The sequence below is a fragment of the Microcaecilia unicolor genome, chromosome 12, assembly GCF_901765095.1.
Source record: "Microcaecilia unicolor chromosome 12, aMicUni1.1, whole genome shotgun sequence".
Taxonomy (NCBI): domain Eukaryota; kingdom Metazoa; phylum Chordata; class Amphibia; order Gymnophiona; family Siphonopidae; genus Microcaecilia; species Microcaecilia unicolor.
The window spans coordinates 69,461,292-70,019,769 of record NC_044042.1 but is presented as its reverse complement, the minus strand read 5'-3'; the positions used below and the strand labels follow the sequence as shown (position 1 = coordinate 70,019,769).

The 558,478-nt window shown below is 45.1% G+C and overlaps 3 protein-coding genes across 5 annotated transcripts; 1 reads left to right on the top strand and 2 right to left on the bottom strand.

The window, feature by feature from the left end:
- Positions 1 to 16,138: 16,138 nt before the first annotated feature.
- PPP1R1B (protein phosphatase 1 regulatory inhibitor subunit 1B) lies at positions 16,139 to 65,702 on the bottom strand. Its single transcript, XM_030221120.1, has 7 exons — positions 65,372 to 65,702; positions 47,720 to 47,780; positions 45,146 to 45,168; positions 40,603 to 40,678; positions 29,102 to 29,290; positions 19,226 to 19,411; positions 16,139 to 16,939 (listed from the first exon to the last, which is right to left on the bottom strand). Exons 1-7 carry the CDS (start codon positions 65,450 to 65,452, stop codon positions 16,905 to 16,907), a joined length of 651 nt encoding a protein of 216 aa, XP_030076980.1. The 5' UTR covers positions 65,453 to 65,702; the 3' UTR covers positions 16,139 to 16,904.
- Positions 65,703 to 153,890: 88,188 nt separating this feature from the next.
- Positions 153,891 to 154,964, top strand: NEUROD2 (neuronal differentiation 2). The gene has a single exon (XM_030221722.1). It carries the CDS (start codon positions 153,891 to 153,893, stop codon positions 154,962 to 154,964), a length of 1,074 nt encoding a protein of 357 aa, XP_030077582.1.
- A 155,812-nt stretch (positions 154,965 to 310,776) lies between these two features.
- On the bottom strand, positions 310,777 to 556,963 carry CDK12 (cyclin dependent kinase 12). Of its 3 annotated transcripts, none has more exons than XM_030220778.1 (14): positions 555,578 to 556,963; positions 543,422 to 544,288; positions 515,134 to 515,310; positions 497,128 to 497,267; positions 495,696 to 495,866; positions 478,629 to 478,818; positions 478,355 to 478,411; positions 477,804 to 477,905; positions 451,314 to 451,391; positions 420,023 to 420,139; positions 419,391 to 419,522; positions 390,033 to 390,244; positions 386,175 to 386,615; positions 310,777 to 311,062 (listed from the first exon to the last, which is right to left on the bottom strand). In XM_030220778.1, the coding sequence occupies exons 1-14, from the start codon at positions 556,510 to 556,512 to the stop codon at positions 311,037 to 311,039; spliced, it is 3,645 nt and encodes a 1,214-aa protein (XP_030076638.1). In that variant the 5' UTR covers positions 556,513 to 556,963; the 3' UTR covers positions 310,777 to 311,036. The 3 variants fall into 3 exon arrangements, with proteins under 3 accessions (XP_030076638.1, XP_030076636.1, XP_030076637.1); XM_030220776.1 differs by lacking the exon at positions 310,777 to 311,062 and adding an exon at positions 383,542 to 385,417; XM_030220777.1 differs by lacking the exon at positions 310,777 to 311,062 and adding an exon at positions 383,542 to 385,393.
- Between the last annotated feature and the right edge of the window lie 1,515 nt (positions 556,964 to 558,478).

Here is a 558,478-nt window from a genome sequence, read left to right as displayed (position 1 = left end):
CTTCCATGATCCTGGTTGTGAGGAGTATGGAGGCCACCAGTCTGTAGTTTGAGATTTCGTTTTTGCTTTTTTTGTGTGTTTATTGGGATTGGTGTCAGATCTATTCTACCCTTTTCTGTTGGAAATAAACCTTTGGATAGCATGTACAATGTTTGGGATCGGAATTGGTCTAAAAATTGTGTTAGGGCTTCATTCATCAGGTAGTTAGAGCAGTCATTTAGCATGTAGAATGCCTTGGAGAATTTTTTTACTGTTTGATTATTGATGTCAGATGTGGGAGTGGTGAAGGATGTCCGACTCCAGACTCTGTCTGTAACAACGCCCTCATGCTTGGCTTCCATTTCTTCTATGTAGTTGTCTAGGTTTCCGTTATCCTGTGTTAGCCCCATTCTTAGATCTGCAATCTTTTTCTCAAATTATTTTGCTAGCTCTTGTGCGGACGGGGCAGGTTCGTTCTGCGGTGTCACAGGGTTTGTGTCTAGTAGACTGTGCACAAGCCCGTATAGGTTCCTTGTGTTTCTATAGTTTGTTCCTATTTGTTCTCTGTAGTAGTTCCATTTTCTATGTCTTGAACTCACCTTGTAGGTTTTAATTGCTTTTTTCCATTCCGGTTTAGTTTCATCTGTTTTGTGCTTTTGCCATCTCCGTTTTCTGCACTGGCTTTTTAGTTCCTCATGGAACCAAGGGGAGGATTTGGTTCTGTATTTCTTTTTCTTCATTACTGGGGCGATTTCATCTAGTATGGACTTGCATTGTTCATCCTGGGTTTTTAGGAATTCCATGGTTTCAATTGGTAGGTATTTTGTGTTGTTGATGGTTCTGTCCCAGAATTCTTTATTGTTGATCTTGCCTCGGGTTTCGTTCTGAGTTGGGGGCTTTCTTGGTTTGAGACAAAGTTTCTTTCCAGTTAAGTGTTATGTGCAGTCTATGGTGATCAGACCATGGTATTTCCTTTCATTTGTAGTCTCCCATTTGTAAGTCGTGGTTGGCAGTGAATCTGTAGGCTAGTAAGTTGAGTGCATGTCCTTCTGTGTGAGTTTTGGTTACTGTTGGGTGTTGGAAATCCCACAGTTTGCTATTGTCTTGGACAAACAAATATGGTTCAAGCTCCGCCTACTGGCTTCAGTCCAGATAATGGGCCAGATATCATGCTACCTCCTGTTATTAAACCTCCTTGGTGGAAATCAGTGGCGTGCTTCCATCCATTGACACCTTCACCTCCTGCACATACTCAGTTCATCCAATCTCTATGGATGGAACAAGGAGGTTTAATGAAAATTAAGCCTCCTTGGGATGGAAGCACACTGCCAACTTCCTCAGTGTTCACATGGCCTGGGGAGGGTGGGGGCGATGGAGGACATCTTCTGCTATCCAAAAAAAAAAAACACACAAGGTGTGGGAATATCACAGAGTGTGGCGGTGCACTTAATCCCCACAAAACAAAGTAAGGGAAAAACAAAGAGGGGGTGGGGAAGATAGAATCTTTTCAAACAATGGAGAAGACGTATGATGTAAATAAAAAGTAATATTTATTACAGCAAGTCGTTGTAATAAACATTACTTTTTATTTACAATCATACGTCTTCTCCATTGTTTGAAAAGAGCCTATCTTCCCCATCCCCATCCCCTGAAAAATGTCAGGAAGTATTTCTTCACGGAGAGAGTGGTGGATGCTTGGAATGCCCTCCCGCAGGAGGTGGTGGAGATGAAAACGGTAACGGAATTCAAACATGCGTGGGATAAACATAAAGGAATCCTGTTCAGAAGGAATGGATCCTCAGGAGCTTAACCGAGATTGGATAGCAGAGCCGGTAGTGGGAGGCGGGGCTGGAGGTTGGGAGGCGGGGATAGTGCGGGGCAGACTTATACGGTCTGTGCCAGAGCCAGTGGTGGGAGGCGGGACGCGGGACTGGAGGTTGGGAGGCAGGGATAGTGCTGGGCAGACTTATACGGACTATGCCAGAGCTGGTGGTGGGAGACAGGGATAGTGCTGGGCAGACTTATACGGTCTGTGCCAGAGCCGGTGGTTGGGAGGCGGGGCTGGTGGTTGGGAGGCGGGGATAGTGCTGGGCAGACTTATATGGTCTGTGCCCTGAAGAGCATAGGTACAAATCAAAGTAGGGTATACACAAAAAGTCGCACACATGAGTTGTCTTGTTGGGCAGACTGGATGGACCGTGCAGGTCTTTTTCTGCCGTCATCTACTATGTTACTATGTTAGTATCTTCTTCATCCCCTTTTTGTTTTTCCCGGTCATCTTCTGCTGCCAAAATAGTTTTCATGCTGTGGGTGGTGGGGGTGCCAGGGGGTTTGGGAGGAAATGTGATGGCCCACCCACAAAATTCACTTCTTGCTATACTACTGGGTCATTCCTGTTTTTTTTTTTTTAACTTAAATCCCAAAGCTGTATGAGATTTATAGTCTCTGCTCATTGAAATCTACTACAGATCCCATAATGCATTAGGATAGGCTTGTCAGAAAGTCAGGACTGGCCTAAAATCTTGGAACTGGGTAACTTGGCAGCTCTGTATGATAGATGGTTATACAGATCATGGGAGGGGTAGAAAGGTTGTTTATTAATTTATTAGGATTTATTTACTGTCTTTTGAAGAAATTCACCCAAAGTGGTATACAGAATCTGGACATAAGCAATAGACAATTACAGTAGAAAAATATCTACTATAATAAAACTCACCCTCAACGTTCTGAAGACAACGTTCTGAAGTCACTCAGTCACTCCCTGAAGGGTTCATGGATTCATGGTGGTGAAGCCACAACACTGACCATGTCTCTCTGCCCCGCCCTCGCATGACGGACCAATCAGAAAAAACACCCTCAACATTCTGAAACACAAAGGACCATCACAACACCGTTCCCAGGCAACACTAGGCAAAGTAAGACGGACCAATCAGAGGAAACTATGTGACAATAAGGGAGGAGCATTCCCCAGCAGAATGGCTCATTATCTGTGCAGCATGGAGAGCACAGAACCACCGCTGGAACGAGAGAAGAATATTCCTGCTGTGGGTATGTGCAAAAATAGACCGGGGGGGGGGGGGGGGGGAGAAATTTTTAAATGCCTAATGCCAGTACTGAAGAGTGCCAGAGGGCCTATAGCACAGACTATATTTGGGATCGCTTGACATGGAGTCAGAGGAGCCGGAAAACAACGTGCCCGTCACCATCTGGGACGTGGGCAAACAGGACAAGCTGCGGCCCAGCTGGAAGGATTACCCGCGACCCAGCCAGCAACAAACAGCAACCAAGGACAGCACAGCACATCCCCCAACCCCCAAGCAAAAAAACAAAACAAAAAAAAAAAGACACATCAACAACCTGCACACACACCCCACCCCACTCCCACACACACACACAAAATAACTCTGTGACACATACACACACACACACACACACACACACAAAAAAAAGCCACATGCTAGCGCCCGTTTCATTGGTTTCGGAAACGGGCCTTTTTTACTAGTATTCCAATAACAGTGCATATTGTGGTGTAATTCGCTACTTACAATGTCTATACATATTAAAACAACAAACAGCATAGGCCAGGGTGTAAGTGAGGTAGAACATGTGACAGATAAGATATTGTTAGAAAATATGACTAATTTAAATCAACCTGAACATGAAGTCAGAAAAGGTGCACGAGAAATATGAACAACTAGAAACAAAAAACAAGAGGACGCTGTATGACGCTAATGACCAGCAGATTGAAAAGCAAATCTTAAAATTTTCTTTTTGCATAATTAAGTTGTGGAATCTGTTACCAGAGGATGTGGTCAAGGCAACCAATTTAGCAGGATTTGAAAGAGGTTTGGACAGTTTGCCAGAGGAAAAGGTCCTAAAAAATATTACATAGGTAGAATTGGGAGAACCATTGCACATCCCTGGAAATTAACTATAAGAAATCAATCTACCTTTCGGGATCTGCTGGATATTGATCTGACCTAACATGACTTTTCTTATGTTGTTATGCTTCCCTGTGCCAAAGGGCTCACATGGGCTTATTACCACAAAACAATTCAGTGTGGCTGGTGCAGGTCCTTCACTAACAGTAAACATGCATTATTCAGAGACACCAAAGGTGGTCCATCCCAGATAGTGAAATGTCTCATTCCAGTGAGTGAGACTGAAGGTTAATGAGTGAGGATTTTCTTGTGTGCATTTGGTGTATATGTTTGGAAAGATCTGCCTGTTGTATTCTTGTGCAAACTTCTCCACTCTCTCTCTCTCTTCTGCCACTCCCTCCCCAGTCAAGCATCTCTTCTCTTACTCTTCCCCCTCCCTCCTCCACAGTCCAGCATCTTCCCTCTTGCTTTTCCCTCCCAGGTCTAGCATCTCTCTCTCAGTTTTGCATCTCTCCTCTTTCTTTTACCCCAACTTGTCTAGCATCTCACCTCTCCCACTTCTCCCTTCCTCCTCTCTCTCTCTCTCAGTCTAGTATCTCTCCTCTTTCTTTTACCCCAACTTGTCTAGCATCTCCCCTCTCCCACTTCTCCCTTCCCCTGTAGTCCAGAAGCCCCCCCCCCCCCATGTAGCCCAGCACCTTCCTGTCCTCCTGAGTGATCCAGCATCTCCCTATCTCTCATCTCCTTCTTCCTTGCAGTCTAACGTATCCAGTGGTGTGCTGGAGCTGTCTTGCACAACCAGTTGTTAACTGTTGAACAGTTTTGCAAGCCGGTTGTTACTGTATATATTCGACTATAAGCTGAGATTTTTGGGCTTAAAAAAAGGTCTAAATTCGGATCTCGGCTTATAGTAGAGTCTGCACACCAGTGACCGCGATTCTTCTAATAGGTACCCTGCAGCTGCCTCTGGACTGATGCGGGTCCTTCAACACCTGTGCATGCTCAAGGCCTGCAGGATCGGACAAGGCTTGAGGCTGCGCAGATGCTCAAGACTCCTCCATGGCCCAGCTTGCAGTCACCCAATTTCTGTGTCGGTGGTTGCTTCAGACTCATCAGCTGCAGGGCATTGGGGGGGAGGGGAAGAGGAGGAGAGAAAGACAGTGCCAGTCATCGTGGAGGGGAGGAGAGAAAGACAGTTCTAGTCATGGGGGGGGGGGGGGGAGAAGAGAAAGATGGCACCAGTCATCGGGGGTGGAGGGAGGAGAGAAAGATGGTGCCGGTCATCGTGGGGGTGCTGGAGGAGAAAAAACACAAGATAAAGGGGGGGCCTGACACCAGAGAGGGGGGGAGGTATCTCTGTCACACACACACACTCTCTCTCACACAGTCAATGTCTTTCTCTTACTCTCACTCACTGTCTCTCACACACTCTATGTCTCACACTGTATCACATTCACTCTCTATGTGTCACACAGTCACTCACACACTCTCTTGGTCTCATACACTCAGTCTCACAGTCTGTGTCTCACACACACTCTCGCACACACTGTATCTGTGTGAAACATACACTCTCTCTCTTACACTGTGTCTCACATACGCACTTGCACACACTCTCATTCTCACACACACTCGCACATTCACTCTCTCTCTCACACACAGTCACTCTCACATACGCTCTCTCAAACATACACACTCCAAGGAAAACCTTACTAGCGCCCGTTTCATTTGTGTCAGAAACGGGCCTTTTTTACTAGTATTATATATTTTAATATTTGTAAATTGGTTGCTACACATATCCTTTGTACCAATAAAATGTATAATAAAGTTACATACATATATACAGTTTTTGTTTTTGGAGAGCGAGCCCGCTGTTAAACATTTACCAGCACACCATTGAACATATCCCTGTCCCTCTCTCCCCCCCCCCCCACCCCCAATAGTTCAGATCTTCCCCATAGTCTCAGTGGCCTAACAACTCCCAGCTAATGAGGGGCTGACATGTGAATGTGTATGTATGACTTTTTGCCTTTGCTTTGAGGGGCAGAGTAAAGGACCTTTGCAGCTTGGCTCTGGCCCATGAGTAGTGATTTGGTGACCACTGATTTATGCTAATATGTGGTTTATTAATTTGATATATACCTGTCACTAGGAATTAAGCTATTGTTAAGAACCTGGTTTAGCCTTTAGGCAATGGCTGCTTCTGCTCAAAATAGTGTACAGTATTTACTTGGAGAGTAGGCAAGTGCCAGAATAGTTGTTCATGACGCAGTAAGGTTGGCAGCCCATCTGAGGTATGCTTGGACAGACTTCCCCTGCCAGTAAATCAAGGTACTTCTTGAAGTGATTAAGAGTCATCCCCAGATATTTCTAATAACTTACAAATGGACTTTGGGTGGTGCCTTCAGTTTGGCGTTAGTGCATAATGGGAAGAGATAACAGTTTTTGTGAGGTTCAGGTTACATCTCTTTAGTTCTGGTATATAACACCTGATAAGGAGACTTTACACACTAACAAACACTCAAACCTTTTGTGGAGGAGTAGCCTAGTGGTTAGTGGAGCAGACTTTGATCCTAGGGAACTGGGTTCAAGTCACAACCCACCATTTCCCCAAGTATAAATAAGTGCCCATATATACTATGTAAACTGCTTTGAATGTAGTTGCAAAAACCACAGAAAGGTAGTATATCAAGTCCCATTCCCTTTATCTTTCCCCTTTCCCTTTCCCAGGCTCTGTCACAGAGGAGCAGAAGACCACAGATGGGTTCCCTTAGCTCTACCCCCAGACTCTGAACTAGTCATTGACTTTCTGTCCCCCTCAGTGTTTTCTCTGTAGGAGTACCCCTCAATTCCCGGAAGTCCTATAAAGTATTAGTGACTCCATATCTTCCTCAGTTGGAGTATCACTGGTTCTTTAATGCTACCTGATGTGAACCAGCTAATGACAAAATAGACATGCAGTTTCCTGTGGCAGTCATGCTTGAATGGCTCATAGCTGAAAGATATCCTTAGCTAGGTTGGTGGAGGCAGGGAACAATTGTACAGAAGTGAGTAGGCCAAGGGTCTTTATCAGACATTATTTACTGTTTGAGATGAAGAGAGGCTTATTACATTATACAGATATCAGTCTGTATTGCTGTTTCTACCTTTGGATGCATATCTTCCCCCACCCTATAACTTTTAAATGGATGTACGTAGCTCAACCAAAGTCTCTTGGGGGGAATATTAGACCATTTTAATTTTCAAATTTGAAGAGTGCTGGGGTGAGAGGGCAAAGTTGAGCCTCTTGCCATAAGAAATGCATTAAGAGTCTGGGTAATGCCCTTGTTTTGGAAACAGAGAAACATATTGAGTGCATTTAAGCACAAATTCCTCCTTGTGCCAAAAAGTATTTGCAGATTAAAGCAAAGCCCTTAAAGTGTGTTTCATCCAGTTGCCCGGCATGGTGCCTCCTTAGCAGTTGGATAATGTGTGGCCACTGAGTAAAGAAAGGATGCTGATTACAGATTTGGGGCACAGGTTGTGCAGTATGTACGGAATGTCCCTAATCTGGGCACGATTTAGCAAGTCCCAGAGTGGAAATCCAAATGAGAGCAGAATGTGTGAGTCTGGCAGGCTGGTATCCTGAGGAACCAGTCCTGCCACATGGCAAGGTAATAGGACAGGCAGTGTTCGCTTCGCCACTTAATCTTCATACACGGCTGAACAGATCACTCCATTCCATGGTGAACTGTGGCATAAACTTTGGCTGTAATATTTCAGGTTTTCTTCTAATTGCTAGAGTGAAAACTGCCAGTGCCTAGTGAATCAACAGATGTGAGGAGGAGTAGAGCTGTGTGACCTTTCCTTTGCATTTTTTTGGCAGAGTGCAGAAATTGTTGGGGAAAGAATGGGAACATTCTATGATAATACAGTAGCATAGCAAATGACAGCAGATAAAAAAATTAAGTGACCCATCCAGTCTGCTCTGTAAATTGTTTAGGGTTGTAGCTGCTGCTCCATTCAAGTTATTTCCATCCTCCCTGCCCCACATGACTTCTTAGAATTGCAAGAAGTCATCTCACTTTTGTTTTGAGCTGAAGCCCACGATGCTTGGTTTCCACCCTTTTGCCATTAAGGGATCTTCTGTGTATATCCCCCTCCTTTTTTTAAATTCCATCACTAATTTTGTCTCCACCATCATCTCTGGTAGGGTTTTGCAGGCATCTACCACTCATTCTGTGAACAAAATATATTTCCTGATATTCCTTCTTGCAGCTTCCTATCATGTTCCCTAGTTCTACAGTTTCCTTTCCTCGGAAAAAGGTTCATTTGTGCATTAATAGATTATAGGTATTTAAAGGTCTGTATCATATCACCCTTATCCTTCCTCTACTCTAGGGTCAACATATATAAACAGCCAGCCCAGACAAACCTTCAACTATGACCCCCCCCAACCTAAGGGGTGGTTCAAGCCACCAAGATGTTCAACATCTCCCCTTCCTTTGCAACCTCCCCCCAATAGTTTAGCATCTCTCTTTTCCTATCTTACCTCCTCCTCCCATAGTCCAGCATCTCCTTTTCTGTACTTCACCTGCCATATTCAGCATGTCCCCTTCCCTTCTCTACCCCCATACATCTTTTCTTCTCTTCTCCTAGGTGTCCAGTATCACCCCTTCTTCCCCCTCCTCCCCACCATGTGCAGACTTGCTCCTACCTTTCTGTAACTCACTCCCATGTCATGCATCTCTCCCCCTTTCTTTCCCCTTGTTGGCCTGCATCTTCTCCTTGTTCACTTTCACTGCTTTTGCTATCAGACAGTGCCCTACCTCTGCTGTGCCTGGTTATAGTGCTTAAAAGCAGAGAGTGCAGTGTGAGGCCCTAAAGCTCAGGTTTGCACTTGAAGCCCTGCTATGTCCCGTCCCTTCCAATGCAACTTCCTGTTGGAGGGAGCAGGACCCAGCTGGGTTTGAACAGAGCTGGAAGGCCTAGTGATTCTGCCTTCAGTCCCACCATACTAGAGCTGTGCTGCTGCTGTCCCCAAATTCTGCCACCCAAAGCAGAAGCCTAGCCCACCTTCTTGTATGTCTGTTGGTGCAAACCCCCTATCAATTTGGTTTCCTTTTCTCTGAATCTTCTCAAGCCTTTTTCTAGTCTTACTTAGATATAGCCCCCAAAACTGAACACAGTATTCAAAGTGAGGTCTCACCAAAGACCTAGACATGGACATTATCACCTTTTCTTTTCAGCAGGTTATTCCTCTCTATGTAACACAGCATCTCTCTGACTTTGGCCATCACCTTACTGCACCTTCTTGAGACGATCAGACACAATTACTCCAGGGTCTCTCTCCTGCTCTGTTTACATCAGCCTTTCTTCTCCCATTGTGTACAATGCCTTTGGATTTCTGCAGTTCTTCGTATTAAATCTTATCTAACAAGCTTTTGACCAGTCTTTCAGTTTTTGTAGATGGCTACTCATTTTATCTATTCCTTCATGGGTGTCCACTCTTGCAAAAAGGCAAACTTTCCCTTCTCACACTTCAACAATCTCTCTCTCAAAGATATGGAACATAATTGGCCCCAGGACCAATGTTTGAGGCTTTCTGCTTCTCAACTTTCTTTCCTCCGAATGAAGTCTCTGTTATCTGTCAGTCAACCAATTTAATCCAGTGTTATCACCTTGAGACCCACACCCAGGCTACTTAGTCCAAGGAGGTTCCTATGAAGAATTGCATCAAAGGCTTGGCTGAAATCTAGGTAGACCACATCCAGTGTGTACCCTCAGTGATTCTTTTGTGGAGAAATCATACGTTTCCAGATTAATTTCCTTTAGAACGTTTTGCATTAGGGAAATGGAATGCATAAATAATTACTTATAAACTGCTTTGATTGTAACCACAGAAAGGCAGTAGCCTAGTGGTTAGTGCAGTGGACTTTGATCCTGGGGAACTGAGTTCAATTCCCACTGTAGCTCCTTGTGACTCTGGGCAAGTCACTTAACCCTCCATTGCCCCTGGTACAAAATAAGTGCCTGAATATATGTAAACTGCTTTGAATGTAGTTGCAAAATCTCAGAAAGGCAGTATATCAAGTCCCATTTCCCTTTCCCTATTTGAGATTCTAGATGGAATGTTGCTACTATTATTATTATTAGCATTTGTATAGCGCTACCAGACACACACAGCGCTGATTCCACTAGCAACATTCCATGTAGAAGCCTGCCCTTGTGGATCAGTAACGCGGCGACGCAGGCTTCTGTTTCTGTGAGTCTGACGTCCTGCACATACGTGCAGGACGTCAGACTCACAGAAACAGAAGCCTGCGTGGCCGTGTTGCTGATCTGCAAGGGCAGGCTTCTAGATGGAATGTTGCTAGTAGAGGAGTAGCCTAGTGGTTAGTGCAGTGGACTTTAATCCTGGGGAACTGAGTTCAATTCCCACTGCAGCTCTTTGTGACTCTGGGCAAGTCACTTAACCCTCTATTGCCCCTGGTACCTGGTACAAAATAAGTACCTGAATATATGTAAACCGCTTTGAATGTAGTTGCAAAAAAACCTCAGAAAGGCAGTATATCAAGTCCCATTTCCCTTTCCCTTTCTACCCTGTTATATGATTAAGGTTGTTTAAAGGGAATATAACATTCCAGCTATTTTGTTTTTCAAATGGCTATGATTGAGGCTTGCACTTTGTTATTACAGGACTTTCAAAATAGCTTTGGGGTTTGTTAACAACGCAAAGGTTATTTCCAAAACAAAAGTAATAAAAGAGTTTTAAAGTGTAAGCACTTTACTCTGAAGCACTGCGTTTACATGAGTTTATCTTGTTGGGCAGACTGGATGGACCGTACAGGTCTTTATCTGCCGTCATTTACTATGTTACTATGTTATGTTACAGTGGTTGCAAGGTCACTTAGTGAAGAGCAGGTTTACAGGTCTGGTGATCTGTGAATTGCTGTGACTGAGGGAGAGATGCTCAAAGCAAACTGGGCTTACAATGTTTCATTTAGAGCACTTTAATTCAGTTTAGAGTGCAAGTTATTGTGCGTTTAATGTCTCAGCACTGCTTTTATCATTCGCGGAAGCAGTAAGCAAAAAGTTATGCAAATCTATGAAAGCAAGTTAATTAAAACGAGCATTCTGGATGATGCAGAGATGTTTCCGAGCAATGCACAGCAAGGAGAGTCTACCTGTGTATGCTGGAAGATAGGAGGGAGAGAGGAGATATGATAGAGACATTTAAAATATCTCAAGGGCATTAATGTTTATTTAAGTTACATTTGTACCCCACACTTTCCCACTCATGGCAGGCTCAATGCGGCAGGCAATGGAGGGTTAAGTGACTTGCCCAGAGTCACAAGGAGCTGCCTGTGCCAGGAATCAAACTCAGTTCCTCAGGACCAAAGTCCACCACCCTAACCACTAGGCCACTCCTCCACTGTACAGGAAGTGAGCCCTTTTCAACTGAAGGAAAGCTCTGGAACGAGGGGGCATACGATGAAGTCAAGAGGAATAGGCTTAGGAGTAAGCTAAGAAAGTATTATTTCACAGAAAGGGTGATGGAGGCGTAGAATGGTCTCCTGGTGGAGGTTTTGGAGTCGAGGCCTGTGTCAGAATTTAAAAAGGCATGGGATAAGCATGTAGGATCGCTTAGGAAAAGGAAGAGTTAAGGGTTACAGAGGATGGGCAGACTGGATGGGCCATTTGGCCTTTATCTGCTGTCATGTTTCTATGTAATGTTCAAAATTTTCCGGCAGGTCTGAGCTGTTGTTGCATGAGGGCAACTTCTCAGTGGAGCGGTCTGCTGGCATTTTGAAATAGTATCTGCACGTGTGTGGGAAATGTGTCCTTCGTATTGTCTGTGGGAAAATGTTCCACGTACGTGTATTATATGTGTGTGTGTTCCACATGTAGCAGTGTTCTGGAACAATAAACAATGGATCAATCCTCATGAACGCATATGACATCCATCTATGGTGCACACAGAAAGGTTTGCTTTATGGCAGGAGACTATTGCAAAGGCTGTCAGGATCGTTTTCTCTCGCTATAAAAATTTGCTGCAATACAGGCCCGTTCTTTAGAAGTCTGTGATGCAGTTGTTACCATTCTGCTTTCTTTTCTTGGACATGCGTAGAATATTGTCGCTTAGCACGAGACCGTTCTGCGCATGAGCTAGACACTGTCTCTACTGGGCTGCACGTAGACTTTCTGTGTATCTCATTTACATGTGATTTCCCTTGAACACTGATCGTTGATCCACATTCGGTAAGTTCAGAGGTGGCTATTTACGTACACAGATCTGAACGGCGACTTTTGAGCATCTCCTTCTCAGTCTCCAAAAGCAGGTTCTGTTAATCAAAGCTTGTGGCACATTTTAATTATATCCATAGGACGTGTTTTACAATGGTCCAGCATGAGATGATTGGCTTCTCCTCTGTGCAATAAATGCATCGTCATGGAGGGCATCTTTTCCACTTGGCATGAAGCTGTGTTCGGGGATTTGGTTATCGGACTGCAGATGGCTCTGTTGTACAATTAATATATAGGATCAGGCTTTCTCCTGATCCATTGGTAGATTCATTGGGTTATGCTACTGGCATTATGATATCCCGACTGTTAGTCCAGTGGTTTATGACTGTGTTATAAAATGCTCTCTCTGGGTATTGCTTTTAGATTTTTACAGGAGATGAATATCCAAATTTCTAAAACTCTGGAAAGTGGGATGGGGAGGGGGGGGGGGGGACCAAGATAGCGGCACATTGAGACACAGAGGAGAAGCTCTTGGAGTCTTGGCATCTTAGTGTTTGCACAGTTGCAATGGGGAAAAGGAAGGGTAAGGCAGGAGCTTTTTCTTCAGAGCCCAGAGCCCCTGTTGCAGTGTGGCAGATGACACTGGATGACTGGGGTTTATCCATTGCTGGACAAAGCTGGTGCTTCAGTTGGGCCTGGGGAGGTTTTTGTGGACCGCAGCCTGGAAGGAGCTAGAATATTTGGCAGATCAAATAAGGAGGAACAACTTGTTTTGTTTTGTTTTTAAACTTTCCTAAGTCACCAGTCATATCACCTATGAATATGGTCAGAACATATATGTCTGAAGCGTTGGGGATGTCTTGTGATTCCCTCTTCCCCTTTGATACAAAGAGCTCAGTATATACCTGTATATGGAAACAACTTGGAACAACAGGGAAGAACTGGGGTTAATAGGAATTTGAATAAGGGCTCCCACCCCTGTTGGTCAGCATTTTACAGGACCAGGACACTGTACCAGTGACTTCACAGTGAGAATCCTGAAAGGTAACTTTAAAACCATACAAGAACATAAGACCTTTGAAGTCAGAATGATTGAATATTTTAACACCCAACAGAAAGGACTTAACAAGGATCTGGGGTTCCTAGCCCATTATAAACCATAAAGCTGTATGTCTCTGTTGATCACCCCACCCCTCACCTATCCACACCCATCCTGTTAGAATATCAATGATATGCTTTGATGGCACCATGCATACCTCCTACCCACCCCCATCCTCCCACCCTGTCAGACTGTCATAGTAATGCTTGAATGTTTTCACTTATATACACTGTCAGCTAGCACATTTGCTTATTTCCGATCTGACGAAGAAGGGCAACCTTCGAAAGCTAATCAAGAAATGTATTAAGTTATGTCCAATAAAAAAGGTATCATCTTATTTTCTTTTCCATGTTTTATTTTGTTTGATTTCTATGAATAATTTTTTGGAATCCTCTTTGGAAGAAGTGACTCAAAGAACTATCTTAATGGTGACATTTGCACTTGAGCCTCACAGGAATACCATTATATCAATAATTTGGGGGTCATGGATTTAATGTACCACCTTTCTTGGTACAACCAAACTGCTTTATGTATATATTTTATACAGGTATTTTCACTGTCCCTAGTGGGCTTACAATCTAAAGGCCCCTTTTACAAAGCGGCAGTATCCTTACTGCCATTTTGCTGCATGTCATTTCAGCAGTACCACTGGGCTATTGCAAAAGCTCAACAGTAGTGCCTGCCCCCAGCATGCGCCATTTCTGGTGCTTAAAATATTTTTTATTACCCGGCGGTAATCGGGCAGCCCTGTACTTCCCAGTTAGCATGGGAGTCCCTACCACCTCCTAAATACGTGGTGGTAAGGGCTGCCTTGGGAAATGGTCACACAGCAAGTGGTTTACTTACAGCACGGCCATTTCCTTAAAAAAAAAAAGTATTTTATCCTCTGCGATAAAAGGAAATTCACGCGCTGATGCTACTCCAGGGCCCCTGTAAAAGGGGCGCTAAGGTTTTTTTTTTTTTTTTGTATCTGGAGCAAAGGAGGGTTAACAAGAGACTTGCCCAGGGTCACAAGGAGCTGCAGTGGGAATCAAACCCAGTTTCCTAGGTTCTTAAGTCACTGCACTAACCATTATTAGGCTACTCTTACACTCTTTCCTGATTTGTTCTGGGCCTCCCAGGAGGCCCTGGCTCTGGGTACAGATTTTAGGTTGAGATTTCCTTGTAATTGTTTGCTTATCTTTAAGGGTAAAAGATATCTGTTCTTTGATCCTAAGCAACTCCTGAATTTTTAGACTGTGACAGAAAGCATTAGGAACTTGGGTGTCGCTTCTCAGGGCTAGATTCTATATATGGCGCCTGAAAAATCCACGTGGTAAAAAAAATGCCTAGGCATATTCTCTAAAGTACGCCTAAATTTTATAGAATCGGCTTAAATTTCTGCGCAGTATATAGAATACACCGAGCGCCTCTCTGTGCAACCAGATTTGGTCGCGTCCATCATGTTTTTCTTGGCCTAAATCCTGATGCCTAAATTAGATGCAGGGGAGGTGTATTCAGTGGTGTGCTGGAGCAGGCTCTCACAGGCTCGCAAGAGCTGGTTGTTAAGTTTTTAAGAATTTTGGAAGCCGGTTGTTAAAGCAGGGCCCTCCATGGCTTCTTTAACAACTGGCTCCCAAAATGTGGGCTTGGGCCTCCTGCTGAATTATCTTTTACTTTGCTGGTGGGGATGCTGAGCCCTGCAAGCCAAGTAAATAGACTACTGCTGCTCCCTGCTTCTTGTTTCCAGCTCTGGGCAGCAGGCTGGGACTTCTCGAGCATGTGAGAGAAGTTCCAGCATGCTGCTCAGAGCAAGACGTTGGGAGTGGTGACAGTCCATTTATTGGCTGCCATCAAAGGTATGCCTAGCGTGCCCGCACGAAGGGAGGGAGGGAGGAGAGAGAGGCAAGTGTTGCTCCCCCCCCCCTCCCCCGGCCACCCCGGACCCTTCCAAATGCAGAGCTGGCTACGTCTGGAGAAAGAGCCTGTTGTTAAAAATTTACCAGCACACCCCTGGGTGTATTCTATATTAATCCACATAGATTTTTGAAACAACCATGACCCACCCATTCCACACATATAACCACACCCCCTTTTCAACTATGCAACTTGGAATTTACGCACATCACGTTACAGAATACACTTAGCGAGTTGTGCATATAAATCTTAATGCCAATTTGTGCTGATAATTGCTTAACATCCAATTAACAGTGTTGATTAGCTAGTTAATCAATTAAGTTACATGCATTGTTGTAGAATACGCTTCGATGTCTGCACCGAAATTAAGGCACGATATATAGAATTTGGGGGAATGTATGCCGTGAAGCCCAGCTGCATAGCTCTCTGGATGTGATCTTACTCTTTAATATTTCCTATGTTTTCTTGAGTTTGTTCCTCCCCCTTTATATCCTTAAAATTCAGCATGGCTGAATTTAAGTATTATTTTGATAATAGTTTTTTTTCCCCTAAAATGCTTGTCTAGTTCTTTGTCGCATTTTGACGAGTGAATTAAGTGCATATAAAAATAAATAAATAAAACCTCTGGAAATGGTCCGTTTATATGGGAGAAAATTTGGACACTGAGGTGCCCTTCTGCTCTATGCAATGTGTATATTTCACTTTTGTTTTTGGGAGGGGGGATGATTTCATTATATAATTTTATACATTTTCTTTTCTGGTAAAACTTCAAAAACTCACTAGGGGGTCCTTTTACTAAGGGGCGCTAACAGATTTAGTGCATACTAAATGATAACACTCCCAAAGGAATATAATGGGCTTCTTATCATTTAGCACACCTTAGTAAAAGGACCCTTAGGTTTCTTAAAAAAAGATAACCTCAGGTAATAGAAACCATCTACAATGCGCTGCCAACCGCCAGCTGGATGTCGGCCCCTATATGTCACTGCATTCACCTGAACCATGATAACACAGGCATGACATCAGAAAGAAATCATAGCAGCCAATCACATTTCACCTGTCATCCATCAAGTTTTCCGAGTTTTATTGAAATCTGATATACTGCTCATGGAAATACCCGTCTAGGTGGTTTACATAAAACTAGTAAATATAATAGATTAAAATGTTAAAATATGGAAATGAACTACAATCCCGATAGGATAGAAAAGTGAAGGAAAAGAGGAATTAGCGGATAGAAGAGTGAAGCGGGGGAGAGGTGAAAGGAGGTACAGATTCGTCCACTGTTTATGCCAATTCTAGCCCATGTTCAAAAAGTTAAAGATATTCATGGAATGCGTCAACACTCTTGCATTAATCCAGCAGCAACAAACACACTTATGTAAAGAAGGCCTGGGGGTGCTGTTTTCTAATTGGTCAGTCGGATCCCATGCAGTTCTTTATTTCATATATTTTTGGTGCATTTTATTTGCATACCTCCTGAGGCATTAACCAATAGCAAGGAAGCATTACGAAAACTTGATGATATCATAGCACAGTGAACAAAGTTCAGCAGGAGACAGCTTGGCCTTCAAAGGAGTGTTGGTTCAGGGCAGGCTATGTGTGTTTTGAAGACAATGAACAAAAAACTCTTGGGGTTTTCAGGGTTCTTTAACTCCCTGTGTGCCTCTTTTCTCCCATACTTGCTAAGAGATGTCCAAAGAAACCAACTGGGTGCTAAGTTGATGGAATACAGCCTCTCTTCCTTCTCCTTCCTTTCTACAAGCAGGCAGCAGAGACAGTATCCATTGAGCAGCTCTCTAAGGAGGCTGGAGCAAAGGTCAGTGCACTCACTCAGTAATGGGATTCTCCTGATCTTTAAACTCTGGAAAACAAACACAGCAATTCATTCCATGCATCTCACTCCTGTGCTGCAATATATCCTCTGCTATACCAGGGCTGAGACCCCTCCCCCAACACTCACAGCTCTACCAAAGTAACTCATTTCTTCACTGTATAACCCAGGGGCGTAGCCAGACCTCATGGTGGGAGGGGGCCAGAGCCCGAAGTGGGGGGGCACATTTTAGTCTGCTGCCTCGCCCTCCGCCACCTCGCCGCTCCCCCTCACCTCACTGCTTCCTCTCACCGCCTCATTGCTCCCCCCGAAAACGCAAATACCTTCTTCAGCACTGGTCTCCGGTGCAGCCGCGTTCGCTACCCTGCTCTTTCTTCTTCCTGACGTCCTGTGAATGCTCCTTTATGTGAAACTGAGTATGCAGGATGTCAGGAGGAAGAAAGAGCACAGGGCAGGGAACGCGGCGCGTCAGAGACCGGCACTGAAGAAGGCTTCGGCTGGTGGGGGTTGGGGACCCCCGCCAGCAAAACCAGGGGCCCGGATGAAATTTGCGGGGGCCCAGGCTCCCGTGGTCCCACCTAGCTACGCCTCTGGTATAACCCCTGCCTATACCACTGAGACTCCCACGGCTCTATCAATGTACCTGATTCCTGTGCTGTAGCACCCCCTGCTATATCAGTACTGAGACTCCCCCAACAGCTCTACCAATGCACTTCACTCCTAAGCTGCAACACCCCCTGTGATATATAAGTACTGAGACCCCCACCTACAGCTCTACCAATGCACCTACGCTGTAGCAGCATCCTCCTATCCCAAAATTCAGCTCTAATTCCTACCCTGCAGCTACAGGAGTGTAGCCAGATGGCCAATTCAGGGTGGGCCTGAGCCCAAAGAAGGTGGACCCAAAAACTCATCTGTTCCCTGCCCTCGTCGGCCCCACTCTGGCACTCTCCCCACCCTTTCGGCCCCTTCTGGTTCTCTATCCCCGCCCCCCCCCAATCAAAGCAAAAGAAATATCTGAGCTGGCAGACATCTGCAAGCCCCGCCAGCCAAAGATTTCCTCCCAGCAGACAGAACACTTACACCCTGCACAGCCGGTGGTAGTGTCCCAATCCCAAAGCCACTAACGTGCGCAGCCTCTGCGCATGAGCGAGGGGTGGGGCAACAGCGGCTCAGCAACACTGCTGGCTGCACAGGATATAAGTGTTCTTTCGCTGGGAGGAGGTCTTTAGCTGGCGGGGCTTGCGAATCCCCACCAGCCATGCCTATGGAGCACTGATTTTGGGTGGGCCCTTCCCCCCACCTATGTCTATGCCACTGTGCAGCAGCTTTGCCAGCGCAGCTCCCCCTGCTATTCCAGTATTGAGGCCCAGATGCACAAAACCTAACGAGCCCAGCCAGTTTAAAACGCAAGTAGTTCACCCCGGGCATGCACTAAGGGCATTTTCCCTGCCACGGTAGCAGGCAACGAAAACGGAATGCAAATGATTGAAAAGCTATTATAATGAGCTGCACTACCGTTTTTCCGATCCCCTTACCGTAGGAACCCTAACGAGATGTCTGACCTCTTGTTAGGGCTCCTGTGAGGGAATCGGAAAGGAAAAGGGCCCCCAAAAAATGTAAAAAAGAAAAAAAAAAAGGGAGCGCATGTGAGGGGCGTCCTTTAAGGACGTACTCTCCCTGCGCTTGAGAGACGTTTTTTTTTTCCGTAGATTTTTGCTCTGCTGGCGCTCGTGTTTTTTTCCCCCTTCTATTTTAGTCTTCGCCGCGCCACTTACCCCTCCACAGTGAAATTTTTCTATTTTCCTGGTTGCCGGAGAATCGGGACGTCCCTTTAGATTAGGCTCTTCTTCCTGGTCTCTTCAGCCAATCAGAGCGCGTTTCGCTGACAACAGCCAGCTAAGCCCGCTTTGATTGGCTGAAGAGACCAGGAAGAGGAGCCTAATCTAAAGGGACGTCCCGATTCTCCGACTCAGGTACCGAAGGACTAGAGAATGCAAGTGAGCTACAACGAGTAGCTCATTTGCATTCCCTATCGTTGGTGCATTCCCGTTCCCTACCGATTCGCTATGGAATCGGTAGGGAACGGGAATTACCAATGTCTTTAATGCATCTGGGCCTGAGACCCTTACACACAGATCTGCCATTACACCTTATTCCTGTGCTGCAGCATCCTTGCTAGTCCAGTACTGAGACCACCTCCACAGCTCTACCAATACACCTCAACCCTGCTCTGCCAGTGCATCTCAATGACATTGTTTCCCGCCCATTCAGGCACAGCCCTGGAGTTCTCCATCTGTATCCTTCCCCCCTTACCCTGGGAGCTGCAGCCTGCAGTATCACTCTGTTTGTATGCTTCTGCGGAACCATGCTTCTCTGGTGCTGTCTCCAGTTTATTGTCCGAGGACCTTCCTTCTTCAGTGACCTCTGACCTCTTGGATTCTGTCAGTGGATGATCTTCGGTGAGAACATCCAGCCTTCTGCAGATGGAGTTCTCCTCGTCTAGGAAGTGACAACACATTTGAACTAGGAGACAGGCAGCTTTATTTCTAGCATTCACAGATTTCTTATTACTGATACCTTCCTGGTAATCCACCTCATACAGTGAGTGCCAATGCGCCTGCCCTCAGCACCCCTGCTATCCCAGTACTGAGATGTCCCATATACACAGCTCTTGTCAACGCACCTCATTCCTGCCCTGCAGCATCCCCTGCTATTCCGATATGGAGCCTCCTACTGTCGCCAATTTCATGTTTGAGTGGTGGCTTGACAGACATTATCCTAGTAGCTGCAGAGACCAGCCAAGTCGAAGAAAGTTATTTCTGGCCAATGCCTGTAAACATGGTTTTACCCAGAAGCTCTGAACCACTGCTTTATTTATAGTGTCTGTAAACAGCTGGATGGTGCTGCTGACTTCCAGGCTAAACACTGAAAATACAATCTGCCTGTTTGCAAAATAAACAGAATCACCCACTGACTACAGCCTAGCACTGCCAAGACCAGCTGTAGCTTCCTGATTAGTAGCCGTCTGCAGCCCTCCTCTTTGGCGTTGGAGTCCATACTAGCATTACCTCACTGTGTGAGTCCCCACCGGGATCTTACCAACTTCTCAGCTGGAGCTGCATTGTGGGGACAGAGCTCTACTGATGTCATAGGCTGAAGCAGCCTCTGAGCAAAGTAGCACTATGAAGACATTAAATCATCAGTTTACATCAGCTATTGGGGCTAATACCCACTACAGCTCTATGTGGAAAATGAGGGTTGAGGCACTACAAAGGCATCTCAGGCAAAGAAGGGAGATCCTGGCGATAGGGAGCAGTGACAGAGCATCTCAGGAAGAACAGGGGAGACCCTGGCTGTAATCTGGTGGCAGTGATAGGCCATCTAAGGAAAAGGAGGGAGAATCCTGGCTATAATTTGGAGGCAGTGACGGCTTCTCGGAAAGGGGAGGGAGAACCCTGGGTACAATCTGGGGGCAGTGACAGGCCATCTAAGGAAAAGGAGGAAGAACCCTGGCTATAATCTGGGGACAATGACAGGGCATCTGTGGAAGAGCAGGTGGGAGACCCTGGCTATAATCTGGAGCCAGCGACAGGGCCTCTCAGGAAGAGGAGGAAGAACCCTGGCTATAATCTGGGGCCAGCGACAGGGCCTCTCAGGAAGAGCAGAGGGACCGTGGCTATAATCACACTGTCACTAGGCATTATGAGCTGGAAATGAAAGATGTTCTGGACTGTGAAGATGATCAGACTGATCTCCCATCAGATACAATAACAAGCTATGACTGACTTTATTCTTTTATATAGTGGAAGTCCCTGGTGAACTGAGCAATCTGTTTTGTCACAGATAATCATGCTGAACTCTTTGATCCATGTAACTTTACAAATTCTATCAGTGTGACAGCATCTTCTTCGACATGGGCAGAGGGTGAACAAGCCAGTGTTACCAAGGGCTTCCACACTGTTGAGAGCAGAGGTGCATACACACACATGCAGACACACACAGTAAAGGTGAAAAGCAGCAGCAGGTTGTGACCTTTGAGTGGTGACACTGTGCTGACATGTCCCTTGACCCTTACACTCAGCCCTTCCCTGCTTCTTAAAGTTGGCGGCAGGGTATGAGAGGCCCTGTCAGCACCTCTCTCCACAGCAGGCCTGGCCCTGCTTTCTTCATGTTGTTCTCATGCATTGTCCCAGCCATGGGGTTGTCTGCCATTGACCGTGAAGGAAGTATTCTCCTAGGACAAGCAGGATGTGTCAGCTACGCTGACTTAGCCTGCTGTCCACGGAGAACTTCTGTTACAGGTAAGTAACTTTGTTATTCTGTTAGTGGACTGTGCTGTGACTTGGAGGGAAATAATTGCTTTGGTGAACTTTACAGGACTATGTTTCTGATCACTATGGGCTCCTTTTACTAAGGTGTGCTAACGGAATTATCGTGCACTATATGCTAAGAAGTCAAGAGGAATAAAATGGGCTTCTTACCTGTTAGCATGCCTTAATAAAAGAAGCCCTATGTTCTGTTTCTTTTCTACAATGGAACTTACCTCTAGCTTAACTGAGGAGGTGAGAAAGAAACTATTTTATTTAGATTTAGCTCATTGCCTTTTCATTGGTAGTTCAAGGTATATAGAATGCACCCTGGAACTCAGGTAGCTAAAGGTGGCCAGAATTCATGGTTACTCAAAAATCTTGCAACTTGTACAGGTCAATAGTTAAACATCAGGGGATAGATATTCAGCTGGTGAGTGTTTAGCCGCTGCTATCATTATTCCTGAATATTCAATTCCGGGCCATGTCCAGACAATGGCATTAAATATCCGAGTTTATCTGGCCAGCTATGTCTTATGTGGTTAAGTGCAATATTCAGGGCTTAATTGCATCAGGGCCGCCGAGATGGGGGCAAAATTCCCTGGATCTGGCCTTCAAGGGTGGGCCCAGGCCCGGCGCCAGCAAGCTTCTTCCTGCCTACCTGCTTCCAGGTCTGTCCTCTCCTGCTTCTGCGTGCCACCCAGGACCTGGATGATTGCATTAGCATGATATCGCGTTAATGCAATCATCGAGGTCCTGACTCCCGGCACAAACAGGAGCAGGAGAGGACAGACCATGGGAGCAGGCAGGTAGGAAGAGGCTTGCCGGTGCCTGCCCCCCCCCCCCCCTTTGAAGGCAGAGACAGGTAAGGGGGCGGGCGTGAGGGAGCGGCGCCACGAGTGGGGGGGGGGGGGGAGGAGGGCGGCATGCGGTGGTCTGGTTCTGCCCTGGGCCCGGCTGTGTCTCTTGCCAGCCCTGAACCGCATAAGCACCACTGCACAAAGACAGGTGGTCTGATTTGACTGCTAAACCTAAGTGCTGAATACCGGCCCTCAATTCTGCATCCGGACTGCCCACAAAATAGCTGGCTTTCAGTTTAGCAGTCAGTGCAGTATTCATTTCTGGCAAGTTAAATTGCTTTGAATATAGACCCCAAATGATCTGGTTATTCAATGTCACTGTCTGGATTGCAAGCAGCATTGAATATTCGGATAGAGTAGCGAGTGCTTCTGCTTCCCAGATAGCCACCTGAGCACAGCCACTGTCTGCATAGAGTTAGGACAGTGTCTTTGCTGTCCTAAGTTTATGTGGATAATAGTCTGAAGATTACCATTCTCTTGGTAAATGGCCCTCTGCCCTCACTCCATTCACGCAGTGGCCAGGCACTATCTGATTGTGCTAAGGTAGTCTGTAAGGATATTTGGCTGAACTATATAAGAACATGAGTAGCCATACTGGGTCAGACCAATGGCCCAGTGTCCTGTTTCTAACAGTGGCCAAGCCAGGTCACAAGTACCTGGCAGAAACGCAATTAATAGCAACATTCCATGTAGAACCCCAAAGAATAGCAAGATTACAGAATCCCAAAAAGTCACAAGTACCTGGCAGAAAGCCAAATAGTGGCAACATTCCATGCTACAACTAAATAGCCATGGATAGTGGTGGCCTGTTACTGCTAGACAAATATTTGTTTTTCAACTTCAGGGCTGTCATTTTTAATTCTTTAGGAAGAAAAGTAAGAGCCCCAGAGACAAGAAGTTACACACTGAAAGCTGACACATGAAGAAGGTAGCCACACCCAGGTAGTCAGCAAATATTGATTTTTGACAATTCTTATGTTGGTTCAAGAAAAAATGAAAAGACCACACTATTAGACACATACAGAGATATGCAGCCACATAGACAACCCACAGACTCACAAACATGGACACAGACACATTTGCCAACACAGGCATGCAGACAGCCCTATAAATCATAGATCCATACAAACTCATACACACATCCGGGCACACAGACACACATACAGTCATATACATATACAGATATACAGACAACATGGGTCAGAGTATGTAAAGAATAAGGTAACCCTTTACACTCCTTTGAGATCTCTAAGGTCCTCTGAAGGAGCATCACTATCTGAACCTTCATCCAAAGAAATTCACTGCACATACTGCAGCGGGACATGTTTATCCACTCCTACCCTAGCTGAGATAATATTTAACCATCTCTCTGTGCAACTTTCTTCAAATCAGTCACCTTACTTTCTAGCTCTTCCTACTTTCTTACCCATCTATATGGTACAACTTTGCCTTACCCTTCACTACCAATTATAATGTTCCATTACATAATGTGTTGACATTGCAAGTAGTATACCATGCCATACTTTGTATTGTTAGTTGAATATTTTTACTGCTGTAACTGCCTATTGCTCATGTTTGATCTATTCTTACTGTACACCGCTTTGAGTGAATTCCTTCAAGAAGGCGGTAAATAAATCCTAATAAATAAATAAATAAATATGTGATACCCACCAGCGAGCCTTCTCAGGAGTAGCCCCTCACTCTGGAATTTACTCCCAGAGGGGCTACATCTAACTCAAGACTACCTCTACTTCAGGAAGCAGGTGAAAGCCTGGCTGTTCTCCCAAGCCTTTAATACATGTGGTGACTGACTATCCACACACTGTAACTTAGACCAGTTCCTTATATTTTGTTTAACTGTACAAAGAACTGGCCTTGAGTGTAGCACCAACTGACTCTGTACCACCCATCCTGTCCCCATCCATATATCTGCACTAGGCCCCTCAGCTACATGATAAGCTGTATTGTAGAAAAGCACTAGTATCATATCTATGTTATTTGAATGTTCTAATGTGTGGTTATAGGTGTTTTTTAGTATTATGCTGACATTGTATTATATCTTATTTGAATTTCGGTGCTGTTAAATGTGTATTTTGTTGGTACTGTTTCATGATAGTCCTATTATTAGGTTTCAATTTATTGATTTCAAGTTTACTTCATTTATGGTATTTATGTTTATATTTGGTCATTTTTGCTTTTGTTATGCTGTTAACAGATCTGCAAGTTTTATGTTAAGCTGTACCTGCTATACACCACCTTGGGTGAATCTCTTTATAAAGGCTGTCCCTCTGCTCTGCAAGGACATCTGCGTGGCCATTTTTATACAGATGATGGCAGACAGATGTTTTGTGCCTTCTTTTTTGGCATTTATATTTTGGACGTTTCATGTTGGAAAATGGCTGTTTTCTGCAAAAGAACATCCTTCTCATGTATTTTCAAACAGAAAATCCCTTTTTTTTTCTGTCGAAAAGTGGCTGTGGGATAGGTTTTTTGTCCAATAACCAATTCCTAATCCAGAGAAGAACATTGCCTCCTATCCCATGACTTTTTAACGTTCTCAGGAGTCTCTCATGAGGAAGGTTGTCAAACGCTTTCGGAAAATCTAGATACACTACATCAACCGGCTCACCATTATCCACATGTTCATTCATTCCTTCAAAGAAATTAAGCAAATTGGTGAGGCAAGACTTCCCTTGGCTGAATCCATGCTGACTGTCCCATTAAACCATGTTTGCCTATGTATTCCATCATTTTATTTGTTATAATAGTTTCCACTATCTTACCCTTTTTAAAAATCGGTTACACTGGCCACCCTCCAATCTTCAGGTACTATGGATGATTTTAATGACAGGTTACAGGTCACTAACAGCAGATCAGCAATATCATGTGTGAGTTCTTTCAGTACCCTGGGGTGTATACCATCCGGTCCAGATGATTTATCACTCTTTAAGTTGTTCATTTGGTTCAATACATCTTTCAGGTTCATCGAGATTTCTTTCAGTTACTCTGTATCGTCACCCTTGAAAACCATTTCTGGTACAGGAAGATCACTCTCATCTTCTTCTGTAAAACTGAAGCAAAGAAATTTATTCAATCTCTCCGCTACAGCCTTGTCCTCCCTGAGTGCCCCTTTTGCTCCTTCAAGATCTAATGGTCCCACAGATTCCCTCACAGGCTTTCTGCTTCTGATATACCTGAAAAAGGTGTTACTATGAGTTTTTTTCTAAGCGGCAAGTTTTACTTCATATTCTCTTTTAACTTTCTTTATTAATGCTTTGCTTCTAGCTTGACAGTGCTTATGTTGCTTCTTATTTTCTTCATTCAGATCCTTTTTCCATTCTTTGAAGGATGCTCTTTTGGCTCTAATAGCCTCTTTCATTTCACCTTTTAACCTTGCTGGCTGTTGTTTACTCTTCTTTCCACCTTTGTTAATATGTAGAATACATTTGGTCTGGGCTAGAGACTTGCACGGGAACTGGGTTTGCGGGAATCCCGCGGAACCCACGGGATTCCCGCGGGGACGGAAGCAGTTCTGCAGGGATCCTGCGGGGATCCCGTGGGGATGGAAGCAGTTCCTGTGGGGTTCCCGTGGAAGTGTATGCTGCACTTGCGCCAGCCTCTCGCCTACCGAGTACCAAGTTCTTTGAGTGCTGTCTCCTCCTCCTCCTTGCTTTAACAGCACAGATGTGGAAAGCCTCCATTAAGGAGGTGGTAGAGATACAAATGGTGACAAAATTCAAAAAGGCATGGGATGAACACAGAGGATCTCTATTTAGAAAATGGAAGTTATAAAAAACACCTAAACTTAAATGGCTGCATGTGTGTGGATGTGTCGCGTGACACTTACATGGTGACTGGCTGTGATGAACTAGGGCCGATACCGGGAGACCTGTACGGTCTGTGTCTCATATATGGCAATTTGGTTTTGGATGGGCTGGAAAGGGTTTAGACAGCAACTTTAGTGGCTGGAACATGAGGACAGTTCTGGACAGACTTTTACAGTCTGTGTCCCGCAAATGAGAACATGAATAGGCTGGAGAGGGCTTTGAGGGCAACTCCAGCAGTTGGAACATAAGGATAGGGCCAGGCGGACTTCTATGGTCTATGTGCCAGAAATGCCACAGAAATACCATAATCAAGTATATAATATCACATTCATTGTTGATTTAATCATGAATTGATAATGATTGTGACTATTGGGCAGACTGGATGGACCGATCCGGTTTTTATCTGCTGTCATTTACTATTACTATTAATCCTCTCTACTTCCGGGCTGATGCGCAGACCTCAGCTCTGACATAAACATGAGCATCAGATGTCACCTGACCTACTGGCGCGTGCATGTGGTGATCTCTTAGCACACAGTGCCAGTGAATCAGAGAAGTCTTATATGTCCGCACCAGAGTGTTCCAACTTCCGTTCCTTCCTTGCCTGCAGTGCTGCGGCTCAAACCCAGAGACTGAGAGAGCTGACAGGAAATTTTTTTTAATGTACCATTAAATTCTTGTGGGTGAGGACAGGTTAAATTCTTGCGGGGACGGGTAAGTTTCCCTGTGGGGACGGGTTAGATTCCCTACAGGGACGAATGGGGGCGGGTTGGATTCCAGTGGGGACGGGTTGGATTTCTATCCCCGTGCAACTCTCTAGTCTGGGTATTTGTAAACAACGTCCATGCCTGCTTTAAAGTCCTAACCTTTGTGGCTGACCCTTTTAGGTTCTTCTTAACTATTTTCCTCATTTTATTTATTTATTTTATTTTTGTTACATTTGTACCCTGCGCTTTCCCACTCATGGCAGGCTCAATGCGGCTTACATGGGGCAATGGAGGGTTAAGTGACTTGCCCAGAGTCACAAGGAGCTGCCTGTGCCTGAAGTGGGAATCAAACTCAGTTCCTCAGGACCAAAGTCCACCACCCTAACCACTAGGCCACTCCTCCACTGTTGCTACTATTTGAGATTCTACATGGAATGTTGCTATTCCACTAGCAACATTCCATGTAGAAGTCAGCCCTTGCAGGTCACCAATGTGGCCGCGCAGGCTTCTGCTTCTGTGAGTCTGACGTCCTGCGTACGTGCAGGACGTCAGACTCATAGAAACAGAAGCCTGCGCAGCCTTCTACATGGAATGTTGCTAGTGGAATAGCAACATTCCATGTAGAATCTCCAATAGTATCTATTTTATTTTTGTTACATTTGTACCCTGCGCTTTCCCACTCATGGCAGGCTCAATGCGGCTTACATGGGGCAATGGAGGGTTAAGTGACTTGCCCGGAGTCACAAGGATTATTGTCGTAGTCGCCCTTTCAAAAATTAAATTCTGCTACAGTAGAGTTTCTTAGTGACTTCACTCCAGATAACAACTCAAATTTGATCATGTTATGATCACTGTTTCCCAGTGAATCCAAAATCGTTACCTCTCGTACCATTCCCTACATTCCACTAAGAACTAGATCTAAAATAGTACGACCTCTTGTTGGTTTTTGGACCAGTTGTTCCAAGAAACAGTCATTTATTACATCTAAGAATTTTACTTCCCTAGCACTCCCTGATCTAACATTTATCCAGCCAATATTGGAAGATGTTCTAATTTTGGGTCCTCCCTAGTCCCACCCGAAACATGCCTCCAATACATCCCCTTGCTATTTGGATGAACTGCAGTGTAAAATGTCCACATTCTGCCTTTTGAAAATAGTGAGTCGGACGTTTTCGGCATATGGACTTTTTTTTGGCCATTTTGAGACATCTATCTGCTTCGTAAATGGGCACCATAGACACACAAACAAATACATATACATACAGACACACACACACAGAGACAGATATGTGTACATACACAAACACACACATACATACATATACACACACATACAGGCACTTAGACTTACATACAGACAGATACACTCACACATATACAGGCACATAGACACACATAGAGATAGACACACATACAGATAGACACACACACACACACACACACACACACACACACACACACACACACATACATACACACATACACACACATCGCCTCCCTGTACTTCTAGAGGACACAGAGGATCATTTGCCAGGTCCCTCTGTTAGGATGCCAAATACACTCTAATTTCCCTTCAGAATTGACAGAAGGGCAGGAGGAGGGAAGGAGGCCTGGTATATGAGGCCGTGAGAGTTGTGGGGGAGGGAAGGCAATGAGGTGGAGAATGTGTCAATATTTTCAGGTTTCTCCAGGATCAGAGGCACAAGCTGTATAACACTCCATATGTGCAGAAAATGTCCCTTCTCCCCGCCCCCACACCCTCCTTGACACGGGTCTCTCAGATATATGGAGTCAGAAAGATGACAGACAGAAGGGATGATACAAGGATTATTTCCACAGAACTTATTTTAGAATTAGACCCTGTGAGAGCAATCTTCAGTCGGAGTTCCATGGATAAACAAGTATTTAGCCCTGGAATCCTTCCTTTGAAAATTCCCCCCTCCCAATGGGGAAAAGAGGGGGGAGGACTGGAATGGTCCATCTGAGCTCTGCACAGGGATTTCAGTTTGAAATCCCAGTGTACTCGTTATCCCCACAGTCGGTTTTCAGGGAACCCCTAGTAGAGAATTGTGATTATCAAGTCACTTCATTATTTAGGAGTGCACCATAACAGCAAAATCTTAAACCCTATAAAATTGAGAATAAACCGCAATACATGTAAATTTGCAAAAAGAAGCATATGTAGCAGCTGAAATGAGGGATCCAATTTTTAGGTTTCGGTCCAGAAAGAACTCCTGGACTTCTAACAGAAATACATGTGGGGGGGGGGGGGGGGGGGGGCAGGGGGAGGGCATCCCCATGGCACTGGAGGCTGTGGGATTATCAAACAGAAACCCCAGGAAGAGTTTCCCTTTGAAATTCAGCTTGCAGTTTTACCCACTGCCATCACAGCAGCCCCTCTACCTGTGGTAAAGACAGACAGGCAAATACAGAGACAAACTGTGATTTCCTGCTGGCAGTGTTTCTTCACATTTTTTCTGTTTCTTACCCATGTCAATGCCACTCTCTGGTTTAGACACCTCAGGGGTCTCTGCCATAACCTCTGGCTCACAGGAGCCCTCAGAGCTGTCTTCTTCTTCCAGATCAGAGTCACCATTGTCTGGGCCATCTTCGGGTAGGTTACTGTCTGCCAGGGAGCTGATGGAGCGGATGTGGGACTGAACTATACGCTGGACAGCTGCAAGAAGGAAAGAAAAGATTTATTGAGACACAGAAGTAACTTCTCAGCATCTGTGCAGGGCACAGGACCCACAGGAACAACACAGCCATCTCTACAGGGCACTGAGGACACAGGGGGCAACACAGGCGTCACTGCAAGGCAGCAGGGCTCCAGAGTGGAAGCATAATCCCAGAGGGGAAAGAGGGAAGGTGAACCTCTTATTCAGTTCCAGAAAAGGCTGCATTTCGCCTGACAGGGTTGATCCAGCCCTGGGCTTACCCCAACATGCAGGGACTTGTAGCCTTGCTTTTCTTAGGGAATCCAATGGGGAAATCAGAACCATAAGTTCCTGAATGCAGTGGGGTAAGCCCAGGACAGGATCAACCATGTCGGGTGAATCTGGATCTAGTTGGTAACCCTGGCTGCTCCCCTATGCCCCTATCCAAAGGCTGTGGAGACATAAGACACCCCCTTCCAAATCCACAAGCTGACATTTATAGATTCTGGTTGGTATTTCCTGTGACTTTTAATTACAGAGAAGTTTTTAAATCACTGACTGTGAGAAAGTCACAAGTCACAGCTGCTGTGCTGCTCTCAAATGCCAGCAGTTAACATCAAAAGCCTGGAAGACAAGATCTGATAGGAGCACATCCTGAGCCTAGCCATGGAGAGGAGGGGGAGGGTCCATTCATTGTGGTGTCTCTGGGAGGGGGAGAGTCCACTGTGGTGTCTGAGCCCTGCCATGGAGAAGAGGGGGAGGGACCATCATGGTGTCAGATCCCAGCCATTGAGAAGGAAGGGAGGGTCCATTGTAGGGTCAGAGCCCAGCCATGGAGAAGAGGGGAAGGGTCAATCATGGTGTCAGAGACCAGCCATGGAGAGGAGGGGAAGAGTCTGTTGTGGTGTCTCTGGGAGGGGGAGGGTCTGTCTGATCCCAGCTGTGGAGAGGAGGGGAGGATTGATTGTGGTGTCTGAGCCCCGCCAAGGAGAAGAGGGGGAGGGTCCATCATGGGGTCAGAGCCCCGCCATGGAGAAGAGGGGGAGGGTCCATCATGGGGTCAGAGCCCAGCGATGGAGAAGAGGGGAGGATCCATTGTGGTTTCTGAGCCCAGCAATGGAGAAAAAGGGGAGGGTCCATCATGGTATCTGAGCCCAGCAATGGAGAGGTGGGGGAGGCTCCATCATGGTATCTGAGCCCAGCTATGGAGAAGAGGGGGAGAGTCCATTGTGGTGTCCGAGCACAGCAATCGAGAGGAGGAAGGTAGAACTCAAGGAATGGCTGGGGAAATTTACTAGGGATGAAAGGAAAGCAGACTCAGAGGAAGATGCACTAAAGTCGTCGGTAATTCCCATTCCCTACCGATTCCATAGCGAATCGGTAGGGAACAGGAATTCACTAAGGAAAGGGAATGCAAATGAGCTACTCGTTGTAGCTCCATTGCATTCACCATTACCTCAGTAGCCAGTCGGAGAATCGGGACGTCCCTTTCGGTTATGCTCCTCTTCTTGGGTCTCTTCAGCCAATCAAAGCGCATCTAGCTTGCTGGTGTCAGCTACACGCACTCTGATTGGCTGAAGAGACCTGGAAGAGAAGCATAATGGAAAGGGACGTCCCGAACTCCGGATCGACTCGAGTCGCAGGTCCCCGATTCCCTAATCCCTTCTCCTCGCTACTACAGAAGGTGAGCAGCGCAGGGGAGACAAAACTAAAAAAAAAAACAAAAAAAACGGCGAAAAGACGTCCCTCACAAGCGCAGGCAGAGTACGTCCATAAAGGATGCCCCTCACGTGCGCTCGCTGCTTTTTTTCTTCCTTTTTTAATTTTTTTAGGGCTCTTTTCCTTTCCGATTCCCTCACAGGAGCCCTAACGAGAGGTGCAGACCTCACGTTAGGGTTTCCACGGTAAGGGAATCGGAAAAACGGTACTGCAACTCATTATAATAGCCTTTGGATAATTTGCATTCCGTTTTCGTTGCCTGCTACAGTGACAGGAAAAATGCCCTTGGTGCATGCCCCCGGTAAACTACTTGCGTTTTAAACTGCCTGGAACCAGTTTAAAACGCAAGTTGTGGGCTCGTTAGGTTTTGTGCATCTGGCTCTTAGGAACAAGATCAAGTGTCCAGCAAGAATTCAGTGAGCAGTGCTGCTTCCCTTATTATAGTACATGTTTTAAAATATTAAATGTGAAATATTTGTTGTCTAAGATTAGTGTTTGTGTGGTACCTGGTCAAAATAGCCCCATGAAAAAAGCCCCCACACAAAATAGCCCTGACAAAAAAAAACCCCAAACAAAAAAGTTCCTGACATAACAGCCACTGTCAAAACAGCCTGACCACAATATAGCCCCTGACAAAAGGGCCTGATCAGGCTGCTCAGAATATGGCCTCTGACAAAGTAGCCCGAACAGTACCAGACAGGGGAAGAACTTATCTTGTGGCACACTGCAAGAGGATCTGCCTAACTTTTACTCGTTGGGGTGCCTATTTGTGTGTATGATATTTGTTGTTTATGTAAGCCGGGTTCTCCCTCGCAGACCTGAGCCACACACAGAAGGAATCCTTTACTTTTCCACTTTTCACATCTCACTCTCCACTCACTGTCCAGTCTTCCTCATTCGAGCTTGGGTGCAGGCCGGGGCTGGATAAGAATCTGGAAGGCGCTTTTACTTTTTTACTTTTAACCCCAACAGTTCTGGAGTCAACTTTTCACTCTCTCTTATACTCTCTCCAAGAATACTCAACACAACCAAGGATTGTCTTTGATGCAAACTTTACTAAACTCCATAATGGCAGTAAATCTAAACTTCAGACATTCTTATACAGTCAGCATCTGGTTTAAGACGTGTTTGGTTTAATCCAGCGAAGACTTTTTGATAGTCTTATCCACTAAACATTTCTCTTTTTTTGCAATCAAAATTTATGTACAAATACACAACTCCTCCAGTCCTCTCCTGATGTCTGTTCTCATAATCCATTTCCCTCAGGATCAGACCTCCCTGTCTGTCCTCCTTCTAGCGATGTACCTCTCAGGGTCATACCCTGGCCTTGAACAGGCCTCCTCTGCTCCAACTCCCGCTCCCAGGCAGGGTTCCCCTTACCCACCCGGAGCTCTTTCCACCCTCACAGTTTCTGTTTTAAGGGGCAGAACTCCTCTTTATTTCAGCCTTAGTTTCTACTGCCTTTCCAGGATACCCCTTCTCCTCCTAGGGTCCTGGTGGGGGTGAAGGCAACCAAAGACCATGTGCTTAATCAAACAGGCACTATTATTGCCTTCAAACTCCACCTTAAACTGTCAATCATAAACTAAAACCATTTTCTCTCTGCAAGTTATTCCATAAACACTCCCCTTGGGCTGGGCTTCTCTCCCCCTCAGTGACTGCAGGGAAAAAACCACACCACTCAGCAGTGGCATTCCTAGGGTGGCTGACACCCGGGGCGGATCGCCGATGCGCCCCCCCCCCCGGCGAAAGGACACCTCCACCTGGCAAAAGGACACCCCCCCCCGGGTGCATTTTTACCTGCTGGGGGGTGCCACGTGCCTGTCAGTTTCACTCGTTTCGGGGCAGAGGGAGCAAGGCCAAAGGCACCCCCCCAGGGTGGACTGCACCCACCACCACCCCCCCTTGGTACGCCACTGCCACTCAGTAATCCCCCTATACCCCCAGATTCTATATATCTCACCGAGATTTCTGCACAGAAATCAAAGCATATTCCATAACAATGTGCATAACCTAATTGGTTAACAAGCCAATGAGCACTGATAATTGCCACTTAACAAGCAATTATCAACACTAATTGGCATTAATTAGAATTTATGCGCAGAACTGTCTAGGCGTATTCTATAACGTGCTGCACGTAAATTCTAAATCACATAGTTGAAAAGGGGGCATGGCCACGGGAGTCGAATGGGTGGATCGTGGTCGTTACTAAAAACTGCGCGTTGCTATAGAATACACCCAATCTGCTTCTAATTTAGGCATCCGCATTTACATCAGGTTTTACTTGGGGTAACTGCCCGTGACTACAGTTAGTTGCACGTACCAGCGCTCAGCGTATTCTATAAACCGTACAGAAATTTAGACTTATCCTATAAAGTACACCTAAATTAAGGTGTGCTTTATTGAATGCGCTTAGGCGAATTTCATTTCAGTGTCGAATTTTTAGGTGTGATATACAGAGTCTAGTACATAATGGGGGATTACAGTTATTTCACTAGTTTTGAGCTCTTGTACTGTTTACCATCCTTTGTATATGTCTGTTATCTTTGTACTATTCCACAAAGTTGCCTGTCTAGTAACATCTGCTTGTCTGTGTCATATTCTATTCAATGTGAGCTATCTACCTAAGGACCCTGCTTTCCAGTTTAAATTGCCAGACACAATCTTGGGTTAATTGTTTTACAAAGAAGAAGGTAATAAATGATGCTAGTAAATACAGCCAGGCTTATATTTGGAAAAACGCGATTCGAAAGCGCCAAACCCCTCCGAGAAAAACTGCACTGGCTCCCAATCAAAGAACGTATTGCTTTCAAAATCTGCACCATGGTTCATAAAATTATCTACGGCGAAGCCCCGGGATACATGACAGACCTCATAGACCTGCCAACCAGATACATAACAAAATCAGCACAAACATACCTAAATCTCCACTACCCAAACTGCAAAGGACTCAAATACAAATCAACTTATGCATCCAGCTTTTCCTATATAAGCACACAACTATGGAACGCATTACCAAAAGCCATGAAAACAACGTATGGCCACCTAAACTTCCGGAAATCACTAAAAACTAACCTGTTCAAAAAGGCATACCCTACCGACCCAACCTAAATGCCTGAACCCTGCAACACAAGTGAAACCAAAGAGCGTAATGGACATAACACAACTCCCCCTCTCTACGATTCCCTATTGTGTCTTGTACACATGAACCTTGTTCTACCACTACATCACTTTGTAATTGTTATCCTGGAATTGGCGATCGCCTCTACGGTACTATGTAAGCCACATTGAGCCTGCAAATAGGTGGGGGAATGTGGGATACAAATGTAACAAATAAAATAAATAAATATGTAACCCCGGTTTACCCCTCAGTCAGGGTCACCAGCTAAGCTCCCTGGGTCAGTTACCTGGGACCAGGATTCACAAAACAGATTGTATTTCAGATCAGCTGGGGCACAGGCCAGGGCTGAAGAAAATCTCCGGTAGGTCGAAGAGTATTCTCACCTTGGAGAATGCAAGAGACCCCCAACGTGTCTATCAATCCTGATCATTATTCTGTCATAACCTCACTTTGTATTTGTTCATGCCGGTATTGGCGACTGCCACTACTGCGCTATGTAAGCCACATTGAGCCTGCAAATTGGTGGGAAAATGTGGGATACAAATGCAACAAATAAATAAAAATAAATAAATGACCAGCAGTATCAATAGGTAAACTTCAAACTTTCTTTTACTGGATTAACTCAAACCAACAAACAATTCATAAACCAACCATCATTTCTTCATAAGAGTCCAAAGTCACATCCGATCAATGTTCATTATACATCATTCTGTCCCATCCCAGATTAGGGATCCTCTGGCTGGCTGGCTAAGTCCTGCTGGGAGTGGGGTTCCTCCGCACCCACTTCCCTCCTGCCTGGGGTGTCTTTTTCCACCAAGTACTCCTTTCTTCTCGAGGTTTCCCATGACAGGGAATCAACCCAAACCCCTTTCTGCCCCTGGCATAAGTTTCAACAACCAGCCACACCAAAGTCCACCTGATCATCTCTAGGACTCCCCCTGGGTATTCAGGGTCTCAGTGGGGGTAAGGCAACCAAAGGCCCCGATCCACTATTCATCGTCCCTTTTATCCATTCTTCTGCCCTGCCTCCGGAGGCTGGGCTCCCCCTATATCCACCCACCAAGCCAGATTTACAGCCCCCATTACCACAGTGACCCCCAGAGGCATTCTCCGGAGGGGGGGGGGGGGACATATATTTCACTGGCCTGTACAACTAAGCAGCAGTCACAGGACCTTCTGTTCAGCTGCTCTGGAGTGTACACACTCTCTCTCTCTCTCTCTCTCTCTCTCTCTCTCTGCCTGAAGCTCTATCTGAGATAACCACTCTCAAGGCTGCAGGGAGGGGGTGCTGGCAGTCTGTACTTTCTCTAGGCTTGCTCTGTGCTCCTGCGCTTACAACAGTGCCCCACTGACACAAGTGCAGATCCTAGACTGAGCAGCACAAATGCACCCTGTTAGCAGGCAGTCAACCCCCCTGCTTATCTATGTGGTGCGTAAGTAACAACATGACTGATACCCAGGGCCTGCTATCCACCATGGGCGCCAGGCTGATAGCTTCACGGACATAGGCACAGTCTGTGACTGGGTTCTGACTCCGACCCAAGCCAGCTTTATCTAGTGAGTCTTGGCAAGGGTGACTGTATGTGAATCTCCTCTCAGCAGCTCAGCTGTAAATCTTCCCCCTCCCTGCTGACGTCTTTGGCTAAAGAGAATTTTGCATACCTTAGGAAATCTCTTGGCAGGCTCTGTCCAAGGGATATATTTCAAAATGCAACAATTTTCAAAGTTAACCACTTGGGTAAATAGCGATCTAGTCAGTTAAACTAACCTGTCTGAAAACTGCTCTTTGTTCAGCTAAAATGTCTACAACAGGTTCACAACATACACATATCCCTGTAGCCACATTAAAAAGTGGAACTCCTGGGGACATGTTTAGATCGGGTGAGTAAGAGAGTGCAAATACTTGGCATTTTCAAAACTCTGCCCAGACAACAATAACTACAAAGCACAAAAGAACAGCAGGGATCTGGCAGCGATCAATGTCTAATAAGGTGATGAAATGGGCAGAAAAGGTGACAGCAAAGTCCAGAAGGATGTTGGATACTTAGTCTCTGGTGAGACCTCACCATTTAGAATACTGTGTACAATTCTGGAGAAACAGGATGGAGTCAGTCCAGAGGGCAGCTACTAAAATAGTCAGTGGTCCTTGTCGTAAAGCACAGGGGAACAAACTTTGGAAAAGAGGTGAGAGAGGAGATATGATTTATTTATTTATTTATAATTCTTATATATTACCTGCAAGCCTGAAGGCTATCAAAGCAGTGTACGTTCAGGTACTGTAGGTAATTTTCTGTCCCTGGAGGGCTCATATGGAGACATTTAATACTTCCAGGGTATAAATGAACAGGAGGTGAGTCTCTTTCAAATGAAAGAAAGCTCTAGAACAAGGAGGCATATCATGAGAGTGGAAGGGGAAGACAGGCAGGGGCAGATTGCTCTCCTGGGCATTTCAGGCAGGCTCTGGTGGGTCAAGAGATGCCAGGAGTTGAGGCCAGCTGAATGCTGAGCATTGGGGAGGAATACCTAATGCCCTGTTAGCATGCATTTGCAAACTACTTGCACTCAGAGCCAGCGAGCTTGTTCTTACAAGTGCTCACTGGCTCTGATCATAGGGTGAAGGCAAATGTGGGCACTCTTGGCCTCTAGAACTTGCATTTGCCTTTGATCATCTGCCCATCAGTGAATTCCTTCAAAACGATGGTAAATAAATCCTAATAAATAAAAATGATCCTGTATTGTAGATCCTAGATATGTCTAGTACAGTGGTTCTCAGCCTTTCTTCTATTGTGATTGTTACACACCAGTGGGCTCATTTTCGAAAGAGAAGGGCGCCCATCTTTCGACACAAATTGAGAGATGGGCGTCCTTCTCCCAGGGTCGCCCAAATTGGCATAATCGAAAGCCGGTTTTGGGTGCCCTCAACTGCTTTCCGTTGCGGGGATAACCAAAGTTCCCGGGGGCATGTCGGAAGCATAGCAAAGGCGGGCTGGGGTGTGCTTAACACATGGGCGTCCTCGGCCAATAATGGAAAAAAGAAGGGCATGATTACAATCAAACTGAACAAAAGCAGTGTTCTAGAGCAAAAAAAGTAACCTAATACCAAAAAGACCGCTCTAGCAAAAATAATTAACTGGTGCTTGTTTTTTGAAAAATGGAGAAAGAAACCCTCAGAAACCATAGGCCAAATTGCCTTGAAGTTTAGAGCATGGTTAGGACTGATTTTACATCAACTTGTAACACAGGCTACAGTTCGATCATAGGGCCAAAAAACTCCATTTTGAAAAAAGGGGGCTCATAAAGTTTTTAATCGCCTCAATATTGAATTGTTGGTAAACAAATTAATTCCAAAGAAAATTAAGTTGATGTAAAATCAGTCCTAACCATGCTCTAAACTTCAAGGCAATTTGGCCTATGGTTTCTGAGGGTTTCTTTCTCCATTTTTCAAAAAACAAGCACCAGTTAATTATTTTTGCTAGAGCGGTCTTTTTGGTATTAAAAAAGAAGGGCATCCCTGATGAACACTTGGCCAACTTTACTTGGTCCTTTTTTTTTACGACCAAGCCACAAAAATGTGCCCTAAATGACCAGATGACCACTGGAGGGAATCGGGGATGACCTCCCCCTACTCCCCCAGTGGTCACTAACCCCCTCCCATCCTAAAAAAAAACTTTAAAAATATTTTTCCAGCCTCTATGCCAGCCTCAAATATTATACCCAGCTCCATGACAGCAGTATGCAGGTCCCTGGAGCAGTTTTAGTGGGTACTGCAGTGCACTTCAGGCAGTTGGACCCAGGCCCATTCCCCCCTCCCCCACCTGTTAAATTTGTGGTGGTAAACGTGAGCCCTCCAAAACCCAGCACAAACCCACTGTACCCACATCTAGGTGCCCCCCTTCATCCCTAAGGGCTATGGTAGTGGTGTACAGTTGTGGGGAGTGGGTTTTGGGGGGCTCAGCACACAAGGTAAGGGAACTATGCACCTGGGAGCTTTTTCTGAAGACCACTGCAGTGCCCCCTAGGATGCCCAGTTGGTGTCCTGGCATGTCAGGGGGACCAGTGCACCTCGAATGCTGGCTCCTCCCACGACCAAAGGGCTTACATTTGGTCATTTCTGAGATGGGCGTCCTCGGTTTCCATTATCGCTGAAAATCGGGGACGACCATCTCTAGGGACAACCATCTCTAAGGTTGACCTAAATGTGGAGATTTGGGCGTCCCTGACCATATTATCAAAATGAAAGATGGCCGCCCATCTTGTTTCGATACTACGGGTTTCCCCGCCCCTTCACGGGGACGTCCTGCGAGAATGCCCTCAGGGAAACTTGAGTGCCCCATTCGATTATGCCCCTCCAGACAGACCAGGTTCACGTGCGTGGCACACTGAGCACTAAACTTCACAGCTGAACAAGAAAATTGAGGGGTCAATATTCAGCTGGCAACTCTCAGCGTTTTGTTAACCGCTGATGGCATTATGTCCGGAAATTCAATAACGAGCCACAACCAGGCTTCAGTATTAAACTTCCGGGTTTCTGGAGCCAGTTACACCACAACCATTTAAGTGCGATATTCATTACTAAACCAGCTATGGAACGCCGCATAAAAATAAGACTGACATTTATATGGTAACCTTGGCTGGTTAAGGACTGAATGTCGGCACTCAACAAGCCAAGTGCTGACTCCACCCCCAAGATGGCCTGTTTTTCAGTGGCACTGACCTGTTAAGAGCTGCCGAAAATGACTAGTTAGCCCCAAACAGATAATTTAACTGGTCAGGAGTTGTTTCTGGTCAGTTAAATTACTTTGAATATCGACCCCTAAATATTTCATTGTTAACAGTAAGTTTAGTGTGAATTTGTCTACCATTTAAGCCCATATTTTAAAAAAAAATCTGTATGCAGCACATCTGTCTCAGATTTCTCACTTGTCATACAAATCAAATATATATTCAGATTCTGGCATCACTTCAACAATAGCAACGCAAAATCCCTCCACTGCCAGATACTGTGAAACAACAGAAAACCTTGCAAACTCAGAAACTATGCAGAGAATCTATGGAGCGGAGGAGTGGCTTAACGGTCGGTGCAGTGGGTTTTGGACCTGGGAAACTGGGTTTCATTCCCACTACTGCCTAACAGTTGGGGCAGTGGGTTGAGATCCTGGGGAATTGGGTTCAATTCCCACTGCAGTTCCTTGTGACCATGGGTAAGTCACTTAGGGGGTCTTTTACTAAAGCTTAGCTCAAGTTATCTGCAGCAGGGCCCATTTTATTCCTAGTAAAAGACCCCCTCAACCCTCCATTGCTCCAGGTACAAAAAAACACCTTACATTGTGAGCCCATTAGGGACAGAAAAGTACCTGCAAAAATAGTATATCTAAACTTGCTTTGACTGTATCTACAGAAAGGTGGGATATCAAGTATGGAATAAACAGAAAACAAAACCAATGGTCAGCAGAGATGCAACATTTCCAGTTGGGGCTGGTGACCGCAGTTATTGCTGGGGATAGTCAGGAAGCAGAAATAAGGCCAGCGATGGACAAACATGACTCAACACAGCTGTGTTTTGGCCGACAAGGCCTGCATCAGGAGTCTCTTGGATTTTGTAAAATCATCCACTTGAAATGTTCTTTGTAGTAAGTGTGGCAAAACAACAAGCAAAGTGCTCCATGCACCAAATCGATCAAAGGCAGGGCTTTGTTTGAGGGGGTACTGAGTACTGGCACCTTTTCCATTGTCTGCTAAAATTGACCCACGGTCCCCAAGGTTTAATGAAAGAGCTCAGGCTCTACACACCAATTCTGCCTTGCCATAGATTCTGTGCCTGGTTGCAGGGAGCCTGGCTATTGTGGGGTGGATCCCTAGTGATCACCCCACCCCTGAAGGGTAGCCTGGCATTTGAGTACTGACACCTTTTTTGCTAGAATAAACACACTGATCAAAGGTAACTGTAAAAACAACCAATGAAGCGCACTGAACGTCAAGGCGGTCACAAGCTACTGACCTCCGAGTAAAAGCTCATAGTTTGAAAACAACAAAAAACTCACTACAAAGAACATCTCGAGTGGATGTTTTTGCAAAATCCAAGAGACTCCTGACGCAGGCCTTGTCGGCCAAAACACAGCTGTGTCGAGTCTCGTTTGGCCTACAATAAACTGTTTAATCCTCGGAAGCATCGTCTGCTTATTCCTGAGTCGTCTTTGCTCTTTCATAGCAGACACATGCCAAGGGTTCCAGGGTGTAGGTACGATGAGCCTGAGAGGGGGGGCTGAGTCCAGGGAGAGGGCATTGCAGCATCCTGCGTTTGCTCCTGCCACTGACACTAAGGGCCCTATTTATTAAGCCGTGCTATAGGTGCACTAACGTTTTTAGCACGCGCTGATTTTTAGAGCACGCTAAAAACGCTAGCGCACCTTAGTAAACAGGGACCAATTGTGTTCCAGTATCTGCCTTAACTAGGGCTAAACTGGGAAAGAAGATGAGGAGCCAGTACTCTACCTTGAAGAGATGGTGGGTTATAAGCACGGGGATTGGGTCTCTTTGTCTTGAGCAGGTAAGAGTCTCCCAAAGCTCTCTGGAAAGAGGAAGAAAAGGGGAGAATTACTGAAACACCCTCTCATTATTATTATTATTACAATATTTATTTCTCACCCATCAAAAATATTCTGGGCAAGTTACAAGCAACATACACAATTATAAAATCCAGTCAAAACAGTAACTTAACTAAATAATTTGACTCAATAAGATAAATCCCAATCTATAGCTAACGTGGCCACAATATCACTACAATCTATTTCAACATGTTTCATAAACAGTCAGTCCAAGTACAAAATATCAGTAAAACACAGTTGGCTGCAATGAAATTAACAGCCTATAGCAGGGGTGTGCTGGTAAATTTTTAACAACAGGCTCTTTCTCCGGATGTAGCCAGCTCTGCAGTTGGAAGGGCCAGGGGTGGCTGGGGGGGGGGGGGGGGGGGAGCAACACTTGCCTCTCTCTCCTCCCTCCCTTCGTGTGGGCATGCTAGGCATACCTTTGATGGCGGCCACAACTCCCAACATCTTGCTCTGAGCAGCATGCTGGAACTTCTCTCACATGCTCGAGAAGTCCCAGCCTGCTGCCCAGAGCTGGAAACAAGGAGCGGGGAGCAGCAGTAGTCTATTGACTTGGCTGGCAGGGCTCAGCATCCCCACCAGCAAAGTAAAAGAGAATTCAGCAGGGGGCCCAAGCCCACATTTTGGGAGCCAGTTGTTAAAGAAGCCATGGAGGGCCCTACTTTAACAACTGGCTCCCAAAATTCTTAAAAACGTAACAACCGGCTCTTGCGAGCCTGTGAGAGCCTGCTCCAGCACACCACTGGCCTATAGTCCCCCAAAGCCTTAATACATAGGAAAGTTTTAAATCTCTTCCTAAAAAGTAACATATCTGACTCTATCCTAATTTTAAGGGGGAGATGATGCCATGCCATGCAGAACCGGTGCGAGGGTGGTGAGTGCCTTAGCTGAACTTTCAGCCTTACACTCCCTCTCAATTAACTTTCAGGTCCCTAGACTCATGTCCCCATCCCAAGATTCTGATCATTACACTCCACAATCATGACCTTCAGACAAACATCTTAGAACAAGCAGATGAAAAAAATGTGCTGGTGATCCTTTCAGTTGTGTGGCTTAGACTGCAGCTGCTCTTTGCTGCCTCCCCCTCCCTACCCCGAAGCTGCTGCCCTGGGTGGCCACCTAGTCCTGTCTAATGCCTGGGCCAGCACTGATGCTATGGACCCTGCAATCTAAAACATTTGCAGGCCGATGCTCAAAACATAACACCAGTGTTAGAGGCGAATAGCGCTGGGGTAGTGCTGGCATTAGTGAGCGCAGAATGCTTAGAGGGCTCTAGCACGGGAGACGAATGTGTACACCAAGATTAGTGCAAATAGCATGCAAATGGATATTAATGAGATCATTCCCTATTCCTTCCCAATTCTAAGAACATAAGAATAGCCATAATGGGTCAGACCAATGGTCTATCTAGCCCAGTATCCTGCTTCCAACAGTGGCCAATCCACCTGGCAGAAACCCAAATAGTAGCAATATCCATGCTATCAATCCTAGGGCAAGCAGTTGCTTCCCCATGTCTGTCTCAATAGCAGACTATGGACTTTTTCTCCGGGAACTTCCAAACCTTTTTTAAACCCAGATACGCTAACCGCTGTTACTACATCCTCCAGCAAAGAGTTCCAGAGCTTAACTATTCTTTGAGTGAAAAAATATTTCCTCCTATTTGTTTTCAAAGTATTTCCTTGTAACTTCATTTAGTGTCTCCTAGTCTTTGTACTTTTTGAAAGAGTAAAAAAATCAACTCACTTCTACACCACTCCGGATTTTTTAGACCTCAATCATATCTCCCCTCATCCGTCTCTTTTCCAAGCTGAAGAGCTCGGAAAACAGCGCACAAAACAAAGCCGCCCTTATTGCTGAAAACCTAATGCCAGCTCGGAGCAAGTATTAGGGTGTTTAGAGAGAGGATTCGTCACGATTCTGTCTTTAAAATCTGCCAGTTTTGATTTCTTTTGGAAGTGGAAGAAAGCTCGTGCAAGCCAGTAAGTGATGATATTTAGAAATAAATGTGCATGAGTCCGAGCAAACCTGAAAATGAAAGCACACATTGGTGCCCGTTTCCTGCGCTTAAATATAAGCCTTTCAAGTTAAAAAAAAAAAAAAAGTAAAAGCCTATATTTAAAGGTACAGAAAGCAGAAGCTAATGTGTGCTTCGCCTTCGGGTTTGCCTGGCGCATGCGCACAAGAACAGAGCTTACTGCGAAGCTCTTCTGTGCATGTGCTAAGCACGTTCCCCTCTTGCTTTCACTTTTACAGCGTGCATATAATTTGAATACCGTTTCCTTTCAGCATTGCCATTGATGAGCTAGTTTTCTGCGCTTTTCTGGCGGTATGGGTTCGGAACTGTTGGCTTTACTGGAGTTCTAAGCATCAGACTATTGGTTTGGAGACTTTTTTTAAAGGAGTAACCTTCAGTGACGGGCAAAACAAACGCCTCTGCTGAGTACAATGAAGACCACACTGTGGAGAATGGACCTTTAAACCTCTCTACAAGCTAGTTAGAGCCTTTTGAATGTATAGTCTTCACATTCAATACAATCATTTAAATTATACACGTAAAAGTACCAGCAGCCAATGAAGTTTTACCAAATGCGGGGGACCTATTTTGTCCCACTAATGCTCCTCTACCAGTTAATGGTGATTAACCTATTACTGTGACAAACACAGAGCCCAGAGATACTGCAAGCAGGATTAGTGTGGCATCCTCCCTATCCCCTGTGTGCACTGGACAAAGACATCTTATTGTCCCTGGCAGACACAGCCAGCCACAGATGCCCTGACATACACACACTGCACAGACCCAGGCTCAATTACAGACACTTCTCCCTGTGCTCAATCACTGCAGTAGAGATTCAAGGACTTGTACTGCAGAGTACACTGCAGTCAGAAGGGAGTCCAAAACCCAGCACTTTCCCCACCAAACCGATTCCTGTATACACTAACTTTAAAACAGATGCTTGGAGAGTGGGGAAAAGGTTGACCTGAGCTGCCCACCCATTGACCGAGGTGCTCCATGTCTCTTCAGCACAATGTTGTAGGAGGAAACTTATCTAGATGGTGATAATAGAAATATTCCTCTCACTTAGCTTCACCCCACAGCCAGGGCTGAACATATGAAGGGCAATTCTATAACTAAGCGCATGTCTTTAAGCACCCTTTGTGCGCATAAATGTAGAGAAAATGAGCACTTATTCGCCTAGGCACTATTCTATAAGAGAACATAAGTGCTGTACACCCGGATTCTATGAATGGCACCTAAAGTAAGGCGTGGAATTTTGTGCCGGTCTGTATTTCCGCACATAACTTAATTGATCAGTTGGCACTCAATTGGCACTAAGGATCTATTAATTGGCCTTAACAAGCGTTAATTGGAGCTAATTAATAGTTACGCATGGAAATGTCTTACAAGGTATTCTATAAGCACCGCACCTATCTTCATTTCCAAAGTGGGCGTGGTCATGGGAAAGGCATGGATGGGTCAGGGGCATGGCTGGAAGTTAGGCACAGGGTCATAGAATACTTGTTACTCTGTTGTGGTTGGCGTAGATGCTGGCTCTTAACCTTAGTCGCTGAAATCCACAGCACAAATTCTATAAAATCAAGCATCATGCGGTGCTGCTGTTAGACCTTTGGATTTGGCACGGATCATAACGGCCCCTGAATCTGGCCCAGAACGTGTAACTGCAAGGGGGGGGGGTGCATGTGTGGGTGGAGCATGGGTGGAACATGGGCGGGGCTTTCACCTACATGTGTAACTTAGAGCATAGAGCTGCCAAATTACCCATTCCAGGAGGGAGACTTTTTGGCTGGTCCTGGTTTTAAACTTACATCCCAACACAGTGCAATATTTGTAGTCCATGATTCCACCCATTCAGATGAGTGCTGCAGGTCCCATAGTGCACCAGGATCAGGTTGGCAGAAATCCAGGACTGGCCCCCAAAATTCTCCTTCCTGGAATGGGTAACTTGACAGCTCTGTAAATTACACGTTTTCCAGCTGAACTAAGGTGCCTGCAATTATGCCAGGTCTATAGATGGTGATCTGTGGGCGCATTAGTGTTGGTGGTTATCCTAGTATTCTATAATGACACTGACGTGCCCAGGGGTTGTTGCAGATACACTCCTATACTGTGCTACTGAGGTGCCTGTTATGCAATTGCCCCATTAGAGCTTCCAGTCAACAGAATGTCTTTTGATTCAAGTTAAACTTTCTCTGCTGTTTGATCTCATGAAAGTTATGACCAAGGTTATAAGCAATCCCTGGCAAAATGCCGCAGGTAAGGGTTGGGCTGGGGGTTAAGGGAGGTGGATGTTCAGGTGGAGAGAATGGAGCCACCACTCTACAAACCTCTCAGGAGGCTCCCCCTGAGTTTATCTGATTATTTACCAGTCACCCACTGCCCAACATACATCAACATCAGCTTCACTGACCTGGCATGGAGAGGATTCTTCTTCTGCAAGAGACAGAGAGAAAATTGTAAAGATTTAAGAAGCTGTACAAACAAACCTGTTTTCAATCATGAAGAGGGCTCCACCCCAAACAGGGCACTTACGCAGTGCATGGGGGTGGGCATTACCATTTGTCAAGATGGCAGCACAGAGGAAGGGGAGACTAGGTATTGCTCCTGTCTCCAAATGTTGGAGATGCAGTAGGGGGGGGGGGGGGGTTGGAGGGGTTCTGAGGGGTAGTGGGGGAACCAAAGGGAAAATGGAGGGGGAGAGGTTGCAAGTAGCTACTTGGCCCAGGAGGTCCAGGGGCTGTGGACCCCCAAGGACATTTGTAGAGGTCGGAGTGTCCAAACAGTTGGGGGTATTGGGAGTATCTGGGGGAGGGGGGAATCAGGGATTCAAGGGGAGGTGCAATGAGAAGTGTTGGCTCTATATTAGTGTCAACAGGAGATCTTGTATAAGACTCCCAGTTGGCACTAATGAAGAGCTGTGCGCACAGGCTCTGGCGAGTTCTCTCATGTTGGTGCATATTTTTTGCGTTCAGCTTATTTGCATGTTATTTTAGTTACTGCACTGGAAAGCAACATTTGTATGTTACCTTTGCATTAGCAACACTCCAGTGGAGGAGTGGGCCTAGTGGTTAGAGTGGTGGACTTTGGTCCTGGGGAACTGGGTTTGATTCCCACTGCAGCTCCTTGTGACTCTGGGCAAGTCACTCAACCCCCCATTGCGACCAGTACAAAATAAGTACCTGAATATATGTAAACCGCTTTGAATGTAGTTGCAAAAACCTCAGAAAGGTGGTATATCAAGTCCCAGTTCCCTTTCCCTATTTGAGATTCTACATGGAATGTTGATACTATTGAGATTCTGTTGCTACTATTTGAGATTCTACATGGAATGTTAATGTTGCTATTCCTCTAGCAACATTCTATGTAGAAGCCTGCCCTTGCAGATCAGCCGCGCAGGCTTCTGTTTCTGTGAGTCTGACGTGCAGGACTTCAGACTAACAGAAACAGAAGCCTGCGCGGCCGCATTGCTGATCTGCAAGGGCAGGCTTCTACATGGAATGTTGCTAGTGGAGGAGTAGCCTAGTGGTTAGTGCAGTAGACTTTGATCCTGGGGAACTGAGTTCAATTCCCACTGCAGCTCCTTGTGACTCTGGGTAAGTCACTTAACCCTCCATTGCCCCTGGTACAAATAAGTACCTAAGCTGCATTGAGCCTGCCATGAGTGGGAAAGTGTGGGGTACAAATAAAAAAAAAAACACAAAAAACTGTGTGCTGAGTTTTAGTACACAGCCCTAACAGAAGATTACGGCAACAGTCACTCAATGTCTTCAGCACAGGAGGCCAGCCAAAGTTTCAGTACCAGCATTTGTGTGTGCACCTGCTCTGTGACTCCCAGCTGAGATCCACTCAATTTATTGAACAAAATCTTTTTTTTTAGTATGCTTAGTTACTGCACAGAGACAACAGATTGCAAAGTACAGATTGTGTTCTTCCTGTAGCTGACATTATCAGCAACACAGAGCTACAATTTCAGCTGGATCTCTACCTTGTCCTTTCCTAACTATGGAGTTAAGCAGCTAGATCATGTGGAAGGAAAATCCCTTCTTCTTCACAGTGGCTAAATTTCCTGAAAAAGTGGATGCCTCCAAAGGAGGCCCTGGGGCTAGGAATGGGAGGCGGGGAGATTTGGCCACCTAGTACTGATTTCCTGTGCTAGGCAGCAAAGTTCACAAAGTTTAACTGTGATCCAGAAAAGCCAGGTCTTAATCTAGGTGGCTGATTATGGACTGCCAACTTTGTGAGGACAACAACTAAGGAAAGAAACACACCCAGAGCTGTGTATTCTATTTACTCTGTGCAGTTTCTAAGTGACAGGTTAACACAGGAATCAAAGGACAGCCCCTGGCAGGGGAAACTGAAGGGATCATTAATCCAAAAAGTCAATAAGATTTTAAATCCTTACAAAGCATTAAGCCTAGGCTCAGATTCTGATTCTCTGAAGACATAAACAAGGGCAGTCTGTAACCAAAGATTGTAAAGGGTATGAGGATCCTGTCCTGGGCCCCTCCTCTTAACTCAGTTTCACTCTCTATCCCCCTTCCCATTTAACCTTAATGATAGATCCTCTATTGCTCCATGCCTCAGCCTTCTCACCATGCAATCCATGCTTGTAAACGATGTAAACAAACTGTAATACAGTGAATCTCCTCTTGAGTTTGCCCTCTTAAAGGCAGAAGTGCCCATGTGCTAGCAGCTATTACTATATTGCTGATCTGAAAGCCCCTGCACCTTTAAGAGGACTCAGGACAGACTGTAAGGAGACGCATTGTTGCAGCTAATTTACATCAGTGGCCCACCAAGAATGGATGCCCCATCCCCAATCAGGAAATTCAGCCCTGGACACAAATTGAATAGATGTGATGGTCTTATTCCTGCTCTGCTGGATTTGTTGACATCTTACACATGCACTTCATTCACCACGGCTGGGGGCACTGTTTACTTGTCCCCCCCCCCCCCCCCCCACAAACACACTTCTGGATCTCACCTGGAGAGGAGGGATCTGACACACGAAAAAGTGTGGCTGGGGTAGGTCTCCGACGCCGAATCTATAGACAAAGAAAAAGTTCTGTATGTTTACTTATGTTTAAGAACTGAATTGGTCAAGGTCAATGCAAAAGCAAGAAAGTCAAACTTACACCTTTACCTACAATCTTCTCTTTTTAATTTAGCCTGAAAGTATGGGCAGAAAATGATATCATTATCACAAGCCAAAGCCTCAAGCTTTAAGGGCTATGAATATGACATCAGATACTGCCTGAGGAAGGGAGAAGAGATTTTATACTGGCCTAATAAAAGATATCACTTCTGCCCGGTTACTCACTGGCGTTCTCTGATGGATTAAAGCTCTTTCCCTTTTGATTTCCCTGCTACAGGCCTGGTTTTTTGTTAGTGCACAGAGATCAATGTCCCCACCACGAAGGGCCTCAGTGTTCTTCTACTGAACAAAACTATATGACAGCATGACGCTATGAACTGCTTCACTATGAATCTACTGTGCAGTTCGTCACTTTATTGCACCGTAACTTGGAGTAAGGATAACTTGACTCTAATTTCTTTAGACAACTTTTTTTTGGCATTGCATTTCAAACTGTAAACATGCAATTAAACTTGACATAGACATCTGTCTGTCACAGGAGCTATCCAGACCCTGGTGCTGAACGTTAGTGAAAGGTACTTTAGTACAATGTTTCCCAAGTCCAGTCCTAGGGTACCCCCTTGCCAGTCAGTTTTTCAGGATATCCACAATGAAAATGCATGAACTTGATTTGCAGACACTGCCTCTATTATATGCAAATCTATTTCATGCATATTCATTGTGGATATCCTGAAACCCTGACTGGCAAGGGCTATTCCAGGCCCGCACTTGGGAAACACTGCCTTAATAAACCCCAAGGTTTATTGGCCAGTTTGTGCCTTAAAAAAAACAAAAACAAAATAAGTACCCATGATGCCGTTTTCAAATCTCCTAATTCCACAATTTTTGTGTAGTTGAGGGCAACTTATTTCTTTCAAATCACCGTGGGAAGAGCTGGGAGAGGGGAATGTAGAACTGTTTATTTATCTTGAACCATGGAAGCATCCCACGCTGGACATTTCCCATCCATGTGGAGGGCAATGCTAGAACAGGGTATCTAAATGGGTAGTCAGCCATTAGAGGCCTGCTTTCCTTCTAAGCATAACCAGGCATATTCTCAAATACCAGCCACAGGGCTGTTGTAAATACTTGTGCCTAGATGCCAGAGATACAGGTGTAACTTACAGTGTTCTCTAAATCAGTGTTTCCCAAGTCCACCCTGGAGTCAGTGACGATCCTAGGTCGGCTGCCACCTGGGGTGGATCGCCGATGCGCACACACACCCCGGGTGCAGCCTGACACCCCCCCCCCCCCGGCGCAATGACACCCCTCCCGGCACATCAACCCCCCCCCCCCCGGGTGCATGCCGCTGGAAGGGTGCAGAGAGCAGCCGCGTGCCTCTCAGCTCCGCTGGCTCCCTGCTCCCTCTGCCCCGGAACAGGAAGTAACCGCTCTCTGCACCCCTCCAGCGGCGTGCACCCAGGGCGGACTGCCCCCACCGCCCCGCCCTTGATACGCTGCTGCCTGGAGTACCCCCCTTGCCAGTCAGGTTTTCAGGATATCCACATTAAATCTAAATGAAAGAGATTTGTATGCAGTCAATCCATGCATATTCCTTGTGGACATCCTGAAAACCTGACTGCCAAGGGGGCATTCCAGGACCAACTTGGGAAACACTGCTCTAAGTTATGTGCTCGTTTTGCCCATGCTCTGCCCAGACTTTGCCTGTGTGTACACTCACGTACCAAATATGCGCTTATTTACAGAATCATGCCTAGGCAGACTTTTGGCATTCACACGCATATGTACTCACATACACATGTACATGATGGTATTCCAGTCATATATTTGCCATATAAACGTTAACCCCTTGTTTACACAATCACCCCCTTACTAGCTAGAGGCCAAGAACTGATGGAATCAGACTGGCACTGTTAATAACTTTGCAATAGGATCACGGCTGACCCTTAAAGAAGGGGCCCTTGTCTCTGAGTATAAGTGCATATATTGCAGGCTGTTTCAAGGCCATGCCAGCTTTATGTAATCTTGTTATGAGACACTGTGACTCCCTGCAGAAAAGCAATATGGGGTTGCTTCCTTCAACTGATCTTTTATGAGAGGGAAGAAGAATAAAAGTGGACACTTTATTCCTTTGTCACTCCTCCACCATCTGATTCCCTCTTCTTTATCATTCAATCTTCTCTCATCCACTATTCTCATTCTCCTTCCACCACTCTCCACCATTCAGTCTCGTCTCCTCCATTAACCTGTTCCCTTTTTTTCATCATTCAGTCTCTTCTCCTGCATTGTCTTGTTCGCCCTTCTTCACCGTTCACTCTCACTATTTCATTCTCCCTCCTCCACCATCCCATTCTCTCTCTTCCATTAATTTTCTTTAATGCTCAGATTTGATATCCACTGTCTCAACAACACAACTCAATGCCTACAATAATCCAACAATACACAGCAATTACAACCAAAAATATCCACCCACAACATCCATCACAACCCTCTCACAACCCTCACCCCAGCGCTAACTGCCTAAGCATTCAATGGGTGGTTCAGAGCAGAGTCGGCATTTAACTGGTATTCAGCCTTAACAGCTTAAGTTAAACTGTCCAAAGATAGGGGGGGGGGTCCTATGTGGTCCTATTTGGCCCACTAACTTAACCAGTTAAGGGCTGGATATCTGGTTAAGTGCTGACTCTGCCCTGAGTCTGCCCCTAGACCACCCATGAATAGATGGTTTCGCTTAGATCAGTGGTTCCCAAACCTGGTCCTGGATGCACCCCCTAGCCAGTCAGGTTTTCAGGATACCCACAATGAATATTCATAAGAGAGATTTGCATGCACTGCCTCCACTACATGCAAATCTATCTCATGAATATTCATTGTGGATATCCTGAAAACCTGACCGGCTGGGGTGCCTCCAGGGCCAGGCTTGGGAACCACTGGCTTAGATGGTTAGTGCTGATATTCAGCGGTACTATCTGGTTAAGTGCAGCAGAATATCAGCCGATAGCCCTACACAGGCGATTTAAACGGGTGGGAGCCTCTCCTGATTGGCAACATCCCTTTGATACTGACTCCAAAGGAAATACTTGCAGGAAGCTGTGCTGTTGGGAGCCTGGGAATTGTAGGGTCCACGAACCTGGAAGTAGGGGCTGCAAACCCCCTAGGAGGAGTGGCCTAGTGGTTAGGGTGGTGGACTTTGGTCCTGGGGAACTGAGGAACTGAGTTCGATTCCCACTTCAGGCACAGGCAGCTCCTTGTGACTCTGGGCAAGTCACTTAACCCTCCATTGCCCCATGTAAGTCGCATTGAGCCTGCCATGAGTAAAAAGCGCGGGGTACAAATGTAACAAAAATAGAATAGATACTATTGGAGATTCTACATGGAATGTTGCTACTATTGGAGATTCTACATGGAATGTTGCTATTCCACTAGCAACATTCCATGTAGAAGGCTGCGCAGGCTTCTGTTTCTGTGAGTCTGACGTCCTGCACGTACGTGCAGGACGTCAGACTCACAGAAGCAGAAGCAGAAGCCTGCGCGGCCACATTGGTGATCTGCAAGGGCCGACTTCTACATGGAATGTTGCTAGTGGAATAGCGGAATAGCAACATTCCATGTAGAATCTCAAATAGTAGCAACAGTGGAGGAGTGGCCTAGTGGTTAGGGTGGTAGACTTTGGTCCTGGGGAACTGAGGAACTGTGTTCGATTCCCACTTCAGGCACAGGCAGCTCCTTGTGACTCTGGGCAAGTCACTTAACCCTCCATTGCCCCATGTAAGCCACATTGAGCCTGCCATGAGTGGGAAAGCGCAGGGTACAAATGTAACAAAAAAAAAGGATTGGCATGCAGGGGAAGATGCTTTTCTGGGGATGCAAAAACAGGAGTGGAAGCTGTTCTGTACTGGTTGAGCTGAACAGTACAGAGGAGGTCTGGACGAGTAAGAGTGGGCTAGCCTACAGTAGACCCTCTACAAGATTTTGATAATGAAACTCAACAGTCATGATCATCACACAAACATCCAGGTTAAAGTGTGCGCTGATGATTCTTTGAGTTTGTGTGGTTGTCAAGACCCATTGTGTTACTTTTATTTATTTATTTAGTTTTGGGGATTTATGAAGAGATTCACCCAAGGCTGTGTACAGCAGGTACAGTTTAACATGAAACTTACAATTTTGTTTACAGCATAACAATAGTAAAATAACCAAGAATAAACTAAATACGATAAATAAGGTAAACTTGAAAACAGTAAATTGAAACCTAATACTAGAGTTTTCTGCATTTTGATATGGAGTGTACTACAGTATAGTTGACATAATTGTGCATTTGTATTGTAATTCCTAGACATTTTGGTCTGGTATCTTGCTGGTGTGATCTGCCCTGAACTCTGTACTTAGTGGCAGAATAGAAGACATAATAATAATTGCAGCTGCTCTTTGCTGACCCAAGAAGCTGCTGCCCTGGGCAACTGCCTAGTCATGCCTAATGATTGGGCTGGCTCTGAAACTGACAGCAAGTTAGAGGTAGTGCTGGAGTCAGTAGAAACTGCAGACTTGTGGCAGTAGGAGGCTCACACCAGGGGTGGGAAAGGCTTGTGCTGCAGTGAGGAAAAGAACAGTTGGAAGCAGCTGAGAGCAAAACATCAAAGAGGAAAGCTGCTATCTGGTGCTGTTCTGTGAGCGGAGGCTTCTTATAGTGAATCTGAGGTTTCCTGTGAAGTAGGGGCTAAACAGAGAATTTAAGAATGTGAAAGACATATTCCGGCTGATATTCAGTGCTTTGCTGGTCAAATTAAGTTGGGCCACCGAAATAGCAGGCCTATCTTTGGCCACTATAAACTTAACTGGCCAGTGCTGAATATTAACTTAGCCAGTTAAGTTTATAGCAGCCCAAAATTCCCAGATATTCCATGCTGGTCACCGGAAACAACCTGGCATTGACTATCTGGGCTCAGCGCTGACTGAGGGACTTAGCTGGCCTGTCTCTCATGAGCTGAATATCGTCCCCATTAGAAATAAAAGGAAAAATGGTCAAGGAGACTGTGTCCGTGACTCGATATGCCGAATGGGTTGTGCTGTATGAATTGGGTGTGTGACAAATAGTCTGTGTGGTTCTATGGGTGACTGATTTAAAAGCAAAACAGGACCAACCATCCCCCCCCCCCCCCCCCCATTTTACTGCATGTTCTGAAAAACAGTTGGCTTGCTTAGTATGACGTTTGGAATCGAAGAGTGACACTAGTGTGACTGGGAAGAGGGAGCCTGGGTAAAGAACTATCACAACTGAAAGGAAATTTTCTTGGGTTAAAAAAAGGGGGGGGGGGGGAAATAAAGCAGAAGCAGGGCTGATACCACTGAAGAAGTGTTCAATCATAGCCTCCTGTAAGCTGAGAGTGCAGTAATAGAAAAAAATGGAATATTGCACTGTAACAAGCTAATCTGACAAATCCTGATTTCTTGATTTAAAGAAAATTACTTTTCCATTGGAGTGATTGAAAGATGTAGATTGCTTTCAAGTTTACTCAATATCCTGTATCCCAACTATGGGAGGAACCATTGAGGTGGCTTACAGTCTAAATTAAACAAAAATTAAAAAAAAAAAAAAGAATAAAATTAAAAAAGACAAGACCTGAGACAATTGGAGAGGGGACATATTACAATTTAGATAGCAAAGATGGGAAGGTTAAAACAGAAGGTACATGCCTTTGTATTCACAGTCACAGCAAAACCTGCCGAGTCCCAGAAAGAGCGAAAAAAAAAAAAAGAAAAAAAAAACTTAAAGAATAGAAAATGCGTCCTTGTAAAGAAAAGTTTTTAACTCAGTTTTAAATGTATTCAAAGAATGAAATTGCCTTAAATGTACTGGCAGCGAATTCCAGAGTTCTGGAGCTTGACCTGAGAAAATACTGTGTTTGGTATGTTCATGGTTTATTTCTCTGTAAGTAGAAACATTAAGACGGTGATGTTTGGCATGACATATCTAGGCATTTCAGGAACGTTTGTTAGCTTGGCTCACAGTAACTGAAATTTTGTGTGTGCCACTGTATATGAGACAAATGTATATATTAAAAAAAATAAAATCAATTATTATCAAGAAACTGATGTAGACCCACATTTTAAAAGCCAGAAACAGTCAATGGGTCGAGAAGAGATGTAGATAGAGGATTCAGCAGGCCAGGAAAGAAAAGGAAAAAAGGGTAGTTAGTTAGGAAAATCCCTTTCTTTTATTTTTATGGGTAAGTAGAGACACAGTGGGATCAATATTCAGCCAGTGGTGGTGAGCGGTTTTTTTTAGCTGCCGCCGGTGTTATTCCTGGATATTCAATGCCGGGTCATGTCTGGACACTGGCGTTGAATATCCGGGTTTATGCAACCAGCTATGTCTTATGTAGTTAAATGCAATATTCAGCACTTAACCACATAAGCAGGCACCACACAAATGGGCCCCTTTACTAAGCTGCGGTAAAGGGGGCCCTGTGCTAGCGTTGGCAGCTGTTTTTGTCACATGCTGATGCCCTTTCTACCCCCAGCCGAAAAGAGAAATGGCCACGTGGTAAGATTGCATTTACCACCGGGTAACTGTTGTGGTAAATAAATAGGGACCTATTTTCCCTAGTACCGGAAATGGTGTGCGCTGGGGATGAACTAATGCCGGCGCCCGTGTTGAAACCAATGGTAGTTCCGGATTACTACGTGGTAAATTTACCGCTGCTTTGTAAAAGGGCCCCAAAGGAGTGGAGGAGTGGCCTAGTGGTTAGGGTGGTGGACTTTGGTCCTGGGGAACTGAGGAACTGAGTTTGATTCCCGGCACAGGCAGCTCCTTGTGACTCTGGGCAAGTCACTTAACCCTCCATTGCCCCATGTAAGCCGCATTGAGCCTGCCATGAGTGGGAAAGCGCGGGGTACAAATGTAACAAAAATAAAATAGATACTATTGGAGATTCTTAATGGAATGTTGCTACTATTGGAGATTCCACATGGAATGTTGCTATTCCACTAGCAACATTCCATGTAGAAGCCTGTGCGGCCTTCTACATGGAATGTTGCTAGTGGAGGAGTAGCCTAGTGGTTAGTGCACTGGACTTTGATCCTGGGGAACTGAGTTCGATTCCCACTGCAGCTCCTTGTGACTCTGGGCAAGTCACTTAACCCTCCATTGCCCAGGTACAAATAAGTACCTGTATACAATATGTAAGCTGCATTGAGCCTGCCATGAGTGGGAAAGCGCGGGGTAGAAATGTAACAAAAATAAAATAGATACTATTGGAGATTCTTAATGGAATGTTGCTACTATTGGAGATTCTACATGGAATGTTTATTCCACTAGCAACATTCCATGTAGAAGGCTGTGCAGGCTTCTGTTTCTGTGAGTCTGACATGCAGGACGTCAGACTCACAGAAGCAGAAGCCTGCGCAGCCACATTGGTGATCTGCAAGGGCCGACTTCTACATGGAATGTTGCTAGTGGAATAGCAACATTCAATGTAGAATCTCCAATAGTAGCAACAGTGGAGGAGTGGCCTAGTGGTTAGGGTGGTGGACTTTGGTCCTGAGGAACTGAGTTCAATTCCCACTTCAGGCACAGGCAGCTCCTTGTGACTCTGGGCAAGTCACTTTACCCTCCATTGCCTACTGCATTGAGCCTGCCATGAGTGGGAAAGCGTGGGGTACAAATGTAACAAAATAAGACAGGACTGAATTTTATGTGCTCTGATTTGACTGCTTAACCTAAGTGCTGAATATCGCCATTTAACTGCGTAAGTGCTGATTCCACTCCCAGACTGCCCACAAAACAGCCAGCTTTGAGTTTGGTGGTCTACGGTGATATTCAGTGGCAATAACTGGTTAAATGCCACTGAATATCAGTGGATAGTTCCAAACAAGCAATTTTACCACCCTGCAGCTGTTTCTGGCTGGTTAATTCGCTTTGAATATTGTCCCCAATAATAATAGATATCCTGCAAATGATGAACACATAAAAACAAGAAAGAACTACACGTTGGGAAGTTAGGTTTCTGTTTTTGATTTATTTCAGTCAGAGTAGTAGGATCTGCAACTGAAGAACCTGCAGCTGGAGTCTGGACCAGGACATCTCCAGACAGGTGCCTGACACAAGAAAGCAGGATCAGCAGGAGAAATAAGTAACTTAGCTAAAAGAAGAACAAAACCAGACATGTATTAGAGCACACTTGCTATTTTTTCCTGAGAAACCATAAGGAACTGAAACAGAATGTTTTCTCATACTTACAGTACCTGCTAGATTCATTGTCTAAGGGGGTCTTTTACTAAAGGTTAGCATGTGTTTATCTCCCACAGAACCCATTTTATTCCTATTGATATTCCTGCAGATAACATGCACTAAGTAATTTTTCTTTCTTGAGTATCAAAACCTGTTTGGAAAGAAAAAATTAGGAAAGAGTCAAGTTTCTTCAGAGAAACAAACTTTTGTAAGAAAATTCTGGCAAAATATAAGAAAACAATGGGTACTTATCTGATATGCACATTTGAAAGTGTCTCTGAATCTAGTTGCAAATATCTGTAAAATAAATGAAATGACACAGGGAAAACATGTATTGCTAAAACTTTTACTGAAGGAATCAAAACATTGTTTGCATAATTTAATTCTTACCTGAAAAAGTTGTCTGAGCTTGGAAAATATTGAGCTTTTGTTAGCTAAATTTTAAAATCTAAGAACAATGAGAAAGAAAACTATTGTAATCAAAGTAAAGTTTACATCAAAAAGCCCAATACCTGAAATGGTTTACCAGGAAGGAGAGGCTCCTACTTAACATAAGAACATGAGAATAGCCATAGGGGGTCAGACAAATGGTCCATCTAGCCCATTATACTGTTTCCAAGTACCTGACAGAATCCAAAATAACTGATCCCAGGGACTAACAATGGCTTCCCCCATGTCTATCTCAATAGCAGACTATGGACTTTCCCTCCAGGAACTTGTCCAACCCCTTTTTTAAACCCAGATATGCTAACCACTGTTACCACATCCTCTGGCAACTAGTTCCAGAGCTTAACTATTCATTGCATGAAAATAATTTTCTCCTGTTTGTTTTAAATGTATTTCCATGTAACTTCATTGAATGTCCTCTAGTCTTTGTACTTTTTGAAAGAGTGAAAAATTGATTCACTTTTACCTATTCTACACCACTCAGGATTTTGTAGTCCTCAATCATATCACACCTCAGCCATCTGTTTTCAAAGCTGAAGAGCCCTAACTAACCTTTTTAGCTTTTCCTCATATGAGAGGAGCTCCATCCCCTTTATCATTTTGGCCGCTCTTCTTTGAACCGTTTCTAATTCTGATATAACTTTTTTTGAGATACAGTGACAAGAACTGAACACAATACTCAAGGTAAGGGTACACCATGGAGCGATACAGAGGCATTATAGTATTCTTTGTCTTACTTTCTATCCCTTCCGTAATAATTCCTAGCATCTTGTTTGCTTTTGTGGCTGCACACTGGACAGAAGATTTTGTCTTATCCACGATGACACCTATAGCTTTTTCTTGGGTGCTGACTTCTAGGGTGGAACCTAGCATCAAATAACTATGATTTGGATTATTCTTCCCAATGTATATCACTTTCTACCTATCTGCATTAAACCTCATCTGCCATTTGGATGCCCAGCTTCCAACTTCCTGCTCCATTAATTATGCTGAGGAGGTTGGGAGCAGATATTGCTGTGGCATTATCCAGTTAGTGCTGGTGCAGTCTGAGGACAGCCTGGAAGTCATCTGGGCCTGCTGAACTGTTCAAAAGGCAGTCCTAACTATACCCAGATAGCTTTTATAGTAACATAGTAAACATAGTAGATGATGGCAGATAAAGATCTGAACAGTCCATCCAGTCTGCCCAACAAGATAAACTCATTTTACATGGTATGTGATGTATACCCGAGTTTGATTTGTCCTTGCCATTCTCAGGGCACAGACTGTAGAACTCTGCCCAGCACTGTTCTTGTACTAAAAATTCTGAAGTTAACATCGAAACCCCTTAAATTTACACTCCAGCCCATCCATATATATTCAGTTATGATCAGGGCGTAGACCGTTGAAGTCTGCCCAGCACTGATTTGCTTCCTAATTACTGGCATTGCCACCCAATCTCCGCTAAGATTCCGTAGATCCATTCCTTCTAAACAGGATTCCTTTGTGTTTATCCCACACATGTTTGAATTCCATTACTATGTTCATCTCCACCACCTACAGTAGGAAGGCATTCCATGTATCTACCACCATTTCTGTTAAAAATTAGTTCCTGACATTACTCCTGAGCAGGGCTGCCGAGAGACTGGGCCGGGCCTGGGGCAAGACTGCCCCTGGGGCCCCACTGCCACCCCCCGAGGTTGTTGTCGCCCCCCCCTCAACCCGCCCCCCTCCGTTTACCACTGGGCTGGGCCCCCCTGAATTCAAATCATAGCGCCTCACCTTGACCTCGCTCCGTGTGAAAGAAACGCAGCAGCAGCAGTCTGCAGATCGCCTCCCTTCGGGCCTTCCCTGTTATGAGTAGGCTTGACTACTGTAATTCTCTCTTGGTTGGACTGAGTAAATCCAGCCTTCAGCGCCTATAATTGGTGCAAAATACAGCTGCCCATTTAATAACAGGGTCTAAGAGATCTGATCACCTTACTCCAGTGTTGTACCAATTACACTGCCTGTCTATGGCAGCGCATACTAGTTTCCAAATCATATCATTTGGGACGTCCAGTCTACCTTTGTAGCAAGCTAATAAAATATACTTCTCAGCAAGAACTTCACTCATCACAAAAAAGTGTTCTGCATCTCCTGGGTCTTGATGTCAAGAAAAAGAGCATTTTCATATGACGGACCTTCTCTTTAGAACTCCTTGCTAGAAAAATTTCATAATCTTTCGTAAACTTTTAAAAACGTGGATGTTTCTATAACATTTTAACTGATCTGTTATAGATTTTATTTTATTTTTATTTTTGTTCAGGAGTGAATATACTTGAATGTATGGGCTAGGACTTTCCTATTGATTAAAAGTGTTTTTTTTTCCTGTTATTGTTATTATATATTTTTAACTGTTAACCACCTAGATCTGGTAAAGCTTGGTGGTCTATAAAGTTTTAATAAAACATAAACATTTAAACTATAAATTTTAAACAGCTTTGACACTGTGGTATATATGCAGTGTATAAAATTATTAAATCCAATCCAATCTAAGCTATTTTGCAATATTGGCTGTACCTGGTTAACATCTTGGCACTGTTTTTTTTTTTTTAATTTGTAGTCATGACCTTGATAAAGAATCCTCAAAATAAAGCTGTGCTGGGCATTTTGCATCTCTAAGATAATAAAGTTTTTAACTTTTCCTATCGTCTACACTGGATCCTCTTTTTTGGTGTTGTTAACCTCCTGGCACTGCCAACATCTGGATATTCAGTGTCGGTGCCCGAATAGGGGCTGGCACCGAATATCTGGATTTAATTTAGCTCAAGGTGGTCAGTGTTTGAAGAAATACTGATCACTGCCAGCTGAATATTAGACCTTAAAGATTCTATGTGTATTAATATATTTAATTTAACAGAGCTTAATTATATGCTACTTTAACCAACATCTACCTCAATTATCCCTCTTCCCTACCTCCAGGAAAACCATTAGTATAGTTAAAACTGATACCACAGAGAATGAAAATTTTGATTTTTACAATATGTATCTCAAGACTAATCTGAGGTATCTCAGTTCACTGTGACACAGGTAATAACGTGGTAGGATTGGATCTTCAGTGCAATGTGTCTGGGTGCCTACATTACTCCTTTATGCAGCACTCATGCGCATGCACACGTGAACACGCACACGCACACACACACATTCTCCCTCTTTCTCTCCTCCATGTCCCCTGGATATGTCTCTCCCTCCGCTCACCTCCTACTGACATCCCTTACTGGCACCAGTACAAGCAAACCTTTTCCAGAGATGGGAAGGTGGTAGAACTTGAAGAATGATGTCAGGAAGTACCTTTTTCACGGAGAGGGTGGTAGATACCTGGAATGCCCTCCCGTGGAGGTGGTGGAAATGAAAACGATAACGGAATTAAAAATGTGTGGGATAAGCAGCATAAAATGTATTGAGCTTTTTTGGGATCTTGCCAGGTATTTGTGACCTGGATTGGCTATTGTTGGAAACAGGATGCTGGGTTTGATGGACCTTTGGTCTGCCCCAGAGTGGCAATACTTATGTACTTAAATACAAAGGAATCCAGTATGGAAGAAATGGAACCAAAGACGTTTAGCAGTGATTAGAAGCAAAGCCAGAGCTGGGCAGAATTCTACGGTCTGTGCCCTGGTTGCGGCTGGCCAGCTTCAGCTTCAGTAGCTGGAGAACAAGGCCAGTGCCGGGAAGACTTCTACAGTCTGTGCCCTGATCGCGGCTGGCCAGATTTGGATGGGCTGGAGTGGGGCTTTGATGACAACTTAGAAGTTGGGCAGACATCTGTGGTCTGTGCCCTGAAAATGCCAAGGTCAAATCAAGATCAAGTATACATATGTAGTATGACATCATACTGTACCTTATGCTATGCATTTATCTTGGGCAGGCTGGATGGACCGTACAGGTCTTTATCTGCCGTCATCTACTATGTCACTCACGCTTTTCACACAGGAACACTACCCTCCCAGTTTGTGACTTTTCAAACCTTTTCATTTCTCAGATGTTGTAGTGTTTCCGCCATATAGTTTGGAAATACTTGTACCCTACTCCTTTCATACAGCATATTGATGCCAAAAAGACCCTGTGACATCAATACGCCGGGAGTCCATAAGAAGCAGAGCCCAGAATTGCATTTTAGGCAGTCCCCACTATGCTAAGCTTCCTGTGGCAAGGAGTGAAGATTTGTGCACTGTTGGTCTTCATTGCAAGAATCTCTCCCACTTATCACTTTGGTTCCTATTCCTGCCAACTGCTCCAGTTCCTATCTTTAAATAAATTCTCACATCCCACCTCTTCCGATCCTGGACCGATGTCACAATGCTGCAGGTGTGGTGTCACAAACACCAAATAATGGCTTCAAGGTAGGATGGAGCTTGGAGGGGAGGGGGAGAGCACTTTGCAAAGCATAGATTATGCCAAGTGAAGGGAGTACAGCCGGCATAACCACTAGCAGAAGACGAGGTCTGTGTACAAACGCTCCCTTGTCTCCTTCTCTGAAAGTTGCTTTTAAGCCCTTCCTTGTGAAAGAAGGAAATCTTTGTTCAGTGTGGGAGTAACCAAGAATTTATATTTACCTAGGTAACATTAAGAGGCCCAAGGACTTTATTTCTGTCAGAATCCAGGGTGGCTGGGGAATGGCACTGAGAAACAGAGCCTGTCATCTGTAGAACTGGAGGGCTCAGGGGGTGGGCACCGGGATATGCCTCTAGGCAGGGCCACCGACAGACTGAACCGGGCCCGGAGCAGGGCCGCCATCCCCCCCCCCCCCCCCGGATTGCTGCCACCCCCCACCACCGCTGCCCCCACTCAAATCACTGCTACAAATTGAAATACCTTGGCTGGTGAGGATCCTGAGGCCCCGCCAGCAGAAGACGTCTTCCTCCAGCTCTGCTCTTCTGCTGATTGCCTGCCCCTAAGGCTGCTTTTTCTCTCAGGGCATGCTCGGTTTCAAAACTGAGCATGCACGCCTGAGAGGAAAAGCAGCCACTCAGTTGGTGGGAAGAGCAGCGCTGGAGGAAGACCTGCAGTGTCTGTTCCTCTGAGTCCTCCCCAGCCTCCAAGGGGGGCTCTGGCTATGGTGCTAGAGTTTTCTCTCTCCTGCTCCTGTCGGGACGCGATCACTCAGGTCCCATCAGGAGCAGGAGACAGAGAGACCCCGGTGCTGGGCCCCCCTTGGAGGCCCGGGACCAGGGAATTTTGCCTCCCCTGCCTCTATGACTGGAGGGCTCAGGGGAATGGCACAGGGATGCAGAGCCTGTCATCTCTAGGTGATGGAGACAGAAAATGGATAGTATAAAAAGCAAAACTTAAATGACCGCGTGTTGGTGTGTCAAGTGGTGTTTAGATGGCTGTTAAGAACTGTGGCCAGTGCTGGGCAAACGTCTATGGTCTGTCTCCCGTATACGGTAAGACAGTTTAGGATAGGCTGGAAAGGGCTTTAATGGCAACTCCAGTAGTTGAAATGTAAGCTCAGTGCCAGGCAGACTTCTATGGTCTATGTCCCAGAAATGGCAAAGGAAAACCAGGATCAAGTATTTTATACCGCATTCATTGTTGGTTGAATAATGAATTGATCATGAGTGTGACTGTTGGGCAGACTGGATTGACTGTTCTTTATCTTCCATCATCTACTATGTTACTATTTTTTTGGCAATGTAGGGCAAGAGCATTTATATCCGCTCTATGGCTGGTGTTGGTGGTTGCTCTACATTATAAGCACATAGAATAGGCTTCAGATAGGTCGAATGCTAGCACAGCTGCAAAAGTTCATGTGTATGATGTAGGTAGCCACAGCACTAATAAATAGGCATGAATTATAGGATTTAACTGTGCACCCTCCGTGCATGCCCATCTTCAAATTACGCACCATCAAGCACCATCATATTGGCATTTATGTGCTGGTGTCCTCTTTATCAAATTCTGTCACCTCTAGGACTGACGTTTTCCTCTCCCTCAGATATCAGTGATATTGAATGTTTTCCCTCATTAGGAAAAGGGGTTGTTTACAGACTCTGAAATACTAAAATTAATATAGGTAGAAAAACCGTCTCAATCTCACTGCGGGTGAGAGAGAAAAGATCCAACTAGCTACTTTTCCTTTAAGAATCTGAAAACCAGGGGATTTCGGTAATGAGATTAGGCCAGGAAAGAAAAGAATCAAGCTCACAGGAGCTCAGAACAGGTCACTCTCCCCTCCCCTTCCTTTGTGGAACATTTAGACACTTTTTCCATAAGTGTGTATGTGTCCTTCTGGAAAAGAAAATATTTCAGCAAAATGTATCGTACATTTTAGAGGACAGAAAGAGCAGACAGACACATGTAAACATATAGCGAGGACACTAGACAGGCACCCTGTATCTGGGTCTCCGTCGTGTCTTCTCACATGTAATATCCACAGAAAATCGTGTACGTGGGTGGCACATACATACCTCCTTTTCACAGAGAATGCTGCTGCCCCTGAAAATGGGAATCCAGCAATGTGATCAGTCTTCATCAGGGCCAGCAATATGTGTGTGGGGGGAGGGGGAGGGTAGGGATGCAGCAAGCAGAGCAATTGCCCTGGACATTCAAACTACAGGGAGCAGTGAGTGGCAAAATTCAGGCCACAGACACATCACAAAGAATCAGCATGGGGCCAATGACACAGGTGGGCTAGGTAACAGGAGCCCAGGAAGGTGAAGGGACAGGGCCACCAGAGGGTCTGGGAGCATGCACACAAACGAGGTGAGGGCTGAGGAGCTAGGGCGGGGGCGTAGCCAGATACCCAATTTTGGGTGGGCCTGGGCCCAAGATGGGTGGGCAGAAGAACCTCCCTATCCCACAAGTGATTTGGTATCTTCCTCTCTCACCTGCATGCCATAGGGTCTCTCAAACATCTCCCCTCCCCCATATACCATTTAAATAGCAGATTTTCACCAGCAGCGAGCAGCAACTAATACACACTGCTCATGTTGGCCCTAAAGCCTTCCCACTGATGCAACTTCCTGTTTCCGCATAGGCAGGAATACGGCAGAGAGAAGGCTGTGGGGCCAGTGCGAGCAGTATGTATCAGTCTCTGCTTGCTGCAGGCAAAGATCTGCTATTGACAAGGTATGCAAGAAGGACAGTTGGGAGTTTTCAGCTGGTGGGACTTGGGGATCCCTGCCAGCCACATCATAGGTGTACTGCTAATGGGTGGGCCTGAACACAAAGTGGGTGGGCCAGGGCCCACCCGGGCCCACCCTTGGCTACGCCACTGAGCTAGGGATGGGTATGAGAGAGAAAACACTGGAAGCAGAAGGAGTCAAAGAAGAGGACCCAGGAAGGGTCATGGGAGGGGAAGGAGGACAAGAGGTTGAGCAATCAGAAATGGGCTGTGGGGACACAAGAAGAAAAGTACTCAAGAAGGGGCTGTTGAGGGAGGCCAGCAGGAGAAAGAACTCTCAAGAAGGGGCCATGGAAGGACAGGAGAGAGAGAAATCAAGATGGGGCTAACAGGGACAGGGCAGAAGCCAAAGCACTTGAGAAAGAGCCATAGTGGAAGTGGTTGGAGAGAGAGTGCCCAAGAATGAGCCATAGGGGTGAGGGGAGGAGTGGACAGAGAGCTCCCACCTCCCAAGGTTCTGCCCTGAGCCTCACTATGTCTAAATCCATCTCTGTGTATCACAGACAGTTTGAAATGGTACTGGAGTAAAGGACTAGCCTATTCATTTATGTACTGGAATTTATTAACTCAGTGGTTAGAGCAGTAGGATGAGAACCTGAACAGCCAGGATTCAAATCCTGTCTCTGCCACTAACACTCCTTGTGATCTTGAGCAAGTCACTTTATCTCCCACTGCCTCAGGTTCCCACTTAGAGTGCAAACTCTTGGGCAGGGTATTGCACCTAAATACCTATCACCACCACAGATCACTCTACAGCTGTTTTACAGGAACCCAAAAGAGCAGCACATGGACCCACAACAGAACCAAAGCAGCAGCACAGGAACCCAGCAGAGGAGCACGTGGACCCATAACGGAACAAAGGTAGCAGCGCATGGACCCATTCCAGGAACTCATCTGTCAACTTAAGAATTTTTCGGAATTCCAGTGCTCAGTAGATTGCACTAAATTACATACCTAGAACACACCAGGGAGAGCTACCAGGCTCTGTATCATACATGTGTCTTACATGGTATACGAAAGCGATTCTATAAATGGGTGTCTAGCAGTACGCGTTACTCGTGTGTGTCATTGGTGCTGATAATTAACAGAGACACGTGAATATGCACTAAGCACTATTCCATAAGGCAGCGCCTAATTGCAAGGAGGTGCACACATGGGCGGAGCATGGGGGGCCCTGGGCGTTGCACTAGACAATGTGAATACTATCATTTGCACTGATTGATTGGTGCATCCAGGCATAGCCACTTACACCCACAGTTTGCCCACTTGTAACAGCCACTGACCCAGCATAATTGATCACAGCTATCTTTTGGTGGGCCAAAGCAGGTTTGCATTAGTATTCTGTACCAGCTTAGGCATTCCTAAGTGCCGTTATAGCACTGGCGCCATGTGCTCCATTGTGGCACCTACTTCTCGGTGCCAAATTCTAGAACTGCCCCCTATGTGTAATGAATTAAACTTCATTACTTGTACAGATCAGCTGAAAAACCCAACAAGACCCTACAAAAGACAAATCAGAGTGCCATCCCGATGCTCCTTCTCCCATCAGTCACTCACTCCATAGACTCCCTCTCCCATCGTTCACCTCCATACTAGCCACCCTCCATCTCCTGGCTTCATCTGCTCCCCACCCCTTCCAAGTCTCCTTCTCCCACCTTCTGGATCAGGTAAGCTTTCCAGTGTTTTAGTCCTGAGAAGGGAAATGTTACTTTCTCACCATCTCTACTGCTCCAGGATCCAGTTGGCTTGGGGGAGCTGGCATGGCAAAGTGGATCTTCTTCCTGTCCTTGGACTCCATCCTTTCTTCTTCTCTCTGGACCTTCTGCTGAGATTTCTAGCTGCTCAGGTTCACATCTGTCAGTGGGAGACAGACCCCAGGCTCTGCCTCTCTTCTCTAGAGCCTAGAATCTCTCTCTCTCTCTCTCTCTGTCCCTCTCAGAAATGTGAAAGGCTGGATCCTAGACCTAAGGCTCTGCAGAAGACAGGGTCGAGCAGGAAGTTCTGGCTTCTCCGGGCTTTGGCAGGCGCTAGTTCACATTGCTGGCGCTTCTCTTACTGGCAGGAAAGAGCCCTTCGCTAGGTAGGAAAAAGAAGCAGTGAGGGGAGGAGGGGAATGAGGGAGGAGAGGAGCAGGGGATCTCCTGCTGCCTCACTGAATAATTAATTCAGATCAACCAGGGAAACAAGTTCTGTTAATGAAGCTCTGGGGCACAATAAATACCAACATTCCCAGTGAAAACACCTCTAGTCCCTACATTAAGGAGTTCAGAGCGAGGGGGGGAGGGGGCTTTAGCTGTCATGGCTTTCTGTGCGTGCAACAGCTGAAACTTTGGGCGCAGACTGAGCTAAACAGAGCTAGTGAAATATGCAGTGTGAATGTGGAACAGGTATGACTGCAGTGTGACTCCACAAATGTGCATGTGGTCGACAGCTACTCAGCCCCCCTGATCCTGTCTCCCACATAATATGCTGGTTCCATCTCTCACCCACCGGAGGCTTCGGGGTCAGTCTCCTGTTTTTCCTCAAGTTTCACGGGGTGCTGGGAACGGAACAAGCATTTCTGACAGACACAGGATTGAGGTTAGGCTCAAAGTCATATATCAGAGAAGTATTGTAGAGCTGATTTTGGCACGGGTGTGGGGGCTGGCTAGTGTGTTTGCAGTCCTGTTGGTCTCTGGGAGCAGTTCTGGGTAAGTAGTAAGCGAACTGTCTCTGGTCTGACGTGATGATGATACGGGGGCAGAGACAGGCTTTTGAGTTACAGGAGGTGGGAGCAGGAGCCCAGCTGTGCAAGACTCAGAGGAAACACAGCCCAGGACTATGAGGTATCAAAGCAGGGGAAAATATCATTTCTTGCACTGAACAAAGGACAGGGGAAATTTAAAAAAATGTTTATGCCTACCCCCTGTTTATCACACACATTCTGGTATCTGGTATCACTTGCTATTGCGCTATGGAGGCCCCTCCATGCCTCCCTTCCCTCCATGGCTGTGCCAATGCATCCCCCCACACACCGCAGCATTCCTGCTATTCCAGCACTGAGACCCTTTGCCCTCCCCTCACATTGCTCTTCCGCAGGCCAATGCTCAGAAAACTCCTGCAGTAAGCCAACAGCGCAGAAACCATACTGCCGGAACAGCGCAGGACCTAAGGGGATCTTTTACTAAGCTGCTGTGGGCGTAGCTACGTGGGGCCATGGGGGCCTGGGCCCCCCAGATTTGGCCCTGGCCCCCGCCGACCCTTTCAAACCCCCCTTCCCGCCGCCATCGGGTACCTTTGCTGGCAGGGGTCCCCAACCCCTGCCAGCCAAAGTCCTCTTCAGCCGGTCTGTGGGCCGGCACGTTGCTGCAGCTGATGTGGAAGCCTAGGATTCTGTTTCTGTGTGAGTCGTCCTGACGTCCTGCACGTTCAATGCCGAGTCATCCATTATAGTCCTATGGGTGTCTTGTGTTTACCGACAGCTGATTTCTACCGCGAGTTAAAAATGCTACCATGGCTTAGTAAAAGACCCCCCCCCCCCCCCCCAGCTTGCCAATGCTCAAAGGAAATGATATTCAAATAATAGGCATGCTGTAAAAGCTTGGCACACATGCAGATGTGTTTCGCAGTAAGCGAAGCTCCTGTGCACATGCGCCTGGCAAACCCTAAAGTGAAGCACTCATTAGCACCTGTTTTTTTGCACCTTTAAAAATAAGCATTTCCATTTTTAAAAACTTGGAAGGCTTATATTTGAACGCAAGAAACAGGCGCCAATGTGTGCTTTCACTTTGGGGTTTGCTCTGACTCGCACGCATTCGTTTCTCACTACAGCGCTTCGGGGCTTGCACGGGCTTCCAAATTAAATAAAAATCAACAGATTTAAAAGAAAGAATCGTGAGAAATCCTCTGTTTAAACTGCTCCGAGCTGGTGTTATTTTTTTTCAGCAGTTAGGAAATGGCCTCATTAACATCCATTTGACTGCATTAGCATGCTATTTGTGCTAAGCTTTGGTGCGCTCGTCTCCCGTGCTAGAGCCTAGCATTCTGCGCTTGATAATGCGGGCACTAGTTTGGTACTAATCACCTCAAGCACCTGCGTTTAGTTCTGAGCATCAGGCCCACCGGTGCAATTCTCTGCTCTACAGCACCCCCTGCTACTCCAGCCTCGAGACCCTTCCTCCTGTGCTGCTTTTCCAGTGCACCTCACCTCTGCCCTGCAGCCCCCCTTGCTATTCCAGTCCTGAGACCCCCCCACACACTCAGCTCTGTCAGTGCACCTCTCTGATAATAGTCTTTGATTTTTGATGTGGGTGGTGTTGCTAAGCAACACACTTCAAGGAAATTACTTTAACATAACTTTTTTTCCTTTGATAAAGAAGTGGAGTCTGAATCTTTGGAGCTCTGTGTAACATTATGATGGCTGCAGGAGGGGGCAGTTGAATCTTGGCCACAGGAAATGGCTGTTGGAAAGTGGCAACCTGCTTTCTCTGTGGCTAGAGCTCATCTCTTTGACACCTCGTGTTTAATGTCTCAGTACTGGAAAGGCAGGGTGTGCTTCAGGGCAGGAATGAGGTGCACTGGCAGAGCTATGAAGAGTAAGGGGACCAATGCTAAAATAGTAGGATAATTCTAATTGAGTTGTAGTGAACATAGTAACATAGTAGATGACGGCAGAAAAAGACCTGCATGGTCCACCAGTCTGCCCAACAAGATAAACTCATATGTGCTACTTTTTGTGTATACCTTACCTTGATTTGTATCTGTCATTTTCAGGGTACAGACCGTATAAGTCTACCCAGCACCATCCCCGCCTCCCAACCACCAGCCCCGCCTCCCACCACCGGCTCTGGCACAGACCATATAAGTCTGCCCAGCACCATCCCCGCCTCCCAACCACCAGCCCCACCTCCCACCATCGGCTCTGGAACAGACCGTATAAGTCTGCCCAGCACTATCCCAACCACCAGCCCCGCCTCCCACCACCGGCTATGCCACCCAATCTCAGGTTAAGCTTCTGAAGATCCATTCCCTCGGAACAGGATTCCTTTATGTTTATCCCACGCATGTTTGAATTCCGTTACCGTTTTCCTCTCCACCACCTCCCGTGGGAGGGCATTCCAAGCATCCACCACTCTCTCCATGAAAAAATACTTCCTGACATTTTTCTTGAGTCTGCCCCCCTTCAATCTCATTTCATGCCCTCTAGTCCCTCGACAAGTGCTCTCCTACAAAAAAGATGGAGAATGAAACTAAGGCTGTGACATCATCCTATAAGAGACCTTGTGCAGTCCTGAAACCAGCCAGTATTACTACTATTGTCAAAGCATGATGTAAGAACCATCTCCTAAAACCCAGAAGTAAACATTCCAGCAAAATACAAATTTGTCAACTCCAGACCCATAATTGGAATAGGAACAAAACAAACAAAAAAAATCCTCCCAGAACTCTGAATTCACTTTAACTTCTTCCGCTCTCCCGTCCACAAAGAGAACAAAATATTTACATATATACAATAGTTACATTATTTTCAAAAGCCTAAATGAAGCATCCTTAAGCCATCATCACAGAATTCATATGATTTTTAACATTCAGATCCTTCTGCCTGGTTACCCCAGAATCCTCCCCAGATTTGTGGGTCATTGCATTCTGTTTCCCATTCCCTAATTTCAAGAACTGTGCTCACAATGGATGACAGTGTTGCCAGGGCATACTAAACCAGCCAAATTTTGTGCTTTAGAAATGTGGTCATTAACTACAGAAGGGCGTTATGCAGCTGGTGGCAGTCAGTGGTTCTTTAAATGGGGGCTGCTGGTGGATGAATTATATTTAGTGCCAGTCTCTATCAGGGTACCAGCACTGAAGATGGGGTCTGGAGTGGCCACTGGGAGGTTCCCAGGCATTGCCAATATATAGTGGTGGTACCCAGTAGCTTCCCTATGAATTTAGGGCAACCTTTTTGCTGTATTCAGTTAACTGGATAGTTATCCGGGTACCATGGCTGAACATTGACAATTCCTAGTAACTCCCCACCTCCGCCCTGGCATTAACCAGATAGTACTCAAACACTGGGTATTCTACCAGATCCGTTTCTTTATATATCAATTAGTATAGTTACTCAGAAACCAAGGTATTATTTGTCCATATAAATCAAAACTTTAAAAAATTTTTTTGAACTTAACCAGATAGTGCCATGGTGGTCAAACAGGATAAATCCAAGAAGACAGGAGGAGCCTCCACGGAGAGTCAAAGCAAAACAGCAAAAGTAGAGGCTGACAAATGCGCAAACCAATAGGGAGATATTAATATTCTGAATAAACTGTTTTTTGATATTATCTCCCTTGGTCAAACAGGATATTCAGTGGCACTATCCGGTTATGTCTGTTATAAAAAGTAGACCGATACACATATATAAAAAAACAAAGAAATAATTTATTCAAACCAAGATAAAAGCAGTACTGCTTTTATCTTGGTTTGAATAAATTATTTCTTTGTTTTTTTTATATATGTGTATCGGTCTACTTTTTATAACAGACTTTTATGTAGCAAGTAGACTGTTGCCTTTTGTGTTTTTCTTTTTAACTATCCGGTTATGTGCCATGACCTGGTCAGTGCTAGTTAACTGGGTAGAAGCCTCTTTTCTGGTTAACTAGCGCTGAATATCGACCCCAGGGTGTAGGCTCATCACGAGGGCCAGGATTAAGAGCCTTTTTTATCAAGCTGCATGGCAATGCTGATGGAACCCATTCAAAGTGAATGGACTTTGTCTGCATTACAGCATCAAGAGCCTCTAGCAAGGCTTCATAAAAGAGGCCTCAAGCCTTTGGTTGGCTCTAAGCAAACTAGTGAATCAGATCCCCAACATTATATAAATGCATTTTAAACTTCCCACAATTGCTGCTCATGTGGTTCTGGCTACAGAACAAACCCATCAGAGGAGGAAGCAGAGGGTAAGAAACACTTAATCATCCTGTTGGCTAGAGGACATTGCATAGGGGGTAGAAAGAACAGACAGATCTCCGTGGGCAGCTGTAGCTCTGGTTTCCACAGTCCCTCACTTCTAGTATAAGTTTACATTTATTCATTTGACCTAGAATGAGAGCCACTGAATTAATATATCTTAGAGAGCCCCTTCTAAAAACTCAGACCCTAGGCACATGACTTAGTTTGCTTATTCCCTTAATCCTGCCCTACTCATCGTGGCTTACTGGACTCAGGACTGTAGCCCAATTTCATATATTCTATCTAGGTAATTAGTACCTCAATTTATACCTAATCGGTTTGTGACCTCTACCCACAATCAGGTGTTCATAAGAAAAGCCATGTTGAGTCAGACCAAGATCCCTTGAGCCCAACATCCTGTCTGGGTTACATGTACCTATTTGATTCCATAAACTTGATCTAGTTTTGCATTATACTCCCAAGGACACTGAAGCAAGGCCAGGCCCTCACAGAATGACCGCCTGAGAATGAAGTCCAACAACTTTCTTCTGGAGAGTGATGTCACGTCTTCTACCATGATATGCCAGGATGCTATCTAATTGTACAAGAACCTGAACGTAGGACAGGAAACAACCTTGTACTCTCAAGGGTACTGTCCTCTATCCTTCTGTACATGCTGGGATTAACAGCACGACCCATCTGGATAAAGGGAGCTGCCACTGACAGAACTCAAAGATTGAACTAAACATTCAATGGCATGCAAAAGTACAGAGTTTTAAACACCTCCCCTTATTTTTTGGCATACATACAATGTTCCTCCACAACCTTTGGATTTTACACCCCCAGAGCATTTCAAAGAACGGGCTGTTCAGCCTGATTATCAAGTTCTGTGGCACTGGAAATACAAAAAACAGATACAGAAACAAAGATAACAGAAGAGTCTTAATAATGGCAGTTTTAACAGAGAATAAGTGTATCATATGTTTCCATCCCCTCTATCATTTTGGTTGCTCTTCTTTGAACCTTTTCTAATTCCGCTATATCTTTTTTGAAATACATAGTAACATAGTAGATGACGGCAGAAAATGACCTGCACGGTCCATCCAGTCTGCCCAACAAGACAACTCATATGTGCTACTTTTTGTGTATACCCTACTTTGATTTGTACCTGTGCTCTTCAGGGCACAGACCGTATAAGTCTGCCCAGCACTATCCCCGCCTCCCAACCACCAGCCCCGCCTCCCACCACCGGCTCTGGCACAGACCGTATAAGTCTGCCCAGCACTATCCCCGCCTCCCACCACCAGCTCTGGCACAGACCGTATAAGTCTGCTCAGCACTATCCCCGCCTCCCAACCACCAGCCCCGCCTCCCAACCACCAGCTCTAGCACAGACCGTATAAGTCTACCCAGCACTATCCCCGCCTCCCAACCACCAGCCCCGCCTCCCAACCACTGGCTCTAGCACAGATCATATAAGTCTGCCCAGCACTATCCCCGCCTCCCAACCACCAGCCCCGCTTCCCACCACCGGCTCTGGCACAGACCGTATAAGTCTGCCCAGCACTATCCCCGCCTCCCAACCACCAGCCCCGCCTCCCAACCACCGGCTCTGATACAGACCGTATAAGTCTGCCCAGCACTATCCCCGCCTCCCAACCACCAGCCCCGCCTCCCGATCTTGACTAAGCTCCTGAGGATCCATTCCTTCTGCACAGGATTCCTTTATGCTTATCCCACGTATGTTTGAAATACAGTGACCAGAATTGAATGCAATTGGTGAGATCACACCATGGAGCGATACAGAGGCATTATAATATTTTTGGTCTTATTTTGCATCCCTCTCCTAATAATTCCTAGCATCCTGTTTGCTTTTTTGGCTGCCGCCGCACACTGGGCAGATTTCAGCGTATTGTCTACAATGATACCTAGGTCTTTTTCTTGAGTGTTGACTCTTAAAGTGGACCCTAGCATCAGATAACTGTGATTTGGATTATTCTTCCGAATGTGCATCACTTTGCATTTCTCCACATTAAATTTAATCTGCCATTTTGATGCCCAGTTTTCCAGTTTCTTAAGGTCTTTCTGCAAGTTTTCACAATCTAAATGTTTTGACAACTTTGAATAGTTTTGTGCCATCTGCAAATTTAATCACCTCACTCATCATTCCGATTTCCAGATCATTTATAAATGTTATATAGCACCAGTCCCAGTAAAGATCCCTGCAACACTCCACTATTCACCTTCCTCCATTGAGAAAAATGGCCATTTAACCCTACCCTCTGTTTTCTGTCCAATAACCAATTTCTAAGCCACAGAAAGACATTGCCTCTTATCCCATGACTTTTTAATTTTTTCAGGAGTCTTTCATGAGGAATTTTGTAAACAAAAAGCTTTCTGAAAATCTAGATACACTACATCAACTGGCTCACCTTTATCCACATATTTATTCATGCCTTCAAAGAAATGAAGCAAATCGATGAAGCAAGACCTCCCTTGGCTGAATCCATGTTGACTTTGTCCCATTAAACCACATTTGTCTACGTGTTCTGTAACTTTATTCTTTATAATAGTTTCCACTATTTTGCCTGGCCATCTCCCACAGGACTCTCTAAGTCCTTGCAAGTGATGCCATCTACAACCTCAACATCTTATTAGCACCTGTAGCTTTCTTCTCTTCTGTGTGGTCAGGAATCTCACCCCTCCCCCACAATGATCTTATGCTTTGAACTGCCCTTAATAATAGCTTCCCAGTAAGGTATCTAGAGTTGTGCCTCCTGCTCCGTGCAAGTTACATCCCTCTATGCCTTGTTCAAAGGTCATTTAAATTTTGCATCCTCTTTCTATATAGGGAACTTCTGTGTTTATCTTACATGTTTTTGAATTCTGCCATTGCTTTTTGTCCCCACCACTTCCCCCGGGAGGGCATACCAGGCATCCACCACCCTTTCCATGAAAAGTATTTCCTGATGTTACCCTTAAGTTTATCTCCTTGCAACCTCAATTCATGTTCTCTTGTTCTACTCTGTCCCCATCTCTGAAAAAAATTGTTTGTATATTATTATCTGTCAAGTATTTAAATGTCTGCATCATATCTCTCTTGCCCCCCCTCCTTTCTTCTAGTGTAAATATTTTGAGTTCTTCAAATCTTTTCTTATACCTCTTTTGTCACAAACCCCAGGGCCACCGAAAGACTGAGACGGGTCCGGGGCAAGGCCACCCCCAGCCAGCCGCCCCAGCCCCCTCCCCCAAGGACTGCCACTGCCCCGCCCTGCCCCCACCTCCACCTCTGCCTCCCCCAATCGCTACTGCTGTCACCTCCCTCTCCTGCTCCCAGGCTGCCAGCGCCGCAGTCCCCACCTACCTTCCCTCAGCTCCTTTCTGTCTGCCATTTGACCCCCTTCATTAAAAAAAAAAAATCTCAAAATTAGCAGTGCAGCGCCTTCTGTGTGAAAGCGGCAGATCGCCTCAGGCGGGCCTTTCCTCACTGTGTCCCACCCTAGCGGAAATAGGAAGTTACATCAAAGGAGGGCAGGACACAGTGCGGGAAGGCCCGCCTGAGGTGATCTGCTGCTTTTATACAGAAGGCGCTGTGCTGCCGATTTCAAGATTTTTTTTTAAATGCAGGGGGCCAAATGGCAGACAGAAGTTATGCCTCTCTCTAAAAGGTCCTCAGACACTATCACCCCAAGCCCCGTCTCTTGGTCTGTGCATATCAGCTTCTTGCCTCCTATCACATACAGCTCCTTTGGATATCTATACCTCAGTGCATCGCTCTACACTTTTTCACATTTTGCCAAATATTAGACCATTTACATTTTTGTGGATCACTTCTCATGTTGTCTACTTCATCTGCAAAAAGATAAACTTTGGCAATGTCGCTCACAAAGATATTAAACAGAATCAGCCCCAGTACCAGTCCCTGGGGCACTCCATGCCTTTCTGTGGTACAACCAAAGCAGTTATATACACTACTCACATTTCTTTCCTCTGAGTGAATTCCATTTACCAACACTTTCTGTCCTCTGTCAGTCCGCCATCTTGGGTCCTGACTTCAGCCTGTTCAGTTTATTCATGAGCCTCCTATGAGGAACTATACAGTGGCGTACCAAGGGGGGGGGAGTGGTGGGGACGGTCTGCCCCGGGTGCATGCCGCTGGGGGGGGGGGTGCCACGCGCTGGTCAGCGTCGTTCGTTTCCATGCTGTTCCGGGGCAGAGGGAGCATGGAAACGAACGACGCTGACCGGCGTGCGGCACCCCCCCCCCAGCGAAGTGCACCCGGGGGTTCTTTCGCTGGGGTGGGGGGGTGTCCTTTTGCCGGGGGGGGGGGCGTGCTGCACCGGGGGGGCGGGGCACATCGGCGATCCGCCCCGGGTGTCAGCCCCTCTAGGAACGCCACTGGAACTATATCAAAGGCTTTGCTGAAATCCAAATAAGCTACATCTATTGCATCTCCTCAATCTAATTCTCTAGTCGCCTAATCAAAGACACCAATCAGATTTGTTTGGCACGATCTTCTTTTGGTAAAACCATGTTGCCTCTGATCTTGAAACCCATTGGATTCTAGAAAGTTCACTATCTTTTCTTTCAGAAATGCCTCCATTACTTTTCCAACCAGGCTTATCCATCTGTAGTTTTCCAGTTTTGTGAAGGGGGCAGTGGCATAGCTATGGGGGGCCACGGGGACCTGGGCCCCCCAAATTGGCTTTGGGGCCCCCAGTTTGGCTGGCGGGAGTCTCTGACCCCCCCACCCCCGCCAGCTGAAGCATTCATCTGTCCCACACTGGTCTCGCACTTGCCTCCTCTCCAGGTACTTTGAGGCGGTGGGGGGGGGGGGGGTTGGAAGTGGTGGCGGCGGTCGGTCAGAAGCGGCGGCTGGGAGAGGTGGGCTAAAATGTGTCCCCCCACTTTGGGCTCTGGCCCACCCCTCCCACCGAGGTCTGGCTACGCCCCTGCTATGAGAGGGTCCTTAGTGAAACATTCAGAGAACAAGGTGTTAAAATGCAGACACACAAACAAACATACAACAAAGTCCTGGATTTCAAGCATGCTTTCTTTAGTAAAATAGGGGAGTACCTGAAGAAAAAGCTGACAGGATGGGAAGACGTGAGAAGTGGAAAGACAGTGGGCCAAGCTGAAAGGAGCTATAAAAATGGCAACAGATCTTTATGTAAGGAAAGGAAATACAAGCAAGAGGAAAAGGAATCCGATATGATTCTTCAAACAAGTGACAGAAAAAGACAGTGGAGGAGTGGCCTAGTAGTTAGGGGGTTGGACTTTGCTCCTGGGGAACTGAGGAACTGAGTTTGATTCCCACTTCAGGCACAGGCAGCTCCTTGTGACTCTGGGCAAGTCACTTAACCCTCCATTGCCCCATGTAAGCCGCATTGAGCCTGCCATGAGTGGGAAAGCGCAGGGTACAAATGTAACAAAAATAAAATAGATACTATTGGAGATTCTACGTGGAATGTTGCTACTATTTGAGATTCTACATGGAATGTTGCTATTCCACTAGCAACATTCCATGTAGAAGGCTGCGCAGGCTTCTGTTTCTGTGAGTCTGACGTCCTGCACGTACGTGCAGGACGTCAGACTCACAGAAGCAGAAGCCTGCGCGGCCACATTGGTGATCTGCAAGGGCCGATGTTGCTAGTGGAATAGCAACATTCCATGTAGAATCTCAAATAGTAGCAACAGTGGAGGAGTGGCCTAGTGGTTAGGGTGGTGGACTTTGGTCCTGGGGAACTGGGTTTGATTCCCACTTCAGGCACAGGCAGCTTCTTGTGACTCTGGGCAAGTCACTTAACCCTCCATTGCCCCATGTAAGCTGCATTGAGCCTGCCATGAGTGGGAAAGCGCGGGGTACAAATGTAACAAAAATAAAATAGATACTATTGGAGATTCTACATGGAATGTTGCTACTATTGGAGATTCTACATGGAATGTTGCTATTCCACTAGCAACATTCCATGTAGAAGTCGGCCCTTGTAGAAGTCGGCCCTTGCAGATCACCAATGTGGCCGCGCAGGCTTCTGCTTCTGTGAGTCTGACATCCTGACTCACAGAAACAGAAGCCTGCGCAGCCTTCTACATGGAATGTTGCTAGTGGAATAGCAACATTCCATGTAGAATCTCCAATAGTAGCAACATTCCATGTAGAATCTCAAATAATAGCAACAGTGGAGGAGTGGCCTAGTGGTTAGGGTGGTGGACTTTGGTCCTGGGGAACTGAGTGCGAGTCCCACTTCAGGCACAGGCAGCTCCTTGTGACTCTGGGCAAGTCACTTAACCCTCCATTGCCCCATTGAGCCTGCCATGAGTGGGAAAGCGCGGGGTGGAGGAGGGTAGTTAGTGGGGTCCCGCAGGGGTCTGTGCTGGGTCCGTTGCTTTTTAATGTATTTATAAATGACCTAGAGATGGGAATAACTAGTGAGGTAATTAAATTCGCCGATGACACAAAATTATTCAGGGTCGTCAAGTCGCAGGAGGAATGTGAACGATTACAGGAGGACCTTGCGAGACTGGGAGAATGGGCGTGCAAGTGGCAGATGAAGTTCAATGTTGACAAGTGCAAAGTGATGCATGTGGGTAAGAGGAACCCGAATTATAGCTACGTCTTGCAAGGTTCCGCGTTAGGAGTTACGGATCAAGAAAGGGATCTGGGTGTCGTCGTCGATGATACGCTGAAACCTTCTGCTCAGTGTGCTGCTGCGGCTAGGAAAGCGAATAGAATGTTGGGTGTTATTAGGAAGGGTATGGAGTCCAGGTGTGCGGATGTTATAATGCCGTTGTATCGCTCCATGGTGCGACCGCACCTGGAGTATTGTGTTCAGTACTGGTCTCTGTATCTCAAAAAAGATATAGTAGAATTGGAAAAGGTACAGCGAAGGGCGACGAAAATGATAGTGGGGATGGGACGACTTTCCTATGAAGAGAGGCTGAGAAGGCTAGGGCTTTTCAGCTTGGAGAAGAGACGGCTGAGGGGAGATATGATAGAAGTGTATAAAATAATGAGTGGAATGGATCGGGTGGATGTGAAGCGACTGTTCACGCTATCCAAAAATACTAGGACTAGAGGGCATGAGTTGAAGCTACAGTGTGGTAAATTTAAAACGAATCGGAGAAAATTTTTCTTCACCCAACGTGTAATTAGACTCTGGAATTCGTTGCCGGAGAACGTGGTACGGGCGGTTAGCTTGACGGAGTTTAAAAAGGGGTTAGATAGATTCCTAAAGGACAAGTCCATAGACCGCTATTAAATGGACTTGGAAAAATTCCGCATTTTTAGGTATAACTTGTCTGGAATGTTTTTACGTTTGGGGAGCGTGCCAGGTGCCCTTGACCTGGATTGGCCACTGTCGGTGACAGGATGCTGGGCTAGATGGACCTTTGGTCTTTCCCAGTATGGCACTACTTATGTACTTATGTACTTATAAGAGGCGGCATTCATGAAATACAGGAGAATGCAAAAAGAAGAACACAGAATAGAATACCAGATAAAACTCAAAGAAGCCAAGAGAAAAATACAGGTAGCACAAGAACAGGCAGAACAGAAAATGGCTAGAGATGTAAAGATAAGTGACAAGACCGGGGAAATGAGAAGGCTAGAAATGGAATTGTAGCACTTAAAGATGCTGAGAAGCACCATGTGGAGAATGATGAGGAAAATGTGAACATGCTAAAGAAATACTTCTTAGTGTAGAAAATCCTGCAGAAGGGTCACAGTCAGCTGACAAATGCTCTGTATATATGGGAAAAGAATAGATATCGCACCATTCATGGGACAAAGCAATGGGGTTGGATGAGAGACATCCCCGAATACTAAGGGAGCTCATAGGTTCATGCGGGTGTTCTTAAAGATTTGTTTAAAAAATCTTTGGAGATGAGAGAGCGTCCAGAGGGTTAGAGAAAAGCAGATGTGGTCCCTCTTCCAGGGGCGTAGCCAGACAGCGGATTTTGGGTGGGCCTAGACAAGAAGTGGGTGGGCATCAAGTATCCTCACCCCTCACCCCTGTCATCTTAAAAAACAAAAATCTCAGCTGGCGGGGGGAAAATGCTTCTCTCAATCTCAGCAGTCTGCAGCAGGCATGAACTGAAAACTGAGCATGTGCAGTTGCTGGTATCTACAGCTTAGGAAGCTCAGACTGCTGAATTTGAGAGCAGCATTTTCAGCACCAAGGGGGGGGGAGGTCTTTAGCTGGTAGAGCTTGGGATCCCCACCAGCTACCGCTAAGGGTGTGCCGCTGTTGGGTGGGCTTGAGCCCTAAGGGCCCACCCAGGCCCACCTGTGGCCATGCCACTGTCTTGGGGTCATCCTATCACTTCTGAACTGTGTTCTAGAAGAACGCTCTCAGCTTCTGCCTTTCATAAAGGCTTTCTTTATTGTTCTGGGGCTTTGTAGGGACTCATTATTCAGCCTCCAAGCTCTATTTTCGGGTTATTTTGGAGGCACTTTTCAATGCAATGGTCAGAAAAGGCAGAGGGTATAGTCTGTACCTGAGTTGTGCAGACAGAAGCGTGTACATACAGGCAATCCATTTGGCGTTTCCGTGTGCACCACTGGTGAATATATACCCTGGGTGTCGGTAAACATCAGTTCAATTAAGTTGCTTTATCGTTGTCAGGGTAGTTTCATCATAGTCAGGAGTTTTAGGTTGTGAGCTCTAATTCAGGCTACTCACCACACAATTGACGTTGCCGCCAAATATCAGGGGCCTGGATGCAGGGCTGGCATTGGGGAGGTAACAACTAGGGCAATTGCCCTGGGCCACCATGCCACAGGGGGCTTCAAGGCAGCCTCAAGCTAAAGGAAGCATAACCCAAAGGGGGGATTCTGGGTATTTTCTGCCATGGACCCCTACATATCTACCACTGGTGTTGCCTGGATGTGACAAGGAATAGTTTCACTGCCCGGAACAATTTCTTTCTTTCTCCTTTGGTTGATGGCTGTAGATATTCATCAAGCGTAAGCTCACTCCATTCATGTCAACAGTCGTCAGGAGGCATCTGCTTAGGACATGGCCAACACTTTCACCACAGTCAGGTTTGTAGAGATAAAAAGAACTACCACCTCACTGTTTAAGTCCTGTCTAACAGACAACATTGAGAGGCTGTCTCCCCACTCCTGACTAGCGATAGATATTTCCTTCAGACTACACAGTCTGGTCTCTTGCAGGAAACATATGTCCTCTCTCTCTTTCCTCAGGCAGCCATACACCACATTTTGTGATTTTACTTGTCTTAATACTGTTAACATTCCAGGTGGTAATGGTTAACTTCCCTAGCTGCAATGTTGCCATACTTTCACAGTGGTAATTCATTTCCTCTTCATGTGGTTTCTTTTGCCTGTAACCTCAATCTGTGATAAAGATGGTTGCCTCTTGAAGGCCACAGAGGGCATTTTCATGTTCACACTCTCAGTTACAATTGAGGGCAATGATTCGCAGCTGGGCTTCTCGTGTCCTTCAGTACTGCCCTCAGGAGACTGTGTTGTCTCCTCAGAGAGAGGTGTCTCATCGATCTGTAGTGGTTCAAAACAAAATTTTCTGAAGGGACCTCCTTGCTTTTTATTGACTCCTTCTTTTCATGTGCTTGAGATTTTTCTTTTGCTGCGTTCCTAGTTTTCGTTGTCCCTTTCTTGGAACTTATGAAAGGAAGGGATTCAGAGTCAACCTTCCTCCTAAGCTGTATCTCCTTGCATTGCTTTTTGTAAACCACTTCTCCAGACCAGCAGCAGTTGCAAAACAAGGTAAAGTCATTGTTGGCCTGCACTTTGCATATGCGTGGCGATTATCATTTTATAGTTGCCATTAACCTCAGGATTTCTAGTGCTGCTGTACATTGCTGTTCATAGGGCCAACAGGAAGGTGTGGAGCTAGGGCTGACTGGGAGCCAAGCGTTTAAGTAGCTGCATATATTTTAAGAATACTGTAAATACTATTCTGTTTACTTATTTATTTACCGCCTCTTTGAAGGAATTCACTCAAAGCAGTGTACAGCAACATAAGCAATAGACAATTACAGCAGTAAATAAAATTCAAATAACAATACAAAGTATGGCATAGTATACTACTTACAATGTCAACATCTCTTGCTGCCGCTGGAAGGAGAGGCTACTTCTGGTGCCCCTGGCTGCGAATCAGCGTGAGCCAGGGGTGGAGCTGTGGGTGGGGCTGGACAGGGCTGGGTGGAGCTATGGGTGGGCCCTAAATCTCCCACTCAGAAAGTTGTCCCCCTTGGCAGCTCTAGGCCAGGTAGGGAAAGTTTAATTATAGAAGAGGTTAAAGAATACCCCAGTTTATGAAGGCTTTAATTCACAACTCAGAAGCTCTTAATATGATATCAGATTTTCCAAGTTACTCAGTCTCAGAAGGGAGATTGTAATCTAGTCCTGGAATTCTGACAACCTCATCATGATGCAGTATGGGGCCTGCACTGCTAATTTCAATTAATAGAATCAGGGACTAGAGGCTGATCGAAATTGCTTTTCACAGTTTCGGCCAAAACCAAAACTGCCACTGAAATTGTCTGAAAGCTTTCAGTCGAGACTGAAACCAAAAACTCAAGTTTTGTTGTGTGACTGTGAACCAGTGAGGGCCGCTAGGGATTGCCAGAGCTTCCACTCTGCATCCCTCTGTTAAACCCACAATATTCAAGCCAGAATATAATAATTCAAATAAAGACTGTATTTTACCTTCCAGCAAAATAGCCTTCACACACATGGACCGCAGCTAATGAAACCTGAATCTAAAAGCCATTGTGCTTTTACAGTGGCTGACTTTGTACCACACTCAGAGTGACAACTGACATCATAACTCCACAAAGAGGCTAATTCCTAAGGGGTTTATCATCCCAAATTTACATACTTAAATTCCTGGTATAATTTTGTTTCAAAAGCATTTATATAGAATATTCACAGGGGTGATGCTGGGTTGGATAGATAGGGATGCAGAGAGAAGATAGATGGTGGACATGGAGAGAAAAGAAGTGCCAAATGGACAAGGAGACTCTGGCAAGAGAGTTAAAAGAAGACAGAGGAAAGCAGAGACTGGGACCAACACCATTAGAAAAATAATAACCAGACCACAACGGTAGAAAAAAAGAATGTTATTTTCTATTTAATGATTGGAATATGTCAGCGTTTGAAATATACATCTGCCAGAACCAGTTTTAGACATGGCTGGGGCCTGCAAAAAAAACTTCACTCATTGCCCTTCAATCTCCAGCACGGCGCTGTCGGAGTGAAGAGAGTGTCTGAACAGCGTTCATGTTACCACTCCTTTTCGTTTATTCAATTGAGCTGTTTTTTTCAACATATTTTAGAAGACCAGTGGTTGCAGTTTTCTGTACATTTGTTTTCATCAATACATATGTACCATATTTTGGCAGTAAAAGATCATTGTGTAGCCCCTGAAGCAGCCCTGTTGGGCGAAACACGGCCTGTGTCGGGCTGATCTGTACATTAGATTTACAATAATAAATTATTGTTTGTCTTATATCGATCTGCTTTGTCATCTTTCCACCTTGGAGTCTGCAGATCGTCTGCCCTTTTGTTTTCTAAGTAGTATACCATCCTGCTTATAATCGAAAGAGAAAAACGCCTATATTGTGACCCAAATCGGGAGATAGACGTTTATCTCCCAAAAACGAATAAAGCGGTATAATCAAAAGCCGAATTTGGACGTTTTCAACTGCACTCCGTCGCGGATGCGGACAACGTTGATGGGGGCGTGTCGAAGGCGTGGTGAAGGCGGAACTGGGGCGTGGTTATCTGCCGATCAGAGATGGGCGCCTTTCGCCGATAATGGGAAAAAAATATGCGTTTTTATCGAGAATTTAGGGCACTTTTCCTGGACCCTGTTTTTCCACGAATAAGGCCCCAAAAAGTGCCCTAAATGACCAGATGACCACTGGAGGGAATCGGGGATGACCTCCCCTGACTCCCCCAGTGGTCACGAACCCCCTCCCACCACAAAATATGCCGTTTCACAACTTTTTATTTTCACCCTCAAATGTCATACCCACCTCCCTGGCAGCAGTATGCAGGTCACTGGAGCAGTGGACTTCAGGCAGGTGGACCCAGGCTCATCCCCCCCCCCCACCTGTTACACTTGTGCTGGTAAATGGGAGCCCTCCAAACCGCCTCCCAAACCCACTGTACCCACGTGTAGGTGCCCCCCTTCACCCCTTAGGGCTATAGTAATGGTGTAGACTTGTGGGCAGTGGGTTTTGAGGGGGATTTTGGGGGCTCAACACCCAAGGGAAGGGTGCTATGCACCTGGGAGCTGTTTTACCTTTTTTTTTTTTTTTGTAAAAGTGCCCCCTAGGGTGCCCAGTTGGTGTCCTGGCATGTGAGGTGGACCAATGCAGTACGAATCCTGGCCCCTCCCACGAATAAATGTCTTGGAGTTATTAGTTTTTGAGCTGGGCGTTTTCGGTTTCCATTATCGCTGAAAAACAAAAACGCCCAGCTCAAAAAAAGATAAACGTCCATGTTTTTTCGAAAATACGATTCGGTCCGCCCCTTCACGGACCCGTTCTCGGAGATAAACGCCCATGGAGATAGGCGTTTCTGTTCGATTATGCCCCTCCATGCCATACTTTGTATTGTTGTTCGAATATTTTCACTGCTGTAATTACCTCCTGCTCATGTTTGATCTATTCTTACTGTACACCGCCTTGAGTGAATTCCTTCAAAAAGGTGGTAAATAAATTCTAATAAATAAATAAATGTATATGTACTGTGGTCATGCATATCGCAATCACTCTGCCACCAAGGATAACCCCCAGATGAAGTCCCAAACATGAGTGAAGAGAGGTAGCAAGACCACCAACCAAAGCAGGAGCCCACTGCATGTCAGTTGCAGTTCAAATGGAGCATGAAGTGGCTCCGAGCCAGCCTACCCTCCACCCAGAAAGGTAGCTAAATCAGCAGGAGCCCTGAGCAATACTAGTACTCTGAAGCAGTTCTGAAGGGGAACTGCAGCAGAAGCTTCCAGAGTAATGATTCTGGGGGAGAGATTATAGTGAAGTCTGAGATGGTGATAAAAGAATTCTCTGACATGTAATAACCAAGTACCTTCTGGAATGATACTCAGGTTCTTTATGTCAGCTTAAGAGGGTCTGAATCAATGTTCCCTCTAAGGGCTGAGTTGACGTGAGCAAAACTTTTTTTTCATGAGCAAAGGACTGAGTTGACAAGAGCAAAACTTTTCCGTTGCTTTACCCTGTGAACACTTCTTATAGATACAAACAGAGATGTACACACATATATAAACACTCACAGGGAGATTGGAAAGAATTCCATACACCATGGTCTACATGCTTTCCCCAATTGTTTGCCTATATTTAACTATATGTTTATAGCTACTCTGAATTTTGTTGCTTAAAACAATTCAGAAAAATAAAGGTTTACCTGCAGTCTTATGTCCTTGGCCTTTCTCTTCTGATTCCTTCAGGGTACCTTCTCCAGCTATAAGCATAATTGCAGAGATGCCAAATTATCCAGTTGCAGGCTGGGCACTTTTTCGCCAGTCCTATTATGAACTTATATCCCAAAGCAGTGTAGGATTTGTAGTGCCTGATCCTGTCCATTGAAATCAGTGTTGCAGGTCCCAGGATGGGGTGGTCAGAAATCCAGTACTGTCCTGAAATCTCCAGCCTTGAACTGGGTAACTTGACGTCTCTACAATTTCTTGCCTTTGCCTTGCTCTCATTTCTATCAAGGTGTTTTCTGAATTTTCCAACAAATAACAATTTTCCAGTTCCAGCCATGCTTGTGGCCTCGTACTGAGCTTCCATTCCCAAACTCCTCACATCACTAGGTGTTGCAGGGCAGGAGGGAAGTTCAGGGTGCTGCAGGAACTGAAGTGGCAGGCATTGGCTAGATTCTCTGTAGTTATTCTCTTTCTTATTCTGCAATTCTTTATAAAACTGAAACCTGACATTTAGTACCAATAATCCTGAGCTGACTCACAACATTTTACTGGAGGTGGTATTAAAAGCCCCAGCTGTAGGTGTCACCTTCTTTTAATAATGGCATGTCCTCCTGAGATCTTGCAGGGTCCATGTATTCTGCCCCTGCCTCCTTCCCCCAGAAAGCTCAACTGTTCCTATTTTGACATTATGACAAAAGACCTAATCACCTGCCTGGGGCTAACCCTGTGGCCACCTGGAGGGTCTGGCCTCAGCACAGCTCAGGTCCACCTGCACCTGCCGCTTGTGCTCTACACTAGCACCCTCCTCCCACCGACTGGGTACCAACTGCCTCTGGGTAAGTCTCCCATTCTCAACATATTCCCCGGGGGCCACTACTAGGGATCCCACAGTTCCTATAAAGCACCCACAAACCACTAGGATTCTTAGTCCAGACAAGCAGAGGCAATAAACTAAAAAAAAGGTTTATTGTCATAAAAATATCAAACAGTGAACTAAAAAAATAGATAGAACAAAAACAGCACATAATAACAGGTAACTGAAAAAGGATTAATTATTAATTTTTATCTAAACATTTTATCACTACCTGAATAGTGCCTGTGAAGTACAGGAAATATAGTTGCTCACAAGTTACAGAATATAACTGATCACAGGGTCTCAGTAGAGATGTCTTTCTCCCTCTACTTCCAAACTGACAAATTACCTCAAAGTTAGAAGGGAAAAAGAAAAATGTCACTTCTGGTACAGCTTTAAAAAAAAAAAAAAAAAAAGACAATTGCCATCTGCTGGCCAACCAGGAGAAACACATATCATCAGCAAAACAACCAGGAGAAATACATGTCATCAGCAAAATAATACAGTGCATAGGCTCAGAAATCCACTGTTTCGTCACAGACATCTTTGCAAATAATTATAATTTTAAAAAGCTGTAGATGAGACCTTGCTATTGGACTATATGTGTACCAAAATTTCGCTATCAATTCTGGCAGACAGGTGTGATTTCTATTCCTTCTGTAAAATAACAACAAACTATGTTATCATAAAAATAGCATTTATTGACTATTGGAGATTCAGTTACACATTGAGTTTGTAAATGATGATGGACAAAGACCACCTTGGCATATCTATTCTGCTCAATCAGGTGGTTAGAGTTGTTATTGCTGCTCCAGGTAGGACATTTGTGACGTATGAAAACAGAGCTGCCAAGTCAAGGAGGTTTGATTGAGCACAGAAGATGGCATGATGTCAAAAGTTGAAGCCACTAAGGTTTGTCTATGTTTTCCCTTCCCCAAGCAGCCATCGTTCTGCGTACACTCAAAACAAAGCAAACAAACCTATGAGCTGCTGCATCCACGTTGTCATTCTTTATTTTTGGTAGCATTTTTATTTAATCTCATTTATATTTTCAAACATGCTAGCTTCTGAAGCATATGGTTGTACACAGAGGAAGTATAATAATAGACTAACTTTTCATAGGTAGAGTAGTAGTTTGTTATAAACCATAATCAGTGTGTCATTTGGAGGGGCTGGTTATGAGGACACCCTAGCATGTGTTATATTTGTGCAGAGATTTTTTTTCTCCTGGTAAAGGGCCAGTAAAACAGACATCATGTTATAAGAATCAGGTGCTCAACATTCAGAGTTTTTATCTATTTATTTATTTATTTACTTACTTATTTATGACATGTATATCCCACGTTAAACATGAATTAGGTTGAAACCTGGGAGCATTTAACATCTTTTTTTTCCCTGTGTCTAGATGAAAAGAGAAAGATGGTTTGTGGGAACTTGCTCCTTTTGTTTTGTGGAATACAGTGCTATATTATAAAAATGCACTGAATATTGTTTATTACTACCATTTAAAAGAAAGATATTAAATAATGAGGGCAGAGCTACCTTCATGCAGATGTCCAGAGGCAGTCTAAATGTGCCAACGTTTTCCAGTTCTGTGATATATATTTATTTCTTCTTCAAGTCAGTTTTCAACAGCATTTTCTCAGTTATTACCCAAATGCGATAATGTTAATTTGGATGTCACTGAATTCTAATATTCTGTGTCACTGTATTTCCAGTCTTGGCACAGTATAAGTCATCACAAAGACAAAATATAAGAAAGCCAATGGACTGCATTAGGGGGGCTTATAGCTCATTTAGTTATGTTTAAACAAATGAGAGATCTGCATGAAAGAAAATATTTATTTTTATTATTTTGACTTATGATAACCACTTGTCTCTGAAACATGCTCAAAACAGAATAATCCATTTGTACAAAAGAGATGAGGTGAAGATGTGATTCCATGTGCCCCAATGAAAGGAGAGTTTAATTTTACTTCCAATCTTTATAACACCAGACTTCCCAAGGCAGATTACAACAACAGTTAAGATAAACCCATCAGTACACAGGATATCCTTACTGAAATTTGGCCATGTATTTCTCCATTACTGTATTGGAGAGAACAGTGTAGAAAAATGAGCACAAAATACAACCTTTATTAGTGCTCTTCCCACCAGCTACAATAATTTTTGAATCTGTTTTAGTGATACTCAGTTTTGATTTCATGATATTTATATCTGCATATGGGATGCTTTCAAATAAATTAAAAAGCTGTCGAATAAGTAAAAATTAAAAAAAATCTTTTGTCCTCCACCTTTTAAGGCACTGCCTATCAAATTAGAACAGCTTTTGACTTTTTACAGATGACCACACATAGGCAGTCCATTATTTCTATTAATCTTTTACCATTGCTTTCAATAGCATTTGTTATTGTTTTGGGTGTACTTTGACTCCGCCTACTGCCAGCAAGTTCCACCCACTGGCTTCAATAATGGGCTAGATAGCCTGTACCATCTGAATCTAACCTCCTTGTGCCAAGTTAGATACTCCCAGGAGGGAGACTTTTTGGCCAGTCCTGGTTTTGAACTTACTTCCCAAAGCAGTGTTGGATTTGTTGTCTCTGATTTTATCCAACAAAATCAGTGCAGCAGGTCCCATAATGCAACAGATGGGGGATGTTGAAAATCCAAGACTGGCTCAAAATTGAATTCCTGGAACATGGCAGCTCTGTCAAAGTCATTTATATTTTGCTTTGGAACAGAAATGCTCTATTTTGATTCCATCCCTATTCAAATAGAGATCCACTGTGTTATCCTATGCCTTTTTGAAATTCCATCACTGTTTTTATTCCTTCCACCTCCATCAGGAGGGCATTCCAAGAATCTACCACCAGTGGCATAACTAGGACTGAATGGACCCCTTTAAGACCATCTCTCCCAAGGTAGTTGGGACTTGGGTGAGGGGGGAATGAACACCTTTCAGAGCTCTAGTAAACAAACCTTAAGCATTGCCATACTGGGACAGACTGAAGGTCCATCGTCCATCAAGACCAGCATCCTGTTTCTAACAGTGGCAAATCCAGGTTACAAGTACCTGGAAACAGTGGCATTCCTAGGGGGGGTGGTAGGTGTGGTCCGACCCGGGTGCATGCCGCTGGGGGGGGGGGTGCCACGCACGCCTGTCCTCCGTTGTTCCATGCTTCTTCTCTGCCCCGGAACAGGTTACTTCCTGTTCTGGGGCAGAGAAGAAGCATGGAACGGAGGACAGGCGCACGCGGCACCCCCCCAGCGGCGTGCACCCGGGGGGTTCCTTTGTGGGGGGTGTCCTTTCGCCGGGGGGGGGGTCTGCGCTGCACCCGGGGGCGGGGCGCATCGGCGATCCGCCCCGGGTGTCAGCCTCCCTAGGAACGCCACTGCCTGGAAAGATCCCAAAACAGTACAATACATTTTATGCTGCTTATTCTAGAAATAAGTAGTGGATTTTCTCCAACTCCATCTTAATAATGGCTTATGGACTTTTCATTTAGGAATTTATCCAAACTTTCTTTAAACCCCACTAAGTTAACTGCTTTTACCACATTCTCTGGCAATTCATTCCAGAGTTTAATTACATGTTGAGTGAAGAAATATTTTCTCCGATTCATTTTAAATTTACTACTTTGTAGCTCCATTGCATGCCCTCTAGTCCTAGTATTTTTGGAAAGAGTAAACAAGTGATTCGCATCTACCTGTTCCACTCCACTCATTATTTTATAGACCTCTATCATATCTCCCCTCAACCTTCTTTTCTCCAAGCTGAAGAGCCCTAGCTGCTTTAGCCTTTCCTCATAGGATATCGTCCCATCTCCTTTATTATTTTTGTTGCCCTTCTCTGTACCTTTTCTAATTCCACTATATATTTTTTTGAGATGTGGTGACCAGAATTGCACACAGCTTCAAGTCTTTTTATATATATAGTGAGGTATGACCTGCAAAACTGAATATGGTATAGGGCCGTTGCAACTATGATCATGCCTTAAATGTAAGTACATGTTCAGCAACGTGCTCTAGTATTCTGAAAAGGAAATTAGACACCCACTTTTGGCAATATGAGCAGCACCTATAGTGGGCATCTTGTTATAGAATGAGCCTCCTAGCATCTAATCCAGTTCACCTCTTGGGTCCTAACATCAGGCAGCTCATTTTATTCGGGAGCCTCCTATGAGGAATTGTATCTAAGGATTTGCTGCAATCTACGTAGACTTCAATTGAGTTCTCTGGCCTCCTAGTCAATGAAGTCAATCTGATTTGTTTGGTGCAATCTTCCTTTGGTAAAACCATGTTGCCTCAGATGTTGGATTCGACATAGTTTATTATTTTTTCCTTCAGCAGTGTTTCCATTAGTTTTCTGACCACTAAGATAAGGCTTGTCAGCTCATACTTTATTACCGCTTCTCTGTTGCTATTTTTATGAAGAGGGACAATATCAACCCTTCTTCAATCCCGTGGAACTTCCGCTGTCTCCAAGGATCTAGTAAATACATTTTTAAGAGGATACTCAGTATCCTGGGATATATTTCATCCAGCACCATGACTTTGTCCACTTTCACTTTTTCAAGTTATTCATAAATACTTTCTTCAGTGAATGGTGTGGTAAATACTCCACTCTCATGTACACTTTTGTCAGCCAAGTCTATTGCTAGTGTTTGTTTAGCATTTTCACTTTTTCCTTGTCTCTCTCCACATATCACTCCTCAGCATATTTCAGTCTTACAACTCCATTTCTAGTCTTCTTTCTTTCCTCAGCATATCAGAAAGACATTGTCACCTCGCTTTTCATTTATAGCCATTTTTCTTCTGTCCATGCTTTTGCCATCCTTATTTTTTTCTTTGCCTCTTTATTGTTTTCTGTGTTCTTTTTCTTACATTCTTCTGAATTTTTGTGAATACTACTTATTTTGCCTTTAGTATTTCAGCCACTTGTTTGGAGAATTGCATTGGTTTCCTTTTCCTCTTGCTTTATTTACTTTTCTTACAAAAGTGTATTACCATTTTTATGACTCCTTTTAGCTTGGTCCATTGTCTTTCCACATTCCTTATCTCTTCTCGTCCTGCCAATTCTTTCTTCAAGTATTTCCTCATTTTACTAGTCAGCATGTTTGAAATCCAGGACTTTGAGTTTGTGTGTCTGCACTCCACTTTATCTATTATATAAAACCACATTGTGTGATGACTACTACAGCCCAGGTACCCTGCCCCCCTCCCGGGAGTCAATATCCTGCAACTGAGTTCCACTCAAATTCACTAGAAAAAAACCAAATGCCCGTTCAATGAAATGCACTATTTTGGAGTGCACAATAGCAGGGGGTCAATGATATGCCATTAATGTACACAGATCTATATATTGTAAATGGCACAGTATAAGATCCCTGTCCCTGATGGTTTCCAGGCTGACCATTGGCAGGTTCAAGGTGCTGCTGTGGGTGTGATCTGGATGAATCTAAAGGAACTTGACTATCACTTGAGCAATCATGTAACATCATCTCATTTGTGGTGTCCCAGAGACCAAGTAAGAGAAGCCTTTAATCTGCTCCTATCTTTTTGCCATTGGTGAGCACGGTATTTTGCAATACTTCATATTTGATGTTATTGTTTGCCTGCTTTATATACAAAATGAAGACCTCTGTCATCTGTAAAGTATGATTTGATTTACAAATCTAACACAGTAACTAGTAATTGCTGACAAATAGACACTTCTTGGCTCATCCACATTACTCAATTGTCCCTTCTTACTGTGTTGGTGCAGACACCAGACAGTCTCCATCCCCACCGCCTAACACACATATATCTGCCACCTGTTTTATTATTGAAACACTTCTCAGACCCAATGAGTTAGGTTGTAACAGGGCTGAGTACTCCTGTAACACACCTGCAACAAAACAGAAACAAGACATAGTAGAGAGACTAAGGGGCTCATTTTCGAAAGAGAAAAACATCAAAAAGTGTCATAAAGCACCATTTGGATGGATTTCTTCTCAAAATGTCCAAATCAGTATTTTTGAGATGGAGGAGTGGCCTAGTGGTTAGAGTGGTGGACTTTGGTCCTGGGGAACTGGGTTCAATTCCCACTGCAGGCACAGGCAGCTCCTTGTGACTCTGGGCAAGTCACTTAACCCTCCATTGCCCCAGGTACAAATAAGTACCTGTATATAATATGTAAGCTGCATTGAACCTGCCATGAGTGGGAAAGCGCGGGGTACAAATTAACAAAAAAAATTGCAGACATTTTTTATGCATTTCTCCTGCAATGCATCCAAATCACAAGGGAGTGTGTTGGGGCATTTTGAAGGTGGGATTAGGGCAGGCTTAGGGCATGCCTAACACCTGGACATTTTACAGCTGTAATGGAACAAAACAAAAACGTCTCGGGTGAAAACTTCAACATTTTGGTCTAGACCTGTTTTTATAATGAATAAGACACAAAAAGGTGCCCTAAATGACCAGATGACCACTAGAGGGAATCAGGGATTACCCCCTTACTCCTCCAGTGGTCACCGACCCCCTCGCCCCCCCAAAATATGAATTAAAATAGTACTCACCAGCCTCTTTGAGAGCCTCAGATGTTATAGCCAGGTCCATCAAAACAGCATGCAGGTGCCTGGAGTAGTGTAGTGGTGGGTGAAGGTGCACCATAGACTGGTGGGCCCAGGGCCATACCTCTACCTACCTGCTACACTTGTGGTGAAAACTGTGAGCTCTACAAAACTCACCAGAAACCCACTGTACCCACCAGGGGCGTAGCCAAACTTCCGTGGGAGGGGGTCAAAAGCCTGAGGGGAGGGGGCACATTTTAGCCCTCCCCCAGCGCCGCCCCCCCCCCCCGCCGCCATTGCCGCCCCCCCACGTCTTTTCCGACCCCCCTCCTGCCGCGAACCCTCCCCCGCCGCCGCCTACCTTCACTTTTGCTGGCAGGGGACCCCACTCCCCGCCAGCCGACGTCCTCTCCGTCCTGCTCCTGCTCTTGTTGCACGTGCAGGACGTCAGACTCAGAGAATAGAGTTCTGTTCTCTGAGTCTGACGTCGCACGTACAACGTGCAGGACATCAGCAATGCAATGCAACAGCAGGAGCAGGATGGAGAGGATGTCGGCTGGCGGGGAGTGGGGTCCCCTGCCAGCAAAAGTAAAGGTAGGCGGGGGCGGGTTCGCCGGGAGGGGGATCCAGGCTGGAATCTACGGGGGCCCAGGCCCCCTCAGGCCCCACGTAGCTACGCCACTGGTACCCACATATAGGTGCCCCCTCACCCACAAGGGCTATTGTAGTAGTGTACAGTTGGAGGTAGTGGGTTTTGGAGGGCTCAGCAGACAAGATAAGGGAGCAACAGTGAGATGTACATCTGGGATCATTTATATGAAGTCCCTAGCGGTGCCCCCTAGGGTGCCCCATTGCTCTTCTGGGATGTCTGGGGGAGCAAGCTGCTAAAAATGCTAGCCCTCCTACATCCCTGTGGATTCATTTTCTTTGTTTTATACTTGTACTTTTTTTTTTTCAAAAATAGCCTGACAAAATAAACACACAGAGCACAAAACCTTGTTACAAACGGTATTTTTGAAAAAAAAAAAAAGATAGTCATTTTGCTTTTTTAAAAATGGCTATATTTCCTATTCGGATTTGGGATATTTAAGCAAAAAACATCCAAAGTCTGACTTGGACATCGTATCAAAAATGCCCCTCCTCAAGTTCCTGCAACATAACTGAGAGGACGTTTGGGTAACTTTCACTTTGTTTTTCATCTGATAAAGATATTATTAGTTACCAAAAGCTAGTCAACAAATGTATACAGTTAGTCCTATAAAAAAGGAGCATCTTATATGTATCTTTTTTGTTTGTTTGTTTGTTTGCTTCTTTGCACCGTTTATAAGGAGACTGTATCTTCTGCCATGGCAGTACTTCATGTTACCAGCAGGTGTCAGCATCTAGCTATGTTTTTGACCAGGAAAGGCTAGAGGTGGTTGAACAAAGGCCTAGTAAGCAGAGTGCTAGATCTGTGACCTTGGCACTAAGAATCTAAGATGCAGCAGTGACTTCAGAGCCAGTGATAAGGGGTGAGGGCCCTCTCCTGTATTTCTATCCTGGGCTCCAGTGTGTCTGATGTTCATTATAAGTGATCTGGTGTATTTTGGTTTTCCACAACATGCCATTCCTTATGTGCCCCCCCCCCCTCCCTCTCCATTCTTTTATACTATGGAAAACAAAGCACACTGCCCAGTCTCCTTGTTCAGCCTAAGGACTGAGGGAAGGCCTGGGTTTAGCACTGACACCTAGTCCAATAATCATGGTAGAAACACAGACAGCTCAGGACTACAGATTAAGGATTATTCAAAGGCGTTGTTATTTATTTATTTGTTACTTTTGTATCCCACATTTTTCCACCTATTTGCAGGCTCAATGTGGCTTACATAGTACGGTAAAGGCGTTCGCCAAGTCTGGTAGAGAAACAAAAACATGGTGATGTGGTGGTCGATTAAGGTTCAGGCACAATGGGGATCGAAGAGAGGAGAGGTTATGTGGTATCCATTACGAGTTTTGGTTTTGCTGTGTTGCAGAGTGTAGGCATTTATGTTGGGTCGGTAGGGTATGCCTTTTTGTACAGGTTCGTTTTTAGTGAGGTACGACCTGCAAAACGGAATATGGTATAGGGCCGTTGCAACTATGATCATGCCTTAAATGTAAGTACATGTTCAGCAACGTGCTCTAGTATTCTGAAAAGGAAATTAGACACCCACTTTTGGCAATATGAGCAGCACCTATAGTGGGCATCTTGTTATAGAATGAGCCTCCTAGCATCTAATCCAGTTCACCTCTTGGGTCCTAACATCAGGCAGCTCATTTTATTCGGGAGCCTCCTATGAGGAATTGTATCTAAGGATTTGCTGCAATCTACGTAGACTTCAATTGAGTTCTCTGGCCTCCTAGTCAATGAAGTCAATCTGATTTGTTTGGTGCAATCTTCCTTTGGTAAAACCATGTTGCCTCAGATGTTGGATTCAACATAGTTTATTATTTTTTCCTTCAGCAGTGTTTCCATTAGTTTTCTGACCACTAAGATAAGGCTTGTCAGCTCATACTTTATTACCGCTTCTCTGTTGCTATTTTTATGAAGAGGGACAATATCAACCCTTCTTCAATCCCGTGGAACTTCCGCTGTCTCCAAGGATCTAGTAAATACATTTTTAAGAGGATACTCAGTATGTAAAATCCAGACTGGTTCAATCTGTCCTCTTTTTACTGAAGCCATATGGTAACCCTAAAGTTATAAGGATGGGGCTGAAGCTAGGGATTTGCTTCTAGTTTACGGCAAGGGTTTTCAACCCAGTCCTCAATACACCCAACCAGTCAGGGTTTTCAGGATATCCTGATAATCCTGCTGGGTGGGTGTGCCCCGCGGACTGGGTTGAAAACCTCTGGTCTAGGGCAGGGGTTGGCAACCACAGTCCTTGGGCCACAACCCAGTAAGGTTTTCATACTTTCCACAATGTAGAAAGCTTGAAAATCTAACTGGGTTGTGCCCCTCGAGGACTGTGGTTGCAACCCCTCCCCCTCCAAGTGTGCTAAAGAGCAAAGAAGTAATTGGCAGAGTATGGCTTAAGAGAAGGAATAGACTGGTCTTTTTCAGCATTGCCTGGCTTGGCACAGAGCTGCACAAGTTACTGGAGTGTTTAAATACTCCAGTATAGAGAATGTGTTTATGTATGAATATATGTGTGTGTCTGTGAATACATTTGTGTGTGATCATGATGTGAGTTTGCGTGTAACTGATAATGTCTGCGTGTGCATGTTCAGGGCAGGATTAACCCTTCAATGGATCCCCCACATTGTAATACAAATACAATTTAAGACTACAATAAACAGGGCTCTTCCACTTTCAAACACAAAGAAAATCAAAAGAAGAGGAAGTAACAGACCAGAATCACTGCCAACTGGAAGGCAAAGCACAGGGTGTGGGCAGGGCAGGATTAAGGCATAGGTAAACTAAGCACCTACCTGAGGTCCAAATGTTTAGGAGGCTGCCATGGCAAACCCCTCCCTCATCCCTTCAGACTGTCACTGAAATACTTTGATGTTTCACTTATATATGCTGTTACTTATCAAAATTTGCTTATTTCCGATCTGACGAAGAAGGGCAACCTTCGGAAGCTAATCAAAAAATGTATTACGTTAGTCCAATAAAAAAGGTATCATCTTATTTTCTTTTCTATGTTTTATTCTATATCTATTGACTGCTTTTAGAAGTGGACTAACACGGCTACCACATCTCTCTACTCAAGATGGAAGATACCGCATGTAGCCGCATGAAAAAGCAAATGAACAAACTTATGGAAAAAGAAACGAAAGTAAACAGTCATCTTTACTTTCTGACAATCTGCAAGAAGAATAACATCATTCCAAAAGGACTGAGGATCAAAACTCCTTTGGCTACTACTTGCAATTCTGTCCTTATAAATGAACTGTTGACAGAAAGAAGAGTGGAGATGGGGAGACCAGAGTCACTGCGGGCCGCAGAGGTCTCCCATCCCTTGTGCACTGTCCTCCGGTCGGCAGGAGGAGTCGGTGAGCAGCTGCTTCCTCTTCTGCCAGTTTTCCATCGTAGTCAAAACTACATGGACCCAGTTTGTGGCAGTTTTAAAATTAAATATTATGCTAGTCCTGCCCTGGGTATGGGGAGAAAAGACATATCAGAGGGCAGCAGCAGCTCTGCCCCCCCCCCCCCCCCACTCTTCTTTCAGCCAGCAGCCAATTTACCAGGGGAAAATCTGCCATGGGAGCCATTGAATTACTACATCTGAGAGGATTTCATCCCAAATATTTGGACCCTAGGCATGTGCCTAATTTGCCTATGCCTTTATCCTATCCTGTCCATGTTGGTTTTGACCCATATGCACACACATGCACACACATATGTATACACACAAACACAGAGATAGATGCAAATTGAGATTTGCGTCTAAAGAGGAAGCAGTAATGAGAGACAGATGGTGAAAGAAGGAGAGATCTGGGGAAAGGTGCCAGTAATGTGCAAAGACTGTCTGAAAAAAGAGCAAAGGAAGGAGAGAGCGTGAGAGAAGAAAAAGAGAGTAACAATTTTTTCTGGGGCATGTGGAAGGAAAACTGCAAACCAAACCTGTATTTTGGATTTATTACTTGCCATTTTCACATCCGAGCTCAAGGCCAATTACAACAGATACATAAGCAATTCCCCTGCCCAAGAGGGGCTCACAATCTATGTTATGCCTGAAACAATAGAGGGCAATGTGACTTGCTCAAGGTCACAAGGAGTGTCAGTGGGAGACCTGGGATTTCAAACCTAGTCTAACAACTAGGGCACTCCTTCCTTCCTGATTTACCGATCCAGGACACTATCGTCTGGACTGAGCACTTCCAGCACGTCTACAAAGAAATCAAACCTGAAGATCTCACAAGATCTACAAATTTATTATTATTATTATTATTTATTAGGATTTATTTACCACCTTTTTGAAGGAATTCACTCAAGGCGGTGCACAGTAAGAATAGATCAAACATGAGCAAAAGACAATTACAGCAGTAAAAATATTCAAAAACAATACAAAGAATGGCATGGTATACTATTTACAATGTCAACACAATATGTAATAGAACATTATAGGTGATAGCGAAGCGTAAAGCAAAGATGTAACATATAGAAGGGTAAGAAAGCAGGAAGAGTTAGAAAGTAAGGCATACAAAAGGGGGTGGGTGAGAGAGTGGGGCTTGTATGATCAAAAACATATGTGAAAAGTGTAATCAAGGACTATCTAACACTACTAGACACCTCATAACACAGGAAATCAAGGAATGCCTCTAGACACTGAAGCCCAGAAAAGCATATGTTCCTGATAGCATATTCAATTTAAAACATAATCAATACAGCAATACATGCTAGCAAAGTAACCTGATTCTCCTCTAGCCATTCACAAGACATGGTCACAGGGGCTAATAATTCCAACCTATGGAACAGGGGGGTCACCAGTCCAAATAATTACAAGGGATATGTGTCGACAGAAACCCCTGGCAACCTCTTCTGTAGCATCCATAACACATGAATACTAAAATTCCGAATGAACGCAATAGTCTGCGCTGAAGTCAGAATGGGTTCCTCAAACATCGAGCTGCTGACCACATTGTCACCTTGCAGACACCGAATAACATGTACAAAAATACTCCCTCACTATTGATCTAAAAACATTTGAGTGTTCGGCACACTGGCCTCAATCTCAAACTAGAACAACCTGAAATCAGGTGATAAATCTATAAATAAATATACGTGTATATTCATCCATCAGCTGTATGACAGACCTGCAGAGAGACAGACAGCTTCAGGAAAGATCAAAGAGTGAGACAGGGATGTAGCCCAAACCCTGTTCTTTCTTTTCTAATATCAATGACCTCTCCATATTTCTGGAGAGATTCCCAATCCCAGAACTAAAACTAAATGACTCATAGAAACATAGAACATGATGGCAGAAAAAGACCATACGGCCTATCCAGTCTGTTCATCCATACCAACTGCTCAGTTCTACATTTCCTTCCTCTCCCTCAGCAATTTGCTGTGCTTGTCCTAGGTTTTACTGAATTCAGATAAGTGTAGGTGGTGAAGTCCACTGGGAGGCTGTTTCAAACATCTACCACCCCTTCTGTAAAGAAATATTTCCACCTTACTCCTCGGTTTACCCTCTTTCACCCTCAGCCTCTGACCCCTTACTTAAATCCTCCTTTTAATTGAAAGATGCTATTCACCTGTGTGTGTATATACCATAGAGATATTTAAATATCTCAATCATATCTCCCCTTTCCATTCTTTAGATCTCTAAGTCTATCCCCATATGCTGCTCTATGACACTGGTCCCCAAACCTGGTCCTGGAGGCACCTCAGCCAGTCAGGTGTTCTGGATATCCACAATGAATATTCATAAGAGATATTTGCAGGCAGTGGAGGCAGTGCATGGAAATCTCTCTCATGAATATTGTGGATATCCTAAAAACCTGACTACCTGGGGTGGCCTCCAGGACCAGGTTTGGGAACCACTGTTCTATTTATTTTATTTATTTATTTATTTATTTACTGCATTTGTATCCCACATTTTCCCACCTCTTTGCAGGCTCAATGTGGCTTACATTATGCTGTAATGGCGATCGCCATTTCCAGAAGGAGAAATACAGAATATTATTGCATTTAAAGTACAGAAAATATAAAATAAATTAGAAGTAAATAGATATACAAATCATTTTAGGTATAAGAGGACAAGGGTAATGTGTAACGTTCAATAATGACATTGTAATTATAGTAAACAAATAGAAAGAGATCAATGATAAGCTGCCCTCTGTTTACATCTTTTCAAAGGTGCTACCTCCAGAACTGTACACAATACTCCAAATGGGATCTCACTAGAGACTATACAAAGGTATTATCATTTCTCTTTCTCCTGCTAACTATTTCTCTCCCTATCTACCCAAGCATCCTTCTGGCTTTTGCTGTCATCTTTTCTACCTATTTGGTCACCATAAGATCATCAAATTCAATTACTTCCAGATCCTGCTCTTCTTTCATCCACAGAAGAACTTCATCCCCTATACTGTACCACTTTCTTGGGTTTTTGCAGCTGAAATGCATGACCCTACAGTTTTTAGCTTTAAATCTTAGCTGCCGAACTCTTGATCATTCTTCAAGCTTCACTAAATCCTTCATCCTGTTTTTCATACCTTTCAAGATGTCTACTGAGTTGCAGATGTTGGTATCATCCAAGTAAAGACAAACCTTTCCAGATAATTTGACTATAATATCGCTTACAAAATGTTGAAAAGAACCAGACGAAGGACATACCACTGGTAATGCCCCTACTGTAAGAGTGGGCTCCATTTACCACTACCCTCTGTCACCTCCCGCTCAACCAGCTTCTAACTAAGGCAGTCATTTTAGGGCCCAAGTCAAGTTCATTCAGTTTGTTTAGAAAGAACCATATCTAAATAGGCTATACCTCTCTGTTCGTCCAAAGACATTGATTAAATTCATCTGACAAGAGCTGCCTCAGATCCTATAATTCACCAGATTCCAGAAACTGCATTATCCTCTATTTTACCTATCATCATGGAGGTCAGACTAACGGGCCTGAATTTCTCATCTTTTTCTTTGCATCTACTTTTGTGGGAGGAACATCTAGTCCCCTGGGACTACTGCTGACTCTAATGAAGTGTTGAAAAGGCCACCTAGTGGAACTGCCAGAACTCCCCTAAATTCCTTTAGTGACCTTGGATGAATCTTGTCTAGCCCTTAGTTTAGCTAGGCCTTCACAATCTTCCGAAAATCATTTGACGTCTACCTCACTTCCATTCCTATTTGTGTCTGTCTTTTCTGTGGTTCTACTCTCATTTCTTCCACATTGAATACTGAACTGAACATAAATATTTGTGAAGCATTTCTACATTTTCCTCTCCATCTTTCTCTCCTTCACCTCTGAGTCTTGTGGTCTTCCTTGTCCCCTTCTTCCTCTCACTGACATATCTGAAAATTATCTTGTTCCTCCCATTTTACTGTATTGGTCATGTTGTCTTCCATGTACATGTTTCTGACCACTTTCCCAGCTTCTCTTAGCTCTTCCAGATGCTGAGGCTAGTCTTTCTCTTTCTGTGATGTCTTGTAAGAATATTCACCTTTTTTCCTTTACCTTCTTTAGAACGCCACAGTAGCCTCTTTTTCCCTTTACATTTATTTACTTTCCTAACTCAGAGATGAAATCCTGTACTCCGAAAGGTAAAACGTCCAAAAATCCGAATAGGAAAGGAGGTAATTTTTGAACAAGAAAAATGTCTTTTTTTTTTTTTTTTTAAATACTGTTTTGAACAAGGTTTTGTGCTTTGGACATTTTGATTTTTTGGTCCATTTTCGAAAAAAGAAAAAGTGCAAAACATCGAGATTCATGCCATTGGGATGTAGGAGGGCCAGCATTTTTGGTAGACTGGTCCTCCAGACATCCCAGGAAAGCACCCTAGGGGGCACTTCTGTGCACTTCATAAAAATGCTCCCAGGTACCCATTTCACCTTTCCTCCCCTGAGCCCTCCAAACCCCACTTAAAACACACTGTCCCCCCACTATACACCACTACAATAGCCCTTATGGGTGAAGGGGCGCCTGTATGTGGGTACTGTAGGGTTTTGGTGACTTTGGGAGGGGTCACAGTTTCCACCATAAGTGTGACAGCCAGGTAGAGGGAAATAGGGACCTGAGTCCCCCACTCCATGATGCACTGCACCGACCACTAAACTTCTCCAGGGACCTGCATGCTGATTTAATAGACCTGACTTTAACATCTGAGGCTGTAAGTCATATTTTTATTCACATTTTGGGGGGTGGGAGAGCATCAGTGACTGCTGGGGGGTATTGGGGGGTCATCTCTGATTCCCTCCAGTGGCCATCTGGTCATTTAGGTCACCTTTTTGTGCCTTATTCGTTCTGAAAACAGTTCTAGACCAAGACCTTTTAGTTTTAGTCCTGGACGTTTTGGTTTTGTTCCATTACGGCTGAAAAATGTCCAAATGTTAGGAATGCCCTAATCCCACCTTCAAAATGTCCCTGACACGCCCCTTGTAATTTGGATGCACTGCAGATGACTTGCATAGATAAACATCTCCGCTCTAAGAGAGAGGAATTACAAATTGAAGAGAGGGCGATAATAGCAAAGGTTCAGCTCCTAACGAAGCGAATGCGAAACAGGGGCTCGCTGTAGAGCGAACCTACTAAGAAAGCCCGCATAAAAAGATAAGTGCAAAAAGTTGTAAATATAAAGTTTAATTGCTATAAAGCAATACAAGAGGATTTTTTGACTAATGAGGATGCGAATCTGAAGTCTTTTTTTGCCTCTTTATAAAAGACTGTGTGTGTTTTTTTTCATAGTTTGCATTACAGATATTAGATTTTGAAGTCAATGTTCAAACATTAAGAATATCTGCAAAATAGGTTTTGAAAATACTAATTTAAAAGAAAAACATCCAAATGGTGCTTTATGACAATTTTTGGATGTTTTTCTCTTTTGAAAATGAGCTCCACTGCCTCCTAATGTTAGGCCTATGTTTTAGAATAATAGCACTTAGGTTTGTCTGAGCTGCCAATAATTAGCAGTTATAGGTGTAACAGCTAGGCAGTATTCTATAATCTATGTGCCAAAGAGGCATAATTTCAAAGCACTTAGACTTACGAAGTTACACATTAACCCGTGGAACATAGTCAGAAAATGAGCCCCACAGTCACTTACCCCTGCATTCTATAAGGGTCGCTGAAATTTGTACCAATTTTGGGTGCGATCCTGAGATGTGTGCACATTAGTTAATAAGCCAATTAACACCAGTTATTGGTGTTAATTGGCAATTATTTGTAGTTGCGCACACTTCTGCCTGCACACTAGTCTATAAAGTTGCATGCTGAAGTTGTCTTGTAAATAACCCAAAAAGGGCGTGACCATGGGAGGGGCAAGGGCAAATCAGGGGCGTTCCCATAATGTAGTTGCAATGTTCTAGAATTCCAGGGTTGTGCGCCCAACATGCGTGTCAGGATTTATGCCAAAGTTGGTTGTGGGAATCAGCGCTAAGCGCTATTCTAGAAAGAGCACCAGATGCAGAGCGCCCTTTATAGAATATGATTTTAGGGCAGCTGTATCTGGCGCCCAACTTTGGGAACCATTTACTGATTCTGGCCCTTTGGTGTCTAAGAAATAGATGCATCCAAAAATAGTGCTTCGTGCTATTCTTTATAAACCACACTTATAGTGGCGACCCTTGGTCAGCTGACACCCGGGGTGGATTGCCGCTGCGCACCCCCCCCCCCCACCGGCTGCAGTGGTGTCCGTCCCACCCGGATGTAGCACGACACCCCCCCCCCCCCCCGGTGCATCAACACCCCCCGGCATATCACTCAAGCCTCCCCCGGGTGCATTCTTACCTTCTGGGAGCAGCCGCGCAGTTGTCGGTTCCGCTGGTTCCCTGCACCCTCTCCCCCAGAACAGGAAGTAAACTGTTCTGGGGGCAGAGGGTGCAGGAACCAGCGGAGCTCACAGCCGCGCGGCTGCTCTCTGCACCCCTCCAGCAGCGTGCAGCCGGGGGGGGACCACCCCCACCGCCCCACCCTCGGTACGCCGCTGCACGTTTAAATTTGGGAATAGCGTATAGGGTGTAAATACCTTTGCCTAAATGTAGTCGCATTCCCCCGAATTCTATAACCACACGCGTAAATTTGAGGAACACCCCCAACATGCCCACACTCCTCCCATGGCCACGCCCCCTTTTCAGCTACGCATGTTAGAATTTACGCATGCCTCTTTTTAGAATATAATAAAAAGATGTGCATGTGAATTCCAATTATTGCCAATTAGTGCTGATAATTGATTGTTATGGGCCAATTATCATTACTGATTGGCTTGTTACTCAATTAAGGTGCACATGTAAATTAGGTATGTATCCAATTTAACATGCACAACGTGCCGTGCCTTTAGAGTGCAACTATGAGGGGCAGACATGGGCAGGCCATAGATGTGTCACCATGAGACATGTGCAATTTGTATCAGTTCTGTGGGTTGCAAATTAAGCCAGCCATTGACCTGTTACAGGTGGGTGAACCTAAATTTTGGCACACCAATATGGCTTTGTGCTAATATTTTATAATGGCTGAAGCCGCTATGGAATTGGTACTATCTATGTCCCATTGTAGCACCTACATCTTAGTGCTAAGTTATGGAATTTTCCCTCCCTAAGTGCATCTGAGAACTGTAAAATGGCTATAAAGAGAATACAAAATAAAGTAAAAAAAAGCTCTTTATGTGATAAACAAACCTGTGGCACATTTGCCACCTCCATTGCCCTAGTAAAAGAAGTATTAAAATTATTCCATTCAACCAGAGAAATCAGGAGTCCATCATTCTGTCAGAATGGGACCGAATCTGAGTAGAAATCTTGGACATCCGGTTCTGTATTTCCAGAAATACACCTAATAATGAATACAGAGCAGTTAGGATGTTTCCCTTAAGTACATGGCATAAAAAAAGAAAGGTTCTGAGGTCACCAGGCATCTTGTAACAAAGACAGAATAAGGGACCACAAATACACTGACAAAAATTGACCCAGAAGCTGCAAGAAGCCAGAGCCTGTATATTCTGTAGTGCAACACCACAGAAATGCATTTCCTCCTGCACTGGGTGTCTTAATTTACTTGGGAAGGCTGTCTAGAAGTTTTTAAATAAACAAATAAATACTGCACAGAATAAAAAAAAAAAATCAAACAGAGAAAATCAAAGGTTTCCCACAAAAGAATAAGCAGGGAAAATCTGTATAATTATTAGCCTCTCTGTACTTTGCAATTCTTTCCTTTTGATTGGAAAGCCAGGTTTTAAATTTTTACCCATATTAATCAGCTGTGTGAAAACTGCCATCCCTTGATGAGGCTGAAAGCACATATGACATGTGCCCTTCGACACATATGGCTTGCATTTTCACATCTTTGCTTGTGCTTTTGCAGCAAAAGCTGTGCTCGCAAAGAAAGCAGGCTGCACATGTCCGTACATACAGTAAACCTGCGCTGCTGTATGTTTCCTGGAGAAAAGTACATGTGGATTTTTAGGACTGGTGCATTGCTCGCAGGTAAAAAGCATGTGTGGGCTTTGGCCTAGTGGTACAGCTTGAAAGTGGGCAGCACTTTCCCAAATCTGAATCTAACAAGGACAGGGTGTAAGAAGATCGATTTGCTTTAGAGAACTCTCCAGGGCTCTTGTGGGTGCCAAGCTCAGCTCTGGTCCTACAGAGAGAGGGCAGAGAAAGGCCCCATCTCGCCCTGTACACCTTCCTCACATCAGTAATACTGAGCTACAATCAAAACCAGTTTGCTGCCTCCATTCCCAGAAGAAGGAATAAAGTTAAAACATCTGTTAATTTATAAACCAATTTAACCATGACTGGTTAATAAATAGGTAACAGCTGCCGGGCCCTGTACCCCTCGACACCAGAGAGAGGCACTCTGGGATTGTTTCCGGGGAACAGATTAATCTGAGAGGCTTTGCTGGAGTTCCTTTTTCGTGTGTGTATTATTCTTGTTTCTCTGAATTTGCCCAGGCATTCCATGAAGGCACAGAAGAGTCTCTGTCTCCTTCAGCTGCGGCGTAATAACAATAAAGCCAGCAGAACTCAAACTGCTTTATTTGCCACTCATCAAATCATTGCCGAATGGGACAATGAAGAAGACACAAATCCCTCGGAGGTCACGCCATCACCAGCAGAGAATTTAATATGTGATAAGGATGGATGTTCAATGGCTCTCGGCTTACAACATCTCCTCTATAGCTAGGGCATGGTCCAGCCGCCCACCTGAGGCCATAAGGGGACCCTCAACTCAGGTCACCTTCATTTACTGTATTCAAGCTTGTTTTTCAAATTTCCACCACATTTGCCCATGTTAGTGTGAAGGCACTCTAGCATAGGGATATTCAGTGTGAGGCTTGTGGGTCAAATGCAGCCAACCTGACCTCAGGATGTGGCCCACTTGAGATTTCTAGCAAAAAGAAATTTATATCTAACTAGTAAAAAAGGCCCGTTTCTGTTTGAAAGGAAACGGGCGCTAGCAAGGTTTTCCTCTGAGTGTGTATGTTTGAGAGAGTGTGTGTGAGAGTGACTCTGTGAGAGAGGCTTCTGTTCCTGCTGCTGTGCATTCCCCGTGTTGTGCTGATTCGCTGCTCCCTGTATCGTGGCTCCGCCCCTCTCCCTTCTACTGGTCAATTTGGTGTGGGCTGTGTGACATCACTATTATCTACTCCAACATGATCCACGGTTCCAGGCAGCCTCAGAATGTTGGAGGTGAGAATTATTATATAGGATTAGCTAGCTCACATGACTGAAGCATTACAGAACTCTTTAAAAATTATGAAGTCACAATTTCAGAAGACATTCACACATTTTTATAAGTATAAATCATGGTATAATAGGGTAAAATATTCATGTAGTCCATTAACATATGGATTTCTGATCACGTGGCCCACAAACATATAGATTTCTGATTTAAAAGCGCTGAACACCCTCTCCTCTAGCAAGAAAAGTGACCAGAGAGTACATAAGAACATAAGAATAGCCACACTGGGTCAGACCATTGGTCCATCTATCCCAGTATCCTGTTTCCAACAGTGGCCAATCCAGTTCACAAGTACCTGACAGAACCTCAAATTTCATTTAATTTTCATTTATTAAAATTTATATTCCGCCCTGTTACAAACAAATGCACAAAATCATAGAACATAAAAAAAAACTCCATGCTACTAATCCCGGGGCAAGTAGTGGCTTCCCCCATGTCTATCTCAATAGCAGACTATGGACTTTTCCTTCAGGAACTTGTCCAAATCTTTTTTAAACCCAGATATGCTAACCTCCTCTGGCAACAAGTTCCAGAGCTTAACTATTCTTTGAGTGAAAATATATTTCCTCTTATTTGTTTTAAAAGTACTTCCATGTATATTTCATTGAGTGTCCCCTAGTCCTTGTACTTTTTGAAAGAGCAAAAAATCGAGTCTCTTCTACTCATTCTACACCACTCGGGATTTTGTAGACCTCAATCATATCTCCCCTCATCCGTCTCTTTTCCAAGCTGAAGAGCCCTAACCTTTTTAGCCTTTTCTCATATGAAAGGAGTTCCATCCCCTTTATCATTTTGGTTGCTCTTATTTAAACCTTTTTCAAATTCTGCTATATCTTTTTTGAGATATGGCGACCAGAACTGAACGCAGTACTCAAGATCACACCATGAATACAGAGGCATTAAAAATGTCTTGGTCTTATTTACCATTCCTTTCTTAATAATTTCTAGCATCCTGTTTGCTTTTTATAGCCACCACCGCACACTAGGCAGAAGATTTCAGCGTATTGTCTACAATGACTGACATCTAGATTTTTTTTCTAAGGTGGATCCTAGCATCAGGTAACTATGATTCAGATTATTCCTTCCAATGTGCATCACTTTGCATTTGTCCACATTAAATTTCATCTGCTATTTGGATGCCCAGTCTTCCAATTTCCTAAGATCTCCCTGCAATTTTTCACAGTCTGCATGTGTTTTAAAAACTTTGAATAGTTTTGTGTCATCCGCAAATTTAATCACCTCACTTGTAATTTCGATTTCCAGATCATTTATAAATATGTCAAATAGCACCGGTCCCAGTACAGATCCCCATTTACTCTCCAGTTAGAACAGGGATAGTATATGTGGAAGGGCATTTTCGATATTACGTCTAAGTCCAGTTTTGAACATTTTGCTCAAAATGTCCAGAATCCAAGTGGTAAATATAGTGATTTTCGAAACAGCAATACATAGTAGCATAGTAAATGATGGCAGATAAAGACCTGAATGGTCCATCCAGTCTGCCCAACAAGATAAACTCATTTTACATGGTATGTAATACTTTATATGTACATCCGAGTTTGATTTGTCCCTGTCTTTCTCAGGGCACAGACCGTAGAAGTCCGCCCTGCACCGGTTTTATTCTCCAAATACCGGTGTCGCCACCCAATGTCTGCTAAGATTCCATAGATCCATTCCTTCTAAACAGGATTCCTTTGTGTTTATCCCACGCATGTTTGAATTCCATTACCGTTTTCACCTCCACCACCTCCCGCGGGAGGGCATTCCACGTATCCACATCTTTTTTTTCAAAAATGGCCACATGCTAGATGTTTACAAAATACATGTTATACAACATGTATTCTCTATTTCTCAACTGTTTTGCTAATTATCTTGATTTCCAGTTTAATGATCCTAATTGTTCAAGCTATTTTTTGTCATGATTGAAGTTTAACCTATTACCTTTAGCTCTTATCATAGGATGAACTTTCCTCTTATAACCTAACCTAATCTGTCCCTTTACCCCAACTATGTATTTCTCCTATCCGGAACTGGTAATCACCACTTGCGGAATTATGTAAGCCACATTGAGCCTGCAAATAGGTGGGAAAATGTGGGATACAAATGTTATAAATAAATAAATAAATGTTTTTGTGCTCTATGCGTTTATCATTTTGGTTCATTTTTGGAAAACATAGTAACACAGTAGATGACGGCAGAAAAAGACCTGCACGGTCCATCCAGTCTGCCCAACAAGACAACTTATGTGTGCTACTTTTTGTGTATACCCTACTTTGATTTGTACCCGTGCTCTTCAGGGCACAGACCGTATAAGTCTGCCCAGCACTATCCCCGCCTCCCAACCACCAACAAAACGTCCAAGTGAAAAACACACAAAATCAAGCCATTGAGATGTAGGAGGACCCAGCATTCATAGTAGACTGGAGAAACGGATATCCCAGCAGAGGTACACATCTCACCCTTACTCCCTTATATGAAGTTAAGAGGAAATAGGCTTAGGAGGAATCTAAGAAAATACTCTTTCATGGAAAGGGTGGAGGATGCTTGAAATGGCCTCCCGGTGGAGGTCATGGAGACGAGGACTGTGTCAGAATTTAAGAAAGCGTGGGACAGGCACGGGGGATCCCATTGGAAAAGGAGGAGTTAGTGGTTACTGAGGAAGGGAAGACTTTATAGGCGCATTAAAAATGCTTACGCGCCTTAGTAAGCATACCCTAAATCAGATATGATAAACATTTTCATTTTGGTTAAGCTTCAACAATATAGTCTTACAAAGTAAACAAATAAGATGTTAAGGCCCTGATTACAAAGGCACGCTAGCGTTTCTAGAATATGCTAACTGTGTACATGCCCATAATATTCCCATGGGCATCCACACGATTAACACATACTAATTTTTAGCACACGCTAAAAATGCTAACATGCCTTTGTAAACAGGGCCCTAAGACTTTATGAAATAAAGTATACTTAGATATCAATCATATAGATATCGGTATATTGCTCCATATTTTTGGACCCTGAAACGAAAAAGATCGTTCCCAGATAGATTTCAATTTCATTTTCTATGTAGAAGGAATATCAAATGTCAGATTTTTTTGAACTTCTCAATTGCCCTCTTAAACCTGGAGATGGCAATAATTGCCCCACCATAACCGAATTCATTCCATAAACACATTAATACATTTGACAAGCAATTTTAAATTGAATATGCGATTCCAAACAGTGTACATTTTTCAGAAGAGGACTAACTTCAGTAAACTTCCCCAGACCATAGTTCTCCTTTTGAAAGTTAAATGCTGATACAGCAGATTTCCTTACCCCCCCCCCCCCCTTTTACTGCCATGGCAGCCACTAGCGCAGCTTTATAAAAGGGGGGGGATTAGTTATTATCTCAAATTTGATCGTGTTATCACCACTACCAAGTGGCCCCAACACTTTTACCTCTTACACTAAATCCAGTATTATACTAAGAATTAAGGGTTTCTTTTATCAAGCCATGCTAGCAGCTGCCGGCTCCGGTGCGGTAATGCCGACAAAGCCCCATCAGTTTTCTCTTTTTCTTCACACATGGAATTTCTACCCATAAGGATTCAACACCACCCGTTTCCTGCTCAATTTTTACTGCTTGACTCAGTTCTCTCTTTAACATAAAGCACCCTTTTCCCTCCAATGAAGTTTCAAGTTTATTTATAATTTGCTACCCCACCAATCAGTAAGGCCATCTGGGCAGCTTAAAGGCTAAAACCTCTTAAGCAACAAGTTTCGCATACATATGCACCAAAAACTGGAAACTCCCTCCCAAGAGACCTAAAATACAAGAACAACTACATACAATTCAGAAAACACCTGAAAGCCCACTTCTACAAAACAACCTACCCTCTTGACGATCCCACAACCACGCAACTAATCGGACAACACCCTTACGATCATGAACCTCAAAACGAACAAAAAAACGAATGAGAAAAAAGAAAGAAAGAAAGAAAGAAAGAAGTGAAACTGGACCAGACTCAATCACATCGGAAGACTCCGAACACTTGATCCCTCTAAAGAAAACACGGCTTATCTTTTCCATCTATGCCTTTGAACCTGCAAACTGCTATTCCCTTTCCTAACTGTAAGCCACATTGAACCTACCACTAGGAAGGAAAATGTGGGGTACAAATGCAAGAAAGAAAGAAGAAAAGAGAGGAAGAGGGGGAGCTACAATAATTATGATAGGATGGGGGGAGGGAAGTGTACATAGGGATAATTGATGTATCCATTGTATCATTTATCTTCCTTCCACCAGGTCTCTGAGAGGCCTATTATATTTACCTGTTCATTTAGGGGTCCTTTTACCAAGCTGCGTTAAAAGGGGCCCTGCCACGGCGTCGGCACGTGGATTTGCCGTGTGCCAAGGTCCCCCTTTACTGCAGCAGGTAAAAGGAGTTTAGAAAAAAAAAGAAATGGCCTGCTGGCAAGTTAAGCACTTGACATGCGGCCATTTCCTAGGGGAGCCCTTACCGCCTCCTATTTAGGAAGCGGTACCCGTGCTAACTTGGTGGTAACTGGGCTGCACACGGCACTGCGCAATTACCGCTGGGGTAAGCCCCCGGTGCTAAAAAAATTCAACTAATTTCCAAGCAGCGGGAACTACTGCTGGGCTCCTGCGGTAGCCTGGTGATAGGGCCGATTTGCTGAGTGCCATCGCCGTGGTAACTGTATTGCAGCTTTGGAAAAGGGTCCCTTAGTGCTATTAAGGGGGTTTTGGTGCCTTTTTTTCTGCTGCTTTCACTTCCAGCATATTCCTGCGCACCAGAAGTGAAAGCAGAACTCCTGCACATGGTGAATACTGGTATCTCATTTCCCCGAAAAAAAAGCGCTGGTGCTACACACTCCTGTCTTATTTTTTAAAGGTTTTTTAACATTTGTATGCAAACATTTCAAAGTGTGTTTTTTGTTTAGTAGTTGACAGGGATAACTGGAAATCTATATTCGCTTTCTGCTCTTCCCTTAAAGGCATCTACCTCACTTTTGTCTTCGTTGCAACCTTTCTATTAGGATGCAGTAAGTTCCCTGTTCAAGGTTTCCTCACTCCGATCCATGTGCTCCTGTGCAACTGTCACCTTTTCCCTGGGTTTAGTTTAAAAGCTGCTCTATCTCCTTTGGAAACATTTGTGCCAGTTAAGTGGAGCCTGTCTTTTTGGAATAGACTCCCCCTTCCTCAGAATGATGTCCAATTCCTTACAAATCAAAATTCCTTTTCCTTGCATCGTTGTCTCATCCATGCACTGAGATTTTGGAGCTCTACCTGCCTCTTGGATCCTGCACGTGAAAGAAGGAAGGAGTATTTCCGAGAATGCTACCCTGGAGGTTATAGATTTCAACTTTCTACCTAACAGCCTAAATTTGGCTTCTAGAACCTCCCACATTTTTGTATATTGTTGGTACCTATATTGACCAAGACAGCTGACTTCACCCCAGGACTGTCTAAAATTTTATCTAGGTGATGCATGAGGTCTGCCACCTTCACATCAGGCAGGTAAGTGACCAAGCAATCCTGATGCCCAGTAGCCACTCAACTATCTACATGCCTAATAATTGAATATCCAAAAAAAATGGCCATCCCAACCAGTGGCATTCCTATGTCGGCTGCCACCCGGGGCAGATCGCCATTGTGCACACTCCCAGTGTATCACTGCCCTCCCTGGCGCATCATCTCCCCCCCCCCCCCAGTGCATCACCTCCACCCCCCTACCCCTGGCGCATCGCATCACTTCCTAGGGATGCAGGGAGCAGCACGCGTGGCTGTCGGCTCCGCCGGTTCCCTGCCCCAGAACAGGAAGTAACGTCAGAGGGAACAGGGAACCAGCAGAGCCAACAGCCATGTGGCTGCTCCCTGCACCCTCTTGCAGTGTGCACCTGGGGCAGACCGCCCTCACTGCCCCACCCTTGGTATGCCACTGATTCCAACCCTTCCCTTGTTGGGCAGAATTCCCTAGAGGCACATTCTTGGTATGAAAGGATATTGCATCCTCTGGAGGGCAGGTCCTGGCTACAGAATCATTTTCTGCCTCACCAAGGTGGTGCTGACCTCTCTCTTACAGGACAGCACAAAGACTGCCAAACTGGAGGTGGGACTTTTCTACTATGTCCCTGTAGGTCTACTCTATATACCTGTCTGTCTTGTGTCAGCAGATTTGTTCTCTTTGCATGTAGTGTATACCTACAACCTGTTGCCTGCTGGGAGACAATCAAACAAAGACTGAATGCTGTCTGTATCTTAGTATTGTGAGCTGATTAGTTATTTAAACTTGCTAAGGGAATAGGGATGCCTAAACTAATATAAAGGGACTCGTGATCATTTGGTGTATTTTATGTTTTCAGTTTCTTTGCAAATATGTTGTTGTTTAGGGTGAATTACTGGCTGATGAAAATATCCTGTGGTGGCAAATTTCCTTCTTGTCCTCTTAATTGAGATAATTGACTAATAATGATGAGATGTGTTGGGGGAGGGGGAGCTGAGGAGAATGGGTGGGAAAGAAAATTAAACTAAGCACTAAGGCAAAAGAATTTAGACCTGATAAACTATCTACCATCTTATTTTTGAATACTGTAGGGCTCTAACAATGATATAAAGTAGGGCAAAAGAATTTAGAACTGATGAGCTATCTAATGCCTTATTTATGACTTTTCTAAGGCTTTAACAATTAAATTTAAACTAGTGCAAAAGAATTTTAGGCTATTTTATCAAGATAATAACTGTTTGCTTTTTTAATGAAATTAAAACAGATTTTATCAATAAGCCTCCCATCAAAGTACAGTAATATTTGTTTACCCAGAGAAGCTTCCCCTTCAGAAAAGAAGGTACTTGAGACCTTTCTAATCTATGGGGCCAATGCAGAAAAGCTAACAGTAGAGCTGGCTCAGCATGCCAGTTCTACCGCAAAATTAAAGCGAAACAATTCCGCCAGTCTGCTATATGTAATAAGTGTGCAAATTACTGCCACAGTTCTGTAGCTCATTGCAAAATGTCTTCCTTCCTCATGCACTGATAGGAAGCATAACATAAAAAAAAACAACTTCTGGCACCCTGATCCAGCTTTCTGCACTGGCACCTATCCAAGGCGGTCTAACAGTCCCCTTCCTTCTCTTCCTCTCCCCGACTAGACCCGACCCAACCAGACCCTACCCCCCGGCCCCCCCCCCCCCCAACATTAAAACAAATCTACCTGGAAGTTTAGGGCATCCCCTTCACCCCTGACCTAACTCACTGCCCCCAATATTAAAATACAACAATTCCTGGTGGTCTAGTAGCCACTTCCTTCTCCCACCCTGATCTGCTGACCCCCAACTGTAAAAGAAAGTTCCTTAGTGTCTAGTGGCAGCCAGGGGTGTGCTGGTAAATTGTTAACAGGGGGCTCTCTCTCGCCAGCAAAGTAAAAGAGAATTCAGGAGGGGCCCAAGCCCAAGTTTTGGGATCCATTTGTTAAAGTAGCCATGGAGAACCGGCTCCCAAAATTCTTAAAAACTTAACAAACGGCTCTCGAGAGCCTAAGAGAGCCTGCTCCAGCACACCCCTTCCAACCTCTCCTTGACATGACCACTCCTTGCCTCCCTCACCCCCAAATTTAAAAAAAAGCCCTGTGTGAAGTGGCATCTCCCTCCTACCTTCTGATTCAACTTGAATTAAAAAAAAAACTCCCGAGTATCTAGTGCCACCCCCTAATCTCCTACCCCTTTTCCAAACCCCTCAGGGGGAGGAGTGATGCCCACTTGCTTCTGCCTCCAGTGCCATTATCTTCAAAATGGCAGCACCTTGCCCGCACAGTACATCCTGGTCTTGGGCAGAGTCAGGGAGGAGCCAGCAGTTTTGCAGGCACAGGCCATATTCAGTGTTGGTTTCTGCATAAAAAGCAATTATCTTTCGCCACTTAGTTATGAGGGTGTCACCCTCTCTTCCAGATCCTTGATCCATTCTGATGCCCCCTCCCTCCCAGCCCTCTTGAACAACAATGAAACCACTCCCTGATCCCCCTACACAGCATTGAAACCCCTCACCTTAACCCCCACTACAGAAATGAAACTCCAACCAGAACCCCCCTACCCCTTCATTTTCTGTAGGCACCCCCACCCCCGAGGTCTAACTTTATCCTGCCTATCACAGTTCTGACTTCAAAATGGCTGCTGTAATCTCTAGCGGCAGGCTTAGGGTACTTTGCTAGTAATGTGATACTGCTGCTGGAGGTCATGGCGACTGTTCTGAGGTTGGAACTATGATGGGCAGGAGCAAGTGGCCATTGCTGTTCCTCTTGGGATCCTATGGATTATAAAAATAGGCCTGGGGGCCGGAGTTCTGGTTTGAGTTTTAATGCTGTTTGGGGAGGGGTATGGAAGACAGGGGTTTCAATGCTGCATGGGAGGAGGCTGGGGGAGCCATTTCAACACTGTGGGGGGAGGGGATTGAGAGAGAGGGGGTTTCAATGCTGTTTGGGGAGAGGAGAACCTGATTGATAGCCTTATGTTGGAACCCGACTGAATATAGGCCAGGGCCCGCATAAATCCTGGTGCCCGGACATGGCCTAACATTGAATATCAGGACCTAATTCTGCCTGTGGCAGTCAAGATTTTAAAAGTTACTGACTGCTGCTGGCTGAATATTGACCAGGAGATGTCCAACAAGTGGGGAAAGCATGCAGAGCTTGGATCATGGAATTCTTTCCAACCTATGTGCATACGCATGTGTGCACCTCTTGTGTGTGTATATGTGGGGGTGTGTATCTCTGTTTTGTATATTTCTCTTTTTTTCTGTGTGTGTAGATGCTTAAAGGTGGGAGTCTGCACCTGAGTGAGTGTATTAATATGTGTGCGTGTACAAAGACACGAACTAATACAGCCACTCAGGCGCAGACTCACACATGTAAGCATTTACATACACACATGCAAGCATGCATGCACAAATATCCACGCACTGACACACACACATATCTGTATTGGTTCTCTGTATGTCTGTGATTGGGAGAGGAGATGAGTGGAGGAGGGACTTTGAAAGGTGCAAGTCTTTAATTGCTATATTACTGTGAATCAGTATTTCTATGCTGCAGCTGTTACCCATTTGGAGGGTGATTTCATTTCTCTTCCATCTCTCACTAGATGCAAAACCTGTGTCCCCCCCCCCCCCCCCCCCCATCAATACACAACCTGAAACAGTCAGTGTTTTTTAAAACATCGGCCGCTGCAAGTCTTTTCTGCCCAAATATTCAGCACCAGGCATATCCGGAAAACAGTTCTGAATATCTAGGTATAAAGCACTGCTGGCACTTATCCGGGCACAGGCACAGCCCTTTTGCTCTCCTATCTTAATCTGAATAGTTACCTGATTCGCAGACTCAATATTGCCACTAAGCGAGTAAAACCAGGTAAATCCTGGCTCCACCTTAGCTTTGTCCCAGGACCAGCCCGGCACTAGGGTCAGGGTAGTCAGTGGTAATTTTCAGCAACATTATCTGGATAATGCTGCTGAAAATCCATGGCTGGCCCCCATGAGCAGCACTTACTGGGTAGGAACTTGCTCCTACCTGCATAATTGTTGTGAATATCTACTCTTTTCTTTTTACAGCTCATCTCCCTGTCTGTGGGTACAGCAGCCTTCCAGTGTTACGCCCCCACAGCCTTTCTAATGCCTGGATCCAACACACCGTATTTGCTACTTGTTACCCTGGAAACAGGCAGGGCAGGCTCACTCAAAACGAGGTAGGATTGCAGATCATCAGATAGAGTTTTTAAACTCAAAAATGTCCAGAAATGGCTCTTAGAATGTTGCATTATATGCATTCCTAGAAGATTGTGCAGGTTTTAATATTGTAATCAGCCCAGAATTCTACGATTGAGCAGAACATACGTTTTAAATAAAATAAAATGCAATTAAAAAACAATCAATATTAGTCATCCTTCTAGCTCCCTAGACATCAATGTAAAAGTCAGTAGAATCCTAAAAAAAGCCAGACAGTTGTTGTCAATCCTAACCTCCTCAATCCACGCGGCTGTCGGCTCCGCCGGTTCCCTGCTCCCTCTGATGTTACTTCCTGTTCTGGGACAGCAGGAGCAGGGAACCCGCGGAGCCGACACGCTCATTTTCGGCCAGAAAAAAAAGGCCTTTTTTTGCTGAAAAATGGACCTGTGCGTGTCCAATACATGTGCCCACAACAGCGCAGGCCATTTTTCGGTGCACCTTAGTAAAAGGACCCCTAAGTATATTGAGTCCGATATTCAGCCCGAGGGAGGCAGCCCACCTAAGAGCTGCAATCAGCACTAACCCCAGGTACGTAATGTTGGATCATTTCCGGTGACTGGCATTGAATATCAGGGTTTTTTTTGGGGCCGACTCAAACATAACCAGTTATGTCTATATTCAGTGCTGGCCGGTTAAGTTTATAGCAGCCAAAGATAGGACTGCTATTTAAGCGGATCGATTTGGCCACTAAACTTAGCTGGCCGGTGCTGAATATTGCCGGTTATCACGCAATCTAACTATCTTTTCAGCACTAGCTGGCAATGTTCAGTGGAGATAGCTGGTTATCTCATGCTGAATATTAGTGGTAATACAGTGATACCTCGGTTTTCATTGATAATCCGTCTAAAAACAATCAGCGAAATCCGAAACCGATGAAAACCGAGGCAATTATTTCCATATGAATCAATGTAAATCCAATCAATTCGTTCTAGACACTCCAAAATACATACCAAAAACACATTTTATAGAGAATAAATATAGTCCCATGATGGAGCTAAAGGGAAAGAGTTAACTTATTAGCACGGGAAACACTTAACAGGGACAATGAGATTTGAGCACATGTGATTTTATCTTGCGTGCGTTGCGTTAGACGCATGGGGTGATGCTCATACAATGAGAAACAACACCACAATAAGCAGGAGAACGCGTGGGTTGCCCTTTGTTTTCGCAAAATTAGCAATGAGGTCACGTGGGCACGCCGACGAAATCCAAGGCAACCGACGAAATCCGAGACAAAATTTTCCCTGAAAAAAATCAACGAAAACTAATGATAACCAAAGTCAATGAAAACCGAGGTATTACTGTATTAGTGGCTAGGTGCCAAAATGCTGTTTAACAGGTCAGAAGCCATTTCTGGCTGGTTAAACAGTGCTGAATTGTCTACAATGACACCTAGGTCTTTTCTTGGTTACTGACTCCTAAGGTGGACCCAGCATCAGGTAACTATAATTTGGATTATTCTTCCCAACATGCATCACTCTGCATTTGTCTACATTAAATTTCTTCTGCCGTTTGGATGCCCAGTCTTCCAATTTCCTAAGGTTTCCCTGCAATTTTTCACAGTCTAATTGTGATCTAATTGAAGAACAGAGCAACATACATTTGAATTATTATGTTGCGTGATTTTACAACAGTTTCCTTTTAATGAACGAGGAGGAGACAGGAGGCGTTTATTTCTTCAATTGGAACAAATGGATTTTTCATTTACAAACAATACATCCGAAAGGTTTAAATTCCAAAGTAGAATGGTGCCACTTCTATTGATATATTTTTTGAGCTGAGAATTTTTGTAGGCGCTTGGGATTGACAGCGATGTGTGCTACTTGCCAGTGATTGGCTGGTGAGGATAGTTGGTGTCTGACGCCATTATTTATTAGGGGGGCGCCATGTTCTTGAGTTCCCTCTAAGGGTATACACGATAGCCGTGATAACGAAGTGAGGAGTGAAGAGATACTGCGATTATGTAGCTTATTCCTGCTGATTGGTGATGCTTAAAAATATGTCTTTCTTTGACAGCGATATTTCCACCACGGACCCTGAAGAAGGATCGAAACTTGGGCCTTAGTCAGCCATGGGGATTTGAGAGAAGTTCGGCATCTTTACAAGATAAGTTTTTGTATTCTAACAATATTTTACGAGAAAGAGTATAAACTGATGGCGGTTTTTTTGCCAATGATGACAGCAAGCGCTCCTTAAAAGTGATGTCTTAGTGTCTTTAAAGAATGGAGTCTGTTGAGGCTTTTTCCTCCATTTTTGGATAAAGTTGTTTGATAAAGTTTTTACTCTTTGATAAAGTGAGTAACAAGGTGTCACTAAGAAATAGAGGAAGTGTTGTTGTTTGTTGTGATTAGTTTTCCTCTGAAGCTCTGACTATTACTTTTAAATATTATCTCAGCTAAACTGTACAGCGCTGCGTACTTAGCCCTCCATTGCCCCATGTAAGCCGCATTGAGCCTGCCATGAGTGGGAAAGCGCAGGGTACAAATGTAACAAAAATAAAATAGATACTATTGGAGATTCTACATGGAATGTTGCTATTCCACTAGCAACATTCCATGTAGAAGCCTGCGCGGCCACATTGGTGACCTGCAAGGGCCGACTTCTACATGGAATGTTGCTAGTGGAATAGCAACATTCCATGTAGAATCTCCAATAGTAGCAACAGTGGAGGAGTGGCCTAGTGGTTAGGGTGGTGGACTTTGGTCCTGAGGAACTCAGTTCGATTCCCACTTCAGGCACAGGCAGCTCCTTGTGACTCTGGGCAAGTCACTTAACCCTCCATTGCCCCATGTAAGCCGCATTGAGCCTGCCATGAGTGGGAAAACGCAGGGTACAAATGTAACAAAAATAAAATAGATACTATTGGAGATTCTACATGGAATGTTGCTATTCCACTAGCAACATTCCATGTAGAAGCCTGCGCGGCCACATTGGTGATCTGCAAGGGCCAACTTCTACATGGAATGTTGCTAGTGGAATAGCAACATTCCATGTAGAATCTCCAATAGTAGCAACATTCCATGTAGAATCTCAAATAGTAGCAACAGTGGAGGAATGGCCTAGTGGTTAGGGTGGTGGACTTTGGTCCTGGGGAACTGAGGAACTGAGTTCGATTCCCACTTCAGGCACAGGCAGCTCCTTGTGACTCTGGGCAAGTCACCTAACCCTCCATTGCCCCATGTAAGCCGCATTGAGCCTGCCATGAGTGGGAAAGCGCGGGGTACAAATGTAACAAAAATAAATAAATAAAAAAAATAACCCTAGTAGCGCTCTAGAAATGTTAAGTAGTAGTAGTACTAGTAGTAGTAGAGCAGGAGTGGATAAACACGTCCTGCTAGGGAAGGCAATATATTGTGAGGAGTAAGTGAGAAAGGCTAAGAGAAACTGAGCAATGCATTGTGATATGGCTGCCAGGCTGGAAACTTCCTTTGGCAAAAAGGGCAAGGGAGGTGGTTATCTTCAGAGAAACTGGCACTGCTTGGCCCCACATGTTTGTGAGTTCTAACCCCGGCACAGCCTTATCAAAGTGGATCCTAGTTTGGCACAGTTCATTGGTGAGGTCTATGAATTGGTTCCTAGGCCTAGATATCCTATCATAGGGATGCCTTCTGCTAGCCCTCCTGTCCTCCATATGTGTCTCATTCAGCAGGGCCTGCATTGCCCACTCAGTGACTTTTTCCATGACTGATACCTCCCACTACCGGCACACCTGTTCCACCATCAACACCAGTATGTGCCCAGTCCCCAAGAATTCCCCCTACCAGCAGGGGGTACCAACACACTACCAGCACTCACACAGTGTCACAGAAACACAACCAATTGCACAAACAATCACAGACCACAGGGACACTGAGACTAGGTCTGGGAAAGCTATCGGAGGGGCGGGGTGGGGGGTGTGCAGGTGGAGAGGAATACACTGGGGCAGGATGGCATCACAAATAGGGATTGGGGAAGGGAGGAGGGTGTTTAGAGAAATGCAGAGGATAGGTATGGACAGGGGGCTAGTTGGGATATGAGTTACAGAGGGTGTTCAGGCACAATGCAGGGTCCACATTAGACAGATTATTTATTTAACTATTTTCATGAAAGTGTTATATGGGGGTGGTCTTGGTTAGATTGTTTTTGTTTTTATGCTTTTATATATATATTTATTGTTATTTATTTATAGGATTGTGTGGCAGGGATTTGGGACACATTTAAAAAATGCTTTTATTTATAGTTTTATTTTGTATGTTTAAAAAAAATATCTGAATTATTTATATATGTTGTACTTCGTGGAGATTTAACTGCTTGGATTTTGAGGATTATATGCTGCAATAATAATAATAATAATAATAATAATAATAATACTACATTAAATTAAATCAATTGGTCAAAGTGGTGGATTAATACAACAGGTTTACCACTTTATTCAGGAACTCTGTCATTCGGATATACCAAGTGAACCCCCAAAGCTTGAGAAATCCACTGAAAAACTTCAGTGACATGCAGAGGGCATGAGTGCTGAAAATACCCTGACATTCCCATATAAACATATTAACAGACTAAGATGCTCCAAGGGGCAACCCTGGCAAGAGTGAGAACAGCAGTACTTGGCCTGGAATCACTTATTTGGAAATAAAATAACCTCTCTAATGACTGCCTCAGATCTAGTTGGGTCCTGCATTCCTGCCACTACTTAGAAAAAAGGCAAAAGGGAACCCTCTAAAAGGGTATGAGACATCTTCAGAGCACCCAGCCAGTCAGGTTTTCAGGATACCCATAATGAATATGCATGAGATAGATTTGCATGCAATGGAGACAGTGCGTGCAAATTTATCTCATGCATACTTATTGTGGCTATCTTGAAAATCAGACTGGCTTGAGGTGTCCTGAGGACTGGGTTAAGAACCCCTGCTTCAGAGGGACCCAGTGAGAGGGAGGGAGGGGCAGGTCCTCAGCCAATCTGAGCTTTCTTCACCACTTGATTGATTGCAGACGTTCTGGTCATGAGATGTTTTACTGAAGCTTAAAACCCACTTTTAAGAATAATACTTATTTTTTAGCACTACTGTGCCTTGGTTATAAACATCCACTTGCAATATGTTCTTACCCCAAAGAGCTTACTATCTAAGGGTGTACCTGAGGCAATGAGAGGTGAAGTGACTTACCCAAGGCTCAATGGCAGACACAGGAGTTGAGCCCTGGCATCTCTGGTTTATAGGCTACTATTCAAACTACTAGGCCACTTTTTCAGGGTTTTTAAAGCTGATTTCACATAGAGGAACAGCGAGAGCTGAGATTTTCACCTACAGATACTGTTCCAGTGACCTGAATAAAGCAGAGGAAAGCATGTTTCAGACAGAAATTACTAGAAAGATCTGTGATTGTTTTTCTTTTATAACTGGGAAAATTGGCTTTCTAATGAAGGTCCCAAGGGATGGGGTCACCGGAAGCCATTTTGCCTTCATTAATGCCTTCACCATGGCAACACCCACCTGCATAATTCTAGGGAGGGCAAAAGGATTGAAACGCCAATTCCAAAAGCTATCAATTGAATGAATGGGAACTGGGTGTCCTGGTAATAGTGATGGGCTTTAACCATGTTCATACATGCATAAGTATGTGTATGTGTGGGTAACTGTGCACATTTAGGCACTGGTGTACAGCTGAACTGGGTGTGTGCTGTGTATACACATTGCCCCCCCAAATTCTATATATCTTAACTAAAGTTACGTGTGCATATTTGGCAGTATGGCCATATCGCACAGGCAACTTAATTGTATAGCAAGCCGATTGGCGATAATTGGTCAATACCAAGCAATTATCGGCACTAACTGACACTAATTAGAATTTACATGTGCAACTTTCTAAGCATATTGTGGTGCACATAAATTCTAATGCATGGATCTCGAAAGGGGCGTGGCCATGGAAGGAGCATGGGTGGGTCATGGGTGTTTCTAGAAATTACATGCATTGTTATAGAATACACCCAATCTGTGCCTACGTTAGGCATAGGCATTTACATCAGCTTTTACTTGGCATAAATGGTTGCACCTACAGTAATCAGTCCCATCCCTGGGGGGCCATGCCTAAGCTCCACTAATGTTAAAGCTTCAGCCACTGCCAGCTACGTTGTCCGACCCCAGCCATTCAAGCAGGGGTCACCGATGGTCTTCTTGTTTCAGGTCGCTGTCACTAGCGTACCTGAGCCCACAGTCATGTTCCTTCCCAGTCGTTCAATTCTGGGAGGCCTTTTGTGGCTTGTTTCCTTCAGCTCAGGATTCCCCCTCCTCCATGCAAAAATAGGGGGGGTCATCTTTTCTGTGCGTGTGCCTCCCTCACTGTAGAGGGGCCTTTGCAATGTACCTTAAAACAGCACTGACTGGCCCCCCTATTTTCTACTGGCTCCCTGGGTCTTTTCGCCATGTCCCCCGAGAGTGACTCCTCTCTTGTTGAGGGACCTCCCATCCATCGTCCTAGGAATCAATTGCTGCGACCTTCCTTAAGCAGTATGACTTCATGCAAGTCGTTATTAAATATATCTAACCCTATGTGGGATAAGTGCATCACATCTGGCTGGTAGAGACCTGGACAGTCTTCCCTTATCATCTCATGTGTGATCTCTGTGCAGTGCAATGACAACATGAACCTGTGCGTCCTTTTATTCAGCTTTCTACTTGTTTTTTCCACAGCACGATGTGACTTTTCCCCTTTCCAAACCCAACGTGGTATGATGTGGGACCAAACCAGATGCGACAATGGAAATCTGCTCCCAATGTCCAGTATGTCTCGTTGCATCGTTTTAACCAGTTCAGCGCTGTGAGTGGTAGTAATGCTGTTGCCTCCTAGGTGAATAATTAAGGTCCATGGGGACTGATGGCCCCATAGCTGCTCCCACATTTCTGGCAATAGCTGTCCACCTCATACCACGTCGTCCTCGCCAGTCCACTGTAACACCTGAGGCCAGCAGACCGAGCTCCCCATTTGTGAATTGAGTACCAGCTCTTCTCGCAGCCCAGTGCACAAAGGAGTGACCCATTATCCAGACCTTGCGTAGACCTGTGAGACAAAATAAACAAATGGTGAGTCTTCAATTGCACATGTACGCACTATTCATGCTGACATTGCGCCTTCCTGGCAATGTTGCTGTCTACTAGCTTAGTCCATTGTTGATTTGTGTTCCATACAGGTCTAATGTACGACTTATACCTGTTGGAGGCCCATCACCCAACTGCCATGACCTGTTCATTGAATAGGCCTATCTGGCTAGTCATTGTGGTGGCGCCTATGTGAAAGGAATATGTGGTGAAAGCTATAGTGTCTAAACCTAATACCGATATGCTGAAGTTTAGAATTTTTGCAACTTGATAGCGTGTTACTGGGTGGTTATTAGCGTGGACTAGCAGCCACAGGGCTGTGTTAGGGTGAATCGATATGTAATTGATAAAGTTTTGTATTGGGGATGTGTTGCTTAAAGGTAGTCTGCCTAGTGTTATCAATGTTCCTTTGGCCATCTGATCTGTCTTTGAGTGCTGCAACCTACTGTAATGCTATTTGCGATTGTAATACTATTTGCTTGCTGGCAGCAGTCTGATACCAAGAGGCTCATCGGCTCGCTCCATCTGCAGTTTGATGGAACGAGCTTACTGACACAAAATGTACCAAAGAACGCTAATGTAAATGTGTAATGAAACAAGGTGGTTTTGAAGGGATCGGAGCAGACTGTGGCTAGGTTCCAGACTAGGGTTAAGAGCATATCGTGAGTGATAGGTTGACTTTGGTCAAGCTGCCTCACTGACTGTTTTGTCCAGCCCTTTAAGATTTGTCATATGGCAAAGTGAGATGTTGGGTTAGGGAGGCCCATCGCTTTGAGCAAGAAGGCTATTCCTGCTAAGTATGATTGCACCTTTATGAGGCTGGCACCCTGCTCCTTCTCCTGAATCAGGAAGTGCAGTAAAGTGTCCTCCCGCAGCCAGGATACTTGCTGAATGTGGTTACTCACACAGAAGTTGAAGAACTTCGTTAATGCTGATTAGCACTTCTTAGTGGTTGTCTCAGCAACTGAATCCCATATTAGCTTCCATGCCTCTGGGGACCAAGCTGCCAATCTGATGCGGATACTGGGGTGGCAGTACAGTCGGCCGTGAGGGCTAGGCACCGGAATTCTGAAAACGTAACACGAGACAAGGCATCTGTGATAGTGTTATGCTCCCCAGGCACATGCAATGCTCTGCAAGTAATGTTAAAACACATGCATAGCAGTACAATTTCCCTCAGTGCCCTGATTAGTGGCCTTGACTGTCTGTTTATTATCTCAACTACCGCCATGTTACCTACTCTAAAGATAATGTGCTTGTTTGCTAATCTCGAAGACCATATAGTCTGTGCAACCTTGATTAGAAATAATTCTAGGAAAGTTATATCCCTAGTGATCCCCTCAATGTTCCATGCGTTCGACCAGCTTTCAGAGCACCAAGAGCCAGAGAAATAGATGCCGAGTCCCTCAGAAGCATCTGTGAACAGCTGCAAGTCCTTGTTACTCACTGGGTCACCCTGCCAGAAGGCCCATCCATTGAAAGATCATAAGAAGCATTCCCATATCTGGAAATCCTCTCTGATGTCTTGTGTAATGCGTATGAAATGGTGCCTTTCTTGATTTCTGTTGTAGCTAATGCCATGCGCCGGGAGAATCTTCTTCCCATGGGTATTATCCCGGTTGCAAAGTTCAAAAGGCCTAACAAGGATTGGAATTGCCTGTGGGTAGCCTTTTGGCCTTGCCTGAGGGTGGCCTTTTTGCCTGTCTGAACCAGATTCTTTCTTGTTTGAGCCTCTCTAACTTATCCTGAGACAACCATGATATTTGATTGGCTGCATTGATTTCAATACCCAAGAATGTGAGTGACCCATCGTTTTTTCCTGAGCTAGGGGCACCCCAAAACACGGCAATTCTCTGGAATATGTCTCGAGTGAGGCAGTGCATTCGTATTTGGATTTTCCTATTATTAAGAAAGCATCTAAGTAGTGCACCATACAGGGGAACTCTACAACCTGTTCTACAACCCAGTGTATGAACGTACTGAATTGTTCAAAGTATCGACAGGAAATGGAACATCCTGTGGGCAAACACTTGCCGTAGAAGTATTCCTGGCCTAACACGAAGCCTAAGAGGCAGATGACGCCGCCGGACTGTTTTTCAAAGCGCGTGCCCAATTCCAATTGCTGAATGCTGCTCGTATGCAGAGATACTGCAGCTGTCGGGTTCGCGCTGGGTAAGTTGCTAAAAGCGGGATTAAAGTCCTCTGTTCCAAGCGTATGTTGTTGTAGTGTTAACTACGGTCATTTTTAAAGTCACAACACGGATGTGGATCCCACAGGACGTTTGACACACCAGTGAACTCCTGCACCCTTAAATGAGCTAAGTAGAATTATCTTTCAAGTATTTTCCAGACATTGTCAAGATAATGGACAGCTCAGAATACATGGTGGTAGGGAAAGGAAGGCAGGAGTGCTATGATGGTTTAAGGGGTGTTAGCAGTATTATACTGCAAAACGATCCTGTGACCCCTCCTACTGAGCACTATTAGCATATAAAAAAGGAAAAAAACTTTTATATTACACAAAATATACCACTTTTTGTTAATTTTTTATGTTTATTTTCTAAATAAGACTGTATGGTTTCTGTGTATGATACTTAGTTAAAATTTAATGCCAAGAAGTGTAGAGTGATGCACTTGGGGTGCGGAAACCCAAAAGAGAGATACTGGATAGGAGGGGAGAGATTAGTAAGCTCGACTCAGGAGAGAGACCTTGGGGTGTTGGTGTCGGAGGATCTGAAGGTGAAGAAACAATGTGACAAGGCGACGGCCATGGCCAGAAGGATGCTAGGCTGCGTAGAGAGGGGCATAACCAGCAGAAGAAAGGAGGTGTTGATGCCCTTCTACAAGTCGTTGGAGAGGCCCCACTTGGAGTGTTGTGTTCAGTTTTGGAGGTCGTATCTTGCTAAAGATGGAAAAAGACTAAGTACATAAGTAATGCCACACTGGGAAAAGATCAAGGGTCCATCGAGCCCAGCATCCTGTCCACGACAGCGGCCAATCCAGGCCAAGGGCACCTGGCGAGCTTCCCAAACGTACAAACATTCTATACATGTTATTCCTGGAATTGTGGATTTTTCCCCAAGTCCATTTAGTAGCGGTTTATGGACTTGTCCTTTAGGAAACCGTCCAACCCCTTTTAAAACTCTGCCAAGCTAACCGCCTTCACCACGTTCTCCGGCAACGAATTCCAGAGTTTAATTACGTGTTGGGTGAAGAAACATTTTCTCCAATTTGTTTTAAATTTACTACACTGTAGTTTCATCGCATGCCCCCTAGTCCTAGTATTTTTGGAAAGCGTGAACAGACGCTTCACATCCACCTGTTCCACTCCACTCATTATTTTATATACCTCTATCATGTCTCCCCTCAGCCGTCTCTTCTCCAAGCTGAAAAGCCCTAGCCTCCTTAGTCTTTCTTCATAGGGAAGTCGTCCCATCCCCGCTATCATTTTAGTCGCCCTTCACTGCACCTTTTCCAATTCCACTATATCTTTCTTGAGATGCGGCAACCAGAATTGAACACAATACTCAAGGTGCGGTCGCACCATGGAGCGATATAACGGCATTATAACATCCTCACACCTGTTTTCCAAAGCTACGAAAATGGTATGGGATTTGCGTTGCAAACCGTATGAGGAGAGACTTGCTGACCTGAACATGTATACCTTGGAGGAAAGGAGAAACAGGGGTGATATGATACAGACGTTCAAATATTTTAAAGGTATTAATCCGCAAATGAACCTTTTCCGGAGATGGGAAGGCGTTAGAACTAGAGGACATGAATTTAGGTTCAAGGGGGGCAGGACTAATGTCAGGAAGTATTTTTTAATGGAGAGGGTGGTGGATATGTGGAATGCCCTCACGCGGGAGCTGGTGGAGATGAAAACGGTAGTGGAATTCAAACATGCATGGGATAAACACAAAGGAATCCTGTTTAGAAGGAATGGTTCCGTGGAATCTTAGCGGAGATTGGGTAGCAATGCTGGTAATTGGAAACAAAACGGGAGCTGGGCAGATTTATAAGGTCTACGCCCTGATCGTGACTGAATAGATAGGAATGGGCTGGAGTATAAATTTTAAGGGGCTTCGATGTTAGCTTCAGAACTTAGTACAAGAACAGTACTGGGCAGACTTCTACGGTCTGTGCCCTGAGAAAGGCAAGGACAAATCAAACTCGGGTATACATATAAAATATCACATACCATGTAAAATGAGTTTAACTTGTTGGGCAGACTGGATGGACCATACAGGTCTTTATCTGCCGTCATTTACTATGTTACTATGTTACTATCCTGCTTATTTTCGAACGAGGCCAGCCATCTTCCGACACAAAACTGCTTTCCGTCACGGAGCCGGCGAAAGTGCAAGGGGGCGTGTCGGCAGTGTACCGAAAGCGGGATGGGGCGTGGCTAAATGTTGGCCGACTTCGGCCGATAATGGAAAAAAGAAAGCCGGCCCTGAGAAGCATTTGGCCGACTTTACTTGGTCCCTTTTTGTTCACGACCAAGCCTCAAAAATGTGCCCCAACTGACCAGATGACCACCGGAGGGAATGGGGAATCACCTCCCCTTACTCCCCCAGTGGTCACCAACCCCCCTCCCACCCAAAAAAAAAAATAAAAAACATTTTTTTGCTAGCCTCTATGCCAGCCTCAAATGTCATACCCAGCTCCCTGACAGCAGTATGCAGGTCCCTGGAGCAGTTTTAGTGGGTGCAGTGCACTTCAGGCAGGCGGACCCAGGCCCCCCCCCTACCTGTTACACTTGTGGTGGTAAATGGGAGCCCTCCAACCCCCCCAAACCCACTGTACCCACATGTAGGTGCCCCCCTTCACCCCTTAGGGCTATGGTAGTGTTGTACAGTTGTGGGTAGTGGGTTTTAGGGGGGATTTGGGGGGCTCAGCACACAAGGTAAGGGAGATATGCACCTGGGAGCAATTTTTGAAGTCCACTGCAGTGCCCCCTAGGGTGCCCAGTTGGTGTCCTGGCATGTGAGGGGGACCAGTGCACTACAAATACTGGCTCCTTCCACATCCAAATGCCTTGAATTTGGCCGGGTTTGAGATGGCCGGCATCGGTTTCCATTATCGGCGAAAACCGATGCCGGCCATCTCAAACCCAGCCATCTCTGACATTTGGCCGGGCCCAACCGTATTATCGAAACAAAAGATGGCCGGCCATCTTTTTCGATAATACAGTTCGGGACCACTGTTTGCGGCGCCAGTCATATAGATGGCTGCCCATATAGATGGCCGGCGCCGTTCGATTATGCCCCTCTATGTTGCATAATATTGAAGCCATGTTATGTGACTTCTACAGTGCACATTGTTTCCCCTATCTCCATTTTAAGTCATGCTTTCTGAAATTTCCCTCTGAGGTGTTCCCAACTCCCGTCACGCATTGTTGACGCCACCATATCCAGTAACATCAAAGAACAGGGAACAGGATAAAGGAAATCAGACAGAACTTATAACCATCAAACACTATAGGGACCTTTTACTAAGCCGCGTAAGCATCTATGTGCTCCCACCGCATGCCAAAATGGATTTACCGCCTGACTACCAAGTGGCTCTTACGGTAATTTCATTTTTTGCACACTTCTGATAAATATATGTTTTTTTTGGGGCGTACGTAATGGTCTAGTGGCATTTGGCATGCGTAGGTCATTACCACCCAGTTACCGCTTGAGTCTTTACCACTAGGTCAATGGCTGGTGGTAAGTCTCAGGCCCAAAATGGATGCACGGCAATTTTCATTTTGCCGCACATCCATTTTCGGCAAAAATTTTAAAAAGGCCTTTTTTACAGACATGCTAAAAAATGGATTGGCGCACGCCCCAAACCCAAGCCTACACTACCATAGTAACATAGTAACATAGTAGATGATGGCAGAAAAAGACCTGCACGGTCCATCCAGTCTGTCCAACAAGATAAACTCATATGTGCTACTTTTTGTGTATACCTTACCTTGATTTGTACCTGTCCTCTTCAGGGCACAGACCGTATAAGTCTGCCTAGCACTATGCCCGCCTCCCAACCACCAGCCCCGCCTCCCACCACCGGCTCTGGCACAGACCGTATAAGTCTGCCCAGCATTATCACCGCCTCCCAACCACCAGTCCCGCCTCCCACCACCGGCTCTGGCACAGACCGTATAAGTCTGCCCAGCACTATCCCCGCCTCCCAACCACCAGCCCCGCCTCCCACCACCGGCTCTGGCACAGACCGTATAAGTCTGCACAGCACTATCCCTGCCTCCCAACCTCCAGTCCCGCCTCCCGCCACTGGCTCTGGCACAGACCGTATAAGTCTGCACAGCACTATCCCTGCCTCCCAACCTCCTGTCCCGCCTCCCACCACCGGCTCTGGCACAGACCGTATAAGTCTGCCCAGCACTATCCCCGCCTCCCAACCACCAGCCCCACCTCCCACCACCGGCTCTGCCACCCAATCTCATTTTTCAGTGCGCCTTTGTAAAAGGACCCCTAAATTTATTCTGTGTATTAATTCTAGAATTTTTCACAAGGAAATACTGAGGGAGCAAGGTACCTCTACCAATGAGGTCTTCAGCAGCCACTTTTTTGAGTGTTCTTAGTTTTTGAATGGGAAAATTAGATCCCCGTTAGCACACCAAAAACTAAATCCGTTTAAAGAAAAACAGAAAAGGACTTGGGCAGAGATGTTAACTTTACAAAGGATGCTTACAGATGCAAGTTTTAGGGACCACTAAGGAAATTTCTCTGCTAGGCAAGTTCTGTGTTTGTCCTATCTATGCTATTTTTAGGACTTTCATAGTCCTCTGAAGATGATGTCATTTATTGCAATTTCACAGTCCCCAGAAGGTGATGTCACGTACTGGAATTTCACAGTCCCAGGGAAAGATGTCCTCTGATTAAATTTCCTGGCAGAATCCTGGGCAGGTGAAGTTATTTGGCATTTCAGATGTTAATCCGTCTTCAGCATGACTTTTCTATTTCATGCATCTGCAGCTCTAGGGTCACCAGGTGGTCTGAAAGCTCTAGGAAAAGACTAATTAAATCCTGTTTAGAGTCACTGGATTATTCCAGCTCATAAGGGGCAGGCTGGATAGCCCTGGTTTTACTCCTTCCTATACCTGAATTTGGACTCTTGATTGTCTTCAGGAATCCTGAATTACAAATCCATGCATGCAATGGTTAAAACCAGAAGCAACACAGATGGTCACTGATGACATGAAATACAACTCTGAATTCATGGAGCTCCTGTGGCATGTAGAGTTCCCACAATTTTAATAATTATCTCATGTCATCTATCTATCAGCAGTTCCTACTTTATCCCAGAGAAATCGGAAATATAAGTTCATAAGTACAAAAGAGCAAAATGAATAACAGGGAGTACTGCTGAGGTTTAAGAAGATACATTGACTATGGCTTAGAGCTTACCCTTCCTCGAAGCACATGAAAATGCACCTGCTGTGTTTTGCAAGAGTTGGACTATCACTCCCAGCTCAGAGATCAGCAACTGGTGTTACCCAAGGTTAAGAACTAATGACAGACTGCTGTTCCCAGCTTAGGGATGACCTGGTGGTGTTACCCAAGGTTCAGGACCAATGCCAACTGCCCTTCCTGTCTCAAGGGTCACTGGTATTACCCAGGGTAATGGACAAAAAGGCAAGCTCCCCATTCCAGCTGAGAATTCATTGGCTGGTGTTACCCAAGGTTAAGGGCCTGCAGCAGACTGCCTCTACCTGCTCATAGGTCACTGGTTGGTGTTACTGAGGTTAAGCACTAATGGCATTGCAGATCAGCCCTGGATTAACCATTAAGCAAATTAAGCAGTGCTTAGGGCATCAAAGGAAGGGGGATACTACAGAGTTTTTTTTTTTCCTTAGCTGTCATGCCCTTAACTGTTTTCACCTCAGTTGGTCATAATCCGGCCCTGTTGCAGATGGTTAGCAGCCAAGGTCAATGTGCATTCACTTTCCATATTCCCTTAACTATACCAAAGAGGTAAAATGTTTTAGTTGTAAACTTGATACTTGTAAATCGCTTCAAGCTATTTTTGTAGAAACAGTACATGTAAGCAAATAAAGAAAGCCGGAGAAGAAGGAAGTTCCAAGTACATTTAGGGGGTCTTTCACTTAGGCACACTGGCGTTTTTAGCACGTTTTTAGCTAAAAATAGGCACGTGCTAACGCTAAAGATGCCCATAGGAATACATTGGCGTCTTTAGCGTTTAACACGTGCCTATTTTTAGTGTGCACTAAAAACGCCAGCGTGCCTAAGTAAAATACCCCCTTAGTCCTTGTGTCTTCTTCATGGATGCTGGGTTCTTCTATTTTCTTCCATCTCCCTCTCTTTTATTATCCCTCTCTCTCCTTCCCCACTGCTGCCATTCCTCTCAACCCAAGGATACGGAGAATGCTCTTTAGCAGCCCAAGTGCAGCAGGTGTAGACAGCCAGTGTAAGACTTCCAGGATCCTGCTCTGATTTTGGGTCCGCAGCCGGCCGTAGTCCACAGGCCAAACCCAGCCTGAACCGCAGCCCAGGCACTGCCCCTTTAAGACTCTCTCAAAAAGCACCACTGTCCTAGATCAGCCAGAGCAACTATTAAAATTTTATGCGAAGTGTAAATGGGCCAGCTCTCCAGCTTCCTCGCCACCAAAGAATGATTTATTACTTGCAAATACCACAGAACTAATTAGTATAGTAATTAATTAATACGAATTTGCATATTTGCATGTGCAATTAGTGCAGTGGAGTGATTACTCTGAAAATGAGAAGTTTGGGTTGTCAGATGTTGGTGTGAAGCGGACTGGAAAGCCCCTGTGCAAATGATCTCAGACTGCACCCGAGCACGAGAGCAATGTGCGGAGGGGCTGGCTAGGGAGCGGTGAGCAGATCGCAGCCTCCCTTGCCACACAGGCCTTTCTTCCTTCCCATGGCACAGCTCCAAGTTTGCTGGATTCCAGCCTTATTGCTATGCATCCTGTTCCCCTTCTGTAGCTGAGCTGTCTGTAATGGGATAGTGCAAGCTGTTTTCCAATCACAGCCTTGCATTAATGGCCTTCACAGTCCTTCTCTTCCTTAGATGCATGAAAGCTGCACTGTGCTCTTCTAGCCAGTCTCTGCTGTGCTATGCCAGGTATAATGTAGAAACACTCAGTCCCATCACAAAGTCCCTGCTGTGCCATGCCAGATATGTTACAAAGCTCAGTCAATTTAGGCACTTGTCCAAAGAGTTTACCTGCAGCCTTCCTTTTCAACGGGTTTTTAGGAAGGTGGCATTCACTTTTCTCTCTGTTCTCACAGGATCCAAAGAAGGGACTTTTCTCATCACTTACATATTTCAGTTCAGAATAGGTTTTAACAAAGCATACATAACAGTGTTATTTACCAATGTTTTACTGCAGGCAGCAACGATTAGAGCTTATCCTAATGCGTGCTACAGCAGACAGCAGGGATTGGAACTCTCTCTCTTCATGTATTACTACAGGCTCTTGAAGACTGAACTGTCTTTGCAGTGTTATTGCGGACAGAAGGGATCGTAGCTTGCCTGAGTATGTGTTTCTGCAGATGAAGGGGCCAGAAACTCACTGTACAATGTATTGCATTAAGTGGGCACTGGATCTCATCTTGGCATTTGTTACTGCAGCAATCAGGGATTGGAGCTCACCCTGCATTTAGTACTTCAGGCAGCAGGGACTGGAACGCGCCCCTGTATTATTTCCAGTGTGTTTTTTCTAGCAAAAAGGTGCCGGTACTCAAATGCCAGGCCACCCTTCAGGAATGGGGTGATGAGTGAGAAACCCGCTCCACAATAGCCAGGCCCCTTGTAACCAGTCACAGAATCTATGACAAGGCAGAATTGGTGTGTAGAACCTGAGCTCTTTCATTAAAACTCGGGGATCATGGGTCAATTTTAGCAGACAATGGAAAAGGTGCCGGTACTCAGTACCCCCCCAAGTACCCCCTCAAAAATAGCCCTGATTATTTCAGGCAGTAGGGATTAAAGCCCCTGAAATTCCTACAGCAGGACAATCACACCATCCTTGGAAATAGAAGGGAAATGAGACCATGTGGAAGGGAGGTGCTCTAACATTTATCCTGCTCGTCACAGATCGGATCTGATTGTTGCCAAATGCCTCCTGTTAATCCGTGACATACTGTGGCTGCACATTGGGCTTCGTGTGCGACTCTCCCACCTCACTTTGCCTCTTGGACAGAGTGGCACACATGAGGGCATGTACAGGAACAGCCTGTGCTGGTTCTGCATGTCACGCAGTTGGGCACCAGCGACATTTCCTACAGGAAGAGGATTTTCCTTCTCTTTGCCCTGGCAGCTCCTTTGCATGCTGGCATGTTGAAAGTGCACAGCTGGAACAGCTGCCCCGGGGAATTGTGGGAGAGAATCACGCATGTCAAAAGAGAGCTTTAGAAAGAGGGAAGGGATGCCAGATGTTTAATGGGGGCAGGGCTGGTCCCTGCTTTCAGCCAGGATGCTCTCCATGTTCTGAGTTCCAAGGAATGGGCCTTCACTGCTGTTTGGTTTACATTCATTGGGCTAATACACCCTCATCCCATTCCACTGCCCGATCAACTAACCTTCAAGCTTCCAGTTTCCAGCTATGCAAGTGTCCTAAACACACACACAGCACAGGTACAGCACATACATCAGCAGTTCATGCTTCACACGCACACAACATATTGCACCAGCACAGACAGCAACGCTTGCAGGCTTCGCAGCACAAGCTTCACACTGACTCAGACACATGACCCCCAACACAGAACATGTACCGCACAAACAGGAATCACACACATCACACTGGCCCACCAAGATGCATCAGTTCTGCTAGAAGTGTGAGGTATTCACTCTGGGGCTTTTATGCCGTGGCTGCTATTCACTGTACCAATATTCATAGCAAACTGTGATGCTGGTTTAGTACTACGAAAAGACAAGCATCTCTTTCCTCGAGGGTCAGTGCACAGCCTTGGGCTTGTGCCAGATCAGTGTCCTGGCTGCACTTTCCAGAGCCAATAAACCCTGGCGCTCCCTAAAGAAACCAATAAATGCCTGCACTTCAGTTCCCAGTACCAGGTAGCACATTTCATAGATGCCACTCTGTCTCCAACACTACCTAGCAGGGGATTTAAAGAGCATTTCATTGAAGGGAGCCTGGTGGCCGCACCATGTGTTTCTTGCTAATACCATCTCCCCTCTGCTCCTCTGGTCACAGCTGCCACACTAAATTGAGACATTCAGTGGGAAAGAAGGAGGTGTCCATGGGCTGCCAAAGAGGCAGCTTCTGGCTGAATGGCTGCCAGCAGTGCCAATCTCCCCGGAGGCGGGCTCGGTGACTGAGTGAAAGGTCCTTTACATTCTGAGACTAACCTGCTTCCACTGACTCACAAAACACTGATGTGCTTCCAGCTCATGTCCACAGACATACAGACTCATAAACAAATGTAGACTCACACACACACACACACGTAGGATTGCTCAAACACAGATCTCACACAAATACACCTTTCCTCTCACACACACACATTCTTTTTATATTCACAGATCGTCTTTAGAACGGATGGCAAGAAATCTCTTCGGCTTTCTACCTCTTTGTCTTTTTTGTAAAGTGTCCAAATCTTTGTAATCAATCCATTTCAAAGCCCGGACATGGAGTGGAAAATTTCTTTAGATCTGGAATGTGTGTTGACAAAGACTGGGCCTGTTTTCCTGTAGACTAGACAGGGTATTTCAAGGAGAAAGGCAAGGACGCAATCCAATTCTTGTCCTTATTCTATAGAGGGAAAAATAATATTTATTTACTCATTGGGATTTATTAACCGCCTTTCTGAAGAGATTCACCCAAGTCGGTGTACAGCAGGTACAATTTAACATAAAATGTAAAATGAGTTTATCTTGTTGGGCAGACTGGATGGACCGTACAGGTCTTTATCTGCCGTCATTTACTATGTTACAAAACTTACAATTTTGTTAACAGCATAACAATAGAAATAATTACCAAATATGCGTTTACCAAATGAGGTAAACTTGAGAAGAGCAAACTAAAACCTCGGCCAGGCCACGGAGAGGCAAGCGTTTAAATTTAGTCCAAGGACCCTCATCTGACCCAGGAGAAACAGCATTCACTCAACAGCCTGAGAGAAGAGAAGGAGCCCTTGATGAATCTCTGCCAACCTCTGGGCATAAAAGGAAGAAAGCACAAATAGCCTCTGCAAGGAATTACGTGGGACAAGAGTATCTCCTGGTCATGCACGCATCAACCTTTTCTTATATGAGTGCACAACTCTGGAACGAATTGCCACGCAATCTGAAAGCGGCTTACAAACTGACCAATTTCCGGAAACTGCTAAAAACCCATCTCTTCGACAAGACCTATCACAAAGACCAAGACATCCGAATTTCTCACTTATACCCTGAATGTAAAATACTACCTTCTGTTTTTTCTTTTTCCTACCATTATGTATCACATTACCATGCAACCCAATTCCTTTTGTAACACCAAATGTCTACTCTCCTCTCATTTCCACTATCCATGACTTATTGTAAGCCACATTGAGCCTGCAAAGAGGTGGGAAAATGTGGGATACAAATGCAATAAATAAATACTGTATGATGCAGGGCTGATCTAAGGCTGATACTTAGAGCAAATTTGGATGTTTAACTGCAAAACATTGTCAACATTCTAGCCATATTTTGCATGACATGTTTGTTTGTTTGTTTTTTTTAACCACAGTTCAGTTTTTGAAATGTGACCTTGTCAAGTTGATACTTCTATACCCCACTCAGGACTTGAAATATCTTACGGGCATTTAGGGGACGTTTATAGTTAATGGTTTACGTACATTTTCTATGCCACCTTTACTGACTAGCAGGTCAAAGCAGTGTACGGGCTAAATAAAATAATTGAAAAGACCTCCAGAGCTTGGCTCCTCTAAATTGAATCGAAGTCTCCATTTTTTTTCCAGGATGGACTATTCCAATCCTGGTTTTACCACAGGATATGCACAGACTTTTATTTCATTTCCCTAAGAGATTCATGCATGACATGAGAGTAAAACCAGGCAGGAATAATGTAGCCCTAGATCCAAGCTCGAGTGTTAGTGTTTTGATACTAGCTGGCTAGCCAGCTTTTTCTAGCCTTTCCGTGGGCACCTCTTCAGGATGCTCCACGCTCCTTGGCTCTGTTGGCCTGAAATGCTCTCCTTTGGGGAGCTGGAAAGGCACCATCTGGAGCAGAATGCTGCAGAAGGCTTCTGGGAGGTGACAGTCTGAGATCGATGTGTTAATGTGTCTCACAGTGTCACCGTAAGGTAAAAATGTCAGCAGAGGAAACAGATCCCGTGCCCGTGTGTGCCAGGCAGTGTAGACAGCTCTTGCGGCTGCCATGCTAAATGTGGAAGGCACTCACTGACTACCCCTAACTCTGACTGCAATAGAATTAAAAGCTATTAATTTCACAGGGAATATAAAAAGATCCCTCTCTGGTATTGCTGGCAGTTTGAAAAAACAGATACAAACACACTCACGCTGTAATAATTGTACTTTCCCTGTAACAATTACACTCATGTACAACAAAATAAGTACTACTCACAATATCACTTTGTATTTGTTTACACCGGAGTCTGCAAACGCCTCTCCGGTACTATGTAAGCCACATTGAGCCTACAAATAGGTGGGAAAATGTGAGATACAAATGTAACAAATAAATAAATATAAGAACCACACACACACACACACACACACACACATCAATAAATGTATATATACAGTATGTGCACTTTAATATTTAAACACGCCAGCTCATCAAATCCAATAGCAGACAAACAGAAAGAAACACATCCCAGATGGACAACTGAGTGAGTAAATTATTACATTCTCCAAGATGTGTGAGCTTCTGACCATGGAACCAGGAGTCCATTAGGCAGTGGAGGCAACAGCCTAGGGGACAACCACCATGCCACTGAAAATCTATTCCAGCACTTTCTGGGGATCCATCATTATTTTGTGATTGCTGTCTACTTTTTCTTTGGGGACCCTTCCCCACTAGGCTTGTTGCAATTTCCCAGCCTGTCATAATTTTGGAGAGGGGGGCGGGGGTGGCAGCCTAGGGGTATATAGTGGAGGAGTGGCTTAATGGTTAGTGTAGTGGGCCTTGATCCTAGCAACCTGGGATTGATTCCCACTGCTGCTCCTTGTGACCTTGGGCAAGTCACTTAACCCTCCATTGCCCCAGATACAAAAACTTAGACTACAAGCCTCTAGGGACAGAGAAAGTGCCTGCAAATGTGTACAGTGCTGACCACATCTAGTAGCACTATAGAAATGATTAGTATTAATATTCAAAAGGTTAATTCCACCACTGCATGCATGTAACAATAAAGTCAAAGACACACTTCTAGAGAATTGCTTTTTAACTACCTAGTGTACCTAAATGTAACTCACCTTGAGCTACTACTGAAAACAGTGTGAGCAAAATCCAAATAAATAAATGCACCTAACTTCCAGGTTGGGATTCCAAGTTTATGTAATTAGCGAAATGTCAGCAGCTTCTCCCATGGAGGGCAAAGTGTCCAATCAGGATTATAGGCAAGTCTGCTTATGGGTTGGTGTGGGTAAGAGACTTTCTGGGTCAGTTGAAGAACCCTCTCTCTCAACACTCCTACAAAAATGGCTAAATATTCACACTGCCCTTTAACCTTCTCATTAAATAACATAAGGAAAATGTGGGTGCCATAGAAAAAGCTCAATACCTGCCAGTTAACTTCCAGACAGACTCACTTGTGAGAAGGAGGTGAATATGGAGGATGGATAACCATTCCACATCTACAACTAAACACTGTGTAATGGCACAGGAGGTACTAAGGGGAAGGAGTCACAATATAACTAGGGCTTTCTACGAAAGTAGGACATTTTAGTCCTGAAAGAGGTAGGTAAGCACATTCCACAGACAGTACAGCAACAGTGCTGATCCCATCATTGTGAATGGGAATAAATGAGGGGTGCTGCTGTGCTGATCACTATCAGAGCCCTCTGAAGACACCACACTGATAAACATAGAACTAGAAAGCAGATCTTCATCAGAGCCCCATGCAGGTGTAACACTGATACACATAAAGGAAGAGTACAGCATGTTTTAATGTTATCTTTTATATATTTGGTTGATATTTTGGGAACTGTCTTGTAGCTTGTTCTGATTGGGAAAAGAAGGCGCATACATAAAATTAATACATAAAAATAAAAGTCTAAAGTACAGACCCTCATCAGAGCTTCATGCAAACATCACACCAAATTGATACACAAAGGGCTGGATTCTGTATATGGTGCCAAAAAAATTAGCACTAAGTGTTATTCTAGAAATGGCACTCTGAGTTGGGCGCTTAGCGCTGGGATCTGCGACTACTTTTAGGAATGACCATTTACATCAGCTGAACCCCGGTGTAAATCCTCACACCTACATTTGACACAGATGCCCCTTATTCTATAACACCATGCAGGAATTGCAGGAATGCCCCTGATCTGCCCATGACCCTCCCTGGCCGCACCACCTTTTTGGATTCACGTGTAAAACTTATATGCGGGTATGGACACATAAATTTACACACGTAGATCTTAATGAATGCCAGTGAGCACTGATAAGTCATTGTTAGGGCCCAATTATTGGCGCTAATTGGCTCGTTATTCAATTAAATTGTGCATGCAAATTGGGCGCGCACCCAAATTTTCATGTAAAATTTAAAGCACCATTTATAGAATCCAGGGGCTAAAGGGTAGATTGAGTAAATAGTGTCTAAAGATAGGCGCCAAGATACAGGCCACTAAGCGTGAATTCTATATTGACGGTTCTGCGTAGAACTACTGTTATAGAATATTAGCTTAAGTCTGCATTCTTGCACCTAAATTTAGGTATGGGCATCTATTCTAGCCAGGGGCGTAGCCAGACTTTGGCGGGAGGGGGGTCCAGAGCTCGAGGTGAGGGGGCACATTTTAGCCCCCCTGGCGCCGCCTACCCCCCCCCCCCCCCCCATTTTTGACCCCCTCACCACCACCACCTTTGACCCCCTGGCGCCAACCCTTTTGACCCCCCTTCCCGCCGACGCCAACTCTCCCCCGCTGTCGCCATCGCCGTCAGGTACCTTTGCTGAAGAAAATGGATCTTTATCAGAGCCTTATGCAGTCATCACATGAATACAACACGAACATCTGAAGAACGGATCTTCATTGAATCCTCATGCAGTCTCACACTGATACATCTAAAGCATGAATACAATACAGACATCTGAAGAGTGGATCTTCATTAGAGCCTTATGCAAGCATCACACTGATATATCTAAAGCATGAATGCACTGCAATAACACACTGTAACAGTAAAGCAATACAGCAGTAATAGTGTTGTAATGCTGTAGTTACACTGTTTAATAGAGGCACTGATATAGCAGAATGACGTCAAAAAGATATTAGCAGAATAGAGTGTGTGAATGTTGGAGGACAGGGTTTTGTTTTGAATAAAATGAAACAAAAGATGAGCCGTCCTTGATGGTGAAGTCATATGAAGGGCTGTGTGAGTTTATTGCACTCTGCATAGGGAAGAAATGTGGCCAAAGCAAAGCTGAAATCCTAGCAGCAAAAACACGTCTGACTACTGAAAACTAAAGGCCCACAGATCCCAGTGGAATCTGCAGGAAGTAGGAAGTGAGCAGCCACAAATGAGATGAAATGTCTTGGTGTGCCCCCACCCCCACCCCAGTACACACACAGCTGAGATGATGTGGTCGGTCAGTTGGTCAGCAGAACGACCAACACTTTTGCTGAACGAGAAGTCTGGGCAATGATTGATGAAACCCTGATTCCGTGGCTCTTAAACCACTGGTGCATCATCACCAGGAAATGCCACATTGCACCCTCTCGTGCACTGGCAATAAACGACACAATCTAAAGCCGGGCCTGTGCCAAGAGTAGGAAAATGAATTGTAATCCCCCAAAGAGCAACTGACTGATGCAGAAGGTCACAGCGCCCCTTTCCCAGCTGCTCCACATGGCACAGGAGCTGGTAGTGGCATTTAGGGGCACAATCCAATCCTCCATTCTCAGATGGTTTGTTACCAGGAGGACAGAAAGACAGACTGAGAAAAGATGACAAGCCTTAGCATAAAGGATACTTCTGTTAGACTAGAGTGGCATTTCCTTAAAATATTAATTTAATTTAATATTTATAGTCCACCTATACCAGAAGTTCAAGGTGAATTACAAAGCTTGGAGTTCTTAATAGAATAAAAGAAGTTCACACATTCATAAATATTACACCCATGCACAGCTTCATACACTACAAACAAGGCATATGTCCAGTTCTTGGGGGTTAAGGCTAAAGGAATCATTTCAGTATTATTTACCCTTTCATCCTTACATGCATGTACTGCTGTCCACGCATAGGAGCCGACTCTGTGGGTGCTGTGGGTGCTTGAGCACCCCCAATATTGAGAAAATTGCTTGTATGTGTCCAGGGAGGAGTTATTTCCATTGTGCTTAGCACCCCCAATAATTTTGAAAAGTTGGCTCCTATGTGTCCACGTATGTACTTCTAATCATACCACAGGGAGGCCTTTCTGGAACTGAGCACACTCAGCCCCAGATTCTATATATGGTGCCTAGATTTGCACATAACAACCAAAACACAGCGGGTATTATACATCAATTGTGAAACAGTGGGTTAATCATGGAGGGGGAGAGGACCTCAGACCAGTGACACCTTTTTAATCAATAAGATTATATCAGTGTAGTCACAAACATATAATCACTGGTCCTCTACCAACCTCCTCCCTCAATGCTCGTTTATGTGCTTCTAATATTTATCAGTGCTAAATATTACAACCATAATAGATAAATATCAATAACCACAGCTACTTAGCTTATTGCTGCTCAAACCAGGGGCTCCCCAACGGTCCCGTTTCACCAACTGGGGCTTCGTCAGGGGAAGAGCACCCTGCAACGCCAAACTGTGGTGAGCACCCGGCAAGCCAGTAAAGCCGCCGAAAAAATGTGCACACCAAAATTTGGGCACGCTCCTGAGATGCGCGTGCAAATTAAATGGCTAACGAGTTAATTAATTCAATAATTGGGTGTTAACAACCAATGATTGATGTTTAATTGGCATCCATTAAAATTTGTGTGTGCATGTGGCTGCGCACTGTCCCATAGACAGCCTGAGCCACCTTATGAACACTAGTCCCGCCTGAGAGGAAGTGAGTCAAGAGAAGGGGTGGAGCCAAATCCAGGGCCTGACTGAGGTTAAGGAGGCCAAGAGAGAAGAAGGAATCAAAGTCCCAGTGTATGCCACCACTTATGATTAAGAATTGTGACCTGGCTGAGGTAAGCTGCTTTTGCTTCTTGTTTGAGACTGACAAGCCTGCCAGCAGTTTCAGTATTAAAGAAGATGGTGCCAGAAGGTGACCTGGACTATTTCATGACCAATTTTGAGAGAAGTGCCCGCTTTGCTGGTTGGCCAGAGACATCATGGACAGCATATCTGGGGCATTTGCTGACCGGTACCTGCCAGACAGAATCCCAAGATGTTAATCCCGCTGGAGCAGCCACCTATGCGGAGGTGAAAGCAGTCATCTTGGAGAGGGTGGGCTGCACCCCCGAGGCCTATGGTAGTGGTTTTGGAAGGGTCCCCTGCAAGTTAAAGAAAACCTCTGGAGTTTCTTCTACTGACTCAAGGAGGTCGCCTGGAGATGGCTGAAACCGGAAGGAATGACAGGCTTGGAAATCACAAGAGTCATCCTTCCGGAGCAGTTCCTTGAAGGATTACCACTGCCTATGAAGCAGTGGGTGTGACAGCACCCCAAACTGACCCCAGAGAGTGTGTTAGAAGCAGCCGAAGCCTTCTACCAGGCACAGCAGAGTCAGAACCCTACCTGGAAGTCCTGGGAAGAAAAGAGGGAAAACTGGATCAGACAACCCAAGTGATCAGAAACCACCCTCCAGCCCAGGGTTTCCAAGGAAGGGTTTGGAGCGGTGGAAGCCCACATCCCCACAAACATACCGTGGCCCTTTACCCCAGTCACAGGAATCATACTCCCCCCACCTGTTTCAGGTGTGGGGAAAGAGGTCATATAGCAAGAGTCTGCCAGGATATAGCGGAAGATGCTATGGATGTGAATTTGATAGCCACTCATGACTGCAATTTTGTGGAAGCCGTCCATCCATGGAATAGAAATTGTGTACTAAAAGAGAAGCTAGAAGGACACCCATTTCAAGCAGTAGTAGACTCTGGCAGTGTCAAGACACTTGTCTGGAAAGAAGTACTCAATAATTGAACTATGAGTGAACTGGGACCCTGGTCTGTGTACATGGGGATCAGAGACAATATCCAGCAAGGAAATCCAAAAGAGGAAAACAAAAGTTCTGCGGAAAGATCAGTACAGTCCACCAAAGCAGAACACACATCTAATAGTTAAAAGGCTTTTATTCTTGCCACTTTAAAACACAACCCCACGTGGCCACGTTTTGCCTCTCTAGAGGCTGCGTCAGAGATTATCAACTATTAGGGTCCCAAAGGGCACAAACACCTAATAGTTGATGTAGCAATGACAACAGCTCAGCAGCTACCATCAGGATAAAAAGAGTGTCTCCTTCTTTCTCAACAGTATACTATTAGAAGACATGTGTTCTTCTGCTTTTGTGGACTGTACCAGAGACAGCCCCCTCCCTACCCATTTTCAAATCTCTGCTTAAAACTCACCTCTTCAATGCTGCGTTCGGCACCTAACCTTTCGTGAAATATAGTATTCCCTATCAGACGGACTCCACACTTGTCTTTAGATTGTACACCTGTCTTTTAGATTGTAAGCTCCTTGAGCAGGGACTGTCCTTCCATGTTAAATTGTACAGCGCTGCGTAACCCTAGTAGCGCTTTAGAAATGTCAAGTAGTAGTAGTAGTAGTAGTATCCGATAGCTCAAGTGTGTTGTAAAACACCTGTGGGGCAAGCTCATCTGGAGGTAGTATGCCTTGGCTACCTTATCCAGTGATTTGGGGTTGGGATTTCCCCAATTTCTGGGCCCGGCTGATCGATGACCCAAAGAAGGAGGGTGAGACTTTTCCAGAGATCTTCCAGCTGAAGGACTTTGATTTACATATCAAAAATTTATTTTATTTTTGTACCCCGTGCTTTCCCACTCATGGCAGGCTCAATGCAGCTTAGGAGGGTTAAGTGACTTGCCCAGAGTCACAAGGCACTGCCTGTGCCTGAAGTGGGAATTGAACTCAGTTCCTCAGTTTCCCAGGACCAAAGTCCACCACCCTAACCACTAGGCCACTCCTCTACTCCAACCCAAAGTTGCCTAAACCCTACCGCCAATGACAGTTAGACAAATGGTGGTACTCTGAATTTAGGAGTTGCCGTAGATGGAGATCTGGAGCAGGAGGAAGATGACGAGTCAGACAACCCTGACCCTTTGGACAGTATACCCAAATGGAGTAGTGAGGGAGCTACATGGAATTTTGAAAGGGCACAGGCAGAGGATGAGTCCCTTAGAGCAGCCTGAGCTAGGGTTGTTTCAGTGGATGAGAATCCTGAAGGAAACCAGGACCCCTCTAAGGTAGCACTCCCATATTTTGTAATAAAAATGACTTGCTATATAGGGTAGCCAAGGGAACCCTGGAAGGGGAAAAATTGAGCAGCTGGTAGTACCCCAGCCCTACTGTAGGAAGGATATGCAACTAGCCCACAGAAACCTGTTAGAAGGTCACCTGGAGGAGAAGACCTGGGAGTGGATTTTGGCCCAGTTTTCTGGCCAGGTGTATTCAAACAAGTTGAGCTGTTTTGTCAGTCCGGCCCAACCTGCCAGCTGAGAAGTCCTGCAAGGGTTCCACCTGCCCTTTCATGCCCATGCCCCTTTTCTGCATTCAAAAGAATAGCGATGGACTTCATGAGACCCCTGGACTGCACCACCCATGGCAACAAGTGTATTCTGGTCATTTTGGCTTATGCTACTTGCTATCCAGAGGCCATTGCCTTGCACAACATGAAAATCACCACAGTGGCTAATGCGCTGTGGGAAGTCTGCTGGATCTGGATCCTGACCAAGGTACCACTTTTATGTCTAGAGTTATGAAGGTGAAGACCTTGCAGATATTGGTGTATCGTCCACAGACAGTCTAGTGGAATGCTTTAATAAGACTCTGAAACAGATGCTGAAAACGTTTGTGGCCAAAGATGGGAAAAACTGGGATTCTATACTCCCATATATACTCTTCGCAATCCAGGAGGTGCCCCAGAATTCAACACGATTCTCTCTGTTTGAGTTGTTATATGGGAGAAGACCTAGAGGAACCCTGAATGTGGTTTGAGAAGCTTGGGAAGAGGAACTCAGCCCAAGGAGGAACTTGGCCGAATATTTGTTCACCATGCAAGCGAGGCTAAAGAAAGCCAGTGAGGCCACCAAGCTTTGCCTGGAGAAGGTTCAAGCCTGAGCTTACAGCCAGAAGGAAGTCCAATGAACCTTCCATCCAGGGGATAGAGTCCTCCTACCTTCTTCCAAAAGTAAGCTGTTGTATAAGAGGCAACGTCCTTATAAAGTTGTGGAAAGGACAGAACCTGTCAATTATCAGGTGGCACAACCTGACAAGAGGGACAATGCGAAGATTTTCCATGTCAATTTATTGAAGAAGTGAGATCCCATGACTGCAGCACTTGTCCAAAGAGGCGACTTCAGGCCGGAGGTGCCAACAGACTCCGGGCCTTTGCAAGTTCCATTTGGTGACCAGCTTTCTGACTTGCAGAAGGCCAACTTGGAGCAGTTGGTATGCCAGAGTGAAGATATGCTTTCTGGAGTGCCAGTCCAGACCCACCTTTCAACTCATGATATTATCACTGAGTCAGGAGTAATAGTCCAACAGCATCCCTATCAAATCCCAGAAACCCAGCAGCAAGCGATGGTGAAAGAGGTCCCAGAATTGCTTAAATTGGGGTCCACCAGTAATTGGACATCTACTATTGTGCTAGCACCAAAACCGGATGGGAGTATCTGGTTTTGTACTGATTTTCGGAAGGTGAATGCTGTCTCTAAACTAGAGGCCTATCCAATCTCAAGGGTGGAAGAATGTATTGAGTGGCTGGGAGGGACCCAATTTATTTCGACCCTGGACCTGATATTGACAGGTACCTCTCACCCCAGCTGCCAAGGAGAAGACAGCCTTTTCAACACCCCAGGATTTGTTCCAATTCACGGTGCTCCCATTCAGCCTTCATGGAGCTCCAGCTATCTTCCAGCACCTTGTGGATTACCTACTTAAACCCCATAGCAACTACGCAGCTACCTACTTAGATGACATTGTCATCTACAGTAAAGATTGGAGGACCTGCTTTATCCAAGTAGAAGCTGTACTGGATAGTCTGTGGACTGCTGAGATAACAGCAAATCCCAAAAAGTGTTTCTTGGAAGGACAAGAAGTCCAGTATCTGGGGTACTTGGTTGGGAAAGGGCAAGTGAGATCCCAGATCTGGAAGGCAGAGGCTATCACCCAGGTACCAGTACTCCAAAATAAAGAAGCAAGTGTGAGCCTTCCTGGCTTGTTGGTTACTATCACTGGTTTATTCCAGGAATTGCTGAGAAAGCAGAACCACTAACCTTTCTATTGCAGAAGAAAGCTCCAGAAAAGACAAACTGAACTGAAGAGCTGGATGATGTTTTTCAAATTCTGAAGAAAGATATCTGCTCAGAACTGGTGCTGGTCAGCCCGGACTTCAACTGGCCCTTCATCATGCAGATCAATGCCTTAGAGGTTGGAATTGGGGCTGTTCTGACCCAGGAAGTAGACAGGTGGCCTACATTAGCTGGAAAATGTTCTCAAGAGAAAAACAAATTTTGCAGTACTTGAGAAGGAGGCTTGAAACCTTCCAGTACTATCTGTTGGGGTGACACTTCCTATTAGTTATGGACCACCAACCCCTTCAGTGGATGGCTCGACATAAATATTCCAATGCAAGTATAATGCGCAGGTTCTTAGCCTACAGCCCTTTAGCTATTACGTGAAACATCAGGTTGGCTGAGAGCATGCTAATGCAGACTTTTTGTCCCGGGAGGTGGACTCTGATATGGCAGGTGCTCACCCAGGCATGGTTGAGCTGAGGGGGAGGTATATGAGGAGGTTTATAGAACTCTGCCCCTCACCCTTAAGAAAAGTCCCATAGACAGCTTGAACCACCTTAAGAATACTAGTCCCGCCTGAGAGGAAGTGAGTCAGGAGGAGGAGTGGAGCTAAAACCAGGAAGTATAAAAGACAGGGCCTGCCTGAGGTAAGGTTAAGGAGGCCCAGATAGAAGAAGGAATTGAAGCCCCAGTGTATGTACCACCTATGATTAAGAATTGTGACTTGACTACTACTACTACTTATCACTTCTATAGCGCTACAAGGCCTACGCAGCGCTGTACATCATACACATAAAGAGCAGTCCCTGCTCAAATCTAAATAAGACAGGTAACAGACAGAACAATTAAGAGGCAAGGGGAAATAAAGAGGAGGGGATAAAGGTACAGGCAAGTGAGCAGTAGTTAGGACTCAAAAGCAGCGTCAAAGAGGTGGGCTTTTAGCTTGGACTTAAAAACGGCCCCTGAGGTAAGCCGCTTTTGCTTCTTGTTTGAGACTGACAAGCCTTGCTCCGAGGAGTGGCTGGAGCCAGACCTCAGTACTCAGAGAACCGAGAAGGACTCCCAGGCTATGTTTGGGGCAGGGCCACCCTACCAGCCACAGACTGTGTTTGGGCCTTGCTAGCCTGTTTAAGACTGCTTATTGAACTACAGAGGTGTTAGTCTTTTGTGCCTGGTCCTGTGACGTAACAGACCTCAGGATTAAATGAAATAAAATACTTGTTTTCACTTATATCCCTTGTCCTGCTGTGTTATTCCACAGACCCACCCTCACCCCTCGCTCGGGGTGTCACAAGAGCATAGCACCTAACTCTACTAGCAGGTAACTCAAAAGGAGTGTGGCCATGAGAGGGGCATAGGCTTGTCAGGGGCTTTCCAAAAAGGTACATGCATTGTTTCAGAATACTGCCTCAGTGCACCTAACTTGGACACCAGCCAGTGGCCTACCAAGGGGGGGGGGGGCGGTCCGCCCCGGGTGCACGCCGCTGGGGGGGGGGGGGGGGGGGGGGGTGCCGCGCGCCTGTCGGCTCCGCTCGTTCTCTGCTCCCTCTGCCCTGGAACAGGTTACTTCCTGTTCCGGGGCAGAGGGAGCAGGGAACGAGCGAAGCTCACAGGCGCGCGGCACCCCCCCAGCAGGTAAAAATGCACTCGGGGGGGGGGGGGGGTGAGGTGTCCTTTCGCTGGGGGGGGGGGGGTGTCACGCTGCATCCAGGGGGGGGCACATCAGCGATCCGCCCCGGGTGTCAGCCACCCTAGGAACGCCGCTGACACCAGCATCTACCCCAGGGTTCAGCAGGTGTAAGTCTGGTGCCAAAGGTTAGGTGCAGGAATCAGCACTAAAGTGTGATTCTATAAAGAGCGCATGCTCTTTACAAAATCACACTTCACGCCAATTTTTCTGGCACCGAAATTTGAGTGCATTTATAGAATTCCCTCCAGTCAGTAGCACCGAGGAGGTCTGATCTCACTGCTCTGCAATGGCGTGAAGGGCTCATACTAATGTGTCATATGATGATACTTGTGGAATAAGTTAATGAGAAAGACAAAACGAATCCAAATGACTTGACCCTGTTAAGGTTCTTCGTGACTTTCTGTAGATTCCAGCACCATCCCCGCTTATAGGCCATCTCCCAGGGCCAGCTTTAACCATTAGGAAAAGGAGGCAATTGCCTAGCACAGCACCTTCCTGGAAGCGGGAGGCAGCAAAACGCAGCTGCAGTCAGCGCAAAATCAATCCTGGCAGAGAACCATCAACCATGCTTTAACGGTTTAATATTTAAAATATGTTGTTCAGTTATGTGTTTTTAGAAGGTCATTCTGAAAAAGTGGATATTGGAGTAATCATGATTGTTGAGTTTAATTATTAAAATCTTAGGAGGAGGCCTAGGACCATGAAAGGTAATGGGGAGGGGAGGGGACACAAGGTTGAAGGTTTGCCTTGGGTACCTAATGCCTTTTCACTAGTCCTGCGATCTCCTTTCATTTAATGCCACTAATCTCCTCCATTTTGATTTCTGGCCACTTCACTCCACTGAAACTGCTTGTCTCTGTTTAACTACCTCTTCCTCTCTGCTTCTTGCTGCCTGTCTCCAGTACCTATCTTATTTTGCTATAGTTGTTCACTCCATTCTCTAATGCATCCTCTTGGATTCTCTGGAGCCACCCCCTAACCAGTTCTTTATTTTCCGCTTAATAACTTGTTCTCTTCTCTGTGTTTTTTTTTATGGGTGTTTCACAAGGCTCAGTATCAGATGTCTGAGATGTCCCCTCTAGCTCTGTTTTCTTATCTAGAACAACACTAGCCGGGTTTGTTCCTATCCCTTACCTGGTATGTGGTAGCCAGATGTTCTCCTGACTCTTACATGATACATGGTATCCAGGTGCTCTCCTGGTATGATAGCAACTCAGTATGTTCCTGGTCCTTAACTGATATAGTAACTGGAAACCAACTCTGGAAGTTCAATCCAGGTTTGTGAAATGTAAAGTGACAATCTTCAAAGAGGACCATCTTGTGAGCTATGAATCCCCTTCCATAGGTATGCTCACATAGTAATTTGTGCCATTACTCGATATGTGTTTCCTGACCAAAATCTTACAAAGACCTTCAAAAATATTAAAAAAGACTTATGTGGATCCAGGTAGATAGGAAAACTTGCAGGAAGGAAAGCCAAGTCTTCGCCATAGCTGCATCCATTTTCTGCTGCCATTCATGTGTGGGTCTCTGAAGCTGCAGAAGGCACTACCTACCTAAAGACCATGTAGACCATAAAGGGTGCAAACAGAGTCTCCAGAGATTGAAGGATCCTAAGAAGAATGCATTTCCTGACCATAGCTATTTTTGTCTAATCTATATTCTTTCCTAGACTATGCTCTATGAAAACTATCAGACCATGTGAATGATCAGATAATAAAAAAAATACCATACAATGAAGTACCTTAATATATACATTATAGGGTACTATAATATGATACATTATAACAGAATGCTTCTGTTGATTGATTGATTGATTGATTGGGATTTATTAACCACCTTTATGAAGAGATTCACCCAAGGTGGTGTACAGCAGATACAGTTTAACATAAAACCTACAATTTTGTCAACAGCATAACAATAGTAAAATAACCAAGAATAAACAAATACAATAAATGAGGTAAACATGAAAACAGTAAGTTGAAACCTAATAATATACACATTTAACAGCACTGGAATTCAACATGTTATATACAATGTACCTCACTTAGCCTGTGACAGATGGCAACACGCAGATTTTTTTTTTTTTTTTTTGGGGGGGGGGGGGTGCATTACACAGGCACAGGTGCTGCGTGAACTGAGGTGACCATGGGGACAGAGGGTGGCGTGGTGGCCCTTCTGTGGAGAATGTGTGCTGTTGTTGGGAGGTGAGGATGGGCAGTAGGGTAAAACAGGTGTGCCTTTGGGTGACTCGATGTACTATAGTGAGCTGCTGCCAATGTTCCCATCAGTATGTAGGCGTGGACCAGGATTCATTGAGAGTGGGGATTAAGGGGTTCAGATATGTGCAGCCCCTCATTTTGGCATTAATAGCTAGTGGAGGGGGGGTCCCATAATTAGTTGTCATTGAATATTCTGTACATTCTGATTCCAGCAATATAGCTTAAATGGCTGACTGTCCTATGGACTACTACAGTAATAACTAATGTATCACAAGCTCTCTATTGGACTCAGAAGGTTGTAAGAACAGGTGAATTAAAGAGTTTTGAATCACTGTCACCGCACTGACTTGTCCTAGAAGGGCAAACTAATGAGGAATTGTTCCCACTGAGGAATTTGGCAGTATGCAAGATATCAGACCATGAGATTAAGCGTGAATCTACCATAATAAACTGATTTCCAGGAACAGTGAGAGTTGGGATAGAGTGGGCAAGTGAGTGGACCTTTTCTTTTCCCCTTCTTCTCATCACCACTGCTGCTTAATACAACTTGCTGACCTTTGCATGCCATTCATTTGGTGAGCACCATGAAAAGAAGAAATGATGAAGAATTTTGACTGCAGACATTTAGGACTGAAATCTATAAATGACACCTAAAAAACTGGCGCTGAAAAAAAATAGCACTGACCTCTGTTCTATAAACGGCTCTTGCAGTTAGGCTCCAAACACACCAAGAAGTGTTCCCTAGGAAGGAAGATGCTGTCCAAGAAGTAGGGAAGGGACGTGGGGGAACCAATCCAGGTTGGACACCAAAAGCTGAGTAGATGAAACCTTTATTTCCATAGATAAGATATAAAAGACTCAACAGGGTTTTGTGCATCAGCAAATGTATACCTGCCCCAGGAGACCACTTAGAGTAGGGATCCAGGACTACATTTAGGCGCAACCATTTGCACCAATAAAACCTTGGTGTAAATCCCCAGGCTTAAATTAGGTGCAGATCCCCTAACTGGGCAAGTCACTTAACCCTCCATTGCCCCTGGTACAAAATAAGTACCTGAATATATGTAAACCGCTTTGAATGTAGTTGCAAAAACATCAGAAAGGCGGTATATCAAGTCCCATTTCCCTTTCCCTATTTGAGATTCTACATGGAATGTAGCAACATTCCCTAACAAAATTCCATGTAGAAGCCTGCCCTTGCAGATCAGCAAGGCAGGCTTCTGTTTCTGTGAGTCTGACATCCTGCACATGGCTTCTACATGGAATGTTGCTAGTGGAGGAGTAGCCTAGTGGTTAGTGCAGTGGACTTTGATCCTGGGGAACTGAGTTTGACTCCCACTGCAGCTCCTTGTGACTCTGGGCGAGTCACTTAACCCTCCATTGCCCCTGGTACAAATAAGTACCTGAATATACTATGTAAACCGCTTTGAATGTAGTTGCAAAAACCTCAGAAAAGAGTATATCAAGTCCCATCCCCCCCCCCTTTATTCCATAACAATGCACGTAAATAAAAGGAATGCCCCTGATCCGCTCATGACCCACCCATGGCCGTGCCCCTTTCGGTCAACATGTAAAATTTACAGCGCAGATCCCGCGTCTGTATTTACACGTGTAAAGTTTGATTAACTCCGATTAGCACCAATAATTGCTTGTTAAGCTCTCAATTAGTAGTGCTAATTGGCTTGCTATTCAATTAAACTGCACATGCAAATTGGGTGAGTGACCAAATTTGCTTACACAATTTTTAGCGCTTTTTGTAGCATTCGGAGGATAACCCCATTGTGAAGTGAGAAAGGCCCTACTCAGCAGAGACTCACCTGATAACTCCAGGATCAGGGGTTATTTACCAAAGGATGGGATCACAGGGGGGTGATGCCAACATTTCTTCCAGGTGGGCACATCTAGACTCTGCTGATGATCAACAAGGAATAAATTCCAGTTGCAAGCTGCAGCCTACTGAAAGCAGATATCCAGTTGGCCCGGAGGAAGTCAGACATCGCCTTTTAATTGCAGTAACAGTTCCAAAGTGGGCACTTATCTTGGGCTAGAACCACATGGGATGTCTCTAGCCTATGGCATAGCCTGGGGCCAAAACCCATTCAAGGCAGTCTGGCACAGATCTTTTCCTGCAGTCTCACATGCCTACTTTATGAGACAGAATTAAGGGTTTATTTATTTCTAATTTAACACGTTATAAATAACAATAATACTTGTTTTCACTTTCAGCTTCTGCAGCATTTGCTGGTTCTAATTTCAGTGCTCTCACATGCTGCTCTCTCTGAATGAACTGGCAAAAGCTTTGTGTTAAGGTTGGGTTTCTTTTCCAATTACTTACTTACATTTAAGAAACTGTTTTCTCATCACAGGCCAAATATGAGAAATATTGGTTGAACCTAATCTCTGGGTTAAAAGCGACAAGCATAGGTGTGTGTATGTGTATAGAATTTAAGATACCAAACAGATAATAAAGAGCAAATCAGATGGATAGACAGACACAAAATAGACACACATTTATTTCAGCCATTGCATGAGTCACACATCCAGTGTGTTTTCACAAAACAGAGGACCAGAAATTTAAATGAAGGAGGACTATTCTATTTTGGGTAAAATCTGCCACCCCTGCTAGCTAGGAAGGCCATGCTTCAGTGAGCAGTGTCCTCCAGTGCCCCTGCAAGGGAGGGAGCAGGGACTGACTGCTTAGTTTCCCTTCAGATACCTAGTGGATATTGCTGAGTGTATAGAAACAGATTCATTACTCTCCTTTCAGGTGACAATGGGCTGATTTCTATCTTTCTGGATCTGCCTTTGAGTCAAATATAGATGTAATGCTGTGTGTGTGTCGGGGAGGGGTGAAGCAGAGTATGTTTTCTTCATATACTGGCAAGTCTCCAAATATTTTACCTATACCGTAGGCATGTCCTGTTTAGTGTGCTGGGCTTTTTGTGACAGGTGCCAGAAAGGAGCGTCAGCTGTGCTGTCTTTGTGTAGTATTGAGTGTGACATGTTCTCTGTTGAGCTTTTAGGTGTGGCACATAAGCAGGTGTTTCGGTGTTTGTTATTCTGGCCCATGCTGTAGTGTGCTGTGCGATTTCACATTTGTGTCTGCCTGTGTATGAGGGTGGGATGTGTGTGTGTGTCTTCTGGAGCTGTATACGAATGTTTGTGTATGTCTGAATGCATGCATTTGTGTAGCTCTGTGTGCTGCTTATGCTGAGGAAGGGGCTTTGTGTTTGTGTTATCTATAGCTAATATCTATTTTTTCGGTATGTCTGAGAGATGGGAGGGTCTTTGCTCGTCTATGTGCCTCAGAGAGAGAGAGAGAGAGCGCATTTCTGTATATGTTTGTACATTGTAGAATACTCTGTGCATATCTATGTGGTTCCCTGTTCAGATGCATGTCTATTTCCATGTATTTTTCTCTATACATTTCGCTTATCTCTCTTCCTGCTTTTGACAACATGTACATGGTGCTCAGGGTACCAAGCAAGTCCTGTACCCTGGGGAGACAGCTTTACTGAAGGATTTTAGCAAAGCTGTCCCCCCCCCCCCCCCCCCCACCAGTTCCAGAGGTGTGGGCAGATCGTGTACCCCTGCCTCTGCTTTTCTATTGTGCAGGCAGCTCAGCTCAGTATCTTGCTTCCACATCTTGTCACAGCCCCATTTTGTAATGTAACGTGTAGGAAGATCTGTAGATGTGGAGAGGGAGAAAGAGAGAGAGAGGGCTTTTTTTTTTTTGAGTACAGAGTGACAGATGGTGAGTCCTCCTTCCCCAGGGAAGCAACTCTCCCTGAATGCACGCGCATGTCAATCAGCAGCTCTCATGTGATAGCTCCTGCGAATGACGTGCCAACCATATGGCCTGGCACCAGAGCTGGTACCCCAGCTTGGTAGAGAGATGCCACTCTCTCCTCCTTTTGGATAGCACAGTGAAGAAGGCTGCAGCACCTTAAGGAGCACTGCCCGAGTCCCAGAAGATGTTATGAACAATGAGATAAAGAATTCCTCCACTCAGCTTTGGAGGTAAGTTATGGAAGAGGAGTTAAGGGCCAAATAACTTGAAGGGAGTGCAGGCAATTGCAAATGTGGGTCCTAGGTTTTTTTTTTTTTTCCTGTTGAGATTTTTAAGTTCCGATGGTTTGGGTTTAAGCAGACAGAGACTTTCTCTGTTATAAAGACACAATAACCCTCGTCTTCTAGCAGTGGGGGAGGGGCAGAGGGGGGTCAGCAAATGCATTTAAAACAGGGAGGAGGTGTGAAATGGTTTAGACAGTGCAGAATATTTTTTTTTATTAATAACAGAAATGGTTTCTTTTTCTGGTTGGTTATGAGATGGGTTCTCTCTCTCTCTCTCTCTCTCTCTCTCTCTCTCTCTCTCTCTCTCTCTCTCTTTCTTTTCCTTTGCACACAATTTTTTAAAGCCAGAAAATAAACATTTGAAAGATTTGATTAAAAATCTCTTTTCCGTACTGTATCTCGTTTCCGTCCGTTATCTTCCCCTTATCGTTTTTTAAGTTTGTTTTTGTTTTTCTGAAGTAATTCTGAAAGGTAAAACAACTCACAGCCTTACAAAGTAAAACGGGATTGCCATAAACTTATGTAAAATGTACTGAGGTTTTTTTTTTTTTTTTAAAGTCCAAATTGTTTCGTCAGCTTCTCCCTGGCTCATTGTCTAATCGGTGCTTCAAAATCTGTGATTTTATTTCCCTGGGTTCACAGTGTCAGACTCTTTCCCCCACCCCCACCCCCTTCAAGCTTACAATGATTTACATTCAGTAATTCCCTAAAAATATAATCACCAAAAAGATTTGCTCACTTGAAAAAAAGATAACAAAGTTAACCCCCAATCTGAACTAGTCAATTCCACCCTCCCATTCCCACCCAGGACCTTCTAATTTTTGAGAACCAAAACCGATGAAGAATTGATGATTTTTGTAAAGCGGGAGAAGAAAAAGACAGATTTCGGGTGAACCGACTCCGAATTCATAAAGTTGAAATGGAAACGGTGAGCTGGTTGTTAAGCCTATGAGGTTTTTGTGCCCTCCTGGGCCACAGACAGACCGACTGACCCACGGACTCGCCGGAAGGTAGAGAAACTCCAAGACAGGGAATGCAAACGCTTAAATCAGATCGGAAAAGAATATTTATAAGGTGATGCTAAAAATGTACGAAAAATATCAGACCCACGGTTCCTTTCACCACTCGTTTTCCTCTTCCATTTTTCAACGCGATTAAAACAATTAAAGCTGCCCAGGTGACAAAAAAGCAATCTAAAAAATTGGAAGCCAATTATCAATTCTTAATATGTCAGAAATATTGGTCAGACGTCCATTTACAATCTAGATAAGTGAGTAAATGAAATCACACTTTCTATGACTTTCCTCTCTCTCCTTTCTTTTCCCCCCTGTCCTACTTCGGTTTCTTCCTGAGGCTGGGTCCAGGGGATGAAGCTTTCCCCCAAATTGTGTGCACTATGCCTGGAGCTACGATCAGATGCTTCTGTTTGGATGGCAAAGGGAGGGGGTAGTTGTGTTATTTATTTCGTGCATTTTCTCTCACGAATTTGATTATTCCCCTTGCGGGAAATTATTTGCATGAAAAAGAAAAAAAATGTTTTGTGCTGTAAAAATGAAAGACTGTCACTTAAAAGTTCCTCTGTCTGTCTGTCTCTCTCTCTCCCCCCATTTTTTTTTTAAATCTCTAGTAATCATGCTGACCAGACTCTTCAGCGAGCCCAGTTTAGTTCCCGAAGTTCAGAAATTCGCCAGCTGGGCAGATGAATGTGAGGAGGAAGACGACGAGGACGAAAGCTGCAGCGATACGGAGGAGAGGAAAGGCTCCCTGCAGGAGGGCCAGACGGAGGGGTCTCTGAGCGAGAGCAAAGAGGAAGGAGATCTAGCAGGAGAGGAGGAGGAGGAAGAGGAGGAGGAGGAAGGGACAGAAGAAGCAGAAGGAGAGAGACCCAAGAAACGAGGTCCTAAAAAAAGGAAAATGACCAAAGCCAGAATGGAGCGCTCTAAGATCCGGCGTCAGAAGGCGAATGCCAGGGAAAGGAACCGCATGCATGACTTGAACTCAGCACTCGACAATCTGCGCAAAGTTGTTCCTTGTTACTCCAAGACTCAAAAACTGTCGAAAATAGAGACTCTGAGACTGGCTAAGAATTACATCTGGGCTCTCTCGGAGATCCTCCGTTCAGGCAAGAGACCGGATCTAGTGGCCTATGTTCAAACCCTCTGTAAAGGTTTGTCTCAGCCCACTACCAACCTGGTGGCCGGCTGCCTTCAGCTCAATGCCAGGAATTTCCTCACAGAACAAGGCCAGGATGCCGGCAGATATCACGGCCCGAACTCCTCCTTTGCCATGCATCCCTACACGTTTCAGTGCTCAAGGTTATCCAGCACGCAGTGCCAATCCAGCACCATGGGCAGCTCCCATTCCTTGAGGACACACGCCTACTGTGCCACCTATGACTCCCTGTATGGAAATGCATCTCCAGACTACACCAGCTCCGAGTACGATGGCCCCCTGAGCCCCCCGCTCTGCATTAATGCCAATTTTTCCCTTAAACAAGACTCGTCTCCAGATCATGAAAAGAATTACCACTACTCTATGCACTACTCAGCTCTACCAAGCTCTCGCCCTTCTGGGCATAATTTGGTGTTTGGATCTTCTGGTATGCGCAGTGGAGTCCATGCTGAGAACATCTTGTCTTACGATATGCACCTCCACCATGACAGAGCCCCAATGTACGAAGAACTTAATGCATTTTTTCATAATTAATTATGTGAGCACTGAATTCATTCCGTTTGCACATACTGTTCCCTTATGTTTTACATGAATGTTCCCAGGACCGTGATATGTAATTGTAGATGTCTTTCTCACACACACACACACACACACACACACACACACACACACACACACACACACACACACACACACCACACCACACCACACCACACCACACCACCATCACCACCACCACCTACAACAACAACACCCCAGGTACATACACATACAATTAGATGCATTAGGACCATTCTAAAGTTAACTTTGACCTAAGTATGTGTGACCCAGTCCCCATTTGGATACTGACTGATAAGTGAAGGTTATCCTATGGGAAGCAGATCCCGGTGCAATATATCTAGTAATGAGATTTACTCATTGTCAGTTTTTAAGGAGATTCCCCGTTGTTAATTCTAGTCATTGTACACGTCATAGTTGTAGAAAGAGAAATTTAAGAATCCGCATCTAAATCAAGTCAAAAGACAAACGGTCCAACCAGTATCCAAGAAAACACATTTCCTAAATAGCAGAGGCAAGCCCCTCTGTACCAGTGTGGGCCTGAAAAATGGCTGGCTTTGGAGAGGAGACGTCAACAGACCTACCATACTAGGAAAAGGGAAGTGAGAAGGGCTGAAAAGAGCAGTGACAGGGAGGAAAGACTAGGGGTGGAGAACACATTCCTAATGACCTTGTAATGAAATGCATTCAACTGAGACCATGGGGTTCTGCAACTTCAGTGAGCATTGGGAGGCAGAAAGAACTTTAAGAAGCAATAAAGGCAAAAAGAGAACAAAATCTATGCAAAGAAAATAAATCTATATGAAATATTAGGATATGGACCAAGCAGATTCCTGAGACTAAAATTGTGCACTTTTTTTTATTTTAGGGGAAACTCCTGTTAAGTGTCTCCCTTGATATTTACAATCAGTGAATTCTGCTTTCGAACATTCTTGTGATCAGTATTTAATTTTTCAGTTCTGTGCTACACTATTTTTACCTGTTTGACAAAGATTTTTTTTTATGACATGACAAAATTCTTTCGTTATGCATGGTAGAAGCAAAGCAAAAATTGCAAATATGCAAAACCTAAACGGTGAACACTATTCTGTCCTTTGTCTAAGTTGATCATATCTCTTATGAAATTCTTAAGCTATTTCTTTAAGTAACAATCTGAAGGAACGTGTCTATGATAGCATCCATGTAGAACATGACGTCAAAAACTTTCTAGCCTCTGTTATTTTACTTTATACCGATGGTCACTTGTACTTGAAACCTACTAATTCAATTTTATTTCTTCAATTTTATATGCATTACACTTAATTGAATATAATGTATTTTTATTTATTTTTTACTTGCCTACATCACCTTTAAAACATACCAGCATTTTTAAAAGGACAAATTTCTGATAAATGTTTGAAAAAAAAAAAGGCAAAAAGAAAAAAAAATTCCCTTAATCTTGTAGCAAAGGTAAAATGTCTCTGGGAGCCCAGAAACGCTTTTTTTGTGTACCTGTTCGGTTTAATGCAGATGAATAAATATTTATGTCAAATGATACGCAAAGATCGTAGCGTTTCTTGCAGTGATGCAATGTCTTTTTCTTAGGCTTCTTTCAGTTGATTTTAAGCATAAAGGATCACTAAATTTCCCGTGAAATTCTGGTTTTTTTTTTCCCATTTGATGTGCTTTTATCAATCTACACTTCAGAATAATTTCAGTGTAATCTACATATTTTATAAAATTTTCATCACTGGCTTTATTATTTCTCTCGTCTTTGATAAAGAAACATAACAAAAACATGGAAACGAAAGGTCTGGCAACTGGTATAAAAATTTGTACACTGGCAGAGTAAAATTCTAAGCTATCTGAGATAGACTCACATGTTAGAATGTCAGAAAGATGAGATGTTTAAATGCATGCATCAAAAAAAAAAAAGAAAGAAAATAAAAAGTTGAAGATTCCCTCTATAAACTAACTTTGTATTCAACTTAGATGTCTTGTCCACTGAAGTCTATGACATGTGCCACGATTCCCATATAGCAGGCAACGCCTGTATTTTCATTAAAAAAAACAAACTTCTAATTAACACATGGGCACTTAATAAATATCAAACATTGAGGGTGTCCCGTTTACTAGTTTAGGTGAGTAGCTCCACTGAGACTATACACGAAATTTTCCCCTGCTCCCAATGCTCATCTTATGGTGAGGGGACAGCAGGCCCCCACCAGGCCCCCATGCAGCTCATGTATTACAATTAATTAACTGTTTAAGGGACAACTGTGGTCTATATAAAGGATACATCCTGTCTAATCAGTCCAAACCCAAGAAATAAAAATTTGGAAATCGAACAGCTTTACTAATGGTTGAAAAGATGAAGATAAAATTTGTATAGAGACGCTGGCCCTCGGGTTCCAGCATATATCACCTGTTCTGTTAGTTTTAGCTTTCCGGTGGTTTTTAGTAAGAGTTGGAAAGGACCACCCCGCCCTCTTTTCCCACCCGCCCCAACAAAACAAAACTGTTTATTTCACCCTTGATCTTTGGCCGACAGAAGACAAAAGAGAGATGTTTGTTTTTTACTGGAAATATCCGCAGTGGCCAGTCCTCTGCTAGTCTGCGAAGAGCGCTAGAATAAGGAGCAATGAAACCTAGCAAAAAATCTGTAGCCCCTATCCCTTGGTGCATAATTTAGTCCACAGATTTTGCGGTGAGACCCACACGAGGTACCGGAGGGACTTAGCTCAGCAATATTAGGAAGTCAAGCGGAACAAGCAGTACAGTGACGGGGGAGCTGTCCACGCCACTCTTGGTGCTGAAACCAAGACTGCCATGCTTTCTTGCCGATCCAGAACACAACTTTAAATAATTCGACCAAAGAAGCTAGCAACATTCAACGTCTTAAACAGCAGGAACAGATGTGGTTTCTTCTCAAGTGATAAAATCATTATTAGACTAACCCCTTTACTATTTCAGGAAGGCGATGTTTGTGCTGAGCTGCCTGGAGTCAGACAACTGTAGAATATTTTCAACAGGTAGACAGAGAGCATATAAAGAATAATGCTCCCCTTTTTTTTAAAGTTAAGGCCTATAGTGATTAAACAAGAGCATATTCTAATTATTATTGGGAATTATCGACAAAAATATTCAATCACTTTGAAACCATAAATAAAACACAAAAGTAACATTGTCAAGCCTAAAACGGCACTCATTGTAAACATATGAGACTAAGGCTACAGTCGAAGCTCCCTTGTAGAAATACTTAGAATTACATAGCTAAGCCTGGTAGAGAAAAGACCGAATCGCCTTCCTGGAATGATCCATGTTGGGAGCAATCATGTATAAGTTACCCGCTAAGCAATTCTCTCGAGATTCAGACTTTTACCTACCAACATACAGCAGCAGGTTGCTGGCTGGTCAAAACTTATGTGTTGTAAAAAGTATCAAGATGGCGGAGGGGACGGTCGGACCCTCACCAATAAACAAGTATCCTTAAAGATCGAGGATGGCTAATGTAATTTCAATGCTGGAGGACCGGAAAACATAACCCACGCTGTTCACTTTACAGGGCAAAATGATTTAAGAGTAAATATAAAAGCCCCCCTTTCTTTACTGAGGTTAATCCTGAACTGAAGCTAAGGAGATTCTGTGGTGGGAACATCCTTTAACTAGTTGAACATAACTATAAATCTTTGCTTCTATTGCACTTTAAGAACGGTGAGACTCCCGAGGAGCTGGGAATCGTGTAACACACACACTAACACACACACACGCACACACGCACACACACACACACACACACACACACACACACACACACACACACACCTGCTATCTTTCTTTCTGTGTATTTTGCCTTAATGACGTCTGTGAACCCATGTGTGTGGGTGATAGATGGAAAAGTCTCAACAAAAGGAGCCTCTCTCCTTTACTAAAATTTTATTTCCTTCGCAATCATTGGTTCCTCTCTTCAAAGAGTTGTTAATAAACCACTCATAGTGCTTTGGATTTCTCAGCAATAAAGTTTGCAGAAACCTGATTTTTATAACTACACGTTTTCTATTGATTTTCGGTCTTTTACTTCTAACTTTTCAAGAACATTTTGAGTAAAATCTATTATTATTATTATATCACACACACACACACATAAAATTCTGAAAATGGATATGACACCGAGAATATGCTTATAAATATATAATGCAGCTATTCAGATATGAGCAGTGTAAACGTGTTTGAAAATGAGCATATGTGTGTAGGTATCTGAAACATCTATCTAAACACACATAATATTAAACAATGTTTCTAAATATATACCGCAGCTGTTAAGCTATGGGCAGTGTAAAGGCTCCTGAAAATGTGTTTAGCTATAAAGCATAACTGTATAGGCATCTGAAACATCTTATCTAAATACATTTATATTTAGATAGATGTTTCAGATATCTATACATATCTGCACATTTTCAAGAACGTTTATAATGCCAATGTCTGAATAGCTGCTGTATATATTTACCAGCATATTCTCGGTGTCATATCCATCTTTCAGAGTTATGTATACAAATGGTCAAGACATTAGAGAGGTGATGAGATACTCTAGGCCACTTTAGCAACATCTCAGCATTTCAAAAGAAGGTGAAGCTTGTTTCCTAGGTGCTATAACAATGCTTTGTGTAATTTTTGTGTGAAATGAAATACTACAATGAAAAAGCTCACAGTCACTTGGGATTTTTTGTGTCAGGAAAACAAGTAATTTTGCTAAAAAGGTGTCATGTTTATTCAAGACAGAGGCATGAAAGGTTATGACCTCTCAAATACGCTTCTCAGAAGAATTCAAAGACTAGGCTGTAGGTTAGGACTATTGCCTTTAGACGTGATATTAAATTTATTCCCACAGGACCTGGCCTCTTTCGTCAGTTGGCGCCTCACCCTGAAAAGATGAGCCAAAGAACGAGACTTTTTCCTCAAAACCTTCAACAATAAGGGCAAGAGATAATACAATAGAATAATTTCACATTAGAACAGCGCAAAACTGGCTGCCTCCCTAGACTTTTTGTTTAAAAAAAAAAAGATTCTTTAGAATCTAAAGTTCTTCTTTGGGGGCTTCAAACTACAGCTTCGTCAGAGGAGCCAAAAGAGCCCGTGGATTCTGTTTTTCAAACAAGAAAACGTTTAGACCGAAATGTTAAACTATTTTATTCAAGTATTATTGAGCACTAAGCTTTTTGTGGGTAAAAACATATTCAAATAAAAGTCACACATAAAAGTTTGGGAATATCCCGAGGCAAATATACAAGACCAAAAATGCAGGAAATCATGAGAATATACCAAAATAATAAGAAAATGACAATGGACTTTTGCATCAGGGCTCCCTTGTAAGAAATATGCAGTCAGAAGTGTAGAATCAGGGTGTACAAATTTCTTCCGGTCCCTATTAGCAAAAGGGACCAATATATTTAAAGTGATACTGCCTAACTGAGGCAGGTTTTTTTAGGTGGGTGGGGAGGAGGAGGGGGAAGTTTGTGAATAGAACTCCATTACAAAAGCCCACGTTGATCTCCGTGCCTTTATAAAATACTTGTATCATAATTGGACAGGCATGCAGATCAACGTGAGCTTTTGTAATGGAGTTCTATTCACAAGCATCACAAAATAAGGATTTGCGGGATATTCTGGTGCTACCCCGATAGACAGAGAGTGTCAATAAATAAGGTGAATTGAAGTATAGCATCATCTTATTTATTGCCTGCTCTCTCTTCATATATACTATTATTATTATTAGAGGATTTTGAAGTGACATTGACTGATATTTGAGGCACGTTTAAGTAGAAGCTGCTGGGAAGTTTATCACTGTTTTGTATAAGTTCCTGCACATATAATATTTTTGGTCCTATTGATTGGATTCATACATACATAAACACACACACAAAGGTGTGTGCTTAAAAATGATAGGTGCTATATTTTAGAATCTATTGAAGAGCATTAACATAGCTATAATAGGAGCAACAGATGAATGTAGGGACACGTGGAAAACCTTGGGAAGATTAGGAAGTTTTGCTTTTAGGGCTCTTCCAGCTTTGGGCCATCGTCTGTTTCATTTTGACACTGACACCTTTCTTCATTTCTAAGATCTTTGCTCCTGATGTAAATGCAGGGTTCTCCAGCATGCCAAGGACTTGATTCCTTTCTGCATTGTCTTCTTTAATTTCTCAGATTATTATTGAGTTTTAGCCACAGAGTTCAAGGGCAGAAATCAGAGTTGTAATCAGCTCTGCTCTTGGATATCTTTAGGGCAGGAAAACGAAGCCCCTCTTTGGGGATTTTAATGCCAGCCAGTATCCCGTGCCAACTGGAAGCTAAGGGGCATTGCTGGGAGGAGTCAGTCTCCACTGATACTGATCCTGGGACATCTGTTCATTGCAGAGGCTTTTTGAAGAGAAAAGCCCCAAGACCAAAGACAGACAAGTTTTAGATACAAACACAAGCTAAGGGGAGGTGAGGGAAGAGAAAAGGAGCAGGATAGTGAGGTGAAATGAGAAGCTGTGAAAAAAAAAGGAAGAAAACAAACACTAGAAAAGGAAAGAAAAATGATGACAACCCCAAGCAAGAAAGACTACAACCGCCGAAAACTTGGAAATGTTTAACCTCTGTTATTTGTGTCTGATTTGTTTGTGCGACTTCTTACCACTTTATCAAATGAGTATGAAACTTTATAGCTAAACACTATCAAACGATTACACTGTTTATCCGTGTCCGTTATCTACACACTCAACTAATAGACTTGCAGGAGAGAGGGCAAAGAGATATTTTTCAACTCGGCTGTCATCTCTGCATGCAGAATTCTCAAACTCATTCCAATTTCTTCCCTCCGGTCCCTCCCCCCCCCCCCCCCCCCCAAAGAAAGTTTTAAAGGACTATTTTTCCCTTCTTTTGCTTTCTGATACCTTGCACGTTAAGTAACACAGATCTGACTACAAATCCAATATGTCTAAAATAAATGGCGTGATGGTGCAATACCCTACCCTTTCATTTCAAAGCTTTTGCGCGTTTACAGGTGACAGTTGCTATTGATGGCTTTGAAAGAATAATCTCATACCAGTCAAAGGGTCAAGAAATCCAGTGGTCAGGAGCGACAGCCGTTGGATTCCAACTTTAAAATTACTGAAACAGCAAACAGACTTAAGATGTCACTAATAGGTGCTTTTTTTGCTTATAAAGTGGGAGAAAGATCTGCCATTAATTGTAAACATCTGTCTTTAACACACCGTAGTTGAACTTTTGTATTTAAAAAATAAAGGAACAAGCATTTAAAAAAATCTCCATGCTACGAACGTAAAAGCTTGAATCGTTAAGAACCGAAGGGGCGGGAAGGGGGGGAGAGGATCCATTTTGATCTCATTTTCCCCTAAGTCAACGTCAAATAGTTTATGCTTGTACAAGTTGATATGTAGTTTTAGAGGATGAAACCCAATTTATGGGATGGGGGAGAGAATGCATGCAACTCTGGAATCTGAGAGTTCAGCTTCATGCCACCCTCTGCCCAGTGCCCAGTGCCAGCCAAGGGGGAAAGGTGGGAGGAGTCAGTACTGCACTTTAAATTCCAGGACATCTGTTCATTATTATACAGTGTGGATTTTTATATGGACAGCTAAATTAAAGACAGATTTTTGCCAGAATTGCACATACCATAAAAAATGATGACACCACAGAAGTAGCTTTGCAAAAAAAAAAAAAAAAAAACCAGAAAATTAAACACTTCTGCCTTTTAAACTGAGTCTTTGTTTTAATGATAGAATTTTAATACCAGATTTAAAACTTCTTTGGATGCTTCCCCCCACCCTCACCCAGGTACACACACTCCCCAAGTGCAAAGTATTAGTTTAATCCGATCTAAAATATATTCCAAAAGATCCGTTGAAAACGTTAATTTGTTTGTTTTTTTTAGCAATTATTTTTTTCAAACTGGTCTGAACCGAGCTACTGTAATTTTATCTTTAAAAAGTATGAATAAGATGTCTTTTTGAATTTTTCTTTTTGCATCACCTAAATAAAATTAAGTTGTGCCTGAAATCCAGCGACTCCTGAAACTGAAGTCTGAAAGCTGTTCTTCCTCAGTCCTTTAAATTTAAGAGGGATTTTTGCCGGATACCGTGCGGTTTAGAAACGTCCACTCCAATCCAGCCATGCAGGACATCAGAGCTGCAGGAAGGAAGGATTTTCCGATGAAAAATTTAGAGAATGTGAACAGCAAAAAAAGGGAAAAACAAACAAAAAAAATGCGTGCTGAGTCTCAAAACTGACAGGGTTCATATGAAAAGAGTTAAAAGAGGGACATCTGTGCCTGGAATTACTGTGAATATCAAAAGCTGCCAACAGTGCTGGCATGAGCTGGGAAGCAAAAGCCCTGGCACCTCAGAATGCCGGGGAGCCTGGTTCTTGGCATCCTTCACGTGCCATTCCAGACTAGCCAAAAAAATTCCTCAAACTGTTTTGTGGGCAAATGAATTCTGTTTCCTTTATCGACTTCAAAATGCCAAGTTTACATTATATAGGTAATGCATAGTCCTCTCTCTCTCTCTCTCTCTCTCTCTCTCCACACACACACATTCACAGGAAATATGAAAAGTATAGACCTACATATATTTTACAGTATATAGATATGTGCAAATTATATTTTTAGTAAATATTTCCTCTTGACCTGGCCACCAGACCTGTAAGATCAGCAGTGATAGACTCCGTTCTGTACCCTTTATTGCCTCTCTGAACTATTCGTCTATTTTTTTTCCCATCTATTCTTACAATAAAGAGAAAGAAATATTAGCCTTGATCCGAGAGTAGGGACATTTGTATCAAGTTTACAATAACTCATTTCTGTTCTGCTGCTCCTAAACAATTAGGGTTGATTATTCAGTTGTATGTTTTGATAAGGGATTTTTTTTTTTTTTAGTGCCACCTCTCTCCGTTCTTCCTCTGGATATATGGATAGAGTCACCCTTTGATCTTATACTGGCCAGCTGGATTTTTCCCGGCCATAAAATTGGACACTCTGGCCAAGAAATTGGAGCTTAGCTTTAGGGGAGTTCGGTGCCACTCAGTAGCCGATGCCAGCTGGGGGCATAGCAAGGAGGCGTTTACTGTGTATTGAAAATTCCAGGACATCTGCTCACGAGACAAGGGAGACAGGACTCCTGATAAAGGCACTAAATTCCTGAATAAGCTTGCAGTCCCTGACAATCTCTCTCTCTCTCAAAGATTTATAGAACCTCACCGATGCCAAGATAGGCAATGGCCAGTACATTAGTTACCTAGGACTGGACGATCTAGGAACCAGCATTTCCTGAGTGCGTAGTAAGAGGTACCAGAGCGCTCGCTCTCTCTCCCTGGAAGCAGACAGGTTTGGCAGAAATTTTGTTCTTTTAGCATTGGGGTGCTCAAGGTCAAAGCATAGGGTCCCAATGTCACGCAGCAAGCCAGGACCAATTAACCAGTGTTCTCGCTGCTCCTTTTAGTTTGGAGAAGCTATTGACGATGGCTATTGTATCTAGAGAAGAAAAAGCTTGAGGAGCAACAGGAACTTCAAAAGCAAACAATTTGATGAGGAACAGGCTACATTTCCAATATAAATATATATTTTTTTTTTTAGCGGAAAATGTGTAAGAAGGGATCATCAGCTTTCTTTCTTAAGACCAAGAAGGCTTGAGGATGAAGAAGAGGGGGTGATTTACATCCCTGATGTGGAACCAAGGTTTAACGGAAATATAGATGTCTCTGTCTAGTATACGGCCGTACATAATGCTAGGATACATTTTTTTTTAAATGCCACAAAGAGCAGCAATAAAAACAAGTAATTTAATTAAGGGATTAGTGATGTTGGGAACTTCTGAAAGTGAGTTTATAAAGATCGGAAATAAGTTTATAGAGACAGAAAAGAAGAAATAGTTTAAAAAAAAAAAAAAAAAAAGCCCGAGACACGAACAAAGAGACAGCTTGTAAATCTCTTTCAAAATATGGTCGACAGGATGTGGGGTGAGAGGTCAAAATCAGGGGTCCTGCAATGAAAGGGACCTGCAGAAAGGTCTTGGGTTTGTCTTTGCCATGATCAAGGGCCAGTGCAGGGTGGTTTCAACAATTTGAAGATTTCCGCTATCCAGAAAATTTCTCTTTTGTTTTTTGGGGGGGGTTTGGGGTTTTTTTTTTTTGCTTGGTTGGAGGTTTACTGCCGACACAGGGATCATGCAATTGTAACTCTACTCTGTTATATCAGCACTGCGCTATATTTTCTTTTCCTTCAACTAATAACACAGTGTTTAATAGCGAACATTGAATTTTCCAGCGTTTTAGCAAAATAGGAGCCATCTCTATAATTCACTGTGCAAATTCAAGGTTTGCCCTAAATAAGGAAACACATTCACGTGTGGTGGAGCTGCAAAACTTTTGAATCCCAGAAAAAAATGACTAAAAAGCCCCTGAGCACAAACAGGTCTTTGATTCGATACTTCTTATGGTGATATCCTGAGGCAGTACATCTTCAGTCTTAGGGGAAAGTGTAGACAGGACAAACCCACAAAGACGAACTGCAAAGAGGGAGGGAGGGAATGGACTACGGAACCTCATTGTCCAAGGTTCATAGGGCTGAGCTTGACTCTAGAAGCTGAAGAGACAAGAACCATGCGTGGTGGATCCTCAATCTCTCCACCCAGGAATTGTCCAGAAGCCACAGACTGAGCTCTTACCAGTTGGACTGTCCTGTTTTCTGTGCAAAAGGCCCATTTAGTCTGTCAGCCATTCCAACATCCCCTGACACCTGGCAGTGGCTGGGCTGGCTACCTTGGGTTCAGGAACCAGACAGAACAGGCATGCCAAATACTGTGCCCACCACACCCAGATACCCCAAACTAAGGGATGGCACAAATTCATACAAACACCAACACTTTCTTCCCTCAGCAGCTAATTTTATTATATTTTTTTATTTTTCTCTGGCTACTCTTCATTCTTAACTTCGTATTTCCTTTAATGAACTCTTTTTTTTGTCCTTTCTACTGTCCTCAGTATATCCATTCCATTCACTTTCTGTATTTTACTGTTTATTTCAACGAACATTTTTATTTTCTGTTTCTTTTTTTTTCTCTCTCTCTCTCGTATTTTCTTTCTTTGGCTTATTTATTTTCCAGCCGTTTTCTTTCCCTCTCCCTCTTTCTTCCTTCCCCCTTTCTTGTTGTCTCTCCCTGGTGACTGGCAGCAGCCGGTTTTCCATGCTGGCACTCACAGCTGTAACCCATCTGCTTTGATGGAGCATTGACAGTGATGAGACAGGAGCTCTGTTTGATGCATCCTGCATTCTTGTGCTGACTGCGGTACAAGCATTGCACATTTTTTAACGGTAGCATGCATCACAATGCACTCATACAGCATAGGCAGGGATTAGCTTATTTAAGAACTATTAAAAGAAACTGGTGTCTTCATGCACAGACTGGAAATATATGTTTAAAATTCTTGGAAGAAAGAAGCAAGTAAAACATAACCCTCAAGTGTCTTCATTAACAGGTGCACTTTCCACATGGGTGAATTGGGTATGAAAAAGACAGAGCGAGAATTAGGATTAGAAAAGGCAAAGCTGCCTGCAGGAGATGGAAGAGGTCTCGCAGGAAACTTCAGTGTCACTGTAGTGGATAAATATGTCCTCCCACCACCTTTTGTCAAAATACAGTCACTATCTTGGTTCTGAACAGAACTTGAATTTCCTGTAGGCTGTGACACTTCTGTTGACTAATAAAAAGACAAGATCATATCGGCTTCTTCTTCAGATGCCATCTTTCTTTCTGATCTTTCGTCAAAATGATTGGCCTTGGCTTTGCAGTTGGGGATATCCTTAATTTCTTCAGAAATGGGATACCTATAAAACTAGGGAGTAGGCAACAGATAATTTCCCTCAATACATAGGTTGGGGTATGCTTTTTCTGGAAAGAGTAATCATACTGATCTAGCAGAAACACCTTTGTAAGAAATAAGGATTGATTAGCAGGGATTAATCATCAGAAGAGGTATTTTAAAGTTTGATCTCAGGTGCTTTGCTTACTTCCACATCTATAAGAGGGGAGAAGGTTCGGACAGCAGTCACGATTCTATGGGTTGCAAAATCCCAAATTTGCCACCGATGCTGTGCAACCACGAGCAAATCATTTTATTGCTCTCTGTCTCAGTTCTGAACCCTGTTTTGGCAATTACTCTGTAATCTTGGCCAAATCATCATCATCTAGTATGCCAGTACTGAACTGTGAGCAGGAACACCGCAGTTATTTATTTCGTATCCTCTTCGGGTATGGACTGTGCTACTGTAACTTCACCATTGACTTGCTTTGATAAGTAACTGTTACCCAATGAGGCTGGCGATTTATTTATCAATGAATTTACTTCGGTGAAAAAAGGCCACAAGTGCAAAGTCCCTTCACTCCCAGAATGGTGGAGCAGGGGTGTCACTTAATGCCCATTCTCTAATGACCGACAATATAGGGACGTATAAAAGTTCTGCAATCACCCCAGAAGTATTACTACCCCCTGAAGTAGATGTTACAACACGGGGGAAAGTACCGTCTTCCTGTTCTAGAGATCAAGTCAACAACCTATTTGGGAAGTACCTGATTGGAAAATCTGTTTCCTTTCAATCGAGAAAAGAAATCTCTCTATATTTCAAACGTAAAAGTTCAAGAAACAGCAAGTCTTCATAGAAAGTTTTTTCTGTCCTCCAGGGGCTCAAGAATTGTCTTGTCTCATCTATCATACTATAACGCCCTTAATTAGCAATCATATAATTGAAAACAAATCAGATTTAAAAGTTTCCAAATTACAATGCAACTAGAACACCAAACCCCAGCCTCTGAAATAAAGAGCTCAGTAAGTGACGATCTCAGTGTGGCTGTTGGGCTAGGAGGCCAAGTTGTAAACTCATATGCTTAAAACATATCTCATACTCAAAATCGTTATTATTCAAAGTCTTTTGCACCACACGAAGACTTCTATGCAAAAAATGTAAAACTGTAACAGTTTTCTAAAGGATTTTAATGAGGTTTACAAAGGGCCATGATTATCACTGGAAAGCAGGGCTGATATCTTTACAAAATACACATTTAATTCGTCAAAACATAAAAGGTGAAAACATATCAAGAAGAGCACTGCATCACCTCCCAAATCAAGATGCCCTCTGTGACCCATATGAATACCCTCAAATCATGAGCGACCCTAATCTACAAACAAACCTGAAATAACTTAGGACACGTGGAAGATAATAAGCTGCGATGTCCAGTGACCTGTTGCCAGACTGATACTGCTAATTCTACTGAGAACAAGAACAAGGTTTAATCAAAGTACACAGGGAGAATTTCCTGTGGCTGATGATAACAGGAGGCACATATGTGCAACATGAAAGCATTTAAATTCCAAATGGTACATTCAGTATTATTATGTTTTGCCCACCCCACATATATACAGACCGATACCCCAGATTTCTTGCAGTAATAGGCAGCTCTCAACAGTTACTGAGTCCTTGCAGATCCGGGAGTATGGTACCACTATTAACAGCTGGGAGAGCCGTCTACAATCCCAATTCTTTTACTGGAAACAAGGGAGAAAAGAAAATTTCAATTTTGTCAGCTTTATGGACTAATATTATTGGTGCTGCTAAGGACAGTGAATGGCTGTTATTTGTTGCCCTTTCAGCGGCCCGGGGTCTGGGCTGGGGAGGACAAAATATCTGTTTCTACATTTCACCTGGGTGTTGTGGAACCAACTTTTTTCTGGGGCACTCAGCCCCCAAGCCTAATTATTCCACAGTAGCCCAACTTCTCCTTACAGATCCACCAGGACACTGTATTCCATTCATTTTCACCAGTCTACGTCTCTTTATTCAGCTTAATTGATGAGACTTGTGTGTTTCTAAAAAGCTGAACTTCTTTTTGAATGCAAATGTTATTAAGTCGCACTGCTTCAGAATATGTACTCAACTGGCAGGATTATCAATGATCTTCCTTGTAGAATCCAGTACGTCTTAATAACTCAGTTTATTAAGTTGAAGATAGAACGCCAGGATGAAAGTAGAGTCTAGGGAGGGCGCTGACTCAGTGATTTTCAAACAACTTAAACTTCTCAGGTAAAACAACTCTCCGTCTCAAACAGTAAATGTTTTGTTTTAGCAACACCTACAATTGTCGTGCAAAGTTATCGGAATCTGATTTGGCAAGGGTGAATGGTCGCTGAAGTTAGTTTGTGAAGGATAAGAGTTGTTTTTCCTTCTGGTCAATAAGGGGAAAAGTCTCACTCTGACGGTCCAGTTTCATCAGTGAGTGGATCGAATGCTCTCCTTTCCTCGTCGCACGAATGAATATTGGGTTTCAGAACCACGGACAGCAGCAACGTCCAACAGCAGATCTTGGAACCATAACAAACAGAGACTCCCAAATTTTGGCCACTTCATGTCAGTGCTATCATTTCTTTTCATCTGTGCCAGAGCAGCAAAAGCCCCTCTGTCAGAGACACCCCTGGGTGGGCACAGATGAGACTAACAAGCCAAAAGCACAGAGCCTTTGACTCCTTTTCATAGCAGCCTAGTATTTCTCTGTTCTGATTACATAACCTAGAATCCTTCTATGCACAGAAATGAAGAACAACTGAGCTGTGTCCTCTTTTGAAGTACTGGTTTCAAGGTCACATTTAGGCTTGAGGAGGTGAGTCTATATTTAAAGGGAGGTCTTTAATTTGTAGGTTGTACTCATCCCTGTGTAGGCCAGAATATTTCCGATGAAGACTACTTCAGGGCACAAAAAAGACCAAGAGAGAAAAGGTAATGGAAGGGGAGGACAATTGCAGGAACAGAGCAATTGCAGGAACTGTACAAAATTGAAACAGCATGAAATGTACAAAGTCTTGGATTCTGAAACTTTATTGCCTTAGTAACATACTTTTATATATTGACTCCTTCTCTCCTCCCTAAAAAAAAACGGATCTTAGTTCTTAGTTTCAGAGAAAGCTCAGGAAGAGTGAAGAGAAAGGCAGATTAAAAAAAATAAAGGTGAAAGAGAAAAGAAAGACAAAGAAAAAGAGAGGGAAGACAATGCAAAGATAAAATGTTTCAGGTGCTGTAAGCATAGGGGTTGCCAAAATGAGGGAGGGGAGTAGAAGAGAGAGACAGACAGACAGACAGATAGACAGACAGACCTGGGAACTAGGTCAGCCATATAAGCAGTTACCTCATTTTCCATTAAACTTGTAGCAAGAAATCCAACTATACTAGAGGATCAGGTTCTAGCGTATTCCCTAATACATTCCATTGATCTCTCAACTTTTCTCTTAAACATAACTGAATCAAAGCTCACCTTTCCAATCATCCATTCAGCCCCCAGTTCTTTATTATGGTAAATAAGCCTTCCTGAATTTATACCAGATAGAATATGATAAAATGTAGCCCCAGAAAGGTAAACAAACTCACAGCAAAACTAATTACATTCTGAACAGCTGGGATAATACTCCTAATTCAGTTCTTTAGTATCTAAGGTGGCAATTCTATAAATGTTACATGCCATTAGTACATGCAAAATCAACATCAAACTGCCCAAAATCAACATCAAACTGCCCAAACTGCCCAAACTGCCCAAAAGGAACATGCTCAATGGTATTCTATTACATCAAAGCAGGTGTGTATATGTGCAGCATGCTACTTATATGTATATACCCTAAAGGGGTACCCTATTGGGTTAACAAGAATCCCCTGAAAGACTGTTGCTATTGTTGATTGGTATACCCTACGGGGAGCATGCACTGGGGGGGGGGGGGGGGGGGGGGGGCCAGCATCAAGACATGCAGGATGTATTTAGACCTCACTTTTCCTCTAGCTAGCTACCTCTCTGTCCTCACCCAACTCACTACAGCTCCAGCCCCTCCACCTCATTCTCTATGCAACAGATAGCACGTGTGTTTGGATGTGTCCACATATCACTGTATTGTCTGTCTGTGACTGGCTGTGTCTGTGCATGTGTGTGTTTGTTTCTAGTCCTGTACAATAGCTGTTGGTGGTTATTGGGCACTACTGGTGGTTGGAATAGGTATGAGTGGAAGTACAAGAAAGAACAGAGAAGAAGGAGTGCCCTTGTGTATACAGAGGGTATACAGGCCCAGAGCCTAGTTCATAGACATGACAGAGGAACAGTACACGCACAGACCCAGATGTGGTACCTGTGCAATCAAACAAAGGAGGATCTAGAACCCAATGCATCTGAAGGTAATTCATATCCAGAGCATTCTTGGCCACCAGAACCTTCTAGGCAACCCTTGGGGCATTGGCAGATATCAGCCAGTCAACCATCTCATGCTGCATAGCTCAATTTCTACAGGCCTTTCTCAGGACACTCAATACATTCCCTTCCCTGAACAAGATCAGCAGCAACAAAAAACTATGACAGGTGTCTTTGAGCTGGCACACATCCCTTCAAACTGCATACACATTGTCATTAGATCACCTGCTGGAAAGGAAGCCATTTATAGGAACTGCTAGTTATACTATTCCCTCAATATGCAGGCAGTCTGTAACACCTCTAACACAGCAGTTCTCAAATGGGATGTCACAACACACTGTTGAATCATGAGGACACAGGAGGTATGTCACAGGGTTGACACATCCAGGGCAGTGGCTTCAAGGGGAGGGTGGCATCAGAAAGCATAGCCCATGGCAGGAGATGCAGCTAAACAAGTCCCATTATTCTTCCTTAATTTACTGTGAGCCATGCCAGCTGCAGACAGACAGCAAAAAGAGAAAATATGTCAGAGGCAGATGTAGTGAGGGAATGAAAGAAGACAGGACAAATGGACAGAAACCACTGGAAAGAAAGTTAGCAGAAGACAGACAGAGTTATTAAGCAAAGAGAAATTGGGACCAACATGCTTGGAAAATAAAATGCCCAGACAACAAAAATAGTAAAAAAGTGTTTTATTTTGAACATATTAATTGGAATATGTTAGCATTGTGAAATGTGCATTGCGGATGCATTTGTATTTTGTTCAGTACAAGAGGAAATGCATTTCTGGTTTAATTTCTCCTGTGTTGTGGTATAAGCCAAGTTTGACTTCTCGGAGTTCCCAGTTCAATTTTTGACTTAAACATTGCCATACTGGGACAGACAGAAGGTCCATCAAGTCCAGTATCCTGTTTTCAACAGTGGCCAATCCAGGTCACAAATACCTGGCAAGACCCCAAAAGAGCAAAAGGCAAGATCCTAAAAGAGTATTATTTCAATTGGTGATCCCTTGTTCTGTATTTGGTGAGGGTCTGTCTGTGTTTTGTGTTTGACTGAAGTATGGTATTGTTTGCATAGTTTCTGTGTAGAATTCTGTAGTACTTGTTCTAGTTTATCAGTAGTAGGTGTATGGTGTTCTAAGGCTGAGTGTTAAATTTGCAGTGCTGTTTATTTGTAATAGTTCATGTTGTTTGAATCATAGAAGTTAGTGCTACTGTTGTAGCTAGGTTTGCTACATATATGTCGAGTGGGGGTTTTTCTCAGGTATTGTGTTTTACAATGTGCCTGGTAGTGGAGAGATTTATGTTGTTGTTACTCAGATAACATGAGAATCAGAATATATACTTTTAATTCAAAAGAACTGCCATGCTGTGTTAGACCAAAGCTCCATGAGAATCATGTATTACTCCTGGGGGAATTCTGTGAGAAAGAAAGAAAGAAAGAAAGAAAGAAAGAAAGAAAGAAAGAAAGAAAGAAAGAAAGAAAGAAAGAAAGAAAGAAAGAAAGAAAGAAAGAAAGAAAGAAAGAAAGAAAGAAAGAAAGAAAGAAAGAAAGAAAGAAAGAAAGAAAGAAAGATCTATGGACATTTTAAATTCTGCATACTATATTTATCAAAATAACAGAGTATAACCACTCTGAATAGTAATTAAACTTCTAAACTGAAAGGTTTTTACATAAAGATGCAACATTTTAAAGATTTTAGTGCAGATTTTTCCCGGGAGTACAGTAATAGTGAACCATAGTTAGGGCTTCTGGCTTTCAGCTATTTTTACTTTAGCAGTCCACTGAGTCCAGGGGGAGCTCTGAAATGCAGGCAGTGCTGACTTCTTGCAGCAACACAATTGTGTTCATTGTTGTTGCTACAAATGTTAGCAACTGAAAAATAAAATTGGTGCTACCTGCAATTTCTCTTGGGCTCCAGAGAATGTCTAATGAAAATACATGAAATCCAGAAGCCCTAACCACAAGTCTGTAGATACTACTACTACTACTACTACTACTTGACATTTCTAAAGCGCTACTAGGGTTACGCAGCGCTGTACAATTTAACATAGAAGGACAGTCCCTGCTCAAAGGAGATTACAATCTAAAGGACAAATGTACAGTCAGTCAAATAGGGGCAGTCTAGATTTCCTGAAAGGTATAAAGGTTAGGTGCCGAAAGCAACATTGAAGAGGTGGGCTTTTTTAGCAAGGATTTGAAGATGGGTAGGTCCTCTACACACATACATACATTGTTCCTCTTCCAACACCATCTGTCCCCCTTCAGACTACCTTTCCTTCTCCTAGCCCAATATTTCCCCTTCAACATTCTTTCTCTCAGCTCATATCCCCTTCCTTCCCATATTCACTTTGTGTTACCTCAGTTCTTTTTCATCTCACATCACACCACATGCCCCTTTACCCAATCTCCTCCAGTCATTTCTCCCTACTCATTCCCACACCCTATTTCAGCCAGCTCTTCTCCTCTTCCACATTTCCCTCCCCTTTGTTGTCCCTGTTTTCTCCCAAGCATTTTCCACCCCATCTCATCCATCTCAACTCCCCTTATACATACTCATCCCCTAACCCTCTCTTGTGCCCAGTTCTCCCTCTCCCACATCCCCTACCCCATCTCAACCAATTCATCTCCCCTTCTACATATGTTCCCTTACCCTCTCTTGTCTCCTGTTCTTCTTCTCCACACACACTCATCTGTCACCCCTCATCTCCCATTCCACACATCCTCTTAACCACTGTTGTTTCCAGATCTTTCCCTCCTCCCCCCCCCCCCCCTCACACATACATCCTCTTCTCCTTGTCACCTCCAGTTGTCTCCCCTTCCATGCATGCTCTGCTTATCCAGTGCTTCCTCTCTCATTTTTCTTTAGCCCCTTGGCTCCTCAGTTTGTACCTTCCCCAGCTTCTCTCCTTGAACTCCATCTCTGACAGCACTGTAGCTGCTGGACATTTTGTCTGTCCCTTGTTCAAACTCTGTGGTTGCCATTGCCGTGATCTTCCTTTATCACACTGCTCTTGCAGCATGCAATCAATGTGGTCATTGAAAACCTACACTGTTCTCAAGTCTTGTGAGAAAAGCACAGGACTTCTTCCACCACACTGATCGCAAGCTGGAAGTCACATGGTGCAGAAAGGTGGGGCAGCAGCTGAGTTTCAACCAAGACCACTTCCTCACTTCAAAGGAAATTCTGTACAGGACTGCAGTTGTGCAGAATTCCCCCAAGAGAAATTATGAAGTGTGTCTTATATGCAAGCAACTTCTGTCAGGTGTATCCCAACAAAAAAAAAAAAAGGTGAGAACCACTGCTCTAACATAATAACTTTTGTGTGTACCTGCTACCCAGGCTCCTGTCATGATGCCTTCATTTTGTTATAATCTGGCATCCATGACTGCTTTGAGAGTAGCAAGACCATCAGGTAAAGGCTGCTAGGTGAGCACATTACACCCATCCACAACCTTACAATCAATAGCTTCTACTGCCCCACAGATGATTCCTTCCACATGTAACAACCAGCCCTGCATGACTCTGGGATTACGACTGTGACGTACCAACCTCTATTACACTAAATACACTGCCTCTCATGTAGCCTTATCTCTCTCCCTTGCAGGTGACAGAGCTTTCCTCTCAGAACATGGCTGATGGCCCCCATAGTCCATCACAAGGGACCAGCAGAAGAAAGGTATAATGAGGCAAAAGACCAAGGCTGTCATAGAGCAGACACTGAACATGTTAAAATCTCACTTCAGGTATCTGGGCAGGTCAGGGGAAAAACTGCTCTACACCTTTATTATTTATTTATTTGTTACATTTGTACCCCACATTTTCCCACCTATTTGCAGGTTCAGTGTGGCTTACATACTACCGTATGGTGATCACCAAATCCGGTATGAGCAAATACAAAGTGATGTTGTGGTAGAGTAAGGTTCATGTATAAGAGACACGTTAGGGAATCATAGAGAGGAAGGGTTATTATATGTCCATTACAAGCTTTGGTTTCATTGTGTTGCAGGGTACAGGCGTTTAAGTTGGGTTGGAAGGGTATGCCTTTTTGAACAGGATAGTTTTTAGTGATTTCCGGAAGTTTAGGTGGTCGTATGTTGTTTTCACGGCTTTTGGTAGTGCGTTCCAGAGTTATGTGCTTATGTAGGAAAAGCTGGATGCATAAGTTGATTTGTATTTGAGTCCTTTGCAGCTTGGGTAGTGGAGATTTAGGTATGTTCGTGTTGATACTGTTGTGTTTCTGGTTGGTAGGTCTATGAGGTCTGTTATGTATCCCGGGGCTTCGCCGTAGATAATTTTATGAACCAGGGTGCAGATTTTGAAAGCAATATGTTCCTTGATTGGGAGCCAGTGCTGTTTTTCTAGGAAGGGTTTGGTGCTTTTGAATTGTGTTTTTCCAAATATGAGCCTGGTTGCCGTGTTTCGAGCTGTCTGGAGTTTCTTTATGATTTGTTCCTTGCATCCCGCATAGATTCCATTGCATTAGTCTACATGGCTTAGTACCATTGATTGTATCAAGTTGCGAAATGTTTCTCTTTGGGTAAAAATGGTTTCACGCGTTTGAGTTTCCACATTGAGTGGAACATTTTCCTTGTTGTGGATTTCACTTGGTTCTCTAGTGTGAGGTTACGGTTGATTTTAACGCCGAGAATTTTCAGGCTGTCTGAGATAGGGAGGGTGTAATCTGGGGTGTTTATCTTTGTGGGTTTGTTCGTATTGTATTGGGATGAGAGGATGAGACAGTGTGTTTTTCTGTGTTGAGTTGACAAAGCATGTGACATTTTCCTTGCCTGCTGTGTGCACTACAACCTCTCCATCAACTGGTGGATGCCTGAACCTGAGGCACTAATCCTGGTAAGGCAAGATAACGATGAGGCTATGCAGCTCAGAGACTTTACACCTCCGCAGCTCACCAGTATGCAATGGCAGCAAGGAATGAAGTCATTCAGACACTTTTCTTCTGTGTAAGTGAACATATTTATGAAGGGGCCAATATTCGAACTGGGGGAGGGAGCCCAGCTAACTCCCACAGTCGACGGTCAGCCCGCATATTCAATGCCGGGCCATTTCCAATGACTGGCATTGAGTATCTGGTTTATTTTTAGGTGGTTTAAACTTAACCAGCTAGGTTGATATTCAGAGATAGCCAGTTAACTTTAAACCAGCCAAAGATATTCCAGCTATTTAAGCAGCCAAAGCGGCCACTTACAATAGCCGAATATGCGCTGAATATTCGGGGATAGCTATGTCATTCCTCCCTAACAGATACGTGGCACACATACATCATTTGCAGCTCACACATACTTAGAAATGATGTCTGTTGTATCCTTGCAAACTGCCTTTCCCTGAAATAGAGTTAAGGAGTATGGAGGGTGTAGTTAATGGACAATGTCTTACCATGGCATGGGAACAAGGCCACAAGCTTGGGGGTGTAGCACACATTTGGTAGCCTGTCCTGCCCTGCAGGCAAGCAATTGGGGACCATACATGTGTTCAGAGCTCCAATGATACCTTATTAGAGTGTCAGGCCTATGTCTTAATGACCCCACCTGTACTTTGATGACTTCTTAGGGATGCCATGTGCACTCATAGGAATGCAGTGTTATATGTTGTTACTGCTATACAGCACAAAGGTCTGTTAGGCTAACCCTTTCGTGGCACATTATTGTCTCTGACATCTGCAGCCACATATGCTGTGGTGCTTGGGAAACCACATCACAGAGTATATGAACAATATGTAAAGGTATTATGGCACAGGAATGCAAAGCTGGGGTTGCTGACAAACAACACACAATGGGCAAAGTCCATGTCATTACTCAGACCCTGATCATTAGCCTGTTTCATATAAATTAATGTGGGGGATGCTGTGTGTGTGTGGGGGGGGGGGTATTTCAGATGCTCACTCAATAACAATATTTAACATTATATCTATCTTTGTACACAGCCATGCAATGGTTTCACATGTTGGCTTTGCCTATTAAATGTCTCCTTTTGATGTCCATTGTGTCCATAGATCTGGATGGTTAAGGAGGGACATGGGTTCAATGGCAGTTGGGTAGGACCTGATTCACAAGGCCTATACTTTGCTAAGATGGAGTGCTTGGGACTCTGGGGAGTGCTGGGGTGACAGCAGTGCAATGGTCAGCCCTTACTTGGCATATGTGGCATGGACATATTGTATCACAGCATCTTGTCCTGTCCTACTAGTGTGATATATGGCTGCTGCCTTGACAAATATCAGCCCCCACCCTGCATCCTGCATAAATGTGGAGAGTGTTTGCTGTAGGGTCTTGCAGCACATGAATCTCTGTACCTGGGTGATGGGTATTAGCTGTGCAATACTTGCATCACACAGACTTCTTGTCACTCTCCCTATGCATAGTGTCATATGAACATTTATAGAGATGAGCTCCGTAAAGGGATTGCACCTGGGTCTTGGTGAGGCAAGGCATACAGAACATTAGGGTTTATTTATTCAAGTTATTTATATTCCACGTTATATTAATATTCTAAGTGGATTGCATAGGTCTTCTTCCATCAGTACAACTTAAGATATGGACTGTATTCCACTGTGAGTGTCTGTGGGCATGTAAAAGGGAGTGGAGAGACCTGACCTAGCAATAAACACATGTGATGACAATGATTCACATTTTTCAAAATGATTTATTTTGAACTTCTGAAATGAAATGTTTTACTAAGGTGGGGATGACTCACAGGGATAGAACGAGGAGGGAGCAAAGGAGGAAGGCCACCCCAGGGAGAGGAGGAGGACAGATATAAGGAGGTGGGTTGGCTAAGAGTTTTAAGAGGGCATCTGGATGATGCCAGCGCATCTAGGGCAAATACCAGGTCCCCAAGGGTGTCCAGCATGTGCTGTAGTGTGCAGGTGCACCCTCTCAGTGCTCTCCTTTATGACCTTTATGTCCATTCATTTATTTAATTCATTTTATTAGTTTTTTTTATCATTGTTTGAGAGTTTTTCTGTTATTTAATATTTTTCCTTCTCAAAATTATTGCATTTTGTAGTGGGAATTGTACATGGTGACCTATTTTGTTATTCCTCCTCTTAATTTTGTTTTTTTTAAATATTTTTAAATATGAGATATGCTATTAATGGAGTATGCTAGTATTCTGGGCCCCCTGATGCTGTTACATAATAGGCTTTGACTGCACAGCACGAAAGTGCCTAGAAGGAGGTGTCCCGTTATAGAATTGCCCTTATGTATTGGGACAAGGCCCTCCAGTCAGCAGCCCTTCAGGGGTTTCAAGCACTAATCCTAAGCCCTTCAGAGCTACATTGAGGAACTTTGTCTCTAATAAGGGGATCAGAGGCAGTCAACCGCTACCTTTCATGTGGCCAGTCTCCTGTTCACTCAAGGTGATTTACCAAGTTACTTCAAATTCAGAGCAACTTCAGTTGCTGAAACCTGAATACAGTGCTAGGCAGACTTTACAGACAAATGAGAAAGATAGGTTGGAGTGGGCTTCAACAGCAACTCCAATAGTTGGAATGTAAGGACAGGACCAGGCGGACTTCATAAGTACATAAGTATTGCCATACTGGGAAAGACCAAAGGTCCATCAAGCCCAGCATCCTGTTTCCAACAGTGGCCAATCCAGGTCACAAATACCTGGTAAGATCCCCCCAAAAGTACAAAAACATTTTATACTGCTTATCCCAGAAATAGTGGATTTTCCCCAAGTCCATTTAATAGTGGCGTAGCAAGGGCGGGACGGTGGGGGCGGTCCACCCCGGGTGTCAATGGGTGGGGGGGGGTGCTCCGTCCACCCCCCCCCAGGCGCAGCGCCACTCACTCCCCCCGACAGTCCCCACCTGCCTACCAGCTGAGCTCCGGCCGGCACCTCCAATCTGCAGCGCTGCTGACTTTAAATGAAGAAAACCGCCGTCTCGTCGTTGGCCCTTCACTACTGAATCCTGGCTTCTGATATAACTTCCTATTTCCTCGAGGGCGGGACTCAGTAGTGAAGGGCCAACGACAAGACGGTGGTTTTCTTCATTTAAAGTCAGCACTGCTGCAGATTAGAGGTGCCGGCCGGAGCTCAGCTGGTAGGCAGGTGGGGACTGTCGGGGGGAGTGAGAGGCGCTGCGCCGGGGGGGCGGGGTTAGGGTCCATGCCAGGGGGGGTGCCGACACCAGGGGGGGGCTCCATGTTGCACTGCACCCGGGGAGTGAGCGCAGCGGCGATCCGCCCCGGGTGTCAGCCAAGAACGGAACGCCACTGCCATTTAATAATGGTCTATGGACTTTTCCTTTAGGAAGCCGTCCAAACCTTTTTAAAACTCTGCTAAGCTAACTGCCTTTACCACATTCTCTGGCAACTGAGAGACTAGTCCTCAATATGGAAGCAGGTAAAGTTAGCATAACATTGAAATTGTTTCTCTACCCAGCTCTATCTCCCTCTTTCATGCTGTATTATTCCTATGATGTCTCCTTTTTCCTTTTAAGTGAATAAAGCCTGTGAGGGAGTAAGTGACATCCCTGGAAACGTTCCCTCATTGAGGGAGGGGGGGGGGTCAATATTGTGTTTTTAATTGCTAGGGACAGGCAGGTTGCCTGTCCCTTGCTATTGAAAATGTGATACTGAAAAACAGCACCCCCCACTGGCACAGGAAACCACTCGCCTTCCTAGCCTAGGAACAGTCTGGCCAGGAGAAGGTTGTCAGCAGCCCCCAAATTCAGTAGCCTGAAAGTGGCAGCCATTTTGGTAGTGACCCTGTGCATGCATGCACATCTGATGGTGCGTGCTGATCACTGGATGCCCCACTGCATCTGAGTGCTTTCATTTATCACAGTATACACATCTGCTCTGTAAAGGGCATACCTATCTGCACCGTTTATAGGATGCATGTTCACATTTTGGGCCTGATATTCAGACCCAGCCTTTGTGCAACATGAGAAAACGTGATTTGAAAGTGCAAAACCCCTCCGCGAAAAACTACACTGGCTGCCAATCAAAGAACGCATTGCTTTCAAAATCTGCACTATGGTTCACAAAATAATCTAAGGTGAAGCCCCGGGATACATGTCAGACTTGATCGACCTATCAACTAGAAACACATTTGAATCAACACGAACGTACCTAAACCTGCACTACCCAAGCTGCAAAGGACTCAAATACAAATCAACTTACGCATCCAGTTTTTCCTACATAAGCACACAACTGTGGAACGCACTACCAAAAGCCTTGAAAACCACGTACGACCATCTACACTTCCGGAGAACACTAGAAACTTACCTGTTTAAAAAAGGCATACCCTACCAATCCAACATAAATGCCTGATCTCTGCAATCACAAAAAAAATAAATAATGGACATAACACAACCCTTCCGTGGCACGATTCCCTTATGTGGCTATACCACATGAACTTTATCTTACCACAACTTCACTATGTATTTGTTTACACTGGAGTCTACAAAGGCCTCTCCGGTACTAAGTAAGCCACATTGAGCCTACAAATAGGTGGGAAAATGTGGGATACAAATGAAACATAAATAAATAAATAAATCGGTAGTCTGACACAGTGAGAGTCCACATCCAGTGTATGCCAGTTGAAAACTAACTCCCGCGGTTGACGCTGAGCCCAGATACTCAATGCTGGGCCATTTCCAGTGACTGGCATTGATTATCTGGTTTATTTTTGGCCATTTCAAACTTAAATGGCCAAGCCAATATTTAGCACTGGCCGGTTAAGACTGAATAGGCCAAAGATAGGCCTGGTATTTAGGCAGCCAAATATGGCCACCAAATTTGCATTGAAAATTGGCAGATAGCTGATTATATTGCGTGATATAGCCAGCTAGCCACGAACCATGAATTTTCAGTGGGTCATGGCAGGCCAGGTCCCGCTGAAAATTCGTGGATAGCCAGTTATGGACATTTAACTGGCCAGATTCCAATCCTGGCCTGCTAAATGCTTTTGAATATTGGGGGGGGGGTTGTCTCTACCATTTTGGCACCCCCCCCCCCCAATGATTTGAGCACCCTTTATAGAATTGTCCTTCACACTCAGGGAGATAGCCAGGGCAAGTCTCTACTCCCAGCCCAATGATTTGTGGATCCTGGAGCCCTGAAAATAGCCTTCATCTGATCAGATGTCCTGAGAGGATTAACTTCTATGGGGGGGGGGGGGGGTTATGATCTGGACATTTAATATATAATAAACAAAAAAGGAAGGAAGAGAGCTCAACAAATGTATAACTTGAATATGCCCCACTCTCGTGAGCCAACTTGTAATAGCTTCTCTCTGAGGTAGATCCAAAACTTAAATGCGCACAGCAAAATGGAAGGGAAAAAGCCTCAGAGGCCAGCCTCCTTGTTATAAAAACTATATAGGGATCTTCAGGGCAAACACCTCATTGACATAAAACAAACTTCCATAATTCAACAAAATCTTAAAATTGCAAAATAATCACTTTTCCTTCCATTTTGCTGTGCACATTTAAGCTTTGGATCTACCTCACAGAGAGGCTATTGCATAGTGCAAGTTGGTTATAAGGACTATGATCTGGGCACCAACTGGGTAGCCAAACCCCACCCTTATGTTCCATACTGTTTCAATGCAATGATATGGAGGCAGCCATTTTGTTACTAGCCAGAGATTGGCTGATGGCATATATTAGATATCATTCCAGGGGAAAGAGAACATTCAAAGCCATTTAAATGAGTAAAAGTTAAGATGTCTAAATTGGCAGTCCAAAATTTTCCTCAATATTGCTCAATTTTTAAAACGTTATGGGGGCAATTCTATAAAGGGCCCTAAAAGTTAGGTGCCAAAAATTTGAATGCTAATCTAATATTCTATATAACATCAAAATTGCATGCCAAATCCATTCTAGAGTACTAGCTAAGTCAACAATGACACGAATGCTTACAGCTGTTCTAATCCAATAGGAAGGACTACCTTACTCAATATGCAGGAACATATATATTACACTAATAATTATCCCGGCACCTTCTACCGTGAACAAAAATGCAGTAGCAGAATCAGTAACATTTCAGAATACCTTCATTAATTTTTCAAAATATTAGCAAACATTTCCCCATATTTTCATAACTTTTTTCATAATTTTTTTAAGGATCATCAGAATTCACAGCATCAATGTCGCTATCCAAGTATTCAAAAGCAACGATGTTCAGATCTTCATTGATCCATCATTTTCTCTTATTATTTTAACTTTTTGATAAGCATTTGTTGAGTTTTCATAAAAACAGTCCCAAACTCTTCAAAGCTTTTAGTTCAATTGACACTACTTAACTTGCAGCTGTTTTCAACATTGTGAGAGCCTCCGCTGACATGGCCAAGTTTGGTATCTTCCTCGGGGAAGAGGTTCAATTCTCAGTAAACCTGCTCGCTTTCTCACAGTAAACCTGCTCTAAGGCAGGTGTAAATGTTCTAGACTAAGTTCTAGATAAAAACAGCACAAAGAAAAATCACGCAGAGCGCTTCCAGATGATTTCTGCACCAAACTTTGGATGCAAGGATTTATAACAACTGAAACCCAGTGTAAATCCTGATGCGTAAGTTAGGCATGGATCCCTAATATTCAGTAATACTGTGGCATCTTTAGTGAATGCCTCTGACCCCGCCCATGCCCCTCCCATGACCACACCCCCTTTGAGTTGTGCAGTATAAGATTTGTGCACAGATTTTTAGAATGGTGCTTAGCAAGATGCATGTGCAAATCGAAATTGTTGCCAATTAACACCCATAATTGATTGTTAGCACCTAATTATTGGTGCTAATTGGCTCGCTAGCCAATTCAGTTGAGAACACATCTCGGGATAGTGTGTAATTTTGCACAAGTTAATTTATAGAATCCAGGGATAAATGTGCCACGTGTGTGCAACTGACAATATTCTCTAAAGCATATACAGGAATGATCAAAATGCTCATGACCCACCTATGCCCCTCCCACCAGGGGCATAGCCAGACCTTACGGTGGGAGGGGACCAGAGCCCAAGGTTGGGGGCACATTTTGAGTGCCACCCCACCGCCCTCCCACCACCTCGCCTCCTCCCCCCCTCCTGACTGCCTCGCCAACCTTGCCCCCCCGCCCACCTCACCTCACAAACAAATACCTTTGCTGGCGGGGGTCCCAACCCCTGCCAGACAAAGCCTTCTTCAGCGTCGGTCTCCAGTGCAGCCGCGTTCACTGCCCTGCTCTTCTTTCTTCTTGCTACTCCTGTGCACTCTGACGCTCCTTTACGTGAAACCAGCCAAACCAGGGGCCCAGATGAAATTTGCGAGGGCCCAGGCCTCTGTGGCCCCCCGTAGCTACGCCCCTGCCTCCCACGTGAACTCCTCCTAGAGCACTTAGGCACCAAGTTACAGAATAGCACCTAAGTGCACTTACACACATACCAGCCATTTCACCATGGTTTGGGCACATAACTACGGTTACGTAAGTATATAAGTTTTGCCATACTAGGACAGACCAAAGGTCCATCAAGCCCAGCATCCTGTTTCCAACAGTGGCCAACCCAGGTCACAAGTACCTGGCAAGATCCCAAAAAAGTACAATACATTTTATGCTGCTTATCCTAGAAATAAGCAGTGGATTATTCCCAAGTCATTTTACTAATGGCTTATGGACTTTTCTTTTAGAAAGCTATCCAAACCTTTTTTTAAACCCCACTAAGCTAACTGCTTTTACTACATTCTCTGGCAACAAATTCCAGAGTGTAATTACACATGGAGTCAAGAAAAATGTTCTCTGATTCTCCAGTTGCAGCACATAAGATATGCACCGAATTGGCACCTAACTTTTGGTGCACTGTATAGATTTAATTTATTTATTTGTTACATTTGTACCCCACATTTTCCCACCTCTTTGTAGGTTCAATGTGGCTTACATAGTGCCGGAGAGCAGTTGCAGACTCCGGTGTATAAAAATACAAGGTGAAGTTGTGATAGGGTAAGGTTCATGTGGTAGGACCACACAGAGCATAGGCGGTCAGTGGCCCAACTGTTTGTGGAGGCTAAAGGGGGGCGGGGTCAAGGGCGGTGCCAAGGGTGGGGCTTACATCCATAATTATCTGACAACACAGAAAAAATAAATAAAAGTAAAATAGTAACACTGCCTGCCATAATCTCCTCTCTGTTTCTCTCCCTCCATCTAACTTTCTTCACCCTCCCTGCCATGCAGCATCTCTTCTCTCTCTTCCCCTGCCCCAGGCACCCAGGATCTCCTCTTTCTGTCTTTCCCACCTCACATACCATACGGATCTCCTCTCTGTCTCTCCCCCACCTTCCAGCCTTGCTCCTCCCTCTCTCTCTTCTTCCACCATGCAGCATTGCCTGTTTTTCTTTCCACTATCCAGGTTTGCTCCTCTGTCTCTTCTCTCCTCCTAATATCCAGCTTTCCCCATCTGCCTCTTCTTCCCCAAAACATCTAGGTTTGCTTCTCTGTCTGCCCCCCCAAATATCCAGCATTGTGTCTCTGCCTCTTCCCTCCCCCATCATCCTCTCTCTTTCCTCCCATTTCCTGCCTCCAGCTGCAGCATTATCTTCTCTCTCGTTTTTCTTCCCCCTAGCCACCGACCGCCTATGGTCTTCACCAGATCTGGATCCCTCAGGGACTCAGAAAAGCCAACCAGACGCAAATTATTGTGTTGGGCTCTGCCCTTCTACTTAGCGTTCCATCTGCTTAAGGTGAAGTTGATTCATAGCACATGATGCATTCTGTGCCCCAGTCTCCAGTACTCCCACACGATGTTACTGATCTTCAAGCTCCAGATCCATATTATCCAAATGTTCTTGAGCGGCCTCAATTCGATCATGTGTTTGCTGTAATTTAGCTTCCACTACTGCCCGCACTTCAGTCACAATTTCCTTTCGGAGCAAACGAAGGACTCGGCAGGGCCGATTGAACCGCCATATTGGCTTCAGCTTCCCCGTGTTTTCTCCAGGGACCCTCTTCCTCCTCTCTGTCTCAAGTTTTAGGTTTTATCTTCCCATTACCAATGGCATCTGCTTGTCCAGCACGCAGCACCTTAAATAACTTTCAAAGTACCCGCTGTCTCTCCAATTCAGTGGCCGTCGGTAGGCAGACACTATGCGCGGGGCCATCATGGATCGCTGCATGGCGGCGCTGACAGCTCTTCTGGTCCCACCCTCTATGATGCAACATCCTATTCAGGCGGGAACCAGCAGAGCTGTCAGCGACGTGTAGCGGAGCTCTATGGTCCTGCGCACGGTCTGTTTATTGACGGCCACTGGGTCGGGGGAGCGGAGAGTCGGGCAGAAAGGCAGCGTGGGGAGGTGAAGCTCAAGTTTATATCGTTTGCTGCTGCCAGAGATTGGGAAGGTTGCATTTGGGCTGGGGAGGCTTAGCCTCCCCAAGCCTCTTATACGGGGCGCCTATGAGGAATCATTCGACGGGAGAGTTCGGTGATGGCCATTGCGAACTTTAGTGTTGTTGTGTCACAGAGATCAGGCATTTACGTTGGATCTGTAGGGTATGCCTTTTTTTTTTTTTTTTTTTTTTTTTTAAGAATGAGCAATGAAAACTTTATTCATCTGTACCTGCCAACTTACAGATTTACTGTCGTCATTACTTGATGTTGGATCTTTATAGTTAGAACCCGGCAATGCAGGAAAATCCTCGTTGTGTATTGAAAAGTCCTGTGATTGTTCACTTGCTGGTTTTGTTACCATTCCCACTATTAATTTATGTTTAAATCATTTTTATTTGGATCAACAACATAGTTCACTGCATGTGTTTACCGGTTTGTTCAATTACAACTTCAATTCTTAACAAGCTCACATACCTTGGGTTATTGTTTTATTTCCAAACCTCCCTCCCTTTCTCCTGTTCATTGTATCAACAGTTGACATAACAGAACAATCAGCTAGTAATAACAGTTCACAATTTTCTTATCTCCAGTCCTAAATCTTCATACCTTCCCACCCCCCACCCTTCCCGCCCCCGCCCAACTTCTTCTTCCTCTTCCTACTATGTAAATAGTTCAAAAGTTCAATAGATAACTACGTGCTGCTGGTGTCATGGTGTCCCAAAAGGGATGCCACTTCTGCCGAAATTTCCTCCCAATCTCTGAGTCAAAGTCTTTTACGGCCATTCGTTCTATCCGCAACAAGTATATCATACGGGTCCGCCACTGTTGCCATGTGGGATATTTATACGACATCCATTCAGATAATATTGTCTGCTTGCCAACAATTATTGCCCGTAATACAAATGCTGTGTATCCTTTCCTGGGCCTTGTCCCCAGCTTAGGCTGTCCAAAGAGTAAAGAAAACTCATAGTGCCACCGCTGACCCCATATCCTGTTCACAGTAAGTATGATTTGTTTCCAAAACTTCTGGATACCCACACAGGACCAGTACATGTGGCCCAAAGTTGCTCCATCCGCGCCACACTTTGGACATTCTCCCCAGGGAGACAACCCCATATAAAATGCTCTCTTCGGTGGGATGTGCAGCCGTAAGGCCATCTTATATTGTAACTCCCAGTGTACCGCTAAGTTTGTGACTCGTCGTATTTGCAGGATATGTGTTTTCAGCTGCTGTGTCGTAACCACTTCTTGCAAGTCTGCTGACCACTGTTGTGCCAGTCTGTGGTATTCTATTTCAGGGGCCGTGTCTCGTATATGTCTATGGTGATAAGACATAGGCACCCTCTGTTGAGACTCCAGCGAAAAGGCCGCTGATAACTCCTCTTGTACGTCCTCTGTCAATGATGTCCATGGCAGGGATGATATATAATGCTTTAATTGTCCATAATAAAAATAATCCCTGTCTGGCAGGGCATATTCTTCTTGTAAGTCAGAGAATGTCCTGATTTTGCCTTCTCTAGTCACCACTTGGAGCAGGTATATGATGCCCTTGTCTTTCCATCTGTGAAAAACAGTATATAATTGTCCTGGAACAAAGGCGGGGTTATCACATATAGCCAGATAAGGTGTTATTTTTGTCGAAAAATGATGTAAACGGCACACCCACCCCCACACCGCTTTTGCAGTGTTCATAATTCCAGAATATTTCAGGATATTTGGCATGGGTGCACCAGTACTATGTAAATAATAACTGAAATGAATTTGTGGAATTAAGCCCAGCTCCATGGTTGTATTAGCATAGTCACTCGTATGCCTATACCAGTCATTTATTTGCCTCATGCCACTAGCAATAGTCAAAAATCGTATGCTTAGGAGTCCCAGCCCCCCATACTCCACTGGTATACTTAAGGATGAAATTGGGAGGCGAGCTTTTTTACCTTTCCAAAGGAACTTTTGTATATGTTGATTCAACAGCCGCTCATCCCTACCTCTCAAATATAATGGGACTGTTTGGAATGTATATATCCATCGTGGGGCAACACTCATATTAAACAGTGCAATCCTCCCCAATAAAGACACAGGGAGTGCGCTCCAAGCCTGTAACTTCAGTTTAGTTTCACCAAGCAGTTTTTGCAGGTTAAGTTCGTATAATTGGGTAAGGTCTGCAGGGATGCGCACTCCTAAATATTTAATGAAATTCTTTTCCCATATGAGGGGGAATTTATTTTTCCATCCCTGGCGTTCTCCCTGTACCACCTCCAGAGCATACGACTTAGATAAATTTAACTTAAAGCCCGAAATCCGGCCAAATTTCTCTATTTCTTTTAACAACGCTTCCATGGAGCTAGGCGGATCCGTTATTGTTAACAATAGGTCGTCAGCAAAGGCCAACACCTTTACAGTCTGGCCCGCCACCGACACCCCTGTGATACTTCCGTGGCTCATTAATGTACGCAATAGTGGTTCCAGGAATATCACAAATAAGGCTGGGGATAGGGGACATCCCTGCCTAGTTCCCCTCGTAATCTCAAACTCTTCTCCCCTTATCCCATTTACAAGCACACTTGCCCCTGGTTTACTGTAAAGTGTTTTAACTGCCTGAACAAACCAACCTTGTATCCCCATCGCGTTCATAGTTTGAAATAAGCATCCCCATCCCACCCTATCGAACGCCTTTTCGGCATCCATACTCACTACTACTGATGGTTCCCTCCTATCTTGGCAACTCGACATTGCCAACAACAAGCGTCGGACATTATGTGTTGCCTGCCTATTTCGCACAAATCCAACTTGTTCTGTATTAATCAGTTTTGGTAGATACTGTGCTAATCTTTTTGCAAGTATCCCTGCCAGCATTTTCGTATCAACATTTATTAGTGATATTGGTCTAAAGTCCTCAGCTCTATTCAATGGCTTTCCTGGTTTAGGTATCAACGTAACTAAAGCCGAGTTTGCATATGCCGGAAATACCCCTTTCTCTATCACCTCTTCATAATATTCCAGCAATGCTACTTGTGCCTCCTGGGGTAATGTTTTATAATATTCCCCTGTATAGCCATCAGGGCCTGGTGCAGAGCGCTGCTTTAATCCCTTAATTGCCTGCTGTAGCTCAGTTAAATTCAGCGGGGCATTAAGGACGGCCACTTCTTCAGGAGACAGTGTGGAAAGACCCGCCTTTGTTAGGTAGTCTTGTACTAAGCTGTCGTTTGGGGATGCCTCAGACGAGTAGAGTGAGGCATAATACCTGGTAAATATTTGCCCTATTTCTTTTTGTTTTACTGTAAGTCTGCCTCCCTCATCCTGTAGAGCAGCCACCACCCGGGGTCCCCCCCAGTTCTTTATTACCCTAGTCAATAAACGCCCTGTCCTATTCCCAAAACGCTGCAGCTTGTATTTATAATAAATCGCTGATTTAGTCTCATTTTCATGAAGTAAAGTGTTCAGAGTAGTCTGCGCCACTTTCAAGTTCTCTAAATTTTGTGGTGTAGGTCTATGCAGATGGGTACGCTTAGCTTTAGTCAGTTGCTTCTCCAACTGCAGTATAGCTGCAGCTCGGCGCTTCTTTCTTAAATTACAGTAAGCAATGATATCCCCTCTAAGGACTGCCTTTGATGCAGACCAGTACAAAGTCGGGTCTGCCAGTGCATGTGCCCCATTATGTGTTGCATATTCCTCCCATCTTTTTGCCAGGTATTCCTGAAAGTGGGGTTCATTATGAAGGTATGCTGGATATCTCCACCCTGCCCCCCCAACATTATCTCCAGGCGCCTCTAATTCTATCCACACCATGGCATGGTCTGATATCTCCTCCGGCCCTATACAAGCTGCCCTCACCTGGGGAAACATAGACCTCTCTATTAATATATAATCTAATCTCGCTAAGGTACCATGAGCCCTTGATCTATGTGTATAGTCTCGCTCGCCGGGATGTAACACCCTCCACACATCTACTAAGTTCAGAGTTTTTACAAACATTGGCATTTCCCTTGCTCTTTGCCCAGAGTAGTGCATGGAATCCGGATTTGAGGTGTCGTCTGTTGGGTCTAAAATTAAATTAAAATCCCCAAGAGCTAAAATCTTCTCTATTTTGTACTGAAGACATCTACTCCCCAGATCCCGAAAAAAAACTCGATCATGCTCATTTGGGCCGTATATTCCTACCAGTAAAAATTCCATACCTTGTACCCATACCCGTAATATAATGGATCTACCCTGCTTCCCTTTCTCCTCCACAGATACCTTACACGCTAATCCTTTTCGGAAAAGTACTGCTACTCCTCCCTTCCTCCCCTTAGCAGCCACCGCATAGCATTCTCCCACCCACGATCTCTGTAATTTTGTGTGTTCCTCATCACTAAGGCGTGTTTCTTGCAGACAGGCAATATCAGCTCGGTGTCTTTTAAGGGCCGTCAAAATTTTATTCCTTTTTATAGGGGATGTAATACCCCCTACATTCCATGTTATCACTCTAAGTGGCATGTCTGTAGATTATCTCTAATCTTCTAATTTTGGACTTATCTTGTGTATTTATAAAACCATTACTTTCTGAGTCCCTACTTGCCTTCCTCATAGCTACTAGGGTATGCCTTTTTAAACAGGTGGGTCTTGAGTGTCTTTCTGAAATGTAGATGGTCGTATATGATTTTCAAGTCTTTTGGTAGTGCGTTCCACAGTTGTGTGCTGATGTAGGAAAAACTGGATGCGTAAGTTGATTTGTATTTGAGTCCTTTGCAGCTTGGGTAGTGTAGATTTAGGTACAATTTAGAGGGTTTGTGCATTATTTTCCATAGAAAACAACTGTAACTCCACAGAGACAGGTGCAAGCTTCAAAGTGAAAGTAAACACATACCTGTGAACTTAGTCTAGTGCAGACAATTTAAAAACTGACAGAAGTTAGTGAAACAGCGTCAGTTCACTTTTCAGCCCTGCTGAGGAAATTTCACTGTAAGCTCTGGGCACATTGCTTAAGCATCTCACTGGGTTTATGCAGAAAGAGGATGTCTTAAAGCAACAAACCTTTTTGTTACAAAAGTAAATCGAGGTAAGAGGACAAGAGATCACTATGATTTTCTAAAGAAGTAGCTGAAAAGGGGAAACACGGTTAGCATTTACGAATTACAAGAGATTGCAGAATGAGGAACACAGGTACCAATATCCAAAACAAACACCTAAAAGGTTGGGAGAGTGATCAGGAGAGCAAAAGGGCAAATGGAAGAAAAAATAGAGGATGTGATAAAACAAAGGGATACAGTAAGACTTTCTGTTAGATATGTCATTGACAAACAAAAAACGCAAACACTGGGCCTTCAGGATTGGGAAAAATGTAATCCTTTATTACAATGAAGACCCGACACGGGCCGTGTTTTGGCATACAAATGCCTGCATCAGGGGTCAAAAAACTCCTACAGGTCAGCTTATGGACTAGTAAGCAAGGATGTGAAAAGAACAATCAGGAAATATTCCCCGTTGTTGAAACAACTCGTATATGGTCAGAAAAACGCCTTCAATGTTGTAAATGGCGATTTACAACACTGAAGGCGTTTTTCTGACCATATACGAGTTTCAACAACGGGGAATATTGCTTTTTTTGTTTGTCTGGTTGTTTTTGTATGCTGTTTTCCCTCTTTTTGTGACTAGATATGTCATTGACACCAGGAATGACAAAATTGGAATTGTGAATCTCAAAGGTGAATGGTAGAAATGTGTGGAAGATTAGGAAAAAGTGGAACTGCTTAACAAATATTTCTGTTCAGTATTTCACCGAGGAAGGGTTAGAAATAGAAATGAAAGTGAGGTAGTCCTCAAAGAGGAGCTAGCTAAACTAAGAGCAGACAAAGCGATGGGGCCAGATATAATACATCTTTAGTACTGAAGGAAATTACAGAAGTTTTGGCAGCTCCACTGCAGTCTTTAGATTCAGCAGCGGTCCCAAAGGACTGGAGACAGTACTTTGGGACAAATGTTTAATTAAATATTGGATAGAATTAATTTTTTAGCAACCTTACTGTTACTTGCTAGTTCTATATAGTGACATTGTTTGAAGAGCAAGTAAAGCCAATAAGGATAGCTGTGTAACATTGTTCAAATGACAGAAATTAAACAATTGACAAAACGTTTAATTAAATATTGGAGGATTTTCAGGACTCATGAAGAAATATGGCAGGTCATTAGTCCAAGTTTGACTCTAGACATGATCTTAGCCACTGAAGCTCTTTTCCTCCTTATATTTTCAAAATTTTCAGCAACCTTATTGTTACTTGCTAGTTATGTACAGTATTAAACTTCCCATATTTATGTTCCACTTTAACATCCAGAAAAATAATAATAGATTGATGGCTTGTATACTGAAATTTGATAGTAGGCTGTATGCTAATCAACTCTTTCACAAAATCCCCCAACGCTTTCTCAGAGTCCTTCCAAATCAAAAAGATATCATCTATGAAATGCCACCAGCACGCTACTGACTTGAACTTGACAGAAATGTACACTTTACTTTGTTCCAAGTGAGCCATGAAAACATTTGCCACCGAGGGTGCAAAAGACGCTCCCATAGCTATGCCTGTCAATTGCAAATGAATGTAATCATTAAACCAAAAAATGGTTGATTTTAATCGCCACAGTTGCGAACTGCACCAAAACATCAGTGGGTACCATTCAAGGGTGAGGAGAAGAATCTAATTCTTCCTTCAATACCTCAAATGCTTCCTGTTGGAGAATTACTGTATATAAAGATTGAACATCAAGAGTAACAAGTAAAACAAATTCTGCATTTACTTCAAGTTATGCCAGTTTGTTCAAGAAATGGGTAGTATTTTGCAAACATGACGGAATCTTCTCTACTAAGGGAATCAAAAAGCTATACACATTTTTACTTATTCTTTTCCAGTAAAGAATTATGGGCTAATACTATCAGATGGCCTGGTGGTTGAAAGAGAGTCTTATGAATTTTAGGCACTAAATAGAAAATGGGAACCTTAAACCTTGAATTAACCCTTCATTAGTGATAGAATTCATTTGTTGTAAGAATCCCTCTGTTGGGTCCTCATTAAGCCGTTGGTATACAGTAGGGTCTGACAACTGCTGAATAGCCTCCTTCTTGTAGTCTGCTCTGGTCCACCCTACTATCGCCCCACCTTTATCTACCCAGCGTATTATTATAAAATTGTTGTTTTTTAACTGCCCCACAAGCTGAATTTCTTGCAGAAAATAATTACAGGGGAAATAAAAAGGTTTTTGTCCCAAAAGAGTAACATCTCGTAGTATATGTTTCTTAAAGGTATCCAAGCAGGGTCAATGGTTCCTGAGGGAGACCAGGAGCTCTTGTTCCAAACCCCTGAAAAGGCTTTATGGGCATATTGATCCCCAAGATATAACCTCAATTGAAGAGTGTGAAAATATTTTGCCAAATCTTTTATTTTAATTATTTTATTTATTTATTTGTAACATTTGTATCCCACATTTCCCCACATATTAGCAGGCTCAATGTGGCTTACAAAATACCGTAATGGTTATTTTAAGCAATTTAGAAATTTAAATCCAAGAATAAATCTTGATACAGAAAAGATGAATAATATTAATACACATTTAAAGCGGCAAAAATGAAATAGGAAACATATTACATTATCTCATCTTTAGTCCACAATTTGAGAAGGACTAAGACACAATACCTAAGCAAAATGAAGATAAACTCCTCACTATTCAAAAAAGGGTCCCTAGGATTTACCACCCAGGAAAAAAAATCTAGGACAATACATTGAAATCTTTTGCTCTGTGTGTGGCAGTGTAAAAAAGCTTAGAGAATGTTAGGAATTATTAGGAAAGGAATAGAGAATAAAGCAAATAATATAATGTCTCTGCATTGCTCCATGGTACAACTGCACTTTGAGCATTATGTGGAATTCTAAATTCTGTCAGAGCCATAGCAAGCTACGTAGGTGCAGCCAGTGTGGTTGCATAGGGTGGAAAGGAGTAGAGCTGTCAAAACTGTGTGCTGTCCATTGGCTTCCATTGCTTGGCTAGGATGCACCATGACACAGTGGGTGGGGTGGGAGCGTTTGGGGCATGCCACACAGGGCACATTTCCAGCCCAGAACGCTCCTGATTGCCACATCTCCAAAAAGATACATCAGAATTAGAAAAGGTACAGAGAAGAGCAACTAAAATGATAAAGGGGTTGGAACAATTCTCCTACGAGGAAAAGCTAAAGAAGTCAGGTCTCTTGGGCTAGAGAAAAGAGGGTCAAGAGAAGATGTGATAGAGGTCTATAAAATCCTGTGTGCAGTGGAATGGGTAAGCACAAATCAATTTTTTTTTTACTCTTTCAAAACATACAAAGACTAGGGGACACATCCAGAACTTAGTAAGTAGTAACCAGGAAGTTGCGTCAGAGGAAAGGCTAAGAGCTGGCATGAGCAATGGGAATGAGCTGCTGCTCACTGCTGGTGAAGATCTAAAGGTACTGGGGGTGTCAGGAGAGTGGAGTTAAGTGACCCCCCATCACCTGGGGGTGGAGGGATAGATGCCAGGTGGGGTTGCTGTGCCCATCCACCTTGGGCTCATGCCTGCCCAAAATTGGGTGTCTGGTTGTGGCCATGATTTAGCAGCTTAAAACTTAACCTCATATAAGTAGTCCTAACATTCATTTGCTTAGAATTAGGAGCCTAATTTATGACCCTACTGCTGAAAATCAGTGCTATGTGCCTAAATTGTTCCCCATCCTAAATCCACCCCAGTTGTCACCTACTTTTTATGCTCCTAAATTTAAGATTTGATAAATTTTGAGCAGGGCCGCCAAGAGGGGGGGCAGGGGGGAAATTCCCTGGGCCCGGCCTCCAAGGGGGGCCCGGCATCGGGGTCTTCCTCTCTCTCGTGCACCTGACGAGCTTCAGTGATTGGGTCCCGACAGGAGCAGAAAACCCCGGCGCTGGGCCCCCCTCCAGCACTGCTCTTCACTCGCCTCTACTGCTGTGCTGAGCAGCTGTTTTTCCCCTCAGGCGCATTCGCGACAAGAGAAAAAAGCAGCTGAAGGGGCAGGGCAGGCATGAAGAGCAGCGCTGGAGTCTTCCACTGGCGGGGCCTCAGGATCCCCGCCAGCCCCAAGGTTGGCAGCGGCGATCCTGAGGGGAGGTGGCAGCAGTGGTAACGATATGGGGGGCGGGGGCGGCGATCCGGGGGGGGGGTGGCAGCGGCCCTGCCCCAGGCCCAGCTCAGTCTCTTGGCAGCCCTGATTTTGAGTATAAATTTAGGCGCTCAACTTTAGTGAATATTCAAAGAGACCAATTTATCAGAATAATTCTCAAAGTTGGTAATATAACTCCTTTGAATATAAAACCCAGTATTACGTTAATAGTAACATAGTAACATAGTAGATGACGGCAGAAAAAGACCTGCATGGTCCATCCAGTCTGCCCAAGACAAACTCATATGTGTATACCTTACCTTGAATTTGTACCTGTCCTTTTCAGGGCACAGACCATATAAGTCTGCCCAGCAGTATTTCCCGCCTCCCAACCACCAGTCCCGCCTCCCATCAGCGACTCTGGTACAGACCGTATAAGTCTGCCCTCCCCTATCCTCGCCTCCCAACCACCACCCCCCTCTCCCATCAGCGGCTCTGGTACAGACCGTATAAGTCTGCCCTCCCCTATCCTCGCCTCCCAACCACCACCCCCTCTTCCCCCCAACTGCTCCGCCACCCAATTTCAGCTAAGCTTCTGAGGATCCATTCCTTCTGCACAGCATTACTGAAGCTTGAGGAATGGTCTAGAGTTTAGCAGCTAAAATTTAATGCTAAAACTTCAGGTTCATGCTTTTAGGCTGTAAAACCCCAAGGGAGCAGTATAGAACAGGGTGTGAAGTTCTTTTAAGGACAAAAGAGGAGTGTGATGTGGGAGTGATTGTATTTGATGGCTGTAAGGTTGCTAGACAGGTAGACAAGGCAATGGCAAAAGCCAGAATGATGTTTGCATGTACAGGAAGATAAATGGCCAGCAGGAAAAAGGAGTTGATAGTGCCTGTGTATAAGTCTCTGATGCAATTTTATTTGAAGTACTGTGTGCAGTTCTGGAGATCACACCTTCAAAAGTATATCAACTGGATGGAGTCAGTCCAGAGGGTGGCTACTAAAATGGTGGATGATCTTCATTATAAAGCATATGGGGACAGACTGAAGGATCTAAATATGCGTACCTTGTAGGAGAGGCAAGAAAGGGGAGATATGATAGAGATTATGGTAGTTATTTTACATTGCATCACTTCTTATATTCTGCAGCTATCCAATGAGTTCAGTGCATATCACAAAGAAGAAATAACAATTAAAGAGACAGATCAGAATTAAAATCATCAATCTAAAAAAACTCTACTAAACTCAACATTGAAGAAATTTCTTAAAAAGAAAAGTTTTAAAAGTTTCCTAAATTCAAGATAATTTTGAGTTTTCCTCAGACCTAAAGGAAGCAAATTCCATATTGTAGGTGCTTAATACATAAGACTAGCCAAAAAAAAAAAGTCTTCTGTTTCAGCCTGTTTGGGTTAGGGTAATGGGACAATAAATTATCACAAAGTCCTCTATCCTTACTGGTAATCTGGGCCCAATTTGATAAGTAAACTGGAGCTAGTCCATAAAGAATCTTATAAACCATTGTGCAAACTTTAAACTGAACCCATGTGTCCACCAGTAATCAATATAAGAATTGCAACAAAGGAGAGACTCTATTATTCTTATAAGCTGAAAAAATTAATTGCCTTGCCGTATTCTTGATTGTTTATTAGCTCTATTTTTGTTTTGGATGTTTGGAAACTGGCATTTAGATGTCTAACACTGAAAGATGTCTATATGGCAAGGGGGCGTGGTCTGGGAATATTTTGGGTGGGACTAGGGAGGGGCCAAAATATGAACTTCCAACTTTGATCACAGAAAAGAAAGGTATGTCCAGGCCTAAAAAAGATGAACATTGTTATTTAGACCAGGTACTTGGCAGATCTAGGGCCACCAAGAGAAACAGCTGGGCCCAGAGCAAAATCGCCCCCCCCCCACCTGGACCGCTGTCATGCCGCACTGCCCCCCACATACGGGCTGCCACCCCTACCCCCGCCTCTGCCTCCTTACCTTCCTCAGTCTGTCATCTCCTGCTCCTGTGTGCCAAGACTTGGATGATTGTATTAATGCAATAACCTGGGGTATTGTGTTAATGCAATCATCCGGGTCCTGGCATGCGGGACTCAAGAGTAGCAGGAGAGAGACAGACCCGGAAGCAGGAAGAAGCTTGCCAGACCCAGGGAATTTTACCTCCCCCGCCCCCCTCTCAGTGACCCTGGGCAGATCTGAGGAGTAGCCTAATAATTGGTGTAGTGGACTGGGACCCAAGTTCAAATCCCAATTCAGCTTTTTTTTCTAAGATATATAGATATTTTTTAAATTGTGAGCCCTCCAGGGACAGAAAAATATGTACTGGAGAGTCATGGGATAGGAGGTAGTGTTCTATTGTGGATTAAAAACTGGTTAAAAGATAGAAAACAGAGAGTAGGGTTAAATGGTCAGTATTCTAAATGGAGAAGGGTAGTTAGGCTCTGTGCTGGGACCGCTGCTTTTTAACATATTTATAAATGACCTAGAGATGGGAGTAACTAGCGAGGTAATTAAATTTGCTGATGACACAAAGTTATTCAAAGTCGTTAAATTGCGGGAGGATTGTGAAAAATTACAAGAGGACCTTATGGGACTGGGAGACTAGGCGGCTAAATGGCAGATGACGTTTAATGTGAGCAAGTGCAAAGTGATGCATGTGGGAAAGAGGAACCCAAATTATAGCTACATCATGCAAGGTTCCATGTTAGGAGTCACAGACCAAGAAAAGGATCTAGGTGTCATCGTTGATGATACGTTGAAACCTTCTGCTCAGTGTGCTGCTGCGGCTAAGAAAGCAAATAGGCGGCTGAGGGGGAGATATGATAGAGGTCTATAAAATAATGAGTGGAGTTGAACAGGTAGATATGAAGCGTCTGTTCACGCTTTCCAAAAATACTAGGACTAGAGGACATGCGATGAAGCTACAATGTAGTAAATTTAAAACGAATTGGAGAAACATTTTCTTCACTCAACATGTAATTAAACTCTGGAATTCGTTGCGAGAGAATGTGGTAAAGGCAGTTAGCTTAGCAGAGTTTAAAAAAGGTTTGGACGGCTTCCTAAAGGAAAAGTCCATAGACCGTTAATGGACTTGGGGAAAATCCACTATTTCTGGGATAAGCAGTATAAAATGTTTTGTACATTTTTGGGATCTTGCCGTGTATTTATGACCTGGATTGGCCACTGTTGGAAACAGGATGCTGGGCTCAATGGACCTTTGGTCTTTCCCAGTATGGCAATACTTATGTACTTATGTACCTAAATATAGAAGGCACCTGCAAGCCTGAAGTCTATTTAAATGGTGTACATCAGGTATGCTGAGTAATTTTCTGTTCCTGGAGGGGTCACAATTTCTAAAAATAAATCACAAACAGCTGATGTGGGATCTGAACCTGAGTCCTCTACTGTTCAACCCACTGCTCTATCCATTAGGCTTCCCCTCTGCTCTGCATAGATGCTTGTGTGACCATTTTATAAATGGATGTTCCTATGCCACACTGACGTCCATGTCCCTTGTTTTCCTCCATTCATAATTTGGACGTTTCAGTTTGTAAAATGGATGTTCATGCTAGACGTTTCCCACACATAGATGTCCATCTCACATGTCATTTAGAACAGGCTGAATCACATGTAAGATGGAAGTCCATAATCTGAGTTGAAGGTTCTTTCTAAAATGCCATTCCACAAATCTCTAAGGTATAAACACAACGAAGTCAGGCTTTGTTTTCCAATGGAATGAGGGTTATAGGATAAGAATAACAGGGGCAGACTCAGGAGTAATATGAAGAAATATTTCTTTACAGAAAGGGCAGCGGACATGCAGAACAGCCTCCCACTGAAGGTGGTAGAGTCAGGGACAATATCGCAATTCAAGAAAACGTGGGACAAGCACTGATGATTTGTGATGGAGAAGACATTGGGCTGCTGGTTTGGAAGGACAGAGTAGAAAATCCATGGCTTTTTTCTGCTATCATTTTCTCTGTTTATTTCACTGTGAGCAATATGTGTTTCCAGTGTGAATGCAGTGTTATTTTACGACAGTGTGCAGTGTTATTTTAGTAAGAAGGAATGTTATTTCAGAGTGAGAGCACTGTTATTTTAGTGTGAGCTTGGGGTTACTTCAGTGTAAATGCAGTGTTATTTCACAGTTGAGTTACACATTATTCCTGTGCCTGAACAGTATTATTTCAGCATGAATGTAGTGTAAAATAATATCAATGTGAGCACAGTGTTACATGAAGGCAACGCTCAGTGTGATCTTGATATTATTTCAGTGTAAATGCAGTGTTTCACCATTTCACAGTGTTATTTCACATTATTCCTGTGTCTGTGCAGAGTGATTTCAAGATGAGCACAGTGTTATTTCTCTGAGTACTCCGCTATTCCAGCGTGAGCACACAATATTATTTTGGTACGACTGCTCTGTTATTTCAGTGAATAAAGTGTTATTTCACTGAGAATAGTTATTCCAGCATGACTGCAGTGTTATTTCACTGTGAGTGATGTGTTATTTTAGAAAGAATGCAGTGTTATTTCAGTGTAAGCACAGCATTATATCATTTTGAGTGCAGACATATATTCTGATTTTACATGAGTGAAATCAGCATCCGCTGAACCTTGGCTTTCTTCATCGTGCACACTCTTGCCCACTCTTTATTTGAATGAAGTCATAATAAATCGTAAAGCTTACCACAGACCATGTCCAATAACCTGTTTTGCAGCCTCTGCTATCTGACATGCCTTGGCCCATCAGTACCGAGAGGACGTGATTCCCAAAGTGCCCCTGTTGCCTGCTGCTTCTTCGGAGATTCCGTTCTATCCCAGAAGAAGGGAGCAGGAGACTTGTTACTAGGTAACTGTCACCACTGCTAGATACATGGAAGCTCATGTCTTTTCCTCATCATTATTATTGGTGACTGGTGGACTGGACACTTCCTCAACCCAGAATCCTTTGGATGTGATCACTCATTATAGGCAGCTTTCTAGTCATCAAAGGAAGAGATTATCAGATATTTACCCCTATCCTGATATTGTTCTCCTGAGGACCAGAAATCCCTTGAGGTGCATTACTAATTTCTAGGGTGAGTTACTAGCCCCAGAGGATAGGAAGACCCCTGAGCAGTGTTATTAATCCTTGAAGATAGGAAGACCCCTGAGGAGGGTTATTAATCCCTGAGGTGCATTACTAACCTCTGAGACAGGTTACTGGTCTTGGTGGATAGGAAGACCCTTAAGGCAAGTTACTATTTTCTAAGGATAGGAACAATCATCCCTTATTCCCAAAGTTATATACAGTTGTGACACTGGCCTGAGTGGTTGCTCTGGAAATGCTAAGAAAATACTAAGGACACAATAGAGGAAAAAGATGGCTGAGGGGGATATGATAGAGGTCTACAAAATCCTGAGTGGTGTAGAACATGTAAACATGAATTGATTGTTTATTCTTTCAAAAAGTAGAAAGACTAGGGGATACTCAAGGAACTTACATGGCAATGCTTTTTAAATGAATAAAAGGAAATATTTTTCTACTCAATGAATAGTTAAGCTCTGGAACTTATTGCCAGAGGATGTGGTTGCAGTGGTTAGCATATCTGTGTTTTAAAAAGGTTTGGACAAGTCCCTGGAGGAAAGTCCATAGTCTGTTATTGAGATAGACATGGGGGAAGCTGCTGCTTGCCCTGGGATTGGTAGCATTGAATGTTGCTACTAATTGGGTTTCTGACAGGTAGTTTTGACTTGGATTGGCCACTGTTGGAAGCAGAATACTAGGCTAGACAGACCATCCGTCTAACCCAGTATGGCTAGTCTTATGTTCTTATGACTTTACTAAAGCTGGACAGAGATAAACCAGCACGCCACCTGCTGTGGGTTTCAGGGAGGATGGAGCTTGTGGTCTTTAACATGGCAGCATGCCTTTCTGTGCCAAGGTTAGAGGTCACACTGCCACGTCTGGCATGGGTACATTTCAACTTGAATTTTCCATGCTAGTGTCAGAGGTTACACTGCCACTCTTGGTACAGGCCACTTCCACCCAGAGTTTAACCCGGAAAACCTGTCTTCAGGATATGTCACAGATTTATTTCATTTTAAAAAAGAAAAATATTGTGCCATGAACAATGCAAACAAAGAAAAGAGCTGCCAGTCCTGGAATTCCAGATCCTCTGTAGATCCCAGACAACAAACAGCAACATGCCTTCGGGAGCTGCAGTCTGATTCCGCCAGCACAATGAAAACTTTGGGATTCAGCGCAGCTAAAGGGTCTTTCATGGCCAGAAGGAATAAAAATGGACCCAGGAGAGACTGAGAGAGAAAGAGGGGAAGCTTATTTGCATCTTTTGAACATACCTTGGGGAGCATTTCCTACAAATGTAAATTTAGGCTTTTATTAAACTTGCCAAAAATTTGTGTAGGCTAATGAGTTCTTAATTCTGTCTAAAACGAGAGAGGAAAATGATGCGATTCATCTTGTGTTGGTTTGAAATCACATCTGACATCCTATCGATCTTACCGTGCAACATTAACTCTTTGGATCGAACCCAACTTCTTGCACTCGGCTCCGGCGCTCTCTTTTAACTGCTTTGCTGCTGGAGTTTGGCATCTGCTTGAAGGCCCTGCATTCATTCAGCTGTATTATTTGCTTTTCCCATTAGTGCTGACCCTTAAATGAGGAAGGCCTGCAGTACCAGCTGTTAACTGCACGTAGCAAGGGGAGCAGACATCCACTCTGGACTATTAGCCACCCTCAGAACACCAGGGTCGATGGTGTGGTCCTGTTTGGAGGACAGAAAAAGAACCCACTTTCACGGCTGGCACTATCTCTGGTGCTATAAATTCATGTCTCACATCAGCGTACACTGCACCAGATGGAATGGCAGCTTCCTTTCTCCTCATCCTCATGCAGAAGATGCATTACAGCAGAAATGAACTGGAATGTCTCTGTTTAAGCGAGCTCATAACAAAGGAATGCATTATGAACCTCATCGGTGGCAAAAACAAGTGCTTTAGATCTAAATTTAAGGCCAGCATCCTATCCACAATACTCAGGGTATAGAAGTACAAGGCAGGCCTCCTACACCCAAGACTCAGGGTTACAGCCCAAGTACAAGGCCTGTCTCCTACACACAAGGCTCGGGGTTACAATTTGTGGATACGGCCAATTTCCTATACCCAAGACTCAGGGTTATAGCTTGAGTACAAGACCAGTCTCCTATGCATAAATTTGACTCCTTTTGGACACAGGCATCCAGAAAATTCTGTCTGCTTAGTCTCCCCTTTTCAGGAAGTTTTTAAAGGAAAAGGCTGCTAGAGAATACAGGACTTCACAATACTTGTGTATTGCAGCCCCCCCCCCCCCCCCCCACTATTCTAGTACTGAGATCCCCCCCCCCCCAGCTCAGTCAATAGGAGCCCCTCCTATTTCAGTATTGAGCTCATACAGGTTGAATATCCCAGCTAGTTTTAGGGTTCTGTTGGGTTGTGCTTGTTTTTGTCAGACTGGGATTCTGCAGCCTGTGGGTCTGACTCCTGCTGAACACGTCTTTATCCAGTTTGATAAAGGCTTCAGTTTATGCTCTTGGCACCATGGTAACATGTGCAATAGAAAGTCACCACACTAGGATGCTCAAAGGATCGAATCTGGATGGGTCTGCTGACATCTGTGTCCATGTCCTCTCGTGGTCCAGGTGCAGCTGCCAGCCCTAGTGTTAACAGGAATGAAGCATGTTACTGATGTGAGGCGGGAACGCAACACTCCCCACATCTGTCCCAGTAGACAAGAGTGAGAGACAAATTTCCACAATGCAAGCAGTACCCAGAAAAGGTAAAGTGTAATCCTTGCTCTGACTCTGTATTTCACCCTTGATAGTACATGGTATACCCCTGGGGCCTTGGTTTGCTCAACTTTAATTGTCTAGTAATACAAATATGATTATTTATTTTGCTGTTGCCACGTAAGAAGCTAAGAAGACAATTGCAGCTTCCATCCCAGAGCTGCCTGCATGCCTGCTTTGGAAAATGTTCTGATTACATAGCTTCCAGTTAGATAGAGAGGTGTGGTAGCCATGTTAGTCCACTCTTAAAGGTTATCAATAGAAATCAAACAAAATAAAACATGGAAAAGAAAATAAGATGATACCTTTTTTATTGGACATAACTTAATACAATTCTTGATTAGCTTTCGAAGGTTGCCCTTCTTTTCCGATCTGACGAAGAAGGGCAACCTTCGAAAGCTAATCAAGAAATGTATTAAGTTATGTCCAATAAAAAAGGTATCATCTTACTTTCTTTTCCATGTTTTATTTTGTTTGATTTCTATTGATAACCAGTTAGATAGAAAAGGTGTGTGGTTCTCAGTAATACACATTGAATTCTGTCAGTGTGTCTTGGAGTAACTGCAGGAAGGCAGAACTCAGTGACAGATTTATGTAATTTCACCATAAGGCCTGATGGGGGACTGGTATGTCCAGACCCAGTCTACATTAATTGGGGAGGTTCAGAAGGTCAACTGAGAGACTTGTCCACAGCATGGAAGCAGGTAAAATTAGCATAACATTGAAATTGTTTCTCTACCCCGCTCTATCTCCCTCTTTCATGCTGTATTATTCCTATGATTTCTCCTTTCTCCTTTTAAGTGAATAATAGCCTGTGAGGGAGTAAATGGCATCCCTGGAAACATTCCCTCACTGAGGTTGCAGTTCAGCCACTTCACTGCAGGTGGTGCTAAACCTGCCGGGTCAAAGGCTGAACTGCAGAGCCAAGGTAGTAGAGAGGTTAGGCTGCTTGGTCAGGAGGACAGGGCTTCACAGTGAACAAGCAGTAAAACCCTTCTAACAGGACAGAAAGGTGGGGGGGGGGGGGGGACCCTGGGAGGAAAGAAGCTGCCCTGGAATGTGGGTCTCCACAGCTTGTAAGTACATAAGTATTGACATACTGGGACAGACCAAAGGTTCATCAAGCCCAGCATCCTGTTTCCAACAGTGGATAATCCAGGTCACAAATACCTGGCAAGATCCCAAAAAAGTACAAAACATTTTATACTGCTTATCCCAGAAATAGTGGATTTTCCCCAAGTCCAATTTAATAATGGTCTATGGACTTTTCTTTTAGGAAGCCGTCCAAACCTTTTTAAAACTCTGCTAAGCAAACCGCCTTTACCACATTCTCCGGCAACGAATTCCAGAGTTTAATTACACGTTGAGTGAAGAAATATTTTCTCTGATTCGTTTTAAGTTTACTATTTTGTAGCTTCATCGCATGCCCCCTAGTCCTAGTATTTTTGGAAAGCGTAAACAGATGCTTCACGTCTACCAACTCCACTCATTATTTTATAGACCTCTATCATATATCCCTTCCTTCCTCTCCTTAGATCTGCTTAACTCTCTTCTTTCTTTTAAGACTCTTCTTAAAACTTTTCTTTTCTCCTCTTCCTTTGACCCCTCTCCTCCTTAGTTCTCCTTTTCTCTCTGCCCCTCTTCTCTTCCTTCCTCTTCTATCATTCCCCCCTTTATCAGCACTTACTTCCTTTGGTGTTGTAAACTGTTTAGTTGCCAGTACTGGATCTATTTGTAGTACATCAAATGTAGGAAATAAATAAATAGATTTTAGCTTGCTCTATCCAAACTATGGGGGTCTTTTACTAAGCCAAGTTAGGATTTTTAGCTCACGGTAGAAATCAGATGCCCATAGGAATATAATGGGTGTCTCAGTGTTTACCGCCAGCTGATTTCTACCCTGAGCTAAAAACCCTAGCATGGCTTAGTTAAAGACCCCCTATGTCCCTAGGAATGTCTATATGCAATGCATGTATAAAGAACATGCTAGCTTATCACTATGCTTAAAAGGCATTTTCCTCAGATCACATACTGATATGAACCGCAAATGAAACACAGTGAGGATGACAGCAAGTCCACTCAGTAAATGGTACTAAAAAACTTTAATCAAAGTCAAACACAACTCAACAGATGCCTGTGTTTCGGCCACTTGGCCTGCATCAGGAGTCAAATGTTACTGAAGATGTTTAAAAAATAGTATGCACCATAAACACTAAGGGGTCCTTTTACTAAGGTGTGCTGAAAAATGGCCTGTGGTAGTGTAGACACCAGGGGCGTAGCCAGACCTCAGCGGCAGGGGGGTCCAGAGCCCTAGGTAGGGGGGCAGTTTAGCTGGCCGCCACCCCCCGCCACTTTTGACCCCCCCCTGCCGCCACTGCTGACCTTCCCCCGCCATTTTTGACACCCCCCTCTCGCCGCCAACCCTCCTCCGCCACTTTCGACCCCCCCCGCTGCCTCTCCCCCGCCACTTTCGCCCCCCCCCCCCGCTGCCTCTCCTTCGCCACTTTCGACCCCCCCCTCCTGCCACCAAACCTCCCCCGCCACATTCGACCCCTCTCCCGCCACTGACCCTCCCCTGTTGCCGCTGCCAGATACCTTTGCTGGTGGGGTTCCCCAACCCCCGCCAGCTGAAGTCTTCTTCAATGCTGGTCTCCGGTGCGTTCGCTGATCTGTTTCTGTGGGGAAAGCATGTGGATCATGGCTCATGGAATTCTTTCCAACCCACGGGGCTCATTTTAAAAAAGAAAAATGCCCCAAAACTGGTATAAATCTGCGTTTGGATGTTTTTTTTCTACAAAAAAGTCCAAATTGGTATATTCAAAACCAATTTTTAGACGTTTTTCTATGAAGTCCATCAGAAATGCATTCAAATCACAAGGGGGCATGTCAGGGTCAAGTTACAGGCGGGATTTCCTAACACTTGGACGTTTTTCTGCCATAATGGAACAAAACAAAAACATCCAAGGCTATAAGTTGGATGTTTTGGTCTAGACCTGTTTTATTAACAAATAAGCCACAAAAAAGTGCCCTAAATGACCAGATGAGCACTGTATGGAATCCAGTATGACCTTCACTTACTCCCCAGTGGTCACTAACCCCCTCCCAACCCCCCAAAATGTGATTAAAAGCATTACTTACCAGCCTCAGATGTTATACTCAGGTCCATTAGAGCAGCATACAGGTCTCTGGAGTAGTCTAGTGGTGGATGCTGTGCACTGCAGACAGGTGGACCCAGGCCGATACCTCCCCCTACCTGTTACAATTGTGGAGGAAACTGTGAGCCCTCCAAAACTCACCAGACGCTCACTGTACCCACATATAGGTGCCCCCTTCACCCATAAGGGCTATTGTAGTGGTGTACAGTTAGGGGTAATGGGTTTTGGGTGGAGTTTGGGGGGCTCAGCAGACAGGATAAGCAAGCAACAGTGAGATGTGTACCTGGGAGCATTTATTTGAAGTCCACTGCAGTGCCCCCTAGGGTGCCCCATTGCTCTCCTGGGATGTCTGTGTGACAAGTCCACAAAGGATGCTGGCTCCTCCTACATCCCAATGGCTTGATTTTGTGCTTTTCACTTGGAGGGTTTTTTTTTTTCCCCCGAAAATGGTCTGAAAAGCTAAACACACAGAGCACAAAAACATCTAGCAAATAGCCATTTTTGGGAAAAAACAAAAGATAGATTTTTTTTGTTTTGAAAGTGGCTATTTTCCCCACTTGAATTTTGGATTTTTTTAGTAAACGTCCAAAGTTAGACTTAGACGTCATTTCAAAAATGCCCCTCCATGTATGTGTGTGGGTGCATACATGCATGCATGAGAACATACGTTTGTATCTATGTTGCCTCTGTATGTGTTTCCATGTGTCTCTGTGTATCTGTTTTGTCTCAATGTGGGTCTCGGACCTGGATAGAGAAGATGTGCTTTGAATGAAGCAGCTTTCAAACATTTCATTGGTTTGGAAATAATAATAAAATGAAATCATGCATGATAAGATATGTAATTATTAGATGTCACTGTCAACAGGTTTGAAGAATGCAGTTAATATTTTAATCACAGAGTGTTACTGTACCAAGGCAACAGATATTGCTGTTCTTCTCTCCCACTAGGAGGCCATACATATAGCAACTAGTAGGAAACTATACAGTTCATTCATTAGGTATCATCATACATAGCAACCATTAAGAAAGGTAGAAAGTTCAGTCAGTAGGTTTCACAGTACAATTTACAACAAAGAAAAATAATACACATCTGAATCTCTAAGATTCAGCCCAGCAGGGACAGAGGTGTGGCTACCAAAGGGTGGTGATGGGAAAAGCATAATTCTTGACCCCTCTGTGCACACACGTGTGTGTCTGTGTGCATGTGTATGCCCTTGTGTATATTTCTGTCTATACATGTATATGTTTCTGCATATATGTGGGTGCATGACTGTGTCTCTGTATATGTGCATGTGTGTGTACAAAAATTAGAAGAATGATCTCATGTTTGTTTGCTAAAATTTAATGCAAAGAAGTGCAAAGTGATGCACTTGCGGTGTAAAAAGCCCAAACAGCAGTATGTGCTAGGGGCAAGAGACTGAAGTGCACAGATCGGGAGAGAGACTTGGGGTGATAGTGTCAGAGGATCTCAAGATGACAAAACCATGTCAGAAGAATGCTGTAGTTAGAAGACTACTAGACTGGACAGAGAGAGGCATAACTAGCAGAGAAAGGAGGTGTTGATGCTCCTCTACAAGTTGTTGGTGAGGCCCCATGAAGTATTATGCTCAGATTTGGAGGATGTATCTCTCCAAGGACATAAAAAGGCTTGAGGTGGTCCAGAGGAAGATGACAAAAATGGTGCAAGGTTTGTACCAAAAGATGTATGAGAAGAGACTGGAAGATCTGAATATGTATACACTAGAGGAAAGAAGAGAAAGAAATGATACAGACATTTAAGTATTTGAAAGGTATTAATATAACAAAATCTCTTCCAGAGATATGGAGGCAGTGGAACTAGAGGTCATGAATTGAGGTTGCAGGACAGTAGACTTAGGGGTAATGTCAGGAAATACATTTCACAAAGGGTAGTGGATGCCTGGAATGCCCTTTCAGTAGAGATAGTGGAGTCAGAAACAATGAAGGAATTAAAAAATGCATGGTATAAACACAGGGGACAGAAACAAAACATGGCTGTTGAGATATTATGTTGGACAAGAGTAATTGGGAGCTAAGGCCAGTGCCGGATGGACTTCTATGGTCTATGTCTCACAAATGACAAAAGACAGGTGTGGATTAGGGAATTAAGGCTAATGCTGGACAGATTTCTATGTTCTTTGTCCCACTAATGACGAAAGACAGGTGAAGATCAAGTCTGTGTATTATATATCACTTTATTATCATATGCTACAAGTGAGGGTCAGTGGCATAGCTACGTGGGACCACAGGGGCCTGCCCCCCAAATTTCCTCTGGGCCCCTGGTTTTGCTGGAGGGGGGCCCCCAGCGCAGCGGCATTGTCCAGCGCTGCCACATTGCCTGCCCTGCTCTGTCTTCCCCTCACATTCAGCATGCTCAGTTTCACTAAAAGGAGCGTGCAGGACATGAGGGAAAGACAGAGCAGGGCAGGCAACGTGGCGGTGCCAGAGACCGTCACTGGACAATGCTTCAGCTGTTGGGAGTTGGGGACCCCCCCGCCAGCCAAGGTATTTGCTGCGGCAGTGGGTGGGGAATGGCAGGGCGGCAAACCAAAATGTGCTCCCCCCACCTCGGGCTCTGACCCCCTCCCACCGCTAGGTCTGGCTACGCCCCTGGTGAGGGTACTGTGCATCTCAAGGGGGAAAGGAAAACATCTTAATGTTAAGATAAGCAAGTTAAATACTATAAGCAATACTTTTGGTTATAAAATATTGTCCCATGCCTGCATCATATATGTGGTTGGCATAATACCGTGTTTCCCCGAAAATAAGATACTGTCATATTAATTTTTGCCCCCCAAAATGCGCTAGGTCTTATTTTCAGGGGCTGTCTTATTTTTCGGGGAAACATCGGGGTTGGATCGGGGTTGGCCCGCCCGCCCTCTGTCGCTCCCGGAACTAACTTTAAACGCCTCCTTTCACCTTCGCAGCAAGCAGCAGCAGGGCAGGCCACTCTTTCCTTCCGTGTCCCGCCCTCGCCTGACGTAACGTCCGTGAGGGTGGGGCATGGAAGGAAGGAGAGGTCTGCCCTGCTGCTGCTTGCTGCAAAGTTGAAAGGAGGCGTTTAAGGTTAGTTCCAGGAGCGACGGAGGGTGGGCCCGGCGACCTCGGGTGGGGGGGGGGGCGGCCTGGGGGCGGCCTTGTCCGGCTCTCGGCAGCCCTGCTTTCAAACAAAAATTTGCTAGGTCTTACTTTCGGCTGAGGCCTTATATCTACCAATTCAGGAAAACCTCTACTAGGTCTTATTTTCAGGGGATGTCTTACTTTCGGGGAAACAGGGTAGCAAATTGCCAACCAGTGTTTAAGCATGAATGACTATAACCTGCACAGAGTAGCGGGTGCAGCTTCACCTTGTTAGGCAGACTGGATGGACCGTGCAGGTCTTTATCTGCTGTCATTTACTGTGTTACTGTGTCTACTTGTGCATGCACACACACCCATATACAGAGATACATGTATGCATTTGTATGTTTGTATCTGTGTTTGTGTTGGGGTATGTGTGAATGCCTGTATGTTTCTATCTGAGTATCTGTGTGTTCATGTGTCTGGGTCTGTGTATTTATCTGTGACCGGGAGGAGGATAGAAAAGAGATTTGAAAGGAGCTCGGAGCACAGCCCATCAGATTTTCATGCAAATCTATCTCATGCATATGTGGCCCACTGAGTGAAAAGGTTCCAAAAGTGGAATTACAAATAACAGAGATAAAAGCTATAAAAGTTTGGAGGAGTAAATTTTGGGAACTTTCATTTATGAAAGTTTTATATACTATAGGTTCAGTAGAATGGGGCAATGCAATTTGTTTTTCACAAACTTCATGTTTTTCATGTTCAACAGCCTAAAAACGGTAGGGTTTGTGATTTCTGGGGTTAATTACTTTTTTATTGATACACATTTCTCATTTTTAAAAACGTAATTAGCCCCTACCTGAGTCTGAAATTTGGCAGGATTACGTAGTTGGTGTCCTTTTATCTTGTGGTATAAATAAGTCGCATTCCCCACTTTTGGTAACTTTTCACTGAAGGGTCACATATTCTTTGTGGATATCCTGAAAAATCTGACAGGCTGGGTGTGTGTTGAGGACTGGGTTGAGAACAGTGGTGTGCTCGCAAGAGCCGCTTGTTAAATTTTGACAGCTCTTGCGAGCCGGTTGTTGTTGGGGGTGAGCCGGCTCCATTAGGGGAGGTAAGCATGGCAGGAGGGCGCCATCACAGGCCATGCTTACCTCCCCTGCCGCTCCGAAACATGGTAAATGATGTCCTTCGCCCCCACCCTCCCGCTGCCGCTCCCATCTGACTTTTTAAATTACCTCTGTCGAAACTGCTATTTAAAGCCCTGCTGCGTGCAGGCCGTCTCTCCAGGCTTCCCCTGCTTGCTTCGGTGACGTTCGCGCCCTTAGTCCCACCTTCTGACGTCATTCTGACGGCATTTCCTTTTTCCGCGAAGGCGGGACTAAGGGCACGAACATCACCGAAGCAAGCAGGGGAAGCCTGGAGAGACGGCCTGCATGCAGCAGGGCTTTAAATAGCGCGGGCTTCGACGGAGGTAATTAAAAAGACAGATGGGAGTGGGAGGGGAGGGTGGGGGCGAAGGACATTGTTCGCTGGACATGTTTGGGATCGGGAGGGAAGGGCAGGGCAGGGAAGAGAATCACTGGGTATGGATGGGGAGAGGGGGGCAGGGGAGAGACTTGCTGGGCATGGATGGGGAGAGGGGGCAGGGGAGAGACCTGCTGGGCATGGATGGGGAGAGGGGGGCAGGGGAGAGGCTTGCTGGGCATGGATGGGTAGAGGGGGGCAGGGGAGAGAGGAGAGTTTCAGGACATGGATGGAGGAGAGAGCAAGAGAAATTCTGGACATGGATGGAGGGGAGGGAAGGGAGAGAGAAGAAATGCTGGACATGGAGGGAAGATAGAGGAAGGAGATTAGATGAGGGAAAAGGAATTGAGGAGAGAAACTGCACATGGATGGAAAAAATAGGAAGAAGCTAGATCCACTGGACAGTCAAGTCTGCGGAGGACCAGAAATGAAGAAGAAAGGAGGAAAGAAAAGAAATAAATGGAAAGGAAGCCCTGGAAACGGAGTCAAGGGAACAGATAGAGAGCAGCAGAATCAGATACTGGACCAGCATGATCAGAGAAACAAAGTCACCAGACAACAAAGGTAGAAAAAAATAATTTTATTTTCATTATAGTGTTTGGAATATGTCCACTTTGAGAATTAGGTGCTGAACGTTAAAAGTTTATATTTATTTACTTATTTATGGCATTTTATCCCATATTAAACAAGAATTAGATTGGAACCTGGGATCATTTAATTTTTTTTCCTGGAGAGAGTAATGCATTGCCCCCTCCCCCCGGCTATGGCCAGCTCTGCAATTTTTTTTGGGGGGGGGGGCGCAGAGGTGGGGGGGGGGGGGGCGCAGCGGTGGATGGGGGGGGGGCGCAGAGGTGGACCGGGGAGAGAGCCTGTTGTTAAAAATTTACCAGCATACCACTGGTTGAGAACCACTGTTTTAAGGACTGGGTTGAGAACCACTATTTTAATGTATCAACGTATCAGTTATTCTTATAGTCCACAACTACCTCAAGGTTCTATGCGGATAGAGATCCAAGACACATCATGGAGAATTACAACAGAAATATCAATTCCCAACAAATTATTAACCTAGTAAAAATTTCTTAAACAAGAAAGTCTGAGGTATAAACTTAGATTGTCAGTCCTCTGGAGACTGAGAAATACTGAGGAGGTCTTTTACTAAAGTTTAGCTCGAGTTATCTGCACCAGGCCCCATAAAAATAAAATGGGCCCTGCTGCAGATAACTGAAGCTAAACTTTAGTAAAAGACCCCCTTAGTGTACCTGAATGTAATTTGCCTGGAGCTACCACTGAAAAGGTATGCGTCAAATCCAAAATTTTAAACCTTCTTCCTCCATAGAAATACATTCTTTTGGGGGGGGGGGGGGGGGGGGGGGGAAGGAAGGATGGACTTTATGTTTTTGGAACTCTTCAACCTGATCTGGTGCATTTTCTAACTCGATGTGACTGTTCCACAGTTGTTCCCCCATTCCACATTTGGTCTCATTCCATTAAGTTTTTGGAATGCTATTTTGCCCTCATACAGATATACAGTCAGTTTTTACCCCTTATGTGTAATTTCATTGCAGCATTCCATTACTCTATTATTATAATATTATAATGTTTTTTATATATATTTGAATTGCGGTATAGTAAGTTTTAATATTACACTACATTGGGGGCTTATATCCCGCTAATACCTTTTCAGTTCTAAGCAGTTTACAAGTATCCTAAGGAATATAAACACTAAAAAGGCCTATAATTTCTTAAGCAAAGCCAAATATTCAGATTCCTTACAAATGTAAACAGGAAGTGAGCTCCACAGGAAGTGGGTCTGGCCATAGAAAACACATGACTATGCATATCAATAAGCTGACCAATTTAAAGGAGGAATGGACTATTGGGAAGCCCTAATAGACTGTAAGGGGCAAGCAGGAACATACAGGGGTGGTCTAGGGCTTCTACACCTAGAAATACTAGCCTAACAGGCACTTATGCCAGCCATAGAGCTGATGTAAGTGCTGGAAGCTTAAACAACAGAGATATATGAGTAACTTACAATCCTATATAATAATTCTCACCACCAACGTTCTAATCTGGGACTGCCTGTGTCCATGGTTCCTGGAGTTGCTGAGCTAGGCTCCGTAGCCAGGATGACGTCACTAACAGCTGATTCCCAGCCAGGGGGAGGAGTAGGGAAACACGCTCCTCCCCCTGCCTGGGAATCAGCTGTCAGTGCGCCGCTCCCTGCCACTTCAGAGCAAGTGGCAGGGAGTGGCACATCAAAAAACTACAAGTGCGGCACCACAGAAAACACCCCCCATCGGCGCATCACCCAATCCCCCCCCCTCGGGACATCAAACACCCCTCCCCCCTCGGCACATCAACACCTCCCCCCAGCGCATCAAACCCCATCGCCACCCGCAGATGCCAGTAGTAACGCTGTCCGGCCGCTGCTGCTTCTCCTGTTGAGCAGCAGCAGCCGCTACAAAAAGAAAAGAAGCGATAAATGTTTTTAAACCCAGCACAAATCATTCACAAATGCCCGAGTCTTACAACGCAGTCTCCGCAGCCGCTCCTCCTCTCGCCTCCAAGTCACTGCCCCTGGAGTAAGACCCCCCGGAGGAGCGCAGTGACGTGACAGGCGAGAGGAGGAGTGGCTAAGGAAACTGCGTTGTAAGACTCGAGCATTTGCGAATGATTTGGGCTGGGTTTAAAAACATTTATCGCTTCTTTTCTTTTTGTAGCGGCCGCTGCTGCTGAACAGGAGAAGCAGCAGCGGCTGGACAGCGTTACTACTGGCATCTGCGGGTGGCGATGGGGTTTGATGCGCCGGGGGGGGGGGTGTTGATGTGCTTCGGGTGGGGGAGGGGGTGTTTGATTTGCAGGGGGGGGGATTGCGTGATGCGCCGGGGGGGGGGAGGGTCGCTGGACATGGGTAGCTGGAGGGGAGGAGGGTTGCTGGACATGGGTAGCTGCAGGGGGGGCAGGGGGAGAGGAGGGTCGCTGGACATAGATGGCTGGAGGTGGGGCAGGGGAGAGGGAGGTGGGGAGGGGGTCCTGAGACCAGAGAGGTGGGGGTGGGGAGGGGGGCCCTGTGAGAGGGGGGGGGGGTGGGGGCTCAAACTCACTCACTCAGTTTCTCACATACACTCTCTCTGACACACTCCCTGTCTATCACACTCTATCTCTCTGTCACACACACACAGTCTCACACACACAGACACTCTGTCTCTCACACACTCTCTATCACACAAACACACACACACACACACACACACACACACGCTGTCTCTGTCTCTCTCTCATTCTCTCTATGACACACACACTCCATCTCTCACACACACTCTCTCTCAAACATTCACACTCCGAGGAAAACCTTGCTAGCGCCCGTTTCATTTGTGTCAGAAACGGGCCTTTTTTACTAGTATTCTATAAGTTATGCGCCTAAGTGGGAGTTCCTTCCAGGCCGCACCTAGGTGCACACCCCATTGTAAATACACACTAAATAAGTTAAGTACATATTTACAAAAGCACACTTTGAATTTTGGCATTTACATGTATATGTTCACGTGTACATACATTAATTGCATTATTCTAAACATTTACACACATAACAAAAATGTCCAAATCGGTATATTCAAAACCTGTTTTGCAGGTATCTATCTATGCATGTCATCTGCAGTGCATCCAAATCACAAGGGGGCATGTGAGGGGTGTTTCAAAGGCGGAATTAGGGCGGGCCTAACAATTGGATGTTTTTACTGCCATAATGGAACAAAACTAAAATGTCTATGCAAAAACTTCAATGTTTTGGTGTAGACCTGTTTTTCTAACAAATAAGACACAAAAAGGAGCCCTAAATGACCAGATGACCACTGGAGGGAATCAGGGATGATTCCTCCCCTTACTCCTCCAGTGGTCACTGATCTCCTTCCACCCCCAAGCAGCACGCAGGTCCCTTGAATAGTGTAGTGGTGGGTGCAGTGTACCGTAGACAGATGGACCCAGGCACATACCTCCCCCTACCTGTTACACTTGTGGTGGAAACTGTAAGCCCTCCAAAACTGACCACAAACCCACAGTACCCACACATAGGTGATCCCGTCACCCATAAGGGCTTTTGTAGTGGTATACAGTTGGGGGTAGTGGGTTTTGGGGTGCTCATCAAACAAGATAAGGGATTAACAGTGAGATGTGTACCTGGGAGCATTTATATGAAATCCACAGCAGTGCCCCCTAGGGTGTCCTATTGCTCTCCTGGGATGTCTGGAGGACCCATCTGCTAGAAATGCTGGCCCCTCCTACATCCCAATGGCTTGATTTTCTATGTTTTTCACTTTTGCGTTTTTTTTTCTTTCAAAAATGACCTGAAAAGTTAAACGCACAGAGCACAAAACCTTGTTACAACTGGTATTTAAAAAAAAGAATAGACATTTTGCTTTTTTGAAAATGGTTACACTTGCTATTTGGATTTGGGACATTTAGCGCAAAATGTCCAAAGTCTGACTTAGACATCATATCGAAAATGCCCCTCTTGGTATCCTGCTTGTTGGTTTATTGCCTCTGTTCTATTCTGCTGATATTCGGACAAGCTCATTAAGTGCCAAATTCCTAAAGCACTGCTAATAGATTGATACTGGTCACAAGGTCTGACCTCCTGGAGCCTCTTACTGCGATCTCTTGTTCTAGAACACTGATTCCTCTGAAATAAAATGTGCTACCTGTACATTGGTTGTACTTCTCAGGTATTTAAGTGTTTATCATATCCTACCGTTTCTTTTTTTCTGTAGGAAAATCCATATTTAGGGCCCTGTTTACTAAGGAGCGTTAGTGTTTTTAGTACGCCTACACTTAGCGCACTAACCATGTAGGCGCCTATAGGGATATTGTAGGCACGTACATGGTTAACGCGCATTAAAAATGTTCTCCGAGGACAAGCAGGCTGATATTCTCACGTGTGGGTGACGTCACGTCGGCCCGGAGGATTTTCTAGTAAAATCTAAAAGTCTCTTCAACTGTGCCTTGTCGCGCGGGCGATGACACTGCGCATGCGTGCGCACGACTTCCCGCCCGCCGCGCGGACACGTTCCTCAGTTCTTCTTTTTCCGCGTCTGAGGAGACACGGAGTTCGAGAGCTTCACGTTTCTTCGGGCCGTCAAGAGTTAAGTCTCTTCGATATACCCTTCGGGTATTGTTTAATGATAGAAAAATCAATAGTTTTTTCCCTTATTTCTTGTTCTTCTCGTTTTTCAAGTTTCCTTTATTTTTCGTTGTGACCATTTTTAGGTTGCTTGGTCGGGTATTATTCCCTTTTTTTGTGTCTTTTTTATTGACACCATCGCGTCCTTTGATTTAGCCGAGGCTGTATTTCCCGAGATGTCCTCGAAGACGCCCAGCGGCTTCAAGCCTTGTGCCCGCTGCAGCCGGACCATCTCTGGCACTGATTTGCACTCTTGGTGCCTTCAGTGCCTTGGGCCCGACCATCGCTCGGAAAGTTGTAAATTGCGCCTGAAGATGAAAAAGCGCACTCTACTTTCTCGAGAGGCCCAGAGAGAGAAGTTTTTTGGATCCGGTACCTCAACGTCGGCGTCGACATCGGTACCGTCAACGTCGAGAGCAGCGCTGGCGTCAGGATACACGGTACTGGCTGCCACGAGACCAATGCACGCTGGGAGCAGTGATGCATCGAGTGGGTCTCCACCTGCTTCGGCACCTCCTGCTTTGCAGGCCCCCCGGGACCGACCTGTGTCGGACCCGACCCCGAAGAGGCGTGTGTCCTCTTTGCCAGTACCGAGGAGTCTCGATGACAGGCGTCGGACGAAGGCCAAGAGGCACCATCATCGGTCTCCTTCTTGACACGGTACCGGGAGCTCCGGGTCATCGAGGCATTCGGTACCTGAGCGGCGTCAGTGCCGAGAGGTTCACTCTCCCTCTATTATGTAGGTATCGACGCGCAGGTCATCTGGCAGTCCGGTACCGGCTCCCCAACCTCAACAGACTCTGCCTCCGATGCCTGCATCGGCTTCACAGCCTTTCCCGATAGCTTCTCTGGATGAGCGTATCAAGGCTTTGTTTCCTGCGTTTATGGAAACTATGCTGCATCAATTGCGCTCGGTACCGGGGGTATCGGTACCGTCGGTACTGCCTGTGCCGGTGCCGGAGGTATCGGTGCCAGAGGCTCCTGCGGCATTGTGCCTTTCGCCTGGGGTGAGGCTTTCTTCACCGGTACCGGCCCCTGTGTCGGTGTCAGCAGCCTCCCGGGTTGACTCTCCATTGGCATCAGTGGAGGAAGCTTCACCGGAGTCGCCTGGAGCTTCGCCTTCTCGACACCGTCATCGAGGTCATCGTGCCTCTGCGTCGAGACGGGCTCAGATCCGGGCGGCTCTGTCTGAGCTTTTAGCCCCATCTGATGATGGCTCATCTGATGACGATGGGGAGCGTGGAGATTTCTCTGCCGAGGACTCTCTAGGCATTCCGTCTGACTCAACTCCCTCACCTTAAAGGCAACTCTTCCCTCCGGAGAGCTTGTCTTTTTCCTCTTTTGTATGGGAAATGTCTGAGGCCATTCCCTTCCCTGTGGAGACTGTGGATGAGCCCAGGGCCAAGATGCTCGAGGTCCTGGATTATCCATCTCCACCTAAGTCTTCTACCACAGCTCCTTTTCACGATACACTCAGGGAAGTGCTGATGAGGAACTGGGAGAAGCCTCTTTCTTGTCCAACTATTCTCAAGAAGGCTGAATCCCAGTATCGGATCCATGGGGAACCCAGTTTCATCCGGCCTCAGTTGCCTCATGATTCTGCGGCGGTGGATTCCGCTCTCAGAAGAGCTAAGAGTTCTAGGAACTTTGCCTCGGCGCCCCCGGGGCGGGAGCATAGAACCTTAGACTCTTTTGGGAGGAAGGCAGATCAGGCTGGCATGCTCGCCTCCAAAATCCAGTCCTACCAGCTCTTTACGAGCATTCACTTGCGGAACTCTGTGCGGCAGCTTGAGAGTTTGGTTGATGCACTCCCACCGGAGCAGGCTGAACCCTTTCGCCAAGTGGTCAGGCAGCAGAAGGCGTGTCGCAAGTTCCTGTCCAGGGGCATTTATGACACTTGCGATGTGACATCTAGATTTTCTGCTATGGGTATAGTGATGCGCAGACTCTCATGGCTGCGTGCCTCTAACCTAGATGAGAGAACTCAGCAGAAAATTGCAGATATCCCTTGCCGGGGGGATCATCTTTTTGGTGAGAAGGTCGAAGAGTTAATTGATAATCTCTATCAGCATGATAACGCTATGGACTCTCTCTCCCGCCGGGCGCCTTCTGCATCCGCTTCCTCTTCCAGGAAGGTTTTTAAAGGGAAGGGAAGTGCTCCTTACGCCTCTAGGGGCCGTAAGTACACTTCTGCTTCTCGACAGCTGGTTCAGGCTCTGCCCCAGCACGCTCGTTCTCGTCAACAGCGTGCGCCGAAGCAGGCCCCTGCAGCTCCCCAGCAAAAACCAGGGACGAGTTTTTGACTGGCACCAGCAGAGCATAGCCGAAATTATTGTGTCCGTACCGGACGATCTTACTGTCGGAGGGAGGTTAAAACCTTTTCACCAAAGGTGGCCTCTGATAACCTCCGACAAGTGGGTTCTCCAAATAGTCCGGTTAGGATACACCCTCAATCTGGAATCCAAACCTCCAAATTGCCCACCAGGAGCTCAGTTCTTCAGCTCCCAGCACAAGCAGGTACTTGCAGAGGAACTCTCCGCCCTTCTCAGTGCCAATGCGGTCGAGCCCGTTCCACCAGGGCAAGAAGGGCTGGGATTCTATTCCAGGTACTTCCTTGTGGAAAAGAAAACAGGGGAGATGCGTCCCATCCTAGACCTAAGGGGCCTGAACAAATATCTGGTTCGAGAAAAGTTCAGGATGCTTTCCTTGGGCACCCTTCTTCCCATGATTCAGGAAAATGATTGGCTATGCTCACTTAACTTAAAGGATGCTTATACCCACATTTCGATTCTTCCAGCTCACAGGAAGTATCTTCGGTTTCGGCTGGGAGCGCAGCACTTTCAGTGCTGTGTGCTGCCTTTTGGCTTGGCGACTGCACCCAGGGTTTTTACCAAGTGCCTGGCAGTTATTGCAGCGTCACTGGGAGTGCATGTGTTCCCTTAGCTGGACGATTGGCTGGTGAAGAGCACCTCCCAGGAAGGAGCTTTGCAGTCTGAGCGGATGACTATTCAGGTGTTAGAGCTACTGGGCTTTGTAATCAATTACCCGAAGTCCCATCTCATTCCACTCCAAAAATTGGAATTCATAGGAGCTCTGTTGTGCACAAAGACAGCTTGTGCCTATCTTCCCGAGGCAAGAGCGGACAACCTCCGTACTCTCGCCTCCAGGATTCAAGCGTCTCAACAGATCACAGCTTGGCAGATGTTGAGACTTCTGGGGCACATGGCTTCCACAGTTCACGTGACTCCCATGGCACGCTTACACATGAGATCTGCTCAGTGGACCTTAGCTTCCCAGTGGTCTTAAGCTGCAGGGAATCTAGAGGATGTGATCCACTTGCCCACCGACTTTCGGAATTCCCTTCAGTGGTGGACAATTCGATCCAATCTGGTCTTGGGGTGCCCATTCCAAATTCCTCAGCCACAAAAAGTGCTGACGACGGATGCATCCCTCTTAGGGTGGGGAGCTCATGTAGATGGGCTTCACACTCAAGGAGCTTGGTCCCTTCAGGAAAAGCGTCTTCAGATCAACTTCCTGGAGTTGTGAGCGATCTGGAACGCTCTAAAGACTTTCAGAGATCGGCTATCCAACCAAATTATTCTGATTCAAACAGACAATCAGGTTGCAATGTATTATACAAACAAGCAAGGGGGTACCGGATCTCACCCACTGTGTCAGGAGGCCGTCCAGATGTGGCTATGGGCTTGCCAACACGGAATGTATCTCCAAGCCACTTATCTAGCCGGCGTAAACAACAGTCTGGCCGACAGATTGAGCAGGATAATGCAGCCTCACGAGTGGTCATTGAACATGACTATTGCCAAAAGGATCTTTCGAGCGTGGGGCACCCCCTCGATAGATCTGTTTGCCACTCAGACCAATCACAAGGTCCCTCAGTTTTGTTCCAGACTACAGGCCCACGGCAGACTAGCATCAGAAGCCTTCCTCCTTCATTGGGGGACAGGCCTTTTGTATGCTTATCCTCCCATTCCTCTGGTGGGGAAGACTTTGCTGAAACTCAAGCAAGATCGTGGATCCATGATTCTGATTGCTTCTTTTTGGCCGCGTCAGATATGGTTTCCCCTTCTTCCGGAGTTGTCCTCCGAAGATCCGTGGAGATTGGAATGTTTTCCAACACTCATTACTCAGAACGAGGGGGCGCTTCTGCATCCCAACCTCCAGTCTCTGGCCCTCACGGCCTGGATGTTGAGAGCGTAGATTTCGCCTCCTCGGGTCTTTCTGAGGGTGTCTCCCGAATCTTGCTTGCTTCCATGAAAGATTCCACAAAGAGGTGTTATGCTTTTAAATGGAAGAGATTTGCCGTCTGGTGTGACAGCAAGGCCCTAAATCCTCGTTCTTGTCCTACACAGACCTTGCTTGAATACCTTCTGCACTTGTCTGAGTCTGGTCTTAAAACCAACTCAGTCAAGGTCCATCTTAGTGCGATAAGTGCTTACCATCATCGCGTAGAAGGTCAGCCTATCTCTGGACAGCCTTTAGTTGTTCGCTTGATGAGAAGTTTGCTTTTGACAAAGCCCCCTATCAAACCTCCTCCAGTGTCATGGGATCTCAATGTTGTCCTCTCCCAGCTGATGACAGCTCCTTTCGAGCCACTGGATTCCTGCCATCTGAAGTACTTGACCTGGAAGGTCATTTTCTTGGTGGCTGTTACTTCAGCTCGTAGGGTCAGTGAGCTTCAGGCTCTAGTGGTTCATGCACCTTACCTTACTTTTCATCATTACAGAGTAGTCCTCTGCACGCACCCTAAGTTCTTAACGAAGGTAGTGTCGAAGTTCCATCTGAACCAGTCAATTGTCTTGCCAACATTTTTCCCCCTCCTCATATGAGTCCTGGCGAAAGCAAGCTGCACACTTTGGACTGCAAGACAGCATTCGCCTGTTACGTGGAGCGGACAAGCCCCCTCAGACAGTCCGCCCAGTTGTTTATTTCTTTTAATCCCAACAAGAGGGTAGTTGCTGTCGGGAAACGCACCATCTCTAATTGGCTAGCAGATTGCATTTCCTTCACTTACGCCCAGGCTGGCTGACTTTGGAGAGCCATGTCACGGCTCATAATGTTAGAGCCATGGCTGCGTCAGTGGCTCATCTAAGGTCAGCCACTATTGAAGAGATTTGCAAAGCTGCGATGTGGTCATCAATCCACACATTCACATCTCACTACTGCCTTCAGCAGCATAGCTGACGCGACAGTCGGTGCTGCAGAGTCTGTTTGGGGTATAGAATCCAACTCCAACCCTCCTAGGCCCATTTTTATTCTGTTCCAGGCTGCACTCTCAGTTAGATGTTCTTGTTTCAGGTCAATCTAAGTTATGTCCTCGCCGTTGCGAGGCCCAATTGACCACTGTTTATTGTTTTGAGTGAGCCTGGGGGCTAGGGATACCCCACATGTGAGAATATCAGCCTGCTTGTCCTCGGAGAAAGAGTAGTTACTTACCTGTAGCAGGTGTTCTCCGAGGACAGCAGGCTGCATATTCTCACAACCCTCCCTCCTCTTAGGAGTTGTATTCCTCTTGACTATTGGATTCAACTGAGGAACGTGTCCGCGCGGTGGGCGGGAAGTCGTGCGCACACATGCGCAGTGTCATCGCCCGCGCGACAAGGCACAGTTGAAGAGACTTTTAGATTTTACTAGAAAATCCTCCAGGCCAACGTGACGTCACCCACATGTGAGAATATGCAGCCTGCTGTCCTCGGAGAACACCTGCTACAGGTAAGTAACTACTCTTTACTGCACCTATAACGCTGCTTAGTAAACAGGGCCCTTAGTTCCTTAACTCATCTCTTTTGGTCTTTTGGTGAAAATACTACACCGTTTTGGTAGTCTTTTTCTGGATGATCTCCAGACTTCCTACAGTATATCCTTCCGAATGAACAGCTCTCAGAAATAGACACCTGTAGTATAACCAGGTTTTGACATCAAAGGGAGCAGATTGGTTGTGCAATAGGTGCCAGTGTGAAGCTGAAGGGCTGATCAGCATAGGTGGCATTTCAAAATTCTTATATTGACACATAAAGCATTTTACTTATCTAGTCCATCGTATTTGTCTAATCTTATTATTCCTTATACACCAGCGCAAACACTTCGGTTGTTGACAGATAATAGGTTGGTAATTCCATCTTCATCTAAAGCTAGATGGGAATCAACACGAACATCCACATTCTTTTTCTTAGCCCCTGCTTTTTGGAACTGCCTTCCCAAGAAACTTAGGCTTGAAGATTCCTATACTCATTTCCATAAAATTTTAAAAACGCATTTCTTTCAAGATATATTTGAAGATAATGTTTAATACAATGTTTAATTATTTAAAAACGGAAAGGTATAGGAGAAGAAAAGAAAAAAGAAGGGGGGACGGAGAGAATAGGAGATAAGGGGTTCAAAAAACAAAAACAAAAAAAAGGGGGAGAGAATATATTTTTCTCTTCTTTTCTTTTAGATTTTTAGTAAGTGTTTTTATGACGATTTATAGTTTTAGTAACTCGTATTGCTTAATTGACTGTCTGGTTTGCTGTGCTTTCCTGTTATAAATGGATTTCAGAGTATGTTTTAGAGTATTTTAATGGTATATTTTAATGTTATATTATATTGTAAACCGTTCTGATTTACCTTTGTAATAAGTGATGGTCTAGTAAATGAATAAACGATAAACGATTTTATTCCCCTTGCGCCCCCACCTTGCTATGCCTTTGATGGACACCCTACACAGGGGCATTATCACTTTCTTTTTCCTGCTGATTATACCTCTCTCTCTGGCTCTGGCCACTGTCTTATCACACCCTTTCACTACCTGCTTATTTATTTATTTTTATTTTATTCCACTTCATATACTGCCGGTCGCCAGGTGGCATCTAGGTGGTTCACAATAAAAGCTCAGGAGAACATTAAATTAGAGTGTAAATAAAGACATGGAGAACAAAAAGCAAAAGAAAATTCATGGAGAGAAAGCTTGACTAAAAAGCCAGGATTTTAGAAGTTTTTTAAAGGTGGGATAGGAGGGCTCAAGTTTAAGGTTCAGAGGCAGAGCATTCCAGAGCTGTGGGCCAATGTAAGCAAAGGCAGTAGCTTGAGTGGTATCCAAGCGTATCACAGAGGGAGGGGGAAGGTGAAGAATGTGCTGCTGAGAATAGCACAGTGAATGGAGGGAATGATAAAGTCATCACTTTGAATCGCCCCAAGGTCTCTCTCCTGAATGGTGCATATCTGTACTCGCCATCCTCCCCATCATGTACCACCATTTCAAACACTTCAGAGTATTGCGTTCAGTTGTGGTCGCTGTATCTCAAAAAAGATAGAGTGAAATTAGAAAAGGTTCAAAGACGAGTGACCAAAATGAACTTCTCTCATATGAGGACAGGCTAAAGAGGTTAGGTCTCTTCAGCTTGGAAAAGAGACAGATGAGGGGAGATATGATTGAGGTCTACAAAATCCTGAGTGGTGTAGAATGAGTACAAGTAAATCGATTTTTTACTCATTCCGAAAGTACAAAGACTAGGGGACTCTCAAGGAAGTTACATGGAAATACTTTTAAAACAAATAGGAGGAAATAGTTTTTCACTCAACAAATAGTTAAGCTCTGGAACTCATTGCCGGAGGATGTAGTAACAACAGTTAGCAAATCTGGGTTTAAAAATGGTTTGGACAACCTCCTGGAGGAAAAGTCCATAGCCTGCTATTGAGATAGACATGGGGGAAGCCACTACTTGCCCTGGGATTGGTAGCATGGAATGTTGCTACTATTTGGGTTTCTGCCAGGTACTTGTAATCTGGCTTGGCCACTGTTGGAAACAGGATACTGGGCTGGATGAACCATTGGTCTGACTCAGTATGGCTATTCTTATGTTGTTATATTACTTCCCCATTGTTGGTGGTTAGATCATGGGGGCTGGAGGAGAGAAACAGAGTCTGTGAGAATAAACATCCAAAATTTCTGTTCCAATCTGAGGTTTCCCAAATTTATCCTGAAAAAGTCACTCCAGGCATTGAAAATTAATCTACTATCAGAATTGATCCATTCAATAAAGACAGCACAAAATGATTTTTAAAAAATATTTTTTATTTACGTAAACCACATTCAACAAGCAAATGGTAAGTAGACACAGAAGCAAATTTTAAACATTAAAATATCAAGTGTACAAAAAATAAAATTTCAGATGATTCAAAAGTGGCCTATTTTTAAAAGACTGAAAACCCCCTCCCCACCCCCCACCCCCACTCCCAGTTACTCTCAGTCCCAAACTTCTCAAATGCATAACCGCCAGTGACCAAAATGATTTTAATTGAAAAATAATCTTTATAAAAATAATTTATTCATGTTTCACAGACTTTTGAAACATATAGTAACTGCTCCACACCCGAGTCCTGGATTTTCTGTATCCAGAGCTGAAAAATAGAAGCCAGAACTTCTGTGCCCTAAACCCAGAAGGGCAATCATAGCAGCTGGCAAGGAAGCTATTAAATGGACACTCTTCTGATGCCAGGATAAGTACCTCCACCATGCCACAGCCTGAGCCGAAATCCTGGAAATTGGACGGCTGCTTCAACCCCCCTCAGGCACTGACACTGTGCATCTGAGACTGCCCGCAGGAAGGGCAAGAAGTGAAGGACTGACAAGCTAAGAACAGAAATTAGGAATAATGGAAGAAAACCTGTTTCAACAAAAGTAATCCTAAGGATGCTGCCAACTGCACTTAAAGGTTGTCAAGACACAGTTGCTATGGGACAAATAAAGCTATTGATATTCAAACCCAGCCATGTAGAGTTACTGTGCTGTACTCACACATGCGCACACACACACAAATGTCATGGCCCAGGTTCCCAGAAGTCTCTGGAGTGGCTGGCACTGTTTCAGAATTCTCAATTGCTCTGCAGTGAGCCTGTGTGAAGGGCAGACCGAGATTCATTACGGTGATTGATTCCTTTAGCAGTGTGCACACAGTGGGGGCCAGGCTATCAAAGAAAAAGGGTATTGAGGGGGAGCAGGCTACATCTGTGGGAGATACACAACAGCTTGCTCTGACTGATGGGTCCAGGAGTGAGGCCTAGCAATCTCCCACTGCCCTCTATTCCTACAGCATGTGGGGTCAGAACGAAGCTTGCCAGCCTGAGGAGGGAGGAACAGAGAGGAGCATGGAGGGCTGGGATAGGGAAACAGGGCAGAGGAGAGGATAGAGGGTTTGCTCTTGCTAAGGCTGTACAAATCTGAGCTGTACTTGCTATACTAAAACCATACTGTTCCATTAAGAATGAGATGTGCTGTCCCTTCAGCTATTCCCCAATGTAAGACAGCTATAAACAGATAGGGCCTGCTTGAAAATATTAATTTGTTATAAGTTCTTAATGTTGGACTTCTGGGAGCACCATGATAGGCAGCAGTTGCTAACATGCAGTGTTGCTGCCTTCGGCCCTTATTTCTGCCCCGAACCCGCAGCTCATTCTCTTGAGCTAGCTCTTTGTGAGAAGCAGAGTGCTGGATGATTGAGGCAGGTTGGTTGTTCTTCTTGGTGATGGCTAACAAATCTCTGAGCAAAGAGAAAGATCACAGCAAGCTGCCTGATTTCAAGATGGTGGCAGTGTTGAGTTCTCCAGGCCCCACAGTAGGTGCCTGCTATTGAGGTAGTGGCTGCTATTGAGACCATACTTGATCGGTGACTCCATAAGCTGGAGAACAAACTGGATCAGGTAGAGGGCAAATTGGATGGTTTGTTCAGAGACTTTGTCACTTTTCAATAGCGCCTTAGTACGTTGGAGTATTGTACACAGGTGACCGAGGATGCACAGTAGCAGCATTTACGCAGGATACAAATGCTAGAGGATGAAATCGACGATCTTGAGAATAGATTGTGCTGAAATTACTTGTGCCTGGTTGGGCTCCCTGAAACTATCGCAGATAGGGAGCTGGGGGGCTTTCTGAAACTTTTTCTTAATCAGCATTTGAAAATTGCAGATTGCTGGGGTCCCCTATGAGTCCAGAGGGTGCACCGCATGGGGCCTAGCTGCCTGGGACGTGATAAAACTCTGGTGGTGATATTGGACTTGTTAAATTATGCTCATAACCAAGCAATTCTTCAGGCTCTCTGAACTGGACTGCAAATGAACTATAATAATAAATGTATATTATGTTTTCATGATTATTCAGCTAAGGTGTCTGAACTGCGGCGGACATTTGCCCCTGTGTGCTGTCAACTGGTGGAATACAAACTTAAATTTGCCCATCTATACTCGGCCAGGCTGCAGATACATCATGGCGGGGAAACTAAATTCTATTCAAGAACTTTTATTCGTCAGCTGGTGCCACCTGCAGAGAGCTTCCCAGCTTCCCAGGAGGCGCGTTCCTAAGGGCTGGGAGCGTATGGGATTCACAATCTGTGGAGTTCTTGGATTCCGGTGAGGTCTATGCACTACTAACTGATGGGGTGTTTGATCCTTCTCCCCTTAAATTCTCTCCCCTACCTATTGCAATCCTGGATCAGCTGCATTGGATAGAGCCTGGTGATGTGCTAGGATTTGCAATTTGACATCATGCATATTATATGATTGGGGAGACTTTGTTGACAAGGGGTGTGGGTTTGAACGGTTACTGTTTTTTCATCTTACAATAGTGCTCTGTTATACTCCAAGGGGAGGAGGCCAAATTATGAGACTCGGGAGCTCACTTCATGTACTTCGTTATGGGTCATGCTCCGGGGGTGGGGGATGGATTGCATGAGACAAAGGGGTGTTTTGAAGTCCTGGTCTCTTAGTATGGGACCATGTTCACAGGAAGGGATAGTGGGGGGGGGGGGGGGCGGTGTCTATGGGTTTCTATTTTGTATTTCTTTGGGCTTTTGGGGGGTAGATATGGGGGGTGATAGGAATGGAATGAGGTAGGGTATGTGGAGTTGGGATGGGAATGTGTGCCTGGAGTGGATGGTGGTATAACATTTGGGGTGTATGTATGGTGAAGCTTGGAATTATTGGATGTGCTGTACCCATTTTGGAGGGTACTCATGAAGAGGAGCTAGTATAGTTCTTTTCTGTGTCTTTTAGGAGGGATGCTGGAAGCTGGGGCATGATCCTTCACTCATTACATTACCATACAGACGATTGTATGCTTCCTAATACTGCTATAATATAATGTCTATTAAACTCTTTACTTGGAATGTATGGGGGTATATCCTCTCCTATTAAAAGGAAGAAAATCTTACATAGTATATGCAGAAAGAAAGCCCAGATTGCTATGCTTCAGGAAACACATCTTAGTGCAGAGAAACATAGGAAATTAAAAACTTGGTGGGTGGGCGCCTGTTGTGGAGAAAAAGGCTGGTGAGATCATACTTTTTCACATATCTTTGCATGTAGAGAAATTGAATATCATTACTGATCTACTGGGCACTTTATTGTAGCTCATGTAGTCATAGACAGACAACCTTTGGTGTTGTGTAATTTCTATGCACCCCCTTTTACCACAGCTTGTAGAGTACATCAGGCAGAAGTGGGTGAATTATAAAACTTTTAACCATATGCATAGCCTGAACACTATACTTTTCTGGGATATGGCCAAGGCCATTTTACAGGTAGGCATTCTGGTGCATCATCCACCTCTGATACTCAGGCACAGCTCCAAGTGACGCATACTGCACTTAATGAACTCGTTCCCCAGAGGGCTAAAAAATCAGCAGTCTATTATCAATATCAGCTATATAAATATGGGGACAAAAGTGAGAAGCTGCTTGCTCATCTGGCCAGGTCTGCTTCTGCATCATCTAAAGTTCTAACGCTGAGGGGAGATAGGGGATTGATGGTGCATACAGATAAGGAAATCAATGCTATTTTTACCCATTTTTATCAGGCCCTGTATAGAGAGGATAGTGACTCAGGGTTGGACCCTGATGCCTATCTCTCCAGTGTCGATTTGCCCACTCTAACTCTGTCCAAACTCTCCTTTTTAAATTGACCCATTGGGGAAGATGAGATCATATGGGCAATTAAGATGCCGGGCCCTGATGGATATAGGGCTGAGTTTTACAAACTCTTGGTATCAGATATTGCTAAGCCCATCACAGTCATGTGTAATGATGTTATTATGGCTAGGCATTTACCTGATTCCTTGACTTTGGCTCGGATTATAGTATTCCCTAAGCCCTGTAAGCCCCATTATGCCAGAATCATACAGACCTATCTCGCTCCTCTATTTTGAGGCTAAATTATTGGCTACAGTTCTGGCTTATAGGTTGGCAAGAGAGCTCTCTTCAGTTACTGCTGCTCCACAGGTTGGGTTTGTTAGGAATCGTCATGCAGTTATAAATATAAAATATTCTTGCCACTCTTATCAGTTTTGATGCTGAAAAAGCTTTTGACAGAATGGCATGGGGCTTTTTGTTTAAGGTACTGGAGAGATATGGTATCACAAGCAGCTTTAATGATGCTATCTGTGCATTTTATTGTGCTCCTAGAGCGTCTGTTATGGTTAATGGGTGTATTTCTGAGCCGTTTTCTATTTTCCGGGGCACCAGAAAGGGTTGCCCCCTATTGCCTTTTTTGTTCGTGCTGACTCTCGAACCCTTGATTTTGGGAGATAATTGCTAACCCTGAAATTAGGGGGGTGAGGGTGGGTGATATGGACTTTAAGATCTCGACATTCGCAGATGACCTAGTGGTGCATCTTAAGGATCCAGTTAGGTCTTTCCCAGTCTTGTTAGAGAGTTTTCAGGAACATGGGAAGTTCTCTGGATTTCAGCTTAACATGAGCAAATCTGAGGCTTTACCAACTTCTCCTACTTTGTGTAGAGACTGGGTGGGTACCTTCCCTATAGCGTGGGCTATGGATCAGTTTACATATTTAGGTATACAGCTTCTGGCTCACCCTCAGTTGTTGTATTTAGCTAATATTGGGGCTCTTTTATAATATACTAAACAGCAATTAACAATTTGGAACTCTTTGTCCTTGTCTCTTTATGGGCAGATTAATCTGTACAGAATGCTTTTGTTCCCCTGCTGGCTCTACATACTTCAACAACTCCCACTTTTGGGTTATGAGACATGAACTTAAACTGTTGAATAGAGTTCTCTGGAAAGGGAGGAAACCCAAAATCTGGATGGATTTGCTTTATGGTTCCTGAGCAACGGGGAGCTTGGGAGTCCTTAACGAGCATTTATTGCACGTCTTCTTCGACATTTGAGAGACTGGGTGATGGAAACGGCTGATTATACCCCCTGGCGTATGGAAAGGGAACCCTTCAAACCACTGCACCCCCATTACTTACTGCATGCACCCAGGAAATCACTCTCACAGGGCCTCAAGCGTAATGTTTTTCTTAAATCTATGCGGACCACTTGGCAGACTCTCATTACATACTGGCACAAACCTCCCACTAATACTGACTTATTGCCCCTGGGAGGAAATTTAGACTTTAGCCCTGGTCTTAATTCTGCAGTTTTTACTAGGTAGGGACCAAGAGGCTATTTGTGTGTTGTGGATCTCCTAATGGAGACAGGAGTGCTGAAGTCTTTCGACCTAATTTTGGAAACCTTAGATGAACACCCTGGGGACCTCTTTGCCTATATGCAATTCACCTACTACATAAATCAGCTTTTCCTATTGGCTGTGCAGTAGGCATGGTGGACCAGCTGCAAACTTTTTTTACCTTTCGCTCACTTATCCTGAGTGTCTGTGTCCACTTTACACAAATCTCTAGTTTCTCTTACGCCTACAAAGTCCCACTCTTTAATTATTGCAAAATGGAATCTATTCACCTGGGGCCTGACAGTTTTTTGAAAACGTTAATGAATGTTCCAATGGGAAAGCCAAGGTGAGGGCTAGGAAACACCAGTATGCCACAGAATGCAAGCTGGGTTGAGTTGTGCCTACAGTTGGGTCATTTTGCTTTATGGTGGAAGCCCTGGAGGAAAACAGAGATGCCAGAGCCCCCACCATACACTCTTACATCTGTGGGTTTGTGAATTTTGTGTAGAATTATGTGAAAATCTGGTAGAGATGGGGAAAGCAGGGGATGGAGGCCCCTTAGATCTTAGACCTGGCTGTTAATATTACTGCTTCGGCATGTCATTTGACATGCATGGAAAGCTTAGCAGAGGCCTGTCACACATGTAGGAGCCAAGTTATCCTCTTTGACCCTTGTCACCACTTGCTCGTAGCCCAATTACTTTATCCCACTCTGTTCACAAAATGCCATTCCTGTCATTACAAATGAGAGACAGAGAAACAGAGAAGAGGGCTTTGTCATTTCCCAAAATCAAAATGGGGAAGCGGGGAGTTCAGGAGAGGTGATAGTATTTGATTTTAACTCAGACCCTGCTGAGATTTCCATTCTCTCAGATGTAAAATTCTGCTTCTCTTCAGCACAATCTCCTTGAATGTGTGGCTCACATGTTATACCAGGGCAAGGCAGAGCCATTTGGCAGGGATAAGCTATTCAATAAAACAGTACACGAATACCAGCGAGTTATTGGCCTGGTCACTGGTGGTGCCTGTGCCTGTGTGTTTTATGAATGTACATCTCTCCGTGTACGCATGCAGCTCTGTGCATTTGTGTGGATGTATTTTGCAGAAGGCTGCTTAATTCTATGTGGCGGTCTTTGTGTATATCATCACTAACAGAATCTGAAGCTGTTCTGTCCTTATCTCTCCCTTTCTCCATAGAAGTCTGCCTGTTCTCTCCCCCTTTTCCCAACCCCGATTGATATCTCTTTTCTTGGAGAGGACAGATGTCTTTTCTGAGGATGATACAAGAATTTGGCTGCAGTCCTGCAACAGCCCAAATTCATTAATGGGTTTGCAGTGAGCTCAGGAACAGGTGGGGTCAGAATGCTATCAATTCTCCAAAGAGCTTCTTCAAGGGAAGAAAGACAATCAGCCAGACTGAAACACGGGATGTGTCTCCTCCCCCCCCCCACCCCCCACCCCCCTACATAGATCAGGGCTGAAAAATGGAGAACTGTATACTGACAGAGCTCCTTTCCCTGCACTTCTCCTGGTCCTTGTCCTCCCAGCTCTTGGCCACTAGGAGATCATTGGCTGCTCAAGTCCATTCCTTTTATTACAACACCCTGTGTTCTACTCTCAATGGGAAAAATAAGAGTTCAGGGCTCTCGATTTGTGAAGGAAGAATTTCGTTTTGGAGACCTGAGAATCCTGGCACAAGGACAATGCCTACAGTGTCACAGACTAATGCAGAATCATATACAAAAACTCACACAACGCCTTTTAAGATAGTAACATCAGCACACCCCAACAAACTATCTACTGCGGTCAGTCAGAAGATACATCTTCCAGGGGGATCAAAGCAAGGGCAACAGCATCACAGCTGGGAGATATGCAGCCCATGTGGATAGGAACACATCACACTCCGGATCGCACCACCTGCCTCCTGACATGTTTCAGCACTGTATAAGTCACAGATCAGATATGAAATGTGTGAATTTTGGGGACTATTACTGTATCCATGAAGGTGTGTGAGACTGGGAGCATGACCATGAGTATATGGGACCATGTGTGAGACAGAGTGTTTAAGTATGAGACAGTGTGTGTGACAATGAGTACATGTGAATGTATGGGAAAGCATGTGAGAGATTGGGAGACAGGATGTATAAACATGAGAGAGCGTGTGAGAGACTGAGTGTGTCACTGTGTGAGACAAAGAGCGTGACTGTGAGTTTGTAGCTATGAAACTGGGTGTTTAGCTGTAACAGCTGGATCATAGCACAGTTTGTACTCCATGAGTGTAAACACTGGCTGCTGATTTACTGTGGATGAAGTCATCTCATTTGAAGCCCAACCTCTGAAAGTAATTAACAAGGACTGGCCTTAAATCTTACTAAATACTTCTCATTAATATAGACCTTCCTAAATTCTCTACAGATGCAGAAAGACCAACATTTATGTCAAACCCCACGACATGGTTCCCCTCTGACAGACCCCCCCCCACATATCTTACTTTGTTAAAAGCCTTTTCAACAGCTGCAGGAGAAAATGTTTAATCAAGAACCTGTGTAAAGAGGACATGTGTGCTAGCCATGGCAATCTCAGTATTTTTCTCCATCTGAGGTTACCTCTGAGTAACAGACAGGCACATTTTTTTCTATATTAATCTCCCCTACAGTGCTACCAGGGCAACTCACTCCAACACGACAGCACACCCCCAAAACACACCTCCTTCCTGCTCTGCAGCATTCCCTGCTATTCCATTACTGAGAACCTACTACACAGCTCTACTGATCTAATCCAGTCTGCCCAGTAGTGATTTTTCCACTTTGGGTGGATGAGCAAATACATTTCTATACTCAACCCACCAGTTCCCTCCCTTGTCTTCTACCTGCACTACCAGCCTTTGTCTTACCATTGCCTCCAATGCCCAGAAATTGTTGAAGTGCTGGTTTCCACCATTTCCAGTGGTATACTTTTTCAAGCTTTATCACTACAAGACAAACGCTAAATGGTTCACTGGTGTTCCAGTGGCTAGAATGCATTTTTTTTTTGGGGGGGGGGGGGGAAGAAACAGAGGAAATGGTCTAATGGTCAGAGCAATGGGCTGAAAAAACAAACAAACCAGGACTGACATCCTGCCTCTGCCACTAATACTCCTGGTGATCTTGGGTAAATCGCTTTATCTCCCACTGCTTCGGGTTCCCACTTACCCACTAATTCTAGAAAGTTACACAGTCAAATTTGCAACTTGTGCACAAGTTTGCCTGAGAAAGTTATAGAATAAGGTCAGTTGTGTGTGTGTAACTTAATAATGAGTTGATAATTGGTGTTAACAATGAATGATAGGCTATAATTGCCTTAATTGATGCTAATTGGCACTAACTGGCATCAACTAGCGTTTGCACGCATAACTGCCCTTAGTCAGAATTCTATAAGCTATATGCTCAAATTCCAAAGTTTGCAACTTCAAGGGGGTGTGGCCTGGGAGGGCATGGGTGAGTCAGGGCATGTCACACTTACATGCACAGGTTATAGAACACTAACATTTACACGCCTACAGTTAGGCTCAAGCATTTAGACCAGGCATTGCGCTATCATAATTACTCATGCCTAAAGTTAGGTATGCAAATGCAGGTTTAAGCTAGTATTCTAGAACAGCAATTGCACACACAACTGCCATAATTCATGCTATGCATGCATCATCCCGGTGCCTATCTTTAGGCGATCTATATAGAATTTTAGAATGTAAGCTCTTGGGGCAGGGTCATATTGTACCTGAATACATTTCACCTCTGCAGAGCACTGTGTCTGTCAGGTAGTGCTATACAAAGGATGAATATTATTAACTCCAATACCCAGGTTCTCTTTTCAAGTTCAAATTCAAGTTCCAATTTTATTTGATAAAGCGCCTTACAGATGTTCCATTAGGGTGGTTTACAATATAAATTACATTTATAAAAATGAATACAAATGAGAAGAAAAATGAACTATGATTACAAATAGAAAAAAAACAAGAAAGGAAGGGAGGAAGGTTGCTCCATCAGTGTATTCACACTAATCGGCATCTCCAATGTCATACCTCAACTACATCCGCCTTCGAAATTCAGATAATCAACATTCTTCATACATGTTCTGAAAGAGGTATGCTTTAAGGGACTATTTGAATTTCTGATGTGAATCTTTAAGATGTAGCAAAAGCAGAAGCCAATTCTCTAGTGTGGGGCCTGCGAAACTAAACACGGAATCAAGATATACATCTACAAAGACAAAATGAATAAGACAGTTCCGAGTTTGACCATTCTGCAAAAAAATCTACAAGGTACTGTTTCAGTGCTGCAAAATAGGTCAAAACAGGGAGCTGGAAACAAGAAGGGGTAGCTTTGTGAGACAGATGATTGGCCAAATTATGGTATTTATATAACATGGAGAAATTGTTACCAGAGTGAAGGAATTCAACTTGTAAATGGGAAAAATATGGAAGCCTTTGGTTCATTTACAAGAACCTAGAGGCACTGGTTACAAATTTTGGTGGGACCTAGAGATGCTTTATGATTTCTTTTGCTGGATGAGAGGACTAGTGATTTTACTTCTCAGGGGAAAGGGAATAGGGGAGGGTGGCAGGGTTAAGGTTTGTTTTGTTTTAAAGGAGGGAGAAAAGTGTTTAAAAATTGAATACATTGGAAGATGTGGAGGGGCATAATCAAAAGGGGTGCCCACGTTTTCCTTAGGACGTCCTCACAGGACATCCCAACAAAGGGGCGGGGAAACCCGTATTATCAAAACAAGATGGGTGTCCATCTTTCGTTTCAATAATATGGTCGGGACGCCCAATTCTTGACATTTAGGCCATCCCTAGAGATGGTCGTCCTTAGACTTGGTCGTTTCAGATTTTCAGCAATAACGGAAACTATTAATGGAAACGCTCATCTCAGAAACGACCAAATGCAAGCCCTTTGGTTGTGGGAGGAGCCAGCATTCGTAGTGCACTGGTCCCCCTGACATGCCAGGACACCAACTGAGCACCCTAGGGGGCACTGCAGTGGTCTTCAGAAAAAGCTCCCAGGTACACAGCTCCCTTACCTTGTGTGCTGAGCCCCCCAAAACCTCCCCCAAAACCACTCCCTACAACTGTACACCACTACCATTGCCCTTAAGGGTGAAGGGGGCACCTAGATGTGGGTACAGTGGGTTTCTGGTGGGTTTTGAAGGGCTCACATTTACCACCACAAGTTTAACAGGTGGGGGGGATGAGCCTGGGTCCGCCTGCCTGAAGTGCACTACACCCACTAAAACTGCTCCAGGGACCTGCATACTGCTGTCATGGAGCTGGGTATGATATTTGAGGCTGGCAAAAAAATATTTAAAAACATTTTTTTGAGGGTGGGAGGGGGTTAGTGACCTTTGGGGGAGTAAGGGGAGGTTATCCCCGATTCCCTCCAGTGGTCATCTGGTCAGTTCGGGCACCTTTTTGTGGCTTGGTCATTAGAAAAAAAGGACCAGGTAAAGTCGTCCAAGTGTTCGTCAGGGACACCCTTTTTTTCCCATTATGGGTCGGGGACACCCATGTGTTAGGCACACTCCAGTCCCGCCTTCGCTACACCTCCAACACGCCCCCAGGAACTTTGGTTATCCCCGTGACGGAAAGCAGTTGGGGGCGCCCAAAATCGGCTTTCCATTATACCGATTTGGGCGACCCTGTGAGAAGGACCCCCATCTTGCGATTTGTGTCGAAAGATGGGCGTCCTTCGCTTTCAAAAATAAGCCTGCATGTGTCCCAATGTTGTTCATTGATATGTTGATGCTTTTTGATACTGTTGACTTCTTATATTTTGGAGGGGTTTATATTGACATTATATTTGTCTGATTCTTCAATAAAGTTCTTCCACAAATGATAAAACAAAGACAAATGAAGGAACTGCCAAAAGATTTTGCTGTGATGAACAAAGGTTGCGCAGGGTAGAATGATGGGCTAGATAACAAGATAAGAAAGATAGTAGTCCTGTTTGATGGATATTGTGCACCAATGTTAGTATCTTGTAAATAAAGTGAGACTCAATGGGCAACCAGGGCTCATCATTTAGTAGCAAAGTGACATGACCACATTTTTTTACATCAGTTATCATCTTGACACCAGTGTTTTACATTAGTTGTAGCTTTCTGTCTTTCTTATAAAATCCTTTATACAGGGCATTACAATAATCTAAATGTGTAAGAACTAAGGAATGTGTGAGGATATGGAAAGCTTTATAAAGAAATTCTTCCTTACCACTGAGAAAAATTGTGGGTAAAATGTCAATTCAGAGTGTATAATGACACCCAAAAGTTTTGTGGCCTGACTGATTGAGACAGGCATATCTGTAATGATGATGGATTATAGTAGCATTGATGGTTAGTTCCACAGTATGTATTAAAGTGGTTAAGGAAGCCATGAATATATTTAATAAAGCAGAGGCTAGTAGTGATCTCTGTGGTACCCCACAAGTAAGAGAGTAAGTTTTGGAACTTGTATCTTGCTATATGTCCTATTGATAAGGTAAGAATGAAACCAACGCCATGCTGTATCTGTTATACCCATTTCCTGTAGACTGTTGAGCAGGGTATAATGGTCTACTAAGTGAAGTGCTGCTGAGAGATCAAGAGATAGAAGTGATACAAGCATTTATTGGCCAAGACAAAATTGTATCATTGTAAAGCATAACTATGAGAGCTGTCTCAGTATTATGACACTTACAGATGCCCATTTGATTAGGATGTAATGTGTTTGTTTTTTCAAGAAAAAAAGAGGTTAAGTGCTTAGATACCATGAATTCTGCTACTTTGGAAATAAATGGGAGATTAGCGATTATGCAATAATTGCTGGCAATGTTCCTATCTAAGTGTGTGTCTTTTTGATGTGGGCGAATGAATGCTAATTTTTATTTCTTAATTCCAAGTTTTCTAATAATCCACTCTGCTACTAAAATGTCCACTGTACCCATGCTTATTAAAATTCTTTTTTTTTAAATCATGATCCCTCCAAACAGGTTGTCCCAGTGCCTTCTTGGCCAATGCTGTTCTGAAGTGAGACTGGAGATCTGTGAAGATTACATCAGTACCTCCTTAGAAGCACAGATTGGTAACTGCCACTCCGTAGCACTAACAGAATTTTTAAAACAGGATTCATAGTGACGAGAAGAAAGTAATGAAGCACTGGAGTAATCTGTATGGAGCATCTGTTCAGTCCAAAATATGAATGGCATAATTGTACTCTCTCTCATCCCTGCTGCCCAAAGTAAACAAGCTGTGAATAGCTCAGGGGGTTGCCACAAGTGCAATGGTTTCAATGACAGGGCCTAGATGGGGTGAGGTTGCCAGTGTCACCCCTGGTCAATTGGGTGGCTTGCCCAAGGTCACAAGGAGTTGCTGTGGGATTTGAACCTGTGTCTGCTGGTTCCCAGCCTACTGCCCTAACCATTAGGCTACTCCTCTGCTTTGCTAATGATACTGGGCCTTCAAGATCTCATTAGCCTAATAACCTGCATAGTACAAGAGTTAACAATCCTAAACAGGAGTGGTACAAAAGCACCAGGCTTTCAAGAAGCCTAGGGTGACTGGCATGGAGGGATCATGGCTAAAACTCAATCTTAAGCAAGTATAAGGAGGCCAGATCCTCTTTAACAGCCTCACTAGGCTTAGTGGCTGTGGAGGTGATTGCAAAACTTGGAAGGGGGGCCTAGGGTTTAGCTTGTAAGAAACAAAAGCTGAAGGAAAGAATAGAAGTGAGGAAAGAGGATTGATAAGATCCAGATCTGAGAGGAAAGAGAGTGAAGAGATGGTGATATAGGATACAGACAAGAAGCAAAGAAGAGTGAAATGGAACAAAATTAGATGGAAGTGAAAGATCAATATCAGAGAAAGAGAAAGAGTGATGACAGGAAGAAAGAAGAAAAAAAACAGAAAGAAAACTGTGGAAAAGGAAGTAGAATAAGATAGACATGAGGAAAGCAGAAGAAAGATTTTGACCAATGTAATCAGGGAAAACATCTAGAAAATTAGAACAAGGCATTGCATTTTCAGTTTAGTGGCTGAAATATGTAGGCCAGTGATCTAGTAGCTGCATGGCTTCTGGAGTAAATTGGATTTTCTGCATATTGTGGTGGGTTTTATTAGGTCAATGTAAATATTATCCAAAAATGCTGTGCAAAAGCTATTGAGACCATGTAGAACCTTTCTTCAGATGTTAATTCCCCCTGTTTACTAAGCCATGCTAGCAGCTATGGTGCGCTAATGCTGACACAATCCATTCACTTTGAATGGGCTGTATTGGCAGCCGCTAGCGTGGCTTATTAAACATGGGGGATTAATGTCTCTGATGCAGTAGATCAGGACTTTTAGGGAAGGGTCATGGATCTAGAGGGAAAAAATGCAGATTGAATATTTGGGATTGTTCAGGAGTACATTGAATTTGGGGGAATGAAGTAGAAGAAAGGTAGAGGGCTTGATCAGGGCCTGAGAGAGAAGCAGCTGTGGCCAGTTCAACACTTGCAAAAATTACAATTGTGGTTCTTCAGCAAGAGGAGAAAAAAATACAGAAAAGTCTGAAGGGGGGACTAAGGTAAAGAAACGAGGAAGAAAGGCTGATGAGAGGGAAAAGAAAATGAAAGGGGAGGGAAAAGGTAATGAGGGAATAGGAAGAGAAGAGGAAAAGCATGGAAGAGGAGAAAGAGTATTCATTTTTTAAATATTGTTCTCACTAAAGCAGGGGTCTCAACATTACTTTTCACAGGATAATGATAGGCCACCCCTTACTCTTGGACTCTTTCCTCCTCTTCCTTCCCCTGGTAGACCACCATCAACCACCCTATCCTTTTCCAATCTATAGCTGGAGCATGGGACTTGTAAGCTAGCACATGCTTTCAAGTCTTTTAGGCTTCCTGTTCAGTAAGGATCCCCATGGATAAGGTAGGACTATTTTGAGGATTGTGATCATGTGCTGGTGTACCCTAACTGCCATTTACTCTTGCGTCCCTGACGAACACTTGACCGACTTTACTTGGTCCTTTTTTTTTACGACCAAGCCACAAAAATGTGCCCTAAATGACCAGATGACCACCGGAGGGAATTGGGGCTGACCTCCCACTACTCCCCCAGTGGTCACTAATACCCTCCCACCCTAAAAAAAATGTTAAAATATTTTTTCTAGCCTCTATGCCAGCCTCAAATATCATACCCAGCTCCATGACAGCAGTATGCAGGTCCCTGGAGCAGTTTTAGTGGGTACTGCAGTGCACTTCAGGCAGGCGGACCCAGGCCCATCCCCCCACCTGTTAAACTTGTGGTGGTAAATGTGAGCCCTCCAAAACCCACCAGAAACCCACCGTACCCACATCTAGGTGCCCCCCTTCATCCCTAAGGGCTATGGTAGTGCTGTATAGTTGTGGGGAGTGGGTTTGGGGGGGGGGTTGGGGGACTCAGCACACAAGGTAAGGGAGCTATGCACCTGGGAGCTTTTTCTAAAGTCCACTGCAGTGCCCCCTAGGGTGCCCGGTTGGTGTCCTGGCATGTCAGTGCACTACGACATGCCAGTGCACTACGAATGCTGGCTCCTCCCACGACCAAAGGGCTTGCATTTGGTCGTTTCTGAGATGCGTTCCACTATCGCCGAAAATAGGGGACGACCATCTCTAGGGATGACCATCTCTAAGGACGACCGTATTATTGAAACGAAAGATGGCTGCCTATCTTGTTTCGATAATACAGGTTTCCCCGCCCCTTCGTGGGGACATCCTGCGAGGACGCCCTCAGGAAAACTTGGGTGCCCCGTTCAATTATGCCCCTCCATGTCTCATTTAAATATTATTTTGAGCTAATCCATTATGGGGTCCTTTTACAAAACTGCGGCAAAAGGGGGCCTGCGCTGGCATCAGCGCATGTTTTTGTTGCGTGCTGAGGCCCCCTTTTAACACAGCTATTAAAGTGGTGTTAAGGGCTCCCATGCTAACCCAGAGGTAACTGGGCATTGTGCAGTACTGCCCAATTACCGCTGGGTAAACACTGGTGCTACAAAAATAAGAATTTTTTATAGCGCCAGAAATGACGCACATTGGGAGTGGGAACCACTGCTGGGCTGCTGCGGTACCCCAGCAATACTTCCGGTTTAGCGAGCAGTAAGCCCGCGTTGGGTTTACCGCTGCTTAGTAAAAGACCCTCTCAATGCTTTGATTCCATCCTTTTGTCATGTATGAATTCTCTGCGTTTATTCCACTCATTTTTAAATTCACCACAATTTTGTTTTCTCTATCTCCTCTGGGAGGTCATTCCATATATCCTCACCGTTTCTGTGAAAAATATTTCCTGATGCTGCTGGCCCATTATTAGAAAGTCTTAGAGTACTTGAAAAATTTGTAGAAAATCTTCTGAGAGCACACGTAAATGTTCTTTTTCAGGACTGACCACCACAGCACTACAAACCAGTGGCGTAGCTATGTGGGGCCATGGGGGCCTGGGCCCCCGTAGATTTGGCCCTGGACCCCCCTGCTGATGAACTTCTCGACCCCCCTCCCGCCACCAACCCTCTCCCACCACTGTTGCCGTCCGCTACCTTTGCTGGACGTGCAGGACATCAGACTCACAGAAACAGAACAAAGCCTTGCGCCGGAAGAAGAGGACCTCGGTTGGCGGGGGGTTGGGGTCCCCCGCCATCAAAGGCAGGTGACGGCGGGGGAGGGTTGGCGGCGGGAGGGGGGTCGAGAGGGTCGGCGGCAGGGGGGGTCAAAGTTGTTGGTGGCGGCAGCAGCGGGGGTGGGGCTAAAATGTGCCCCCTCACCTCGGGCTCTGGACCCCCTCCTGCTGAAGTCTAGCTACGCCCCTGCTACAAACAGCTAAGCTTTTCTAAGGGGCCCTTTTACAAAGGCACAATGAGTGCCTATGCACGTGTAGCGTGCATCAAATGAGCATTAACGCCCAGCTAGCATGTGCGCCTGGTGGTAATTCTGAGTTTTGTGTGTGCAGTAATCAGCAGTTGGCGCACGCTGGATGGTTACCATGTGGGTAACGCATGAGCTCTTACTGCTAAGTCAGTGGGTGGCTTTAAGGGCTCAGGCCATAAATAGATGTGCGCTGGTTTTAATTTTGCCGCACATCCATTTCCTGGCTCAAAAAAACTCTCTTTTTTCCTGACACGGTGGAGAAATGGTCCAGTGTGTGTCCAATATGCGCACCCGTACTACTGCAGGCCACTTTCTGGCATGCCTTTGTAAAGGGGCCCCTATATATATAGGGTGAGGCAATAAAAAAAAGTAACCCCGGAGATTTTTTTTGCTGTTTTCTCAGCAACCACTTTGAATTTCAATGAGAAATTTATATACTTATTATTTTAGTCATCATACTTATGTATTACTATTAAACAACATTTAATTATCTTAAGCTATATTGATGTGGCTGACATTTTAGCATTACTACCTAGCAATTTTTGCACGTTATAAAATGTTCAAGTTAAAACACATCAAAATAACATCATTCAAAAGATACAATTAATAATGTGTCAGAATTTTGCAGTCACTGTGAATGCTCAAAGTGTGCACTCCCCAGCTTGAACACAGGCCTTCTGTCACATTGGGAAGTTCTTAACAGTCTTGGTGATCAGTCCCTTTGGCAGGCTGTCCCAGATCATCTGTAGCGCTTTCTCGAGTTTGTCGATTGTTTGCATCTTTGGGTAGAGCTTGTAAGAGGCCAACATTGCTCTCCAGACAAAAGTCTATGGGGCCCTTTTACTAAGGTGGGCTGCGGTAGTGTAGGCGTGTGTTTTGGGCACGCGCAGATCCATTTTTCAGCATGCCTTTAAAAAAGGCCTTTTGAAAATTTTTGCCAGAAATGGATGTGCGGCAAAATAAAAATTGGCACGCATCCATTTTGGGTCTGAGACCTTACCGCCAGCCACTGACTTAGCGGTAAGGTTTCACGCAGTAACTGTGCAGTAATCATCTATGCGTGTAGAATGACGATTACTGCCCGCTTTCTGCCATGTGCCAGAAAATAAAAATTATTTTCTGGTGCACGTAGCAGAATGGCATAAAAAATGAAATTACCACAAGGGCCACGCAGTAGCTGGGCAGTAACTCCAAACTGACGCATGTTGGGAGCACATAGGCACCTACGTGGCTTAGTAAAAGGGCCCCTATATCACTGTGACATCATTAACAGTAAGCTGCTACCCCATTTTTTTCAAACAATGGAAGTGGAGGAGTGGCCTAGTGGTTAGGGTGGTGGACGTTGGTCCTGGGGAACTGAGTTCGATTCCCACTTCAGGCCACAGGCAGCTCCCTGTGACTCTGGGCAAGTCACTTAACCCTCCATTGCCCCAGGTACAAATAAGTACCTGTATACAATATGTAAGCTGCATTGAGCCTGCCATGAGTGGGAAAGCGTGGGGTACAAATGTAACAAAAATAAAATAAAAAATTACAGTGCAAAAATACCCCCCCAAAAGAGGAAGCAAATTTAACAAAATCAATCATACATATTCACTGCAAAAAAAAATCAATTCAGTGGATTTTGAACTGTGTGCAATCAAATACATATATTAAAAAAAGGAAACCTCAAAGCTCCCTGGGCAGGGAAACACCCTAATGAGGAAAACTCACCCACAATGGGAGTCAAAGTCTTATAGGTTTCTATAGGACTTATTTTCAAAGTAATTAAAGTTCCATAGGTTACTATCCAGCTTATTTTCGAAAGAGATCGCCGGCCATCTTCTGACACAAATCGGGAGATGGCTGGCCATCTCATGAACCCGGCCAAATCGGTATAATGGAAAGCCGATTTTGGCCTGCTCCAACTGCTTTCCGTCGCAGAGCCGGCCAAAGTTAAAGGGGGCGTTTCGGAAGGGTATGGAAGGCGGGACGGGGGAGTGGTTATGAGATGGACGGCTTTGGCCGATAATGGAAAAAAGATGGCCGGGTCTGACGAGCACTTGGCCGGCTTCACTTGGTCCATTTATTTTTTGGACCAAGCCTCAAAAAAGTGCCCCAATTGACCAGATGACCACCGGAGGGAATCGGGGATCATCACACCTTACTCCCCCAGTGGTCACCAACCCCCTTCCACCAAAAAAAAATTTTTACAAAACATTTTTTTGCCAGCCTCAAATGTCATACCCAGCTCCATCACACCAGTATGCAGGTCCCTGGAGCAGTTTTTAGTGCGTGCAGTGCACTTCAGGCAGGCAGACCCAGGCCCACCCCCCCCCCCCCCCACCTGTTACACTTGTGGTGGTAAATAGGAGTCTTCCAACCCCCCCAAAACCCACTGTACCCACATATAGGTGTCCCTCTTCACCCCTTAGGGCTATGGTAGTGGTGTAGAGTTGTGCAGAGTGGTTTTTGAGGGGGATTTGGGGGGCTCAGCACCCAAGGTAAGGGAGCTATGCACCTGGGAGCAATTTTTGAAGTCCACTGCAGTGCCCCCTAGGGTGCCCGGTTGGTGTCCTGGCATGTCAGGGGGACCAGTGCACTACAAATGCTGGCTCCTCCCATGACCAAATGCCTTGGATTTGGCCGGGTTTGAGATAGCCGGCTTAAGTTTCCATTATCAGCGAAAACCGATGCCGGCCATCTCAAAACCGGCCATCTCTGACATTTGGCCGGCCCCAACCGCATTATCAAAACAAAAGATGGTCGGCCATCTTTTTCGATAATACGATCGTGGACAGCTCTTTACGGCGCCTGCCATATTTATTTATTGCATTTGTATCCAACATTTTCCCACCTTTTGCGGGCTCAGTGTGGCTTACAATAAGATATGAATAATAGAAATACATTTGTTACAACTTGGTTATGGATTACATTGTACAGAGTTGTGCGAGATATTCGAATATCATTAGGAATATAACAATGGGACATCAACATGGAAACATTGGAAGGAGACAATGGGAAGCTAAAAGGGCAGTGTTAGACACAAAGACATATGGTGTACATAGTTCCGTGAATAAATGTATGATTGACTGGATTACGGGATGAGGGATCAGAAGTGGATGTATGTTGCATTGATGAACAGTGAGTATGGACTCTATGTGTTTTGGCTCTTTCCGTAAGTTTGTTCAAACAGGTGAGTCTTCAGTAGTTTACGGAAGGAAGCTTGTTCGTTTATCACTCTTAGGTTGCGCGGTAGTGTATTCCAAGACTGTGTGCTCATGTGGGAAAAGGTTGACGCGTGTAGCGTCTTGTATTTCAGGCCCTTGCAAGTGGGGAAGTGGAGGTTGAGGTGTGTTCGGGATGATTTTTTAGCGTTTCTGGGTGGTAGGTCTATTAAATCAGACATGTATGCTGGGGCTTTGCCGTAGATGATCTTATGGACTAGTGTGCAAACTTTAAAAGTAACGTGTTCCTTAAGTGGAAGCCAATGTAATTTCTCTCGTAGTGGTTTTGCCCTTTCATATCTTGGTTTTCCGAAGATGAGCCTGGCTGCTATGTTCTGGGCTGTTTGAAGTTTCCTCAGTATTTGCTCTTTGCAGCCTGCGTATAGTGAGTTGCAGTAATCCAGATGGCTGAGGACGAGGGATTGCACTAGGCTGCGGAAGACGAATCTTGGGAAGAATGGTCTTATCCTTTTCAATTTCCACATGGAGTAGAACATCTTCTTGGTTATGTTGTTTGCGTGGGTTTCGAGTGTTAGGTGGCGGTCGATAGTGACTCCAAGGATTTTTAGCGTTTCTGAGATTGGGAGGTTTAGGTTTGGTGTGTTTATCGCGTTGAATTCATTTGTGTTGTATTGGGAGGTGAGTATCATCTACTTGGCTGGCGCCGTTCGATTATGCCCCTCCATAGGGCTAATTTTCGAAGGAGAAAAACATCTAAAAAGTGGCATAAAGCAAAATTTGGATGTTTCTCTCACAAAAAAGCATCCAAATCAGTATTTTTGAAACCTAATTTTCAGGTGTTTTTCTATGCTGTTCTTCTGCAGTGCATCTAAATCTCAAGGGGGCGTGTTGAGGGCATGTTAAGAGCAGGACTTGGGCATTCCTAAGACTCAGACATTTTTCAGCCATAATGGAACAAAGCAAAATCGTCCAGGACCAAAACTAAGATGCTTTGAGCTAGACCTGATTTTGTAACAAATAAGGCACAAAAAGGTGCCCTAAATGACCGATACCTCCCAAGTGGTCACTAACTCCTTCCCACCCCCAAGAAATGTGAATAAAAATATGACTTAATTGGATTTTTTGTTTTTTTTGTTCAAGAGTAGCATGCAGATCCCTGGAGTAATGTAGTGGTCAGTGTAGTGCAATATGGAGTGGAGAACTCAGGTCCCTATCTCCCTTTACCTGTCACACTTGTGGTGAAAACAGTGACCACTTCCAAAGTCACCAGAACCCTACTGTACACACATATAGGTGCCCACTTCACCCGTAAGTGCTATTGTAGTGGTGTTCAGTGGGGGTAGTGGGTTTTGGAGAGCTCAGGGGACAAGAGAAGGGAGCAAAGGTGAGATGCGTACCTGGGAGCATTTTTATGAAGTGCACAGAAGTGCCCTCTAGGGTGCCCCATTGCTTTCCTGGGATGTCTGGGGGACCAGTCTACTAAAAATGCTGGCTCCTCCTACATCCCAGTGACATGAATCTCTACATTTTGCACTTATTTGGGGTTTTATTTTTCAAAAATGGACCAAAATACACAACATTCAACGCACAGAACCTTGTTCGAAACAGTATTAAAAAAAAAAGATAGACATTTTTCTTTTTTGAAAATGTCCTTATTTCCTATTAGGATTTTGGATGTTTTGTCCAAAATGTCCGAAGTCAGACTTAGACGTCATATCAATAATGCACCTCTATGTAACTTTGCAAGTCTAAGCGCTTTGAAAATACACCTCCACATACTTATAGAAAAAAGGGGAGTCACAAAAAACTCCAAAATCTGGAGAAAAAGTGGCTGCCCCAAAAAACCCAGGAATGCACATACATATAAAATTTAAATACCCACAGTGTAAAATCCACAAAAACTGAAAAATGAAAAGCTTCAAAAAGAGAGCTCAAAGAAATTAGGACTGTGCACAAAAACTTATCTTCCAAACACTCCACCGAGTTTTACACTGCAAACATTTGTGAATGTGAGAAAATTGCTAGGTGGTCATGCTAAAACATCTGAAACTTTGCCATGTTTAAAGATAATCTCACTCCACTCTGCACATAAATGTAGATAATAGCAACAAACGAAGCTGTAAAATTTCACATTGAAATTTTAAGCGGTTGCTGAGAAAACAGGAAAACAAACTGTAGGGTTTTTTTGCCTCACCCTAAATATATATATATTCTAGTATAACAGGCCTGTTTCTGACACAAATGAAACGGGCGCTAGCAAGGTTTTCCTCGGAGTGTGTATGTTTGAGAGAGTATGTGTGAGAGTGACTGTGTGAGAGAGAAAGAGAGTGAATGTGCGAGTGTGTGTGACAGAGAGAGATTGAGAATGGGTGCGAGTGTGTGTGTGAGAGAGAGAGAGTGTGTGTGTGTGAGAGTGTGTGCCAGGGGCCCCCCTCCCTCCCTCCCAGTTCCAGTGTCACCCCTTCCTCCATGTTCCAGGGTCGTCGTCACCCCCCCCTCCCTCCCAGTTCGTGTCACCCCTTCCTCCATGTTCCAGGGTCGTTGTCACCCTCCCCTCCCTCCCTCCCAGTTCCAGGGTCGTCCCCCTGCTTTTTTTTTTTTTTTAGTTTTTGTACAGGTGGTGCATTCCCTCCCTCCCTCCTCCCCTCCCCCGAGTTCCAAACCCCTCTCCTCCTCCGAGTTCCAGACACCCTCCTCCCTCCCTCTCTCGAGTTCCAGGCCCCCTCCCGAGTTCCTTCCTTCCAGGCTCCCTCCCTCCCAAGTTCCAGGCCCCCCTCCCGAGTTCCTGGCCCCCTCCTCCCTCCCCCCCCTCGAGTTCCATACCCCACCTCCCTCCCTCCAATTTCCAGACCCCCCCTCCGAGTTCCTGACCCCTGGACCCCCCTGCCACGACCCTCTCGAGCCCCCCTTCTCGCCAGCAACCCTCCTCTGCTGCCATTGCGTACCTGTGCTGGCGGGGGACCCCAACCCCCGCCAGCTGAAGTACTCTTCTGGGCCGTGCAGCATGGACGAATGATCTGATGAAGTTGCAATCTGTTTGTGTGCGTGCATCTGACGTTGGACGCACGCACACAAACAGATTGCAACTTCATCAGATCATTCGTCAACGCTGCACGGCCCAGAAGAGGACTTGGGCTGGCGGGGGTTGGGGTCCCCCGCCAGCACAGGTACGCAACGGCAGCGGGGGAGGGTTGGTGGCAGGAAGGGGGGCTCAAGAGGGTTGCAGCAGGGGGGGGTCCAGGGGTCAGGAACTCAGAGGGGGGGGGGTCTGGAAATCGCAGGGAGGGAGGGATTCTTCTGATGTCGCGTTACCATGGGCGGAGCGATTACAAAGCCTACGAACACTTCAGAGCTTCACGGCTTCACTTCCAAGCTGCCACAGAGCCAGCTTCAGAACGTTGGAGGTGCAAATTATTATATTAGATATATATATATATATACACACACATACACATATGTATAGAGTAGGGTCACGGATTTGATACACTGTCTTTCTGTGGTACAAACAAGGCCATTTAAAATATTTATTTGCAGATACTTTCTCTGTCCATAGTGAATTCACAATCTAAGTTTTGTATATAAATATATATTTCAGTGCTTGTCCAGTTTATTAGACTGGATCGAATGCTAAATTGTTGTACAAATTGCAACTGATACAAAACACGGCAGTGAGATTAATTTTTCACCTGAAAAAATATGAGTGTTTCTGAATATGTGAAAAGACTTCATTGGCTTCCTTTGAAAGTGCATATTGTTTTCAAAATTGTTTGTCTGATTTTTTCATGTACTGTATGGTAGCACTTTGGAATTGCTCATTCAATTTTTTTCGCACTCATTTTATATTTCTTCTCAGGTACAAGATAGTCTTTTATTGACTATCCAGCATTCCAGCATTTAATGGCGTATGTTTCAAATATCTATTTGATGCTATGTTCCCTGTTCAGGCTGGTGCTTCCTGGAATAAACTTCCTTCTTATATTCTATTAGAAGTAAATTATATGCAATTGCAAAGGAAGTTGAAAACTTTTTTGTTTGATACATTTTATGATTTTAATACTTTTTTCTTGCTGATTGTTTATGCAATTCCTTATTTTCTGTGTGAGTCTCTTAAGATGTGAACTGCCTTGAACCTTTTGCATTGTACAAGTCTTGGATTAGATTAGATTAGATTTAAAGCTACATCTTCATTAATATGATGTCTCAATTATTGCTACCACAATACTCTCATTAATACTACCAGGTACCTCCATTATTACCATCATTATACTTCCATTAGCAGCACCACCATTATCAATACAATTCCTCCATTTATCAGTACCACAACAAAGCCATTATCAATTATTTCATTGCAGTAGAGGTTGAGAAAGTTCAAGACATGACTCAGAAGGGACTCTCTCCTTACTCTTACCAAGTCTTTCTAGAACTTATTCATCTTAGTTACTGAGCATACAGAGAAAGACCCCAATAATTCCAGGAGTCTACAATCAGAGCTCTGTACAATGCCCAGAAATCAGATACTAGGCTTATTAAATGGAATCTATGCAATACTCCTCTGCTCAAGTTCTGTTACATAGTCAGGCCTGGGTATGACCTGAAGGTGGTGTACTCAAACCCAGGAAGGGAGAAAAAATGCCATGCCACTTCTGAGGTGGCCCCTGCTGGCCAAGGAACAACACAAAATGTGTAGCTTGGCTCGACGATCATTTACAGTGCTGCCCAAGTATGCTATATAGAGAACAAGGGCAAACAGGGGAAAGAATATCAAAAGCTCTGTCAGTGTCCTATGCCACTATGCCTGCATGTTCTGTCACAGATCTTTGTGCATGTCCTGGTCCACCCTTGGCATCATGCTCCCAGAGTCTGGCCAATCAGGAGAGATATTAGGAGATAGCCAGAACAAGAATGAGCAAGTGCATAGATGCAGAGGAGTGTAATGAGTTTCCCAGGCTGAGCTCTTCTTCTTCTTTCTGGCTCCCCAATCAGACTCTGGAACCCAAAGTCCATCCAACAGCAGGAGCCTGGAATTAAGCTACAGAATATTACCGTATGTCAGGAATAACTGAGTGCCACAGAGGGGCCTAATCTGTTTTCCTAATATGACCACAAGCAGAGTGTTAGAGGAATTAGACCGCCAGCTGCTGGGCTCCATTCCCCCCCTCCCAAGCTGGGCTCCAAAGCCCCCAGCCTTTGCTTAATCTGCGCTCTTTCCGCAGGCTGTGCTGCCAGCCCTCGGCGTCACACCTTCCTGCTTCTAAAGATTGCTCCATGGAGAGTTGTGCAGAATGGCAATCCTGCACCAATGCAAGCTGGCAGCAGTCACGAGCTGCAGAAGGAGTGAGGGAGAAAGAGAAGAGCTGGAACCAGTGCCAAGGTTTCCCTAGAGGGAGATAGAGAGAAAGAGATAGAGACAGAAAGGGACAAAGAAGAGGAAAAGAGAAACAGAAGAGCCTGGATCTGATGCCAAGGTTTCCCTAGAGAGAGACAGAAAGAAAAAACGAGAGAGATGGGGAAACAGAGGAAAACCAGAACCAGTGCCAAGGTTTCCCTAGAGAGACAGAAGGAGAGAAAGAGAACGAGAAGGAGAAAGACAGACAGAAGTCAGAGACAGGGAAGGAGAAATAGAAGAGCTGGAGCCAAGTCCTCTCTCTAGAGGAAGGGATAAGATAAAGAGGAGAGAGAGGGGAGAATGTGTGTAGGGAAGAGAGAGAGAAGAGCTGGAACCGGTGCCAAGTTCTCCCAGAGGGAGGGGAGGGGAGAGAGTAGATGAGTGTATGAGGGGAAGAAGGGGGAGGAGGGAGAGAGAGAAAAAAAGAGAGAGAGAGAGGCAAGGGGAAAAGGAGGCTCTCCCTAGAGAGAGGGAGCTAGTTGCACTTTCTTGCCCCTCACTAGTAAGAGAAGGAGCCGGCCTGAGAAGAGCTTGTCTGCCCGCTTCTGTTTGTCCCTCCGTCTGCTTTTTTTCTCTCTTTTGGATAGCAGTAGAATGCTGTATGTAAATGAGATGGTTATTACCACAATGTTCATCAAGCTGAGCTGTGAAGACATTAATAGCCTGATGAATATGCATGTGAATTTGTTAATTAAGTTAATTATTCTGCTGAAAATGCATTCGTCTTCCAAGGACATTTTCCCAATGATTCTCTACATGCTCCGCTCATTAGTCATGCTGTATTTTATCAGGGAAATGAGTTTGCTTAAGTTGTAAAAAAAGAGGAAAAAAAGAAAAGAAGGAAAAAAGGAAAAAGAAGAGAAAAATAAAGAAAGAATACAAAAAAAAGAAGAAGAAGGAGAGAGATAAAGATTCCAGAAAAGTAAGAAAAAGTTTATACGCATGAAAGGGAAGAAAGAGTTTAAGGAAACTACTGGAGAAAATCTCGGCATTTTTATGAGAGAACTACTTTCCAATTTTTTTTGATGACAAAACTTTTTTTTTCTAGTGCCAAATTTCCAACACATTAATTAATTGTTGTAGCCAATTAACTGTAGTTGTGCAAATGAGTTTAGCACTAATTATCATGCAGCGCTTGTAATCGCATAAAAACTTGCTGAGAGAGAGAGAGAGAGAGAGAGAGAGAGAAGGTAGAGGGGGTGAGTCTCACACTTAAAGGCCCAGTGTCTCTCCTGGGCTGCAGGACATCTAACCCGATTATGGGAGCCCAAAACCCCTCAGTTATGAACTGGCTGGCATCTGATTTAGCACTGGGGCTGGGGGCAGAGAGAAAAAGCAAAACAGAGGAAGGGAGAAGTGATGCAAAAAGAGGAAAACATGGGGATGGAAGAGAAAAGAGGAAGAGACTAGCAGATGGATGGGGAAGAGAAAGGAGAAGACATTGAATCTGAGAGAAGGAAGAAAGAGGGTAAAAGAGAAGGCTAGAAGAAGAGAGGAAAATAATGGGATAGAATGAAATAGGAAAACAGAAGGATAGAGGAAGACAGAGAAAGCTACAGGGTCACCTCAGACAAAATGCTCTACTGCAGTGGTCTCCAACCTTTTTCATGTAAAGGGCAGCAAAGTGGACACAAGAGGGCCACCAAAAGATTTCAGGCTTACTCATTTAGGACAAGATTCTATCTATGGTGCCTGAAAATTGGCACAAAAAAAATTCCACTTAAGCATAGTCTATAAACCACGCCTAGATTTAGGTGTGGTTTATAGAATATGCCTAGCAGCCAAGCCAGTGCCCAACTCTAGGCACATCCATTTACACTAAGGAAAACTTGATGCAAATACTGACGCCTAAGTTAGGCATGGAGCAGGTATATTCTTTAACTCTGTGCATACATTTTCAGAACGCCCACAGCCCACCCATTCCATACCCATGGCCATGCCCCCTTTTTGGCAGAGCACATTAGAATTTACACGCACCACCTTTCAGAATACGCTTAGCAAGTAGTGCAGGTAAATTCTAATTAATTCCAATTAGTGCTGATAGTTGGTTGTTAACACCCAATTATCAGTGCTGATTAGCTTGTTAACCATTTAGGTTATGCACATTGTTATAGAATACGCTTTGATTTCTGCGCGGAAATATCAGTGCAATATGTAGAATCCAGGGGTTAACTTTTAAAATAAAAAATAAAATCATTATTCTTAACTTTGTTGTCTAATGATTTTATCTTTTTAATCATTTTGTTCCTCCTTCGCTTCCTGCCTTATATCCATCTTTCACATTCAACCTTCTTCAATTTTGCTTCCTCCTTCTCAAATCTATCTAGTTGCCATCTCTTCCCTTTCCCTCTATCCATAGGCAAGATCACCTCCCTTTTCTCTTCCCTTTCCCTCTATCCATAGGCAGGATCACCTCCCTTTTCTCTTCCCTTCCCCTCCTCTCCATGGACACCATCTCCTACCTTTTCTCTCCCCATCCTTTCCTCTAATTGGGCACCATCTCCTCCCATCTCTCTTCTCTTCCCTTCCTCTCCTCTCCCCTCTTCTGCAAAGACACCATCTCCATGGTCACAGTTTCTTCCTTTATCTCCATCTTTGCTTTTTCCATCCCCTATTTCCAGCATCAGTCCCTTTGAAACCCCACCCCTCCCTGTGGTCCGCATCTCTCTCTTTTCCCTCTTCCTTTGGGCACTTATGCACCCCTCCCTCCCAATGGTCCATGTCCTCTCACTCTCAGCTCCATCTATCTACTCATTTCAGCCCTCCGAACTTGCCTTTAACATTGCCATGCTAAAGACATGCTGCTTCTCTTACCCACCCAAAGCCTTTCTCTGTAGTGTCCTTCCTCCTTTGACAGAACTTCCTGTTTCTGGGTGGGATGCTACAGAGAGAGGCTTCAGGAGGGTTACAGAAGCAGCATGCCTTCAGGGCGGCAGAGTTAAAGGCATGTTCTGAGGGCTGAGATGGGCGGGTAGATGGTGCTGAGAGTGAGAAGACACAGACCTCGCAGGAGAAAGGGAGGGTGTAGACCATTTCTCTTGACTGTTTGAGGGCCATAATGGAGGACTTCTCAGGCTACGTGTTAGAGACCACTGCTTTATTGGCTTTAAGAACAGACTGATTGAGGGGAGGTCTTTAGGTCAGTTGTTACTAAAACATCCTACTCAGGCATTTTGGGACCTGGACTGCGAATTTCAAATAGAGGCAGCAGGATTACATATCCTACAGTGCACTGTGATTTAAGTTTCCCTGCAGAGATGGGGTCACTGGGCACCTTTGAATGATGTGCTGGAGGGCACTAGATCCATTACATGAGCAGGTCATTAGGGATGGGCAGAGCCAGGTCTGGATTTATTCCATGACCCCTGCATACCTGTACTGCCCCACTTCATTATCAATACCACCCTACTTCCATTATTGGCACTGCAGTATCTCCATTATCAATGCACCATCCCCCAAATTCTATAAATGGTACCCACACTTTGGTGGCACACAGTTATAGAATAGGGCCAGTTACACACATAACATAATTAATTGGCACTAAATTGGCAAATAATTGGTGATAAATACCAATAATTGGCATTAACAAGCACTAATTGGCACTAATTTGCAGTTGCATGTGGAACAGCCTAACTTTTCTTTTATGCAAAAGCACAGGAAGCATTAATGTGGGAGGGGCATGGGAATGTCAGCTGCATTCTGACTATTCTTGCATGCACTTTAAAAACTAGTTGCCTTTATGTGCTCAACTGCTGCATTTAGGCACCACCATTTATGTCAGCCATAGTAGACATGTTGTAAGTGGTCACACCTAAAGCTTGACACCTAATCGTGGACGTAGGCTAGTATTCAATAAGAGATTTGGCGTGCCACTCTGCTGTTATACTAACTTAGTGCTCAGTTTTTATGGTGCCTAACATCACTCAACTTGTAATTAAACGCTGGAATTTGTTGCCAGAGAATGTGGTAAAAGCAGTTGGCTTAGCAGGGTGTAAAAAAGGTGGTTTGGATATCTTCCTAAATGAAAAGTCCATAAGCCATTATTAAGATGGACTTGGGAAAATCCACTGCTTATTTCTAGGATATACAATACTCAAACTGGTAGAGATAGTGAGTTTTTAGAATCTTGTAAGTGAAACAATGTGTATATCAATTAATTTAGATATATGTGAATTGGGGAAGTCTCATATTGTCACCAGGGTATTACTTTTGTCACCAGTGTATTTTTTAATATTTTTTATACTTCAAATTTACGTTCTCGCTTGCTTTCACTACAAAACCTTTATCTCCTTCCGAATGGAATCTTACATCAGATGGTATCGGAGAACCATTAAAACAGGACGTCAGACTCACAGAAACAGAAGCCTGCGCGGCCGCGTTGCTGATCTGCAAGGGTAGGCTTCTACATGGAATGTTGCTAGTGGAGGAGTAGCCTAGTGGTTAGTGCAGTGGACTTTGATCCTGGAGAACTGAATTCGATGAACTTCGATTCCCACTGCAGCTCCTTGTGACTCTGGGCAAGTCACTTAAACCTCCATTGCCCCTGGTACAAAATAAGTACCTGAATATATGTAAATCGCTTTGAATGTAGTTGCAAAAACCTCAGAAAGGCAGAATATCAAGTCCCATTTCCCTTTCCCCCTTATGAAAACTGGCTGCAATGTCTACAAATGCGCAAACAACATGGACTACTCAAGATCACTCCAATGATGTGCTTTCCTTGATATTCTCAGGAATGAAGCTCTTCCCCTGGAAACCAGTGACTGATTCTGGAGAGTTAAGGTCCAATATCACCAGTCAATACCAGGAAACACAGATTACCCCTGCTGACCCAGACATCTTCAGTGTCTATCCAGTCGTACCCCTCCGCCACCCACACTTTTTTATTCCACAGTCCACCAGCACTAGCATAGAGATAGGGTCTTTTCATATGCTACCAATGCTAGTTCAGAGAGGGACCTTTACATACGCACTAGTGATGGTACAGGTCTTCCCACAGCCAGCCAGTACTGGTACCAGAAAAATACCTTTCATCATCCCTCTCCTATCAACACTCAGAAAAGTATTTCCCCTATCCTTTCACTGCTGGTATGAAAAAGGGTTTTTCTCACACTTTACTAGTACTAGTATTGAGACGGATCTGACTCCACCCCACCAGCAGTGGTACAGAAGGACCTTCCCACACAGGCCAACATTTCAAAGCTCTCGAGTGAGAGATATTGCTAGAGAAGGCAGGAGATGTTCCAGTCTCCACTGGAACATTTGTGAGGAGAGAGTGAAGGAGTAACCTAATAGTTAAAGCAGTGGTTTGGGAACCAGGGAAGCCAGGGTTCAAATTCCACTGCTGCTTCTTGTATGATCTTGGGTAACTCACTTAATCCTCCATTGCACAGGTACAAACTAATTTGTGAGCCCTCTGGTGACAGAGAAATACCTGCTACACCTGAGTGTAACTTGAACTACTACTACTGAAAAGAAGTGAGCTACATCCAAAATTGGAAACATTTTGGTCATAGACCTTAGAAAACCTATCTCAAGAACAGAGACCCTCTCCCCCTCACCCCCCCCCCCCCAAATCACTGGTGCTGTGTAAAGAATCGGTCTTATTCATAGCTGTATGACTTTTTGAAGCCATAGTCACCATCTTAGGAGAATCACCTTTCTCCTTAAAAGGAAAAGCATGGATGGGAGAGAGGGCAGTGCGGAGGAACCAGCCCATATTAGGCTAAATGTGAAATAAAGTCCTCAGTCACCTGCATGATAGCACTATTAGTCCAAAGCCGTTCATGCATTAGAGTCCCAAGAAAAGACCCACCTGCTTAGGCATTTAAATCAATAACATTCTTGGGTCGCTTTACTCATACTACCCCTCTCCTCAAGACCCTTCACTGGCTCCCTATCCGTTTTCGCATCCTGTTCAAACTTCTACTAACCTATAAATGTACTCACTCTGCTGCTCCCCAGTATCTCTCCACACTCATCCTTCCCTACACCCCTTCCCGTGCACTCCGCTCCATGGATAAATCCTTCTTATCTGTTCCCTTCTCCACTACTGCCAACTCCAGACTTCGCGCCTTCTGTCTCGCTGCACCCTACGCCTGGAATAAACTTCCTGAGCCCCTACGTCTTGCCCCATCCTTGGCCACCTTTAAATCTAGACTGAAAGCCCACCTCTTTAACATTGCTTTTGACTCGTAACCACTCGCCTCCACCTGCCCTCCTCTCTTCCTTCCCGTTCACATTAATTGATTTGATTTGCTTACTTTATTTATTTTTTGTCTATTAGATTGTAAGCTCTTTGAGCAGGGACTGTCTTTCTTCTATGTTTGTGCAGCGCTGCGTACGCCTTGTAGCGCTATAGAAATGCTAAATAGTAGTAGTAGTAGTAACCCAGAATCATAAGTGCCAAAACTTTCTGTTTACTCTTTCCTCTTTGGCTCTTATCAGGAAACCATCATGTTCAGCTTCTCCTTCACATTCCCTTTGTAATGGGAGTTTTGCCCCCTTTCACTTCCTGATGGCATGTAGAAAGCTGCTGACAGGTCAGGTACACAGGAGACAGAGAACCAGAGCCAAGTTTTGGTTGGGAATTGCTCCAGCATGAACACAAAATGGCAAATAGACAGAGATGACTCTTTTCAGGATCTCATTCACAAAATGCATTTTTCTTGGTAACAGGCACAAATGGGAGGAAGCACTCTGTAAATCTCACCTGCAACCTGCATCTTTTGTTCTGCCAGTGCACCTAGACAGTGGCAGGCTTCCCTTTTCTTTCCAGGTGGCAGCTGCCAGCACAGACCCTGCTCAGCGGTCAGCACATGCTGCTTGAAGACTTATGAGGAAAGTTTAATCTGTAGCTCCTGATTCTTGGGGTGAGCAAGGAATTCAGGTTGATCTCTGATCATCTTGGGGAAGTAAGAGTTAATGGCATGACATGGGCATGCTATAAATCTCTCATCAGAGCCAGGGCAAATTCAGGACTACTGGGGGTGGGGGGATTGGAAGCTGGGAAGAAGCCAGTGGACTGTCTCTAGGTAACAATAAACACGGCAAGCAAGGAACAGCTGTTACACTAACTCTCTCTGCATCACAATGCAGAATAATGCTAATAAACCAAAAACACACACTGACACGCTACATGTATGCACATGCGCATACACATAGACACAGACATCTAAGTGTTCATGTGAAGGAGAAATCAGATGAATGACTGAGCCACCTCCCTTCACCTCTTGAGTTGCCTTCCTTCCTTTCTTGCTTGCTCTCCTTCTGATAGAAGCAGAGCTGTAACCAGGCACTGTTGGCACATAGTGTAGTCAAGCCCTTCATTCCTATCCTGATCCCCATGCTGACCCTCAAATCTTTTTTGCTCTGTCCATTCTTTTCCCCCAGTCCAGTGCTCATTCCTCTCACCTTCCATGGTAAGAAGAGAGTGGCATTCTTCTTGACTTTTCATCCACTGCTAGCCCATGCTTGCAAATCAATCATTTTTTACCCCCAAAGAGCTTGGCATGTTAGAGACTGCCCCTCTCACCCACCCCTAGTTACAGCCTATGGCACTCAAGAAGGGAGAAAGCCTCTCAAGTTCAGCCCCCCCCCCCCACACACACATACCCACCCACACCCACACATGTCATGTCTTTTTGAAAAGCTCATCCCTTATACCCTAATGATAAAAGTGAGAGGAAACCAATGGCGTAGCTACAGGTGGGTCTGGGTGGGCACAAGCCCACCCATTCTTGCCTCAGGCCCACCCAGTCTAGTGGCCCCCAAAGCACCTCATTGGTGGTGCCTCACGCTTCTCTCTCTCGCCCTCATGGCAGCTGCCTGCTCTCTCTGAACCCTTGCCCCATCTACTTTGAGCCATTGCCAGCAGTGATTCCTGTAAGCAACCTGCAGCAGCCTTGCAGGTTTCTCTTTATTGCGTCCTGCCCTCAATGACATCACTTACTTTTTCTTCACTAGTGGGGATGTGGTAGAGGGAAGCTTATAGGGCTGGTGCTGGCTGCTTACTGGAATCGCTGCCGGTGATGGCCTAGAGGTAGACCAGGGAGGGAGGGAGGAGGAGATGCTGGGCTGGGGGTTGACAGGATGGCAGGGGCTAGAGAAAGGAGCAGATGCTGGGTGAGGGGGGAAGAAAGAGGTGCAGCAGGGGTAGAGTGAAAGTTTAAAAAAAATATTTGTATGGACGGGGCTGGGGGTGGGAAGCGCCCACCCGGGTTAACTTGGGTGCACCCAAAATGATAGGTCTGGCTACGCTCCTGGAGGAAACAACTCATTGTTCAAAGTGTATTTGACAACAAAGCTCACTGTGCCTACTGATTCTGGGGTTCCTTCTAGGAAACTCCTGTACACATCCATACCTTTTCTCACTAAACAAAGGAACTTACAGAGAATGTAGAAATAAAAAGATAAATAAATCCAAATGTATTTCTATTTCTACCTATTATGTTTTGGGATCCTGCCAGGTACTAGGCTTGGCCCTGGATTGGACTCTATTAGAAACAGGATATTGAGCCTGATGGACCTTTGTTCTGACCCAGTATGGCAAATATTATGATCTTAGAGGTTGCATCTACACTTTCAGCAAGGCGATGAATCTTCTCTCCCTTTTACACCATCACAAAAAAGCCCCAAACTGTTTATTATTTGTACAATACTACCAGGTATAGGCAGCATCTACAGACACCTATAATAGACAGCCCCTACTCCTTGGAGATAAAATCAGATCAAGAACGCTAGACAGATGAAGACATATGGGGCTTGGGGGATCTTCCCTTCAAAATCTACAGGAAAATCCACAGGAGTATTATTCATATGTTTAGCATAGAAGAATGGCCACTTCCCATTAAAAAAGGTCTTACCTGCAACTTGTTTGTTAACCCTTATTTCTCCATTTAGAACATAAAATTCACAATGGCAGAAATTCAAATGACATGGAGATAAATATTTTCTCTGCAATCTACTAACAATAAGATAGAAACCAATCCTGCAATACAGTTTAGGTTGTTGGGTTTTTTAGGTACAGAGGTCAGAGGGAAGAAGAGGTTGTGTGAAAGAATTGGAGATTATGGGTATTGGTCTAGGTATGGAAACTTAGATGTGCCGCCCAGAAGAGGAGAGAGCTAAATAATACAGATGACAAAAGCAGCTGGCAGAGTGAGGTGGCGCGGCAGCATTAACCCCCCCCCCCTCCCAAAAGAGGAGGCAAGGTCACCCAGTATGAAACAGTGAAAGCTGATTGATTTTGGTGTATTCTCATATACAGTCTAGAGGTGGGAGTGGCAAGTTTCCTTGTAGGGGCAGCAGGCTGCCCTGGTTACTCTTTCCAAATTAGGACAAAATGGAAAAGGAGTAATATCCAGCTGGCGATCAAGCTAGTACAGTTGATAGTTAGGAGATAGTTGATTTGATTTTTTCCACTTTATATCTCACCTTTCATAAACCAAATTGAACCAAAGCAGCTTACAATAAACATCAATACTGCAATAAAATCAAGAAATGCCATACAATAAAATTATCAGCCTGCCCCAGCCTCATATGCTTGCTCAAACAGAAATGTTTGCAACTGCTTTTGGAAGCAAAGATAATGTGATTCTTTTCTGACAGAGAAGGGGAGTTTATTCCATAAAAGTGGGTCCATATAACAAAGTGCTTGTCTAGTAGATATCAATCTTACAACAGACAACAGTGGCTCATCTGAGATGATCTCCGAGCCCTTGAGAGTTCACAGAAGACATAACCTTAGCCAGATACTGAGGGAATCCCTTGTAAAAATGTTTCTGTACTAAACATAGGATGTTAAAACTTGCACCTCGATAGGCAACCAGTGTGCAACTCTAAGCACAGGGGTCACATGACCAAATCTTTTCTCACCCATAATCAGCTTGATGGCAACATTGTGCATTAACTAGCCACAGGCAAACTCTGACATAGGCACCAACATTTCAAAATGATTGGGGGTGCCAAACACAATATAAATAACCCCTCCTTGGAAAAGTGAAGGAGTTTCTTCAATATTTGGGGGTGCTCAATACCCACTGGCACCCACAGATCTGGCTCCTATCAACCCTGATATTAAGAATTACAATAGTCTGCTTAGTACCAATGAAAAGCCCCATAATCTATCATACCCCTATTTATTTATATATACATTTTGCTATACCAGTAAAACTGAAGACAGGTCTAAACGCTTTACAGACTAGAAGGTTAGAAAGGAACTACAATGTAATAATAGGAAAGTTTGAGCCGAGAACGGCACCAGCAAGAGGTAGAGAAACCATTAGCTAGGGGAAAAGGAGAGTAGGGTCACACAAAGGAAGGGGGAGAAGTCAAGAAGGGAGGGAGGACTCCACATTTGCCCTTGACTAGAGGGCAACACACAGGGCAGATATGCACCCCTCTGCCCAATAAATAGTACTAAAGAGGGGGGGGGGGAGAAACAGATTTGGGTGGATAACAGAACTTATACTGTATTTATTGGAGAGGCTTGAGGGAATAGTGTGCTTGTAGCTGTGTCACTCTTAAATCATTGTCTGTGAACCATGAGCATGTATGCAGCAGGGCCTGAGCTGTTGGCACTGAGGGACTGGAGGTGGAGGGGGTGGGGCCTGCTTGAAGATTATTTTAATTCAAAGGCAATTCAAAAAAGCCTCCCACCTCTTAACAATAGAATGCCATCTGATTGAGCTGCTGGTTGTTTTTGTTTCCCCCAACAGCTAATGTCCAAGTTTCCTCATAAAGAGGTTGTGTGCCAGCATTCCCAAGCCCTTGACACTTTTCCCCAGCTCCAGGGAACCTGCAATGCAGAGAGTCCTCAGCGTGTGCTCTGTCTTATGGCCAAAGCAAAAACAGTGGGAGAGGCTCCTGTTTCTGCAGCTTCACAAGCCAGGCTAGAGCTGTGGCGCATGCCTGCCAGCTGCTCCATTGGCAGTGCCTGCTGAAGGGTGGCAGGAAAGCACAGAGGGCTCAGGCTGCTCTGCATTGAAATGCACAGAGTGGAATCTGAGCCATGCGGGCACCTAGCTATCTAAATGCAAATTCTAGCAATTCTAAGCTATATATTACAGTGAGCTATCAATCCGTATCGGCAGCTATATGTATTCAATATCCAAGCATGAATACGGTTTATCTATACAGAATATATTAACCTCCTATATCTGTCTATCTGTAGTGTACATTCACATCTAGCTTTAAGCATATATCCATAACACACAATGTATCAGTCTAGTTGCTGTTTATTTACTTAGCAATGTAGTAGATGTTAGCAGATAAGACCCTGCCTCATTGTCCCCCCCCTATATTGCTCTAGCTAAGGATATATATCAGCAGCCAATCATATAAGCCTGATCACCTACATTGCTCTTGCTGTGACCATCACTCTTCCTTACCCTACTGCCACCCACTGTGTTAAGGATGCCTGATCACCTACAGGATATCATTCCTTCTGCTTTATGCCTTAGAAATGTTACCAAGTCAGTCTGTGTGGACTATTAGAGGAGTGGAGGAAGGTGCATTGGTAGAGCTGCATAATAGTAGGATACATAGCACTTGTTCACTTGGTTTCTTGCTATTCATTACAAGTCTCATATCTTCAGTGGTACTTTTCGGTCATGAAGTTCATTCAGAGTTCAAAGAAAAAAAGAGGACTGAAGATGTTCTGACATTGTAACATAGTAACATAGTAAATGATGGCAGATAAATGCCTGTACAGTCCATCCAGTCTGCCCAACAAGATAAACTCATTTTACATGGGATGCGACACTTTATATGTATACCCGAGTTTGATTTGTCCTTGCCATTCTCAGGGCACAGACTGTAGAACATTGTTCTTGTACTAAACGTTCTGAAGCTAACGGCGAAGCCCCTTAAATTTACACTCTGGCTCATCCATATCTATTTTAGTTACGACCAGGACATAGACCATAGAAGTCTGCCCAGTCTACTCAACACTGGTTTTGCTTCCCAATTACTGGTGTTGTCACCCAATCTCTGCTAAGATTTCATGGATCCATTCCTTCTAAACAGGATTCCTTTGTGTTTGAACCACCCATGTTTGAATTCCATTACCGTTATGCAATTTATCCTTAAAATCGGGCATGGTACCGGAAGATTGGAGGGTGGCCAATGTAACACCGATTTTTTAAAAAGGTTCCAGGGGAGTTCCGGGAAATTATAGACCGGTGAGTCTGACATCGGTGCCGGGGAAAATGGTAGAGGCTATTATTAAAAACAAAATTACAGAGCACATCCGAGGACATGGATTACTGAGACTAAGTCAGCATGGCTTTAGTGTGGGGAAATCTTGTCTGACCAATTTACTTCAATTCTTTGAAGGAGTAAACCAACAAGTGGACAAAGGGGAACTGGTTGACACTGTGTATCTGGATTTTCAAAAGGCGTTTGACAAGATACCTCATGAAAGGCTACAGAGGAAATTGGAGGGTCATGGGATAGGAGGAAATGTCCTATTGTGGATTAAAAACTGGTTGAAGGATAGGAAACAAAGTGGGGTTAAATGGGCAGTATTCACAATGGAGAAGGGTAGTTAGTGGGGTTCCTCAGGGGTCAGTGCTAGGACCACTGCTTTTTAATATATTTATAAGTGATTTAGAGATGGGAGTAACCAGCGAGGTAATTAAATTTGCTGATGACACAAAGTTATTCAAAGTCATTAACTCGTGAGAGGATTGTAAAAAATTACAGAAGGACCTTACGAGATTGGGAGACTGGGCGGCTAAATGGCAGGTGACATTTAATGTGAGCAAGTGCAAGGTAATGCATGTGGGAAAAAAGAACCTGAATTATAGCTACGTCATGCAAGGTTCCACGTTAGGAGTTACGCACCAAGAAAGGGATCTGGGGGTCGTCGTTGATAATACACTGAAACCTTCTGGTCAGTGTGCTGCTGCGGCTAGGAAAGCGAATAGAATGTTGGGTATTATTAGGAATGGTATGGAGAACAGGTGTGAGGATGTTATAATGCAGTTGTATGGCTTCATGGTGCGACCACACCTTGAGTATTGTGTTCAATTCTGGTTGCCGCATCTCAAGAAAGATATAGTAGAACTGGAAAAGGTGCAGCGAAGGGCGACAAAAATGATAGCAGGGATGGGACGACTTCCCTATGAAGAAAGACTAAGGAGGCTAGGGCTTTTCAGCTTGGAGAAGAGACGGCTGAGGGGAGACATGATAGAGGTATATAAAATAATGAGTGGAGTAGAACAGGTGGATGTGAAGCGTCTGTTCACGCTTTCCAAAAATACTAGGACTAGGGGGCATGCGATGATACAGTGTATTAAATTTAAAACAAATAGGAGAAAAGATTTCTTCACCCAACGCGTAATTAAACTCTGGAATTCGTTGCCGGAGAACGTGGTGAAGGCGGTTAGCTTGGCAGAGTTTAGAAAGGGGTTGGATGGTTTCCTAAAGGACAAGTCCATAGAGCGCTACTAAATGGACTTGGGAAAAATCCACAATTTCGGGAATAACATGTATAAAATGTTTGTACGTTTGGGAAGCTTGCCAGGTGCCCTTGACCTGGATTAGCCGCTGTCAGGGACAGGATGCTGGGCTCGATGGACCTTTCGTCTTTTCCCAGTATGGCATTACTTATGTACTTATGTTTTCATCTCCACCTGTCCACTCCATTGTCTTCACTAAAGACTATGAAATACTCTTTGCAATAAAGTGCTAAAAGGTGGACTGAATAGGGCATACATTTGCACTCCATGACATTAATTTCTTCCCTAGATTAAGTGGAGCACTTTGGCTCTAAAGAGATGGGATTTTCTAGCTTTTGCCCCTTTCCCATCTTTCTCCACTAACATCACTCCAAATAGGTATTTGAAGTTATGGCACCAGCTGTGTTACCTAACAAGGACTCCCAGCAGGACTAGACAGTCATGGCAAGAGAGAACAGTTGTGAGAGGTTGACCAGAGCAAAGATTTTGGCAGGTTGCATGAGAAATGTTGGATTTGGAGCTACTGATGGCTTTGGCCTTTCCTTCTTATCCTTTGCAATTTAGGCTAATAGCAGATAACCATGGCTAAGCTCCATTGCCTGATAGAGAACCTGTAATCCAAGAGGTTCTCTCCAGTCAAATGCTGCCTCTTGGCTTTGTACATGAACATCTGGCCAGAGTACAGTAGATGACAGCCCCTTTGTTCCTCCACACTACAAGACACATTTTAACTGCTGGTTGTAAGAGCATGACCACTTGTGGGATATCATTCCTTATCAAGTCCATTTTCGTTTTCCTCCTTTTTGGAGGAGTAGCCTAATGGTTAGTGCAGTGGCCTAAGAACCAGGGGAACTAGGTTTGATTCCCACTGCAGCTCCTTGGGACTCTAAGGGGCTCATTTTCAAAAGAGAAAAACGTCTAAAAAGTGGCATAAATCTGCATTTAGACATTTTTCTCACAAAAATGTCCAAACTGGTATTTTCAAAACCAATTTTTAGACGTTTTTCTATGAAGTCCGTCACAAGTGCATTCAAATCACAAAGGGGGTGTGTCAGGGCATATTAAGAACGGGATCTGGGTGTTCCTAACACTTGCACATTTTTTCTTCCATAATGGAACAAAAGAAAAACATTCAGGGCTATAAGTTGGACGTTTTGGTCTAGATCTGTTTTATTAACGAATAAGCCACAACAAATGCCCTAAATGACCACTGGAGGGAATCAGGGATGACCTCCCCTTACTCCCCCAGTGGTCACTAACTTCCTCCCACCCCTCAGAAATGTGATTAAAAATATTACTTACCAGCCTCTATGCCAGCCTCAGATGTTATACTCAGATCCATTAGAGCAGCATGTAGGTCCCTGGAGTAGTCTAGTGGTGGGTGCAGTGCACTGCAGACAGGTGGACCCAGGCCCATACCTCTCCCTACCTGGTACAATTGTGGTAGAAACTGTGAGCCCAAAACCCACCAGAAACCCACTGTACCCACATATAGGTGCCCCCTTCACCCATAAGGGCTATTGAAGTGGTGTACAGTTGGGGGTAGTGGGTTTTGGGAGGGGGGTTGGGGGGCTCAGCAGACAAGATAAGGGAGCAATGGTGAGATGTGTGCCTGGAAGCATTTATTTAGTCCACTGCAGTGCCCCCTAGGGTGCCCCATTGCTCTCCTGGGATGTAACATAGTAGTAGATGACGGCAGAAAAAGACCTGCACGGTCCATCCAGTCTGCCCAACAAGACAACTCATGTGTGCTACTTTTGTGTATACCCTACTTTGATTTGTACCTGTGCTCTTCAGGGCACAGACCGTATAAGTCTGCCCAGCACTATCCCCGCCTCCCACCACCGGCTCTGGCACAGACCGTATAAGTCTGCCCAGCGCTATCCCTGCCTCCCAACCTCCAGTCCCGCCTCCCACCACTGGCTCTGGCACAGACCGTATAAGTCTGCCCCGCACTATCCCCGCCTCCCAACCTCCAGCCCCGCCTCCCACTACCATCTGTGTGGCTAGTCTACTAAGAATGCTAGCTCCTTCTACATCTCAATGGCTTGATTGTGTACGTTTTTCACTTGGATTTTTTTTCCCAAAAATGGACCAACAAGATAAATGCACAGAGCACAAAAACATCTAGGAAATAGCCATTAAAAAAAATAAAAAGACGTTTTTCTGTTTTGATAATGGCTGTATTCCCCAATTGAATTTTGGACATAAACGTCCAAAGTTGGACTTAGACATCATATTGAAAATGCTCCTCCACCATGGGGCTCATTTTCAAAGTACTTAGACATTCAAATTACCATATGGTACTTTGTGTGTCTAAGTGCTTTGAAAATGAGCCCCTCATATCACTTAAACCTGCATTGCCTCAGATAAAAAATAAGTACTGTAACTGTATGTAATATGCAATCCGCTTTGATTGTAAGCACAGAAAGGTGGTATATCAAATCCCAACCCCCTTTCCCTTTCCCTCTACCATCCTCAGTAGTTGATCATACAAGTTCACATACTTAATCCAACATGCAAATTTTAGGGATGTGCATTCATTAGTTCACATCTGTTGTTTACTGAGGCGTGCTAGCGTTTTTAATGTGACTTTAAAGTTAAAGCGCGTTAAGCACTAACATGCCAATATATTCCTATAGGTGCGTTAGTGTTTGACACGCGTTAGCATTTAATGTGTGTTAAAAACACTAATGCGCCTATTGCGCACCTTTGTAAACAGAGGCACTGGTTTGTCAGTGTTCCTTAAAAAATGTAGTGGATGCTAAATCAATTTAACATGCATAAGCCTATGAATTAATGTATATTGTTAGCATATGTCAAAATATTTTAATGCAAATTACATATTTTTAATTAAAACAAGTCTATGAAATGAACTGAAAATGCAGCCTAAAAATGTGGAAAGGGGCTATAGCAGCCAAAAACTGAACATTTTTGCCCTGTGTACATTCCTGCCAGCTTCCTCTCACATTTCTTATGAAGCTGACCAACTAGAATACCCCATACTTTCCCTGTCCCACCTTATAAAACTGATCAAGCAGGATATCTGAGAATCCCAAACCAGGACTACAAATCCCATAATTCAATTAATGAATGCTGGCTATCACTCCTGGCCTGGAGCTATCTAATGTAGCTCTCAAGTCCTTGTAGCTCTGGATACAGGGCTAAAAACGGCATCGTGACAGAATTTACACTCATGGTTAGAGATTTTAGACTGGATCAAGACATTTCATTTTTAGCTTTCATATGTGTGTCCTAGACATCTGTTATTGATTTTACTCTTTTTATTAGCAGCAAACAATATATATTTTTTTTACATCTTAGCTATCTTTGTGAAAAGAGCATCTGTCTATAGACTACTATAGAGCCTTATCACCAGTACGGGAGCTGGGCAGACTTCTACGGTCTACGCCCTGATCGTGACTGAATAGATGTGGATGGGCTTGAGTGTAAATTTTAAGGGGCTTCGACGTTAGCTTCAGAACTTAGTACAAGAACAGTACTGGGCAGACTTCTACCCTGAGAAAGGCAAGGACAAATCAAACTCGGGCATAGATATAAAGTATCACATACCATGCCGTCATTTACTATGTTACTATAGAACCATCACTTCTCCTGATAAAAAGTTTTAACCTCTATCAAATTTTAGCAGCTTCATTTACACTGAACAGAAGTACAAAGTTGTTTCTGACCCTCCTCCTCCTCCTACTACCATTGATCATTTCTATAGCGCTACAAGACATACGCAGCGCTGTACATCATACACAAAAAGACAGTCCCTGCTCAAAGAGCTCACAGTCTAAATATGGAATGTTGCTAGTGGAATAGCAACATTCCATCTAGAATCTCCAATAGTAGCAACATTCCATGTAGAATCTGAAGTAATAGCAACATTCCAGAATCTCAAATAGTAACAACATTCCATGTTCCACTGCACTAACCATCCTCCACTAGCAACATTCCATCTAGAAGCCTGCCCTTGCAGATCAGCAACGCAGCTGCGCAGGCTTCTGTTTCTGTGAGTCTGACGTCCTGCATTCACAGAAACAGAAGCCTGTGCGGCCGCGTTGCTGATCTGCAAGGGCAGGCTTCTACATTACTACTACTACTACTACTTATCATTTCTATAGCGCTACAAGGCATACGCAGCGCTGTACACCATACACAAAAAGACAGTCCCTGCTCAAAGAGCTTACAATCTAGATAAGACAGGGAAACAGACAGAACAATAAGGGTAAGGGAATAAAGAGGTGAGGATAAAAGGACAGGGCAAGTGAGTAGTGGTTAGGAGTCAAAAGCAGTGGTAAAGAGGTGGGCTTTATGTTTGGATTTGAAGGCAGCCAAAGATGGGGCTAGACGTACAGGCTTGGTAGTCTATTCCGGGCCTGAGGTGAAGCAAGATAAAAGGAATGGAGTCTAGAATTAGCAGTAGAGGAGAAGGGGACAGATAAGAGAGATTTATCTCCTAAAGAAAAATGTCAGCAGCAGTCTTTCCAGATTCTTTCCATTCCTCTTACAAACTCAGGGCCCCTTTTACAAAGGCGCACTAATGTTTACGCTAGAGAGACCCATATATTCCTACGGGCATCTCTAGCGTTTAGTGCATGCTAATTATTAGCACACGCTAAAAATGCTAGCACGCCTTTGTAAAAGACCCGCTTAGTTGCTGCTTTTCTGTACTCCCTCAGTTTCATCTACCTCCTCTCTCAGCTGCTGACGTCTTTTGGTGAAAACACTTTTTTCTTACCCTGAGCAACCATATCACAAGACACTTGGGATACAGTAGGTTCTCATTCTTATTTTTATTAGATGGGTCAAATCTGGGACATGGCAGAAGAATCCTCACACCCAATATAATCAGATCCAGAACTCTTTTCAGAGATGTCATCAACAAATCTGACTATTTATTCATAGGAAAACGAAATCTGAGTCTTCTCTGTCTCCAATTAACAAAAGCAACGAATCTCTTCCCACTGCAGCATCTTCAGCCACAACCACTTAACTTGTGCCATAAGTGACCCTAGAAGAAAGGTGCCACGCGTTTCTTTTAATTTCCCATGCCAACCTGCCCCTTGGTTTTGCTTCTTTTTTTCCCCTTGCACTGAATAGTGGAAACTGGCCTGTGATTGATGGCAGGACTGTTCCAGTAAGCACACCCTGTAGTCCAATCCTCGTACCTCTCCCAATTCCTCCCCTGTCCCTGTTCAGAGATCAACTTGTCTCATGTTGGTCCCCGAGGCCCCATTAATTAAAAATACATCCAATTAAATGGCAGGTGAAAACGTGCCATGCCGAGTTCTTTCTCTCTCCCCCGTCCCCCTCTTTCTTGGCTCAGCTGTGCTTTTTGAAAAGAAAGGGAAGGCGAGAGCAGGCGTTCTGTGAACCGCAGCCAGAGTGTCTGTGCCAGTCTGCCAGGGTGGCTGAGTGTGCACCATGCTGCCCCATGAATGCCACACTTCCTCAGCTGACAGCTACTGTCTTTGAGTTATATTACCTCCCCTCCCCTCCCTTCTCCCAGCCGGGGCCACGGTGCTGTACAACACTGATGGGAAACATGGGACGCAATGCACTGCACTGCACACACAAAATCACAGAAGGCCAAAGGTAGTTTCTGCCTCCTTTCTTAGGTTTATTGTTTATTTTAAAAATTGCTATACCGCATATTCCAAGGATATGGATCTAAGTGGTTTACAACTTAAAATACACTAAAATGAAATAATAGAAAAGAATGCCATCGTTGATAGAACAAAAAACAAACATCAAGACAGGCTCAGCCAAACTAAATAAGTAAATTAAAAGTTGATGTAGCTCCTGTATACTGCACAGCAGTCAGCTGTCCTACATCTGGAAGGATAAGGTCATGGTTTGGCATAAAAAAATGAAAGACTATTTTTTTTTCTAGCCTGCAAAATCATTCCATCCAGTGCAGTCTATTTTAATAGAGCTTTAATATAGCAACAGTGATTCTCAGCCTCTATCAGATTCAGTGAGATTTCTAATCCTTTTGGTTACTCTTCGCTTCCCCCAGAGGATAACTCACATGAGGACCTCCTCTGCAACTGAAGCTGACTGCCTCTCGCCATGCAAAATGGGCTGACATCATGGTTGGCAAGTTCCATTCAGATTAGGCAGCTGTGATGTAATATGCGCCCCGCTTGATAATATGGCTGCTCCAATGGGTTCACAGGAGCTAGTCAAAGGACCTATCAGCTTACATGTTTAATGAAGGGTGCTCAGGGGGAGGTGGGGCAGGATAAATTTCAGTAGAGGCTTCCCTTTAGAGGGAAGTTACTATTCAGGAAGGATTTCAAAGTTGCTTAAGTATTTAGGTGAGGCAGGACCGCATAGATTGCTGGAAGATAAGCCTAAACACTTCCTCTGGACACACTTACTCAAAGTGTGTCCAGAGGAAGCGTTTAGGCTTATTTACTATGGGGTCCTTTTACAAAGGTGTGCTAAAAAATGGCTTGCAGTAGTGTTGGCGTGGGTTTTGGGCGCGCACCAATCCATTTTGAAACGCGCCTGTAAAATAGGCCTTTTTTTTCCCGAAAATGGGCGTGTGGCAAAATGAAAATTTCTACTCATCCATTTTGGGTCTGAGACCTTACTGCCAGCCACTGACCTAGCGGTAAAGACTCACGCGGTAACTGGGCAGTAATGACTTACGCATGCAAAATACCACTTGGCGCGTCTGTTAAGCGTGCCAGAAAATAAAAAATATTTTTCAGACGCGCATAGCGGTCACGCACCAAAAATGAAATTACCACAAGAGCAACGTGATAGTTGGGTGTTAACTCCATTTTGGCACATGTTGGGCGCACATACACGCTTACGTGGCTTAGTAAAAGGACTCCTATGTTACTCAAATGACGGCAGATAAAGACCTGTACGGTCCGTCCAGTCTGCCCAACAAGATAAACTCATTTTACATGGTATGCGATACTTTATACCCAAGTTTGATTTGTCTTTGCCATTCTCAGGGCACAGACTGTAGAGGTCTGCCCAGCATTGTTCTAGTACTAAAAGTTCTGAAGCTAATATCGAAGCCCCTTAAAATTTACACTCCAGCCCATCCATATCTATTCAGTTATGATCAGGGTGTAAATCGTAGAAGTCTGCCCAGCACTGGATTTGCTTCCCAATTACCAGCGTTGCAACCCAATCTCTGCTAAGATTCTGTAGATCCATTCTTTCTAAACAGGATTCCTTTGTGTTCATCCCATGCATGTTTGTATTCAATTACCATTTTCATCTCCACCACCTCCCGCGGGAGGGCAGTCCATGTATCCACCACCCTTTCCGTGAAAAAAATACTTCCCGACATTACTCCTGAGTCTGCCCCCCTTCAACCTCAATTCATGTCCTCTAGTTCTACTACATTCCCGTCTCCCGAAAAGGTTTGTTTGCGGATTGATACCTTTCAAATATTTGAATGTCTGTATCATGTCACCCCTGTTTCTCCTTTCCTCCAAGGTATGCATGTTCAGATCAGCAAGTCTCTCCTCATAAGGTCTGCAACTAAATTTAGAGATTCAAGGTATAAATCATCTCATTACAGCTTTTTTTCAGCAATCTTGTATTCAGTCCCAGAAGTCTGCATTTTGTGGAGACTGAAAAGAAGCTTCTCATAGGACTCAAGCTCTGGGACCCTCTCAAACCTAATGGTTTGTTGGGGTTCCCAAGTCACATCTGACCAGCAGGTCTTATACTACCACTAGTAAAGAAGGCCCGTTTCTGAGACCAATGAAACGGGCGCTAGCAAGGTTGTCATCACAGTGTGTATGTTTGAGAGAGTGTGTGTGACAGTGACTGTGTGTGAGAGAGAGACAGAGTGAATGTGCGAGTGTGTGTGTGTCTGTGACATAGAGTGAGGCTGTCTGTGGGAGAGTGTGTGGCAGGGCCCCCCCTCCGTCTCCCGCCCTTCTTCCACCTCCCCCCGTCTTCCCTCCCCTCCGTTTTTTCCGTCCCCTCTCCTCTTTCCTCCCCTCCTCCCTCCTCTCCCAGCTTCAGGGTTGTGGGCCCCCCTCCCTCAGCCTTTCTGGCTCGTGGCCCGCCCTCCCTTCGTCTTTTGTCACGCTCAAGCCGGCTCCCTGCCTCCCTCTGCCACGTTCAAGCTGCCTGCCTCCCTCCCTCCGTCATGCACGCTGCCTGCCTCCGTCCCTACCTCTCATGTTTAGGCTTGCTCGCAGCCTCCCTCATTCTCACGTTCAGGCTGGCTTGCTTCTTCACTTTCTCCATAGTGTAAGTGCTCTGTTGTGACGCGGGGGCGGGCCGATGTTAGTCCTCCCTGTGCTGCAGGTCTTTCGCGTTCGCTCCCTCCCTCCCTCCCTCTGCCACGTTCAAGCCGACTCCCTGCCTCCCTCTGCCACGTTCCAGCTGGCTGCCTCCCTCCCTCCGTCGTTCACGCTGCCTGCCTCCATCCCTACCTCTCACGGTCAGGTTTGCTCGCTGCCTACCTCATTCTCACGTTCAGGCTGGCTTGCTTCTTCGCTTTCTCCCTAGTGTCAGTGCTCCGTTGTGACGCGGGGGCAGGCCGATGTTAGTCCTCCCTGTGCTGCAGGTCTTTCGCGTTCGCTCCCTCCCTCCCTCTGCCACGTTCCAGCTGCCTGCCTCCCTCCCTCCGTCGTTCATGCTGCCTGCCTCCGTCCCTACCTCTCACGGTCAGGTTTGCTCGCTGCCTCCCTCATTCTCACGTTCAGGCTGGCTTGCTTCTTCGCTTTGTCCCTAGTGTCAGTGCTCCATTGTGACGTGGGGGCGGGCCGATGTTAGTCCTCCCTGTGCTGCAGGTCTTTCGCGTTCGCTCCCTCCCTCTGCCAGGTTCAAGCTGGCTCCCTGCCTCTCTCTGCCACGTTCCAGCTGCCTGCCTTCCTCCCTCCGTTGTTCATGCTGCCTGCCTCCGTCCCTACCTCTCACGGTCAGGTTTGCTCGCAGCCTCCCTCATTCTCACGTTCAGGCTGGCTTGCTTCTTCGCTTTCTCCCTAGTGTCAGTGCTCCGTTGTGACGGGGGGGGGGCGGGCCGATGTTAGTCCTCCCTGTTCTGCAGGTCTTTCGCGTTCGCGTTGTTTGACGTGACGTTTTTGTGGACGATGCGATTTGTTGAGTGTATTTGCTCCGCCCTCGACGTCATCACGTTTTATGCGAGGGCGGGGCAACTGCTCATGGGCAAATTTTGGTTTCACCACCATGCAGTTAGAACGTTGGGACTTGTGGAGGCTTCAGTAGATCGTTGAAGGTGCGTTTTATATAGAGAGATGTTCGATCACATCTGTTGCAGAGCCAGGTACATAGAATCAGCTGGGTGTTTTTGAGAAGTTATTGAAGGGATACTTGTTTATGTATGCACAGAAGAACAAAAACCTTGCAGACTTGCAATCACACAGGAAACAGCGAAGGTAACTCAAAAGAGGAGAACTGGACAATGCTCTTCAATATAGAGTTTATTGATCAATCTACAGACTCGACATGGCTGTGTTTCGGCCAAAGGGCCTGCCTCAGGAGTCTTTTATTGCTGCAATTATTGCCTATATCTCAACTTGGGGTAATTAAGTTGGAATCAGTAAATGCTGATAGCGAGTTTTGGTGGGAAGATGAAAAGCTGGCTTTGCTATTAAAACTTAAAAACAGAAGTAATGCATGTTTGGATCGCTGGACTACCGCTAACTGCGTCTCTGGTCTGTTTTTTTCTTTCCGGACTAGAGACGCAGTTAGCGTTAGTCCAGAGATCCTCTTTTGAGTCACTTTCGCTGTTTCCTGTGGGATACTCATTTTCCAGATCATGTGGAACTCCAAGTTGTGCTATTTTAGGGCTAATGTTGGGCACTAAGGATGTGCTATTTTACAGTGTTTTCCTAGTACTATAGTATGGATCTATAAAGCTGAAGGAAGCACCAATCCTGTTGTTACAGCTAGGGGGTACTGTGAAATGAAAGGAAAAAGGTACTAGCGCAGTGGTTCCCAAACCTGATCCTGGAGGCACCCCAGCCAGTCAGGTACAGTGGGGGAAATAAGTATTTGATCCCTTGCTGATTTTGTAAGTTTGCCCACTGACAAAGACATGAGCAGCCCATAATTGAAGGGTAGGTTATTGGTAACAGTGAGAGATAGCACATCACAAATTAAATCCGGAAAATCACATTGTGGAAAGTATAAGAATTTATTTGCATTCTGCAGAGGGAAATAAGTATTTGATCCCCCACCAACCAGTAAGAGATCTGGCCCCTACAGACCAGGTAGATGCTCCAAATCAACTCGTTACCTGCATGACAGACAGCTGTCGGCAATGGTCACCTGTATGAAAGACACCTGTCCACAGACTCAGTGAATCAGTCAGACTCTAACCTCTACAAAATGGCCAAGAGCAAGGAGCTGTCTAAGGATGTCAGGGACAAGATCATACACCTGCACAAGGCTGGAATGGGCTACAAAACCATCAGTAAGACGCTGGGCGAGAAGGAGACAACTGTTGGTGCCATAGTAAGAAAATGGAAGAAGTACAAAATGACTGTCAATCGACAAAGATCTGGGGCTCCACGCAAAATCTCACCTCGTGGGGTATCCTTGATCATGAGGAAGGTTAGAAATCAGCCTACAACTACAAGGGGGGAACTTGTCAATGATCTCAAGGCAGCTGGGACCACTGTCACCACGAAAACCATTGGTAACACATTACGACATAACGGATTGCAATCCTGCAGTGCCCGCAAGGTCCCCCTGCTCCGGAAGGCACATGTGACGGCCCGTCTGAAGTTTGCCAGTGAACACCTGGATGATGCCGAGAGTGATTGGGAGAAGGTGCTGTGGTCAGATGAGACAAAAATTGAGCTCTTTGGCATGAACTCAACTCGCCGTGTTTGGAGGAAGAGAAATGCTGCCTATGACCCAAAGAACACCGTCCCCACTGTCAAGCATGGAGGTGGAAATGTTATGTTTTGGGGGTGTTTCTCTGCTAAGGGCACAGGACTACTTCACCGCATCAATGGGAGAATGGATGGGGCCATGTACCGTACAATTCTGAGTGACAACCTCCTTCCCTCCGCCAGGGCCTTAAAAATGGGTCGTGGCTGGGTCTTCCAGCACGACAATAACCCAAAACATACAGCCAAGGCAACAAAGGAGTGGCTCAGGAAGAAGCACATTAGGGTCATGGAGTGGCCTAGCCAGTCACCAGACCTTAATCCCATTGAAAACTTATGGAGGGAGCTGAAGCTGCGAGTTGCCAAGCGACAGCCCAGAACTCTTAATGATTTAGAGATGATCTGCAAAGAGGAGTGGACCAAAATTCCTCCTGACATGTGTGCAAACCTCATCATCAACTACAGAAGACGTCTGACCGCTGTGCTTGCCAACAAGGGTTTTGCCACCAAGTATTAGGTCTTGTTTGCCAGAGGGATCAAATACTTATTTCCCTCTGCAGAATGCAAATAAATTCATACACTTTCCACAATGTGATTTTCCGGATTTAATTTGTGATGTGCTATCTCTCACTGTTACCAATAACCTACCCTTCAATTATGGGCTGCTCATGTCTTTGTCAGTGGGCAAACTTACAAAATCAGCAAGGGATCAAATACTTATTTCCCCCACTGTATTTGGGATATCCACAATGAATATTCATGAGAGATATTTGTATGCACTGCCTCCACTGCATGCAAATCTCTCTCATGAATATTCATTGTGGATATCCCAAAAACCTGACTGGCTGGGCTGCCTCCAGGATCAGGTTTGGGAACCACTGTACTAATGGTTTACCCTGTTCCAAGATACTTATTCAAACAAATGCTTCCTTCAGCTCGTTCCCATTGTCTGAGGTTACTGTGGTTCTAACTCCAATCCATATCTATCATAGGATAATGAATCTGATTCCACCTGGAGTCACTAGAATTCTCCCACTAGGATAATGGATTTCTCTTGCACTAGAGCAACACAGAATCTGTTTAACACTGCAAGCTCACTGACACCTGCATATCATATCTTATTGCCCTGCACACTGCCAGGCCTGACCCTGGCCCCTTCCCTTTCCACTGCATGCTTCTTGCCCTGGCCCTTTCTCCTGCATGCTTCCAACCTGGTGATGGCCCCTAAGCTGATCTTAGCCCAGGCATCCTGGCAGAGATAGAGGATTCCACTTTAACATTAGATGGAGATTGTAATCTTTTTAAACTGGGCTTGGAGTGGTGCAAGCATCAGCAGCTGTGCTCTAATTCTAGCTACACCGGCAGTGCAGGAAGCCAATGTGGTGGGAGCTCAGTGCATAATGTTTTTGATCCTACTTCTGAGCCCATCTTTTCACTTTTTTAGGGCACACCATTATTAACCAAACCACTGCTAAAGGGGATGGGGCAAAACCCCCGTAACCATTTTAATTCCCACCAGAATTTTCTTTTTATTAAATTATTTTTTATTTTTATTTTATTTTTGTTACATTTGTACCCCGCGCTTTCCCACTCATAGCAGGCTCAATGCAGCAGGCAATGGAGGGTTAAGTGACTTGCCCAGAGTCACAAGGAGCTGCCTGTGCCGGAAATCGAACTCAGTTCCTCAGTTCCCCAGGACCAAAGTCCACCACCCTAACCACTAGGCCACTCCTCCACTTATCTGTTTCCCTATTGCTCTTCTTGTTCCTTTGTGCTTTCCTGAGTCCCAGCTCTCTTTTTAACACGTTCAGCCTATTTACTATCATGCACACGCAGACACACGAATCCTTGTTACAGAGTGGAAAGGCATGGAGTGCCTCTGGAATACGAGCCGGAAAAGGGCAAAGAAGGCAAAGCCAAAAAGCCAAAATTTCAGCCTAAAATTCATTAACCACACTTTAAAATGAGCAGCAGCCTAGAGAAGTCTTTATTACTGCCTAAGGCCTAAAATCTCACACACTGGGACCTGAAATCCTACAAGATACTCCAAGGTCTGTAATCCCAGTTTGAGGTGGAGATTTCACCTTTTAGGTCATGCATTACATAAGAGTGAGTGGCTCCAGCCACAGTTAGGGGCTCATTTTCAAAACAGAAAAACATTCACAAAAAAAAAAATGGCACAAAGAGGCAGAAGGACTTTTTTATTATTATTTTTTTTTTTTAGTATAAACATCCAAATCACTATTTTTGATACTCATTTTACAGATGTTTTTCTATTCAGTTAGTCTAAATCTCAAGGGGACATGTTGGAGGCATGTTTTAGATGGGACTAGGGTGGGCTTACGATTTGGACGTTTTTCTGCAATAATGGAGCATTGTAAAAATATCCAGGGCAAAAAATGGGATGTTTTTGGTTAGACCTGTTCCAATAATGACTAAGTGCCAAAAAGGTGCCCAGACTGACCAGATCTACTGGAGGAATAAAGGCACCATCCCCTTAGTCCCCCAGTGGTCACTGACCCCCTCCAACCCCCCTAAGAAGTGAAAGTGACTTACTAAGCTTTATGATAGCGGCAGATACCATGGACATTCCTCTTAGAGCAGCAAGTAGGTCCCGAGAGTAGCCTAGTGGTTGGTGCAGTGGTCTATAGCGATGGGAATCTAGGCCTATTTCCTATTCTAACTGGTGAGCACCACAAAATACCTACTGAACCCACATATAGGTGACACCTACAGGCATAAGGGCTATTGTAGTGATATACAGTTTGGTACAGTACATGTTTTGCTATTCCTAGAGGGCTATGATGTGATGTGTACCTGGGACCTTTTATGTAAATTTCACTGTAGTGCCTTCTAGGCTGCCCTACAGCTTTGCTGGGTTGTCTGTGTGGCCAGTCTAGTATGACTGCTGGCCCCACAGATGTCCCAATGGCTTGTTTTTGTATGTTTTTCCCTTGGATTTTTTTTTGTTTGAAAATAGCTCAAAGAAAAATGCACTGAGTACAAAAACTTCTAAAATAAGGCAATTTTTGAACCAAAAAGATATTTTTCTGACCACGTGTTGCACTAGATTTTTGGATGTTTTTTTGCAAAACGTCCAAAATCGGATTTGGACATCATATTGAAAATGACCCTCGGGTGTCCTAAAATAATACAACAAAGAAAATGTTTGAGGATTTTCTGGATGGTAAATGGTAGTTCTAGCACTTTTCAGGTTCTTGTGGCATCAAATCTTTGGCCTTGTGTCATACGATGTTGCATATCAAGATTGCTGTAAGGGCAGGTAAGGGCCCTTTTCAGGTGACACAGTGCTATGTGCTTCCCAAAAGACAGTATATGTTGGATAGTGCTGTAGCTGATCCTAACATTGTGATCCATGCTGTTTAAATGCATTTATAGGATTCACTGCTTGACTAAGCACAAGCAAAAGAAGGAAATTTGCAGGTTAAGGTTAGCAACGTTCTCAATGCTTTGCAAGAAAAAAAAAAATAGTAGACCATAACCTTCTTCCTAAGATTTGGGTGGTTTTAAGGAAAGTTAATGAAACTTAGATCTGAAAATGGCTAATTGGTTAGGAAGGACTTCTAGCTTGAGTATGTGTCCACATGTACATCTAAACTATGTGCAGAAGGAAGGCACTTAGTTTTCTGGAATAGTCAAGTTCTCTGCAAATGCTCTCAAATGTTCTACCTTTTTCTTACTTCTCAAGTTGTGCAGCTCTCACACTAAGGGATCCTTTTACCAAACTGCGGTAAAAAGTGGCCTTAGTGTGTCTTTATATGGGTCATTCCTGCACCCTAAGGCCATTTGTACTACAGCAGTAAAATGGACACTATTTCAATTGTTTGAATTAATGGCCATCCACTAAGCTTTGACAGTCCACCTTCTATACTATTCTTTCTAAAACCTTCCTTATCTTTTCCCTTTGTATACTACCAAATGTATCTAGTATCCTATAATGAATATGCCATAACAAAACTCTGTACACTACCAATGATATCTGACATCTTGTAATGACTATGACATAACAAAACTCTGTAAGCCACATTGAGCCTGCAAATAGGTGGGAAAATGTGGGATACAAATGCAATAAATAAATAAATAAATTAGAGCATGGGCATTAGTGCATGAGCCTCTACTGCCACCTGTTTTGTAGGCAGGATCATGTGCTAATCAGTCGCAAATCGGTTAGTGTGTGGCAATGTAGCTGTGCTGATTACCCAGAACATGCTTACTCTTCACCCCCAGAACTAAAAAACGAATATTTATTTTTTTTCAGCATGGGAAGCACATGCTGATCACAAAATTACCATGGGATGCCTGAGCATGCTTCCGGGGTAAGGCCTTTTTTGCTGAGGGAAGCATGCGTTAGTGCTTACTGCAGCTTAGTAAAAGGACCCCTAAGTGAATGCCCAGTATCCTGTTTCTAACAGTGGCCAATCCAGGCCACAAGTACCAGGCAAGATCTCATCCATGCTGCTTACTGCAGAAATATAGAGTGGATTTTCCTCAAGTCCACATTAATGATTTTATTTATTAGAATTTATTTACCGCCTTTTTAAAGGGAAAGGGGACTTGCTATACCACCTTTCTGAGGTTTTTGCAACTACATTCAAAGCGGTTTACAAATATTCAGGTACTTTTTTTTTTTTTTGTACCAGGGGCAATGGAGGGTCAAGTGACTTGCCCAGAGTCACAAGGAGCTGCAGTGGGAATTGAACTCAGTTCCCCAGGATCAAAGTCCACTGCACTAACCACTAGGCTACTCCTCAGAATTCACTCAAGAATAAGTCAAACATAAGCAATAGACAACTACAACAGTAAAAATATTCAAATAACAATACAAAATATGGCAAAATGGGACATTTTTGATATGATGTCTAAAATTTTGGACATTTTGCTGAAAACATCCAAAAATCAAGTAGCAAACATGGGGCCCTGTTTATTAAGCAGCGTTATAGGCACGTTAACCATGTATGTGCCTACAATATCTCTATAGGATCCTATGTGGTTAGCGCATGCTCTACGTGCAGGCATGCTAAAAACACTAACGCACCTTAGTAAACAGGGTCCATGGTCATTTTGAACCAGAAAAACATCTTTTTGTTTCGAAAAAGGTCATTTTCTATATGTTTTGTAGACGTCTTGTGCTCAGTGCGTTTTACTTTTGTAACCGTTTTGGGGGGAAAAAAACCTTCCAAGGGAAAAACACAAAAACAAGCCATTGGGACATCTGGGAGGCCAGCATTCTTGTGGCACCACAGACATCCCAGCAGAGCAGTGGGCACCCTAGGGGGCACTGCAGTGGACTTCATATCTCACCATTACCGCCTTATATTGTATGGTGAGCCCTCCAAAACCCACCAAAAGCATTCTGTACTCAACTATACTCCACTACAATAGCCCTTATATCTTCAGGTGTCACCTATAGGTGGATACAGCGAATGATACATACCTGTAGCAGGTGTTCTCCGAGGACAGCAGGCTGATTGTTCTCACGACTGGGTTGACGTCCATGGCAGCCCCCACCAACCGGAACAAAACTTTGCGGGCGGTCCCGCATGCAGGGCACGCCCACCGTGCATGCGCGGCCGTCTTCCCGCCCGTGCGCGACCGTTCCCGCTCAGTTGAATGACAAGCAAAATGAGTGAAAACGCAACTCCAAAGGGGAGGAGGGAGGGTAGGTGAGAACAATCAGCCTGCTGTCCTCGGAGAACACCTGCTACAGGTATGTATCATTCGCTTTCTCCGAGGACAAGCAGGCTGCTTGTTCTCATGACTGGGGTATTCCTAGCTCTCAGGCTCACTCAAAACAAGAATCCAGGTCAATTGAACCTCGCAACGGCGAGGGCATAACAGAAATTGACCTACAAAGAACAACTAACTGAGAGTGCAGCCTGACCAGAATAAATTCGTGTCCTGGAGGGTGGAGTTGGATTTAAACCCCAAACAGATTCTGCAGCACCGCCTGCCCGAACCGACTGTCGCGTCGGGTATCCTGCTGGAGGCAGTAATGTGATGTGAATGTGTGGACAGATGACCACGTCGCAGCTTTGCAAATCTCTTCAATAGTGGCTGACTTCAAGTGAGCCACCGACGCTGCCATGGCTCTGACACTATGAGCCGTGACATGACCCTCAAGAGTCAGCCCAGCCTGGGCGTAAGTGAAGGAAATGCAATCTGCTAGCCAATTGGAGATGGTGCGTTTCCCGACAGCGACCCCTTTCCTATTGGGGTCGAAAGAAACAAACAATTGGGCGGACTGTCTGTGGGGCTGTGTCCGCTCCAAATAGAAGGCCAACGCTCGCTTGCAGTCCAATGTGTGCAACTGACGTTCAGCAGGGCGGGTATGCAGTCTGGGAAAGAATGTTGGCAAGACAATTGACTGGTTAAGATGGAACCTTTGGCAGGAACATAGGGTGAGTGCGGAGCACTACTCTGTTATGATGAAATTTAGTATACGGAGCATGAGCTACCAGGGCTTGAAGCTCACTGACCCTACGAGCTGAAGTAACTGCCACCAAGAAAATGACCTTCCAGGTCAAGTACTTCAGATGGCATGAATTCAGTGGCTCAAAAGGAGGTTTCATCAGCTGAGTGAGGACGACGTTGAGATCCCATGACACTGCAGGAGGCTTGACAGGGGGCTTTGACAAAAGCAAGCCTCTCATGAATCGAACGACTAAAGGCTCTCCAGAGATGGCTTTACCCTCTACACGAAGATGGTAAGCACTAATCGCACTAAGGTGATTCCTTACTGAGTTGGTCTTGAAACCAGACTCTGATAAGTGCAGAAGGTATTCAAGCAGGTTCTGTGCAGGACAAGAACGAGGTTCTAGGGCCTTGCTCTCACACCAAACGACAAACCTCCTCCACTTGAAAAAGTAACTCTTTTTAGTGGAATACTTCCTAGAGGCAAGCAAGACACGGAAGACACCCTCAGACAGACCCAACGAAGCAAAGTCTACGCCCTCAACATCCAGGCCGTGAGAGCCAGAGACTGAAGGTTGGGGTGCAGAAGCGCTCCGTCGTTCTGCGAAATGAGAGTCGGAAAACAGTCCAATCTCCATGGTTCTTCGGAGGACAACTCCAGAAGATGAGGGAACCAGATCTGGCGGGGCCAAAAGGGCGCTATCAGAATCACGGTGCCGTGGTCTTGCTTGAGCTTCAGTAAGGTCTTCCCCACCAAAGGTATGGGAGGATAAGCATACAGGAGGCCGGTCCCCCAATGGAGGAGAAAGGCATCTGACGCTAGTCTGCCTTGTGCCTGTAGTCTGGAACAGAACAGAGGCAGCTTGTGATTGGTCTGAGAGGCGAAAAGGTCCACCGAGGGAGTGCCCCACTCTCGGAAGATCTTGCGTACCACTCTGGAATGGAGCGACCACACGTCGGTTGCATGACTCTGCTCAGTCTGTCGGCCAGACTGTTGTTTACACCTGCCAGGTATGTGGCTTGGAGAAGCATGCCGAACTGGCAGGCCCAACGCCACATCCCGACGGCTTCCTGACACAGGGGGCGAGATCCGGTGCCCCCCTGCTTGTTGATGTAATACATGCAACCTGATTGTCTGTCCGAATTGGGATAATTTGACAGGACAGCCGATCTCTGAAAGCCTTCAGTGCGTTCCAGACCGCTCGGAGCTCCAGGAGGTTGATCTACAGATCCTTTTCCTGGAGAGACCACAGTCCCTGGGTGTGAAGCCCATCGACATGAGCTCCCCACCCCAGGCGAGATGCATCCGTCGTTAGCACTTTCGTGGGCTGTGGAATTTGGAATGGGCGTCCCAGGGTCAAATTGGTCCGAATGGTCCACCAGTGCAGGGAAGTGCGGCAACTGATGGAGAGGCGGATGACATCTTCTAGATTCCCGGTGGCCTGGCACCACTGGGAAGCTAGGGTCCATTGAGCAGATCTCATGTGAAGACGAGCCATGGGAGTCACATGAACTGTGGAGGCCATATGACCTAGGAGTCTCAACATCTGCCGAGCTGTGACCTGCTGAGACGCTCTGGTCTGGGAAGCGAGGGACAGGAGGTTGTGGGCCCTCGCTTCGGGAAGAAAGGCCTGAGCCGTCTGAGAATTCAGCAGAGCTCCTATGAATTCCAGAGATTGGACTGGCTGGAGATGGGACTTTGGGTAATTTATCACAAACCCCAGCAGCTCCAGGAGGTAAATAGTGCACTGCATGGACCGGAGAGCTCCTGCCTCCGAGGTGTTCTTGACCAGCCAATCGTCGACATATGGGAACACGTGCACTCCCAGCTTGCGTAGATACGCCGCGACCACCACGAGGCACTTCGTGAACACCCGTGGGGCAGAGGCGAGCCCAAAGGGCAGCACACAATACTGAAAGTGCCGTGTCCCCAGGCGGAATCTGAGATACTGTCTGTGAGCTGGCAGTATCGGGATGTGAGTGTATGCGTCCTTCAAATCCAGGGAACATAGCCAATCATTTTTCTGAATCATTGGTAGAAGGGTGCTCAAGAAAAGCATCCTGAACTTCTCTTTGACCAGATATTTGTTCAGGCCTCTCAGGTCTAGGATGGGGCGCATCCCCCCTGTTTTCTTTTCCACAAGGAAGTACCTGGAATAGAATCCCTGCCCTTCCTGCCCGGGCGCCACGGGCTCGACCGCATTGGCGCTGAGAAGGGTGGAGAGTTCCTCTGCAAGTACCTGCTTGTGCTGGGAGCTGAAGGATTGGGCTCCCGGAGGACAATTTGTTGGAGGGGAGGCCAAATTCAGGGCATATCCGCACCGCACTATTTGGAGAACCCACTGGTCGGAGGTTATTAGAGGCCACCTTTGGTGAAAAAGTTTTAACCTCCCCTCGACTGGCAGATCGTCCGGCACGGACACTTTGATGGCGGCTATGTTCCCATGGATCCAGTCAAAAACCCGTCCCCGGTTTTTGCTGTGGAGGCGCCGGGGGCTGCTTAGGCGCACGCTGTTGACGGGAACGAGCGCGCTGGGACTGTCCCTGTGCCTGAGGAGGCCTTCGGGCCGGCTGGGTGTACCTACGCTTGTTGTAGGCGTAGGGCGCAGCCTGCCTGGCCCGGGAAAAACGTCCACCTGCTGAGGTGGATGCTGAAGGCGCCCGGTGGGAGAGCTTGTCGAGGGCGGTTTCCCACTGATGTAGTTGGTCCACCAACTGCTCGACCTTCTCACCAAAAATATTATCCCCCCGGCAAGGGACATCGGCCAGCTGCTGCTGGGTGCGGTTGTCCAGGTCAAAGGCACGCAGCCATGAGAGCCTGCGCATCACTATACCTTGGGCCGCAGCACAAGAAGCCACATCACAGGTGTCATATATACCCCTGGACAGGAACTTTCTGCACGCCTTCAGCTGCCTGACCACCTCCTGAAAAGGCCTGGACTGCTCCGGGGTGAGCTTGTCGACCAGGTCCGCCGGTTGCTTCACATTATTCCGCATGTGTATGCTCGTGTACAGCTGGTAGGACTGGATGCGGGTCACGAGCATTGAAGATTGGTAGGCCTTCCTCCCAAACGAGTCCAGAGTGCGAGACTCCCGCCCCGGGGGCGCCGAGGTGGTATCCCACGAACTCCGTTCCCTCTTGAGAGAAGAGTCCACGACCGCCGAGTCATGAGGCAATTGAGGCCGCATTAACTCTGGGTCTGAGTGGATCCTGTATTGGGACTCCGCTTTCTTGGGGATGGTGGGATTAGATAAAGGTCTCAACCAGTTCCGAAGCAGTGTCTCTTTGAGGACATTGTGCAACGGTACCGTGGAGGACTCTCTAGGTGGTGATGGATAGTCGAGGACCTCAAGCATCTCGGCCCTCGGCTCATCCACAGAGACCACGGGAAAGGGAATGCAAATAGACATGTCCCTGACGAAGGAGGCAAAGGAGAGGCTCTCAGGTGGCGAGAGCTTCCTCTCTGGTGAAGGAGTGGGGTCGGAGGGAAGGCCCACAGACTCCTCTGAGGAGAAATATCTGGGGTCCTCCTCCTCCCCCCATGAGGCCTCTTCCTCGGTGTCGGACATGAGCTCCTGTAGCTCAGACCTCAACCGGGCCCGGCTCGACTTCGAGGCACCGAGTCCTCGGTGGCGTCGTCGAGCGGTGGACTCCCGCGCCGGCGGGGATGAAGCTCCCTCCATCGACATCGACGGGGACTCTACCTGTGTGGCGGTCAAGACTGGCACCGCAAGCGGCGTCGGTGTCGAAGGCCTCGGCACCGGGCTAGAGCATGCCGGCGCCTCCGTCAACGGCGCCGAGGGCGCAAGCACCCCCGGCGCCGTCACAGTCTGGCGCATCAGCCCTTCCAGAATCCCCGGAAGGATGGCTCGGAGGCACTCGTCCAGGCCCGCTGTCGGGAAAGGCGAGGGGGCCGGTAGAGGTGTCGGTGCCGGAAGCTGTTTGGGTCCAGGAGACGGCACCGAAGTGCTGGTGCCCTGACGTAACGATACCTCTACCACCGAGGGGGAACCCTCCTCCCGGTGCTGCCGCTTCCTCGGCGTCGAATCATCTCTGGAGCCGGTAGCCACATGCGCCGTGGGCGACCGATGACGGTGCTTTTTTGTCTTTTTTCGGTGCCCATCATCGGCACTCGGTGGTACCGAAGAGGAGGAGGTAGATCCCCCTCGGCCTCGAGGGATCGGGTCCGACAGGGTTCAGTCCCGAGGGTCCTGGGTAGAGAGAGTGACCGGGGCCGATTGCCCACGCGGCCGCTCACCCCTGCCATCTCCGGAAGACCGGCGGGCCAACGGGACCTGTGCTCCTGGGGTCGGTGCCGATTTCGTGGACATCGGTACCAGTACCGAAGATCCGGCCATCGACACCGATGCCGTCGAAGTCGACGTCGAGGGGCCGGCGCAAGTTCCAAAAAGACGGTCCCGCAGAACTTGCCTCGCCACCTGTGTCCGTTTCCGTAAACCGAGACACAAGGTGCACGTCTTGGTATCGTGCTCTGGCCCGAGGCACTGGAGGCACCAAGCGTGAGTGTCGGTCTGCGAGATATGCCGGCCGCACCGACCACACTTCTTAAATCCACTCGGGACCTTCGAGGACAGAGACGGAAAAATCGCGTCGGCGAAGTCAAAGTCGTCGATGGTGGCGGTAAAAATCACACCTCGAAAAATAAATCGACCGCGCGGCCACAAGGCCGCAACGAGACGCCCCCGCTAAAAGTACAAGGGGGAAACAAAGTTTTCTGGGTTTTTTTTTTTTTTTTGAAACCAAATAAAACAGAGAAAACAACGAAGAAGAAAAAACTCGCGCTCCGGTTTCCGGGTCTGACAGAGAGAGAGACGAACACGGCTCTCTCCAGCGCAGAAAAGAAAAGACTGAGCGGGAAGACGGCCGCGCATGCGCGGTGGGCGTGCCCTGCGTGCGGGACCGCCCGCAAAGTTTTGTTCCGGTTGGTGGGGGCTGCCGTGCACGTCAACCCAGTCGTGAGAACAAGCAGCCTGCTTGTCCTCGGAGAAAGTAGGTTTTTGGTGGGTCTTGGAGGGTTCACCCTTTCCACCACAAGTGTAACAGAGTGGGAAATGGGCCTGGGCCCCCTTCTCTACAGTCCACTGCACCGACCACTAGGCTACTCCGAGAACCTGCTTGCTGCTTTAATACAACTGGCCATAACATCTGAGGCTGTCATAGAGGCTAGTATGTACTGTTTCTTTCACATCTTTGGGGGTGGGAGGGGGTCATAATCCCTCCAGTGGTCATTTAAGGCACATTTTTGTGATTTAGTCATGATTGAAACAGGACTATGGAAGAGGATGGAGGCCACCTCCCTCCTCCAACAAAGGTAGAGGGTAGAGAAGGGCCACTAAGACCACTAGGGATGGGGTAGGGAATGACTCGCGGCTCATGGGAGGCGATGCCAGGTGGGTTAGGGGGCTGGAGACTCACCGGATCTCCAGCCCCCTCAAACCTGTGTCGGGGGGACTGGAGGTCCACTGGACCTCCAGCTTCCTGTGTCACTTGACTCAGGATGGGGGTACTTGGGGGGTCTGGTGGTCCTGTGGACCTCCAGCCCCTGTGTTTGACAGGTCTGGGCTTTTGCTATTATCTCTGATCATAGGGGCGGTAAAACCCCATGCTGTTCCAGCACCATTTTTAAAGTGGTTTGGAACAGCACGGGGCTTTTGATCATCTGCCCATTAGTTTATTTCTAAGTTAGCTTAGCAATGATAATAACTAAAAAAAATTAATGAATACGGTTAGGTGCATTGAAATCCCCATAAGTACTGAGAGGGGAAGTTATCAACATGGGTTACTGTTGTTGGGTTATTTTACCACAAGTCAAGTTATTTTAGTACAGGGGATGGATGGGGATGGAGGAGATTCCAGTGTGGACGGGCAGAGATGGGTTAGATTTCAGCAGAGACGTGTGGGGCCAGGTGAATGTTCTGTCCCCGTGCATCGCTCTAGTCTATACTCAGACTTAGTACTAACAAAGATTCATCAAAATCTGCTGACTCCACTCAATATTCTATATCCTATTTTTTCCTAATGACAGGGATGGGATCCTGCTGCTGCTGATGTGCATGGGCAGCAAGAGGGTGCTGTTTTTAATCTGTGAGGCTAGCACAATCAGCCAAAGACATGCTTAGTAATGAAAGCCGCAACTTCACTTGCAGTTGTGGCCACTATGAGTTACATTTAGGCATAGGAGCCAGCTCTGTGGGTGCTTGAGCACCCACAATATTGAGCAAACTCCTTAACAGTGTCCAGAGATAGTGTAATTTCCATTGGGTTTAGCATTCTCAGGGGGTCTTTTACAAAAGGTTAGTTCGAGTTATCTGCAGCAGGGCCCATAGGAATAAAATGGGCCCTGCTGCAAATAACTTGAGTTAATGTTTAGTAAAAGACCACCTCAATTATTTTCAAACGTTGGCTCCTATGCTTTCAGGAATTTGTGGTATGGGACAGCCAAATACCTAGTACTCATGTGGAGAAGCCTTCATTCTATTTGGAGGCAAATAAGACTGAGATTACTGAACATAAGAGAGTCGTCCCTTGACTGTGTATGAGGAAAAAAACGTCATATACCATTATACATGCACTGGGCTCACCAGCCTTCCCAAACAGACGTAGAAAGAAATCATAGCATTGCTAAAAGCCTTCTTCTCGCCTACTCCACTCATTATTGTGAAGATTTCAGTTCTACAAATAGAATCAAGGTTGCAATAAGAGCACTGCAGTCTATATTTCTTAGCTGTGCAGAATACATGTAATCGCTGATGGGTATCAAAGACAAATTATGTTAGGTTTTCTCTGAGGAGCTAGAAGCTTATAAAGGATCAACAGGGGTCCCTCCACCTAGACTCAGCTGTTGCACCCATTCACCTGAAGGCCAGTAATGTGAGGCAGAGTTTTAGACCTTGCCAGCTTACAATCACATTTATTTTTTATTTATTTTTGTTACATTTGTACCCTGCGCTTTCCCACTCATGGCAGGCTCAATGTGGCTTACATGGGGCAATGGAGGGTTAAGTGACTTGCCCAGAGTCACAAGGAGCTGCCTGTGCCTGAAGAGGGAATCAGTTCCTCAGGACCAAAGTCCACCACCCTAACCACTAGGCCACATATATATATATATATATATATATATATATATATATATATATATGTATGGAGTGGAGGTCGCACTATGGAGCAATACAAAGGCATTACAATATATATATATATATATCACAATGCCTTTGTATTGCTCCATAGTGCGACCGCACCTCAAATACTGTGTGCAATTCTGGTCACCACATCTCAAAAAAGATATAGTGGAATTAGAAAAGGTACAGAGAAGGGCAACGAAAATTATAAAGGGGATGGAAAGACTTCCCTATGAGAACAGGATAAAGCGGCTAGGGCTCTTCAGCTTCGAGAAGAGATAGCTGAGGGGAGATATGATAGGGGTCTAAAAAATACTGAGTGGAGTAGAATGGGTAGAGGTAAACACTTGTTTACTCTTTCCAAAAATACTGGGATTAGGGGGCACACAATGAAGCTACTAAGTAGTAAATTTAAAACAAACAAGAGAAAATATTTCTTCATTCAACATGTAATTAAACTCTGGAATTCGTTGCCAGCAAATATGGTAAAAGCGTTTAGCTTAGCAAAGTTTTAAAAAGGGTTGGATAATTTCCTAAAAGAAAAGTCCATAAGCCATTATTAAGATGGACTTGGAAAAATCCACTGTTTATATCTAGGATAAGCAGCATAAAATTGTGCTACTGTTCTGACATCTTGCCAGGCACTTGTGACCTGGATTGACCACTATTGGAAACAGGATATTAGGCTTGATGAACCAGGATATTAGGCTTGATGAACCTTCAGTCTGTCCCAATACAGCAACGCTTATGTTCTTATATTTAGAGGACATCACAGATGCAACAGTATCTTCATTTTTGTCTGCAATGAAAGATTGTAATCTACTTTGATTAATGCAGCAGGTCACCAATTAGATTGCATATTATCTTCTTTTATAGAATTTGAGATCTCTATTGTTGACAGTTGAGTGTATCCCTTTGATATGAGATACACTAGATTTTACTGTAAAATTATCAGTTAATCCAAATCATAAATCACATGGGATTAAACATAGTAGACGACGGCAGAAAAAGACCTGCACGGTCCATCCAGTCTGCCCACAAGATAAACTCATATGTGCTACTTTATGTGTATACCTGACCTTCATTTGTCTCTGCCATTTTTGGCTCCACCACCCAATCTCGGCTAAGCTTCTGAGGATACATTCCTTCTGAACAGGTTTCCTTTATGTTTATCCCATGCATGTTTGAATTCCGTTACCGTTTTCATCTCTACCACCTCCCGCGGGAGGGCATTCCAAGTATCCACCACTCTCTCCGTGAAAAAATACTTCCTGACATTTTTCTTGAGTCTGCCCCCCTTCAATAAGTACATAGGTAATAACATTTTTCAAGAGGTGCTATAAAGATGGATTTGTTGGTCCTCAGTGTATCCTGTATTAAACAAGTATAATGTGGGGCATACGTCTGAGATGGTAATTGATTGGAATCACACTCTAAGAGATGTGCCTGACACCTTACAAGATGAGAAATATCTTTTAAAATATAATAAACCAACAGATATCTTAATGCAGTGCTTAAATGATCTTGAGCAAGGGTTCCAAAAGGTGAAGCAGGACGCTGACATGCTAAGAAAGCAGTGCAGGGGCATAGCTACCATTGAGCAAGTCTAGCTAAAAGTTAATTGCTGCTTACTGGTAGGGGTCATTTCCTGCTGCACTGAAGTGCCAAGTTCCCAAGCATAGGCACCTAGCTCTCTGCCCCCACAGTCCAATATTCCTCTCTCTCCTTCCCGCCCTTCCCCATGTCTGGCATCTCTCCCTATGCCCCCCCCCCCCCCCCCCACCAGTTCTCCAAATTTAAACAGTGGGTCACCGACAGTGGAAGCACTGAAGAGATGCCTCCTCAGCCCCAGGCCTTCCCTCTCCTATGTCCCACCCACAGAAAGCTGCATCAGAGGAAACACAACATGGCAGAGGGAGGCCTGTTTTCAGCGTATAGGTGTCAAAATGGAGGAAGCCACAGGGACCATGGCACAACCAAGATTTTCCTTCCTTCCCTCTACCATGAAGTGGTTAGCTTCTTGCCTCTCTTCCCTTGGGGCAATGCTAAAATCAGAATTTCAAAACACCTATTGCAGCTGGCTGGTACAGGACCTTGAGCATAGGTGTATGCTCAAGGTCTGTTAGCTTCCTCCCCCTCCAAAACAGGAAGTTTGGAGGAGGTTTGTGTCAGCAGGCCTTGAGCATGCAGATATTCAAGGCCCCTTGCCAGCCAGCCATGATGTGTCTTCTGTAACACTGACTGAAAGTGTCACTACCCTGGGGAAACGAGGTAAGATGCTGGACACCTCGTGAGAGAGGGAGAAAGTGAAGATAGGAGGGAGATGCTAGAGAATATTGAGGGGGGGGTTGAGAAGTAAGGATGGAGAGAAATGCTGAACACCACGGGGGGACATAGGGGGGGTAATGCTTGACTATGGAATGGTAGTGAAGGGAAGGGGAGAAGACACATTGGGGTGGTAGGGAGGACTGGGATTGAGAGGTGGAGCTTGGGCCACCAAACAAAAGACATTCTGTTGCTTCTGCTTCAGCACTTCCACTGCCTTCGACTCACCTTAAGTTTGGAGGACCACAGGCGGGAAGAGATTCCAGATCTGGAATGGAGTTGGGGGGGTGGGGAGACATGTCAGGCCTGTGGTGGAGTGGGAGGGAGAGATTTCAGACCCACAGTAGAAGGAAGAGAGAGAGAGAGAGACTGGACAAGGGAGGAGAGATGATGGACCTACAGAGTGAGGAAGGGAGAAAGACATGCCAGACAATGGGAGGTGGGAGGGGGGCAAGGGTGGCAGGGAAGGGAGAAATGCTGGCCTGGGGGTAGGGGATGCAGGAGGAAGGGAAGAGAGAAGGGAGAAGATGCATGTAGGGAGACACAGAGGTACAGATAAGAGATGCTGTGCATGGAAGGAACATAGGGGCATGAACTCAGAGAGACAATGCTAGGTAGAGAAGGTTAGGTGGACACTGAGATGCTGGACAGGGCAAGATAGGGACACAGAGGAGAAATGCTGAATATGCGAAGAGGATATGGACAGGGATGCAGAGAAGAGATACTAGACAGGATAGATAGGGATGCAGAGGGAAGTTGAATGGTGAACATAGTAAGAGAAGAAATGCCAAATGGCCAGGAGACCCTGAAAAGAGAAGAAAAAAGAGAAAAATCAGAAAAGAGACACTGGGATAAAAGCAAATTGAAAAAAATGCTCAAACAATAAAGGTTAAAAATGTATTTTATTCTAAATTTATTAATTCAAATATATCAACTTTGGCAAATCCACAGGAACAGAAATAAGAATAAAAATAAAAATTAAAAAGCCCAAAAATAAAAATAATCAAATTATCAAAATGTAAAAATAATCACAGAATATGTATTTAAAAATATAAATACATTAAATAGACGACACTTTGGTTGTAAAAATTAAAAAAATAAACTTTGTTAGTCAAAAGATAGCAGGGAGAAAGGGACTCGACACAGCTGAGCTTCGGCCATACAGGCCTGCGTCAGGAGTCTTTTCACCGTATGTTGATTATAAATTCTATCCAATTATTGGAGAAATATATATAATCTCTTTTGGATATTGTAGCGTTAAGTCCTGCCCGAAACGAAGTCAAGCGGGAAAGATCGGAGCAGCGTCTTATGTCAATGAATGCGGTGGACAGCAAGAATAAGCTGGACACAGACAACAGACAATTAAAGCAGTAAAAATATGCAAATTGTACATGTTATTTATGGTTGGCACCATCCTATTTAGCAAGTGTGGTGGAACTGAGTCACTCCAAAAAAAGAAGAAATTAGCAAGACTATCAGGCTTATTTTTGAAAGGGCGCCCATCTTCCAACACAAATTGGGAGATGGGCGTCCTTCTCTCAGGGTCGCCCAAATCGGCATAATCGAAAGCCGATTTTGGGCACCTTCAACTGCTTTCCGTCACGGGAACGACCAAAGTTCATGGGGGCGTGTCGGCAGCGTAGCTAAGGCGGGACTGGGGTGTGCTTAAGAGATGGCTGTCCTCGGCCGATAATGGAAAAAAGCAGGGTGTCCCTGACGAGCACTTGGCCGACTTTACTTGGTCCATTTTTTCTTGCGACCAAGCTTCAAAAAGGTGCCCGAACTGACCAGATGACCACCGGAGGGAATCGGGGATGACCTCCCCTTACTCCCCCAGTGGTCACCAACCCCTTCCCACCCAAAAAAAAAAAACTAAATTTTTTTTTTTGCCAGCCTCTATGCCAGCCTCAAATGTCATACTCAGCTCCATAACAACAGTATGCAGGTCCCTGGAGCAGTTTTAGTGGGTACTACAGTGCACTTCAGGCAGGCAGACCCAGGCCCTTCCCCCCCTCCCCACCTGTTACACTTGTGGTGGTAAATATGAGCCCTTCAAAACCCACCACAAACCCACTGTACCCACATGTAGGTGCCCCCCTTCACCCCTTATGGCTATGGTAGTGGTGTACAGTTGTGGGGAGTGGGTTTTGGGGGGATTTGGGGGGGGGGCTCAGCACACAAGGTAAGGGAGCTATGCACCTGGGAGCAATTTCTGAAGTCCACTGCAGTGCCCTCTACGGTGCCCGGTTGGTGTCCTGGCATATGAGGGGGACCAGTGCACTATGAATGCTGGCTCCTCCCATGACCAAATGGCTTGGATTTGGTCGTTTCTGAGATGGGCGTCCTCGGTTTCCATTATTGCCGAAAACTGAGGATGACCATCTCTAAGGACGACCATCTCTAAGATCGACCTAAATGTTGAGATTTGGGCGTCCTCGACCGTATTATCGAAACGAAAGATGGACTCCCATCTTGTTTCGATAATATGGGTTTCCCCGCCCCTTCACAGAGTCATCCTGCGAGGACGGCCCCAGGAAAACTTGGGCGCCCCATTCGATTATGCCCCTCCACAGGTTTTTCCCCCTAAAAAAATGTATCACAAAGGTCTATATGATAGAGTTTTCAGGGCCATATGTCATTGGCATGGCATATAATTATATGGTGGATAGTCTCAGATATTTAGGTGTTGTGCATGATTCCAGCCTTTCCTTTGTTGATCATGTTTTGAGAGTAGAAAAGAAAGATTTTTACACTCTGAGGAAACTTTGGGCTTTTCACTCTCTACTACTGTCCCATACGGATTACAGGAAGGTGATGTATGCTGGTCTCTCTGGGACCACTTTGAGGTTATAGACTTTACCAAATACAGTCATTTGGACATTGGGGAGGGCGTGCAAGACCGATCATGTGACTCCTTTATTTGTGCATTGTCATTGGCTTCCCATGTGTTATAGGTGTAATTTTTTAAAAAATAATCTCTATTGAACCATACCAATATTAACCAACAAATCTTATAAATTTGCACAAAAGCAATCAAAAAGAAAAGACAAGATAATAAAACCAAGTGCTATCAACAACAGGGGTATGGATATTTTAGAAGATAAGCACCCCATAACTCCCTACCCAAATCCCAATTTATCATCTTCAGAAACATGTCAACACCAACATACAGAACATTTAGAACCCTCCCATAATTCTTTCCCCTCCCCCCTTTCCCCCTGCATGCATGATGAGGCAAACTATTCCACATAGGCAACCAGATATATTGAAAGATCTTCCAAGCTTTCAGTGATCCTCTTTTATCATCCAATCGCTCAAGTTTTAATTACAATACAGTGGGCACATCTGATGACCTTCAATTATATAAAATAGATTTTCTAGCAAGCAAAAAGTCCTTTCTTAAAAAAACAGTGCACCACCTTTGCGTAGACCCAAAGTAGCAACATCATCAAAAAAGTTGCAAATCTACAGTAACCACTTAAATAGGCTGTTAGCCTTTGCCAACAGTTTCTAATGTGTAAACATGTGCATATTCGTGTAATTTTAAACTGCTAGTTCTGGCACATAGGGCATATTATGAAAAAGTACAACCTTGTGTGGCTCTGTCCACCTTATTGGGCAGACTAGATGGACAATGCAGGTCTTTATCTGCCATCATACATTATGGCCCTGATATTCAGACCGCAGGAGAGAGCCGGCTGTCTCCCTCGGTCCATGCTGAACCCGGATATTCAATGCCAGGCCATTTCTAGTGACCGGCGTTGAATATCTGGGTTTTTTCAGGCGGCTTAAAGATAACCAGCTATGTCAATATTCAGACATAGCCGGTTATCAACCAGGCAAAGATATACCAGGGTTTCACGCGGCCAAATATGAACACCAAATCCAGTTTAAAATTTAGTGGATAGCCAGTTGTATTGCTTATCTGCCAGCCGCTAACCATGGATATTCAGTGGAGGATAGCCGATTATCCCTGCTGAATACTGGCAGATAGCCGGTTAAGTGTTATTTAACCAGTCAGCATCTGTTCTGACCAGTTAAATAGCACTAAATATCGGGCAGTATGTTACTATGAGGCTCACTTTCACCCCCCCCCCCCCCCCCCCCCCCCCCACAGTGATCTGGATGCATTGCAGATGAACTGTATAGATAGACGTCTGATTTGGATGTTTTGAGAAGAAATCCATCCGAATGGTGCTTTATGACACTTTTGGACATTTTTCTCTTTTGAAAATGAGCCCCATAGTCTACTCAGGTCTTCCACAGCATCTTATTCATCATCTTCAGAGTATCCAGAATACAGCCATTCGAATGTTATCTCATGCCACCAGATTTGATTCCATTTCTTCCTTCCTCATTCAACATCACTGGCTTCCTGTGGCCTTCAGGATTACATAAGTACATAAGTAATGCCATACTGGGAAAAGACCAAGGGTCCATCGAGCCCAGCATCTTGTCCACGACAGCGGCCAATCCAGGCCAAGGGCACCTGGCAAGCTTCCCAAACGTACAAACATTCTATACATGTTATTCCTGGGATTTTGGATTTTTCCAAGTCTGTTTAGTAGCGGTTTATGGACTTGTCCTTTAGGAAACCGTCCAACCCCTTTTTAAACTCTACTAAGCTAACCGCCTTCACCACATTTTCCGGCAATGAATTCCAGAGTTTAATTACACGTTGGGTGAAGAAAAATTTTCTCCAATTTGTTTTAAATTTACTACACTGTAGTTTAATCGTATGCCCCCTAGTCCTAGTATTTTTGGAAAGCGTGAACAGACGCTTCACATCCACCTGTTCCACTCCACTCATTATTTTATATACCTCTATCATGTCTCCCCTCAGCCGTCTCTTCTCCAAGCTGAATAGCCCTAGCCTCCTTAGTCTTTCTTCATAGGGAAGTCGTCCCATCCCCGCTATCATTTTAGTCGCCCTTCGCTGCACCTTTTCCAATTCTACTATATCTTTCTTGAGATGCGGCGACCAGAATTGAACACAATACTCAAGGTGCGGTCGCACCATGGAGCGATACAACGGCATTATAACATCCTCACACCTGTTTTCCATACCTTTCCTAATAATACCCAACATTCTATTCGCTTTCCTAGCCGCAGCAGCACACTGAGCAGAAGGTTTCAGTGTGTTATCGACGACGACACCCAGATCCCTTTCTTGGTCCGTAACTCCTAACGTGGAACCTTGCATGACGTAGCTATAATTCAGGTTCTTTTTTTCCCACATGCATCACCTTGCACTTGCTCACATTAAACGTCATCTGCCATTTAGCCGCCCAGTCTCCCAGTCTCGTAAGGTCCTCTTGTAATTTTTCACAATCCTGTCGCGAGTTAACAACTTTGAATAACTTTGTGTCATCAGCAAATTTAATTACCTCGCTAGTTACTCCCATCTCTAAATCATTTATAAATATATTAAAAAGCAGCGGTCCTAGCACAGACCCCTGAGGAACCCCACTAACTAACCTTCTCCATTGTGAATACTGCCCATTTAACCCCACTCTCTGTTTCCTATCCTTCAACCAGTTTTTAATCCACAATAGGACATTTCCTCCTATCCCATGACCCTCCAATTTCCTCTGTAGCCTTTCATGAGGTACCTTGTCAAACGCCTTTTGAAAATCCAGATACACAATATCAACCGGCTCCCCTTTGTCCACATGTTTGTTTACTCCTTCAAAGAATTGAAGTAAATTGGTCAGGCAAGATTTCCCCACACAAAAGCCGTGCTGACTCAGTCTCAGTAATCCATGTCCTCAGATGTGCTCTGTAATTTTGTTTTTAATAATAGCCTCTACCATTTTCCCCGGCACCGACATCAGACTCACCGGTCTATAATTTCCCGGATCTCCCCTGGAGCCTTCAACATAAAAGTATTCTTACTCACAAAGTGCTCAATACTGGCAGTCTTCCTTATCTTTCTTCTTTAATTATTTTCTACACACCATCTAGAGCTCTCCGTTCTCTTAACGATCAGTACCTAAGAAATAAAATTGCAAACCGCTTAGGTGTAGGCGGTATATATTAAATAAATGAATAGTCTCCAGATGCCTTCTCTAAAACAGGGTCAGCAATGAACCTTCAAGGAATCGAGCATTTTTCTGGCTTGCTCCCTCCCTCTGGAATTTCTCTCTTCAATGATATGACTAGAGCTTTCCTATTAGACATTTAGATCCCCCTAAAATCTTTTTGAGAAAAACTTTGGCATTCACCTGATTGATGACAGTTGCCTTAGAGTCCACTGACCTCAGTAGTAACACTATCTGTTCTTTCGTCTTCCCTATTACTAATCTAATTAATCTAATCCAGTTCTTGTATTCTGCAATAAGTCTCTCAAGTTCTATGCGGATCACATAAAGAAAGCCAGGCATACCTGGGAAACTACATAAATTGCATCTACTATATTATAATGTTTACAAACCAATCGTCAATATCCAAGGCTTAAGTCAAATATTTCTTAACAGCCATGTTTTTAAGGCTTTCCGAAATAAAAGAGAGCTGTTAAATTGCCTAATAATTAAAGGTAACACATTCCGTATTTTAACTCCTGGAAAGAGAAAGCTGACTGAAAGAACTTCATAAACCTAATTGCTATAACAGAAGGTAAGTGTAATATCAAAAGATCTCTCCATTTCCTACTATATATATATAAAAGGCACCACTGAAGCCTCCAGCCGGAAGTGTGAAGCGCCAGAGATATCCGGTTTCCCCATGAGTGAAGGAAAACACAGAGGGGGAGGGGAGGGGAGAGAGATGCCCTCACTCTCTCTGTAACACAAACACAGAACAGCAGGAAACAACACTGAAGGACTGGACTCGGAGGGGGGAGGGGAGGGAGAGAGGGCAGAGGGCAGGGTCACACACACTCCCACATGCACACTCTGAAGAAAACCTTGCTAGCCCCCGTTTCATTTGCATCAGAAACGGGTTTTTTTTACTAGTACTATCATAAGTTGGAAAATTTATAAGGGAAAGCATGTATTAAGGAGCAAAACCATGCAGTATCTTAAAGACCATGACACAAACTTTAAAATGTAGTCGAGTTAGATGTCACTTGGTAAGATCTTGTGGTTAGGAATCCCTTGAACCAATTAAGAACGTTACCTCCGATTCCGAAGTATTCAAGGAGATGTAGTAGAATATTGTGATCTACCATATCGAAAGCACTGGACATGTCAAATTGTAGAAGTAGTATGTTTTTGCCAGTTGCGATCAGTTGTGTAAATTTGGACATGAGAGTAACTAGTACTGTTTCAGTACTGTGGTTAGAACGAAATCCTGATTGGGAATCATGGAGTATTGAGAACTTATTTAAATAGTCGGTAAGTTGTTTGGGTACCATTCCCTCTGTTAGTTTGGTTAATAGGGGAATAGATGCTACGGGTCTGTAGTTAGTTAGTTCGCTAGCATTTTTCTTTGCTTCTTTGGGTATGGGGGTGAGTAGAATATTTCCTTTCTCCTTTGGGAACAGACCATTTTGTAGCATATAGTTCAGATGTTCCGTGAGGTCTGTTATAAATTGTTGAGGGGCCGATGTTATAAGGTTGTTAGGACATATGTCTAATTTACAGTGAGATTTAGCAAATCTTTTAAGCATTTGGGAGATAGTGCCTTCTGATAGTGTCTTGAAGTTTGTCCAGGTTCTGTCTGCTGGGTATATTCTCACATACTCTCCCACCTCCCCTTGGAGTTGACTTTTATGCTTTAGTATTGTACTGTTGGTCCCATGCTTGCATGGCGGGTGGGAAGGCATGCGCACTGGAGTGTGTCTCACTCCAAAAGACATCTGTTTAAAAGCTTGATACAAGCTCTGGACTGGGGGACTGGGTAACCCAATTGTGAGAATATGTAACCTGTCCTCAGAGAGTACCTGCTACAGGTAGGTATCTTCGCTTTATGTAATTAACCAGATGTTAAATTTAGAATGCACATTAGATACTTTGACGTGGGCCGCATGTTTGATATGCCTGACATACAGACACGAAAATTGTTGCAAAAGTTTTACAAATGTACTTAGATAACTTGCTAAGAAATATATTCTTGAAATACATTTGAAGAAACAACACTATAAGATGCATTACTTGAAAAGCTCACATTTTTTTCAGAAAGATAAATATCATGGTTCTTCATTTACTGAAGTATGTTGGCTGTTTTACATGACCACCAAACAGCATACAGTAGACCATGTGTCAACCACCTAATGTGATAGGGGGTGGGAATTGTACATTGTTAACATGGTAACTGCCTCCACAATAACTATTAACATGGCAGATAATTGGGGAGGGGTGGGATTGGGGATGCAGTGTGGGGGAAGGAAGGGTTTTTTTTCTGTTGAAATGTTATTGTTACCACTGTTTTGTGAAGTTTAACATTGGTCTTCAGTTTCTGTCTGTATGAAATGCTTGATTTGTTGTACTTGATTTTTTTTTTCTACTTCACCTTTGAATAAAAATATTGAAGATAACATGGCAGACAATGTGGAGCAGTTAATGCCTCATCAAGAAGTGTAGCTAACTGCATTGCATTATCTGCCATGCAGTTAATGTGTGATAAAAAAATTTTCTGTGTACTAGCTGAATGAATGGGACAATGCTGGGGATGCCATGAACAGCTAATCATGATGTTTTACAATCACCACATATTAATTTTGGCAATTATAAACCAATGAGAATGCTGTGGGGCCAGAGCTCTAGAAGGAAATGGTCACTTAATGCCTAAGTGCTGTGCTACCCCTAGCACCCACCTGGGGTTAACCCTGTGGCTATGTAGACGGTCTGTCCTAGCACTGTCCAGGCCCGCTCGCACCTGCGCACGTTCTCCTACACTGGTATACCTTCCACCCACCGACTGGGTCCTGCTTGCCTCTAGGCGAATCTCCCACCTGCAAGTTATTCTCCGGTGGTTTCTAAGGACACTGGGGACACAATCCCAGAGGTCCCACAGTTCCTAGAAAACACTTGCAAACTACCAGGATTCTTAGTCAGTCCAGGACAACAGAGCTAATAAACGAATATGTTTATTATAAAAAAGTAGAACAGTGAACTCTAAAAGTTGTAAATAGCAAACAGTAACAGGTAAAATAGCAAGGATTAAGTATTAAATCTAACTAAATACCTTTTTACCACCTAGCACATATGAGTTTATGTTGTTGGGCAGACTGGATGGACCGTGCAGGCCTTTTTCTGCCCTCATCTACTATGTTATGTAAAATCTGTTCGAGCCTGGATGAGTAGCCAATGGGCCTTGATCAATAAAGATGTTACTCTGTCAAATCTTCCTGCATCATAGATCAACAACCACTGTATTCTGCAAAGTCTGCAGCTTTTTCAGGAGTATGCGATTATATCCTACATATTTCCTAACATATTTCTTCAAAAGTACATAAGTATTGCCGTACTGGGACAGAACAAAGGTCCATCAAACCCAGCATCCTGTTTCCAACAGTGGCCAATCCAGGTCACAAATACCTGGCAAGATCCCAAAAAAGTTCAATACATTTTATGCTGCTTATAACAGAAACATATATATATATATATCAAGCAATGCTATTGTTTGTTGAGGGGACGTCTCATCCAGTCACGAAGGCAATTGCAATCACATGGGTGATGAGCCTGCAGCTGTGATGATTTTATAATCATAGACAGCCCCCAACCGCCTATAGTGCAACAAACTATCACTCAAAAAATATCCTATTAGTGCTATTTTTTTGAGTGATAGTTTGTTGCACTATAGGCGGTTGGGGGTTGTCTATGATTATAAAATCGTCACAGCTGCAGGCTCATCACCCATGTGATTGCAATTGCCTTCGTGACTGGATGACACGTCCCCTCAACAAACAATAGCATTGCTTGATATATACGTTTCCACAAACTACAGATTGTCTTTGTCACAGAATATAAAGGTGGAACATTGTCATACAGATTATTTTTTGATTATAACAGAAATAAGCAGTGGATTTTCCCCAAGTCATTTTAATAATGGTCTATGGACTTTTCCTTTAGGAAGTCATCCAAACCTTTTTTAAAACCCTACTAAGCTAACCGCGTTTACCACATTCTCTGGCAACAAATTCCAGAGTTTAATTACACATTGAGTGAAGAAACATTTTCTCCAATTCGTTTTAAATTTACTACTTTGTAGCTTCATCAAATGCCCCCTAGTCCTAGTATTTTTGGAAACAGTAAACAAATGATTCACGTCTACCCGTTTCACTCCACTCATTATTTTATAGACCTCTATCATATCTCCCCTCAGCGGCTAGGGCTCTTCAGCTTGGAGATAAGATGGCTGAGGGGAGATATGATACAGGTCTTGGTGGATAGCTGGTTATATCACGTGATATAACCAGTTATCTGTCAGCCGCTAACCGTGGATATTCAGCGGAGGATAGCCGGTTATCCCTCGCTGAATATTGGCAGATAGTTGGTTAAGCGTTATTTAACCAGTCAGCATCTGTTCTGACCGGTTAAATAGAACTAAATATCAGGTGGTATGTTATTATGGGGCTCATTTTCAAAAGAGAAAAATGTCCAAAAAGTGGCATAAATCTGCATTTTGATGTTTTTCTCACAAAAATGTCCAAATTGGTATTTTTTAAACCAATTTTAGACATTTTTCTATGAAGTCTGTCATAAGTGCATTCAAATCACAAGGAGACATGTCAAGGGCATGTTAAAGGTGGGATCTGGGCATTCCTAACACTTTTTCTGCCATATTTAAATAAAACAAAAGCATCTAGGGCTATAAGTTGGATGTTTTGGTCTAGATCTGTTTATTTATTTATTTGTTGCATTTGTATCCCACATTTTCCCACCTATTTGCAGGCTCAATGTGGCTTACATAGTACCGTATAGGCAATCGCCAATACCGGTATGAGCAAATACAATGTCTCCTCATCAGGGTAAAGAGTTTATATTTTGCAACTGGAATAATTTCTTAAGGGTCATGAGAAACAATACATTAAGTTAAAGGGTGAGTAAGATAGGAATATTGCACTGTAGTGTTTAGTTAGTATTATACTATATTATACTAGTATTATAGTTATATATTATTACAGACCTCCGACACAATTGGAGGAATTAGATAAAGACCTGATCGCAGATATTCAAAAGTTGGGAAGCAAGAGAGAGGTGCTGTTGCTGGGAGATTTCAATCTGCCGAATGTAGATTGGAAGGTTCCCTCTGCGGAATCGGAAAGAAGTAGAGGGATCGTGGATGCTTTCCAAAGTGTTTTGCTCAGACAAATGGTGATGGAACCCACGAGGGAGGGAGCGACACTGGATCTGGTGCTCACAAATGGGGATAGCGTGTCAAATATCCGAGTGGGTGCCCACCTGGGCAGCAGTGACCATCAAACGGTTTGGTTTGATATGACAGCTAAAGTGGAGAGCAGCCACTCAAAACTCAAAGTCCTGGATTTCAAGCGTGCTGACTTTAGTAAAATACCTGAGGAAGGAGATGATGGGCTGGGAGGAAATACGAGAAGTGGAAGGACAGTGGTCCAGGCTGAAAGAAGCTATAAATAGGGCCACGAACCTTTATGTAAGGAAAGTAAATAAAGCAAGAGAAAAAGGAAACCGATATGGTTCTCCAAGCAAGTGGTTGAGAAAATAAAGGCTAAAGAGTTGGCGTTCCAGAAATACAGAAAAACTCAAGAAAAGGAACACATGGAGGATTACCGGATGAAAATGAAAGAAGCCAAGAGAGAGATACGACTGGCAAAAGCGCAAGAACAAATGGCTAGAAATGTAAGGAGGGGTGACAAAAATTTCTTCAGGTATATTAGTGAAAGGAGAATGACTAAAAAGGGAATTGTGAGACTAAAAGATACTGCGAACCGCTATGTGGAAAATGATGAAGAAAAAGCAAATTTGCTAAATAGATACTTTTTTTCTGTTTTCACAGAGGAAAATCCTGGAGAAGGACCGCGATGGACTGGAAATAATACAATTGAGAATGAAGTGGATACAGCACCGTTCACGGAAGAAAGTGTGTATCAACAACTTGGAAAGCTAAAGGTGGACAAAGTCATGGGACCGGACGGGATCCACCCCAGGATATTGAGGGAGCTCAGAGAGGTTTTGGCGGGTCCTCTTAAAGATTTGTTTAATATATCCTTGCAGACGGGAAAGGTTCCGAGGGATTGGAGAACGGTGGAGGTGGTCCCTCTTCACAAAAGTGGTGATAGGGAAGAAGCTGGAAACTACAGGCTGGTAAGCCTCACTTCGGTTATTGGAAAAGTAATGGAAGCGATGCTGAAGGAAAGGATAGTGAATTTTCAGGAAGCCAATAAGTTGCAAGATCCGAGACAACATGGTTTTACCAAAGGGAAATCGTGCCAAACGAATCTCATTGAGTTCTTTGATTAGGTGACAGGAGAATTGAATCAGGGACGAGCTATGGACGTAATCTACTTAGATTTCAGCAAAGCTTTTGACACGGTTCCCCACAGGAGGCTCTTAAATAAACTGGAGGGGCTGAAGATAGAACCTGAAGTGGTGAACTGGATTAGGAACTGGTTGACGGACAGACGCCAGAGGGTGGTGGTGAATGGAATTCGCTCGGAGGAAGGAAAGGTGAGTAGTGGAGTGCCTCAGGGATCGGTGCTGGGGCCGATTCTGTTCAATATATTTGTGAGTGACATTGCTGAAGGGTTAGAAGGTAAAGTTTGCCTATTTGCGGATGATACTAAGATCTGTAAGAGTGGACACCACGGAGGGAGTGGAAAACATGAAAAAGGATCTGAGGAAGCTAGAAGAATGGTCTAAGGTTTGGCAATTAAAATTCAATGCGAAGAAATGCAAAGTGATGCACTTAGGGAATAGAAATCCACGGGAGACGTATGTGTTAGGCGGGGAGAGTCTGATAGGTATGGGCGGAGAGAGGGATCTTGGGGTGATAGTATCTGAGGATTTGAAGGCGACGAAACAGTGTGACAAGGCGCTGGCCATAGCTAGAAGGTTGTTAGGCTGTATAGAGAGAGGTGTGACCAGCAGAAGAAAGGGGGTGTTGATGCCCCTGTATAAGTCGTTGGTGAGGCCCCACCTGGAGTATTGTGTTCAGTTTTGGAGGCCGTATCTTGTTAAGGATGTAAAAAGAATTGAAGCGGTGAAAAGAAAAGCTACGAGAATGGTATGGGATTTGCGTTACAAGACGTATGAGGAGAGACTTGCTGAACTAAACATGTATACCCTGGAGGAAAGGAGAAACAGGGGTGATATGATACAGACGTTCAAATATTTGAAAGGTATTAATCCGCAAACGAACCTTTTCCGGAGATGGGAAGGTGGTAGAACGAGAGGACATGAAATGAGATTGAAGGGGGGCAGACTCAAGAAAAATATCAGGAAGTATTTTTTCACGGAGAGAGTAGTGGATGCTTGGAATGCCCTCCCGCGGGAGGTGGTGGAAATGAAAACGGTAACGGAATTCAAACATGCGTGGGATAAGCATAAAGGAATCCTGTGCCGAAGGAATGGATCCTCAGGAGCTTAGTCAAGATCGGGAGGCAGGGCTGGTGGTTGGGAGGCGGGGATAGTGCTGGACAGACTTGTACGGTCTGTGCCAGAGCTGGTGGTGGGCAGCGGGACTGGTGGTTGGGAGATGAGGATAGTGCTGGGCAGACTTATACGGTCTGTGCCAGAGCCGGTGGTTGGGAGGCGGGGATAGTGCTGGGCAGACTTATACGGTCTGTGCCCTGAAGAGCACAGGTACAAATCAAAGTAGGGTATACACAAAAAGCAGCAAATATGAGTTATCTTGTTGGGCAGACTGGATGGACTGTGCAGGTCTTTTTCTGCCATCATCTACTATGTTACTATATTATACTAACTTTTTCTTTTTTTTTCTTGGTTTTTGAGTTTATTTTATTAGTGATGCCTCTCCTCTTGATGTTGTATCTTGCGGAGATAACCTTGTGGCTTTGTGAAAATTGATGAATGGAGTTTTTTTCTGATTGATGATTAAAAGGAACCCTCTGTATTTATGATTGTTGGTCTTTCAAATAGAGGTGTGTCTGATATACAATGAGGTCTTTTTACTCCATGATAATTTCATTGAAGAGCACAAGGTATACCTGTGGATACAGATATTGCAATTGTAAAAGTGTTTTGTTTTTGCGTTGGAGTTTTAAGAGGGCCCAATTGGAAGGGAGGTCCAAGCAAAGGTGCTAGTAGTAGATGGGAATCCAGTGGGCTTGAAGGGTATGGTCTAGCGAGCATAAATGCCCATGGCGCAGCTGGCCCAGAGGGAAGCAGCAAAGCCCCACTGCATATGCCTCCGCTACATACATATGACCCACTAATATACATAATGAATAGGCTGCAAAATAGTGCCCTAAGGGGCTCTTTTACTAAGTCATGGAAGGGCTACTGTGCAGGTAGCTTGTGCCAAATCGACCCTACAGCTAAGATAGTGCGGGCGCCCAGCATTAGTTCCGAAGTTGGTGCACGCAGTTTCCCACAGTAAATCGCAAGAGGATTGTGAAAAATTACACGAGGACCTTACGAGACTGGGCGTCTAAATGGCAGATGACGTTTAATGTGAGCAAGTGCAAAGTGATGCATGTGGGAAAGAGGAACCCAAATTATAGCTACATAATGCAATTACTTGTCTCCCTTCTGCCCCAGCTGTCTTTTCTCCTTTCTGCATGAGAATCCAGAAAATCCAAAAATTCCAGACTGACCCGATTCCCAAACAGTCCAGATTTTTTGACTTCTACTACTACCATTACTACTACTAATAATAATAATCATGTGTGATTTAAGTAACATGCCATTATAGAATTTCTGACTGTTGAAGGAGTCCCTTCAATTGAAATTCACCGCTACATGCAGGTTGTTTATGGTGAACACTGTGTTAATGTGAGTACTGTGCACTGCTTGGCCAAAAAAATGTAAAGGCTGTGGACTGGGAAGGGCTGATTTGTGTGATCAAAAATGAATTGGTTGGCCCATGACAAAAACTGACAACTCTCATATGACAAAGGATGATAAACTCATAAAGGGCCATCAGAGGACCACTCAAAAGTGTTACACTGCAACTCTGAAAATTTTGAAAGAATGATTGAGTTGGGAAGTACAAGAATGAAATTTTGTTGCAAAATGACAATGCTAAGCCTCACACAGCATGAAACACCACAGAGGCAATTGTGAAAACAGGTCTCACAGTCTTACCCCATCCGTCTACATCCCAGACTTAGTGCCATAAGATTTCCATCTTTTTCCAAAATTGAAGGAATACCTTCAGGGGCATCTGTCAACTCAAATGAAGAGGTGGAAAGCACTGTGAGCAACTGGTTGAAGAGACAAGATGTGCAGTGCTTTCAAGACAGCTTTTAAAAACTTGTCCATCATTGGCAGAAATGTGTATTGAATGGTGGTGACCAAGGAGGTTTTATGACAGGAGACGGCATGAGCCTATCTGGCCCTTTATCTGGGCTGAAGGCAGTGGGCAGAGCCTGCTGCCATAATGAGTTACCTCAAACATTCGCAGACGCTATAGAAAACAATAGCAAACTTTTGAAGTTTATATGGGTTTAATAAACCTCCTTGGTTTTTGCATTCTTTCTGTTAGGATGGGATCAGGGGAGGGATGGGGGTTGGAGCATTTTTGAGGGGTCTGTGAAGGGGGGAGGGTTATATTGATATGTATTTGTCAGTGCTCCAAAGCTTGGTTTGTTATTTGCAATGGTGTATTGTGGATTTCAGTGCTGCGCTATCCCCAGGATTCTATATAACGTGCCTTAATTTCTGTGTGGAAATCAAAGCATATTCTATAACAATGCGTGCAACTTAATTGGCACTGTTAATTGGATGTTAACAAGCAATTATCAGCACTAATTGACATTAAGATTTATGCGCACCACTAAGTGTATTCTGTAACGTGGTGCATGTAAATTTCTAAGTCACATAGTTGAAAAGGGGGCATGACCATAAGCAGGGTGTGGGCATTTCTAAAATATATGTGCTTTGTCATAGAATATACCTGCTCTGCACCTAATTTAGGTGCTGGGATCTACGCCAAGTAAAACATGGTTTAAATGGTCACAACTAAATTTGGTCACACGGTGTAATTCTGTATACTGCATGTAAATTTAAGCCTATTCTTTAAAATTTAGGTGTACTATAGAGAATACACCTAGGCATATTTTTCCCATGCAGAATTTTCAGATGTCATATATATATATAGAATCTAGCCCTATATGCCTTTATTTTTTGCTTATGGTAGATATCTCTATATAAAATCAATAGCAAATGCTATGACTGTCTATATGTGCATGATTTTTGACAGCTTTTAAAAATGTATTTCAAAGCTTCCCATACATATATATCATGAAATAAAATTTAAAATCACTCAGCAGCATAAAAAAAATATTGTCGGCATTTCAGCTATAAATCAAGTGCCCAGGAGAGATGAACTTTGAATCGGACGAGGTGCCAAACACTGAATTGGAGGTGAGAAGAAGCGGGTAGGAAAGTGCTTAGGTTGTAGTAAATGAAGGCAGTGTCTTGTCTAAGAAGTTAAAGATGTTTTTTCTTTTTTTGAACCTATTCTTCATGTTTGCAGAGTCAGGTATTTGGATTTTTCTTCTTGATAACTGTTAGCTGATACATTGTTTGTGTGTGTCCGATGGAAAGAGCTCCTGGCTCTCAGAGAACGGGTCCATTCTGTTAAAGCTAGAGTAGCAGACTTGGAGGAGCTGAGGGAGACAGAGAGGCACATAGAGGAGACCTACAGGGGCATTGTAGAGAAGTCCCACCTCCAGTCTGGCAGCCCCTGTGCTGCCTTGGAGGAGTGAGTTTCCCAAAGAGACAGCATCACCCAGGTCCTGTCCAACAAGGGATGAACTATCCTTTCACAGCGAGGAACTATCTTCTCATACTGGGGATATGTCTCCAAGAACTTCTGCCCAGGAGGCAAGGTTTAGGACAGCTGTTCTAGTTGGTGATTTGATGATTAGGTATGTAGATAACTGGGTGGCTGGTGGACGTGAGGATCACCTGGTCACTTGCCTGCCTGGTGCGAAGGAGGCAGACCTCATGTGTCACCTAGATAGGATTTTAGATAGTGCTGGAGAGGAGCCAGCTGTCTTGGTACCAAATGTGGGAGTGAGCTTCTGGAAGCCAAATTTAGGCTCTTAAAAAGATGAAGTTCAGATACTCCAGGATAATATTTTCAGTAATGCTCCCCATTCTATGTGCAGGACCTAAGAGGCAGGCAGAGCTCTGAAGTCTCAATGTGTGTTTGAGATGATGGTGCACGGATGAGGGATTTAGATTTATTAGGAACTGGGCAACATTCTGGAAAAGGGGGAGCCTGTTCCGAAAGGATGGACTCTACCTTAACAGAGATGGAACCAGACTGCTGGCACTAACTTTTAAAAGGATAGAGCAGCTTTTAAACTAGAATGGGGGGGGGGGGGGGGGAGCCGACAGTCACCAGGAACGCATGGTTCTGTGTGGAGTATCATTGAAGAATATTATTGAAACAGGACATTAAGGGAATTCCAGTAGAGAGGTTTCAGCAATGCTGAAAGGATGCCAGGTATGTTTAAGGAAAGTGCAGGGTAAAGGATGCACATTATCTCCTTTAACTTCTAAGCAGCTTGTAGATGCAAGGGAAAAACACAATTTAAAATGCCTGTATACAAATGCTAGAAGCCTAAAAAATAAGATGGAAGAGTTAAGAGTATATGGCACTAAATGATGAGGTAGACATAATAGGCATCTCAGAGAGTTGGTGGAAAGAGGACAATCAATTGGACACTGTGTTAATAGGGTACAAATTGTATTGCAATGATAGAGAGGATCAAATTGGACGGGGGGGTTGCACTATATGTTAAAGAGGGAATTGAGTGAAATAAAATTAACATTCTACATGAAATAGCAGCATGGAATCTCTGATTCCTCAAATCCAAGCAACCTTCAAGAGCTGCTTCTACTATTTGCGACAGCTATGCTGCCTCTCTCCTTACATTGAGAAGGTAAATCTTATCCCAGTTGTGAATGCCATGATAACATCAAGACTAGATTACTGGCCACATTGAGCCTGCAAATAGGTGGGAAAATGTGGGATACAAATGTAACGCATAAATAAATAATACACTCTACAACAGTCTGACTACAAAGGGCCTGCACCAGCTCCAATTGATTCAGAATGCTGCAGCAAGACTAATAGAAGGTTGCAAGAAACGTGACCACATCACACCATTTTTGCAAAAACTTCACTGGCTACCAGTACAATACAGGGCTAAATTAAAAATGCCAAGTCTGATCTTCAAGGCCCTGAAAGGAAATGGCCCAGAGTACCTGAAGAATAGGACGATCCTCTACACACTTCCAAGGACACTAAGGTCCTCTCCAGGACTATCACTAACCACTCCCTCTCCAAAAGACATTACACGATGTGATACCCGCAAACGAGACTTCTCCGGAGTAGCCCCCACACTCTGGAATGCACTCCCTGAAAGGCTCCACTTAACACAAGACTATCTCTACTTCAGGAAGCAGGTGAAAGCTTGGCTCTTCAACCAGGCCTTTAATGGAAGTAAATAACTTGTTAGTCTCACTCACACATACAATTGCGTGACACAGGCTGCCCATACTGCAGCAGGACATGTTTATCCACTCCTACCCTAGCTGAGATAACATTTAACCGGCTCTCTGACCTCATATGCACGTTTCTTTAAATTAGTCACCTTATTTTCTAACACTGCCTTACCTATCTATACGTTCCATTTTTGCTTATACCTTACTACACTGTAAATTAAAATGTTCCAATATGCATTGTGTTGACATTGTAAGTAGTATACTATGCCCTATTTTGTATTGTTGAGTATTTTTACTGCTGTAATTGTCTATTGCTCATGTTTGATTTATTTTTATTGTACTCCATTTTGACTGAATTCCTTCAAAAAGATGGTAAATAAATCCTAATAAATAATAAATTATGCATAGAAATTCCATGTGTGAAGCATTCTTGTAGGGCTGTACTACTGTCTGCCAGGACAGAATGAACAGACAAATGAAGAAATGTTTACAGAAATTAGGAAAGCAGGCAAATTGGGCAACAGTATAATAATGGGTGATTTCAATTACCTACAATAACAATATAATTCTACAATAATATTCTGCATCTCCACTAGTCTAATGAATTACACATGTAACTGTTAGTATGTACTTTATAAAATTGCCCTATTTCTCCTCATTCTATAACTTGGCACCAACACTTATGCACCAAGTGTGAATATAAATTATAGACTACTAGCACTTATGTGCATAATTATGACAGTCATGTATACAAGTGCAAATTGGGCACTAAGCAGTATTCTATAACTCGCTTAGCACGTTTACGCAAGGGGCTGTGCTCAGGGTGAGGCACATGTGGGGTATGGGCATGTTCAACATTTAGACACTTAACTTACACGCTACAGTGCTACAATTATGCCTGCTATTCATATGGCATGAATGGCTGCACCTAAATGTAGGCACATTTCTGCCAATTTATACTATTATTCTATAAAAACAATTATGCACGTTTTTAGAAAATAGTGCTCAGCATGCATGAGTCTGGCAACAAGAATTGCCCCTTATTGCTTATGGTTTAAGCATACAGTATACCAAAACTAACAGTAGATTCAAAGGAAAATACTATTTGTCCACCAAAAGAAACATTTTTTTACATAGAAAAACAGGATAATTTTTCACAACAGAGTTTCCCCGTTTTGTTCTTCTTGAAATATATGCCTGGGAAAAATAAACTACCAAACATGGGCACTCCTAGAAATGAACACAGGACTACCATCATAGCTAGGGACTTGAAAGCCACAACTCTGACCTATCATCCCTCAGTGAAACATGAATATCTGGCCAGAGGCTGGAGCTGGTTATGTTTTACTTTGCTGGTTATTCAAAAGGTTCTTCATTGCAAGGAGTCAATTTTGCCATCAAGATATCACTTGTGAAAATATTAAGTACATATAAGTGCATAAGCATCATCATACTGGGACAGACCAAAGATCCATCAAGCCCAGGATCTTGTTTCCAACAGTAGCCAATCCAGATCACAAGTACCTGTCAGCACCATTGACTACACTGTACTCCTAGATTGCCTAGATCCAGACCCTGGTGTATACCCAGCAGACAGAACCTGGACCAACTTCGAGATTTTATCGGAGGATCTCATCTCACAAACGTTCAAAAGATTCACCAAATCTCGCTGCAAATTAGACATATGCCCCTCAACAATTTATAACAGACTTAACGAACCATTTGAACTATATGTTACAAAATGGACTCTTCCCGAAGGAGAAAGGAAACATTCTACTCACCCCCATACCCAAAGACGCAAAGAAAAATGCTAATGAACTAACCAATTACAGACCAGTAGCATCCATTCCCTTAATAACCAAACTAATGGAAGGGATGGTAACCAAACAACTCAATAACTATTTAGACAAATTTTCAATACTACACAACACCGAGTCAGGATTTCGAACCAACCACAGTACTGAAACAGTACTAGTTACTCTAATGACTAAGTTCAAATAAATGATTGCAACTGGCAAGAACATACTACTTTTACAATTTGACGTCTAGCGCCTTCGACATGGTTGATCATGGAATATTACTACATATCCTCGAGTACTTCGGAATTGGAGGCAACGTTCTCAATTGGTTCAAGGGGTTCCTAACCACACGATCATACCAAGTGACATCTAATTCAACTACATCAGCCACATGGACACCTGAATGTGGAGTCCCACAGGGATCCCCCCTCTCACCGACCTTATTCAACTTAATGATGATACCCTTGGCCAAACTACTATCAAACCAAAACCTAAACCCATACATATACGCAGACAACGTAGTGATCCACATCCCATTTAAACAAGATTTAAAGGAAATTTCCAACGACATCAACCAAAGTCTACATATCATGCATTCATGGGCGGACGCATTTCGGCTGAAACTCAATGCAGAAAAAACCCAATGCCTAATACTCATCTCTCAACATAACATGAACAAATTCACCACCATTAACACACCTACACTGAATCTTCCAATCTCGGAAACTCTAAAAATTCTTGGAGTCACCATTGATCGACACCTAACACTTGAAAATCACGCAAAAAACACAACCAAGAAGATGTTCCACTCAATGTGGAAACTAAAAAGAGTAAGACCTTTCTTCCCAAGGACTGTCTTCTGAGGCCTGGTACAATCAATCGTACTTAGTCATTTAGACTACTGCAACGCACTCTATGCTGGCTGCAAAGAACAAATAATCAAGAAACTTCAGACCGCCCAGAACACGGCAGCTAGACTCCTATTCGGTAAAACAAAATAGGAGTGTGCTAAACCCCTACGAGAAAAGCTGCACTGGCTCCCTCTTAAAGAACGCATCACGTTCAAAATATGTACCCTGGTCCACAAAATCATTCATGGAGATGCCCCAGCCTACATGTCAGACCTGATAGACTTACCACCTACGAATGCTAAGACATCATCCCGCACATTCCTCAACCGTCATTTCCCCAACTGCAAATGGCTAAAATACAAACTAATGCACGCGCCAACCTTTTTGAGCACACAATTCTGGAACGCGGTGCCGCGCAACTTAAAATCGATCTATGAACTAACTTCCGCAAACTATTGAAGACCCATCTCTTTAACAAGGCATACTACAAAGACCAACAAATATGAACTCCTTCACATATATCCAGAATTGTCTTTACTATTTGCTTGTTATATTAATAATCATGCTTTATCATTATCATATTACCCAAGATCCTTATGTAATACTAAATGTTTATTTCATATATATCTCCACTATTCATGATGTATTGTAAGCCACATTGAGCCTGCAAAGAGGTGGGAAAATGTAGGATACAAATGCAATAAATAAATAAATAAATAAATAAATAAATGCTGCTTATCCCAGGAATCAGCAGTGGATTTTCCCATGCGATTTTAATTTGCACAGGTAACAGCAGCACACCTTCGATGGGGCAGGTTAGGTTGCAGTGTCATCAGTGCATATACTACAACCATGCTGGTTGTTGGTGAAATTAAAAAAAAAAAAATTTTGTGAGCTCCTGCATAAAATAATTTCTCTTTTACCAAACACACACAAGCTGTTTGTGTTAACATTTTAATACACGTTGGATGAAATTACAACATATGAGCAAGAATGATGGGGTACTATGGTGCAGGTAATGAAAATTCTAATGCACTGCTTCTGGAAAGGCATAAATTGGTCATTACCAACCTGATCTTTCAACAAGCCAATAGGCATAAGAATATGTGGGTATACCACACTACCAAACACCAGCAAAAAACAGATTATATCATCACTAGATACTGTGATTTTGGTCTTTGATTGTCTCCAAAACACTTCCAACTGTAATTGCTTGTACATAGCACCTTGTTCTTTCCATTGCTCCATCTGTTAGGAATATGCATTCAATAGTGTGCCTTAAAAAATAGTGCATATAAATTGATTTAGTGCACATTGACCTATAAATTAACACATACAATTGGTTCATGCATATTAAAAAAATTATTAAAACAAATATAAGAAATGAACTGAAAATGCTTAATAAGAATAATAAACTGAAAAAAATGTTTTCCTGTGCACACTCATATAAGAAGGAATATGCAAAGAAACTAAATGCTGCACAATACATAAGACAAAGCCAACATGGATTTAGTGAAGGGAAATCGTGCCTCACCGATCTATTACATTTCTTTGAAGGGATGAATAAACATGTAGATAAAGGTGAGCCAATTGATATTGTGTGTCTGGATTTTCAAAAGGCGTTTGACAAAGTACCTCATGAAAGATTCCAGAGGAAATTAGAGAGCCATGGGATAGGAGGTAGTGTCCTATTGTGGATTAAAAACTGGTTAAAAGATAGAAAACAGAAAGTAGGGCTAAATGGTCAGTATTCTCAATGGAGAAGGGTAGTTAGTGGGGTTCCCCAGGGGTCTGTGCTGGGACTGCTGCTTTTTAACATATTTATGAATGACCTAAAGATGGAAGTAACTAGTGAGGTAATTAAATTTGCTGACAACACAAAGTTATTCAAAGTTGTTAAATCGCAAGAGGATTGTGAAAAATTACAAGAGGACCTTACGAGACTGGGAGACTGGGCATCTAAATGGCAGATGACGTTTAATGTGAGCAACTGCAAAGTGATGGATGCGGGAAAGAGGAACCTGAATTACAGCTATGTAATGCAAAGTTCCACGTTAGGAGTCAATAACCAAGAAAGGGATCTAGGTGTCATTGTAGATGATACGTTGAAACCTTCTGCTCAGTGTGCTGCGGTGGCTAAGAAAGCAAATAGAATCTTAGGTATTATTAGGAAAGGAATGAAAAACAAAAATGAAGACGTTATAATGCCTTTGTATCGCTCCATGGTGTGACCGCACTTCGAATATTGTTTTCAATTCTGGTCACTGCATCTCGAAAAAGATATAGTGGAATTAGAAAAGGTGCAGAGAAGGGCGATGAAAATGATAAAGGGGATGTGACAACTTCCCAAATAGGAAAGGCTAAAGCTGCTAGGGCTCTTCAGCTTTGAGAAAAGACGGTTGAGGGGAGATATGATAGAGGTCTATAAAACAATGAGTGGAGTGGAACAGGTAGATGTGAAGCATCTGTTTACTCTTTCCAAAAATACTAGGACTAGGGGGCATGCAATGAAGCTACAAAGTAACAAACTTAAAATGAATAGGCGAAAACCTTTCTTCACTCAACGTGTAATTAAACTCTGGAATTTGTTGCCAGAGAATGTGGTAAAGGCGGTTAACTTAGCGGTGTTTTTTAGGTTTGGATGTCTTCCTAAAGGAAAAGTCCATAGACCATTATTAAAATGGACTTGGGGAAAATCCACTGCTTATTTCTGGGATAAGCAGCATAAAATGTTTTGTACTTTTGGGGGATATTGCCAGGTATTTGTGACCTGACTTGGCCACTGCTGGAAACAGGATGCTGGGCTTGATGGACCTTTGGTCTGTCCCAGTATGGCAATACTTATGTACTTATGTATATGACCTAAGTAGTTTTTGAGCAGTAGTACACACATTCGCTCACAAATGGATGTTTTGATCATGAACAATGTCAAGATCTCAGTGCATCAGACAGAGCATTTTCATGAGGTGTTCAACCAGCCTTCTTCTTGTGAACACATTCTGTTATGATGAAATACCTCCGTGGGCTGAAGCAGACCTGGCATGCCCTTTTCTGATGGATGAAGTGTTGAAAGCCATCAAGCAGCTGTTATCTGGAAAAGCACCCAGTGAGGTTGATCTGTCACTGAAATGTTTAAATTCAGTGGTCACCAGCTGGCTTGCCAATTGTCTAAGTTTTTCCTTCATATTTGGCAAGAGGATGCAGCACCTCAAGATTTAAAGAACACTCATTATTCGCATCTTCAAACATAAGGGTTATCCAACATTTTGCGATCATTATGGTAATACTTTGCAGATCAGTAGTCAAAATCCTGGCATATGTCCTTATCAATGGGCTGTCAAAGCAAGTGGGAAATAATAGAATCATTCCTTAGAGCCAACATGACTTCTTTGCTGGTAGAAGTATTATGTGGACAGTAACAAAAGAAATGGGTGACACTAAGATCTCCTGTTGTAGTTGTAGCTCTATCCCTTCAGTTCTGTTAGTAGGGATGGACTCTGGGACATGCTTAGAAAAACTGGTTGCTTGAGTAAATAGATCAGGATTTAGCTTGTGACTTTCATAGTACAGCAAGGCAAGTTAGAGAGAGCTTACAATCTAAATTTGCATCTGAGGCAATGAGGGTTAATTGACTTGCTGAAGAGCACAATGTGTGTCAGTAGAATTTAAAACCCTGGCTTCCCCCAATTCCTAGCTGGGTGCTCTAACCATTAAGGTATGAGGATTTATGAGTTGGATGTGGGTGAGAAATTGTTTTCCTCATCTCTACTTCTGTTTGGTATTATAAAAACTGCAACTTGAGGAACCTTAGAATTTCATTTTGATGGTGATATCTGTAATCTTAGGCAGCTGCAAGCTAAAACAAAGGTTATACAACAATGTGAGCTTTTTCACCTTCTGTTACATGAAATTCAACAATGTTTTGTGTCATAGTCTCAATGTTTTGGATTATCTCTGAGCCTCAAACAATTGCGGTTGTACAGCAGTCCTTTCCAACACATAACCCATCTGTGCCAAAACTGCATACCAGAGACACCAAGTTAACAGCTGTTGACAAGTTCAGTTATCTCAGCAGCTTCTTGTCTGACGCCATCAATATCAATGTTGATAGACGCAGACTAGCCAAGGAAAGTTTTGCATTTGGACATCTGAGGTATTATCTTAGGAATAAGAATGTGCATATGATGACAGAGAGCTAGAAGTCTACTATAAAGCTGTCTTCATGACTAGTTTATGGATGCAAGTTTTGGACTTAAGATCATCTCCATTCATATTGCCTCCACAAAACTGCCAGTATGGTATAGGAAGATAGAATTCTTGACATCAAGGTACTTCACACATGCAGTATGACAGGTATTGAAGCAATGCTAATAGCTCAGCTTTGTTGATCTGGCAACATTGTACATATAGACAATGCTTACTATTCTCAAAATAATTTCCCCATGCAATTAGTAAATGAAAAATGACTGCAAGGAGACCAGTTTAAAAATTTTAAAAACTATTTAAGAACCCACATGATGGTGTGAAGTTTCACAAAATCTGACCTCTGTTCATTCATACAGGACAGAACAGAGTGGCATCAGATGAAACAAGTGTGAGTCATCACTGATGGACAAATGTCAAAGCAACAAAGCAACTGTGTATCCATCTAATCCTTGAATTGAATACAATCTATATAGCAGACTGTGCAGTTCAGAATTGTCCTCCATTCAATAAGCAGCATCAATGCTGATGAGATCCTTTTGATTGACAACTAAGTCCAGGAGTGCATGAGGGGAGAGGGCAGAGCTGTTTGGCTTTGCAGGATTGTTTGTGCCTAGGAGAAGGGGAGAGCACAGCTGTAAGGATTTGCAGGGTCGGCAGAGCACAGGTGGTGGCAGGGAGCAGAGCTGTAAGGCTATGCAAAATTGGTAATGCATGTGGTGGTGGTTGGGTGGGGGGTTACTGCAAAGCTGTGAGGCTTTGCAGGGTCAGTAGTGCACAGGAGGAGGGGGAGCAGAGTTATGAGGTTGCAGAATGATTTTTTTCTCTCTCTCCCAGTGTTTTTCTTTCAGTGGTCTACACTGCCTATGTGAGGATAAAGTGCAGACTGCAGCCTCAGTTCTATTACATTCAATGCCGAGTTTCCATGAATCAGAATGTGAGAGCTCTGTAGACTCTCCTGCTTTCTGCTGTTAGAGTAAGAAAATGGCTGAGATATGATTACAGATTTCATCTTATATAAAGAGAACGAGAGTCAGTTTGGTGCTCTTATTTATTCCACAGCTGTAGCACAGTAGACATAGCCCGTGATTTACAACTGAAGAGGAGTAGAGAAGACAGGCTTCTACGATTCTCATTGATAAACAGCAATTCTACAGTATCTCTGTGTATCCCACCTTGCTAGACCAGTGAGAAATTGGAACGCTGGCAGGAACTCAGGCTGCTATGGCCTACAAAGTGTCTTGTGTCCCAAAATCTCATACACCCTGTCCACTGGGAGCTTGAGAGGCCTCTCTTTCTTGTGTTGTAGTGACATCTGGTGGACATTTAGTCATGAAAGAAACATAGAAAATGATTCCAGAGAACGACCATATGGCCTATCAAATCTGCCAATTCATACTGTCTACTATCCCTTTTTCGCCCTTAGAGATCCTACGATACATCTCCTACACTTTCTTGAATTCAGATACAGTCTCCACCACTTCCACTGGGAGGCCATTCCAAGCATCCACCACCCTTTCTGTACAGAAGTATTTCCTTAGATTACTCCTGAGTCTATCCCCTTTGACCTGCTTCCTACACCTCCTAATTCCAGGACTTCCTTTCAACTGAGACATCTGTTGTAGTGCATTTATGCAACAGAAGTATTTAAATGTCTCTAACATATCTCCCCTCTCCCACCTTTCTTCTAAAGTATACATATTGAGATCTTTAAGTCTGATCCCTTATGCTTTATGTTGAAGACCATAGATCATTTTAGTAGTCACCCTCTGGACCATCTCTATCCTGTTTACATCTTTTTGAAAGATGTGGTCTCTAGATTTGTACACAGCACTCTATATGAGGTCAAACTAGAGAGTTATACAAAGTCACCAGCACTTCTTTTCCTGCTGGCCTACTGACCATTCCTCTCCCTATGCACCCAAGCATCCATCTGGCTTTTGCTAACACCTTTTCTGTTTATAGTCAAGATCACCAGAAATGATCACTCAAACCCCACTCTTCTTTCATGCACAGAAGTACTTCACCCCTATACTGTACCTCTCCCTTGGGTTTTTGCAGCCGAAATGCATGACCCTGCATTTTTTAACATTAAATCTTAGCTGCCAAACTTAGGGCCATTCTTCAAGCTTAGCTACATGCCTCCTCTTGTTATCCATACCCTCTGGGTATCTACCCCACTGCATATTTTGATATAACCTGCAAAGAGGCAAGCCTTACCTGACAGCTCCTCCGCCCTATCATTTACAAATATATTAAAAAGAACCAGACTAAGAACCAATCCTTGCAACACACTACTGGTAACATCCCTTTCCTCAGAGTGAACTCCATGTTCGACTAACCTGTTGCCTTCCACTCAACAAGTTTCTAACCCAGTCAGTTGCTTTAGGGTCCATACTGAGAGCACTCAGTTTATTTACAAGTCACATATGTGGAACCATATCAAAGGATTTGCTAAAATCTAAGTACACCACATCTAGTGTTCCCTCATACTATGGTAAGTCAGTCAAAAAAATTAATCAGATTTGTTTGACAAGACCTACCTCTAGTAAAACCATGCTGCCTCGGGTCCTGCAATCCATTGGATTACAAAAGCCACACTATCCTCTGTTTTAGAAGCATTTCCATTAATTTACCCACCACAGAGGTCAGACTAACAGGCCTTTATTTCCCAATCTCCTCCTTACTTTTGCTTTTGTGGAGAATAACCACAACCACCCTTCTTGTGTCCTCCAGGACCAGACTCTAAAGCAGCACTGAAGAGGTCAGACAGCAGAGCCACCAGAACTTTCCTAAGTTCTTTCAGTACTCTTGGGCCCCATCGCTTTGTCCACCTTTAGTTAGCTAGTTCCTCATGAACATAGTCTTCTGTTAATCGGTCAAGGTTTGCCACACATCCATTTCTATTAGCTTTTGTCTTCTGTGGTCCTACTCCCAGCCCTTCATCTGTGAACACAGAACAGAAATATTTGTTAAGCAATCCTGCTTTATTCCATATTGCTCCCCTTCACCCTTGAGCCTCACAATGCCGCTTTGTACTTCTTGCACTTCTTCCTATCACTAAAACATCTATTGGCTACTTTTTTCTTCTGTTTGTATTTTTAATTTCTGACTATTTACTAGCTTCTCTTAGCTTTTCCAGGCATTGTTGCCTGTCTTCCTCTTTGTGATCAATACAAGAAAAACAAGCAGGGGGCATTAACTCATCTACTCATTACCATACGGCTAGAAAAAAGGCCACTCCATAATAGACGTGCTCATGGAGTTTTATAATTTAAGCATTTGTTCTAGCTAGAATGTTGAATATAAATGGAGCAATCCAATTTGACAATAGAAATCAGTTTACTTTAGTTTAGTATTATTCTTCAAGATAGTTCACAATAGCAGTATGAACACCAGGCCTTCTTGGTATGATTATGCATAGGCATGTTTCACAACACTTGCACAAACACAGCAATTTTCCTACTCTCTCCCCAAAATGCAAAGATAAAGATCAGCAAGTACTGAGTGAGACCTTTTATATGGGATGAACCAAAAGCACTTATGACTAATATTTAGGAACTCTGGGCCCAATATTCAGCCAACATTGAATATCTGAGGGGTTTTTTTAACCGCTAAAAAGTTAACCAGTTACATCGATATTCAGCACTAACTGATTAACTTTTTAGCGGTTAAAGATAGGTTGCATAAATAGCAAGCCTATTTTAACTGCTGAACATATCCAGTTAAGCGCTGAATATCCATGATATAGCTGGTTATCTCTCACTGAATATCCGCGGTTAGATGTCAATATGCTTTTCAACTGGTCTGTGGTCCTGTCTGGCTGGTTAGCTTTGAATATTGGGGGTCAGTGTCCTGCAGCAAGTCAGTGGAAACCCCCATAAAAAGGTTTTGCTGACATTGCAGTGTTAATGTTGACTTTCCCATCCACAGTACGTACATAAGCAGGTCACCCTCACAGTCGGAGAAAATGGATAGGGACTTAATTGAAGACATCCACAAGATAGCTAGGAAAGGGGAAGTACTACGGATAGGTGACTTCAATATGCCGGATATTGATTAGGATGTCCCTGCTGCAGGGTCATCTAGAAGCAAAGAGATCTTGGATTCCCTACAGGAAAAAATGTTTCAGCAGTAAGTAATGGAACTGACGCGGGATGGAGCTATTCTGGACCTGGTGCTTGCAAATGGAGAAAATGTTTCTGACGTCAAGGTGGGAGACCATTTGGCATCTAGTGATCATCGAATGGTGTGGTTCAATATTAAAAGAGGAGAGGGCTCATTCGAGATTGAAGGTCCTGGATTTCAAAAGAACTAACTTTGCCAAGATGGGGGAATTTCTCAAGGAACAGTTAGTAGGATGGGAACAGCTGAAGGAAGTAGAACAACAATGGGCAAGACTGAAAGGAGCTATATTAAAGACAACTAACCTTTATGTTAGAAAACTACATAAAAGAGAAAAAGAAGGCTGCTCTGGTACTCAAACGTAGTAGCTGAAAAGATAAAGGAAAGGAGGTTAGCCTTCACACGTTATAAGACGACTCAGAAAGATGAAGACAGGCGAGAATAACCGGATAAGCAAAGAGAAGCTGGAAAAGCTCTCAGGAAAGCAAAGAGGCAAATGGAAGAAAAGATAGCTAATAGGGTAAAATTGGAGGATAAGACCTTTTTCAGATATGTAAGTGACAGGAGGATGTACCATAATAACATTGTGAGGCTCAAAGCTGAGGGAGAGAAATATGTAGAATATAAGAATAAAGCCGAACTGTTTAACAATTATTTCTACTCTATGTTCACGGATGAAAGGCCGGGGGTAGGACTGCAGAAAACAAATGCTAAAGGGGATGGATGTATAGTAGACCAAGACCCGTTTATAGACGACTATGTTCGTGTGGAGCTAGCTAAACTAAAAATAGGTGGAGCGATGGGATACACTTGAGGGTGCTCAATGAACTCGGAGAGGTTCTGACAGCTCCACTGACTGACCTCTTCAATGTTTCCTTAGAGACTGGAGTGGTCCTAGAGGACTGGAGATGGGCGAATGTGGTTCCTTTGTACAAGAGTGGAAGTAAGGAGGAGGTTGGGAATTACAGAGCTGTCAGTCTGACTTCAGTGGTGAGTAAGCCAATGGGAACACTACTAAAGTGGAGGATTGTGAGATTTCTCGAACAGAATGGAATGCAGGACCGGAGGCAGCATGGATTCACTAGTGGCAGGTTGTGTCAGATGAATCTGAATTACTTCTTCAATTGGGTGACCAAACAGTTGGATTTGGGAGGTATACTAGATGTGGTATACTTAGATTTCAGCAAAGCCTTTGATACGGTTCTGCACAGGCGAATGATAAATTGAGTGCCCTCAGTTTGGAACCTAGAGTACCTGATTGGGTTAAAAATTGATTGAATGGAAGGAGACAAAGGGTAGTGGTAAATGGAGCTTGCTCTGAAGAAAGGGATGTTATCAGTGAAGTACTGCAGGGATCGGTCCTTGGGCTAGCTCTTTTTAATGTCTTTGTAAGCGATATTGCGGAACGGCTGTCTGGTAAGGTTTGTCTCTTTGCGGACGATACCAAACTCTGCAACAGGGTGGACACCCTGGAGGGTGTGAATGACAAGAGGAAGGACCTAGCAAAGCTGGAGGAATGGACTGATATTTGGCAACTATGACTTAATGCTAAAAAAATGCAGGGTCATGCACTTGGGTCGCAGGAATCTGAGGGAACGGTACAATATAGGGGGTGAAGTGCTTCAGTGTATGAAGGAAGAGTGGGACTTGGGGGTGATTATATCTGATGACCTTAAAGCTTCCAAACAGGTAGAAAAAGCAACAGTCAACGCCAGAAGGATGCTTGGGTGCATAAAGAGAGGGCTGACCAGCAGGAAAAAGGAGGTGAGAATGCCCTTGTATAAGTCTCTGGTGATGCCCCATTTAGAGTACTGTGTGCAGTTCTGGAGACTGCACCTACAGAAAGATATAAACAGGATGGAGTCGGTCCAGAGGGCGGCTACAAAATTAGTAAGCAGACTTGAACACAAAAAATATAGGGACAGGCTTAGGAACCTCAACATGTATGTGCTGGAAGAGAGGAGGGAGAGAGGAGATATGATAGAGACATTTAAATATTTCAAAGGCATTAATGTACAGGAAGTGAGCCTTTTTCAACTGAAGGAAAACTCTGGAATGAGGAGGCATACAATGAAGTTAAGAGGAAACAGGCTTAGGAGAAATCTAAGAAAGTATTATTTCACAGAAAGGGTGGTAGAAGCGTGGAATAGCCTCCCAGTGGAGGTTGTGGAGTCGAGGACTGTGTCAGAATTTAAGAAGGTATGGGATAAGTACGTGGGATCACTTAGGAAAAGGAAGAGTTAGGGGTTTCAGAGGATGGGCTGTCATGTTTCTAACATGGTTATTGCATGACCTTCCCATCATACACATATCCTATATAATAAAACGCACCTCCAACATTCTGAAGCTGACTGCATGGCTGAGGCATTCCTGCTCTCTGTATCCATCTCCTGAATTGACATCACGTACTTCCGGGTTCGTCACAAGCAGAAGTGACCAACCACACGAGGCTTCTTGGCTTCAGAATGTTGGAGGTGCATTCTATTAAATAGGATTGGTCAGTTTCTTGAAGCACAGCCAGAGTTCAGCGTCCTGCACAATAACACTCAGATACCAGAGAGAGAGAGGGGGGGGGGGGGGCCTGACACCAGAGAGGGGGGGGGGAGGTATCTCTGTCACACACACACACTCTCTCTCACACACTCTCTCTCTCTCACAATGTCTTTCTCTCTCTCAGTCTCACACACTGTCTCTCACACACTCTGTCTCACACTGTATCACATTCACTCTCTATGTGTCACACAGTCACTCACACACTCTCTTGGTCTCATACACTCAGTCTCACAGAGAGTCTGTGTCTCACACACACTCTCTCTCACATACACACTTGCACACACACTCATTCTCACACACACACTCTCTCTCTCAGACACACTCGCACCCAGACTCACTCTCTCTTTCTCACACACACACTCGCACATTCACTCTCTCTCTCTCACACACAGTCACTCTCACATACACTCTCTCAAACATACACACTCTGAGGAAAACCTTGCTAGCGCCCGTTTCATTTGTGTCAGAAACGGGCCTTTTTTACTAGTGTTCTATAAAAGTGTGATTTTTTTGTGACATAATAGGCTTTTAAAAACCAGCATTATAAAAGCACAGAACAGTTTACAGTTCCTATATATACATGACTTTCTAATTGATAAAATGAAAAATACATGGGCAAATATTGGACACATGGTAACAGACATGAAAGGAACTGAATTAACACAAGTTTGAAATGAGTGAACAGTAGCACCAGTCATCAAAAGTTTGAATCCCAGCTAGCACTCAAAGCCTTGAGGACTGACACCATTGCTCACAAGTTTCAAACATGCTAATTTAAGCCTTTTTTTTTTTTTTTTTGCTGTTGATAAAAAGAATGTTTTATCTCTGCAGAACCTGCCACAGAGGACTTGAGGTAGTTTCCAAATGTCAGGTCACTTACCCAAGGCAGAAAAGTCTAACAGCCCTGCTAAGAAAGGCCCTCATACTAAAGATGAGAGAATCATTGCTTCAGCTGGCTTTAGGAATTGCTGGTGAGTAAAGAATGACACGGGGACAAAGTTTGTCCCCCTTCCTGCCCCATCCCCATGGGTTCTGTCTTCATCCCTGCCCCGTCCCCGCAGGTTTCCTCCATCCCCATGGGCTCTATCCTCAGAAGCCTCCAACACATGATTTTATATTTAAATTTTTCTATTAAAGTATAAAAAGGAACAATATTATGTGCAATCATTTATAAATCACAATTTAAAAACAATAATAACAACAACGAGCAACTATAATAACCCCCATCCCACCACCTTCTACTCTTCCAATCCCAACAATAGCCGACTTCAACTACTCTAAGAAATCCTAGTCTACCCTGTTAAAATGTTCAGGAATACAAAATACAACCCACTCTGTATGCCCTAGTGCGGGAGAAATATGTCCTATGAAGCACTGTTATGATTTTTTAATTCTGTGCATGAATAATAAGTCATCAACAAACTCAGGATTCAGTCTAACTCTCCTGTCTTCCACAGTCCTTCCTGGAATAGAAGATGTCTTCTTAGAAGATGTGCTGGTAGCAGGAATGTACAGCATCCTCCATGCGAATTTTGCTAGTTGTGGCCAGCATGTTTGCTTGTTTTTCCAAAAAATTAAAATATCACCGTCTGCATCACTCAAACATAAGTTAACAGTCCAGTACATTAAAAGGCTTCAAAGTAGAAAATGACACGGGGACAATGTTTGTCCCCATTCCCACGAGCTCTGTCCCCATCCCTGTGTCATTCTCTACTGGTGAGGTATTTCACAGCCATCTGGCTAACTCACTAATGGAAACAGATAAAGTTAACCATACACTAGCACCAATTACTTACCTGTGAGAAAAGAGAGGCTTGCCTTTTATTATTAACAACAACAATACACTTAGCCACCTAACCTACAATAAAATAAAATAACAGGTGTGGCAGATCAAGGACCTCTTGAACCACCAAGTCTGCCCATTTAACAATACAACTGTTTTGCAAATATGGCAATAATGGTACTTCAGTAAGTTGACCAAGTTTCTGCTGTACCAGCTAACTAAACCAGGTAGAAGAGGTCTAGTGATCACAGTACAGAAGTGCTGTGACTCACTATAGCAACAAAAGGGAAAGCAAAAAGGCCTAGACATCAGATCTAATGTCAAGAAAGCAAACCTAGGTGTTAGCTCCATGTGGAAGCATTTTTTGGAACTAGAGCACTGCATCAATGAACTTATGATCAGGCATTGGAAGGAAATATTGAAACAATCCAGAACATAACACTTTTCTGGCACTTTAATGTTGCATGTTCTGGTATGTTTGTGACTTTTCTATCAATTTTTTGGTGTTCTTTTCTGTTGTGTTTGTTTAGTTGTATTCTACACTACTGTGATCAATGCTGTTGCAACAGCGGTATATCAAGTTTTAATAAACTATAAAATGATTAGATACTTCAGAATTCACAAGAAAGGACACAGATATAGGCTTTCTAATGCAGTATGAGCCATAAATTTCTGCCTCCTGTTACCTTCTGATCATCTGCCAACCCTCTCACCCCATCCCCACCAGACTATCATTGAAATGCTTTTTATAATTTACTTATATTTTCTAGTATTGTCATCTTTTTTAATTCTGTTCTGACATTTCCATTCCTCTGTCTTACCAGCTTCACTATATGATCCACTTTAAAAGGCCCAACTCCTTCTGATTTTGCTCATACTTTTAATTTGTCTAGGAAAGATAGGATCACAGGTCTATAGAGGGGGTAAAACCAGATGTATTTGGGTTGATTTTGGTCAAGTGGCCAGCTTAAGTACTATATTTCTAATTATTCACTCCTCTTCCCTACTTCCAAGAGGTGTCTAAGCTCAGGCCTAGGACAGTGACTGCCGCTGCCTGCATCACCTTACACTGCAATCCTCTCAGGCTTCCTAGCTTGGCAAAGTCTGGCATAGGAAATTTTAATCAGCCCTTAATTAGTTAGTAGCAGTCATTTTCTGGGCTGAAGAGCTGGCAAGTTGATCTACCTAAAGAAGTTAAGTGTTGTCAGACTAGTGCTGGTTTCTGTAATATTTTTATTTGCATCTATTATTGCTTATAAATAACTAGGCTAACAGTGGATGTACACAAAATTAACATTAAAATATATAAAAATGCATAAACTCATATCCAGCAGATCGCCAAGAACTGTCGTTTCTTTCTTTACAACATCCGTAAAATCCGCCCCTTTCTTTCTGAACACTCTACCAGAACCCTCATCCACACCCTTGTCACATCTCGTTTAGACTACTGCAATCTGCTTCTCTCCAGTTGGTTCAAAACTCTGCTGCCCGTCTCGTCTTCCACCAGGGTCGCTTTACTCATACTACCCTTCTCCTCAGGTCGCTTCACTGGCTCCCTATCAGTTTTCGCATCCTGTTTAAAAACTTCTTCTACAAACCAATAAATGTATTCACTCTGCTGCTCCCCAGTATCTCTCCACACTCGTCCTTCCCTACTCCCCATCCCGTGTGCTCCGATCCATGGATAAATCCTTCTTATGTGTTCCCTTCTCCACTACTGCCAATTCCAGACTTCGCTCCTTCTGTCTCGCTGCACCCTACGCCTGGAATAAACTTCCTGAGCCCCTACGTCTTGCCCCATCCTTGACCATCTTTAAATTTAGATTGAAAGCCCACCTCTTTAACATTGCTTTTGACTTGTAACCACTTGTAACATCTTGCTTCTACCTACCCTCCTCTCTCCTCTTTCCTCTACACATTAATTGATTTGCTTGCTTTATTATTTTTTGTCTATTAGATTGTAAGCTCTTTGAGCAGGACTGTCTTTCTTCTATGTTTGTGCAGTGCTGCGTACGCTTTGTAGCGCTATATAAATGCTAAATAGTAGTAGAAAACCAAAATTAGCAAAAATAAGATGTGCCATGCCAGGTCAGACCAAAAAAGGTCCATCAAGTCCAGCTTTCTGTTTAACAGTGACCAATTCAGGTTACAAGAACCCAGCAGGATTCCATATAAAGCCATTCCTTATTGTTTATACTTAAAGAGAAAAGAAGTGGCTTTCCCAAGTCTATTTAGATCAGGAGTTCTCAACTCAGTCCTCGGGACACACCCAGTCAGGTTTTCAGGATATCCACAATGAATATGCACGAGACAGATTTTCATACAGTGGAAAGAAAAGAAGACAATACCTTTTTTTATTGGACTAACTTAATACACTTTTTGATTAGCTTTCGAAGGCAGCTCTTCTTTGTCAGATCAGAAATAAGCAAATTTTGATAAGTAACAGCAAATATAAGTGAAACATCAAACTATTTCAGTGACAGTCTGAAGGGATGAGGGAGGGATGGGCTAGGTGAGAAACAGAGAGGGACAGAGAGATATGCATGGTGATCAGAGGGTGACAAAGCAGTGAAATTTCAGGGTTTATAATGGGCTAGAAAACCTAGATCTTTGTTAAGTCCTGTCTGGTAGGTGTCAAAATATTTAATCATTTTGACTTCAAAGGTTTTACGTTCCTGTATTGTTTTAAAGTTTCCTTTCAGTATTCTCACCATAAAATCATGGTACAGTGTTCTGACTTTGTAAAGTGCTGTCCCACAGAGGTAAAATCCTGGTTGGCACTGGCATTTTTCATGTGATGTCTATGTAAATTAAATCTCTTCGTCAGCATCTGGCTTGTTTCTCCAATACAGCACCCTTCGTCACATTTTTTTACACTGGATGGCATATACTACACTGGAAGATGAGCATGTGAAGGATTCTTTTATGTTGAATATTTTTCCTTTGTGAATGATTGTGGGGTCTTGTGAAACGTTTTGGCATAGTTTGCAGCTGGATATATTGCAAGGATTTGTGCCATTCACTTCTTTATGGGTCTCTGTTGAGAGCTTGCTTCTCACTAGCTTGTATTTTAAATTGGGTGGATGTTGGAAGGCCAGCACTGGTGGAGATGGGAATATCTCTTTCAGTAATTCATCCTCCTTGGGTAGTGGCTGCAGATCTTTTATGATTTTCCTCCGTTTTTCTAGCTCTGGGTTGTATGTCACTACAAGAGGGTTCAGTCCATGGCTTTCTTTTCCTTGTACTGTAGCAGATTTTCCCTGGGTGTTTTGAGGGAGGAGGCAATATTCTTGGAGATTATTTTAGGGCTATAGCCTTTCTGTTTGAAGGATGCAGTCAGGATTTTGAGATGCCTATCTCTGCCCCCCTGGGTCAGAGGAGATATGGTGGTATCTTGTGGCTTGGCTGTGAATAATGGATTTTTCATATGTGAATGGTGGAAGCTTATTATTACGTGGGAGGTAAGTCCATCTTTGTACAGCCTCTAGTTGTTCACTTCATGCAAGTTGTTATTGACAAAAACCCCTATCAAAACCTCCAGTTGTGTCATGGGATCTCAATGTGGTTCTCACCCAGCTACTACTACTACTAATCACGTCTATATGCAGGTACTTTCTCTGTACCTAGAGAGTTCACAATCTAAGTTTATACATGGGGCAATGGAGGGTTAAGTGACTAGGCCAAGGTCTCAAAGAGCTGCAGTGGAAATTGAACCCAGGTCTCCAGGATCAACGCCCACTGCACTAACCATTAGGCTACGCCTCCACTCCATGAAGCTCCTTTTGAGTTGCTTGATTCCCGTTATCTGAAGTATTTGACCTGGAACGTTGTGTTTCTGGTGGCAGTCATTTCAGCCTGCAGGGTCAGTGAGCTTCAGGCCATAGTAGCTGACGCACCCTAAGTTCCTTCCTAAGGTTGTGTCAGAGTTCCATCTTAATCAGTCAATTATTCTACCAATATTTTTCCCAAAACCACATGCCCATCCTGGCAAGTGTGCTGCATACCTTCGGTTGCAAGCGAGCCTTAACCTTCTAGCTGGAGCGGACTAAAGCCCATAGACAGGCCACCCAGCTTTTTGTTTCTTTTGATCCAAACAGGGTGGGGGTAGCCATCGGCAAATGTACTATTTCCAAAAGGCCTGCATACTGCATCTCCTTTACTTATGCCCAGGCTGGGCTGACTCTAGACGGACATGTGAAGGCTCAATGTCAGTAGTCCACTTGAGGTCAGCCTCCATAGAGAAGATTTGCAAAGCTGTCACACGGTCATTTAGGAAAGGTTTGAAGATTCTAGGATTCATTGCATGGAGGACTTTATATTAACTTTTCTTTTTCTTCCTTTTATTTTTGCTGTGAATCATTTTGAATGAACAAGTTCATTAAGGGGGTAGGGGTGAAGATACATCAAGGTGTAGTCAACTTTCACCCTTTACCACACCTTGATGCCCCATGGGATTCAACAACCTGCAGGATCCCAGTACCACAGATTGCTGAACTCCGTTTTATTATTATTATTATTTTATTATTTATTGCATTTGTACCCCACATTATCCCACCTTTTTGCAGGCTCAATGTGGCTTACAGAGTAAGGTTATGATAAAGTCAGTACATGATTTAATACAGTTGATCATAAGCTGAGGTAAGAGAGGTGATAGATGGGCTGATGTTGGGTAGGTTGTTTGAGAAATGTTTTAGGTGTGTTTGGGTGATTTGGGGGATGAATTGTATCATTGAGGTGATTATTGTAAGTTTTGTTAAAGAGGTGTGTTTTCAGAGCTTTGCGGAAGCTGGTTAGATTGTTCATGGTTTTCAGGGTTTTGGGTAGCGCATTCCAAAACTGTGTGCTTTTGTATGCAAAGGTTGTAGCATAAGCTTGTTTGTACTTCACTCCTTTGCAGCTGGGGAAATTCAGGTTTAGGAATTTGCGGGCCGATCTTTCGGCGTTTCTGGGCGGTAGGTCCACTAGGGTTAGCATATAGAGTGGGGCATCTGCGTGAATGATTTTGTGCACCTCATAAACAGCGTTAGTCCTTTGGGACGATGCTCCTGGGGCTGCAGAGCTGTTTCCTGCAGGGTCCCAGTAACCCCCCCCCAACATTAGCTTCCCCCCCCCCCCCACACACACAGAGGCTACCTTTCAATTTCACTGGTATTCCAGGGGTGTCTTCAGGGGTCCTTGGCAGGAGTGATGGCCTCCAAAGGCAGCGACTACCGCTAGGTGTCATATTTCCATAAAAGGAAATATTTCCTTATATAGAAATTTGACCCCTAGCGGTAGTCTTGCAAGACTAGTGCTAGGGGTGCCATTTGGAAGCCGGAGCAGCACAGGGAAGGAGTGGGAATCACAGGATACCAGGCTAGATAGACCACTGGTCTGACACGGTATGGCTGTTCTTATGAAGACTCCCATCAATGAAATTGAAAGGTAGCACCCCCTGGTGGGGAGAAGGGCAGTTATTGGGGAGCCTGGTAGGAACCAGCTCTGCAGGCATCAGGTTGCAGCTTTGTGGTCCAATGCTCCTGGACGGTACAACAGCCCCAGCAAAAAGGTGGGGTTATTCAACCGTGAATTTTGGGTCCTAACGCAACTTGCGATATATCACATTAGGGACTACCATTCAATTTCATTGATGGTCCGGGGTGGGGGTTTCTTCATAAGAACAGCCATACTGGATCAGACCAATAGTTAAATATTGCCACAGTATTTTTAGCCACACAACATTAGGGGCCTTTAGGTCATGTTAAGGGCCAAATAACTCTAGGGTACTAACATCGATTGATGAATCCCCCTCCCCCAACAGGTTTAAAAACTGATGAGGATGTGTTGACAGTGGAAGTAGCACATTATGTCATAATTTGTATTATTTAAATATTTACTGCTATAATTGTCTATTGCCTATGTTTGGCTTTTTTTCTTTTGCTGTACACTGCCTTGAGTGAATTTATTCAAAAAGGCAGTAGATAAATCTTAATAAAATAAATACTGAATAGTCTATGGGGCAATTCTATAAATTGGCACCTCAGTCTAGGTGTTCCAACACTTTGTACTTAGCACCATTGGGGAAGTAAGGGGAGGTCATCCCCGATTCCCTCAGTGTGGTCATTTGGTCAGTTGGGGCACCTTTTTTGAAGCTTGGTCCTGAAAAAAAGGGACCAAGTGAAGCCAGCGAAATGCTCGTCAAGGCCGGCTTTCTTTTTTCCATTATCGGGCGAAGCCGGCCATCTCGTGACCACGCCCCTGTCCCGCCTTCGCTACCCTACCAACACGCCCCCTTGAAGTTTGGCCGGCTCCGCGACGGAAAGCAGTTGGCGCTGGCACAAATTGGCTTTCGATTATACCGATTTGGCCGGGTTCAGGAGATCACCGACCAACTCCTGATTTGTCTTGGAAGATGGGCAGCGATCTCCTTCGAAAATAAGCAGGATAAGCACCTGTCAATTAATGGCACCTTTGACATGTGTAAGTGGCACATACCTCTACATACCAGCTTGTAGAATTGCCCCATATGTATATTTGGTCATCCTTAGTTATTAAAATGGGAAACTACCAGTGTGAATAACCAGGAAGGAAACTGTCATTTTAAATAACTGAATTTTTCCTGACATAGAAAGCAGAAGGCCAGGTCTCATTTGAATCATGGAATGGATATGGACTCCATAAAGTTTGTCTAAACCCTAAGCAGATAGATATCCAAGCACATAAGTTGATCCTATGCCACTCTAAATAAGAAGTTTACTTCCAAGCCACTTGAAATTTGGCCACAAACTCAGCTGAAAAGTAGCAAAACCAACCTAGAAATTGAACTACAAAAATTAAACATAAAAAACCCCACAAAGTAAATGTGGAAACTGGACAGTTCTTTATATATTTTGCTTAGTATCTTTAATAGTGAATGCTATTTTTGTTACAGATTGATAATGTACTATTGCATTCAATGGACAATGTGAGCTATTTTTCCAAACAACCCTGGAGCAGCTGATTAGGCAAAACGGACTCTTCTCAGGTTTAATAACAGCTCTGTAAGCTGCTGGATACCTCACTTCAACAAATTCAATTTCATCAAGATGTTTATTAAAGCTTCTTCTAATCTTATGTACTTTAATATTAAATATCAAGCTACTAACAAGGGTGATATGATACAGACGTTCAAATATTTGAAAGGTATTAATCCGCAAATGAACCTGTTCCGGTGACGGGAAGGCGGTAGAACTAAAGGATATGAAATGAGGTTGAAGGGAGGCAGACTTAAGAAAAATGTCAGGAAGTATTTTTTCAGGGAGAGAGTGGTGGATACTTGGAATGCCCTCCCACGGGAGGTGGTGGAGATGAAAACGGTAATGGAATTCAGAAATGTGTGGGATAAACATAAAGGAAACCTGTTCAGAAGGATCCTCAGAAGCTTAGCAGAGATTGGGTGGCAGCACCAGTGGTTGGGAGGCAGGGCTAGTACTGGGCAGACTTCTGTACCCTGAAAATGGTAGATACAAATCTAGGTCAGGTATACATACAAAGTAGCGTATACGAGTTATCTTGTTGGGCAGACTGATGGACGGACCCGTTCATGGTCTTTTTCTGCCGTCACCTACTATACTACTACTACTACTTAACATTTCTAGAGCGCTACTAGGGTTACGCAGCGCTGTACAAATTAACAATTAATTTCTCCCTGCTCGGAAGAGCTTACAATCTAAAGAACGAAATGTCAAGTTGGGGTAGATAAGTATTCCTGAGAAGAGGTGTAGTGATTAGGTGCCGAAGGCGACATTGAAGAGGTGGGCTTTGAGCATTGATTTGAAGATGGGTAGGGAGGGGATTTCCTCCAGAGGCGTTCAGCCGAACGGGCGCAGGAGCGAAGGTATCAGGTGCAAGGGTTAGCCAGGGCTGGGATTGGTACGTCTTGTGGGCCGGGAGGTGGAACGGTGCAAGGGTGTCTAGAGCAGAGGAAAGAGTGGCATTGTAAGTGGAGACAACTTTGTCAATGGATGTGGAGGACAAGATGGAAGGGAGGAGATCAGAGATAGTAGAGGATAAGGTGGAGGGTCACAGCCTGGGATTTCTGGATGTAGTAGTTTAGTGTTGGGCGAGATTGAGGGGGAGGGTGCTGAAGTGTGAATGTGATAAGGTGGTGTCGGAGAGAGGAAGAGGTGAAACGCAGAAAGTGGAGGGTGAGCAAGTAGAAGAGAGGACGAGATCAAGACAGTGGCCAAGATTGTGAGTAGGGGTGGTGGGGCTCAGTTGGAGGTTGAAGGAGGAGGTAAGTGTGAGGAACTGAGCAACATATGAATCGAAGGGTTATCAGTGTGGATGTTGAAGTCACCGAGAATGAGGGATGGGGATGAGGCTCAAGAAAGATGGAGAGCCAGGCATCGAAGTCGGTAAGGAAGGATGGGAGGGATTTATCAGGGGGGCGGTAAATGACTGCAACTCTGAGTGGCAGTGGGTGGAATAGACGGATGGAGTGAACTTCAAAGGATGAGAAGCTGTGAGACTGAGGTAGGTGGAGAGGTTGGAAGCTGCAGGCGGGCGAAAGTAGTAGTCCGACGCCGCCACCAGCGCGGCCGACTGGGCGGGGCGAATGGGAGAAAAGATAACCTCCGTGGCATAGGGCGGCGATTGAGGCAGAGTTCCGGGGTGAGCCAGGTTTCAGTTAGGGCGAGCAGATGAAGGGAATGGGAGATGAAGAGATCGTGGGTGAAGGGAAGTTTGTTGCAGATTGAGTGGCGTTCCACAGGGCACACGAGAAGGGGAGGGAGGAGGGAATAGGGATGAGATTGGAGATATCGCGGGATCGTTTGCATAGGTGAGATGAGGACGAGGACAGGTGTGGGGGACCTGGGTTGGGATTGATGTCACCCGCGGGATAGCAGAAGGAGCAAGAGAGTGCGGAGAAGGTGGGTGAGGAAGGGCGACGAAGACGGGATGCGCTTAGGAGGAAAGGGGAAGGGTTCATGGCAGGAAGGAGGTGTTGAAGGTTGAGAGCTAGGAAGAAGGTGGAAGACAGTAGGGATGGAGAGGTGGTGGAGGACAGGGGTAGGTAGGGGAGGGCGGAAGAGGACAGGGATGGGTAGTGAGATCGTGTGGAAGACAGCGGTGAGAGGGGGGAAAGATTAGGGAGGGACAGGGCAAGGAATAGGATGTGAATGGGGGCCATGGGTAGTGGCTGAGGTGTTCAAAGGGAAGGTAGGTGGGCTGGGAGACAGGTAGGTGAGGGTAAGCAGTCGGGCAGGAGAGTGATGAGCTGGTAGGAAGATGGGCTGGGAGGCATGTTACTATGTTATATTGTGACCACACGTAAACATTTGAAATTAATGGAAACTTTATATTTGGGAAATTTTTGAAAATTGGTCTTTTATGGAATAGGGTACTTGATATGGAATAATTTTGAGGTAAACAGTAATCATACAGTATTTATGTAATAATGGAGGTTTTTCTAATCTAGGACGGAGATATTAGCCCTTATTAAGATGCACAAGCAAATCTGAACGCATTAATCGTTGAGGTCTTTCTCCTCTTACAATAGTGATTTATTGATGTCCAGATTTTATGATTGAATTTCTAGGTTGGTCTCCCTACATCCCAAAGCCCATTCACTTATGTTTATTTATTTTTATACTAGAAATTTCCCAAATAGTCTGCTGCTTCCAATGTCTTGATGTAGTGAAATCTGGGTAGGGATTAGACAAAGTCATTTTGTTTCTACCAACTGTTAATACTCACCATATCTGTCCTTGTTTCAAGTGGAGTATATATAAGGGTGAAAGTGTGCAGACCTCAAGTTGTAATAAGAGAAATCTCAAGAACCATGCTACTGACCTTCAGCACAGACTTAGGTTTCTTATAAAGAATTTCAGCCACTGCACAAATGGGCTCTAAATTCTAAACTTTTCCAGTATCTAAAACATTAGTGATCAAGCCACTTGGGCAAAAAGCTTCTAGAATCAACTAATGATGTAGCTCTACCTGTCACAAAAACAGGCTTATTCATTTGAGATTGAATTGGGTAGACATTCCCTAAACTATTGGGACACATTCTAGCTCCTTGGTCTTCACTCTTAGTCCCTGTTGGTCAGCAACAGGTCAGGTTTGAGGGCCTTGCTAATGAATATTGAGCCTGCAAATAGGTGGGAAAACGTGGGATACAAATGCAACAAATAAATAAATAAAAATATGCATATGAGATACATTTGCAAGTTTACTACTTCCATAGTATGCAAATCTTCCATATGCATATTGGATTGGAGATATCCTGAAAACCTGATTCATTAGAAGCCCTCACGGACTATGAGTGAAGATGGAAGGCTCCTGTTAAACTTTAATTGCAAAGTTTAGGACAGAGATATCTGGGTTTGGGGACTGCTGCAATTGTCACAATCATTGCATGCTTCTTACCTATTCATACATGGCCCACAAGGGCTGTGAGACCAAAAGGGCTCATTTTCAAAGCACTTAGACTTACGAAGTTCCATAGGTTACTATGTAATTTTGTAAGTCTAAGTGCTTTGAAAATATGCCTCTAAATCCACCAAAGTTTTATAGTATTTGGCATTAAATTCATCTGCTCTTGATAATTTATACATTTTGCTGTTCCTTATGTGATTATATTAGAAGCGCCCATTCACTTTTTAGACAAGCATAAACCAGAACTTAAATTTTTATCTTGCATAAATGTCTAAGCTTTGGTATTACAAAACTGAAGAATGCAAATGGCAAGAAAGCATGGTTTGGGCATGTTTTGGGTGGGACTAGCAATGGCCTAAAACAATTGATACTTATTTACCATTTCTGAAGGAAAATTTATGTATGTCCTAACATATCGGTGTTGGGCTTTACACCTGCTACTTAGGATGTCTCCTGTAGGTTTCAGAAAGTGTTCTTATTGAACAGCACTGGGAGTACTCAAGGTGTGGTCATATTCCCAGATTTTTCTATTCCTTTGTAAAATAATAACATTATATTTGCTTATCTTGGTCACTGCTGTATATTAAGTTGCTCAAAGTGTCCATCCCCAGCTTTAATTGAAATAGAGAGGCTCAGTATGATGGAAAGGATTGACGAGAGGAAGCAAAGAAGGAGATGATGTGTACGAAGTCAATCAGTCCCTGTGGCAGGCTGCGCTTCCTTCAGTTTAGCAATTGTTTGCGAATTTGGGTGGAGCTTGTGATAGGCCTTCAAATGTCTATGCCACTGTCATGTCAGTAACAGTAAACTGGTACCCCTTTTTTCCATCCCCCTCCCACCAAAAAAAAAAAAATGGTAGTTTTACAGTGCAAACATTTTTGAACACAAGAAAAGCACTGGGTGGTCATGCTAAAATGTCTGTAACTTCACCATATTTAAGAATCTCATTCCACTCAGAAAACAGATAGTAATACCAAATAAAGCTGTAAAATTTCACACTGAAATTACACACAGTTGCTGAGAAAAAAAAAACCTCTTAGGGGGTTACTTTTTTTTCCTCACCCTGTATATATTACAATTTATTAGTAATATAAAAATATATGTAAATTGTAATATATATTTCTAAAACATGGCATTCTATATTGGCAGCAAACTTTGTGAGAACCTTATTTTGTGTTTTGGGATCACAGGAGTAGCCTAATGGTTAGTGCAGCAGCCTAAGAAACAGGGGAACTGAGTTTGATTTCCACTGCAGCTCCTTACAACTCTGGGAAAGTCACTTAACCCTCCACTGCCCCAGGTACAAGATAAAGTACCTGCATATAATATGTAAACTGTTTTGATTATAACCATAGAAAGGCAATATATTAAATCCTACATAAAGGCACTAGATAAATGATATATCCTTATTATTAGATACAGGCTAATTATCAGACCCAAATGTACCTACAGAGCAGCATCTCCAGGCATGGCAGCCAACTGGAATGGGGAGTGAGAGCTTTCCCAGGGTCTTCCTGTCTTACCGTCATCTGAACAAGAACATTCATGATAAATGACAACACTGACATCTTAACCGTATACTCAAAATGGATTTTGGACCTATTGATCTACTGTTTATTCCAAAGCACGGCACTAAAGCCCCTCACTTTCTCCCAAATGTTAAGAATACAGCAAAATCCCCTTCATTTTCCTGAAAAGAGAACCCTATGTAAGTTTCTTGGTGCCATTTTGTTCACTCGTTTCAAAACACCCTCTACACAAACAATATACCTATCAGGAGAATCTAAAAATCTATTTTATGATAGAAGCATGGAAATAAGGCCTCCCTGTTTAGAGATACATGGATCTACGTCACCCCACTGGGTACGAGCAGGGTAATCAATGCAGCTGGGTCTAAAGCTTACTGTTCACTAGGCCAAATCAAGTGGCCTTGGATGTGAATGGCCTGATATTCAGCCCACAGTGGTAAAGCAGGTTGTAAGCTACTGGGCTGAATTAACCCCGAATATGCAATGCCAAAGTATGTTCAGCCTCCAGCACTGAATATCCAGCTTAGCGCAGCAACCTAGAAGTTAACCAAGCACCAGCTAATATGCAGCCTTTTTGCTGCCCTAACTTTATCCCCATACTTTGCCAGTTAGTGGACTGAACACCATTGCTAACTGGCTAAGTAGCTAGTAGTAGTAGCTGCGCCACCCAAACTCTGCCCTAACCTAGCCAGTTAGGGAATGGCCAGTTTAAAGCCCATATTCAGGGGCACTACTTGGATACGTGCTGCTCAATATCAGCAGCTGGCCACCTCAGCAGGGTTTAACTGGTCAGCAGCCTCTCCTGTGTACTTAAATCCTTTGAATATTGACACCTAAGTATTTCATTGTTCTTTAAAACCAGGGAAATCAGCAAAGCTTTTCTATAACTCCCTTGTGAAATGTACCAAACAGACATTGTAAACTAAGATGTGGACTTCCTCCCTGGGTAATGAAAATATTAAAGTATTTACCTCATTCTTAGTACCATCTTAACATTCTGTTCTAGGTTAAGCCAGACAACTCCTCTCCAAGTAATCATTACAAACCCTCCATGGTGGAAGAACTCTAGGCAAAAATACTAGGACTAGGGGGCATTCAATGAAGCTACAAAGTAGTAAATTTAAAACGAATCAGAGAAAAGTTTTTCTTCACTCAACGTGTAATTAATCTCTGGAATTCATTGCCAGAGAATGTGGTAAAGGGCGGTTAGCTTAGTGGGTTTAAAAAAAGGTTTGGATGGGCCACACAAACTAAGGGTTGCATCCTGAAAAAAGTAGTTAACCTCATTCCAGTGAAGGACTACAACCTCCCCAAAACACAGCGCTCGACTTATCTACGGAGCATCAAAGTTCACCAGTTCCAGACCACTTCGTGAGAAGCTACACTGGCTTTCTGTACAGCAGCGAATAACTTTTAAAATTTGTACCCTAGTCCATAAGATCCTCTATGGAGCAGCTCCAACATATATGGATGCCCTTGTCAACTTACCACCAAGGAATTCACTTAGAACTGCTCGTTCTTACTTAAACCTCCATTACCCTGCGTGTTCTGGTCTCAAGTATACAACCACATATGCTTCCACCTTTTCCTATATCAGTACTCATTTGTGGAATGGCATTACCTACATCTGTAAAAAAACGGTTCCAGATCATCTGACTTTCAGGAAGTCTCTCAAGACCTACTTATTTGGGCAAGCTTACTCTAAAGATCCCATCTTGCCTCTATGATTCTTGGCCTCCAATCCCTCTATAGATCTTGTGGACTTACCTACTTTCTCCTATCCCTGTATCTTTCTGCCCCACGTATCCCTTTCCATTTATTGTACTTGCCTGTTTGTTACTGAACTGTTGTAAGCCACATTGAGCCTGCCAGCGGTGGGAAATTGTGGGGTATAAATGATATAAATAAATAAAAATAATCAATAAGAAATGGCTAAATTGAAGCTGTTAATTAAATTTTTGAGAACCAAATGTCCAAAGATATTGCTCCTTTTGAATTATTATTTTACAGAGTAGCATTTCCAGAAGGTGTGAACAGAAGACAGGTGACTACTTTAGCTACATCAGTGATGGGGCATACACAAATGATCTAGTCCTATGATTTGAGCTCTCAGAGGTTAGTAGAGTTGCCTTTCTAAAAAAGTACAACCCCAAAATAATCTCCAAGAATATTGCCTCCTCCCTCAAAACACCCAGGGAGAATCTGCTACAGTACAAGGAGAAAAAATCCACAGACAGAATCCCCCTTGTAGTGACATACAATCCAGAGCTGGAAAAACTGAGGAAAATCATAAGAGATCTACAACCTATACTCCAGGAGGATGAATTACTGAAAGAGATATTCCCATCCCCACCAGTACTGGCCTTCCGACAGCCACCCAACTTAAAACACAAGCTAATCAGAAGTAAACTTCCATCACAGACTGAAAAGGAACAGAAGGGCACATGTCCCTGTAATTTATTCAGTTGCAAACTATGCCAAAATATTTCACAGGACCCCACAGTTATCCACAAAGGAAAGATATTCAACATAAAGGGATCTTTCACTTGCTCATCTTCCAATGTGGTATATATCATTCAGTGTAAAAAATGTAACGAAGGATGCTATATTGGAGAAACAGGCCAGATGCTTAAGACAAGATTCAATTTACATAGACATCACATGAACAATACAGCCAGTAGGGCCCCCACCCCGGTGGGACAGCACTTCACAGAACCAGGACACTGTACCAGTGATTTCACAATAAGAATACTGAAAGGTAACTTTAAAACCATACAAGAACGTAAGACCTTTGAAGTCAGAATGATTGAATATTTTAAACCCAACAGAAAGGACTTAACAAGGATCTGGGGTTCCTAGCGCATTATAAACCATAAAGCTGTATGTCTCTGTTGATCACCCCACCCCTCACCTATCCACACCCATCCTGTTAGAATATCAATGATATGCTTTGATGTCCCCATGCATACCTCCGACCCACCCCCATTCTCCCACCCTGTCAGACTGTCATAGTAATGCTTGAATGTTTTCACTTATATACACTGTCAGCTAGCACATTTGCTTATTTCCGATCTGACGAAGAAGGGCAACCTTCGAAAGCTAATCAAGAAATGTATTAAGTTATGTCCAATAAAAAAGGTATCATCTTATGTTCTTTTCCATGTTTTATATTGTTTGATTTCTATTGATAACCTTAAGAGTGGACTAACACGGCTACCACACTCCTCTACTTAAAAAAGTAAACAAATCCAATTGGATTGGATAATGTCCTTTTGGACACCAAACTCTCTGTATCAAACCATCACAACAGCTAGGACGCTCACTAATTTAATTATCTTTAACAGGATAGCTTCTCTTCAGCCTAGAGTATGGAGGATTTCTTCACTTTTCTGAATATGTGGCCTCAGAAAAAAGTGCAGGTAGAGTGATGGTCTGGTGATTGTATGAATTCAAAAGACAGGCTTTGAGAGAAATTTAGGATGAGTTCTAGTATCATGTTGTGATAAATTTGGGTTTAAGTAATATACTAAAGTTTGTGGCTCCCTTGTTCTTCTTGCTGATGTTATTGCCAAGTAGGAGAATAGTTTTCCATGTAAAGAATGTTAAATGTAAGGATCCTATGGATTCAAAAGGATCCTCTCGTTATCAGAGCTGACAAAGTCCAAGCTACTGCTGTTTTGTTTTGTTTCTTTCTTTCTTGAATTATAGGTCTGGAGTTCATTAGACATATCATGAATTTAGCAACTAACAGCTAGATAGAAATTAGCTTCTCATCTGCTAGTTCAGGTTAAGCCATGGTGACACTTAAATGAACTCTTGCTGAGCTTGACTTTAGGCTAGAATTAGATAATGAAAGTATCCTAGGAGCTGTGGGACTCCATGTTTCAAGGGAATCTGATTGGCTGAGAACATTGTGATGAGAATCATTTCCTAGATTCTGTTCGGTCTTGAATCTGTCTAGACAAAGGTAACTCCGAAAGTACCTGCTATTGGTCTTCTCTGATTTTCCTTCCTTGAGTGAAAAAATATTTCCTCCTGTTTGTTTTCAAAATATTTACATGTAACTTTATTGAGTGTCCCCCTAGGTCTTTGTATATTTTGGAAGAGTGAAAAATTGATTCACTTTTACCAGTTCTACACCACTCAGGATTTTGTAGACCTCAATCATCTCTCTCCTCAGCCGCCTCGTTTCAAAGCTGAAGAACCCTAACTTCTTAAGCTTTTCCTCATATGAGAGGAGTTCTATCCCTCTTTATCATTTTGGTTGTTCTTCTTTGAACCTTTTCTAATTCCACTGTATCTTTTTTGCAATATGGCGACCAGAATTTAATGCAATACTCAAGGTGAGGTTGACCATGGAGTGATACAGAGGCATCTTATTTACCATTCCTTTCCTAATAATTCCTAGCATCCTGTTTGCTTTTTTTGGCCACCACCACACACTAGGCAGAAGATTTCAGCATACTGTCTACAATGATACCAAGATCTTTTTCTTGGGTGCTGACTCCCAAGATGGATCATGCTATGATCCATCCAGTAACTACAATTTAGTTTATTCTTCCCAATGTAAATTACTTTGCATTTGTCCACATTAAATTTCGTCTGCAATTTGGATGCCCAGTCATCCAATTTCCTAAGCTCTTCCTGTAATTGTTCACAGTCCATATGTATTTTAACAATTCTAGTTTTGTGTCATCTGCATCACCTCACTTGTCGTTCCGATTTCCAGATCATTTATAAATATGTTAATTTGCACCGGTCCCAGTACAGCTCTACTGTATAAAAGACCCTGTTCAGCTTCAGCAGGTCAGTATTCCTGTAACCAAGCAGAAATTCCCACCCTCATTCTCTCAACTCACTGACCACAGGAGGGATCCCCCAGAAGCAGCCAGCCAAAAGCCACAGAAACACCCGAAGGAAGGCCCACTCCCCCTACCCGAACCTGTGCAGGCCCAACACCCTGTAATGGAGACAGCTTCTTAAAGGGTAGACTTCTGAAACTGGTCCTGATTAGAATCAGGGAAAGAAAATTAGCAGGTTTAAGATTTTGTCCTTACTTTTCATCCAGCAGACCAGCTCAAAACTGATGGCATGTAGTAAAGCAATCTTAAATTGGGGGGGAGGGAGCCGAAAGCTGAGCTGCCAGCACTGTTCTCTTCTCTAGCCTGTACAACAAATCTGTAGTACCAGAAGTAAGCTTCCCCCTTCCATATCTCCTTTACCTCCAGCAGGGCTGAGTGATCCTGCTTCCTTACAGTCCATGGCCACAGGCTCAAGGAGGAGCTCCCCCTCCTCCCTCTTATTCTCGTCAGGTTCTCCCCAGATGCTCAGCTCAGCTTGCCTTCAGCTGGGTTGAAAATGGCCACACCCTCACCCTTCTTCAGTGAATAGGCCTCCCCCTATATAGTTCTTTTATCTAAGGGAACTGGGCTTCATCCCTTGGACTCCCCCGGCTGCCAAATGGGGTAGCTTCAGAGAGAATAGCCTTGACTCCCTTCCTGAGGGCATTCCGGTACTTCCATCTCTCCCTTTAGTTCCATGGTGGGGAATCTTGTTCCTAGGGGCTGTTCTACTGGGTCTCTGCTCTCTAGAGGAACTCTTTGGAACTGCCTCATCTACATTCCATTCCCTCACGAAAGGGCATCTGCAAACCCCTTCAAATAAGGTGGCACCACCCCAGGTTTTCCTCAACCCTCCTATTCTGAGCTAGTGATCCCAATGCCTTCTGGGACCTGTAGTTGGCTTTTTCTCACTACAAGCCCTGGCTGCTTCCTTGTCACAATATGAAACACATTTATCAAATTTACACACAAAAAGTGTAAGGGGTCCAGGGCAAACTGTACGTGCACTAATATAATACATAATACATGTGCAACTACATAAAAAAAACAATAATAAAACAAACACATTGGACAAATATGCACAGCATTTAATTCAGTTTAAAAGGCATGGTCACATAATATATAAATGACCACACAAAATAAGGTAAAGTCATGAAAACAGGATCAATATAACACATTTAATGGACAAGTATGTGCAATGCATCCATAAAATAAAAATACATCTAGAGAGATGCACAAGTGCATTGGACATGATTACAAATGTGCAGTCTACAGTGGTGTGTGCAAACAGCATTCCTTAATTATAAAAACATGCTTACAAGGAAAAATACTAATCAGGCAAGTACAGATATTACATACCACAAAAAATGAGACTGCTCAATCACGCTAAGGAAAACAGAAAAATAAAAGAATGAATAATTGCAATCGGCCCAATTTTTCATAATGTATAAAATAGCTATAGCAAAAATTGAAAATGCTTAACTTGGAACAAAAGCTCTTTGTAACCCCCCCACCTCCTACTTTACACCAAGCTCTGAAATGCACCTTATGGCTCGAATCAGCCGACTGACCAGGCCATTGCCAGGAAGCTGGCATCAACAGTATCACCAACTAGTCCAAGGGTACGAAGTCCATGTCCTTCACCAGATTGTGGATCTGAAGCCACTTCCACATACTGATGTAAGCTTCCACTATCCAAGACAGCTGTTTCTGGTATGACTGGAACTCAGCTGACCATCAGGAGAAGAGGAATCACTACACAGTGAGCATTTTGGCCTGTGCCCATAGCACATGGTCTAGTGTTGCCACCATGGAGCCAAATACATACATGTTGTCCCAGGCATGGGAAACAAATAGTGCTAGATCCTGGGTCTAGCCTTGTAATTTGATCTTCTACTAACGCAGAAAGATCTTGCCTTTGAGGGTGTTGAATCGAGCCCCTAGGTACTCAAAACACTGAAAGGACCACCCAACCTAGCAACAGTAATAACTGAACTGTCCTCACTGTCATGCACTGGCTTTTTTTCCCCTGAACTGGCTCTGATTAGCCAATTGTCCTCTTAGGATGGACTAATGCCCTCTTTGTGGACCGCAGCTGCTACTACACCACGACCATGGAGAAGGTCCCTGGAGTTATGGTCAAACAAAGAGAAGTGCCTGAAATTGGAAATGCTGTCCTAGTATGGCAAATCTCAAGTTGTTTTGAGGCAGCGGCCAAATGGGGATATGCTGATAGGCCTCCTTGAGATGCAGAGATGTGAGAAACTCCCCTTTTCCATCTGCTGCGATTACTGAACAAAGTCTCCATTTGAAAGTGAAACACCTTGACAGCTCAATTGACTCCCTTTAGGTCTAGGATTGGATGGAAGGAGCCCTCCCTTCTTTGGGACCACGATACAAATGGAGCACCAAAGTTCTTATACTTTTTGCCTTCTGGACCTGGGAATGACTGTCCCCAGATCTACCAGCTTCTCCAGTGTGGACAGCACTGCTGCCTGATTAGCCATGGTGATTCCATAAAAGCGTAAGAACATAAACAGTACAATATATTTATACTGCTTATCCTAGAAATAAGCAGTGAATTTTCCCAAGTCCATCTTAATAATAGCTTATGGACTTTTTTTTAGGAAGCCATCCAAACCTTTTTTAAACCATACTAAGCTAACTGCTTTACTACATTCTGTGGCAACAAATTCCAAAATGTAATTGCACGTTGGGGGCAGAAAAACTCAATCCCCTCCAGACCACATCCAGAACCCATTGGTTGGAGTTGATCTGGACTCACTCCTCAAAAAAGTCAGACAGCTGAACCTCCTATCTGTTCCAAGAAGAAGTAGACCCTAAAGGTCTCATTGTGACCCACTAGAAGCACCTAGAGCCTTCTAGGCCTCTCTTGTGGTCGAAATAAAAGGACAACTTTGCTAGAAATCCGGACCTCCAGGCCAAGGAACTTGTCAGGGCAGTATGTCTGGCTTCCCAAATGTAGCTCCTGATGAAGGAAGGGTGGAAGGAGGTTCTGGGCCTGTCCTCCAGCAACTGCTCTTAAATGAGTCTTGGCCAAAACCTTGACAATCTTCTCTAGATCCTCTCCAAATAGCAACTTTCCCCTGAAGGGGAGCCTGCTGATACGGGTCTTCGAAGCCAGTTCAGCAGACCAGTTTCAAAGCCAAAGGAGCTTCCTTGCCTAAACTGAGACCATCATGACCCTAGTGGAGGTCAAGATGAGATCAAAGATGGTGTCACTCACATAATCCATGCTCATGCTCCATTTTATGTGAGCCACCTCCTTCAGATCTCCACCTCCCAGAGTGGCATGCTCTACCTCCTAGAGCCAGTATAAACAAGCTCTCTACATGTAGGCACTACCGATCATCACCTGATGCACCAGAGCTGAAACTTCAAAGCACTGCTTTAAAAGCACCTCCAGCTTTCTGATCTGCAAAACCTTTGGGGCCATTCCCCCTTCAACTGGAATGGTCACCTTCTTAGTGATCAATCATCACTGTGTCAGCCTTCAGCTTCTCCTTCTCTTCAGGAACTAGAAGATACAACTTTTCCATGGCACAACCGACCCTGAGCCCAGACTCTGGCATCTTCCACTCTGCCGAGATCATGGCCTGGAGTGCCTAGAAGGCTCTGTGCAGCACTGAAACAAAATTCAGGGGAGAACCCTCCAGGAGCCCCCTGGCAGTTTGTGGCAGACGGGTCCCCAGGGCTTGCCTCACTGAACTCAACTCACTCACACCTCCCTCTGCAGCAAGAGTGGAAGGGAGGGGTACTTTGGGCTCCTCTAAGAGGGAGGACAAAATGGCAGGTTCTTTCCTATTTTATGTCTTGTTGGCCTACCAGTGGCTGGAAACACCTAGCCCTGTTGCCAGGGCATCACTCCCTGCTACCCAACCTGACAAACTGCCACTGGAGGCCCTCCTGGGGCTGTCCTGACAAGCCACATAAGATTCCCATTCACCTCAATGGTGCCAAACATCTTCCCCTTGTGGCCTCTCCTAACACAGGGCACACTGCTTGCCTCATGGTCCACTCCCAGACTCACCAGCCCTGGGAGTTTCTCCTTGTTCTTTCCTTTCCTCCTCACCCCCTGCAGTGATCACAGTTTGGCAGTCCCCACTCATTTTTCCTGACAATGGCTCAATACCTGTGTCTCTTCTATTTTATTTATAAGGCAGGCAGCAAGTAGCTTGGTAAGATGGGCAGAGAGGAGATAAGAGAAGTGCTGGAAAGACATAAGTGGAGAGACTGAAAAAGCAAAAGAGAAAAATCCCCTCACAGGAGGGTCTGTCCAGCCAAGGAAAGGACCTGGACTCCTCCAAGTATTCTCAGCAGGACCGCAGCAGCTTTGGTACCCTCTCACCCCCTTATACTGAACTGGGAGCCAGTTCTTCAACTGAGCCCAGCTCACATTAGACGAGAACATGGTATGTCCTTCACAATCTGCTGGAAACAGAATATTGAACTGAACTGAGGCTGCAAAGGGTCTTTTATACAGTAGAGTTCTCAACTTATTAGTCCCTGCTCCATCTGCTGGCTGAGGGACATAACCCAGCAATTCTAAACTGGTCTGGTGGACGAAAAGGAAGTTAGGGTTTGGCAGTTGACCCCTCTTACTGTGCTGTCAGAGTAGGATTTGGAGTTTACATTTACTTACTTGTCATCTCCAAATCTAAGCTCAATGGGAGTTAGAAGCCTGTTCAACTTACAAGGTAAGTAGTACTTGAGACAAAGGACGAAGTGACTTGCCCAAGGTCACAAGAAGCATCAGTGGTAAAAGCAGGATTTAGCTTAGATTTTCCTGGTTCTCAGCCTGCTGATCTAACCACTAGGTCAGTGGTTCTCAACCCATCCTTTGGACACACCCACTTAAGTCAGGTTTTCAGGATACCCACAAAGAATATGCACAATATAAATTATGCACTACCTCCACTGTATACAAATCTCTCATGCATATTCTTTGTGGATATCCTGAAAGCCTTATTGGCTGAGTGTGTCTCAAGGACTGGATTGAGAACACTCTACTGATGTAAGAGCACAGGATCTTCCTGAGATAGGAGTTTTTAGCCATGGATACCACAGAAGGTCAAAGTAAATTATGTTTACTCTGTCCTGTTTTTGCTTTTGACTTGTTCTTGAAATAAGCAGAACTGGTGGATATGCATACAGTAGAGATCTCATCCCTGAGGAATTTGAATAGTGTTCAAAGCTATAACATTTTCAGTCTCAGAGCAGAATGTGAATGTTTTATGGTTTGATTTAAGGAAAAATGGGTTTATACTTGGAGTTCATTTGTGAAAATCCAGCATAGAAAACATCCAGGAGGAAATTTTGGTCTCCTGTAATGTAAAAATATTTCAGAAAACTGCTTACTTCCAGGTTCTCCTCACTTCTTTGCTCAAAGTAGAGTCTCTAGCCTCCTTTTTATGTAAGGCATGGCTACTTGGTTGTCCATGTAATTTAGAATTACCTTGCTGGTTTTCCACGAGAGAAGTGTCAGCAACAAGGAGTGAAGAAAGCAATTCAATAATGCAACATGGGCCACATTTTAGCATGATGCCTGTGTCAATCGGTGCTGTATATAAAAGATCTAGATTACTCGGTTTCCTTAAGTTCACTCGATCCAACAACTAAATCCAATGTTATAACAGAAAGAACATGTCATTTAATGAGTCAATCCCCAACATCGATTTAAAAGGAAAATGCTAAATTGCTTCCTTCACTCCTTCTTGTGGCACACTGTGCTTTCTTTGATTGGCTTTTCTTGCTGTTGATTCCCTCTCTCCTGTATATTGCTGCAAGTTCTAGGCTTGATGTGATATATTGAGACTTCTTGTATTGCTCTTCTCAAAGCATCATAGTAGATTACATTTATTTATATGAATGGCCCTCTCTATTGTTCATCCAGTGCTCTACATTCAAAGGTGTAAGAGATACACATCCCACCTAGGATCGATGTATCTTTATAACTGGAATTATTTTGGTGGAAGTTTTTCCACTAGATGAGATTTCCTGATATTTGCCATCAGTGGAGTTTATAAAAATACTGAAGGCATCATGCACACTTGAAATAACAAGGGTTAGCTGTCACTGAGCTTGTGCCATGTGGAATCTCACTAGGGGAACTATAGGTATTGTTACTGCCATACGATTTAACAATTTTATCATATGATATACTATAGCTTTGAGTGGACACTACCGTTGGGATCAGATCTATCATCAATTATTGCTGCTGCTCTTGCATGGGATAGAAGCATCTGTTTGACATTTCTATTTAAGCTACTAGATGTCTATGGATTAAAAGTCAAATCTGAATAGTTGATGAGAAAGCCTAAAGTTTGGAGTGGGGACAGGGTCGTCACTATAGTGGCTACTGTTTCTTGTAATGTTCTGCCTGCCAAGAGCTAAATGTCCAAGTACTGGGAAAACAGCTATTCATCTCTTGCAATGAGGAGTTGTTAATACTGCTAAGTACTTTGTGAAATCTCAGGCCTGCCATTAGCTAGAACATGGAACATACTGGTAGCATCTATTTAAGAGTACAATGGAGATATTTCCTATGTAGCAATAGATGCTATCTGAACATAACATAAGAATGTAAGAGTAGCCATACTGGGTCATACCAATGGTTAAGCTAGCCCAGTATCCTGTTTTCCAAACAGTGGCCAAGCTGCATCACAAGTACCTGGCAGAAGCCCAAATCGTGGCAACACTGCATACTACAAATCCCAGGGCAAGCAGTTGCTTACCATGACTGTCTTAAAAACAGACTATGGACTTTCCCTCCAGGAATTTGTCCAACCCTTTTTTAAACCCAGACACGCTAACCGCTGTTACCACCTCCTCCAGCAAAGAGTTCCAGAGCTTAACTATTCGTTGAGTGAAAAAAAATATTTCCTCCTATTTGTTTTAAAAGTATTTCCATGTAACTTCCTTGAGTGTCCCCCTAGTCTTTGTAATTCGGAACGAGTAAAAAATCAATTTACTTCTACTCATTCTACACCACTCAGGATTTTGTAGACCTCAATCATATCTTCCCTCATCTGTCTCTTTTCCAAGCTGAAGAGCCCTAACCTCTTTAGACTTTCCTCATACGAAAAGAGTTCCATCGCCTTTATCATTTTAGTCGCTCTTCTTTGAACCTTTTCTAATTCGGCTATATCTTTTTTGAGATACGGTGACAAGAATTTAACACAATACTCAAGGTGAGGACGCAGCATGGAGAGATACAAAGGCATTATATTTTCGGTCTTATTCACCATCCCTTTCTTAATAATTCCTTGCATCCTGTTTGCTTTTTTGGCCACCGCCACATACTGAGCAGAAGATTTCAGTGTATTATCTACAACGACACCCAGATCTTTTTCTTGAGCGCTGACTCCCAAGGTGGACCCTAGCATCAGGTAGCTCAATTATAACACTTCACCACTCTTCCCTTATGAATGTCTTCCTTCTATACTGTTTGCCTAGCTCTTTTTTGTCATCCTCTTTGTAACACCAATTGTATCTTTACCCTGGAATGGCGATGCCATAACAGATCTCTGTAAACCACACTGAGCCTGCAAACAGGTGGGAAAATGTGGGATACAAGTGCAATAAATAAATAAATAAATAAACAAACTGTGATTCGGATTATTCTTTCCAATGTGCATCACCTTGCATTTGTCCACATTAAATGTCATCTGCCATTTGGACGCCTAGTCTTCCAATTTCCTAAGGTCTTCCTGCAATATTTCACGTCAGTCTGCACGTGTTTAACAACCTTGAATAGTTTTGTATCATCTGCAAATTTGCTCACCTCACTCATCGTTCTGATTTCCATATCATTTATAAAAATGTTAAACAGTCCCAGTCCAGATCCCTGCAGCACTCTACTGTTCACTCTCCTCCATTGAGTGAAATGACCATTTAACCTTATCCTCTGTTTTCTGTCCAATAACCAATTCCTAATCCACACCAGAACCTTGCCTCCTATCCCATGACTCAAGAGTCTCTCATGCGGAACTTTATCAAGAGCTTTCTGAAAATCTAGATACACTATATCAACCGGCTCATCTTTATCCACATGTTTATTCATGCCTTCAAAGAAATGAAGCAAATTGGTGAGGCGAGACTTCCCTTGGCTGAACCCATGCTGATTCTGTCCCATTAAACTACTTTTGTCCACGTATTCTATAATTTTATTCTTTATAATAGTTTCCACTATTTTGCCCGGAACCGACATCAGGCTTACCGGTCTATAATTTCCCGGATCACCCCTAGAACCCTTTTTAAAAATCGACGTCACATGGGCCACCCTCCAATCTTCAGGTATTATGGACAATTTTAATGACAGGTTACATATTACTAACAGCAGATCAGCAATTTCATGCTTGAGTTGAGTACCCTTGGATGTATGCCATCGGGTCCAGGTGATTTACTACTTTTTAACGTCAATTTAGCACAGAGATTTCTTTCAGTTCCTCTACATCATCACTCTTGAAAACTATTTGCGGTACAGGCAGATCTCTTACATCTTCTTCCGTAAAGACAGAAGCAAAAAACAAAAAGGAAATTTCTAACTTTAATAAAAAAATCAATCACAAACAAAATTACAACTGAATTACTTTTACTGTTGTCTCATTTGCATCTTAAAGTGAATTTAAAATGGTGGAAAGGCTTATATAACAGGGTTAGTTCAAAACAGACCAATCAGAGAATAAACTCAATCCAATTGGTTGAAATAAAAAGTCTTGAACCACTTCAAAATAGATGTAAATTCTATAAAAAAAAAAGTGTTCAGACCAAGGGGATCTACTGTATAAAAAAAAAAAGTTGTATTCTCTAACAATACTTTCTTCCAGTCACCACCGTGCAAGTAGGGGAGGAATATGATTATCACAAAGCAGAACAGATTACCAAATCCACAGCCAAAAGATTCACAATGCAGCACCAAAGGGGCCTCTGTCCTACCCCATGTAATACAGCTCTTATATCCTCAATGTTTTGATTGCAAACCACTGGCCAACGTCAGAACTGTGATCCATAAAAGATAAGCCTGCGTGTTTGATTTTAACTTTCAGAAGAGTTTATATTTTTAACTTTGAAGAGCATACATATTATGGGATGGGTTGTTTTTTTTGCTGATTTAAATTTAAACATTCTTTTTGAAGATGTTTTTTATTATTCCAAAGCTTTTTCCTTCCCTATTGATTGTATTTTTTAAAATTCTGTATTGGTGGATAAGATAGAATATAGGACACAACAGAAATGAGGACACTATGTAAAGAAAGGATGCAGTGAACAGTCCAGATTGCTCACAAGATCTCAGAGGGGACAGCAACAGCAGTGATAAATTTATCCAGATATATTGTAATATCTGGGGAGTTGGCAATTTTATCTAAAGGACTGACCTTTGTTCCCTTCAAGTGACTTTTCAGATATATGCTGATTCTGAATGTTTTCTGCAGTCATTACAGATTAAGTTTTATTTTCATCATCAGAACAGTATTTCATAGAATTCTATTGCCATGAATAAGCAGCCACAATATAGAATATAGAGCTTCCTGGGTTCCACCTGGCCCACTGCATCCTGGCTCTACATGTATTTAAATTATCAGCATTACATGACATCTTTGACTTTCAAATCAAGGGAATAAGAATTCAAAAGAATTGTTCAAAAGGAGAACTGGAAGAGTTAATAATTTTAAGAGAGGATCATGAGTTGATAAGGACAGCTGATGAAGGGGTGGTACTACAAATCATGATGATTATGAATCAGTTGTCCAACAATGCTAATATAAACCACTTCCCTGGGATCACATTTTTCTAATTAGTTTTGTAATTGTGACGTTACTGATGTTTTAAAATGTACACCATCCAATTGTACCAGCCCTTGTGCATCCATCGGGAAGACCAATAGTTGATAGTAAAGGCTCGTCGTTAGAGCCTTTATATTTGTGGATTTCTTTTGTGATCAATAGTGTAAGCTACCTTTTCCTAGATACAAAACTGCATATCTTTATAAATAAACTAAAGCAATAACAATGTGGGTGTGGAATTAGAACTTCAGAAGAATAAACCAGCATACACTAATCCACAATATGAAAACGATGACTATGAAAAAATATTTAGAAGAGGGAAGGAAAAGCCCCAAACAGCTCGAAATCTTGCACATTTAAAGAGCTGAGTTGATCATAGCGATCGGCACTTCATCATTGGCAAAAATCTTCCCCAAAATAATAACATTTATACTTTTAGTGAAAAATTCTTGTTGTAGAAAATGTTCACTATCCTATAATGTTCATAGTCCAACTAGCTACTGGTTGTGCAAAAATAACGTCACTTATCTCAGTAGAACTCAGGCTGAATACAGAGTTAACATCAGAGCCGTCTCTTTAAACTCTCCGCGCTCCTGGGCCAACGATGGCCAACGTTTCGCATAGCTGCTTCAAGGTCCCAGACGGCGAGCTATTTCTGGGAAAGAAGAATGAAAATCACTGACGACACGCCATAAGATGTGCTAAAGTCAAACACACTCACAATCTCGTACATGCACAGACCATGCTCAAATTCCTCAGACTATTGTGTTCACAATTAGTCCTCAAAATGGCCCCCATTTAATACCATAGTGACGTCAGACACCAAGAATCAATCAGCCTATCAAAAGAAAGAACTAATAAAAATGGCACCATTCAATACATCCAATTCAGCCCATTGGGTTCCAGAGAACACAATCTAAATATCCATTTCTGCTGCTGTTGTAGAAGTATCCGCCGACAGATACTTCTACAACAAGCGACATTGCTTTGTTGCATCATTTTGTGACATATTTGAATGGGTGTCACCCACGTATCACTTTTGTTTTATATGCTGACTCCTTTGAGATCTCTTTGTTGGATGTACAATTCAAGAAGATAAAGACTGGATTTAACACTACTGTTTTTCATAAGAGAATGGATAGGAATACCTTTTTAAATTATAAGAGTAGTCATCCTGTTGCTCTGAAAAAGTTTACCTTGTTCTCAGTTTATTTGATACCGTAGAGTTTGTTCATCTGAAGAGGACTTCAGATGACAAGCCAGAGATCTATCTATTAGGTTACAAGCACGGGGTTATCCTGAAGATGTCATCCGTACAGCCTATCGTTGAGCTAAGTATAACAACCATGATCTTCTTTTGATGCCTAAATCTTTTTCTTTGCTGAGGACCAAGACTGTGATGCGATACAATCCTTTTTCCTCCCATGTAGCAACTACCATTAGAAAACATTAGGAATTGGTTAAAACACTGTCCATTTTTAAGGATTCTGTTCTCCGGTTCTCCTACTGTAGGAGTAAAAACCTCAAACAGCTGATTGATGAGAAGCCATAGCACCCTGAACGAACAGCGTACTCAAGCAGAAGGCGTAGCGCTTGCAAAACGGAAGTTTAGCCTGAATGGAAGTACAGTCTGAATGATCAAGTTTTCCCTGAGGAAGCCTAAGTAGATATAAAGGCGAAACGGGGCCCAAGACCTGCAATAACTAGAAGTGTGAGCTCAGGTCGTTTCGCTTTCAGGCATACTGCTTCCAACTGTTTGAATGGCAAAAATTGTCTTCAACCATTGCTTCCATTAGCACCGAAAATCACAAATAACAATTTAAAAATATACAAAAAATAAAGTAAAAACAGAGATGAGAAATTGTAAAGAGAATCGAGATATTACCAAAACGCGAAAAGCGTCAGTTCAGCAAATCTACAAGGTGTATAAATATCCAGACCACTGATTTACAGAGGCATTTTCTCACACCAAGAGATCTCGTCTCTTTGAAATCTCTCTTTCCTAGATCATGTATGTATAAAGTGTAAATTTGCAAGTAACAGTTAAATAAGTTGCACAGTACTTGAAAATTACCACCTCAGATTTGGATAAATACTATGTTTCAGAAAAGTGGTAAAGTTCTACGATTTAGAAAGCAGTTTCATATGTCCATGTGACAAAGTATATGTTGGTCAAACTTCTCACAAGTTATCGACTCACCTAACAGAACATAAAAGTGCTTTGCATCTCAACAAGATTGTCAAAATGTACAACTAAAGGTGAACCAAACATCACCACTCGTTCCAAGATGTCGTGTGTGGTGTTACAAGCCGTTCCCAAGCTCCAGAGAGGAGGAGACCGTCAGCTGATACTGCTACAACAGCAACAGACATGGATATTTAGATTGTGTTCTCTGGAACTCAGTGGGCTGAATGGACGTATTGAATGGTGCCATTTTTACTAGTCCTTTCTTTTGATAGGCTGATTGATTCTTGCAATCTGACATCACTATGTTATTAAATGGGGGCCATTTTGAAGACTAATTGTGAACACAATAGGCTCTGAGGAATTTGAGCATTCTCTGTGCATGTACAAGATTGTGAGTGTGTTTCTCTTTAGCATATCTTATGGAGTGCCGTCAATGATTTTCTTTCTTCTTTCCCAGAAATATCCAGCCGTCTGGGACCCTGAAGAAGCTATGCAAAATGCTGGCCATCGTTGGCCCAGGGGCGCGGAGAGTTTAAAGAGACGGCTCTGATGTTAACTCTATATTCAACCTGAGTTCTACTGAGATAAGTGACGTTATTTTTGAACTACCAGTAAGTAGTTGGACTATGAACGTTATAGGATAGTGAGCATTTTCTACAACAAGAATTTTTCACCAAAAGTATAAATGTTATTTTGGGAAAGGTTTTTGCCAATGATGAAGTGCCGATTGCTATGATCAATTCAGCTCTTTAAATGTGCAAGATTTCGAACTGTTTGAAGCTTTTCCTTCCCCCTTCTAAATATTTTTTCATAGTCATCGTTTTCATATTGTGGATTATAGTCTATGCTGGCTTCTTCTAGATTTTTATAAATAAACATGACAACAACTTTGATGTTTTTTTAGATACATTAAAAGCAGGAAACCGGCAAAAGAATCGGTTGGCCCACTGGATGACCGGAGTGTAAAAGGGGCGATCAAGGAAGACAAAGAAATAGCAGGAAAACTAAATGAGTTCTTTGCTTCGGTCTTCACCCTGGAAGATTTGGGTGGGATACCGGTGCCAGACAGGGTATTCGTAACTGAAGAGTCGGAAAAACTTACTGAAATATCTGTAGATCTGGAAGACGTAATGGAGCAGTTCTGCAAACTGAAGAGTAGCAAATCTCCTGGACCGGATGGTATTCACCCTAGGGTACTGATAGAACTAAAAAATGAGCTGGCGGAGCTACTGTTATTGATTTGTAATTTATCCTTAAAATCGAGCGTGGTACTGGACGATTGGAGGGTGGCAAATGTAACGCCGATATTTTAAAAAGGTTCCAGAGGAGACCCGGGAAATTATAGACCGGTGAGTCTGACGTCGGTGCCAGACAAAATGGTAGAGACTAAAATCAAGAACAAAATTACAGAGCATGTTCAAAAGCATGGACTAATAGGACAAAGTCAACATGGATTTATTGAAGGGAAGTCTTGCCTCACCAATCTGCTGCATTTCTTTGAAGGGGTAAACAAACATGTGGACAAAGGTGAGCCGGTTGATATTGTGTATCTAGATTTTCAGAAGGCGTTTGATAAGGTCCCTCATGAAAAACTACAGAGGAAATTAGAGGGACATGGGATTGGAGGTAGTGTCTTACTGTGGATTAAAAACTGGTTGAAAGATAGGAAACAGAGAGTAGGACTAAAAGGTCAATATTCACAATGGAGAAGGGTAGTTAGCGGGGTCCCTCAGGGATCTGTGCTGGGACCTCTGCTGTTTAACATATTCATAAATGACCTAGAGATGGGGGTAACTAGTGAGGTAATCAAATTTGCCAATGACACAAAGTTATTCAAAGTAGTCAAATCGCGGGAAGATTGTGAAAAACTACAAGAGGACCTTACGAGACTGGGAAACTGGGCGTCTAAATGACAGATGATGTTTAATGTGAACAGGTGCAAAGTCATGCACTTGGGAAAGAGGAATCCAAACTATAACTACGTCATGCAAGGTTCAGCGTTGGGAGTCACGGACCGAGAAAGGGATCTAGGTGTCATCGTTGATACGTTGAAAACTTCTGCTCAATGTGCTGCTGCGGCTAGGAAAGCAAATAGAATTTTGGGTATCATTAGGAAAGGGATGGAAAACAAAAATAAGGATATTATTCTGCCATTGTATCGCTCCATGGTGCGACTGCACCTCGAGTATTGTATTCAATTCTGGTCGCCGCACCTCAAATAAAGACAGTGGAATTGGAAAAGGTGCAGAGAAGGGCGACAAAGATGATACAGGGGATGGGATGGCTTCCCTATCAGGATAGGCTGAAGAGGCTGGGGCTCTTCAGCTTGGAGAAAAGGTGGCTGAGGGGAGATATGATAGAGGTCTGTAAGATAATGAGTGGAATGGTCAATGTGGAGTGTCTGTTTACGCTTTCCAAAAATACTAGGACAAGGGGGCATGTGATGAAGCTGCAGTGTGGTAAATTTAAAACGAATCAGAGGAAATTTTTCTTCACTCAACGCATAAACTCTGGAATTCGCTGCCGAAAAAGGTGGTTAAGGCGGTTAACGTGGAGGGGCATAATCGAACGCAAACGCCTATTTCCATGGGCGTTTATGTCCGAAAACGGGTACATGAAGAGGCGGGACAGACCGTATCATCGAAAAAATGTACGTTTTTCAGCTGGGCGTTTGTTATTTTTAGCGATAATGTAAACTAAAAATGCTGAGCTCAAAAACGTCCTAATCCGAGCTATTTGGTCATGGGAGGGGCCAGGATTCGTAGTACACTGGTCCCCCTGTTATGCCAGGACAGCAACTGGGCACCCTAGAGGTCAGTGCGGTGGACTTCAGAAAAAGCTCCCACATGCATAGCTCCCTTACCACCGGTGCTGAGCCCCCAACCCCCCTCCCCCCAAACCCACTACCCACAAATGTACAACACTACCATAGCTCTTAGGGGTGAAGGGGGCAACTACATGTGGGTACAGTGGGTTTTGGAGACCTCCCATTTACCAGCACAAGTGTTACAGGTGGGGGGGGGGGGGATGGGCCTGGGTCCACCTGGCTGAAGTGCACTGCGGTACCCACTAAAAGTGCTCCAGGGACCTGCATACACGCAGGCCTCTAGGACTTGTTGCTGCTATATAACATTGGCACACCAGTTGACACCTGAAGACTAATCTCTCCAAAAACGTCCTTTATTGGAATAAGCACGCTTACTCACAGTTAACTGCAGATCAGAGGTTGTGCCCCACTGGCAACGAGTCTCCCTGGTACTGAGATGAGCAGTAGGTCAGAGCTGGCAGAATGCTGTACAATGCCCTCTTTCAGCCACATTCAAGGTAAGAACTAAGTTCTGTAACGTGGCTAACACGTGAAAGGGATCTAAAACTGGCTTACAAAAATGGCCACTACCTCATGGACTACCGGAAAAAAAACAGGGCACACTGATCCAGTAAGCAGAGGGAAAAGCACCATGGGAGTATAGCCTACCAACTACCAACATCGTGAGCATGTAACACAAGCTAGTGGAATCACGGAGCCCAATACCCTACACCCACATAACAGAAAAGGTGTCACACTCACCCGAGAGCCACATCAGAACCAGGGAAAGGCACCCCTCCGAAGGGACACCACCTTGTAAGTGGTGGAGGGGCTTCCGTGTTTCAATGACTCAGAGGGCTATGCTGAAGGGTTACCCATATCAGACAGGCCTCTGAGGAGAAACCAGGAGTGTCCCAAATTGGAGGATCTAAGATGGCGTCGAGGGAGAATGTACGTTAGTTGAGTTCCCGTTTTACACTAGAATACCTGAAGAAGTAGGCGCGCTCCCCAGAGAATGGGGAAGAAGAAAGGCTGGGGTTCCCACCACTTCTCAGTCTACTTTGGAAAGAGTCGAGGTCATAACGTCGGGGATATTGGTTCCTGCTTCGGGGGAACAGCAAGGCTTTATTGCCGAATCTCAGTGGAGAGGGAGTGACTTTGAGTCCCCCTGTTGGCATGACCTCTCCAAGACCTGGAAAAAGTAACGCTTCGCTATGGAGGTCGACAGTGGAAATGCCCAAAGTGGGTTAGGATTTTCACGCGATCCGAGGAGGTCCTGGCGCAGCATTGACTCTGGATAATAAACCAACTGGGGGATTGGAGAGTGAGCTCTTCCCCCCCGAAGATATCTGGAGCAGTTTCTGTGGAGAAATTGGTCCTGGTGAAGCCAAACAATGTCACAATGGACGCACTATGGGAAGTGCTGCAGAGTGTGAATAACTCTCTTCTTCAGATGTCAAAATTTTTTTAGGAATAAATATGTGATTATATCAATACCTATCTAACAAAGTGGAAGTCCAAGATAAAAAAATAAAGACTTTGATTTTGGAAATGGTTTCTCTACGAAAATCAGTTAATCTGGTAATGATGGACAATTATGTTTCTTGTAAAAAATTGGAACTTATGGAGAACCAATTAAGGAAAAATAACGAGAAAGATAAATTTTCCTAAAATACCCTGTATATAGAGTTATATTATTAGTGACTTTTGCCTTTTATTTAGATAGGAACAATGTTTTGAAATTGTATTTCCGACATATGGCTGATATATTTATTTTTGAACCCCAAAAAACTATTTCCTGACATATCGAGGGAATCGCAGACTAGGAGGTGTGAACTCTTGGCTTTTAAGCCAAGAATCATTGCCCTAGGTGGGACCTTCCTAGAGCGATTCCCTTGTAAGTGTTTTATTTCCTGATTACTCATTTGTTGAACCCAGGAAATTATAAGAGTTTGTGGAGTTAAAAGAACAGATGAAGAACCCTCTGCAGCAACTTCCTTTAAGTTACCACTGTACCGGCTGCAATTACCGATTAACCTTCCTCCCTCAGAAAATATGAATTGTAAGATTAACCATTCTGTGTTTTTATTTTCTTTGAGATTGTTTTCCTGATCTTGGATCCCCCAATTGTGGACAATAATGAGATTGTTTTCCTGATCTTGGATCCCCCAATTGTGGACAATAATGTGGACTAACAAAGATGATATTTTTCCTTAATGTTTGTTTTAATTGATATTTTCTCTTTTCTTTCCCATTTATGTATTGGACATAAATGTAATATAAAATGAATAATAAAAAAAAAAAGAACCATGGAAAGGCTGTCAGAGGATAGAACACATTCTGCTGTCATGGAGGTGGGTACGACATTTAATGCTGGCATAAAGGCTGGAAAAAAAGTTTTTAAAGTGGGGTTTTTTTGGTGGGAGGGGGTTAGTGACCACTGGGGGAGTCTGGGGAGGTCATCCCCGATTCCCTCCAGTGGTCATCTGGGCAGTTTTTTTGGGACTTGTTCGTGAAAAAAAAAGGGTCCATAAAAGTGACCCAAAATCGCGGTCAAAACGCCTTTTTTCCGATTATCAGCTAAAGATGCCCCTCTCCTCGCCCGATAACCACGCCCCAGTTCCGCCTTCACCACGCCTCCGACACGCCCCCATCAACTTTACCCATTTCCGCGACGGATTGCAGTTGGAAACGCCCAAAATCGGCTTTCGATTATACCGATTTGGGCGCCCACGAGAGAAAGACGCCCATCTCCCGATTTGGGTCGCAATATAGGCGTTTCTCTCTTTCGATTATAAGCAGGATAGCGGACTTAAAAAAAGGGTTGGACGGCTTCCTGGAGGAAAAAGCCATAGAATGTTATTGAATGGATGAGGGAATACAGTATTTCTAGGATGGGCGGGACAAATTGCTTGTTCTTTTGGCCACTGTCGGTGACAGGGTCCTGGGCTCAATGGACCCTTGGTCTGTCCCAGCATGGCGATGCTTAAGGAGAAACTTTGTCCTGCAGTTTTACAGACAGACAATGTGAGGAGGAAGTTTAGAAGCCTCAGATGTGAACAAAGGCAGATGTGTCGCATTATGCTACAGCTTAGTGGTTTTGAAAATCCAGAACAGAGCTGGGTCGAACATGTGCACCAGCCCCTGGGTCAGAAGCTCCTGTGTGACTGGGCGCCGAAGGTGGTCCACCCACCTGAAGGTGAACCAAGTCCTCAAACCAGGGTCTGTGGGGCCACTCTGGCACTACCAATACCACTAGCCTCTCATGACGACCTATCCTTTGCAGAAATCAGACCAACAGAGACCATGAGGGAAACACAAAGGAGCTCCACTATCGCCCACACCTGTACCAGAACATCCAGACCCTCCGCCTGAAAATCTCAGGCCTACTGAAGGAACGCAGAACCTTGGCACTGTGAAAAGTTGCCATTAAATCCTCACTTTCTGACAATCAGACTGAAGGCACTGTTGCCTAGGCACTATTTTCCAGGATCTATTACATGCCTGCTGAGAAAGTTGGCCTGCACATTTTTCACTCCTGCCACATGCACCGCAGATAGATCTGCAAGATGACACTTTGTCCAATCCATCAGCAAAGCAGCCTCCTGAGCCACAAGAAGACTCTTGGTGCCTCCTGCCGATTGACAGCTACCACTGTCGAGTTGTCCAACAGCACCCACACTGCTTTGCCCCGAAGATTGCAAAGGCTGCCAGTACTGACTGTGCCTCCCCCCCCCCCCCCCCAAAAAGAAACCGGGAAACATCCCTGGGCAGACCTCATTGGCTCTCAAGGTAGACTGTGTGATACAACAGAGCCAGTCAGCTGAGGCACCACCACAACTGGGGAGGTGGGGGGGAGGGGCATAACCACCTGGGGTTGGAACTCCCAAGGTCAAGGAGACCCCCATTTTCTCCAATTCAGCTGAATAGATCAATGAGAGGGAAACATGCAGACCCAAAGCTGAACCCTTAAAAAGAAGTACCAAAAACGCAGTCCTCAGTCAAATTTTTGAGATACCTACCATGTATGAGCTACATTTGCATAGAATGGAGGTAGCACATGCAAATTTATCTCATGCATAGTCATTATGGGTATCCTGAAAGCCTGACTGGCTAGGCATGTTCCAATGACTGGATTGAGAACCCCTTGTATTAGACAAAGGGAACCTGAGTAAACGCAAATATTAATTTAAAAACTAACAGTTATCCAACACCCATGTGACCCATATGAAAAAGTAATTGACCCCTTAATCAACTAATTGACCAAAATTGATTAGGTTCAGCTGACTGAACATAGCCAGGTTTGATTGCAGCCAGCTCTGTTGACTATAAACCTCATTATATACTGAATCTTTAACTTAAGAGTGAAGTAGTCACCACAAAGTTTCTACAAGAATGCTATGCCATGATAAAAAAAAAATCCAAGATGAGAAAAGTTATTGAAATATATCAGTCTGGAAAGGGTTACAAACCCATTTCTGAACCACAGTTAGAGCCATTATACCCAAATGGAAAAGTATGAATCTTCCCAGAAGTGTCTGGCCTACCAAAATTATTCCACGGACACAGCAACAACTCATCTGGGAAGTCACAAAACAGTGCAAAAGAGCATCCAAACAACTGCAGCCTCCCTAGCCTCAGCTAAGATCAGTGTTTATGACTACAATAAGAAGATTGAGCAAAACTAGGATTCTTGTGAGAGTAGCACAATGGAAACCGCTGTTGTCCAAGGTCAGCATCAATGCTTGTCTCACATTTGCAAAGACAGACATGATGATCCCCAAGTCTTTAGGATAATGTTCTATGGACAGTTAAGTCAAACATCGAACTCTTTGGATAACATAGGTCTCATTATGCCTGCTGTAATTCCACAGTAAGAACACTACACCAACAGTCAAAATGGTGGTAGTGCATATATTGCTGCCTGAGGACCTGAAATTCTGCATTATACCAGAAAACTGTTGTAGAGAATTCAGTCATCTGACAGCTGAAGCTGAAAAATGATCCAGCACACAAAAGTCTACATCTGAATGGCTGAAGAGAAACACAAAGTTTTGGACAAAGTCCTCTGTGGCAGGACCTGAAACAAGCACTTAATGCGCGAAAAGCTTCAAATGTGCCTGAATTAAAGCAGACTGCAAAAAAAGGTGGGCTAAGATTCCTCAATAGTGATATGAAATATATCAAATTATAAGAAGCATTTGGTTGCAATTATTATTTGTTTGTTACATTTGTATCCCACATTTTCCCACCTATTTGTAGGCTCAATGTGGCTTGCATAGTTCCAGAGAGGCGTTTGCAGACTCCAGTGAGAACAAATACAAAGTGATGTTGTGGTAAGATACAGTTCATGTGGCATAGCCACATTAGGAAATCGTCTAACGGAAGAGTTGGGTTTTGTCCATTACATATTTTAGTTTTGTTGTGTTGCAGGGATCAGGCATGTTGCAGGGATCAGGCATTTAAGTTGGATTGATGGGGTATGCCTTTTTGAACAGGTTAGTTTTTAGTGATTTCTGGAAGTTTAGGTGGTTATATGTCGTTTTCAAGGCTTTTGGTAATGCGTTCCACAGTTGTGTGCTTATGTAGGAAAAGCTGGATGCATAAGTTGATTTGTATTTAAGGCCTTTGCAGCTTGGGTAATGCTGGTTTAGATACATTCGTGTTGATTCTGATGTGTTTCTAGTTGCTGCTAAAGGTTGTGGAACCACTTATTTAGTTTAGGAGGCAATTACTGTTTCACATGGGTGATAATGGTGTTGAATAACGTTGCACCTTAAATAAATGAGGTAATAAATTAAAAACTGTGATGTGTTTACTCAGGTTTCCTTTGTCTATTCATTGTGATATACAGCTCAACCTCGTTATAAACGTGGTGCCTGAGGTCTAAAAATCACATCACAGTATAAGCGATCATATTAGAAATCTCAACCCAATTTTCTGCATTCAACTTACTATAAAACAAAATTAAAAAGAAAAGGGAAATCATAATGTACTCTGTATTTATCAAGGGTATTTTTATTTCAATCAAGCGTTTTAATTGTGAAACTGAAAAACTGCAGTACCTTTTCTCTTTCAAGAAATTTAAGTCTCATCCTGCAAACTTGAAAGTATCTCTGTGACCTTAGGTGGTAGGCGAGATTCCTCATCCTCACCTTCGGTCGCATCTAAATCATGATTTTCGCCAGTAATCTCCGGATCAGCCATGTGGCCCTACTCTCCAGCACTCTTTCTGCATCAGCCATGTCATTTACTGTGAGGCCTTCAGAAGTGTATCTTTCCGTGAACTGTTCAATGGTGGCAACATCTTCCTCTGCAAAGCATTCAAAGTCATTCTCTTCATCACTCTCACTGCCTACCTGTGAGTTATCCAGGACTATACTTGCACCAGTTAGGTTTTTCCAACATTTGGAAATGCAAATTTTTGTGATTAAATTTCAAGGCTTCGTTACCTGCTACAGGTAAGTATCTTCTCTTTCTCCGAGGACAAGCAGGCTGCTTGTTCTCACATGTGGGGTATCCCTAGCAACCAGGCTCACACAAACAATGCACATTGGTCAATTGGGCCTCGCAACGGTGAGGACATATCATAGATTGACCCGAAACCATAAACAACTGAGAGTGTAGCCTGCAACAGAACAAAAATGGGTCTAGGGGGTGGAGTTGAATTCTAAACCCCAGATTCTGCAGCACTGCCTGCCCAAACAGACTGTCGCATCGGGTATCCTGCTGACGCAGTAGTGAGATGGGAATGTGTGGACCGAAGACCATGTTGCAGCCTTGCAAATCTCTTCAATAGAGGCTGACGCAGCCACGGCTCTAACATTATGAGCCATGACATGGCCCTCTAGAGTCAGCCCAGCTTGGGCATATGTGAAGGAAATGCAATCTGCTGGCCAACTGGAGATAGTGCGTTTTCCGATGGCAACTCCACTCCTGTTGGGGTCGAAAGAAACAAACAACTGGGCGGACTGTCTGAACGGCTTCATCCGCTCCAAGTAAAGGCCAATGCTCTCTTGCAGTCCAAGGTATGCAAACTGCTTTTGCCAGGGTGGGTATAAGGATGGGGAAAGAATGTTGGCAAGACAATTGACTGGTTCAGATGGAACTCACCACCTTTGGCAGGAACTTAGGGTGTGTGCGGAGGACTACTCTGTTGTGATGGAACTTGATATAAGGTGCATGCACTACTAAGGCCTGAAGTTCACTGAACCTACAAGCTGAAGTAACAGCCACCAAGAAAATGACCTTCCAGGTGAAGTACTTCAGATGGCAGGAATTCAGTAGCTCAAAAGGAGCTTTCATCAGCTGGGTGAGAACGACATTGAGATCCCATTACAGTGGTGGAGGTTTGACCGGGGGCTTTGACAAAAACAAACCTCTCATGAAGCGAACAACTAAAGGCTGTCCAGAGATAGGCTTACCCTCTACATGGCGATGATAAGCACTAATCGCACTAAGGTGAACCCTTACAGAGTTGGTCTTGAGACCAGACTCTGACAAGTGTAGAAGGTATTCAAGCAGGGTCTGTGTAGGACAAGAATGAGAATCTATGGCCTTGCTGTCACACCAGACGACAAACCTCCTCCATTTGAAAGAGTAACACCTCTTCGTGGAATCTTTCCTGGAAGCAAGCAAGACTCGGGAGACACCCTCTGAAAGACTCAAGGAGGCGAATTCTAAGCTCTAAACATCCAGGCTGTGAGAGCCAGAGACTGGAGGTTGGGATGTAGAAGCGACCCCTCGTTCTGGGTGATGAGAATCGGAAAACACTCCAATCACCACGGTTCCTCAGAGGACAACTCCAGAAGAAGAGGGAACCAAATCTGGGGTGGCCAGAAGGGAGCAATGAGAATCCTGGTTCCCCGGTCTTGCTTGAGTTTCAGCAAAGTCTTTCCTACTAGAGGTATAGGAGGATAGGCATAGAGAAAGCCTGTTCCCCAATGAAGGAGAAAGGCATCTGACACTAGTCTGTCGTGGGCCTGAAGTCTGGAACAGAACTGAGGGACCTTGTGATTGATCTGAGTAACAAAAAGATCCACTAAGGGGGTGCCCCATACTCGGAAGACCTTGCGGGCGACACCCATGTTCAGCAACCACTCGTGAGGTTGAATTATCTTGCTCAGCCTATCAGCCAGACAATGAAGATACATACCTGTAGCAGGTATTCTCCAAGGACAGCAGGCTGATTGTTCTCATGACTGGGTCAGCATCCATGGCGACCCAGGAACATAAAAACTTCCATAGCAACAAAAGTTTGCTAGAGCCTTCGAGTGCGCAGGGTGTGCGCACTGCGCATGCGCGGCCATCTTCCTATCCCATCGCGCGACAGCCCCAATCAGTTCAATAACAAGGTCTGCTGTCCTCGGAGAATACCTGCTACAGGTATGTATCTTCATTTTCTCTGAGAACAAGCAGGCTGCTTGTTCTCATGACTGGGGTATCCCTAGCCCCCAGGCTCACTCAAAACAACAAAAAGGTCAATTGGGCCTCACAACGGTGAGGACATAACAAAGATTGACCTATGAACTAGAACATCTGAGAGTGCAGCCTGGAACAGAATAAAAATGGGCCTGGGGGGGGGGGGGGGGGGGGTGGAGTTGGATTCTAAACCCCAAACAGATTCTGCAGCACCGACTGCCCGAACCGATTGTCGCAACATCCAGACCGTGAGAGCCAGAGACTGGAAGTTGGGATGCAGAAGTGCCCCCTCATTCTGAGTTATCAGGGTTGGAAAATACTCCAATCTCCATGGTTCTTCGGAGGACAACTCCAGAAGAAGAGGGAACCAAATCTGATGCAGCCAGAAAGAAGCAATCAGAATCATGGTTCCGCAGTCTTGCTTGAGTTTCAGCAAAGTCTGCCCTACTAGAAGTATGGGAGGATACGCATACAGAAGGGTCCTTCCCCCAGTGGAGAAAGGCATGTACGCTAGTCTGTCATGAGCCCGAAGCCTGGAACAGAACTGAGGGACCTTGTGATTGATCTCAGTGGCAAAAAGATCCACTGAGGGGGTGCCCCACTCTCGGAAGACCTTGCGTACCACGCCCATGTTGAGCGACCACTCGTGAGGTTGCATTATCCTGCTCAATCTGTCGGCCAGACTGCTATTTATGCCTGCCAGATACGTGGCTTGAAGAACCATGCCGTGACGGCGAGCCCAAAGCCACATCTGGATGGCTTCCTGACACAGGGGGCGAGATCCGGTGCCCCCCTGCTTGTTGATGTAATACATCGCAACCTGATTGTCTGTCTGAATTTGGATGATTTGATAGGACAGCCGATCTCTGAAAGCCTTTAGAGCCTTCCAGACCGCTCGCAACTCCTGAAGATTGATCTGAAGACCTTTCTCCTGGAGGGACAAAGGCCTTGAGTGTGAAGTCCATCGACATGGGCTCCCCACCCCAGGAGGGATGCATCCGTTGTCAGCACTTTTTGTGGCTGAGGAATTTGAAAAGGACGTCCCAAGGTCAAATTGGATCGAATTGCCCACCATTAAAGGGAATTGTGAAAATCGGTGGACAGCTGTATTGCATCCTCTAGATCCCCTGCAGCTTGATACCACTGAGAAGCTAGGGTTCAATGAGCTGATCTCATGTGAAGACGGGCCATGGGTGTCACATGAACTGTGGAGGCCATATGGCCTCGAAGTCTCAACATCTGCCTAGCTGTGATCTGCTGAGACGCTCTGGCCATAGAAACCAGAAGATTGTCTGCTCTCGCCTTGGGAAGATAGGCATGAGCCGTCTGTGAGTCCAGCAGAGCTCCTATAAATTCTAGTTTTTGAACTGGAAGAAGATAGGACTTTGGGTAATTTATAACAAACCCGAGTAGCTCCAGCAGTTGTATAGTCATTTGCATGGACTGTAGAGCCCCTGCCTCCGAGGTGTTCTTCATCAGCTAATCATCGAGATAAGGGAAAACATGCACTCCCAGTCTGCATAGTGACGCTGCAACTACTGCCAGGCATTCTGTAAAGACCCTGAGCGCAGACGCCAGACCAAAGGGCAGCACACAATACTGAAAGTGCTGCGTTCCCAGATGGAATCGAAGATACTTCCTGTGAGCTGGAAGTATCGGGATGTGAGTATAAGCATCCTTTAAGTCCAGAGAGCATAGCCAATCGTTCTCCTGAATCATGGGAAGAAGGGTGCCCAGGGAAAGCATCCTGAACTTTTCTCGGACCAGAAATTTGTTCGGGGCCCTTAGGTCTAGGATGGGACGCATCCCTCCTGTTTTCTTTTGTATAAAGAAGTACCTGGAAAAGAGAATCCCAGCCCTACTTGCCCTGGTGGAATGGGCTCGACCGCATTGGTGCTGAGAAGGGCGGAGAGTTCCTCTGCAAGTACCTGCCTGTGCTGGAAACTGAAGGACTGAGCTCCCGGTGGGCAATTTAGAGGTATGGAGATTAAATTGAGGGAGTATCCTAGCTAGACTATTTGAAGAACGCACCGATCGGAGATTATGAGAGGCCACCTTTGGTGAAAAACTTTTAGCCTCCCTCCGACCTGCAGATCGTCCGGCACGAACACTTTTATGGCGGCTATGCTCAACTGGAGCCAGTCAAAAGCCCGTCCCTTGCTTTTGCTGGGGAGCCACAGGGGCCTGCTTTGGCGCACGCTGTTGACGTGAACGAGCGCGCTGGGGCTGAGCCTCAGAAGGCTGTCGAGAAGCAGGATTGTACCCGCTTCACGGGTGCTGAATCCTTCGACGCCCCGAAGCTCCCAGTACTGTGTCTGGAAGGACACCGATGACGATGCTTCTTAGCCTTCACTTGATGCACAATATCGATACCCCTCGGTACCGACGAGGACGTGGAATCCACACGCCTCCTCGGGGACGGGTCCAAGAGTGGTCGGTCCCGGTGGGCCTGTCCAGCAGGAGTCTTCGAGACAGGTAGATACCCACTCGACGGCTCACTGCTCCCAGCGTGTGGTGGTCTCTGGACAGCCATTACCTGCGATCCCGAAGTTGATGCCATCACCGGTGCCAATATTGATGCCGCTGACATCAGTACCGATGTAGAAGAACCGAGCGAAGCTCCAAACAGACAATCCCGAAGAGCTTTTCTCGACGCCTGTGTCAGCTTTTTAAGGCTAAGACACAACTTACATGCGTCTGGGCGATGGTTGGGCCCAAGGCACTGAAGACACCACGCCTGGGGGTCGGTACCTGAGATCACACGATTGCACCGAGTACACTTCTTGAAGCTGCTGGGAGTCCTCAATGACATGGACGGAAAAATAGCGGTGGCGAAGTCAAAATTCTCGATTGTGCCAAAAGGGCACAAAAAAGAGAAGCCGCGACGGAAGCGAAACAAAACTTAAAAGGGCAAAACACTAGGAACAAAGGAGTTTTTTTTAAAGGGAACAGGTTTAAACGATAAAAAAATCAAATCAGACGAAAAAAAACGTCAAAAAAACGAAGGCTTTCGGGCCAAACGGAGAGAAACAGCAATCACTCTCTAACCGCGGAAAGAAAAGAACTGATCAGGGCTCTTGCGTGACAGCCCCGCACGCTCGAAGGCTCTAGCAAACTTTTGTTGCTATGGAAGTTTTTCCATTCCTGGGCCGCCTTGGATGCCGACCCAGTCGTGAGAACAAACAGCCTGCTTGTCCTCGGAGAATGTTTACGCCTGCCAGATAAGTGGCTTGGAGAAACATGCCGTGACGGCGAGCCCAAAGCCACATCTGGATGGCTTCCAGACACAGAGGGCGAGATCCGGTGCCCCCCTACTTGTTGATGTAATACATGGCAACCTGATTGTCTGAATCAAAATGATTTGGTTGGACAGCCAATCTCTGAAAGCCTTTAAAGCGTTCCAGATCGCTCACAATTCCAGGAGGCTGATCTGAAGACCTTTTTCCTGAAAGGATCAGGCTCCTTGAGTGTGAAGCCCACCTACATAAGCTCCCCACCCCAAAGAGAGATGCATCCATCATTAGACCTTTTTGTGGCTGAGGAATTTGGAATGGACGTCCCAAGGTCAAATTGGATCGAATCGTCCACCACTGAAGGGAATTCTGAAAGTTGGTGGGCAGTTGGATTACATCCTCTAGATCCCCAGCAGCTTGATACCACTGGGAAGCTAGGGCCCATTGAGCTGATCTCATGTGTAGATGCAGCATGGGAGTTACATGAACTGTGGCGACCCATGATCTGTTGAGACGCTCGAACCATGGATACCAGGGACAGAAGGTTGTCTGCCCTTGCTTCGAGAAGATAAGCTCGATATGGCCTTGTGTTCAACAGAGCTCCAATGAATTCCAACTTTTGTACTGGGACGAGATGGGACTTGGAGTAATTGATCACGAAGCCCCGTAGCTCTAGCACCTGAATAGTCATTCGCATGGACTGTAGAGTGCCTGCCTCCGAGGTGTTCTTCACCAGCCAATTGTCGAGATAGGGGAACACATGCACTCCCAGTCTGCGTAGTGACGGTGCGACTACCACTAGACACTTTGTAAACACTCTGGGTGCAGACACCAAACCAAAAGGCAATACACAGTACTGAAAGCACTGAATCGAAGATACCTCCTGTGAGCTGGACATATCAAGATGTGTGTGTAAGCATCCTTTAAGTCCAGAGAGCATAGCCAATCGTTTTCTTGAATCATGGGAAGAAGGGTGCCCAGGAAAACCATCTTGAACTTTTCTCAGACAAGGAATTTGTTCAGGGCCCTTAGGTCTAGGATGGGACGCACCCCCCATTTTTTTCTGCACAAGTACCAGGAACAGAATTCCAGCCCTTCTTCCTCTGGTGGAATGAGTTTGACTGCATGGGCCTTTAAGAAGGGCGGAGAGTCCTTCTCCAAGTACCTGCTTGTGAGAAGAGTTGAAGGAATGAGCTCTCGGTGGGCAATTTGGAGGTTTGGATTCCATATTGAGGATGTATCCTAACCGGACTATTTGAAGAACCACCAGTCGGAGGTTATAAGAGGCCACCTTTGGTGAAAAAATATTAACCTCCCTCCAACCGGTAAGTTGTCCTGTACAGACACTATTAATGAGGCTATGCTTAACTGGAGCCAGTCAAAAGCCCTTCCCTTGCTTTTGCTGGGGAGCAGTGTGGGCCTTAGTCACATGCTGTTGACGAGAACAAGCGCACTGGGGCTGAGCCTGGGCAGGCTGCCGAGAAGCAGGAGTGTACCTACGCATAGGATAGGAATAGGGAGCACTCCTCCTCCCCCCCCCCCCCCAAAAAAAAAAATACCTCCTAGATCAGGAGGTTGTAGCAGAAGGCGCCCGGTGGAAGAGAGAATCCATGCATCATTATGCTTCTTGATCTGATCAACAAAATCCTCTACTTTTTCACCAAAAATGTTGACCCCCCCCCCCCCCCCCCGGCAAGGAACATCCGCCATTCGCTGCTGGACAGAATGATCCAGGTCAGAGAAACTCAGCCATGAGAGTCTGCATATCACTATACCCTGAGCAGTGATCCTGGATGCTACATCAAAAGTGTCAAAGGTACCCCTGGCCAGGAATTTTCGACACTCCTTCTGATGTCTGACCACTTGGCAAAAGGGATTGGCCAGCTCCAAAGGGAGTGCATCAACCAAGTTAGACAGTTGCCTTATCGAGTCTCGCAAGTGAATGCTCGTGAAGAGCTGGTATGACTGAATCTTGGCAGCGAGCATAGCAGCCTAAGTCTTCCTCCCAAAAGAATCAAGAGTCCTAGCTTCTCTGCCTGGGGGCGCCGAAGCATAGTCTCTAGTACTCCTAGCTCTCTTGAGGGCGGAATCCACCACCATAAAATTGTGGGGTAACTGAGACCTCATCAATCTAGATTCACCGTGGATCCCATACTGGGATTCAGCTTTCTTCGGGACCACAGGGGCCGACCAGTTTCGCATAAGGACTTCCTTCAGTACCTTATGCAGAGGAACTGTTATAGCCTCTTTAGGTGGAGAAGAATAATCCAGGACTTTGAGCATCTCAGTTCTGGACTCATCCTCACCCTCCACAGGGACGGGACTAGCCATTTCCTGGACAAAAGAGGAAAAGGAAAGACTCTCCGGTGGAGATAGTCTCCTCTCTGATGGAGGAGAAGGTTCAGAGGGTATCCCATAGGACTCATTGGAAGAAAAGTACCTGGGATCCTCCTCTGACTCCCATGAACGCTCCTGCTCAGTATCGGATAAGACCTCCCTTAAGGTACTTCGACACTGAACCTGTCTTGACGCCGAGGAACAATGTCCTCGATGGCGATATCAAGAGGCCGACGCCCGCTCAGACTGCGGCGAAGCTTCCTCCACCGACGTCGAAGGGGAGTCAACCTGGGTGGCAGCCAATGCCGATGCCGCAGGCGGCACCGCTGTCGGGGACCTCACCGCAGGAGAAAGGCCAGACACCGCTGAAGCAGACGGTACAGAAGGTGCAAGCACCCCTGACACCGAATCTGACTGACGTAGCAGTCCCTCCAGAAGTTCTGGAAACAAGGCCCGGATGAGCTCGTTGAGAGCCACCATCGGAGAAGGCTGAGGGGTTGGTGGAACAGGCGGTGTCAGAATCTGTGGAGGTTTGGGAGCAGGTACCGGGCTGCTAGAAGACCGACGCATCGGCACCACCTGTATAGAGGGACAGCGATCCTCTCAGCACCGATGCTTCTCAGGTTCATTCCGACTCTCTCGACGCCGCGGAGCTCCCGGTACCGTGAGTCGGAGAATGATGACGGTGCTTCTTCAAGGAAACTTTAAAAAGTGAAGAAATCTGAAAGATACTACGGGATTTTTTTTTTTTTTAACTGACAAAGTAAGAGAAATTAGAACAAAATAGTGAAAAATTCACAAAGACTCTTTTCCTTGGCCTGAGAGGAGCGGAGATAAAAAAAAATCTACCGCACCTCAACGCGGAAAAAACAAAAACTGAAGAGGCACACTCACGCGACAGGCGGGAAATCCGCACATGCGCGCCAGAAGACTCTGGCAAAACATTTCCTCTTTGCTTGAAAAAAATTTGCCGACTCCTGGGCCAACGTGGACATCGACCCACATGTGAGAACAAGCAGCCTGCATGTCCTCGGAGAATGAGAGACCACTCATGAGGTTGATTTATCTTGCTCAGTCTGTCGGCCAGGGTATTGTTTTTGCCCGCCAGATAAGTGGCTTGAAGGAACATGCCATGTTGGCGAGCCCAATGCCACATCTGGATGGCCTCCTGACACAGAGGGCGTGATGTAATATATTGCAAACTGATTGTCTTTCTGGATGAGAATTTGACAAGACAGACAATCTCTGAAAGCCTTTAGAACGTTCCAGATCAACCAGAGCTTCAGGAGACTGATCTGAAGATTCGCTTCCCGGGAGGACCAAGCTCCTTGAGCGTGAAGCCCATCTACATAAGCTCCCCATCCCAGGAGAGATGCATCCATCTTCAGCACTTCTTATGGCTGAGGAATTTGGAATGGAAGTCCCGTCAAATTGGATCGAATGGTCCACCACTGAAGGGAGCATACAAGCTCTGGGGATACTTGGATGACATCTTCTAGATGGATCGAATGATCCACCACTGAAGGGAGCATACAAGCTCTGGGGATACTTGGATGACATCTTCTAGATTCCATGTGGCTTGATACCACTGAGAAGCTAGAGTCTGTTGAGCTGATCTCATGTAAGACGTGTCATGGGTGTCACGTACAATGTGGATGCCATGTGGCCCAACAATCTCAACATCTGCTGAGAATGATCTGCTGAGAGGTGCAAACCTTGGACACGAGTGCGACCAGACTGTCCACTCTCATCCCCGGAAGATAGGCTCGAACCATCTGAGTATCGAGAAGGCTCCTATGAACTCCAACAGCTGTACAGGGCGGAGACAGGACTTGGGGTAGTTTAAAACAAACCCTAGTAGATCGAGAACCCAAATAGTCATCACCAGCCAATCATCAAGATATGGGAACACGTGGACTCCCCAGTCTGCGTAGCTAAGCTAGAACTACATTTGGTAAAGACCCTGGGAGCTGATGCAAGGTCAAAGGGAAACACGCGGTACTGAAAGCTATGTGTTCGCAGCCAAAATTGAAGATACGTCTGGTGGGCTAGAAGTATTGAGATGTGAGTATATTTATCCTTTAAGTCCAGAGAGCATACCCAATCTTTTTTTGAATCATTGGGATAAGGGTGCCCAGGAAAACCATCCTGAACTTTTCTCAAAGAATTTGTTCAAGGCCCTTAGTTCGCATTGCCCCCAGTGGAATGGGCTCGACCGCATGGGTCTTCAGAAGGGCTGAGTTCCTCTGCAAGTATCTGCCTGTGCTGAGAGCTGAACAAATAAGCTCTCGGTGGGCAATTTGGAGGTTTAGGATTCCAATTGAGGGTGTATCCAAGACAGACTATTTACCCACCGGTTGGAGGTTATGCCACATTTCGTGAAAAAAAGTAACCTCCCCCTGACAGCAAGTCATCTAGGATGGACACTTTTAATACGGCAATGCTCTGCTGGAGCCAGTCAAAAGCTCGTCCCCTGCTTTGACTGGGGAGCAGCAGGGGACTTTGGCGCATGCTGTTGATGTGAACAAGCATGCTGGGGTTGAGCTTGAGTAAGCTGGCGAGCTGAAGGGTTGTACCTATGGCAAGGATAGTAATAGGCACTCCTCCTTGGCTTGCCAAGTCCTCCTAGCTGAGGAAGATGATGCAGAAGGCACCTGATGGTACACAGCAGAGATGGTATCAGTGTGTTTTTTATTTGGTCTGCGACCTTGTCAACCTTCTCTCCAAAAAGGTTATCCCCCCCCCCCCCCCAGGGGGCATCCGCCACCTTCTGCTGAACAGAATGCTCCAAGACAGAAACATGCAGTAATGAGAGTCTGCGCATTGCTATATTTTGAGTAGAGATCTGGGATGCCACCTCAATGTGTCTCAACACTTTCAATACGACTTCTGCTGCTTGACCAACTGTCAATCTGACTCAACCTGCACTGAAGGGAGCATCTCAGCCAGGTTGGACAACCTGCACATTGAGTTTCGCAAGTAGACGCTCGTGAAGAGCTGGTACGATTGTAGTCAGGAAATGAGCATTGAACACCTGCTACATCTTCCTCCCAAAAGAATCCAGGGTTCTAGTTTCTCTCTCTGAGGGTGCCAAGGCTTATTCTCTGGAACTCCTGGCTCTTCTGAGAGTAGATTCCACCACCATGGAGTTGTGAGGCAACTGAGGCCTATCAAAACCAGGAACACTTTGGATCTGATACTGGGTGTCAATCTTCTTGGGCATGACAGGGACCGACAAAGGAGATTCCCAGTTCCTGACGAGGACTCCCTTGAATACCTCGTGGAGAGGGGCAGTCACAGACTCCTAAGGAGATGTGTAGTCCAGGACCGTGAGCATCTTGGCTCTGGGCTCATCCTCCACTTCAAAAGAAAAGGAAATGACATCTGCCATTTTCTTAACAATAGAAGGAAATGAAAGGCTCTTCAGAGAAGACTTTCTCCTTTCAGATGGAGAGGAGGATCCAGAAGGAACTCAATAGGGCTCATCTGAGGAAAAAGTACCTTGGATCCTCCTCCGAATCTCATGAGCGCTCCTTGGTGTCAAAAAAAAACCTCCTGGTGCAAGTGACTAGACTTAATCTGGCACAACGTGGAGGAACCACGTCCTCAAGAACAGCATCGAGAAGTCGGCTCCTGCCTCGACTCCGGCAAAGCTTCAAACACTGTCACAGTCGAACCGGGGACGCGTACAGCATTGGAGGCCGCACCACAGGTTGAGGGCCAAGCGGGACCACAACGGAAGGGTAGGCGCAAGCACCCCCGACGCCGATGTACACTGTTGTGAGGCCATCCAGCAGCTCAAGGAGCAAGGCCCAGATGCACTCATCGAGGAACGACACCAGGAAAAGCTGGGGTACCAGATCAGGTTGCAGATTTTCCGGGGTCAATACACGAGCAGGGGTCTTGGCTGCTGAGAGACCGACACATCGGTCCAGTATGGAGGGGGGAATGGTCCTCCCGGCACCAACACTTCTCAGATTCTGAATCCTTTGACACCGCGGAGCTCCCAGCACAATACATCAAGGATTGATGACGATGCTTCTTGGCCTTCGCCTGAAACGTGTCACTGAGGCTCCTTGAAGAGGACGATGTTGAATCCACACGTTGCCTCGGGGTTGGGTCAGACGATGGACAGTCTGAATGCATGGGTACATTACTTGAAGCCACTGGGAACCTTCATGGACATGGAAGGAGAAACGTCCTCTGCTAAATTAAATGAAGCGATGGTGCCTAAAAAGGGACAAATGGCACGACAAAAAAGAAAAGGAAAGTTCTCGGCTGAAGTCAAGTTCTAAAAGTGGCTTGACCACAAAAAATAAAAAGAAACTTAAAACTGGGCAAAACTAAGAACTTAAGGGAAAATTAAAGGATGGAGGTTCAACAACAGCAACACAATAAAGGATGAAAAAAAAAAATAACCAAGACACAAAAAAGCTCTCTAGGATTGAGCGATGCGAGACTGTAAAAAGACACACCCTCTCCTCAGCATTGTAGAAAAAGAACTGAGACCATGTTTGCATGGCGGGCAGGAAGGCACTAGCTCATGTCCTGTGGAGCATGTCTCACACTCCACAAAGCTCTCAATAGACTTTTGTAAATTCAGGACCGGGCGACGCGGGTCTGCATCACCCACTGGTGAGAATGAATAAGCCTGCTTGTCCTTGGAGAATATAGTATTTGTAATGTGGAAGAAAATTTGAGATAGGAGAGTCTGCATTTCCTGGGAAAAGATTTCAGTGGTGGCAACATTGGGGGAGGGGAGAATCTAGGGGGAGCAGACCATCAGGTGACTGCTGTGTGGACTAAAGAAATTAAGAACCTGGTGAGCCCGGAGGGCTCTCCTGCAGCTAGACTGTTTTCACATGAAAAGGCTGTTGTGGAGGAGCTTCAGTTGGAAATACTGTCATGCATAAAGTGCTACAGAAGCTGTATAAGAGCAGACATAACTAATCTTGAGAATTGAGCATGATCGTGCCCAAGGCTCCTGAACTGAACAGGGGCATGGCACTGTGAGTGGATGTTTTGCTGCTTTGGTGGGTTTAAATACCAGAGAAGAGTCACGGGATGAAATGTGCTATTTTAAAGTGGTTTTTACCTTTTTTCCCTTTGCCATCATAACTATCACTTGAATGTTTGTGAGCAATGCCCTTGCCAGGATAGGCGTTCACTGACTTTTGGGAAGCATTTTATCTTTTCCTTTTGTTTACCTGGCTAATTGCTCGGAGTAGACTCAGAATGGAGGGAACCTGCTGGCATAGAGGGTGGAGGTAGTGTGACCTTGAGTCCCGATTGAGTAATGAGATCCAAAGCCTCCAGCCACAATGCACAAGATAGTGGCTGCTGTGTGGTCTGTTTGTGAGCAGCATCATGTTTTCTTTTGGAGCCAAGTCTCTAGGCCAGGGGTTTTCAACCCGGTCCTCAGGCACACCCAGCAAGTTGGGGTTTTCAGGATATCCTAAAAAGCCCAACTGGCCGAGTGTGGCTTAAATACCTAAGCATCACCATACTGGGACACACCAAAGGTTCAACAAACCCATATTCTGTTTCCAACAGTAGCCAACTCAGATCATAAACACCTGACAGGATTCCAAAAGAATAAAGTAGAGATTTCCTGCTGCTTATCCCAGGAATAAGTAATAGATTTTCCCAGTCCACCTTAATGGGTTATAGACATTTCTTTCATGAACTTGTCCAAACCTTTTCTAAAACCTGCTACATTAACTGCTTTTAACACATTTTCTAGCAATCAATTGCTAAATTACACATGGAGTGAAGAAATATTTTTCTCTGATTTTCTCTCTCCATTGCACTGCATGTGTACAGAGAAAGCAATGTTCACTTACCCAGCAAGGCTTCCTCTGCTCTCAGCTTTCCTTTTTTCTGTAGAAGTGCCAGATAGAGAGTGAATGGGAATTGATCCCAATACCTTTCAAACACTAAGGAAGTACTCTACCTGTTGAGCTAATTTCCCTGCCACATATACAGATGCATCCTAATTGAACAAAATATTTTTTTTTAATAAAAGCGGGAGTGAACACTTACAGCATGAAAAAAAACCAGCACCAAAATTTGACATATAATTGTTTTCAAAGTCTGACAGGCTCATTTAAAGCTATGTTATGACCTCAGCGGTAACTTGTTTCACAAGGGCAACCTTACCCTTGACTCGCTTGCCTCCTCATAGGTCCAAAGATAGCTTGATAATGAGAATTCATTTGCCTGAGGATCATTAGCCGACATGCAGCATGTTTTGCAATTTGCTGCATCAAGGTTCGGTCCATCTCAAACATTTGCATACCATTAGTATCCACTATGAGAAGGCAGGCAAGTCAAAGGTAAGGTTGCCCTTGTGAAACGAGTCGCCGAGGTTGTAACATAGCTTTACATGAGCTTGCCAGACCGAAAAATATTTATAAGTCAAATTTTGGCACTGGGTTTTTTTCATGCTGACATACGCAGATACATGCATATATTTACACAATTATAGAGGCGGTGCAGATTTGTGCATTTGATTGTGCAAGCTAGTGGGGTTGGTTCTGGGCATCTGTTTTATAAAGGCACATAGGCATCAATGTTGCTTTTATTTAAAAAAAAAAAAAAAAAGAAAAAGAGATGAGACACCTTGGACTTTCAATTGAGATATCCTGTTATACAATTAGCGCCCCCCCAACCCCCTCCCCCCCAAATGTTCTATGGTGCTAATCATTCCTGTTTTAAAAATGTTTTTATTACACATAGTAAAAAGATTGTCTTGGGTCCATTTTGACAGTTTTCATTGTTACATAATGCTTAAGGTAATGCAGAGAAAATGTTTTTGAAAGTTCAAGATGCATTATTTTCCTCAGCAGACATTGTCAGACAACATGAAATTCTCTCCCCACCACCCTCCCTGCAACAAACAGCTAACTGGGTAGAAGTGAAGGTCTGAGCATAAAACAGGAGTGTAGCTGGAGACTGATGACACCTGAAGATACAGACATCCAGACTGAAACGGATTATCTAACCTTCCAGAAAAATGCAAAAACAAAGTAACACATAAAAACAGCAGAAAACAAGTTACATAATAAACTACAAAAAACATAGGCATGAATCCCTTCTCAGGACTAGACCTATATCAATTATTTTATGATCAGGATACTAAAAAGAAACTTTTAAACAATTCAGGAACATGTTAAAAAATTATTGGATACTCAAACAATGATAAAAAGCAAGATGTCCATAAAATTCTGACCGTTGCCGGCATAATATACCTGGAAATTCAATGCTGGGCCTTGCCCAAGCTCCAGCACTGAATTTCCAGGTTTACAGAGCTGGTGAAACCATAGCCACTTAAACGCAATATAGTGAACATACTTACCTGTAAGCAGGTATTCTCCAAGGACAGCAGGCCACTTATTCTCACAAGTGGTGACATCATCCACTGCGCCAGGTGCGGAAATGCTGCCCAGTGTACTATAACTTTAAGAGCTGGAGGCAGTGCTCCCACCACTCGCAAGCATGGGATCAGAAGTACAATAACTGAGCTACAAAAGACAACTCAAAGGAGAGGTGGGAGGGTATGTGAGAATAAATGGCTTGCTGTCCTCGGAGAATACTTGCTACAGGTAAGTATCTTTGCTTTCTCTGAGGACAAGCAAGCCAGTTAATTCTCACATGTGGGAATCCCTAGCTACCAGGCTCACAGAAAACAATAGTAGGACAACAGGAACTCGCAACAACGAATACAGAAAGTCAATTAACCTGAAACTATATACATACTGGTTGTGAGAGTGCAGCATCGAACATAAAAAACAAGCCTATGAGGGTGGAGTTGGATTCTAGACCCTAAACAAATTCTGCAGAACTGTCTGTCCAAACCAACTGTTGTGTCTGGTATCTTACTCAAGGCAATAGCGGAATGTGAATGTGTGGTTTGAAGACCACGTTGCAGCTTTACAAATCTCTTCAACAGATGCTGATCTCAAGTGGGCTCTGACATTCTGAGCCTTGACAGGACCCTCAAAGAGTCAGCCCAGCTTGGGCATAAGTTAAAGATATGCAAGCTGCCAGTCAATTGGAATTGTGCATTTCCCCAATACTGACCCCTATCCTGTGGGATCAAAAGAAGCAAAGGCTAGGTAGACTGTCTATAGGACCTAGTCCGCTCCAGATAAAAGGTCAATGCTTGCTTGCAGTCCAAAATGTGCAGTGCGCTTTCGCCAGGATGTGCATGAGGTTTGGAAAAAAATGTTGGATAAGTGTCAGAATTCCATCTAAATCAGCCTATCTTAGGCAGGCAACTTGGGGGGGGGGGGGGGGGGGCTGAGATTGGCTTGCCTTGGGTAGCAGGAGCCATGTCCCCGCCTGGAATGGCATTAAGATGCAGGTTCCGCTCTCAACTCCGGTGAAGGTTCCTCCAACAGATAATGAAGGAGTACCCACATGGGCGGCTGTCGACATCGATACCGCATGTGGCATTGGTGTCAGTGACCTCACCACAGGCTGAGGGCCCTGCGAGGCAGATGTTAGAGGAATAGCTGGCAGAAGCACTCCTGATGCCAATGCACTCTGCTGTAAAAGCTCCACTAAGTGCTCTTGGAGCATGGCCCAGATCTGCTCAAGGGTCAGTATCAGAAAAGGCTGGGCTATCCGGTCAGAGACAGCCTGCTGAACCATTGGTGTCAACTCTGGTACCTGGTCCCAGCTACATGGAGAACTTTGTGCAGGCATCTCTTCAATAGAAAGAGGCGCACTCCTCTTGGTGCCAACACTTTTCAGGTATTAGATTCTCTTGGAGTCCCTGGTACCATGCATCAAGAGGGATCAATGCTTATGTTTCTTGGCCTTCATCTGATACTGAGCATCGACACCCCTCGGTGCTGACAAGGACGTCGTCAAATCCTCCCATCTTTTGGTATCCAGTCCAATACCAACCAGTCCCAGGGGCCCTGCATAGTGGCTGGCATTGAGCAGGTGGAGACCTACTCGATGCATGCCCACTCCCCGTGTGGAAGGTCTAATAGCCATGGGAACTGATGTACCCAATATGCTGGTGTAAGTGCTGACATCAATGATTCATACTTGGCTCCAAAAATTTCTCTTTTTGAGCCTCTGTGGATTTGTGCTCTTTTTTGCACTTTCAAAGAATACAGTTAGTAGAGTTATGGTCTGGCCCCAAACACTGGATATGGGCATCAGCTCCAGAGATGGTCCGACTGCATTGAGCACAGTGCTTAAAACAACTGGGAATTTTCAATGACATGAAAGGAAAAACAGCCATGGTAAATCAAATGGCCTCTATGGTAATGAAAAAGGGGCTTTATCACCAAAAAAAGTAAGGGATAGCACCTGGCTGATGCTTAGGCCTAAGAGGGCCTTGCAAACCCGAAAAAATAAAAGAAACTTAGAAGAGGGCAAAATACACTAAGACTAAGGTAAACAAGAAAAATAAATCCCAAAGGGGGAAACTAAGGAGTAATATAAAGGGAAAGGGAAATGGGACTTGATATACCGCCTTTCTGTGGTATTTTGCAACTACATTCAAAGCGGTTCACATATATACAGGTACTTATTTTGTACCTGGGGCAATGGAGGGTTAAGTGACTTGCCCACAGTCACAAGGAGCTGCAGTGGGAATCAAACCCAGTTCCCCAGGATCAAAGTCCGCTGCACTAACCACTAGGCTACTTCCTCCACTAAAGAAAAACCCAGAAGGGAAAGCAAAGAAAAATGATACAGAGGAGCCACAAACGTCTTCCCGTCACTGCAGGTGAAAAAAGACTTTTGGTCTTGTATTGACGAGTCCGGCGGGAAGGCCCTCACGCAGTGCTCTCTCGAGCTCTTAAAGCTATAATTGGCCTGCTTGTCCTCGGAGAATCAGCACTTAACCGGCTACTGCGAAACCCAAAGATATGACCACAAAAGTCAGACCTATTTACGCAGTCACTTTTACTTTATATGGTTAAGTGCTGAATATCAGCACTTAACCGGCCAAGAGCCAACTCCGCCCTCAGAACACTCCTAAAATAGCTGGTTTTGAGCTTGGCACTAACTGGACAATTTGAGCGGCACTAACCAGTTAGCCCTGAACATGTGATTTAACTAGCCAGAAATAGTTCCTGGCTAATTAAATCTCTTTGAATAACCACCCATACGTTGTCACCTTCTGATCCATCCATCCACCTTTCCCCTCCCATCCCCCTCCCATAGCTTTTCACCTTCAGATCACCACTGGAATGATTACATGATTTTCTTATACAGTATAGTCTTGATTATCCAATATAAACAGGATCGAGCTGTTGTCAGATAAGTGAAAGTCATACTTTATGCACAAAGAACAGACATAGGGGTATCTATTTAAAATATTGCTTATTAACACTACCCAGCAACTAGCATGTGAAGCCGGAAAACAGGAAGAGAATCTACGTAATTCTTATCGGCAATGTGATAACATCACCTGGGGAGTCTTTCAGATATGCTGGATTAGCAAAGGTTGGATTAATGGAGAGACTACTGTATATTCTAGTATTGTCATCTTTTAATACTTCTGTCCTCTTCTAAGGAGCTTCAATTCCCCCAAAACTAGCCAAAAATGTATTAAGTTTTATTTCAAGGCATACAGCAGACAAAAAAAGTGCAATTTTATAACAAGGCACCCATGTGAATGTCCAAAGAGAAGAAATTTGTTCTTACCTGTTAATTTCCTTTTCTTGACTCCTAGACTAGCTGGCAAGGTGGAATAAACCCATGCATCTGGACTGGACTACCAGGATAAGGCAGGAACATATTTTGTAAAAGGAAACCTAAGTGTCTATGTACCTTTATAAAGCCACCTCAAAACATCCCCGATTCCACATAAAATACCCATGAAGCAATTACAGCTATTTTTTGAGCAAGTGTAAAACGTGCTAAGTACCTGCACAGATCACAAAATATGCATGCCAAACAAAACAAACCTCAAGAACAAAAAACATACCACAAAGCTGTGAAAACACCCCAATATGAAAAATACATATATGCAAAAATATATAGTGAATATGAGGGACCAATAGGCACATCCTGCAACCTCCATGCAACACCATAAGCCACACTCTTGCCCAGCTGCTACAATTTTTTTTTTGTTTGTTACATTTGTACCCTGCGCTTTCCCACTCATGGCGGGCTCAATGCAACTTACATGGGGCAATGGAGGTTTAAGTGACTTGCCCAGAGTCACAAGGAGCTGCCTGTGCCTGAAGTGGGAATCAAACTCAGTTCCTCAGTTCCCCAGGACCAAAGTCCACCACCCTAACCACTAGCGTTATCAGGCCCCTACTTGTGTGATTCCAAAACTGAGGCAGCTCAGCAAGCTAACAACTTAGGTGCTGCATGGAGCCTGCAGGACATGCCTGACGGTTTCTCAAACTTATCATTTTTACATATATGCATTTTTCTTATTAGGGTGTTTTGTCATCATATAGAACCTCTGTTTTTCACAATATACACTTGTACATCTCTGCTCCATCACATGCAGGAACGCTTGCATGCAGATCACATAAAAAAATAGGTGCACTCTGTACACATCAGTTTTGCTACAGTAATATGCTTTGAACACCTGTGGCTGAAACAATGGAATATAAGTATATAAACTCTTAATGTTACTTTTATCTACTTGTTTAGCAATGGCAAAAGCCAAACGGATGCTTGGGTGTTTAGGGAGAATGGCCAGTAGTAAAATGGTGGTGATAATGCCTAAGTGTCTCTAGTGCGGAAGTTTTCAACCCAGTCCTCAAGACACACTTAGCCAGTTAGGGTTTTCAGGATATCCCCATTGGATTCAATAGGGAAATCCCAAAAACCCCAACTGGCTGGGAGTGCATTGAGGACTGGGTTGAAAACCTCTGCTCTAGTGAGACCTTCATTTGAAGTAGAATGTGAAATGGTGGAGATCACACCTTTAAAAGGTCAAACAGATTGAACTCTGTCTAGAGGGTGGTATTACAAAGGTTTTCATCATAAAGCACATGAGCGTAGACTTAAAGGTCTAAATATGCATACTATGAATGAGAGGAGATGTGAGACATTTGAATACCTACAACGTATACATTCACAGAAGGTAGGCCTCTCAACTGAAGCCAAGCACTAATCAAGAGTTCATAAGGGTGAAAGGGAGTAGACTGGGGGGGGGGGGGGGGGTGTGAAATCTAAAGAAATATTTTTATGGAAAGGGTGGTGAATAGTTGAACAGCACGCTAGTGGAGGTGATAAAAGCCAAAACGAGTATTAGAATTTAAGAACGCGTGGGATAAAGCACAGTGAGGTAGGGTAAATTTGTAAAATATAGTAAAGGATTCAGTCTCCCTTCTTAGATACTCACAACATAATTACCACTACTTGTAATGGCCTCCAGGTAACAAGGTTCTGTACTGAAGCTGAGAAATTAACCCACAAAGAAACAAGGATGCATGGAAGGGAAGCTTACGCTACCACTGCTTATGCTGTACCTATCCTGTGGGCAAGAGAAGTGTGCACATACAAAACTTAGTGATGCTAGCCCTACTGTACCCACTGGGTGGTGAGTATGCATTATGTCTGTCCTCTTTCGAAGGACTACAGTTAGACAGCAGGAGTGCCAGCTACAGACTCATTTGATATTAGACAGTGCTCTCTTCAAAAACGTACATCCTTCACCAGCCTTAAACTTGCTAGAAATGTTATTGTTTGTGTTTGCAGAATACACACACCTCTGTTTTATAAACATCTACACAGCGCTGACTTAACACTAAACAGCATCAAAATGACAAGCAGAAGGTATTACAGCAACAGGAAATATTTAATTTTCCAATCTCCACTTTTCATTTTATAAACTGAAAGAAAATATATTACAAAATACCTGTACACAGAAAAAAGGTACAACCAAAAAGAAAGATGTTCCAGACTTCAAAAACAAGTATGTAGTAACAAGGGCAGCAGAGACATGTGCTGGAATAAAGCTACCCATTTCTTGCCTTCCGCACAAAGAGATTTGCAGCCCGCAGAAACAGCTACAGCTGCTACTGAAGCCAAAGGAAATGCCAAGGCGAACCTCAATACTGTAAGGTGAATAAGAATCATTCAATAGAAATCAGGGGCAGAGGCTGGGTCGCTCACTGTGAACGTTTTACCTTTGTACTGCTGGTATCATTTTTTTTTTTTAAACAGTTTAACCCATATGTGGTCTCCACTGAAGATCTGCATGTGTATTACACTAATCTTATCAGAAAGTGAACATGCATAGACTGCTAGTACTATGCACAACCAGGTATAAGAACTATAGTTTCTTCAGCTGCAGACCTAATTATAAATAAAACCAACTAATTAGTCAATTATAGACCAACTCCCAAGGGAAAAAATGCCAGAAGCAAAAGTACCAACATTTAAAGGGAGCTGTGTCACGGGGGTCAGGCCAACTGCAGCGTAAGTGTTAAACTAATCCCTCTGCTCTCCCTGAAGCTGCCCTTCCCCCCCCCCCCCCCCCCAAAAAAAAAAAAAATCTGAAGTGAGGCAAGAATGTTACTTTGTAAACATGAAGCAACTGGGCTGCCTGCTTCAGCCTATGCAACAGCCTGATCTCCATATTGGCTATATTTAAAAAATAGGATTTTTAATCAGTTACTTCTATACAAAAATTATACAAATTCTAACAGTACCCTAGCAGCCACTACACTTTGGCTTTCTCCTTGCCCTATTTTTATTGTGCTGCTTGACTGACTTAAACCAATGTCTGGATACATAATACCTGAACCTTAGAGGAACCCTGGTTGGTTAAGCTAAAAGTGTTTGTTCTAAATTATCCAAGGCTGTTCTGATGGAACTCCATTCTTCCTCACCACCCCCACGGGAGGCCTACTTGCAGAGACGGCCTCACATCTTCAGTGTTTTGGGTTAAGTAAAAAGGTAGCTGGCCATTTCAGGGTAAACAGATCACCACTGAGACAATCAAAGAATGACCTGCAGCTTTGAATTAACTACCAAAGAATGCATCGGGTGGAACAATAAAAATGACACATTTTGCCACACAATGGACTAGGGTATAGTCAAAGATACTAGTATAAACCACATTAGCCGTAATAAATAACAAATATTAGTACTCCTCAAAAGATGTTCCAGTCAGAGGAAAGAGAGAGAGAGAGAGAAGTTATACTCACACAGTAGGTCAATTCAGCTTTGAAGGAAGCCTTCATATAAGTCCACATGCCTAAACCACTGTATCTGTCTAGTATAACTGTGGCATAGCCATGAATATTTTGACATACTGTGAAAATAGCTTTAAATTAACTTTAGTGTCCAATGTTCCCGTACTAAGCCATATGGGAACACTGGACACTAAAGGGTTAATGAAGAGCCTACAGACTTTTCAAATGATCTCTGGCTTGAAACCTCAGCAGGCTAAACAGCTTTTTATGTTTAAGGGCTGTTTCCAAAATTAGAGGTGTGTTGCCCAAAACTTGTTGTGTGTCATTTCTTGTGCCTTTTTTAAAATTATTTTATTTAACCTATTTTATTGTTGCAGGAGCAATATCATTGGTAGGGCTCAATTTTCCCCTGACAGTGTGTGCACTATCAGAAAAAAGGATGCCCTCTTTTCAAAGAAGTGCACACTATTAATGACAAGAAAACCACAAACACAGCTTTTCTGTAGCTCAAAACAAGCAACATGCAACCTCTGTAGATATTTCTATTAATCCACACAGGTTGTGACCCCAAACGTGGGTTTTGCAATCCCATTTTAGGGACAAGACCCACAGTTTGGGGGAAGACATGTACTAGAGGGACAAATGATTGATTCAGGTGTGTAGATTCACATGAGTCTTTCTTCAATGCTGAAGACTTCTGTATGAGCTTAACTATTTTCACTAAGTATTTTCCACTGGAACCTGGCTTTACCTCTTTTGAAGCAAAAGTAAGTGTAGAGGACCTAAGATGGGACAAAAAAGTGAAGTCAAAATTCCAGGGAAGCCTTTTTATTAAAGGACCCGACACAGCCCATGTTTCAGCAAATGCCAGCGTCAGGGGTCAGAACTGAATTGTGTTGTAAGGTGTCTTCCTTTCAACATCTCTAGGTCAAAATTGCAAAGAGACGGCAAACAAAAATAGCCAGCAATGAAAATAATTAGCTGTGTCTTTGCAATTGTGACCTAGAGATGTTGAAAGGAAAACACCTAATAACACAATTGGATTCTGACGACGCAGGCATTTGCCGAAACACAGGCCATATTGGGTCCTTTAATAAAAGTGCTTCCCTGGAATTTTGACTCTGCCTGATTGTCCCATCTGAGGACCTCTACAATGACCTTTGCTTCACATTTGTGTTGCTGATTTCCTCCGATCTGCTGGTAAACCTCTTTTGAGACATTCATTTTTCTTATATTTATAGCACTGCTTTCTAGCACCTAGATTTCTCTGAGTGGTTGTCATTTTCTCACTCCTTCAATTTGGCCATTAAATGTGACAACCAACTGTCAAGAGTCAGGTTATTTTTGACAAGCTAACATTTTGAAAGTTTCAGTGCCTAATGTTTTGGGTTTTTGTTTTGATTTTTTGGGGGGTGGGCTCTCCTTTGCTAGACTGAGTAGAGCTTGCATACTTGTTCATAATTTAAACTAGGGTAATCCTGAGGAGATAGGTAACTGCACACACTTTTTATGGACTCTTCTCTGTACCCTTCAGTCCAAGGGCTGCCAACAGATCAGGTTTTCAGGACATCTGAAGTGAATATGCATAAGAAAAGCTTCATACAATGGAGGTGGCAGACATGCAAATCTCCTTTGTGCGTATTCATTAAGGATCCTGGCCATTTGGTCTTCACTCCCAGTCCTTGAGGGGAGTGAAATATATATATATATATATATATATATATATATATATATATCCAAAGTCAGCAGTGCCAGGAGTTTCGTATCATAGTGCACAGTGTTACATGTTCAAAAGTTATCTACCCCAGTTTGCAAAGGTTCATAAGGAAAATTTATTTTCTTTCCCTTCCCCCCCCCCCCACCCCCAAAAACAAATGTTTTCCAACAATCTTGGAATCTTTGTTTAGGTCTGAGCATCCAGAAACACTCACTCTCTCTTTTGAAGGTGTGGAAAAAAAAAGATACCAAACCAAACCTTCAAAAGTCCATGTCGTTCCCCACGGCAGTCAACTATCTTAAAATAAGACAGGTCACCAATAATCTTTACTAAGGAGTAGACAAGAGTGAGGGATATATATCCAGCAGCTTCTCAAATCAAAAGAATAGATCTGCTAAAATATAAACAAGTTGTATACACAGCCAGGTGTCCTCTCATGACTCCCAAGATCAGGCAGGTGAGCTCCATTTCATAACCATTAGAAAATTTGGGGGAGAGGGCATAATGTACAGTATCTCCCACAGCCAGAGGTATGACCAGCAGACTTTCTGTATTCTGAGATGCCTTGGCCCCGAGCCTAACAAACATATCTTGACTGCTAATTGTGCAGCCAACTGTCTGCCTTGTCAGTAGCCAAATCTAAGCAGAAGACAGAAGTCTGCCTAGGAAGATACAGATGTGGACTACTGGAGATTGGAGGGCACTGTTCAGCAGCTAGTTAAGGAACAGGATTTTTGCAGCAGCTGGTACCTGGGCTCTGGCAAATCATTTCTCTGCAGGCTGAGAAAACACAGGGGAGAGCAGAAAACCAAGAAAGCCAAACAGTGAAGTCTCTGGACTAATAAGGAACTCCTCTGCCCCTGCCCCCTCTAGGAGGCAGATGACCAGTCCCTCGATAGACCTTCCCCAAAGTAGTTGCCTGGGTTGAAACACTCCAACTGTGACCTGTTCCTGTACTGCTTGAGCCTGCTGCTCCTGGTCCCAGCTCATTGTATGTTTGGAGTTTAGCCTCCGGATACACCAGTGTGTTATTCCCCTCTATTTTCACTGCAGTCTGGCCAACAACTGAATGCAATGCTATAGGAACTCTTCCAAATCTGAGATCCTGGTCCCCTGGGAATTGGACAGATCCTGTGCCCTGATAGCCACTGTCCTCCCCAGTGTGGCTGGTAGAGCTGGAAAAGGTCCTATTTTTTCCCACCATTTCTGGTAGGGAATCTGTTAATGGCTGGCCAGACTCCAGGTCATCACTAGAAGCACCAAATCCCCCTTCTGGCCCCTCAGTACTGTAAGTCCTGGGTGTTTGCGACCTGGCATAGTCCGTGGACCTTAAGGCTTGGAGCTCGTTCACTGGGTTGCTTGGAGGTGGTGGGGGTGGCGGCGGCTCAGCTTTCTGTTGGGACAAAAGCTGCAGTAGGGCAGCTGTCACCACTGGGTTTAGTTCCTGTGCTGGGACAGAGGCATCCCCTTCAATCAGTGGAGGTGGAGGCGGCGGAGATGACGACGACGACCCAGGAGGTTCAGGGGGCCTCTTCTCTGGCGGAAGAATATGAGGATAAACTGTAGAACAGTCACTTCTTTTAAACATCTTTAAAATTACAGAATGTATAATTAACAAAAATAAAGAAAAAAATAAATTTACACAAAGAACAGCCTCCTGCCCTTCATCACCTGTGCCAGACACTGGCATGCAACTTTTCAGTCAAGGTTCTCAGACTAGCCCCATCTTTGGGCTAGATCATCATTAAAGCTAAACATTTTTTTGCAGCTGAACAGCAGTCTGAACCTGTAGGAATTTTACAATGATTATTATTTCATCAAAAGGTTAAGAGGAAGAGCAGGAAGTGAAGGAGAAAGTCCCACTTCAGAATGGTGTTAAGGAAAGTGCATTTTTAAACAGCTGGGTGATTTATGTATTCTGCAGCCCTGTGCTGTGTGAGAGGTTACCAGCACTAGTATGCATCACCAGTCCCCAGATTTAAACTTCTGTCTTGATGCCCTCTTTGCTGCTGAAGCAAAGAAAAACTGGCAAGCAACCTCTTAAATTCTGCACATGGCTAGCAACTCCAGGAGCCTTTCAGAAAATGGAAGATGTCAGCTGCTCCTCAAATGTCCAGAAACTCATTTCCAGTAGCATTTAAGTGCTCCAAAGCTCACTCTTACCCATGCCTTTAACTTCACAAACTTCAATCTAAATAATTTTCATCTACACCAATTCATTACAAAACTTTCCCTGAAACATATCTACTGAGATTATCTTCCCATCCCCACCAAGCTAAAGATGGCACATTGTGTCTACAGGCACATGGTTATTTACCTATGATCTCTTCTTCCTCCTCCAGCACTGTGGGAGTCTTCTGCTCCTGTGGCCCACTGCTCCTCTCTCCATTGCTCTCTTCTGTGTTTGCTGGAGTATCCTGGGCCTTGATCAACTGGCTCAGCAGAACTGCCAGCACGCTCTGCATGTCTTCCTGAGTGCTGGCCACACTGGAGGTGGTTAAGTCTCCAGTGACAGCTGGCTCATTGGAGGATTTCTCCGCCATCACTGGCTTTTCAGAATCTGCCTGCTGTGTGGTTACTTCTGTCAATGCATTAATAGACTGGTGAAGTGCCTCTAGTTGCTGCTGCATTTCTGGGTTAGCCTGCACATTAAGGAGTTGAGAGATCTGTGGTATGCTCAGAGTGGTCTGAGTCTGGAGCAGATTCAGCAGAACTGCCAATTCACTCTGATTCAGTTGCTGGGTGATGTCCCCGAGGCCTGCAAAAGAAACCAAGACCATTACTCAGAGCTTATGAAAGTAATTTCTTACTGTCACTGTTAAAAGACAGGATACACACTACACAAACTTTTATCACAATCAGTAACAGGATAGATTGAAGACCTTATAAATGGCTACCCAATCCAGCCTCTCTCATTACTTGCTATCAGCTTCTTGTCAAGAAAAAAAAAAAATCTCTCTTGGCAGAAACAGAACACTGCTCTCCACAGAAAATGTCTGGAACTCAATGCAACTAACATTATGTACCCTTCAAAGTGTGAGCACAATGGGAGTATTCAGCCACCCTGAGAAGTAAGAGCCTACCTTGGGAATCCCATGTCACAAAAGGTACAGCCTGCCTGCAGTGTACACAAACCCCTCTCCCCACCCCCCCCCCCCCATCTAAGCAGGATGCAACAAGAAAACAAACACAGATCTGCAGAAAATCATGTTCATCAAACTAAGTGATATAGCTTCCATTTGGTTGGGGAAGAAAGGTTCAGGAAACCTATTCCATACTCATTGTGATTCAAAGCATACACAACACCTTTCATAACAGAATTCAATTCATAATCACCTCCAGAGAACATGCGCTGGCCTATGGCCAGGGGCAGACTGTCCATTTGGACAACAGGGCAGTGCACAAGGGCCCAGAGACTCTGCCCGGATGTCCGCCACTGAAGAGGATCATAAGAGGTTTCACACTCTAGACTGTCTGAGGGCTCTATCCATTTATCTGGATAGAACCAAATCCAAGAATAGACCTTCTCAATTATTTCTGTCACTTCGGTCTACTCTCCAACCACAACCAGTGATGAAAGGAACTCTGTCTCAGTGGACTGCAAATTGTAACACCTTGCACAGCCATCTAATCACTCAAATATTCCTCGTGTCACAGCTCATAATCTCAGGGCCATGGCGGCCACAAGGGTTCACTTGCAAAGAACTTCTTTACAGGACATTTGCAGAGCAGCTACGTGGTCAATGGTGCACACTTTTGTGAAACATTATTGCATCGATACAGCTTCATCTACTGATTGCATCTTTTGGTCATGCTGTCCTTTCTTCTGTAATCTGAGGCGTCAACTACCACCTCCTCCTCACACAGGTACCAGTTATTTTTTTTTTCTTCTATTGTTATTTTCAACAGACATACGTATGTTTCTTAATCTGTTACCTGTGTAGCTTGGGAGTCTTCATTTGAGTGGCTGCAAGATACTCTGTCCACAGAGAAATAAAAGTTGCCTACCTGTAACGGTAGTTCTCCTTGGACAGATGATCTTGCAAGCACACAATCCCTCCCAACCCTCCCTTAAGTTGCCGCTATTATATTAAACTGAAAGGGGGTGGTTCTTACCTTATGGTATATAGTGTGGACTAGAGCGGGAATATGCACGCACACGTATTATGATAGCTTTTTAAGCTTAATGCTTTGGTATTGGTCCGGGTCAGTGACGTCGCGGGAGAGTCACTTCATTTGTGTGGCTGCAAGATCATCTGTCCAAGGAGAACTACCGTCACAGGTAGGCAATTTTTTTATTTCCTGTTCACAGCTGCTGGTTCCGCCTTCCTCTGGCATAATTTCCTGTTCCGGGGCAGAGCCAGTCAGCAGCTGCAAGTAGGAACAGTGGAGCCCCACGATGTTTTTCACAGTTTTTGCTGCCACTGCTGAAAGAGCAGCAGCAGTGGTGGCCACAGAGGGGGCAGGCGCTGAATAGAAAGGGGGAGAGAGGGGGCAGGCGCTGAATGGAAAGGGGGAGAGAGGGGGCAGGCGCTGAATGGAAAGGGGGAGAGAGGGGGCAGGTGCTGAATGGAAAGGGGGAGAGAGGGGGCAGGCGCTGAATGGAAAGGGGGAGAGAGGGGGCAGGCGCTGAATGGAGAGGGGGAGACCACCCGTACTCTCATCCACTCTCTCGTTACCTCTCGCATTGACTACTGCAACCAACTCCTCACTGGTCTCCCACTTACCCACCTATCCCCTCTTCAGTCCGTTCAGAACTCTGCTGCATGTCTTATATTCCGCCTGAACCGATACACTCATATCACCCCTCTCCTCAAGTCACTTCATTGGCTTCCGATCAGGTACCGCATTCAATTCAAGCTTCTGCTACTAACCTACAAATGTACTCGATTTGCAGCCCCTCTCTACCTCTCAACCCTCATCTCCCCTTATGTTCCTACCCGTAACCTCCGCTCTCAAGACAAATCCCTCCTGTCAGTACCCTTCTCCACCACCGCCAACTCCAGGCTCCGCCCTTTCTGCCTCGCCTCACCCCACGCGTGGAACAAACTCCCCGAGCCCATACGCAAGGCCCCCTCCCTGCTCATCTTCAAATCTTTGCTTAAAGCCCACCTCTTCAATGTCGCTTTCGGCAACTAACCTCTACACCTCTACCCAGGAAAGCTAGACTGCCCCAACTTGACATTTCGTTCTTTAGGTTGTAAGCTCCTTTGAGCAGGGACCGTCCTTCTTGGTTTATTTTGTACAGCGCTGCGTAACCCTAGTAGCGCTCTAGAAATGTTAAGTAGTAGAGAGGGAGAGAGAGAGAGAGAGAGGGAGCAGATGCTGGATGGAAAGGGGAGAAGAGAATGGGGCAGACGCTGGCGAGAGTTAAGAAGAGATTGAGGAAAGAAGAAACAAGAGACTGGGACCAACACAATTAGAAAAAGTAAATGGACAGACAAAAGGTAGGAAAAAATTAATTTTATTTTCAGTTTAGAATAAAGTAGTATGGTAGCTGTGTTAATAAATACAGAATATGGAAATAAGGTGATATCTTTGTTGGACTAATTTTAATACATTTTTGACTAATGTTTGGAGACCCAACCCTCCTTTCTCATGTCAGAACAGAATACCTTTGAAAAATGTATTTAGTCCAATAAAATGGTATCATCATATTTTCCATTTTTTTTTTGTTTTATTTGTATTTGTTAACCTATAGCATAGTGATTGAAATACGTCAGTTTTTGAAATTTGCATCTGGTGTTGAGACCCATGAGACTACCACAGAAGTCTCGGCCGCCATTTTGAAAACAAAGCGTCGGGCAGGGGAATAGCGGCAGTGCAGTGAGCAGGAAAGAATATGTTCACCCCCCACAGAGACCACTAGACCACCAGGGCCCTTCAGGTAGGACCGGGATGGCGGGGGCATTGGCTGCAGCGGTAGGGGGGACAGCAGCACAGTGGTAGGGGGGGCATCAGGCAGCGGCCGGGTGGGGGCCCCAGACTACTCTCAGTCCACCCCTGCCTATGGCTCATCATCAAGGACATCTAATAACCAAAGCTTTTTGTAGGAGGATCTAAATCCAATCAGCAGTCAGGAGTATCGGGTCAGATTCGGAGTGTACCTGGAAGAAACGAACCTGTGAAAGCAGTGATTAAGGAAAGAGACCATGTCTGATGACATCACACTCACCTTCCAGCTCTGTGACAGAGGTCTCTGCCTTCACCTGCACTAGAGGCTGCTGAAGTGGGCTGCTGTTCTTCGTCACATCTGTGCTTGTCATTGAGGTGGCTTCTTTCCGCGAAACCTTAACTAAAGGAGGTTCCTCGATGGCTATTCCACTTTGTCGCTGCCTCCGGCGTTTTTTGCTCCACAACTCATGGCAATCCTGCCAGTGGGGAAGGCTAAAAAGGGAAAGATGTTAACAAGACAGCAGTTATGTAATTATGAAGCATTAGCAAATACAGGAGCACGTTTTGGGGATAAAGTACAAGTTGTGCCTGTAAAGTTACTCTGGCTTTGCCACGGACTTGTGATGCATTCTTTTTGTGCCAGTTTCAATGGGATACATTTGAATATAAAGCGGAATGGATTTTAAGTGCACAGACCACAAAGACTTTGCTTAACTTGGATGGCAGAAACCTCTAATGTATTGTGACCTGTATGTAACGTTTGTACCTTGCAGTTACCAGAATAAAGAAGTAGTGAGAAGTGACAGGGGTTGCTTAGGCTTCTGAACTTCCCTGACAGTGTGATCTGGCTGTTTCTCCTTAGAACCAGTGGTGTACTGGTACAGACATGTTAAGCAGCCCTGTAGTACGAGAGAGCAACAGATGCACTAGTTCTGGAAACGGAGATATCCCTTAAGCCAGAGCAAGGAGCGTAAAGCGAATGCTACATACCTGTAGAAGGTATTCTCCGAGGACAGCAGGCTGATTGTTCTCACTGATGGGTGACGTCCACGGCAGCCCCTCCAATCGGAACACTTTCTAGCAAAGTCCTTTGCTAGTCCTCACGCGCCGATGCGCACCGCGCATGCGCGGCCGTCTTCCCGCCCGAACCGGCTCTTGCCGGCCAGTCTCATATGTAGCAAGACAAAGAGAAGGGAAGACACAACTCCAAAGGGGAGGCGGGCGGGTTTGTGAGAACAATCAGCCTGCTGTCCTCAGAGAATACCTTCTACAGGTATGTAGCATTCGCTTTCTCCGAGGACAAGCAGGCTGCTTGTTCTCACTGATGGGGTATCCCTAGCCCCCAGGCTCACTCAAAACAACAACCATGGTCAATTGGGCCTTGCAACGGCGAGGACATAACTGAGATTGACCTAAAAAATTTACCAACTAACTGAGAGTGCAGCCTGGAACAGAACAAACATGGGCCTAGGGGGGTGGAGTTGGATTCTAAACCCCGAACAGATTCTGAAGCACTGACTGCCCGAACCGACTGTCGCGTCGGGTATCCTGCTGCAGGCAGTAATGAGATGTGAATGTGTGGACAGATGACCACGTCGCAGCTTTGCAAATCTCTTCAATAGTGGCTGACTTCAAGTGGGCTACCGACGCTGCCATGGCTCTAACATTATGAGCCGTGACATGACCCTCAAGAGCCAGCCCAGCCTGGGCGTAAGTGAAGAAAATGCAATCTGCTAGCCAATTGGATATGGTGCGTTTTCCCACAGCCACTCCCCTCCTGTTGGGATCAAAAGAAACAAACAATTGGGCGGACTGTCTGTTGGGCTGTGTCCGCTCCAGATAGAAGGCCAATGCTCTCTTGCAGTCCAATGTGTGCAGCTGACGTTCAGCAGGGCAGGAATGAGGACGGGGAAAGAATGTTGGCAAGACAATTGACTGGTTCAGATGGAACTCCGACACAACCTTTGGCAACAACTTAGGGTGAGTGCGGAGGACTACTCTGTTATGATGAAATTTGGTGTAAGGGGCCTGGGCTACCAGGGCCTGAAGCTCACTGACGAGCTGAAGTAACTGCCACCAAGAAAATGACCTTCCAGGTCAAGTACTTCAGATGGCAGGAATTCAGTGGCTCAAAGGGAGGTTTCATCAGCTGGGTGAGAACGACATTGAGATCCCATGACACTGTAGGAGGCTTGACAGGGGGCTTTGACAAAAGCAAACCTCTCATGAAGCGAACAACTAAAGGCTGTCCTGTAAGCTCTTTGAGCAGGGACTGTCTCTCTTTGTTAAATTGTACAGCGCTGCGTAACCCTAGTAGCGCTCTAGAAATGTTAAGTAGTAGTAGTAGTAGATCGGCTTACCTTCCACACGGTAATGGTATGCACCGATTGCACTAAGGTGAACCCTTACAGAGTTGGTCTTGAGACCAGACTCAGACAAGTGCAGAAGGTATTCAAGCAGGGTCTGTGTAGGACAAGAGCGAGGATCTAGGGCCTTGCTGTCACACCAGACGGCAAACCTCCTCCATAGAAAGAAGTAACTCCTCTTAGTGGAATCTTTCCTGGAAGCAAGCAAGATGCGGGAGACACCCTCTGACAGACCCAAAGAGGCAAAGTCTACGCTCTCAACATCCAGGCCGTGAGAGCCAGGGACCGGAGGTTGGGATGCAGAAGCGCCCCTTCGTCCTGTGTGATGAGGGTCGGAAAACACTCCAATCTCCACGGTTCTTCGGAGGACAACTCCAGAAGAAGAGGGAACCAGATCTGACGCGGCCAAAAAGGAGCAATCAGAATCATGGTGCCTCTGTCTTGCTTGAGTTTCAACAAAGTTTTCCCCACCAGAGGTATGGGAGGATAAGCATACAGCAGACCCTCCCCCCAGTCCAGGAGGAAGGCATCTGATGCCAGTCTGCCGTGGGCCTGAAGCCTGGAACAGAACTGAGGAACTTTGTGGTTGGCTCGAGATGCGAAGAGATCTACCAAGGGGGTGCCCCACACCTGGAAGATCTGTCACACTACCCTGGAATTGAGCGACCACTCGTGAGGTTGCATAATCCTGCTCAATCTGTCGGCCAGACTGTTGTTTACGCCTGCCAGATATGTGGCTTGGAGCACCATGCCGTGACGGCGAGCCCAGAGCCACATGCTGACGGCTTCCTGACACAGGGGGCGAGATCCGGTGCCCCCCTGCTTGTTGATGTAATACATGGCAACCTGGTTGTCTGTCTGAATTTGGATAATTTGGTGGGACAGCCGATCTCTGAAAGCCTTCAGAGCGTTCCAGATCGCTCGTAACTCCAGAAGATTGATCTGCAGATCGCGTTCCTGGAGGGACCAGCTTCCTTGGGTGTGGAGCCCATCGACATGAGCCCCCCACCCCAGGAGAGACGCATCCGTGGTCAGCACTTTTTGTGGCTGAGGAATTTGGAAAGGACGTCCCAGAGTCAAATTGGACCAAATCGTCCACCAATACAGGGATATGAGAAAACTCGTGGACAGGTGGATCACGTCTTCTAGATCCCCAGCAGCCTGAAACCACTGGGAAGCTAGGGTCCATTGAGCAGATCTCATGTGAAGGCGGGCCATGGGAGTCACATGAACTGTGGAGGCCATGTGGCCCAGCAATCTCAACATCTGCCGAGCTGTGATCTGCTAGGACGCTCGCACCCGCGAGACGAGGGACAACAAGTTGTTGGCTCTCGTCTCTGGGAGATAGGCGCGAGCCGTCCGAGAATCCAGCAGAGCTCCTATGAATTCGAGTTTCTGCACTGGGAGAAGATGGGACTTTGGATAATTTATCACAAACCCCAGTAGCTCCAGGAGGCGAATAGTCATCTGCATGGACTGCAAGGCTCCTGCCTCGGTTGTGTTCTTCACCAGCCAATCGTCGAGATATGGGAACACGTGTACCCCCAGTCTGCGAAGTGCCGCTGCTACTACAGCCAAGCACTTCGTGAACACTCTGGGCGCAGAGGCGAGCCCAAAGGATAGCACACAGTACTGGAAGTGACGTGTGCCCAGCTGAAATCGCAGATACTGTCTGTGAGTTGGCAGTATCGGGATGTGTGTGTAGGCGTCCTTCAAGTCCAGAGAGCATAGCCAATCGTTTTCCTGAATCATGGGGAGAAGGGTGCCCAGGGAAAGCATCCTGAACTTTTCTTTGACCAGATACTTGTTCAGGGCCCTTAGGTCTAGGATGGGACGCATACCCCCTGTTTTCTTTTCCACAAGGAAGTACCTGGAATAGAATCCCAGCCCTTCTTGCCCGGATGGCACGGGCTCGACCGCATTGGCGCTGAGAAGGGCGGAGAGTTCCTCTGCAAGTACCTGCTTGTGTTGGAAGCTGTAAGACTGAGCTCCCGGTGGACAATTTGGAGGTTTTGAGGCCAAATTGAGGGTGTATCCTTGCCGGACTATTTGGAGAACCCACTGATCGGAGGTTATGAGAGGCCACCTTTGGTGAAAAGCTTTTAACCTCCCTCCGACTGGCAGATCGCCCGGCACTGACACTTGGATGTCGGCTATGCTCTGCTGGAGCCAGTCAAAAGCTCGTCCCTTGCTTTTGCTGGGCAGCCGAGGGGCCTTGCTGAGTCGCACGCTGCTGACGAGAGCGAGCGCGCTGGGGCTTAGCCTGGGCCGCAGGCTGTCGAGAAGGAGGATTGTACCTACGCTTGCCAGAAGAGTAGGGAACAGTCTTCCTTCCCCAAAAAAATCTTCTACCTGTAGAGGTAGAGGCTGAAGGCTGCTGGCGGGAGAACTTGTCGAAAGCGGTGTCCCGCTGGTGGAGCTGCTCTACCACCTGCTCGACTTTCTCTCCAAAAATATTATCCGCACGGCAAGGCGAGTTCGTAATCCGCTGCTGGATTCTATTCTTCAGGTCGGAGGCACGCAGCCATGAGAGTCTGCGCATCACCACACCTTGAGCAGCGGCCCTGGACGCAACATCAAAGGTGTCATACACCCCCTATGGCCAGGAATTTTCTGCACGCCTTCAGCTGCCTGACCACCTCCTGAAATGGCTTGGCTTGCTCAGGGGGGAGCTTGTCCACCAAGCCCGCCAACTGCCGCACATTGTTCCGCATGTGTATGCTCATGTAGAGCTGGTAGGACTGAATTTTGGCCACGAGCATAGAAGAATGGTAGACCTTCCTCCCAAAGGAGTCCAAGGTTCTAGAGTCCTTGCCCGGGGGCGCCGAAGCATGCTCCCTAGAACTCTTGGCCTTCTTTAGGGCCAAATCCACAACTCCAGAGTCATGAGGCAACTGAGTGCGCATCAGCTCTGGGTCCCCATGGATCCGGTACTGGGACTCAATCTTCTTGGGAATGTGGGGATTACTTAGAGGCTTGGTCCAGTTCGCCAGCAATGTCTTTTTGAAGACATGGTGCATGGGTACTGTGGACGCTTCCTTAGGTGGAGAAGGATAGTCCAGGAGCTCAAACATTTCAGCCCTGGGCTCGTCCTCCACAACCACCGGGAAGGGGATGGCCGTAGACATCTCCCGGACAAAGGAAGCGAAAGACAGGCTCTCGGGAGGAGAAAGCTGTCTTTCAGGAGAGGGAGTGGGATCAGAAGGAAGACCCTCAGACTCCTCGTCAGAGAAATATCTGATGTCTTCTTCCTCTTCCCACGAGGCCTCACCATCGGTGTCAGACACAAGTTCACAGACCTGTGTCTGCAGCCGTGCCCGGCTCGACTCCGTGGAACCACGGCCACGGTGGGAGCGTCGAGAGGTAGACTCCCTCACCCGCACCGGCGAAGCTCCCTCCGCCGACGTAGTCGGGGAGCCTTCCTGGGAGGCTACTGCATTCGGTACCGCAAGCGGCACCGATGTCGGAGACCTCACCCCGGGCAATGGGCCAGCCCGCACCTCGCTCGACGGTACCGGTGGCGCAAGCACCCCCGGTACCGGAGGGGTAGGGCGCAACAGCTCTCCCAGGATCTCTGGGAGAACGGCCCGGAGGCTCTCGTGCAGAGCGGCTGTGGAAAAAGACATGGAAGCCGATGCAGGAGTCGATGTCAGAACCTGTTCCGGGCATGGAGGCTGTTCCGGGCTGTCCAAAGGGGAGCACACCGACACCTCTTGAACAGAGGGCGAGCGGTCCTCTCGGTGCCGATGCCTACTGGGTGCCGACTCCCTCGGCGACCCAGAGCTCTCGATGCCGACACGGGAAGGGGACCGGTGACGATGCTTCTTCGACTTTTTGGGATGAAGCATGTCACCGGAGCTTCCCGGCACCGACGAGGACGTAGAATCCAGCCGTCTCTTCCTCGGGGCTGAGGCCGAAGGAGGTCGGTCTCGGGGGGGCTGTACCGCAGGAGCCCTCAGGGTAGGGGGAGACCCACCCGAAGGCTCACCGCCACCAGCAGGGGAATGGACAGCCCTCACCTGCACTCCAGACGAAGCACCACCGTCCGACGACATCAGCAGACGAGGAGGTCTCGATACCACCGACGCAGCCCTCCGATGTCGCCCCGATGCAGAGGGCCGATGCCTCGATGCAATCGGGGGCGAAGATGAAGGTCCGGGCGCCGACGACGTTGAAGCAGTCGATACTCCCGGTGCCGATGCCGACGAAGAGCCCGAGAACAAAACGTTCCACTGGGCTAATCTCGCTACCTGAGTCCGCTTTTGCAAAAGAGAACACAGACTACAGGCCTGCGGGCGGTGCCCAGCCCCCAGACACTGAAGACACGATGCGTGCCTGTCAGTGAGCGAGATTACCCGGGCGCACTGGGTGCACTTCTTGAAGCCGCTGGAAGACTTCGATGTCATGGGCGGAAAAATCGCGCCGGCGAGATCAAAACTCGAAATGGCGAAAATGGTACCACAAAAAGAGGGGGAAGAAAACTTTGAACCGAGGCCTAAATAGGGCCTACCCCGACGACGAAAGAAAACTTACCGGGGCAAAACTACAAGTACAGGAAGGGAGCAGACCGAAAAGGTCTCCCTCCAACACACTTTTTTTTTTTTTTTTTTTAAAGCGAAGTCGAAAAACGACGCGCGAGGTCAACTTTCGGGGCGCGAACGGCGAAACACGACCGTACCGAGCGCGGACAAAAAAAGACTGGCCGGCACGAGCCCGTTCGGGCGGGAAGACGGCCGCGCATGCGCGGTGCGCATCGGCGCGCGAGGACTAGCAAAGGACTTTGCTAGAAAGTGTTCCGATTGGAGGGGCTGCCGTGGACGTCACCAATCAGTGAGAACAAGCAGCCTGCTTGTCCTCGGAGAAGGCACCTGTAACATCCAAGTTCAATCCTGCTTTGTGAGGTATTCAACAGAAAAGAGTGAGAGGAGTTTGTTGGGAACTGGAGAGTCCTGGGAGAATTCAACAACTGAAGAGAACTTTAAGCTTATCTACTAATTTTCTTTCCTTGAGCTTCACCAGACCAGTCCAGAACCAGTGGGTTATGCCCATCTACCAGTGGATGGAGACAGAGAAAGACCTGCAAGCTTCACCCCCATAAGAGCACCATGTAGCATTAAGTATTTAGTATTTTGAATAGCTAAGCAATCCAGCTAATATGCCAGTTTGTGTAAATCTGCATTAAGCACATCCTATTTCACTTTTTTTTTAAACCATGGGTGTAAACTTTGCTATTGGAGAAGGAAGCCGTAAAACTGCAAAACTGAAATAGCAAGAAAACAACTGCTAACAAAAACAAATAGCTGAATAAGGTAGAAATCTGACAAGTCTGGCAAGACTCAAGAAAAGAAAATTAGCATGTAAGTCTTAATTTCTCCTTATCTTCATCAGACCAGTCCAGAACAAATGGGATGTAGCAAAGCAATCCTTAGGATGGGAGGGATTCTGCAATCCCTGTTCCAAATGTAGCTTCTGCTCTTACAACCACATCCAACCTCTAGTGCTTAGAAAATATATGCAGCGAAGTGCATGTCACCACTCTGCAAATATTACTCAGTGCCACCGAATGGAATTCTGATCACTAAGTCACCATTCCTCTAGTGGAATGAGCTCTCAAACCTTTAGGAGGTTGTTTACCTTTGAAAATATAAGCTGAAGAATTAAGTTTCATCCAGCCATTGAGAAATAGTAACCTTAGAGGCTACTGAATCCCAATTCATCCAAATAGCACAAACCTATTCAAAACTCTAAATTCATTGGGTATTTCCAAAATCTCATAAGTACTCGATGGATTTTTAAATTTGTCCCCCACATTATTCCCTTCTAAATAAAGGCAGAACCAGCAACTAGTTCACATGAAAGGGAGAGACCACTTTCTGAAGAAAGGCAGGTACCACCTGACAAACACCAGCTTCTAGAAAAGGATACCTAAATGATAATACTTGCATTAAAACTCTGTGCCCTGAAGACATAAGTTAAAGGAAAACAGACTTACATGTGATGTCTTTAAGCACTGCTCTTCTCAGAGCCTCAAAAGGAGGAAGTCTCAAAGCCCTAGGAACTAGATTTAAATTCCAATCTGGGTGTGAGGACCATAGTGGCAACCTCAGAAGATAGACTCCCTTCAGGAAATAGACTACATCAGGATGAGAAGCTAAAGACTTCTCCAACTTTCCTGGAAAACATGCAAAGCCACAACCTGAACCTTTAAGAAGTTAAGAGCCCATCCTTTCTGGAGACCATCCTGAAAAAATGTCAAAATGTGATCACGGCAGAGACCAATCCAGCTGCGCAACATGACTCAAATGTACACCACACTCTAGTGCAGGGGTTCTCAACTCAGTCCTTGGCACACATCTAGCTAGTCAGATTTTCTGGATATCCACAATGAATATGCGCGCGATACATCTACATAAAAGTAGTGCATGCAAATGTATCTCATGCATATTTATTGAGGGTATCCTGAAAACCTGACTGACTAGATGTGTCCCGTGAACTGGGTTGAGAACCCTGCTCTGATATACAGAGGTGGACCTTTCCTTCCTGGTTAAAAAATAGTTTTGACTCCTTCTGAGATTCTCTTGTTTTAGTTTTCGGCACTTTGGGTTCAGAAAATTTCATAGTACTGAATCTGTACTTTGTTCTCTTGGCTTTGGCATCTGATAAGAAGTCATTAATGGCAAAAGGCAAATCTATGGTTTTGCTGCAATTCAATCTGACTGCAGTGTTTGATACAGTGGATCATGACATTTAGAGGCATATTTTCAAAGCACTTAGCCTTCCAAAGTTCCATAGGTTTCTATGGAACTTTGGAAGGCTAAGTGCTTTGAAAATATGCCTCAGACATGACAGTTGTTTAAATTAAACTCAACTGGTATTTCTGGTATAGTTTGATTTAAAGAATTTGTGATCAATAGACAGTACTCAGTTATCATGAAAGGTAACTTTTCTGATACTTGGGTACAAGGCTCGCATTTATCACAGATTTTAATATATATGTCTAATATGGATTATGGCTTTTCTTTGGGAGTTTATTTTTTTACTCTTGTGCAGACAATATGTTGCTCTTTGTTCCTGCTGACACGAATTGGTCTGATATGACATCTAATGTAGCTAAATGCATAGACATAATTCAATATCATAGTTCCCATTCATGGTTTCAAGCTGAATACTGATAAAACAAAATTATAGATAACTTGAAAGGGTTATCCTATTCCTGACTATTAATGTGTCAAAAAATCTAAGTCTGAAATTTGATTCTTCTTCGAAGAACTTGGGAATTATTTTGGATTCTTCCCTTTTGTTAGAACCTCAAATAAATAACATACAGTGATTTTCAAATTATGACAGTTACAATGCATTAGACATTATTTCGACAGATCTCATTTTTATATACTGATACAAAAAATCATGCATCCTAAATCATTTGGATTATAACGCTTTATATGTACCTATTTTTGCTAAGTTGCGCTCTAAACTTCAGTTGCTGCAGAATACAGCAACTAAGTTGATTTTAGACCTTAAGAGGCATGATAGTGCCACTTCTCCACTTGTATCTCTACACTGGCTTCCTGCCCACATTAGGGCACTTTTTAAAATAGCATGCTTGATATTTAAGTTATTTGATGGCTCCTCTCCAGAATATTTTTAAAATTCTCTCTCTTTCCTTCTTATACAAGGGTTCTTCATGATTTACAGATCCGTTTTGCTTAATATTACCATCTTTAGTTGGTATTGGAAAATATTGGAATCTTTTTGTTTTTATGCCCATCAGTTCTGGCTCTCTACTACTACTACTACTACTATTTAGCATTTCTATAGCGCTACAAGGCATACGCAGCGCTGCACAAACATAGAAGAAAGACGGTCCCTGCTCAAAGAGCTTACAATCTTTACCTATGGCTCTTAGAAACTCTTCTGGTTACCTTCAATTTCACAAAAATCTCAAGATTTATGTAAGCGTTTTCTGTCCTAAATTTTAATTTTATGCTAATTTCTTTTATGTTTTACTTTGCTTCAGTTATCTTTCTTATTATTAATTTGTTGTAAACTGCTTTGAACCGCTTTTCAAGTGAGAGTTGGTGGGATACAAGAATACCACAACTTTTTGTCTCAGGTATGAAATCTCAAGAGCCAAATGGTTAGATAGAGAGAAAGATCCAGACCTTGCAATCCGTAATCCTTTATCATAGGGAAGATTCAGTGGTAGGTCGATGATTAGGCAAACAGCTGAAATCCAGATACTCTAGGGTAGCATTTTCTGAAATGCTACCTGTTCCACGTGCAGGGCCCAAGAGACAGGCAGAACTCCAGAGTCTCAATGCGTGGATGAGATGATGGTGCAGGGAGGAGGGTTTTAGATTTGTTAGGAACTGGGCAACGTTCTGGGGAAGGGGGAACCTATTCCGAAAGGATGGGCTCCACCTTAACCAGGGTGGGACCAGGCTGCTGGCGTCGGCATTTAAAAAGGAGATAGAGCAGCTTTTAAACTAGAAATGAGGGGAAGGCCGACAGGCGCTCAAAAGCGCATGGTTCGGGATAAGGTATCTTGCAAAGATACCTCACAAACAGGGAAGATAGGGTTTCTGGATAGTGAGGTTGCACAACATACCGTGGTAGGCCAGGTGCCCTTAAATACAACTAAAGATCATACAAAAGATGGCAAATCAGTAGTGTCCAGTACTAAGCATCATGCAAATAGGAACAACAAACATACTCTGAAATGTCTATATGTAAATGCTAGGAGTCTAAGAAATATGATGGGAGTGGAATATATTGCACTAAATGAAAAATTGGATATAATAGGCATTACTGAGACCTGGTGGAAGGAGGATAACCAGTGGGACACTGTCATACAGGGGTACAAAGTATATCGTAGTGATAGGGTGGACCGGACTGGTGGAAGGGTAGCATTGTATATTAACGACAGCCTTGACTCAGATAGATTACAAATTTGGCAGGACACAAATCACACCTTTGAATCATTGTGGGTTGACATTCCATGTATAAAAGAGAAAAGGACGGTGATAGAAGTTTACTACCGTCCGCCTCGCCAGGATGAGCAGGTAGACTCAGAAATGATAAACGAAATCAGAGACGCAAACAAAATCGGCAATGTGATAATAATGGGTGACTTCAATTATCCAAATATAGACTGGGTAAATGTATCATCGGGACACGTTAGAAAGGTACAATTCCTTGATGAAATCAAGGACAGCTTTATGGAGCAGCTGGTGCAGGAGCCGACGAAAGAAGGAAAAATTCTAGACTTGGTCCTTAGTGGAGCGCATGATCTGGTGAGGGACGTTATGGTACTGGGGCCGCTTGATAACAGTGATCATAATATGATCAGTTTTAATATCAACCTTGAAGTACAGGAAGTCAAATACATTAGCATTTAACTTGAAAAAAGGAGATTATGATAAAATGAGAAGAACGGTGGAAAAAAAAAACTTAGGGGGACAACTGAGAGGGTAAAAACTGTACAACAGGCATGGACGCTATTCAAAAATACCATCCTGGAGGCCCAGACCAAACATATTCCACTAATTAGAAAAGAAAGACGGAACTTCAAAAGACAGCTGGCTTGGTTGAAAACTGAGGTGAAGGAAGCTATTAAGGCTTAAAGAAATGCCTTTAGAAAGTGGAAGAAGGAACCGTCTGAAAATAACAAGAAGCAGCATAAGGAGTGTCAAAGCAAATGCAAGGCGCAGATAAAGGCCAAGAGGGATTACGAAAAAAAGATAGCATTAGAGACAAAAGAACATAGTAAAAAAATTTTTCGGGATATTAAAAGCAGGCAGCCGGCAAAAGAATCGGTTGGGCCGCTGGATGACCGAGGGGTAAAAGGGGCGATCAAGGAAGACAAAAACGTAGCGGAGAGATTGAATGAATTCTTTGCTTCGGTCTTCACTGAGGAAGATTTGGGTGGGATACCGGTGTCGGAAATGATATTTCAAGCAGACGAGTCGGAGAAACTTACTGACTTCACGGTAAACCTGGAGGACGTAATGGGGCAGTTCAGCAAACTGAAGAGTAGCAAATCTCCTGGACTGGATGGTATTCATCTTAGAGTACTGATAGAACTGAAAAATGAGCTTGCGGAGCTACTGCTAGTGATATGCAATTTATCCTTAAAATCGAGCGTGGTACCGGAAGATTGGAGGGTGGCCAATGTAACGCCCGCTTTTTAAAAGGTTCCAGGGGAGATCCGGGAAATTATAGACCGGTGAGTCTGACGTCGGCGCCAGGGAAAATGGTAGAGGCTATTATATTAAAAACAAACTTACAGAGCACATCCAAGGACATGGATTACTGAGACCGAGTCAGCACGGCTTTTGTGTGGGGAAATCTTGCCTGACCAATTTACTTCAATTCTTTGAAGGAGTAAACAAACATGTGGACAAAGGGGAGCCGGTTGATATTGTTATCTGGATTTTCAAAAGGCATTTGACAAGGTACCTCATGAAAGGCTACAGAGGAAATTGGAGGGTCATGGGATAGGAGGAAATGTCCTATTGTGGATTAAAAACTGGTTGAAGGATAGGCAACAGAGAGTGGGGTTAAATGGGCAGTATTCACAATGGAGAAGGGTAGTTAGTGGGGTTCCTCAGGGGTCTGTGCTAGGACCGCTGCTTTTTAATATATTTATAAATGATTTAGAGATGGGAGTAACTAGCGAGGTAATTAAATTTGCTGATGACACAAAGTTATTCAATGTCGTTAACTCGCGATACGATTGTGGAAAAATTACAGAAGGACCTTACGAGACTGGGCGGCTAGATGGCAGATGACGTTTAATGTGAGCAAGTGCAAGGTGATGCATGTGGGAAAAAAGAACCCGAATTATAGCTACGTCATGCAAGGTTCCACGTTAGGAGTTACGGACCAAGAAAGAGATCTGGGTGTCGTCGTCAATAATACACTGAAACCTTCTGCTCAGTGTGCTGCTGCCGCTCGGAAAGCGAATAGAATGTTGGGTATTATTAGGAAAGGTATGGAAAACAGGTGTGAGAATGTTATAATGTCGTTATATCACTCCATGGTGCGACCGCACCTTGAGTATTGTGTTCAATTCTGGTCACCGCATCTCAAGAAAGATATAGTGGAATTGGAAAAGGTGCAGCGAAGGGCGACTAAAATGATAGCGGGGATGGGACGACTTCCCTATGAAGAAAGACTAAGGAGGCTAGGGCTTTTCAGCTTGGAGAAGAGACGGCTGAGGGGGAGACATGATAGAGGTATATAAAATAATGAGTGGAGTGGAACAGGTGGATGTGAAGCGTCTGTTCACACTTTACAAAAATACTAGAACTAGGGGGCATGCGATGAAACTACAGTGTAGTAAATTTAAAACAAAAAATCGGAGAAAATCTTTCTTCACCCAACGAGTAATTAAACTCGAATTCGTTCTCGGAGAACGTGGTGGAGGCGCTTAGCTTGGCAGAGTTTAAAAAGGGGTTAGACGGTTTCCTAAAGGACAAGTCCATAAACCACTACTAAATGGACTTGGGAAAATTCCATAATTCTAGGAATAACATGTATAGAATGTTTGTACGTTTGGGAAGCTTGCCAGGTGCCCTTGGCCTGGATTGGCCACTGCCGTGGACAGGATGCTGGGCTCGATGGACCCTTGCTCTTTTACCAGTGTGGCATTACTTATGTAAGCCAAGGCCAATCCTACACCACCACAATGATTTGGCCTGGGGCAATTCCCAGCAACAGACTGCTATCCGCTTAGGGTCAGACCATCAAAGCAGTGTACAATAATCAAAAGGAGCCGAACAATTCAATAAAAAAACACACAAAACCAAGAATTTGAGTGACACAGAAAAAGAAAATTTTGCTGTACTTTCACTGGCTCCAATAGATTAGCTGATTGCACTCGAGTGAGCAATAATCAACAACTGAAGGCTGCAAGGAACAAGTTTTAAAGCATAGCTTTAAACTCGGGGAGCGAAATAGTTTTGGTTGGTCTGGGAGCCTTTTGTACAGCACCTCTCTCCTCGAGCACGAAGCCTGCTCCTTAATACCCCACCCCTCTGTGACACTCGAAGCAGTGTTCCTGTTTTCCCCAGTTTTGCTTTACCTTTTTAGTTTCTTCTCATATGATTGGAGGGTAGGATGTATATGGTATAGGGGAGAAGTTTGGGTGGATACTGATGGGTGGGTGCTGCTGGGTATGCTCCTTATCCTTCTGTGGGAAGGGGAGAGTCGGAAGGAATAGAACTCTCGCTTCCCCATTATAGTTGTTGTGGCACAATTGAGAGAGATTCCAAGGGCGGGGGGGGGGGTTGAGAGATGGGATTTTTTTTCCAGGGGATGGGAGAGGGGTAACTTTCTTACTTATTCTGTTGATGACACCTATTCAGCCATTTGCTTGTTTCTTTGGTGTTAGGGTTGTCTTCAATAACAGATGCTTTAAATTGGAATAGTGGGTAGGGAGGGGGGATACAACTGTAAAAAAGCTTGATGACTGTGTATAAGATACTCTTATTTTTTTTTTTAATGTATGTTCTGCAATTGGATTCTTTGTATACTCCTATTGTTGGACTTGTCATCAATAAAAATTGTTAAACATAAAAAAAAAGTGAGTTTGCAGAGCTAATGGCAAAGCTTTCCACAAAGTGGGGCCCATTACATTAAACAGTGAAATGTGATAGGTACACAAAGACACAACTTGATGGTTGGGAATAACCAACAGCTGTTTCTGACTGGAACCCAATGTTCTAGAGGAGACTTAGGGAATCAGGTGAGAAGATTAAAAAAAAAAAAGCCAGGGACCCAGAATGCAAAACTTTATAGACTAAAAAAATCTAGATCTTCAGTCACAAAAAGAAACATGGTGTAGAAGTGCAGAATCTTGGTTTGGTTTGGTTCTAGAGGCCATAAAGATAGTCAATGGGTCCCCAGCAATTTTAATCTAAAAATATAGAAAAGCGAAGGCAGATAAAAACCATATGGCCTGTCCAGTCTGCCCATCCACGCCTCTACTCTCCCTTTTCTCTCCCTTAGAGATCCCATGTACTTGTCCCAAGCTTTCTTAAATTCAGATATAATTATTGCCTCCACCACCTCCACCTGAAGGCCATTTCACAAATTCACCATCCCTTCAGTGTAGCAGTATTTCCTCATGTTACTTCTGAGTCTGTCTCCTTTCACCTTCATCCTATGCCCTCCTATTCCAGAGCTTCCTTTCAAATGAGACATGCCTCCTGATTTTTATGGCATGTAGGTATTTATCTCTATCATTATATCCCCTCTCCTGCCTTTCTTCCAAAGTATACATATATTGAGATCTTTAAATCTATCCTCATATGCTTTATGACAAAGACCACTGACCATTTTAGTAGCCACCCTCTGAAATGACACCATCCTATTTATATCTTTTAGAAGGTACAGTCTCCAGAACTGTATACAATAAATTCAGGTCTTCCAGTCTCTTCTCATATGATTTGGAGCCTGTGCCAAAAGACATATGAGAAGAGACTGGAAGGCCTGAATAGTATACCCTAGAAAAGGGACAGGGGAGATATGATACAGATGTTTAAATACTTGAAAGATATTAATATAGAAAGAAATATTTTCCAGAGAAGGGAAAATGGTAAAACTAGAGGATATGAATTGCAGTTGCAGTGTGGTAGACTTAGGAGTAATGTCAGAAAATTAATTTTCATGGAGAGGGTGGTTGATGCCTGGAATGCCCTCCCAAGGGAGGTGGGTGGAGAAAAAAAAACCTGGCACTGTTCAAAAAGGCATGTGATGAACACAGAGGATCTCTAATTAGAAAATGAATAGTATAAAAAACAAAACTTAAAGGGTTGCATATGTGATTGCATGTCAAGTGGTGCTTAAATAGCAACTCTGGTTGTATCAACTAAGGCCAGTGCTGGGCTGGCTTGTATGGTCTGAGTCCCGCATATAGCAATCCGGTTGTAGGATGGGCTGGAAAGAGCTTCGACAGAAACTCCAGCAATTTGGAACTCAAGTACAGTGCCGGGCAGACTTTTATGGTCTGTGTCCCACAAATGACAAGATGGATTCAGATAGACTGGAGTGGGCTTTGATGCCAACTCTAGTAGTTGGAACATAAAGACACAGCATTCCTCTCCCTATCCACCCCAGCATCCTTCTAGCTTTCACCGTTGCCTTTTCTACTTGTTTGGCCACCTTAACATCATCATATACAATCATATACCAAGTCCCATTCTTCTATCGTGCACAAAAGTTCTTCTCCCCCTAAAGTGTACCATTCCCTTGGGTTTTTGCAGCCCAAATGCATGACCCTGTATTTTTTAGCATTAAATCTTAGCAGTCAAATCTCAGACCATTCTTCAAGCTTTGCTATGTCCTTCCTCATATTATCCACACCATCAGGGGTGCCTACCTTATTGTAGATTTTGGTATGATCTGCAAAGAGGTAAACCTTACCAGACAGCCCTGCCACAAGGTTTGGTTCTTGGGCTGGTTTAACATTTTTGTAAGCAATATACTACTACTACAACAAATCATTTCTATAGTGCTACCAGTCGTACGCAGCGCTTCACAAATGAACATGAAGAAAAGACAGTCTTTTGAGCAGGGACTGTCTTTTCTTCATGTTCATTTGTGAAGCACTGCGTACAACTGGTAGCGCTATAGAAATGATTTATAGTAGTAGTAGTAGTATATTGCTTACAAAAATGTTAAACCAGCCCAAGAATCAAAACTTGTGCCACACCACTCGTAGCATCTTTTTCCTCAAAGTGAGCTCCATCTTCCACTACCCTGTCTCCTTCTACTCAACTATTTCCTAACCCAGTCACTCACTTTAGGGCCCATACAGAGGGCACTTAGTTTATTAGTTATCTATGCAGAAATGTGTCAAAGGCTTTGCTAAAAGCAAAGTTACTTACCTATAGCAGGTGTTCTCCGAAGACAGCAGGTATATATTCTCACATGTGACATCCATGGAGCCTGCTGCAGACACTGCCATAGTGCACTCTCACTTTAAAACTTTAAGGCAGCAACCCCACTGCACATGAGCGGATGCCTTCCCACCTGACGGTTGAGCGCAGAACCAGAGTTAAGAAAACTCCAAGGGGAGGCGGGAGAGATGTGAGAATATGTGGCTGCTGTCTTTGGAGAACACCTGCTACAGATAAGTAACTTTGCTTTCTCCGAGGACAAGCAGGCATAATATTCTCATATGTAGGACTCACCAGCTACCAGGTTCACAATTTAAATAACTTGGCAACTAAGAAAGTGAGCATGCTGTTAAAAATGGCCAGAGGGCGAAGCTGGCATTTAAGTGGTAAAAAGATTCTGAAGAACCACTTGTCCAAACCAGCTATTCCACCTAGAATGCTGCTATAGACAACAGTGAGCAGTGAAGGTGTGGATAGAAGACCAGACTGCTGCCTTGCAAATTTCTTCAATGAAAGTACAGCAGAAACGGGCTACTGAAGCCACCATGGCTCTTACATTATGATCAATGACACAGCCATTAAAGGTCAGCCCAACCTGAGCATATGTGTATGAGAGACAGTCAGCCATCAAAATAGAGACAGTATGTCTGCTGATGGAAATCCTTAATCTGTTAGGATCAAAGGATACAAAAAGCTGAGAGGACTTCCTATGAGGTTCTATACGCTCCATAAAATACACTAGAGAATGCATGCAGTCCAAAGCGTGCAGTGCTGCTTCTCCAGGATGACTGTGTGGCTTAGGAAAGATGACAGGAAGTACAATGGAATGACTTGAGTTGGAACTCCAATACCACTTCAAGGAGGAATTCGAGGTGGGTTCAGAGCACAACCCTGTTGTGGGAGAACCTGGTGTAAGGTGAGTCCTGTTATAACGGCTTGAAGTTCGCTGACTCTTTGGCAGAAGAGGGAACTAAAATGTGACACGGCCAGTAGGGAGCAATTAGGATCATGGTCCCTTGATCTTGACATAGCTTGAGAAGAATTTCCCTATGAGAGGCAGTGGGGGAAAGATGTATAGAAGATCCGGTCCCCAGTACAGCATGAAGACATCTAAGGCTATATGACTGGGAGCAGAGAGTCTGGGAAAAAAAAGCAGGGAACCTTTTTGTTCTGAGAAGCAAACAGGTCTATCGTTGGGGTTTCCCAATGCCGGAATATTTGATGAGTAACAGGCATGCTGAGGGACCATTCGTGAGGCTGAAGGAGTCTGCTCAATTTGTCTGCCACAGCATTCTGTTTGCCAGCTAGGTAAACAGCTCTTACAGAGACGTTTCAAGAAGCTGCCTAACTCCATATTTGGACTGCTTGTCGACAGAGGTGGTAATAACTTGTTCCTCCTTCATGTCCCACCTGGTTGTCTGTGTCAACGAGTACTATCTGATTGAGAATCAGAACCTGAAAATTTCTGCTCACAATTTGAGGAGACTGATGTGATGATGTTTCTTCTGTGGGGACCAAGAACCGTGTGTATAAAGACCATAGAAGTGAGCACCCCAATCTACCATGGAGGCATCCGTGGTGAGGACTTTGTGATGTGGAAGGAGTTAAAAACAAGAACCCTTGTGAGATTCTGGGACAACATCCACCACTGTAGAGAGTGGAATAGCTGTGGAGTAATTTGAATATGGACTGAGAGCAATCCTGTGGGCTTGGAACCACTGAAAGTGTCCCACTTAGGAATTTGGAAGTGGATTTGAGCCAATGGTGTTACATGGACTGTTGAAGCCATGTGACCTAGTGGGTGGAGCATGACAAGCAGATACCTGTGTAGATTTGGAAATCTGAGTGGAGAGATGCATTATGTTTGCTCTCAGATGAGGAAGGCTTAACTCTAGAGTAGTGTCTAGGAGAGTCCCGATGAACTGTAAGGTCTGAACAGGCTGTGTGATTTGGGGTAATTTATCACAAACCTGAGGAGTTCTAGAAGTCTTATGGTGGACAAAATTGAAGTCTGTGCCACCTGTTGGGAGGCTGCCTTGATTAACCAATCATTGAGGTAGTGCAAGAAGTGTATGTCCCACTTGCGGAGCGTTGCAGCTACCACTATCAGGCATTTTGTGAAAACTCGAGCTGAAGCCAAGCCAAATGGTAAGACCTTGTACTGATAATGCTGAGTTCCACAGCGGACGCACAGGAACTTTCTATAGGCAGAGAGGATAGGTATGCAACTGTACACCTCCTTAAGATCTAGAAAGCAAAGCCAGTCATTGAGTTGGATCATGGACAGAAGTGATCCCAGGGAAACCATGTAAAATGTTTGATTAGGAATTTGTTTAAATCTTGCAAGTCAAGAACTGGTCGTACTCATCTCTGTCTTTTTTGGTATGAGAGAGTACCTGTAGTAAAACCATCGAACCCTCTCCAGCAGAGGAACTGGTTCTATTGCATTCAGCTAGAGGAGGGCAGAGAGCTCCTCCTGAAGTACTATCATTTGGAGGGAGTTTGATGTGATGAGAGACTAGAAAACCAATCTCTCTGCCCCACGGAAAACATTAGACTGCTGGTTCCGTACTCGAGCCATCAGGCGGGAAGGCAACTGCGCATGCATGGTGGGGGCACTGCCTTAAAAGCTTTAAAGTGACAGTGCACTATGGAAGTATGCACTGGTCTCCAGGATGTCACCCACATGTGAGAATATTATGCCTGCTTGTCCACAGAGAAATCTAAATTCACATCTACTGCTTTCCCGCAATCCAACTTTTTTTTATATATATTTGAAGGCCTCTTCCAACAGTTCCCATGCTCTCAGATTCAAAGAGTGTATAAGGAAGTTTGCTTCCCATGCTCTCAGATTCAAAAAGCGTATGAGGAAGTTTGCCTGGACATTCTGAATGTCTGCAACATGTGCTGCTGAGAAAACTGCTAAGTGAATGCATGCCCACCAGAGATGTCTCTAATACACTAACACACATTGTTCTCCCCTTGTGTATTAAGTCACCATCATTGGATTGTTGACAAAGAGGAGGCCCCAGATGAAAATACACTCAACTGACCATTGACCATCTTACTGCTTGCAAATTGATAAGTTATATATTTTTTTAAGCAAGCTGAATGTAAGGAGAAAAGGTTGGGGGGGAGGGGGAAGAGTGCTCAAACTCCTTTGCACAGTCCCTTACTTAACTAAAATTCTCTTTGTTTTTTTTTTAATTAGCATAATCTCCCTGATCAACTGGCAACTAATTCAACTGGTCCAGTAGAGAAAAAACTAACATTGCACAGGACTGTCTCCATCTGCTGGCAGATGGGCATAACGCACAGGCTCTGGATTGATCTAGCAAAAACAATAAGGAAGGGTCTAATGTTATTTCTGCTCCTTGTCTACTGTTATTGCTGCAAGTCTGTCCTTTTGCAGAAAGACTTTTTTCAGTAAACATTTTGGTTAGAACCTCAAGTTCTGGTCTGGACTCGTTACAAAGTGCTGGTAAGAAGCGGAGAGTGTGGATTTGCCAACATCTCTCCCAGTGATACCTGGGTATATGCTGGGACCAGTATTATATCCAGTGAGAATAACCCTGCACATCAGTGTTACCTTCTTAAAAGCAAGCCACCAGTGTGCCTGGCAGCGTATAATAGCCCTGTGAAGACTAATCCTGGCTGGTAAGGGTTACATAAGTTTATAACTACAGTGAGCACAAATACAAAAAACACATAGAATAATGATTAAAAAAAAACTGAGCCAATTAGCTAAAGAGGTAATAAAGAGCTTCAAGTTCAGTGTTATCTCATGAAGGTCCCTTATAGCCAAGTTATTGGGCGATGTCATCCAATGGAGCACAGTGCAGATGCTGCCCTGCCCAGCACTCTGCTCTTTAAGAGGCCTTTTAGTAGCATGAGAGACAGCAGAGTCTAAGAGGACACCAAGGATACCTACTGTGTTGACATGAGGAACTGGTATATTGAAAAGAAGAATAGACATAGTGTTTTATTACCTCTACTGGAAAACATTTTTATTTGGTGGGATTTAAGACAAGATTGTGTTCCTGGAGCCAGTTTGTGATTTCAGTTAATTTCTGATTTATATGAGAGACTTCTATGGAGGTGCTTGCATCTAGATTACAGAGAACGTGGATGTCATCTGCAAAGACGTACACAGTGAACTCAAGGGTCTGAGCCAAAGTCAGAAAAGGGGCCAGAAAGATGTTGAAAAGAGTTGGAGAAAGAACTGAACCATGTGGAACACCTAAGCCAGGACTAAATGGAACGGAGAATGAATTTTGAAAGGCTACAGTATATTCAGGTTTGCAAGGTAGGAAGTGAACCATTCCAGTGTGCTACCTGAAAGACCAATAGAGTGCAGATGGAGTAGAACAGTGATCAACTAGATCTAAAGTAGCTGAGAGATCAAAGGATAGCAGATCAACCGTCTTGGCCTGATCAAAAGCAAGGTAGATAAAGGTGGAGATACCTAGAAGGGTGGTTTCTGCGCTATATTATCTGAATGCTGTTTGACTGGAATGAAGCATATGCGTTTTGGAGAATAAGTCAGCTAATTGAGAGTGCGCTATGGATTCAACAATTTTAGCTGTGAAGTGAAGGTTTGCGATGGGGAAATAGTTGTTAGGATAAGTGACAGGAGCAGAGGAATACTTGATCTTGGGACATATGGTAGCCATCCTCCAATAGTCGGAAACAATGCCTGAAGATAAAAATAGTCATAATATGAATAAATGGGAGTAATGAATCAGAACACTTAAGTAAAGAGAATGAACAGGGGTCAAAGTAGGAGCAGTGGTTGTTTATTTCATAGTTTTAATGATTCTGCCTAGCTCTGTAAGAGTCAGCAAATTGAAATGAGAAAAAGTGCTACAGGGTATATAGTAGCAGTAGCTGATATGGTACAGTGATGGAGAAGATACTTGGGACTGGATACTGTTAGGTAGGTTGATGACTATTTTCAAAGTGAGACGCAAGACATTGGGCTAAAAGTAATTTCTCTGAGGAAGTACGTGCAGTATGAAAAGTACTGAGAGATCTTTGTGTTTTGTAGAGAACAGAGGTGTGGGTGTTTTGGTGATCTTAGCAGTGTAGTAAGCTTTTTTGTTGCTGTGATGGCAGATTTATATGAATGGGCAATGCTCTATAAATGGGCAATGCTTTTATAAAAGGAGCTAAATAGGTGATGGATGATGGAGCCACTTCCTTTCTGCCTGACAGAGCTGACGTTTGCATTGTTGTAGGTCCGTAGAGTTCCAAAGATTGTATGATTTATGAAGCTGGGGTAACTGACGGAAGGGAATTGGGCCGACAGTATTAAACTCTTTGTGTAACTGAGTATTCCATAGTTGAACTTGATCTGTGAAAGTCAGTTCACCACAGTGGTTCCCAAACCTGGTACTGGAGGCAGTGCACACAAATCTCTCTCATTAATATTCATTGTGGGTATCCTGAAAAACTGTCTGGCTGGGGTGCCTCCATGGCCAGGTTTGGGAACCATTGGTTTAGAGAAAGAGTCCAGGTCAAGATATGAATTAGAGAGAAGGACACAGGAATAAAAGCTTCAAAATCTCTCTATGGAGCCTGATTGATTGATGATGGGATGGTAGATATTCGAGTTGTACAGTGAAAGGTAATAAGGGAATGATCTGACCAGGGTAATGGGAGCACGGAGGAAACATATAATGTAATTAAAAGGAGCTGGGACAGTGCGTATAAGGTTCAGAAGATGACCTTTCTGATGACTGGCTTTTGTGACAAATTGGGGTTAATTTAAGATCAGAATGAAGATCAAGAAAATGGGAACAAGGGTCCTTAACATAAATATTGAAGTCCCCTGGGATAATAGGGCGAGGGGAATTGATGCATGAATCTCTACTGGGAACGGTGCTATTTAATATATTTATAAAATCTGGAAATCGGAATGACGAATGAGGTAATTACATTTGTAGATGACACAAAACTATTCAAGGCTGTTAAAACACATGCAGACTGTCAAAAATTGCAGGAAGACCTTAGGAAATTGGAAGACTAGGCATCCAAATGGCAGATGAAATTTAATGTGGACAAATGCAAAGTGATGCATATTAGGAAGAGTAATCTGAATCATATTTACTTGATGCTAGAGTCCACTTAGGGGTCAGCACCTAAGAAAAAGATCTAGGTGTTGCTGTAGACAATATGCTGAAATCTTCTGCCCAGTGTGTGGCGGCCAAAAAAAGGAAACAGGATGCTAGGAATCATTAGGAAAGGGATGGTAATTAAAATCAAGAATACTATAATGCCTCTGCATAGCTCCATGGTACAACCTCAACGAGTACTGCGTTCAGTTCTAGCCACCATATCTCACAAAAAATATAGAAGAATAAGAGAAGGTTCAGAAAAGTGTGACCAAAATAATAAAGGGGATGGAATGCCTCTCATATGAGGAAAGGCTGAAGAGGGTAGGGCTCTTCATCTTGGAAAAAAGAGATGGCTGAGGGGAGATATGATTGATGTCTACAAAATCCTGAGTGGTGTAGAACAAGTAGGGGCACTCAAAGTTACATGGAAATACTTTTAAAACAAATAAGAGGAACAGAAGAAAAAAAGGGCATGGGGGGGGGGGGGGGGGTGGAGTTGGATTCTAAACCAAAACAGATTCTGTAGCACTGACTGCCCAAACCGAATGTTGCATCGGGAATCCTGCTGAAGGCAGTAGTGAGATGTGAATGTGTGGACTGATGACCACATTGCAGCCTTGTAAATCTCTTCAATAGAGGCTAAGTGAGCAACTGACGCAGCCACGGCTCTAACATTATGAGCTATAACATGGCCCTCTAAAGACAGTCCAATTTGGGCATAAGTGAAGGAAATGCAGTCCGCCAGCCAATTGGAGATTGTGCGTTTTCTGATGGCAACTCCCCTCCTGTTGCGATCAAAAGAGACAAACAACTGGGCAGACTATCTAAGGCTTCGTCTGCTCCATGTAAAAGGCCAATCCTCTCTTGCAGTCCAAGGTATACAAACTGCTTTCACCAGGGTGGGTATGAGGACAGGGAAAAAATGTTGGCAAGACAACTGACTGGTTCAGATAGAACTCTGACACCACCTTCGGCAGGAACTTAGGGTGCATGCGGAGGACTACTCTGTTGTGATGAAACTTGATATAAGGTGTATGTACTACTAAGGCCTGAAGCTCACTGACCCTACGAGCTGAAATAACAGCCACCAAGAAAATGACCTTCCAGGTCAAGTACTTCAGATGGCAAGAATTCAGTGACTCAAAAGGAGCTTTCATCAGCTGGGTGAGAACATTGAGATCCAATGACACTGGTGGAGGTTTGACCCGGGGCTTTGACAAAAGCAAGCCTCTCATGAAGCGAACAACTAAAGGCTATCCAGAGATAGGCTTATCTTCTACATGCTGATGACGCACTAATTGCATTAAGGTGAACCCATACGAAGTTGGTCTTGAGACCAGACTCTATAAGTGTAGAAGGTATTCAAGCAGGGTCTGTGTAGGACAAGAAATGGGTCTATGGCCTTGCTGTCACACCAGACGGCAAACCTCCTCCATTTAAAAGAGTTAACAGCTCTTAGTGAATTTTTACTGGAAAACAGCAAGACATGGGAGACACCCCCCGAAAGCGAACTCTATGCTCTTAACATCCAGGCTGAGAGAACCAGAGACTGGTATGTAGAAGCGACCCCTCGTTCTGAGTAATGAGGGTCGGGAAACACTCTAATCTCCACGGTTCTTCGGAGGACCATTCCAGAAGAGGAGAACCAAATCTGACGTAGCCAGTAGAGTGCAATCAGGATCATGGTTCCCTGGTCTTGCTTGAGTTTCAGCAAAGTCTTCCCCACCAGATGTATGAGAGGATACGCATACAGAAGGCCTGTTCCCCAATGTAGGAGAAAGGCATCTGACGCTAGTCTGTCGTGGGCCTGAAGCCTGGAACAGAACCGAGGGACCTTGTGGTTCAGTTGAGTGGCAAAGAGATCCACAGAGGGGGGTGCCCCACGCTTGGAAGATCTTGCGGGCTATGCCCATATTCAGCAACCACTCGTGAGGTTGCATTACCCTACTCAGCCTGTCGGCCAGACTGTTGCTTACGCCTGCCAGATAAGTGGCTTGGAGAAAAATGCCATGATGGCATGCCCAAAGCTACATCTGGACGGCTTCCTGACACAGAGGGCGAGATCTGGTGCCCCCCTGCTTGTTTGTGTAGTGCATTGCAACCTGATTGTCTGTCTGAATCAAGATAATTTGGTTGGACAGCCGATCTCCGAAAGCCTTCAGAGCATTCCAGATCACTTGGAGCTCCAGGAGGTTGATCTGAAGATCCTATTCCTGGGGGAACCAGGCTCCCTGGGTGTGAATCCCATCTACATGAGCTCCCCATCCCAGGAGAGATGCATCCGTCGTCAACACTTTTTGTGGCTGAAGAATCTGGAATGGACGTCCCATGGTCAAATTGAACAGAATTGTCCACCACTGAAGAGAATGTACAAAATTGGTGGACACATGGATGATATCTTCTAGCGCTGCGTATGCCTTGTAGCGCTATAGAAATGCTAAATAGTAGTAAATAGTAGTAGTAGTTCTAGATTCCCCATGGCCTGATACCACTGAGAAGCTAGAGTCCATTGAGCAGATCTCATGTGCAGACGTGCCATGGGCGTAACATGAACTGTGGAGGTTATGTGCCCCAAGAGTCCCAACCATCTGCCGAGCTGTGAATTGCTGTGATGTTCGAACCTTGGACACTAGAGACAGAAGGTTGTCTGCCTGCGCCCCGGGAAGATAGGCTCAAACCGTCCTCGTGTCAAGCAATGCTTCAATGAACTCCAAATTCTGAACCGGAGTGAGATTGGGACAATTTATTACGAGCCCTAGTAGTTTCAGCACCTGAATAGTCTTCCGCATGGACTCTGGAGCGCTGTCCTCAGAGGTGCTCTTCACCAGCCAATCATCGAGATAAGGGAACACATGCACTCCCAGCCTGTGTAGCAACGCTGCAACTACCGCTAGGCATTTTGTGAACAGTCTGGGAGCAGACCAAAAGGCAATACTCGGTACCGAAAGTGCTGCATTCCCAGCCCAAATTGAAGATACTTCCTGTGAGATGGAAGTATCGGGATGTGCATATATGCATCCTTTAAGCCAAGAAAGCATAGCCAATTGTTTTCCTGAATCATGGGGAAAAGGGTGCTGAGGGAAACCATCCTGAACTTCTGTCGAACCAGGAATTTGTTCAGAGCCCTTAGGTCTAGGATGGGACACATCCCCCCTGTTTGTTTCTGCACAAGTATCAGGAACAGAATTCCAGCCCTTCTTCATCTGGTGGAATGAGTTCGACCGCATGGGCCTTTAGAAGAGCGGAGAGTCCCTCTCCAAGTACCTGCTTGTGGGAAGAGTTGAAGGAATGAACTCTCGGTGGGCAATTTGTAGGTTTAGATTCCAGATTGAGGGTGTATCCTAACCGCTCTCTTTGAAGAACTCACCGATCAGAGGTTATGAGAGGACACCTTCAGTAAAAAAAATATTAACCTCCCCCCAACCGGCAAGTCGTCTGGCATGGACACTTTTACTGCATCTATGCTCACCTGGAGCCAGTCAAAAGCCTGTCCCTTGCTTTTGCTGGGAAGCAGCAGGGGCCTTAGGTGCACGCTGTTGACGGGAACAAGCGCGCTGGAGCTGAATAGGCTGGCGAGAAGCAGGAGTGTACCTAGGCCTAGAATAGGAATAGGGAGCACTGCATGACCCACCAAAAAACCTCCTAGATGAGGAGGATGTAGCAGAAGGTGCCCAGCGGGAGAGAGAAGCCACAGCATCTGTGTGCTTCTTGATCTGGTTGACCAAGTCTTCTACCTTCTCTCCGAAAAGATTATACCCAGGCAAGGTACATCCTCTGCTGGACTGAATGGTCTAGGTCAGAGACATGCAGCCATGAGAGTCTGCGCATCGCTATACCTTGAGCAGAGATTCTGGATGCCACATCAAAATTGTCTTAAGCACCCCTGGCCAGGAATTTACACCTTTTGCTGCCTGACCACCTGGCAAAAAGGTTCAACCTGCTCCAGAGGGAGGGCTTCAATCAAACTAGACAGCTGCCTCACAGAGTTCTGCAAGTGAATGCTCGTGTAGAGCTGGTAAGACTGGATATGGACAGCAAGCACAGCGGCCTGATACATCTTCCTCCCAAAAGAGTCCAAGGTCCTAGCTTCTTTGCCTGGGGGAACCGAGGCATAGTTTCTCGTACTCTTGGCTCTCTTGAGGGCGGACTCCACCACCATGGAATTATGGGGTAACTGAGACCTCATCAACCCAGGTTCACCGTGGATCCAATACTGGGACAGTCTTCTTAGGGGTTACGGGGTCAGACAGAGGGAACGACCAGTTTTGCATAAGGACTTCCCGGAGTACCTTATGCAAAGGAGCCATTACTGCCTTCTTAGGTGGAGAGGTGTAGTCCAGGACCACGAGCATCTCAGCCCTGGGCTCATCCTCCACATCAGCAGGGAACAGGATGGCCTCAGCCATTTCCCACACAAACAATGAAAAGGAGAGGAGGAGACAGTCTCCTTTCAGGTGGAGGGTAAGGTTCAGAGGAAATCCCAAAGGACTCATTGGAAGAAAAGTATCTGGGATCTTCCTCTGACTCCCACAAGTGTTATTCTTCGATGTCAGAGGGCACTTCCCTCAGTGACTTCCGAGACCGGACCTGCCTCGACGCCGAAGACCCATGGTCTCGATGGCAATGTCGAGAGGTCAACCCCAGCACAGACTGCAGCAAAGCTTCCTCCATCAACGTCGATGGGGAGTTGACCTGGGTGACAGCCGATACAGGTGCCACAAGTGGCGCCGAGCTCGAGACCTCACCGTGGTTGGAGGGTCAGATATAGCTGCAGCAGATGGCAAGGTAGACGAAAGCACCCTCAACGCCCCGGTGAAGTTTGGCGCAGCAGTCCTTCCAGAAGCTCTGGAAGCAAGGCCCGAATCCGCTCGTTGAGAGCTGCCACCGGAAAAGGCTGTGGCGCCGGTGGAGCAGTCGGTGGCAGAGCTGCCTGGGGTTCGGAAGCAGGAACCGGACTGCTGGGAGACCAACGCGCCGGTATCTCTTGTATGGAGGGCGAACAGTCCTCCCGGCGTCGATGTTTCTCGGGTGATAATGTCCTCTGCACCCCGGAGCTCCTGGCACCATGTGTCGAGGGAGAACAGTGTCAGTGCTTCTTAGCCTTCGCTCGATGCACCTCACCAAGGCTCCTCTGTGCCGAGGACGACGTTGAATCACCATGTCTCCTCGGGGTCTGGTCAGATGATAGACGGTTCCCGGGGGGCCTGCATAGCAGGAGGCCTCAAGGCAGGTGGAGACCCACTCGATGTCTCGCTGCTCCCAGTGTGTCGAGGTCTCTCAGCAGCAAAGCTTACCTCCACTCCCGATGTCAATGCTGGCGCCGACGACCTCGATGGACCAGACCAAGCCCCAAAATGTTTTTCTCTCTGGGCTTCTCGAGCCAGTTGAGTCCTTTTCTTCATACGAAGACAAAGGGCACAACAGGCCAAGCTATGGGCGGGCCCAAGGCACTGAATACATCACGAATTGGTATCAGTGCCTGAGATGGTCCTGTTGCACCGAGAACAGCATTTGAAGGCACTGGGAGTCTTTGATGACATGGAAGGGGAGACTGCCCTAGCCAAATCAAAAAACCCGATTGTGTTGAAAAATACACACAAAAAGGAGAAAACCCAGCTGAGCAGGCCTAAGGACAGCCACGACTAAAATAAAAGGGACACGGGTTAAAAAAAAAAATCAACCTAAGAAATAAAAGGAATTTTTTTTTTTTTTAACTAAAGAAAGCTTAGTGGTCTAAGGAAGAGAATAGAATTACCTGACTGAAATAATTCCTATATATTACTTTCTCTGTATTTCCGGCAAGTTGTTTTATCGCTTGTAAAAATTTAAATGGTTATAAATAAAAAATGTTAAAAAAAATTAAAAAACTAAAGAAAGAAAAGAAGAAATTCAGGCAAAACAGCCACAAAAAAGAGACACTGAAGAATCTCCCGGGTGACGAAGAGGAGCCAGGAAAACAACAGCCACTCTTCACGCAGAAAAAATGTCACTGAGGAGCACAGTGAGCAGGAAGGCACTCGGCAAATGCGCAGTCGGATGTGCGGCGAACTAAGGAGGCTCTAGCAAACTCTTTTGCTATTCTAAATGCTGGTTCCCGGGCCAGCGCAGATCGCTGACCCACTTGTGAGAATTATTCAGCCTGCTTGCCCTCGGAGAACACTTATCACACAGTCACCTGAGACCTGAATACAATTACCTCTTGCCATGACTCACTATTTCACAAAAGCCAGATATACTTTTCACCAACACTTACTCTGGAGGGGCCATTTTGCTGACATCAACATCCTTTAGGAAATCACTCTGCAAAGTCTGCTCTGCTGTGCATCGTTTGCTGGGATCCAGGGTAAGCATGTGGTCCAATAAGTCCAGAGCAACAGAAGGGATACTGGGTAATAAAAGAAACAGCAGCTGTAATTAGCCAAGCTTTAGAAACAGCATGAGATTTCTGATCTAGTCCTATCACACAGCACTTTGCGCCATGGGGAGAACTGCCAGCTGACTAGAACAGCTGGAATCTCTCACAGATTACACTCCACAAGCCTTTGATGTATGACTCATTTTTCCCTTCCTCCCAACAGGACACATTCCAGGTTCTATTGTTAACACTACCCCTGCAATTCACTCACCAAAAATGCTTTAACCTTCAAACTTATGTAGGGATAAAGACACTCATGGTCACAAGTGGTGGGAGAAACAAAAATGACAGTAGAGATCACCAAAAGAACCAGAACAAGTATCCTAGGGAGAGCACTCAACACAAGTCTATTAACAGCAAGAAGAAATGTCAAGCTATCATTTCTCTAGCTAAAGGAATGGAGCCACAGCATGTGTCAACTCATGAGGAACATAAAAGTTTTTGCCTTTTCCTCAATGTTAAAAACTCACAAGGAGAACTCCTCACGCAGACGCCTTCGGTATTGTTTCTTAGGCTTCATGGTATTAAAGTATGGCAACTTGATGACATCTGGCCACACTGCTGGACAGGGGCTGCCACAAAGTCGGCTAGAAAAGAATGAGAGAAGTCAATTTTGGTCTCTCACCCTCACACTAGACAGGAGCTAAGATGATTTTTTTTTTTAAACTACATTATGTGAACACAGAATGCATTATCTGTCACCTAGAAGCTAGTTCACGTCAAAAACTTCCAATATCAAATTATGTCCAAAACATTTAGATATCTGATAAAAAAGATGAGACTTGTAAAATTGTTCTTTCCTTGACCACATTTTTAAGTATTTTCCAATGACAAGCAGGAATGAGTCGGGCACACATGTGGGAAATGTCATCACACATCACCAGGATAAAAAGCTCTCCTAGTTCTCATCACTTAGTGCCAGATTTTTCTACAACACAGACCTTCATCCAGCCTGCTTCCAATGTTTGGGTTCCGGCATGACCCAAACCACTGTGCCTTCTGCTCAACTATGTCTCTTACCTGCCAGAGGGGGCACCTCATTCAGCTATGACTATATATAGACAAACTCAGGGACTTCCTTAACAATGGATAGAGAAGAGGATTAGTGCATAAGTCAGCCGACTCTTCTCTGAATCATTTCCCTCTTCCTTAAGCAACTTACCTCCTCTGCACAGTGGCCCACAAGGTCCTGATGCACAGGAGCAAAGTATGGAGCCACCTTTATATTGCTCTAACTCCATGGAGGTTCCCTGGCCTGAAATGCTTTCATCTTTGTGACACCTGTACAAGCCCAAGGATGAAGTATCCACTGGGCTTTCAACAGCAGATTCTGCAGCATGAAATAACTGCTATGACAGAACAATGACAATTTCACTCTGGTAGAACTCACAGACAGTAAGAGATGCTCTGTAGAGAATGATACAGGGACAAAGTCTGTCCCCATGCCCACTCACCCCTGCGAGTGTTAACCCTATTCCCACCCCATCCCTGCAATAATTCCGTTGAAGTATTACCATGGATTACTGCACGTCCCCATCTCCCTGTCACTCTCTAACACTCTGCCTTTGACAGAGTTCTCTTCCTGCATAAAAAAAATGCCATTTATTAGCAGCTGGAGTATTGTGTTCAGTACTGGTCTCTGTATCTCAAAAAAGATATAGTAGAATTGGAAAAGGTACAGCGAAGGGCGACGAAAATGATAGTGGGGATGGGACGACTTTCCTATGAAGAGAGGCTGAGAAGGCTAGGGCTTTTCAGCTTGGAGAAGAGACGGCTGAGGGGAGATATGATAGAAGTGTATAAAATAATGAGTGGAATGGATCGGGTGGATGTGAAGCGACTGTTCACGCTATCCAAAAATACTAGGACTAGAGGGCATGAGTTGAAGCTACAGTGTGGTAAATTTAAAACGAATCGGAGAAAATTTTTCTTCACCCAACGTGTAATTAGACTCTGGAATTCGTTGCCGGAGAACGTGGTACGGGCGGTTAGCTTGACGGAGTTTAAAAAGGGGTTAGATAGATTCCTAAAGGACAAGTCCATAGACCGCTATTAAATGGACTTGGAAAAATTCCGCATTTTTAGGTATAACTTGTCTGGAATGTTTTTACGTTTGGGGAGCGTGCCAGGTGCCCTTGACCTGGATTGGCCACTGTCGGTGACAGGATGCTGGGCTAGATGGACCTTTGGTCTTTCCCAGTATGGCACTACTTATGTACTTATGTAGGGTGGAATTCTTCCCGCACATTTTAAAATCGTATACTCTGCTTACAACTAAGCAATTAAGAATTGCCAGTGCAGACATACAGCAAAGAGCACTGGGTCTTGATCCAGTACTATCAGTGGACTATCCCATAAGAGGGGAGACTTCTCAGTGGACTACGCCCATAAGAGGGGAGACTTCAAGTTTGGCGCAGGCCACTCCAACCTCTCTCTGCAGTAATTCCTGAGGACTATTATTTTTCAACACCTGCTTTTCATCAGATGGAATTCTCCAGGATCTGTCACCTACAGGACAAGCTTCAAGAGTGACCAGATAATCCTCTAGATCTTACACATACTTTCATGTAATGCATGATGGAAATGGGTTTTTTTTTTTTTTAAAGATTATGTTAAAGATGGGCCTATACTACAACTATATGATCTCTTACACTGCACAGGAATAAGTTAATTCAAACAAAAGAAATGGAACAATTAGCATTCAGCCTAAAAACAGGTTTAACCTCTACTTAATAATCCAGTTCAATGTTCTTGTTGAGTTACCCAACTTCCTCTTTGACAATATTTATTCTGTGCTTTAACAGCCACAAAAAAGTAAGAGTCAATTTTATCTATTTATTTTTGGTACATTTATACCCCACATTTCCCCACTAGAGCGAGCACAATGTGGCTTACAATGTTACAAAAGGTTACAATATAAGGAGGGTAAGGTCACAAAAGTCAGAAGGACGGGAAAGATCACGAAGGCAATACACGTTGGCTAAACGGGTATAGGTAATATGGGGAAGGTGAAGACTGAGCGTTAATTGGGGGTATATGCTTTCTCGAATAAAAACGTTTTTAAGGATTTCTAACTGGTGGTCGTCAATCATTTTTAGATGCCGTGGTAGGACGTTTTGAGCAGTCTGGAGTTTTTTCTGAATGAAATTTCTGCAACCAGCGTAAATACCACTGCTGTAGTCAATATGCGATAGGGCCAGCCGAATAAGGGTTCGGAAGAGCTCCCTTGTGAGGAATTACCTGAGATGCCTCAATCTCCACATGGAGTGGAACATTCTTTTTGTGATGAGTTTAGCTTGGCTGTCAAGTAGCAAGTGATTGTCCAACAAGACACCAAGGATTTTTAGACTTTGCGAGATCGGAAGAGCAAAATCCTTATTATGCTGGGATGAAAGATTAGACACTGCGTTTTGTCTTTATTGAGTTTGAAGTGAAACGCTGCAGCCCAAGAATCCATGAGGGAAAATCTAGCAGCTATTATGTCGGAGATTTCTGCTAGTGTGGATGTAAAAGGGATATAAGATGGTCACATCGTCCGCATAGATGAATGGATTGAGGCCTAGTTTTGATAAGGATTTTGCTAGAGGAATTAGCATGATGTTGAAAAGAGTAGGGGAAAGGGGTGAGCCTTGAGGTACTCCAGAAGAAGCTTTCCATGGCGTTGAGATTATAGATTTGGCTTTGACGAGGTACGTTCTCTGGGACAGAAAGCCCTTAATCCAGTTAAGCACTTTTCCGCCTATTCCAAAGGTATCCAGCAGGTGAATGAGAGAATGATCCACCATATCAAATGCTCTGGACATGTCAAACTGTAGTAACACTTTATTCCCTGTAGATATTAATTGTTTGAAGTTAGACAGGAGGGTAACTAATACTGTTTCGGTGCTATACTGTTGTCGGAAACCAGATTGTGAGCTATGCAGGATGCAGAAGTTATTCAAGTAATCAGTTAATTGACTGTTGACCATACTTTCCATCGTTTTGACGAACAATGGGATAGATGCCACTGGGCGATAATTTGTGATGACTTCAACTTTGACTTTCGGATCCTTAGGAATAGGTGTAAGGAGAATGCTTCAATGAACAGATGGAAACTGACCGTTTTGGAGCATGAAATTTAAATAGGTTGTAAGGTCAGCAATGAAGCAAGCAGAAACAGATCTCAACAAATAACTAGGGCAGAAATCGAGACCACAGTGCTTTTTGGAAAACTTGTTAACTATATTTGCTACATTATCTACTGTTAAAGTGGTAAAATTTGTCCAGGACCGGTCAGCCGGGCATTGGTCAGGTGTTGAGTCTAGAACTTTAAGGAAGTCATCGATGGCAGTGTTGTGACGTGGTAATGAATTTCGCAGCAACTGGATTTTCTCATAGAAATATTTTGCCAGATTGTCAGCAGAAGGAAAGTCAGCTTGAGAAGATGCAATCTTGTTGGTATCAAGGAAAGTATTCAAGAGTTGTTGGAGTTTTTTTGCGTCCCTGCCTGCAGTCTCAAGTTTTGTTGAGAAGTATGATCACTTGGCTTAATAGCATATTTGTATTTTAAGGTAGATGTCTTTTTGGGTTCTTAATTTCTTCTTTTGGAGAAAAAAAGCTTAACTTGCTAGTTTTCTCGAGTCCCTCCAGACCAGTCCCAACGCATAGGTATACCTTCCCCTACTAGCAGATGGACACTAGGACCACAAACAGAATGAAACCGAAAAATGCCTTAACTGATAATTTTCTTTCCTTTAGTCACAGCAGATAAAGCCAAAGGCTTGTGGGTTATGACCATCTACCAGGAGGTGGAGATAGAAAGCACTGAACTCAGTCGTATAGGACAGTATACTCGTTGGTCAGTTAGTATTTCTCATAACAAAGCAGACGGAAGAATACAAATATTTTCCCTTCCTCACAGAACTAATGCATTAAGAACATGAACTCTTAAATTGCCAAACTGAGAAACAACAAATCTAAACAGAGAAAGAGACTGAAAAAGTGATACAGCAGATCTAGTGTGGGGATCTGGATTCATCTGCTGTGACTAAAAGAAAGAAAAGTATCAGGTAAGAATTTTTCCTTCCTTGTCATCAGTAACAGTTGAATCCAGAGACTTGTGGAATGTACCAAGCAGTCCTTAACCAGCCAGGGCAGGAATCAAAGCCCCAAAAGATGCTTCCATCTGATCCAAAACATCCACACAATAAAGCCTTGAAGCGAAAAGGAACAAGACTATGAGCCCTGAGGGAAGCTGGAAGTGGTTTACCTCAGGAAGCAATAGATTCCCTAATCCAACAGGCAATAGTTGCATTTGAAGCTGCATTTCCTCAATCTGGGCCCATGAGTAAGATGAAAAATGATCAGATCGCTGAAACTCATTTGTAACCTGAAGGCACTGGAGGAGAGCACAAGTATCCAGTAGATACAACAAAGCAAATTGCTTCCCACAATCCTCTTTCTTAAAGGAGGGAAGATACAAGGTTGATTTACATGAAAAGATTACACTAATTTAGGGAGAAAGGAACAGTTCAAACAGTAACCCTGGCTCTGTGAAGTGGAAGAACGGAACAGTTCAAACAGTAACCCTGGCTCTGTGAAGTGGAAGAACGGATCTCTATAGTAGAAGAGTGCTTGAAGCTCAGAAATCCATCATGCAGAAGAAATCGCTACCATAAAAACTGATTTTAGAGTAAGATCCTTTAGAGTAGCCTTACGAAGGGGCTCAAAGGGCGGTTTCTGGAGTGATTTAAGCAGTAGATTAAGATTCCTCTCAGTTTAATAGAAAGCTTCAATCAATTAACTCCTTTCAGGAAATGACCAATGTTAGGATGTGCAGCTGGAGAGGAATTCATGAGCTGCCCATGGTAGCAAGCCAAGGCTGCTACTTGCACCCAAAGAGAGTTGTAGGCCAAACATTTTTGTGAGCCCTCCTACAAGAAGGCTAACATCTGCAGTAAGGAAGAAATAGCTCTCTCCAAGCAACAAGCCTCAAAAACTAACTCAAGCATAAGCTGACAAGGTTGAATGCTTCCTTGTTTGTAGTAAGGTCATAATCACCTGATCTGAATAACCTATCATCCTTAACCTTGACCTCTCAAGAGCCAAGCCGTAACGCCAAAGTGGGATGGATCTTCCATCCCAATGGGACCATATAACAAGACTCCAGGATGACAGGGGAGATGAAAATAGGCCGTCTACCGGGAGGCAAATTAAGTCTGAATATCAAGGCCTTCTGTGCCAATCAGGATTACTAGGGCTTGGATGAAGAAAGGCAGACTACTTCACAGGGTCTATCATGGGCAGAGGAAAGACATTCAGGAGCTCCCACTCAAGCCAGAGCATCTACTCCCTCTGAACTGTGCTCTTCTCCTGCTGAAAAACCTAGGGGCTTTGGCATTGTGATGAGATGCCATGAGATCCAGAATGCAGGTGCCCATCTCTGTGTTTTGGTTGATACCTAGGCCTCTGGTATGCAGAATGACCAGGCCTATATCACATCACATCCTTCAACCGGGAGCGAGGCTGACCTAACCTAAAGGAGCCCTTAGGCTTGTCCTCTGCTAAACACTGTGTCTTAAGATTTCCCCAAGATCCTTGACCAACGTTTCAAGATCTTCTCCAAGAAGGAGCTTCTCTCTGAAAGGCAACTTCGTCAGGCGGTGCTTGAAAGCAGCATCTGCAGCCCAATAGCAGTGCCATGATAAATGTCTGGCAGTAACCGCCAAAGCTATTTTTATTTATTGGGATTTATTAACCACCTTTATGAAGTGATTCACCCAAGGCAGTGTATAGCAGGTACATTTTAACATAAAACTTACAATTTTGTTAACAGCATAATAGTAAAAATTGTCAAATATAAACATGAATACAATGAATGTGATATTTGACAGCAACAAATTAAAACTTAATAGGACTACAATGAAACAGTATCAAAATATATACATTTAACAGCACTGAAATTCACACAGAGATATATTATCAGCATAATACTAATGAAACATCTAATAAGCACTAAGAACATTTAAACAACAGATATAATGCTAATGCTTTTCTACAATACAGCTAACCATGTAGTCGAGGGGCTCAGATATAGATAGAGAAGATGAGTGGTACAGAGTCAGTTGTGATAAATAGATGGGTGGCTAAACTCTAGGCAAGCTCTTTGTACAGTTAAACCAGATATAAGGAACTGGTCTAAGTTATAGTGCGTATAGCTAGCTAGTCCAGTTGCAGAGTGGTGTGTAATCAGTCACTCTATTAAAGGGTTCTAGGTCAGTTCCCACCTAGAAGTTCCCAGCAGACAGTTCCAATCTGGAAAACTGTGACCTAGGACAATTGCTACCTAGGATAATTACCACCACTTCAGGGAGAACAATTCCCATCCTTAACAATCATGAAGCATCACTGTCTGCGATTTATCTCCTTCCCTTTCCCCTTCCAGATCGTTTGGGGGTGGGGGCAATGACCCCCACCCTCCCAAACATTAACATGCCACACCACAAACAAAAAAATTAAACAAAAATCCGAATTAATAAGCTATGCTGAACTAGAGCCAGTCAAAAGCCCGTCCCTTGCTTTTGCTGGGGAGCTGCATTGGCCATAGGTGCAGGTTGTTGACGAGAATGAGCGCGCTGGGACTGAGCCTGGGCAGGCTGCTGAGAAGCAGGAGTGTATCTAACACCTAGCATAGGAATAGGGAGCAGTTCTCTTCCCTCCAAAAAAACTTTCTAGATGAGGAGGTAGTAGCAGAAGACGCCCGGCGGAAGACAGAATTCATAGCAACATTGTGCTTCTTGAGCTGGTCAACTAGATCCTCTACTTTCTCACCAAAAAGGTTATCCCCTGGCAAGGAACATCCGCCATCCGTTGCTGGACCCAATGATCCAGGTCAGAGACACGCAGCCATGAGAGTCTGCGCATCAGTATACCTTAGGCAGCGATCTTGGATGCTACATCAAAAGTGTCAAACGTACCCATGGCCAGGAATTAACGACACGCCTTCTGCTGCCTGACCACCTGGCGAAAAGGCTCGGCCTGCTCCGGAGGGAGTGCATCAACCAAGCTAGACAGTTGCCTCACCGAGTTCCACAAGTGGATGCTCGTGAAGAGCTGGTATGTATGGACTTTGGCAGCGAGCATAGCGGCACGATACGCCTTCCTCCCAAAAGAGTCCAAGATTCTAGATGCTCTGCCTGGGGGCGCTGAGGCATAGTCCCTAGTGCTCTTTGCTCTTTTGAGGGCGGAGTCCACCACCATGGAATTGTGAGGTAGCTGAGACCTCATCAATCTAGGTTCACCGTGGATCCGATATTGGGATTTACCTTTTTTTGGGATCACGGGATTAGACAGAGGGAACGACCAGTTTCCCATAAGGACTTCCTTCAGTACATTATGCAAAGGAGCTGTTGCAGCCTCTCTAGGCAGAGAAGGATAATCCAGGACCTCCAGCATCTCAGCCCTGGGCTCATCCTCAACCTCCACAGGGAAGGGAATAGTCGCAGCCATTTCCCAGACAAAGGATGTAAAGGGTAGACTCTCCGGTGGAGAAAGTCTCCTTTCTAGTGGAGGGGAAGGTTCAGAGGGAATCCCATAGGACTCGTCAGAAGAAAAGTACCTGGTATCCTCCTTTTCCTCCCACGAACACTCATCTTCAGTAACGGACAAGACATCCCTCAGAGCAGTCCGAAACTGAGCCTGCCTCGACGCCAAGGAACGACGTCCTCGATGGTGGTGCCAAGAAGTTGACGCCTGCCTGGAATTCGGCGAAGCTTCCTCCACCGATGTCGAAAGGGAATCTGACCTAGGTGGCAGGCGGCACCGAGGTCGGGGACCTCACCACAGGCGAAGGGCCAGATGCCGATGCAGCAGATGGTATGGAAGGCACAAGCAGCCCCGACACCGTAGCAGACTGGCGCAGCAATCCTTCCAAAGCTCTGGAAGCAGGGCCCTGATGCACTCGTCGAGAGCCGCCGGACAAGGCTGCGGGATCGGTAAAGGAGCCGGTGGCAGAATTCGTCGAGGCTCGGGAGCAGATATCGGGCTGCCAGAAGACAGACACATCAGCACCTCCTGAATAGAGGGGGAGCGATCTTCTCGGTGCCAACGTTTCTCGGGTGCCAATTCCCTCGACACCCCAGAGCTCCCGGCAAAGTGTGTCGAAGGAGAATGATGATGGTGCTTCTTTGCCATCAGAGGGAATCCCAAAGGACTCATCGGAAGAGAAGTACCTGGGATCTTCCTCTGATTCCCACGAGCGCTCCTACTCAGTGTCAGACACCTGTGTCAAGGTACTCTGACAATGGACCTGCCTCGACGCAGAGGAACGATGTCCTCTGTGGCGATGTCAAGAAGTCGATGCCCGATCCGACTGTGGCAAAGCTCCCCCCACCGACGTCGAAGGGGAGTTGACCTGTGTGGCAGGCGGCACCGGAGTCGGACACCTCACCACAGAAGGGCCAGACACCGCTACAGCAGATAGCACCGAAGGCGCAAGCACCACCGATACCGAAGCTGATTGTCGCAGTAAGCCTTCCAGAAGTTCTGGAAACAAGGCCCAGATACGCTCGTCAAGAGCCGCCATCGGAGAAGGCTGCGGGGCCGGTGGAACAGGCAGTGACACAATCCATGGGGGCTCGGTCGTAGGTATCAGGCTGCTGAGAGACCGACGCACCGACACCTCCTGTACCGAGGGGGAGTGGTCTTCTCAGCGCCGACACTTCTCGGGTACCGACTCTCTCGACGCCCCGGAGCTCCCGGTACCGTGCGAAGGAGAATGATGATGATGCTTCTCAGCCTTCGCTCGACACCCGTCGAGACTCCTCGGTACCAAAGAGAAGGACGTAGAATCCTCACGTCTACTCGGGGCCGGGTCCGACTAAGGTCAGTCCTGGGGGGTCTGCATAACAGGAGGCCTCGAGACAGGTGGAGACTACTATTACTAATCATTTCAAGACCCACTCGACGCCGCCGACCTCGGTACCGATGTCAAAGGACCGGACTGAGCCCCAAAAAGTTTTTCTCGTTGGGCTTCTCGAGACGCTTGGGTCCATTTCTTCATACGAAGACACAGACTACAAGCGGCTGGGCTATGGTCGGGCCCAAGGCACTGGATACACCAGGCGTGGGTATCGGTACCTGAGATGGTCCGGTTGCACCAAGTACAACGTTTGAAGCCTCTGGGTGTCTTCGATGACATGGAAGCAAAAACGGCTTTGGCGAAATCAAACGACACAATTGTGCCAAAAAAGAAAAAGCACAAAAAGGGAAAAATCGACCGCGCGGATGAAATGCCAGCCGCGTTGTAAAAGAAAGGGAACTTTAACAGGGAAAAAAGTAAAAGAAGTACGGGAAAACTTGAAATTAGATTTTTTTTATTTTTTTTTTTAATATATTTAAAAGAAAAAAAAACAAAAGAATTAAAGAGGTGAGAATCACAGAGAAGTTCTTCCTGGGCCTGAGAGAGGAGTGGCGGGAAAACGAAACGCACCTCACCACGGAGAGGCACACTCGCGCGGCAGGCAGGAAGTCGTTCGCGCATGAACTCTCTGGAAAGACTATTATTTTGCTTGCAAAATTTTTCCTGATTCCTGGCCTGCTGCGGACGTCGACCCACTTGTGAGAACAAGCAGCCTGCTTGCCCTCGGAGAACACCTACTTCAGGTAATTTACTTAGCTTTCCCCAAGGACAAGCAGGCATAATATTCTCACGTGTGGGACTCATAACCAGGCTCACAACATAAACCAACTTTGCAACTAAGCAGATAGTGGGCCTGGTAGAAAAAAAAAGGGCTGGAGAGCGGAGTTGATAAGTAGTAAAAAGATTCTGTAGGTCCGCTTGTCCAAACCGGCTATAAACTAGAATGCTGCTCCAGACAGTACTGAGCAGTGCAGCTGTGAATACAAGACCATGTTGCTGCCTTGCAAAGGTTTTCAAAAAAGGTAGTGTGTAAATGGGCTACTGAAGCCACCATGGCTCTTTAATTGTGAGCAGAGACCAAGCCATGAAGTATTAGCCCAGCCTGAGTATATGTGTAAGAGATACAGCCAGTCGAGATTGTATGCTTGGTGATGGAATGCCCAATCTCTTAGGGATGAAGGACACAAAAAGCTGGGAGAATTTCCTATGAGATTTTCTCTGTTCTAGATAGTATGCTACAGCATGCTTGCAGTCTAAAGTATGAAATGCTGATTTTCCAGGATTACAGTATGGCTTAGCGAAGACGACAGATAGTACAATGGACTAAGATGGAACTCCAATACCACTTTAGGAAGGAATCTGGGGTAGGTTCGAAGGACCTGGTGTAACAAGGGCTTAAAGCTTGCTAACCTTTCTGGCAGAAGTAAGAGCTATTAAGAACACTTATATGTGAGGAACTTTAGAGAACAGGAATGAAGCAGTTCAAATGGAAGTTTCATGAAAACTGTTAGGATAAGAAATCAGTGGCGTGCTCCAGGAACAGGAGTGCTCAAGTCCTGAAGGCGCTGGTTCCCCGAGACTGCCATTAGCAAGACCGGCTCCATGCACGAGTCCCACAGATGTTGCGTTCCCAGCCAGGAAGTACTGCTGACCATTGCCCCAGCAACCCGATATGCCAAGCAAGACAGAAACAAAGCCACTGAAGGCAGAGGCGCGCAAAATTTCCACGAAGCTGAGGCACTTCAGGAGCAGGAACACTGGCTCCCAAAGACAGCCATCAGCAAGACCGGCACTACGTGAAGTACCACAGGTGGAACACCGACAGATATACAATCACAGGACAACCAGAGATCATGATGACTGGAAAGGAGTCCACCTACTGAATAACAACAGGACCCCCATCATCGTAACAAGAACCACACAAAGGAGAGCAACCGGGACATCAGAGTCAGACAGGAAGCTAAACCTACAGAAGGCCCCACAAGCCCCAACACTGAGACTGGAGTGAGGTAGATCCCGAAGGAGGCGTAACTTGTGCAGACACCAACTTTCCTACACAACATCACTGTTTCATAAACTCCAAAAAGACTGCACTGCAGATGGAAATCAGCCACAAGGAAATCACCTAGGTTAAAAAGAATTTTTTTTTTTTTTTTTTTTGCTGATTACCAATATGTGCCTCACCAAACTTAAAATGGCAAACATAAAACTACAAATACTACACCTAATAATTATAATATGGATAACTGGGATACAAAACTACACCACATAACAAATGGTATAAAATCCCCATACTAATCTCTGACAAAACACTCAATACCATTGGATGGGAAAATTAGCTTGATAATTTTCTCTCTTTTAGTCACAGCAGATGAATCCATTAACTGATGGGTTGTATCTGCCTACCAGCAGGTGGAGATAGAGAACACTGAAAGCACATGGTGTTCCAGGACGCCCAACCCCCTCTGCCTTCAGTATATGAAATTTCCAAAGCAGAGTGAATAAAAAAGGAAATATAACAAACTTTCCTCACAGAGAACAAACGCCCCAGAGCCGGGGCAATAACCAAACAAAGGAGGGACGTTATCAACCTCCTGCAATAAAAACAGCATGTAGAAACTCTGATAGCTTGTCTTCAAGTACTCCTGATGAGGCACAATGTCTGTATGCAACATCTGTACAAAAACTAAAGTCAGTCAGGGAGGGATCTGTAGGAGTATTTCCCTGTCTCTCTCACCTTGTTGGTCTTGGCCTGTATAATCCTATGACATCAAAATGGAGGCTGTGGATTCATCTGCTGTGACTAAAGGAAAGAAAATTATCAAGGTAAGAACCTAATTTTCCTTTCCTTGTCATCAACAGCAGATGAATCCATTAACTGATGGGATGTACCAAAGCACTCCCCCTAAGTACGGTGGGAACAAGCAACTCCGCGAGCAAGCACTTGCACTCCAAAATGCGCATCCTGCCGCGCTGCCACATCCAGCCGGTAATGCTGCACGAAAGAGAGCTGAGAAGCCCAGGTAGCCACACGACAGAAGAGAAAAAACACCTGTTACACCCCACGAAGAGGACATTGCCCTCGTAGAGTGTGCTTTAAACGCCCTGAAAGCTGTAAGTTGAAAAAATGAGTTCCTTAAGCCATCGGGCTATAGTGGCCTTAGACGCCGGGAACCTGCCAACAGAACAAATAAATGATCAGAATTCCTAAACTCATTTGACATCTGCAGATACTGCCACAGAGCCCTACGGACATCCAAAAGGCGCAATTGCTCAAAGGAGTCCGGAAACTCCTCGTTAGAAAAGGAAGGAAGAAATATGGGCTGGATGAAGTGAAAAGCTGACACCACCTTAGGCAGAAAAGAAGGCACCGTACGAACAGTTACCCCAGATTCTGAGAACTGCAGAAAAGGATCCCGACAGGAAAAAGCCTAAGTTCAGACACTCTTCTAGCCGACGTCATTGCCACTAAAAAAAAAACTGTCTTGAGAGTCACATCCTTCTCAGAAGCACGTTTAAGAGGCTCAAACAGAGATCGCTGGAGCGCCTTCAACACAAGCCCCAGGTTCCAAGCCGGACAAGGCGACCGCAAAGGAGGACGAAGACGAAGAACCCCTCTGAGAAAACGGAGAATATCCGGGTGAGCAGCAAGGGACAATCCGGAGACTTTCCCCCAGAAGCAGGCCAACGCTGCCACTTGAACTCAAAGGGAATTGTAGGCCAGGCCCTTTTGTAGCCCTTCCTGCAAAAAGTCCAGCAAGAGCAAGACTGTCGCCAAAGTTGGCGAGATAGACTTTGGCGTACACGCCTCAAAAGTGCGCCAGATCCAAGCATAAGTCGCATAGGTAGACCGCGTGCGAGCCTGCAAGAGCGTGGCAATAACCTTATTAGAATAGCCCTTGTCGGGTGGTAGGGGGGCGTGTTAAGATGGCGGCCTGACGATGTGGAGAGTTTGTTCAGAAACGCTGCTACTTAGATTCCTGAAGAAATGCCTCATACTAAACGAAAAGGGGTGATAAGAAGCCAATTGCCGCTGGCTAGAACATCTTCCCCCTCGCAGCAAACGCTGGACAACTTTCTACATCAAATACCGTTCGATACCGGATTGGTGAGTCCGCTGAAGACCCTGGGAGAAGGAGCACCCGGATCCTCTGGACTAGAGATATCGCTCACACCACCGGAGCTGAATCCTCCTCCTTGCCCGGCCGGTGCAGTGGATGATGGGAGCGCGACTAACGCGGAAGGCGCAGAAGCCGCGCTACCAGTCGGCGAATTGTCTGCTGTGGAGGCTGGGGAGGCCGGGAGGCCCGAGAGAGCTCAGGAGGAGGCAACCCTAACGGCTGTTTGGAGAGCAGTTCAAGATTTGACTGTGGCTGTAAAGAATTCTACAATTGAAATTCACCAAATAGTGAGTAAGATTGAGAAAGTAGATGCCTCATTGGAGCAGGTAAAAATGGATTGCGCAAGCCAAGTGAATCAGTTCAATACAGAAATGAAAGAAATTAAGGTTTCAGTAGGAGCCTTGATTGAAGAAAAAGTTAAGATACAACGAAAGATTGAGCAAATGGAAAATCATACTAGAAGATTGAATCTAAGACTACTGAATTTTCCACGTTCTTCATTATTGAATCCAATTGACCTTTTTAAAAGTTATTTGCATGAAATATTACAGATTCCTGCTACAAGTATTCCTCCGTGCAATAAGGTTTTTTATATACCTGCTAAGAACCAAGACTTTAAAGGTCAAAAAGAAATAGAACAAAATATAACTGATTTTCTGGAAAATTCAACCTGTGAGATTAAAGATCGAGGAACTCTGATAGTTCAATTTATTTTTGAGCAAGATTTGAACCATGTACTGAACTTATACTTTAAAAATACTTCCAAATTATTTCATGGACAAAAAGTTTGGGTATACCCGGATGTTTCTAGGTCCACTCAAGATAGAAGAAAGATGTTTTTGAGCTTGCGCAATGAGTTAAAAAATTTGGGAGCTGGGGAGGAAGTGACGTCATCAGGTAGCATGGCAGCCTAGCCTTGGAGCTCCCTCTCCCACTACCGACAAACCGGGTAAAATAGCAACCCAAAGGGAGGAAAAATCAGCAAAAACCAGCAGATCTCACCCTTAAATATCTGGAGACATGAGCAAAGCAGTTTCCACGAGGAAAAAAAGAGGCGGAAAGGGCAGAGAAAAGTATGTCGAGCAAGGCCGCAAAAAACCGCGAGTCGCCTGAGCGAGCCTCCCCCTCGGATTCGGACTCTGCACTCTCTATGTCTGAAGTGCGAGCCCCACCTTCAAAAAAAGGCATATCTGGTGAGCTGCGCAGGTTTCTCTCCAATATACAGTCGGAGATCAAGCAGTCTAAAGACGAAATATTAGAGCGAATGGATACGCTTAGCGCTGATCTCAAAGAATTGGGAGGAAGAGTGGAGGAGGCAGAATTGAAAATAGACGAGCACACGGACACTTTAAATAAACACGCCACTCTGCTGCAAGAAATGGAACATAAACACGCTCACCTGGAATACAAATTGGACGATATCGAAAACCGGGGACGAAGGAATAACCTCCGTTTTCGCGGTGTCCCTGAAGGTGGCGAGACAGAAAACGTGGCGGTGATAGTACAAACATTGTGCTCCACGTTGTTAGGCCCCGAGGAGGGAGAGCTGCGGTGTGAATTAGACAGAGCGCACAGAGCACTGGGCGCACGAAAGGAGCAGCAAACGCGTGATATAATTGTGCGGTTCCATAAATACGAAATTAAAGAAAAGGTCCTGTCGGCTGCAAGAAAGACAAAGACTTTGGAGTTTGGAGGAGCTCAGATACAGGTCTATCAAGACCTTTCACAATACACCCTCCAGCTTAGAAGACAAATGAGGCCGGCGCTGGAGTCTTTGAGCAAACATCAGATACAATACAGATGGGGATTCCCTTTTTCACTAAACTTCACCCTGAAGGGTAACAAACATAGGGTGCAAACCCTACAAGAGGCATGGGAGGTCCTGCATGCTGCTGACCTTGTTTCTGCAAAGGTCCCACCTGGGGCGGTGGCGCCCACTACAAGAGCGAAACTACAACGGTGGCAAAGAGTCCCAGAATCTTCCAAGAAAAATAACCAGAAGCGTTGAGCTGGACTGCACAGGTTTGATAAGGGTTCAGGGACAGTGCCTCAACGGCCATGGTGAATGGAGGCAGCCCATTTCTGGAGAACGAGCCTAAAGGTCGCCGGTCAGGCCGATTTTGGCTTGCATACTGTTCAGTTGGTGATGGACCTACTTTTAGCTATAAGCTTAAGACTTGGGGGGGAGGGGGGGAAGCACAGAGTCGGAAAAGTTTGTGGGTGGGATTAATGCTGACATATAAGTTGATCGGGTGTGAATTGGTTGGGAACTAGGGGGGTGGGGGGGGGGGGGGAAGGGGAATAATAAGTGTTTAAAGACCCGGTGGGAGTGGGGGGGGGGCTGAATGTGGGGTTGGGTGCTGTGTGGCTGATGGGTAGCTTCCTCGATTCCCATCTGGAGGATATAGGTCTTCCAGGTGGTGAGAATGGTTGGGAGAGGGGGGATGGAAGGGGGGGGAATAGATGGGAGGATGCTAGAAGGGGAGGGAGGGAGGACAAGGTTAGGGCTACGGATGCAAGACAGTGCAATGTTGTACAGAGGTGCCACGAAAGAATGCAATTGATCAGGCTTGCTCAAATAACCAGTGATGGGTACTGACTTAAAGATTCTCTCCTATAATGTAAAGGGGTTAAATATGCCACAGAAACGACAGAAGTTCCACAAAGAATTGACGCAGTTAAGGCCACATGTGGCCCTACTGCAGGAAACACACTTGCGGGGCAGACATGAAAGGCTTCTATCCCATTCAGAATATCCAGTGGCACACTATGCATCGGCGGCAGAGTCAAAAAAGGGAGGTGTAGCGATACTAATACATGCATCGGTTGGGGCACAGGTGATCAAGGTAAAGAGGGACCCGGGTGGACGTTATATCTTCCTGCATATCAGAATTGCCCAAGTGGACCTAACAATTGCATCTATATATGCGCCCAATGTAGGACAGGCGAGCTTTATCGAGAGAGTTAAAAACTCCTTAACTAGTTTTGCCCAGGGATCCCTCGTGATTGGTGGGGACTTTAATGCTGTGATGAGCTTAAATCTAGATCGCACGGGAGCTCCTAGGGCCGAAGGTCAGAAAGATTCGCTGGCTCTGAGATCTCTAGCGCAATCTTTAGGCACACTGGACTTGTGGAGATTGAAACATCAGAGAGAGCGAGATTATACATTTTATTCACCCGTCCACAACTCCTATTCACGCATTGATTACATTTTTTTAGATGTCACATTAGTAGAGCAGGGACCTGATGCGGGGATAGGGAATATGACCATCTCGGACCATGCACCGGTGTGGGTTACCTTACCAAATATCAGAGCAGAACCTAAGGATAAAAGATGGACACTAAATGTTGGTCTCTTGGGGGAAGGGGAAGTGGTGGAAGGATATAAAAAGATGCTAAAAGAATATCTTGAATTTAATTTGGAGTCAGGGCCCTCACTCAATATGGTATGGGATGCCCTGAAAGCAGTGTCCCGGGGTTATTTCTTGCAATTGGCAAGCAAAAAATCAAAGATTCGCAGGGCACAGATAGAACGCTGTATGGAGAGCATTCGCGTACTAGAGGCACAGCACAAAGCCAATGGGTCAGCACGAATATTGCGGGAGCTTCATGTACAGCGGGCGCTATTAGATTCCATATATTCCGAGCAGCTTAGCATGATAGAAGCAAAGAATAGAGTGAACTCATATGAATTTGGCAACAAAGCGGGGCGCCTCCTGGCCACAAAATTGCGTAGGCAAAAAGTAGAGCGGACCATTCTAAAGATACGAGAGGCAGGAGGGAGGGATCTAGATACATCTGACCAAATTCGTAAACGATTTGGGGAATTTTATCAGACTTTGTATGCTCAGGAACTTAGCCCCCCTTTGGAGCTAGTAGACCAATATTTACTAGATAGTGAGTTGTCCTCTTTGAGTCCCCAGCAACAAGCACTGCTAGATGAACCAGTTACCCCTAAGGAAATTCAGGTAGCTATCGGTAGCTTACCCTCAAGCAAATCACCTGGACTGGATGGCTTGCCAAATGAGTTTTATAAAAAGTTTGCCCCTGAATTAGCCCCCATCCTGGCAGATGTGTTTAACAAAGTGGGGAGGGGGGAGCCTTTGCCGATGTCCATGATGGAGGCATGGATAGCAGTGCTACCTAAGCCAGGCAAAGACCACCAAGAATGTGGTTCTTATAGACCTATATCGGTCCTAAACGCAGATGTAAAATCCTGGCCAAGGTGTTGGCAAGTAGGCTGGCACCTATTCTCCCAGTGCTCATCCATCCTGACCAGGTGGGTTTTGTCCCTTACCGAAAAGCGATGGACAACATTAGGAGAGTGGTGGACATTATGTATCTGGCAAAGAGAAATAAGAGACCGCTCTGTCTTCTAAGTCTTGACGCGGAGAAAGCCTTTGACCGGGTTCACTGGCCCTTTATGTATAAGGTCTTGGAAACCATGAGGTTTGGGGTACAGTTCCGGAGGTGGATTCAGGCTATGAGTCCCCAAGGGCCTGTGTCCGGGTCAATGGTGGTAATTCCGAGACGTTCACGTTGTACAGAGGCACCAGACAGGGGTGCCCATTGTCACCCTTGTTGTTCGCTATGGTGATGGAGCCCTTTGCGGCTCATGTGCGGCTGGATCCTAATATCTCAGGAGTCAGAATAGCAGATAGAATCCACAAAATGGCCCTTTTCGCGGATGACGTCTTGCTGATGATATCTCGACCTCTTGACACCTTTCCACATCTAGAGAGCGTCATAGAGGAATACTCGGCAGTGTCGGGATTCAAAGTTAACATGGCAAAATCAGAAGCTTTGAATGTGACACTCCCAGATGCAGTGGTGGAATCCTTAAAGAACTCTTCCTCCTTCCGATGGGCACCTAAGCAAATTAGATACCTAGGGGTTAACCTGACTGGGGAGTTCTCTGAACTTTTTAATGCTAACTACAAAGGAATAGGCAAAACTATCGGGGAAGATCTAGAGCGATGGGGAGACTTGGGAGTCTCATGGTTTGGAAGAATAGCTATCCTCAAAATGAACATATTACCCCGCTTGCTGTATCTCTTTCAGGTGCTGCCTGTGATGATGCCCAGGCGATTTATAACTTCACTGCAAAACAAGTTAGTGCGGTTCGTCTGGGCAGGAAAGCATCCAAGGTTAGCAAGGGCCCTGCTATACAAGGAACGGAGGAGAGGGGGGCTGGGGGTACCCAATCTCATCTGGTATTACAGAGCAGCACAAGGGAAGGCCGCTCTTGAATGGCAACAAGACTATCCGGATCGACAGTGGGTGCACATAGAACAACATTCCTTAGGGGACACACCGTTGAACGCACTCATGTGGCTACCGAAGCCTTTTAGAATCCTGGAGGAACAAGCCTGCCCATCCATAGCGGTGACACTTAACTATTGGGACAGTTTATTCCCTAAGAGAAAATGCGTTCTCACCCGCAGCACCCCTATAGCTTTTAATCCTTTATTTCTACCAGGCACCACAAAGGGGACTTTTACTGCATGGTACAAGAAAGGGGTGAGAACCTGGGGCCAAATGTTTGAAGGGGACTCACTGCTGTCTTTAAATGCACTGAAGGACAGGTTCCCGGGGATAGAAGGGGGTGAATTTGCATATTGTCAATTAGCACACTTCCTTCAGACTAAAGCGGTGAGGGAGGTGATGCAACGTCAAACATCAGAGTTAGAAAAGATGTGTGAGAAGTTTTCTTCTTCTCGTGGCCTGATCAGCCACCTGTACCTTCTCCTCAGTAAACAATCACCTTGCAGTGGTGAGCATAGGCAAAGATGGAAAAGGGAACTGGGTGTGAAGTTGGGAGAACCTGAATGGGAGAGAATAGAAAGAAGTGTAGTAGGGGTATCGACACATGTCCCCATACAGGACAACGCAGTGAAAGTACTATATAGGTGGTATCTTACACCTGCCCGCTTACAGAGGATGTTTCCACTGGCCCCTGGTATGTGTTGGAGGAAGTGCGGGCATAAAGGCACAATGGGGCACATATGGTGGGACTGTGTCAAAATTCGGGCATTCTGGAGGGCGGTCCACTTTAGATTGCAGAAATGGCTGGGAAGCACAATACCATGGACCCCTGAAGTGTTTCTGTTCTCAGCTCAGATTGCAGGTCTAGCAACATGTAAACAGATACTGGTGAAGCATGTAGTAGGAACTGCAAGGGTGGTTGTGGCCTCTCACTGGCGGCGCGAAGGGGTCCCTCCGATAGCAAGATGGTTAAACAAACTGTGGTATGTGCGCGAAATGGAGAGATTGAAGGCTGAGCGCAAACACCAATTGGGTAAATGGAACCTAATATGGAAAAATGTTACTTCTGAAGCTCTGTCAGTTTAGAATGTATGATGAGAGAGTGAGCGGATAGTAGGTGGCCAGCCGAGTCCTTAGGGAGGGAGGGTGGGAAGAGGGGGGGAGGATGGGAGGGGGGGGAAACGTTTGAATCTAAAACATTAAAAAAAAAAAAAAATTTTGAAGTTCTGTTATGATGACTATTGAAGGTTGAAACTGTTAAATATTGTAGTATTGAAAACATTAGCAGATTAGTTGTATTAGCAATGGAACAGTACTTTTATTTTTATAGCTGTGTTGCATGTGCAATGTATTTCAAGTCCTGTTTTGTTGGATAATAAAGACTTCTTACAAATAAAAAAAAAAAAAAAAATTTGGGAGCTACATTTATGTTGGCATATCCCTGTAAATGTAAGATCACATACTTGGGGAATAAATATATTTTCCTAGAACCATCGCAGCTACAGCTGTTCTTGGACCAGAAAAAACTAAGCAGTCCATTAGAGAAATAATAACTTTCAGTTATAAATAATATACGGTTATCAGGTTAAGCCGACTTTTTTTTTTTTTGTTTAATTGATGCTTATAAAATCTCCTTTGTTACCTATCGCCCCCCCAACTAAGGTTGTGGTCTAAGGAAGAGAGAATATTTAATTGCTATATTAATTCTTGTAATAATGTGGCTCTGTGTTTCTGTACAAGAAAAATTTTGTTTTTGCTTGTTATAAAAATTCAATAAATAATTTAAATAAAAAAAAAAAACAAAGTGAACAAGAATAGCCCTTGTCCCTCAATTGCGCCCTCTCAAGAGGCATAAGACGAAAGTGGCAAGGATCTTCCATATTCACCGAAACCTGAACTAACAGGTTCGGAACCCGAGGCAAAGGAAGAGGCGCATCCACCAGCATCCGCCAGAGATCCGCGTACCACGGACACCTTGGCCAATCTGGGGCGATGAGAATCACAAATCTTCGGTGCAGACGAATCTGAAGTAGAACTCACCCTATCACGGGCCAAGGAGGGAACACATACAGGAGGCCCAAGGTTGAGCCACAGCATCCAACACCGCTGAGCGAGGATCTCTTCTTCTGCTGAAAAAGTGAAGAACTTTGGCATTTACGCTGGACGCCATGAGATCCTAGCTTGGAGTCCCCCATTTGGCACAAATCTGAAGAAAGACTTTGTCTGCCAGTTCCCATTTCGCCGGGTTGATTAGATGTCTGCTGAGGAAATCAGCTTGCACGTTGCTCTGACCGGCTATGTGAGCCGCGGACAGCAGCTCTAGATGGCACTCGGCCCAGTCGCAGATCTGAGACCCCTCCGCAGCCAGGGCCCTGCACTGAGTGCCGCCCTGGCGATTGATGTAGGCCACTGCTGTCATGTTGTCCGACAGAACTCGGACAGGAAGACCCTTCAGCGTCCTGTGGAGGGCCAGAAGAGCCTGAAATATCGCTCTCAGTTCCAAGCGATTGACTGACTATCCCGCTTCCGTGGTGGAATACAGACCCTGAGCATAGCGTCCCCGGCTGGCATCCATTATCACCAGACACCGAAAAAAAAGAGCCAGTTGCATCCCCTGCCGCAGCCTGCTGTCGGAAAGCCAGCAATCCATACAGCGCTAGGCCGCAGGAAGCCACCGTAGTCTGCGTTGGTATTCCTGGGAAATCGGAGACCATTGCTGAACCAGAGCAAGCTGCAGCGGTCTCATGTGAGCTCTCGCCCAGGGAACTACCTCTATGGTGGCCGTCATCAATCCCAGGAGCTGAACAAAGTCCCAAGCTCGAGGGCGAGGCATCCGCAGGCGGACCCGATTCTGAAGCTTGAGCCGCCTGCTGTTGGGAAGAAAAACGAACCCTGAACCCGTGTCGAACCGGAACCCCAAATACTGGAGGGGGTCAGGTGACTTTTGGGCATATTGACTACTCAGCCCAGAGTCTGAAGAACTGTAACAACTCTGGCTGTGTCAAGTCGACTCTCGTCTGCCGAATCCGCTCTGATGAGTCAGTCGTCGAGTTAAGGGTGAACTGATACCCTCTCGCCTGAGAAAGGCAGCCGCTACCACCATGACCTTGGAAAAAGTCCGAGGGGCAGTCGCCAGGCCGAAAGGCAAGGCGCAAAACTGGAAATGTTGGCTCAATACCGCAAACCTGAGAAACTGCTCATGCGGCGGCCAGATAGGAATATGCAAGTATGCTTCCTTGAGGTCCAGAGACGTGAGAAACTCTCCTGGCTGTACCGCCGCAATGACAGAGCGCAGGGTTTCCATGCGGAAGTGTCGCACTCCTAAGGCCTCGTTGACACTGCGTAAATGGAGGATAGGTCTGAACGACCCGCCTTTTTGAGGCACCACAAAATAGATGGAGTAGCAACCGCACCCGCGTTCGGCGGGAGGAACCGGAACCTCCACCGAGCTTCAGCAACAACTGCAAGGTCTCGTATACTGCCGCCCACTTGACAGCAGTGCCGCATCAGGACGCCAAAAACGTGTCTCCTACTGAGACGGCAAATTCTAGCCGGTAACCTTCTCTGATCAGGTCTAGGACCCACTGATCCAAAGTAATCTTGGTCCACTCCTTGAAAAAGAGGGAGAGATGACCCCCCTACTGCGGGAACCGACGAATGGACTGGCACCCCATCATTGTGGAGGACGCCCCTGAACTCCTGGACGTTGCCCTGACACCGCCGAGCGTTTGTTCAAACGAAAAGATTTCCTCTGCTGGAAGGGGTACACTGTCCAAACCCCACAGGGCGCCCTGGGTGATACCTGCGAGCTTCGCAAAAATGTGGCCTGGAAGAGAAGGAAAAAGGACTTTTGGAAGAAGGCCTCAGCCTATCCTCAGGCAACTGTTGGGACTGAGTCCCCTAGGTCCTTAATCTTCTCCAAATCCTCCCCAAATAAAAGAAGGCCCCGAAAGGGTAACCTCACCAGCCTTTGTTTAGAGGCCATGTCAGCCGCCCAATGCCGGAGCCAAAGAAGGCGGCGGGCAGCAACCGCCACAGACATCTGCGTAGCCAAAGCTCTGACCAGATCATAAAGGGCATCAGCCAAAAAAGACAGGCAGACTCCATACGCAGGCCGACCTCACAAGGGAACCCGCTCCATTGGCGGGCTGCTCAACCACCTGCTGCAACAGGGAAGGCAGGCCCAGGCTGCATAGGAACTGCAAACAGCCGCCCATAAGGAAAGGCCCGAGATATCAAAGGGCCGCTTCAGTGCGAATTCCAGTCGCCAGTCCTGCATATCTTTCAAAGCAACCCCTCCCTCCACCGGGAGAGTAGTCTTTTTAGTCACAGCCATGACTAAAGCATCCACTTTAGGCATCCCAAAGAGGGTCTACTGACTTTCCCTCAGGGGGTACATAGCCCTGGCCACCTTCAAGGGACCCTCAGGGTCAGACCACTGAGCTGAAATAAGCTCTTGGATGGAAGCATGCACTGGAAAAGCCTGAGAAGGCTTCTTAGTGCTAGCCATCCTAGGATTAATAGAAGAGGCAGCGCCCTCGTCAGAATCGTCAATACAAAGAGCCTGTAAGGCATCAGAAATGAGAGCTGGCAGCTCGTTGCGGTGGAAAATCCGAACCGCTTTAGGGTCATCCAACTCCTGTGGCAAGCAGCCACCCTCATCTGGATCATCAGTCCATGAGGGCCTGCCAGATCCCTCAGACTGCCCGAAACTAGACCACGGGGGAGAACAGAGTGAAGAGTCCCCCTCAGACGGGGTATTCACTCGTCTACGCTTAGCGTCAGCCAAAAGCTCGGGGGAAGAAATAAAGTCTCCAGCAGATGCTGGGCTATAAAGAACCGGAGGCAACCCAGACTGACAGGAATTGTCAGGAGCCTCAGGAAGCTCTTTTTAACATAAAAGCCTAATTAAACTCTGGAATTTGTTGCCGGAGAACGTGATGAAGGCGGTTAGCTTGGCAGAGTTTTAAAGGGGGTTAGATGGTTTCCTAAAGGACAAGTCCATAAACCACTACTAAATGGACTTGGGAAAAATCCACAATTCCAGGAATAACATGTATAGAATGTTTGTACGTTTGGGAAGCTTGCCAGGTGCCCTTGGCCTGGATTGGCCGCTGTTGAGGACAGGATGCTGGGCTCGATGGACCCTTGGTCTTTTCCCAGTGTGGCATTACTTATGTACAAATTCAGGGGAGAAAAACTCACCCTGTACATCCGCCGCCACATTGGGGGAAGCGGAGGCAAAAGCTCCTCTAGAAACCTCGAAACAAGGCGTCCCCCTGCACTCAGACCCCTCCGCAATCGCGAGGGTCAAGTCACGCGGCGCCTCCAAGATGGCGGCCGCTGACAACTCCGACGGGCAGGAAGAATCACCGCCCACCATGCTCGTGCCAGCATTAGCATCTAGGCAACATGTGCTGGAAAGGCCCAGTGCTGATCTGTGTTTCCCAAAGAGGGAGCAGCGCTTAACCCCTAAGCAGCCATCAAATACAGAAAACAAAATGGCGCCTTCGCAACTAAACTTATCCCGCACAGAGCGCTGTCAGCGGGAACCTCCCCGGAGGAGCTGGGCACCACTCTCACCTTAGGAGACCGAGTCAAACGAGCTGCGGTCAAGCTGCACCGAACCAGGACCTCAGGAGAAAGCCTCTCTCTGTTTTTTTGTTTTTTTTTTTTACTGTGAGGAAAGTTAGAGGCAGGCAGCCACAGAGGAACTCCGGGAGGAGGGGGAATGGGGTAAGGCAGGGACAGGGAAAACCAAGTATGCCTTTAAAGTGGGCACCATCAGCCACAACATCCCCTGCTCTACTGACAAAGCAGAAGAGCCACCCCAGGCAGAAATCCAGGAGCTGAGAAGCGACGTCCAAACCTGCTGGGAGATAGAGATATACTGAAGGCAGAGGGGGTTGGGCGTCCTGGAACACAATGTGCTTTCAGTCTTCTCTATCTCCACCTGCTGGTAGGCGGATACAACCCATCAGTTAATGGATCCATCTGCTGTTGATGACAAGGAAGTACCAAATTACAACCTCACCAACAACCCAGATACCAAAATGATAACCAACAGCAAAAAGATGAATCCGAATCAACCAAAACAACTGCAACACCAAAAAAGTCAAACTCGCACAGGCAACTACAAACTGTTAACACAAACATTAAACAAGATACATATACCCCGATTCTGATGCGAGGTCAGTAGTCAACAAGACAGCAATAATTAGAGACTGGCTTGAACATGAACAACTAGGCCTACTGTTTAGAACAGAAACATGGTGGCACCTTTCAGATGACCCAGTACTGCTCGATCTTTGCCCACCAGGATATAAAATAATACACACCAACAAAACCAAAAAGAAAGGAGAAGGGGTTGCCCTAGTATTTAAATCCTCCCTAACAGTACAGCATGTTGCTGAACATGTATCCCCATCGAAATCTTGGCATGCAAAAATCACAGACACAACATTAACCGGTCAATTATGCTGCGTACTTTTACCGTCCCCCAGGAAGCTGATCCAAGGCCCAAGATGATTTAATGAATTTCGTATCAAGTATCTGCACCAACTTCACAGACGTCCTTTTACTAGGAGACATCAATCTGCACCTAGAAAAATACAACAATACTAACAACAAATCCTTCACAGACTTCTAAACCAATGGAACTTCACAACACCACAAACCACCTCAGCTCATACAAAAGGCCACTAACTAGACATACTAGCCCACAGGCTATCCGCCTACAACCAAATAATCTCAACTGGGAAGAAGTAATATGGTCAGACACACACAAAAAAAACCTCTCATTCACACTGAAATGGAAAGAGAACGGTAAGACCAGAGCACCAAAAACAACAGAGATTCTGGAAAACAGTGCTGAATGAACTAAATCAACCAATACCCACTTCATGAAAAACTGGGATGAAATAGCACCAATCAAAAAGAAAAGAAGAAGCAAAAAGCAAACACAACTGTGGTTCAACAACGAACTATTGGAGATGAAAAAACTTGGTAGGAAATTAGAACGAAAATGGTCCAAAAGCAAAACAGACACAAACAAAAATAAATGGAGAAAAGCTATAAAAACATACAAACACAGCCTAAAGAGAGCTAAAATAGAATACTACAGCAGATATGCCAACTCAAAACAGATTAACAAGAAAAATTTGAATTCATGAATAGTCTAAGCAGCAGACCAAATGAAACACCACCGAAAGCAGATGAGCGTGCTCAATACATTAAACAAAAAATAACAAAAACAAGATCAAGAGGAGTGGCCTAGCGGTTAGGGTGTTTGACTTTGGTCCTGGAGAACTGAGGAACTGAGTTTGATTCCCCACTTCAGGCACAGGCAGCTCCTTGTGACTCTGGGCAAGTCACTTAACCCTCCATTGCCCCATGTAAGCCACATTGAGCCTGCCATGAGTGGGAAAGCATGGGGTACAAATGTAACAAAAAAAATAAATAAATAAATAAATCTTGCTGTAACACGCACATCCATCACAGACTTCTTACATGACTGTAAAAACAAAAATGATCAAATTCAGGCAGAGAGAATCTGGTTCTCATTTCAAACACCCGCAGACAACGCAGTTAAAACAGCACTGGCAAAATACGCACGTCAACTGTATACTAGACAGCTGCCCAAACTACATGATGAAAAATGCACCAGAATGGTTCAAACGTTTTGGTCAATTCCCCTCTGACAAAGGAGACATAGTACTAACTCCAATCCCTAAAACCACAACCACCAAGATAAGTGAAATCACTAACTACAAACCAGTGGCCTCAGTATCACTGCTGACCAAAACGATGGAAGGTCTAAGTAGCTCAACAACTAATAAAATAACCGACAATTCTCAATCCACCATAACTCTCAATCAGGTTTCAGATCACTACAAAGCACTGAGACAGTCATAATAACTCTGATAACATTCAAAGGATTAATTAGCCAAGGACAAAAGATGTTACTACTTCAATTAGACATGTCAAGTGCATTTGACCTAGTCGACCACACAACACTAATGAACCTGCTCGTCAATATGGGAATTAGCAGGGCAGTGGCTGCATGGTTTAATGGGTCCCCGAGGACCAGATCCTATATTGTAAAGATGACCGACCAGCTTTCAGCCTCTTTGACCGCTGAGTGTGGGGTACCACAGGGTTCACCAGTATCACCCATACTGTTCAATGTTATGGCTCCACTCGGCAAAAAACTAGAACAAATGGGCTTTAACTCATACATATACGCCGATCTACGTACCTTTCAAAAACATCTCAGAAATATTGCAAAAGATCAAAATAGGACCATTTAACATGGAGAACTGGGCCACAACTTTCAAACTCAAACTAAACAGAGACAAAACCAAATTCATTGTTCTATCAAGCCCATACAACCTCACTTCCTACCAAAACTTCACAACTGACCAACAAGCATACCAAAAACACAACTAGGAATCATCCTTGATAAACACCTCTCTCTTGAAAACCAAGTATAACATCAAAAAGCTTCAGAACACTACGGACATTGAGAAGGATTAGAGACTACTTTCCCCAGACAAGCATTCCGTCTAATAATGCAATCGCTGATAATGTCAACTAGACTGCTGCAATGCAGCGTACATAGAGTGCAAAGAAAGCACACCAAAATCACTACAAACCATTCAAAACACGGTTGCAAGACTGATATTCAACAAATCCAAATATGAAAGAGGAACCCCACTGCTTGAAATGTTACACTGGATCCCAATCAAAACTAGACTGTTTTCAAAGCCAGCATCCTAATCTTCAAAATACTGTTCGGCATGTCCCCTGAATACACGTAAGAACGTACTGAACTGTCTCCAAGAAATACAAGACCAGAAACAAGCAGTTACCTATTACTTCACCTACCTAATTGCAGAAACATAACCTACAAGTCCATATATATGGCTGGTTTCAGCTATATGGGATACAAATGGTGGAACTAAATACCAAAGGTCATGAGAAACATCACAAACTATCTTCAATTCAGAAAAGACCTGAAAACCTACCTCTACAAGAAATTCTATGGCTAACTGTGCACATCCACAGAGATCACTCCACCACACTAACTTCACTAACTATGAAATTGTAAGCCACTTTGAACCTAAACTTGTTTTTGGATAACAGTGGGATATAAGAATGGAAATAATAATGACATTCAGATCACACACCACTGGAGGTGGTTTGATAGGAGGTCTGGTATGAAACAAGCCTTTCATGAATCTAACTATTAAGGGATGAACTGCAAATGGCTTATCAAATTTTCAGTTCAAGGCCCTGAGCTCTGGAACAAACCACCAATTTATTTCCTTCTCATCTTCTCTACAAAAATTCAAAACTGATCTAAAGACCTATATGCAGATACCTATGGCTAGGGCAGTCAGTATTATACATATGGGGGTGCAGCTGCCAGCCTAAAATCACACAATCCCTCTCCGTTTGTGCTCTCCACCCAGCTTTCCTATTAAACATTGTATTTCATTCTCCCCTTCTCACTTTGTTCTCAACTTTTTCCTAATTACCCTTAAAATTTAAGCCGCTCAGATATTACTTTGATGGATAGGATATAAGCCTTTAATAAACTTGGAAACTTGGACAAAATCAGAAAAATGATATACTCTCTGAAGGAGACCTATGTCTCTCGGGTGGTGAAGAAGAATCAGATGGCACTCCATAGGACTCCTCAGCTGAATGGTCCTGTGGGTTTTGATCATCTCCCAGGAGAGGTCAGAGTCAGACTTTTCACAGTACTGCTCACGGGAAGAGTGTCAACTCTGCATCAAGGCAGATGAGTCTCTGAAGTTGGAGAAAGTTTTTCTGGCTTCATTGACACATGCGCTGGTTGGATTTGTGCTGCACCAGATAGTTGACGCTGAGCCAGCACATGGGACATCTCCTGTAACTATCTTTCCGATGTATTCATGGGCTGGGCTGAGGTTGGCGCAAGCATCCTGTAAAGACTATGAATGAGGTAGCCCTAAAAGCTCCTCCTTGAGCATAGCCTAGATTTCTTCATGAAGAGTAGGCGTCTATCAGCTGAGAAAGTGGTGTGGACACAGCCCGAGTTATAGCCTGTGCAGGCACAGGAGATCTTGAAGACCTCGAAGGCTTTCAGTGAGAAATGAGCCGGAAAGGAGAGTGATCACTGTGGCATGGACACTTCCTGTGCGTTAAGGACATTAAGGCAGGGGAGATGTGGGCAGAGTGCATGGACGGAGAACGATGGCGATGCTTCTTAGGTTTTCTTTTTCTTTCTGTTTTTTTAATCACTGCAGGTCCCTTGATACACACAGCACTGACAATAACCTTTTGCTCTATGGAAAATGATAGACTGCTGGTCCCATTCTTGAGCTTTGAGAGGGAAAGCACCGACGAATATGTGGTGAGGGCAATGCCTCAAAGATTTAAAATGACAGATCACTTGGCAATGTCTGAACTGGGCTCTGTGGATAGCGTCACCCACGTGTGAGATTATTATGCCTGCTAGTCCTCAGAACACAACTGGATGCTTTATTAACTGGAATACTCCTTGAAAAAAGAAACCATAGTGAACAGGTAATAAATCTTTTACCTAAGCATTGCAGGCCTCTACAGGAAACTAGACTGCACTAGGGGAGACTGAAAGAAGCATAGTACTCGGGCATCTCTTCAATATCTTACAAAGCACTGAATTAAAACAATCAAATGTCCCAAAATAGATGCACCACTGGAGCAGAGCACTCCTCCAGATCACCTTCCCCATCTGGCTGCCACTGGAGGAAGAGAAGCCACAACCCTGAATGGGTCCTCCCGCCTTCAAGGCTTGAAATGTTGCCCAAATAAACTCTTGGGGAGACCCCATCCCCCCCCTGAGAATTCTGTCCTGAGGAACTCAGAAGGGGGAGCCTCTGGGGATAACCACGGCCACAGATCTGAAGGCCAAGAAAAAATTCAAAATGGTGGTGCTTCCTGTCACTGAACTGCCTGCTGATGCCGGATCCACTGCTGCAGAGGACTTGGCAACCTCACTCTCTGTACCGCCTCCTGTACAGAAGCCAAGGCAAACCAGCGCCCCATAGATTCAGCACTATGTGTTCTGCGATTCCAATCCATGGCACCCACATGCGCTGAAACAATGCAGATGGCCAGCACTTATACTATACCTGCTTATGAGTCTTGACAGTTCTGGAGAGTTGACGAGGAAATGTCAGTTAACTGAAAATAAATGTGGTAGCTCAAAACAAGTTGAAAAGCCTATTGAGTTGCACAACCTAAATTGTCCTGGCTGCATAGTCGCTTTGCTGATCAAGGTTTAAATTTTTAAGTCATAGGAGTACATTCAAGATTTCCCAGCAATTCTAGAAGCAGCTTCACCGTTCCTTGATCAAGAAGGATAGGTATCATAATATGCACAGCTGCCACCAGGATGGCTCCTGGAGCATGATGACCTTGGGCAGAGAAGCTGCCGCCTGTCCATCTCTGAGAGAAGTGAAGCCTCAGGAAATCTTGTAACCTTTAAGTATTCCTGTACCAAAGACTGCTTCATCCCTGGCAACAACATCCAGTTGATGCTGCTTTGAGTCTGCAAGGATGACCACACTGCATTGCTATAAATTGCAACGCTACTCACAAAATTGCCAATCCTCTGCTGGAGACTGAGAAATAAATACTGGCTGGCTCAGGGTTGCCCAGCATCCTATAGGATGATGTCACTCAGTAGTTCTCAGTCTCCCCATCTGCTAGTAGGGGGTCATATACCTACTCATCAGACATGATCTGGAGAGATCAGAGGAAATCATCTGCATATATTCTCAAAGATCAGACTCTATCAAAATCTCTCAAAGAGTAAGACAGTACCCCTCGTTTCCCACTACTGCTTGGATCAATCTGCAATAAAAGGTAGCTCCTTTGGTCAAGCTGTACTTGCACAATGTAGCAACGTGCACGTTTATTTGGTGCAGGCAATTCCTAAAATATGGGTCAATACAAAAGAAATTTGACCAGCTCTAGACTTAGGAGTCATTCACTTGTGCTTGTCAATTAAAAAAAGCACTGCTACTCACCTATAACAGATGTTTTCCACAACAAGCAGATCAAGTACAAAATCCTTCCACCTGAGAATTTGCTAAAATTCTTGATCTTTGCAACTGAGAAAACTACTACTTCTAAGAAGTGCTGTGCATGCTTGAAACTTTACACCAAATTTTGCACTCTGGGAGAGCTGTTCTATCCCAGAGACATGAAAAGGTATCACCTTCTCGTGTACCTGATCAATACTGTCCTCAATGGAAAACACCTGTTACACCTGAGCAATTTTTTCCCCAAAAAAATCAGTGATCTTGAAATTTTACCTTTCAAAAACTAGATTTTACTAAATATTTGCTAACACAGAAACAATACACAGTTAAGGACAGTTTGCTGCTCAGCAGAAAGCATTTCTACCTTAAATACAATAAGCACTTAAGAACACACATATGTTACCTGATGAGCTCTAGCTGAGCCAGCTCCTGATTAGCCTGAAAAATAGGCTTTTTGGTAAAGAGCTCTCCCAAGATACAGCTGGAAAATAAAGAGAAGACATTACTGAAGAGAAAAGAAAAAAAAAAACAAACTTGCAGAAACTGAAACCAAAATTTCCACACATTTACTCTGAGCAGCACTAAAACCCTCATTTACAATATTCTCATCTCTTTGTATGGTGAAATTAGGCCTTACCTGCTAATTTTCTTTCCTCTAGACCCTCCAGACCGGTCAAGACGCTTGGGTTATGCATGCCTACCAGCAGAGGGAGACTGAGAACACTAACTTCAAACTGAGTACATATAACCTGTGCTAGCCCTCTATCTCCAGTATCCACTTAGCAAAGCAGAGAAACAAATCCCTGGAACAGTAACTCTGAAACTAATAAAACCCCTGTACCTGGAAAACTAATAGTTAAACACCAACAGTGTGCTTAAGCAGATGAAACGCCCAGGCGTCCCACTCTGCATAATATTAGAGTCAAAGAAAGTTCTCCGACCATACTGAATATAAAATGAACAGACATAGCAGAACACGGCTCAAAATACTTCTGATAATTGACACGGCTGAAAAATACTTCTGATAATTGACACAGCTGAAAAATACTTCTGATAAGAGACAGGGCGGGCTCTTGACCGGTCTGGAGGGTCTAGAGGAAAGAAAATTAGCAGGTAAGACCTAATTTCACCTTCCTCAGCAACCCTCCAGACCGGTCAAGACGCTTGGGAAGTACCAAAGCAGTAGACACATTAAGGGTGGGACCCACGAAAAGCAGAAGACAACACAGCCGCTCCAAACCGAGCATCCTCTTTTGCCTGCACATCAATCCTATAATGCTTTACAAAAGAATGAATGGACGACCACGCCGCCGCCTTACAAATGTCCTGCGGAGGAATAAAACTACTTTCCGCCCAAGAGGCGGCTACCCCCCGAGTAGAGTGTGCCTTCAGTACCGAGGGAACTGCCCGACGCTTCAACAAATACGCCGAGGCAATAGTCTCCTTCAACCATCTAGCCAGAGTAGCCTTGGAAGCCGCTTCCCCCTTTCTGGGACCTCCAAACAAAATGAACAAACGATCCGACGCTCGGAAGTCCTGCGTTCTGCTCAAATACGACCGCAAAATGTGTCGAACATCCAACTTAGCCAAACGACGTTGAGAGAGATCACCAGACCTATCCCCCAACACTGGTAACGAAATCACCTGATTTACATGAAAGGAGGATACCACCTTAGGAACAAACGAAGGAACTGTCCGCAAAGTCACTTTCCCCTTAGCCAAGGAGAGAAAAGGCTCTCTACAAGACAAAGCCTGTAGCTCCGAAATTCTACGCGCCGAAGTAATGGCCACCAGAAACACTGTCTTTAAAGTAAGATCTTTACACGAGATGGAAGCCAACGGTTCAAACGGAGGGCCTACCAGAGCCTCCAAGACCAAATTCAAATCCCAAGGCGGAACCGTCGGCCGACGAGGCGGACGAAGCAACTTGACAGCTTTCAAGAACCGCCCCACGTCCGGCGAAGCCACCAAGGAAATCCCCTGAATCTTTCCACGGAAACAAGACAACGCTGAAACCTGCACTTTCAGGGAAGAGAGCGAGAGCCCCCTGTCAAGACCGTCCTGCAGGAACTCCAAAACTTCCGCGACCGAAACACGTAGAGGAACATAATCCCGCTCTTGACACCAGTTCTCAAAAATGCGCCACACCCGCACATAAGCCAAAGAAGTAGACTTCTTACGAGAACGCAACATGGTATCAATTACCCTGGCCGAAAAACCTTTCTTCCTTAATCTGAGCCTCTCAAGAGCCAGGCCGTAAGCGAGAATGGAGCAGGGTCGGCCATCTCGATCGGCCCCTGAACCAATCTCACCCTGGGCCCCAACGGGATCGGAGCCTGCACTAATAACCGAACCAGGTCTCCGTACCACGGACGTCGAGGCCAATTGGGCGCAATCAGAACCACTAGACCTGCATGGCGCCCGATCTGCTGCACCACGCGGCCCACCAGCGGCCACGGCGGAAATACATAGAGCAACTGTTGAGTCGGCCACGGGAGCACTAACGCGTCGATGCCCTCGGCCCGAGGATCTCTTCGACGACTGAAGAAGCGAGCGACCTGAGCGTTGTCGGCCGATGCCATGAGATCCAGCACCGGCCGACCCCATTCCAACACCAGTCGATTGAACACTGAGGGATGGAGGGACCACTCCCCGGGGTCTAACGTGTGCCTGCTTAGAAAATCCGCGCTCACGTTGTCCACCCCTGCCACGTGGCCCGCCGAGAGACCCTGAAGATGAGCTTCTGCCCACAACATTAACTCCGCCGCCTCCACAGCTAACGCTTGGCTCTTCGTTCCCCCTTGCCGATTTACATATGCGACGGCCGTGGCATTGTCGGAAAGAACCCTGACTGCCTTGCCTTCTAACAGACTGTGAAAGGACCGAAGAGCCAACCGAATTGCTCGAGTCTCCAGGCGATTGATGGACCAAGATGCTTCCTCCAACGTCCAACGTCCCTGGGCTACTTGACCCAGGCAATGCGCTCCCCAGCCCGAGAGACTCGCATCCGTGGTCAGCACCGTCCAATTGGGAGAGTCCAGCGGCATGCCCTTCGCCAGATTCGGAGAGTGGAGCCACCAGCGAAGGCTGCGACGGGCAACCCCCGACAGAGGGAAACTCTCCTCCAGGTCCTGAGACTGAGGGGACCAACGAGACAACAAAGCTCTCTGTAATTCTCTCATATGGGCCCTGGCCCAAGGAACCACCTCTATTGTTGCTGCCATCAGACCCAACACCTGAAGATACGCCCGAGCCGAAGGCGCTCTCTGCGCTCGGAGCCGACGGATCTGTTCCTGCAGCTTGGAGATGCGAGGAGCTGTCAAAAACACCCGGCCCTTCTTCGTGTCGAAGCGAACTCCCAGATACTCCAGGGACTGGGAAGGTACCAGGTGACACTTTGCCAGATTGACCACCCAACCGAGCGACTGCAAGAAGGTCACCACATGGCCGGTGGCCTCCTCGCTCTCTGACCTTGATTTGGCCCGAATCAACCAGTCGTCCAGATACGGATGAACCAAAATGCCCTGCAAGCGCAGCGCCGCCGCCACCACCACCATCACCTTGGAGAAGGTGCGAGGCGCAGTCGCCAGGCTGAAGGGAAGCGCACAAAACTGAAAATGTCTCCCTAAGACCACAAAGCGAAAAAAACGCTGGTGCGCCTCTAGAATGGGAATGTGTAAGTAAGCCTCTGTCAGGTCTAGACACGTCAGAAACTCTCCTTCCTGCACCGCTACAATAACTGAGCGCAATGTCTCCATCCGAAAGGAGGAAACCTTTAGAGCTGCATTGACCTTCTTGAGGTCTAAAATGGGCCGGAAGGCACCCTCTTCCTTCTTGGGCACCACGAAGTAAATGGAGTAACAGCCCGTACCTCTTTCTAACCTGGGAACAGGTACCACCGCCCCTAAACCGATTAGACGCGACAGAGTGGTCCGTACTGCTCTTGCCTTGCATCTTGAATGACAGGGAGACACGAGAAAGAAATCAGAGAGGGGACTGTCGAATTCTAGGGCGTACCCGTCTCGCACTATCTGCAGAACCCATTGGTCTGACGTGATCTGGACCCACCTCTGGTAAAACAAGTGCAAGCGAGCCCCCACGCGAACCAGAGGCTGGGTCCCCAAACCATCATTGAGACACACGGGACGTACCGGATGCCCCCGAAGAAGAGCCTCGCCCCCCGCGACGGCCACCTCGAAAGGACTGGGCTCTCTGGAAAAACCGACCCCTAGACCCCCCAGAAGCCCTACCGGGCCGATAACGCCGAGCCTCCTGAAAACGCCCCCGCCCTGCTGCCCCCTTAGACACCTTGGGACGAAGCTCAGGAAGCCAAGGGGCCTTAGCATCACCAAGACCCTTCACCAACTTATCCAATTCCTCCCTGAAAAGCAAAGAGCCTCTAAAAGGGAGGGAACAAAGTTTAGTCTTGGAGGCGGCATCGGCCACCCAGCCCCACAACCACAGGGCCCGCCAAGCCGCCACCGCAAAGGTCATTTTCTTAGCAGAGGCCCTCAACAAATCGTACAGCGCATCCGCCAAGAACGACGACCCCATCTCCAACTTGGCCAGATCTTGAACAAGAGAAGCCCTATCAGCCTGCGGGCTATCCAGGAGCCTCTCAGCCCAGCGAAAACACGCCCGAGCCACCAGACCTCCACAAACAGACGCTTGCAGCGCCAAGGCAGACAAATCAAAACTCCGCTTTAGGAAGGTCTCCAATTTCCTATCCTGAGGGTCCCGCAACGCGGCCCCCCCATCCACTGGAATAGCAGTAGCCTTAGTCACTGCCGTCACCACGGCATCCACCGTCGGGGGTCTGAGAGACTCTCTGTCCTCCTGAGGAATAGGATAGAGCTTGGTCATAGCCCGAGCCACCTTACACTGAGCCTCCGGCGAATGCCACTCCTGCGTGATCATATCTCTCAAGTCCGCATTCATAGGGAAAGAACGAGAGACCCGCCTGATCCCCTTAACCAAAGGATCCACCTGCTTCCCATCCCCAATGGGAGCCGCCGCCGGATCAAACCTTAAAGTGGCGGACACTTGCTCAATGAGTTCAGATAATTCATCCCTGTGAAAAATCCTAACCACAGAGGGGTCTTCCCCAGGCAAAGACAGATCCCCATCCTGCCCTGCAACCGACCCCTCCTCCTCTTCCAGGGGGCTAAATTCGCCCTCAGAATCCGGAGGAGAAAAGACCTCTACATCTTCAGAGCACTCCACTCGTGGTCTTTTAGCGGTAGCCCCCCCTAATCTTGGACTAAGGGACTCCGCACCCGAAGGGCCCGCCTTCCATGCCTGAAACAAACTCCAAACAAACTCTGGAGGGAACCCCATGCTGCCCGAGGCCTCCCCCCCAGCGGGACTCGAAATCGGGAGAGACTGCGGCCCCACGACCGTCTCAGCGCCCAAAAGACCCGAATCCAAGATGGCGGCGGTTCCCGCCAAAATCGGAACCGCCGCTGAAGCACCAAACTGAGCCGCACAAACCTCCTGCGATCCCGCAGAAGGAACCTCCGCTGCTAACACCGGTGGCGCGAGGGATAGGGCCTTGGGCTCTCCACAAAACCGGCAGGGACCGCCAGCCGCGTCAACACCCCGACGCACGCACAGCCGGCAACGAAGCAACTTCCCCGACATACTCGCGCCTCAGAAACAGCTGATCACAACAACCGGCGAAAACAAAAGAAAAGAAACAACACTCACCGGCGCTTAATTACTGGCTCAGCTCTCCCAGATCGGCTTAACAACTCCGGAAACACCGGAGTGCAGCTCCTGCAGCTCTCCACACAAGGTGTGCTTTTTTTTTTTTTTTAAACTTTATTTGAGCCCTGCTGCTATAATCTGAATGGCACTCAAGGCTGCAGGATTAACACTGCAGCCGAGGCACAACGCTGCCCAAAACGGGAGAGCCAGTCGGGGGGAGGGACCCGGCCACCCGGGTGTGACACCCCAGAGGGGACAATGGCAGGCCCCACCGGACCTACCAACCCCTTGCACACCACAGTTCCAGGCACAGGGATTAACTGTTCTTTCACCAACTTATCCCCAGAAAATAACTGAAAATTAACTAGTCTCACAACACGGAACCTAAATCCTACCAGACCGGACAAGCTGCACAGGCTGCATGTCTACCCTCTGCTGAGACTGAGAAAATACTGGAGATAGAGGGCTAGCACAGGTTATATGTACTCAGTTTGAAGTTAGTGTTCTCAGTCTCCCTCTGCTGGTAGGCATGCATAACCCAAGCGTCTTGACCGGTCTGGAGAGTTGCTGAGGAACTTTTCATTATCCATTCTTGCCTGCACTTTTCAGGCTGCCGGGGAGGGTGGAAGCTGCCTTTTCTATTATAAATAACGCTAGACTTCAGGACTTCACCGATGTCCCTTGTTGAAATATGTGCTCCCCCATCCATCAGATCACTGTCATCCCAAAACAGCACTGTCTTCCTACTTGCCATTTCTATCGTGCTACTACATGTACGCAGTGCTTGGCCAAAGGAACTATGACTAATATTGGGTAAGACTTAAAAAAAAAAAAAAAAAAAAAAAGGGGGGAACAATTTGAAGTGATCATACACTGAAGGATTCTTACGTAGTTACGTAATTATTGGTCAGATCTAACATTTTCTTTTATGCAGGTAAGTCTTATGGGTTCTGGATGGAAGAATTCCAACTACCATGCAGAACTCATTATGCCACCATCTCCCATCAGTAACAGCCCACATGACTACTGAGCTGCAGAGGAATGTCACAAGGAAAGCAAAGTTGCTGATCTGTAACAGAGGTTGTCTGTGGACAGCAGGATAAGCCAGTCACACACAGATGACATCTCATGATGCTGCCTGTTCAAGTCTGCTCCATAGAGATCAGAAAAGTCCAGAAGACTTTAAACATATGCTAAATGTGCTAACTCTTAGCCACCTATAGCCAATTGCCAACTCTGTCATATAATTCCATAGCTAAGAACCATGCAATTGGTAAGATATGGCTTCACCTGGAAGGGTAGGCGGGAAGGTATATGTGGCTGGCTTATCCCGCTGTCCAAGGAGAACCCCCATTACAGGTAAGCAACTTCGCTTTCTCTGTGAAAAAGCAGGATAAGGATAGGCACACATAGATGACTCCCTAGCTTAGGGTGCAAAGCGTAGTGTTTTGTGGGGTTTTTTTTTGCTGTTTGCCTTGCAACCCAAGCCTTGTGCTGTAGTAGATTGAAGCCACTAGAATCCAGGAAGAAAAGGAGAAATGTAGCATAATGTCAACAATGGCAACGTTTACTGGCCATCTAAAACATGAGAAACAGAGTAACATGGAAATGCCAACTGGAAAGGGCAGATGAGCCATGGAGGGGGGGGGGGGGGGGGGAGAAATTGAACTTAAAAGCTGCAAAAGACAAAACAAAGTACTGAAAAGGTGTTTGAAAACACAGTCTGATGAGTATTGAGCTCAAAGTCCTTCATGAGGTGACTGTCGTTTGGAGAACTGCATAAGCACAGCCTGTTTCTGAGAGCATGGGCTGTTCCATGCAGTAGTGTTCTGCAAAGGTGTGGATTGTTGTCTATGTTTCTATGTGGCATCCTTGCAGATGACTGGCAGTAAGCGTTGCAGTGAGACAATGGATGTGGACATTGCTCACTTGTTCAGGGCTGAGATGGTGCCTGAAAGTGTCCTGCTGGTCTACTTGTAGCAAAAAGCTATGCAGGTGGAGACCCACAGTGACATCATTCTTTTCATTACTGGTGTGCCTCTGACTGGGGTCCAACGACAAGAAAACAAAGGAGCTGTGAGCTGTTGTTATGACCCGGTAGTAGTGAGCCCTTGTGCCCCGACAGAGCACGGCAGAGATGGAGTGCTACCGCACTCAGTCAGGCAGCCAGACAACCCCTAGCTTCACCTGGAAAGCGACCACCGTTCACCGGGAGTTGAGCTCCCAGCTGCAGGCGGCCACCAGGACTTCTGGAACCGGCGGGGTTGCACAGCCGCTAACCAGGATGGCAGGAAACAGACACAGTCCAGAACCATTACTCCGATAGGCAAAGAATAGTCAAAATCAGTCCAGGGTCAAGGCAGGCAGCAAACAAGCGTAATCCGAGAAAACTAGCCAAGGTCCGGTGCACAGGTAACCAGGAACAGAAGAATAGTCAGTGAACAGCACTCCCACAGCAACTCCTCAGAACAATTGAGGCCGAAGCAAAGGCCTAGAGGCAGTGCTTTAAATAATGAAGCAATCAGAGCAAACCAAACTCAGGTGCATCCAACATGGCAGCCCCCATAGGAGATCCTCCCACACCAGATATGGAGTTCCTTCCTGTTCTCGTTTAGACAAGATGGCTGCCCCCTCCTGAGCTAGCCAAGATGGCTGCTGCTCTTGCTCCAAGCCGGATGTCGGCTGCCGGGTTAGGAAACAGAAACCAACCCATCCTGGAGAAGTGTAGCAGAGCGTAACAGCTGTGAATGCAAAGGCGCGCTTCTCTGGGAATCCATGTGTCATCTGGAGGAGCTGCTAGCATGAAGGAGAATTAAAATGCCTTCCTGGAAGCCCATGAACTTTCTGGCATGCTTGGAAGGCTTGTGCGCATAAGAATGACATCAGTTATAGGTGCCACCGAAACACCTTTAAACTGAATGGCCCCTGTGGTGCGCAGCAGAAGGGGCCCCTTGGGAGCACCAACAAGCAAGTTCCTAAATTAACATCATGGGGGAAAACTAGAAGTTAAAAGTCTAAGGCAGCGGTAACTTTAGAGTACTCCTCTTTGAGAGCCTATGGATAAACATGTTACTTCTCTTAGCAGCCATGTGACTATCCTCCTCTCCTAAAAAAGGGGGGAAATGGGACTTGATATACTGCCTTTCTGAGGTTTTTGCAACTACATTCAAAGCGGTTTACATATATTCAGGTACTTATTTTGAGTGTCTAAAAGCTCACCAGAGAGAACAGTCCCTCCCCCATGCCTTGCTCCTCTGCCTCCTCAGGCTAGTAATCCAGTTTCCAGAGGTGATATGCTGACTGTGCCTGATGATTTGATCCCAGTATCATTTCCAGGTGCTCCTATGCCTAAATCAGTTCCTTTCGTCAGTATCAGGGAAATGCCTTCTCCTAAACCAGGACCATATATTATCTTGCAAGATATTCGGACTGTGGTCACTAGGACCGAGTCCATGATTAGATCTCAGGTTCATCAGTTGTGTACGTTTACTCAAGAAACTGTTCAAAAATGAGAGGAAATGGATACCAAGTTTGCCTTGATGGTAAGAGACTCCAAGGGATGGAGCCACAGATTACCACTCTTCAGGAGTCTTGGCAATTAAAGTTAGCCTCACATGAGGAGCTAATGTTAGAAGAGACAGGACTGGAGTGGGCAATGGGTGCTGGGAGTGCTACAGGATGTGTTTCCTGACTCTATGCAGTGCTTTTGGCCCATAGATCACCAACCTTGCGATACATACAGCGTTGGGAACGGGACCTGGGGGTCAATTATGATGTGCAGAGCGTGCATTTAGCTATACGCTTAGAGTATCTATCAGTAGCTCTTTGATAGAGAATGGCTACAAAATCTTATATCGTTGGTATTATACACCTGACAGATTAACAAAAATGTTCAAACAGATCTCGGGCCAATGCTGGAGGGGTTGTGTGGCAGTGGGTGATGTGTTACATATATGGTGGTCCTGTCCAAAAATAAAAAGTTACTGGACTGAGTTGCTACGGCAGCTTGGCCAGATTTTTGGAAAAGACTATCCAGCCACCGCAGAGCATTGTCTACTGCATTTTCGCCCCCGAGGGATCTCACCAGCTTTACATCGCTTGGCCTCAACCTTCCTGGTGGCAGGCAAGATCGCATTGACTTCCTCATGGAAACACGCACCCACCACCAGTGATAAAGGTGGTCCACAAAATGGATTATTTATATCAGATGTCGAAACTTACGGCTACTCGATCTGGACAGGTGATCCAATTTTACAAACTTTGGGACAAGTATAGAGAATGGAGATCTCTTTCGGGGACTGACCTGGATGCCCCCCAGTTGATAGTTCCAGTGATTTAGATGGTGGCTATGGTTATTGAATCCCACTTAGTAAGGAATGGAAGTGAACCATCAGAGGACCTATGCATATCATCCTCTATAATATGGTATGGGGGAGGGTTATGGGTAGGATTGGGATGGATGGTTTGGGGTTACAATGCTTTAATTGTAGCTACATAAGATACCTTGCTGGATATGTTTACGTTAAAATTTTTCAATAAAAATATTACAAAAAAAAAAAGGTTAGCCTCACATTGTGATAAACAATGGAGAACCTGGAAACTTCGCAGCACTCCGAAAAACTGAGATTTTTTTGAATTTTCTATAAACAAGATTACTTTCATGAGAAACTTTGAACAAATATTTTAAGGAGGTGCTAAAAAATTTCAGAAGAAATATCAATTACTATTATATTTCTCAATGCTTTCGTGTGGAGAACCCTAATGAGGGAGACTGATTTCTTAGGAGGAGCTAGTTCAGATTTAACTCATTTCCTTGAAAGGTCTAACAATATTAAAACTAGGGCAATCCTCTATTATGATCTCCACAGAGAAGAAGCATAAACTAATGGTTCTTAGAGCTTATTTTTAAAGTCTAGAGAGAATCCACTTGTTTGGAGAACTCAGTAGATCCCACGGGGCGTAACATTTCTTTGTTTTGTGGTTTCCAATCTTTCCCAATGTGTCTAGGACCACCCAATTGAAGAAGCAGTTTCTTGAATTAAAGTTCACACACTTGCTATGGGAGTCTCTTTTTTCTTTTTTTTTTTTTTTTTTTAATGGTTCCCATGTGTTTAATTGGATGGCAGGCATAGAATTATGTCTTCTTTGATCCTACACAATTAGAGATGTTCCTGGATGTTAAAATTCTTAGGTTAATGATACAGGAGGAATTGAGTTCTCTGTAATTGTACACTCCTAATATAGGCTTAGAATGTTCTTATTGTAGGGTAAAATTGAATTCTATTTTTTTATCTCAATTATTTTTCTTTTTGTAAATTAAATGACATTCGAACTTCTGTAATGTGGGCTATGGCATCTATGTATATTTGATGGGATGTTGATTTATCATGCTTTGTAATTACATCTATAAGATGCATTTTTTGTTGCACATTATGGTTATGTATAATTTGAATTCGATAATTTTTTTTTTAATCCCAAAAGAAGCACTCTTACAGTCTGTATGAAGAGTTGCTTATGTGGCATCAGAATGTGGTGGTGGGTAGAAAATCAAGAGAACACTGTCTTAGCTAAGATGTAATTCAGAGACTACTTTGAGGAGGAAATGAGGGTGTGCTCTTATGACCATTCTCATCAAGAACTGTGTGTTGGGGTAGGAGTAGCACACAACGGCTCACAAGCTCCCCGAGTCTTCAGATACCACTGCGACAAAAAAAAGTGTCTTCCATGTGAAGTTAGAGGCAGACGTCTGCAAGTGGCTCAAATGGGAACTGCGTGAGTTGAAAGAGGACAATGTTAAGATCCCCATCTCAACAGTGGTTTGAGGGTGGAGAAGCCACACAAATTGCTGTTTAGGGGGTGATAAGCAGAGAGCATCGAGGTGCATCCTGACCGAGTTGGTTTTAAATCCTGATTTTGAAAGGTGGAGGAGATAACTCAGGACGTAGCAAGTGGACACTGCTGGGGGTCCGCATGTTGGTTCAAGCGCTAGAGACTCTTCCACTTAAGGCTGTAAGATTTTCTGCAGGACGGCATTTTGGAGGATGTGAAGATATCTTGAATTGCTTGCAGGAACTCTTAAGGAAAGCGCTGGATGTGCCATGCTGAAAGCACTACTTGAATGAGGTTTGGGGGGAAATAGCATTCCATTCTGCTGTGTGATGAGGTCCGGGATGTTCCAGGAAGCGGATTGGTTCCTCCATCACTAGCTATCACAAGAGGGGAAATCAGGCTTGGAAGGGGCCAATAGGGCACAATAAGAATCATATCTGTGCCTCGTGTCTGAACTGTCTGGATAGTACATAATTTATTTATTGCATTTGTACCCCACATTTTCCCACCTACTTGCAGGCTCAATGTGGCTTACATAGTACCGTCAAAGGCGTTTGCCCAGTCGGTGGATAAATACAAAGTTGTATACTGATCGTATGAGGTATAAGTGGAGGGTCGAAATGGATGAAGATTACGTGTTGTTCTGTGCGATCGTAGTCATGCTGTGTTGGTAGGTGAAGAGGGTTACGTGGGGTCGTTGGGGTAGGCCTTTTTGAAGAGGTTGGTTTTTAGTGATTTCCTGAAGTTCAAGTGGTTGTGGATTGTTTTCACAGCTTTTGGGAGCCCATTCCATAGTTGTGCGCTTATGTAAGAGAAGCCTGCTGCATAAGTTGTTTTGTATTTCAGTCCTTTGAAATTTGGGTAGTGTAGGTTTAGGTAGGATCTTGATGATCTGACTTTGTTTCTTATTGGTAAGTCTATGAGGTCTGTCATGTATTCTGGGACTATGCCACATATGATTTTGTGGACTATGGTGCAGATTTTGAAGATGATCCGTTCTTTGATTGGGAGCCAATGCAATTTTTCTTGGAGGGGTTTGGCACTTTCGAAGCGTGTTTTGCTGAATATCAGCCTGGCTGCTGTATTTTGGGCAGTCTGGAGTTTTTTTTATGAGTTGTTCTTTGCAGCCTGCGTAGATTCCGTTGCAATAATCTGCATGGCTTAGTACCATTGATTGTATTAGGTATCGAAAAGTTGCTCTTGGGAAGAAAGGTTTTAATTGTTTGAGCTTCCACATTGAATAGAACATTTTCTTTGTTACAGAGTTTACTTGACTGTCGAGGGTAAAGTTGCGATCGAGTGTGACACCGAGTATTTTCAAACTGTCCGAGGTAGGGAGGGTCTAGAAATGTTAAGTAGTAGTAGTAGGTATGTCCTGGAGTATTTATGGTTGTGGGTTTGTATTTGTTATATGGAGAGGAGAGGATGAGGCAATGTGTTTTTTCGGTGTACATAAGTATTGCCATACTGGAAAAGACCAAAGGTCCATCAAGCCCAGCATCCTGTTTCCAACAGTGACCAATCCAGGTCACAAATACCTGGCAAGATCCCAAAAAAGTACAAAACATTTTATACTGCTTACCCCAGAAATAGTGGATTTTCCCCAAGTCCATTTAATAATGGTCTATGGACTTTTCCTTTAGGAAGCCATCCAAACTGTTACGTCTGTGGCCGTGACCACCCTCAGACTTACCCTGTTTCTGGGAGTCAGTGGCTGTGCTGGCTTCTGCTTGTCTCTGTGTCTGTCTCTGCTTTAGTTTCTCTCTGGCTCTGTGTGCTGATTGCCCTACTGAACCTCACCTGTGTGGGCTATGCCTTTTCCAAGATGGCTGCCGCCGACTCCTCTATGCCAGTATCCAAGATGGCTCCCGCTGGGCTGACTTCTCTGTGTGTCAAGCCTCTGTTTGGATGCAAGGTGATTGCTGCAGCTGTGCCTCTGGTGTGGCAGGGCTTTATTAATCACTTAGAGACTACAGCCCTGGCCTTTGCATTTCATCTAGGGCCCTGGTGTATAGAGTGCTCTGTACACTGCCTCCTGAGTGTGCTCTGTGTATGTTTCTTGTGTATGACTGGTTTGCCTGGGTATAGCGTTTCTATTAGCCTAGGTACAGTTTACTAGTCATTGTGTTTAAACCTGCCGACTGCCAGAACCCGGACAGTCCCTGCCTGTCGGCCTTGCCTGCGCCTAGGTGCCAGGGGGCACTCCTGGATCTTCATTCCTGCTGTTCCGGCTTGCAAGTTCCAGTTCCGGGTTTTCCTGTAAGTCCTACCGGCTGCCAGAATCTGAGGGCTTAACCCTCGGGGAAAGGTGGTCAAGCGTAGGTGAAGCCTAGGTCCAGTGTGTTCCAGTCCAGCGGGTTTCACTCCTGTATGTTCCAGTCCTGTGGGGCCCTCCAGTTTGTTCCAGTCCAGTGGGCTCCACTCCAGTGCGCACCCGTCCGGTGCGTTCCAGTTCCATGTATTCCGGTGTAGAACTCCAGTCCGGGGTTCTGGTCCAGTTTTGTCTCATCTCTACCTTGGAGGTGATCTTGCCTGCCACTGCCGCTCCACGGTAGTGGTCCATGGGCTGACGAACCCAGTGCTCCCGGGGAAGAAGCCTGACAGCATGCCAAGGTCCTCGAGCACCTGACAGATTGCAAAGGCCATGAGCCCGGCAAGAACCCCCGCCCAGCTGAACCAGCTGGGGTCCAGCTCCATTGTTGTTCTTGATCCTTCTATGACTCTTCGTCAGTATCGTGGGAAACTTTTGTCTCATCCAGTTTTGAAGAAGACCCCTGAAGCGGCAGCTGAGAGAAAACGTGTCCGGTGGCTTGGAATCGCTGAAAACCCAGTTTCAGATATGGACCCTTTTATCACGCTCGCTGAGTATCGCCGCAGCCTTGTCTTGAATCCAGCTTTGTGGGATACTCCTGAAGCGGTCGCTGAGAGGAGACGTCTGGGGAATTCTACGCTATGGGCTCAGCTGGAGTCCAGTCCAGTCCCAGCAGCGCGCCCAGACAAGCCTCTGAATCCAGTCCGAGCAGCACGTCCAGCGAAGCTTCAGAGTCCGGTCCGAGGGAAGCTTCTGACCGAGCCTCCGATGCCAGTTCAAGTGGCGCTTCCACTCAAGCTTCAGAGTGCAGTCCGTGGGACGCTGCTGGCCGAGCCTCCGATTCCAGTCCGAGAGGGGCTTCTCACCGAGCCTCCGGTGCCAGTCCAGCCTCCACGCAAGCCTCGGAGTCCAGTTCAAGTGGCGCTTCAAACCAAGCCTCCTAGTACAAGTTTGGATCCCAGTTCCAACCCCATTTTTGATCTGGATCCGTTTCTGACACTCCAGGATTACCGGGTTGCACTTTTGTCTGATCCAGCCTTGAAGAATACTCCTGAAGCTGCAGCAGAGAGAAGGCGTGTCTCCTGGCTTGGGTTCGAAGAAAACCCAGTTTCTGCTATTGACCCTGCTACCAAGCTCTTCTTTTATCGCTTCCAGCTTCTCTCGGATCCAGCCCTGCGGGATACTCCTGAAGCCCAAGCTGAAAGAAGGTGGCTTCCTGATTTTTCCCGCCAAACTTCTGAGTCCAGCTTGAAGGGCTTTGCCTGCCAAGATGCTGAGTCCGGATCGAGTTGCAGCAGTGGCAGCCGAGATGCTGAGTCCGGATCGAGTGGCAGCAGTGGCAGTCAAGATGCTGGGTCTGGATTGAGTTGCAGTTCCAGTCAAGATGCTGAGTCTGGAGCGAGTTGGAGTTCCAGTCAAGATGCGGAGTCTGGATCGAGTTGCAGTTCCAGTCAAGATGCGGAGTCTGGATAGAGTTGCAGTTCCAGTCAAGATGCTGAGTCTGGAGCGAGTTGGAGTTCCAGTCAAGATGCGGAGTCTGGATCGAGTTGGAGTTCCAGTCAAGATGCGGAGTCTGGATCGAGTGGTAGTTCCAGTCAAGATGCTGAGTCTGGATCGAGTTGCAGTTCCAGTCAAGATGCTGAGTCTGGATTGAGTTGTAGTTCCAGTCAAGATGCTGAGTCTGGAGTGAGTTGTAGTTCCAGTCAAGATGCTGAGTCTGGAGTGAGTTGCAGCATTGGCAGTCAAGATGCTGAGTCTGGATCGAGTTGCGGTTCCAGTCAAGATGCTGAGTCTGGATCGAATTGCAGTTCCAGTCAAGATGCTGAGTCTGGATCGAGTTGCAGTTCCAGTCAAGATGCTGAGTCTGGATCGAGTTGCAGTTCCAGTCAAGATGCTGAGTCTGGATCGAGTTGGAGGTCCAGTCAAGATGCTGAGTCTGGATCGAGTTGGAGGTCCAGTCAAGATGCTGAGCCTGGATCGAGTTGGAGGTCCAGTCAAGATGCTGAGCCTGGATCGAGTTGGAGTTCCAGTCAAGAGGCTGAGCATGGATCGAGTTGGAGTTCCAGTCAAGATGCTGAGAGTTGCAGTTCCAGTCAAGATGCTGAGTCTGGATCGAGTTGGAGTTCCAGTCAAGATGCTGAGTCTGGATCGAGTTGGCGTTCCAGTCAAGATGCTGAGCCTGGATCGAGTTGCAGTTCCAGTCAAGATGCTGAGCCTGGATCGAGTTGCAGTTCCAGTCAAGATGCTGAGCCTGGATCGAGTTGCAGTTCCAGTCAAGATGCTGAGTCTGGATCGAGTTGCAGTTCCAGTCAAGATGCTGAGTCTGGAGCGAGTTGCAGTTCCAGTCAAGATGCTGAGTCTGGAGCGAGTTGCAGTTCCAGTCAAGATGCTGAGTCTGGAGCGAGTTGCAGTTCCAGTCAAGATGCTGAGTCTGGAGCGAGTTGCAGTTCCAGTCAAGATGCTGAGTCTGGAGCGAGTTGTAGTTCCAGTCAAGATGCTGAGTCTGGAGCGAGTTGGAGTTCCAGTCAAGATGCTGAGTCTGGATTGAGTTGGAGTTCCAGTCAAGATGCTGAGTCTGGAGCGAGTTGGAGTTCCAGTCAAGATGCTGAGTCTGGATCGAGTTGCAGTTCCAGTCAAGATGCTGAGTCTGCACCGAGTGCAGAGTTCAGCCGAGATGCCGAATCAGAATTGAGTTGGAGTTCCAGTCAAGATGCTGAGTCTGGAGCGAGTGGTAGTTCCAGTCAAGATGCTGAGTCTGGATTGAGTTGGAGTTCCAGTCAAGATGCTGAGTCTGGATCGGGTTGCAGTTCCAGTCAAGATGCTGAGTCTGGATCGGGTTGCAGTTCCAGTCAAGATGCTGAGTCTGGATCGAGTTGCAGTTCCAGTCAAGATGCTGAGCCTGGATCGAGTTGCAGTTCCAGTCAAGATGCTGAGCCTGGATCGAGTTGCAGTTCCAGGCAAGATGCTGAGCCTGGATCGAGTTGCAGTTCCAGGCAAGATGCTGAGCCTGGATCGAGTTGCAGTTCCAGGCAAGATGCTGAGCCTGGATCGAGTTGCAGTTCCAGGCAAGATGCTGAGTCTGGATCGAGTTGGTGTTCCAGTCGAGATGCTGAGTCTGGATCGAGTTGGAGTTCCAGTCAAGATGCTAAGTCTGGATCGAGTTGGAGTTCCAGGCAAGATGCTGAGTCTGGATCGAGTTGGAGTTCCAGGCAAGATGCTGAGTCTGGATCGAGTTGGAGTTCCAGGCAAGATGCTGAGTCTGGATCGAGTTGGAGTTCCAGTCAAGAGGCTGAGTCTGGATCGAGTTGCGGTTCCAGGCAAGATGCTGAGTCTGGACCGAGTTGCGGTTCCAGGCAAGATGCTGAGTCTGGACCGAGTTGGTGTTCCAGGCAAGATGCTGAGTCTGGACCGAGTTGGTGTTCCAGTCAAGATGCTGAGTCTGGACCGAGTTGGAGTTCCAGGCAAGATGCTGAGTCTGGACCGAGTTGGTGTTCCAGTCAAGATGCTGAGTCTGGATCGAGTTGGAGTTCCAGTCAAGATGCTAAGTCTGGATCGAGTTGGAGTTCCAGGCAAGATGCTGAGTCTGGATCGAGTTGGAGTTCCAGGCAAGATGCTGAGTCTGGATCGAGTTGGAGTTCCAGTCAAGAGGCTGAGTCTGGATCGAGTTGCGGTTCCAGGCAAGATGCTGAGTCTGGACCGAGTTGCGGTTCCAGGCAAAATGCTGAGTCTGGACCGAGTTGCGGTTCCAGGCAAGATGCTGAGTCTGGACCGAGTTGGAGTTCCAGTCAAGATGCTGAGTCTGGATCGAGTTGCAGTTCCAGTTACAATCAAGGGGTTGATTCCAGTCCGGGTCCAAATCCCGGCTCAGTTTTGGATGCCAACCCAGGTTTCAGTTCCAGATCTGCTTCTGTTCAGACTTCTAGTTCCTGTCAAGACTGGGATGCCACTTTGGGCCCCAGCCCAGCTTCTGATGTCAGCTGGGGTAGTGGCTTCAGCCTTGCTCTTGCCATTACACGGAATTGCCAAGAGGTCCAGGACATTGTGGGTTCCCTCTGGGAAGGGTTACTTTTGAATTTTGTTCCTCTTGATGCATCCATGTTCCTGAGGTTGCCCCATGGTGATTCGAAGGAGCCTCCTGGTCACAGGTTCTACTTTTGTCTGCCAGTTTTGAACTTCCTTGTGACTTCCAGTCCAGTGATCTATGTCTGGCTTTTGAGACCCATCAGGAGGTTTCACCATAGTTACCCCTGGACACCTGAACTCCTCAGGGAGACCGAGAGGGGGGTCTTGAGGAGGGGGTACTGTTACGTCTGTGGCCGTGACCACCCTCAGACTTACCCTGTTTCTGGGAGTCAGTGGCTGTGCTGGCTTCTGCTTGTCTCTGTGTCTGTCTCTGCTTTAGTTTCTCTCTGGCTCTGTGTGCTGATTGCCCTACTGAACCTCACCTGTGTGGGCTATGCCTTTTCCAAGATGGCTGCCGCCGACTCCTCTATGCCAGTATCCAAGATGGCTCCCGCTGGGCTGACTTCTCTGTGTGTCAAGCCTCTGTTTGGATGCAAGGTGATTGCTGCAGCTGTGCCTCTGGTGTGGCAGGGCTTTATTAATCACTTAGAGACTACAGCCCTGGCCTTTGCATTTCATCTAGGGCCCTGGTGTATAGAGTGCTCTGTACACTGCCTCCTGAGTGTGCTCTGTGTATGTTTCTTGTGTATGACTGGTTTGCCTGGGTATAGCGTTTCTATTAGCCTAGGTACAGTTTACTAGTCATTGTGTTTAAACCTGTCGACTGCCAGAACCCGGACAGTCCCTGCCTGTCGGCCTTGCCTGCGCCTAGGTGCCAGGGGGCACTCCTGGATCTTCATTCCTGCTGTTCCGGCTTGCAAGTTCCAGTTCCGGGTTTTCCTGTAAGTCCTACCGGCTGCCAGAACCTGAGGGCTTAACCCTCGGGGAAAGGTGGTCAAGCGTAGGTGAAGCCTAGGTCCAGTGTGTTCCAGTCCAGCGGGTTTCACTCCTGTATGTTCCAGTCCTGTGGGGCCCTCCAGTTTGTTCCAGTCCAGTGGGCTCCACTCCAGTGCGCACCCGTCCGGTGCGTTCCAATTCCGTGTATTCCGGTGTAGAACTCCAGTCCGGGGTTCTGGTCCAGTTTTGTCTCATCTCTACCTTGGAGGTGATCTTGCCTGCCACTACCGCTCCACGGTAGTGGTCCATGGGCTCACGAACCCAGTGCTCCCGGGGAAGAAGCCTGACAGCATGCCAAGGTCCTCGAGCACGCGACACAAACCTTTTTAAAACTCCGCTAAGCTGCCTTTACCACATTCTCTGGCAACGAATTCCAGAGTTTAATTACACGTTGAGTGAAGAAACATTTTCTCTGATTCATTTCAAATTTACTACATTGCAGCTTCATCGCATGCCCCCTAGTCCTAGTATTTTTGGAAAGCGTAAACAGACGCTTCACATCTACTCGTTTAACTCCACTCATTATTTTATAGACCTTGGAGATGAGTGGTGTGGGAGGGTAGGCGTAAAGGAAAATGACTCCAGATGATGGTGAATGCACCAGCCACGATGTCAGAAGTGGGGTGCTTTGAGCAGCAAGCATCACATTTTGCAATTTTGCTGATCGGAAAAAGGTCGATTTATGGAGTGCCCCAGCCTTGAAATAGATGCGCTATCAACTCCGGGTGCAAAGACACTCGTAGTTGTTCAGGTGTCAAATGGTATTGCGTTGGCCTGAAAAGTAAGTGGCTGAAAGAGTCGTCCTGGGATAGTGCATATCCCATATTTTGACAGCTTCGTTGCGGAGGGCGTGGGGTCCTGTGCCACCTTGCCTTCTCAGGTAAAAGTGTGGTCACTTGTTAGTTTGGATGAGGGCAATCCAATTGGTGACAAATTGACAGAATGTACATACAGCACAGTAGACAGCCAAGAGTTCTAGATGATTATGTGGAAGCAGAACTCCTACAGAGGTCCTGGCACCTTGAAGGTGAAGTTCCTGAAGATGAGCTCCCCAGCTCACTTTGGAAGTATCCACTGTGAGTAACTGAGCTGCCAGTGGATGAAAAAATAAACTTTCTTTTGTCTAGATGGTGGCAGTGGGTCCACCAGTGCAAGGTGTCCTGAGACACACAGTCAATTTCTTTCAAGGAGAAAGGCTGGGGGAACTGGTCCCACTGGTGCCCCTGCTCTTCTTGGGAATCAGAAGTATCAGGAACAGAATACCTCAGTGGCCTCTGATGCTGGAATTTGATGGATCGCAAACAGCCCACAGAAACCCAGTGAGGTTGTCAGGAAGCTGAGGCAATATCCACACCAGATAATATTCAGGACCAAGGTGTCCGTGGTGATTTCCGTCCATGCGGGGAAGAAGTGAGTAATGTGGCCTCTCCTGGCGGCGCAGTCAAAAATCTTGACTGGTGTGGGTTTTTGTGGATTATGCCACCTAGGCTTGTTATGGGTTTGCTGTGACTGAGGTCTGGGTCACTGCTCCAGCAGGCAATTGCAGGAACAGGTAGTACATATGAACAGCCATACCAGGTCAGACCAAAAATGTATCAAGCCCAGCACTCTGCTTTCAAAAGTGGCCAAGCCAGTTCACAAGCACCTGGCAGAAACCCATAGCAACATTCCATGTTTCCGATCCCAGGACAAGCACTGAGTTCCCCCATGTCTGTATCAATTTAGCAGATTATGGACTTTTCCTCCAGGAACTTGTCCAAACCATTTTAAAATCAAGATACGCTAATCGTTGTTACCACATCCTCTGGTAACGAGTTCCAAAGCTTAACTATTCATTAAGTGAAAAAAATATTTTCTCCTGTTTGTTTTAACTTCATTGAGTGTCCCCTAATCTTTATACTTTTTGAAAGATTAAAAAAAATCAATTCACTTTTACCCATTCTACACTACTTATATTTTGTAGACCTCAATCATATCCCCCCTCAGCCATGTCTTTTTCAAGCTGAAGAGCCCTAATCTTGTTAAGTCTTTCTTCACATAAAAGGAGTTGCATTCCCTTTATTTTAGTTGCTCTTCTTTGAGCCTTATCTGCTATATCTTTTTGAGATATGTCAACCAGAATTGAATGCAATACTCAAGGTGTGGTTGCACCACAGAGTACATAGGCATAACATTCTTGGTCTTATTTTCCATCCCTTTCCTAATAATTCCTAGCATCCTGTTTGCTTTTTTTGGCCGCTGCCGCACACTGGGCAGAAGATATAAGCATACTATCTACAATGACACTTAAGATTGTTTTCTTGGGTGCTGACCCCTAGCATCAGGCAGCTATGATTTGGATTATTCTTCCCAATGTGCATCACTTTGCATTTGTCCACATTAAATTTCATCTGCCAATCTGGATGCCCGGTCTTCCTGCAATTTTTCACAGTCCGCATGTGTTTTAACAACTTTGCGTAGTTTTGTGTCATCTGTAAATTTATCACCTCACTTGTCGTTCCAATTCCAGATCATTTATAAATATGTTAGATCAGGGCTCAACAAATTCCAGGCACCACATCACCATAATGCCTAGAAATTTCATACCTACGCCTTTTTTTTCCTTTCCTCAACTTTGTCTCAAACTGCTTCTCTCCCCTTGCTCGGTGACCGTTCTCTGCATATATTTGAGCCACATGGTGCAGGGGGTTCAGGAAGAATCATGGGACTTGAAACTGTGATACTTCCCCAATTTTCTGCATTGTGTGGCTCAAGTATATGCAGAGCCCTATCGCCGTGCAGGGTTCAGAGAACTAGTCTGAGGTAGTAAGGGGAATGAGAGAAACTAGGGGAAGGCTGGAGAAGGGCATAAAAGAAACAAATTGAGTAAAAGCTGTGGGTGGAGGTAAGAGAAATGCACAGACTGGGGGGGGGGAGGCTAGGGTGACGTGGGAGGCGGGGCCGATGACGGGGAGGCGGGGCCGATGACGGGGAGGCGGGGCCGATGACGTAAGAAGCGGGGCCGATGACGGGGAGGCGGGGCCGGTGACGTGGGAGGCGGGGCCGGTGACGGCGGGGGCGGGGTTTATGACAGCGGGGGCGGGGGTGATGACGCGGGGGTGGGGGTGTCAGGGGCGGGGTTTGTGTTTGGGCGGTTTTTGGGCTGTTTTTTGGGCTCCAGTGGGCTGGAAAAAAATTTTCCACCTGGCAACCCTGGCAGCAGCTTCAGAGAGCATTTTCCATCTCACAGATAGGCTGCAGAGAATACCTTCTCCTGCTTTAGACTTAGCCTGGCCTCAGAATGACATCCTATAGTATATCTCCTATCAAACTGAGCTCTCTTTTTCATCAAGCACTGCCATTTCCTCCCCTCACCCTCCCCACTGACAGTTTGAACTTCGTGGGTGTGGCTTGGATCTCTTTCAGGGAGAGAAAACTAACAACTTATAGCAGCAGCTTCAGAGAGCATTTTCCATCTCACAGATAGGCTGCAGAGAATACCTTCTCCTGCTTCCACCCACCCTACCCCTCTACCCACCCACCCCTAGAGTGACATGTCTTATATAACCTCCCTATCAACCCACTCATTACTTTACCTCACCCATTTCTATTCTTCTATCACCTTCTCCCACTACTCCAACCAGAGTTACACCTAATCACACTGACCACCCTTCAACATCTTCTGTCCTTCTGTGACTGTTCTCTTGTGCTTGACTGCTTAAATATTTTAAATTTAAATGCTTTACTTTTTGTCTATTAGATTGTAAGCTCTTTGAGCAGGGACTGTCTTTCTTCTGTGTTTGTACAGCGCTGCGTACACTTTGTAGCGCTCTAGAAATGTTAAATAGTAGTAGTAGTAGGGTGGGGGTATGAGAGAGAAACTGATGGGGACCCAGGCCATAGAGATAGGCAAAAAAAAAAAAAAAGGCAACTGCTACTTTGTTTCGCCTATCTAGAGGATGACAACTGACAGCATGCTTTGGTAAGAAAGACTAACTTTGTAGTTGATTAGCAGAGGCACCTTAATGAACTGAATTACTAAAGTTTCTTTGCTAACAGGCACAAAATAAGGAAAAACACATGTTAGTAAGTCAATTTCTAAAGGCGCTACTGCTAAATCTAGGAAGGGATTCCAACCGAGAGGGGGGGGAGGGGAAATGGTTGTGGCTGTGAAACTGTTGCTGGAGTGTTGCAGAGTTGTTAGAACGGAAGAGGTGGCTTGCATTTCCCTTAGGATGTTGCTGTGGCTCCTGAGGGCTCTCAGAGACATGCAAGAGCATTTTGAGCAGGCAGACACATTATGCTGAGGCCAGAGGCATCTGACACAAAAGTTGTGGGTATCTGATAAAGCCATTTTCTTTGAGTACTGCGGGCATTTTGTTTGAAACATGGCTTTGCCAACATCTTTGTTGAGTTTTTGTGTCTTTTTTTTTATAGTTTGTCATATGACATAATAAATGAATTCAAAAAGTTCAGGAGAGGAGCAGGAATCTGTCTAACAGGTTGTTAGTGGATGAAAGACTGATGGAGTTGGCAGTTGCCTTTAGGTGGATATGAGTTGGCACATGCTCAGAAAGTCTTCTAGAACTTTCTGAGCTCTAGAGAGCAGATCCGAGCAGGCAGCATCATGCAACCACATCACCTATGTCTGGTTGTCTTATCCTGCTTGTCCAGAAAAAATCCACTAACCAACAAAGAGCACAGGAAGCAATTCAGCATTCTTCTGACTTAAAACAAAAGGTTGAAGGACCACCAAGTGGGAGGGAATGTGATAGCTATAGAGGTGAAACCTTTTATTTATTTATTTATTTGCATTTGTATTCCACATTTTCCCACCTATTTGCGGGCTCAGTGTGGCTTACAATACATTGTAAAAGATAGAAGTGCAATTGGTTGCAGTACAATTATGGGTTACATTGTGAAGAATTATATAAAAATATCATCAAGAAGCAAGACAATTTCCCTCTATTCTGTTATTACAGAGGAAAAGGCTTCAGACACTCAGTGAGCCAATTCTTTAAATTTATAGGCTCAGTGACTCGTTTAGCGGCTTCAATTTCTCAACAAACTTAGCCTACCACGAGCATCCTCATTAGCCGAAAAAACCTCTGCATACTTTTTTAACTTTTTAAAAACTTTTTAATCCTTAATAGTGTCACTTTATTTCAATCAACTTAAAAGGTACACTTATCTTCTGCTGCTTTCTCATACAGGACTCCCGGCACGCCCTACAGCGAGCTCCCGTTTCGCCAACAGCTTCTTAAGGAGCGGTACCGTTTATCTCTAAGGATATATAACAAGCAGATTATTATAATCCCAAAGAGGGTAGAGGAAATCATTTACCAACAGCTAGGAGACTTACTTGAGAACTTCCTGTACTAACAAAATGCAGCGTCCTATCTTTCTAAAATGGCGGACGCTATTTATCATGACGTCGTCGACGTCTGTCCAATCATGTGCTCTTCGCTATTTAAAGAGCTGAGTAATCAATTAAGCTAAAAAAACTTTGGACAAGCTAGAAAAAAACTTTGGACAAGCTAGAAAAAAACTTTCCAGTCTACTCTTGTATTGAGCCCCGTGGGACTCAAAGTTTGCAATCTATGTATCCATCTTTGTTCTCTGCGGATAAGTAACTTGTCCCTATCTCCACCTCGGCTAGACATAGGGACATGCTCTATCGCTATGCATTTATAGTCCTCAAATTTATCGGTCTTATCTATACTGTGTTTAACTAAAGGGGCTTCCATACGAGACACCTTTAAATTGTGTTTATGATCAGTTAACCGCTGTTTAAGTTGGCGAGTGGTTTTTCCTACATACAATTTAGGACAGGTACATATCATAATATACACAACATAAGTGGATTCACAAGTTGTGTTGCTCTTTAATTCATGACATTTGTTGTCAATAGGATTCGTAAATCGATGAGTGGTTAGCATATTCGGACAAAAGCTACATTTCCCACAATAGGTATGCCCTTTAATCCTCTCTACTGGTCTTCCATGTTCTTGTAAAAGTTCTTTCAAGTTCCTATCGCGGCTGTATGCTATTCGTAATTTATGATTTAAAAACACTGGATGAGCTTGGATCAGTCTCCAATGTTGTCTAATTACTTTAGTAACCGCCTGGGTGCCTTGCGAATATCTCAACACACAAGTTTGTAGTTCTACTTCTTTTACTTGAAGATTTTTATGTTTTGGAATTAACAATTGTTCCCTATGGTTGTTTTTTGCTCTAATATATGCACGTTTAAGAACGTTTTTAGGATATCCTCGTTCTTCAAATTTTTGAACTACTTCTTTAGCTCTACATTTAAATTCCCTCTTATCATTACAAATTCTTTTATACCTAAGTAATTGAGAAAACGGGAGGCTCTCTTTTGTATTTCTAGGGTGATTACTAGAAAAGTGCAGTAAAGTATTTCGATCAGTCGGCTTAACATAAATCGTAGTTTGAAATTGATTTTGTTGTTGTGTTATTTTTACATCCAAAAAAAGTTAATTGTTCAAAGGAGTGTTGCATGGTGAACTTAATATTCACATCCCTCGAGTTCAACCAATGGAAGAAATCAAACAGATCTTTTACTTCCCCTTCCCACAGCATAAAAATGTCGTCTATATATCTATACCATATATCTAAAATGGTATAGATATATACCATATTGTTAATTCCAAAACATAAAAATCTTCAAGTAAAAGAAGTAGAACTACAAACTTGTGTGTTGAGATATTCGCAAGGCACCCAGGCGGTTACTAAAGTAATTAAACATTGGAGACTGATCCAAGCTCATCCAGTGTTTTTAAATCATAAATTACGAATAGCATACAGCCGCGATAGGAACTTGAAAGAACTTTTACAAGAACATGGAAGACCAGTAGAGAGGATTAAAGGGCATACCTATTGTGGGAAATGTAGCTTTTGTCCGAATATGCTAACCACTCATCGATTTACGAATCCTATTGACAACAAATGTCATGAATTAAAGAGCAACACAACTTGTGAATCCACTTATGTTGTGTATATTATGATATGTACCTGTCCTAAATTGTATGTAGGAAAAACCACTCGCCAACTTAAACAGCGGTTAACTGATCATAAACACAATTTAAAGGTGTCTCGTATGGAAGCCCCTTTAGTTAAACACAGTATAGATAAGACCCATAAATTTGAGGACTATAAATGCATAGCGATAGAGCATGTCCCTATGTCTAGCCGAGGTGGAGATAGGGACAAGTTACTTATCCGCAGAGAACAAAGATGGATACATAGATTGCAAACTTTGAGTCCCACGGGGCTCAATACAAGAGTAGACTGGAAAGTTTTTTTCTAGCTTGTCCAAAGTTTTTTTCTAGCTTGTCCAGCTTTCTTTAGCTTAATTGATTACTCAGCTCTTTAAATAGCGAAGAGCACATGATTGGACAGACGTCGACGACGTCATGATAAATAGCGTCCGCCATTTTAGTAAGATAGGACGCTGCATTTTGTTAGTACAGGAAGTTCTCAAGTAAGTCTCCTAGCTGTTGGTAAATGATTTCCTCTATCCTCTTTGGGATTATAATAATCTGCTTGTTATATATCCTTAGAGATAAACGGTACCGCTCCTTAAGAAGCTGTTGGCGAAACAGGAGCTCGCTGTAGGGCGTGCCGGGAGCCCTGTATGAGAAAGCAGCAGAAGATAAGTGTACCTTTCAAGTTGATTGAAATAAAGTGACACTATTAAGGATTAAAAAGTTTAAAAAAAGTTTAAAAAGTATGCAGAGGTTTTCTCGGCTAATGAGGATGCTCGTGGTAGGCTAAGTTTGTTGAGAAATTGAAGCCGCTAAACGAGTCAGTGAGCCTATAAATTTAAAGAATTGGCTCACTGAGTGTCTGAAGCCTTTTCCTCTGTAATAACAGAATAGAGGGAAATTGTCTTGCTTCTTGATGATATTTTGGTAAAAAGTGTGAGCAAGCTCCATATTGAGAATTAATCGAAGAATTATATAAGACAGAGTAAATTCAGGATATTCTTGGGAATAGAACAGTGGAATATAACAGTGGTGAGTTGAGAGGGGGGCAAAGCATCTTATGTAGCTTCTGCTCCTGAATCTCATAAAGTGAGGGGCTTACCCACAGCTCCACACATCTATGGCTGGTGTATAACGTTCTTCCCCAAGCAGCAATTCAGGGGGTCGGTACCACAGAGTGATGACTTTATTAGTGTAAGGACGGCTGAAAAATTAAAACGACAAACATAATGAGGCAAATGAACAAAACCAAATGCCTTGAAAGGACCTCAGCAATACTCCAAATTGCATCTTTTATTGCAGTTTTATAAAGTAAAACTTGGAAAATATCTGAATGCCTGTCGTAATTGCAGATAGAACAAAGATTATAAAAGCACACTGATGAAGCAAAATCCACACTCTTGCATCAGTCAGTAAGTCAAAACATTTTCATTCAAAGTCTATGATTTTTCAATTCATGTACATTCATTTGCCAAAATAGTAGTTTTGGTTGTCTTCCTTACGCATACAAGCACATGTTTAACAGTGCCTGGTAAAACCAACCCAAGAATCAAGCCACACCTCTAAAAGGGGACAGTCTAGAGCACGGTAGACATGCAGTCTCATCCAACCAAATTATATCCCAAGGAGGTTTCCCTTTAAAGGAAATCTTACCTTTCTTCTGAGCTGTACAGCCGAGCAAGACCAAAATCTGCTAGTTTAATCTGTCCACTGGAAAGATAAAACACAACAGTATCATCATCAGTATTCAGCGATTCCACCAAAAAGAAAAAAAAAAAAAGTCTGACTACTTGTTAGCACATTACTGCAAGTTTAGGTCATCATGCTCTTTGAGAAAAGCAAAAATGTGTTTTCAGTTCATACTTTTATCATGCTACAGATCAGTAGGTACATTTCAAGGCAGATGAGGATATTACAGTCAGCTTACCTGTTGTTCAATAAAATGTTGGAACATTTGATATCACGGTGAAGGAAGTTTTTCTTGTGACAGTAATCAAGCCCTTCCATCAACTGCTTCATGAAAGACTTGATATGGTCCTCAGAAAAATGTACCAAACCAGATTCCAACAGTCCCATCAGGTCATGATCCATATACTCAAACACCAGGTAAAAGGCACCTAGGGCAGACCAAGAAGACAAGTTTGAGCATCTAACCCACTGAAAACACATAAAAGATGAAATTAGGTCTTACATAACATAGTAACATAGTAGATGATGGCAGAAAAAGACCTGCATGGTCCATCCAGTCTGCCCAACAAGATAAACTCATATGTGGTACTTTTTGTGTATACCTTACCTTGATTTGTATCTGTCATTTTCAGGGCACAGACCGTATAAGTCTGCCCAGCACTATCCCCGCCTCCCAACCACCAGCCCCGCCTCCCACCACCGGCTATGCCACCCAATCTCAGCTAAGCTTCTGAAGATCCATTCCCTCGGAACAGGATTCCTTTATGTTTATCCCACGCATGTTTGAATTCCGTTACCGTTTTCCTCTCCACCACCTCCCGTGGGAGGGCATTCCAAGCATCCACCACTCTCTCCATGAAAAAATACTTCCTGACATTTTTCTTGAGTCTGCCCCCCTTCAATCTCATTTCATGCCCTCTAGTCCCTCGACAAGTGCTCTCCTACAAAAAAGATGGAGAATGAAACTAAGGCTGTGACATCATCCTATAAGAGACCTTGTGCAGTCCTGAAACCAGCCAGTATTACTACTATTGTCAAAGCATGATGTAAGAACCATCTCCTAAAACCCAGAAGTAAACATTCCAGCAAAATACAAATTTGTCAACTCCAGACCCATAATTGGAATAGGAACAAAACAAAAAAAAAAATCCTCCCAGAACTCTGAATTCACTAACTTCTTCCGCTCTCCTGTCCACAAAGAGATAAATTACTGATTCGGAGAGTTTTGGGCTGGTTTGGAAGGACTCAAGGAATGAGGTTAAGACCTATTTCACTTTCATCAGAAAGTGTGGTGAATTAGTGGAACAGACTCCCAGTGGAGGTGATGAAAATTGTATCTGAATTCAATAAATCTTGGGACAAGTACATAGGATTTCTAAGGGAGAGGAAGGAATAGTAGATGGCATGGATGGGCAGTCTGGATAGGCCATATGGTCTTTTCAGCCTTCATTTTTCTATCTTTCTGTTTAAATCTAAATAACAGGCATGCCAAGTCCTAAATACGCTAACCTCTCCTCCCTAATAAACAGAGGGTCTTTATTCTGCAAAGGAGAAATTCTTACCTGATAATTTTCTTTCCATTAGTTCTTCATACTATTCCAGAACGTGCGGGTACTCATGTCCACTGACCAGCAGGTGGAGATAGAGAATACAAAAATTTTGTCTCCATCCCCAAACTGTCCCCACAGCCCCGTCTCTGCTCCCACCCAGTCCCCAAAGGTTCTGTCCTCGTCCCCGCCCTATCCCATCACCGTGGGCTCTGTCCTCATCTGCAGAAACCTTGAACACTTATGATTTTATATTTAAATCTTTTTATTAAGTATAAAAAGGAATAATGTGCTATGTAACTGTTTATAAATCACAAATAGAAAATAATAATAACGAGCAACTATAACAACCCCTCCCCACCAACCCCCCTCTACCCTTCTAAACCCAACAATAGCTGACTTCTAATACCCCAAGGAATCCTGTTCCAATCTGTTAAAATATCCAGGGGTAAAAAATACAACCCGTTCTGTATGCCCTAGAAGGAGAGAAATATGCCCTATCAAGCACTGTTATGATTTTTTAATCTGTGGATGAATAAGTCATCAACAATCTCAGGATTCATTCTAGCTCTCCTGCCTTCCACAGTCCTTCCTGCAATAGAAGATGTCTTCTTAGAACATGTACTGGTAGCAGGAATGCACAGAATCTCCCATGCAAATTTTGCTAGTTGTGGCCATCGTGTTTGCTTGTTTTTCCAAAAAATAAAAATATCGTCGTTTGCATCCGTCAAACATACATAACAGTCCAGTTCATTAACAGGCCTCAAAGTAGAAAATGACATGGGGACAAAGTTTGTCCCCGTCCCGGCCCCACCCCCTCAGGCTCTGTCCCCCTGTCCCCGCCCCATGTCATTCTCTACTACATAGCCCCCTGCCACCAGTCCAGTTCCTCAGTATCAGTCATCAAGCAGGAGAGAAAGAAAACAGGACCAGGAGCATGTTCTGCAACCGAAACACCAATCACTAAACAACCCTAAAGCTTGGCTCTTGGAACAAAGACACAAAAAAAATGTGCACAGAGCCAACAAGTAGGGCGTCGAATCACGGGGAGGCACTTGGAATAGTGTCAACTAATGGAAAGAAAATGATCAGGTAAGACCTAATTTCTTCTTCCATTACGTTACTTCCCACTATTCCAAGACATGTGGGATGTTTAAAAGCTATCCCTGCAAGGGTGGGAACCTGATCCTGCCACACACAGAACCGATGCCCCAAACACGGCCTCTGACCGCGTGGCAACATCTACTCGATAATGCTTACTAAAGGTATGCAGTGACACACATGTTGTCACCTTATAGATATCCACCGGAGAGGACAATGAGGCCTCTACCCAAGATGCATCCGTACGCCTTGTAGAGTGCGTCTTCAAAACCCGAGGGGGAGACTTCCCCTCCAGAACACTGACCACGGCCTCCTTCAACCAATGGGCAGTAGACACCTTGGACAACATAAAGCCTGTTTGCTTATGGAAAAGAACAAAAAGCCTATCTGAATTACAAAAGTCATTCAATACCTTAAAATAGTGCATGAGCACCCTATGAACATCCAGAAGCTTCAGAGAGGCAAAATGCACCCCCACATCCTCTTGTCTAAAGGAAGGAAAGTCCACCAATTGACATGGAAAGCCGAAATCACTTTAGGCAAAAAGCGAAGACACTTACCTCTAGCAGGTATTCTCCGAGGACAGCAGGCTGATTGTTTTCACACGTGAGTCAACGTCTGCGTCGGCCCAGAAATCGTCATTTTGCAAGCAAAATATAAAAAAAGGTTTTGACAAAGTCTTCTGGTGCACGTGCAATGCGCACCGCACATGCCCGGACCGACTTCCCGCCTGTCGCGTGAACGCGTTCCTCAGTTAAATCAAAAAGCACAAAAAGAAACAAAACTCCAAAGGGGAGGTGGGCGGGTTTGTGAGAACAATCAGCCTGCTGTCCTCGGAGAAAGCGAATGATACATACCTGTAGCAGGTGTTCTGAGGACAGCAGGCTGATTGTTCTCACGACTGGGTTGACGTCCACGGCAGCCCCCACCAACCGGAACAAAACTTTGCGGGCGGTTCCGCACGCAGGGCACGCCCACCGCGCATGCGCGGCTGTCTTCCCACCCGTGCGCGACCGTTCCCGCTCAGTTGAATGACAAGCAAAATGAGTAAAACGCAACTCCAAAGGGGAGGAGGGAGGGTAGGTGAGAACAATCAGCCTGCTGTCCTCGGAGAACACCTGCTACAGGTATTTATCATTCGCTTTCTCCGAGGACAAGCAGGCTGCTTGTTCTCATGACTGGGGTATCCCTAGCTCTCAGGCTCACTCAAAACAAGAACCCAGGTCAATTGAACCTCGCAACGGCGAGGGTATAACAGAAATTGACCTAAAAAGAACAACTGAGAGTGCAGCCTGACCAGAATAAATTCGGGTCCTGGAGGGTGGAGTTGGATTTAAACCCCAAACAGATTCTGCAGCACCGACTACCCGAACCGACTGTTGCGTCGGGTATCCTGCTGGAGGCAGTAATGTGATGTGAATGTGTGGACAGATGACCACGTCGCAGCCTTGCAAATCTCTTCAATAGTGGCTGACTTCAGGTGAGCCACCGACGCTGCCATGGCTCTGACACTATGAGCCGTGACATGACCCTCAAGAGTCAGCCCAGCCTGGGCGTAAGTGAAGGAAATGCAATCTGCTAGCCAATTGGAGATGGTGCGTTTCCCGACAGCGACCCCTTTCCTGTTGGGGTCGAAAGAAACAAACAATTGGGCGGACTGTCTGTGGGGCTGTGTCCGCTCCAAATAGAAGGCCAACGCTCGCTTGCAGTCCAATGTGTGCAACTGACGTTCAGCAGGGCGGGTATGCGGTCTGGGAAAGAATGTTGGCAAGACAATTGACTGGTTAAGATGGAACTCCGACACCACCTTTGGCAGGAACTTAGGGTGAGTGCGGAGCACTACTCTGTTATGATGAAATTTAGTATACGGAGCATGAGCTACCAGGGCTTGAAGCTCACTGACCCTACGAGCTGAAGTAACTGCCACCAAGAAAATGACCTTCCAGGTCAAGTACTTCAGATGGCATGAATTCAGTGGCTCAAAAGGAGGTTTCATCAGCTGGGTGAGGGCGACGTTGAGATCCCATGACACTGCAGGAGGCTTGACAGGGGGCTTTGACAAAAGCAAGCCTCTCATGAATCGAACGACTAAAGGCTCTCCAGAGATGGCTTTACCCTCTACACGAAGATGGTAAGCACTAATCGCACTAAGGTGATTCCTTACTGAGTTGGTCTTGAGGCCAGACTCTGGTAAGTGCAGAAGGTATTCAAGCAGGTTCTGTGCAGGACAAGAACGAGGTTCTAGGGCCTTGCTCTCACACCAAACGACAAACCTCCTCCACTTGAAAAAGTAACTCTTCTTAGTGGAATCCTTCCTAGAGGCAAGCAAGACACGGGAGACACCCTCAGACAGACCCAACGCAGCGAAGTCTACGCCCTCAACATCCAGGCCGTGAGAGCCAGGGTTGGGGTGCAGAAGCGCTCCGTCGTTCTGCGAAATGAGAGTCGGAAAACAGTCCAATCTCCACGGTTCTTCGGAGGACAACTCCAGAAGAAGAGGGAACCAGATCTGGCGGGGCCAAAAGGGCGCTATCAGAATCATGGTGCCTTGGTCTTGCTTGAGCTTCAGTAAGGTCTTCCCCACCAAAGGTATGGGAGGATAAGCAAACAGGAGGCCGGTCCCCCAATGGAGGAGAAAGGCATCCGACGCTAGTCTGCCGTGTGCCTGTAGTCTGGAACAGAACAAAGGCAGCTTGTGGTTGGTCTGAGAGGCGAAAAGATCCACCGAGGGAGTGCCCCACTCTCGGAAGATCTTGCGTACCACTCTGGAATGGAGCGACCACTCGTGCGGTTGCATGACTCTGCTCAGTCTGTCGGCCAGACTGTTGTTTACACCTGCCAGGTATGTGGCTTGGAGAAGCATGCCGAACTGGCAGGCCCAACGCCACATCCCGACGGCTTCCTGACACAGGGGGCGAGATCCGGTGCCCCCCTGCTTGTTGATGTAATACATGCAACCTGATTGTCTGTCCGAATTGGGATAATTTGACAGGACAGCCGATCTCTGAAAGCCTTCAGTGCGTTCCAGACCGCTCGGAGCTCCAGGAGGTTGATCTACAGATCCTTTTCCTGGAGAGACCACAGTCCCTGGGTGTGAAGCCCATCGACATGAGCTCCCCACCCCAGGCGAGATGCATCCGTCGTTAGCACTTTCGTGGGCTGTGGAATTTGGAATGGGCGTCCCAGGGTCAAATTGGTCCGAATGGTCCACCAGTGCAGTGAAGTGCGGCAACTGATGGACAGGCGGATGACATCGTCTAGATTCCCGGTGGCCTTCCACCACTGGGAAGCTAGGGTCCATTGAGCAGATCTCATGTGAAGACGAGCCATGGGAGTCACATGAACTGTAGAGGCCATATGACCTAGGATTCTCAACATCTGCCGAGCTGTGACCTGCTGAGACGCTCTGGTCTGGGAAGCGAGGGACAGGAGGTTGTGGGCCCTCGCTTCGGGAAGAAAGGCCTGAGTCGTCTGAGAATTCAGCAGAGCTCCTATGAATTCCAGAGACTGGACTGACTGGAGATGGGACTTTGGGTAATTTATCACAAACCCCAGCAGCTCCAGGAGGTGAATAGTGTACTGCATGGACCGGAGAGCTCCTGCCCCCGAGGTGTTCTTGACCAGCCAATCGTCGAGATATGGGAACACGTGCACTCCCAGCTTGCGTAGATACGCCGCTACCACCACGAGGCACTTCCTGAACACCCGTGGGGCAGAGGCGAGCCCAAAGGGCAGCACACAATACTGAAAGTGCCATGTGCCCAGGCGGAATCTGAGATACTGTCTGTGAGCTGGCAGTATCGGGATGCGAGTGTATGCGTCCTTTAAATCCAGGGAACATAGCCAATCGTTTTTCTGAATCATTGGTAGAAGGGTGCCCAAGGAAAGCATCCTGAACTTCTCTTTGACCAGGTATTTGTTCAGGCCTCTCAGGTCTAGGATGGGGCGCATCCCCCCTGTTTTCTTTTCCACAAGGAAGTACCTGGAATAGAATCCCTGCCCTTCCTGCCCGGGTGGGACGGGCTCGACCGCATTGGCGCTGAGAAGGGCGGAGAGTTCCTCTGCAAGTACCTGCTTGTGATGGGAGCTGAAGGATTGGGCTCCCGGAGGACAATTTGGTGGAGGGGAGGCCAAATTCAGGGCGTATCCGCACCGCACTATTTGGAGAACCCACTGGTCGGAGGTTATAAGAGGCCACCTTTGGTGAAAAAGTTTTAACCTCCCCCCGACTGGCAGATCGTCCGGCACGGACACTTTGATGGCGGCTATGTTCCCATGGATCCAGTCAAAAGCCCGTCCCCGGCTTTTGCTGTGGAGACGCAGGGGGGCTGCTTAGGCGCACGCTGTTGACGGGAACGAGCACGCTGGGGCTGTCCCTGATGAGGCCTTCGGGCCGGCTGGGTGTACCTACGCTTGTTGTAGGCGTAGGGCACAGCCTGCCTGGCCCGGGAAAAACGTCCACCTGCTGAGGTGGATGCTGAAGGCGCCCGGTGGGAGAGTTTGTCGAGGGCGGTTTCCCGCTGATGTAGTTGGTCCACCAACTGCTCGACTTTTACGGTCTGTGTCCCACAAATGAGAAGAAGAATAGACTGGAGTGGGCTTCAACGGCAACTCCAGTAGTTGGAACATAAGGATAGGGCCAGATAGACTTCTGTGGTCTTTGTTCCAGAAACACAAAAGAAAGACCCTAATCAAGTATATAATATCACACTCCTTGATTTAATGATGAATTGATCATGAGTGTGACTATTGGCAGAGTGGATGGACTGTTCAGGTCTATTTGCTGTCACTTACTATGTTACTATTAATCCTCTTTGCTACCAGGCTGGTGCACAGACCTCAGCTGTGACACAGGCACGAGAACCAGATGTCACCTGACCTACTGGCGCGTGCATGTTGCGACCTCTCAGCAAACAGTGAAAGTGAATCGGAGACGAGTCTTACATGCGCGCACCAGAGTGTTCCAACTTCCGTTCCTTCCTTGCCTACAGTGCTGTGGCTCAAATCCAGAGAGAGACTGAGGGAGCTGACTGGAATTTTCTTTTATGTACCATTAAATTTTTGCGGGGATGGGTGGGGATGGGTAAGATTTCTGTCCCGGTGCAACTTTCTACTCGGGAGACACCCTCTGAAAGACCCAAGGAGGCTAATTCTAAGCTCTCAACATCCAGGCCGTGAGAGCCAGAGACAGGAGGCTGGGATGCAGAAGCGACCCCTCGTTCTGAGTGTTAGGAAACACTCCAAACTCCACGGTTCTTCGGAGGACAACTCCAGAAGAGGAGGCAACCAAATCTGACGTGCCAGAAAGGTGCAATCAGAATCGTGATTCCACAGTCTTGCATGAGTTTCAGCAAAGTCTTCCCTACTAGAGGTATGGGAGGATACACATACAGGCCTGTTCCCCAATGCAGGAGAAAGGCATCTGACGCTAGTCTGTCGTCAGCCTGAAGTCTGGAACAGAACTGAGGGACCTTGTGATTGAGCTGAGTGGCAAAAAGATCCACCAAGGGGGTGCCCCACACTCGGAAGATCCTGCAGACTACGCCCATGTTCAGTGACCACTCCTGAGGTTGCATTATCCTGCTCAACCTGTCGGCCAGACTGTTGTTTACGCCTGCCAGGTAAGTGGCTTGGAGAAACATGCCATGACGGCGAGCCCAAAGCCACATCTGGACGGCTTCCTGACACAGAGGGCGAGATCCGGTGCCCCCTTGCTTGTTGGTGTAAAACATGGCAACCTGATTATCTGTCTGAATTAAGATTACTCGGTTGGACAGCCGATCTCTGAAAGCTTTTAGAACGTTCCAGATCGCTCTTAATTCCAGGAGGTTGATCTGCAAGACCTCTTCCATGAAAGGACCAGGCTTCCCTGAGTGTGGAGCCCATCTACATGAGCCCTCCACCCCAGGAGAGATGCATCCGTCGTCAGTACTTTACGTGGCTAAGGAACTTGGAATTGTCGCCCCATGGTCAAAGTGGATCAAATCGTCCACCACTGAAGAGAATTTCGAAATTCGGTGGAAAGTTGAATTACATCCTCTAGATTCCCCGAATCTTGAAACCACTGGGAAGCTAGGGTCCACTGAGCTGATCTCATATTGCAATTTACTTCTCACAGGTCTTCCGCTCAGCCATCTCTCTCCTCTCCAATCTGTCCAAAATTCTGTGGCACGACTTATTTTCCACCAGAATCGTTATACCCACACTAGCGCACTTGTCAAGTCATTTCACTGGCTCCCTGTCCGCTTCCGCATTCAGTTTAAACTTCTCATACTGACTTTAAATGAATCCAGTCTGCAGCCCCCCATTACCACTCTCCCTACATCCCTCCCTGTGAACTCCGCTCGCTGGACAAATCTCTCGTCGTCCCCCTTCTCCTCCACTGCTAACTCCAGGCTTCGAGCCTTTTCTCTTGCGGCACCTTATGCCTGGAATAGACTTCCTGGACCTATACGTCTAGCTCCATCTCTACCTGTTTTCAAATCTATGCTGAAAACCCACCTTTTCACTACTGCTTTTTAGCTCCCATTAATTCCCTCACCCGTAACTATCTTGTCTGTCTGTATTATTTAGATTGTAAGCTCTTTTGAGCAGAGACTGTCTCTTTGTATCAGGTGTTCAGCACTGCGTGCGTCTGGTAGCGCTATACAAATGCTAATAATAATAATAATATGCAGGCGTGCCATGGGCGTTACATGAACAGTGGAAGCCATGTGCCCCAGAAGTCTCAACATCTGCCGAGGCGTGACCTGCTGAGATGCTCGAACCACGGACACCAGAGACAGGTTGTCCGCCCTTGCCTCGGAAAGATAAGCTCGAGCTGTCTTTCCCAGCAGAGCTCCAATGAATTCCAATTTTTGGGCTGGGGTGAGACGGGACTTGGGATAATTGATGATGAACCCCAGTAGCTCCAGCACCCGAATAGTCATTCGCATGGACTCCAGAGCACCTTCCTTGGAGGTGCTCTTCACCAGCCAATCGTCCAGATAAGGAAACGCATGCACTCCCAGCCTGTATAGCGACGCTAAGACTACAGCTAGACGCCAGGCCAAAAGGCACACGGTACTGAAAGTGCTGTGTTTCCAGCCGAAATCGAAGATACTTCCTGTGAGCTGGAAGTATCGAGATGTGAGTGTAAGCATCCTTTAAGTCCAATCATTTTTCCTGAATCATGGGAAGAAGGGTGCCCAGGGAAACCATCCTGAACTTTTCTCGACACATCCCCCCTGTTTTCTTTTGCACTAGGAAGTACATGGAATAGAATCCCAGTCCTTCTTCCCCTGGTGGAACAGGTTCGACCACTTGGGCCTGGAGAAGGGCGGAGAGTTCCTCTGCAAGTACCTGCTTGTGCTGGAAGCTGTAGGACTGAGCTCCTGGTGGGCAATTTGGAGGGTTCGATTCCAGATTGAGGGTGTATCCTAACCGGACAATTTGAAGAACCCACCGGTTGGAGTTATAAGAGACCACCTTTGGTGAAAAATCATTAACCGCACCCCCAACCAGCAAGTCGTCCGGTACAGACACGTTTACAGAGGCTATGCTGAACTGGATCCAGTCAAAAGACCGTCCCTTGCTTTTCCTGGGGAGCCGCAGTGACCTTAGGCACACGCTGTTGATGAGAACGAGCGCGCTGGGACTGAGCCTGGGCAGGCTGCCGAGAAGCAGGAGTGTGTACCTACGCCTAGCATAGGAATAGGGAGCACTCCTCTTTCCTCCAAAAAACCTCCTAGAGGAGGAAGTAGTAGTAGCAGAAGACGCCTGGCGGGACAGAGAATCCATAGCATCATCATGCTTCTTGATCTGGTCAACAAGAATCTCTACTTTCTCACCAAAAAGGTTATCTGGCAAGGAACATCCGCCATCCGCTGCTGAACCGAATGATCCAGGTCAGAAACACATGAGAGTCTGCGCATCTCTATACCTTGGGCAGCAATCCTGGATGCTACATCAAAGTATCGAACGTACCCCTGGCCAGGAATTTACGACACACCTTCTGCTGCCTGACTACCTGGCGAAAAGTGCATCAACCAAGCTGGACAGTTGCCTCACCAAGTTCCGCAAGTGGACGCTCGTGAAGAGCTGGTATGTTTGGATCTTGGCAGCGAGCATAGCGGCCTGATACGTCTTCCTCCCAAAAGAGTCCTAGATTCTCTACCTGGGGGCACCAAGGCTCTTTTGAGGGCGAAATCCACCACCATGGAATTGTGAGGTAGCTGAGACCTCATCAATCCAGGTTCACCGTGGATCCGATATTGGGATTCAGTTTTTTTCGGGATCACGGGATAAAGACAGAGGGAACGACCAGTTTCCCATAAGGACTTCCTTCAGTAAATTATGCAAAGGAGCAGTTGCAGCCTCTCTAAGTGGAGAAGGATAATCCAGGACCTCGAGCATCTCAGCCCTGGGCTCATCCTCAACCTCCATAGGGAAGGGAATAGCTGCAGCCATTTCCCGGACAAAGGAAGTAAAGGATAGACTCTCCGGTGGAGAAAGCCTCCTTTCTGGTGGAGGGGAAGGTTCAGAGGGAATCCCATAGGACTCGTCAGAAGAAAAGTACCTGGGATCTTCCTCTTCCTCCCATGAACAATCATCTTCGGTATCAGACAAGACATCCCTCAGACCAGTCCGAAACTGAGCCTGCCTTGACGCCGAGGAACAACGTCCACGATGGCGGTGCCGAGAAGTCGACGCCCGCCTGGACTGCGTAGGAGCTTCCTCCACCGACGAAGGGGAGTCGACCTGGGTGGCAGCTGACACCGATGCTGCGGATCTCACCACAGGTGAAGGGCCACATGTTGCTGCAGCAGACATAGCAACATAGTAGATGACGGCAAAAAAAGACCTGCACGGTCCATCCAGTCTGCCCAACAAGATAAACTCATATGTGCCACTTTTTGTGTATACCTTACTTTGATTTGTACCTGTCTTTTTCACGGCACAGACCGTATAAGTCTGCCCAGCACTATCCCCGCCTCCCAACCACCAGCCCCACCTCCCACCACCGGCTCTGCCACTCAATCTTGGCTAAGCTCCGCAAGCACGACACCATAGCAGACTGGCGCAGCAATCCTTCCACAAGTTCTGGAAGCAGGGCTCTGATGCGCTCGTTGAGAGCTGCCATCGGACAAGGTTGCAGGGTCGGTAAAGGAGCCGGTGGCAGAATCTGTCGAGGCTCTGGAGCAGGCTGCTAGAAGACCGACATATCGGCACCTCCTGAATAGAGGGGGAGCGATCCTCTCAGCACTAACGCTTCTCGGGTGTCGAGTCCCTCGACGCCCCGGAGCTCCTGGCACTGTGTGTCGAAGGAGAACGACAGTGCTTTTTCGCCTTCGCTCGACACACATCATCGAGACTCCTCGGTACCGATGAGGAGGACATGGAATCCTCACGCCTCCTAGGGGCCGGGTCCGACGAAGGTCGGTTTTGGGGGGCCTTCATAGCAGGAGGCCTCGATGCAGGTGGGGAGACACTCGATGCCTCACTACTCCCAGTGTGAATAGGTCTTTCAGCAGCCATTACCTCTGCTCCCAATGTCGATGCTTCCCTCGAAGTCGATGTCAAAGGACCAGACCGAGCCCCAAAAAGCTTTTCTCGTTGGGCTTCTCAAGACGCTTGGGTCAGTTTCTTCATACGAAGACACAGATTACAAGCGGCTCGGCTATGCTCAGGCCCAAGGCACTGGATACACCAGGTGTGGGTATCGGTACCTGAGATGCTCCGGTTGCACCGTGTACAACGTTTGAAGCCACTGGGATGTAAAAAAAAAAAAAAAAAAAAAAAAGGGCAGAAAAATAAGGGAACAAGCCGGCCGTGTCGAAAAGAAACATTAAAAGGTGGACAAAATTAAAGGAAACTACGGGAACCTTTTTTTTTTTAACTGTAGAATTGAAAAGAAAAAAAGAAAAATAAGGAAATAAGGCAAAAAGCCAAAAACTGTTGAAGACTCTTTCCCGGGCCAGAGAGGAGCGCAGAAAAATTCTACAATGCGGAAAAAAGAAAACTGAGGAACGCGTTCACGCGATGGGCGGGAAATTGGTCCGCGCATGTGCACCAGAAGACTCTGGAAAACTTTTTTTTTAATATTTTGCTTGCAAAATGCCAATTCCTGGGCCGTCACGGACGTCGACCCACATGTGAGAACAAGCAGCCTGCTTGTCCTCGGAGAAAGGAAGGTACAGTCCGAAGCAAAACCTCTGCCTCCGAAAACTGAAGAAAGGGAGACTGATAAGAAAGCGCCTGAAGTTCTGAAATACGATATGCCGAAGTAATAGCCACCAGGAACACCATCTTCAGCTTAAGATCTTTCATGATCACCCTACGAAGGGGTTCAAAGGGAGATCACTATAGCCCCGGAAGGACCAAGTTAAGGTCCCATTCTGGAAAAAGTGCCCGAAAGGGTGACAGAAGCCGACCCACTACCTTCAAAAACGCACATCAAGGTGAGCCGCCAAGGACAAGTTCCATAAGCGGTCTCGGAAACATGCCAAGGACGCTACCTGAACCTTCAAGGAACCCAATGCCAGACCTTTGACCACCCCTGCCTACAAGAACACCAGGATGTAAAAACATAAAAAGAAAAATGATTCAAACCCTTCACATCACACCAGCCTTCAAAGGTATGCCACACGCGGACATACGCTGAGAAAGTAAAACGCTTCTGAGCTTTAAGCAGGACTGCAATAACCAAGCCCAAATAGCCTTTCTTCCTCAGTTGAGCCCTCTCAAGGGTCGGGCCAGACCAAAGTGGGAGGGATCCTCCATGACCACCGGACCCTGTTGGAGGAGGATACCTCGATCCTCAGGGAATCGTAATGGCTCCCTGTCCAACAGTCACATCAGATCTGCATACCATGGGTGCCGTGGTCAGTCCAGGGCCACCAGAATCAACCCGGCCCCAATGGCCCACCACTCTTTTAAACATCCAGCTGAACATCAGCCACGGGGAAGAAAGCATACAGAAACCCCTGGATTGGCCAAGTACGCAGAAGTGCGTCCAGGCCCATAGTGCCCCTTTCCCTGTGACAGCTGAAAAACTGCAGGACCTTGGCATCGGCTTTTGTTGCCATGAAAGCCAAGGACGGAACACCCGAATGACTCACCATGAGCTGAAACGCAACTGACAACTCCCACTCGCCGGGATCCAACTGAGAAAAGTCAGCCTCTACGTTTAGGACACCTGCAATGTGAGCTGCCAAGACGCAGAGCAGATGCCTCTCCGCCCAGGCCATTGCAAGCCAGACTCCACCGCCAGCTGACTGCTGCGAGTTCCCTCCTGCTTGTTGATATAGGCCACCACTATCGCATTGTCAGAGAATGTCCAAACCAGAGCTTTCCTTAACAGCGGAGCAAAAGCCTCCAGAGCCAAGCAGCTGATGGACCACTGGGCCTCCAACGGAGACCAAGAGCCCTGAGCCAGGTGACCCCTGCAATAGGCCCCCTAACCTGACAAACTCGCATCTGTGGTCATCATTTCCCAATGCAGAACCAGAAAGGGCACGCCCAGGCTCATAGAACTGGGAAGCAATCGCCAAAGCACACTGTCTGACAGCCAGCATCCAAGGGAGCCAGACGCTAATCCTGGGAAACTGGATATCAGCTGCAGAGACTGCTGAAGCGGTCGCATATACGCCCTCATCCAAGGCACCACCTCCATGGCCGCAGTCATGGACCCAAGAACTTAAGCATAGTCCCAGATGAGTTAGGAGCAGCCAAATCTGATGCACCAACTTGATGCACCGCCTGTCTGTCAGAAAAGGCTGGGATCGTTCAGTACTGAACACCCAGATATTCCAGCTGCTGCGATGGAACCAGCCACCTGTTCTCGAAATTCATCATCCAACCCAAGGACTGAAGAAGCCGAATGACTGCTGAAGTCGCCTGCACACTGTCCTGGTAAGACGACACCCGGATTAGCAAGTCGTCCAAGTATGGATGAACTTGGATCCTCTGCTGCCTCAGAAAGGCTGCTACCATGGCTAATGACTTTGGAAAAAGTCCTCAGGGACATGGCCAGGTCAAACAGAATGGCCCGGAATTGAAAGTGCCAGCCCAGGACCACAAAGCGGAGAAACTGCTGATGTGGCCCCCCAGATGGAAATGTACCATACACGCCTCCTTGAGGTTGAGAGCGGTGAGAAACTCCTCCTCCCAAACAGATGTGATCACCGATCTCAGGGTTTCCATCCGAAAACGGGCAACCCGCAGGCACGTCGACCCCCTTGAGATCCAAAATGAACCACACGATACCCTCCTTCTTTGTAACCACAAAATAAATGGAGTATCAACCTTGACTGTGTTCAGATTTACGGGAACAACAGCATCAAGTGCCAACAAGGCATCGACCGTGCCCTTGATTCATGGCGCCCGAGCAGCCCCTCGACAAGGAAACCGAAGCATGTCATACACGGTGTCCGCTAGATAGGCAAAAACCAGCCTCCAGCTGAGCAGGGACCCGCCCCTGAAAAGTGGACTGTTTGTGCCACTGCAAACAGGCCTGTGTGACAAAGGAACTGCAAATGGATGCCTGAAGCCCCACAGCTGCAACTTCAAACGCCTGCTTCAAAGCCTGTTCCAGCTTTCTGTCCTGAAGATTCTTCAGGGCAATATCTCCCTCTACTGGCAAGGTAATCTTTTCGGTGACTGTCATCACCACCAAGTCCACCTTAGGTAACACAAACTTCTCCTTCAGCACCAAGGGAGAGACAGGCCATGGCCCTCCCTACCTTCAGGCACGTGCCCGGCACACTCCACTCCGAGGTAATCAGGTAATCCTCTATAGAGAGCGCTGCCAACGCTTCAGAAATCAGGGAGCCTAACTCTTCTCTGTGAAATAAGCAGAGAACCCGTGGGTCATCACCCTCCCCCAGAGGGAACTCACCCTCCTCAAAAGGCTCCGCTAACACAGAGATACCACCTCCGACAAATTAGAAGCCAGGTCTCAACAGGATCTTCAGCTAACTCCCTTCTGGATCTCTTGGGAGCAGGGGTGTGTGTGGGGTGGGGCCCCTCCTCCACAACCACAAGAGTAAAAGAGCCTGCCCAAAGTGAAACACCTTGCTTCAACAGATAGGCCTGGTATAGCAGGAGAACGAACTCTGGAGAACTACAAATCAAAGTAAGATATACACAAAAAGTGGCACATATGAGTTTACCTTGTTGGGCAGACTGGATGGACCGTGCAGGTCTTTTTCTGCCGTCATCTACTATGTTACTATGTTACTCACTTGCCCTATACCCTTTTATTCCCACCTCTTTAATTCCCTTACCTCTTAGTTGTTCTGTTTGCCTGTCCTAATTAGATTGTGAGCTCTTTGAGCAGGGACTATCTTTTCATGTATGGTGTACAGCACTGCGTATGCCTTGTAGCACTATAGAAGTGATAAGTAGTAGTAGTAGAAGGGCATGCCCTGACCAACAGCCCCACCAACGTCAGAGCCTCCCGCACTGCAGAAGACAATATGGCTGCTGCTCCCACCTCCCGCTGAGGAGAAACACTCAGGCGCTGCCCTGGAGAACCGGAGCCCAAAAAACACAGCTGCTGCGAGGGATCACACCCCACCGCTGCTTGCTCCATGTCCTCCCCTCCACTCGGAACCACCGGCCTGTACACTGTGCAGTGGCCTGAGTGTCAACCCCCACATGAGAGCAGTGCTTGACATCTTCCGCGGGAGCTGCCATCACCCATACAGACAGTAACTCGGGAATGCCTTGGTGCTCTTTTTTTGTTTTTTACATGCCGGACAAGCTTGTATTTTTTTTTTTTTTTTGCGAATAAAGCACAAATGCCACTGTGCATGACCTAAACGGGGTTCCAAGGCCACACTCACCAGGAGAGACAAGCAGCATGGCATTCGTAGCTCCAAGAGTCACAGCCGCCCTCCCTGCTCACATCTCCAGGCCAGACAGATCACAGCTAAGCACCCATCTAACTCTCCTTTTTTTTTTTTTTAAAGAAACCTGGGCTGCTGAACAGGCTCCACATCAGGACAGCAGAGAAGAAAAGGAGGAAACACAGAAATACCCCAGGCAAGAAAACGACAGGGACCCAGCACCACCAGGTATGTCACCACTACAACTGTCCGCTATGCTCAACTGGGAACCAGCTGACCAACTGGACCAGGAGCCCTCAGAACCAGGAGTCTGTTCATCCACCTGCTGGCGATAGAAAATACTAAGGAACTGGGCTGGTGGTAGGGGGGCTCAGTTCTGTATTCTCTATCTTCACCTGATGGTCGATGGATATGACTACCCACATGTACTGGAATAGTGGGAAGTAACATAAAGGAAGGATCTGTTATAGGATGATGTCACAGTCTTTGTAGTTTGTCTCCATCTGCTGGTAGGAGAGGACAACCCACTTGTCTGGACTGGTTGGAGGACAATGAGGAACAGAATGTTTACCGAGATCCAAGATAATAAGTTATGGATGCAGCAACAATTTTCCCCTTTGTCACCACAAAAAAAAAACTGCTGTGACAGAAATAGAGAAAACATAACTGCAGCACAACCCCTAACAGTTAAGTAGATAATCATTAGACTTTTGTTTCTTCCATCCTATCAGTGAATTTATGGGATTCAGGACTATTTTCGAACCTGAGAGGCAAATAAACCCTATCCCAACAGTAAAAAAAATAACATTAAAGGCTTTCGAGTTCTACCCTTGTCCTTCTTGAAATCCAGAGCATCTTGTTTGTCAGTAACAATTTCCTTCATGTTAACGACACTGCAGTGGATGAGCTGTCGAAGGATTTTAATCTCCCGAATAGCTGTGATGGGGAAACCTTCTTTCTCATTGTCCAAGCGCACTTTTTTCAGCGCCACCAGCTCACCTGTCATGACAAAGCATTATAAGACACTCCTGTATAAAATATACACATCATGAGGGCCTAACACCTGTAATATTAGTTTATCCTAATATTTTTGACAGTTTCATACCAAAAACATTGATAAGGTTTATTCCTCTTAAGAAATAAAACTATTACATATAGAGGTATCCTACTTGCATTTTCTTATTTAGGGCAAACTGAACTGAGACAGCTGGAACCAAAACAGATGTTTTTCAGTACGCCCAGCATATATTCCTGAAGTCACTATTGTAACACTCCATAGCAAAAACAGGTTAATGGAAAAGACTGGAAATGGATCACACATATCCTGCATTTCTTAAGGACTCCTAAAAATTTATAGCCTCTTTTCCAAGAGGAACAGCAACAGAAAAATCTTCTCAATCTAGAACCATGCTTTATTTGGAAACTAACTCCAAAGATGAGACTCTTATTCTCGTATGTTTCACTCAAAACTTGTAATACCATCAGTATATTACATATTCTCTGCTGTCATACAAACACTGTCAAAATAGACCTTCACTGGAAAACGTTCAACTTCTATCATATATATTAACAGTACAGATATTCAAATCACCACAGATATTTCTGCAAAGCCTGCTTCACAGTTCTGGGAGACCCTGGAGCTCGGGAGGGAGGGGGAGACCCTGGAACTCAAAGGAAGGGAGGGGGAGACCCTGGAACTTGGGGGGGGGGGGGGGGGGGGGAAGGAGAGAGGGAGGGGAGGGAGGGGAGGGAGGGAGGCCTAGAACTCGAAGGAAGGGAGGGAGGGGGCCTGGAACTTGGAGGAAGGGCGATGGGGAGGGGGATGAGAGGGAGCGGTTAAATTGTTAAATTGCCCTGTTGGCACTTTGCGATAATTAGATTTTGGGTTGTTATTTGGGCACTCGGTCTCTGAAAGGTTCGCCATCACTACCCTAGACCATGTCCTATTACACCCTAGACCATGTCTCCCAATCTCCTTATGCTCATCCCCCAATCTTTTATTCTCCATCCTCCCCACACCATACCTCTCCCAATCTCTTTTCCTTTTGCTCATCCTATCTTTATTTACCTCTCCATGTTAAATTTACATATCCCTAAAACCCCATTATTACTATGTTTACTTCAATTTGTAATATACTCCTTCAAGACTTTGTAATTCCATTTACTATGTAAGCCGCATTGAACCTGCTATATGTGGGAAAGCGCGGGGTACAAATGTAATAAAAAATAATATATAACCAATACTACTGCTTCCCAGTACCTGTATCTTTATCCTTCGCTTTGTAAACCTGTCCATATGTTCCTTCTCCAATAATGCCAATGATGTCAAATTTGTCAACACAGCGCTTCCCCCAGTCTGTTTCAGTCTGTTTTCTCTCACCATATCGAGGACAACAAATTCTGAGGAGGAAGATTTGAATAAAAATCCCAGTTATGCAAAGAGGTGGATGTTCATGGGACAAGGTTTCATTTTGATTTCAAAGGTAATACAGTAGCAGTTTTATTTATTTATTTAGATTTTGCTCAAACCTTTTTCAGTAGTAGCTCAAGGTGCGTTACAGTCAAGTACTCTGGATATTTCTCTGTCCCAGGAGGGCTCACAATCTAAGTTTGTAGCCGACGTAATGGAGGGTTAAGTGACTTGCCCAAGATCACAAAAAGCAGCAGCGGGATTTGAACCTCTGGATTGCAAGACCGGTGCTCTAACCACTAGGCCACTCTTACCAGATCATTTTATTTCCATTAGTATCTCCCACTACTCCAGAACCTGGGGGATAGTTGTGTCCACCAACCAGCAGGTGGAGATAGAGAACTGATAATTGAGATGAGACATCTGTCTTGGCACCCAATCCAGCTCAGTATTTATGTACACATGCAGTAAAGGAAAACCTCAGAATAAACACAACCACTTCAAAAACCTCACTAACCAGACAAGCAAACGTGTGTGGACCTCTCATCTCTGGACAACTTGTAGAGAATGCAAGAAGTGCCAAATGACAGTCATTATTTGACCCATTATTTTGCACCAACTAAAAATCTCAGAAAATCAGGCAAGCCTCTAGAATAGTGGGAAGGTATAATGGAAAGAAAATTATCAGGTAAGACCTAATTTATCCTTCCATTATGTAGTTTCCCACTATTCCGGAACCTGTGAGATGTTCAAAAGCAATTCCTAGAGTGGGTGGGAGATGCCACCCTGTGGAATGAAGTTTATATGTGTATATATATATGTATATGTATATATTCATTTATTTAATGATTTAGATTTGGATACTTGTCTATAATTTTCTTTATTATTTTTCTATTGGTATTTATTTTTCTATAATCTTTAGTAATTATTTTTGTATTACTATTTTTTTATATATTTTTTATTTTTCACTTTTTATTTAATATTCTCTAGATACTCAAGTGGAGACTATATGATTTTATAGATATCGATTAGGTGTCAAATTTACTTTAAACATATACGCAGCATATATTTCATTGGCTTTTTAATTCAATTTACTTAATTCATTTATCTATATATTAAATATATTATGAAGTTTTTGACTATTTATTAACAATGTGTTTTATTTGATGTCTAACAGGATACATACACATATATATTGTTTGTCTATGAATGTTAGTGATTTACATTATATTATTTTTATTCATATTTTTTATTCAATTTGTACAAGTTCTATACAATATTTTGATATTTCAATTTATTTTTTATTTAACTGTATCACCATGGTGTTCTATTACTATCAGCCGAGTATGAGATTATGGTAATGAAATGTAATTATTATTTTATATCTATTTTTATGTTTATTTGCTTTTATATTTGTTCTAATTGTTATATGATTGTTTGTTTTGTAGCCCCTGATGCAGCCCAGTGGGGCGAAACACGGCCTGTGTCGGGCTTGTTAATTTTTTATTGATCCATATCAATTAAATATTGTTTTCCACATACGTATCTGCTTCATTTGGTGTCCACCTTGTAACATGAGCCTGCAAGGCCCGAGGAGCCTGCTACCCCGCAAACAATAAGCTGGCAAGATAGTCTCCTTCAGCCATCCAGCAAATGTGGGCTTGGAAAACTCCTGTTTACCAAAAAACACAGTCTGTCCAATTGTGAAACTCATTCATGACTTTCAGATATCTAATGAGGATGCTACACACGTCAAGGAACAATACTGAACCCTCTTCATCCTCTCTGCAAAAGGACAGAAGCTCCACAGATTGGTTAAGATGAAATGCCAATAGCACTTTCGGAAGAAAGGAAGGAATCGTGCAAAGGGACAGCCCACCTCTGAAAAATGAAGGAAGGTATCCCAACAAGAGAACCTGTAGCTTCAAAACTCTACATGACAACACAACAGCCCCAAGAATGTTGTCTTTAGCGCAAGATCTTTCTAGGCAGCCTGTTGGAATAGACACGGATACAAAAGGGAGACCCGCAAGCGGCCCACTCCCTGCATACAATATGCGGGTGAGCCATAGAGACATCTTCTGTAGTCAGCCCCTGAAGCAGGCAAAAGCCGCAACCTGAACTTAGAGAACCCAACACCAATCCTTTCTGAAGAGCTCCTTGGAGACATACTAAGACGTGCACAATATGAGCAGAGAAGGAAGACAGGCCACCCTCAAAACACCAGCCATCAAATGTCATCCACATTCTCGCATATGCCGTGGATGTAAAGTGTTTCCAAACCTGAAGCAAGGTAGCAATGACCACCAAATCAGAATAACCTTTTTGTCTCAACCGAGCCCCTTTTCAATGGCCAAGCCATAAGACCAAAGGAGCATGTATCCTCCATGAACACCAGACCTTACTTTAGGAGGCCATATACCTGCGGAAGATGGAGAGGAACCTCATCCAGCAGTCGAAACCCGGTCCATGTACCACTGCCATCGTGGCCAATCCAAAACCTACAAGAATTATTTGACCTTGGTGCAATGAGATTCTTTTCAACACACGGCCTACCACGGGTAGAGGGAAGACATACAATAGACATGCCTCTGGCCAAAGCTCCATTAGGGCATTGATCTCAACTGAGCCCATTCTTTCCAATGCCTAAAGAACTTGGGCACTTTGGAGTTCCTGTTCATCGCCATCAACTCCAGAAGCGGAGAAGCCCATCAGCAGAAATTCCTGGCTGAGTAGTTATCATTCTCCCAAGTCCAAAGAGTACATGCTGAGAAAGTCTACCTCCACATTCAAGGACCCAGAGATATGTGCTCTGAACAAGCAGAGATTTTCGCTGCTCAACCCATCGGTCCTAACTTCCTTGTTTAACACCAGTGCCATTGCATTGTTGGTGAAAACTCAGATCAGAGCCCCCACCAGAAAGGAAGCAAAGTCGCCCAAGGTATTCTGCAGTGTCCTGAGCACCAAGTGATTTACCAACCACTGGCGACTCCTGTTCTGTCCAGATGCCCTGTGCCAGATAGAACTTGTAATGAGTTAACCCAATCCAACTTGCTGGCATCCACTGTCACCACCTCCCATTGTGCTATCGGAAAGGGGGCTCTGATGGTCAAATTTCCGGGCGACAGCCACCACTTCATACTCCGTCTGGCAACCAGCGTCCAAGGAAGATGAAGGTCGTACTTCTGTGATACTGGAGATCAGCGGTTGAGAAGAGATTCCTGTAATGGCCGCATGTGACCCCTTGTTCATGTCACCACTTCCACTGCCACCATCACTGACCCAAGAACCTGGACGTAGCCCCAGACCCTGGACCTACCTTGACTCAGGAGAAAACAAATCTGTTGAAACTAGTTTTAACCTCCTGCGCTCAGTGTGGAAGATCCTTTCCCATGCTGTATCGAATAGAACACCAAGCTATTCCAATGTCTACGATGGAGTTAGTCTGCCCGAAACTGGATTACCCAACGACTGCAGAAGACATACAACTTTATCTATTGCTGCCACGCTGTCCGAATAGGACAACACACAAATGAGCTAGTCATCGAGATATAGGTGAACTGATTCCCTAGTGCCTACGGAAGGACACCACCACCACTATAATCTTGTTAAACGTTTTTCGAGCAGGGGCGAGGCCAAAGGGCAAAAGCCCCGAACTGGCAGTGAAGGCTCAGCACCGTAAAACATAGAAACCTCTGATGCCGTTCCATATGGGTATATGCAACTATGCCTCCTTGAGATCGAGGCTGTGAGAAGTTCTCCCACTTGAACCAAGGCTATGACTGCTCTTAGTGTCTCTATGAGAAAGTAGGGCATTTGGAGGCAGTGATTTAGACCTTTGAGACTAAGGCCGGATGAAAGGGGCCTTCCCCGTTTGGGAAAATGAAGTAGACAGAGTATCTGCCTTGTCCCTGTTCAGCCTGGAGTACTGAAACAATGCCAGGAGTAGCAGCAAGGAATCTACGATGGACTGAACCTAAACTGCCTTGGTTCCCTTTCAACAAGTAGCTTGCAAGGAGAGAGGAGCGACCGGGTGGAGAACTTGAAACCTTCTATAAGAATATCTAGAACCCACTGGTCTGAAGTGATTTTGGCCTACTCCTAAAACTTCAGAAGACGTCCTCCCATCGGAGAAAGAGAAGAGTGGACCAGCCTCACATCACACCGAAGTTCTGGAGGCATTGGGAACTCTAGCTCACAGAGAGAAGGATTTCCTGTCCACAAAGAAAGGAAGATTGAAAGCGGGACTTCTGACCATGTTGCTGAAATCTAGGCAATACGGTCTGCTGTCTCAAAATCGGTAAGATCAAGAGGCCCCTGAAGACGGATGACCAGATGCTTTCTTCTTACACTCTGGCAGCCACTGTGGCTTTGTTTCCCCCAGTTCTTTCACCAAATTACTGAAGTCTTCAAATAGCCACTTGCTCCGAAAGGACAGTTTAACTAGACATGACTTGACTCTGCATCTGCTGCCCAATGCCACCACCAGAGTTGCCAACAAGCCATGATAGCCAAAAGACATACTGCGGGCCGTAACCCTACAGTATGTCAAACAGCATCCGCCAAGCAGGCAAGACCTGCTTCCAGCTGGGCATTATGGTGCTTGTCTTGGTTTGTCGACTGCTCATGCCACTTCAGGTATGCTCTTGCCATGAAGAAGCTGCACAATATCACTTGAAGGCCCAAAAAGTGAAGATACTTACCTGTAGCAGGTATTCCGAGGACAGCAGGCTGAATATTCTCACACATGGGTCGGCGAACCGCACCGGCCCGGGAATTAGAATAAAAATATAGCAAAAAGAAAAGATTTTCCTAGAGCCTTCTGGTGCGCGTGCAGTGGCGCGCCACGCATGTGCGGACTGACTTCCCACCCACCATGCAAGCGCGTAAATCAGTTAAGTACAAAAGCATAAACAAATAAACAACTCCAAGAGGAGGTGGGCGGGATTCTGAGAATATTCAGCTCCTCGGAAAATACCTGCTACAGGTAAATAACTTCACTTTCTCCGAGGACAAACAGGCTGAAATATTCTCACACAGGGGATATCCCTAGTATCCACGCTCACCCAAAACAATAAACAATGATCAACTGGGCCTCGCAACGGCAAGGACATAACAGAGATTAACCTGAAACTATATACAGCCTGGAACAGAATAAAACGGGCCTAGGTGGGTGGAGTTGGATTCTAAACCCCAAATAGATTCTCCAGCATCGACTGCCCAAACCGACTGTCGCGTCGTGTATCCTGCTCAAGGCAGTAGTGTGCCGTCAATGTGTGAACTGAAGACCACATTACAGCTTTGCAAATTTCTTCAACGGAGGCTGACTTTAACTGAGCCACCGACACAGTCATGGCTCTGACATTATGAGCCCTGATATGACTCTCTAGAGTCAGCCCAGTGTTTAATATAGAGATGTCTGGTTTTGCACATTAACCAGCTTTGTATATATAATTAATTCCCTTATTTATGATCTAGGAGGGCACATTAGCTAGTTTGTGTTTTCTTGACCTTTACAGGGACAATAGATAAAGCGAAGATACCTACCTGGAGCAGGTATTCTCTGAGGACAGCAGGCTGATTATTCTCACACGTGGGTCCACGTCCACACAGCAAGAAAACACAAAAAATGTTTTGCTGGAGTCCTCCGGTGCGCGTGCAGTGCGCATGCGCGGACTGATTTCCCACCCGTCGTGCAAGCACGTACCTCAGTTAAATCAAAAAGCATAACAAATAACTCCAAAGGGGAGGTGGGAGGGATTGTGAGAATAATCAGCCTGATGTCCTCGGAGAATACCTGCTACAGGTAAGTATCTTCACTTTCTCAGAAGACAAGCAGGCTGCTTATTCTCACACGTGGGGTATCCCTAGCATCCAGGATCACTCAAAACAATGAACATTGGCCAATTGGGCCTCGCAACGGCAAGGACATAACATAGATTAACCTGAAAACTATATACAGCTAGCTGAGAGTGCAGCCTGGAACAGAATAAAAAAAGGGTCTAAGGGGGGTGGAGTTGGATTCTAAACCCCAAATAGATTCTGCAGCACTGCCTGCCCAAACAGACTGTCACATTGGGTATCCTGCTGAAGGCAGTAGTGAGATGTGAATGTGTGGACTAATGACCACGTTGCAGCCTTGCAAATCTCTTCAATGGAGGCTGACTTTAAGTGAGTCACTGATACAGCCATGGCTCTAACATTATGAGCCGTGACATGACCCTCCAGAGTAAGCCCAGCTTGGGCATAAGTAAAAGATATGCAATCTGCTAGCCATCGTCAGCACTTTCTGTGGCTGAGGAATTTGGAATGGTCATCCCATGGTCAAAATGGGCTGGACTGTCCACCACTGAAGACAATTGCGAAAGTCGGTGGACAGTTGGATCACATCTACTACTACTACTTAACATTTCTAGAGCACTACTAGGGTTACGCAGCGCTGTACAAATTAACAATTAAGGACGGTCCCTGCTCGTAAGAGCTTACAATCTAATGGACGAAATGTCAAGTTGGGGTAGATAAGTTTCCTGAGAAGTGGTGTAGTGATTAGGAGCCGAAGGCGACATTGAAGTGGTGTAGTGATTAGGAGCCGAAGGCGACATTGAAGAGGTGGGCTTTGAGCATTGATTTGAAGATGGGTAGGGAGGGGGCACGGCGTATGGGCTCAGGGAGTGTGTTCCAGGCATGGGGTGAGGCGAGATAGAAGGGACGGAGCCTGGAGTTGGAGGTGGTGGAGAAGGGTACTGAAAGGAGGGATTTGTCTTGAGAGCGGAGGTTACGGGTAGGGACGTAAGGGGAGATGAGGGTAGAGAGGTACGGAGGGGCCGCAGATCGAGTGCATTTGTAGGTGAGTAAGAGACGCTTGAACTGTATGCGGTATCTGATTGGGAGTCAGTGAAGTGACTTGAGGAGAGGGGTGATATGAGTATATCGGTTAAGGCGGAAGATAAGACGTGCGGCAGAGTTCTGGATGGACTGAAGGGGGAGTAGATGGCTACGTGGGAGGCCGGTCAGGAGTAGGTTGCAGTAGTCAAGGCGAGAGGGTAATGAGAGAGTGGATGAGAGTTCGGGTGGTGTGCTCGGAGAGGAAGGAGCGAATTTTGCTGATGTTATAGAGGAAGAAGCGACAGGTCTTGGCTATCTGCTGGATGTGCGCAGAAAAGGAGAGGGAGGAGTCGAAGATGACACCGAGGTTGCGGGCAGATGAGACGGGGACGATGAGGGTGTTCTCAACTGAGATAGAGAGTGAAGGGAGAGGGGAAGTGGGTTTGGGTGGGAAGACAATAAGTTCAGTCTTAGACATATTCAGTTTCAGGTGGCAGTTGGACATCCAGGCAGCAATGTCGGATAAGCAGGCCGAGACTTTGGCCTGGGTATCCGCAGTGATTTCTGGCGTGGAAAAATAAAGCTGGGTGTCGTCGGCATAAAGATGATAGTGGAAAACATGAGAAGAAATCAGGGAGCCTAAGGAAGAGGTGTAGATTGAAAAAAGAAGGGGCCCAAGGACAGATCCCTGAGGAACTCCAACAGAGAGCGGGATAGGGGAGGACGACGAACCATGAGAGTGTACTCTGAAGGTACGATGGGAGAGATAAGAGGAGAACCAGGAGAGGACAGAGCCCTGGAACCCAAGGGAGGACAGTGTGTCAAGAAGTAGGTTGTGATTGACAGTGTCAAAAGCGGCGGAGAGATCGAGGAGGATGAGGATGGAGTAGTGACCTTTGGATTTGGCGAGGAATAGGTCATTGCAGACTTTAGATAGTGCCGTTTCTGTTGAGTGTAGGGGGCGAAAGCCGGATTGGAGCCGGATCCTCTACATTCTCCGCAGCTTGGAACCACTGAGAAGCTGGGGTCCATTAAGCAGATCTCATATGTAGACGTGCCATGGGCGTAACAAACTGTGGAGGCCATGTACCCTAAGAGTCTCAATATCTGCCGAGCTGTGACCTGCTGAGATGTTCGAACCGTGAACCGTGAACACCAGGGACAGAAGGTTGTCTGCCCGTGCCTCAGGGAGATAGGCTTGAACCGTCCTCGTGTCTAGCAATGCTCCAATGAATTCCAATTTCTGAACAGAAGTGAGATGGGACTTTCCGTAATTTATTACAAACCCCAGTAGTTCCAGCACCTGAATAGTCATCCGCATGGACTCCCAAGCACCTTGGCCAATAGTGCACTTCACTAGCCAATCGTTGAGATAAGGGAACACATGCACTCCCAGTCTGTGTAGCGACGCTGTGACTTCTGCTCGACATTTTGTAAAAACTCTTGGAGCTGACGCCAGGGCAAATGGTAGTATGCAGTACTGAAAGTGCTGCGTTCCCAGTCAAAACCGAAGATACTTCCTATGAGCTGGAAGTATCGGGATACGAGTGTAAGCCTCCTGAACTTTCCCAGGACTAGGAATTTGTTCAGGGCATCTCCCCTGTTTTCTTTTGCAGAAGGAAGTACCTGGAATAGAATCTCAGCCCCTCTTCCCCTGGTGGAACGGGTTCTGCACTTTAGAAGGGCAGAGAGTTCCTCTGCAAGTACCTGCATGTGCTGGGAGCTGTATGAATGAGCTCCCGGTGGGCAATTTGGAGGTTTGGATTCCAGATTGAGTGTGTACCCTAACCGGACTATTTGAAGAACTCACCGGTTGGAGGTTATGAGAGGCCACCTTTGGTGAAAAAACATTAACCTCCCCCCAACCGGCAAGTTGTCCGGCACGGATATTATTATTGTGGCTATGCTTTTCTAGAGCCAGTCAAAAGCCTGTCCCTTGCTTTTGCTGGGGAGCAGTAGGGGCCTGTTTCGGTGCACGTTGTTGATGGGAACGAGCGCGCTGCAGCTGAGAAGGCTAGCGGGATGCCGGAATGAACTTACGCCTAGCATAGGAATAGGGGGCACTCTGCAACCCCCCGCCCCCCAAAAAAAACCTCCTAGATGAGGAGGATGTAGCAGAAGGTGCCCGGCGGGAGAGAGAAGCCATAGCATCTGTGTGCTTCTTGATCTGGTCAACCAGGTCTTCTACCTTCTCTACGAAAAGGTTATCCCCCAGGCAAGGTACATCCTCTGCTGGACCGAATGGTCTAGGTCAGAGACATGCAGCCATGAGTCTGCGCATCGCTATACCTTGAGCAGAGATTCTGGATGCCACATCAAATATGTCATTAAGCGCCCCTGGCCAGGAATTTACGACACGCCTTCTGCTGCCTGACCACCTGGCGAAAAGGTTCGGCCTGCTCCAGAGGGAGGGCATCGACCAAACTAGACAGCTGCCTCGCCGAGTTCTGCAAATGAATGCTCATGTAGAGCTGGTAAGATTGGATACGGACAGCGAGCATAGCGGCCTGATTCATCTTCCACCCAAAAGAGTCCTAGCTTCTTTGCCTGGGGGAACGGAGGCATAATTTCTAGTACTCTTGGCTCTCTTGAGGGCCGAGTCCACCACCATGGAGTTATAGGGTAACTGAGACCTCATCAACCCAGGTACACCGTGGATCCAATACTGGGACTCAGTCTTCTTAGGGATCACGGGACCAGAGGGAATGACCAGTTTTGCATAAGGACTTCCCGGAGTACTTTATGCAAAGGAGCCGTTACTACCGCCTTAGGTGGAGAGGTGTAGTCCAGGACCTCGAGCATCTCAGCCCTGGACTCATACTCCACATCAGCAGGGAATGGAATGGCCTCAGCCACTTTCCGCACAAACGATGAAAAGGAGAGACTCTCAGGAGGAGACAGTCTCCTTTCAGGTGGAGGGGAAGATTCAGAGGAAATCCCAAAGGACCCATCGGAAGAAAAGTAACTGGGATCTTCCTCCGACTTCCACAAGCGCTCCTCAGTGTCAGAAAGCACTTCCCTCAAGAACCTCTGGGACTGAGCCTGTCTCGACGCCGAGGACCTAGGGTCTCGATAGCGATGTCGAGGGACCAATGCCCGCATGGATTGCGTTGAATCTTCCTCCACTAACATCGATGGGAAGTCAACCTGGGTGGCAGCTGATACCGGAACTTGGGGACCTCACTACAGGCAGAGGGCCAGGTGCCGCTACAGCAGACGGCACGGTAGGCGCAAGCATCCCTAATGCCGAAGAATGACGCAGCAACCCTTCCTAAAGCTCTGGAAGCAGGGCCCGGATGCACTCGTCAACAGCCACCATCGGATAAAGCTGGGGGGGGGGGGGGGGGGCAGTGGAGCAGTCGGTGGCACAGTCTGCTGAGGCTCGGGAGCAAGAACCGGACTGCTGAAAGGCCGATGCGGCGGCACCTCCTGCATGGAGAGGGAGCGGTTCTCCCGGTGCCGACGCTTTAAGGGTGCCGAATCCCTCGACGCCCCAAAGCTCCCAGCACCATGTGTCAAGGGGGAATTGTGTTGGTGCTTCTTAGCCTTCCCTCAATGCACCTCACCAAGGCTCCTCGGTGCCAACGAGGACGATGTCGAATCCCCACGTGTCCTCAGAGTCGGGTCCGACGATGGCCGGTCCCGGGGGGGGCCTGTACAGCAGGAGGCCTCAAGTAGGTGTACACCCACTCGATGCCTCACTGCTCCCCGTGTGTCGTGGCCTCTCAGCAGCCATGCCTACCTCCACTCCAGATGTCGATGCGTCCCTCGATGTCGATGCCGCCAACCTCTGTTCCAATGCCAAAGGACCGGACTGAACCCTAAAAAGATTTTCTCTCTGGGCTTCTCGAGCTAGTTGAGTCCTTTTTTTTTCATACAAAGACAAAGGACACAACCAGCTAGGCTATGATCGGGCCCAAGGCACTGGATACACCAGGAACGTGTATCTGTACTTGAGATGGTCTGGTTGCACAGAGTACAGCGTTTGAAGCCACTGGAAGTCTTCGATGGCATGGAAGGGAAAATCGTACGAACGAAATCAAACGGCTCGATTGTGCCAAGAAAAAAAAAAAGGCACAAAAAGGGAGAGACATGGCCGCTATTGAAAAAGAAAGGAAACTTTAAAAAGGACAAAGAAAACTAAGAAAAAGTAAAAGAACACTTTTAAACAGAACTAAATGAAAATAAAAAAAATCAAACGAAAACATGTTTCAAAATGACGAAGGCTCTTTCTCGGGCGTGAAGAGAGGAGCCACAGAAAAGGCTGTCGCTCCTCACGCGGAAGAAAAGAAACTGATGTACGCGCTCGCGCGACAGGCAAAACTCAGTCCGCATGTGTGTGGTGTGTCGCTGCACGTGCACCAGAAGACTCTCGCAAATCTTTTGTTTTTGCTATACTTTTATGCCAATTCCTGGGCCGGCACGGATCACCAACCCACGAGTAAGAATATTTCATCCTGCTTGTCCTCAGAGAAAGGTCACTTCAAAGGCTTGTTTCTGCAAGCTTTCTAGCTTCCTATCCTGTAGGTCTTTTAGGTCAACGTCCCATTCCACCCGCAAGGTAGTCACTGCTGTAATCAGGGAGTCCACCCTGAGAAGCTGCAATTTATCTTTCGCCTCCAGAAAGAACAAGTAGAGGCAAGCCATGGCTCTTCCCACTCTCAGTCCCACGTCCAGTGAGACCCATTCTACTGTAATCAGGTCCTGAATGTCTAGATGCATTGGAAAGGCCTTAGAAGGGCCTCTAAGCCCCCTCATGATTGACAAAGATTTTTAAAAAAGCCAAAACAGAAGGCTCTTCAATGGAAAGCACTGCCAGTGCCTCAAAAATAAAAGTATTGAGCTCCTCTTTATGAAACAACCTCAGTACTTTCAGATCATCCCACTTCTCAGGAGGGAGCTCTCCCTCCTCAGTTCATTCAACAATGACTCCTCTGAATAGACAGAGGTCACATCAGATAAGCAGGGAGAAGCAGATAGCCTCATCTGCCCATTCCTGGAGGTGTAAACGACATCTCTTAGAAGGGGCAGCGAGGCAAGAAACTGAAGCTCCTTACAGCAACTCTGATTAGTCTCTTTCCTATTATAAATAGCATTCTTTTCATCATTTAACTTTAACCTTTTGTAAGCTGCTGTGATCTGTGCGCAGAAATAGTTGGGTATCAAGTATTTTTTTTTTTTTTAATTTATACATTTTTATTGAACAACCAATTTAACAACATGCTGGAGCCACTGTCTCCAATATCATTCCAATATACAAATATTCTAACATTTTCCATCAACCGTATTTTCTCCCCTTACCCCTTACACACTATTAACCCCCCCCCCTCCCCCCTCTTCCTTGGTTTATTCAGCCCATTGTCCTGGAGCTCCACCCAGAATATTTTCCAGGTGTAGCCATTCTTCTGCAGAAGGGCAAAATTTCCCCCTACGTCTGTCATCTTTTCCATTGCCACCATCATCTTGAATTTCTCTATCCAATCATTCCCCGTTGGACCCATTGTTTGCTTCCATTTCAAGGCTATTATAGTTTTTGCTTCTTGAATTTCTCTATCCAATCATTCCCCGTTGGACCCATTGTTTGCTTCCATTTCAAGGCTATTATAGTTTTTGCTTCCGCTAGACCCATTCTTTTAATTCTACATTGCCACTTCTTCCCCCCCACTGTTTCCCCAACCCAGTAAACACCACTTGGGATCACAGGGGAACAGGGTACCCACCGCTTTGGTTAATAAGCTTGTTACTTCTTCCCAAAACACCTGCAGTACTGGGCATTCCCACCATATGTGAAAGTATGTTCCCTTTCCCTTCTCACATCTCCAACATCAATCTGAAGAATTTGGATACATTGCTTTTACCTTGTCTGGTGTATAGTACCATCTACTTAATATCTTATATGCATTCTCTTTTATTAGTACACATATTGAAGCTTTTTTTTTTTTTACCTCCAAACATACTTTCCTCCATTCAGCTTCACTAAACTCTTTGTCAAGGTCCCGTTCCCAGGCTAGTATATAAGGTAATTTTACGAAATCCCTTACCCTAATGTGCTCATAAATCTTAGTAGGTATCAAGTATTTTAATAAACATAAACCTGTTGGTAGATGGACACAACTATTCCACAGGTTCTGGAATAGTAGGTCTATATAATGGAAAACTTTTTTTTTTAACATTGAGGGCACAGTGAAAAACAAACACTTGTCCTCAATAGCACCTCTGTGGTGTTAACATGTTATCCATACTAGCTACAGCCTGAAAATCCATCATAATGGGCTTTTTCATATTGGACCACATAGAAGAGAGTTCTCTTTCACCCACTGAGCTTACCAAAGTAGCTCCCTTGTAAATCCTTGGCCTTGCCAGTCCAGAAAGCGATTATGACAGACAAGACATCAATGCCCTCTTACATCACAGCCACTTGGAATGGATGATGCTTAACTGCTCCCTAGCAGCATTATTTGTTGGTAACTGCAGGGAAGCAGGAATGCTCCAACTTCCCTCCTACCTCCCCCAGACTGTTTAAGACTTGTTTCTGCAAATGTACAGTTTTCTAGAGAAGTTACTTTACCAGGTTGGGAATATACTGAATTTGGGTGCTAAATGACCTGAAGTTAAAAAGGCCTGTTTGCACAGGGATGGTAAAATTATGCCTTACAAGATCATTTTCTTTTCTTTAGTGGCAGCAGTTGAATCCAGAAAATGGTGGGTTGGGTCTATCAACCAGCAGGTGGAGACAGAGAATACCGTATTCAAGACAGTGATATTGGACAGCCAGCCTCTCAGTCAGTCAGTATATGTCGCACCACAAAGCAGAACCAAACATCCTGAAAGACTTCCTCACAAATGCAAAATCCTCAAACAAGACCAGGACGAAACTGAGTCCCCACACTTCGTTAAAGTTTTGAATTTTATTTAACTAAACCACAGAAGAGAGAGACCCCCATCAAAGACTAACCAAAACGCAGGTGAATGGGTGTGATCCTGGATTCACTTGCTGCGACTAAAGGAAAGAAAATTATCAGGTAAGGCATAATTTTTTTTACCTTCCTTAGCCTAAGCAGCAGATGAATCTAGAAACTGGCGAGATGTAAAAAAAAAAACAAATAATCTCTAAAGAGGGAGGGAAGCCACCACTCCCCTACAAAGAACCACCACACCAAAACCGGCATCCCATGCGGCCACATCCAATCTGTAATGCTTCAAAAAAGTATGCAAGGCCAAAAGTAGCCACCTGACAAATGTCTTCTGAAGATAAAACACACATTTCTGCTCAAGAGGCCACTTGCGCTCACATGGAATGAGCCCGCAATGTTTGTGGCAGAGCCCGGCCCTCCAAAATATAGGACAAGGAAACCATTTCCTTAATCCAATGAGCTATAGTAGTCTTTGACGCTGCAGAGCCCAGCCCTCCAAAATACAGGCCAAGGAAACCACTTCCTTAATCCAATGAGCTATAGTAGTCTTTGACACTGCTTTGTCCCACCAGGGCACCGACAGGAATACAATGAGATGACAACGAACACCGGAATTCACTGGACATCTGCAAATATATCGGAACAGCACCCTCCAAACATCCAAAAACCAAAGCTGCACAAAAGTCTCTGGATAATCCTCCCTGCAAAACGAAGTGGGGGGGGGGGGGGGGGGGGGGAGGTTGATGGAATACCGAGAGAACCTTAGGCAAAAAAAAGAAAGAACCATACGCACTGTAACCCCAGATTCTGAGAATTGCAGAAAGGTATCCCGATACGACAACACCTAGATCTCAGAGACCCAGTGCAATGAGGCCATAGCCACCTAAAACACCGCCTTCAGAGTAACATCCTTGAAGACTGGGCCATGATGCACTTCGCTGAGAGAGACTAGCACTACCGCCCCCAAGTCCAGGAGGGACTAAAACATGGCCTGGACTGCACAACTCTAGGATGTTGTGGGGCACCACATGCCAAGAAAAATCTTCGACGGGAGAAGAGAATTTGAGGCGGTAACAGTCTCTGATAATACCCAAAACCCACTGATCTGTGGTGATCTTGGTCCAATCCTCGTAAAAGAGAGTCAACTGACCCCCTACCTGAAGCACTGAAGAATGGACTGGTGCCCCATTATTGGGAGGAACGCCCTGCATTACCCTGACGTAACACAGTCTCCGCAGCCTGCTTGTCCCCCCCCCCCCCCCAAAAGGAAGAACACTGCTGAAATCGAGGACGATGAAAAGCCATGCAGGGACAGCCCGACTGGTACCGTCTCACATCCCGAAGCCGAGGCCTCGATCCCCGGGACTGCAAAACAGACTTAGGCTTATCCTCTGGGAGCCACTGAGATTTGGAGTCACCCAAATCCTTCACCAGATCCTCCCCAAAAAGTAGTTTGCCATGAAACAGCAGCTTAGTGAGCTGCTGTTTGGATGCCATATCAACTGCCCGAAGACACAGCCACAACAGATGGCGGGAAGTGACCGCCATAGCCATTTCTGTGACTGAGGCATGAACCGTATCATACAAAGAGTCCGCTAAATATGCCGGACAACTTCATTCAGGGCATAGCAGCTGCCAAGGCAGAAGAAGAATCCCGATCCTGCTCCACCACCTGCTGCAACCAGCTATGGCATGCTCTCACCGCAAAATAGAAGTTTGAAGGGCCAGAGCAGACACTTACAAAGAGCGCTTCAAAGACGCCTCCAGCAGCCAATCCTGTACATCCTTCAACCCCACTCCACCCTCTTCCTGGATAGTGGTCTTCTTAGTGACCACTACTACAAGGGTGTCCACTTTAGGAAGGGAAAATGTATCCGCTTGGTCCTGACCAACGAGATAGAGGTGAGACATGGTTTGCTACCTTCAAACCCCATAGGGATCAGCCCACCAAGCCATAATAAGCTCTTGAATGGCCTCAAGCACTGGAAACGCTATGGACGGCTTCCGCGTGCTCGTCATCTTACGGTTCACCGTTGCTGCGGCCTGCATCTCCACATCAGAGATATTCAACGTCTCCAAAGCCCCAGAGATGAGAGGCCAATTCCTCTCTATGGAAGATGCGGACGGCCGTGGGGTCATCAGGTTCTTCCAGAAGAAGTTCCCCATCCTCCAATTCACCCAGCCAACAAGGGTGCAAAGATTCCCCCGATAAAGCCACCAGAGAAGGGGAGGGGAAAATAGGGTCCAACAAGCCCAACTCAGACATGAAGGCCAGTCACCATAGCTTTTGTGCTGGGTCCCCTGAAGAAGGCTGTATGGACTGTCCAAAGTCCCCCACGGGGACAACCGAAGCAGACCCTGCCTGTACTGGAGGAGACAGTGGCAGCGGGCATTTTAACAAATAGGTCTGGTGTAAAGCAGGACAAATTACGGTGGAAAAAATTCCACAGAACCCAAAGACCCAGAAACTACACACACCCATCATCACCAAAAGAGAAACACGCTGAGAGGAACTGCCAGCACTCGAATCCTGAAATGGTCCGCAGCACGAAGGATCTGTATCAGACACCCCCCGCTGTTGCATGTCCAGCGGGAACTGCATAGGCAGGAGAAAACAATGTGTCGCATCAGTGTGGGAAAATGCCACATCAGCAGAAGGTAACACGCTGTCTTCCCCAACCTGGGAGCACCCCGCTGAACAGAGGCCCACCCCCAACCAACATTCCCCGCAGCGGGAGCACCTCTTAACAGTCTCCGCTGCCATGCTCCCCTGCGCACCTTGTTAGACTCCCAACGCAATCAAAAACAGAAAGGAGTGACTTACCACAACCGCAGGAAGAGGTACGCGGGTCTAAACAAACAGTGGTCCCAAACAAACAGTGGTCCCCCCCAGAGCAGAGCAGTTCCCTGTGTTACCTGCCTGCTCCTTTGCCTCTTCTTTTTTCCAAACAGAGGTTTGTTCAGCTGCTCTCTTTTTTTTTTTTTTTAAGTTTATGAGGAAGGCTGCAGCCAAGAAAGAAATCAGGCAGAGACAGGAGGGGAAAGGGGAACACATAATGAGACAGGGACCTGGACAGTTAGGTATGCCCCCAAGGATGGTGCCACCTGGCCAAACACCGGCCCAAGAGCTCCCCAAACATGCAGAATCCAGGAGCTGATGAGGAGCTGTCCACTGCCTGCTAGAGATAGGGATATACTACTGACCGACTGAGGGCCTGGCCGTCCAGTATCACTGTCCTCAGTATAGAATTCTCTATCTCCATCTGCTGGTAGATGGACACAAACCACCAGTTTCTGGATTCATCTGCTGCATAGAATAAGGAAGTGGGGCTCAGCATGGATAGCACAAAACACACACTACCTCTGGGCCAGCTATTACATTATTCAGTTTTAACTTTGCTGGGTCCACAAGAAATGGAATAGCATATAGTCACTTCCTTGCTATTTCCTGAGGGCCTAGTAAAGTTTCATTTGCATTTGATACCTCCTCAGATACATACAAAGCACGCATTAACCTTAGCACTTACACAAAAACTGCAACAAATTTTACTACATGCAAAACAGCCTGAATGAGTATGTTAAAAATTTATTATTTTAAAAAATAGAGTGGAGGAGTGGCCTAGTGGCTAGAGCACCGGTCTTGAAATCCAGAGGTGGCCAGTTCAAATCCCACTGCTGCTCCTTGTGATCTTGGGCAAGTCACTTAACCCTCCATTGCCTCAGGTACAAACTTAGATTGTGAGCCCTCCTGGGACAGAGAAATATCCAGTGTACCTGAATGTAACTCACCTTGAGCTACTACTGAAAAAAGTGTGAGCAAAATCCAAATAAACAAAAATAAATTATGCCCCCCCCCCCCCCCCCCCCAATAATGAGTTGGAATTGCGAGAACTCCTAACCTATTACATCAGAAGATAAATCACTATTCAAGGTGAAGCACATCAGTCTCCCTCAACATGGTGTAAGTGTTTCAACAGTCCTCAAAACAATAACAGCCCAAACTGAGCACTTGTCAGGGATAGTACTTTCACATGCGAGATCAATGCTTTCCATTATAAACATACTGAACACATGGGAAAGTGAATCCTGCTCTGCTAGGACTCTCGCAGGCACTTACTTTGGTCTCTTTTTGAAGGGCTGCTGAGGTGGTGTTGCTGCCTTTGGTTCAGGGGACTCTGGGGGAGAAAGGTCACCTCCTGGAAGCTCAGGAGGGAGTGGGAGATCCATGAGTAAATGCCGTGGTCTTTGCTCTCTCTCTTTCTTTGTGGGTTTGGGTGGAAGGCTCTCCTTTGGGCTAAAATACAGAAAAAGCAAGTCATTTTAACAAGTTACATCTAACCAGAAAAGAAAATAAGAAATTACGTCTTCCCTGAATTTTCTCTCCATTAGTAATTCCAACTACCTTGGTGGGAATTTTCTCTCCATTAGTAATTCCCACTACCTTGGTGGATAATTGTGTCCATCAACCAGCAGGTGGAGATAGAGAACTGAAAACTGAGCTGAGATCTGGTATCCAGTCCAGCTTCTCAGTATTAACAAAAAAAGTAGTAAAGAGAAACACAGAACATAAGAACCTTAAACAACTCGTTAGCCTACTACTACTTATTTCTATAGCGCTACAAGGCATACGCAGCGCTGTACACCATACACAAAAATGACAGTCCCTGCTCAAAGAGCTTACAATCTAGATAAGACAGGCAGACAGACAGAGAACAATTAAGGGTAAGGGAATAAAGAGGTGAGGATAAAAGGACAGGGCAAGTGAGGGTTAGGAGTCAAAAGCAGTGGTAAATTTACAACAAACATTTATGCTGCACACTGAAAAACTTGGCATCAAGGGAAGTTGCCTAACACTAACCAGATGAGCAAACACGTGGACTTCTCTCATATTTGTAAAACTTGTGGATCTCATCTCTGTACATCCTGTAGAGAACAAGAGACATGCAGGAAGCACCAAGTAAGGTGACTATCATTATTTGACCCATTACTACACACTGATTAAATATCTCAGAAACCTCTGGAATAGGGTGGAAGAATTAATGGAAAGAAAAATTGTCAGGTAAGATCTAATTTCTTCTTCAATTATATACCTTTCCATTACTCCCGAACCTGTAGGATGTTCTAAACCAAACCCTAGAGTGAGTGGGATGCTGGTAATCAGCCCTATGGACTGAAGCCCCAAAACTCGCTTCCAAGCATACCGCTACATCCACCCTGTAGTGCTTGGCAAAGATATGCAGCATCGACCACGTTGCTAACTTGAAAATATCCAAAGTCAGTAAAGTAGTCTCTGTCCATGATGTCGCTGTACAGAACATCGCTGTAGAATGAGCTCACAAGACCTGAGGAGCCTGCTTCCCTGCAAGCAAATAAGCTAACTCGATAGTCTCTTTCAGCCATCTAGCAATTGTGGGCTTGGAAGCCATAAGGCCAAGCCTCTGTTTATGAAAAAGCACAGTCTGTCTGATTTGTGTAACTCATTAGTGACCTCCAGATATCTAATGAAGACTCTAAACACATCAAGAAGCTTCAACGAAAAATACCAAAGTTCTTCATCCTCTCTGTGAAAAGGAGGGAAGCACCACAGATTGGATGAGATGAAATGCTGATACCACTTTCGGAAGGAAGGAAGGAAGGAAGGAATCATGCACAGGGAGACCCAGCATTTGAAAAAAGAAAGAAAGGGATCCCGAATAAGAGAGTCAGAAGCTCCGAAGCTCTATATGCCAACGCACCAGCCACCAAGAATGATTTCAAGGAAGCCTTTCGAACTGGCTCAAAAGGAGGCTTCTGAAGAGCCAGGAGATTAAGGTTCCACTCTGGACACATCATATGAAAGGGAGGCCACACGTGACCTGCTCCCCACAAGAAAAATCGAATGATATCCAATTGGCCCGCAAGAGACGACATCTGTAGTTGACCCGGAAACAGGCCAAAATCATAACTTAATGCCAATCCTTTCTGAAGGCCTGCCTGGAGAAATGCTAGGATGTGCACAATAAATGCAGAGAAGAGAGAAAGTCCATACTCCGAACACTAGCCCTCGAATGTACTCCACACCCTCACATACACCATTAATGTAGAGTATTTCCAAGCCTGAAGCAAGGTAGCAATAACCAAATCAGAATATCCATTTTGTCTCAACCAAGCCCTTTCAACATCCAAGCCATAAAACCTCCATGAGCACCGAACCACCCTCGTGCACAGGGTGACCATTGTAATGCCAATTTTTAGAAAGGGTTCCAGGGGCAATCCGGGAAATTACAGATCAGTAAGCCTGACTTCAGTGCTGGGCAAAATAGTGGAAACTATTGCAGGAGAAGTCTTGCCCTGCCAATTTGCTTCACTTCTTTGAAGGCATGAGTAGACATGTGGATAAAGGTGAGCCGGTCACTGTAGATTTTCAGAGGACTTTTGGCAGGGTTCCTTACGGGAGATTCCTAGGAAAATTGAAAGGTTATGGGATGGGAGGTGATGTCCTTCTGTGGACTAGGAACTGGATGTTGGACAAGAGGGTGGGGCTGAATGGCTCTGTGTCGCTCCATGGTGTGACCTCACCTTGTTGCGTTCAATTCTGGTCACCATATCTCAAAGGAGGATATAGTGGAATTAAAGGAGGTTTGAGAAACCGCAACCAGAATGTTGGGGAGCGGGATAGAATTCATCCCATGTAAGGCTGGAGAGCTTGGGTCTCTGCGGCTTAGATAGGACATGGCTGAGGGGGGGATATGATTGAGGTCTACAGAATCTTGAGTGGTGTAGAACACATGGAAGTGAATCGATTTTTCACTCTTTCAGGGATTGTGAAGACCAGGGGACATTCGATGAAATTACACTGAAATACTTTTAAAACAAATAGGAGGAAATAGTTTTTCACTCAGGGAGTGGTTGGGCTCTGGAACTCTTTGCCGGAGATGTAAAAGCGCTTAGCGAATCTGAATTTGGAAGAGGTTTTGGCGAGTTCCAGGAGGAAGAGTCCATGGTCTGTTGTGGGGGTGGATGTGGGGAGGCCACTGCTTGCCCCAGGATTGCAGACATGGAGTGTTGCTGCTACTTGGGTACCTGCCAGGATGTGACCTGGCCACTGTTGGAAGAAGGATGCTGGGCTGGATGGATCATTGGTCTGACCCAGTATGGCTATTCTTGTGTTTTTGTTTCAGTAGGCCATGTACCTCCATGTACCTGCAGAAGATGGAGAGGACCCCTGGTCCAGAAGTCAAACCAGGTCCACAGCATCCACAGCCAATCCAGGGGAAAATTATTCGACCCCTGTTCAATGTGATCCTTTTTGATACACAACCTTACCATGGACAAAGGAGGGAAGACATCAGTAGATGGGTCTCAAGCCAGACCTACAGTAGGGGGAATCAATTTCCATTGAACCCCGTTCTGACGATTGAAGAACTTCGGCACTTGGAGTTAATTTGCATCGCAATCCAGTCCAGAAGCGGAGAAGCCCATCAGCCCACTATCAGCTGAAATCCCTGGCTGGTTAGTTACCATTCTCCTGGGTCCAAGGAATGCCTGCTGAGAAAGTCTGCCACCATATTCAAGGACCCTACAATATGAGCTGCCAAAAAGCAGATTAGATATTTTCTCCACCCAACTCATGAGGGAGGCCACCTCCAATGCCATCGGACAAGTGCAGGTCCCACCTTGCTTATTGATAAGCGCCACCACCGTTGCCCCCGCCAGAAAGGGAGTAAAGTTGTGAAAGGCATTCCGCACTGCCCTCAGTTCCAAGCGATTTATCAACCACAGACTGCTGTTCCATCCAGGTGACCTGTGCCAGATGGAAATTGTAATGAGCTCCCCAACCTGACTTGCTGGTATCCACTGTCACCACCTCCCATTGTGTTACTGGAAAGGAAGCTCAGATGGTCAAATTCCTGGGCGATAACCACTACTGCGTACTCCGTCTGGCAACCAGTGTCCAAGGAAGATGAGGGTCACACTTCTGTGACACCAGAGACCAGCAGCTGAGAAGAGATTCCTGTAATGGCTGCATGTGAGCCCTTGCCCATGGCACACTTCCATTGCTGCCATCACTGACCCTAGAAACTTGATTTAGTCCCAAACCTGAGAACACGGATCTGTTGAACCAGCTTCGACCTCTTGCACCCTGTAAGAACGATGCTCTCCACTGGTGTGTCAAATACAATGCCCAGATACTGCAGCACCTGCAATGGAGTGCTCTTCTCGAAATTGAGTACCGAACCCAATGACTATAGAAGACTGCTAACTTTGTCAGCCACCACCACTCTGTCCGAAGGGAAAATTAGGTTCTTACCTTGGTAATTTTCTTTCCTTTAGTCACAGCAGATGAATCCATTACGAATGGGTTGTGTCCACCTACCAGCAGGGGGAGATAGAGAACACTGAAAACCATAGTGCCTGTAGGACGGCTAGCTTCATCTGCCTCTCAGTATTTTGAAGTTTCCAAAGCAGTGTTAAACCGCAAAGTAGCACAACATGAACTTTCCTCACAGCGAACGAACGCCCCAGAACAGGAGGGACGAACTCAACCTCCTGTAGTAGAACAGAAATCCTGTAGACTGTTTTCCAACTTCTCCCAATGAGGGAACATGTCTGCAGGAAAAACTGAACTCAAAACAGAGTCAATCAGGGAGGGATCATGGATTCATCTGCTGTGACTAAAGGAAAGAAAATTACTAAGATAAGAACCTAATTTTCTCTTCCTTGTCATCAGCAGCAGATGAATCCATTACGAATCGGATGTATCAAAGCAATCCCTAGATAGGGCGGGAACAAGCCACACCACGCACAAGCACTTGTGCTCCAAAAAGCGTCCCTCCTGGAAGCCACATCCAGCCTGTAATGACGGACAAAAGAGAGCTTAGAAGCCCAAGTAGCTGCACTACATATCTCTTGAAGAGAGAGTGCTCCCGTCTCAGCCCAAGAGGAGGAAATCGCTCTTGTGGAATGTGCCTTAAAGGCATTAGGCGGAGGCCGGACAGCAGATATGCAGAAAAAATGGCTTCCTTAAGCCAACGGGCTATAGTGGCTTTAGACGCTGGAGACCCTCTGCGAGGACCTGACAACAATACAAAAAGGTGATCAGAGGTTCTGAAAGCATTTGACATCTGCAGATACTGCAACAGAGCACTGCCCAAAAGATTCCGGAAACTCTCCCTAGAAAGGAGGGCAGAAAAATAGGCTGGTTTAGGTGAAACGCTGAAACCACCTTAGGCAGGAAGGAAGGCACAGAACGTACCGTAACTCCGGACTCTGAGAATTGCAGAAATGGGTCTCGACAGGACAGCGCCTGGAGCTCAGAAACCGGTCTCGCCAATGTAATGGCCACCAAAAAGCCTGTCTTTAGAGTCACATCCTTCTCCAAAGCTCGCCTCAGCGGCTCGAAGGGCGAACACTGAACAGCCTTTAATACTAGCCCCAGGTTCCAGGCCGGACAAGGGGCCCGCACAGGAAGCCAGAGCCAAAGCACCCCTCTAAGAAACCGTGCAATGTCCTGATGCGCAGCCAGGGAGAGGCCCGAGACCTTCCCCCGAAAACATGCCAACGCTGCCACTTGAACACGCAGGGAATTATAGGCCAAACCTTTTTGTACACCATCCTGCAAAAAGTCAAGTATCGGCGAAAAAGAAGCCCCCATGGGTGTGATCACTTTGCACACCAAGCCTCCAACTGGCGCCAGATCCGAGCATAGGCCATGGAAGTGGAACGCTTGTGGGCCTGCAAGAGAGTGGAGATGACCTTGTTAGAATAGCCCTTGTCTCTCAATTGCGCCCTCTCAATAGCCATGCCGTAAGACCAAAGCGGCATGGATCCTCCATGGTCACTGGGCCCTGCATCAACAGGTTTGGAACCAGAGGCAAAGGAAGGGGAGCCTCCACCAGCATCCGCCGGAGGTACGCATACCACGGCCGCCTGGGCCAATCCGGGGCAATGAGGATCACCACTCCTTGATGTAGCCGAATTCGCAGGAGCCACCGCCCTATTAAGGGCCAAGGAGGGAACACATACAGGAGGCCCGGAGGCCAGGGTTGAGCCAAGGCATCCAACCCCGCCGAGCGAAGATCTCTCCGTCTGCTGAAAAAGGACGGGACTTTGGCATTTGTGCTTGACGCCATAAGATCCATTATGGGCTTTCCCCATTTGGCACAGATCTGAAGGAACACTTCGTCTGCCAGTTCCCACTCTGCAGGGTCGATTTGATGCCTGCTTAGAAAATCGGCTTGCACGTTGCTCTGACCTGCTATATGTGCACTGCTGACAGAAGCTGCAGATGTGGCTCGGCCTAGTGGCAAATTAGAGCGGCCTCCACGGCCAGTGCTCTGCACTCAGTGCCGCCTTGTCGATTTATGTAGGCCACTGCTGTCGTGTTGTCCGACAGAACTCTGACAGCCAGTCCCTCCAGGGTTTTGTGAAAGGCCAGAAGCACCTGAAATATCGCTCTCAGTTCTAAGCAATTGATGGACCACCCCGTTTCCTCGGGTGTCCATAGACCCTGGGGCATAGCTTCCCTGGCAATGTGCTCCCCAGCCCTTCAGGCTGGCATCCGTTACCACCAGGCACCAATCGGGAAGTGCCAGCGGCATTCCTCGCCGCAGCATGCTGAGAGCCACCACTCCATACTGAGTCGGGCAGGGAGCCACGTGAGTCTGCGTTGTTAATCCTGGGACATCGGAGACCATCGTTGAAGCAGGGCAATCTGCAGAGATCTCATATGCGCTCTCGCCCATGGCACCACTTCTAAGGTGGCCGTCATCGACCCCAACAGCTGGACAATGTCCCAAGCTCGTGGGCGAGGCATCCTCAGGAGCAGATGGACCTGATTCTGAAGCTTGCACCGCCTTTGGTCGGGTAGGTAAACAAACCACGAGGCCATGTCGAACCGGACCCCCAAATATTCTAGAGATTGAGAGGGGGGTCAGGTGACTTTTGGGTACATTGACGACCCAGCCCAGAGATTGCAGTACTGAGACCACTCTGGCTGTGACATGATGACTCTCTTTTGCCGAGTCCGCTCTGATGAGGCAGTCGTCTAGGTACGGGTGAACCCGGATACCCTCTTGCCTGAGAAAAGCAGTTACTACCACCATTACCTTTGAAAAGGTTTGGGGAGCTGTGGCGAAGCCAAAAGGCAAGGCCCAAAACTGGAAATGTCTTCCCAACACCGCAAATCGGAAGAACCGTTGGTGCGGAGGCCAAATAGGTATATGCAAGTAAGCTTCTTTTAGGTCTAGAGATGTGAGGAATTCTCCTGGCTGTACCGCCGCAATGACGGAGCAAAAATGCCGCACTCCCAGAGACTTGTTGACTTCCTTCAAGTCGAGAATGGGCCGAAAAAAACCTGCCTTTTCGCAGCACCACAAAGTAAATGGAGTAACGACCGCAGCATTGTTCAGCGGAAGACACAGGGATCGCCACACCAAGGTGCAACAAGACTTGTAGGGTCTCCTCTACCGCCGCCCGTTTGACGGCAGTACCGCATCGGGACTCCAAAAACACGTCTCTCACCGGGGCATTGAATTCCAATCAGTAACCTTCTCTGATCAGGTCCAGGACCCACTGATCCGAGGTAATCTTGGTCCATTCCTCTACAAAGAGGGAAAGGCGTCCTCCTACAGCTGTAAAGGAGGAGTGGACCGGCACACCATCATTGAGAGGATCACCCTTGAACTCCAGGCCTAGCACCGGCCGCTGCGGATCGCTTGTCCGAGCGAAAGGAGTTCCTCTGCTGAAAATGGGCACGTTGAGTAAACCCAGCAGAGCGCCCCGGGCGATACCTTCTAGCTTCACGGAAGCGAGGTCTAGAGGAGAAGGGAACCACCTGACCCTTGGAAGAAGGCCACAGCCTATCCTCAGGTAATCGCTGGGGTTTAGCATTCCCCAGGTCTTCAACAATCCTCTCCAACTCTCTCCAAATAACAGAAGTCCCCGAAAGGGCAACTTCACCAGCCTTTGCTTAGAGGCCATGTCAGCCACCCAATGCCGTAGCCATAGAAGGCGGCGGGCGGACACTGCCACAGACATCTGTTTAGCCAAAGCTCTGACCAGATCATAAAGGGCGTCAGCTAAAAATGACAAGGCCGACTCCATGCGCGGAATTCATTGCCGGAGAACGTGGTGAAGGCGGTTAGCTTGGCAGCATTTAAAAAGGGGTTAGACGGTTTCCTAAAGGACAAGTCCATAAACCGCTACTAAATGGACTTGGGAAAAATCCACAATTCCAGGAATAACATGTATAGAATGTTTGTACGTTTGGGAAGCTTGCCAGGTGCCCTTGACCTGGATTGGCCGCTGTCGTGGACAGGATGCTGGGCTCGATGGACCCTTGGTCTTTTCCCAGTGTGGCATTACTTATGACACAACATCCACCGGCTGTTCCACTGCCTGTTGTAACCAAGAAAGGCAGGCTCGAGCAGCTAAGAACTTCAAACAGACGCCCTTAAGGCTACGCTTGAAATCTCAAAGGACCGTTTTAGCGCTGATTCCAGCCGCCGATCCTGAATGTCCTTCAGGGTGACCCCTCCCTCTACTGGGAGGGTGGTCTTTTTTGTCACAGCCGTGACTAAGGCATCCACTTTAGGCATCCCACAACGGGCCAAGTGCTCCTCACTCAGAGGGTAAAGATGCCCCATCGCCCTGGCCACTTTCAAGGGCCCCTCTGGGTCAGCCCATTGAGCAGAAATAAGCTCTTGGATGGAGTCATGCAAAGGAAAGGCTCGAGCAGGCTTCTTAATACTCGCCATCCTCGGATTACCAGAGGAGGCCTCGCCTTGAACAGGATCATCAATAGAGAGGGCCTGTAAGGTATCAGAGATAAGTGCTGGCAGCTCACTGCGGTGGAAAATCCGAACCGCAGTGGGATCACCCAGATCCAGTGGCAAACCAGCACCTTCCTCTGGCTCCTCAGACCACGAAGGCCTGCCAGATCCCTCAGAGTCCCCACAGCCCGACCACGGGGGGGGGGGGGGGGGGGGGCGCCACTCTCCAACGGGGAATTTACCCGTCTATGTTTAGCGTGCATCCAACGCTCAGGGGCATCCACTTCTGCCATCTGCCCCGGGCCATCATCAGTCGGAGGGAGACCAGTGTCAGACACCTGCGGCAGAGCACTTTTCAGCATGAAGGCTTTATGTAAATAAGCACAAACTAAGGGGACAAAAACTCAGCCTGAACTCCCGTCTCCGAATTAGGAGCTACGGGGAACGGAGCTCCTCTGGTAGCCTCAGCCCAAGGCGCCCCTCTGCTCACAGGCTCCTCCGCAACCGCGGGGGTCGAGCCATGCGGCACTTCCAAGATGGCACCCACTGCCAGCTCCATTGAGCGGGAAGACTCATCGCTCGCCATGCTCGTACTGGCTCTACCATCTATACAGCACGTTTTACAGAGCCCCGCTGCTGATCTGCGCTTGCCACCATAGGAACAGTATTTAACTCCCTCAGCAGCCATCGCTGAAAAACGGCGGAATACAAAATGGCGGCTTCGCGCCACAATCACCCCGATCAGAACGCGGTCCGCGGGCCCTCCCCGGAGGAGCTGAGTACCGCTCTTATCTCAAAGGACCGAGTCCACCGAGCTCTGGTCACGCTGCATGTCAATAAAAGCCTCAGAATAGCAGCGCGTAAAAGCGCGTTTTTTTTTTTTACGCTGTGAGGAAAGTCAGAGGCAAACAGCTACAGAGGTACTCCAGAGGCAATATAGGGTGGGGAAGGCAAGGACGGGGCGAACCTATATGCCTACATCCACAAGGGGGAAGTGGGAAAGGCAGGGAAAGGGCAAACCTATGTGCCTACATCCACAATGGGTAAGGCAAGGAAAGGGCAAACCTATGTGCCTTTAAAATGGGCACCACCAGCCACAACACCCCAGCACAACTGCCTCCCCAGGCAGAAATTTACAAGGAGCTGAACAAGCTGTGCCCTACCCTGCTGGGAGATAGATAAATACTGAGAGGCAGATGGATCTAGCCGTCCTAGAGGCACTATGGTTTTCAGTGTTCTCTATCTCCCCCTGCTGGTAGGTGGACACAACCCATTCGTAATGGATTCATCTGCTGCTGATGACAAGGAATTAACAATCACCGTCTAGTTTTATCCAGCTCTAAACTGGCTCAGTTAATAATTCACTCGTCATGCTGCTTTCTTCTTTGCCGCCCCTTTACAGTGGAATTCTCTCCCGTTAGATACGCATGCAGAAACCTCATTAAAAAAGTTCAAATTGAGACTGAAGATCTGGTCGTTTGCCAAGGCCTTCACCTCAAACACAGCCATTGTAACTTGACTGCTGTTGTCCTCCCCACTCACTATCTCAGACTCTGTCCCCTCCCTTTCCCTCTCTCTACTCCAAATGCTCCCTCCACAATCTTACTCCTCTGTGTGCATGATCTATCCACTTTCCTTTCAGTTTTGTATCTCCATTCCCTTTCCTTATTGTTTTTTGAACTATGTAAACTGCAAAGACCCGACAGTTAGATATGGTGGTATAGCAAATACAAATAAACCATAAATGTGTTTACTGTGTACTCCGCTTAGAAAAAACTCCCCAAATAAACAATTTTACCTGGAAGATAAAAATTGCTCCATCATTTTTAAAGGGTGCATGAAAGAATTATACCTGGAAATCTCTCAAAGCCTGATCTTAAAACAGACATCACGTCTTAGTCTAACACTATCACAGTACTCTCAGCACAGTGCCTGCTTCATGGTAGATCACTATGTTTTAACAATGAGCCTTTGCTAAACCAAGAATTTGCAGGTGCTGTGCCAGGGCTTATGACGACTGAAGCTTGGATGGGATCATATAGTAAGTATGATGTGATGCAATCCCCAGTAGGATGAAAATGAGAAAGTTCCTCAGGAGGTCATTTAGTATCCTAACTTGTTGATGTAGTGGATTCCATATTCAAAGAACTTGCTTACTCTTACAGACTGAAGACTTCTATTCTGAAAAGCGTATGCGCAATATTTTTGCAGTCATCTTTTTGAAGTGCCATGGACTTACAATACTTTTATACTGATCTGAGCAAAACGCACTAAAGTAATTCATTTCACATCACCAGTTTTATGCCATGCCCTGAGCCTTAGAAAACTGCGTAAAATCCGTGGTTCCCAAACTGGATCTGGAATCACCCCAGTCAATCAGGTTTTCAATACATCCACAATGAATATTCATGAGATAGATTTGCATGCAGTGGAGACAGTGCATGCAAATCTCTCTCATAATATTCATTGTGGGTATCCTGAAAACTCGACTTGCTGGGGTGCCTCCACGACAAGGTTTGGGAACCACTGGCGGAAACTGTAGTTGACCTTTTGTGTTATCTTGTTGTTTTGATCAGTTACTCGCCTAAATTAAGTGAATTAGCACAGCTATACACTCTCTAGCACACTATCAAACAGCCACAAAAGATGACAAAAACAAGTGTTATACTTTAAAAAAAAAAAAAAAAAAAAGACAATACCTTAATAGATCTCTGCCAGGAGAGAACAGTAGAACTGCTACACAGCCTGTGTCACTGACATGACAAGGTACTGTCAATTCCTCTCTTAAGAAAAGCAAACAAACAAAAAAAAAACCCTTCCCACCAGGTGAGTGTCCCACAGGCTCAGCACTAAAAAGAAAATCAGGACTGTGGAGCAAGAATCCTCCTTACAAAGGTCACAATTTTACACATCATTAGAAAAGCGAAGGTAATTACCTGTAGCAGGTATTCTCCGAGGAAAGGCTTCATATTCTCAGAAGTGGGTGATGCCAATCCATGTCATTCAGTCCGGCATTTTGCCAAAGCTAAACAGAGTGCTTTGTGGAGCACGAGCTGCGCTCCACAGCGCCTGTCACACAAACGTGGTCTCCTCAGTTTAATGTTAAAAACTATTTAAGTAAAAATAACAAAGGAGACAACTCCAAGGGGAGGTGGGAGGGATTGTGAGAAAATTAAGCTTGCTGACCTCAGAGAACACCTGCTACAGGTAAGTATCTTCGCTTTCTCCGAGGACAAGCAGGCTTCTATATTCTCACAAGTAGGGAATCCAAAAACATTGGTCAACTGGGCCTCACAATGGCGAGGACATAACAGAGATTAACATGAAACTATACAGAATCTGAATGAAAGTGCAGCCTGGAACAGAATAAAACGGGCCTAGGCGGGTGGAGTTGGATTCTAGACCCCAAACAGATTCTGCAACAGTGTCTGCCCAAACTGACTGTCGCGTTGGGTATCCTGCTCAAAGCAGTAGCGCGATATGAATGTGTGGAATGAAGACCACATTGCAGCCTTGAAAATTTCTTCAACAAAGGATGACCTCAAATGGGCTACCGACATGGCCGTGACTCTGACATTATGAGCTGTGACATGACCCTCCAAGGCCAGGCCAGCCCAGCCCAGCCTGGGCATAAGTGAAGGAAATGCAATCTGCCAGTCAAATTGAAATAGTGCATTTCCCAATGGCGACCCCCCATCCTGTTGGGATCAAAAGAAACAAAAAGATGAGCCATGTTTGCATGTAGTAGGCCAATGCTCTACTGTAATCCAAGGTGTGGAAGCTGCTTTAGGCAGGATAGGCCCGAGGTTGGGGAATAAACATTGGCAAGACAATCGACTGGTTCAGATGGAACTCCAACACCACTTTTGGCAGGAACAAGGTGAGTGCGGAGTACTATGTTGTGATGAGCTCACTGACCCTACGAGCTGAAGGAACCGCCACCAAGAAAACGACCTTCTAGGTCAAGTACTTCAGATGGCAGGAATTCAGTGGCTCAAAAGGAGCTTTCATCAGCTGTCAGAAGGTAAACCTTCTACACGTTAAGCACTAATTGCACTAAGGTGAACCCTTATGGAGTTGGTCTTGAGACCAGACTCTGATAGGTGTAGAAGGTATTCAAGCAGGGTCTGAATTGGTAAGAAAGGGGATCTATGGCCTTGTTCTCACACCAGACGGAAAACCTCCTCCATTTAAAAGAGTAACAACTCTTAGTGGAATCTTTCCTGGAAGCCAGCAAGACACAGGAGGTACCTTCCGAAAGATCTAAAGAAGCAAACTCTAGGCTCTCAACATCCAAGCTGTGAGAGCCAGAGACTGGAGGTTGGGATGTAGAAGTGACCCTTCATCCTGCGTGATGAGGGTCGGAAAACACTCCAGTCTCCACAGTTCTTCAGAGGATAATTCCAGAAGAAGAGGGAAACAAACTTGCCGTCGCCAGTATGGCGCAATCAGAACCGCAATCTTGCTCGAAGTTCAACAAAAGTTTTTCCTACTAGAGTATTGGAGGATAGCATACAGAAGACCTGTCCCCCAACTAAGGAGAAAGGCATCTGACACTAGTTTGTCGTGGGCCTGAAACCTGGAACAGAACTGAGTTACCTCATGGTTGATCTGAGTGGCATAAAGATACACCGAGGGGGAGCGTGGGGCTCAGAAGATCTTGTGGGCTATGCCCATGTAGAGAGACCACTCATGAGGTTGCATTACCCTGCTCACTCTGTCGGCCAGGGTATTTGCACCCAACAGATAGGTGGCTTGAAGAAACATGCCATGTTGGCGCACCCAATGCCACATCTGAACGGCCTCCTGACACAGAGGGCGAGATCCAGAGCCCACCTGCTTGTTCGTATAATACATCGCAACCTGGCTGTTTGAATGAGAACAATCCCAGGTTCACTGTGGATGCGATACTGGGTGTCTTCTTGGGCACGACAGGGACCGACAGAGGGGACACCCAGTTCCCAATGAGGATTTTCTTGAGTACCTCGTGGAGAGGAGCAGTCACAACCTCCTTAGGAGTATCTTGGCCCTGGGCTCATCCTCCACTTTCAAAGGAAATGGAATGGCATCAGCCATTTCTTTAACAAAAGATGGAAATGAAAGGCTCTCCGGCAGAGACTATTTCCTTTCAAGTGGGGTCATCTTCGACTCCTCCCTCTGCACATATACAGCAGACTGCTAAAACCTGTCGTTTCTCTCTCTATATCATCATCAAAATTCGCCCTTTCCTTTCTGAGCACACTACCAGAACCCTCTTCCACACTCTTATCACCTCTCGCTTAGACTATTGCAACTTTCTTCTCACAGGTCTCCCACTTAGCTATCTCCTCTTTAACTGGTTCAAAATTCTGCTGCACGACTAATATTCCGCCAGTGTCGTTATGCTCATATTAGTCCTCTCCTCGAGTCACTTCACTGGCTTCCTATCCATTTCCGCATACAGTTCAAACTCCTCTTATTGACTTATAAGTGCATTCACTCTGCAGCTCCTCAATACCTCTCCACTCTCATCTCTCCCTACATTCCTCCCCGGGAACTCCATTCACTGGGTAAAATCTCTCTTATCTGCACCCTTCTCCTCCACCGCTAACTCCAGACTCCGTTCCTTTTATCTTGCTGCACCATATGCCTGGAATAGACTTCCTGAGTCGGTACGTCAAGCTCCATCTCTAGCCGTCTTCAAATCTAAGCTAAAAGCCCACCTTTTTGATGCTGCTTTTAACTCCTAACCCTTATTCAGAACCCTTATTTTATCATCCTCACTTTAATATTCCCTTATCTCTTGTTTGTCTGTCCTAATTAGATTGTAAGCTCTGTCGAGCAGGAACTGTGTCTTCATGTTCAAGTGTACAGCGCTGCTTATGTCTAGTAGCACTATAGAAATAAGTAGTAGTAGTAGGGAGCGTTCAGAGGAGATCACGTTAAGACTCATCGAAGGAGAAGTATCTGGGATCCTTTTCTGAATTCCATGAGCACTCCTCCTTGGTGTTGGACTATCTTCCTAATATTTCCTCCTATTTTCTTAAAAGTATTTCCTTGTAATTTCATTCAGTGTCCCCTGGTCTTTGTACTTTTTGAAAGACTAAAAAATTGATTTTTACCTGTTCTACACCACTCAGGATTTTATTCTCCTACATAAGCGCAGAACTATGGAATGGACTACCAAAAGCTGTGAAAACAATCCATGACCATCTAAACTTCAGGAAATCACTAAAAACCAACCTCTTCAAAAAAGGCTTACCCCACCAATCCACCGTAAATCCCCACACCCAGCAACACAACATAACCAATGAGCTTACCGGACAATATACAATATACAATCTATATTCCCTTCGACCCTCATGTTGCCTGATACACACCTACTTCATTAGACCACAACATAACCTGTATTTGCTATCAACCGAATTGGCGAATGCGATTACGGTACTACGTAAGCCACATTGAGCCTGCAAATAGATGGGAAAATGTGGGGTACAAATGTAACAAATAAACAGACCTCAATCATATCCCCCCCCCCCCCCCCCCTCAGCCGTCTCTTCCAAGCTGAAGAGCCCTAACCTCTTTAGGTTTTCTTTACAAGGGAGGAGTTTCATCCCCTTTATCATTTGGTCGCTCTCCTTTTAACCTTTTCTAATTCTGTTATATCTTTTTTGAGATCCGGCCACCAGAATTGAACGCAATACTCAAGGCGAGGCTTAAATTGCAAAAGGATCCACTGGATGCCTCAAGGGTGCTTCCCATCCAGATGTGGTGCGTTTTCTAACGCTATACTTTATCCTTGATGTATACCTGATATGAATTATTTATTTACTTCCAAATTACTTGATATTTTATGCACCTTATCTGTAATAATACTCTGTACTACTCATCCCGTTAATGGCGATCGCCATTGCGGCATAATGTAAGCCACATTGAGCCTGCAAAGAGGTGGGAAAATGTGGGATACAAATACAGCAAATACATGCTGTACCCCAAACTAAACTTCGATTGCAAGCTAGGCTAGAGATCTGCACCTGGTGCCAATCCTTTGTTCAGTCCATCTTGCAAGAACTCCAGAACCCCCAGGGGTTCCTGACACCATCCTTCAAACACTCACCACCCTGTGATGTATGCTAAGAAAGTGGACATCTTTCTTGAACCCAACAGGGTGGTTATGACCTCTTTTATACAACAGAGTCCCTTCAAGAGTCAAGCTATAAGACAACATAGAGCTGGATTCTACATTTATACTGGTCCCTGCTCCAGAAGACCTTCCACCGCTGGGAGCCTCAATGGAGCACATATTGATAACCAACCTAAATCCCTATACCAAAAGTCTACTTAGCCAGTTTGAAGCTATCAGCAACACCAGCCACTGTGCCCGTCCCTTGAATGACACTGCCAAGTAATGGCTATGGTGGGAACACATGCAGCAGGGTGGCCCTGGGCCACAGCTGAAGTGCATCGATCCCTTCTAATTCTCTCCTGTGGTTGAACAAACTGAGGAGCCTCACACTGGCCACAGTTGGTATGAAATCCATTAACGGCCACTGCTTCAGGTGCTGAAAGATGCTCAAGGAGGAATCATTAATGGCGATCCACTCTCTAGGATGTAGCATGTTTACATGCTTAGAAAGCCCACCTGAATACTGTCCATTCTGGCTACATGTGAGAGGTCGAGTAGGTGATGTACTGCCCACCTCATTATCATTGCCATCTCCACAACTACTCGTATGCTCTGTGTCACCCTGGCAATTCATACAGGCTATCGCTATCACATTAAATCTGACAGAACTTGGATCGCCTTGCCCTGGATTAACAATCAAAATGCCTGCAGGGACAGAGTTATGGCTCTCAATTTCAACTGGTAGACTGACTGCGCTGCTTCCTCTTTAGACCAAAAGGTCATGAGCCACTTGTCCCAGAAAATGAGCTCTCCAGCTACTGAAGCTGTCATCTGTCATTCACTAGCATCCACTCCAGCGCTCCGACTCATACTCCTTTCCAGATGGATTCTGTGGCTGCCACATCAGACAACTCCTCATCTCCCCTGAAAGGATCAGACCCATATCCAAACTCTTGAGACTGTGACGACCAGTACGAGAAAGTGGCCCTTCCTCCCACTGAATAAAAGACATATATGCTTGGCAAAAATTCCACATTGCCCCTAATTGGCAAAAGATCTGAGATTCTCGCATTGCCCTCCCCCCCCCCCATCAGACAAACTAAGTACCCAGGCATTTTTTAGGGGACATATGAGCACTAGCTGCAGATATTTAGGCCAAAGTACCACCGAAGTGGAGAAACCAAAGAGGAACTTACTGAATCCATAGACATAAGCAGACAGTCATTTTGGGAATACAATCCTTCTAAAGAGACTTACTCAGCCCGATAAAGATAGCGTAAGTATCTGCCACCCTCTAGTTTCTGTCTAGTGACCTCTAGCAGATGTCTAAGGTTCACCAAATACTGCTCTCATATAGCCCCTGAAAGCTTTATACCCAACTACCGAAATAAGTCCACTTGAGTGGAAAGAAACGCCTCTGATGTTCCCAAATTTAACCGGAACCCACCAAAGTCCCTATATTCTTGGAAGGTCTCCAATACTGAAAGGCAATGTTGCATCAATAAATCATCCACAAATACTGCCAATTTTAACATCTTTTCCCAATTTTACAAACACCTCACCATGTAGAATTCATTTGGGACACAATTCATCAGTGCTAACCACATATTTTTGCCACATTTATTTGCAGCATTTGTATCCCACATTTTCCCACACACAAGCAGGCTCAATGTGGCTTACAAGACAATAAGAAATAGGGTCAGGCAAGGGTCATATATAGCCAGTGCTAAAGTTTCATAGACTAGTATATTCAATCCACGCACTTGAAGAGCACGAGATAAAGACCAGATGCTTCTTGTACTTCTATAAAGCAAAGGTTTAAGCTTTTGACATTCAGATGAATATGTCGTTTCTGCACAACACATGCTGGATTTTCGAGATAGGCAGTTGTAAAGAGAATCAAACTTTGAACAAATCTTAATCACCAAACTAGGCAGGGTAAATAATTTCTTATGGTGTAAGATACTAGCCTTCATTTAACTGTGGATAAAAGAAAATCAGCTTTTGATTTAGTAAACCATGAAATATTGTTTTTATAGGTTGTCTGAAGTGGGTATTGCTGAGAATGTTTTGACATTGCTTACTAGGATTTTGAAAGAGATCTGTACAAATCTGTTGGCAGTTATCTTCGATTTGGTCCATAAAATATGGCATCCCACAAGGATCTCTGCTTTTTCCCATTCTTTTTAACTTTTATATTATTTTCTACGTGTCAATACTGACAATACTGAATTGCAAAATAGCAAGCATGAATTATGTCTTTGCAAGGCCTGTCAGATTGTGAAAAAAAATGCATTTTAATTCAATGGATACACCCAGACATACCTACAGTTTTTTTTATAGAAATTTTATGCATGAGCATTTGCGCATGGAGAGACTTCCTGTGCTTCGGGCAGGGGAAAGGGCAATTGCTTTTTTTTTTTTTTTTTTTTGAGATATGGACCCACATAGGTTCTTTTGAATTTCTTACAAGTAGCCCTTAATGATGTATTGATTTGTGATGGGGGGGGGGGCAAGGGAAAGAATGGGAGCTAGTCTTCTAGTTGGAGATGTTTAATTGGGTGATTGTCTTTGATGTCGCACAGTTGTCTGTTGCTGAACATTTGTTCTTTTTGACCATTTAACATACGCATATATTCTTTCATTCTTTGGTTGTATATTTTTCTATTATCAATAAAAATGATTTTTCTAAAAAAATAGGTAAGATTTTGAAGCTGTAGGTTGTTACTTTTTATTATGCAGAGAATATGGTTTTATTTTTCCAAGGAAATCTGACCACCTTTCAGTTTATAATTTTATGAATACAGTTTGATAAAGTATTCACTTGTTTTTGTTCTCTGAAATTAAAGCCAAACAAACATATTTTGGGTGGATAATGCCACTTGCAATAACCCATAAATGTTACAGAGATTAAGAGATTCCAATCAAAGATGAAATTAATAGGGATCACTGTAAACTCAGGTCTTGACAATGTCATCACAGATTTAATAAAAAAAAAAAAAAAAAGATTTATAACCCACAGAACTAAAGATGTTGCTTCATATAAAATATTTTGAATAGGTATTTTTTTTCAGTTTATTATCCAAACTATTGTGATTTATATTACAGATTATTGCAACTTGGGTCTCCCAGACAAACAAATAAGGAAAATGCAGTCTATACAAAAATGCAGCAGCTAATATTAGTGGTGGATGACGGGTTAGCCATTAAACACCTTTTTTGATGAACTTACATTGGCTACCATAAACTGTTGTTGCCCCCTCATAGTTACAAACTTATGTTCAAGTCTACCAAACAGAAAGACCTCCAAGATCTTTTCAAGATGTTGATAGCTCCTTCACGAGTCATATGTCGAGTGAAGTTCTTTACACATGACACTTATGAGACAGGGCTCAGTACTTTGGAACTCCTTACCTATTAATTAGGTGAGCATCAGATTATATGATTTTTCGTTGTTTAATGAAAGTATTTTACTCAACGTCCTTCAATAACGATCAAGATGTTTCGATTTCATTTATTTAGGGTTTCTAGATATCTATTGTAATATAAGGAAAAATTGTATCTTACCTGAAATTTTTTTTTTCCTTTAGTCACAGCAGATGAATCCAGAGACATGTGGGGTATGACCATCTACCAGCAGGTGGATACAGAGTTCAATTCAGTGCTCTCTGTCTTATTGGATGGGTTGCTCCAAGGACATTCAGTATTTCTTGTAACAAAACATAGGGATCCAAAGTGAAAACACCTCCCACAGATCTCCCAAAACCCCCACGCAAACTGTAGTCGACACAGAACCAAAAGAAACTAGCCAAACTACCCAAAGCCATAGCAAAAACCTTCAGACACCAGTCCCTGACCATAAAAAAAAAATGGCAAGCTCAGGGTTGGGACTATGGATTCATCTGCTGTGACTAAAGGAAAGAAAATTATTAGGTATGAAAATTTTTCATTCCTTAGCACCAGCAGCAGGTGAATCCAGACACGTGGGCTGTAGTAGAGTAGTACCTAAATAGGGTGGGGTGCTGAAACCCCCGCAGCAATCACTGATGCCCCAAACACTGCCTCTGCGCAAGCCGCCACATCCACATGTAAAGTATGAGCAGAAGTCCTAAGTCATCATTCTACAGCAAGGCAGACTCTGGCCAGGGTGAAGTCGATGCCCTTGGAACAGAAATCCCTTTTTCTGCTGAAAAGCCTGGGAGCCTTTGCATTGTGGTGGGTCACCACGAGGTCTTTGACAAGCACCCCCCCCTTTCCGCATGACCAACCGAAAGGCCACTGTCAACAGCTCCCATTCCCCCAAATCCACATCGTACCTCTTTTTAATCTGTTTATTAAAAAGTAGCACAGAACAAAGCAGAACCAGTTGCACATGAATTATGTACAGTGGGGGAAATAAGTATTTGATCAAATACTTATTTCCCCCACTGTAACTGTCTAGTACAGGAGTAGGCAACTCCGGTCCTCAAGAGCCACAGGCAGGTCAGGTTTTCAGGATGTCCACAATGAATATGCAGGAGATAGATTTGCATACCATGGAGGCAGTGCTTGCAAATCTATCTCCTGCATATTCATTGTGGACATCCTGAAAACCTGACCTGCCTGCGGCTCTCGAGGACCGGAGTTGCCTAACCCTGGTCTAGTACAACAAGGCTTTGCTGAGCCACTCCTTTTTCTAATATAAGATATCATCAGAAACAAAACAATAAAGCCCTCTCCCCTCCCCCCGTGCCCAGGTGCTATCGAGCTAGAACAGAAACAAAAGCAGATGTAGAAGCAGAGACAGAAGAGGTGTGGGACACACTGGGCAATCACCTTATACAATTCTTCCATAAATCTCCATACCCTTGAGATGCCCAGTGGGCCAGGGCAGATAACCTCCGATCTTCCCAATTAGCCATCTGCCTCAGACTGTTGTGCCACTGTTCCAGAGGCGGGGATAGTTGCCAGCCCAATGCTGTAAAATTACTTTTTTGGCCAATATCAAAGCTAGCTAAGTTGTCGGTTTAGAGAGGGGTGTAGCACTCAAGGATGTGCAGGACTGCAAGCTGGAGTCCGCCTTGAAACTTTCAAGATCTGCCCTAGATCTGAGGGTGGCATGTGCAGCTCTTACGCACCCTGGGCTTGTTTGTACTGGGTGCAGCAGGCTGCGGATTCCTTGTTAAGAGTTGGGGACACAGCCTTCCTCAGAGTTTCCAGATGTGGAAACTGGACTGGCCTATTTGGCGGATGCCTTGTACGGTCTGGTTTGGTTGTCAACCAAGCAGATGTCCCTGGCGACGGTGGTATGGCGACTGTTGTAGATGCGGCCTCCAAGCAGCAGCTGGAGTTCTCCGTGACTGCCACTACCAAGAAATCAACCTTAGGCAGCGCCAAGCAATCTAGCTGTTCCTGAGCCACAGGATAGAGACAGTAAAATTGTCTTACCTGATAATTTTCTTTCCTTTAGTGCAGCAGATGAATCCACTAACTGGTGGGTTGTGTCAGTCTACCAGCAGGTGTAGATTGGAGATAGAGAGTACAAGCAGAAAACTGGACAACCAGCCCCTCCATCAACCAGTATATGTCGCATCACAAAGCAGAAGCCGGCCACAAATGAAGAACCACAGCAGCCAGTACTGTACCGTAATAAAGTGCAGACTGCCAACTCTGGTATATAATCAGAAGCTGCCGAAAAGCACCTTTTTTTTTTTTTAGGCAGAAAAGGAACAAACACACAGTAGAGAATAAATGTGACTGAAAAATATGCAATGGATCCTGGATTCATCTGCTGCAGCTAAAGGACAGAAAATTATCAGTAATTAGTGGGATATACCAAAGCAAGCCCTAAGGAGGGAGGGAAGCCATCATCCCCCTCGCCAACATTGCTGCTCCAAAGGAAGCAGCTGACCTAGCAGCCACATCCACTCTATAATGGTGAGAAAAAGAGTGTAATGAAGCCCAAGAAGCCACTCAGCAGATTTCATCCAAAGACAGAATCGACATCTCTGCCCACAAAGTGGATTGCACCCTAGTAGAATGGGAACACAATGGCCCTGGCGACACACAGCCACTCAAAAGATAGGCCAAAGCAATTGTCTTTGCTCCATCTAGCAACAGTGATCTTTGAAGTCACATCATCCCACTAGGCACCTGAAAGAACAGATGAGCTGATCGCCAAAAGTCAATAGACATCTGTAAACAGCGGAGAAGAACCCGGCGAACATCTAAGAGACAAAGTTTCTCGAAATCCGCAGGAAAATCCTCTTCCCGAAAAGAGAGGAGAAAAAGAGGTTCATCAAGGTGAAAGGTTGAAATGACCTTCTGTAGGAAAGAAGGCATCGTCCACAAGGTGAACCCAAGACTCTGAAAATTACAAAAACGGGTCTCGACACGATAGGGAATGGATCTCCAAAACCCTATGCGCTGACACCATAACTACCAAAACACACAGCCTTCAGTTCTGATCCTTATCGGAAGCCCTACACAACGGCTCAAAGGGCAGTCCCTGTAAAGCCCGCAGGACTAGATTAAGGCTTCAGATACAGATGAATCACACCTCTCAAAAAACGAGGTGTGATCCAGATGAGCGGCTATGGACAAACCGGACACCTGGCCGCAAAAACAGGCTGCCACCTACACACGAAGGGAATTACAGGCCAAACCCTTCTGCAACCCATATTGCAAGCTGGGCAAGAGTTGTGAAACTGACGGCTGTAGAGGCAACCAAGCACGAGCCTCACACCAAGCGACAAAGGTACGCCAAACACGAGTATACATCACCGAGGTAGATTGTTTCCAAGCATGTAATAAGGTCACTATCACCGCATCCGAATAGCCCTTTTTCATCAAGCCCGCTCAAGACCCAAGCCGTAAGACCAATTTGGCATGGATCCTCCATCCAGACTGGCCCCTGATGAAGGCCAGGGTGGACCAGAACATGCAAGGGCGGCTCCACCAGAAACCTCTGCATACCAAGGCCATCGAGGCCAAGCCAGAGCCTCCAGGATGATCCTTCCTGGATACCACCCAATCCTGAGAAGAACCCAGCCGATCAAGGGCCATGGATGGAACACACACAGAGGCGTTGACTCAGGCCAAGCCTGGAGAAGAGTATCCAGCCTGGCGGACCTGGTCTCTTCTTCTGCTGAGGAAGGCGGGTACCTTGGAATTCGTCTGTGTTAGATCCATCAGCGGGGTGCCCCTCTCCAGCAGATAAGACGAAATGCCTCCTCGGACAGCTCCCATTCCGCTCGCTCCAGGGTATGACGGTTGAAGATGGACTTCCACCCATTTGAGAAGGCGAGGTCAATATGACACAGCTGTCGTTTGTTCGAAAACACTCGGACCTCCGTCAGTCAACAGATCCTGAAATGCACGAAAGGCATTCAGCACAACACGCCGCTCTAGCCAAGCCCTCTCCTCTGCGGTCCAAGTACCCTGCACATACCAGTTAAGAGAATGAGTCCCCCAAGCTGGCATCTGTCACTACGGCCACCCACTGCGGTGTAGCAAGAGGCATTCCTTTCAGCAAATTGCGGTCCTGAAGTCACCAATCCATACTGCACCAGGCCAGTGGCAACCACAGAAGATGGCGCCGATAATCCTGAGATACCGGCGACCATCTGCACAGCAGCGAGAACTGGAAAGGTCTGAACGTAATCTCAGGCCCGGGGGACTCGACAACCGTAGGAGATTGGAAATCTTAGAACGGAGTCTGTCCCTCCACTCATCCAGAAAAAAAAAAAAAAAGCACAGCCATCAAGCTTCCAGGTAATCCAATGTCTGAGATGACTCTTGGGAAAGTTCATCACCCAGCCTAAAGACTGCAGAAGTGCAATAATGCAGTCAGTGGCCTTGTGACTCTCCTGCACTGAATCCACTCAAATCAACCAGTTGTCCAGGAAGGGATGAACTTTGCAAAGGTCAAATGGGAATATGGAGGTAGGCCTCCTTGAGGTCCAACTATCAGAAACTCTCCCGGCTGAACTGCTGCCACAACAGACTGCAGTTTCCATGCAAAAATGTTGGGTCTTCAAGAATTGGTTCACTTTGCGGAGATCAAGGATAGGATGGAAAGATCCTCCATTCCAAGGCACCACAAAATAAATGGAATACCGCCCTGCTCAAGTCTCGGGGGGGGGGGGGGGGAGCGGGAGAGAAGAGCGGTATTGCCACCACAGCCCCAATCTCCAAAAGGGAGCGCAGAGTGGTTTCAACTGCCGCCCTTTTAGAGACAGTGGAACAACAGGACGCCAAATATACGTCCCCTACAGGCAAAGCAAATTCTAGCCTGTAGCCATCTTTGATTAACCTCCAGTACTCATCGGTCTGAACTTGAAGTGATCTTGGCCCACTCTTCATAAAAGAGGGTCAGCCGACCCTCTATTCTGAATACCGGAGAGTGGACCAGCAACCCATCATTGGGAAAAGCAACCTGCAGCTCCTGGAAGCGAGGAGGCAGCCGCTGGACACTTGTTCCCTCAAAAGGAAGAGCGATGTTGAAACCAGAGGCGCTGGAAATTTACCGAAGTGAGACCAGGCCAGTAATGTCGAGTCTCTCTACAACGAGCTCTCATCAAACCAGTCCACGGAACTGCTTGGGCTTACCCTCCAGGAGATGTTAGATTTGGAATCCCCCAAGTCCTTGACTATTCGCTCCAAATCCTCTCCAAAAAGGAGCTTGCCACGAAAAGGCAACCTAGTGAGTCGCTTCTTGGACTCCAAATCCACCGCCCGATGGTGTAGCCACAACAACCAGAAAGAAGAAACCACCAATGCCATCTGTTTGGCTGAAGACCAGACCAAAGCATACAGGAGTCAGCAAGGTAAGCCAATCCAGATTCCATGTGGAGTACAAGGGACCCCAATGTGGAAGCAACCTCTTGGCCCTGTTGAAGCCAAATAAGGCAGGCCCTTAAGAGCTAACGTGGAGACCCTGAAGGCACGCTTGACAGAAACCTCTATGCAGCGGTCTTGCATATCCTTACTCGCAACACCCCCTTCCACTGGAAGGGTAGTCTTCTTGGTAATCACTGTTACCAGAGAATCTACAAGGAAGAACAAAATTTCTCCGCCTGGTCCACGACCACCAGATAAAGGCGTGACATCACTCTAGACACCTTGAGAGTCCCGTCAGGGTCTGACCATTGAGCAGAAATAAGCTCCTGGATAGTCTTGTGCACTGGAAATGCCTTAGAAGGCATTGCTTTTGACTCGTAACCACTTGTAACCACTCGCCTCCACCTACCCCCTCCTCTCTTCCTTCCCGTTCACATTAATTGATTTGATTTGCTTACTTTATTTATTTTTTGTCTATTAGATTGTAAGCTCTTTGAGCAGGGACTGTCTTTCTTCTATGTTTGTACAGCGCTGCGTATGCCTTGTAGCGCTATAGAAATGCTAAATAGTAGTAGTAGTAGTAGTACTTGTCCTGGAAATCTTAGGATTGACTGAGGCAGCAGCCTGTGCCTCCAGGTCATCAATATTCAAAGCTGCTAAGGCATTAGATATGAGGTTCAGCAACTCGTCCCCATGGAACACATGGACGGCCATAGGGTCATCAGGTTCCTCCTGGTCCACGTGTAGCTCATTCATCCAGGAGAGAATCCCCAGAGAATGCAACAATTGAAGGATATGGGTATTGGGACCCAACACCCTCCCCCCTCTGAAAGAGAAGTAATTCACCTCCTCTTTAGGGTAAAGTCCTCAGGCTCAGAATGAGAAGCAGGGCCCAACAACTCTGTCACACAAAAGGCGGCATACCTGGAGCCTGAAGTTGGGATTGGGAAAAGTCCTCTTTAACATGTAGGTCTGATGTAGGAGAAGCACAAACTCTGGGGAGAAAATCTCCCCAGAGCCCCCCCCCCCCTCCCCCCCGGAGGAACCCAAAGCAGCTGTTGAAAAAAGAAAAGGGAGGCACACAGTAAGGACTGCAACATCCGCCAAACTACCACCTGGCTCTGAAACCATGAGCCAACAGGTGGAAACCACATCAGGAGAGGAAGACAAAATGGCGCATGCACCTATGCAGGAACGGGACCGTCTCTGGAGCCGAAGTGCTGTCTCCCTGCAAAGGCTCAGAACAGACCACGAAGTACAGCCCCTTCGCGGATCTTTGGCTCCCACAGCAGGAACACAGTTTCACCACTTCTGCCGCCAACACCACGCAGTTCACCAAGGAAGAAACAGAAAAACAAAGGCACTTACCCAACCAAGGCGGCCTGGGCAATAAAGCTGCCTCCCAGAGCTGACAGCTAACAAGAGCACACCGCAGGGGAAACAGATAAGGAAACTACCATGTGTGCAGTTCCTGTTGCTCCCCAGCTGAACAAATTGTGTTTTTTTTCTTGTCAGCTGCCTTTTTTTTTTTCTTAAATTGGTGAGGAAGGGAACAGCCAGAAAAAGTCTGCAGGGAGGAAGGGAACCCAGGGTGTGGCCAAACACCCCCAAACTCAACTGGCCAAAAAAGCCCAACAGTAGACCCAGTCTCGAAGAATCCAGGAGTAGGTGATAAGTTGTCACAACCTGCTGGAGACAGAGATATACTAGTTAATGGAGGGGCTGGTCATCCAGAATCACTCACTTCAGCTTGTAATGTCTATCTCCTCCTGCGGGTAGATGAATACAATCCACCAGTTACTGGATTCATCTGCTGCCGGCGCTAAGGAAGGGACAGAGTAGCTCACTGAGCTGAAATAAGCTCTTGAATAGCCTCATGCATTGGGAAGGCCTTTGGAAGCCTCTGGGCGCTAGCCATCTTGGGATTAAAGGTCACTGAAGCTGGCATCTATGGGGCTGAAATACTTAACGCCTGCAAAGCTTTGGAACTAAAGGTCGGCAGCTCCTCCTTATGAAACACCCGAACCGTTGTGGGATCATCCGACTCCTCTGCCAGAACCTCCCCCTCTTCCAGGTCCTCCAACCTATGTGAGGACAGGAAAGGTGTAAACAACTCTCTCCGAGGAGACAGGACAGGAGACCCCAAATACCACCTTTTGCCCCCCAGCGCAGGCTGACCCAAAGAGGGCCCAGGAAACCCAAGTGCAGACTCAGAGCTTGGCTGCGCTCTCTTCATCAAGTATGCTCTATGCAAGAGCAAAACAAATTTGGGGGAGAACGGCTCACCCGCCTCTCCCACCCCCCTGAAACTGAGGGCCACTCTGCCTCCATCGCATAAAGCAGCTAAACACCCCCCAAAACTGTGGTGTCAGAACCATGGGTTCACATTAGCATGAGGGGAAGAGGAGCATGCATCCAGAGCATTGGAATCAACCGTGCCAAAATCAACAGCTGCCGCACTCCTGGACATGCTCCCGATGCTGCTCTCCACTTTCCGCATCAGGAGCGGCGCTTGATTAATTCAGCCACCACGCACGTGCTCACGATGCAGACCACTATGGAAGCACAACACAGGAGGGAAATTTAAAGGCACACTCACCTAGTCAAAACAACCTGCAGAAATTATGTCAAGGGAAGAACAGTGCTGCATGCAGACTAAGTCTCACCTCACTCTCCAAAATGGAGCACACCAGCACAAACTCGCAAGTGCCCACCTGACAGAGAAAAACCTCTGTACCTTTTTTTTTAACACAATGTGGGAAAGGAGAAGGAAAAGTTGGCAAACGGTTATAGAGGAGTCCGGGGTGGGGGAGGGGATGTGGCATCACCAGATGTACCCCCTAAAGCTGGCACCACTTAGACTGAGCACCCCCAAGTTGCACTAAACCAGAAAACTGGAACAGGAGCTGCAGTCAGAAGAACCCAGGCACTGGGAGAAGACATTTAATCTGCCTGCTGGAGAGAGAACACTGAATTGAACTCTGACTTATTGGATGGGCTTCTTCTACGACATTTGGTATTCTCTCTCCACCTGCTGGTAAACTGTCACAATCCACGTCACTGGATTCATCTGCTGCTAACGCTAAGCAACGGCATGTTATTTATAATTTTGTATTTTGATTTGTACTTTTTAAACTTAAATCTTGTGCTCCACCTAGAACTATCAGTTAAGTGGAACATGAATGTCAATATTAAATTCTATACAAGCTGACAAGTACTCGTTCCAGTCAGTACAAGCTAATCTTTTCCAGAAGAAACAAGTTTCCTATTAGTTGATTATATAGAACTTACAAAAGTTATCACCCACATTTAATAATCTTGTTGTAAAAGAATGAACAAAGTTTCTTGGCCATCGTCTTACATCGGAGGTTGTCAACCTAGGAAGTGTGGTTTTCAAGATACCCATAATGACTATGCATGAGACTTGCATACAGTGAAGACAGTGCATTCAATCTCATGCATATTCACTGTGGGTATCCAGAAAACCTGACTGGCTGTGTCTCCTCCAAGATTGGGTTCACAACCCCCGTCCTACGTGGAAACAGTGCTATTTCCTTAAGAAGGGTTATACATGTGCTCAAATTATGCCACACAAATCCATAATCTGATTAGCCGACAACTTCCAATGTTCTCCACACAATCAGTAATAATGGGTGCAGGGCACTCATGTAAAAGCTCCTATAGTTTCAGTTTTATGCTGGAACAGAATTTTGCAAAAATGGCCTTACCTATCCAGATCATCCTCTCCTGGCAGCAGAGGTGGGAGTGGCAGGGGAGGAAGAGTTGAAGTCTTTAGATGTGAAATAGAAAGTGATACAGATCCCTGTGACTTCACTGCCAGCTGGACTGCTGGCTGAGAGTTTGCCTGAGAAAACACGGTTTTTGAATGGAAAGATGTCAAAGATGCAGCGACTGTGGTAGGTAGTGGCATGAAAGTCAGGACTGGGGGTGGAGGTAAAGGGGGTGGCTGATATGGGGTAACAGAGGATGGGGGAAGGGGAGGCAATGGAGGAGTCCGTGGTGGTGGTGATGAAGTTGGGAGAGGAGGAAGCGGAGATGTGATCGGAGGCAATGGGGGAGGTTTCTCCTCTTTCTCTGTTACTGCGTCCTTTGGTGTGGTAGGCTCTTCCTTCCCTGCCACAGGCTGAGAGTCTTTAGACACAGTGGTGATCTTCTCACAGTTCTCTCCTGCTTTGACAGGCTCCACAGCTGGTTTTGTTTCTATGTTCACATTTATTGTATAAGCCAGTTCAGCATCCGATGATGATTTTTCGGCTTTTATTATTTTGGTTATTTTTTTGGGATCTGTCCCTAAAACTTTATTGTCACTGGAGCTGCTTTCTTTTCTAAGCAGAACAAGAGGTGATCCCTTGGACTCTTTCCCATCTGTTTTTCCAGCAGCAGCAGCTGCAGCCCTCTCCTTCTTCTTCCTGCTGAGTTCAGCCCCAAGGCTGGAGTTTAACGGCAATCTAACAGGTGATATACTGGAATGCCGACTGCGGGACCCAGAACGTTTCTTCTTGCTGTGAGAGGATGAGGCCAAAGATGTTTTTCTTGAATACATAGGGCTCCTACTGCGGGACTTTGCCGATTTCCTATGAATGAGATCATGAAAGAAAAAAAATACAATAAAGCACAATTAATCTTCTATTACATTTTTAATAACAGGAATGTCAACATGGAAAGCAGACCATAAAATTTGGTCAGTCACATGCATGCATTTTGAATATGCACATTTCACTTCACTGAACACACTTTCAATATCTTATCTACCCATGAGGTAAGCAGAGATGCAGCTTTAACTTGGTGGGGGGGGCATCAAAACGAGGATTACTCAGGATTACATGTCTACAAAATTTAGAATCACTGAACAGTGGTAATTGTGATCTGTAAGTTAAGCACAAGAAAACTGGGCTGTATAGCATGGATGCGGGGGGGGGGGGGGGGGGGGGGAGGAAAAGCCTTAGCCAGCTCCAATACAATCAGTACAATGCTCTGATCATATGGGCAGAATACCAGAGAGCTCTTAAATATAATTTAAATGAGCTCTGCGGTATTCCCTGCTCACTTGTGCCGGATGCCCTCTGATCATCCACACTTTGTAAATGGAGGCGCTAGTGGCCTCTAGTGCCTGTATTTATTTTTGATCATCAGTCTGTCAATGAGGAAACTAAGTGGTGAAAGATCCTCTAAATGCACTAACAAATCATCTACAAAGGCAGCTATCAAATTCTGTAGGACCCATGCACCCCCCCAAACCTCAGAATGGGCTAAAATTTCATATAGGGGGGTCCAGATTTAGCACAAAAAAAAGTAAGGGTGATAGGAGCATACCTATGTGGTACCTTGCTGAATGGGAAAAAAACTCACTCCATTCACCAACAGAAAGGTGACTAGGTGGACTATAACAAACAAATTTCCACAAAAGCATAAACATCAGTAAAATCACAAAATAAACTACAAAAAAAGAAGTAAATTAACATTGAAGTGAGGGGGAGATGGTTCATAAGAGGGCAGGAGAGTCACAAACTATAAACACATGTGGGAACTACATTTTTTTAACTGGTTTTAAATGCATTGGCATTAAGCCACAGTTACTTGTACTGTAAAGGCTTGTGAGGAGTGCTTTAAAAAAATGTTTTACTATGTCCACTTAGGGAAACTTGGGACAGCTCTTGTGACTTGGGGGAGCTATAACCTCAAAGTTAGTGATATCCTTCCAATGGGAAAATTAGGTTCTTACCTTGGTAATTTTCTTTCCTTTAGTCATAGCAGATGAAGCCATTACGTATGGGTTATGTCCATCAACCAGCAGGGGAGATAGAGAGCACTCAAACTTTCACAGTGCCCTCTTGGCCAGCTAGCTCCACTGCCTCTTCAGTATTTGAAGCTTCCAAAGCAGTATGGCAAACCGCAATGGGAATCACAAGAGCTTTCCTCACAGCGAACGATGGCCCATCACAAGGGCATGAACTCATAAAGGAGGGAATGCACATCCTCCTGGAGGGAATAAACTCATCCTCCTTATTGTATAAGTGGAGGGGAACACACGCGCCTCCTGGAGGGAATCACACATCCTCCCAACACACTGGAGGGAATGAACTCATCCTCCTATTCATAGAACTGGAGGGGAACACACGCGCCTCCTGGAGAGAATCAACACATCCTCCAAAAAAAACATGCTGGAGGGAATGAACACATCCTCCTAAATTTAAACTGAACATGAATCCTGAAGATTGTTTTCCAACTTTCTCACAAGGAAGGAACTTCAGGAAATTAGAACAGAACCTGAAAAACAGATTCACAGCATACAGACAATCATACAGGGAGGGCTCATGGCTTCATCTGCTATGACTAAAGGAAAGAAAATTACCAAGGTAAGAACCTAATTTTCCCATTGGAAGGATATCACTAACTTTGAGGTTATAGCTCCCCCAAGTCACAAGAGCTGTCCCAAGTTTCCCTAAGTGGACATAGTAAAACATTTTTTTAAAGCACTCCTCACAAGCCTTTACAGTACAAGTAACTGTGGCTTAATGCCAACGCATTTAAAACCAGTTAAAAAAATGCACATCCAAAAGGTGCAGCTGCCCAAAAGATTCTGGAAACTCTTCCGCTGAAAAAGAGGGCAAGAAAATAGGCTGGTTTAGGTGAAAGGCTGAAACCACCTTAGGCATAAAGGAAGGCACGGTCCGAACCGTGACTCCGGACTCTGAAAATTGCAGAAAGGGGTCTCTACAGGACAGCGCCTGGAGCTCTGACACCCGTCTCGCCGAGGTAATGGCCAAAAGAAAAACGGCCTTCAGTGTCAAATCTTTTTCCGATGCTCGCCGAAGCGGCTCAAAAGGAGATGCCTGCAGGGTTTTCAAAACTAGCCCCAGGTTCCAAGCTGGACAGGGTGCTCGCACTGGAGGTCGGAGCCGAAGCACCCCTCTAAGAAACCGTGCCACATCTGGGTGAGCAGCCAAAGACACGTGCCTTCCACCTTACCACGAAGGGAGGCCAACGCTGCCACCTGCACCCGCAGGGAATTATAGGCCAAGCCTTTTTGTACACCTTCCTGCAAAAAGTCCAGAATCGGCGAGACAGGAGCCCGCATTGGAACAATGGCTCTGGAAGCACACCAAGACTCAAACAGGCACCAAATCCTGGCATAAGCCACGGAAGTGGACCGCTTGCGGGCTTGCAGGAGAGTGGAAATAACTTTATTGGAATAACCTTTATCCCTCAATTGCGCCCTCTCAATAGCCATGCCGTAAGACCAAAACGGCCGGCGTCCTCCATGGCTACCGGTCCCTGAGTCAACAGGTTCGGTACCAGAGGTAACGGCAGAGGAGCCTCCAGGAGCATCTGTCGGAGGTCTGCATACCAAGGTCTCCTTGGCCAATCCGGGGCGATGAGGACCACTTCTCCTGGGTGCAGCCGAATCCACAAGAGCAGGCGCCCTATCAAGGGCCATGGGGGAAACACATAAAGTAGACCCGGAGGCCAGGGTTGAGCCAAGGCATCCAACCCCGCCGAGCGAGGATCTCTCCGTCTGCTGAAGAAGCACGGGACTTTGGTATTGGCACTTGTCGCCATTAGATCCATCACGGGCTTGCCCCATTTGGCACAGATCTGCAGGAATACTTCGTCTGCCAGATTCCATTCTGCTGGATCGATCTGATGCCTGCTCAGATAATCGGCCTGCACATTGCTCTGACCTGCAATATGAGCTGCCGACAGACACTGAAGATGCAGCTCGGCCCAGTGGCAAATCAGTTCGGCCTGCGCGGCTAGTGCTCTGCACCTTGTTCCGCCTTGTCGATTTATATAGGCCACCGTTGTCGTGTTGTCCGACATCACTCTGACAGCCAATCCTTCCAGGGTCACTTGAAAGGCCAGAAGCGCCTGAAACACCGCTTTCAACTCTAGGCGGTTGATGGACCACTCCGACTCCTCGGGTGTCCATAGACCCTGGGCATGCTTCCCCTTGCAGTGTGCGCCCCAGCCCTTCAGGCTGGCATCTGTTACCACTAGGCACAAACGGGGAGCGTCAGCGGCATTCCTCGCCGCAGCATGCTGTCCGAGAGCCACCACTCCATGCTGAGACGGGCCGCAGGGAGCCAAGTAAGTCTGCATTGGTAATCCTGAGAAATAGGAGACCATCTCCGGAGTAGGGAATACTGTAGAGGTCTCAGGTGCGCTCTCGCCCAGGGTACCACTTCCATCGTGGCTGTCATCGATCCCAGCAGCTGGACAATGTCCCAAGCTCGCGGGCGGGGCATCCTCAGGAGCAGACGGACCTGATTCTGAAGCTTGCACCGCCTTAGCTCGGGTAGGAACACATAGCCCAAGACTGTGACGAACCTGGCCCCCCAAAACTCTAGAGATTGTGAAGGGGACAGGTGACTTTTGGCCATATTGACGACCCAGCCTAGAGATTGCAGTACTGAGACCACTCTGGCTGTAGCTTGTAAGCTCTCTGCTGCAGAGTCTGCTCTGATGAGCCAGTCGTCTAGGTACGGGTGAACCCTGATACCTTCTCGCCTGAGAAAAGCAGCTACTACCACCATTACCTTCCAAAAGGTTCGTGGAGCTGTGGCGAGGCCAAAAGGCAAGGCCCTGAACTGAAAATGTTTTCCCAACACCGCAAACCTCAGAAACTTCTGGTGCGGGGGCCAAATCGGTATGTGCAAGTAAGCTTCTTTCAGGTCTAGAGACGTGAGAAACTCTCCTGGCTGAACCGCCACAATGACGGAGCGCAGGGATTCCATGTGGAAATGCCGCACTCTCAGGGACTTGTTCACTTCTTTTAAGTCCAGAATAGGGAGAAAGGACCCACCTTTTCGCGGCACCACAAAGCAGATGGAGTATCGGCCGCAGCCTTGCTCGGCGGGAGGCACCGGGGTCACTGCCCCTAACTGAATCAGACCTTGTAAAGTCTCCTCCACCGCCGCCCGTTTGACGGCAGAACCGCATCGGGACTCCACAAGCACGTCTCTTACTGGGGCGTTGAATTCTATTCTGTATCCATCTCTGATCAGGTCCAGAACCCACTGATCTGAGGAAATCTTGGCCCACTCCTCGACAAAGAGGGAAAGCCGTCCTCCGATGACAGGCATCGAGGAGAGGGCCGGAGCACCATCATTGAGAGGGTCGCCCCTGAACTCCTAGTCTTGAGCCACCGGCTGTGGAACGCTTGTCCGAGCGAAAGGAGTTCCGCTGCTGACCACGGGCACGTGAAGTGAACCCAGCAGAACGCCCCGGGCGGTACCTTCTAGCTTCACGGAAGCGAGGTCTGTACGAGTGGACCGCCTGGCCCTTAGAGGAAGGCCTCTGCCTATCTTCGGGCAAGCGCTGGGGTTTTGGATCACCCAGGCCTTTCACAATTTTCTCTAACTCCTCACCAAATAGGAGAAGTCCTTGAAAAGGCAACTTCACCAACCTTTGCTTAGAGGCCATGTCCGCTGCCCAGTGTCGTAGCCACAGACGACGGCGAGCCGCCACTGCTACTGCCATTTGTTTAGCCGAAGCTCTGACAAGGTCATAAAGGGCATCAGCCAGAAAGGACAAGGCCACCTCCATCCGCGGAGCCACATCCAAGAAGGGCTCCGCTCCATCTCCGGGCTGAGCCACTGCCTGTTGCAGCCAAGCTAGGCAGGCTCTCACAGCATAACAGCTGCATGCAGACGCCCGAACAGTGAGACCTGCAATTTCAAAGGACCGTTTCAACGCTGTTTCCAGCCTACGGTCTTGAACGTCCTTCAGGGCAACACCTCCTTCAACAGGGAGGGTAGTTCTCTTTGTCACCGCAGTGACTAGGGCATCCACTGTAGGCATTTGAAAATGAGCCATATGTCCCTCACGCAGAGGGTATAACTGCCCCATAGCCCTGGAAACTCTCAAAGGTCCCTCGGGGTCAGCCCACTGAGCCGAAACAAGCTCTAGGATGGAGTCATGCAAAGGGAAGGCCCGAGCAGCTTTCTTGGTACTAGCCATCCTGGGATTACCCGAGGAGGCCATGCCACTGTCAGGATCTTCAATCGAGAGGGCCTGCAGGGTATCTGAAATAAGCACTGGCAGCTCATCACGGTGGAAAATCCTCACCGCGGAGGGATCATAAAGATCCTGTGGTAAATCCGCACCTGACTCTGGTTCCTCAGACCAAGAACGTCTGTCAGAGTTCTCCGAATCCTCACACCCCGACCACGGGGGGGAAAAAGGTGCACCACAATCTGAAGGGGAATTAACCCTTCTGCGCTTATCTTTAGGCCAAGCATCCGGGAAAAAAGCCTCACTGGGCAGTCCCAGGCCAGAATCCATCGGGGGGGGGGGGGGGGGCAATCAGAGGAGCCTCAGGCGACCCTTGAGGAAGGGCTCTTTTCATCATGTATGCTTTATGCAGCAAAAGCACAAAATCCGGGGAGAAAATCTCACCCTGGGCACCCAAATCCTGTCCGGTGCTAGCCACTCCTGAAATAACCTCATCTCGAGGTGCCCCACCCGGCTCAGGTCTCTCCGTGTCCACGGAGGCCGCGCCATGCGGTGTAAGCAAAATGGCGCCCGCTGCCAGCTCAGAGCGGGAAGAAACATCGCTCGCCATGCTCGGGCCGGCTCCTACGCCAATACAGCACGATTTACAGAGCCCTGCTGCTGATTTGCGCTTGCCACAAGTGGAACAGCGCTTTACATTGTCCGCAGCCATCGCCGAAAAACGGCGGTAAAATCCAAAATGGCGGTTTCGCGCCAAAATCGCCCCGATCGCGAGCCCACCCCGGAGGAGTTGGAAAACACTCTTACCTCAAAGGATCTAGTGTACAACTACGATTCTACTGAAAATCAGGTCAAAAACCTCTGTTCCAGCGTCTCTGCGTTTAAAAACGCGACGCGACTTTTTTTTTTTTTTTAAGCTGTGAGGAAAGCAGAGGTATTGAAGACTCCGGAGGCTCAGATGAGTGGGAAAGGCAGGGAAAGGGCAAACCTATATGCCTGCATCCAATGTTGGTGGGTAAGGACAGGGAAAGCAAGGCAATATGTCCACATCCACAGAGGTATGGGTAAGGCAGGGAAAGGGCTAACCTATGTGCCTTTAAAGTGAAGCTGCTATAGCCTCCAACACCCCGGTTAACAACTGGCAAGCCGTGAACCACCTCCCGGCAGATTTTTCTGGAGCTCGAACAAGCTGCAGCCACCCTGCTAAGGGAGATAGAGAATACTGAAGAGGCAGTGGAGCTAGCTGGCCAAGAGGGCACTGTGAAAGTTTGAGTGCTCTCTATCTCCCCTGCTGGTTGATGGACATAACCCATACGTAATGGCTTCATCTGCTTGATGACAAGGAAAATGGGTGATATTACTTCCAATAATTGGTAATGCAACTCAAACCAGGTATGGATAATGTGGCTTTTAGGCTATGGGCTCAGGTGGGGTTCAAATTTTTGCACCAAGTCCTCAGGGAAGATGGCTCTGTTCTACCGCTATCCCACTTCCCAGGGGAGGGGGGTAGAAGAGGGCGAGTGGAATGCCTAGTTTGCACATAAACAATTAGTAGATTATGTGGCATCCTTGCAAGAGGTGAACTTCCTCAATGATTTTTTTTTCCAGGTGGAAGTTCCGCAGGCTCAGTCTATTTCGAGTGCATAAGCAAATCTGTATACTACTCCCAGCAAAAAAATATTCAGAGACAACTAGACTTCGGAATATAGAAATGGGCATTAGACTAATGAATAAAGAGTTTCTGCAGTAACTTGGGTGGAGTCCCTCTCACTCTCCTGTTGCGAAAGTGACACTCTCACATACTGGAACATCTTAATGAGAGCTTATTTTTCCCCCAAAGACAGGCATGCAGAATTGGGATAGCCCTCTCTCCAAATTGCCCAAAATGTGGGTCAGGACACTGGCCTATGGTTTTGGGGGGGTTTTTTGTTACATTTGTACCCGGCGCTTTCCCACTCATGGCAGGCTCAATGCGGCTTACAAGGAGCTGCCTGTGCCTGAAGTGGGAATTGAACTCAGTTCCTTGTATCAAGATATAAAGATTTTGGTCTTCGGTTCGCCACTATTTATCTTTTTTGATGGGGAAGGTTCTTGCCACCACTAAGCCTCCTACTTGGAAAATTAGAGTGTGGTTCCTTGAATAAAGGGGAACAAATGCTGCTGCTTTAGCAAAACAATGTACCATGCAATACTGGGTGGGAGCAGACCCACTATCATACTGGAACTAGAGAAATAAGTTGTATGCACTCATGACCCTGGAGGGCAGTGACTTCCGTATGTCATTCAAAAGAAGGAAATTGTTTTGTCCATCCGGGAAGTGTATATTCAGTTATCACCTATAAGGGCGAGAAGCAAAATTCTAAACGAGTTGGCTGTGTAACCCTCTATCATAGATTGCTCAGTCTGTTCCATTGTTGACACTGTCCATGTGGGAGGGGGGTGCATTTCCATTTTGACTTAAATGTTATCTACTTGACATGCCAACTTCTTCATATGTTCATCTCCTGATATTTTCCTCTTTCTACTGTGGTTTCTGCGTTCAATAAAAATATTTAAATATTATAAATCCGCCAAGGCTGCAGGTGGAATCTAGATGAGTAAATAAATACTGCGCATCCGGAAACACATTTAACACATTACTAAGAACAGGAGACTAGGTGACAGATCATAAGTAGATGCATAATGTGCTATGTTTCTCTTACTATATTATAAAGGTTTATTGTCCAATGCTCATTGTTGGAATGATATTTAGTATCAGTTAAATGAAAAGTAGTGCACCCCAGTGAAAGTTCTGATTAACTACAGTGCCTTACAATAAAAATAGAAACAGGCTTTGGTACATAAGTCAACAAATTAAAAAAAAAATTTTCAACAGACTATTTTTAAAGTTTAGTTTTGAAAGCAAGTAGTAAATACATGGGGCATTCTGGATATACTGTAAGCCACATTGAGCCTGCACAAGTGGGAAAATGTGGGATATAAGCAACAAATAAATAAATAAATAAAATAAATATCAGGTAGGAGCCGTTTCCAAAGAAATAGGATAAGAAATTGAGGAAAGAGATTGCTTGGTGCAGAGCATAAAGAAATGTTTTGTACATATTGCACAGTCAAGGCACACATCCATCTCCATGTAGTGGAAACCATTTACACATTCAGTGTTGTAAGGTCTAATAGCGTTATAAAAATAAGCAGTATGAGTAGTATTACTACTACTACTACTTACCATTTCTAAAGCGCTACTAGATGTACGCAGTGCTGTACACAGTATGACATCAAGACACAGTAATAAGGGAGGGTGTTTATGGATTTGATATACTGCTTTTATGTGGTACAACCAAAGTGGTTTACATTTAAGGATAGGGAAAAGGGATGGGACAATGTACGGTCTTTCAGTACTTACAATCAAAGCAGTTTACATATTATATACAGGTACTTATTTTGTACCTAGGATAACGGAGGGTTAAGTGACTTGCCCAGATCATAGGGAGTCACAGTTGGAATTGAACCCCAGGTTCTCAGCCCACTGTATTAACCATTAGGCTATTCCTCCTCCTCCATTATAAGATAAATTAAGTCACAGATTATATCTGAAAACAAAGGGAAGAATTCTTAATTGATAATACGTGAAAGAACCAAGATGAAGCGAGGCATGGGAGTCTGGACAATGGACAAGACTATATGAGCTGCTCTCTAGAGAGGACAAAACAATCAGTTAGATCAACAAGAAAACTATTATAAAAGAGTTTAAGAAACAATGGAATGGATGATAGGCATCAAAGATAAGTTTTGAAAATACCTTAAAGTTAAAAAACCTAAAAGATCACTGAATCTTAGAGAATGCAAACGCCATTATAAATAGAAAACCACCAAAAGGAACGGGTTATGCAGTTATAATACTCTCCTACACTACAAGTTAAATTCACCACTACAAAACAAAGAAATGCCTTCACATAGGTACACCTTTCATCCACTCATCTTTCTCCAGAAACTTGTTGTGGAAAAAAAAATCTTCATTGTCACAAACCAAATATAGGAGATTATGAAAGGTGAATGAATATTCCAAGCTTTAGCCAAACACTTTAGGCAAGATATAAATGAATAATAAATTTGACAATAATTATTTTCAAAGTTTAGTTGAGTGAACAAAAAAAAACCCACCACACACACACACATTTCTACAACCCTAAAAAATAAGGCTTTGCAAAATCATAGCTGGGGCCTTAATTTAAAATCCAAATTGTTGTGAGCACAAAATGTCATATAAACTCAACAGCCAATCATAAGAGAACTAAAAAAAAAATATTGATACTACTTCAGGAAGGAAGGAACAGGGGTGATATGATACAGACGTTCAAATATTTGAAAGGTATTAATCCGCAAACAAATCTTTTCCGAAGATGGGAAGGCGGTAGAACGAGAGGACATGAAATGAGATTGAAGGGGGGCAGACTCAAGAAAAATGTCAGGAAGTATTTTTTTTCACAGAGAAAGTGGTGGATGCTTGAAATGCCCTCCCGCGGGAGGTGGTGGTGAAGAAAACGGTAACGGAATTCAAACATGTGTGGGATATACATAAAGGAATCCTGTGCAGAACGAATGGATCCTGAGAAGCTTAGCAGAAATTGGGTGGTGGCGACGGTGGGGGGAAGAGGGGTTGGTCGTGGGGAGGCAAAGATAGTAGTGGGCAAGCTTATATGGTCTGTGCCAGATCCGGTGGTGGGAGGCAGGGAATAGTGCTGGGCAGACTTATACGATCTGTGCCCTGAAAAAGACAGGTACAAATCAAGGTAAGGTATACACATGAGTTTATCTTGTTGGGCAGACTGGATGGACCGTGCGGGTCTTTTTCTGCCGTCATCTACTATGTTACTATGTAATTGACTATTTCATTTTTAGGACAGAGTTTGGATCAATCCAGCGTGTATCACATGCCACCCAAGAAAGGAGGAAGTTGTTTTTAGCCAAGGAGTTAATTCCCTTGGTGGAACATTTTTCTTCGGTATTCCTGTAAATGCATGGTTATATATCTTAATGTTCAATACATATTCTTTGGCCCACAACATCCTTTTCAAGATAAAAAGGTGACTGGACAACCTGCTCAACCAGAGGGCTGATATAGTAGTGAGTTAAGGATGATAGGGAAGCTGTTACCATTAACTTATTTCTTTATTGGTCCTACTATCGCAAATGTATTCAGTTCTCAACCCCTATTACTTTATTTGGGGTATAAGAAAAAAAAAAACTCTCAAGGGAAACATTTTATTTATTTAAGTTTGCTCGTCAATGTATTTCAACGTTAATCAGTTCTATATTTTTGTAAACAAGTGGATATTTGTTAATTTGCTGCAAAACTTAAACAAAAAAAAAATGTCCACCAGGTTCTCTAACAGAGGACCCTGGGGTGATTTTTCTGAAGCATGGCCAGATAACTACTTCTACCATAATACATCAGAAAGAAAAGCCCCGGTCTCAAGAAAATATGATAGCCGTTTTACAAGAGGATACAGGATATGCGAGTTTGAAAACAGTTACCCATACCCCTGAACAGCAAAAAAAAAAAAAAAAAAGCCCAAATCTCTAGCACAGAAAATGTAATGTGTATCTAACTAGTCTTACACACTAACCGCTCAGTACAAGCCCTCTCCATTCTTCAAAGAAACCACTCTCCACATAAACTGTCTGGCTCCCAGAAGAATATGAGTAAAGAACCAAGTGTGGTCATGGCTTCCAGAGGCATGGTGTTTAGGACAAGCAGCACCACATGGTGGGCCTTGAATTGCAAAAAGAATTGCTAAATAAATAACGATCCATCCCAGACTGCGTTGAACGTCACACAAATCGGCCAGGAAAGCAGAACAAAATACAGTTTATACAATATCTACAAAAAACATAAGTTTGAGGCCTACCTGGTGACAGGGCTGCGGCTGATGGAGCGTTTGGGCAGGAAGGGGCTGCTGGATCGCCGGCGGCCATAGGGGCTGGGGGAACGGCCGCTGTACGAGCCACTACCTCCTCTCTCGTAGCTTGAAGAGCGGCGGCGGCCGCCACCACCTCCGCTGTACGGGCTGGCGGACCTCTGGCGGCGTCCCCCTGTTCCATACGGGCTGCACTGGTAGGAGGGGGGCTCCCGGTAGCCAGGGCTGGCGACGGCTCCATAGTTGCTAGATGTGTGCGAGCGGGGCGGACTAGCCTCGTAGTCCGCACCGGCCGAAACTTCCGATGGGCTACCGTCGGCCCGGGGGCTTTGGCCGCGCTTGCGTCGGCCCTTGCGCTTCGGGCTATCTGTGGCCTTGTACTTCTTGGCCGTGCTGGTCTCCCGCTTACGCCGGCTCTTGCCGCGATCCTTGTGTGCCGTCTTGGCGTCGCTGCGCTCCTTGCGGATTTTGTCCCGGGAGTATTTGGTAGCGCGACCATCCTTCGCCTTCCCCCCGTAGTCATCGCGTTCCTCACTCACTCTCTTGGAGGAGGAGGTGGACGGTGGCGCCCGCTCCGGACTCTTGTCGGGCCCCTTACGCTTGTGGTGGCGGTGACGGTGGCGGTCTGGGCCTCGGCGTTCGTCGGCCTCCCGCCGCAGGGCCGCATCGTCCGAAAAGGTGTCAGAATCGGAGCTGATATCGTCGTACTCAACGAGCGGCTTTAGGATGCTGAGCGGGAGTGAGGGCGGCGGTAGCGGCTCGGCCGCGGCCTGTTCCTCCCCTCGCGGGTGCCGCGACTTATGGCGCTTGTGTTTAGAGCTCAGCCGGTGCCTCTCCTTGCTGTTCCAGCTGCCGCTCTGCTGCTGAGCTGAAGAAGCCGGGCCTCCCCCATCCTTCTTGCTGCCATGCCTCTCCGGGTTGGGCATTCCTTTACTGTCCTTGGGAATGGGGGAAGGGGAGGCCCCTCGAGGGGGAAATACTTAAGATAACCCCCCACCCAAAAGAAAACTCACGTAAAGAAACCAAACACGGAGTAAAAAGCCCTGGAGAGGGCCCTCACCTCCTCCCAATCCCGTCCCCTAAGGGAAAGGGCCTGCTGTGCGCCTCGGGCCGGGGCAAAGGCCGGCTCCATGCACGGGAGCGAGAGGGGAGGGTGTGAGTGTGCCTCCCCTCCCCGGGGTTGAGGGAGGGGAAGGCCGGGTCGAGCCAGGCGGCTCCCCCAGCCCCTCTCTGAGGGACACCGGAAGAGGCTTAAAGGAGAAGGGTAACTTCTTGCTTTTAATAGTTAGTGGGGCTTTGAGGGGGGTGGTATGTGTCTCCCGGGCTCTTCCTCTCACTCTATCTCTCTCGGGCACACGCCGCCTCCCGACAGCGCGAGAGTCACCACCACCGCTCGCGCGACTTGGGCGGGAAGGGCCCGCGAGAAACTGCCGTCTCGCGCGACCCGCCCAAAAATCGCGATAATAGAAACCGGATGTTAACCTCTCCTCCCTCCCCCCCCCTCCAGCTAACGGCTTCGTTCCAAGGAGGTTAGATTGAGAACATGAGCCGGCATGACGTGACACAACTGAGGACAATTAGGTTACACTCCCTTTCCTTCTTCTCCGCGCATCCGTCATCATCCCTGTTAACCCAAAACAAAGCATTGTTGATCTCAATTATGTTTTCGAACATGCTGCTTGTTCAGCATACTGATGTACACAGAGAAAGTATTGGTTTCATGAGTAGTAATTATTTCTAAATGTAAATCATTGTGTCATTTGGAAGGGAGTCCCAGGGACTCCCTGCCTGTATTCCTATAGAGCTGTTTTCACCTAGTAAAGGGTCACCAAAACAGACATCATGTTATGAAAATCAGGTGCTTAACAATCAGACTTACTATTTATAAGTACAATTTAAAAAAAAAACATTTATTAGGTTGAAACCTGGGAGCATTTAACATCTTTTTTTTCCTGTGCCTGCATCAAAAGAAAAAGATGGCATGTGGGAACTTGCTCCTTTTGTTCTGTGGAATGCAGTGGTATATTATAAAAATGCACTTGCCTTTTTTTATTAGTACTATTTCATAGAGAGTTATTAAAAATGAGGAAATGGCTTCCTTCATGCAGAAGTTGTCCAGAGACAGTCTAAATTTGCCAACATTGTCCAGTTGATTAATAAGCCAATAATTTCAACAGATTTCAGTAAACAGGAGTAATTAACTCAAGCAAATAACTAATAACCCAACGTCTCCAAACTTTCACTCTACATCTGGACAGCGATTCTCTACATGATAAATAAGTCACAGACCTAAATGGCGACTCATTTCACAAGGGCAAAAAGCTCTTGGGTCTTCTTACCTTCTCACTGGTCTGTATAGACTTCTAATACTTTTCATTTTTTAAAGAAACATTTTGACTTAATCTCATATTGAAAACTTTTATCAAATTTTTTTTTTTCATTTTTCATAAAAGCCTTAAAACTAAGGACTTATCTTAATCAATTGAGGGACCATCAACCAACATTTGGCATGTTTTGCATGAGCTGCAACAGGGACTGGCAGCAAACTTAGCACAACGTAAACCTGTCAGCTGATGCGAAACATGCCACATGTCAGTTGAAGGTCCCTCAATTCATTAAAATAAGTCCTTAGTTTTAATGCTTTTATGAAAAAATTACAAAAATGTAAGTTCTCAATATAAGATTAGGTCAAAATGTTTCATCAAAAAATTAAAAGTATTAGAAGTCTATACAGATCAGTGAGGAGGCAAGTTGAGCCAAGAGCTTTTTGCCCTTGTGAAACGAGTCATCACTGAAGTCTTTGACTTATTTATAACAAAGAGAATCACTGTCCCGATGTAGCATGAAAGTTCGGAGACTTTAGAAACATGACGGCAGATAAAGGCCATATGA

Excerpts from the sequence above, each read along its gene's own strand:
- CDK12 (XM_030220776.1), bottom strand. The coding sequence starts at position 556,512 with ATGCCCAACCCGGAGAGGCATGGCAGCAAGAAGGATGGGGGAGGCCCG. Across the intron at positions 477,906-478,354 it reads CTGTACAGCTCAGAAGAAAG|CCGTCCTTACACTAATAAAG; the intron begins GTAAGATTTCCT and ends TTAATTTTTCAG. Across the intron at positions 420,140-451,313 it reads GCTCAGCTAGAGCTCATCAG|CCGACTTTGTGGCAGCCCCT; the intron begins GTAACATATGTG and ends ATTCTTTTCTAG.
- PPP1R1B (XM_030221120.1), bottom strand. The coding sequence starts at position 65,452 with ATGGAGTCCAAGGACAGGAAGAAGATCCACTTTGCCATGCCAGCTCCC. Across the intron at positions 19,412-29,101 it reads AGAGAGTGGCATTGACATGG|ACGAGGAGAACTCCATCTGC; the intron begins GTAAGAAACAGA and ends GTCACTTCCTAG. Across the intron at positions 16,940-19,225 it reads TGCAGGCTGCAGCTCCCAGG|AGTTTAAAGATCAGGAGAAT; the intron begins GTAAGGGGGGAA and ends TTTGTTTTCCAG.
- NEUROD2 (XM_030221722.1), top strand. The coding sequence starts at position 153,891 with ATGCTGACCAGACTCTTCAGCGAGCCCAGTTTAGTTCCCGAAGTTCAG.